The sequence below is a fragment of the Aspergillus multicolor genome (assembly GCF_047715735.1).
Source record: "Aspergillus multicolor strain CBS 133.54 unplaced genomic scaffold BDW74scaffold_24, whole genome shotgun sequence".
Classification (NCBI taxonomy): Eukaryota; Fungi; Ascomycota; class Eurotiomycetes; order Eurotiales; family Aspergillaceae; genus Aspergillus; species Aspergillus multicolor.
This window is the reverse complement of record NW_027395975.1, coordinates 97276-532107: the sequence shown is the minus strand read 5'-3', so window position 1 is coordinate 532107 and position 434832 is coordinate 97276. Positions and strand designations below refer to the sequence as shown.

General features: G+C 49.6%; 158 protein-coding genes and 3 non-coding genes across 161 annotated transcripts; 79 read left to right on the top strand and 82 right to left on the bottom strand.

Annotated features, from left to right (window-relative positions):
• Positions 1-14897: 14897 nt before the first annotated feature.
• BDW74DRAFT_158684 (serine--tRNA ligase SES1) lies at positions 14898-17047 on the bottom strand. The gene is made up of 7 exons (XM_073725349.1): positions 16833-17047; positions 16715-16785; positions 16489-16650; positions 16024-16445; positions 15881-15971; positions 15463-15831; positions 14898-15409 (listed from the first exon to the last, which is right to left on the bottom strand). The coding sequence occupies exons 1-7, from the start codon at positions 16963-16965 to the stop codon at positions 15233-15235; spliced, it is 1425 nt and encodes a 474-aa protein (XP_073581199.1). The 5' UTR covers positions 16966-17047; the 3' UTR covers positions 14898-15232.
• A 292-nt stretch (positions 17048-17339) lies between these two features.
• rhbA (Rheb family small GTPase rhbA) lies at positions 17340-18680 on the bottom strand. The gene is made up of 4 exons (XM_073725348.1): positions 18141-18680; positions 17945-18084; positions 17744-17872; positions 17340-17694 (listed from the first exon to the last, which is right to left on the bottom strand). Exons 1-4 carry the CDS (start codon positions 18193-18195, stop codon positions 17455-17457), a joined length of 564 nt encoding a protein of 187 aa, XP_073581198.1. The 5' UTR covers positions 18196-18680; the 3' UTR covers positions 17340-17454.
• Positions 18681-21489, bottom strand: BDW74DRAFT_158674 (WAPL family protein). Its single transcript, XM_073725347.1, has 3 exons — positions 21304-21489; positions 20791-21245; positions 18681-20738 (listed from the first exon to the last, which is right to left on the bottom strand). The coding sequence occupies exons 2-3, from the start codon at positions 20981-20983 to the stop codon at positions 18979-18981; spliced, it is 1953 nt and encodes a 650-aa protein (XP_073581197.1). The 5' UTR covers positions 20984-21245; positions 21304-21489; the 3' UTR covers positions 18681-18978.
• Positions 21475-23306, top strand: BDW74DRAFT_158670 (uracil phosphoribosyltransferase). Its single transcript, XM_073725346.1, has 4 exons — positions 21475-21868; positions 21925-22283; positions 22338-22509; positions 22566-23306. The coding sequence occupies exons 1-4, from the start codon at positions 21711-21713 to the stop codon at positions 22615-22617; spliced, it is 741 nt and encodes a 246-aa protein (XP_073581195.1). The 5' UTR covers positions 21475-21710; the 3' UTR covers positions 22618-23306.
• Positions 22748-23232, bottom strand: BDW74DRAFT_180962 (transcription elongation factor 1 family protein; the record flags this gene model as incomplete). Its single annotated transcript, XM_073729868.1, has 3 exons — positions 22748-22908; positions 22964-23110; positions 23223-23232. 3 exons carry the CDS (start codon positions 23230-23232, stop codon positions 22748-22750), a joined length of 318 nt encoding a protein of 105 aa, XP_073581196.1.
• An 808-nt stretch (positions 23307-24114) lies between the features above and the next one.
• On the top strand, positions 24115-25664 carry rps1 (40S ribosomal protein eS1). Its single transcript, XM_073725345.1, has 5 exons — positions 24115-24252; positions 24323-24407; positions 24459-24484; positions 24550-25051; positions 25109-25664. The coding sequence occupies exons 1-5, from the start codon at positions 24239-24241 to the stop codon at positions 25250-25252; spliced, it is 771 nt and encodes a 256-aa protein (XP_073581194.1). The 5' UTR covers positions 24115-24238; the 3' UTR covers positions 25253-25664.
• Positions 25665-26295: 631 nt separating this feature from the next.
• BDW74DRAFT_64497 (D-3-phosphoglycerate dehydrogenase) lies at positions 26296-28352 on the top strand. Its single transcript, XM_073733371.1, has 9 exons — positions 26296-26303; positions 26363-26436; positions 26494-26801; positions 26852-27159; positions 27214-27803; positions 27848-27890; positions 27939-27997; positions 28046-28127; positions 28188-28352. Exons 3-9 carry the CDS (start codon positions 26512-26514, stop codon positions 28214-28216), a joined length of 1401 nt encoding a protein of 466 aa, XP_073581193.1. The 5' UTR covers positions 26296-26303; positions 26363-26436; positions 26494-26511; the 3' UTR covers positions 28217-28352.
• On the bottom strand, positions 27977-30518 carry BDW74DRAFT_158651 (Serine/threonine-protein kinase bur1). The gene is made up of 8 exons (XM_073725344.1): positions 30278-30518; positions 30148-30229; positions 30004-30100; positions 29805-29959; positions 29729-29756; positions 29469-29682; positions 29228-29422; positions 27977-29175 (listed from the first exon to the last, which is right to left on the bottom strand). Exons 1-8 carry the CDS (start codon positions 30385-30387, stop codon positions 28488-28490), a joined length of 1569 nt encoding a protein of 522 aa, XP_073581192.1. The 5' UTR covers positions 30388-30518; the 3' UTR covers positions 27977-28487.
• Positions 30519-30654: 136 nt separating this feature from the next.
• Positions 30655-36050, bottom strand: BDW74DRAFT_158641 (putative P-type ATPase). The gene is made up of 19 exons (XM_073725343.1): positions 35638-36050; positions 35547-35586; positions 34992-35501; positions 34606-34947; positions 34427-34561; positions 34315-34381; positions 34135-34266; positions 33742-34091; positions 33554-33699; positions 33397-33504; positions 32946-33349; positions 32500-32900; positions 32330-32455; positions 32052-32284; positions 31885-32008; positions 31795-31840; positions 31602-31752; positions 31406-31554; positions 30655-31343 (listed from the first exon to the last, which is right to left on the bottom strand). Exons 1-19 carry the CDS (start codon positions 35727-35729, stop codon positions 31060-31062), a joined length of 3840 nt encoding a protein of 1279 aa, XP_073581191.1. The 5' UTR covers positions 35730-36050; the 3' UTR covers positions 30655-31059.
• Positions 36051-36409: 359 nt separating this feature from the next.
• nap1 (histone chaperone NAP1) lies at positions 36410-38513 on the top strand. The gene is made up of 4 exons (XM_073733370.1): positions 36410-36472; positions 36539-36712; positions 36780-37612; positions 37659-38513. Exons 2-4 carry the CDS (start codon positions 36666-36668, stop codon positions 38027-38029), a joined length of 1251 nt encoding a protein of 416 aa, XP_073581190.1. The 5' UTR covers positions 36410-36472; positions 36539-36665; the 3' UTR covers positions 38030-38513.
• Positions 38339-41143, bottom strand: BDW74DRAFT_64482 (fork head domain-containing protein). The gene has a single exon (XM_073733369.1). It carries the CDS (start codon positions 41056-41058, stop codon positions 38998-39000), a length of 2061 nt encoding a protein of 686 aa, XP_073581189.1. The 5' UTR covers positions 41059-41143; the 3' UTR covers positions 38339-38997.
• A 1201-nt stretch (positions 41144-42344) lies between these two features.
• Positions 42345-44233, bottom strand: BDW74DRAFT_64453 (aspartate kinase). The gene is made up of 4 exons (XM_073733368.1): positions 44031-44233; positions 43892-43972; positions 42592-43835; positions 42345-42539 (listed from the first exon to the last, which is right to left on the bottom strand). Exons 1-4 carry the CDS (start codon positions 44177-44179, stop codon positions 42442-42444), a joined length of 1572 nt encoding a protein of 523 aa, XP_073581188.1. The 5' UTR covers positions 44180-44233; the 3' UTR covers positions 42345-42441.
• Positions 44234-44672: 439 nt separating this feature from the next.
• On the top strand, positions 44673-46248 carry BDW74DRAFT_64439 (peptidase family C78-domain-containing protein). Its single transcript, XM_073733367.1, has 5 exons — positions 44673-45342; positions 45392-45850; positions 45901-45932; positions 45990-46133; positions 46179-46248. The coding sequence occupies exons 1-4, from the start codon at positions 44965-44967 to the stop codon at positions 46009-46011; spliced, it is 891 nt and encodes a 296-aa protein (XP_073581187.1). The 5' UTR covers positions 44673-44964; the 3' UTR covers positions 46012-46133; positions 46179-46248.
• Positions 45982-46936, top strand: BDW74DRAFT_64402 (peptidase family C78-domain-containing protein). The gene has a single exon (XM_073733366.1). It carries the CDS (start codon positions 46016-46018, stop codon positions 46685-46687), a length of 672 nt encoding a protein of 223 aa, XP_073581186.1. The 5' UTR covers positions 45982-46015; the 3' UTR covers positions 46688-46936.
• BDW74DRAFT_169625 (nucleoside triphosphates FAP7) lies at positions 46703-47370 on the top strand (the record flags this gene model as incomplete). Its single annotated transcript, XM_073727021.1, has 3 exons — positions 46703-46885; positions 46968-47116; positions 47172-47370. 3 exons carry the CDS (start codon positions 46703-46705, stop codon positions 47368-47370), a joined length of 531 nt encoding a protein of 176 aa, XP_073581185.1.
• Positions 47371-47386: 16 nt separating this feature from the next.
• BDW74DRAFT_64400 (non-canonical purine NTP pyrophosphatase) lies at positions 47387-48362 on the bottom strand. Its single transcript, XM_073733365.1, has 6 exons — positions 48081-48362; positions 47932-48005; positions 47732-47876; positions 47641-47677; positions 47527-47588; positions 47387-47471 (listed from the first exon to the last, which is right to left on the bottom strand). Exons 1-6 carry the CDS (start codon positions 48243-48245, stop codon positions 47403-47405), a joined length of 552 nt encoding a protein of 183 aa, XP_073581184.1. The 5' UTR covers positions 48246-48362; the 3' UTR covers positions 47387-47402.
• Positions 48363-48473: 111 nt separating this feature from the next.
• Positions 48474-53891, bottom strand: BDW74DRAFT_64365 (type V myosin). Its single transcript, XM_073733363.1, has 7 exons — positions 53625-53891; positions 53447-53579; positions 53206-53395; positions 49315-53158; positions 49193-49266; positions 48927-49141; positions 48474-48867 (listed from the first exon to the last, which is right to left on the bottom strand). Exons 1-7 carry the CDS (start codon positions 53757-53759, stop codon positions 48758-48760), a joined length of 4701 nt encoding a protein of 1566 aa, XP_073581183.1. The 5' UTR covers positions 53760-53891; the 3' UTR covers positions 48474-48757.
• A 510-nt stretch (positions 53892-54401) lies between these two features.
• Positions 54402-55398, bottom strand: BDW74DRAFT_64391 (BUD31 family protein). Its single transcript, XM_073733364.1, has 3 exons — positions 55106-55398; positions 54897-55027; positions 54402-54844 (listed from the first exon to the last, which is right to left on the bottom strand). The coding sequence occupies exons 1-3, from the start codon at positions 55275-55277 to the stop codon at positions 54701-54703; spliced, it is 447 nt and encodes a 148-aa protein (XP_073581182.1). The 5' UTR covers positions 55278-55398; the 3' UTR covers positions 54402-54700.
• Positions 55399-55458: 60 nt separating this feature from the next.
• Positions 55459-56134, top strand: BDW74DRAFT_158616 (Tim10/DDP family zinc finger protein). Its single transcript, XM_073725342.1, has 2 exons — positions 55459-55677; positions 55757-56134. The coding sequence occupies exons 1-2, from the start codon at positions 55578-55580 to the stop codon at positions 55921-55923; spliced, it is 267 nt and encodes an 88-aa protein (XP_073581181.1). The 5' UTR covers positions 55459-55577; the 3' UTR covers positions 55924-56134.
• Positions 56135-56163: 29 nt separating this feature from the next.
• On the bottom strand, positions 56164-57289 carry BDW74DRAFT_158614 (60S ribosomal protein uL23). The gene is made up of 4 exons (XM_073725341.1): positions 57169-57289; positions 56848-56909; positions 56490-56776; positions 56164-56420 (listed from the first exon to the last, which is right to left on the bottom strand). The coding sequence occupies exons 1-4, from the start codon at positions 57191-57193 to the stop codon at positions 56333-56335; spliced, it is 462 nt and encodes a 153-aa protein (XP_073581180.1). The 5' UTR covers positions 57194-57289; the 3' UTR covers positions 56164-56332.
• Positions 57290-57464: 175 nt separating this feature from the next.
• BDW74DRAFT_64328 (25S rRNA (adenine2142-N1)-methyltransferase) lies at positions 57465-58573 on the top strand. Its single transcript, XM_073733362.1, has one exon. It carries the CDS (start codon positions 57496-57498, stop codon positions 58366-58368), a length of 873 nt encoding a protein of 290 aa, XP_073581179.1. The 5' UTR covers positions 57465-57495; the 3' UTR covers positions 58369-58573.
• Positions 58387-60295, bottom strand: BDW74DRAFT_169619 (putative transporter; the record flags this gene model as incomplete). Its single annotated transcript, XM_073727020.1, has 5 exons — positions 58387-58765; positions 58832-58998; positions 59054-59151; positions 59201-59329; positions 59383-60295. 5 exons carry the CDS (start codon positions 60293-60295, stop codon positions 58387-58389), a joined length of 1686 nt encoding a protein of 561 aa, XP_073581178.1.
• Positions 60296-61815: 1520 nt separating this feature from the next.
• On the top strand, positions 61816-64028 carry BDW74DRAFT_64109 (translation termination factor eRF1). Its single transcript, XM_073733358.1, has 5 exons — positions 61816-62342; positions 62399-62448; positions 62496-63624; positions 63676-63849; positions 63908-64028. Exons 1-4 carry the CDS (start codon positions 62219-62221, stop codon positions 63678-63680), a joined length of 1308 nt encoding a protein of 435 aa, XP_073581177.1. The 5' UTR covers positions 61816-62218; the 3' UTR covers positions 63681-63849; positions 63908-64028.
• BDW74DRAFT_64186 (prephenate dehydratase PHA2) lies at positions 63855-65510 on the bottom strand. The gene is made up of 2 exons (XM_073733360.1): positions 65258-65510; positions 63855-65200 (listed from the first exon to the last, which is right to left on the bottom strand). Exons 1-2 carry the CDS (start codon positions 65309-65311, stop codon positions 64319-64321), a joined length of 936 nt encoding a protein of 311 aa, XP_073581176.1. The 5' UTR covers positions 65312-65510; the 3' UTR covers positions 63855-64318.
• Positions 65452-67291, top strand: BDW74DRAFT_158596 (uncharacterized protein). Its single transcript, XM_073725340.1, has 2 exons — positions 65452-66248; positions 66315-67291. Exons 1-2 carry the CDS (start codon positions 65543-65545, stop codon positions 66701-66703), a joined length of 1095 nt encoding a protein of 364 aa, XP_073581175.1. The 5' UTR covers positions 65452-65542; the 3' UTR covers positions 66704-67291.
• A 107-nt stretch (positions 67292-67398) lies between these two features.
• BDW74DRAFT_158592 (uncharacterized protein) lies at positions 67399-69165 on the top strand. Its single transcript, XM_073725339.1, has 5 exons — positions 67399-67617; positions 67667-67845; positions 67896-67993; positions 68408-68450; positions 68500-69165. The coding sequence occupies exons 1-5, from the start codon at positions 67583-67585 to the stop codon at positions 68910-68912; spliced, it is 768 nt and encodes a 255-aa protein (XP_073581174.1). The 5' UTR covers positions 67399-67582; the 3' UTR covers positions 68913-69165.
• On the top strand, positions 69107-71341 carry cbf5 (pseudouridine synthase CBF5). Its single transcript, XM_073733361.1, has 5 exons — positions 69107-69397; positions 69491-69647; positions 69711-70342; positions 70401-70627; positions 70684-71341. The coding sequence occupies exons 1-5, from the start codon at positions 69301-69303 to the stop codon at positions 71014-71016; spliced, it is 1446 nt and encodes a 481-aa protein (XP_073581173.1). The 5' UTR covers positions 69107-69300; the 3' UTR covers positions 71017-71341.
• A 184-nt stretch (positions 71342-71525) lies between these two features.
• Positions 71526-72914, top strand: BDW74DRAFT_169615 (FYV10 family protein; the record flags this gene model as incomplete). Its single annotated transcript, XM_073727019.1, has 4 exons — positions 71526-71579; positions 71649-72188; positions 72243-72437; positions 72483-72914. The coding sequence occupies 4 exons, from the start codon at positions 71526-71528 to the stop codon at positions 72912-72914; spliced, it is 1221 nt and encodes a 406-aa protein (XP_073581172.1).
• A 56-nt stretch (positions 72915-72970) lies between these two features.
• BDW74DRAFT_64176 (25S rRNA (uracil2634-N3)-methyltransferase) lies at positions 72971-74613 on the bottom strand. Its single transcript, XM_073733359.1, has 2 exons — positions 74210-74613; positions 72971-74025 (listed from the first exon to the last, which is right to left on the bottom strand). Exons 1-2 carry the CDS (start codon positions 74475-74477, stop codon positions 73028-73030), a joined length of 1266 nt encoding a protein of 421 aa, XP_073581171.1. The 5' UTR covers positions 74478-74613; the 3' UTR covers positions 72971-73027.
• A 29-nt stretch (positions 74614-74642) lies between these two features.
• Positions 74643-76729, bottom strand: gmtA (GDP-mannose transporter). Its single transcript, XM_073725338.1, has 4 exons — positions 76259-76729; positions 76110-76197; positions 75678-76049; positions 74643-75619 (listed from the first exon to the last, which is right to left on the bottom strand). The coding sequence occupies exons 1-4, from the start codon at positions 76496-76498 to the stop codon at positions 75180-75182; spliced, it is 1140 nt and encodes a 379-aa protein (XP_073581170.1). The 5' UTR covers positions 76499-76729; the 3' UTR covers positions 74643-75179.
• A 161-nt stretch (positions 76730-76890) lies between these two features.
• On the top strand, positions 76891-78240 carry BDW74DRAFT_158580 (thioredoxin domain-containing protein). Its single transcript, XM_073725337.1, has one exon. It carries the CDS (start codon positions 77207-77209, stop codon positions 77903-77905), a length of 699 nt encoding a protein of 232 aa, XP_073581169.1. The 5' UTR covers positions 76891-77206; the 3' UTR covers positions 77906-78240.
• A 200-nt stretch (positions 78241-78440) lies between these two features.
• Positions 78441-80637, bottom strand: BDW74DRAFT_64083 (SMI1/KNR4 family protein). Its single transcript, XM_073733357.1, has 2 exons — positions 80475-80637; positions 78441-80401 (listed from the first exon to the last, which is right to left on the bottom strand). The coding sequence occupies exons 1-2, from the start codon at positions 80483-80485 to the stop codon at positions 78865-78867; spliced, it is 1548 nt and encodes a 515-aa protein (XP_073581168.1). The 5' UTR covers positions 80486-80637; the 3' UTR covers positions 78441-78864.
• A 1315-nt stretch (positions 80638-81952) lies between these two features.
• BDW74DRAFT_64074 (proline-rich nuclear receptor coactivator motif-containing protein) lies at positions 81953-83973 on the bottom strand. The gene has a single exon (XM_073733356.1). It carries the CDS (start codon positions 83530-83532, stop codon positions 82132-82134), a length of 1401 nt encoding a protein of 466 aa, XP_073581167.1. The 5' UTR covers positions 83533-83973; the 3' UTR covers positions 81953-82131.
• Positions 83974-84201: 228 nt separating this feature from the next.
• BDW74DRAFT_158570 (SCF ubiquitin ligase complex subunit HRT1) lies at positions 84202-85651 on the top strand. The gene is made up of 5 exons (XM_073725336.1): positions 84202-84530; positions 84597-84675; positions 84735-84805; positions 84860-85337; positions 85404-85651. The coding sequence occupies exons 1-4, from the start codon at positions 84429-84431 to the stop codon at positions 84956-84958; spliced, it is 351 nt and encodes a 116-aa protein (XP_073581165.1). The 5' UTR covers positions 84202-84428; the 3' UTR covers positions 84959-85337; positions 85404-85651.
• On the bottom strand, positions 84984-85629 carry BDW74DRAFT_64057 (signal peptidase complex subunit 1). Its single transcript, XM_073733355.1, has one exon. It carries the CDS (start codon positions 85502-85504, stop codon positions 85148-85150), a length of 357 nt encoding a protein of 118 aa, XP_073581166.1. The 5' UTR covers positions 85505-85629; the 3' UTR covers positions 84984-85147.
• A 252-nt stretch (positions 85652-85903) lies between the features above and the next one.
• BDW74DRAFT_158569 (homoserine kinase) lies at positions 85904-87399 on the bottom strand. Its single transcript, XM_073725335.1, has 3 exons — positions 86756-87399; positions 86407-86705; positions 85904-86352 (listed from the first exon to the last, which is right to left on the bottom strand). Exons 1-3 carry the CDS (start codon positions 87180-87182, stop codon positions 86011-86013), a joined length of 1068 nt encoding a protein of 355 aa, XP_073581164.1. The 5' UTR covers positions 87183-87399; the 3' UTR covers positions 85904-86010.
• A 1198-nt stretch (positions 87400-88597) lies between these two features.
• Positions 88598-91003, top strand: BDW74DRAFT_64037 (magnesium transporter CorA family protein). The gene is made up of 2 exons (XM_073733354.1): positions 88598-90318; positions 90384-91003. The coding sequence occupies exons 1-2, from the start codon at positions 88931-88933 to the stop codon at positions 90961-90963; spliced, it is 1968 nt and encodes a 655-aa protein (XP_073581163.1). The 5' UTR covers positions 88598-88930; the 3' UTR covers positions 90964-91003.
• A 275-nt stretch (positions 91004-91278) lies between these two features.
• Positions 91279-93559, top strand: BDW74DRAFT_64005 (MID1 family protein). Its single transcript, XM_073733353.1, has 2 exons — positions 91279-92659; positions 92709-93559. Exons 1-2 carry the CDS (start codon positions 91471-91473, stop codon positions 93338-93340), a joined length of 1821 nt encoding a protein of 606 aa, XP_073581162.1. The 5' UTR covers positions 91279-91470; the 3' UTR covers positions 93341-93559.
• Positions 93560-93777: 218 nt separating this feature from the next.
• On the bottom strand, positions 93778-95196 carry BDW74DRAFT_180933 (splicing factor ESS-2 family protein; the record flags this gene model as incomplete). The annotated part of the gene is made up of 1 exon (XM_073729867.1): positions 93778-95196. One exon carries the CDS (start codon positions 95194-95196, stop codon positions 93778-93780), a length of 1419 nt encoding a protein of 472 aa, XP_073581161.1.
• Positions 95197-95596: 400 nt separating this feature from the next.
• Positions 95597-98706, bottom strand: BDW74DRAFT_186921 (uncharacterized protein). Its single transcript, XM_073731348.1, has 2 exons — positions 97949-98706; positions 95597-97849 (listed from the first exon to the last, which is right to left on the bottom strand). The coding sequence occupies exons 1-2, from the start codon at positions 98430-98432 to the stop codon at positions 95928-95930; spliced, it is 2406 nt and encodes an 801-aa protein (XP_073581160.1). The 5' UTR covers positions 98433-98706; the 3' UTR covers positions 95597-95927.
• A 3404-nt stretch (positions 98707-102110) lies between these two features.
• BDW74DRAFT_169608 (putative RNA polymerase II transcription elongation factor (Ctr9)) lies at positions 102111-107687 on the bottom strand (the record flags this gene model as incomplete). The annotated part of the gene is made up of 4 exons (XM_073727018.1): positions 102111-104837; positions 104904-105844; positions 106459-106778; positions 106840-107687. The coding sequence occupies 4 exons, from the start codon at positions 107685-107687 to the stop codon at positions 102111-102113; spliced, it is 4836 nt and encodes a 1611-aa protein (XP_073581159.1).
• A 534-nt stretch (positions 107688-108221) lies between these two features.
• On the top strand, positions 108222-110319 carry BDW74DRAFT_158557 (NADH kinase POS5). The gene is made up of 4 exons (XM_073725334.1): positions 108222-108623; positions 108679-108793; positions 108853-109973; positions 110059-110319. The coding sequence occupies exons 1-3, from the start codon at positions 108482-108484 to the stop codon at positions 109919-109921; spliced, it is 1326 nt and encodes a 441-aa protein (XP_073581158.1). The 5' UTR covers positions 108222-108481; the 3' UTR covers positions 109922-109973; positions 110059-110319.
• Positions 110320-111637: 1318 nt separating this feature from the next.
• BDW74DRAFT_169606 (serine/threonine protein kinase CLA4) lies at positions 111638-114258 on the top strand (the record flags this gene model as incomplete). Its single annotated transcript, XM_073727017.1, has 3 exons — positions 111638-113638; positions 113696-113795; positions 113849-114258. 3 exons carry the CDS (start codon positions 111638-111640, stop codon positions 114256-114258), a joined length of 2511 nt encoding a protein of 836 aa, XP_073581157.1.
• An 899-nt stretch (positions 114259-115157) lies between these two features.
• BDW74DRAFT_169605 (uncharacterized protein) lies at positions 115158-119485 on the bottom strand (the record flags this gene model as incomplete). The annotated part of the gene is made up of 7 exons (XM_073727016.1): positions 115158-115165; positions 115205-115400; positions 115431-115507; positions 115538-117020; positions 117082-117231; positions 117472-117846; positions 117902-119485. 7 exons carry the CDS (start codon positions 119483-119485, stop codon positions 115158-115160), a joined length of 3873 nt encoding a protein of 1290 aa, XP_073581156.1.
• A 448-nt stretch (positions 119486-119933) lies between these two features.
• BDW74DRAFT_158553 (rRNA-binding ribosome biosynthesis protein RPF1) lies at positions 119934-121434 on the top strand. Its single transcript, XM_073725333.1, has one exon. The coding sequence runs from the start codon at positions 119985-119987 to the stop codon at positions 121290-121292; it is 1308 nt and encodes a 435-aa protein (XP_073581155.1). The 5' UTR covers positions 119934-119984; the 3' UTR covers positions 121293-121434.
• Positions 121435-121551: 117 nt separating this feature from the next.
• On the bottom strand, positions 121552-123344 carry BDW74DRAFT_158552 (class I SAM-dependent methyltransferase). The gene is made up of 2 exons (XM_073725332.1): positions 122697-123344; positions 121552-122651 (listed from the first exon to the last, which is right to left on the bottom strand). The coding sequence occupies exons 1-2, from the start codon at positions 122831-122833 to the stop codon at positions 121664-121666; spliced, it is 1125 nt and encodes a 374-aa protein (XP_073581154.1). The 5' UTR covers positions 122834-123344; the 3' UTR covers positions 121552-121663.
• An 877-nt stretch (positions 123345-124221) lies between these two features.
• Positions 124222-125260, top strand: BDW74DRAFT_63858 (aminoacyl-tRNA hydrolase). The gene has a single exon (XM_073733351.1). It carries the CDS (start codon positions 124559-124561, stop codon positions 125162-125164), a length of 606 nt encoding a protein of 201 aa, XP_073581153.1. The 5' UTR covers positions 124222-124558; the 3' UTR covers positions 125165-125260.
• Positions 125261-126705, bottom strand: BDW74DRAFT_63857 (amphiphysin-like protein RVS161). The gene is made up of 6 exons (XM_073733350.1): positions 126510-126705; positions 126393-126443; positions 126210-126255; positions 126079-126152; positions 125869-126016; positions 125261-125811 (listed from the first exon to the last, which is right to left on the bottom strand). Exons 1-6 carry the CDS (start codon positions 126520-126522, stop codon positions 125358-125360), a joined length of 786 nt encoding a protein of 261 aa, XP_073581152.1. The 5' UTR covers positions 126523-126705; the 3' UTR covers positions 125261-125357.
• A 4003-nt stretch (positions 126706-130708) lies between these two features.
• BDW74DRAFT_158534 (serine/threonine protein kinase SAT4) lies at positions 130709-133518 on the bottom strand. The gene is made up of 2 exons (XM_073725331.1): positions 131593-133518; positions 130709-131538 (listed from the first exon to the last, which is right to left on the bottom strand). Exons 1-2 carry the CDS (start codon positions 133042-133044, stop codon positions 131407-131409), a joined length of 1584 nt encoding a protein of 527 aa, XP_073581151.1. The 5' UTR covers positions 133045-133518; the 3' UTR covers positions 130709-131406.
• Positions 133519-137814: 4296 nt separating this feature from the next.
• On the top strand, positions 137815-138306 carry BDW74DRAFT_180920 (uncharacterized protein; the record flags this gene model as incomplete). Its single annotated transcript, XM_073729866.1, has 2 exons — positions 137815-138022; positions 138134-138306. The coding sequence occupies 2 exons, from the start codon at positions 137815-137817 to the stop codon at positions 138304-138306; spliced, it is 381 nt and encodes a 126-aa protein (XP_073581150.1).
• Positions 138307-138537: 231 nt separating this feature from the next.
• BDW74DRAFT_63776 (TRAPP subunit BET5) lies at positions 138538-139584 on the bottom strand. The gene is made up of 5 exons (XM_073733349.1): positions 139450-139584; positions 139182-139395; positions 138976-139121; positions 138838-138926; positions 138538-138787 (listed from the first exon to the last, which is right to left on the bottom strand). The coding sequence occupies exons 1-5, from the start codon at positions 139484-139486 to the stop codon at positions 138770-138772; spliced, it is 504 nt and encodes a 167-aa protein (XP_073581149.1). The 5' UTR covers positions 139487-139584; the 3' UTR covers positions 138538-138769.
• A 554-nt stretch (positions 139585-140138) lies between these two features.
• On the top strand, positions 140139-142966 carry BDW74DRAFT_158528 (putative calcium/calmodulin dependent protein kinase). Its single transcript, XM_073725330.1, has 6 exons — positions 140139-140263; positions 140357-140426; positions 140487-140636; positions 140686-141480; positions 141527-141664; positions 141712-142966. The coding sequence occupies exons 1-6, from the start codon at positions 140166-140168 to the stop codon at positions 142819-142821; spliced, it is 2361 nt and encodes a 786-aa protein (XP_073581148.1). The 5' UTR covers positions 140139-140165; the 3' UTR covers positions 142822-142966.
• A 914-nt stretch (positions 142967-143880) lies between these two features.
• On the bottom strand, positions 143881-145344 carry BDW74DRAFT_63740 (putative AT DNA binding protein). Its single transcript, XM_073733348.1, has 3 exons — positions 145166-145344; positions 144951-145065; positions 143881-144889 (listed from the first exon to the last, which is right to left on the bottom strand). Exons 1-3 carry the CDS (start codon positions 145205-145207, stop codon positions 144027-144029), a joined length of 1020 nt encoding a protein of 339 aa, XP_073581147.1. The 5' UTR covers positions 145208-145344; the 3' UTR covers positions 143881-144026.
• BDW74DRAFT_158524 (uncharacterized protein) lies at positions 144964-146337 on the top strand. Its single transcript, XM_073725329.1, has 2 exons — positions 144964-145065; positions 145166-146337. The coding sequence occupies exon 2, from the start codon at positions 145483-145485 to the stop codon at positions 145978-145980; it is 498 nt and encodes a 165-aa protein (XP_073581146.1). The 5' UTR covers positions 144964-145065; positions 145166-145482; the 3' UTR covers positions 145981-146337.
• Positions 146338-147297: 960 nt separating this feature from the next.
• On the bottom strand, positions 147298-147764 carry BDW74DRAFT_158523 (uncharacterized protein). The gene has a single exon (XM_073725328.1). It carries the CDS (start codon positions 147628-147630, stop codon positions 147415-147417), a length of 216 nt encoding a protein of 71 aa, XP_073581145.1. The 5' UTR covers positions 147631-147764; the 3' UTR covers positions 147298-147414.
• Positions 147765-150053: 2289 nt separating this feature from the next.
• set2 (SET and WW domain protein) lies at positions 150054-153217 on the top strand (the record flags this gene model as incomplete). Its single annotated transcript, XM_073729865.1, has 4 exons — positions 150054-150573; positions 150752-152367; positions 152416-152496; positions 152558-153217. The coding sequence occupies 4 exons, from the start codon at positions 150054-150056 to the stop codon at positions 153215-153217; spliced, it is 2877 nt and encodes a 958-aa protein (XP_073581144.1).
• Positions 153218-154119: 902 nt separating this feature from the next.
• Positions 154120-155575, bottom strand: BDW74DRAFT_63699 (translation initiation factor 6). The gene is made up of 4 exons (XM_073733347.1): positions 155285-155575; positions 155163-155234; positions 155017-155103; positions 154120-154955 (listed from the first exon to the last, which is right to left on the bottom strand). The coding sequence occupies exons 1-4, from the start codon at positions 155317-155319 to the stop codon at positions 154340-154342; spliced, it is 810 nt and encodes a 269-aa protein (XP_073581143.1). The 5' UTR covers positions 155320-155575; the 3' UTR covers positions 154120-154339.
• Positions 155576-155832: 257 nt separating this feature from the next.
• On the bottom strand, positions 155833-158530 carry BDW74DRAFT_169595 (uncharacterized protein; the record flags this gene model as incomplete). The annotated part of the gene is made up of 4 exons (XM_073727015.1): positions 155833-156579; positions 156628-156732; positions 156781-158399; positions 158446-158530. The coding sequence occupies 4 exons, from the start codon at positions 158528-158530 to the stop codon at positions 155833-155835; spliced, it is 2556 nt and encodes an 851-aa protein (XP_073581142.1).
• Positions 158531-160494: 1964 nt separating this feature from the next.
• BDW74DRAFT_158510 (uncharacterized protein) lies at positions 160495-161459 on the top strand. Its single transcript, XM_073725327.1, has 2 exons — positions 160495-160825; positions 160877-161459. The coding sequence occupies exons 1-2, from the start codon at positions 160640-160642 to the stop codon at positions 161261-161263; spliced, it is 573 nt and encodes a 190-aa protein (XP_073581141.1). The 5' UTR covers positions 160495-160639; the 3' UTR covers positions 161264-161459.
• A 555-nt stretch (positions 161460-162014) lies between these two features.
• BDW74DRAFT_63653 (alpha/beta hydrolase) lies at positions 162015-162970 on the top strand. Its single transcript, XM_073733346.1, has one exon. The coding sequence runs from the start codon at positions 162115-162117 to the stop codon at positions 162919-162921; it is 807 nt and encodes a 268-aa protein (XP_073581140.1). The 5' UTR covers positions 162015-162114; the 3' UTR covers positions 162922-162970.
• BDW74DRAFT_158507 (uncharacterized protein) lies at positions 162511-165248 on the bottom strand. The gene is made up of 3 exons (XM_073725326.1): positions 164727-165248; positions 164530-164671; positions 162511-164470 (listed from the first exon to the last, which is right to left on the bottom strand). Exons 1-3 carry the CDS (start codon positions 165115-165117, stop codon positions 163021-163023), a joined length of 1983 nt encoding a protein of 660 aa, XP_073581139.1. The 5' UTR covers positions 165118-165248; the 3' UTR covers positions 162511-163020.
• A 503-nt stretch (positions 165249-165751) lies between these two features.
• BDW74DRAFT_169593 (serine/threonine-protein phosphatase 2B catalytic subunit) lies at positions 165752-167547 on the bottom strand (the record flags this gene model as incomplete). Its single annotated transcript, XM_073727014.1, has 4 exons — positions 165752-166669; positions 166721-166978; positions 167024-167355; positions 167430-167547. 4 exons carry the CDS (start codon positions 167545-167547, stop codon positions 165752-165754), a joined length of 1626 nt encoding a protein of 541 aa, XP_073581138.1.
• Positions 167548-168202: 655 nt separating this feature from the next.
• BDW74DRAFT_180911 (uncharacterized protein) lies at positions 168203-168792 on the top strand (the record flags this gene model as incomplete). Its single annotated transcript, XM_073729864.1, has 2 exons — positions 168203-168221; positions 168272-168792. The coding sequence occupies 2 exons, from the start codon at positions 168203-168205 to the stop codon at positions 168790-168792; spliced, it is 540 nt and encodes a 179-aa protein (XP_073581137.1).
• A 255-nt stretch (positions 168793-169047) lies between these two features.
• BDW74DRAFT_63628 (Voldacs domain-containing protein) lies at positions 169048-170328 on the top strand. The gene is made up of 2 exons (XM_073733345.1): positions 169048-169526; positions 169605-170328. The coding sequence occupies exons 1-2, from the start codon at positions 169249-169251 to the stop codon at positions 170215-170217; spliced, it is 891 nt and encodes a 296-aa protein (XP_073581136.1). The 5' UTR covers positions 169048-169248; the 3' UTR covers positions 170218-170328.
• Positions 170328-172961, bottom strand: BDW74DRAFT_186911 (uncharacterized protein; the record flags this gene model as incomplete). The annotated part of the gene is made up of 1 exon (XM_073731347.1): positions 170328-172961. The coding sequence occupies one exon, from the start codon at positions 172959-172961 to the stop codon at positions 170439-170441; it is 2523 nt and encodes an 840-aa protein (XP_073581135.1). The 3' UTR covers positions 170328-170438.
• A 1266-nt stretch (positions 172962-174227) lies between these two features.
• On the bottom strand, positions 174228-175356 carry BDW74DRAFT_158495 (uncharacterized protein). Its single transcript, XM_073725325.1, has 2 exons — positions 175135-175356; positions 174228-175083 (listed from the first exon to the last, which is right to left on the bottom strand). The coding sequence occupies exons 1-2, from the start codon at positions 175143-175145 to the stop codon at positions 174570-174572; spliced, it is 525 nt and encodes a 174-aa protein (XP_073581134.1). The 5' UTR covers positions 175146-175356; the 3' UTR covers positions 174228-174569.
• Positions 175357-175938: 582 nt separating this feature from the next.
• On the top strand, positions 175939-176458 carry BDW74DRAFT_158493 (uncharacterized protein). Its single transcript, XM_073725324.1, has one exon. It carries the CDS (start codon positions 176037-176039, stop codon positions 176409-176411), a length of 375 nt encoding a protein of 124 aa, XP_073581133.1. The 5' UTR covers positions 175939-176036; the 3' UTR covers positions 176412-176458.
• Positions 176459-176464: 6 nt separating this feature from the next.
• Positions 176465-178893, bottom strand: BDW74DRAFT_158492 (putative clock controled protein (Ccg-8)). The gene is made up of 2 exons (XM_073725323.1): positions 178141-178893; positions 176465-178082 (listed from the first exon to the last, which is right to left on the bottom strand). The coding sequence occupies exons 1-2, from the start codon at positions 178430-178432 to the stop codon at positions 176872-176874; spliced, it is 1503 nt and encodes a 500-aa protein (XP_073581132.1). The 5' UTR covers positions 178433-178893; the 3' UTR covers positions 176465-176871.
• Positions 178894-179378: 485 nt separating this feature from the next.
• BDW74DRAFT_180905 (RNA dependent RNA polymerase) lies at positions 179379-183445 on the bottom strand (the record flags this gene model as incomplete). Its single annotated transcript, XM_073729863.1, has 3 exons — positions 179379-182449; positions 182536-182914; positions 182990-183445. 3 exons carry the CDS (start codon positions 183443-183445, stop codon positions 179379-179381), a joined length of 3906 nt encoding a protein of 1301 aa, XP_073581131.1.
• Positions 183446-184408: 963 nt separating this feature from the next.
• Positions 184409-185395, bottom strand: BDW74DRAFT_180904 (putative amino acid permease; the record flags this gene model as incomplete). Its single annotated transcript, XM_073729862.1, has 1 exon — positions 184409-185395. One exon carries the CDS (start codon positions 185393-185395, stop codon positions 184409-184411), a length of 987 nt encoding a protein of 328 aa, XP_073581130.1.
• Positions 185396-186436: 1041 nt separating this feature from the next.
• On the bottom strand, positions 186437-188243 carry BDW74DRAFT_63542 (aromatic alcohol reductase). The gene is made up of 5 exons (XM_073733344.1): positions 188016-188243; positions 187691-187944; positions 187338-187622; positions 186962-187288; positions 186437-186904 (listed from the first exon to the last, which is right to left on the bottom strand). Exons 2-5 carry the CDS (start codon positions 187775-187777, stop codon positions 186524-186526), a joined length of 1080 nt encoding a protein of 359 aa, XP_073581129.1. The 5' UTR covers positions 187778-187944; positions 188016-188243; the 3' UTR covers positions 186437-186523.
• Positions 188244-188846: 603 nt separating this feature from the next.
• BDW74DRAFT_169588 (uncharacterized protein) lies at positions 188847-190005 on the bottom strand (the record flags this gene model as incomplete). Its single annotated transcript, XM_073727013.1, has 2 exons — positions 188847-189806; positions 189889-190005. 2 exons carry the CDS (start codon positions 190003-190005, stop codon positions 188847-188849), a joined length of 1077 nt encoding a protein of 358 aa, XP_073581128.1.
• Positions 190006-190931: 926 nt separating this feature from the next.
• BDW74DRAFT_186907 (putative MFS allantoate transporter) lies at positions 190932-193147 on the bottom strand (the record flags this gene model as incomplete). Its single annotated transcript, XM_073731346.1, has 9 exons — positions 190932-190950; positions 191059-191256; positions 191328-191421; positions 191498-191738; positions 191797-191885; positions 191936-192153; positions 192229-192501; positions 192630-192823; positions 192875-193147. The coding sequence occupies 9 exons, from the start codon at positions 193145-193147 to the stop codon at positions 190932-190934; spliced, it is 1599 nt and encodes a 532-aa protein (XP_073581127.1).
• Positions 193148-193976: 829 nt separating this feature from the next.
• Positions 193977-198545, bottom strand: BDW74DRAFT_180901 (putative ABC transporter; the record flags this gene model as incomplete). The annotated part of the gene is made up of 4 exons (XM_073729861.1): positions 193977-194006; positions 194062-195383; positions 195431-198133; positions 198182-198545. The coding sequence occupies 4 exons, from the start codon at positions 198543-198545 to the stop codon at positions 193977-193979; spliced, it is 4419 nt and encodes a 1472-aa protein (XP_073581126.1).
• Positions 198546-202188: 3643 nt separating this feature from the next.
• BDW74DRAFT_186904 (putative ABC transporter) lies at positions 202189-208959 on the bottom strand (the record flags this gene model as incomplete). Its single annotated transcript, XM_073731345.1, has 9 exons — positions 202189-202292; positions 202332-202456; positions 202490-202515; positions 202546-202593; positions 202627-206460; positions 206511-206886; positions 208158-208259; positions 208327-208708; positions 208770-208959. 9 exons carry the CDS (start codon positions 208957-208959, stop codon positions 202189-202191), a joined length of 5187 nt encoding a protein of 1728 aa, XP_073581125.1.
• A 108-nt stretch (positions 208960-209067) lies between these two features.
• Positions 209068-210413, top strand: BDW74DRAFT_158461 (uncharacterized protein). The gene is made up of 2 exons (XM_073725322.1): positions 209068-209309; positions 209378-210413. Exons 1-2 carry the CDS (start codon positions 209213-209215, stop codon positions 210340-210342), a joined length of 1062 nt encoding a protein of 353 aa, XP_073581124.1. The 5' UTR covers positions 209068-209212; the 3' UTR covers positions 210343-210413.
• Positions 210414-212535, bottom strand: BDW74DRAFT_158459 (uncharacterized protein). Its single transcript, XM_073725321.1, has 4 exons — positions 211892-212535; positions 211462-211835; positions 210735-211397; positions 210414-210669 (listed from the first exon to the last, which is right to left on the bottom strand). Exons 1-4 carry the CDS (start codon positions 212430-212432, stop codon positions 210574-210576), a joined length of 1674 nt encoding a protein of 557 aa, XP_073581123.1. The 5' UTR covers positions 212433-212535; the 3' UTR covers positions 210414-210573.
• Positions 212536-212692: 157 nt separating this feature from the next.
• Positions 212693-213900, top strand: BDW74DRAFT_158458 (nuclear pore complex component-domain-containing protein). The gene is made up of 3 exons (XM_073725320.1): positions 212693-212821; positions 212871-213111; positions 213166-213900. Exons 2-3 carry the CDS (start codon positions 212888-212890, stop codon positions 213740-213742), a joined length of 801 nt encoding a protein of 266 aa, XP_073581122.1. The 5' UTR covers positions 212693-212821; positions 212871-212887; the 3' UTR covers positions 213743-213900.
• A 118-nt stretch (positions 213901-214018) lies between these two features.
• Positions 214019-217326, top strand: BDW74DRAFT_63428 (Hid1 family protein). The gene is made up of 8 exons (XM_073733343.1): positions 214019-214301; positions 214365-214986; positions 215034-215131; positions 215185-215427; positions 215478-215831; positions 215883-216126; positions 216174-216679; positions 216730-217326. The coding sequence occupies exons 1-8, from the start codon at positions 214206-214208 to the stop codon at positions 217240-217242; spliced, it is 2676 nt and encodes an 891-aa protein (XP_073581121.1). The 5' UTR covers positions 214019-214205; the 3' UTR covers positions 217243-217326.
• Positions 217327-217442: 116 nt separating this feature from the next.
• Positions 217443-219037, top strand: BDW74DRAFT_63395 (uncharacterized protein). Its single transcript, XM_073733341.1, has 6 exons — positions 217443-217821; positions 217900-217919; positions 217971-218002; positions 218056-218117; positions 218164-218288; positions 218336-219037. The coding sequence occupies exons 1-6, from the start codon at positions 217660-217662 to the stop codon at positions 218880-218882; spliced, it is 948 nt and encodes a 315-aa protein (XP_073581120.1). The 5' UTR covers positions 217443-217659; the 3' UTR covers positions 218883-219037.
• A 154-nt stretch (positions 219038-219191) lies between these two features.
• BDW74DRAFT_169581 (uncharacterized protein) lies at positions 219192-223282 on the top strand (the record flags this gene model as incomplete). Its single annotated transcript, XM_073727012.1, has 5 exons — positions 219192-220191; positions 220270-220727; positions 221269-221441; positions 221496-222924; positions 223220-223282. The coding sequence occupies 5 exons, from the start codon at positions 219192-219194 to the stop codon at positions 223280-223282; spliced, it is 3123 nt and encodes a 1040-aa protein (XP_073581119.1).
• Positions 223283-223591: 309 nt separating this feature from the next.
• BDW74DRAFT_63392 (uncharacterized protein) lies at positions 223592-224016 on the bottom strand. The gene has a single exon (XM_073733340.1). It carries the CDS (start codon positions 223909-223911, stop codon positions 223675-223677), a length of 237 nt encoding a protein of 78 aa, XP_073581118.1. The 5' UTR covers positions 223912-224016; the 3' UTR covers positions 223592-223674.
• A 559-nt stretch (positions 224017-224575) lies between these two features.
• On the top strand, positions 224576-224679 carry BDW74DRAFT_t162. The gene has a single exon. It is a non-coding gene; the product is annotated as a tRNA-Ser (tRNA).
• A 267-nt stretch (positions 224680-224946) lies between these two features.
• On the top strand, positions 224947-226182 carry BDW74DRAFT_63384 (WW domain-containing protein). The gene has a single exon (XM_073733339.1). The coding sequence runs from the start codon at positions 224979-224981 to the stop codon at positions 225843-225845; it is 867 nt and encodes a 288-aa protein (XP_073581117.1). The 5' UTR covers positions 224947-224978; the 3' UTR covers positions 225846-226182.
• BDW74DRAFT_180890 (uncharacterized protein) lies at positions 226126-227246 on the bottom strand (the record flags this gene model as incomplete). The annotated part of the gene is made up of 2 exons (XM_073729860.1): positions 226126-226566; positions 227214-227246. The coding sequence occupies 2 exons, from the start codon at positions 227244-227246 to the stop codon at positions 226126-226128; spliced, it is 474 nt and encodes a 157-aa protein (XP_073581116.1).
• Positions 227247-228962: 1716 nt separating this feature from the next.
• BDW74DRAFT_169580 (hydrophobin family protein) lies at positions 228963-229544 on the top strand (the record flags this gene model as incomplete). The annotated part of the gene is made up of 3 exons (XM_073727011.1): positions 228963-229299; positions 229355-229431; positions 229488-229544. 3 exons carry the CDS (start codon positions 228963-228965, stop codon positions 229542-229544), a joined length of 471 nt encoding a protein of 156 aa, XP_073581115.1.
• Positions 229545-230819: 1275 nt separating this feature from the next.
• BDW74DRAFT_180888 (uncharacterized protein) lies at positions 230820-232148 on the bottom strand (the record flags this gene model as incomplete). Its single annotated transcript, XM_073729859.1, has 1 exon — positions 230820-232148. One exon carries the CDS (start codon positions 232146-232148, stop codon positions 230820-230822), a length of 1329 nt encoding a protein of 442 aa, XP_073581114.1.
• A 696-nt stretch (positions 232149-232844) lies between these two features.
• BDW74DRAFT_63351 (NAD(P)H-dependent flavin oxidoreductase) lies at positions 232845-234337 on the bottom strand. The gene is made up of 3 exons (XM_073733338.1): positions 234020-234337; positions 233887-233969; positions 232845-233827 (listed from the first exon to the last, which is right to left on the bottom strand). The coding sequence occupies exons 1-3, from the start codon at positions 234060-234062 to the stop codon at positions 232955-232957; spliced, it is 999 nt and encodes a 332-aa protein (XP_073581113.1). The 5' UTR covers positions 234063-234337; the 3' UTR covers positions 232845-232954.
• A 118-nt stretch (positions 234338-234455) lies between these two features.
• BDW74DRAFT_158441 (cysteine--tRNA ligase) lies at positions 234456-237212 on the bottom strand. Its single transcript, XM_073725319.1, has 2 exons — positions 236760-237212; positions 234456-236712 (listed from the first exon to the last, which is right to left on the bottom strand). The coding sequence occupies exons 1-2, from the start codon at positions 237150-237152 to the stop codon at positions 234604-234606; spliced, it is 2502 nt and encodes an 833-aa protein (XP_073581112.1). The 5' UTR covers positions 237153-237212; the 3' UTR covers positions 234456-234603.
• A 254-nt stretch (positions 237213-237466) lies between these two features.
• On the top strand, positions 237467-239084 carry trm61 (tRNA 1-methyladenosine methyltransferase subunit GCD14). The gene has a single exon (XM_073731344.1). The coding sequence runs from the start codon at positions 237487-237489 to the stop codon at positions 239017-239019; it is 1533 nt and encodes a 510-aa protein (XP_073581111.1). The 5' UTR covers positions 237467-237486; the 3' UTR covers positions 239020-239084.
• A 99-nt stretch (positions 239085-239183) lies between these two features.
• Positions 239184-242337, bottom strand: BDW74DRAFT_158438 (UBA/TS-N domain protein). The gene is made up of 3 exons (XM_073725318.1): positions 242241-242337; positions 239571-242190; positions 239184-239509 (listed from the first exon to the last, which is right to left on the bottom strand). The coding sequence occupies exons 2-3, from the start codon at positions 242166-242168 to the stop codon at positions 239408-239410; spliced, it is 2700 nt and encodes an 899-aa protein (XP_073581110.1). The 5' UTR covers positions 242169-242190; positions 242241-242337; the 3' UTR covers positions 239184-239407.
• Positions 242338-242400: 63 nt separating this feature from the next.
• Positions 242401-243448, bottom strand: BDW74DRAFT_158437 (uncharacterized protein). The gene has a single exon (XM_073725317.1). The coding sequence runs from the start codon at positions 243365-243367 to the stop codon at positions 243107-243109; it is 261 nt and encodes an 86-aa protein (XP_073581109.1). The 5' UTR covers positions 243368-243448; the 3' UTR covers positions 242401-243106.
• Positions 243449-244617: 1169 nt separating this feature from the next.
• On the top strand, positions 244618-246555 carry BDW74DRAFT_63324 (URC4/urg3 family protein). Its single transcript, XM_073733337.1, has 4 exons — positions 244618-245079; positions 245169-245658; positions 245710-246302; positions 246359-246555. Exons 1-4 carry the CDS (start codon positions 244738-244740, stop codon positions 246440-246442), a joined length of 1509 nt encoding a protein of 502 aa, XP_073581108.1. The 5' UTR covers positions 244618-244737; the 3' UTR covers positions 246443-246555.
• Positions 246556-246982: 427 nt separating this feature from the next.
• Positions 246983-248563, top strand: BDW74DRAFT_158433 (Rag GTPase GTR1). The gene is made up of 2 exons (XM_073725316.1): positions 246983-247345; positions 247417-248563. Exons 1-2 carry the CDS (start codon positions 247152-247154, stop codon positions 248219-248221), a joined length of 999 nt encoding a protein of 332 aa, XP_073581107.1. The 5' UTR covers positions 246983-247151; the 3' UTR covers positions 248222-248563.
• A 413-nt stretch (positions 248564-248976) lies between these two features.
• On the bottom strand, positions 248977-251331 carry BDW74DRAFT_158432 (AP-1 complex subunit mu). The gene is made up of 6 exons (XM_073725315.1): positions 250910-251331; positions 250685-250813; positions 250236-250465; positions 249695-250184; positions 249258-249629; positions 248977-249170 (listed from the first exon to the last, which is right to left on the bottom strand). Exons 1-6 carry the CDS (start codon positions 250946-250948, stop codon positions 249090-249092), a joined length of 1341 nt encoding a protein of 446 aa, XP_073581106.1. The 5' UTR covers positions 250949-251331; the 3' UTR covers positions 248977-249089.
• A 179-nt stretch (positions 251332-251510) lies between these two features.
• On the bottom strand, positions 251511-252913 carry BDW74DRAFT_158431 (mitochondrial 54S ribosomal protein mL57). The gene is made up of 3 exons (XM_073725314.1): positions 252487-252913; positions 252184-252416; positions 251511-252121 (listed from the first exon to the last, which is right to left on the bottom strand). The coding sequence occupies exons 1-3, from the start codon at positions 252875-252877 to the stop codon at positions 251966-251968; spliced, it is 780 nt and encodes a 259-aa protein (XP_073581105.1). The 5' UTR covers positions 252878-252913; the 3' UTR covers positions 251511-251965.
• Positions 252914-256100: 3187 nt separating this feature from the next.
• On the bottom strand, positions 256101-257207 carry BDW74DRAFT_63232 (succinate dehydrogenase cytochrome b560 subunit). The gene is made up of 3 exons (XM_073733336.1): positions 257069-257207; positions 256915-257014; positions 256101-256757 (listed from the first exon to the last, which is right to left on the bottom strand). The coding sequence occupies exons 1-3, from the start codon at positions 257106-257108 to the stop codon at positions 256322-256324; spliced, it is 576 nt and encodes a 191-aa protein (XP_073581104.1). The 5' UTR covers positions 257109-257207; the 3' UTR covers positions 256101-256321.
• A 705-nt stretch (positions 257208-257912) lies between these two features.
• On the top strand, positions 257913-259576 carry BDW74DRAFT_63210 (transaldolase family protein). The gene is made up of 7 exons (XM_073733335.1): positions 257913-258217; positions 258296-258339; positions 258388-258516; positions 258575-258683; positions 258735-258966; positions 259023-259350; positions 259398-259576. Exons 1-7 carry the CDS (start codon positions 258145-258147, stop codon positions 259479-259481), a joined length of 999 nt encoding a protein of 332 aa, XP_073581103.1. The 5' UTR covers positions 257913-258144; the 3' UTR covers positions 259482-259576.
• A 392-nt stretch (positions 259577-259968) lies between these two features.
• On the top strand, positions 259969-262225 carry BDW74DRAFT_158420 (cation diffusion facilitator family transporter). The gene is made up of 2 exons (XM_073725313.1): positions 259969-261153; positions 261211-262225. Exons 1-2 carry the CDS (start codon positions 260298-260300, stop codon positions 261846-261848), a joined length of 1494 nt encoding a protein of 497 aa, XP_073581102.1. The 5' UTR covers positions 259969-260297; the 3' UTR covers positions 261849-262225.
• A 226-nt stretch (positions 262226-262451) lies between these two features.
• Positions 262452-264808, top strand: BDW74DRAFT_63200 (xylulokinase). Its single transcript, XM_073733334.1, has 2 exons — positions 262452-263317; positions 263374-264808. The coding sequence occupies exons 1-2, from the start codon at positions 262799-262801 to the stop codon at positions 264598-264600; spliced, it is 1746 nt and encodes a 581-aa protein (XP_073581101.1). The 5' UTR covers positions 262452-262798; the 3' UTR covers positions 264601-264808.
• A 58-nt stretch (positions 264809-264866) lies between these two features.
• Positions 264867-266076, bottom strand: BDW74DRAFT_158416 (uncharacterized protein). The gene has a single exon (XM_073725312.1). The coding sequence runs from the start codon at positions 265434-265436 to the stop codon at positions 265023-265025; it is 414 nt and encodes a 137-aa protein (XP_073581100.1). The 5' UTR covers positions 265437-266076; the 3' UTR covers positions 264867-265022.
• On the top strand, positions 266067-267977 carry BDW74DRAFT_158414 (uncharacterized protein). Its single transcript, XM_073725311.1, has one exon. The coding sequence runs from the start codon at positions 266657-266659 to the stop codon at positions 267944-267946; it is 1290 nt and encodes a 429-aa protein (XP_073581099.1). The 5' UTR covers positions 266067-266656; the 3' UTR covers positions 267947-267977.
• Positions 267978-268209: 232 nt separating this feature from the next.
• Positions 268210-269747, top strand: BDW74DRAFT_169569 (major facilitator superfamily domain-containing protein; the record flags this gene model as incomplete). Its single annotated transcript, XM_073727010.1, has 6 exons — positions 268210-268313; positions 268345-268399; positions 268449-268622; positions 268682-269005; positions 269131-269606; positions 269714-269747. The coding sequence occupies 6 exons, from the start codon at positions 268210-268212 to the stop codon at positions 269745-269747; spliced, it is 1167 nt and encodes a 388-aa protein (XP_073581098.1).
• Positions 269748-269997: 250 nt separating this feature from the next.
• BDW74DRAFT_63137 (Ran GTPase-binding protein LOS1) lies at positions 269998-273677 on the top strand. Its single transcript, XM_073733332.1, has 4 exons — positions 269998-270235; positions 270441-273042; positions 273097-273551; positions 273605-273677. Exons 1-4 carry the CDS (start codon positions 270224-270226, stop codon positions 273629-273631), a joined length of 3096 nt encoding a protein of 1031 aa, XP_073581097.1. The 5' UTR covers positions 269998-270223; the 3' UTR covers positions 273632-273677.
• On the bottom strand, positions 273642-274117 carry BDW74DRAFT_63150 (uncharacterized protein). Its single transcript, XM_073733333.1, has one exon. It carries the CDS (start codon positions 274011-274013, stop codon positions 273723-273725), a length of 291 nt encoding a protein of 96 aa, XP_073581096.1. The 5' UTR covers positions 274014-274117; the 3' UTR covers positions 273642-273722.
• Positions 274118-274456: 339 nt separating this feature from the next.
• Positions 274457-276000, top strand: BDW74DRAFT_158408 (phosphatase PAP2 family protein). The gene is made up of 3 exons (XM_073725310.1): positions 274457-274807; positions 274873-275114; positions 275164-276000. Exons 1-3 carry the CDS (start codon positions 274774-274776, stop codon positions 275863-275865), a joined length of 978 nt encoding a protein of 325 aa, XP_073581095.1. The 5' UTR covers positions 274457-274773; the 3' UTR covers positions 275866-276000.
• Positions 276001-276876: 876 nt separating this feature from the next.
• BDW74DRAFT_63128 (citrin) lies at positions 276877-279764 on the top strand. Its single transcript, XM_073733331.1, has 3 exons — positions 276877-277327; positions 277387-278589; positions 278643-279764. The coding sequence occupies exons 1-3, from the start codon at positions 277139-277141 to the stop codon at positions 279363-279365; spliced, it is 2115 nt and encodes a 704-aa protein (XP_073581094.1). The 5' UTR covers positions 276877-277138; the 3' UTR covers positions 279366-279764.
• A 68-nt stretch (positions 279765-279832) lies between these two features.
• On the bottom strand, positions 279833-281122 carry BDW74DRAFT_158404 (DUF5321 domain-containing protein). Its single transcript, XM_073725309.1, has 2 exons — positions 280544-281122; positions 279833-280468 (listed from the first exon to the last, which is right to left on the bottom strand). Exons 1-2 carry the CDS (start codon positions 281058-281060, stop codon positions 280275-280277), a joined length of 711 nt encoding a protein of 236 aa, XP_073581093.1. The 5' UTR covers positions 281061-281122; the 3' UTR covers positions 279833-280274.
• A 255-nt stretch (positions 281123-281377) lies between these two features.
• BDW74DRAFT_180870 (C50 family peptidase) lies at positions 281378-287563 on the top strand (the record flags this gene model as incomplete). The annotated part of the gene is made up of 1 exon (XM_073729858.1): positions 281378-287563. The coding sequence occupies one exon, from the start codon at positions 281378-281380 to the stop codon at positions 287561-287563; it is 6186 nt and encodes a 2061-aa protein (XP_073581092.1).
• Positions 287564-287735: 172 nt separating this feature from the next.
• BDW74DRAFT_158398 (S-formylglutathione hydrolase) lies at positions 287736-288917 on the top strand. Its single transcript, XM_073725308.1, has 2 exons — positions 287736-288515; positions 288572-288917. Exons 1-2 carry the CDS (start codon positions 287835-287837, stop codon positions 288755-288757), a joined length of 867 nt encoding a protein of 288 aa, XP_073581091.1. The 5' UTR covers positions 287736-287834; the 3' UTR covers positions 288758-288917.
• A 639-nt stretch (positions 288918-289556) lies between these two features.
• On the top strand, positions 289557-292089 carry BDW74DRAFT_158397 (uncharacterized protein). The gene is made up of 2 exons (XM_073725307.1): positions 289557-290935; positions 290999-292089. Exons 1-2 carry the CDS (start codon positions 289686-289688, stop codon positions 291867-291869), a joined length of 2121 nt encoding a protein of 706 aa, XP_073581090.1. The 5' UTR covers positions 289557-289685; the 3' UTR covers positions 291870-292089.
• Positions 292090-292712: 623 nt separating this feature from the next.
• Positions 292713-293512, top strand: BDW74DRAFT_180867 (uncharacterized protein; the record flags this gene model as incomplete). Its single annotated transcript, XM_073729857.1, has 2 exons — positions 292713-293211; positions 293271-293512. The coding sequence occupies 2 exons, from the start codon at positions 292713-292715 to the stop codon at positions 293510-293512; spliced, it is 741 nt and encodes a 246-aa protein (XP_073581089.1).
• Positions 293354-295166, top strand: BDW74DRAFT_63097 (uncharacterized protein). Its single transcript, XM_073733330.1, has one exon. It carries the CDS (start codon positions 293622-293624, stop codon positions 294789-294791), a length of 1170 nt encoding a protein of 389 aa, XP_073581088.1. The 5' UTR covers positions 293354-293621; the 3' UTR covers positions 294792-295166.
• Positions 295167-297052: 1886 nt separating this feature from the next.
• On the top strand, positions 297053-297427 carry BDW74DRAFT_180865 (uncharacterized protein; the record flags this gene model as incomplete). The annotated part of the gene is made up of 1 exon (XM_073729856.1): positions 297053-297427. The coding sequence occupies one exon, from the start codon at positions 297053-297055 to the stop codon at positions 297425-297427; it is 375 nt and encodes a 124-aa protein (XP_073581087.1).
• A 230-nt stretch (positions 297428-297657) lies between these two features.
• Positions 297658-299545, bottom strand: BDW74DRAFT_186889 (N(6)-L-threonylcarbamoyladenine synthase family protein; the record flags this gene model as incomplete). Its single annotated transcript, XM_073731343.1, has 3 exons — positions 299340-299545; positions 297861-299280; positions 297658-297738 (listed from the first exon to the last, which is right to left on the bottom strand). The coding sequence occupies exons 1-3, from the start codon at positions 299465-299467 to the stop codon at positions 297658-297660; spliced, it is 1629 nt and encodes a 542-aa protein (XP_073581086.1). The 5' UTR covers positions 299468-299545.
• A 2791-nt stretch (positions 299546-302336) lies between these two features.
• BDW74DRAFT_180863 (uncharacterized protein) lies at positions 302337-306192 on the bottom strand (the record flags this gene model as incomplete). Its single annotated transcript, XM_073729855.1, has 3 exons — positions 302337-305330; positions 305396-306102; positions 306159-306192. 3 exons carry the CDS (start codon positions 306190-306192, stop codon positions 302337-302339), a joined length of 3735 nt encoding a protein of 1244 aa, XP_073581085.1.
• A 387-nt stretch (positions 306193-306579) lies between these two features.
• Positions 306580-308408, top strand: BDW74DRAFT_186888 (uncharacterized protein; the record flags this gene model as incomplete). Its single annotated transcript, XM_073731342.1, has 5 exons — positions 306580-306690; positions 306740-306823; positions 306890-307482; positions 307512-307797; positions 307881-308408. 5 exons carry the CDS (start codon positions 306580-306582, stop codon positions 308406-308408), a joined length of 1602 nt encoding a protein of 533 aa, XP_073581084.1.
• Positions 308409-308761: 353 nt separating this feature from the next.
• BDW74DRAFT_180861 (uncharacterized protein) lies at positions 308762-309655 on the top strand (the record flags this gene model as incomplete). Its single annotated transcript, XM_073729854.1, has 1 exon — positions 308762-309655. One exon carries the CDS (start codon positions 308762-308764, stop codon positions 309653-309655), a length of 894 nt encoding a protein of 297 aa, XP_073581083.1.
• A 439-nt stretch (positions 309656-310094) lies between these two features.
• On the top strand, positions 310095-311042 carry BDW74DRAFT_180860 (uncharacterized protein; the record flags this gene model as incomplete). Its single annotated transcript, XM_073729853.1, has 1 exon — positions 310095-311042. One exon carries the CDS (start codon positions 310095-310097, stop codon positions 311040-311042), a length of 948 nt encoding a protein of 315 aa, XP_073581082.1.
• A 274-nt stretch (positions 311043-311316) lies between these two features.
• BDW74DRAFT_180859 (uncharacterized protein) lies at positions 311317-311738 on the bottom strand (the record flags this gene model as incomplete). Its single annotated transcript, XM_073729852.1, has 2 exons — positions 311317-311669; positions 311729-311738. 2 exons carry the CDS (start codon positions 311736-311738, stop codon positions 311317-311319), a joined length of 363 nt encoding a protein of 120 aa, XP_073581081.1.
• A 597-nt stretch (positions 311739-312335) lies between these two features.
• Positions 312336-314202, top strand: BDW74DRAFT_186886 (cytochrome P450; the record flags this gene model as incomplete). Its single annotated transcript, XM_073731341.1, has 4 exons — positions 312336-312934; positions 313000-313343; positions 313427-313816; positions 313903-314202. Coding segments are annotated over 4 exons (1633 nt in total), but the record flags the coding sequence as incomplete, so codon positions are not given.
• Positions 314203-314889: 687 nt separating this feature from the next.
• Positions 314890-315884, top strand: BDW74DRAFT_180857 (phosphotransferase family protein; the record flags this gene model as incomplete). The annotated part of the gene is made up of 3 exons (XM_073729851.1): positions 314890-315067; positions 315129-315157; positions 315234-315884. The coding sequence occupies 3 exons, from the start codon at positions 314890-314892 to the stop codon at positions 315882-315884; spliced, it is 858 nt and encodes a 285-aa protein (XP_073581079.1).
• Positions 315885-316820: 936 nt separating this feature from the next.
• Positions 316821-316908, bottom strand: BDW74DRAFT_t161. Its single transcript has one exon. It is a non-coding gene; the product is annotated as a tRNA-Gln (tRNA).
• A 524-nt stretch (positions 316909-317432) lies between these two features.
• BDW74DRAFT_169560 (uncharacterized protein) lies at positions 317433-319369 on the bottom strand (the record flags this gene model as incomplete). The annotated part of the gene is made up of 6 exons (XM_073727009.1): positions 317433-317575; positions 317656-317751; positions 317835-318189; positions 318303-318550; positions 318614-319009; positions 319075-319369. 6 exons carry the CDS (start codon positions 319367-319369, stop codon positions 317433-317435), a joined length of 1533 nt encoding a protein of 510 aa, XP_073581078.1.
• An 812-nt stretch (positions 319370-320181) lies between these two features.
• On the bottom strand, positions 320182-322185 carry BDW74DRAFT_169559 (cytochrome P450; the record flags this gene model as incomplete). Its single annotated transcript, XM_073727008.1, has 6 exons — positions 320182-320375; positions 320455-320556; positions 320647-321097; positions 321171-321523; positions 321586-321768; positions 321819-322185. 6 exons carry the CDS (start codon positions 322183-322185, stop codon positions 320182-320184), a joined length of 1650 nt encoding a protein of 549 aa, XP_073581077.1.
• Positions 322186-322905: 720 nt separating this feature from the next.
• On the top strand, positions 322906-323856 carry BDW74DRAFT_186884 (UbiA family prenyltransferase; the record flags this gene model as incomplete). Its single annotated transcript, XM_073731340.1, has 1 exon — positions 322906-323856. The coding sequence occupies one exon, from the start codon at positions 322906-322908 to the stop codon at positions 323854-323856; it is 951 nt and encodes a 316-aa protein (XP_073581076.1).
• Positions 323857-324068: 212 nt separating this feature from the next.
• On the top strand, positions 324069-326754 carry BDW74DRAFT_180853 (uncharacterized protein; the record flags this gene model as incomplete). The annotated part of the gene is made up of 5 exons (XM_073729850.1): positions 324069-325057; positions 325099-325290; positions 325384-325682; positions 325777-326030; positions 326125-326754. 5 exons carry the CDS (start codon positions 324069-324071, stop codon positions 326752-326754), a joined length of 2364 nt encoding a protein of 787 aa, XP_073581075.1.
• Positions 326755-327688: 934 nt separating this feature from the next.
• BDW74DRAFT_180852 (uncharacterized protein) lies at positions 327689-328802 on the top strand (the record flags this gene model as incomplete). Its single annotated transcript, XM_073729849.1, has 2 exons — positions 327689-328290; positions 328355-328802. 2 exons carry the CDS (start codon positions 327689-327691, stop codon positions 328800-328802), a joined length of 1050 nt encoding a protein of 349 aa, XP_073581074.1.
• Positions 328803-328894: 92 nt separating this feature from the next.
• On the bottom strand, positions 328895-330892 carry BDW74DRAFT_63016 (uncharacterized protein). Its single transcript, XM_073733329.1, has 4 exons — positions 330600-330892; positions 330250-330548; positions 330023-330138; positions 328895-329955 (listed from the first exon to the last, which is right to left on the bottom strand). The coding sequence occupies exons 1-4, from the start codon at positions 330631-330633 to the stop codon at positions 328995-328997; spliced, it is 1410 nt and encodes a 469-aa protein (XP_073581073.1). The 5' UTR covers positions 330634-330892; the 3' UTR covers positions 328895-328994.
• Positions 330893-331781: 889 nt separating this feature from the next.
• On the bottom strand, positions 331782-336045 carry BDW74DRAFT_186883 (uncharacterized protein; the record flags this gene model as incomplete). The annotated part of the gene is made up of 7 exons (XM_073731339.1): positions 331782-333364; positions 333410-334366; positions 334413-334961; positions 335009-335435; positions 335526-335773; positions 335831-335941; positions 336000-336045. The coding sequence occupies 7 exons, from the start codon at positions 336043-336045 to the stop codon at positions 331782-331784; spliced, it is 3921 nt and encodes a 1306-aa protein (XP_073581072.1).
• Positions 336046-336515: 470 nt separating this feature from the next.
• Positions 336516-340520, top strand: BDW74DRAFT_186881 (uncharacterized protein; the record flags this gene model as incomplete). The annotated part of the gene is made up of 10 exons (XM_073731338.1): positions 336516-336692; positions 336745-336880; positions 337142-337824; positions 337873-338213; positions 338411-338451; positions 338497-338631; positions 338680-339197; positions 339250-339471; positions 339517-339597; positions 339692-340520. 10 exons carry the CDS (start codon positions 336516-336518, stop codon positions 340232-340234), a joined length of 2877 nt encoding a protein of 958 aa, XP_073581071.1. The 3' UTR covers positions 340235-340520.
• A 202-nt stretch (positions 340521-340722) lies between these two features.
• On the top strand, positions 340723-341270 carry BDW74DRAFT_180846 (uncharacterized protein; the record flags this gene model as incomplete). Its single annotated transcript, XM_073729848.1, has 2 exons — positions 340723-340934; positions 340985-341270. 2 exons carry the CDS (start codon positions 340723-340725, stop codon positions 341268-341270), a joined length of 498 nt encoding a protein of 165 aa, XP_073581070.1.
• Positions 341271-342306: 1036 nt separating this feature from the next.
• On the top strand, positions 342307-344075 carry BDW74DRAFT_169555 (amidase; the record flags this gene model as incomplete). Its single annotated transcript, XM_073727007.1, has 3 exons — positions 342307-342570; positions 342646-343207; positions 343255-344075. The coding sequence occupies 3 exons, from the start codon at positions 342307-342309 to the stop codon at positions 344073-344075; spliced, it is 1647 nt and encodes a 548-aa protein (XP_073581069.1).
• Positions 344076-344767: 692 nt separating this feature from the next.
• Positions 344768-346274, bottom strand: BDW74DRAFT_180844 (uncharacterized protein; the record flags this gene model as incomplete). Its single annotated transcript, XM_073729847.1, has 4 exons — positions 344768-345093; positions 345174-345568; positions 345641-345716; positions 345821-346274. The coding sequence occupies 4 exons, from the start codon at positions 346272-346274 to the stop codon at positions 344768-344770; spliced, it is 1251 nt and encodes a 416-aa protein (XP_073581068.1).
• A 3286-nt stretch (positions 346275-349560) lies between these two features.
• On the top strand, positions 349561-350880 carry BDW74DRAFT_180843 (male sterility protein-domain-containing protein; the record flags this gene model as incomplete). The annotated part of the gene is made up of 1 exon (XM_073729846.1): positions 349561-350880. One exon carries the CDS (start codon positions 349561-349563, stop codon positions 350878-350880), a length of 1320 nt encoding a protein of 439 aa, XP_073581067.1.
• A 178-nt stretch (positions 350881-351058) lies between these two features.
• Positions 351059-352467, bottom strand: BDW74DRAFT_180842 (MCT family MFS transporter; the record flags this gene model as incomplete). The annotated part of the gene is made up of 2 exons (XM_073729845.1): positions 351059-352062; positions 352125-352467. The coding sequence occupies 2 exons, from the start codon at positions 352465-352467 to the stop codon at positions 351059-351061; spliced, it is 1347 nt and encodes a 448-aa protein (XP_073581066.1).
• A 1124-nt stretch (positions 352468-353591) lies between these two features.
• BDW74DRAFT_180841 (F-box protein) lies at positions 353592-355055 on the bottom strand (the record flags this gene model as incomplete). Its single annotated transcript, XM_073729844.1, has 1 exon — positions 353592-355055. The coding sequence occupies one exon, from the start codon at positions 355053-355055 to the stop codon at positions 353592-353594; it is 1464 nt and encodes a 487-aa protein (XP_073581065.1).
• A 1542-nt stretch (positions 355056-356597) lies between these two features.
• BDW74DRAFT_169552 (cytochrome P450) lies at positions 356598-358177 on the bottom strand (the record flags this gene model as incomplete). Its single annotated transcript, XM_073727006.1, has 3 exons — positions 356598-356918; positions 356975-358072; positions 358121-358177. 3 exons carry the CDS (start codon positions 358175-358177, stop codon positions 356598-356600), a joined length of 1476 nt encoding a protein of 491 aa, XP_073581064.1.
• A 2452-nt stretch (positions 358178-360629) lies between these two features.
• On the bottom strand, positions 360630-361398 carry BDW74DRAFT_158376 (uncharacterized protein). The gene has a single exon (XM_073725306.1). It carries the CDS (start codon positions 361351-361353, stop codon positions 361171-361173), a length of 183 nt encoding a protein of 60 aa, XP_073581063.1. The 5' UTR covers positions 361354-361398; the 3' UTR covers positions 360630-361170.
• A 1319-nt stretch (positions 361399-362717) lies between these two features.
• Positions 362718-363329, bottom strand: BDW74DRAFT_180838 (uncharacterized protein; the record flags this gene model as incomplete). Its single annotated transcript, XM_073729843.1, has 2 exons — positions 362718-363128; positions 363189-363329. The coding sequence occupies 2 exons, from the start codon at positions 363327-363329 to the stop codon at positions 362718-362720; spliced, it is 552 nt and encodes a 183-aa protein (XP_073581062.1).
• Positions 363330-364176: 847 nt separating this feature from the next.
• On the bottom strand, positions 364177-365990 carry BDW74DRAFT_180836 (uncharacterized protein; the record flags this gene model as incomplete). The annotated part of the gene is made up of 2 exons (XM_073729842.1): positions 364177-365838; positions 365886-365990. 2 exons carry the CDS (start codon positions 365988-365990, stop codon positions 364177-364179), a joined length of 1767 nt encoding a protein of 588 aa, XP_073581061.1.
• A 701-nt stretch (positions 365991-366691) lies between these two features.
• BDW74DRAFT_186876 (uncharacterized protein) lies at positions 366692-367881 on the bottom strand (the record flags this gene model as incomplete). The annotated part of the gene is made up of 2 exons (XM_073731337.1): positions 366692-367737; positions 367806-367881. 2 exons carry the CDS (start codon positions 367879-367881, stop codon positions 366692-366694), a joined length of 1122 nt encoding a protein of 373 aa, XP_073581060.1.
• Positions 367882-368170: 289 nt separating this feature from the next.
• Positions 368171-368594, bottom strand: BDW74DRAFT_180834 (uncharacterized protein; the record flags this gene model as incomplete). The annotated part of the gene is made up of 2 exons (XM_073729841.1): positions 368171-368203; positions 368274-368594. 2 exons carry the CDS (start codon positions 368592-368594, stop codon positions 368171-368173), a joined length of 354 nt encoding a protein of 117 aa, XP_073581059.1.
• Positions 368595-368844: 250 nt separating this feature from the next.
• BDW74DRAFT_180833 (alpha/beta hydrolase family protein) lies at positions 368845-370178 on the top strand (the record flags this gene model as incomplete). Its single annotated transcript, XM_073729840.1, has 3 exons — positions 368845-369112; positions 369166-369354; positions 369415-370178. The coding sequence occupies 3 exons, from the start codon at positions 368845-368847 to the stop codon at positions 370176-370178; spliced, it is 1221 nt and encodes a 406-aa protein (XP_073581058.1).
• An 88-nt stretch (positions 370179-370266) lies between these two features.
• BDW74DRAFT_180832 (uncharacterized protein) lies at positions 370267-370584 on the top strand (the record flags this gene model as incomplete). Its single annotated transcript, XM_073729839.1, has 1 exon — positions 370267-370584. One exon carries the CDS (start codon positions 370267-370269, stop codon positions 370582-370584), a length of 318 nt encoding a protein of 105 aa, XP_073581057.1.
• Positions 370585-371315: 731 nt separating this feature from the next.
• Positions 371316-372697, bottom strand: BDW74DRAFT_186874 (carbon-nitrogen hydrolase family protein; the record flags this gene model as incomplete). Its single annotated transcript, XM_073731336.1, has 5 exons — positions 371316-371511; positions 371598-371642; positions 371728-371940; positions 372012-372502; positions 372550-372697. 5 exons carry the CDS (start codon positions 372695-372697, stop codon positions 371329-371331), a joined length of 1080 nt encoding a protein of 359 aa, XP_073581056.1. The 3' UTR covers positions 371316-371328.
• Positions 372698-374336: 1639 nt separating this feature from the next.
• On the bottom strand, positions 374337-375840 carry BDW74DRAFT_180830 (uncharacterized protein; the record flags this gene model as incomplete). The annotated part of the gene is made up of 5 exons (XM_073729838.1): positions 374337-374923; positions 375072-375184; positions 375450-375529; positions 375581-375616; positions 375688-375840. 5 exons carry the CDS (start codon positions 375838-375840, stop codon positions 374337-374339), a joined length of 969 nt encoding a protein of 322 aa, XP_073581055.1.
• A 2001-nt stretch (positions 375841-377841) lies between these two features.
• Positions 377842-378785, top strand: BDW74DRAFT_180829 (uncharacterized protein; the record flags this gene model as incomplete). The annotated part of the gene is made up of 3 exons (XM_073729836.1): positions 377842-378277; positions 378353-378634; positions 378685-378785. 3 exons carry the CDS (start codon positions 377842-377844, stop codon positions 378783-378785), a joined length of 819 nt encoding a protein of 272 aa, XP_073581054.1.
• Positions 378786-380850: 2065 nt separating this feature from the next.
• On the bottom strand, positions 380851-382455 carry BDW74DRAFT_158370 (bZIP transcription factor). The gene is made up of 5 exons (XM_073725305.1): positions 382381-382455; positions 382245-382308; positions 381757-382185; positions 381217-381675; positions 380851-381119 (listed from the first exon to the last, which is right to left on the bottom strand). Exons 1-5 carry the CDS (start codon positions 382421-382423, stop codon positions 381035-381037), a joined length of 1080 nt encoding a protein of 359 aa, XP_073581053.1. The 5' UTR covers positions 382424-382455; the 3' UTR covers positions 380851-381034.
• A 335-nt stretch (positions 382456-382790) lies between these two features.
• On the top strand, positions 382791-384225 carry BDW74DRAFT_180826 (uncharacterized protein; the record flags this gene model as incomplete). The annotated part of the gene is made up of 3 exons (XM_073729835.1): positions 382791-382879; positions 383314-383465; positions 383591-384225. 3 exons carry the CDS (start codon positions 382791-382793, stop codon positions 384223-384225), a joined length of 876 nt encoding a protein of 291 aa, XP_073581052.1.
• Positions 384226-385798: 1573 nt separating this feature from the next.
• Positions 385799-387592, bottom strand: BDW74DRAFT_62907 (retrograde cargo receptor ERV46). The gene is made up of 2 exons (XM_073733327.1): positions 387475-387592; positions 385799-387349 (listed from the first exon to the last, which is right to left on the bottom strand). The coding sequence occupies exon 2, from the start codon at positions 387267-387269 to the stop codon at positions 385956-385958; it is 1314 nt and encodes a 437-aa protein (XP_073581051.1). The 5' UTR covers positions 387270-387349; positions 387475-387592; the 3' UTR covers positions 385799-385955.
• A 504-nt stretch (positions 387593-388096) lies between these two features.
• BDW74DRAFT_180824 (mRNA export factor mexA) lies at positions 388097-390355 on the top strand (the record flags this gene model as incomplete). The annotated part of the gene is made up of 3 exons (XM_073729834.1): positions 388097-388537; positions 388739-390253; positions 390305-390355. 3 exons carry the CDS (start codon positions 388097-388099, stop codon positions 390353-390355), a joined length of 2007 nt encoding a protein of 668 aa, XP_073581050.1.
• A 471-nt stretch (positions 390356-390826) lies between these two features.
• Positions 390827-393531, top strand: BDW74DRAFT_180823 (putative GARP complex subunit Vps53; the record flags this gene model as incomplete). Its single annotated transcript, XM_073729833.1, has 3 exons — positions 390827-390905; positions 390972-392767; positions 392815-393531. 3 exons carry the CDS (start codon positions 390827-390829, stop codon positions 393529-393531), a joined length of 2592 nt encoding a protein of 863 aa, XP_073581049.1.
• Positions 393532-393617: 86 nt separating this feature from the next.
• trm82 (putative tRNA methyltransferase) lies at positions 393618-395566 on the bottom strand. The gene is made up of 3 exons (XM_073725304.1): positions 395035-395566; positions 394281-394979; positions 393618-394227 (listed from the first exon to the last, which is right to left on the bottom strand). The coding sequence occupies exons 1-3, from the start codon at positions 395451-395453 to the stop codon at positions 393837-393839; spliced, it is 1509 nt and encodes a 502-aa protein (XP_073581048.1). The 5' UTR covers positions 395454-395566; the 3' UTR covers positions 393618-393836.
• Positions 395567-395701: 135 nt separating this feature from the next.
• BDW74DRAFT_158360 (60S ribosomal protein uL10) lies at positions 395702-397394 on the top strand. The gene is made up of 3 exons (XM_073725303.1): positions 395702-395968; positions 396028-396097; positions 396149-397394. The coding sequence occupies exons 1-3, from the start codon at positions 395795-395797 to the stop codon at positions 396841-396843; spliced, it is 939 nt and encodes a 312-aa protein (XP_073581047.1). The 5' UTR covers positions 395702-395794; the 3' UTR covers positions 396844-397394.
• Positions 397395-397562: 168 nt separating this feature from the next.
• On the top strand, positions 397563-398925 carry BDW74DRAFT_62864 (uroporphyrinogen decarboxylase HEM12). Its single transcript, XM_073733326.1, has 4 exons — positions 397563-397618; positions 397672-397713; positions 397816-398739; positions 398785-398925. Exons 1-4 carry the CDS (start codon positions 397567-397569, stop codon positions 398856-398858), a joined length of 1092 nt encoding a protein of 363 aa, XP_073581046.1. The 5' UTR covers positions 397563-397566; the 3' UTR covers positions 398859-398925.
• Positions 398904-399474, bottom strand: BDW74DRAFT_180819 (cytosine deaminase; the record flags this gene model as incomplete). The annotated part of the gene is made up of 3 exons (XM_073729832.1): positions 398904-398925; positions 398996-399261; positions 399316-399474. The coding sequence occupies 3 exons, from the start codon at positions 399472-399474 to the stop codon at positions 398904-398906; spliced, it is 447 nt and encodes a 148-aa protein (XP_073581045.1).
• A 715-nt stretch (positions 399475-400189) lies between these two features.
• BDW74DRAFT_158353 (type I HSP40 co-chaperone YDJ1) lies at positions 400190-402517 on the top strand. Its single transcript, XM_073725302.1, has 4 exons — positions 400190-400731; positions 400798-400867; positions 400929-401750; positions 401805-402517. Exons 1-4 carry the CDS (start codon positions 400696-400698, stop codon positions 402116-402118), a joined length of 1242 nt encoding a protein of 413 aa, XP_073581044.1. The 5' UTR covers positions 400190-400695; the 3' UTR covers positions 402119-402517.
• Positions 402518-406683: 4166 nt separating this feature from the next.
• On the bottom strand, positions 406684-406756 carry BDW74DRAFT_t160. Its single transcript has one exon. It is a non-coding gene; the product is annotated as a tRNA-Lys (tRNA).
• Positions 406757-408584: 1828 nt separating this feature from the next.
• Positions 408585-409241, top strand: BDW74DRAFT_158347 (uncharacterized protein). The gene has a single exon (XM_073725301.1). The coding sequence runs from the start codon at positions 408625-408627 to the stop codon at positions 409072-409074; it is 450 nt and encodes a 149-aa protein (XP_073581043.1). The 5' UTR covers positions 408585-408624; the 3' UTR covers positions 409075-409241.
• Positions 409242-409352: 111 nt separating this feature from the next.
• Positions 409353-412523, top strand: BDW74DRAFT_158346 (SLC26/SulP family anion transporter). The gene is made up of 2 exons (XM_073725300.1): positions 409353-410171; positions 410219-412523. Exons 1-2 carry the CDS (start codon positions 409737-409739, stop codon positions 412253-412255), a joined length of 2472 nt encoding a protein of 823 aa, XP_073581042.1. The 5' UTR covers positions 409353-409736; the 3' UTR covers positions 412256-412523.
• Positions 412524-434832: the final 22309 nt, after the last annotated feature.

Sequence of the window (434832 nt, the reverse complement as noted above, 5' to 3'; positions counted from 1 at the left end):
AAAATATTTATATAATAAAGTTAAAAAAATTATCACTAACCCTAAATTAATAATAAAAATAGTAAAAATAAATAAGTAATTTTAATTTATTATTTTACTTCTTATATTTATAATTTCAATATAAAAATAACCGATTAGCTTATAACTATAATATAATACTTAAGTTAATTATATTACCTATTAAATATTAATAAGTATCTATAAGATATATCTTATAAGTTTTTACTTAGCTAGGTCTTAAATAATATTTATAAAAGTTTAATACTAGGGTCACGTGACTCCATAAGACTTTTTACCAAAAAACCACATAAACCGCAAGATACCTTACGGTTTCCCTGAAACCCATTAAGTAGCACAACTAGGGCCTTGTAAGCCTCAGGCATCACTTGTCTACCAGGCCTTACAATATTAATAAAGATTTAATTTGTAAAAAATCCAAATATCAAATTTTACACAAAATAAAAGTAGTATTTTTCTTAAAAACCTAAAGCTTTCAAAAAGGAAATTTACAACTAGCCCTTTTTTAGTAGAAATAAGGTATTACTTATAAAAATCAAATATTTTTAATTAATAGCTTGTATTATTATACTTTACTTGTCTTAAAGTGTTTCTTAGAGTATTAACTTCATTTTTTATAATAATATTTTATTACTTTTTTACTTAATATTACTAACTTTTATACTTAATATTTTATTACTTTTTTTCTTTATCTTATTACCCTTTGTTATTTAACTTTATTAGCTTTTTATACTTTATATTTTATAGCTTTTTTTAATTAAGTTTTATACTTATTAATACTTTTACTTTATTAGTTTTTATCACACCCACGGGTGCTCAGATATAATAAAAATAAGGAATTTAAATAAAATAAGATATCACGCACCTGTTACCCTATTATATACTGATAATATTACTACTAAATTCAAGGTGTATTTAAAGCTAATACCTATTAAGAATTAGTAAGGCAAGAGTTAGTTTTTATTTATATAAAGCCTTAAAAATATATACCTATATACCTTTATATTAATTTTATTTAAGCTAGTACTTTATTTTATACCTAATTATTTACCTTAAGGCTTTAATAATTCTAACTTTTTTACCCTTAATTACCTATAAAACATGTACTATATTACTTATACACTCACACTTTTTTTTCTAAAAAAAGACTATTTTAATAGTCCTAGAGAAGAACCCTTTAATATTTATTAATTATTAATTTATAAAATAATTAAAAATACCTTTAGAAAAATTATTAAAATACTTAAGAAATAATAATAATTCCCTACCGGAACACCCAAGAACTTTTTATAGCATAATAGCTTTAAAAAATAAAAAAATATATTAACTACCTTAAGAATTAATTATCAAAATAAGAAATACCCCTTAAATAATACTATCATAAAAATAAATTACTTAAAAGCTCTAGTAAAATCAAGAATAAAAGTGTACATAAATATAGTCTTAACTTTAAAGTTTAACTCTAATATATTAATTAATTAAAGGTATTACTATAAATTAAAGAAGCCCCTGGTAAATATAGAATAAATTAATTTTAAATTTTAAATACTTTAATTTATATAAATTAAAAAATATAAATAAAAATATTTAAAATTATCCTGGAAATACTTTAAAAACTGGACTGCTATTATTTTTAAAAGCTTAATAACTAGTTTACTGAATATAATAATTAAGCTAGAAAATACCTATTAAAAGAAAGATTAGGATCTTAAAAAATTTACTAATCATCTTATTACTTTAAAATAATATTTCCCCAAAAATAATAAAAAAATATGGATTTAATATCATTTTAGTAAGCTATACCTAGCCCTTTAAAATAAGATTTATAATTTTAATAATAAAAAACTTCTTGACACTAGGGAGCATTTAATTTACTTAATATTATAATATTAATTATAAGTACTATATATAGCCTTAGATTACTTTTTATTATAATAAACAGCCTAAATTATTAAAATAAAAAGGAAACACCTTTAAAATAAAGCTAATTAAATAAGAATTTATTTAAAAAAGAGGAGTTTAAGGAAGAGATTATTTAACAGGACAGACTTAAAAAAACCTATAGTAAAATATTAATAAAATAAGCTTTTAGCACCATAAAATTATTAAAAAGTTAGATTAAAATAGTACTAAAATAAGGCTAGTCCAAGCTGATCTTAGTAACCTATTATAAATATATATAACCTGGATATATAACACCTAATTATATAAAATTATCAAAAAATCTAAACTAAAATACTTAAGTTTATAAAGTAATGGCTAAAGAACCTAAAAATAAAGAATATCATCAAAAAATAGCAAGAAAATAAGTATATAAATTAAAATAAAAATAAAATATATAATAAAAAAAATAATAATAAACTAAAGTAAAGTCTTATGCCCTAGCTTAATACCTTAAAATTAAGACAGGTAAGTATTTATAAATTATAATAATTATAAAAGCACCTTAAAAAGATATTAAAATTAAAGCAAATCTTAACATAAAAGCAAATGTAAATATAATAAGTATAAATTTTATAAAGTATACTTAATTAAATTAAGCAAGACTATTATATCCTATTTTAAAAGAATATAATAATAAATAAAATAATTTTAAAAAGGTATAAAAAGTACTTATTAAAGTTATTAGCTCCAGGGGAATTATAAAAATATTAAAATAATTTTATATAAAAATAAAATAAAGTAAAATTAAATACCTAGAGATTTAATTTATAATAATTATTTAAGTTATGCATTTACATTACTATAAATTAGTGGTAGTTTAGTAACAAAGCACTAAAATATTGATTTTTAAGTTAATCTAAATTTTTAAAAAGCCTGTAAAAAGTAAGCCTATATTTTTATAGTTATACCTTTACCTAAGAAAGTTTATAATAATAGCAAGCTAAATTAAATAAATAACTTACTACCTAAACTAAATATATTTTATAACATATTCTTTTTGCACGGCGCTAACATAATATCTTTAAAATTAATGCCCATACACGAAATTATAATAATTAATAAATAATTATTTTTTTAATAAATTAATTTACCCTTTATCTCCTGCTAAACTAGTAATATTATATTAATATATTAATAAAAATAGTTAATATAGCTATAGTAAACCTTTTAAAAGTCCCGCGGAGCCCCTATCCTATTTATATTCCAAAAAAATAAAGGCTTATAATTATGTATTATTTACTAAGAACCTAATAAAATAATAGTCAGAAATTAGTATCCTTTACCTTTTATTTTAAGAATTTTAAACTATTTATTAGGAGCGACCCAGTATACTAAAATCAATTTTGAAAATATATATTATTATATTTAAGTTCATGAGGAAAATTAATAAAAGATAGCTTTTTAATATTATTATAATTATTTTAAGTATATTATTATCCCTTTTAATTTAATAAATGTCCCTGCTATATTTTAAGGTTATATATATTTTATAATTTATAATATTTTAGACTAAATCTGCGTTATTTACCTTAATAATATTTTTTATTTTTTTCATGAACCTAAAAGAACATGTTAAGCATGTAAAGCAGGTTCTTATTTAATTATGTAAAGCTAAATTATTTATTAACTTAAAAAAATATTTATTTTTTGTAAGAAAGGTGGAATTCCTAGGTTTTATAATTAATTAAGATAGTATTAAAATAAACCTAGAACAGGTGGCTATTATAACCTTTTAAAAAAAATCTTATTTTTATAAAGCCTTGTAATTTTTTTTAAATTTATTAACTTTTATTATTATTTTATTTATAATTTTGCGCGGATTAATTTACCCTTAACAAGTTTAATAAAAAGTATATAATATAAAAGGAAAACTAGACCTTTATAATTTTAAAAATATAAAAAGTTAATATTTTTTTAATACCTTTACTAAAGTGCCCCCTACTATGTTATTTTAATATAATCTAAAAAGGTTAGTTAAAAGGAAATGCTAGTAAATAGCTAGAATTTTCTTTAATTAAATAATAATAGGAAATAACACCTAGTTATATTTTAGTTATATAAATTTATAAAAGCTAAAATTAATTAGTTAGTCCTAAATAAGAAGCTATTTACTATTATCCAGTTATTTTGTTATTAAAGGCAGTACCTTGAAGGTTCTTCCTATTTAATAATAATATAGTTAGATCATGTAATTCTTTGTTTTTTTATATAATAATAAAAATATAATAAAAAGTAAGTAAGATAATATATAAACCTAGCTACTTATAATTTAAAATTTTATATTATTTAGGCAAGTATAACCCTGCAAATACCTTATTTAAAAAATATAAAAATAAGCCTAAAATAGTCTTAAAAGAAAAGCTTTTAGCACCTATTTAAAAAAAATAGTGCCAGATACTAAAGTCTAAGTAATTACTTATTAAAACTTAGTATAAAATACTTTTAAAAAGTAGTTTAATTTAAATAAAGAATATAAGGTTTAAGTCTAAAATATTACGTATAATCAATATCTTAATATCTATAAAATTCTCCTAATTTTAAAGATTATAATATTATATATTTATAGTCTAATCTTAAAAAAAATTAGGTCTTAGCCCAGTGTTAAGTCTAAAATACTATATTTATTAATAATACTTACTTTAATTATATATTAAATTATTAGACCTAAAAGTGAATTACTATTATAAAGGCATAAAATTAGGCTAAAGAGCTAAAAGCATAAAATTATAAAAATTAAATTATTATAGATAATGATTTACTATTATTTTAGAATTAAATTTATATTTTTACTAATTAAATATTTAAAACTAAATCTTTTTAAGCATATCATAATAATAATTCTTTAGCAGGATATTTTAGTTTATAAAAAATTAAATTTTTGATAAAATAAAAGTTTTTGTAGCTAAAAATAAAAGTTATAATTAAAACTTTTATTTATTCTTGCCTTACATGCTAATACACCTTAGCACCTTAATATAATTTATATAATAAATTTATACTATTATTAAGACCTAATTATTTATTTACTAAAATTACCATAAATTCTATTATTAGCCTGTAACTATATAATAAAAGTAATATATTAATATTATTTTTATAATTATTAATAAAATATTTAAGTAATACTAATTTATACCTATTTTAACCTTAATTTAAGTATATAAGCTTATAAAAGTCTTTTACTAGCATTAAACTTTAAATTATAGCTAATTAAAAAGTATTATATTAAACTAGGGCTTTTTTTACCAGTGAATATTAGGAAAAGCTATAATTTTATTATAAAACTAAACTTTACTTATTAACTACTTTTCATCCTTAAACTAATGGCTAAACTAAGCACATAAATTAAGTTTTAAAATAGTATATATATTATTTTATTATATAAAATTATTATGCCTGGCTTATATTATTAAATTCTATATAATTTACTTATAATAATATATAAAATAACACCCTTAATATATCCCTATTTTAAGTCCTGTATAGCTAAGATTTTAAATTTCTTACACGGCTTAAAAATAACCCTAAACAGATAAAAAGTACTTACTGTATTAATTTAAGTTAAAAAACTTAGTAAAATTTATATAAAATATATAAAAAAATAAGAAAAGAATATAAAATAATATTAAAAGTATTATAATTAAAAGTAAAAAGTATAAAGTTTATGGCTAAATAACTAGTTAAGCTTAGCACTAGAAATATAAATCTTAAGATTTTTATTAAACTTAAACCTAAGTTTATTAGCCCTTTTTATATATTAAATAATATTAATTTAGTAATATATTAATTACAACTTCCTAAGAAGTATAGCTAAATTTATAATATTTTATATATTTTCTTACTTAAGCCTTGGCATAGTAAAATCAATAATAAAATAATACTAGATTTAAAAAAAAAGTCTAGGGAATTAATAATATTATAAGCTATAACTTTATTAAGAATAAGAAATTATACTTGATAAAGTAAAAAAACTAGCCTTTAAAATATAATTAATAAGTACCTGTTAAAAATATAAAAAAAAGCTATAATTAAAAGCCAGCACCTTTTAAGATTATAAGTAAAAGTAAAATATAATATTAAGCTAATTTATAAATAGCATACTTAAATAAGGAAAACCATCTTAGCGTAAAGGGTAGGTCTTATTATTATAATCTTAGGAAGATATTATAAATATTATACTATAAGTTTATAAAGTTTATAAGAAGAAAAAGGTACTAAAATATAAAAAAATATAAGGTTTTTAAAAAGGGATAAATACTTCCTAGTAGTAAAAAATTACTATAATTACTGATAAAATAATAATAACAGAGGTTCTTACTAAAATAAAATAAAAAAATAAAATAAGACTTTAACCCTTAAAGGGTAAAATAACAGGGTAATAACATGAATAAAGCTAAGATATGTATAAAACCTAAAGCTAACCTAAAAGCTTAAAATAAAACCTAAATATTATAAATAATAACTAGGAACAAAGCTAAAACTTAATTAATATAAGCTTTATAATCCCTAGCTTTACTATATGAATTATAAAGCATAACTAAAATAGTATTAAAAAAGTAGTGCTTTGCTAAGGTTTATTTTATATAACCAGTGTTGCTAATAAATAAACAAAGATAAGTAGCTTTAATGTAATATAAAATTAACTTTACTAGTTTAGTTAAGAGCTGGTACTATAACATAAAAAAGAAAAGCATGTCTAGCTACTACTTTATTATAATACTTAACTAAGTTTTTACCTAGTTTTTTCTTTATTTTAATTATTAAACTAAACATAAAATAATAGGCTTTTTTAGCTGCTTTAAAGACTTTTATAGCAGCTTATATAATATGATATGAATATATAAATATATATTATTTGATTACTTTGTGATATTATTATTAAAAGCTGTATTATTATTGTTATTAGACTAGAAACCTTAATACCACGTAATAATATAAAATAAATTTAAGGTATTTCTTATTATTATTATGCAAGTTTAAGAAACATGACTTATTAGTAATAAAAATTAATTAAAATATAATATACTTATTATTTAATAAGTTGCATGATAATAAAAGCACTGGTGGTATAAAATAAAAAAGACTATATTTATAATATAATTAAATTAAAATAACTCCGCAGTATTATTAATATTTATTACTTTGATACTAGTTTAAAGATAGTAAATACATTAAAGAACCTTTAGTTTAACAAGGAAGTTTAAGACAGGGCATGTCTTTGTCAGAGAACGCGGCCAGCACGGACTGCTGTTAGCCAATAGATCTGCCTTACTAATATAATATGACGGGCTGTCATGTTAGGAACCGGAGCCATGGATTATTTATATTAATTATAATAATATAGCAGTATTAATATAATAACCTCTTGGCTATTATATTAAAGTAAAGTAATATAATAGGTTTAACTGGATATACTTATTAAAGTAAAATAATATAATTAATCTATTTAGTATTATATATTTAAAAAACTATTTTTATAGTATTAAATAGTTTTAGTTATTATTTAATATTTTTAGAAACTAAGCTACCCTACCTTTTAGTTTTTATTTAGTTTTTTATATAAGCTTTTTAACCTTAAGGCTTATTATTTTTTAATTTTACCCATAAAATATCCTTAAATCCCACTAGTTTAAAATAAATTAGCAGGCTTTATTTAATAATAATAAACCCTTAATATAAAAAATTTAAAAATATTTACTATTTACATGGGTACTTAAACTTTTTAGGCATAGTAGGTTACTATAACCTGCCTTATTCTTACTTAGGAGTTAAAGTATATAAAGGGAGTAATTATTATACTAGCTAATAAGCTTAATATTAAAAAGCTTTAAAAAAATCAAAGTTAATTTAGTAAAATATTTAAAGGTAAGAAATTATCCCTGCAGACTTATTTAATATTAATAAATATATATATTTATATTAACAACCTCAGCGGAGCTAATAAATATAATAAAGTTATATTTAAAAGCATATATCTTAAGGGCCTTGTATTTAATTAGTTTAAGCTATATATACATGACTTTTAAAAGCATGCTGTAAAAGATAGAAAATTAATAATTAAAAAGATTTTTAAAAATTATAAAAAGTTTAAAACCTAAATTTTTAAGGTATTTAGTAATCTAAACCTTAAATAAACTACCTAAGGTAAAATAAATATATTATACTAAGGTAAATAGCCTATTAATAAGTATATTATAAAGTTTACTAGATAGCTTTAAACTTAACCTGGAATAAGTTAGCCCTTATATTAAAATATTATAGGGGACTTAGGAGCAAGACCAAGGACTAGTTAGCTATGCTTAATAATTTACTAAATACTTTTAATAAACTTATTAAAGTGGTATCACAGATAAAGACATGACAGGATAAATATTAGTATCAAAGATAATAAAATAATATATATAAAAAAGGAAAAAATAAATAAAACCTAAAATAAGATAAAAATAAAAATATAAAAATAAATACTACTATTACCACTGGAGGATAAAAGGATAGCAAGGAAAAAAAGTAAACTTAAAAAAAATACTTTAAATATAAAAAAATTAGGCATATTAAGAAATATTGTTAAATAAAGTATTAAACTTATTAATTAGTTATTTATAATTTATAAATACACGTTGCCTATATAATAACCAAACCTAATTTCCCAGACATTACAGAGAAAAATTTGCTTAAGAATACTATAAAATAATAAAAAAAATTAGTATAATTTATAAATAAACTAATTAAATAAATTAGCCAAGTACGAATAAAGGTCTAGTAAAATATAAAAAATTTTAAGAAAATTAATAAAAAATACTTAAAAGTATTAATATTAATATATAAGAACTTAAAATTAAAAAAATAAAAAAGTTAATATTATTATTAATAATAAGCTAAAAGAATAAACAGGACGCTACACAGGTCTTAAAAAAAAGCTAAGTATAATATTAAGTAAATATAAATTATTTAAAAATAAGACTCTTAAAAAGTAAAAAAAAAAATCTACTTGTAAATAAGTAATAAGATCCCTTTAAATTAAAAAAATAAGTTTTATATACTTTTAATAATTAAAGTTAATAATAAAATAGTTATAAATTATTATAAGACTTAAAAAATATAGATATAAACCCTGTTTAATAATAATATTAAAAAAGATAACCCTTTTAATTATAAACCGGCATAAGTAGTATACTAGAAAGAGTTTAGTTATATATAATAGGATTATATATTAAAATATAATAAATATAAAAAATACATATTCTTAAAATACCTTGTTTATAAGCAGGTTAATATTAAATTTATAAAAAAAATATAAATAAGTATTAAATTAATAAAAAATAAGCCTATATAATAAAGTCATAGGTTATATAAAAAATTGCTCTTATAAATATTATCCTAAGTAAGAAAGCATACTAAAATATTAACTAAATAAAATATTATAATAATAAGTATTTATAATATTTAAAAATCAAAAAATTATACTATTAAAAACTGCAAGTATTAAAAATTATTATATAACTTAATTATAATTACCCTTTAAGCAATACTAATTATGATTATATAAAAATAAAAGCAGGACACTTAAATTATGTAAAACTTAATTATTATAATTATAATATTTTATATTATATATTTTACTAAAAAATAGGCTACTTTTAACTAACAAGATAAGTTAAAGTATAATAATAATATTATTACTAGTATTAAAAAAAGTAATACTTTTTATGATTAAAAATAATATATTAATTATTATTATAATATAATTAAATAAAAAGCATGCAAGAATTTTACTAGACTTAAAGTACTTTAAGTAGTTTATTAATAAAAAAATTATTAATATATACTAGTTAGCAACTAAGCTTACAGGAAAATACTAAAAAAATTTTTAATTTCAAAAAAAAAAAATTTACTAAGGACCCGGGCTTGTAACTAATAATATATTAATAAAAAGTTATAAATATATTAAAAATATTTTATTTAAAATTATACTAATTACACCAAGTTACTAAAAAAGTATTAGGGAAAGCTTTAAAAAAGTAAGAAAAAAATAAGTAATAAAAATAATATATAACTTAAGATTAATAAAAAATAAAATATAATAGAAGGCTGTATAACTAAAGCTAAAAAAGAAATATAAGAAAAAACTTGCTAAAGTACTTAAAAGATTTTTAAAAAATACTATAAATATATTAAATTATTTATAAAACCTAATTACTAATTATTATAATATAATAGCTATTACAAGGCTGTGATACCCCTAATACCTAAAGAAAAGTTATTACAGGTATAATAATATTAAAAATTACTGGTAAAGTTATAAGTAAAAATAAAGTTTATTTATAAGTTTAAAAAGACAGGATATATTTATAAGTTAAAGTTATATATATTTTTAAGGCCTATAATAGTGCCAAAAAAATAAAAAAGGTATATAAATAAAAAATAAATAATTAGTTATTAATTATTACCTTTTTAATAAAGTAATAGTTAATAATGCTAACCAAGTATTATATATAAAATAAAAAAGGGATTTTTTATAAAAAGCCATAATTTTAATATTTTTTTAATATTTGATAAGGTTATTATAACTTATAAATATATGCTAAAGATATTTATAAAATAGTATTTCGTATAAATATAAGATTATATAAATAGGTTATTATATTTATAAAACTAAAGTAATTACTAGCTAAATTTACTAGGTATATAATTTATATATTAAAAAAATTTATAAATAAGACCATTACTATTTATTTTAATAACATAGTGGTTTATTTATAGACTAAGAAAGAACATAACACCCATATAAAAAAATATATAAATATTAATAAAGGCAGGACTTATAATAAGTATTAAAAATATATATTTAATATAAATAAAATTAAATACCTGGGTATAAAGTATATGCTAAAAAAATAAAAAATTAAGTAAAAAATAATAAAAAAATCCTAAGTTACCTAATATTAATAAATAAAAAGGAGTTAAAAGCTTCCTAAAACTTTTAAAATATATATAAAAATACTTATTTATTTATTTATAACGCATGATTACTTACTAAATTATTACAAGATAATAAACCCTTTATATAGGGATAAAAGTAAGAAAGATTAGCATAAAATATAAAAAGAAAATTAAGAAAATATTAATATTATAGCCTTATAACCTTAAACTATAATATTATATAAAAATAAATATATTTAAAGGAGCCATAGGAATAGTCCTGGAATAAATAAATAAAAATAAAAAGTTATAACTAGTTATATTCTTTTTATAATAAATAATAAATACTAAATAAAGGTATAACACTTATAATCAAAAAGTATTAGTAATTATAAAAGAATTTAAAAAGTGAAGATATTACCTTTATAGAGTAAAGCACAAAGTTATTATTTAAATTAATTATAAAAACTTAATATATTTTATAATAATAAAAAAACTTAATAAATAATATATTAAATAGGCTTAATAGCTATTATAATATAACTTTTAAATTAAGTATATTAATAGGAGAAAAAATATTATTATAAATATATTAAGTTAAAACCCTAATTATATAGTTAAAGTTAAGAATTTTAAGATAAATATTTTTTATAAAAATAAAAATATTCTTAAATTTAACCGGGATGCCAAGCTAGCTGCCATGTATATACTTAATAATTATAAGTTTATGGTATAACTTAAAAAAGTAAGAAAATAATAAATAACTTTAAAAATAGGATTCGGGAGCCACTTTTAAAAAAAAGAGTAATAAAATACCTTTATAAAATAAAGTGATTATAATACCTTAAAGCATGGTTTAAAAAGTAATTAAATTATATCATAACTTATTATTAAAAGGATATTAAGAAATTAAAAAAAATAATAAAAAAGATTTAATAGGCATACTTCTTTTTAAGAATATATTAATTAGTTTAAAACTATATTATAAAAAATAATAAATATAATTAAAATGAGCTATTTTAACACTAGCTATATAGGAAAATATAAATATTAAATATCCCTATAAAATCTTAGGAAAGTATTACTATTAATTTTATTATAAGGTTATTATTATTTAAGGATCCTATTATAGGACTTACTTATACTAATATTATTATTATTAAATATAAACTTATAAAATATATAATTATTAAACTAGTTACAAAAAATCTTACTGTGGAAAAACTAGCGCTATTAATACTGCAAGAAGTATTTATTTAAACTAGACTATTAAAAAGGTTTATATTTAATAAAGACATGCTATTTATGTTTAAGCTTTAGAAAATAATCATAAAAGCATGCAAAACAAGTTAAGATATACTAACTATAAATTATTAATAAATAAATAAATAAATAAAAAAAATAATATAGCTAATTAAGTAATACCTATAATATTACCTTAACTAAAACCAGGATAATTAGGTTAAAATATTACTAATAGTATAATTTATTATTAATATTATAAAAAATACTATAATAAATATCTTGCCTTATTATATAAATTTAAGAAGAAACCTAAGGATAACATAAATATTATTATTAATTAAAAAATATTAAAATTAGTCTTAATATAAGTTAAGCACTTAAATATACTATATATATTACTTGTATAAAATATTAGGTGGGCTAAGAAAAGAATAAAATTTTATTATAATAAAAAGTATAAGGACATGCTATTTTTAAAAAAGGGAAAAAAGTTTATTTCTTATAATAAATAATAAGAAAGAAAAATTTTAATATTAAAAGTTAATAACTAAGTAATAAACTTAATATAGTAAAATATAGGCTATTTAAAATTAAAAAAAACTTATTATTAACAATTATTACTTATTATTACTAGCATAAATATAAGTATACCTAGTAATTTATATTTTATTACTAGAACCAACGCTAAATCTAAAAAAACAACTATAATAAAGTAACTAATGCTAATCAAAAATATAAAGTTAAATAAATTTTAAATTAATAAATATACAAGGGTTAGATTTAGTATTTTATTTACTAGAAAGGCTACTTACTAAAAAATAATTTATAAAAACTAGTTAGGTATTTTAATTACCCTAAAAAGATTTAGGAATTCTAGCAAGGAAATAGTTAAAAGAAATTATTAAATAAAGGTATAAAAAAGGCCTTAGCAGCCTAATTATTTAAAAAAGCCTATATAAAAAAGCCCTTGCTACTTATTATAATAGCTAAATAACTTTATTTTATTACCTTTTTAATTTCCTTTTATTTTTATTTATCCTTTTTATGCCTTTTAAGCTCTTTTATTTCTTTTATATTATAAATAATAAAGTTACCAGCATGCTTATATAATAGGTTATTTTACTTTTAAAGTTAATTTATTTAAATATTTAATTTTACTAGTTTTATTATTATTACTATAATTTTCAAATACTTTTCTTATTCTTAAAGTTTTATTTTATTTTATATTATAATTAAATAATACTAGTTTATATTTAAGAATATTAGCTCTGCTGTAATATATTTTTAATAAGTATTAATATACTCTTTATAATAACTTAAATTATTTATTTTTATATAAGATTTATTTAGCTTAATATATTACTTGCAAGGGGAGATTATTTTAAAACCTTTTTTTATAATATAATTATAAAGTTTTTATTTTTTATTTTTTAAATAAAAAAGGCATCGCGAGTTAGTACTAAAATATAAAAAAAGGATTTAAATATATAAAACTTATTTACAGGCACTGTGCTACTTAAAGGATTTTTAGGAATAAAAAAACCTAAAAAAGGGGGATTATTAAAAAATATGGCTAGCATGGATTATTATTAGCTAATAAATTTACCTTATTAATATAATATAACAGGCTGTTATATTAGGAACTAGAGCCATAAATTATCTATATTAATTATAATAATATAGCAGTATTAATATAATAATTTCTTAGTTATTATATTAATTAAAGTAAAGTAATATAATAGGTTTAACTAGATATACTTATTAAAATAAAATAATGTAATTAATTTATTTAGTATTATATATTTAAAGAACTATTTTTATAATATTAAATAGTTTTAATTATTATTTATTATTTTTAAAAACTTAGCTATCCTACCTTTTAATTTTTATTTAGTTTTCTATATAAGCTCTTTAACCTTAAGGCTTATATCTTCTACTCTTGCGCAAAGAGTATCCTTAAATGCCACTGGTTTAAGACAGATTGGCAGGCTTTATCTAACAGTCTTTTAAAGATAATAATAAGGCATGGTAAAAGAGCAAAGAAATAAAGAATTATATGGATTTAAAATGTAAAATTAAAAAATAAGAATATAAGAATTAGGGAGAATACAAAAAAGAAAAAAAAATAAAAAAATAAATTTTTATTTTTATTTTTTTATGTTTAGCTACCTATATAAAGCTAATTATAATATAATAACCTTGTTATAACTTTATAAATTATTACCTAAACAGTAGTTATTCTTAACATTTTTATAATTAATAAGCTTCTAAGGCAGAATATATTAAAAACCAGGTAAATAAGCTTTTTAAAATAACTAAGCAAGACCTTATCTTAATAAAATAATAATAAAATAATTAAGCTATAACCCTTATAGTACTTACTAATACTGTGCCTAAACTCTAACTTAGGGCCATAGAAATAACACTAAATTATTATAAAATAATTATATTTAAAAAGCATAAAGTTATTTGAAGATCAAATTAATCTTAATTAAAAAAAGGCCAAGTTATTATACTTATAGGTGCTAAGAAATAATAAAATAAAAAATTTAAATAATATAAAATATCGCGCACTTATTACCTTATTATATACTAATAATATTACTGCTAAATTAAAGGTATATTTAAAGCTAACACCCACCAAAAATAAATAAGGTAAGAGTTAGTCTTTATTTATATAAAACCTTAAGAATATACACCTATATGCCTTTATATTAATTCCATTTGAGCTAGTACTTTGTTTTATACCTTATTATCTACCCCAAGGCTTTGACAGTTTTCCCTTGATATGTTTAATATTATGATTTATATGCTTTTTATGATTTTTTTATAACTAATATTTTTTAATATTAAGTATTCTTTACCCCGCTTTACTTCGCGAGCTTTTAATATACTTTTTTATCGGCTCCCACGAACTTAGTTAACAATCCCAATAATCACACTTTCGACTTTCAAATAGCATATAGGTGTGTCATCTCTTTTTCCTGTTCATGATTCAAGCTTGATCGAATTGAAATCTAGTGTCTCCTTGATGGCGCAAAGAATGCTAAGAACTTGTTTCATAGGTGGACATCTATCTCAGCTGACATGTACACATCGGCCACACTCATAGTTGCATGTCCTGTAACTTTTTAGATGCTTCATCTGCACCACTCACGGGTTTGGCGGTAGGCTTAGATCGAGCTTTGGTCGAAGTGCTGTCTTTAGGAAGCTCTTTAGTGTATGGCAGAAACTCCGGCGCACCCGGAATATATTTCCTTAGGGGCTCAGGAACAACGAAACCCTATCTGCTGTCAGCGTACGTCATAACAAGCACGGGAAGTACGTCGCCCTTACATCGTCTTTCTGGTAATTCTCAAGGATGCAACACAGAGTCCTCTCCGTGGCACACAACGTAGCGTTCAGTGCATGAACATAGGACTTCTTAGAGTCAGTGGTCTTCTTCGGTCCATATCGAATCCCCAGAGCTCGGGATTGATAATCAGTGCAATTGGAACACGAAACTAGCTCCTTGTATTCCTGTTGGAAGGGAAACCACGCCTCGAGGTCATATTTCTTGGCCGCGGCATTGTTTAGAGCGCCAGAAACAATGGAAACGATCTGGTAGGGAAGTCCCAAGGACTTGTAAAACTCCTCCGAGGTTGCAATCATTTCGTCAAAAGCCTTCCAGGAATCCTCGGGTTTGGTGATGACGAATTGTTCAATCTGTTATTAGGTGAGCTTCAGCTACTATGCAGCCGCAAGTGAATCTGACCTTCTCAAACTGGTGGACACGAAAGATTCCCCAAGCATCCTTTCCATGAGCGCCGGCTTCCTTGCGGTAGCAGGTGCTGTATCCAGCATATCTGTGACCTTGATTAGTATCCAGAGTTTCGCCGCTGCTACCGGCTTTCTTACCTGATCGGAAGATCCTTGTCCTGGAGCCATTCACTATCATGTAATGCGGACAAGGGCTGCTCCGAAGTGGCAATCAAGTACTTGTCAGTAGTCTTGTCCTCGCTCTCCGTGACCTTGTAAAGTTCCTCGTCAAATTGTTCGAGTTGAGCAGTCTTTGCCATCATTTCTTTAAGCATGAAATGAGGTGGCTGGTTTGGGGTGTATCCACGTAACCATAAAAACTCCAACCCGTAATTCACAAGCGCAAGGTTCAAGAAAAGCCCGTAGCCAGTCAAGCAGTATCCACGATGGCCAACAACCTTGACACCACGTTCTGGGTCATAGCCATCGAGTCGGGTGAGAACCTCGTGATGCGAAAGGCAATTGGGCTTGGTCGCGACGAAGTCATCTGGAGACCATGTTCTGACAACAGCATTGTCATCCTATATCGTCAATATCATTCGCAGAAAGTTTGGGCATACTAACCTCGTTGTTGCTGACGGGAACTGACTCATGGACGTAGTTGCCGATTGTCCGAATCTTTTTATCCCTAAGATCCTCCTTCTGCACAGCTAGACCCTCGGCCTCTTTCCGCTGGCTCTCGAGTGCTGCTTTCTCCTCTAGGAGGCTGCTCGCATCTTCCTTGTTCTATACCATACTTCAGCAATCGCCCAAGGCGTCTCAGGAAAGGAGCTCAAAGGCACAGTCATACCTTCTTCTTTTTACCAATCTCCTTGAGGAGGGCATTGAGCTTGGAGTTGATTTGAGAAACCTCATACCGCGCTAAGTGAGTGAGCATTTAGTGTCGTACATTGCAGGAATATACTGACCCCTGCGAGCTTCCTCATACAAGGAAACGACCTCATCAACAGCGGCTTCAGGGGCGGATCTCTTCCTTTGGCTTTCCTTGATCTTATTCGGGTTTCCACCGCGGTCAGTGATAAAGTCGGCAAGGTCGAGCATTTTCTGATTATTCTTGTTCACTGAGAACCTGCGCAGAGGGTATCGGTCAAGTAGTCAAACCCGTCGAAGTGCCGTTGACGGTTGTTTGACCTAGCGGGGTGAGGGGCACAGAATTTGGTAACATTTCTCCGAATATCCGATACCGTATCTATACCTACGGCACTCGTACCCCACTGTATCTGCAACTGGGCAGCGTTAGTATGGCTAGAAATTCCTGCCTTACGCAACCACATACAATCCAGAGAACGAGCATTCGGTCGCGACTCGCAAGACGAATCATTTTCTACCAAACAAATTGGCAGGTCACATGCAACTTCACCCGTGAGGCTTCGTCTCCATCCACGGCCTAGGTATTTATTGGCAAGGAAAACTTCAAAAAAAAAAAAACAGCGTGTCATGATATTACTTCTTGAACCCGGGATAGATTAGTATAACAACACAGGAAACGCCGCGACTGATTCGCAAACAGGACATATTTGAACCTGACCATTACATCAGAGTGCACTTATTACCCCCAGTTGGTTGCGATGGGTTCTGGGATCTTTCAATTTCCCCTATCATCAACTCGAAAGCCTTTGCGACGTTATAATCAAGACGAGCGCTGGCTTCTGTAAACGCACAGCGGAACTCTTCCGCTAGTTGCCGACCTTCGTCTAGGGACACTTGGCGTTGCTCAGGTTTGAGGTCACTCTTATTTCCCACCACGACGAGAGGAACATAATCCGCCCCCTGTCGCACTTAGTTCTAATACAAGGTAAAATCAACGCGGCACACTTACCAAATGATTCAATATCTTGTCTCTAATAACCCTTACCATATCGAAAGACTGTCGGGATGCCACGGAGTAAGCGATTATGTATCCGTGGATTCCGATAAAGTGTTTGGAGTTCAATATGCTGTATTCATCCTATTTGAATTAGTAGGTTCTCACGAAGTAGAAAAAAGAGGGAGAAACAAAAGAAACAAGTTTGGCCCTCACTTGTCCAGCTGTATCAACTATCTCTGTTGCATAATCTTGGCCGTTGTATTTGATTATTCGACTAAAGGTGTTCTCAATGGTCGGGTAATAGCTCTCCACAAAATGATGTTCAACAAACCGAACCGTAAGTGAAGATTTACCTTTTGAGGTTGTCAGCTCGTAGTGCTCGCGAGGTCTTGGTCATGCAGACACCTACCCACGGAGCGACTGCCGACGATAGCTATTTTTCGTTGCTTTGGCGCACTGGGCATCTTTGCTGCCCTCGAGGAGTGATAATGATATCGGAAGAAACCAGGACGAGATACCTGGCGGATACTTGGTTCCTGGGAGAATGCTAATCGTTATGACTTAATCCAGTCTAGTGAAGTAACCAATTCAACCCTTGGAAGGTCAGCGCTGATGATGGATGACTCAGTAAAGTGGCAAACTCCCAAAGAGCTCAGAGCTGACAAGCAAGTTGCATCCGGGCGCAAACACATCAAACGAGCTGGCCGCGAAAGCAGGCCTCCACCACGGCGCAGGACCTGGTATGAGCCTATTTTCACAGAGCGTTTTGAGGCTGGTATCATCTAGGGGGACTGTAATGTGGTAAATTCATGCGCTTAGGTCCAAGTCGCTTCCACCGTCATCCCGCAAGTGTTTGACTGTCCAGAAGGACAGTAAGCCAGAGTCTAGAGAACTAAATCACTGGGGTTTAGTGATATACTTTGAAATAGGGTTAAAATTTTTTGATTTATTCCCGTTCGTGATACATCTCTTCTACTTGCTATTTCGCATCAACAAGTTCTTCCAGCTGACGTATTTGACTGATGAGATGTTCCATTCGATCCGTGAGTCTGACTTCCCCCTGTTCCCATATCTCCAAAACTCGAGTATCTTTCTCAACCTCTCTATGGTATTGCAGGAACTTCTCGGCAGTTGTTATAACCAATGCCAGTGTGCCTCCAGCTAGGTCGTCCTTGACCAGGACACGGGCTCGCTTATCAAGGCAAACCGTAAGCAACAGGATGGACAAATACCCTGCCACGACATTTCTATGCATTTCGGGTACGGAGTGTGCCTATCCCGGTCAATGCTGGTCGAAGGTTAAAGTGAAAACTTACCTGATCCATAGCGCTTACGCTACCAATGAACTGTCTGAGGAGTTGTTGCAAGAATGAAGACGTACGGCCGTCAGATTGTACAAGTATATCTTTTGACTGCTTGGTATCTTGTGACAAGTTGATAAGAGTGCCCAGCGCCAAGATGACCTTGTTCAAGTTGTTCACCCCTGCCTCATCACTAGGATTGTTGAATCCGATAACGACCTTCGCGAGCCCAGAAACGAGCCCATGGGATGCAAAGCTCTCGCAGACTGAGGGATCTTTGTTAGTGAGATTCAGTATTACCCGAATGTATGACAATGAAGTAGCATCACTATGGTCGCCATTATTCAGACATAGGAGATGATGAAGTTGAGAAAGGCGCTCAAAAGACCGGCAATGGTCGTGGTCAAAAGACCCAGATATTACCGAGTAGTTTTCGAGGATTGAAAATATCAGGTGCAGGAGGGGAGTTCGATTCATAGATGGCGGACTCGTTATCAAATCCACAAGCTTGTTCAATAGATATGTGGGAATCAGGCGAATGACGTGGCCGCTTTCTCGGAGAACTATCAGAGACGATTTAGTGCACTCGAGTATCAGTAATCGAGGTGACAGGCATGTTGGCGATGCACTAATGGTAGAGAGCAGATGAGACCGGATGCTTCTGATAGAAACTTGTGCAGTCTTAAAGAGGCCAACGGATGGTTCTCGCGCTAAAATGTGAAGGTCATCCTCCACGTCCAAAAGTCGGGGCGCCAGTTCGACAACCTGCTCCCACGAAGCTTCTAAAAAAGGGCGAGAAAAACGACCACCACTTATAATCAGCCTGTAGGCACTAAGCGCAAGCGAGGCGGACACTATGTCCGGGCTGTGTGGCATGCAATTGACCAGTCGCTCGTCAAAGGCGTGTTCAGAGAAACGATGGACGAACTCAGTATCCAGTAGTTTGCTGCACAATTCCGCAAGGCCGCAGCACTTTTCCGACGCCGTGTTATGCGGATCTTCAATGTCTTCAAAAAGCGAATCAACGGCTTCTCGAAAACGAGCGTTGTCGCCAGCTCGCCGAAGCTCGTGGATACTCCGAACAGGTTTGCTATCTGTCGTATCTTCTTCAGAATGTGCACCGCCCTTATCGACTAAAGGACCGGCAAGGTGGTCTTTGCCAGCCACGCCGACTGGATCATTCAAGAAAGAGCGCTGTCGCGAATATGTGACTGCTGGAGATCGCAACGTAGGGACGGGCTGAAAATCTCCTTCGCGAACCCCCAATCCCCGACGTGCTGGGGGCATGTGCGTTTTGGAAGCGGCAAGATTAGAAGCTATGCTACCCGCGTGACTTTCATCTGCGGCACATAAAGAGTCGATCAAGCGTCTCCGCGTGTAGGTCGTGTCATCCTTGCGTTGGAGCCCAAAATTCCTTGCCCTCGTCTGCTCTGCTTGCTGTAGATGATGAGTTGACGGCCTCGCAGCATCCGAGCTTGAACTGTTAATAGCGTCGCTGTTGTTTAAACGGTTGTCACACTGCGAGGTATCTGAACGGACATCGTCGGTGTCGTGCAAAGCGATATCTTGTAAATTACTATTCGCAGGCGCCTGCGAGTCTACCTGAATCGGTGAATAATCAAGAAGTGTTCCTTCATCTATTAGCTTTCTTCGTTTCCGTTGCATAACGCCGCTTTCGTTTCCCCGTTGACTTGAGGGAGCATTGGCTGGGTTTGATTCATGAGTAATTCATGACGCATAATGGGGTTACGCACTCACAACTCTTCGCCGGGATCTTCGACTCAGACTGTCCGATGGACGACTTGGGTGGGATAACAGATGCTGTATATGCATTATTGGGCGAGGTACGTGACGACAACCTTGTCATCCTCTCTGAACCTGGCACACAGGGATCGGGCCGGTTCCGATGCAGTTTACCATATGTAATCGGCCGCTTTCTATTTTCCGACATCCTGATAGCAACCTCGATGATGAGATCTGCATAGATGGCGCTGGGTTGTGTTACCCAATACCAGCGTTATTGATAGGACACTACCTAGGGATGTCAATCGTTCATCATCATTGGCTGACTAAGATCCTTTTCTGAAGACCAGAGACACCACAAACAGATGGGGGATATTCTTTAAGTAGGCTTCGAACCACGGCTCCGCTGTTGGTGTGGGCGTATCCTCTTATTCTGAGTATAATCTCTTGCTCGGTGACTCAGCAAGGCCCTGAATTTGTGATGGATGTTAGTTAGAGGAGAAGATGCCCCTGAAAAGACTAAATCACCCTTCTCTCTAGGTGCTCCGAACTGTCACAGTGATAGTAGCACTGATCATATGCTCCGTGGTGTGTATCTACTCCTCACACCGTAGAACAGTCAATTGGTAAATGATGAGGAAGATCACGGCGAGCTCTGTAGATATGAAGTAGAAGCCCTAGACCAGATAGGATGGCGCGAACACCTGACGTTTGATAGATCATAGAACTGTATTCCAAAATTTCCCTTGACCAGAGCTAGTCAATTTGATGCGAGGTTCATTATGTAAACTGGCCAATCGTACGGCACGGCAGCCATTCAACTCCACTCTTCTAGCAGCTCACGTCTGCACATTTGTCTGATAATCACAAATAACTACTCACCCTCAGCTTTCATGTTGTGAGTTTCCGACACCTAGACTTGACATTCTGCCAACATGAGTGAATCGGCGGAACCTATTCCCTCGCCAGCCCAAGGGGTTGGCCCGGTCTATCGATCAGACAAGGAAAAACCCACGGCAACGGTATCGAAAAGCATATCATATGAAAATGTCCATGTGCTCCCCCAAACTCCCCAACTGATAGCGCTTTTAACGTATGTTGAAATTCAGAAGAAGAAGAAAGTTTGAGCCGCTGCTGACAGGCTTCTAGCATGATTAGAGATCAAAACACTGGCCGCGCTGATTTTATCTTCTATTCGAATCGGATAATCCGCCTCTTGGTAGAAGAAGGTCTCAATCATCTTCCAGTAGTTGAACATTCTGTCACGACTCCTGTGGGCCGCCCATACCTCGGAGTCAAGTTTGAGGGTAAGATCTGCGGCGTTTCAATCATGCGAGCAGGGGAGGCTATGGAGCAAGGATTGAGAGATTGTTGTCGGTCCGTGCGAATAGGCAAGATTCTTATTCAACGAGATGAAGAAACATGCATGCCCAAACTTTTTTATGAAAAGCTGCCTGCCGATATATTCAATCGATGGGTCCTGCTCCTCGACCCGATGTTTGCCACAGGTAGGCGCAATAATAACTTGCTCAACGCAACATAGATAAACTAAAATGCCCTAGGAGGATCCGCGACACTCGCGGTTGAGATTCTCAAGGCCAAGGGCGTGCCTGAGGAACGCATACTTTTCCTGAACCTCATCGCAAGCCCATCGGGTGTCACTGATTTCGCTCAACGCTTTCCCAAACTTAGGGTTGTGACTGCTTTTATTGACCAGGGCCTAGATGAAAAGAAGTAAAAACTCCCTCGACCACTGCAGAAGATCTTCCCAATGCTGAGACGTTTCATAGGTACATAATTCCAGGCCTCGGAGACTTTGGTGACCGCTACTATACTTTATAGTACCATAGTAGCAAACATGCTTATCTTGATCGCGGTTGAAACATCGACCTTATCAAAGGCGCAATACGTGAGGCAGGAATTTACGAAGCTTTCGCATTGTAGATTGTTTGTCTCGTCCGCATTAACCTTCTTAATCGTCCACGAATTGACCGTCAACGCGGCCTGGGGAGTAGGTTCGTTGATTCAAGCGCGCGGCGAAAGCATCCTCTTCGTATTTATGGGCGGTATCTTTGGCAACCGCGTCGCACGCATCGACCCAGTCTGAGTAGACGTCGACGGCAGCGGAGAGATCTGCACAGGAAAACATTAGCATAAGCTAAAGCATAATAGAGAAATCTCCGCCTACAGTTGATGCCAGTTTGGAACCGTTGTCCGCACACCTTGCAGGACAAATTTCCCAATCCTAGCTTCTTGTCCAGCTTCACTACAATGGAATTCTCGTGGTTGCAGAAGAGGCATGCAAACGTGCTCGGAAGAGGCTCTTTCTGCTCCGCTAGATTAGTTTCAGTCCAACCAAGAAGTAGCATCGGAGGCGAGCTTATGTTACCTTTCTGGGCTGCTGGGGTTGACGGCTTGACTTCTTACGTTTACCCTGTGATTCTTACCATTAGACATAACGCCCCAATATCATTGATTGCAGTGACGTGGGGACGAAAGGGATATAATACCATTTTCAAGATACGATGGTAGGATCTGGTAGATTGAAAAGTTGATCAGCGTGCCTTGAAGAAGCTCGGACTCGATAGTCGAGAGGGCTTTCAATGGGGCGATGCAAATAACGCAAACTTTAGGCTGCCTAGCGACTCTAGGCTTTAGCAGTTCAGATATAGTAGTACGGAATCCCGACTCCGACGTATGAGGTGTGGACATATGAACTTCCAAATTTGCAAGGGCGGAGCCTCGGCCCCACTACTTTAACTACGTAGGCGCTCCAGGAGTACTAGTAGTCCAGGTTGCATGTACTCTACACTGGGACCGTACTATGAGTATAGAGTGCTCTTTACTTCGAGAGTTCAGCACTTAGTGTTGAGTCCATGCTTATGGTACACGAGAGGAATTTTTTATGTTACTATGTAGATAGGCCAATCAATCCCCTTTGCTGAGGATATTCAAGTAATCGCACTGTACGGGTACGGCTGCATAGATACGAGCAGGTTCATTGATTCTGCCGAAGTGCTAGAGACATGCGCCAGGCGGTAAAGAGGACTGACCGGGTAGGATCATCAATCTGACACAGTGAAAAGCTTCGGAGGCTATATACAACCGCTTCAGAAAAGATTGCATTATTGTAGAGAATTAGGCGGTAGCGGATCTAGTCCAGACTTTAGCACTACTACCAGAACTTCGAAGGGGCGACCGATTTGGTGGAGCCAGTGCCACGTGACTCTCTTTCTCATGGTCCAATCAGACAATCCCAGTATTGTGGGTAGCTTATTACATAAGAGAACTATAGGGCCAAGGTCTCGCTTAACGGAACTTTTCTGTGGGATTCGAATCACCACTTCTTGTCCGTCGAAACCGCGGCAAGCAGCACGAATCGACCCGACCACTTCCACCAAATTGCGCGGTGTGATTTACTCGTCTGTCTTCGACAACTGAAGGATAGGCCCGAGTCGCAATTATGGCTGTTGGAAAGTACGACATTTCGAAACCCGCATTGCGATACCGTGCGATTCATTTCAGACCGTTGCTAATGGGCGGTTAGGAACAAGCGCTTGTCGAAGGGCAAGAAGGGTATTAAGAAGAGGACTGTTGACCCCTTCACCAGGAAGGATGAGTACTCCGTGAAGGTAGGCGACATGCACCTAAGCGGCCCCGCCACCTTGCTGATCCATTGATAGGCGCCCTCCACCTTCGCGCACCGAGAGTGAGTTAGATACCGGCTTATTGCCAGAGGAGTGACGAAAGGTGGACTGACTGAAACTTGTGAAGCGTTGGCAAGACCCTCGTCAACCGCACCAGCGGTCTCAAGAACGCCAACGATTCGCTCAAGGGCCGTATTTTCGAAGTTTCTCTTGCGGATCTCCAGGGCGACGAGGACCATGCATTCCGCAAGGTCAAGCTCCGTGTCGACGAAATCCAAGGAAAGAACTGTCTCACCAACTTCCACGGTCTGGATTTCACCACCGACAAACTGCGATCTCTTGTGCGCAAGTGGCAGTCGCTGATCGAGGCCAACGTGACCGTCAAGACAACCGATGATTACCTCCTGCGCCTTTTTGCTATCGCTTTCACTAAGCGACGTCCCAACCAGATTAAGAAGACCACATACGCTCGTTCTTCTCAGATCCGCGCCATTCGCAAGAAGATGACCGAGATTATGCAGCGGGAGGCTTCCAGCTGCTCTCTTGCTCAGCTCACGTCGAAGCTTATCCCCGAAGTTATTGGCCGCGAAATCGAGAAGGCTACTCAGGGAATCTACCCCCTCCAGCATGTGGGTGCTTGCCTGAAAGCTCTGGATGATGCTTGCGTAAACTAATTAAATCTGTAGGTCCATATCCGCAAGGTCAAGCTCCTCAAGTCGCCTAAGTTCGATCTCGGTGCCCTGCTCAACCTGCACGGTGAGTCAACGACCGACGACAAGGGCCAGAAGGTGGAGAGAGAGTTCAAGGAGCAGGTTCTGGAGAGCGTTTAAGTTACGAAAAAAACACCATATGGACGCTTTGCTGTGGTTCTTAATCGGATACAGCCAAGGGCACCTGTCCAGTTTGTCGCGCGGTGGAAAGTCAAAATCGGAATAGTGCTGTAACCGCCAATGATACTCTTTCAAGTTCGCATCTTTACTGTTCCGACTTTCACAACGTTCTAGTAACGGTGTTGTTGCTCTATTCCAAGCATTGCTCTTTTAATACTCAGGAGCTCGATGAACATAATGGACTCAATACATATTATAAGCAAGATGTGGCTAGAGGATGTTCGGATAAAATACTGATATCGCCGCGCGGGCATCGACTCGCAGAAATACTGGATCCTAATTGACCCCAGTGTGTTGATCCATCATCCGTTATATCTACTCTCCATTAAAGCATAAGATGGGCCTATTATCCGCCCCCACAAAACCATTGATTTCCATGTCTTTGGACTCAGCATGGGGTCAATTGGATTCAAGTCCTTAGCCGTACTCTGTAGACAATAATCTAACGGCAAATCGTTCCCTACCCCCCTTCATTGGCATTTCTGGATGCTTTTCCCCTCGACGTGGTAGATAGAAAAGCGGAAGCATTCCCTCTACTTCCAACTAACCCGGTAGTATTTTTATTCTATATGGAATGCAATGCAACAAATACGTGGAGTATATGATTATTGCCTGGACGGAGTACTCTACACCTCATATCAGAGCTTATGGTCGTATACCTAGGTAACCTCCGGTATTTGGAGCTCTGACTCTTTGAGCATCTGACCGCCAACCGGTCGAAATTATGCAATCGTCGAAAATCGAGAATTGGAGAGTTGCCCCACCTCGCCCCTCCAAGAGTTTGGTAGTTTCGCTGCTCCTCCGAAGACTGACTCCGACCCCGGAGCTGGTGGGAATCATTACCTGTGGGATTGTCCCTGACGAAGTTGTTCTCTGGCTATGATCCAACACTCCATTGTTGATTTGCAAGGATTTTATAGTGTTGTTATATCCAGTCAAGCCTGCCTGTATCGACCAGTGGGATTTTAGGCATCGGAACCAAATTCATCCAGTATGAGTAAATTGCATCGGCATGTATGAATAGGTGCTAATAATTTTTTTAAATAACAGAAACTTGGAACAGTCCTTCACTGCTTTGATTTCAAACACCGTCTGCTCTTACTCCGTATCATCACAAGTTACTAGTAGGTGAGTCATCGGATAGCTGCTTCCTACAATTCTGATTGTACTATCCTTTCCAGAACTTTAGACACCTCAACATGGCTTCGGCAAGGGACATCAACTCTAGCAGTGCGATGAATCTTCCTTCCTCATCACCAAACGCCTCTTTTCAATCCGCTCCGTCCAGCCATAGCGGCTCGGCTTTTGCAACCCGGCTGGCTCCCATCCTCAATGCAAAGCATCTCAAACCGTTTGCCACAGAGGATATCAAGGTTTTGCTTCTCGAAAACGTCAACCAGACGGGCCGTGATATTCTCAGCAAACAAGGCTATCAAGTCGAGTTTTTAAAGTCATCACTTCCTGAAGATCAACTTATAGAGAAGATTCGGTCAGTGCTTCTAACACCTCTTGTTTTTTCTTATTCTAACTCTCTTTTAGGGATGTCCATGTTATCGGAATTCGTTCAAAAACAAAGTTGACGGAGCGCGTCCTCAAGGAAGCCCGTAATCTCATTGTTATTGGCTGTTTCTGCATCGGAACGAACCAGGTCGACCTTCAGTATGCAGCGGAGCATGGTATTGCTGTTTTCAACTCCCCTTTCAGCAATTCTCGAAGTGTGGCTGAGTTAGTCATCTGTGAGATTATTGCCCTTGCTCGGCAACTTGGTGATCGTTCCAACGAAATGCACGATGGCACCTGGAACAAGGTGAGCAACAAGTGCTGGGAAATTCGAGGAAAGACGCTAGGTACGTACTTTATCTCTTTCCGTATCTTTTAGTAAAGCGCCTGCTAATTTACAGGCATCATTGGGTATGGTCACATCGGCTCTCAGCTCTCGGTTCTAGCAGAGGCTATGGGCATGTCCGTGATTTTCTATGATGTGGTAAATCTCATGGAACTGGGTACAGCACGTCAAGTACCGACCCTGGATGCTCTCTTGTCCGAGGCTGATTTCATCACCTGCCACGTACCGGAGCTTCCTGAAACAAAAAATATGTTGGGGCAAAAGCAATTCGACCTCATGAAACATGGCAGTTACTTGATCAATGCCAGCCGAGGAACCGTTGTCGACATCCCTGCCCTTATACATGCGATGCGTTCCGGCAAGATCGCGGGTGCTGCCCTTGATGTTTACCCCAATGAGCCGGCTGGGAATGGTGACTACTTTAACAACGACCTTAATGCCTGGGGAACTGATCTCCGCGCCCTCAAGAACCTCATCCTGAGCCCCCATATTGGCGGTAGTACCGAAGAGGCACAGCGTGCCATTGGTGTCGAGGTGGCAGAGGCCTTGGTTAGATACGTCAACGAAGGTACTACTTTGGGAGCTGTCAACCTGCCGGAAGTTACCCTTCGTTCTTTGACAATGGATGAACCTGACCATGCTCGGGTGCGTAATCTTCCTCAGTGCTAGTTCGTTTACTGACAGTACAGGTTATTTATATTCATCACAATGTCCCGGGCGTTCTTCGGAAAGGTAGAGAGAAACAGTGGACCAGAGCTGAAGCTTTACTAACGTTTCCAGTTAATGAAATTCTTGGTGACCACAACGTCGATAAACAGATGACTGATAGTAGGGGCGATGTAAGTTCTCTCCCCAGTACAATAGTTTCCGTGCTAAGTGTATACTAGGTCGCCTATTTAATGGCTGATATCAGCAACGTTGATCATACAACGATCAAGGACTTGTACGAAAGACTGGAAAGCCTTTCCTGTATTGTTACCCCTCTCCTCGTTGAATATGCAGAACACTAATTGTTCCTCTACTTCCCAGCGCGAATCATGACGAGGATACTATACTAACCGACTTGACCCTGCATAATCATTCCACATAGATTAGAGCACTTGTATTCCCTAGCCGACTAACTAGGTCAGACACCCTGATCAAGAGCAGACCCTCAACGGTATCTGTTTGTCAAAAGTTGTTTTCATGAATTCACAAACGCTGGCAAAATTTGTCTCGGATAGGAGTTCATGCGACGTGAAACAGAAGATGATGTAGTCGAGTAGTTTAGACCAAGAAAGTGAATTCCCATAAACTCCGCCCATGCTGAGTAAAATTGCTTTTGTAGCATCACCGACGATAGGGACCATAGTCTACCTGCTCCCTATATAGAGGGCTTCGACTTCGTCTCCTGGGGAGGTTCTCTCTTGACTGCAAACTAGACTGGTAGGGTTTGTCATAATAAGATCCACGCCATTCGGGTATAGGAGGCCCGTGGTCTCTCTCGCGATGTCGATCGCTTTCGTTGTACTTTGGAATGTAAGTATCCGTTAATTTTGGGTCATTGTAACGAGGCCCATGCAAACGATCCCGTCCTCCTTGGTCCGAATGCCCTAGCGCCCAGGGCTGACTATTAGGCGCGGGAGGTTTAGGCGGTAGACCGCCATCTCTATGCCGAGGAGCGGCTTCATTACTTCTCTGCCTGGCCTGTGGTGGCTCATGGGGCTGCCACTGGGGTCGGGGGCGGGTGTTTCTGCTTTCAGTACCAGTTCTATTCCCTGAATTAGTTGACCATCCTCCATTTCGACTTATGCCTACGGAGCCCCCCGCGGGTGCTGGCGGCATAGCGGCTCGCTGTCCACGAAATCGCCGCCTGTCGAGTTCGTGGGAGTCCTCAAAACTTGGAAGGTCGCCAGGGCGTGCTGGAAGTGGCGGTGTTGAGAAATATGGATGTTTTAGAGCATCAATCGCATTAATCCTTTTCCGCCAGTCCAACTTGAAGAGTTCCGTAAGCAAAGAAACAGCGATTGGGCCTTGACTGCCGAGACGTTAATGACTGGTTGCATCAGAGTAAGAACAATGTGGATTACCTTTTGAATACTTCTGCAAGATTTCCCGGCTTGTTACCGAAGCTTTTCACACCTTCGCAACCGGGAAGAGAGCTCCATCCTGGCATGTTGTCTTCAGTAGGCGTACCTACAAGGCTGAATATAAGTTGTGCCTGATTGAGGTCGCTGTTGCCGGCGAGAATTGGCTTTCCCTTAAACATCTCTCCGAAAACACATCTTTGAACGTTAAAATAGTGTGACCAACGATCAGAGAATGACTCACCCCACACCCCACATATCAATAGCAGAAGTGTAACGCCGGAGCTGAAGAAGTAGCTCTGGAGGCCGATACCAGCGCGTTACAACTAACGTGGTGTAGTCTCTTTTGGCTTCTCCTCCTCCTTTGCCGGGTTGAGGGGGGGCTTCATCAAAAGGCCGTGCCAGCCCAAAGTCGGCGATTTGCAATATACCTCGGTTGCTTATGAGTAGATTGGCGGCTGTATTGGTCAGCTAGATTATTATCGGGTGTGGCGCGGGACTAGCCTTTCATGTCGCGGTGAAGAATACAATTCTGTAGATGTTAGAGACGGCGTCCAAAGTTCCATGTTCGATGTAATACCCCGTGTAAATATCTTAGTCCTTCAAGAAGCTGAACCATGTAGCACTTAATTTGAGCTTCTGAGAAATGGACGGCCGGATTCTCCAAAAGCCCCGAGAGGTCGTGTTCCATGTACGGGAAGACCATATACATGCTAGGCTTCTTGCGCCCTTCTCCTACCCGAGAGTCAGATCGTTCGCTTTCGAGTCAAGCGGCGCACCTTTACTTCGCTCAACAGCCATTTCTCTTAGCCGCATAATGTTTATGTGAGATAGCATCTTCAAAAGTTTGATTTCTCGAAGGGCCGTAATCGGAAACTTTAACAGTTAGACATGCCAAATTGTTGAGGCAAGAATAACCTCACTCCATCTCGCTCATTATGCATGAGTATTTTCTTCAAGGCGACAATGGAACCATCTTTTTTAGCCCGAGCTTTGTAGACCTCTCTAGAAAAGTTCCGTTAGTCAAGTTCAACCCCATTTCGAACCACTCACCCAAAAGTGCCCTCACCCAGCTTGCCCAGAAATTCAAAATCCCTGATACTGGTACATCCACTGAACCTTGAGCCGCCCTTATCATCTCGTTCGAGTGACGCTAGGCCCATTTCCGGTCGAGTAGGTCGTGGGTTTGGTAGGCGCCGCAGGAAAGATTGGTAGTTGTTCAAGTCGTTCGCTTTTTCAGCGGTCTCTGTAGAAGACGCTCTCAAGGTCAGTTCAACGGAAAATATATGAGAAGATATATGAAATACTCACTCATGTAGTCAAAAGTAAGCCCATCCAGACAATCGACCCGCGGAAATGCCGGGGTATCCCATCACGTGATCCAAACTTTGCGAATTGCCGGCCCCAACCGACATCCATGCTCCAACACCGAAACTACATCAACCTTCGCACTCTGAACAGGTGAGATAGACCTCATCCTATGTCGTATGGTCTCTAAACACTTCCTAGACATGGCGACAAACCATCCAATCCACATCCATCCTGCTCGACCTCTCTATCGCTTCACAGCGACTGCCCTTGGCGCGAGCATGTGGTTCTTCGTCAGTCTACGAGTAACTTCATTGTATTAACCGCGATGCTAATCATTACTCGACAGTTAATGTATCGAGCCAAAAAGGACGGGCCTGCTTTGCTGGGCTGGAAGCATCCGTGGGATCATTGAGCAAAGAGCGACGAAGAACGGCATTCACAAACACTGGAATTGTACTTCTACTCATGATTCGGCATGTTATAAGTAGTATATCAATAGCCGGGTTCCTATTACCATTGCTAGCTTATTTGCCCATTTCCTCAAGTAACATCTTATACTGACGGCGCTGCTTCGGGACACGGGTAACTGTGTACTTTAATCGTCCAATAATGCGAGCAATTTGGGGAAACACCTTTCGCTCAGCTAACCAAGCGAACGAGAAGCTTCCAAAAACAAGTCCAAGTAGCCACGTGGCAAAGGTGTCGGACAAGTAGGTCAATTGCATGACCTGCGTTATCCACAGCGATGGCCGAAAGAGCATGTAGCCTGAAAAGACCAAGTCCGCCATTACGACCGCGAGAAAGGGTACTGTATCATTAGTTAATATATAGACATACATATATCAAATTTCAATAATGGATGCGTCGTACCATTGGACCTCATTGGTTTTCGATAGGGCGGCCCCACGCTCAGGATGACACTGGCCAATATATACTGAAAGCTCGAGGTCAAGAACAGAACAGTGTTCTCGGAGTTCTCAATATTATCCTCCCCCAAATTAACGTTCGGAGCTTTGAACCTGTAACGGTGAGCAAAGGATGCGTGACAAGGGAGATAACAACTCACCATGGTTCTGACTGTACTGACTTGTAGGCTAGTAGTTGAACAATTACAGTTAGTATGATCTGTCCGATTAGCGGAGTCAAGACCTTTCGAGAGACAAGGTCCGCAGTTGGTCGCTTCCGAGAAAGTATATCATAGGGGTCGGTCCATCCCACTTAAATGGTCAGTACTGATAGCCAAAGGACAGAAGACTTACTGAAAATAGCAATTGGGAGAATAAGAGCGAGATCAATGAAAAGAAACTGCGCTAGTCAGCATCGAACGTGATGAAGCTGCGAGAACTCACCTGAAAGTCACCTAGGTTAGATGCGGTCGTATACAGGAAGCTGACCGTCGCAAATTGAATAGCCGAATACAAGCTCATATATTTGAAGCAGCAGAAGCTAGTAACCAAAGAGCCTCGCCCCTCTCTGTACAGATTAGCTCCTTCTTCCAACTCGTGGCTTAACAAACCTGATCAAAGTTGGAACACAAGAGACATCGAACTGACGACTGGTGAAGGGAGCAGCTACAGAAGCTTCAGCTTCTGATAAGGAGATGCCAACGTCTGCAGCCTTCAGCGCTCCACAATCATTGGCGCCGTCCCCGCAAAATCCACAGCAGTAATCAAGTGACTGAAGTTTCTCAACAAGTTCATGTTTTTCATCTGGTGACATTCTTGCAAACACATTTCCACGAACAAGCATCTGATGTGTCAGTCGATGATGACCAAAAGCCTGCAGTTCACTTACTCTTTTCACAAGGGTTTCATCCCCGTAATCCAGAATCCATCGGAATATGTCCCCGCTGACTGCAAGGGAGTACCTGTGAGCATCACAAGCATTCCCGGGAACAGACAAATCAACACCTGATAAAGGCTGAAGATATTAGCTTCTTCCGGCTGCTCTTGGGTTAAGCATACCATCAACGTCCGTGGGTCCAAGACGATATTAGGTTCATCAACACATTCCCAGCAGATAGAGGCCGCGAGAGTGTCCCACCGCGGTATGAAACAGGGTTCCGTTATACCTATAATACCACACTCCCGTGCCACACTTACTGCGGTAAGAATGTTATCACCTGTGCACATAATGGTTCGTATGTTTGCCTGATTCAGTTCAGCGATAGTTTCCGAAGACTTTGGTTTTAGTTTATTCTCGAAGACAATGAAACCAATAAACATTAGCTTCGACTCCGCGTCTGCGCGTGCCATTTTCTGAGTTTTCATCCAACTTAGCCTTTGCTCATATCTAGCAGCACAAGCAATGACACGATAACCGTTGTGTGTATAATGCGCTAGAATGTCCTCAAAGTCCGACGGTACTGTACAGTTAGACTTCGAAACTTAATTGCAGGAGAAATACTTACAGCTTTCGGGCAGACAGATATCTTTCACACTTTCCGGTGCGCCCTTTACAAAAATAGTAGCACCATTATCACCAAATTGTCTCACAATCACACTTGCGCGACGAAGTTGAGAGACGAATTCGAAGCTGCGAAGAATGCCGAGTTCCACAGCCTGGCCTTCCGAGGGAGACCGGGCAATGGACGGTACTATTGTTTCGTTGTCAGGATTTGGATGTCCATGCGCCTGGCCTCCACCTTCTTGGAAAGACCATCCCGTAAACTGGAACATCTTCACATCCAACGGGTCGCCCAGAAGCTCATCATCCACTACTCTCAGAGAGTGGCAGGTTGCCATGATGCGGATGATAGCGTTTGCGGCAGAACCTATGGGTAGGGCTCGTGCGTCCGACATGAGTTCAGACAGTCTTAATAATCAGAACATGACCTTTGAGACGTTACAATCCAAACGAACCTTTGATCTAGAGTCATTACTCGAATTCCAAGGACATCCAAGCCATCCTCGGTGAGAGTTCCAGTTTTATCGAAACAAACCACGTCAAGTTTACCGCCCACATTGACTCTGCCGTTATCAGCGCCTGATCCGAAAGTAGAGAAGAAAGGTTGCTGACCTTTGAGGGCTAATGCAAAAGATATTTTTGCGTTTTAGCCGAGACAGAGCAAAATTGGTGCCAATCGTCAGCGTAGCGGGAAGTGCCGGAGGCACAACAATGGTAATCAGATCCAGGGCTCTGACGATAATCAATCCCCATGAAAGCTGCTGAGTTAGTACAATACAGGGACTGGATGGGAGACTTACACCCAATCGCACAAAGTTAACAAAAGATGCAACGAATCCGAGGATAGCGATGATACCCATGACAGATATATACCGAAAGGAGTCTCGATAAAACTTGAAACCTGAGGGTTTGGGAAATAGCATTGAGCGAATTAGAGCTCCTTTGGTGGTCAAAAACCCCGTCCTCATAACGATTGCCAGCGCGATAGCCTCATCATCATCAACGCCGTGTGGTCGTCGTGCTCTAATGATCTTGGTTCCATTAAAGAGAAAGTGCTTTGCCACGTTTGGATGGACGGAAGGGGCACTGAGGTTGAGATCATCAAGAGCATCGTCTGTCAAAGGAGATTTTGAAACCGGAACGGATTCACCTGTGACATTAGTATGCGTCAAGAGCAGTGAGGATATGCCTACCTGTGAGCATGCTTTCATTCACAATACAATCCCCGGATAGTAAGATACAGTCACATGGAACCTGATTTAGAGACGGATCGGAAACCTCAAATACGTCACCGGGAACAAGTTCCTGGGACGTGACAGATCTCCCTGAAGGGATTAGCTAGCGTGTTGAGGTAATGCCAATGGTATACTCACAAAACCCATTTCTAAGAACCCGAATACCACACTCAAAATGGGACATTTCTTTTAACCGTCTTGTAGTCTGGAGGGTCAGCTTCGAGCAATAAAAGTGGCAGGGAAAACATACAGCAGTTGTCTCAACAACTGTGGTCCCTATACTAAAAACAGAAATCATGAATATGCAAGCAGCGTAGTAGTAGTACGTGTCGAGAGACCAGAGCACAAGGCTGGCAAGCTGAAAGACGTAGAATGGGTGAAAGGCCTGCCATTAGCTAGGAAGATTGAGTCGAAGAAAAGAAAACATACTTCATCTGTTAGGAGCTGAATTAATGACTTTTGTTGAATATCAATGGCGTTCCTGCCAAAAATCTGTTCACGGCCATCGTGGTCGTCGGCATTGAGACCGACTCTCATTGATTTTGCGTTCGTCCATGATGGATCTTTCCAGCCACTAATTAAAAGGAACTTGTCTTCTGAAGGATGATAGAAAAAACGTAGATACCTGTAGTCTAGATGTCGCAGCAGCTCAATTGTAGGATCGTTTTCCTCATCGTGTGTATAATTATAAGAGTCCGCGAATATTGTGGAAAGTGGCCGTCCATACGCTTGTTCGCAGACTTCGCATATGCTGAGTTGCTTCCATTGGTCCTGCTAACTTAGTATTCATCCATGCTTGAGATTTCTGCGCATACCTCAACTACCGCCCATTGACAAACACCCAAAGGGGAAGGACTTCCCAACAATCTAATCTTCCATTCTGGAAGCCACCTAAACAACAGGAATGCGAAGCCGAAGGTCACGGTGCATAGAAAGTAGTACAGAACAGCTCCAGTCAGGGCGGTTTTGAAACCTGTAATGACAATAATCGAGTCCTCCGAGGCAATGTGGATTTCCTGCGACACCCTTACTCCAGAAGCAGAGCTGACAGATGACGACCGCTGCGGTAGAAGTGGATCTTCAACAGAGCTTCGACGGTAAGGTGATTGCCTCGACTTGTACGAGTATTTCGTGGACTCGACATCATCCTCGACACCGTTCTCAAAGTCGTCTTCAAAGTCCAAAGATCTCCGACGCGGCCATTCAATAGCATCTCCTTGCTCTAGATCGTGTGGGACACTGATAGTAGAATCTCTTCTAACGCGCCGGCGAGAGAACGACGCAACACTGGAAGGGATGCTTTCTGATATTGGCCCGTCAAATATCTACGTAACTGTCAGAATTGTTTAAAGGTCAGGAGACTAGCGTACCTCGCTGCGAGCCATACCGACATCCGTGACAACACTATAGCTAGACGGAAATCAGGCGACTGAAGATGTATAGCTTCAAAGGGCTTCTGACCTGCTCCTGATTGAGTCGCGTCGCCGTGGCACTGAAATGGCAGCTGGTTCTCGCGACTGGGCGTCAGCTGCCGTATACACGGAGTACTCCATCTTGCGATATAGATACGATATCTGTCCTTGCTGTTCCAATCACCTATTTTCGAGGATATGCAGCTTGCAATATCACGACGCGCATCACTACAGCGAGTATCGTGGTTAGTATGTTCCTGGTAAATGCATAGACCGCATGCGCGCAGCTGTTGCAGTTTCCCAAGCACAACCCTGGGCATTGGATCTCCGAGTGCACGTGACGACCCTAGAGATATGCTTGGTCAATATATAGGAAATGGACAATTCAACATGCTTTATTATAATGGCTCTTTCTCTTTATTTTTAGCGAGGTCAACATCTAGCGCTACAAAAAGTATCAAAGAGTTTAAAAGATTGATGAGGACATTCTTACAAGTTACTTTGAATGACGTAATTTCTAGATGGTCCAAGATCCCTGAGGCCAAATAACGCTGCCAGAAAGTATAGGACGCGCTTACATACAATAGTCAGTAAGCTCTATACATCACCTCTCGCCCATGATTCATGCTAAATCTGACATAGTCTATGAAATCCAGGCAGAAGGTACAGCATTTGATTCCTGTAATGTTGAGAATAACTGGCACGGGCGAACTTCACTCCGTACAGGAGTAGTTGTTCATACTTCCTGACAGAAAGAAAAGGGCCTTCAACTCCCAAGCACACTTGATGCAAATTAGTAAAGTTCCTCCAAGACGTATGGCATTAGCATAATATGCACTTTAATTCTGAGATTCCTATCTGATTGTTGGTGACTATTTTGTACTGTGGGTGCTTCTCAACAGGCTGTCCCGCCAAGCCCCTCGGCCCAAAGGCGCTAAGATCCCACCAAGCCAGGATTCCAGACCAAAATCTCAGCGTATCAAAATCTTTCAACCCTTAACCTTCCTCTCCGCGACAACCCCTCAACGGATTCTGTCTCCTCAAGGCCTCCGTATACTTTGCGAGTGAATCCTCACGATGTCTGAACCTATTAGGAATAAAAAGGCGGACTTTCCTGTTGCCCCGTATGTGACTAAACCCACGAAATGAATACTTCCCAACACATTTATCTTTTCTAACAGTCGCCTGCAGGACACCGCAAAACACTCCAGCCAACAACGCACCTATTTCGTCGCATGCTCAGCAACCTGGAGTCTCCAGTATCAAAGAAGGTAAACTTTTTTTTTTCAAGCCTAGAGATTGTTCTAACGGAGTAGAATCCCTCGATCATGCCACCGCAGCTTCGCTCTTTGCGAGGAACCCTGGTCTTGTATCCATGATTCAAGGAAAACTCGGCTCGCTTGTTGGCCGGTCGTCCGGCTACATTGAGTCTTTACCTGTCTCCGTCCGTCGCCGCGTGGCCGGGCTGAAAGGCATTCAAAAGGAGCATGCCAAGCTCGAGGCTCAGTTCCAGGAGGAGGTTCTAGAGCTTGAGAAGAAATATTTCGCAAAGTTTACCCCCCTCTATGAGAGACGAGCTACGATTGTCAACGGTGCTAGCGAGCCAACTGACACGGAAATCGAAGCTGGTAAAGAAGAGGAGGAAGAAATTGACGCCAAGGACGAAGAATCGAAGAAGGACGACTCAGAAGTTGCCACCAGCGGAATTCCCGAATTCTGGCTTTCCGCTATGAAGAACCAGATTTCGCTTGCCGAGATGATTACTGACAAGGATGAAGAGGCTCTCAAGCATCTGGTCGACATTCGTATGGAGTACCTAGATCGCCCCGGATTCCGGCTCATTTTTGAGTTCTTCGAAAACGAATTCTTCACCAACAAGACAATTTCTAAAACATATTTCTACAAGGAAGAAAACGGTTATGGGGGCGATTTCATCTATGACCATGCCGAGGGCACCAAGATTGATTGGAAAGATGAAAAGGATCTTACCATTCGCGTGGAAAGCAAGAAGCAGAGGAACAAGAGTATGTATGCATCTACATGAGTGGCGAACGGCGCTGACCATATCAGACACGAAGCAGACCCGCGTTGTCAAGATTACCGTGCCAACGGAGTCCTTTTTCAACTTTTTCGCACCCCCCCAACCCCCGTCGGATGATGATGATACTGTTGCTACGGATATCGAGGAACGCCTCGAACTCGACTACCAGCTTGGTGAAGATATTAAGGAGAAACTCATACCCAGAGCAATCGATTGGTTCACTGGTGAGGCTCTTCAATTTGAAGAGCTCGGTGATGATATGGATCCAGATGAGTTCGATGAGTTCGACGACGAGGACGATGAGGATGATGACGACGAAGATGGAAGGGGTTCCGACCGAGACGTTGATGACTCTGACGAAGAGGTGCGCTTCACTCAATCTATACGGTTTCAGGACTAACTCTATGTAGGATGGTGCTTCCAAGCCAAAGAAAGAGGCCGCCGAGTGCAAGCAAAGTTAATACAGCGTACACCAATCTTTGACTCTACTTGTTTCCGGCTTGTTCTCCAGAATGTTTTTTCTCTCCAACATTATTTAGCAAGGCTACTCAATGACCCGCCGTCGAGAACCCAAGTGTGTGCACAACGTACACCTTCCTAGCTTGATGGTCCTTACTTTGACGAGTGTGTCACATTGATTGCTTGGCAGGCTGCGTTTTTTATTCTTTTATATCTTAATGCCGAGTCATTAGTGGCGCGTGGAGTAGGTACACTTTTATCTAATTGTTCTGGAACATGCGTGTTAGCACAAACCTTATGAAAATGGATGATAACAGCTTAAGCCCTAACTTCTGCTTAAATCCCTTATGCTTAAAACTATAGTCAACAAACCAACTGCAAAATATTGTGTCGAATAGATTAAAACATGCTGCTTAGGGAGAAACTGATGGCGGAGTTTTTCTCAAATCCAGCACAACTGTCATGAATTATGAACAAAAAACACCAATGGGAAATCATAAACATAGCGAGGAAGCAATAATACAAACAAGAAACATGCTAATATAAACGCTGCATAAAGGCTGCCATATAATCATCACAAGGTCATCGTAAGATCATCAGAAGGTCAGTCAAAACAAACACCCAACCTTGCATCCACTCAAAACTCCTGGGAAAACAATGTGAAAGCGGCGAATGTGAACGCAATAGAGAATGAACCCCTTGAACGCCAAATCCGCGATCTCGAGCCCAATGGGGCAACAGATATTAGGGCATAGGGCCGCCAAAACCAAGAAGGAACTCCGGCTGCGGAAAGCAATAAACTCGAAATATGACAGGCGTGAGCGAGGTGGATTTCATATACAGCGTAGATCCGTGTAGGCCAAAAAGAGAAACAAAACAAAAAGAAGGATAAAAAAAGAAGGCAAGTCCTCACTGCCGTAAGTTGCTCCCTCGCGAAAACGGTGGCAGCGACACTGGCCGACTTCCTATACGTGCTTCACCTCCCCCAATCTTCTGGAAACCTTGCAAAAGGTCGACACCATCCACTTCCTGTGGACTGTCATCAAGAAGATGCCATGAGAAGAAGTCGTCATGCGCAGCGTCAACGAGGCGCCCAGACTCCGGTACTTTGGACGGGGAATCCGGGAAAAGAAGTCTCTTCGATTTATTGGGAGATATTGGTTTTAGCCGGTTATTAGCACTCAAAGAAGTGATATCTGCCAGGACATTCCTCGATCCATTTGCGTTGGTACGAGACGAGCGCTTCTCGGGGGAGCCGTATGCTGGGTTTGACACGAGGTCAACGGTCTGATCGGCAAACACGTCGAAGGAAACGTGAAGGTTATCGTGAGGGGTGTAAGCTTCATCCTGTATGTTGAAGGCAGGGCTCCATGGAAGATCTTCATCCAACCCTAAATGCTTGATTGGAGAATTGACCATTTGCTGAATCTTCTTTCGGTGATTTCGAAGATTAGTATTTGGGGAAACTGACGGTGGAGGTTTCGCAGGTTTCTTGAACTTGATAACAGGCGTAAGAGGACCTGCTATCCTCCATGTCGGCGGTGGCGACAATGTCCCAGTTTCCTTTAGGTACCCAGACTGACTTGGGCTGATGTCGTGGGAAGAGCTTCTGATGCGCGCTATCTCTTCCTCGGCACGGCCACGCTTCATACGAGGAGGCTCAATATCTATGTCGGAGGTTGGGAGATGCCTGGCCTTGTTTGACCGCATCGCAGACGATTCTAGCGAAGAGAAATAGCCGCTGTCGTTCATTGTACTCGACTTTCGTTTACGATGACGCGGTCCATTGTTAGGAACAGCGGAATGAGAAGGAGTGGGAGGGGTCCCTGGACGCACGAACCGTGGTGGTGCAACGGGAGGAGAGGAGTGAATTGGTTGTGGGGGAGAAGAATGAGGAGGGATCTCGCCACAGATGGTAGTGGCCGAATCCTCCTGAAAGGCCGGATCAGATGCTGGAAGTGTAGCATCAGAGGACAGATCGACGTGTCTGGAGCTTCTGGCGACGGATTGTTGTTGAACAACCGGTGGTACAGGCGGTAGTGGTGGTACAGCCCAGCCAGCTGGTTCTCGCTGTGGTGCCGCAGAAAGTACAGTTGAGAGTTGTTTGCGCACTGGTTTGTCCTTGATAAACTGCACTTCCATGCCCGATTCAATAGCCCAGTAATTCCCTTTACCGGGATCATCCTTCGGCCTTTCTTGTTTTACGAACGCTTTGTTCAGACTGAGGTTATGCCGAATGCTGTTTTGCCATCCTGGATCACTGTTCTTGTAATACGAAAACGTATCTGATATCCACCTATAGATTTGCGCCAGTGTCAATCTTCTATTGGGAGCGCGCAGTATAGACATGCCAATCAGCGTCGCATAACTGTAAGGAGGTTTCGTGCCATCGTCCTCGATTGGTGGCAACTCGTGGGGCTCTGGCAGTTGAATCACGGTAATCTCCTCCCTCTTTTGTTTTTTGAACCGCTCTTTCAATGGCGCCGCATCCAGAAGAGATCTTTTGAGAGACGGCTTATTAGCGAGCTGAGATGGCTCGGGAAAGTCAGCGAACGTCTCTGCTAATGCACTTTCCGACGAACACTTGATGGTGCTGACGGTGCTGACACTGGAAAACGTGGTGAACAAGGCGGATTGAGGCAGTGAAGCAGATGACGAAGCGGTAGAGTGGATGTGAGAGTCAGAAGGTATTCTTTTGATGGGAGAGTCAGTTGTGAATGTCGGCGCCGCCGGAGCAATCATTGGAACATATCCCAGTCTTCCTTCAACAAAATCTAATTGCGACTTGCGACCGGATTTGGTCGGCGACACCTTGTTGGTCGAGATCGATGTTGGGTTAAGGACATAATCGTGGGTTGTAGTGGGATGCTCGATAGGTGGGAGAGGCAATGGTAATGGCTCTAATCGAGGCCGTCCGGCTGCAACATGTCGCTGTCCTTGAGACAGTTGGACGTTTTGTTTCGTACTCATAGTGATGCTGCCAGCGTGGATATGTCCCGGGTCGACTTCACTGCGCCCGTTGACGCGCGGCGACCGAGGGTGTTGATTATACGATGGCGGTCTTGGTCACTAGCTATCTTTGTCGAAACGCGTTTGTACAGCTCAGAAAAACCACACCAAGAGGGGTGTCAGCAGCTTCCCTAGACGAGGGATAGTGTGTCAAATGAGACGGGGATAGTAGGTGAGGTGATCGCAGCAATGGAGAACGGAAGGAGTAGGTTCGAAATCTGGAACACGGGCGGAGAGCGAAGAGCTTTTAATGACAATCGCCCTGCCTTGATTAAGTTGGTATGCGCAGCCCAAGTGGGGTGGTGCAAGATGCTTTCTGATTAATTAGGGAATTGATTTATTTCAATCGGGTTGGAAATTGGAAGAAGAGATGGGAGCCTGATTAAGGCGAGATGCCTGACTTGGCTTATTATTGTTAGACGCGTCGCGTCTTTTGATACACGGCTTGTATTACTGTTACGTTATTTCGCCGAGATTCACCGCTCGAAGCACCGCAAGCCGTTAGATGATCCAGTTTTGTTACAGCATGCTGTAACATAATGACACAGATGCGTCCGCGCTTGCCACCATACCCGAAACAGCAGTTGAAGATTGGGCTAACAGCATCGAGTGGCTCTCCCTGAACTATGATCCGCCGCGAAGGGTCATCGGGTAGTTGATCGCGGCAGATCAGATGGGCCCGTAGTCAATAATCATGCTAGGGCATAGTCAAAGGATGCAAGGTCCCTACCTTGCGAGGAAGGGTTTCATCCCTTATTCAATCTCCATAAGGAGCCACGCAAACCCCTGAGACACATTTACAATTGATCAAGGGACTTTCTTCTTCGGAAGAGATGGTACCGTACTCTAACGCAAACATGAGCAGTCATGGACCAAGCGCCAAGCCATTGAGGAACCTGTAGGTCAACCAGATGAAGTTGTATGTCAAATCCCAACCCCTTTTGAGGCGGCAAGTATGCATCAAGAAAATGCTTCGCGTGAATGAAGGCTGGCTGATTCGGTAAGTATGTCGCCAGACTCTTGCTCAACAATGGCAATGACGTACCGTAGTCCAAATACACAGAGCAATACCCCGTACAATCTATAGGCAATGTTACCACACACAAACAATGAAATCTATCTAAGATCGTCTTTAGGATTAAGAGAAGCATACCCGGAGAGCCGGAAAGAATCGCCAGGAAGAAAGAAAGTCAAGAACGCCGTCATGCAGAACGCGGAAAGCATGCTTGTCAACAATGTCGAAGCCGCAGGATTTTCAAGCCAAAAGATGTGGTGGATATCCTAGAATACGAAGAGTGTTCGCTGAACTGCACAAACCAATAAGCAAGATGGGGCAAACGTCCTCTAATCTAAAAAGGTGAATAAACTGGTATGTATGATGTTGAGCGCACGGTCTGCATCTCGTTCTTCAATAACACATGAAATGTTAATCTCGCTGGCGCCTAATCAGAGTTCATTAGTCCGGTAAACTTATCGCGATATAATCACACATACCTTGAGAGATCATCTCAATATTAACATTATTCTCCCCAAGAGTAGAGAACATACGCCCAGCCACACCAACCATGTTTTTCATTTGCTTCCCTACAAGGCTAAGAATGGCCATTCCAGGGATTATATCAACGGTACCATATCTCTGCAGGTCACTCAAAGCTCCCTTCAAATCCTCGTCGATGATTTGGTACTCGTCCCTCCCCACACCGTTCAGAAGCGGCCTCTCCGAATGAAGAGCCAAAGAAACATGAACCTCGCTGGTGGATATCAAATCAATGGACAGTTTCCAGCGATCAAGAACCGAAAATATCCCTGCAAAGAATCCGTGAGAGAGAGAGCGTTTGTTAGAATGGACATTGATGACGAGAATGTTATGCTTGATGGTGACAGCGGTTGGGCGCTTCGGTCTTTGAAGAAGGCTCGGGCTCCTTGTGCGAAATAGTCTCGGGTCATGGCCCGGTGTTGTCCTTTCCAACTCGTAAGTAGAATCGGGGAATATCACGGTTCCATTTCCTTTCGGGTTCATGACGTTTTTTATACGAATTGGGATTTTGGCACGAATGACTTGTTCCATCGTGAAAGGATGAATCACTTCCGAGCCGTAGAATGTCAACTCAGCGGCTTCGGCAGGAGTGATCGCTGGTAGTAGACGAGCGGTAGGCACCTTCCGGGGATCCGCAGTGAATATGCCGTCGACCTCCTTCCATACTTGAAGCTCCTTAGCATGTACCCCAACGGCAACCAAAGCCGCGCACAGATCAGTATAACCACGCCCAATTTGGTCAAGAAGACCCCCGGGTATTGTTCCAAAGTATCCCGTGATTACTGGTACCTTATCACCAGTAACTCTGCGGCCCAGAGCAGCTGCAAGATTGTCGTAGAATCCCTGATCAAGACCCTGACCCGAAATATGAAAATCAATAATCTCGGACAGATCGACGTATTGCGAATCAACCCCGCGGTCTTGAAGAAAGGCGGCCATCAGGCGGCAACTCAGTTTCTCCCCTGTGCTAATGACTTTATCCACACAGCGTGCACTTATTTCGCCGAGCGTCTGGGCAGCTTCCAGGACCTTTAAAACCCGATCGCATTCATCATTGATCTCCGAGGTGAGTTGTGCCCTGAGTTCATCCGACTTTATCTGTGTCTCAGCGACCTTGACATGCTCCAGCCGGACGGCTTCGACGAAAGAGAGGTATTGTTTAGATTGAGAGTTCTCTGCGTCGCGAGCAGCTCGCAGTAACCTGTTCAGATGAGCACATTTGTCTACACTTGCTGGAAGAATTGCACGGTGACTCACCGATTTGTAGTGCCCTCGGCTTTCGTAAAACTGCTCCTTGCAGAGCATACTACAGCGACCTTATGTTGTAGAAGACTCGGACTGGGTGAATTGAATGATTAGCCACATATTGACCATGAGCGCCGACCAGGGAACTTACAGGACGACCTGATCAATGATATTGTGAGCGAACTTGCCGACGCTTGTACCTCCAAACTTCTGTACGACCCAATTGCTGTTGGTTGAGCTTGCGGGTACATCCTTTAATGTAGATATTATATCCGGATTCAATGGCAGTTGGCCGTTCATGTTGAAATGCCTATATGACAGGAGTTCTGGCGCGAGTATGAATGTCCGGCAACGGAATCTTTTTATGTGGCCCGCGGGGTTGCGAAAGCGGAGGGCATGGTTTTTCTTCTTACTTTTTCCGCCTTTCATGTGGGGAACGATAGTCGTTGATTTTCATACGTAATTGGCGTATTACTAATAAGGAACGCAAGTAACTAATTCGCCTGGCTCTCGTGAGTCATGCCCCACGACGACGATGTCGGGGCTTTTCTACATTTTTTATTGGCCAAGAATAAAATATGTAGGTATGCATTCCAATTGCGAGGTTGAAGTGGCCGCTTGAGCATCCGGTAATCTACTCCCCGAGTCTAGGCACCCACATGAAACTTGAAGAGACCGGGTCAGTGTCCGGGGCTGCCCTAATCCCTTCACTGCCGGTATATAACTTGCGATACCTAAGATCAAACTTAGCATGGCAGGATGGTACGGCAAATCATGGCGAGAACCTTGACGAGTCCTGCAGATCAGCCCCGTGGATATAATTGGCCAATGGCCATGCTTATTTTTTCAGCCTGGCCCGTGGTGAGGCTCAAACTGCAATGGATGCAACGCAGCAGCCTGAAGCTGCAGATCGCATCTGATCGCGACTTCCTCAACTCCCCGCTCATCTCACTTAGCAAGAATAGGCAAGAAGCAGACCGCATAAGTGCTGTCTAGTCTTTCATCCTACCCTTGGCTTGTCTCCGATACCCTACACCCTAAACAAGTCGTAATTCAAGCCATCCGTGCTGTACGCTTTTTCAAGAATGGAAGCCCAAAGCACTGATGACTCGATATGCCCATTTTGTCCCTTTTTTGACCGCGACAGCAATTTTGTCACCCAGCACGTGCGATACTGTCACCCTGAAAATGAATCATCTGCAGAATCGCAGGAACCTTCCCAACCAACTTCCAGGACAAGTCTAGGGTTTCAGCTCTCTACTACTTCTAACTTAGGAATTGGGGATCAATGTGGATCTACACGCCAAGATTATGCGAAGCTGGGAGATCCTGCTGTCCCTAGACATGCACCCTTTTTACAAACCGTCGGAACCACTTCGTTGCGTGTTGCTTCGAGCAACGACCAAGATGAACAGCGTATACGCGCAAAGAAGCTGTCTAACATAGCTATAAAGAAACTCGGCGTAGGTTACATCTGTTCGATTGTTCATGTCAAGACTAACATTACTACAGCGTGCGGAGCTTGGACCCTTTGCCCACGAGAAGAAGATGCCTTCATGGCTCTTTCGATTGCTAGAAAAAGAACATTCAAACGTCAAATTCAACAAGATCACATTGGATGGCAAGCTTTCAAGACATGCATTCATCGAGAATGAAACACCTCATGTCGTGCCTGCCCTGGCTCAGCTATGCAGACAGGATAAGTCTGTTCAGCGTGCATTTCTCTGCAGCTCCCATGTTCATCACATATCCAAGATGCCAAGGGAGGGAGGGTTTTGTGGATACAGGAACATTCAAATGTTGGTGTCTTATATCAGAGGGTCAGGTGCTTGCAATCTTTTCCCGACCTTGCCCACGATTCTGCAACTCCAGGACATGATAGAACGTGCATGGGATATGGGATACAATGCCATGGGTAGGACCGAAACAGGTGGTGTTAAGGGAACCAGAAAGTATATTGGCACCTCTGAGGTAAGACTACTATAATGCTTTCGGACTGAAACTCTCTAATTCATCTACAGGCTCAGGCTTTTTTTTTAAGCCTTGGAATCCAGTAAGTTCAGCTCAGCACTACGTCCACGAGCGAATACTGATGCCAACAGATGCGAAGCCCAAAGTATTGGGAAGACTAAGGAAATGTCCGCTCATAGCTTTCTACTCTCCCACGTCGCCGCTTATTTCAGAATGGGCTTAAATGGGCAGACCGAGAAAGTGGTCTTGACAGACCTGCCGCCTATATACTTCCAACACCATGGTTTGGCTGCACTAGCAACTGGCGGGGTTAGGCTGACAATAATAGGGCATTCAATGACGATCGTTGGCTTTGAGATCCGGGAACAAGGAAGTGGAAATCTATTAGTCTTGGATCCGGGTTTGAAGACACCTTCCGTAATCAAGCATGCCATGACTACTAAAATCAAGACCATGGACCCGGGTCACATACTGAAAGGTTTCAGGAAGGGCCCGAACTACCTACAGAAGTATCAGACTTTTGAGCTCCTCAGGTATGCCATGAAGCCAACTGCATTATTGCCAGCTCGTCTAACCCTACAGGCTATTACCTCCCAGCCCCCAGCAGATGACTTGAACCATTCCCAACAAACACTATGTATGAAGCTTATAGACTGCAGTGATATTTACTGTCGAGTATGTCGTCACAATTTGAATGTACGCCCCGCTAGGCGCTCCGTAGTGCCTAAGGACTCCACCCCCACCAAATTTTTCTCTTGGCATCTAAAATATCGAGCTTCAGGAATCAATTCCCGAACGCTATCGTTCAGTGACTTCGGTCCTTCAATATCTTATTGATAATCACAGATCGAAATGCGGACCTCACCTAACATTATCATCACAGGAACCCCTGGTGTTGGAAAGACAGTGCATTGCGAGCAACTTGCCCAAGACACAGGCTTGCAGCATTTATCGATAAACCAGATTGCGAAAGACCGAGGTTGCTATGATACTTATGACGAGGAGCTGAAAACTTGGGTCGTAGATGAAGATAAGGTAGGTCTTTATTTTCCCTTACCCCTATATCGGCTTGTTATTCTATTTATCTTCCACCTGCTTACTAGGAAACTACGTACAGCTTTTAGATGCCATTGAGGATGAGATCCTCCAAGGTGGCTTCTTAATAGATTGGCATGCTTGTGACCTATTTCCCAAATCCTGGATTGACCTTGTTGTGGTATTGCGCTGTCCTTCTACATCTACTCTATATGACCGTCTCAATTCCAGGTACTGACATCCCTACCCATTGCTTCTTTCAGGGACGAACTAACTTATGCTACAGAGGTTACCATGAAACGAAGTTACAAGAAAATCTAGATGCGGAGATCTTTGGGGTCCTTATTGAAGAGGCTCGCGAGGGGTTTGATGAAGAGATCGTGGTTGAACTTAGTAGTGAAGAGGACGGCGATGTAGAGGCTAATTGCGCAAGGATAGCCTCCTGGGTAGAGAACTGGAAGACCGACCAGTCGGGACGCTCTTAATATATGATACCATTCCGCAATGCTGCCTTGCCTTACGGTTGCTCGTCGGCTAACCACTGCTGCAGCTTGACAAGAGCTTTGTATCTGTGGGAAATTTTATTCTGTTCGTATGTTAACCACTTGTGAATAGAGGGTAGGAGGGGGGATCACCCCTACCTTCTCTTCCTTGGTCATTTCTGCAAATGTCCTGCCTTCATGCTCGAATATAGGATCCCAACCTGTAGAACGACAAGGTCAGCCGTTGTCTCATATAGACCGGCAAGAACGTACCGAAATTGGTTGGCCCCCTGGGTCTCACAATAGCGCCCTTGACAGATTATTTAGCTCTCTTATCATCAAAGATGACATACTACTACCATACCTTCGTTCTTCCCTGAAAAAGGATGGGCTCTGACCCAGGACCGGAAGAAAATGCAAAAGTACACACAGCTTCTGCGCCTCTCGATTCGAATGAGTCAAGCATCTTATTTAGCCCCTCATGACCCAAAGCTTCGAGGAACGATTTGCTACGAGGGATCCTGTCAGCTTCTAGCCGGCCAGACGGTTACTTGGGCGCATTACATGTATGGGCCAGGCAGGCCTTGGAGCGCATGAAACTCCAGAGCCGTATCCTCAGTCAATACCGGCCCTCCCACCTGTAGTATAGTTAGCCAACCGGTAAAGATACATGCGCTAACGCTTTAAGCTTTAAGCTTGCTTTCATCACTTACTGCACTTGCAGCATGTCTGCACTTCGCCTTCGCTATCTCTTCAATTGTTCCTTGTATCTCGGGCACGTCGACTGCCTGACTCTGAACGTCGACCACGTTGCCTAGTATGGTTCTAACTTCCGCTAGTTTATTTTTGTTACCGGTGATAAAATTGAGGGACTTCATCTTCGACGGAGGAAATTGTTGGTAGGCAAATTGAAAATATCAGTCGCCAGCGGTAACAGGCTGTATCCTTGGTTGTACGTATGTGTGCGGCGTACTACCGATATGTGGGGAAGTCAGATGCCGCGGAATTTCTACTTTCCCCCTGAAAAATACATATAAGGCGATTAGTCTATACAAACCCTACAGCTTTAAAGTACCCCCTGCCAACAAGCTTATTGGTTGTAAGTTTTTTTTTCTGCTAGCTATCGGGTATTGACCAACTTATCATGACCTGTTACTGTATCACGTAGCATTGGCTTGGCAAGTACCTTAACCCGTAATGTTGCCTGATGACTTTCTTGTATGATGTTTGAGGCCAGCAATGACCATAGATAGGTTATGGGCCATAGGGAGACATCTAGTATGCTCCAAAATATACTAACATAATCTAACCCTTAACTCGGGCCGGAGGCTCTTTATCCATCATTCCCAAAAAAAAAAAGATCAGGCAGTAGCTACATGCAACTGTGGAACTACTCGACAGAGATCGTGCCAATATCCGGATTCTCCGGTTTCTCTTGTTGTGCCATTGCCTGCGCCGAAACTATTTCGGCAAGTCGTTTCAATCGTGGTGTTTGAAGCCCTTGATAGGAGGATAGTCAGTCAAAGGACGTATACATCACGAAATGGGCGGACACTCACAAGAAGGGGTGTATGTTTCTAAAGCAGTAATGACGCGAGGCTCGGCAATCTCATACGGCCCGCTATCCTCCATGTCAACTGGGGTAAGAAGGAGCACGTCACTCTTCTCGGTAACACGTGAGGCCACAGCTTTCATGATCTCGCCGTTGATGGGTTGTTCGTAGTCTGCCACGAGATACTGGTTCAACAGTTTTTGGATCTGGTTTGGAGAGAGCCTGAAAATGATTAGCATGGCCTGCTAGAATTAATAACGATGACTGTCTTACATCCAACAAATGTCTTGGATAATCTCGATATCATTCAACGTGGCCTTTTTCAGTTGCAGAAGCTTGGTCGCTTGCTATAATCCTTGTTAGCTTGACCAGGACCAAACGCTAGGTTGCCTTACCATTAGATGCTCCAACTGTAATGTCCCTTCGGGCATATCATGACTCTTACACCATTCCTCGATACGGGTTATGTTGTAATTAATCTGGAGGCCGCGTTTCCAAGAAAGAAAATTTCTTCTCATCAGGAGGTCATTAAAAGCCGTGACACCTACGAGACGCAGAAGCTCCGTGACGGTCTGTGTAATAATTGAATCTTCGAGATAGAAAGCTTTCATTGCCTTGTAGGCGTTGTTCAGAAGACTCAGAAGATTGTCCATGCTGAAGGCTGGATTGTTATTCGACGGCAAAAGCTTTCCGAGAAATCGATTCGTCTCATTCGTGACGAAGCCGGGAAGCGACTGCGATTCGATAATGGCTGGAACGATCATTTTGTAAAGCTTCTTCTTGAGCAACTTCATCCAGGTATGATAAATGTTGAATTCCAAGCTCTCCAAATCATGCTTCACAATCTCCAGAAGGCGGTCATATTCATAATTATCAGTCTTCTGTGCTTCATACCAATCCTCGGCCAAGAACACAAAGGAAAGCATCTCATGCACGTTGGAAAGCCAGAAGGCCCCTGGACTGATGGTGTCTTCGCCATCATGTTGCATGACCTCCTGTTGGATTGATTGCATGACGTTGGCCAGGAAGCGCTCGGACTCTTTAACGAACCCATTATTCCACATTTCAGATGTCACAAGGTTTATGAGGTAGGCGGGGAACAGAACCTCCTTCTCCGTGGGTGGAGGAGTGGAATTGGGCGCCGGAATCTTGAGGTTGCGGATCAAACCTATTGTGACTTCCTCGTTGAGATCGTCCTCTTCGGAAAGTAAAGTCTCAAGTTCTGCCTCTACCGAGTCAAGTCCGGAGGACAGCGCAGCAACCGAGTAATTCTGTCGGCCTAATGTACTTGGGATTGCCATTGACACGGGTCGAGGGTTATAGGCTCCGCTGAACCGGTCGGTATCAATTCTCTCCGCACCGGCACTGCGCCTCTTAGGTTTCGTCTTCTTAGAAGAGACCAGGTTGATAAGACCATTGGCGGGTGCCGGCTGGCCTATACCTGTTGTGGCTTCCGCTTGAAGGGGCAAAGTCCTCTTTGCGACCTCCAGTTGTTCTTCAAGGTCAATGACTTGTTGCCGAAGAGAGGACCTCTCGCTCTCGGCCTCTGCGTTGATTTGTTTGAGCTTCTCAAGTTCCTGGTTCGCTGAACGAATTGCTTCGCGAGAAACTCGCTCCTCTTCCTGAAGACGTTTGACAGTGGCCTGAGCATCGGCATGGTTCTGCTGCAATGTGCTCATTTCTTCCTCTAGGACAGTGAGCCGAGCTGCACTGATGCCCGCCTGATTGGCCTCTGCTTGGAGTTCCCGGGATCGATTTTCTAGTGCGTTATGACGAGTCCTCCAAGACTTCAACTGAGTCTCATAGTTCTCAAGTTGAGAGTTAAGCGATTTGTTCTCCCGTTTCAGAGATTCCAAGTACTGCGTCAACTCAACCACCTTATTTTCCAACTTGTAGGAAATCTGCTTTAGATCCCTCGCTTCTTCCCTGAGGGTCTTGTACTCTTTTCTCGCCTGTTTACCCCTCCAGAGGTTTTGGACGATAACGACTTGTCGGCGGTATTGCCGCCATGCACGCAGTTGGCGCCAAGAACGGAAAGCGCGTTGTATAGTCTTCGCAGCATTGCCGTGAATGGAGTTCAGAATGTTCCGCCGACAAAGGAAACCCTTTGACAGTGACTGTAGAAGGATGACATTATTGCGAATCTGGTTGTACTTCTTTCTCTCTTTCTGACCCCTCCACACCCTCTGGATGGTTGTGGCAGATTTGACCCGACGTATATCGGCGGCGCGCTGCCTCGCAAGAAACCCTCGAATTAAAGACTGGGTTGCGAGAACGGACGACCGCGCCTCGAGATACCTACGTCGGTAGTACTTGCATCGCAAGTTCTTCTGTATCATGATCGCGCATTCGTTTAACCTCGAAGTTCGCAGATTTTCCAAGAACGCGAGCATACCCGCGCGGAAGAAAATTTTGCTCAAACCCAGTTGATATTTGTCGTGCTTTTGCTGGTCACCCAGTGCTTTGCGCAGAATGGCATGGCACATATCCTTAATTTCCGAAGTCCACTGCGACGAATGGCAAAGCATGTAATAACGAATAGCGAACTCCTCATAAGTCCATCGGGTAGGATATCCGGCAGTACTGATGCGAACTGTTTCTAGCACGCCACAAGCCCTTAGCTGGTTCAACACCATTGGCCCCTCAAACACCCAAGCCTCTTTCGCTTCGTTCGGCTTGATACACCGAATGTAGTGTACATCGGTGGAATTAATCGTGCTCATCAACTCAATCAGAGACGATTTGAAGATTCCACCTAGTGTTGGCTTGCGATTGATCGCGACGCCAATTTTACGGCCTGGAGCCGTCACTGGCTTGGAAGAGACGGCGGCTGAATCCTTCTCGCGCACAGAGGCTGCGGTATCTAGTATCTCTTTCACAAAGCTGTTGGAAGAATTGCGCAGGATTTCCATATGCTCATCTGGAACAGTATCCCGGTTCTTCTCAATAAAGCCATCTGACTCGTAGGTGACATCGACAGCATAGTGGCAGATCGTGAAAGCAGACTTTCCAAATCTAGGTTTTTTGTAAAACTTTTGTTTATCGGCGGCGAAATTGTGATGGAGCTTGGTCACAAATTGCTCATCAGAGCCCATTGGCAACCGCGACTCTTCGTCCAGAAGAGATAAGATACCCAACTTTGCCTCAATAAGGTCGATGCAGGGTTGGTTATCCGAGAAGTCAATAAAAGTCCAATCAATCTGCTCTCGTACATATTCTTCTTGCTCAAGCTTGAAGACATGCTGGTTGAATTCTTGCTGCAATTTTTCGTTGGCATAATTGATACAAAATTGCTCAAAGGAGTTTTTGGCGAAATGCTCGAATCCGTAAATATCCAAGACACCAATGAATGACTTGAACTTGCTGAGAACTTCCTCTGTTGCTAGACCGCTATTGATTTTATCAACAAGCCAATCGAACAAGCTAGAATAGATGAATTTAGCAACGGAGTCCCGAACAACAATTGCTTGCTGCTGCGTCAGGTTGGAAGTAATCTTTTCTCCTCTCGTGATTAGTTGTTTCTTCACTATCCATTTTGCAAACTCGTTGGCGTCAATTCCAAGTATTTCGCAGGCCCGTGCAAGCGACGGCTCGGAGGGTGAAAGGGTCGAATCGGTTCTTGTGGCAGTGATCTTGACGTTACCAAGGTGCAGCAAGGCTGCAAGAATACGGAAAATCTCCGACTGCGTGAGCTCCGGTACGCCAATTGTTCCCAATGATTTTTTCGTCGCGATGAATTCAGCCTTGTCATCAACCCCATCGATAACCGGTGTCCCGCCCTGATTAAGGTAGTCGAAGTCTTCGACCGACCCAAGTCCAAGCTCTTGCTTTTCCGCATCAGTGGCTCCGGCAACAAGCTGGTAGAAAATGTGATAATTCCGTTCTTTTAGGGGCTGGAAGACAAGGCGTGACCGCTCTAGGAGGTAGGTTCGTATCTTGGCACCAACGATGTTGGTTTTGTCGTCAAACATAATCTCAATGTATTTCCCAAACCGCGAGGAATTGTCATTACGCGTGGTTTTCGCATTACCAAAGGCTTCCATAACCGGATTTGTGGCCAAAATCTGTTCTTCGGTTTCGCTGATCGCGTCGGCCCTACTTGTGGTGTACTTTCCAGGCTGATCGGAGGACTCGCGAGTCGCGAAGTACCGCATGATGTACTTTGCGCTGACTGTTTTTCCAGCACCAGATTCGCCTGAGACAACGATTGTTTGGTTCCTACCATCCCGTAACATGTCTCTGTTGTAAAATTAGTGATAGACCATGAAATTACTCCTAGGACTTACCCGAAAGCTTCTTCCGCGATGGCGAATAAATGCGGTGCCTGTGATGCGCGGTGCTTCCCGGCATAAACCTGAACCATTTGCGGCACATACAGGGAGTCAACACGCGCGAAAGGGTTCGTCGCGATAAGAACGATGCCGCTGTATGTATATATCTCTTTCTGCGCATAGCGGAGTTTGATGGCTTGTAAAACTGCATGGCATTAGCTCAGTGTCCTATGAGCTCGGAAAGAAACGGCGGTACCCGCTGGCTCGTTCAGATGAGATAGGTTCGTAAGATCCTCACTAGCTTCAAGCATAGCAGGGTTCATCAACGGCGGCAAGTTCGAATTGTTATCCACCTGTAGTTCGGTTTGCGTGGTTTCTACCTCTTTGCACTAGACAGGTCAGTGTCAATCATACTAACTCGAACTAACACTAACCTCGCCATTCTCTAGGACAAAAACAAGCCGAACTTTGTCACCATCAACGAGTTTCTCTTTGACCTCAGAGGCTACCCAGCCCTCAGTTGGGTCGGGTTGCCAGGCCCTCGTCCCGACGTCATAATTATGTGCCATCGTTCACGTTGACACTCGAGTCAAATAAATAGTTCACAGGACAAGGGAATGGTCGTCGCTCGCAAGTCGTCGCTCAATTCGTTGCTCAAAATAAGTCTAGGAAACGCATCTAAAAAAGAAGCATAAACAAAAAAGTGCGACTCGGTCTGGAAAGAAAAACTAAACAAAAGAAAGAAAGGGCTGCCTTCCAGGGCACAGGCTAACAAGCTGTTAGTTAAGAGAAAAGAGCTCCCATGCTTTACTGAAGCAGAAATTCCGAGAACGATGGATGACCGACTTGCTGCTCCAACGCAGCCCCTGAGGAGCCCGGGGGACCGCCACTTGCTGAGCCGTTCCCCACTCATCTACCCACGCCAAGAGGCAGAACGCTTTCTCTTTTTTGACTCCGTATCTACTGTATGTACAAACGAATTTCAATGCTTTAGCAGCTGTTTTAAACTTTGGTGTCTTGTTCTCTCGTAATCACGATAACACAGTGAGAATGTTTTGATCGAAGTAACGCTGCTCGGTCTCCCGCCTTTCCATACGTTTTAGATGACTCGAAGTGAACCCGTTCTCGGGATACGGTGTAGACTGTAGTCCAGAGGGTGGGCTTACATTCTAACCACACTTCCATGGCCCCAAATAGACACTTAATGGCTCCTCACATGGTCCAACTCCTGGGAAAGACATGCCCCCAGAAGAACCAAAAGGCCAACTGCTCATCAGCGGTATGTTGTGTCAACGAGTAGGAACGGACGACCCACGGACGATGGGTTAGTTCAAACCGCTGTCAAGTATCTCTCGTCGGTACGCAACTTCGAAGAGTCAGGACGGAAATCCAAGCCATTAATGATGTGTGCGTGTGGCTGGCCATGAAAGAGATATACACCCCAACTTCGGTATTAGTCTCCAGTGGATAGTTGTCGGATACAAGACACGGTGCGTTCATTGAGAAGCTCTTAATCGCTGCTTGCGCAGCCACGGCATCCACAGCTGACACACTGTATAATCTGATCCTCTTTTAGTTGGGCCTTCGGTACCCTGCAGATGCAAGTGGCATTGAAATTCGTTTCCCTAGTCTGGATGCAACGCAGGCAGCAAAGCTATGAAGAACGTCAGTCAGTTGTCAAGGTAAACATTGATTCTTGGGCTTACCTTTTCATAACCTTGCTTCTTCCATTTTGCAATCAGGTTCGCATCTGCGTACCCGTTCTTTAAGAGCCAGTCATATAGCTGTTTCGAGATAGCCTCTTTCTCGTAGTAAAGGTCATAGATGTACCTTGAGCCTGTGAGGTAGCAATGACCTTGGGTCAGCTGGACTGAAGCAGTTCTTTGTATCTGGATGATCTGCGGCGGTCACTCACGTTGATGACTGATCTGAAATATAGGCCATAGAACCTCATGCTTCTTCTTTCCCTCGTGTGGCGCACTCTCAGCATCTTTCATTTTATTGTTGAACTCTAGAAGAGTATCTTCAATATCGTCGAAGCCCGCTGGGGGCGGTTTGCGATTGCGGGATGTGCGGACTGGAGGCATTCTGTGGATTTGTTGCGAGTATGGAAATCAGTTAACGGAAGCTAGATATACGAATGGTGCCAAAAGTCAGATGCAGGTACCAGCTAGCAAAAATAGGCCACGAGAAGAAAAGAAAGCGAAGTTTGAAGCACAAGAAGATTGATAAGAAACGTTATCGGATACCATACATTAGCTAGACATCTCTCACCGCCCTCAGCTTCCGGGGCCGATGTCATTTTTTCATCTTCACAGCACGACAACTAACTCGGCCTTAATTTGTCCACCTAGACGAACCTTACCCTTACAACCCTGCCGATCAAAATGGAGCAAACTCTCGATCTCAGCAAGCTCAGTGAAGCCGATCAGAAAGAGCTGACTCAAACTCTCAATCATCAATCGCAGAAGGTCCTTATTCAACAAAGTATGCCGCCCTTGGTCTCTCTCAGATACCTCTTTACCATGCTTTTGCGGGTATTCCTGCTAACAATCGTACTATCTAGATGTCCATCATCTCGCCGACCTCTGTTGGAAGAAGTGTATTACCTCGAAAGCTACCTCCGGTCGTTTGGACAAGACCGAAGAGACCTGTGCAATGAACTGCGTTGAGAGGTGGCTTGATACCAACAACTCCGTACTCAAGCATTTGCAAACTATGCAGAAACAATAGATAACCATGCGCCCTCGGGTGGAACGATTTGCCGGGCTTCGATGTTAGGCGACCAGCTTGATTTCTCAAACCTAGCGATGCCCGTACCTGGAACGATTTGCAACTTTTTTGTGGCACGATATACCTTGGACTAGATTTCCTGTGGTTAAATAGGCGAACAGTCATTTATACTACAATGATTTAAATGTATTCTGGGCTGTTACGTTGAAAACGCCGTACTACTTTTCTTTCAAAGGGTTCGTAGATTCAACCTAACCGCAACCTACACAGGGTATACTCGTGCATCAAATTCTTTTGTTTTATTCATTCAGCCATTGGTTATCGGACAACAGCAGCTAACCGAAGGGCTGATATTTAAGCCACCGCGCAAAAGAAAACCATTTCCCAGACCCAAAAGAAAATCAATCACTTAGACAATAGCAAGCTTGGTAGCAGCAATGTCGAGAGCGTCAACATCAGGGGTAAGACGAGCGAAGGCCTTCTTCAATCCATCGGGCCTACAAAGTCAATTAGAGTCTGTTTCGTTCACTTGTTCGGTGATTTTGCATGCGGCAGCAACAGCGTACCTGACGAGAGTGTTGACCTTGACAGTCTCAACGTCATACAGCTTCTTGAGAGCAGCCTTGATCTGACGCTTGTTGGCCTTGACATCGACAATGAAGACAAGAGTGTTGTTCTCCTCAATCTTCTTCATGGCGCTCTCGGTGTTCAGAGGGTAAAGGATGATCTTGGCGGCATCGAGACGGGGAAGATGAGGGACGGACACGCGGGGGTACTTGGGGGACCGGGACAGCTGGAGGGTCTTAGGGCGATGGAAAGTGGTGGAGGTGCGGATCTTGCGAGTCTTGTGCGCCTGGTTGTATGGGAAAGTTCAGTCACGAATATCTCAAAGAGAGCTTTAAATCGAGGTCGGTATAAACGTACGCCTGCACCCTTCAAGACTGCCTTGGCAGCAGCACCAGCCTTGTCGCTGGGCTTCGACTTGCCTGTTGGATACGAAATGTGAGCGAAGTGCATGAAGAATTCGTAATTCAAAGCAAAACACCGTGTGATTGTTGAGCAAAACCATAAAATAGCAAGGAGATCACAGCACAATCGATATGTGGTGTTTCCAATTCCTTCACCCCGGGGTATTCAGCGGGACGAGTATTTCCCGCATCTCACCAAACCGTGTCTTCGCATATAACTCAAAATTGACAACAGGATATCGAGAAAAAAGGAGCTGAATCGCTGAAGGTTGCATACCTGTCTTCTTCTGAACGGGGGCCATGGCTGTCGTTTGGCGCTGTTGTCGTGATTGTCGCAGTGTCGAAAGTCGAATTGTTCGGAGTGTCTTCGCTTAGCAAAAACCCTCGCGCCGCTGTGTGGGTCACCTGACCAGCCCTTTTTAATCTTGGCATAGTCTCCACTAACTACTCGTCACTTCCCTGGGCGGTATGGAGTACGGAGTACGTAGGCAGTAAACAGAAAGCGGTCTGCTTGCTAGACCAAATACATCAATGTCCTGCTGTAAATTATCTTTTGTTCTATGTTTAATTTCATGGTGACTATGCAACTCTTGAAGCATCTATCATGACAGCAAAGAAGCAAAAGAACAAATGCCCTGCCTTACTCTCCCGCACTCGCCCACCAACCGTTCAGAAGAAGCATGCAACCTTATCCGCAAAAGCAACTCGTACTCTCATACGCTCTCACCATACACTCCTCAAGCAGCGAGCTCAAGCAATAAAACTAGGCGACCAACCTACAGTAGACAAGCTTGATGCGGAGATTAAAGCAAATGGCGGTTTGGAAAGTTATCAGATCGCCAGCAAGCTCGGTCAAGCGCTAGACCGCGGCGGAGACTCCAGCAAAGTCCTCGTCGACTGGATAGGTCCTCATTTCGGTGGTTTGAGGAACACGTCTTTCAGACTCCGTGTGCTCGAGATTGGTGCACTCAGCACTAAGAATGCCTGTTCTCGGAACAAACACCTTGATGTCACGAGAATTGATTTGAACTCTCAGGAACCTGGGATCTTGAAACAAGATTTTATGGAACGGCCGCTTCCTCTCGGCGACGACAATCGATTCCACCTTATCAGCCTTTCTTTAGTGTTGAATTACGTTGCAGATCCAGTAGGTCGAGGCGAAATGTTGAAACGCTGTGTGGCCTTTTTGACGAAAGAGCCACCGCCTGGTTCGCTCATACCTATCGTGCCGAGGTTGTTCCTTGTGCTCCCTGCTCCCTGCATCACGAACTCTCGCTACCTCACGGAACAGAGGCTCCAAGAAATCCTTACCAGTCTCGGGTTTTCCTTGGAAAAGCACAAGCAAACGTCGAAATTAATCTACCAGCTTTGGGCGTGCAACGAAACTTGCCAACCCAAGCAGTTTAAGAAGGAAATTCTGAATCCAGGCAGGTTGAGGAATAACTTTGCGATTGTCGTCAAAAATGGAAGCAAATGAAGTAATCCTGGCCAACGCTCACAGCGAAGCGATTATCTCTTGCGGCAAGAATGCCCAAATTGTCCCAGTGACTGCCAGTAATGAGGACACGATCAGAAGAAACCAATCCAGCATTCGCTCTTTTGGCTTGATTTCTTTGCCAAATATCTTCAGATAGAACGCGAGAGGCAAGATGATGCATATGGTGAAGCACAGCACGGAGCCCATCAACGCCATTATTCTATCAAAGGAGGGGAAAATAATCGCCATAACAACAATACTGGCCACAACCATAATGCGTATCAGCGCCCTCACTGTTTGAGCAGCGAGTATCTCTCGATCTCCATAATCCAGAGTCGATTCATTGCGCGTTTCCAGACCACACAGAACTTCGGCTGTGGCAACAAGTGGCCGGCAGCTGTGCCCCGCGTTAGCGATCTAAAAGCGAACATACAGGATCCTGGAGAGGGCGGACCAAACTTACTTGAGAGGCACTTTTGTTATGGGAATTATAGCAATAGAGATTATGATGCAAACGGACAAAAACGGCGGATAGTCGTCCATGGTCAGTACATTTGCTGTAACTTCGTCTCGAATCGTATCCCCGAACATCATCCAACCTAGCACGGCCATTGTACAGTCCAGGGAATACTAGCACAGAGTGTTCGTTAGCGCAAGTCGAGAAGCAACGACTAAGCTTCCGTACCGTGAAGATATAGGTTGCCCAAAGACTTCGTCCATATTTGTGCGGGTGTCTCATATCTCGGTAAATATTGGGAAACACACCATGCCCGCCCCAAGGTGCTGGAAACGATCAGTCATGAATGTCCAAGGCAGGCCACGAACGACTTACACATGATAAGCCCAAAGCTAAGAGGAAGCGTGCTCCAGTTTTTAGGGAAAAGATAGGTCTGGGCCGGTTCTCGAAGTGAACCAGGTGCATGTGCTTTCGTTAACCCATCAATGCATGTTATAGCCACAACTATGGCAGTCAGACTTAGCCGGTGTCCGCAGAAGTAAGGGGTGTTGACATACTGGAGGTACAGGAGAGTATGCCAAGAATACTCGTAACACTCAAAAGCCGAAGTGGCACAAAGCTGAGTGGCACCAACATTAGGCCACATATAAGCTGCCATTGTATGATGCTTAGTCCTGGGAAAAGGACATGTAGACTGTCAGCAAAGAGTACAACAAGGGCAACGCAAGCCCCTAGAAGCTCCAGACAGAACAGAAAGCTTATGATAATTCGGGCGCGATGCCCAAAGCTTATATATGCCAGGTCCGCATATGTCACTAAACTTCGGTCAACATCAAGACATTTGGCCAGGATTTTAGCGGTATAAGAGGTAATTATTGCCGCGAAAAGAAGAAAGGTGAGACCGAACAGCCATCCAGCGTGTTTCATTGCCAGTGGCAAACTTAGGAGGCCGACGCCGATTAGCACGTTCACCGAGTTGAAAACCGTCTGCGGCACGGTTGATTGACCGACGACAATGCTTTCGCGCGTACCGTCCTCGTGTTGTACTTGCTTCACTAGCAAGGGCTCGCCGTCATGTCCAACAGCAGGTTCGCTGTGCACTTGTTGCTGCTTGTGAAACTCGATGACGTGCTTTCTGGCTGACTCGCTAACGCGCGAAGATATCGAGCCATATGAGGTGCCGAGGGCTGGCTCTAAGTGGCTGGAATTCGAGATACCATCTCTTTGGTCATGGCCGACTCCATTGTCATTCAGAAGGGGCCGAGTGAGAGCAGGATCCAGATCAGCGTGTGCCATTAATGATCCTAGTGATCTGGTAAAGTTGCCGCTTGGCGATTGCCATTCTTCGTCCGAGTCGGCTGTTGCAAAGGAAGAACGTCGGGGAAACACCTCAGGGAAGCACGCAGCTCTTTGCCACGACCGAGCGAAGTTGTCAATGCTGTTGACACCACCCGCTTGCCTGAATCGCATCGAAAACGACGCTGATCTACAGAGAATATCAACATAGGGCGACAATGGTGTCTACACGAATGAAAGCTTACCTGGTCCGATGCACAAAGTGATTATCATCACTATGTTGACGGTCAGAGGACGCTCTGGAATCTAGTGGCGAGCTCGCAGATGGTGTTGTGTATGTCTCTGCCCGCCGGCTCTCGGGAAGCTCCGAATCGTCCTCAAACAACATTTTTCCTTCCGCTAGGTACTACCTAACAGTATTCGAGATGGTGGCCGAGAGATAGATGCAGTGGCGAAGGTGGAAAAGACTTCCAGATTCAGTAAGAGCTTACTCTGGAATCGTTCTTTTGTATAGTATTCTTAGAACGGGCCTTGGCCTTTCAGAAGCTTGAATACGCCCCAGCTTCGACAGAGACGAATGCAAGCTTGCAAGTTGCAACCCATAGAAAGTGTGATCCTTCTCTTATTTATTGGCAACCTTGAGCAACAATCTACCCTGGCAAACGACATTGGCACAAAACAATGACATAAACCCAGAGATAAGGAACTGAGCAGCGATATCAGACTGGTGAAAGTCCAGCCCCCTCCGAGTTTCGGGCAAGAAAATTGTGGGGATCCCGGATAAGAAAGAGTCAAGACTCAAGGTACTTATACTCCGTAGATAAGCAGGTAGCCTGTTACCGAAAACACTAGGGATGGTGGACTTCAGATCTATATAACCTATCGAGAAAAGTATCAACACATTCAGAATGATAAAGCTGACTCGGTTGACCACTGGTATGATTTTTTGTTTTGTTGTTATTTCGGACTCATGCCGAGCTTCTTTTTGGGTTTGGAAACTTGCAGTGTATTTACAGACTCCGTACTCCGTGTCTTTGATTAGCGAGGTAAGTGCTAACCAATCTGTAAATGGTCTAGTCTATGCCGAGGACAGAGCATGCTCATGTGAATAATAAAGCGCCCAGTATATAATATATTACACAAACATAACATACTTAATCAGTAGTAGCCAGGTTAATCTAACTGCAGTCTGCAATATGGTAACAAAATGCCCAACTAGATACCTAACCATATATGGGTACTTACCCATATCGATGAGGAAAACGTCAGCAGCCACCTGCAAACTAGACAGGGTCTTAGATGGCCTGCGGGTCGAGACCTGGCTGGGTAGTAATTCTCTATAGTATAATATCTGTCAACAAGTGTGGTTATCTAGTAGGGTTATTCCAAATGACATGACACCTCACAAATGATTCGGCTGACCGTGGTCGTCTCAACCGCAGACAGATCGAGGAAAATGATATCCTTGAGAAAGCAGATGATCTAGAATGGACCAAGCGTTATTTGGCTACTCCGTACCTATTGCTTGAATGCACATTGGGAGCGAGAGCACAGGCTTATGGTGGTGCAACCTGTCGAATCCAATTTGCATGTATACATAAACTTGAGGACTGAATTAGAGAGACGCCGACCATTCTGCAATTTGGATCGCACTGATGATTTGAAAAGGCTTCCAGGGCCAATTGTTAATGGTGGTGTTCTACTAGTACTCCGTACATACAGTAGATGACCAGGTAAGTCGTGTTTCTAGTCTAGCGAGGGCTTACGTCATCAGCCACAGCCACTCTCTCATAATGCGGCCACCCCACGGTGCCTGACGAATTTTAAACACCCCCGCTGGACTTGGACGGCAAATTGACCAGCCTCGAGGTATGTAGTATTTCACTTATCTATCCTCACTCTCACGCTGTTCCTATAATATAACAAACGTTTCTGCGCCCGACTCTATATATTTACATCTTTCTGGCCTATCTGTATCTCGAAAACGGGTTTCTTTTGTTCACCGTTACGATACTGACAACGCCGTTCAAGAACCAGGTGGCCAGTTCTCAACTTCTCGAAGAATAGGGCTATACTGCATTTTCGCCTTCGCCCAAAATGAGCGCGGTTCAGCAGGCGAACGAAGCGGAGAAGAACATTGAGATATGGAAGATCAAGAAGCTCATCAAGCGGCTTGAGGCTGCGCGAGGAAATGGAACATCCATGATCTCTCTCATCATTCGTATGTTCGCGAAAATTGGCGCTTGGTAGGCAAAATCACTAATACCGTTGTGTTAGCACCCAAGGATCAGGTCTCCCGAGCAGCGAAGATGTTAGCCGAAGAATTTGTAAGATTTATCCTCTATCCACAAGCTATGCTAACCGCCGTGCACAGGGAACCGCGTCCAACATCAAATCGCGCGTCAATCGTCTTTCTGTGCTTTCCGCTATCACATCCACCCAGCAACGTCTTAAGCTCTACAACAAGGTACCTCCGAATGGGTTGGTTGTATACTGTGGTGAAATTATTACGTCCGAAGGAAAGGAACGTAAGATCAACATCGACTTCGAGCCATTCAAGCCCATCAACACATCACTATACCTTTGTGATAACAAATTTCACACCGAAGCCTTGAGCGAACTGCTTGAGTCCGACCAAAAGTTCGGTTTCATCATCATGGACGGTAACGGGGCGCTCTTTGGTACATTGAGTGGCAATACAAGAGAAATTCTTCAGAAGCTCAGCGTCGATTTACCCAAGAAGCACGGCCGTGGTGGTCAGTCCGCCCTTCGTTTCGCACGTCTACGAGAGGAAAAGCGCCACAACTATGTGCGAAAGATTGCTGAGTTGGCCGTGCAGAACTATATCACCAATGACAAAGTTAATGTTGCCGGTATCATTCTTGCCGGTTCCGCCGATTTCAAGAACGACTTGAACCAGTCGGATATGTTCGATCAGCGACTTCAGGCAAAGGTTATTAAGGTCGTCGACGTTTCGTATGGTGGTGAGAACGGTTTCAACCAGGCCATTGAGCTTTCGGCAGAGACTTTAAGCAATGTGAAGTTCGTCCAGGAGAAAAAACTTATTGGGAAGTACTTTGAGGAGATTAGTCAAGACACAGGAAAGGTTTGCTACGGTGTTGAAGATACTTTAAAGGCGTTGGAACTCGGAGCGTGCGAGACGCTGATCGTGTATGAGAATCTGGATGTCACTAGGTGGGTTCTCAAAAACGCCGAGGGTGCCGAAGTTGTCGTCCACACAACTAAGGCTCAAGAGGAAAACAAGGAGTTTTTCTTGGACAAAGACACCGGCGCCGAAATGGAGGTCGTGGATCAAGGATCCTTCCTTGAATGGCTTGCTGAAGGCTATAAGGACTTTGGTGCCACCCTGGAGTTCGTTTCGGACAAGTCGAGCGAAGGAAACCAGTTTGTCAAGGGGTTCGGTGGTATCGGAGCAATCCTCCGCTACAAAGTCAATTTCGAACAACTTGCTGATTATTCTGACGAAGATGAATTCTACGACGGTAGGTCCTCACACTGTGCATTACTTTCCACCCGGGCTAATTCTTTACCAGATTGACGGTTCAGCGGCCTCGCAGGGAGCGAGGATGAAAAGCCAGAAGTTTCCAACTCGGATCTTTTGACGGCTCGCCCGATGCACCATCAAAGCGGCTCCGAAGGCGAAATCGTCGCTCTCACGGTGGATACCGTGATGCGACCTGGACAAAGCTTCGTGCAGATGCTCAGAGGTCTGATTTCCTGTCTCAAGCAGTTCAATATGGCTGGCTAACATGTTCTGCAACGCAGGGCCATCCCAGCTCCGTAACATAGTCGCCGAAGTTGCCTAGGAGGCTAGGACGACTTATAGGTGTGATTCGCATAAGGGTGGTGGATTCGTTACGCGCCAATGGACGTCTATCCACACAGCGGATTGTTATCTTTGTGTTTTGAACTGGCAGTTAAATTGTTCTGATCTGGCAATCTCTGAGACCAGAGTTGCTCTCATGTTTATTCTAAACTTCCGTCAATCTTACCATTATCCCTGGTAGAAATTTGGGTTCACCATAAGTTTATTCCACTTTTTGTGATGAAGGGCGGGTGATATGTCTCCGTTCTTCTAGAACCACGGATGCATCGTCTCTACATACATTATAGGACAACTTGCATATAGACATTGATTATATGCCGTGCATAGTCTACACAGAGTTTCGAGTCTTGTCAAGCCGGCACAAGTTGATTGCTCCAGGTTCCCAGATGTTTGCAATTTTCCGTGACTCCCTCCAATTCTTTCATAATGTCAGGCACGACTTCCTTATTTTGGTAAGTCTCGCTTTCAACTAAAAACACATACTTCCAGGCCTGTATTTGGCTCGGGCGCGTGCTTATACTAGTGAGATTCATCCCCCCTTCCTTGAATATCAATAGAGCATCTGCCAAGGTTCCGAGGGTATCCTGCCGGACCATGAAGGCGAATAGCGACTTCTTCGTTTTTGAACTACCCAGGGGGATTTCCAGGGTAGATAATCCGCGGCCAAACTCATGTTGGAGGTGGGCATGTTGATCTGAATCGACATTTCTTAGAACCAAGAAGCGTGTGGTATTATTGGCCCTGTCCTCGATGTTCTCCTCAAGAATGTCCAAGCCGTAATGCTCCCCCGCGAAGCGACTAGCTATGGCGGCGTTGGCCTCGGATGTTGTATTGAGGACAGTCTCGCCTGCTTTCGACGTCGATGAAACATCCTGTCGTTCCACACCTTTGAAATGTTTCGCGAGGAATTTCTCACATTGTCCCCACGCCTGCGGATGTGTGTATAACTTGGTAATGGCGCTGTATTCTTGTTGCCCAGATGGGATGAGCCCCTTTCGAGCTAGAAGGCAGTGGTGCACTGTCAGGTAATATTCGCTGCACACCTTCACATCATTATAGCTATCATTGCGATCCACCAGGAGGTCCAAAGTTTGCACAACTGAGCCATTTGTTGAATTCTCGAATGGAACAATGGCATAGTCTGCGCGTTTCTTTTGAACAGCAGTGATAGCGTCTGCAAAAGATAGACAGGGTATAAGCTCAGAAAAGGTCCCGAATGTCTCAACAGCGGCCTGAAATACTTGGTTAACCACACTGCAAGGCTCAATTGTGGGCTAATTGTCTCTGACCTGGTGCGAAAATGATGCCGTGGGGCCGAGAAATGTCACTTTAAGAGGTGCCATGATTTCGCATGAGGGCAGAGAGACCTATAGTTGGCTTAGTCCTAGACCTTAATGCGGCCTTGAAGCTCAATCCTGTCGCATCGGAGCTTCAATCCCAAGCTGCCCCGGAGATCATTTGTGGGTGCACCTGGGGTAATATTGGACAAACAAGCCAAACTCCCAGGTCAGCCGTCAAACGCTGCCGCGAGATTATGCTACGACTTCCGCCCTCCTCAACGCTCAACGCTATCGATGAAGAAGGCACCACACATCCACAGATTGAGCATCCACAGCTTCAGAAACTCGCCGGGCTATGCCAGTGCAGTGCGGGGTTACGCTTCGTTTCCGGAGCGCTTGCATCATGAACTGACGTCCCGTCAACTCCCGTTGTTTTTCGATTATCTGCAACCTCAGCAGTCACACCTTCTAAATCTAACTCTGACAGATCTTTTTCCCGAATTCAATCGAATCTCTCCGAAAACAATTCTCCCAACAATCACCCGGCCGTCATATCTACCGCCGGCCCACCATCTTGTCTACTTCCCCCCTCAAGTCACCCTCTCCCAGCTCCTAGGTGACGGAACTGACATCCTACATACACCCGGGGCGCCATTCAATAGGCGTCTGTGGGCGGGCGGTGGTCTCAGGTTTGCAGCTACGAATAGGCTACGACTCGACGGCGGCCGCGCCGTGTGCATTGAACGAATTCGCGATGTAATTGTCAAAGGGCAAGCTGGAGAAGAAAAGATCATAGTCAAGATCGAGAGACTGATAGGCACCGTGCAAGAAGAAGAAACAGAGCCTGAGATTAGAAAGCGGATATGGAGTGATAGCGAAGCCATGGACGCGCATACATCAATACTTGAGAACAGGGATCTAGTGTTCATGCGTGACAAAACTGCCGCCCAGCTGGTCCAGGACAAGGCGAGTTTCTCGCAAACCTGCAGGACGATCAAATGTGTGTAGAGCTTACTGATATCGCTGAGTGCAATAACCCCAGCTAACCTTAATTACGCCCATAAAGCCCCCGCGAACCCGGTGTTCCATTACGAGATGAAGCCCACAAGAGCCCTACTCTTTCGCTTCTCCGCGCTCACTTTCAATGCTCATTCCATTCATCTCGATAATGGATACACCAGCAATATCGAAGGCTACCGCAACCTCCTTGTGCATGGGCCCCTAACGTTGACACTGATTGTTACAGCCCTTCGGCATCATCTACATGGCAGAGGCCTCGATATTATCGACATCAATTACAAGAACCTTGCTCCACTGTTTGTTGAGGACCAGCTAGTCATCTGTGGTAGACCCAAACCTACCAAAAATTCAGTATGGGATGTGTGGATTGAGAGAAAAGATGGGGGCGTGGCTGTGCGGGGCACTATTCACCTTGAGAGCGCTTACAAAAACTGATATTGTGATCCTACTCCATACAAAGCCCCGTACTACAGTATCAGTATTTCCTGCTGCAAGGATGCTCCGAGTGCCCTTCCGTTGTCCACACTTGTGTGCGCCATGCATATAGAAAGGTCTATAAATGGCATGTAACTTCCTGGGAATTTTATGGCTCTATTATCATAATCACAGGATGATTTTATCTACATCGCAGCAGATATCTCATAACCACCATACTATGCTCCGTGCTGAGATGGTCGTTGTGGTATAGTGATTTAGCGGTAGACAAGGCTCATGTTTGCTTCGGGTATGCAGTATCTACATCCTCTGGCCTGCATATAAGGAAGGTCCATCGGTCTTGATAGCCACCGTGCGGCTATCAGGCCATGGTCTACAGTCTGTTTGGTACTGACTAGTATTAGTATTAAAGCACTATAACCTTACATGCTTATAAGCTTTAGACCATGTTCTATTCATAGTAAACACTTTATGTTGTGGACATGTTGGATAATATATTGCTTATGCTGTGGATACTCTGACAGGTGGATCTTCCTTGTACTATGCAGGCCAGAGGGTGTAGAGCTACTGAGCTAGTTCATAAATATACAAAGCATAACTAATGCAGGCTTATGTACCAGTGAGTCAACGAGGCTCTAACGGGACGGAAGAATGCTGTACCCTTGCCGAAAGGCCAGGCAGTCGCTTAAATATCTCATGTCCAACTTCAACTTATTATTTTTTTTTCTTTCTTCCATAGCATCAATTCAAATGCCACAAAATTTTCAATTGGCACTCAGAGAAATGATGAATTGTCGCCAACTTGAATGATTTCAACTTTCCCAACACTTACTTCCAGTTCTCAGGTTGTGATCTCTATTTCTAAAGTGTTCCACAACAATGGATGACTTTTGGTCTCTTCCTCCTGTTGCTAGGTATGTTTCTTCTCTGGCTGGCAGTTGGCCTAATCTAACCGTCTACCAGGACACTTACTGCACTCACGTTCATCCAGTCCGCCTTGGTTCACAGTCACACGCTCAATTACTATTTGGTCCCCTTTTTTCCTCAACTCATCTTCAAGCTTCGACCTGAGTTATGGAGATTGTTCACTCCCTACCTCTTGACGGACCCAAAGCTGAATGTCATTTTTGACCTCTATTTCAGTATGCAGACCATGGTGCAATCACCCATCACTTGTGCTAATATACCTCAGTGTACACGTATTCAAGCAGGCTGGAATTCGGTTCGCCTCGATTCAGCACCCCTGGAAGCTTTCTCATCTATGTGCTATTCGTTGCGCTGGTCATAATGGTAAGTCTTGTCCAATTTAATAGAATGTATCTACCACATAAAACTTTCATCGCTTGTCTTGTTGTGTTTTCCCGTTCTTCGCTTCATTTTTCATACCTTCCCAAACCTCGCATTATCTGCCCGCCCAGCCACGTTCTAGCTGAAGCGGTTCCTGGAAACGAGGGAGATCACCCCTGCATTGCACATGGCGCCTACTCTTGATCCTTAAAGGGCCATGTACGTGCGGGTATGGTGGGACTACCAGTGAGATAGCCTGCGTAATGAACGTTTACGCAGGTGGTTTTGGTGCCCTACATTATTTCTAGATCACGTTTTGCATAGCCTTGTACTTGGGTCCTCCGTAAATCATATGCTTTCGCTCTCACTTGCATACAACATCGCCAGCGTATCCTGGTCAATGCTAACAGCCTGAAGCTTACCGCAGGGTTTTATCTGGGAGCCGGGGTATTCACAAACGGTAAGTTGAGTATGGGATTCGAGTCTGGTCGCTTGCTAATCCCCAACAGCTTTGATCCTGGCATTCGCATATACATATTCTCAGGATAACAAGGGTACCAAGACCATGTTCTTCGTAGTCGAGATACCGACGCTTCTTTTGCCGTGGGCAAGGCTTGCCTTGACCTTTGTCATGAAGGGATGGCACCGCGCATCGGTCGAGCTAACGGGAATAGTGGCAGCTCATTTGTTTGACTTCCTGACGCGTATCTATCCAACTTTTGGTGGAGGGAAAAACTACATTGTCACGCCAACCTTTGTCCGGAGATGTTTTACTAAATCTTTGCGCAGCGGCCAAGAACGCGTATATGGACAAGCGTACCGACCCCCGGCCGAGAGCGAGAACTCATCAAGCGGTTGGACGTCGTCCATCCGGAGTACTTGGGACAGCAGAGGCTCGGGGCGTCGGCTTGGAGGAAATTAGAGGATGTTCTCTCATCACCAGGGTTTCATCGTATTTTCTGAGGTCTCTGTATAGCGCGATTAGGTTTGAGCAAGCCTTATGGGTGTACTTTTCATATCTTCAAAACAGATCAAAATCCATTTTCCTTTCGTCACAATCAATATTGTTGGGTGTTCCCATTGAAACTTTGGACTTTTCATGCTAGACACGTGACATGTGGAGACTTATTCGCGAATCCGATTGGTCGCTGTAGCTCTCGCCGCACTCGAAATTTTTCTGGATCTTCTTCGCTCACGGCAGAACAAAACTTTGAGGCCAGGGAGTGCATCCTCTCGTACTTTTCCTCGACACGCATACCCGGCCATTTTCCTTAACCGAGTGAGCCTGCCTGTTCTCAATAACAGTCGCAATGGCCAAGGAAGTGGACTATACGATCAAGCCGGAGGCTACGGCCTCCAACATCAACACAGAAGACTGGCCGCTTCTGCTCAAAAACTACGACAAGCGTATGTTAGCCATCTTCTCTATCATGGATTGTGTACGAGAGCGAATACTTGTGCTCTATCCATCTGAAGTAGCATTTGCTAATCATTCTATAGTGATGGTTAGGACTGGACATTTTACGCCCATTCCCGCCGGTTCCTCTCCGCTCAAGCGAGACCTTAAGTCGTACATTAACTCCGGTGTTATCAACCTCGACAAGCCATCCAACCCCTCTAGCCACGAAGTCGTTGCTTGGATGAAACGAATCCTCAGGTAAATAGCGTCTTGACAATCTCTGACGAGCACCGAATGCTGAATTCTCGTTTTGTACAACAGGGCGGAAAAGACCGGTCACAGTGGGACTCTTGATCCCAAGGTTACCGGTTGCCTGATTGTTTGCATTGATCGCGCTACCCGTTTAGTCAAGTCCCAACAGGGTGCTGGAAAGGAGTATGTCTGCGTCATCCGCCTCCACGACAAAATCCCTGGTGGAGAAGCCCAGTTCAAGCGGGCTCTTGAAACCCTCACCGGCGCTCTTTTTCAGCGTCCTCCGTTGATTTCCGCCGTCAAGCGCCAGCTTCGTATCCGAACGATTCACGAGAGCAAGCTGTATGAGTTTGACAATGAGAGGCATTTGGGTGTGTTCTGGGTTAGCTGTGAGGCTGGTACCTACATTCGTACGCTCTGCGTCCACCTCGGTCTTCTCCTCGGCGTCGGTGCGCACATGCAGGAACTGAGACGTGTGCGAAGTGGAGCTATGGATGAGAACAAGGGTATGGTTACCCTGCACGACGTCCTTGATGCGCAGTGGTTATACGACAATCAACGGGATGAGACCTACCTACGCAAGGTTATCAAGCCTTTAGAGTCTCTCCTCACTACGTACAAGCGAATCGTTGTCAAGGACAGCGCAGTTAATGCTGTCTGTTACGGTGCAAAGCTCATGATTCCAGGCCTTCTTCGCTTTGGTAAGTTGCTTGCTTTTAGGAACGTTATTTCGTCAACACCACTGACCTGGATATCTAGAGGCCGGTATTGAACTTGGTGAGGAGGTTGTGCTCATGACCACTAAAGGTGAGGCTATCGCAATCGGTATTGCCCAGATGTCCACGGTGGAACTTTCCACCTGCGACCATGGTGTTGTTGCCAAGGTCAAGCGTTGTATCATGGAGCGTGACCTGTACCCCCGCAGATGGGGATTGGGCCCTGTTGCTCTGGAAAAGAAGAAGCTCAAGTCATCCGGAAAACTTGACGTAAGCTCCCATATTCCCAATGCTATGCGAATCGGTCTCGTTAACACTTGCTTCAGAAATACGGACGCGCCAATGAGGCCACTCCCGCCAAGTGGAAGTCGGAGTACAAGGACTACAACGCGCCTGAAGAAGACTCTGCACAGCCAGCAGTTCAAACAGCTCCTAAGGAAGAAGCCGCCGCTAAAGAAGAACCCTCCCCGGATGCGAACGAATCCAAGATGGACATTGATGATGCCCAGGATGATGAGGACAAGAAGAAGCGCAAACGACATGATGGGGAGACCGCTGAAGAGCGTGCTGAGCGTAAGCGCAAGAAGAAGGAGAAGAAAGAAAAGAAGGAGCGAAGGAAGTCTAAGCAGGAGAAGGATGACAGCGACGACAGTGATTAAGCCAATCCAGGAAACCACTTGTCCGCCTGTCCCTCTCCATGGGCAACTCGCCATTGCACTTCCAGCAGAACGAAAGCCGGGCAAGTTTCCTGTAATATATTTGTTTCTTTTATTGGAGTCTTGGGTTGAAAAGGGAATGAGTTCAATTTGTCTGATGTTCACACAAATCATGGTTGATAGTCACGCAGCTAGTTCTGAGACATGTAATATGGTCTGTTCTAAAATATATACTAAAAATTAAGAAGGTAGAGCCCAGGATGGACTAAGTAAATAGATATACATATATCCTGTGGGGCGTGATAAAAAGATGGCTCAGGGAGCCAGGGTGGTGTGACCTTGTCATGGTCTCCGCACTGGGTATCACAAGCTGCAGCCAACACTACTCTCTTCCCATTAGCCTTGTGGGAAGTTTATACTCACGACAGTGATCTATCTCAACTTATATAATCCCATTCAAAAAAACTGTGTCCATATTTTTATTGTTCCTTACATGTCACCACAGCTTTACAATGGCCGCAGAACTCACTTCAACGAAGCTCAATGCGGAGAATCACCTCCTCTTAGTACAGTCCCATTCAACACTACCACCTTAAAACATCCCTTGGGATACTAATACGGCAATTTTCTGGCAGGATCAACCTCTCCTTCGGCTACCCCATGAGCTCGCTCGTAGAAATCTCAAATCATTCCAGCGGATTGTTGAGCGGGAGAAGGAGTATGTCCTCCCCGCACTCAAAGAGGCGGCCAAAGCCTCAATGTCCGACGGCCAGACTCCCGATCAAACTCTCGCCTCGCTAGACGCTATGATATCCCGCATGCAAGGGTTGAAGCGCAAAATGGAGAATCTGCAAGTTGAAGAAAAGAAGATTCACTACCAGTCGAGAAAGCGCATACAGCATCTTGATCATCTGTACCAGATCCCCAGCTTGACTGACGTCAAGTACGACCAGTGGTCAAGAATCAGATTAGACAGGCTCGTGATTGACCACATGCTGCGCTCGGGATACACGGAAAGTGCCCAGCAGCTTGCTCGCGAGAAGAACATCGAGGAGCTTGTGGATCTAAACGTCTTTGTACAATGTCAGCGGGTTGCCGACAGTCTCCGCCGTGGAGAAACCAAAGATGCTCTACAGTGGTGCAATGAGAACAAAGCTGCCTTGAAGAAAAGCCAAGTAAGTATAAAAACCCTCCTATCTCTTCTATTCATGGCTTAATATGGCCGCTAGTACAATTTGGAATTTGAGTTACGACTGCAACAGTACATCGAGATGATCAGGACGAGGAATAAATCCAAGTTCGTGGATGCAATGATGCATGCAAGAAAGTATCTCGCACCTTATGACGAAACACAGTCAGCAGAGATTCATCGAGCTGCTGGTCTGCTTGCTTTCCCTCCGGACACTAAAGCCGAGCCCTACAAGGTTGTTTGACCCAAGCTTATGAGGAATAGGTCTAACATGTAGTAGTCAATGTATGCGTCCGAGCGATGGATGTACCTTTCAGAATTGTTTATCCGCACGCATCACGAACTTCTCTCGTTGCCTTCTCGACCACTAATACATATTGCCCTATCAGCCGGTCTATCTGCGCTGAAAACCCCCGCCTGTCATTCGGCTTACACCTCTTCAAGCTCCAACTCACATTCGACCACAACATCTGTCTGTCCGATTTGTTCAACGGAGTTGAATGAACTTGCTCGAAATCTACCCTACGCTAATCACACGAAGAGCTCTGTCGAGAATGATCCAGTTGTTTTGCCAAACGGTAGGGTGTACGGCCTGCATCGGTTGCTGAACATGAGCAAAAAGCTCAGCTCACTGGAGGCGGGCAAAGTCAGGGATCCGACAACAGGTGAGATCTTCAATGAGAGTGAACTGAAGAAAGTGTACATCATGTAGCGGCCTGCATGGTGCTCAAACGTGGTCTTTGGTGTATTTCATGGTTTTATATGGATCATCTGGCGCAACACATTGCGGGTATCCTTTTGGCTGTTGTACATAATCCACAAGTTCTAATCACTCTCAGAATCATCCGTGTCCGCTGACCTCTTCTTCCTCTTTCCACTGGTCACAGATGGATTGCCATCCATCTTGGCCTCGAACACGTACATCCTTGCCTCTCTATCCTCACCACGCCATCCCCCTCTTCCACCATCTTTACCTTCGATCTCCCCCAGTGTTCGCGCATGCGAGTATCCACGGTAGCACGCCCAGGGAAATTCGAAGCTCGTCACAACCCTCAAGCCAGCATGACGTGCGAGGTCCCTGATATTCCAGAGCGTGTAAGGCTCCCCTTCAAACAGCGTAACCACAATCTGGCCTGGTTCCGTCCTCCGCTCGTGTCTCGCCGTGACGGTGCCATTTTCATCATCATTGCCGTCAGTATTATCAAACTCGTCCTCATTAGCTGTTTCGGACTCCCACTCCTCATCAGACTCATCCTCGTTCAACTCGTCGGGCCTTCCCGCCAAGAGTGGCATACAAGCCTTAAAGAACGCAACAAGAAGCTCCTGGTTTGCTCGAACCTGCCGATTCACATCCGTCGAAAGCCCACCCACATGTGGGAAATTGAAACAAATCATATCCCATGATCCATCCTTTATTTTGCACTTTTCTGTACCCTGATCTTTGTGGTTTGCCTTGTCTCCCCTGGCTCTCGCTGTCCGAGTATTTCTTTTATTCCCCTCATCTTTCTTCCAAGCAGGTCTCTTACGCTCCTCTTTGGGGAAACCAACACGTATATCCTTCCCACCCCCCGATGCAGAGCCCAGCTTCTTCGCGTCGACGGAGAAGAGCACCTTCGGGCTTGTTGGGCGCTGGGACTCGGCGGCAACATCGCTCAATTTCGAGTGCGCATTCGTCTTTGGGTTTGAGGACTTGATAATCTCACCGATGTTCTTCTCCGCTTGCGGGTACTTGGCGTAGAGTATTTCCTTGGAGTCGTAACATGTTGCGACTAGGTTTCTGCAGCGGTGATGCGTGACTAAGGAGCGCGCGAAGGAGAAATCGCCTAATTTAGTTTCGAGCGTTAGTCTCGTCATCCTAAGATGCGGTGGTGGCGTAGTGATATAATTTCTCAGAAAAAAAAAAAAAAAAGACCTGAAATAGTGGCGGTTGCACTTCGTGTATATCTTGCGCTATCCCATGTAGTTCTGTGCGCATGCATGCAAGCAGATCCTAGGAAACCAACTCACCCTCTCCAATCAACAATATACGATCCTTTCTCCGAAACGGCACAATCGGCCGCCTATGCCGCTTATGCTGGGGCTTTTCACTCTTGCGCGCCGGCGCATTGTTCTCTTTATTCTCCTTGTTCGCATTGCTGCTGTAATTCTTCTTCGTGGAGAGTTTCGCGAACGAGCTCATCTTGCGATGTTTCTTGGCTGTCCCATGGCTTGTGTTGGGGTTTGCGTGCGTAGTTTTATGTTGATGTAGCACTCGAGCTCTTTTTGGCCTGGTCATGGCTGCTAATCGATTTGTTGCTTTCTATGGAGGAAACCGATCTGGTGTCAGCTTATAGGGGTTCGCAAGCAGGTTGTTGATATAGTAAGCGGGTGAAGATAGATTACTATGTAAATGGTAAACGATCTCTAATTATTGCTGTTGATTTGAAATTTGGTTTTGGTCCGTCACTCAAGCGGGCCGATCCCGCAAAATATATTTTAGGACTTGGTAAGCTGCTTATCGAATCCCCCCCCAAAACTAAAACGCCCTCTATACATAATTAAATAATAAGAATAATATCCATATATACAACATTTATAAGTAGATAGCGGACGCCACTTTTGTTTTGCGACCAAGAGGTAAACGCCATGCCCGCCTGCACATCATAATGCACCAGCATAAGGATGAGAGTGCTCAAATATTACCAGCACGAATTCGGTACAAGATGCGCAGTGAGTGTTGCGGGGAGAAAAGCATTATCGGTAAAGATAGGCACGTCGTAAGCTAAAGGTGAAAATCAAAACGAGGCCCCGTCATGGCTCAATGCATGCGAGATACAGTATACATGTTCTCCAACGCCTGCAGACGCAGAAGCGGTCGGGAACCAGCTGAGTTTTCTGCAAAGCCGCCGTCGTAATCGCGAAAAATGATCACAAATCATATCAGCAAGTAGATCGTTGGCAACTCTCCATTTGAAGTTCAGAAGTACCAGGCCACGATTCACGAGCGCAGCGAGTCTCTCATACTCTGGCTGCTGGCGCTAACCGGATTAGATGTAGGAAGAATTCCAACTTTGGGCTTCGCGTTTTGCTTAATTTTTGCAACAGCATAGACGATACCACTTACAAAGCCGACCATGATGGCGGAAACGCTAGGGAACGTAACGGGAGCGTCGAAAAATATCAACCCAGACAGTGCAATAGGAAGCTTGTTGAGAGCGCCAACCATTGAATAGGTGGTTGACGATGTGACGCGAACGCACCAGGCAGAAGTGTATGAAATGAAGACCGTGGACGCCCCCGACAGGATCATCGCAAAGATGATACCATTGCGGTCAGCAGGCGGGAAGTTACGGATGACGTTAGCGGGAGACCAGTCCTCCAAGAAGCCGGAGCAGACTATGAGGACGGGGATAGATAGAAGGTTGTTGTAGAACATGGCTGCATTGGCAAGGTTAGAAAGAAGAGAGTCAGGTACTGAAAGACTATCGTTACTTACTGTCGAAATCCTTGAAGTTGGTCAGTTTAATTCGCTTGCGCATCCCCAAAACGTAAGATGACGTGCAGAGACAGTTGACCATCATCCAGATATAGCCGGAATTCAGTGTGGAAACCTTTGAGGTCGCATCGCCGCTGCTTTCCACTGCATGCTTGATATCGGCCCAGGCAGCAATGATGGAGCTGAAAACCATAAGCCCGAAAGAGAAGAGAGTCAGGTTGGTCACCGAGCCGCCAAACCACAAGACTTCACCGTAGGCAATGAGAATGATGGTCAAATTCTTGAAGATCGTGTAAACAGGAATAGAGAGAAATTGCAGTGCCTTTGATCCGGTGTAAATCATGCCGATAAGAAGAAGAGTGATAGGGAACCCTGCGCGAGGGAGCCGTCAGCTGTGTCATTTTTATGAATAGCTAACTGTAATATACGCACACTTCCGAGCCTCATCCAGGTTAAAGTCGCGGTACGTGATAAGGCCACATGCTTTGCACGCCTGGATGGCGATGATACAGACAAGAGACTATTTTCGTCGTATAGTCAGTAACTGAGAAATCAATCATCTTGTGTAAGATAGATCATACCTGCACACATAGGAGGAAGAAATTGAGGTTGAAATCCGAGGAGAGGACATATTTGTTCATCACAGTCATCAAAATGGACGAGCCGCAGTACGCTAAGACGGAGAGAGCGGCATTGTTGGAAACCGAGCTCGATGGGGAACTTCTAGGCTGGGGCGGAGACGGCGGCGCTTGGAAGGATTTGTTCTGATCCAACTTATCCATCTCGAGTGTATACTCGTCGGGCTTTCGGTTGTCTGCCATGGCGACAGTATCCGCGAAATGTATGGGACTGAGGCGGCGATGTAGAACGAATCCAGTCCGATAGCGATCGAAGACGCGCGGCAGGCGGAACAAGAAAAGAATGGAATTTCAAAAGAATCCAGCCGAAAGACAGGCAAAACGCAAGAAGAAGAAGAAGAGGAAGAAGAACAACAACAACAAGAGAAGCGGAAGGTGGAAGATCGAGAAACACAGAGTCGAGGGATAGAGCCGCGTTAAAGGGGAGCGAGCGGAGGAGGGCAAGGAAAAGTTCCTGGCGTAACGTGACAATACGCTTCTTTGGGCTTGGCATTTCTCCGGATGCGTCGCGAGGCCTGTGCCTATGTCCGCCTAGCCCTCCCGCCTGAATACAACAGTTGGAAAGCAACTAACATACCAGCATATGGTTCTATACGGAGGGACTGCAGTTAGCAATTATTCTGATATAACCACTTAATGAACTTGCCTCGGTGGTGCGGCCGGATCCCTGCACGAAGTATAGAATTGATCTGGCCCCCGGGGCCTCGATCGGCAAGGCCCCGTCTTCTCGAAGCTCGGTCACTATTCATTCCTGGATTCCCCACCATGATATTGTACGCCGTACCTTGAAACATTCTTCTCATAAACGTCAGCCCATTTGGTGGCATATTTCCAACATTATCGGCCATTCATACGTCCAAAGCAATATAAAAGTGAAGGGCGAACCCCACAATGCCTCAAGACACTACTCAATCCCTCCAACGGGACATAGACGAGCACCATTTGTCCGATGATGACGCCTTGTTCAGAGCCTTAGAAGAAGAGGATGACTCTGGCTACCGCGCCTACCGCATTGAACAACTGAACGCCGAATTTGCGACTGCGCAAAAATCCAATAACCAGAGAACAACACTCGTTGAAGACTCGCTCTACCCAACTCTAAAAAGCGACCAAGCCCTCCTAAATTACACGACCCAGACGCATCGATGCGTTATTCACTTCGCCCACCCAGAATTTGCCCGATGCACTACCATGGATGAACATATTCGAGCGCTCGCAGCACGGCACCAGGATGTGCGGTTCGCGAAGGTCGATGTCCGCGAAACCCCTTTTGTGGTGGAGAAGCTGAAGATTCGAGTCCTCCCTTGCGTGATTGGGTTCTTGGATGGCGTGGCTGTTGAGAGAGTCCTTGGATTCGAAGGCTTGGGACCTGGGGGCAGTGCCGGACTTGAAGGGTTCAATACAGCGAGCCTTGAGAAGAGGTTTCTAGCGCCGGGTATCCTGTCCCAGGCAAGGTTCAACGGTGACGATGGGGAGGGGTCTGATGAGGGTAATGATGAGGAGGATGGCGATGACAGAAAAGGGCGACAGAGTATTCGGACTGGGACCACGCGAGTCTTCAGGGAGGACGATGACGACGATTGGGATTGAGATAACAAGCTGCGGTGCCAGCGTTGTGGTCTACTTCGTACCTGGCCATGGCCATGTATACAGACGGTCAAGCTGCATGCCATGCTGAGCGTAAAGGAGGTTCGCCCTTGGCTGGTGAGCAGCCACCCAGAAGCCCAGTGCAACCTGGTTCTAGAACATCAAGGGGCCAGTTACTCAATTCGACCAACAAGCGTCTGATTGTTCACAAGAGATGTTTGTCTCAAGGAGAGACTGCCACTGGATTAACCAGCAACCTACCTAGATACCAATTGCCCATGGGTTGCTTGCCAATGGTCCGTCAAAACAGGAAATCACCGGCATCTTGCAAGTTCTCTAAATGACACTGCGCAAGTCTCCAAGAATCGTAGACATAATCGCCAAGACGTATATACTGCATGCGATTTCCACCATCGGAAACCGGCACCTCTAAGTCTTAAAAATGATTAACGTGTCTCTAAGACGGCATGAACTGGCTAGGGACCGCAGACCCTTAGTATTTCGTGCCGCAATTTGCATGGTAGGTTACTAGCAATGATGAGAACAAGTTAAGCTCCTAAACCGTTTGAGGGTGGAGTTAGGCCTGCGAAGCATTCTGGAAGAAAATCTTGACAGCAAGTCTTAAGGTAGCAGCTGTAAGACAACAATTAGGAACAAAGGACTAAACGACTACCTAGTACTGCATGATCGTAGAGATAAAGTTACACGTAACGTAGGAGAACAGCATTTCAAGCTGGAAACCACAACGGGCGCCGAGCAAGATCACTGTAAAACACAACAATGGTTAGGAATTTATACAAGGTTATCGAAAAAGAAAATCTTGGAGGACCCCATCGTTTCACCGGTTGCGCCGGATACACTCAGCTGATTGTAAAATGGAGAACCCGCGCAGTCACAGTGAAATGAAGCTGTTCATGATACGCAGACCCAAAATATAAAGAGAACACACACGCGACCACGGCTTAGATAGCGACATTCTTCATTTCGCCCAAGACCTCGTTATTCAGGCCAGGCGTGGAAACTCCCTGGTTCGATTCGCGTTTTTGCAGCTTTTCAGAGTCCGCTTTGTTTGCCGGCGGCTGCTCTTCGAGCCCCTCAATCTCCTTCCCGGACGCTTGAGGAACGACGTCTAGTAGATCTTCGGCGCCAGGCTCTTTTGTACCGGAACTGCTGTTGTCTGCCTCAGGTTCGCTTTCAGCACCTCCGTGGACTGGACTCGAGACCTCCTCCGTAACTTTGGCAAGTGGACTAGATATACCAAACTGCGTCTTGGGGCTTTGGGCAGAGCCGCGATTAGGGAACCGGTGTGGTGACCGTCCACGTTCTTCACTAGGCCCAGGGCTCCCGTAAGGCGACTCCTTTCCTGACCTGTTACCGGTGTTGAGACCCAACCCGGCCGGAACCTTGCGGCGAGGTGCCTTCCTGCCGTACTTTTGATCCGTCCTCCAGCGCATGATTTCTAGGTAGGGGGGCTCCACATTCTGAGCCTTGAACTCCAAGAGCTTCAGCTCGTTCGAATCCTCGTCTACCACAGCCTTCCCACTGCAGAGGTCGTCCGAAAAGACGGCGAGAAAAGCGGCCCAGGACCGCGCAATCACATACTTACAATCATAATCTCGACCGAAAATAATGACCTGGCCCCATTTCCCCGCAGGTCCTGGAGCAAGATCAATTGCGATGCAGTTACCACCCCAGTCACGAGCAAGCGGAATCCAAGCGGGATGAGCATAGGCCTTTTGAACTGCGCCAGGAGGTTGCGAGTCCTGCCGCTCTAGCAAGTCCTGTCTCCACATTGGGTTTGACGCCTGAGGGGGTGGTGGAGCGGAGGATGAGCTGGCCGTAGCTTTTGGAATGGGAGCATTGACCATGGCCGGGGAGGCAAGGAACTCCTCATTCACCGTCCTCCAATTCCTCCATTCTTGGACAACTTCCTCACAGTCGAGAAGCATGCAACCAAAGATAATACCAGTAGGCAGACCGGGCCGCTCCTGACCATCGTGATTCATCAGGGATTCCCGAACCTCCAATGGTAGGCTGCAGTCTAGTTCATGTTCTAGCTCGTTGATATCATTCTGAGTACACCCTTCGCAAAGATTGTCAAAGAGTTCCTCATAGTGGCTTTCTAGCCAGCGCTCTATCTTCCTCCATGAATGGGTCACGGGTGGAGGAGGTGGCGCCCCATCATGGAAGCTTTGCATTTGAATCTCTGGAATTCCCTCCGCTCCGTGATCTGCGGACCGTCGAGCTTGGGAAGACATTGATCGCATCCCAGGCGAATAAGGCCGACTCGGAGAACTGACTCCGTTCGTTTGCTCGTCCTCGTAGGGATTGGTAAGATCCGGTCGGGACTCAATGGCGCTTGTCGCGATGGATGTGAGAGGCTCATGCCGGCTCTGACTGAGCGGTACATGTCTGCCTGTTCGATAAGGAGAGTCGTGGGACGCGTGCCGGTCGTAGGAAGTCATCGTGTGCCAAAACGAACGCCATGCCGAACCAAAGCTGTTACCGGAGAGCAAGGCATTAGCACCGATAGATACCATAGAAAGAACCAGCCAAGTTGCGAGATACTCACGGGTTTGACATGGTGGTAGAAGGCGTGCGACAGTAAACACAAAGATTCACTTCTAAGTACTTATGCAAAGCGTCTGCGGATCATTGGATAATGGGTATGCAAGAAGGGGTAGAAGAGGACAGGCGGCTAGACGAACGAAGAAAGGGAGGGTCGAAGGGCTTGACGGGGGCCGGAAGATGGATACAAGGATTGGAAAAAAGAGTGTGTTGAAATTGGAGTTGACTGCTTTCTTTCGCGAAGAGAGTAGGGAGTGAGGAGGTGGTTCCAGGACGGAGAGGGAAGAGAGAAAGAGAAGTCAAAGAAGCGTTGGGCTGGAATGGGATGTGATAGAAATGATGTCGGCTTGCACTCAGGGAAGAGAGATGGAAAAGAACACAGTCAAGCAGCGATGATCAATGCTTCTTCCCCCTCTTATCAGGTCTCCTGGGCTTAATTCTACTGTGTGGTGTACGGAGCAATTATTACGGTCCTTCTGCTTGATGGTTTAATTTTATTCTCTTTCCCTTTGCTTTACCCCTGGAAGGAGCCCCGGCACTGGATCTCTCCACAGCTTTCGCCGCCGTTTCGCTCTACCTACTCCGTACTCCGTACTCCCGTTCTAAGTCTAGAATCCAGAGCAGAAACCGCATTCTTGAGATCCTCATCCCTGAGATGAATGCTATTATTATCACGCCTATTTAATTTGTTCACTTTAAGTAAGCAATCCCCAAAGCGACTACTTCGACGTCGTCCTGTGCCACTATATGAATGCATCGCTGCCTTCCAACAAATCACAACATACACCATTCCTGCCACAGAGAGCTCTCTGTGGCAGTCGACGCAGCATAATGACGAGGGTCATGCGGTTAGCATTGCTACCATCTTTACCGGTAATTCCACCGAGAAACTCTGCGCTGTTTGTTAAACAGTTGAACGAAGCTTGCAAAAAAGAATGGGATGTAATAAAAGAGCGTGAAAAATACAATAGGGGGTTGCAGTTGAAGTTTGAACTTGAACAGCCTGACAGTAGGCGATCGAAACATGCAGAAGCCACAAAATGAAATCAATCAATACCATAGGCCAACCACGTCTACTGCCACATGGGCTGCCAGAGCAGCGGCAAGTGGTTGGGCCGTAGGAAGCGAGGCATGTCAAAAGGGCAAGAAACATAAATCAACGAGAGAGGCGTTGGGCCAAGACACTGAGTGGAGGTAAGAAAAGAGGGAGCAGCGAGCCAAAAAGGAACACCACGGACGAGTGAGAAATGAAATCGATGATATCCACCCACAAGATATGTCCTTGAAACAACGCTCAAAAACATAACCGGACTCCAGGCTTGATGCAAGCAGGGGTATACATGCGTTCCTCATTGACAAACTAATCAACCTCGCCAATCAATAATCCGCCCGCTAGTAGAACAACCCGAACCAAAACACCGGAACCCTGTCGCAAGAGACACTGACGAACCTAGCTGCTGGAGGAGTAGTATCAAGCGTGAAAGCAATGGGATCCAGGATGACGGACCCAGAAGAGACGACATATGGTTGAAATGTAGGAACACCTAAAGCTATGCGTAAGAGAAAGGATGATTGCTCACTGCAATCGTGGCGATGCCACATAAGATTGGGAGAAGAGCAGCGCGGACGACATGACTAGTGTTGAAGCGTAATTAATGTTGTTATGCAAGTGAGCTCTGAATGCCACTTGAGGGGATGCCTGGATTGACATCAAGCTTCAGTATCCGCCGTAAATCATCCTCCATTTTCTTCGTGTCAACGTTGGGGGAATTTGCATTGCCTGAAATGTTTTGAAAACTAGGTTTAGAATCAAGCGTAGGATATCGTTTTGAATGTTGCTGATGAGCTGACAGTTTGGAGGAAGAGTAGGCCAGGGATGGTGAACCAGATGATTGTCTTGAGGTAATTGGTGCATTTCCCGGGTTGGATGCAAGTACCCTGTTTCCAAAGGTAGTAGGGTCCTGGAGAGGCTGACGCTGTGGAGAATCAGGTTGAACATGATGAGTGCCCGAGCGTGTACAGATCCCAGATGGATGCGGCCCTTGGCTCGGCAAATCGCCACAGGAGGTCATGACAGGCGGGCCTGAACTTGTTCTTAAGGGAGTAGCAAAATGGGGCACCATTGGACTTATAAAAGGCCGCTCATGCTTTTGGCTAAAGTGGTCGTGGTTCAACTGGGAGATAGAAGATGGCCGTTGCGGACGAGGGTTGAGTAGTAAATTCTTCAACGCTTCGGTTTTAGCCTTTCGTTGATTCTCATCGAGATCCTGCAACCTTGGTGATGGAGAGCTAGCCGATCGTAGAGCGTTCATACGATCCTTATAAGATGGCGCGAAAGAAGGCCCAATCTGAGCTTGATGGGAATCCGAGCCTCCCATTTCTAGTGTAAACATTCCACTAGTATCATTATCGAGTTTTCGGTGCTGCATTGCCTTGGAGTCGGTTTGTGGTGATCTAACACGAGGGCTCCGTTCAGGACTTTGCTGAGCTGGGGCCTTCCTAGCTTCGACAGCAGCTTTGAAAAGAAAGTCTAGTGGTGTAGACTCCCGTGGTTCTTGTGAAACATGCGGGCGCAATTTGGGCTTCGACGGAGTATTCGCGAAATCTGCATCAGCATCAAAATGGTCGCTATCTTGTTCCAGTGTTGGTGCAAGGTCAGATTCCGGAAGTGACTTGGAGAAGAAGCTAGGAATTGGTAGAGCTGAGGGCGCAGGCGATGCGTGGAAGGTTGGGCCGGCATAATGTGTTTCTTTTAGCTGAGGAGTGGCGATGGTGTTGTTTGTTTGCGACGACGTATGGCGATGGCCGGACCTGTTGACTGGGGACGTTTTGGATCCATCATGAGGCTTTTTAGCCGATCGAGTACCCTTCTTCTTCGAGAAGGCGATAGTGCCTGAAGAATCAGTTGCCGCTTCTCTGGGGCTTACGGCCCTAGGTGGAGATGATGGAGGTGTCGCGAGTGTCGAGACATGATGGGCCGAGGGAGCTGTGAATCTCTTCTGATTGCGGCGATTGTTCCGAGGGCCCTTAGGCGTCAATGGTGTAGGGGATTGAGTCGACATTGCGACGGGTCGGCTTAATAAATAAACAGCCTTATTTCGAAAATAGATGACGCAGCAAAAGGGAAGCTCCAAAACAGAAAACGATAATAAGAATAGTAGTGACGCAAAAAGCAGCAACAAACTAGAAGCAGATTTCCGGCAGCCCGTACCGAAGGAATACTTCAACGCTGAAATGCTACCAAAGAGATGCCGAACCCTCGCACAGTGTGATGATAGCGGCTAATGGAAGGGAAGCGGTTCGGTCTGATTAAACGATCGAGGAACGGCTGATAAATGGTTGGGAGGTCGTAAAGACGGTCGCATGTATGATATGTGGGATACAAGGAGAATGGGTAGAAGAGACGGCTGAGGCATTATTGTATAGCTATTGGCGACATGGTGAATAGTTAAGTTCAAGAGAGTCAGGAAGAATTGGAAGTCTAAGGCTGCGCGCAGTCAGTTGACTGGGTTGGGTTGGGTCGATGAGTCGGGCGGGGATCTGGCTAGTATGACTAAGTCACTGACCAGTAGTTAACTAGATAGTGCCCGCGCCACTTCAAACTTCAATCTTCGAGGCCAAGGCCAAGGCTAAAGCTGTCACGAGCCCCGATTGAGTAATGCAAACAAGACAAACCTAGGCCAGGTACCTTCTGCAAGAGGCTCGATCAGAAGCCTTCTGTCTCGCTTCCACAACATCACTATAGCTTCATAAGGTATCGAAATCTTGCATCCGCCGCTCGGTATATCATAATCAGGCCCACTGACTTAACGCGCATTGATAGTTCCCATCCGTCACTTGTGACCCCGCGGTCCCGATAACACGATCTGGACTACTACGTAATCCGTCCAACTCTTTCCGTCTCTCCTCAGATTCCTGTCTAAGGGTCGAATTTGGCAGGTTTCTCTTTCTTTACATAATGGCGGACGTCGAGATGAAAGAGGCTTCGTCCTCCAAGGCGAAAGCCGTGTCCAAGGTAGAGGGATCCAGCGACGGCAAGAAGAAATTCGAGGTCAAGAAGGTACAATTATGCTGCATCACTTACAATTCATTGGAGGCATGGTCTTGCTAAGTTATCTCTCTCTAGTGGAATGCCGTTGCCCTATGGGCGTGGGATATTGTTGTTGATAACTGTGCTATTTGCCGTAACCACATCATGGATCTTTGTATGCTGGAACCGCCCCTGCACGCTTGACCGTCTACGGAACTAATATCTTTGGCACAGGTATTGAATGTCAAGCAAATCAAGGCTCATCCACTACAGAGGAGTGCACAGTTGCCTGGGGAATCTGCAATGTTGGTGCCATCCAGGGAACATTGATTTTGACTGATGATTAACAAATAAACCAGCACGCATTCCATTTCCATTGTATCTCTCGCTGGCTGAAGACACGCCAGGTGTGCCCTCTTGATAACAAAGATTGGGAGTTCCAGAAATATGGTCGGTGAACACTTACTTTTCAGGATTGAGGAGGAGGCAGTCTGCTGTGCAGCTAAATGTTCTTGGGCGGCGTTTACGGTCATTGTTTTCTTTTTCTTCTTTCAGTAATCCGAATCCCTTTGAACACCCTTGATTGAAAGCGTTGGACATGTAGACATGGAAATATGATGCTGTGCCAAAGAAAGCCTCCATGCATCTCACGCGACTTTAACTCCATCTACCACAACCCCTGCACCGCCAGCGAAAGGTACCAGCCAATTTTCAGGATGTTTATTGTAGAAAGGCCATGGAGGAATAACGACGAGACCGGTTACGAGAGTACCGGCCAGACCGGCCCAGAGCGTTAGATGGATATCTTCATAGATGTAACCGACGAAGAAAGCAGTCACCTTGAGATCGACCACAGTCAGCAAGGCACATAACTCTGATGAACAAAGCAAATATAATAAACTTACGCCTGAGATTACCAAAAGCGCCGTAGATAGGAGCTCTGTAATTTGCTGTCCATGGAAGTCCTGCACAGGCAGAAATGGCCAGGTTAGCGTTGGCGCCATAATCCTAGAAGGGACAGTATCCGGCGTGAAAATGCCCACGACTCACGATTTGGCCCTCAAAAGCATCTTGAATAGGTACTAATATGTTATCCATGGCAGAGAGATTGGCCTCGAATGAAGGTGATATGGTTATAAGGTAGCTCTGATGATGAATTGTTGTGGTCCCCCGTGAGGATACCTTGTCCGATAACCATCCATTCTTATCGATAAGCGCAGATGTGCCTTGGCATCGCTACCCTGTACTCTCCAGAGAACCTTAATAGGGTAAGTTTACCCTGCCTTAAGAGGTGCAGAGAAAGTACTCTCGAATTGACCTATGTCGCCATGGACATGAACTTCCAGTCATATTGCGCTCCCGCTGTGGCTTTGCCATTTCTAGTATGTATATAAGACATGAGATGATTGCTACAATGTCGTTTCTCTATAATGTCAAACTCTGGCAGTAATTATGAAGATACACAAAGTAGTATTTAGGCTGAGGAGTAGAAAGGCACATATATGATGGATCAGTAGTGCACTATTGTCCCATCATGAGCAGGTTCAAGAAGCTTCCACTGGCAAGATATGTTCTGGGAAGTGAAACGAGCAACTATGAGTTCTGCAATCTCGGAGAATCTGTCGGTGGCCAACGCCAGAATAGTCGGTCCGGCTCCAGATAAACAGATTCCGAGAAGACCGGGCTGTGTGCTTGGCGTCATAGAACGAAGAATCTCTGTAAGACCAGGGATAAGCGTCTGACGGTAAGGCTGATGGACTTTGTCCTGCATAGCCAGATAGATCATGTCTGGATCAGGCGGGGATGAGCCCAAGGCTGCCGGAAGTAGAGCAGCTCGTTGCAGATTGAAGACCTGGAAGGATTGATGGTTAGACGTGCCTAGGCGGAAAGTAGGCGGGTAACATACCACGTCGGCGCGTGAATAGCTAGTAGGTAGGACATTTCGAGCATTGGCAGTGGGCACCACAAAGTCGGGAATGATGGCAATCGCTTTGATTTCCTTGGCCCAGTGGAACTTCCTGTAGTGACCGATCCCAAGAGGCGGCTCTGGTGGTTGCTTGCCCGTGTCGATACCACCAGCTGGGGCGGGAAGCACCTCACTGAGAGGGATCTCCTTGCGCGCTACGTCTTCCGGCTTTAGCTCATTCAGGTACGTTCCGACAAATCCTCCAAAGAGCGAAGCAGCGACGTTATCCGGATGACGCTCTGTTCATGGGTCAGCGTGCTGGAGTACATATGCATAACCAATGACTTACCAATCATCAAGCAGTAGTCGAGTAGTCGATCCTTGCTTAGCCCAAGCTGACCTACTTCGTTTCCCAGCATGACACCCGCAACCACTGCGGTTCCTGATGAACCAAGACCCCGACCCAGCGGGATAGGATTTACGATGTGAACCCGGGTCTCAACAGGGAATGCTCTCTGGTCATGGCATCTAAGTATGTACAAGGCTACACGCGTGATCAAATTAACCTCCGGGTCCAGGCTGATTTTCTCGGAGCTGTTGCTCTGGTCGTCATATGTGATAGCACAGTTGAGTGGCTGTTGCGATGATGTCTTGGAAGAGTCGATGGTCACCTGTAGCTCAAGATAGAGTGACAAGGCCAATCCGATGACATCGAAGCCAGGGCCAATGTTTGCGGACGAGCAGGGGGTCCGAATGACGAACGATTTCGAAGACATTGCGGGGAAATATGTTGCAGTTGGAGGGGCAGGAAAATGCGGGAATGAGGAAACAAGACACGAGAGAAGTCAATCGCCACCAATCGCTCACCAGGCTTGGAGATTGCTTCTGCGAGAAGATGCGTCGTCTCCTACGCTATCTCGAACGATCTGGTGCGATTTGATGGGGTTGATATGCAATCATGAGCTATGACTACTATGACTTGGCACACCGAAAAGTTGAAAAAAAATCGGACCCAGGCCGACTTCGGGGCGCGCCGAGGATGCAATTTGCAAAGTAGTGTACACCGTACTCCGTACTAGAGTAATGATGCCCTGGGATCTTCGGGCCTCAGAGAGCCAAGCACCCATTTCAGATTTCCTGCATCAAAGTCGATCCGTTTTTCAGTGAGCATATCGTTATTGCCTGTTTCTCCAATCAGATCCGGAGCGTTTGATATCATGGTCTAGCCTGACTCTTGAGCTTATGCACCCATCCATAATCAATTTGTTTATTGATGCCTTTAATACATTGGGAACATTATTCCGTACGGCCACAAAAAAACTCTACTCCGTATTCCGTACAAAGCTGCCCTGGAGCCTCAGACTGGTGCCCGAAGTGGTCCCATAAAGTGTGGTGGAAATGATCGATGTCAGCAGAGCTTCAATCCTGAAAATAATTAGAGATTTGGGGGTATTAAAATTCTAGATCACACCTGTTAAGGTTATTATTGCTGTCATAGGGATAAAAGACGGCCCCCCTTGTTGGGTGCCATTTTAACATCATTGGTAGCCAACCATTCGGCAGATTCGGAGGCTCTGACAATAACACTAATAATCCTAGCTCTTTATGCTTTAATCCCTCAATGCGGAAATCTCTGCTAGTGATACGCCCCTCTTTTTTGGTGGTGCTTTTCCTTGATTTCTTTGCCCTTTGACATATCTTCCTTTTCTTGCTTGCATATATACAGACTCTCTTCTGCTTGAGTCTGTGAATCCATTTCGCCCTTTTAGAACCTCTATGTTTGAGCTGCATTTCCAGAATCAACATTTTTTTTATTACACAGTGTGGGTTGTGGCAATAATACCTAGCTTTGCCCATCACTTTCCCTACTACGTACGGAGCAGCTGAATCCTGAATCTTACCATTAAGATTCTCAAAGTTTCCTCCCAGCTCGACAACCCACCCCCTATACTCGATATCGGAACGGATACTTAAGTCAGTCCTTGAATTTCGGACATCGACTAGTTGACCTCTGTTTTGATAATATCAAGCCACCATCGGTTACGTCAAACGGACGTTCTGCGGTGAACTGATCGCAGAACTCGCCTCGAGGAGTCTTTCTTGACGAAACCTCCCCGCTGCAACAACGGAGCGCCAGCGCTCCTTTCGGTTTCACTCAGTCAAGTTGGCGGGACTTCGCTACTCTCAGTCCTCTTTCTTGCACCCTCTCCTGGGCCCCAAGTTCAGGGTCTTCTGCGGGGGAGACACCAGACCCCCCTAACTGGGCTTTCTCGTTAACACCTTGAATCTGGCACACGGACGCGCATCGGTAATGCCAGGCCCTTGCGAGGGGTCTGGCTAATGGATGGAGGAGCAACTATTCCGGGACTAGTTAACTCATCCTCATTCTTGTGATTGGACACTGGAAACACTACATCAATACTGGTGACCGTCCTCGACATTAAATATTTGTGAACAGACTGCGCAGGCGCAGCGGCAATCCTTCTTACATACCCAACACCCTCGCACGGTAAATCACTCGAAAATGTCCGAGTCCGCGAAGTCAGAGAAGTACATGGACCTAACCAGGTTCAGCACCCCAGTGCCTGAACTAGACGACCATCGATATCACTTGGATAATCAGCCTCGCATTGAAGCGACACCAGATGTGGCACTGAGCCGTCAAAATACCATCCAGCAGGGAATAATGGAGGTGCCACAGCGCCCTGACCTACTGCAAATTCAAGATGTATATAGGGATTCTGGGCCATTCTCACGGGATTTTGAACAAGCAATATTGGATGATGATCGATCAGTGAATGATTTGAACGCCATGGGACGCCGCATCTCGGTTGATCTCGCTGGCAATGCACGCCATGGTCGGACATATAGTCGCACGCACCAAGATGTCGGAAACAGGTCGCGGGAAAGTTCGGTTTCCGCTAGATCATCATCGCCGCCCAATTCCGTCGACGCTTTTGCAGACCCCCGTCGCCGTGAGCGCGCAAATACCTTAGAAAGCCATGGCCCCCCAGATCTCGAGGCTATCCTCCAGCGCACTGTCTCCGGAGGTACAAGACGACCTACTTTTAGCAACGCTAGTGTCATTCGACCACAACCAGGTGATCTGGATTCTCCAGAGGACACATGCGTGCCGCAGTTCGAAGAACCTGGAAGGATTCCGGTCATTGACTACGAAGAATTGGAGGAGTTCGTAGCTTTGCATCAGAAAGCGAGACTGCCAATCAACCGGCGCAATCATAGCGTCAGTTCACAAGACAAATACTCGCGAATTTTTAACGACCTTCGTCCTAGCGCCGAAATCACTACCGAGATTGATGAGAAGCGCAACTCAAGGACTGGGTTTTCCTCTGAGGCTTCGACGCCGCCAGAATTCAACGAAAAGATCTTCAATCAAGCGAACGAGAAGAAGTTACTGGATAAACTGAAGAACGAGAATGAACCAACTCGGTTCGGCTTCTTCTCCTCTGAATCACAGAGCACCGTGCACGCAGCTGAATTAGGGGACCTTGTCCTACCCGGTGACACTTTTCGAGATCTCTTTCAGCTTGGACCTGATGGCGGTGTCTGGTGGCTGGACGTTCTGAATCCGACCGAGGCAGAAGTGGGCGCAATCTCAAGGGCGTTTTCGATTCACCCTTTAACAACAGAAGATATTCTGACTCAGGAATCGCGTGAGAAAGTTGAACTTTTCAAGCAGTATTATTTTGTCTGTTTCCGGACATTCTACCAACTTGACAAGACTAGTGAACAGTTTATGGACCCCGTAAACTTCTATATGGTTGTTTTCCGTGATGGTGTTCTTTCTTTCTCATTCACCGAGAATCCCCACGCCGCAAATGTCCGGAAAAGAATCGGAAAGCTCCGCGATTACGTGTCGCTCAGCAGTGATTGGATCTGTTATGCTATGATGTAAGTTAGCCCTTCCGTCTTGTGCTGGCTACAAGTACGGCAGTTGATGCTGATTGTATATAAAGTGACGACATTGTGGATAGTTTTGGTCCCGCGATTCGGGAAATTGAGGTCGAAACTGAGGCAATTGAAGACTTGGTGTTCATTGCGCGCATGGACGACTTTGAATCATTCTTGCCTCGCATTGGCAGTTTGCGGAAAAAGGTCATGAGCTTGATGCGCCTTTTGGGCGGTAAGGCCGATGTCATTCGCGGTTTTTCGAAGCGGTGCAACGAGCAATACTCTGTAACCCCTCGCGGTGACATTGGCCTTTACTTGGGTGATATTCAGGACCACGTTGTGACTATGATGTCTAACTTGGCGCATTTCGAGAAGATGCTCAGCCGGTCTCATACCAACTATCTTGCTCAGTTGAACGTGACAAACCTGGTATTAGGAAACCACGCCAACAAAGTCTTGAGTAAGGTGACGCTCATTGCTACAATACTGGTCCCGATGAACCTTATCTGCGGTTTGTTCGGAATGAATGTTCACGTGCCCGGGCAAGATGTGCCAGGATATGGTTGGTTCTTTGGCATTATTGGAGTCCTTGCTGCGGTTGTTGTTATTAGTGGCCTAGCGGCGAGGTTCTACAAGCTTGTGTAAAGTTGGCAGGCTGTTGATACTACACATTGGCTGAAGTTATTTGGTGTATATTTCCTGTTCTTTCTCTTGTATTCTGGTGATTAAGTATTACTGAGTTTGTATATCACACATCTTGGAATAGGTTGTATGCAAAAGGCCGTTTGCACTACGTATCCATCTTTTCTTAGTATACTCTCGTCCGTCGAATCCATTCTATTTTTGGTAGTGGAGACGTGGCGGTGCAGACTCACGGGTTGTCTGTGGCATTGCGGCTAGGCAGAAAAGATTCCATGCATCCCATTCAGATCATCGAACAGGAGGTACTCCGGAGTAAAGGTTGGATATACTGGCCACTCCGCTCGGTTAGAATAATAATGCCGCATATTTCAGCTCGATAGCTCAGTTGCGCTTGCCTAGCCCGTGTATGGCTCGGGTTCTCCCCAATCCACCTCCGCCTTCACGAATCGGTTGCTCCGCTCCGTCGTGAGACGGGAGCTGTCACTATCCCACACTATTGACAATCTCTACATGCTACTGATGGCCCAGGGCTGGGCTGGAGCATCTGAACGTCCTGTGCGACGGAGATCCGCGCACCGACAATACCGCCTTGGTGCGACAGTGAGCCTCACTATCCTCCTCGCAGTACTTGTTATCGCCATCGGTCCCGCGTTTGTTACTGGCACAGGTCTAGGATACCCCTCTCCAGAAAATGGATATGGCCGTTTACTGGCCAAGGACGAGACTCGTGCGGACTTTCCTTATTTGCTTGGTTCGTTCAACGGCCTGCTCATAGATCGCGATGTTGCAAACAGCGCAGGACATGCGCGGCGATTGGATATTGTGAGTCGGGCGTCTGATGACAGACGCTCACTTGAGAACAATAGATTTGTGACGAGGGAGATCCTGATGGGTGAGCTTCAGCAATGGTCGTTTTCGCCAGGTGCCGCGGCCAGCAACAGCTCCAGCACGCAAAGCAGTAACAGTTCGAAACGCGCGACTACCACTGTCTATATTTCTCTCACGATCTGCTCGGGGCCGATACTCAACGAGTCGATTCCCAACAGCTTCCAGAGTTTACCTCAGTTGACTGTTTATTTCTCGACTTCCGATTCCCTCCGGGACCCAGGGCCGCATCATGAGGACGATAGTGGCCAAGTTGTTCGTAACTCTACAGAGGGATATATGAGCGCGGCTATGCCAGCGGAAACCGATCTGTACATTGCTGTAGCCGCGCCAAATGGTGGAAATTATTCCGGGTCCTATTCTTACCAGATGGCGGCCTCCACGGATGCTTTCTTCCATACCGTTGACGATCAGACTGATCCGCTTTCTTTTATCGATTCGGGTTCGGAGACGGCCCTTCTCACCACAGACAAGCCTGCTGATCAGATGCTCAGCGAGATTCAACGGAAACAATGGAAAAACAACACTGTGGTCTACAAATTCTTTGTCAACAGCGCGAATAGCGCCGTTGGATCCGGATTATCGCGATCCCTCTGCGCCCTAGAGCAATATTCAGAAGCCGGCGAGGGACATAATGTACAAGCAAGCAGACGTGGAACCGACAATTTACTGGAGCAGTTCTACGTCACGAGCCTCAACCGTAGCTCGACGTATGTTGGCTCACTGGCTCTGGGCAACTCGACTAACACTGGGAATGGCATAATCGGTGGAGGAGGGAAGGTTTGGAAAGCGAAGGAGTTTTCTACAAAATCTGGTTTGTTCCTCTATCTGTTGATTTTTGATTACGTAGCTAACAGAATAAGATGGCAATTGCGACGTGATCTACGACCTCAGCTTTTGCTCCGATGTAGCCTACTCAGTCCCTTCCAACCCATCATTAAACATGTCCGACATCCGCACCAAGTACGACGACTACGCAGCTAACCTCTACAAGAACTTCGACTATTCCCTTCAGCAGATCCAATGCAACACTTCCAACGAAACCATCTTCTCCATGGCGGTGGGGTGCCATGACTGCGCAGCCGCCTACAAATCTTGGCTTTGCGCCGTCACCATTCCTCGATGTGATGACTACTCGAGCACGTCCAACAAGACCGCCGTCATGGTTCGCAACGCCGCCCAGCCCTTTCCAAATGGCACCGAAATCACGAACCAAACACTCCGCGATAGCCCCATCACCAAAGGCCCCAGAAACAGCGGGCTAATCGACAAAGAGATCAACCCCGGCCCATACAAGGAAGTTCTTCCCAACGTCAGAATTTGCCATGAACTGGTGCGGAGTTGTCCTATGTCCCTTGGCTTTTCGTGTCCAAGCGGGAAGTATCTCACATATGCATACGATACCAGCGTCGCGCCAGGCTTGCGGGTAACTTGTCCTTCGTGGACCGCTATGATGGCGTGTTACATACTGGCGACTGTATTATGGTCTTTCTAGAGTAAACACTCATCACGTTTTGTGCTAGGCCTTATCCATAGAGGCCTACCTGCGCTACATATACCCCTTCTTCGTACTGTTACACTCTTTACAGATATTTCCGATGTGGACCACGGTCCTGAGCGCGTTTTTAATTCAGGTTATGAATATGACGCTCAATGGTTATTATTCAGAGCGACATACTCCATAGGTATCTTGCGCTTCGAATCACGTGCCAGCGCTGGGCAGAATGGTATGCATATTGAACCGAAGAAATGCTTACTCACATTGTGCCAGGTAAAATGTATGATTGTGGTTTGGAATAGTAGTATCATATGCATAGCAATGGTATCATATCTAAATTTGGATAACGCCCATGAAGCCAATCTTTGACGCCTCAATAAGAATCCGCTAGAACGCAAGCACACAGAACAAGTTTGATAATAGAGCAAGCAGACTCACTTCTGCTTCCTTGGCGTTGGAGTCCACATATTCTTCAGCGCTGATGACGACGATGTCTCCCGCCTAGGTGTCCCCATGCGGAATAGGAGCTTCTGGGCCGCCGGCGTAAGCAATTTATGCGCACCTCCTGAGCCTGGCGTCGCAGAGCCAGGGGTGCGGAGCCCAAAGTCCAATCTCGGGCTGCTGGCGAATCGCGGAGTTGCCGTGAGGGAGGTCTTGGTGGTCTGGGCGGTCTTCTCGGCCCGCTTTGTGCGGGCCACGCGGTCAACCATGCGGTGGTGGAGAGCCTCGCGGCGGCGGTTCTGCTTAATTTCGAATGGGTAGGGCGTGGTGTCGCTGGCGCCTAGGATGCCGAGATCATTGAATTTAGATCCCGCCTCGGAGGCGGTTCGCGTGGTAGCGGGTTGGGCCTCCGGTTCGTCTTCGTCGACAAAGGCATAACCATTTACTCTTGGTGTTTCACCGCCGCTGTAGCCTGCTTCTGTGTCCGTTTGGCGTGGTCTGCCGGCGATAGCGTCTTGGATAGCTGATAATGATGGGGATGGCGGTACTGCGTTGCTGGTCTCTGAAGAAGGTTCCTCGGCGAGCCTAGTATTCTGGTATACCACCCGCCTTGGACCAGCACGCGAAGCAGCCTCGGCCCTCTGCTGGACAGTCTCGTACGAGTCCTCGATGGACGAAGGTAGGAACATCAGCGAGTTCTCCGCCTGGGGTTTCCACCCGTCCGGTTTAGCAGGCCGGGAATCTAGGTCCGTCTTGATGGCAACCTGCTTCTGCTGATCCGGTTTACCAACTTGAGATTCAAGGCGTTTAGTTTCCCGTTGACGGTGCGCAATTTGCCGCGCAGTCAGGATCTTATTCTCACTCCAGAGCCAAGCATGTTTCTCACGACGCTTGGTATTTTGCTGATCCAACAACTTATTGAATGACTCATTGTCCTCGCTGGTGTACTTCGCCTGAAAATCAAGCAAGCCCATTCTCGAGACGTCCGGTCCTTGTTCCCTTTGTGGATCCGTAGCTGCTGTTGTTGCCGAAACAACGGACATAGGTGTCTCCCCTCCCCAACCTGCTGGGGTATCTCCAGGTGCACCGGCACTTCTAAATTGTGGCGTCGTACTTCGGGAGTCGAGCTGTAGTCGGGAACGCCCGGGAGTCATCATCAAATCCGTCAGCTTCTTTCGTGAAGTCGTAATCCATTCTTCGTCTTTTGAGTCCAGTGCGTCGAGGTATTCCTGCTTTACCTGGGACTCCAATAAGCCAGGGAAGTAGTCTCGTGCAATAATATGCGACAGAGCATCGGTGTAAACATCTTCATCGAGAACGATGGCAGGGCGTTTGATGCGTTTCGGCGGCGGCGGCGGAGGCATTAGACTCATATCATTATCGCGTTTCGTGAGCGCCTGCGAGTGAGACATTTTGTAGTCAGGAATGCTATTGTGCCTTAGACCACTCCGTGAAGAAGAGCAAGTTAGAGGGAGACATGCTGACATCTCGATGCTACTGTATACCTATGTGCGGCAGAATGGTCCCACCGTCAGGGCGGTGTCTGATAAAATTGTCATACCGTATGACATCAGTGCCAGGCTAGATACCATTGACGCTCTACGCATCAGCGCATCAGCTAACAGAATCAACTCGGTACTCAGATTCCGTGAATCAGAGTTCCCATTCAACACCAAAAGATGAGATTTGGCTGACGAATTCGATGACTCTATGTATAAAGGAATAAATCCAGGTCCCTGATACTGACGGGCAGGGAACAAAAACAAGAATGAAACCCGAATGACAGATATGTAAGTCCTATGCAGCCTTTTCCGGTCCACCCATGCCCAAGAGAAAACAAACACTATGTAATACCCCTTCATGTTTGAACCCTTTTGGAAACAACCGCTGAGAAATGCCAGGAGTAATGCAACAAAAGATCTTCATAAACGACCATGAAACTGAGATATGAAAAAGAAATTCATCGCAAAAGACAGTGTAATGCAAACCTGTATGATGATTCATAAAGTCGTGGAGAAAGGTCTATGACCGGTTGTTGGAGGTTGAGGTCTTCTGATCAAGGAGTATTATAGAACGAAGAATAGTGAGGAAGCAAAAGCAGACGCATGGTTCTTGGGGCCAAGCGGGTCCAGAGGTATGCGACTTATGAGTTTGCAGGTGAGGGAAGAGCCGGCGAAGGGAAAAGCGAGTAGGATGGTGTGCGACCTTTCTTTCGAAGTGCGCTCTTCGAAGGAAGTTCAGGTCTCATGGCCTTGCTTACCAAGGGAGCGGCCTCCACTTCGGACGTGGATTTCGCGCGATCGTAAGGGTTTACGCCCATCAGCTTGGTGGAATCGGTGCTACTATTGCCATCCGGCCGAGACATGATTTGGGTCTCAAGTTCTCGTGCTAAGCTTTTGGTCTGCCGATGATTGGACGAGCGGGAGGAATCGTTACGCACTAACTCGGACTGTTCGCCAGGAAGCATAAGGTCTGAGGAGGAAAAGTCGCGGCTACTTGCCAGACTATGTACCAATTCAGGCACACTTGTTGTCGAAACAGACGATCGATGCTTCCGTACAATCGAGGCAGCACGGGACAAGATTAGGCTTTCTTGTGAATTGTATTTGCTGATGGGGGAAAAGCTGCTCCGAGGAGAGACGGGCTGGTCTATAGCCTGAAGCCCGCTCTGTGAGTAGAATGAGAAATGTCGATCTGATTCTCCATCAGTAGCGAGGTAATCCTCGTACAGAGCATCCGGGGTGATGCTTTTACTCAAACCCCCTGATAACATTGAGGAACTGACTGATGGGAAGAAGTCTCCATTCTCCTCTCCCTCATAAGCAGTACTCGAAGAGTTTGTGGCTAGGCGTGAGCTAGGCGGTGACTGCAAACAGCTGGGATCCAAGTCAGGAGTGGACAAGTCCGACGTGCCAAGGTACCTTGAGTTTGTCGAAGACACAGTGTGATGAGCTGACGAGGTAGTAGGATTGGAGGCGGTCACATTAACCGCGACCCTATTCGAGTCTTCGAACGAAGTCCGTGCCCAGTCGAAGTCCGAATTTGATTCAGCTGCGTGTTCGTAGCAGTAGTCAATATCGTCATCCCAAGACTCGTAGATAGTCTCGTGGATGGTTTTATGAACCGAAGATTGCCTGCGAAGGGACGACTGAGCGCGGTGTTCGTCTATGGGCATGACCGCTCGATCTGCAAGGTATTGAGGCAGAGTAGGCGACCCCAGTGCTTCGGTGAATTTTTTTGAGAGTTCCTTGGCTACGTCAATCGACAAGTGGGCTTTCGAGGCGACAATAGCTTTGGGAGACACTTGACTCCCAAAAGATGCCGGGTATTCTGATTGCTGAGATTGGGGGCTATCATGCCAGTGCGTTGCCTCGTCCTCCTCCGGAACATCTTCCAATTCGAATGTCGGGCTTGCGAGTGTCGGCGCAGTTCTCGTTTCTGAACTATCATTATCGACACTGGTGGTAATGGCATGACTCAGGGTTGACCGCATCATCCCCTCCACAGTGCGGCTCTTTGGTGAAACGCCGTGTGTCGAATCGTCACCCGCATAGTAGGCATGTTCCGCGTAATGTTGCCGGGAGTCCAAGTCCAGAATTTCATCGATCACTCGAGGCGAAGGCTCGGGTATCTCGGGTGAAGACGCCAATCTAGGCGAAGACGCACGGGGTGGTGACGATGCAGCATCGCCGCGAGGATACCTTGGTACAGGCCGCGAGAAATTCTCAAACACCCGTGACTCTCGCAAAGGCCGATATTCTAAAACTTGTGGACTGGTGGGTCTCGCCCCAGGCGAACATGGTGGACTAATAGGCAATGGGCCCTCGATACTGTCTTCAGGTACGCAATGACACAGATCTTCCGTGGAAAGGCTTCGCATTTGTATATCCTCTGCTCGAATGCCCTTCAGGTTTGTGACGGGCTTTTGGGAGGCTCGGATGGCGGAGAATTCGGTGACTAATTCATTCTCACGGGTCTTGCCTAGCGCCTCGAATTGAGCAGGGCTGGTATGAGTCAGGTGGTGGAAATCGAAGGGATCTGAGATCATGCGCTTCATATGCTCATCTATATCACGCCAATAAGAGATGGGTCAACTAAAGGCCACCAGGAGTAGATATATCCTTCTCCGTGAGGTTCCTGGGACTCTTTGGAAAAGAAACTTACGGTTATCGTTCGACCGAGACTTGCGACGGCTAAAATCGAAACGAGATTTATCGCGTTCTGCGTCCTCTTCTTCATCTAAGGGGCCGACCATAGTGACCTTGCTTCCTTGACGGCGCAAAATGCGGCTTCCACGTAGGAAGAGTGACTTTGTTGCACTTTCATGCCGGTCGTGGCGCACGCCGACTGCAGGGGTTATCCGGTCCTCATGCGCGAAGGGCAAAGGGACGTTCTCATTGGAGGCCATTGATGAGGCCTGTGAGCGGCGCGAAGAGGTGACAGAGGGAGTAGAAGTTGTGGTATTGCTTCGAGAACGGCCACTGAAGACGGACAATCTTTTAGGGCTCTGGGTATGAGCGGTCGACCTTGACCGCATATGAATGGAATGATCGGGGGTGTCACTGCTGGATGCACCGGTGGAAGGACGGTCGAGATCCTGCGCCATTGGGCGAGGGGCCGAAACCGAGAAATGAGGGCTCAATGGCATGGTGGAACAGCGTCGGTACCGCGCAGCACGCACACGAAGTGCAAATGGACCGGTACAAGTTGAGCGTATTCCTTAAGAGTCGGGACAGGCCTCGTGGAGCAGGGCCGGCTTTTAGTAAGGACGGTTACGCCTTGGATGGGATTGACCGGGCCCTGGCCTGGACCATGGTAAGAGAATGGAAATGAGACAATGGGATTGTCGTGAGGGAGCTAAGTATATGGTGGGATAGAATAACAAAAATAGGGACGAGAGGAAGATCAAAAGTGGCGTGTGAAGCTGAAGGAATGGAACGACGATTGTCACAGACGCAGCGAGCGCAGAAGTCTGGATCAGAAACAATTAGAATCTGGCGGAGGGAGCGCACTAGCGGCAGTGTGGGCTGGAAAGTATACTCCGTATCTTCAATGAGTGACCAAGATGAAAGCGGGATCGGGGACTGCAATGAGAAGAAGTGAAGAAAAGGAGAGCGTGGGAAAAGAGAGACAGGTAGGCAGGCAGGAAGGAAGAAATGTAGAATACCACGATGACTAGCACCGTGAGGGAATATCGCTGAAATAATAATAATCGCTGGAGAGGCAGGGAAAATAAAACTCCTATAGTCCAGCCTATAATATTAATAGAATACTGTAATTTCTTTAATTCTTAGTGCAAATGTATGATGTGCGTAAGAAATTATGGGGATTCTCCGAGGCTCCCATTATTCCAGCCTCTGACGCCGTCAACCACCTCCATTATTTGTATATACACGCCCTACTCCAGTACTAATCTACCAGAACCACATCACCTCCCTTGCCAGCGCCACAGGATCTCTTCCCGACGTGTGCTAGGGAGAGAAGCTAGGGACACGCGACGGCAAGCTCCTGCATGCGACGTACATGAGTATAGTAGTCTCAAGCGACAAGGGGGAGACACTGATGCCGTGCGTACGGCGCAGGGACCATGAGAAACAGGAGCAATACGGTCCGGCGTTGGAGGTCGACTCTTTGACGATTATTATCATCAAGTTCCACGGTAGCGACGGCGTGCCCCGTAGGTTCAGCGCTGGTCGATCGTATCCCACCTATCTATCTATCTAGCTAGCTACCCTGACAAGATAGATAGGTAGGCGCTCTACCTATACGGAGTACAGTATAAAAAGAAAAGGAGACGGCACTACGGCAGGGATGTGACGTGGGAATCCCGCCCCAGCCTCAAGTAGTTGCTCCTGGCGTGGACGGGCTGGAGGTGGCTAACCGTTGCATCACACTTGCTCCTTTGCTGTTGGAGACTAGGAGTCAGAGAAGATGATCCCGTTCCAGACTCGTTTTGCATCCACTGCCTGACAACCAAGTGCGGTAGGTATCGGCGGGTGGGTTCTGCCTCGTCTGGATCGCGTTCTCAGGGGAGTCGGAAAAGGAAAAAGCACGTTCTTTGGGTCGAAAATATGAAATGAGGTCGACCGAAGCGGGAAGCAGCGAACGAAACTAGAAAGGAGAGCGTTAGTCAGTTTTCTTAGTGAGGAGAGGATGCATCGAAAGCCCATGGAAGGCTTGCACTATCGGATTGTGTCACATCAGGCAGAGCGGGTCCCTGAGCATCAGAAGTCAGGAATCTTAGCTTGTTCCACCTCTCGAACTCCCCTGTCTGAGACTGATAGTCCCCAGGTTGCCAACAAACAGGTGAACAGTGAACAGTAGTAGTGAAGCACTGAAGAGTGAGTACTGGATGAAACTGGAGCCCAAGGCCCGCCAAAACTAAGGAACACGAGATGTCAACTGAAAGTCAATGCAGGCACCGTCAACGCTCTCCCCACATGGTTGAGCCCCGTGAGTGGCCGCCTACCGTGGCACCGATCCTGTGCCCTGGGCCGATTCTCGCGGCGCATCCTTCTTTCAGCTACCGTTGGTTACAAGCCTATGGATCTCTCAAGATGGGACAGTGATCGCCATGTCAATTGAGGTCAAGAGTTGAAATGTCATTGTCAGTTATGAAGATATGCACGCATTGCCTGATGGAGCTGAAAATGGACTCGGCAGTTCAGTGTTCACAGTTGATCCATCATGGGCCCGTGGGATGAAGGCGCCCAGTCTTGCTCTAGATTCAGAGATTCAGAAGAGAACGTGACTGGACCTCACAACAACATTAACAATAATAATAGTACACGAGGCTTCAAAGGCTCTAGAGTTCAGACCCGAGACTTCGAGCAAACCTCAAACATCCTGGAGACAAATGCATGCAGGATGACGCAGTGTCATGATTTATGCTGGATGATCACACTGCCAGTACCTGCATTCAGCACGAGTGGCTTCCGTGACCTGTCACCTACATCCAAAGCTATTGCTTTTTCTCTTTCTTCGTGCCAGCCAGCTGGGTTCTCAAAGAGACGGTTGACAGATACCGACAACCGAGTTGATTCACTCAAGATTCGATAGTCCGATGGTCCCAAGACTAGTAGTCTAGGTAGTGTGGAATAATAATAATGTCAGGCTGCGACTACTTGGGCCTCGGCCGGAACGTGATTGAAATTCCCTCGTTGATCCACTCTGTTTCAGCGTCTTGCTCTGTCACGACTCACGATGGGGCGAGGTCTAGAGTCTAGACATAGCAAACATGTCTGTTGGACTTGGTGCCCTTGCACCTCACTTCTTTGAAGTTTTGGTGCAGGCAACCAGCTGCATCAAAGATTATTGCGTTCAGGCTAGTCTATCTAGTCTAGCTACAACATGTAGACCTTGGAGCCGACACGACCGCGCTGTCTCACAAAAGCAGCACAACCTACAGCCAACCACCATCCCGACTTGACACCCAGGCTCATTATCTGTAGCACAAAATGGACATGGTCTTCTTCACAAGGAAGCCTCCCAGGGCCTGGGTATAACAACTCTGTCCCCAGGGGCTGTTACGTCCGGCGTCCAGCGATGGTATCGTCTCTGTCTGAGCAAAAGGGGTTCACCAATCATCACGGACCCCAGTCTGAAGTGACTTCTCTAAGGTTATGGGAAGGGGAGATCTTCCTCATTGGCTTCCTGAATCCTCTTCCAAGTTCCTTCCATCCTGATCCCTTAACGACCCATGGATCCCTTCAAGAATCATGATTGTTCAACTAGGACTGGCAATCATCAGACTAGTTCATCACCCTGTACGGAGTTGAACTACGGAGTAAACAGTAAGACCGCACCATTGTCTCAGATCTGAACCTTATTGACGCCTTTGCCCGTTCTTTCAGCAAAATCAGATCGGAATGGCTTAAATCCTGTAGGTTATGTCAGCAGCTTATTATCGTATCTAAGTCTAAGGCTCTAAGCATAAGATCGGTGGAGCATCTGCTTCGGTTATGCAATAGTTCAATCTCAAAGCCCCGGAACGAGGATGTAGTCTAGACGCCAATGCATTTTCGTACCAGATAGTCAGTCAGATCTGCGAGTATCTTCTTCTATAAGCTCGAGTTTCAACAGCACCTCAATATATGACGACGAGTCAGAGGCATTGACGTCTCGCGGTTATTGCCGGAATGACTCTGTAGATAGATCATAAATGAACCAAGTCAAGTCCGCATGTATTATATGCAGCAGAAAGCTCAAGTCTGAGTACATCCATCCCAACGCCAGATATACATCGTATGGGATCAGAGAGTAAAAAAAGCTCGAGGAGAAATGTAAACTACATCGTGGCAAATGAAAACAGAATAACGCAGCGAGACTACTCATCCTCGCCATCCTTCATCTCTGTGTCTTCTTCCTTTTCACTGAACAAGCCCCCATCGTCGTCGTCACCATCACCAGCCGCGGGAGCAGCCTCATCTTCCTCCTCGTCATCATCGTCAGCAACCTGCCTCGTGACTTTGGCTCTGCGCCGCTGTACAACGTCCTCCTCTTCATCTTCATCGTCTCCTCCAACGGGCGTAACAGCAGTGGGGTCTTCATCGTCATCTGAGTCAACCACCATTTCTGAGCTTTTGTACTTGCTCGAGGACTTTGCACTGCCGGAAGTGGCACCCCTCGACCTCCTCTCCAAGCGTCTGCGCTTCTTTGGTGCACCCTCCTCCTTGCCGCTCTCATCGGGTTCAGAACTACGGCCTGCCGCCGCGTCTCCATCATCATCATTGATGAAGTCATCCTCACGGCGCTGCTTCTTCCGCTTGGACGAGCCAGCCTTCTTCTTCCGCTTAACCCTTTCGCCGGTCTCGGACTCTGTAGTAAGCTCCGCCTCTTCACGGGCTCGTTCCTCCTCTGTGCGCTGAGCGGCCAGCCGTTGAGCCTCTTCGATGAGCTGCTGGCGTTCCTCCGCAATTCGCTGTTTCCGTTCACGCTCGGCCTCTTGTGCCTTGCGGACTTCTTCCTCGCGGCGACGAATCTCAGCCTCGCGGGCTTCGCGAGCCTGCTGCAGCTTAGCAGCATTTTTTTCCTCGTATTCCTTCTGGCTTTGTAGGGCACGCTCGAGTTGCTTGATGATCGTCTTGGACATGTTGGCGCGCTGCTCAAGAGACTCGGCAGGGTAGGGCGGATTTTTGACCTGAGCAATGCGCCCGAAGGTTTCGACTGCGGTGCGGAGGCCTTCGGCCGCATCCTGCACGTCTTGTACTGTCCGCTGTGTTTCCGGGAGACTGTAGGTTAGGGAGGCAATTTGATTTTGGACGAAGGCGACATTGAATTCGAGGTGCGATTGGGTGGGCGCGACAGAGTGTGCGCGCTGGGCGTAATCTAACGCTGTCTTCATGGCGGCGAGGCTCATCTCCTGCTTGCCCTTCAGAAGCCAGACGCGGCCGAGACAGGCGAGGATTTGGGCGTCACGGGCCCGGTCTTTGGATAATGCGGCCTCGTAGTGCTCGATAGAGCGCGTGTACTGACGTAGCTCTGCATAGACGTGTCCTAAGTTCAGGTAGACGCTGGCATCTTTCAGCGAGTCGCGGATCTTGGAGAATATTTGCACCGCGGTGCTCAAGTCTTTCTTATCGTCCACTAGGGCGATGGCAATTCCTTGCGCTGCGTAAGCGTTCCGCGGGTCCAGTTGAAGAGCCTTGTCAAAAAACTCAACGGCCCGCTCGTACATTTTACGCCGCTTCTCCTTCTCCTGGTCGGTTTCACGCCGCATATCTCTGGCAAACAGGAGGTGGACGTTACCCATGCCCGTTAGTGAGTATCTGTCATGCTTGTCAAAATATTGCAGGGTATGCTTGTGATGGCGCTGCTCATGGTCTTCTGCAATGTTTGCGGTCCGTTTTTTGGACTTGCTGAGATACCACCCGAACAGAGCCCGAACTTCAAGATTGGTCGAATCAGTCTCATAGAGCTTTGCCATCTTTTTGGGCCCTTCGTCCGTCGGGCTACGGCGAAGAGCGAGATATGTTAAGCGCGCGCTCGCCTCTGTGTAGTCGCCATGTCGTTCCAAGAGGCTCTCGTAGACCTTCTTTGCTTCGTCAGGCATATCAGACGCTTCATATGCCCGACCAAGGTTGTAGCTTATCGTTGTAACAAGCGCATCTGTGTCGAGTCCGCTCTCTTTCTCTTGTGAGCGGACGCAGGAGTCTAGCGCTGCTTGCAACATGGTGCGAGCCAAGTTGAGTTGCGAGCTCTGGTATAGGAAGCAACCCATGTTGTTAAGGAGCTGCGGAGGAAGATGTTGCCGGAGCGCAGCCTTGATTTCTTGCTCGTCTTCAAGACCCTCGGGGCGTTCTTCGTCGGGTATCTCAGACAGCTGTAGTTCTTCCAGCTGTGTCAAACACTGCATACTCTTATCCGGGGCGGTCTGCTCATACAGCCGAGAGAGGTATACTAAGACAGACTCGTCCGGTGTGATTTTTTTGTTTTCGTCCTTCCATAGCGCACGCACGCCTTCGAATAGAGTGATGGCCTTTTTGGCCTCGGCTGACTTGTCTTCTTTTGTACCACTGCGCTGCGCAGCAAAGACCTCCTCGGCATTAAGGGCGCCCAGGAGCATCATGCATTCCGGATTCTTCGTCTGCTGAATGATCTTCTCCAACTGAAACCTGGCTCCATCATAATCCTTGTTAGACACCTGCATTTGTACGGAGCCGAATTTGGCCGGAAGATAACCTTTGTCGCCTCCACCACGAGCCTGGTCCGAGCGGTTATAGAACTCCGCCGCTTTGGCAAAGTCACCTTCGTAATGGCATTTGCGACCGAGAAGGTACCATCCGTCGCTGGCTATTTGCATGACGTCGGTATTCTCAATGGATTTGCGAGCAAGGATATCAACAGTCGAATAGGCTTTCCGCAGAAGGAAATAACTACCGAACAGAGCGCAAGTCATGGGGTATTCCTTATCCAACTTGAATGATTTCTGAGTGTATTGTGTCATAGCCACCTTGTATAGTGAGCCAAATGCCGGGTCTGTTGTGGCATGTCGGGAGCTGTCGTAGAGGTAATATACCGCAAGGAGGATGCTGGCCACTTTTGAGTCAGGGTTCTGTATGGATAATAAGAACATTAGTCTCAAGTGCCTAAACAAGTCGCGTACTCTAAAATGACATACCAGTGCTAGGGCACGTTCCCAGGCAACCTTGGCCTGATCCTTGAAGCCTAATTGCCATAGACAGCATCCAATACCGATTCGCGGATCTGGATCAATCAATCCGGGCATCCTCATTAGAACTTTCTGGTACCCTTCCATCGCTTCTGCATATCGTCCAAGTAGATAATGCGCCCTCGCACGCCCGAGAATGGCCATGATATTCCTCCCACCAAATGCTTTTGACGACTCATCAAACTGCTTGAGAGCTTGTCGCAAGGATTCCACGCGTTCCGAGTTATCGACAGCACCGGGTCGAACCGGTCGCGGGGGATGTAGAGAGGCGCGCAACAAAGATAGAACACCACGAGCAAGGAATAGAGGTGGAAAGGACGGGTTTAAGCGCGAAGCCTCATTCAAAATTCCAGTAGCCTGTTGAATGTAGTAGTCCTTGGTTCTCGCTTCTGTTCCCAGACCCCCGTCTGACACCACCCGGGGCGCCTCTCGGCTCTTCAGCAAGTACAGCCAACATACCCATCCCAAAAGACCCAGCTTTTCCTTAGTAGCGCCTTGGGCAACTGATGCGAGACCCTTATTCAAGATGTCAATCGCATGATCGATCTGCTTGTGTTTGGCGTAGGCAAGCGCTATGATAACCCAAAAATTCTTCGCCGCTTTTTCATTCTCCAAGAGCGTGCATAGTTCGGTAGGGTCATCGGGAAGTCCTTCGAGACTGACTTCTACCTCGCTATCGAGTGTGGATGCAGGAATGTCAATGGCAGATGGGATGTCAGAAAAGCGAAGGTTGGCCAGAGAACTAGTCACAGAGAATGAATCCCCGTTGACACCGTTGGAATATTTGTTCTGTAGGGTGGTCATGGCGGGCGTATGCGAAGTTGTCCAATTGACAGCGCGAGCTTCAAGACGCGGAGATGAAAGCGCGGTCGGAAAAGGAGTAGCAGGACCTGTCGTAAAGCTCAGAGCTCAACTCATATTCAGTTCTATGCGAGAACCTGCAAGCAATATCAGAACAAACGGTGATCGTGCAACGAAAGAAACTGAGCGACCGCGTCTTCGGCTTGCCTGCAGCTCAGATTTCGGCCCAGTTGCTACGGTTGAGAGCCCGGGACAATGGTTTAGGTACAATTTGAGCCTGAGGCATGAACAGTGGCTAGGACACAGCCGATTTGTGGCGTCAAATCTCAACAACTACATACGACAATACAGTACGTTGATATACAGGATGTTTCAATTCTTGAAATGGGGCTGAGTTACATCCCGAGAAGTACAACGTAGGATGGATTTCATGCAGATTTCTACGTTAGTCAGGCCAACGACAAGAGAACGTCTATCAAGTAAGGAAAACAATCAATTATAACTCTCTAGAGCCTGTAAATAATAGGTCATCAGTCGTAAGGATAGGAATGGACATAATTCATAGTAAGCCCGCCCTAGAGATAGGCAGAGGAGATCCAGGACAGTTGCTTCGATGGCAAACGCATGGTTCATTGGCCCAGCCCTAACAGTTTAGGAACCCGACAAAGAAAAGCGAGTCCGAAAATAACCCTGAATATCCGACCGATCTCGGTCCAGTGCCTCAGTCTAACATGTGCCTCAGCGTACCCAGATTCGGCTGCATTTGATTGCGTTGCATCACCATCGCCTGCTTCGATGCTGCCGGCTAAGGAAGATGGAAATCGACCAGTTTCAAAGTATTGGTCAAGTAGTTCATCCTTCTCCGTCCAACGAGCCCTTAGCCAAGCATCAAATTCGTCCTGGTCGTCCAGGGGGATGTTGGTAACCGCGAAACGCCTCCAATACATGTTGACAGAAGTTGGCGGGCGTCCCTGGACATAGGTTGAGCGGAGAGTAAAATACTTATCGGCATAACTGCCTTTCCTATATACAGTGAACAGTCGTCAGCTATATTCGCAATAGTCAAAACAGCATCGCGACTTACGGTGGTCCCTCATATCCGACGGTGCAGTCGTATACCGACTCAACGGTTCCTCGTAATTGCCGCAAGCAAAAAAACAACCCTGTTGAACGAGGGAGAACCTGGTGCTTCAAAGGTGGAAACCCGTTCTTAACTCCGTACGCATCGCTTCGCCGCTTGGTGTTCATGGAAAGGTTCGTTCCTTCCGGGAAAATAAGTAACCACATCGGGTCGTACTTCGGAGAGCCCGAATCAGAGCCTATGTGCTGGGTCTTCAGCTTCTCCAAGCGGTGTTGGAGGCGAGGTTTGTCAGACAGCCATTTACGAGCCATAAAAATGAAGCCGTAGAACGTCATGCCCTGGCCGAGGATAGGTATGTACTTCAATGATTCCTTCAGGATAATGAAGATGTGGCCGTGCATCATGTTTGAGTAGGCAATCCACCAAAGATAGATCCAGTCGGTGTATACCTGGTGATTCGAAATCATCACGAGGCGCTCCGGGAAGGTTGTCTTTAGACGACCGTCGTCGGCAATGTGGATATGCCCGCGTACACTCTCATCGCCGCTGACCCGCACATATGTAGGGCAGCCCCATTCCGTAAGAGCTGTTATCACCAGTCCGAAAGATCGTTTTGTGGAAGCCATCCAAGCATAGTAATACTCTTTGTTAATTATGTACAGGGGACAACCGACCAGCTGTGTCACCAGGATGATGACACAACAGCAATTGAACCATGTTGCGAGAAGTAAAGAGCGCAGTACTTGCATGGGTATCCCATGTTTCAAACGTGGTTGAGCGTCTTGAGGGGCCAGAGGGTCGTCTTTCTTGTGAGCTGTCGGCTTCCGCTGTCGAAGCTCGGTTTCGCTCATGATGGCGGAGGGTTGTTGTGTTCAAACAGCGGACGGAGCACGACAATAATAGTACTCAAAACGAGCGAGATAAAAGCTCTGGGCTACAATTATTAGCCTATAGTCCCTGGAGGTCGTCACGCGACCAGCTTGCAGGGCCATGAGTCAAGCAGCTCTGTGTTTACTTACCGGATCAGATACTCTAAGAATAGCTCAAGCAAAAACGGGTCCAAAAGAAGAATGAGAGAGAGGATAGGCAGGTCAAGCCATTTCACCGGGGAGGAAGAGAAAGGTAGATTGCAACAAACATCCCAGAGATCACATGGAGATGTGAAAGAGACTGGGGAGGGAGTCCAAGTATGAATCACTACGGCTGATGCACCCGATCTTGTGGCCAGCCTAACTTCGGCTAGCAGGAAGAACAGGCAGGCACCATGACGTTCGAAGCTGCTAACCGGCCCAGTAGGTTAAGCCTTCAAGGCGGTCAGCGATCGCCGATCACTCTGGGGTTCCATCAAAGTGCCAACTGCTTTGTGCAACTGCTGGCTGCTGTATCCTAAATAATCTTAATCCACGCTGCTCGCTTTTTGGGTTCCAACTTTCTGGCCGGTATTTCGACGACAAGGATGTTCCAAATCTTGATTATAGCTCTCTACTACTATTAGACCAGACCCTGTATCAACCGCCTGCACCAGGAAATGTTACGGAATATATATGCCCGACGTTCTAGCTAGCACAGTCAATGATTAAACTAGTGCTATTTTTATGATAGCCCCAGCTGTCTGCTAGAATCTCCAATTATTTTTGTTTTCACAATGCCCTCGGTGATAAGCCGGACGCCGAGAATCAACTCAATACGGCAATCTCTCCTGAAACGGTCTTTCGCAGGTACTTCAACGCGCAAGGAAATCAGAGATATTGACTCGCTTCCGTCGCGCCTAATTCCAAGTTACCGAGGTGTGTATCATATCAAGAGATTATTATTCTGGCTGACCAGTGGAATACTATTAAGAGTCGAATGAAAATGATCTTCTTTCTCTCCAGTGGCCCGCGCCCCCGCGGAACGTGTTTGTCGTTAAGAAAGACTGCGCTCCAGAAGTGACAAAGTCGTTGATCGAGTTTATCAGGTTAGTTCTCGGCCATAAGTTAACTCGCAACAGCACTCGCTAACTCTCTCACATTTTAGCCATGCGGCGTCCACATATCCGTCCATTACTATCATTTTGGAACCAAAGGTTGCGGAGGAAGTACACTCATCCTTCTCGTTCCCTGTTTATACGGCATCTTTGAATAGACTGCCATGCGCATTGCATAAGAAAGTGGACCTCAGCGTTACACTTGGCGGTGATGGGACAATTCTGCATGCTTCCTCTTTGTTTGCCACGTGCGTCAATGTCCCACCCATGCTGTCGTTCAGCATGGGCACTCTGGGATTTCTTGGCGAATGGAAGTTTAGTGAATATAAGCGCGCATTTCGCGAAGTGTACATGTCCGGCGCAGGAGCGGGTGATCGTGCCCCGGTCCTTGGGGCTCCTCATTCCTCGAATGCCGCAGAACAATCAGAAGATACCACTGGATGGTCCTCGATTCGCGGCAAGTCCATGGGTCTGGATCGCGGAGCTCGTATCCTGATGCGAAACCGTCTCAAGGTCGCCCTGTTTACCTCGGATGGACACCCAGTCGAAGCAGATAAGTGCTCGGAGCCCAGCCAAGGCATGGGAAGCGATGGACTGTATGTCATGAATGAAATATTGCTCCACCGTGGGAAGGAGCCACATCTTGCCATCCTGGACGTATACGTGGGAGGAAGATTTCTAACTGAAGCCGTGGCAGACGGTATCATCATCTCCACGCCGACTGGAAGCACAGCATATAGCCTTAGCAGCGGAGGTAGTATCGTGCATCCTCTAGTGCCAGCAGTGCTTTTAACTCCGATCTGTGCCCGAAGTCTTAGCTTCCGACCTTTGGTTCTGCCAGCGAGCACGCCCATCACGCTTCGCCTGAGTGAGAAGAACCGTGGTAGAGAACTTGAAGTCAGTATAGACGGCGTCAACATGACACAAGGGATGACGGCTGGGATGGAGGCTCGCGTTTGGAACGAAGAGATGCGGCATAGTGAGAATGTCTGGCAGGGTGGAGTGCCCTGCATCATGCGAAGGATCCTGGGCGGCGATGCCCGAGATGGCGAGGCTCATGATGGATGGGTAGGAGGCTTAAACGGCTTGCTCAAGTTCAACTATCCGTTCGGAGAGTAGCGTATCCTTGATAATGGAAAAAGCTCTATATACTCGAGTTCATAGCCGCCATGTAAGTCACTCCCAATCGTAGATCCCTTAATGAACAACATGCGAACAGGGCAAGGATACTAATATTGCGTCGATTGCTTCTTTAGAATAATTCAGATTACTCCGCCACCGTGTTCTTGTGTTGGATTTGGTTATAGGGGCGGAATCGGAAACCCGTGGACCGTTTTCATGAACCGATCTTAGGTGGAGTAGTACCTATCAATAATAGCATCAAATCCCTTGGTCCAGAGTTTTGATATATTGTAGTACCCCAAACATGGCATAAGTTTGTTGGACCCTCCATAGGTGTAGTTGCCCATCTAAGGAGGATATCGAACCTGAGATCGTCGGGGGCAACTGGGATCGGTTCAAAGCAAAGAGTCTCTTCCATGCTCCGCAATCCGGGAAGTCCTTTGACGGTTTTTTATATGCGAAGCATCCGAGTCATGCATACTGGTAAGCATTCCATCATTTTGGATCTCGACCGGTTCGTTGTTTCAAACACTGCATCGAGATGAAACATGGCTAGCCTTGGTTCTTCACGTCATCCATATAGTCCAAGTTGATTTATGAGTCGCGAAGCAGGAGTGCATATAATGATCATAAGATAGAATAGAGCCCGATCAATATTGGGCATAAACTCCTTTGAAACCGGGACGTTTCCATGGACTCTCACCCTATCTAAATTAGTGACCTGCAAGTAGATTGCCGCATCCTCACAAGCTCGAGTCCAGACTAGTACATTGTATATGAAACTGTCAGCTAGCAAGATAATAACGTCCAAGACAAAGCAGTAATTGAATCTTGCCAAGTCAACAAGCCTGATAGGCTGGCAAGGAAGACAAGGAAGAGGAGTGGGAAGAGCCGCCGCTCCCTTCAGGGATTCTGGAGCCTCTCCCTAAGTCCAACCAGCGGTGGTGAAACTCCCACATCCACCATTATTTACTCCCCTCGCCCTCTGTTACCCCCGACTCAGGAGCATATCCTGAATTCGCCCTTAAGTCTGGTTTTTTTTTTTTTTTTTTGCCTTTTTTCTTCCACATCTTTGCACCTCCCGCTCTCTATCGCTTCCATTTTGTATTCGGCCGGTGTCCCCCACCCCCGCCCTTTGGACTCTGCTATCTCCCGAACCGGCCCTGCACGTCTCCTGCATCAGCGCGCTTGGATAAAAGGGGAATTCGAGACGTGCTTCTTCTGCTCGAAGCTTCCTTAAAAGCGCGGGGAGTCTTTTCTGGCATCTCCTGATTAAGCGTGGGTAAGGCCAAAGTTCAGGCTCAACCCCTATTGTTCCACCCCGTCTCCGACTGCTACCCCAGCCTTTCACTGGTTGACCCGGATCCCTGTGGCATTGGATCCAGGTGCGAAAGCGCCCAACCCTTGGATCGCGAGTTTGGCCCTGTCGCAAACCCTCCGTTTTCGAAGGTGTATAGTCACTGATAACCCAGGCAGTTTCCCGTGCAGTTGTCGAGCTTTTCACGACGCTTCTTCGTCAACTTTTCTCCTGTTTGAGAGGTGATCCCGCCTCTAGGGGCGTTCGACATCCCCATCATCGCCTGGGATGAGTACCTCCTATGGAAAGTAAGTAAGCGCCTTCCTCTGGCTGGTCCTGGTCCCTCTGTCCCTCTTCGCGTGCGACACTCCAATGCATTGATCAACTATGCCTAACTGACCTCGTTGTCTAGCGGCATGTATTCCGCAGACCAGTTCATGAATCCTGGGCCCGCCCCTCGCCCACCAACCGACCGCCCAAAGCTCAATCTCGCCGCAAGCTCCGGCGTAACAACGTCTTTCAACCAGATGAGCCTGGATTCTCCAAGCACGCCTAGTGCCAACCTATCGCTTTTCCCGAATACCAGCAGCCCCTCTCTCATGCGCACAAAGACAGATCAATCAGGGCACGCCGTGGTCAAGGAAGGATATGTACGTTGCAAAGAGGATAAATTCCTGGCTACGTGGAATCAGCGTTTCTTGATCCTGCGTGAATCTCGGTTAGACTTTTTGAAAAATGAGGCAGGCAAGATTGTGCTCTCCATCCCCCTTTCGGCAGTCACAGGTGTCTCTCGCTCGGAAGACACACGAATGGCTTTTGAAATCGTCCGTCTCGCAAACCCGAAAGATGCAACCTCTAAGGCGGCGCTAATTACTCGCGATGTCCCGACGAAGAGCTTGACCTGTGAGGTTAGGTCCGACGAAGAGATCTACGACTGGATTGATAAAATCTACGAACGCTGCCCTGGAATGGGCGGCGTGAGCAATCCAACAAACTTCAGTCACCGTGTTCATGTCGGTTTCGATCCGCGAACAGGGGCTTTTGTTGGTCTACCTCCGGAGTGGGAGAAACTACTGACTGCGTCCGCAATCACTAAGGAAGACTACAAGAAAAACCCGCAAGCAGTCATCGAGGTCTTGGAGTTCTACTCCGATATTAAGATGCGCGAACAAAACCCACAGTATTACGCGGGTTTGGGCTCGCCAGCTGGTCAGACAAAGCCCTATGGCAATAACACCGTCGGCGGCTCCATCGCCCCCCCAAGGCCACCCCCGCCAGCTCCTGCGCAACGCTTGGATAGTGGTCAATCTTACTCTAGCCGTTCTGCCTCATCTGGCCACTCGCCCAGCAAATCTGGCTCTGATAGGGCTCTTGACCAGCAGCAGCAGCTAGAAAAAATGAAGCAGATGGCTGACCAGGAACGTCAGCGTGTAGAGGAGGATCGCCGGCGACGCGAAGAAGAGCAGAACCGACTTGAGCAGGATGCTTACAACGCTTCTCTTCCTAAAACTCGTGTTCCTCTCGCTAAACAGGAACTGGGAGGATACTCGTCGCCCGACCCATCAATGAATGACCGTTATAAGCCCAGCCGCCCTGCCCCACAGGCGCCTGGCTCTGCCCGTCAGGCCCACGACCCGGCGCGCCAATTAACTGCTCAACGGCCGGCACCGTCCCCGCCGACTGCAGGACAGAGACCTGGAGACTATTCATCCAACGGTGCATCACGGACTCCAGGCTATGACCAATCTAGTTCGAAATATGCTCCCCAGGATCCTCGTGCTCAACCTTCGGCTGCTCGTGCCCAGAACAATGGAAAGACGCAAGGCCCTCCTCCTAGCAAGCTTCCTGCTCCTGTGCAACCTGTCAAACCTTTGAACATCGCGAATAAACAGGCGCCTAAGAAGGCCACCCCAGATGGAGTCCGTCAAGCAGAAGCTGCTTTGACCAAGAAGGCCGATCCTCATAAGAAGGAAGTCCGCATGTCGGCTATGAGTGAGAATGAGGTCATGGACAGGTTAAGGTCAGTTGTGTCCAAGGACAACCCCAACGAGAGCTACAGCAAACAGCGAAAAATTGGACAGGGTGCTTCTGGATCTGTATATGTTGCCCGGGTCAAGGAAAATGCCACCTCCGGTGTTGCTCGGGAGCTTTATCGGCAGTATGGTCCACGCTGCCAGGTTGCAATCAAGCAGATGGATTTGCGTAGTCAACCACGTAAGGAGCTGATTGTCAACGAGATTATTGTCATGAAGGACAGTCAACATGCAAATATTGTGAATTTCTTGGACTCCTTCCTTCAGGAGCAAAGCAATGAGCTGTGGGTGGTTATGGAGTTCATGGAGGGCGGTGCACTCACTGATGTTATCGACAACAACCGTGTTATCCAGGAAGACCAGATCGCCACGATCTGTGCAGAGGTTGGTAGTCCCATGACTGCGCAATGGGTCGATCTTTTTGACTGACGAATCCATCAGACCTGCAAAGGATTGGCGCACTTGCATAGTCAAAGCATTATCCATCGCGACATCAAGAGTGATAATGTTCTTCTTGATCGCGCTGGCCATGTCAAAATCAGTTAGTCGATTCCCGTTCTTACTTGTCACGGACTTTACTAACAACCACTTCAGCTGATTTCGGGTTCTGCGCTAAGCTCACTGAAACGAAAAGCAAACGTGCTACAATGGTCGGTACTCCGTACTGGATGGCCCCTGAGGTTGTCAAGCAGAAGGAATATGGCCCGAAAGTTGACTGCTGGTCATTGGGTATCATGGCTATTGAGATGATCGAGTCCGAGCCTCCATACCTGAACGAGGAACCCCTCAAGGCTTTGTACCTGATTGCTACCAATGGTACTCCCCGACTCAAGGCACCGGAAAAGCTCAGCAAGGAACTCAAATCCTTCCTGAGCGTCTGTCTATGTGTAGCCGTGGACAGCCGTGCGACAGCACAGGAACTGCTCGACCATGACTTCCTTAAAACGGGTTGCAGCCTAGCTAGCCTAGCAGAACTGCTCCGTTGGAAGAAGAACACTCAGTAATACTCTAGTTTGCGCTGTCGAGCCCGTCGCTTTCTATCTCCTTACGATTTACACGTCCTGCCTCCCCCCACAACACATGTGGACGACATCTACGCGTCGCTGAAACTTTACGACATGTGAATATTTTCTGTTTGGAGTGATATCCAACCTGCTAAAGTTCCCACTCCCCTCGCCGCTTGGCATTGATAAACCCGGCGTTTACTTTTGGCGTCTGATTCTCATTCCTCTTCTGTTCAGACTCTCGTCGATATCAAATAATCTTGGTTCCGCCTAATCCGTCAGTGGCACCTTTGACGCTCCCGGGCCTTGAGGGTTCGGGCAACGCGGTTGCATTAGTGGAGAAAATAAAGTTGATTTTGATATTGATGACTTTCGTTCTTTGGTCATGGCCTCGTGTCCCCCGGCGGCAGATTGCACGACCTTTTTCTTTTTGAAAACGCATACATTTGACTGGAAATAGGATATTCACCCTTTCACCCTGTCCCTTTCCAGAGATGAGTTCATGACGGAGATAATTTGTTTATAGCCAGTAAGTACCTAGGTTTCCAAGAGGGGAGCACAATACATAGACCCATCGATGTAATTATAGGCCAGAAGCCCTACAATGGAAACGGAGTGGTAACGACTGTTTCCTTTGTGGACTTCTTTTACCACCCACGTGAATTTTCCAAGGCAGTAGCTTACATTGGGCAAAGACTGACAAAACTAGGTGCAGTAAGAGCAAACGCCCTTGGAGGATTAGTTCAAATAGTGATAAACGTATAATCGTAAACATACATGTATCATAATACAGGAAGGAAGTTGTCTAGACAGCGACCATGAAGAGACGTAGCACTCTGCAAACCTAGCATGGAAACAAGACTCTGAGCCGAAAATGGCACCGGGTTATAGTCCAACTCTTACTCTTCTTTCTCATCAACATCAGCGCCGCTTTCCTCGTCGGGACTATCTTCAGATTGAGGGTGAGGGCACAACTCCCGGAAAAAGACACTGGAAAGAATCGATTCGTCTTCGTCCTGCTGCTGATCCCAAAGACCAGCGTTGATTAGGTGCGTTTTCCAGGACACGCGGTCCTCGACCGAGAGGTCAGTCCATTGCCGGGCGGGATGGGACGCTGAGTTCGGACCTAGGTCAGGATCTGACTCTGCTTCTGAGCCTGCTTCCGGTAGTACGGAATTAAGCTTTGGGGTGTGTGGTTCAATGACAAGGTCGTTGTTTGATGGGTTGCAAGAGATAAGAAGGATTGTATCTGAATTTGGGATGATGTCGCGGAGTAGACGAGGCTGTGATTTATCAGGAGTAACTGAAGCGCTTGGGAGTATTTCAGTTTGAACAATTCCCGAGGAGGGTGAAGGAGGAGGGAGAGCGTTATAGGGCATTGCAATCTTAGTGCGGAGATCAGGTGGTAAGTACTCCGTTATACCAAGGTATGGCGGCATGACACCTCTGATTTCGGTAAAGGCCTGGAGAAGGAAGACAACGAGTACGATGGAGAAGACGGAAGTCAAAGTGCCGGAAAGACCGGTCAGGAAATCGGACTCGCCCGGTCGCATAAGGGCGTAGCGAGGATTGCGACTTGACGGCGGCGTCGGAGACAGCGGGAATGTGTGCACGACGACAGTATTACCCATACTTATGGATGCCAGCTTGACATATTGTGGTGGTGTCTCCGGGGTGACTGGGTTGAGCGGCGGAATAAAATGTGAGAAGCAAATCTTTGTCATTGAAAAGGGATGGACGTCGTGAAGAGTTGCGTATACCCGGAGGGGACCGTACCCCCCTCCTTGTTGAGATTGTCGGCTGGCATCGAAGTCAACGGTTAGGATTTCAAGGGACTGATCACTGCCGGACACGGCGATGATTGATTGTTGCTGGTCCTGTGATTCAGATCTGAGATTGCATACGTCGAGACCCAAGCCGATCTTTATTGAATGACGAAGCTTGCGTTGTCGGATGATCGTTGCTTGCGAAGTGGGCGATGATATCGTCGGGCGTAGGTCCAAAAGGATAAGCTCGCAACCCTTGCGGTCCGGGGCATTCCGCAAGAGCAATAGCATCGTAGGCGAGAGGAACCGCAACGCACGAAACTTTGGCCGCGGCCCCTTTCCCTTTGTAATGCCTGGGCTATACACACATCGCACATCTGGAGCAGCGTTGGATCTAAGCTCCGGCGAGATGCGACACGTGAATACATCAATCCCGTTAGTGTAGGCCGCGATGAACGACCCCGAATCTTCATCTTGACCGACAATGTCAATATCCTCCGCTTCCTCGTCACCCTTCAGACGGATCCTCGCAATAACGTCGCCCTCTCCCGGAGTAGTCGTGTTGGCATTGAAAAAGACAATCTCGCCCGACGGAGCCAATCCCGTCGTAATCGCCGCGATGCGGGTCGCACCCTCGCCTTTCCAAGGCGACAACCGAGTAATACGCTGATACACGTCTGTCGAACCTTTCGGTCCGGCCACTGTTCGGAAAACCGATTCCTGGGACAGATTTACAGTTTGCCCTGGCCGTAAGGGTTTGGAATCCGAAGTAGCCGAATCTGCGCGTCGCGGAGGGTAATCGATTTGAAAGGACCGTAGATGCCGGTTTTGGTTTTGTTTTTGTAACGCGAGGGAGCTGTTGATGCCGACAAAGGTGACTATTGAAGTATCATTTGACTGCGCCGCAGCGAGCGAGGTTACGGAGTCCTCATCGCGTGAAAGTTCAACGTCGACGACCTCACTTAGTTCGTGGCGTTTGAACGCATTCAAGAGAACCTATGTCTATTGTTAGTATGGAACCCATGCCAAAAACAACGTTCATGTTTTGAGTACTGACAATCTTGTTCCCCACGCCGCTTCGGCCTTCGCCGCCGCCGCCGGCAACAAGAAGAAATGCATGATTGCGCGGGTCGAAATCGGCAGCGAACAAGGGGCAGGACAGGGTAGTTTTCGCGGAGGGAATGTTGGGCGCCATCTTCAGGACCACCTACAGGTCCAGGAGCGCGACAAAAGTGGCTTGACGATCGCAAGGTGGGATGAGGAGCGAAGGTGAAGATGAAGCCAAGTTTGGCAAATGATGTTTGGAATGACGTTGTGGCCTGGAGGTCTTGGCATCCACCGCCGCGGAATTGCTCCGGACAGACTACAACAAGAACTACGTGGCTGTATAGATCTAACATGAGAGAAATGTCCGTATATTTCGGCCAAAATTACTGATCTAATCCACCTCCTGTCCGGTGAACTCAGGCAGGCGCTTTCGGATATCCTCCCAGGTCTCCTCACCTTCCACCAGGGACTTGAGGGCCTGCAGGATCTCTTCCTGAGTTGCGCGAACCTGCTTCGTGGAGTCACGATCACGCAGCGTGATGGTGTTATCCTTGACAGACTGGAAGTCGACAGTAACACCAAATGGTGTTCCGAGCTCGTCGTTACGCGCGTATCGCTTACCGATACTTGCGGAAGAGTCATCAACACGGCTGGAGACGCCCAACCGCCGAAGCTTTGTCGTCAATTGTTGGATCATAGGGCGGAATGCATCGTTGCTGGATAAGGGAACAAGAAGAACTTTGGTTGGCGCGATAACCGGGGGGAAGGCCAGAACCTAGATACCAAGTAAGAATGAGAACAGATGTATGAGCAAAGGACAGTAGACTTACACCGCGCGCTTCATCACCTTCACGGTAGTAGTAGACGTGCTCCATCAGACTGTACAGAATACGGCCTATACCGAACGACGGCTCGATAACGTTGGGAGTGTACTCGCGGACATTCTCGACACGAGTGCGCTTCTCGATTGTGATGATGTCCTTCTCGAGCTCAACTTTGCCGGAGGCGACACCTTCGACATCAATCTCGATCTTGCCGCTCTTGTCCAGATCAAGAGACAGCTTCTCCCGGAGCTCCTGGGACAGAGCATCAATGGCAGCTTCAACGGTCTTGCCGTCCTTCTTGAAACGGGGCCCAAACTTCTTCTTGTCGAGATCGATTTGCCATTCCTCGACCTTTAATGGCTCTGCACGAGTCTCGCGAACAACTAGAGGAGCTCCAGTCTTGTTCTTGTGTACGTTCAAGTCATAAGCACTACGATCAGCGCAGCCGACACACTCGATCCAGCCATAGCTGGTGTGCAGCTCCGCATCCCAGCAGTCGCACGCATAGTGCGCCATCTCGTTGGCCATGTGCTGGCGGAATCGGAGCTTTGTGGGGTCAACACCGAGCTTGAGCAGGAATAGCTGGATACGGGCAAGGAAGTATCCAAGAGTCTCGTTGTCCACCAATCCAGTCTCGACGGCCTTACCGACAGTCATCTTTTCGGTCTTGGTGCTACCGGACAGCTGCACGTCCCGGTTGAGCAGCGTCAACTGAATGTCCTTGACCTCCTCAAAGCGCGCGTGCTTCTTGCCACCCTCGGGGTCGACGAAGTGCTCAATTTCGGCCATCAGGAACTCACGAACACGTAGAAGACCGGCACGGGGCGAAATCTCATTTCGGAAAGACTTGCCAATGGAGGCTGAAGCGAAAGGCATAGCCTGTTGATTGAACTCGAGCAGCTTCTGGAAGTTCAGGAACTGTCCCTGGGCAGTCTCGGGGCGGAGGTAGCCGGGCATGTTGCTGCTAGGTCCAATCGAGGTCTGAAACATCAGGTTAAAAGCAACTGGAGGGAGGACATTGCCACCAGTAACAGGGTTTCTGATATCGTACTTGGCGATGATTTGCTCCAGCTGAGGTCCGTCAAAGTTGTCAATTTGGGCCAGAGTCTCTTCGTATTCCTTGACAATTGCATCATCCAGCTTGACTGCCACGCTCTTGGCCTTCTTCTTCTTCTTGGCCTCCTTCTCCGCGTCAACCTCGACCTTTTGCCCACGAGCCTCCTTATCACCTTTGAGACGGGCCTCAAGAACCTCCTCCACTAAATGATCTGCGCGGAAAATCTCTCCGGTCTTGGGATCCTTGCACATCCAGTCAGCGAACTTGTCGACGTGTCCGCTAGTCTTCAGAACCTCTTCGGGGGTCAGCATAGTGCAGTCGACCTCCAGCATATCCTCCTCCAGAACAAAGTGTTTCCGCCATGTTTCGACAATATTGTTCAGGACGGCACAACCGGGCGGACCGTAATCGTAGAGACCGGAGACACCTCCGTAGATCTCGAAGGAAGGAGTATAGAACAGGCGGCGACGGAGCATAGAATCCAGGACGGACCGGTCAACGACCTGGCCAGTTTTTGTATTCAACGTAGCCATTTTGGACTTCTTGTTGCTGATCTCCTGGAATTTAGCGCGGAGGACAGGAGGGGTGGACGAAAATTGTCTTCTGTTGGCGGGGTTCCAGCAGGAAATGATTCGGCGGGGAAGAAAAGAAAAGCGAATCAGCGATTGAGTCATCCGCCGACACGTGAGCCGTTCCTTGATGAAACCAAGGAGACTCGATCCAGCCTGAATAAGAAGAATTGGGTGTCAGAACGGACCTAAAAGGACGGGCTCGGTACAGAAATCGGGCTGCCAACCAAAAAAAGGTGCTAAATGCACGCTCTGAACAATAATAGGTGTGATTGAGACACTCAGAAGTAGCGAGCCGACTCAGCCAGGCCATATAAAAAAAACACCGTAATAATCAGTTGTATGGGTCAACACAGTCCTACCGCCGGGAAAACGTTTCTCCACTCAAAAAATATCTCCGCAAAAAAGTCTAGACGGTTTGAAGCTTTGTACAGCTGCTATTCATATACGTCTACAGCCCAGAATGGTCTCCAAAAAGGCATCCGCTAGGCCGCCTTCGGGCATAATTGGCGACTTCAAAGTCCGCAACAAGCAGAAGCGCCAGCTCCTTCACATCAAGCGAAAGCGCGCCAAGGATGCTGCTCGCCGAGCACAACGATTCGGAATCAAGAAGGAAGAGGCTAAGAACCCGAAGTTAAAAGAGGAGCGACTCAAGCGCAACATCCCCTTGACATTGGAGCGAAAGCGTGTATGGGATGATGCAGGTAGCGATGTTGAGGAACCCTTAGGACTGAGCGTCGACGTCGAGCGGATAAAGCGACAGAAACAAGAGGAGGAAGATGAACTCAACCGTCCTTTGGACGAGGCGTCGGATGACTCTGAGGATGACGAGGATGACAGCGACGAGGAAGACGATGATGATGACCTTGACAGCATGCTGGCCAGCAGTGACGAAGAAGACGAAGACGACAAGGGCAAGGAAAGCAACAAGGACAGTCGCGGTCGGAAACCCTCCGCTATCCCCTCAGCCACCGAGCGTGCAACGAGCCCATCGCAATCAACAAAGAGCACAAACCTGAACCTAGCACCGGAAGCTTTGGCCGCTAAATTCCCCTCACTCTTCTCGCCCGAATCTCAACGACCCCCGAAAATCTTAATCACAACCTCTCTCAACTCGACCCTCCACCATGAAGCGCGCATCTTGACCCAACTATTCCCCAATAGCGTCTACATCCGGCGCACAGCCCACGCCCATGCCCACAAGTTCTCCATCCGCGAGATTTCCCAGTTTGCCCATAATCGTGAATACACCACCCTGGTAATCCTGCAGGAGGACTCCAAGAAGCCGGCTGGCCTGGACATCATCCACCTCCCCAAGGGCCCTATGTTCCACTTCAGCATCAGCAATTGGGTCGAGGGCAAGAAGATTCCCGGTCACGGAAACCCCACCGAGCACTGGCCGGAGCTGATCTTGAACAACTTCCGCACACCGCTCGGTCTGCTCACCGCGCATCTCTTCCGCACGCTATTCCCACCCCAACCGGACATTGAGGGTCGACAGGTCGTCACGCTTCACAACCAGCGCGACTACATCTTCGTGCGCCGGCACCGCTACGTGTTCCGCGAGAAGCGAGAGACCGAGAAGGCTGTTGTGGGTGCGGATGGTAAGGAGATCAAGGGAGCCGAGGGGATCCGAACGGGTCTCCAGGAGCTGGGCCCTCGGTTCACTCTGAAGCTGCGTCGTGTTGATAAGGGAATCCAGAGAGCGAGTGGGCAGGAGTGGGAATGGAAGGGGAAGATGGAGAAGAAGAGGACGTTGTTTCAGCTGTAATTGCCCAATGCGCTTTATGTCGTTTGCATCGCATGGAGTCTGGTTCACAAAAGAAGTTTCCTGGGTGGGTTTGGTTCTTGAAGTTCATGTAAATACCACTTTGAGCTGTTTATAGATAAATTTGACGAGATATATCATCACGGTACTGTCTTCATAGCACGGGTCAATGGTTAATTCCTTGCGGGAGACTACGGAGTCATGTTCCTTACTACAGTACTACAGTGCTAGGAATTGCCTTTCTAAATTAGGATGCACACAGCTCTCTTGCATCCTAGACATCGCAGCAGCAGAACACGCTTTTCAGCTACCATAACCCGACAAGAAAAACAAATGGGTATAAAAGTACATATAAAAAAATCAACCGCCACACATCACGTCGGGTCAAGATTCGAATCCAGGTTCATTTCATCCCCGATCTGCTTCAACCTCTGGAGCATTTGATTCTTGCGTAGATGCGCCCTCGAAAACGGCTTGCGCGCCGTCACCGTCTTCACATGGGCTGTCAACCTCCCCACAGCCAAGAGCTCTGCTTTCACTCTCTCACAAAGATCACGAACCCCTTCCTCCGTCCAGTCTCCTGTCGCAGTAAGCTGGCGCAGACTATAGGCCTCAAGGCCCTCGAGGAGCGCAATAAGCGCCATCTTTCCGATGGTCTTCTCGCGAGGATCGTCGGGCCATGTTCCGACTGGAATTGTGCGTTCCAGGACACGGACGTCGACGAACCCCGCTGCGTTGAGGACGCTGGGCAGGAGATGACAAAGATCACGCGGGTGGCCTGTGGCTTCGGCGGCAGAGCGCATAGCAGACGTGAAGATGCTCAGGTAAGAGTCCCCAGAGCCAAAGAATGAGACAGTATCGGCTGCTGGGTCTGCATCACTGATCTCGATGTATCCGCCAGGGGCGAGGTGGCGGAAGGCCTGCCTATAGACGGCTGACCAGTCTGAAAATGCGCCTGCGAGGCCACGGAGATGGATCAGGTCAAAAGGCTCGTGGTAGGTCCATTCCTGTCGAGCGTCATCGAGCTGGAAACTCACATTGGGAAGGTCGATGGTACTGCCGAGGCCGCTGTCGAAGACACCAATGTCAGTTGCGATGATGCTGGCATTGGGGTATGCGGCGTTCATTTCGATAGCCCAGTCACCTGGACCTGTCCCGATGTCTAGGATACGCGCCGTTTGTTTGGCAAGAGGCACATTGATGAGGTTTCCGTCGGACAAGATCATGGATATCTGGTGAGTAATATTTAGACGGATTTGTTCGGCCTCATCGTTGGGCATGAAGTATGTGCCGTTACAGTATCGTCGGCCATGCTCCCGAACATACTGTATATTTTGGGCTTCGAAGGACTTTGTAGATTTTCTGGCGCGATTAGCTTGTATAGCAACAAGGCGGTAGGGTGCTAACATTGAGACGCCGTCGGAATCCGTATCTGAGTCAGTGCCTGAGTCTTCATCATCCATCCAACGACGCTTCCCGGATGGCTTGGTACTGTCCGTCTCAACGGAGCCAGGCATACTTTTTGCAAGTGCTGCCTTCTCCATGACATGACGAAACTTGACAAGTGATCATGTAGTTGTGTGGCGGTTGACCATCAACAGTCACCCTCGAGCAAGAACAGACGAGGTAGGGGGTAGGTATATGCTAGGTGGGAGTCAGGCATGGACGGGGAATTGTGCACAAATAGTAGGCATCATGTTGCGCAGGAACAATGTGAGCTTGTGAGCCGAAGTATAAAAGAGGAGCGAAGGGGTATCCGGATAATAATAATCTGAAACAAGCTGGCCCGTCAACTGGGAACCGGACGTTTCGAGGTATGCAGTAACCCAGGGGAGATGCATGATTAATAAACGGACAATTGTTTAGTTCCGTCCAGCCGGGACTCAATAATGGGCCCTGGAGGTTGTCATCGTCAAATATCCATTTATATTATTTGGAAAAGTCCACTGGGTAAATCTGTTTAGTTTGATCAAGTACCAGGCGAGTGGAATTGAGTCCACCAGTGTCGAGTCCTTTACTTTGAGACTATTGTTTGTGGTGAAGTCCCATTTCGTTGTACAACGAGGCTCATGAACGCCTGCGGACAAACGAGTTTCAGCTTTCCCCACTTCCCAGACTCTTGGGATGGCACACGGACGCTGCCTGCACGAGGTATGTGCTTTTCCTTCAGCACCGCGTTGGCGCCGTGGCGCTGGGATGGGATCGGACATTATTCTATCGCCAAACACCACATCGGGGCTGTCTTTCGAGATCGAAGTCTAGACTTGACCCGCTGCATTCGTAGATATCGATCTGCATCCATCGTAAGATATGACAGGCTCACTGAGGGAAATGCTTCGTACTTCCGCTAAACCAAGGCTCATGAGCCATTCAGCCCCAGCGTTGGGCACCGGAGCATCACCTAAGGCATGACATCCCCCACTACAGTGCTCGCCTACCGGTCAATTCCATTCATGCCGCGTATTACTCCTAGAGCATACCATGCGTCAATGGGAACCGACACCTGTTAGAGGCGGCGGCCCTTTGCATGACTTCATCGGTGGGAATCGACATCGTCGAGTTATTTAACGATTAGCCGGTAGGAACAAGCAAAAATCAACTTGGGTTCCAGCCAAGCAGGCTAAAATAATATGACAATCCTTTCAAAGGAGCCGGGAGTGCCTAGTGTACGGAGTAGTCCCGCGACTGGGGAATGCTGGGACGATCTGCTGCAGACGGACGGCGACGCCGGTTCGTGCGATCAACGCGACAACGACCCGGCACGGCGGAAAGGGATAGGAAAAGCACAAGGCCTTTATTTCACTTTCCAATCATATCGAAGCTTAGCACAGTAATTGTTCGAGACCGGCCGGATTTGGAATCATCGCTGACACGGTCAGAATCGACCTTGTATTTCATACCTCTGCAGATTACCCGCCGGAGTCTCGAAGGCCCCCAATCGGTTCCTGAAGATCTGGATCTCAAGCGTGAGATCAGGAGATCGAGAGATCATCATAATTAAATTCTTATCAAAGCACAACGATTTGAAATTATTGTCTGAACTCTGAAGAAAAGCTCCGTGACGATGGCTGCTGAATAATCTGAATGACAGATTGCTGCTCGCAGGGTCCCACATGGACTCATTGAACCTGACGATCTCCCGCCGCAGTGGGCTGGGGAAACTCTCGTTGCTCAGAATTTGTCAGTCTCAGCAGCCTCACCTACAAAGCGCGAACCCAATCGACTCCTTCATGTCTTTATAGTTTTCGCAAATCACACAGCATTCCACAATGAGCCAACCACCCCTCCGCTCGCTCTTCATCGCCTCGATCGGAAACCCTGGCCGCTACCGCAACACGCGCCACAGCGCCGGTCATCTTCTCCTCGACGCCATAACGCCCCTCCTCAAGAATCGTCTTCCGCCGGGATACAGAACATGGCAGAGCCCTTCATTGATGAACGACTCTGGCAAGAAACTTGTCCGCGAACTTGAAGCCTACAAAAAATCAGTGTCGGTGACAAGCGTGGGCGCGGATTTAAATGCGCTGACTCTTGTCATTCTGCACGATGAGCTCGAGAAGCCGTTGGGCAAAATCAACGTCAAGCGTGGAGGACCAGAGAATCTGAGCCTGCGCGGTCATAATGGGCTGAAGGATATCTTCAAGTGGTTGGAGAAGAAGAAGATGTACCCGCACGACCCGACGCTGTCAATACTGCGGATTGGCGTGGGCATAGGGAGGCCAGGGAGTCGTAACTCGGGCGATGTCGCAAAGTATGTTCTTACGCCAATGGAACCAAAAGAGTTAGATGTCGTGAATCGGGCAGCTGGGTTTGCAGTGGATGTGTTGGCTAGAGAGGCTGACAGGGTTGAGACTACTCCTCAGCCCACCCAATGAAAAGCAGAACAATAGAGTTGCATCCATTTAGCGATTTTATAGATAGATAATACCCGAACAGTTGTATTCTTGGTTTCTCCAGTGGTGATAATTGTGAAATAGTGAAGGATAAGACGGAAGAGATGATATATCGCGAACAAACAAGCGGAACAACTCCCGTTCAGTAAACCGGGAAACCCTGTAAACAAAGACATTAAACAGTACCCGCTATGCTCAAATCCCGAATCTCCTGGAGCACCTCCTCTACCCTGTTATCCAGATCACCACGCGCGTATTGATCTCTCGTTTCAGCATCGAGATACTGCTGCACTTGAGCCATACGGGAGTATGCTTCCGCACAGAACCGCAATTGAATCTTGACCAAAGCTTCAAAACTCGGGTCGAGGTAGGGGACACGCAGGTCGATGAGCTGGGGAAGTTCGGTGAATAGTTGCTCGTTGAGCTGTTCGTATGCCTGCTTGGCCATCTCCAGTTCTCGCTCAGTACGAGGCAGCTTCGTAGCGTCCTTGTCCGGCTTCTCGACCAGGCGCTTCACCTTGGCGCGCATGGCGTCGTAGTCCAGCAACTTATGATTCCTCTTCTTGATGCACTCGTTGACATCAGGGAAGTACGCACAGAAACGGGAAATGGGATCGAGGACAGTCGTTCTATACCCATCAGTCAGCATTAGCGACACACTATGCCCACAATACCAGAAGTCGTACCTGTAGGGTCCGTCCAGTGCCTTGATCGTTTCGGCATCAAGATCTTCGACAGCCTGCTTATAACTCCTGCTAACGCCGTCCTTGGCTCCAGCATCACCGTAAAATGCGTCTATCGTCTCCGCGATCCGCATCTGCGAAGCCGTCATGGCTGTATCAAGCCGAACAATCAGCAAACCCATTGGACGTAATCTCGCCGAACAATTGCCGTACCTCGCAGTGAGTCTAGGTATCCTTTGGCCTCCTTCTGTAAGCGGTTCGCAGCGGCCTCCATGGTCCGGTATCGTCTGCGTGGGAGTTAATGAGCCACAGCTGGCACGAACGATGTACCCAGACTCCCGTACCGTTCTTCAATTTCATAATCGCGATCGTTCGTTCTCTCCACATGCCCTAGACATTGGAAGAGACAGTATCAGCATTGCCCCAGTCGAGCACTTGTGAATTCCATTCCAACTATATCGGGCCGTGTCTGGAGTCGTGTCCGGAATCATCGCGGCGGCTGCGGGGTAGGTTCGTCTTAGACATACCCGTCTTCATCATCACCTGCGTCGTAGCGCGGTTTACATTCTTCTTGAAGCCTGTTAAGGACATCCATGTCAGTATGTCTTTTCGTGGAGCCCCTGACTTGCGAGTATACTGCGCACCTGCCCAAGACATGTCGGACGTTGTTCGGTCGTATTACTGGGTTGTCGCGGATGAAGTAGGACGATCGTAAGCGTTATAGACCCAAAAGCGGTAGACTTTCAAACAGAGTATTTGTACAGAGCCACCAATGGTATACTGAACAAGAGTGACTTCAAGAACGAGAGGGGGAATCAAGATTGAAGCCTAATGCGGGACCAACGATGATGTCTTTCCGTTCCTCGGTGGCTGAGAATCAGGGATGTGGCTGTGTATTTTACGGCTAGTATGAGACCGCAAATATGGTACCCAAACTCAAAAGTATAGCCCTCTCAACCACGCTCAAGAGATAGCAATTGAGATAGTTCTTTGCCTGAAACTAACTGTATAGAGCTATCCACGAATGACTATACTCAATGTAACGAGATTGAGTTCAATTTCATGGCAGAAATTCTGGTTGATTAGCAGCTTCAGTAACTTTGTTTATTGTCCCATCAGAAAACAATACTTGAAAGGGGAGAAGCTCTTACTTGTCAGCGTTGCCTTGTTGTACTTCCTCTGGCTTTTGGACCAACAGCAATAGCGTACAGTTTTCGATTCAACTAGGGTAGGTCTGCTTCCAAACTAGAATCAGATACTGCCTTGCGCGGGCGAACATTATTGGCCAGCCACAAATGTAAGAGTGACAAGCAAGCATAGAGCAAGGTGAGAACCCGTATGCGGTCTCAGCAAGCATTGTAATATGGAAGCCTCTACCTCGACTGACGCCTCACCATGAGCACTTGATTACTTGATCTTCGAACATAAGCAATCAAGAGTTCGCAACCTCAGCAAATCAGAAATGGCCATTGCTGAAAAGGCGGCAATCGAGACCTTAAAGCGATTGTCTCTGTCAGTGACGAATATCATTAGGTTAGTGTCGTCAGCGAGTATCCGGGCCGGCTACAGTCCTCGCAGCAGGAGTAGCTGTGGCGTCTAGCACCCATCAGATCTACTCCAAGTGGTAGAATAACGGGCCAAGCTCTGAGGCACGCTAAATAGCGAAACATGGACTTCAATGTGTACTGATTGGCATGTTGAGGAGTAAAGAAACGCCCAGTTAAAACGCCGGAGTCGTAGAGAATCAACTTTGCAGCCACAGTGGTCGCAAACCCCAGCGGCGTCCTGCGCAACAAAACCGAGTTCCTCAGCCATCAGCGAGCACCTCTTTATCTGTTCGTCAGGGCGCAGTGCCCTTTGTTCTGCGGGTATTTCTACCGACAGACATCAACCGGCCAGTGGATCAAACAAGCTTGCTTCGAGATTGTGGTTTCGAATAACCCATCTGCCGCTAAAGGTACCTAAGCTGGATATTGTGAAACCGGCCTCGGGACCGCTGGCCACTGTTTGCGCATCAATCTGGCGGGAAAGTAAGCACTATGGAGGATGAAGCCATCAACAAAGGGATGATATTTAATCAGATGTAGCGCGGCCTTCTGTGATGTTCGCACCGAACTTTCTCCGTTGTTCATCGTTCGTGCAGCAAGACCAGGAGTAGCCAATGACCACGGGAACCTCAATAATGTTCGAGCAAGCCCGATACTCGGCAGGCAAAAGACATAGCCCAACTCCAAAAGGTGTATCGGTTGTCCTCGGGACTATCTTGACGTCAAGGGAGCACCTCCTCGTGCCTGCTGCGCCATCTTCGGAGAGCCGACAAGAAGTTAAGCCGACGATCAACAAAGCGAAGCCATGACGCCGCGTGTATTGTAAGTACAAAACATGACGGATCTCAAATACAGCCCTATGATCGATCCGACTAAACTCTTTTTCTCTTCTCGTGGCTTCAGCACTGCAGCAGGTCATCTGTCCAATGCCCAATTATGCATACTGCACAGGGAGAGCTGACTCCAATTCGAGGGAAACACACGTCCTATCACCGCGAGGATACGGTCGCTCAGCAGGAACAGGTGATCAACAACATATACCAGCATCGGCTAGCCACGGTTGTTGTTAAAGAACATGGCTGTGTTCCATTCCCCAAACTCGTGGTAAATGATCAACTATAGTTTTGAGGGTCTTCGAGGCTCTTTGAACCTTCTACGCTGTACCTGGGACCCGGTTTTTAACATACAATTTACCAATACTCCTGCTTCGGCAGTCTTTTGACACCATTTGATTACCTCCCTTCTACAGATTACGCGCCCTTGCTAGCTTCCAGCTTGCCCGTGGAAAAAACAATTAAGTCGGAAACAGCGGACAGGGCAGATTTGGACAATGCTCCGGTTGAAAATGCAAGGGCCAATCTACACCAACCTCAAGGGAGGCACTTGGCTGCACACCGTCCCACCGTCCCACGGCCCCATGCGTTGTACATACGGCCTGCCAGCTCGCAGCGCCTGCACCAGTGCCGTATTACTATTGACCAAAAATTCCGAATTCCAGAGAACTGTGTTGCCTAAGTGTCCCTACTTTTGCGATGCTCCACCGGTAGGGGCTGGCCGTTGAACTATTGAATCTTTCCCCGAATGGAATATGCGGCCTCCGCGCATGCCGGGAGCTCCCTTCAGCCACCAAGTTTCAGCAATGCCAACATTTCCCGGTGGATTTCTATGCTCGCTGAGTCGCTAGCCCCTGCACACAGTGCAGATACTTGGGACTAGGCAACCCTATTACATGGACTGAACAATGGCTTTTACCGACGACCCAATTTGTTCGAATCGAGTCGAAGTGGTACCAGTGACTTGGGCAATATCCGGCGTGGCCGGTGTGGTACCAACCAGGCTGGAGCAGGCTGTACAACTTTGACCGACAAATGCTGAGTCAATTTGAATGCGCTACAGTGTCCTTCGAAGCGCATCTGGGTCGTTAGGATCTTGAACCCTCTCTATACAAATTTCCTTGTCATCTAGGTACGGAGTATCTATACAAACGTGTAATCTCCTCACAGTCACCGCCAGGACACTCCGTCGGACAATGATTTGCCACTTGCATTGCTTGAGTGGCTCATAATATCTCATAATTCTCGTCCGGTGATGCCGAAGTTCTAGGGGTAGAAAGCAAGCCCGCTCGGCCTCGATCATCAGCGGCACAGCGACATCGCAGCAAGAAAAGCAATCTCGACCGCAGGAGGCCAAACATTGCATGCACATAGCCGACATATCACCCCTTATTTCTCCAAGCCCAACCGGGAAGACGTCCATAGCCGTTCGAGGCCTTTCTAGGCTTCGCTCATGCACTTGAGTATGCATTTCACTCAGGTTGCTTTTTCTGATGTACCTGGGTAGTATCTAGCCTCCAGGTGAGTTCTCAGACCCAACACACCCAATACGACCCTATCGCACCACAGATGCCGGCACAATGTACACCCGCAAAAAAAGTTCCTCAGAGCCAGAGTCTCGCCCTGCCAGCAGGGTTATGCTTTTTGTACCTGGAACTCCCGGTCAGTCCACCAGCCGTAACCTAACTCTATCTATATATAGAGCGTTTGAGGCGGAATATCCTTACCGGAGTCTAGACTCGATAGCCAGCTAGGAGAACTGCATCCCGATGAGAATGTCGTGATCGTTATCCGTCGGACGCGCAGGCTCATACTCCGTACTCGAAGTCTAAATAGACGCATTTATTCCCTCACCTTGAGGTCAATTGAGGTGCCGAATATGGAGCACAAACTCGCCCGTGGGCTGAGCGGCAAAAAACACGACCTCAGGGTCTTACTTGACGCAAGGGGAAAGCCACTGCTCTAGAGAGATACAATAGTACTCAGATACATCCATCTCGCAGTACCTTCTGCATAAACCACATGCACATGCATAATGCACGGATCTACATTGCGTACTCCCCAAGAGAAAGGAGGCACGGGGAGACTGTCCGCCATAAAGACTGACTTCCGACTAAAGTCGAACGCAGAAGTAGTGGTTTCATCCGGGTTATCTAGGATATAGCCTAGCGTAAGCAGTACACCCGTATACAACTGTAAGTATACGGGGCCTGAAGTGGAGCGGATCGATACCCCTGTGGCACAGTTTAGAAGGCATGAAGTCATCGGCAAGCTAGAGGGCGACCCAACGAAGCCAAAGATTACGGGGTATGTCACCGAGGCACACGCAAAGCTACGTAGCTCCAGCTCCAGCTCTAGGCCGGGAAATGATGTCGTCCGGATTAAGCTGCGCCCGAGTGCCATGATGTAATGGTGGGAAAGTCACATGATCTTGTATATGGGCCCGGTTGGTAGTAAGATTTCTTTTCATACGCAAAGAGCGAGATTAGTCATGGAATGAAAATGGAAACAAATGGTTACTAGTTACTAGATTAAAGGACTAATCATTGTCTGGAGTCATTCATAAAGTGGTGATGTTACAGTTTGTCCCTGTCGCCGCCAATGAACCGTACCGTATCCGCCCATGACCTGGAATAAAACGCCGGCTGTGATGTTAAACAATGCGATGATGAGGAATCAAGAGAAAGCTTGATAAAGGATGGATCCGGAAAATTTAGTAAACCCAGACTATGGTCTTGAGGTAGAGACGCGCAATGATAAGATGTTGATGAGAGGAACGTGAGAGCATGCTGAGAAAATAATGTATAGGCCGTTAATATAGAGCGTATATGTTGGACTGGTACCACGAATCTAGTCAAAGGTCATGATTTTCGTTGCATTAACATGAGAACGTGACGCCAGCCTAAACCCGCAAACTAGGAGGAAAGAAAAGACATGCACCGGCATAGGCGTAAAGATCAAAAGTCCTCCTTCTATGAAACGCATAAAGAAGGACGGCTTCTCACACCGTAAAGAAAACGGAGAAACACGTAACCACCCGTTTCTATTCTTAGACGGAGGAGGTGGACAAGGTGAACACGGACTCGGCCGGAAGAACATCAAAACCAGTCCAATGAACCATTCCGAGCCGTAGGACCTGGGGTTTGGAGAAGGCAAGTAATTTAAAAGCCTTCCTCACCTGCTTGACACAGTTTGATCTCACGGAGCCATTCGGACTTCAAAATCTGAGACGAGTTGATGCGACGAGAAGGATTAGGGTCAAGGATGGAATAGACCACATTGCGACAACGAGCCTATAACAAACCAGTCAGTTTGGAGTTTTCTCTCCGGAATTAGGTCAAGCTTACCCGATGCAGGGTTTCAATGGGCGCATAACCATCCTCGTGCTTGCGACCCTCTAGGTAGCGTTTGTAGAACTCATCCTCGTCTTTGCGAGCCAGTTTCCAGAGATGGCGTCCCGTTCTCATGGCCATATATATAACACCGCAAGCCCAAATGTCAACCGCTCTGGGATCAAACTCCTTTTCGATATACTCTTCCGGGGCAATGTAGGGGGCCGAACCACAGAGACCAGCAGTCATATGGGCTTCTTTTTCCCATGCCATACGGAAACATTCGCCGTTTCCGAAGTCGGTAATCTTAAGAGCGCCGTGGGTGGTCAACAGGAGGTTTTCTGGCTTCAAGTCGCGATGAGCAACACCCATTTCGTGCATATATTCGACGCCACGCATCAGCTGTTTGAAAAGACAATCGGCCTCAGCAACCTCTAGCTTTCCTGCAGCCAGCACAAGAGTGTAGAGGTCACCGCCTGCGCAGTACTCCATCACTTCGCAGTAGTCGCCCTTGGCATCCTGCAGGAGGTCGAGCGTGTGGATAATGTTCGGGTGGCGCAAGGACGAGGAAATACAAAACTCAGAAGTCAATCGTTTCTGATATTTCTTGCTTGTTTCTTGCGGACGACGGCGGAATTCTTTAACAGCGTAAAGCTGCTCACTTTTGGAGTCTTTCGGGTCTACCTTGTGAGAGATCCTGACAATGCCGAAAGCACCACGACCGACAATCTCCTGACATTTGCCGTATTTATCAACGAGAGACGCAGTGGCGTTGGGGCCGCCTTTCTTGTCCGCGGCTAGCTTGTCCCGCTCGCTTTTAAATTGGTCGATCCACGTTGACATGAGTGATAGTTGCTGGTCCTCCGCATGATCGTCCTTCTTACGACCACCAAGCATATCCCGAAGTAAATCGGTCAGCTTCTCTTGCCGACGAGTGCTCTTCAGATGATGGCAATGGGAGTTATCCGGAAGTATCTCAAAGCGTTTCTGTGCGATCGATCCCTCCTTTTGGTCCTTTCCAGCGGGTTTGGCCTTTTTGTCGCTCTTTTCGCTCTTTTCGCTCTTTTCACTTTTCTCGGCCTTGTGGACTTCTTTTGTGGATGTTTGTCGGGAGGGTGCTCTGGAAGGAGGTTTTGATGGAGGTCTTGAGGTCGGCCGGGACTTTGTCCCGTTGCCATTGGCATTGGGTTTCCCGCCATCAGAACTACTGTCTGATAGTTCGCGCGACGATTCTGGCTCTCTAGGGGTTGAACGGCCGGTGCCCGTGAACATTCGAGAAATGCGATTTGCCATGGTTTGCTTGGGGGGTTTCACTGGATGGGGAAGCGCCGCATCCCCATTCAGGGCAGACAAATTCATGCCCGCCAAAGCCTGTGTTACCTGTCGTTCTCCATGGTCGCTAGAAATCTGTGAAGTGGCGGCGGAGGAGATTTGCGAGGGTATAGGGGAAACAGATGGTGGAGTCATGTGCGGTGAGTTATAGTATAACACGGTAGAAAAGACGAAGTAAAATTCGCCCCCAGAGGATGGATGGGAGAGTGCAATCGAGGAGACTCGAGAAGCCTACAGCGCAAGGCTGAAAGGCCAGGTAGGACCGAAGATGAAAAGCTGAGAGATGAAAGAATATCAAGAGTTGGAAGGGGAAAGGGAAAGGGAAATTATAAAAAGTGGTGCGCGCGGTGACCGAGTGGTTGGCCTGAGCCCTGAGGCTGCAGCTGTGACGGAAGACAGCCAGAAAAAATACAAAAAAATGAAAAAGACTCAGCGAGGCACGGAAGCAGATGGGACAAGTGGAGCTGCACAGGAAAGTCTTGGCTTCTATAGTCTTTAAATGGTTTTGGATAAACTGATCAGTTCAAGTCCGGCAGAAAGCAGGAGAAGCAGAAGAGAGGATGGATGGGGAGCAGGACTACGTAGTAAGGAAGGAGACGAGCAGGCGCGGTACTTGTATCTATCTGTCTATTATTAAATATGTAACTGCGACTATGACACAGCCGGAAAACAGGAGCGAAAAAGGCAGTTGAATTCGCTCTCTTGTGGGAAGTGGGAACCTTTTCATCATCCATTACCCACGGATTACCGCCTGCAGCAGGATCCCTGAAGAGGGCGAACTGGCTGACTTTCGAGGGAATCGTGGCTCAGAGTTACGTCGAGGCTGTCACGTACTGAACGAGGCCTGTATCTTACGACCAGAAGGAACCTTACGGTACCGCACTGCAGCTGCTGCGTTTCCGGAGTTGTCCACCGTGCCACACATGAGAAGCAACCGAGTGATCGACTATCAAATGACAGTCAGCTTCGCATCAGCAAGGTGGTGCGATATGCTTTGGATGCAAAAGTATCATATTCATTCGGCGAAGCACAGTGACCGACAATACCGATTATCAGCCACGCTGTACGCAGTGGGAACGGCTATGCTCTGAGCGAAAGTGGCGCCTTTCAGCACATTATTAATCCCCTCCATGAATTCATACTCCATATTTCCACCACTTTCCAGGTACATATTTTAACGGACGATACTATCAGCCTAGGTGGCGCGCGACGGTTTTCTCATCCGGGAAGCTCCGCATTTCAACGTCTCCATGAGGGGAGCTTAGGCTTGTCCTGTCAGAGGACTGTGCCTTAGAAGTCGACTCTGGGTCTACCGAAGGAAGCAAGTCGACTGATGCGTTGTTTATGGGGTAATCTATGGAGTACTCCATTTCCCATCCCGCCCCCATCAACTTATCAACAGCGGGTTATGGTCCTTATGGAACAATGGATGGTCGAGTCCAAACGCCGGCAACTGGAAGAAGGCGGACCCGAAAAACAGTCGGATGATGGCCCTTACTATTTTGGCGTCTTTACTTTGTACTGCAAGGATTGGATGGGATAATCGATACGGCGAACCAAAGGAATGGTTCTTGGTCAAGCTCACGAATAATTAAAGGCAAATTGAGGCTGTGCTTTGACGTTGGCGCACCGAGTCCGACCCTGGTCCCCCGCACATCATTTACAAGGGCCGCTAAGATTGGCAACCAACTCTCGGTCAGCTATAGATTGTGGCGGCAGGCCGAGAGAGCTTTACGCTGATTGCCAAGATATCTCATTCAGACATCTGAGGGGTAACCTCAGCAGGAGGGGTAGATGGCAAGCCATCTGCTTCGCTTCCTATCAACATTCAACAGGTATAGGCCTGTTACACGACTGGCTTGGGCTCTTTGTCCTCCCCAGGTGCAGCGAAAGTCTGCGCAGAATCAGCGATGTTTGCTGCCTATACGGCGTATACTTTGTAGCTCTTCGCCAACCTTGCCAACGATGAGATCTGCCCGGACTCAGCTCTTTGAGCTATTTGGGACCGTTTCGTCAAGGCTTTCTTCAGTTGAGTCTGTGATCAAATCATGAGTCTTCAAACGGACAAAAGGCAATGGATCAGGAAACTCTGAGCCATGCACAGTTCCCTATTAGGTTGAGGTCTAAAAGGATGTGGGGTTATCATGTGTCAGGCTCCGGGTGATGTATGAAGCTGTTCTCGTTGGCCTTGTGTGGATGAAATCGGAGTGTCGCAATTTGAATCCAAATGGGTAGTTCTATGATGATTCCCGCTACGACTCACGCGTGTCGCAAGCCCGCTTCGCTGTACGGCGGAGGCAGACCATTGACAGCCGAGCAATACCATGATTGGAAGGTGGATTACCCATATGGAGTACGGAGTATGTTTTGCTTGATGCGCGGCGATGGCATGTTTGAAGCACCAGTCGTGGCCGTCTCAAATCTCTCCGCTCCAGTTTACGGGAGAGATCGACTGAGTCTCCAGAACGATTCCCCAGACCTCGGCCGTTGACTAAACTACTAATTATTCCAGTGCGTTCTGCAAGAGCTCGAGGAACGAGGACTCGAAGGCAAAGCCCACCGGAGCTATGATGATGCTGTGAAACAAAAACCTCGTTTTTGACCACTGATTCCTCTTCGTGCAGCAGTGCTGCCATCTGAACGGCCTGCAGGCTACTAACCCCATACCGTTGGCCCGTTGGGAAGAGGCGGTTGTTCCGCACTTGACCGTCCCGAAACCAAGGTCGATAAGGTCGGATCATGGAACAGTTCAGGACTGCAGATTTGCACGAGGGATTTTTTCAAGCCAATCAAATCCGGCACAGATGGAGAAAGCAAATTGTGGTCCCGACCAGTTGGGCTTTAGCTGAAGATTCTTACTTTACGGTCCACGATGCTGCGGCTGCACTCTGCAGCCGCTGCAGTTCAACAAACAAAGTATCAGGCCAAGCAGACAATAGTCATTCGAGTGTACTTTTCATGGTTGCTGAGCTGGATGCATACCCTGGCTCCCACTGCATATGCAGGCTCATTATAGCCAATTGTCAGCTTGGCATCTTCGATAGGCCGAGCGGTCGAAACCGTCGAAATCACCCAAGACCATCCTGAGGTACGCTGGGCTCCGGATCAGAATGACAATTCGCATTATCAATTGCTAGGGCCTCCGCTTTCTCCAGACGGGGCTCGTGACCATACCCATAGAACTCGAATTAGTAGTACGTCAATTTGAGTCGTCTAGTGACCCGACCTTTACCCCTTCACATCAGGGGTCAGCAGCATAAGCCAGATGCCATAATGACATGGGCAGTACAGTGAAGTTAGAGTTGGCTGCTCAGAAACCTCTCTTTTGGAGATCCCTACGGAGTACTCTCAGAGCAGGTATTGCTGGCCACTTGCTACACTGGGAAAGAGCACGTTTATCCCAAGTTTACCCGGGGGCCTGACCCGCCGCGGAAAGATCCTTGTCCGTTATAGTTTACAAATCGCGTGGTTCGACTGTCTTTCCCGACCTGGCAAACGGACACGAACATCACCGAACTGACTTGAATCCTGCCCATCGTCGCGGTCGCAGAGGCGAATTGAATCGGTCCAATCCAGGAGGACAATCAGCGCACACACCCTGTAGGATTCGAGGATCGTGATGGAGTTGCGGATGGCACAGGCATGAGTGAGAACAGACGGTGAGACTGCACAAGGGCCAGGGCTCAAAACTCGAGTCGGAGCAGAGTCCAAGCTCCAAACGAATCTATGGAGTAGAGCCCACAGTGGAGGACTCGCGCGGAGCAATGAATAACAACGGAATTCCCGCCAGAGATGCCGGTCAAGCTTCGGCTTTACTCTCGGGCCAAGAGTCCAAGACTGCTAGACTGGACAGTTCACAAGCTAAAGGTTAAGGGTGAAACTGAAGCTCCTTATCTAACAAACCACCACAACGCGACCATGGCCGGGGAGGTCTTCCAGCAGGATTTCTTGCTGGTTTTACTTTTACCCTGCATGGTTGTGCTGCTGCAGCTGGCGAGCTCGGCTGTCAACTTGCATGAAATCGCTGGTCGCATATGCATAATTCGACCTCCTATGTCGACTTCGCTCTTGGATCCTGCTCCTGTTGCTCACCGGTAGATACACCGTAGAGTCATAGACAGCTGTCGCACTGGCATCGTTGGCATCTCGCTCTAGTTCTAAGGTAATATAGTGCGACGACCGGTATGCTATTATTAACATCAACACCACTCTGTAGGATCAAATACCCCTTGGCTTTCCTTCGGATCCGCTAGAGTTAGTAGACTACGGCATATCAGACTATCTAGTGTAGTACGATAGGGCTTTGGATGCGATTTGCAGAAATGGATGGTGTAAAGCTTCAAAGACAATAGCTAAGAAGACATTGCTACAGTGTACGATGTGCAGGAGCCTAAGCAGGGACAGCATAGCTACCCTCGACTAGGCGTTAGATCTACTGCATATTCCACAAACATATATATCACAAACACCCAAGCTGTATCTCGATCTACGACTCAAAACCTTACATCTATACAGCCCTCTCAGATTGCGATCGCGATGAACGTCCATCAGCCAGTTATATCCTAGAGATCTCCGCGAATCAAGATCACATCGAGATCATATCCGCAAACAACCATCTCGCAATCGCGGATTCATGGTTCACCCGTCAACCCTATGTCATCTCGGCACTCATTGACACCACCCTGACGTCGGCCTGAGGTCAACTTCGCCTCCTCGTACAAAGACGCTGGACTTGATCACAATGATCATGACGACCAGGTTGAGGACGAAGAGGCATATAAAACCGCCATCTGACCCAGGGATCTGGGCAGAGAGCAAGCACGTTTGACTACCTACCAAACCGAACCACACCACACCACATAAAACCAAAGCACCTCCATCAAAATAACGCACCGAATAATCACCATGTCTAACCGCGCCGAAAGACTCGCTGAAGACGCCTACGAGCGTGAGAACGACTACTCTGCCCCCGTCTCAGGCACCTATAACGATAGCTCCTATGCCCACGAGACCGGCACACAGGGATTCTCCAAGGGCATCCCCGTGCAGAGCGACGACGCGGACTACGATGACCCCATGCAGCCGCCGTACTCGAACACCAACGAGCAGCTAGGTACGTCGTCTTCTACCCTTTCCCTATCCTGTACCACCTTCTATCCCTTTGGTCATGTGTCGAGGAAGGCTTGGTTTGTGACAACTGCTAATGGTAATCCGTCTGTAATAGCTCAAGACGAACGCGAGGCCATCGACAAGTCCAACATCATCAGCGGCAAAGGTCGATCGCTCCGTCATTCAAAGCCCCAGGCTGCCACTGGTTACAGTGAGGGGCCGGACGAGGATGATCTGCCTCAGGAGGCATTCGAGACTGGACAATCCGACACTAAGCGGATTGTGTAGAGTTGGGGTAATTGAAGTTTTCTGTTAATGAAGCGGAAGCTTGGTCTCATTATGAGAAAGTGTATGATATGATATGACTGCTGTTTGTCATGAATGATTTATATGACTTTGGGTATGAACATGTTTGGTATGTTATATTCCTGGGTTGGTCCTCTTACCATAGTAGGCCACGTGAGAAAAGTAGCATCATGTACTGCAGTTCCCTATTGCGCAGAGGATGCATCCTAAAACTAGTCTCACGACTAGTCGTGCTGTATCAGGTGCGCCGCTCATTGGGTCGCTCGCTTCCCGATTAGTAATGGGTGTGCTGTTGCACGTCGGCGCGACAAGTCATGGCGTTCGTCACCAATGATGAATCGGCTCTAATGCTGCGATTGTGATGCGCTGACTAGCGACCTGAGAGCCTCAGTGGGAGTCGGATATTAGCCCGACAATGATTTATTGTATACTGGCGCAGCGCCGATTAAGCGAGAACTCGTGTCTAAAACTATTAGGACATATTAAAGCTTCGCACTCACAAAGGGTACGAACCACAAATTGTTCGAGTGACTGCTCGAAAAGCTCATTATTCACACCGACACCACCAGGATGCTCCGTAGGCGATAGCGGGTTCTTGACAACTGTTGAAATCAGCACGCAATCCTCACTAAATGGCCCAGGCCAATGTACCATATTCCACATAGAGATTGATATAGATCTGCTGCAACGCAACGCGCATACTTGGACTCTTCACGTCCGTAAGCATCACAAATTTGATATTCGTCGGAGTCTCGTAGTAGTGCAGTTTGTACTGGCTGGTGCGATAGGTCACGAAGCTGAAATTAATAGACGTCAATGTCTGGGTATCTTCAGTCCACCAAACATAAGAATCTCACTTGTCGTCCTCTCCTCCCAGTTTCCGCACCATATTTCGAAGCGAGAACACGGTTCCGAAGATCAGTTTCGCATCGTCGTCCGTTGATCGTGTCGATGAACCGGGAATGGAGGCGAGGCCGTTGGCCACTGTAGGAGCGTCGGAGGTAGGTCGCGAGGATTTGCCAGCGAGTGAGGCAGGCCGAGGAGCCCAGCGTCGTTTATATATACACTCCGCTGATAAACATAGTGTTAGCGATCGCGACGGAATCCGGGAATGGTTCGTCTTACCATGGCGGTCGAAGATGTAGAACGAATACACAACCATTGTGTTCAGCTCTCCGCCAAGTTATCGAGTCGGAGTTTCAAGGGTTACCTTTGAAGAGAATAAAGTATGACGCTAAATGGGATTGCCTGGATTGACAGCTGATGATCGATGGGGATGATGTCGATAAGGAGAGGCCTCTAATGAACGGGCGGTGAACGACCACTGTTTACATCCAGAGAGGAGCTCTATGTAGCTATCATAGCCGAGGCTTGGAAGTAAAATAAGAGCAGATGGATGTAGATTTTAGCTGGGGATGAAGATGACATTCCAAGTATAGAAAATCGCTGTTGTTGAACAAAACTTTGAAGCTGTCTTCCGTAATTCCTTTGATCCTTCCTCTGGCCCAGTTCCCACATCTTCTCCGACTGCGATATATTGAGGGTGGAGCGCTGCCAGAGATATCCAGAGCCGCCTGTTTCTCCCCTGCCACAACCCTCTTTAGCCTATTAGGTAGCTACTTCGGAGTCTACACCCCTGGTTGAACCCGAGTCTCGCACGCTGTAGGTGTAGGTGGCGTCTTATCGTGATCGCTGTGCCCCTCCACCTCCCTCCCCCACATTTTCTGACAGGCAGCCGGATTTCAGCATCGCGGCTCGGTCTCTCATCAAATATTTCCACGACTGCCGTTTGTATTAATAATCTTGCCGTTGACTTTCTGTCTTATTGCGTGCAATAATCAATGGCCGACGAGGATGCTGGCTCTTTGCAACAGGATGCCAGTCCAGGGTCCACTGTCCGTCCAGAGACCCAACCTCGCCCGACGCCAGCTCGTTATGCGTAAGTCCCTTTGCTGCTGACTCTATCTCAAGCATGTGCACTCTCATGGGTAGCTAGAAATATAGTAGGCTTACTCAAAACCCTGCATTCCAGCTCCACACCCTCATTTGAAAGCCCTCAGAGGCATCACCGCCGCAACCCGATAGCCCGGCGTCCCGTAAAGGTGGGCGAACTTTCTATCTTCATTAGCTTTTGGGTGATTCTCTGCTAAATGTAGATGCAGGAAACGCTCAATGCTCGGTCACAGTACACTCTTAGCCAAGATGACGGCACTGCTGAGCATAGAATCAACCAGTACGTGATCAAGCAGGAGATTGGCCGCGGCTCGTTTGGCGCGGTGCATATTGCTGTTGACCAATATGGAAACGAATATGTGAGCGCTGTTGCGTACTTCAGTGCTTACGCAGGCTAACCAGCTATAGGCTGTCAAAGAGTTCTCCAAGACACGTCTAAGGAAACGCGCAAAGTCGCAACTCCTAAGACAATCCCGAGGCCCAAGACGTCCAGCAGATGGTTTGAACTCTCCTTTGCATCGACAGGGTTCGGGAGTCGGGGACGAAGAGATGAAAAATGCCCTCTATCTGATCAGGGAGGAGATTGCCATCATGAAGAAGTTGCATCACAACAACCTAGTATCATTAATAGAGGTGCTGGACGACCCGACACAAGACTCGCTGTACATGGTCATGGAGATGTGCAAGAAAGGCGTGGTCATGAGGGTCACCCTCGAAGAGGAGGCTGACCCGTACGATGACGAGCGGTGTCGTTGCTGGTTTCGTGATCTGATCCTGGGCATTGAGTATCTACATGCGCAGGGGATTGTCCATCGCGACATCAAACCCGATAACTGTCTGATCACGAACGACGATGTCCTTAAAGTCGTCGACTTTGGTGTGTCTGAAATGTTTGAAAAGAACTCGGACATGTTTACGGCCAAGCCTGCTGGATCTCCTGCCTTCTTGCCACCAGAACTATGCGTCATTAAGCATGGCGATGTCTCGGGAAAAGCGGCGGATATATGGTCCATGGGAGTGACCTTGTACTGTTTGCGGTACGGCAAGCTGCCTTTCCAAGAGCAGAGCATTATCGATCTCTACGAGGCCATAAAGAACGGCCCGATCGCTTTCGAAGGCGAAAATGATGATGCTTTCAGAGATCTCATGCTGCGGATCTTGGAGAAGGACCCCGCAAAGAGGATCCAGATGGATGAACTGAGAGTATGTGACACGGCCTCCATTATTTTCTTGTCCTAACGAGGAGTAGGAGCATCCTTGGGTGACAAGGAATGGCATGGACCCTTTACTGCCAAAGAGCGAAAACATTGCCGAAATAGTCCCACCCCCTACAGAAGAGGAGATGAACTCAGCCATTACAAAAAGCTTCGGTCATGTCCTAGCCGTGGTATGTAAGGACGGTTCTTTTCGAGGATGAAGCTAACAGGAGCTTAGATGAAAGCTGTGAAGAAGTTTAAACGCCTCCTCGGACTGTCTCGAGCCTCCACACCTATACAAAGCATTCTAGGCCAGGAATACGAGGCACACTTTGTCGAACCTCCTATGGAAATGGATCCGGAGGAAAGTGTGTCCTTGCCAACTGCGACACGTTTCAGCAAGGCTCAAAGTCTGAACACGTATAATAGAACAGCCTGGGAGCGCGAGGATGTCATTAAAGGATACCACCTACGGCGACAGGAACCCGCACCTTATACGTTGCAAGATAACACCGACTCGGCTGCTGCACATACCTCTATCTTGAACAGACCAACAAGGCAAGACTCCGGCTCAATACGGAGCGTCAAGATGGTGGAAGACCCCATCGACGACCGGCAGTCACAGTCTCCCAGATTCACACTCTCACGCACTAGCTCAACCGCTACCAAACGCAGCATAGAAGGCACAAGGGGACACGCACGAGATCCGTTAGAAGAAGACTGTCCCTACTTGTTCATCGGGCCTTCCACGTTCACCGGCTCAGACCCAATAGATATCACGAGCGCCGACGCAACGCCCAGCGTCCTGAACTCAGATGTTCAGCCAATTGAGGAGGACGTGAGTCCGACATCAGACGAGGGCTATCCAATGGTGAGCGAATCACCAGGAGCCGCCGATTTCGACATCTACGAAACGGCGTACCGGAAGGAAGTCGAGCGCATCCGAGCCGATACACTCCCGGGAGAGGGCAAGGGCACCGTACCCATGGTATACCTTACTCGCCGTGTAGAAGGAAAAGACGAAGTGATGAGGCTCGTGAGAGAGACGACCATGAGTGAGCCCGCCCTGGGTTTGGGAAGGAGAGTGGCTGTCCCTCAGGATCGGGGCTTCGGCTCCGCAGTTAGCATGATCAGAGCCCAGCTGGAGCAGGGCCGACAGGAGAAAGAGAAACGGGAACAACAAAATCAGGACCTCGATCCCTCCACCCCTTTAGAAGCGCCAGGCCCAGAGGCTTCAACCCTGGAATCATCCACCATCATTGCTGACACAAATTCGTCATCAGCAGAAGGCCAAAAAGGCAGGCTGCGCAATCTACTTAACCGGGCCAAGCGCAGTCGAAGCCCGTAAATAACCCTGGAGGGCGCAGGGAACAACTACTTTTGTGATATAGATAACTTGGTTAGAATTGAATTACCAGCATATGAAACTGGGACCACCGTTTTGATTGTGAAGCTGCCGCAAAAAAGGGAACGTGGTGTAGACGTAGATCGAGAGTTTGACGCAGTTGCCGCTTACTGGAATAGAAAATGGCTCCTGTATTTGCACAAGTCTCTACAGATTTGGATTCTGTGCTCAGTTTCAAAGAAAGCTGAGATTGTACTCTGTAGTTCACATATATATGCCCCTTGCTGCTCCACAGCAGCAATCATGTCGAGGCCTCACTCAATCGCTAGACTAATAAATACATGTACATGAGATAAGACATTAAACTCTAAATCCGTGAAGCGAAGACTTTGCAAGAAAAGAAGAAGAAGAAGAAGAAGCAAGAGATAGCAATGGAGATGAGATGAGGCTGACTCCGAAACAAACATATGAAGAATGATTCATAAGCTCCTCCAGAATGGCGGGTCAACGCGAGTGGGAGATTCATCTGAAACGTCATGTTCATCATGCTTTGCTTGCGCTGGACATCTGAGCTGAAGATGGATGCTGAGAACAAATCAAGCCGTTGATGCAGGAGATCGCTATGGAAAAAGGGTAGGCGAAAGATCGTGGTTCATTAACTTAAGGCGTCATCAATCGGGCACATCGGGAAGAACTGGGAAGTGATTGGGGCGAAAACGCGCACAAAAATGTTATATGTCCAAGAAGGAGATTTTTCCGCTGCTCGATTGTCGGCCGTGGTCCGTAGTAAATCAGGACAATCATGTGGAGGAAGGGTAGACCAGATCAGATATGTCTACCCGGAGTCACCCAACTCGGGCAGATGTACCCTAGTAGTGGTCGTGGCCACCGAGATAAGTAATCGTAATCGCAGTTAACCGCCCATGCTGAAGGAAAGGCATTATAAGAACGGTCGATATAAGGAAAGAGAACACAGGATACAATTGAAATAATCATTGAGTTGAATCAGCCGGTACTCGTTGAGTATGCATAAATCGTGGCTTTTCGTCCCTTGCGGGAGAACATTATTCGTTTTGGTCCCGGGATGGGGCGCGTAGTAAGGCAGATCAATGCTATCTATCGCTAGTAATTGATAGTAGAAGCTCATTCGTCGTATCGCATCGAGATAGGAAAAAAGGACGCCGTGGCTTTTGTGCAATGCGAGAACTTCATTGCGTTCGTTTTTCAGCCGCAGTAAGAGGGACCTGGAGGTCCAGCGTGCGGGGTTCGTTTGGTTGCTGGGGAGAGGGATGAACGAGGCTCCTTTGGCTGCTGTCCGTGAAAGGAAGTCTTTCGGGAGCTGGAGGCTGGAAAGGTCGATCTGTAGTTTGTATGCGGGGTATACTCTCTCTATGGCTGAACTGCAATGCAGGAAATGTTTGTCTAGTGTCTTGTGGGAGCGGCGGCAGCTCTCGTGACACTGAACCAATTTGATTGGGCATAATCCGCATCCGCTCATCGTCGCTGGCCCCGGACATTGGCATTGGAACTGATGGCGGTTGCCCATAGTGCATTCCAGCTGGGGGTATAAGCGAAGATCGACTGCTGGGTTGGATAGTATAAGCAGGTCCGCCAGCTTGAATTATTGAGGGGCTGGTCGGTGTAGCTGGGAGTTTCACTTTCTGGGACCCGCGTCTGGATGGAGGCTGAAATGGCGCACCGCGACGTTCAGCCTCTGCCTTGCGTCGCTCCGACTCTTGCTTGGTTGGTCGACCCCGTTTTCGCGGGGGTTCACCTGTGCTCGGGACTTCCCCTGTGCCCGGGGATAGTACTGTTGACGCACCACTCTCACTGGTGTAGGACGCAGGACCAGCAGAAGGTCGGGGCTGGATTGGGCGATGAGCGCGCATGGGGTTGTCCGTCGAATATAGAGGGCGCTTTCCCACACTGCTGGTTGGATGTGGAAGGGGCATTGGCTGTTGCGGAGCAGTGGGATGTTGTGGATGCAGCGGTCCAGCACCTGGGTTGATTGGAGGCGCCAACTCATGGCACATCTCATTGAACGCTGATTGGCAGGAATTGAGTGAACGGCCTATGTAGGGTTTGTTTAGCTGATTCTCGAAGAGTCTATACATAAAAAGGCGAATCTGTACCTGAAGGAAGCGGGATATCAGCCCAGCTAGGATGGATATTCAATGCCTTGATCATGTGGATAAGCTCACGAGACGGGACGCCTCCTTTCTTCAGGATCTCGGTAAGCAAGACATTCTGGGTACTCGGTTAGCTCGTATCAGCTAGCTAGGAACGCGCACAGTGATCATCATCATCGATGTGGCTTCCGAAACATGAATTGACTTCGGTTCCGTACCTTCTCCTCCTCAGTCCATGGCCTTTCCCGTGAATGCGACATATCCAGCAGACCATAGAAGCCAAAGAGACCAACTCTTCTTAGGAGACAGGCAGCCAAACGAGAGTGTGTCTCTATATCCAGCTTGCTAGCAGGTATACAGAGCGAAACACGCGTAGCCGAGACAAGCACGAATATACGGAACAGAACGAATGTTGACAAGGTGGACACGATGTACCACCACAGCAGGGCTGTAATAGAATCAACGGGTAAAAAGGACAATAGATACAACAAACGTATGAGAAAGAAACAAACCACAGAGCCTCCCAAACGGAATAATGGTCTACACCAGTGTATCGACACGTGGTAGCTCAAAAAGGAATCAAGAAGCTGGCTGGCAGCACAACAAACGAAGACAGGCCGGAGTGACAGAAGTCAGTACAAAGATGCACACTGAAGAGGGAAGGGGCCAATTATTATGCAAGCGACAGTATACATTGAAGGAGGACAACGAAAGACGGGCAACTCCTCTAGAGGGCCTCGAGGTGGTTGGCAGCAGACTTGCAGGCAGAACGCACAACTATGAATGTGAGATGCGCAAGACGAGCAAAACGAACTGGGTCAAGTTGCAGTTCCTCCTACGCTTTAGATCGAGGGTACAAAGAATGGACCAGAGACATCGACAGGGAAACAACGTGAGTGGATCGTGTATTCGTGACCCTGGCCTCGAGAGGGACCGGGGAGTGTCGTTGCTGGAGACCGAATCGACGGCAGGATTAAGCACTATCAACAATGCACATTGCCACCAAACAGACGTGAGTATGAAAAGGGAATGATAAAGAAAGAACGAGGATGAGGGGAAAGGAAAAGCGAAGGAGCTTGAAGGACGATAGTAGACGACAAGGAGTGCTGTATCTTTCCCCAGAGACGTTTTTCTTAGCCAAACGGCCTCTCAAATCGGAATCGCACAGGCCAGAACCGCGACAGAAACCGCAGGCATGTGTCCGGAGGGCAAGGGGAAAGCTGCAGGGACTGTCGGCTGTTTCTCGTCCGTTACTGCTGTTCTCCAAAATTGCGGGAGAAAGAGCCACCGGAACCAAGACAAGACTTAGGAAAGAATAAACAGGAAGAAATAGGAAAAGAAATATTGAAAATAAAGTCTGCGGAGCCAACCAGGCTAGAGTGGATCAGGTTGTGTTCAACCTAGAAGAGAATAGTGTTTCAAAAACGATGGTTTCAGATGATTCCAGGCGCCCACACGCGTTCTGCAACGAGGGTGCAAAGGATCCGGGAGAAAAGCAAACAGCGCCTCCCACCGAGAAAAGGGGCACAAGGAAACTATGGATTATCCGAACGAAGATCTGAAAAGACCAGGAAGGGCGCGGATATAGGGGAAAGCGAAAAAAAGACTAACAATGCACAAGCTGAAGGTGGATGGGGTAGAAGAGCAGGGGGGCAGAACAACAGGGTGCGGCTACTGTTGTACTCCCTGACCAGCGGCCACGGTCAGAACGGGTAAGGGAAAATAATAAAAAAAATACAAACAAAAAGAGATACAAAAGCTAAACGCAGGAAATTCTAAATGGATAAATCAAACCTGGGTATCGACGATTGAGGAGCAGAGAAGCATAATTGCACCATCTGCACCATGACAGAAGACTGGATATGAAGAGCAACATAGAAGCTTGCCGCCAGGCTGCAAATCGCCTTTCTAGAGGGGCCGCAGGATGTCAATGCCCTTCGCAGAAAACAGCGCGTCCTAAATGTATACCACGGACCCAAGGCGATTGGTGATAGGTGGGCATTGACGCCCCCAGGACATTGGGTCAACGGAGAGGACAATCGGCATGTTTTAGGGACAAAGTTGCTAACTTGCTAGGCGTTTAGAATTTGGAAAGTGAGCTTCGGAGCCAGCTCCCAGATGCAGGTAGCGTGGACGATCCAACCCGACGCCAAATCCTTTTCTGCACGGTTTTATTATTAGCGACGACTGCTGCGCTCGCTACAGGAATTGCAGCGTCATGCATTGGCCCTATTGAAGATAGCGGGAATGCAGAAACGATGACTGGCAGAAAATGGATGGCGGCGGAGGTAGTTGATAACCGCTGGGTGGGGTGGGGGGCTCCGCAATAGACGCAGGCGAGACCGAAATCCTGGAGGCTGGGACTCTGGGAGAGGTCAACAACAATTATCTAGAAACCGTGGAGTCTTAGTAGTACGGAGTACTTTGGCTCGTGTCCCGGCTCGACCATCCGCAAGTTATGATTGGCTCAGGCTGTGCTCCGTAGCTCAAGCATGTCGTTGACTCGTTGGAGCGGAGAGTTATGATTGTCAAGGCAAAAAGGCAAGGCTCTACTCCGCACGAGTAAGAGGCCGCCGCAATATCCAGGTTGAAAAGAAACCAAGGCAGCGTAACCTATCAGTAATCCTGTTTCTCGAGATCCATGTCTATCAGATCGCCGTGTATGTACCGAGATTGTGGTCATGATTATGGGTATCCGCACGATAATTTTAGCCTGCGAAACTGTGAGGAGCGCCCAGAAAACGGGCGATTCGGCGATTCCAGAAGCCGTGATGCTACATCGACGGGGGACGTTGTATCAAGGCAAGTAGACTCAAAACGTTGAACGAGCCAACATATGGCCAATGTGTGACGGCTGGATCCGTTGCTTTTCCTCTGGAAATATATTATCGGTGGATATCATGTGAGAACGGAAAAGGAGATTCAATCGATGATACCCAGTCAATAATGGCCCATGCATGGGCGATTGAGCATCGGCATGCAGGAAGAAGCAGCGCCCCGCCTTTGAATCAACCGTCCGGGAGTAGCCCGGCAGGATGCTGCTGACAGCGTCAAAACCTGTAATCCTTCGCATGCTCAAAGGAGGCAGATACGAAGCATACTAACGGATGCCAACGACGCGATTGTTTGAAGGTAGACAGCTCATGAAGACGAAAGCTGTTCGGCTGGTCTGGGGAAAATGGAGAAGACTCCAGGGCTGTGGTCTGTGGACGGGAGAACTTTGGCGGAAGCTCCACGCTCCGAGGTCGAAGCCTAAGACGAAGGCCCACTTGGTGGTTCTCAGGCTCCCTGGCTCAGGTACCCGTGTCTGTTAATTCACGCTTGTACTGGACTAGAAAAACAATATAAGATCCTGCGAAGTACTCCGTACGACAGTCATCACTACAGCGTCTCGAGTTTCAAGTACCACAATGAGACTTTTGGCCTTGGTCGCTTTCTGTGCTACATGGCGAGACTGCCATCCCAGTTGATTGATGCAAAGTGCCTGCATTTCTGGTGTACATGCCATGATTTATCGAGATTCTGCGGTCGGAAATCGGATTTCCTTGGTCTTGATCTCGATTTTGGGACCAAGAACCACTGTTATCTTACCACGTATCCCGGTATTTTCATCTATTTGAGTTTCTTCTTGATCAACCTCGATAATCGCCGTCTGGACTGCTCTGGCGTACCCGTTCATGCACGAGCCTCCTCCATCTGGACCGTCGGCTCGATTTTTATTAACCCGATGTATGCTTCTGAGCCGTCCGGATCCCAAGTACCTGTCGACCAAGGTAACCCCATCGTTTCTGACACGGCGACTCTATACTGAAAAGACCAACGGCTATTCCTAGACCCCGAACAGCTGCACCTTCACGTCCCTCACCCGCTCATACGACGCCCGAAATACTGATCGGATGTCCGTGGCCAATCACTAACCGCCCAAAACCGCGCCGGTGGTGGATAGTGGTAACTCTGCCGCTGTCTTCCCTACATCTGGGCCCGTGGTCTCCGGTGTAGATTCGCCTCCATGCACATCCTGGTTGCATGGCGAGCTGAGCTGTCTTTATGATTCGGTACACCATGGTCATAATCTCTTTCTTCATGGGAACCATCAAGTGGTTGGAGGATAGAATTTGTCTTCCCTCCAGTTGTCGGCACGAGACGCAAGTTTTGGCTTTATTACAGCATATCCTCTCTTGTTAACCCGCTAATAGACATTAAACTGACAGAAGTTCTCGCTCTTTCCGCTCTCTAAGAGCAGTCGGAGTATATACCCATCAACCACAATGACTGAGATACCGTCCATGGCAGAAACATTCCGAATCCGATGTGGTTTGAACGATACGAAATTTTGCGGAGAATCAACTGCCCAGACTCCATCTGGAAACCGTAGCTGGAGTGCTACGTTAAAGTGCTATCTTTTGAGCTCCGTTGACCGTGATACTTGAATACTTTTCTAGTCCGAATGTGAGAACTGAAATCAGGTCCAAACTCTGCACATCACTATTCTGCTATAGAGTTGACGGCCAGAGTCAGACTTCCATCGTTACCTATAGCTGAAGATGCGTTGAATGCTAAGCAGGCTGGTCAAAATGACAACATGATTTTTCTTTTCGACTAGCTGGAGGATAGCACTTTGACCATTTGGTGTCTCTAAGACACTAGGCAGTCGTTCGCGTGGTGGTGCATAGAAAGCAGAGTATCCCTCGGAACCGGGTCAAGAACAGGAGTGAAAGTGAATGGAGAATGGGCCTTGCGGAGACAGTGAACCAGATGGACTTGAGATGGAGATGTATCCACGAAGACATGATAGAATAGATATTCATTATTGTCACTCATCCGTTACCTATTGACATGTCTTGGCATACCTACGGTGGACGGAGGCTCGACAATGATTCCTCTCCGGGCTCCCCCCTCACCACAAAAAACTTCTTACACCTCCCGAGGCACATCCTTGCGCAATCTCTCCTCGTCGAGGCCCACTACTCTATAATCCTTAACTTTTACTTCCACTCAACCCTTCTTCGCCTGAGATTTGGTCTTCCGGTTTGCGTTTGGGCCTCGACTCGAGTGTGCCACGCCGTCTCTGGCTCTGTTAGTTTCGCGCGCTCCGTCCGTGTCGTCATGTCAACTCATGACAACGCGGACCCTCAGTCAGAATCGGTTACTGATGCAGTTACTACGATGAAACTGGAGCAGCCCGACAATTCTACCGATGCTCCAAGCCCCAACGGTGGAGGGGCCACAATGAAGCCCGAAGCTCAAACCTCTTCGCCAGAGCCCGCAATAAAGGACGAACGGGCGACCCCCTCCCTAGCGAAATCGCGATCATCTTCGCAAACGCCGGTTAAGAAAGAATCTTCAGATGAGGCGGATATAAAGGAAGGGGCAGGGGACGATGCTTCTGGTACAGAGATGGTCGGAGGAGGCATCTCAGTCAAATTGGAGCCAGGGCAGCCTCCCAAGTTGGCCCGTAGCTCCTCACAAAAAGTTGTTTCGCGACCGCCACAGCTTTTCTTGGACTTGCCAGATAGTACGAAGGAAGCACAGAACACATTTGAGGTGATCGAATCGTGTCAGTATGCTAATAAATACATGGGCTATACTGAGCATGCTATGGAGTGTGATTGTGCGGAAGAATGGGGTGAGTTCGTCTTTTTCCTGCTGTATCTGTCTTGAAGTTTTTATTTTCATTTTTGCACTACCCCCGCGCTTTTCACCCATCATCTTAGAAAGGATCGAAGAGACCTGGCCTGGCTCTTCCCAACGACTAATAATGCTACTTCACATTCTGCCATGTCTGATCTAACCATGTCGGCCAGATTCAGCCAATGCCGTCAATCGAGCGTGCGGAGAGGACTCAGATTGCATCAATCGTGCGACGAAGATTGAATGTATGGGTGACTGCGGGTGTGGGCCAGACTGCCAGAACCAACGATTCCAGCGGAAAGAATATGCTAACGTGGCTGTCATCAAGACTGAGAAGAAGGGTTATGGTCTCCGTGCGGAAGAGGACCTGCGACCGCATCAGTTTATCTTCGAATACGTTGGAGAAGTTATCGGCGAGGGTCCGTTCCACCGCCGCATGAGGCAGTATGACTCGGAAGGGATCAAACATTTCTATTTCATGTCCCTTAGCAAGGGCGAGTTTGTGGACGCGACCAAAAAGGGCAATCTCGGACGGTTCTGCAATCATTCGTGCAACCCCAACTGTTATGTTGATAAGTGGGTTGTCGGGGAGAAGCTTCGCATGGGTATTTTCGCTGAACGACACATTCAAGCGGGCGAGGAATTGGTTTTCAATTATAACGTGGATCGATATGGTGCAGACCCCCAACCGTGTTACTGCGGCGAACCAAATTGCACAGGCTTCATAGGCGGCAAGACCCAAACAGAGAGGGCGACAAAACTCTCCAACGCGACGATCGAAGCATTGGGCATTGAAGATGCCGATGGGTGGGATACTGCCGTGGCGAAGCGGCCGCGGAAGAAGAAGATGGGCGAGGACGACGAAGAATATGTGGACAGCGTACAACCCAAGTCATTGGACGAGAGCGGCGTCACGAAGGTCATGGCGGCTCTTATGCAATGCAAGGAAAAGTGGATTGCGGTCAAGCTTTTGGGCCGCATTCAGCGCTGTGACGATGAACGGGTGCGTAATAGGGTGGTGAAGATGCACGGTTATCAGATCCTCAACTCTCAGCTCGCCATGTGGAAGGATGATTTCAATGTTGCGCTACAGATCTTAGACATTTTGGACAAATTTCCTCGTCTAACGCGGAATAAGATCATTGATTCCAAGATCGAGTTGACAATCCAACCGCTAACCAGCTGCGGGGATGAAAGAGTTGAGCAGAAGGCCACGGTTCTCCTGCAACTCTGGTCGACCTTGGAGGTTGGCTATCGGATACCCCGTATGAAGCGGGATCCCAACGCCGCTACGCCGACGGTTAGCCAATTCCACCGACGGGAGAACATCTCAGATGAGCGGCAGCAGCGGCCTAGATCAAGGTCAAGATCAAGGTCGATCGAGGCTCCTCGAGGACCAGCGGCGCAAAAACGAGGCTCCCAGGGACCAAGAATTCCACACCACCAAGGCCCTCGCCCATTCCGACGGCGTTTTGACCCCCTGCCGCAAGGATGGTTTGCGGCTGAGTCCAATGGCCGGACATATTACTATTCAGCTCGGGGAGATACTACCTGGACGCGCCCGACGAAGCCGGCTCCACAGCCGCTGCCACCGCCAAAAGAGTCAAGGGACAAAGCGCTCCAGAGTATCATTGATGGTATCATGAACGCAAAGGAGCAAACGCCAAAGGAGAAGACCGGCACACCTGCCACGCCTCAGCCATCCAAGCCCACGCCAGAGGGCAAGGACGGGCAAGAAAAATGGAGGAATTACAGTGAAGAAAAACAGAAAAAGCTTTACGAAAATACGGTGGGTATTCTCTGTCAACTAACCCGTGGACAAAGCTGACAAGTGTAGCTGTATCCCCACATCAAATACGTCGTTGACAAGTTCAAGCATAAGCTTCCGAAGGACGACCTCAAACGATACGCAAAAGATGTAAGTCTTTCTTTTTGGTTTTTAAATTCTAAATCTCCTACGTTCACTAACGCGCCCCTAGGTCGCTAAAAAGCTAGTCAATTCGGATTTCAAAAATAATCGAGTGGCAGATCCTACCAAGATTGACGATAAACAGCAGAAGAAAGTGAAAAAGTTCTGCAAAGAATTCTTCGACAAGGCTGTTGTGAAGCACCAGGCGCACGAGAAGCGCAAAGCTGAGAAGCTCGCCAAAGAAGGCGGCGCAGATAAGCCTTCAACGCCAGCAGCTGGCCAAAGCGAGGGCGACGAAGGAACACCGGATGTGAAAATATCGGACGACGAAGGTAGCCCTGACAGAGGAGGATCCGGTGGTCTAAAACGTAAACGAGACGACCTGAACGTGGGCAATGCGGACACTCCAGATGATACGCCGACTTCGTCTACAAAACGCCAGCGGTCATCAACACCACTGCCCCCTCCACCTGCCATGAGCCCCAACATCAGCGCGAACGACGATGACGACATGAGCGTCAGAAGCGACGAGCCGGACGACGCTGACGTTGATGCCGACGAGGTCGTCCTGGTTGGTAACCCAACACCACCACCTCCGCCCCCTCCACCTCCCCAGGAGGACATCGATATCCCGGATGCAGATGCAGACACAAACGGGCACGATTTCGAGGGATACACCAACATGAACCAGACCCCCCAGGCTCAGATCGGCGTCGAGGGCAATGTATAGATTCTTTCTTCTTCGCCCGTTCCACCATACTTTCTTTAATCTATTTAATCACGGCCTAGGATTGATCCAACAGTTCGTTCAAAAACTGCTCCTTTTCTTTTTCTTTCCTTTTTTTTTTGGGAGGGTCGTTCAGGTAGGCCCGGTCGGGTCGGCAGCATTGCATGGGGTTGGGGAGTTTTTCTGACTTTACATATCCACTGAAGCCGGTGTTTCTTTTCTTTTGTCCGCCATGCTTGACCCTTTGATTTTTCTATCCTCGTCTTCCATTGCTATACTTCATACTCTATCCTACCCTTCCTCCTGCCATCAACCGCTATATTAATCACCGAGCTACTCATCCTTTCCTTTACCTTCCACCATATATCGTCTCGGACAAAACAAGGGTACATTGCATGAGACCTTGGTGTCCTCATAAAGAGTCACGCAAGGCGGCGTCCAGGTCGTTTTCTTTGGGGTTCTTGAATCTTTTTTTTTTTTTTTTTTCTTTTCTTTTTGCTTGTATAACTAGCTACGCTACCTAACCTACTTACTTAACTACCTACCGATACCAAAATCAATACCCGGAGAAGGACGGAAAAGTACGGCTACACATTTTCTTGCCTGCTTGCATATTTACTTGTGTCATTTAGGTCTGTACCACCTAATGCTCCGTATTTCCATTTTCATTGGCCCTCAGCTATAACCAGGCATAGTTGCCGTGCCAGTGTGCATAAACCCCAACTGAATCTGTACATAGGTCTGTCTAGAATATATACCTCATAACAACCAAATCATTTTAGGATATTTCGGGTGCCGCTTGAGATGATTGCGGAGCATATAGAAGAAACCCTACAGAGCACCTGCAGGGAGCCAACGTGCCAGTGATAGTGGACGAATAACGCAGTTCAATATGTGTGAACCTTGCTGCAGCCGAGACCCCGGACCCTGCATTGCAGCGGAATCGTCTAAACCCACTCAAAGATACATCACGGAACTGAACAGTAGTCCAAAGAAACATCCATCCGTCCATCAAATATGTACGTAACTAACATAGCGCGGCGTAGCGGGCGTCAAACAAAAAAAAGAACAGCATCAGAAGTCCCTAAGAATCTCTCACTGGCAAAAACAAAGAGAGAGAGAAATCTAGTAGAAACTCTCAACGATACTATCCTTATTCGCAGCCCCCTGCCCAATACCGCCAGGCCCGTTCTCGCCAAGCCTAAACACACTCTCGATAACGCTGAGCTCTGTCGCCGTCGTATCGAGACCCGTCACAGCAAGCCAGTCGTTGACGACGAGACCGGCGCCAACAACCGGGGAACCGCGGTTCACGGAACCAGCGACGAGCGGGACCTGGAGGAGGGAGGAGAGCTCGTCCTGGTCGCGGATGGAGGTCTTGGGGTGAACGATACCACCTTGGTTTGAGAGGGCCATGTACGAGCCTGTGAGGACGTTGTCGGCGATCGTTTGGCGGAAAACTTCGACGCCCAAGACGTCGGCGATGCTGGGTGCTATTGTTAGCCAGGTATTCTGTTTCTGTTTGGATGCTGGGGAGGGAGAGGGTGCATACATCTCCTCCGTCTCGCGCTCCAAGTCGGGGTGGATGAGTGCGACATGGTCGTTACAGCAGATGACGTTTCCGAGCGCGGACAGGCGCTCCTCTATGCGTTGGATCTTGACATCGTCTGGCAGCGTGTTTCGCAGGTGTTGCAGTTCTTGGTCTGTGGTTGTTGTGGGGACGAGGAAGCCCTTGCGGTTTCTGCGCAGCTGTCAGTGAACGTCCAAAGATGCATTGGGGTTGGCTGTTGGAGCAGACGCACCCTGCGGTTAAACGGCCGATAATGCGAGTTCCTGCGATCGTGGCATGACAGATGGGGATAACGTCTTGGAGTTCAGCTTCAAATACACTGTGGCATACGTGAGTAGGGGCGTTGATTGAGTTTTCTGTGCGGATTTGAAAGTGTACCTGTAGAAGTTTTCCGAAGCACCGATGGCCACAACGGCGTATGAGTTGGTTAGTCGAGAGAAAACGCCAACTCTGTTATTTTGTCAATTTTGAGCAGAATTTAATGAAGGACGGGTACGCACTCGTTGGAGTTCTCGAATTGAGCGCGGACAGCCATGATTGAGGATTTGTATGCGCGGAACTGAGGGGAAGAGATCTTCTAGTGACGGCGGGGTATGCGGGACAAATAATATGGCACTACCGCGCGTAGAGTGAGGAGGGAGGAGGGAGAGAAGAAAAAGGGGGGTTAGGGATATTCGCAAATCAAGATGAGGAATTCTCTGGACGACGGACAGAGAACAAAGCAGGTAGATATACCACAGGGCAGACGAGGCTCTGGATGGAGTAAAAATATGGACTTTGCACGAAAAGCTTGCGCCACACATCCGCACCGCCCGGTCTAGTCCCGATCCGGCGGAGCTCTCGAGTCACTCATGCAGTCATCCCGCTCCGCTTTGTCTGACTCATTATGAGCCATCCTGATATCTCACGTAGGGCAATAAACATGATGAAGATGCAATCAAAATGTCTCATTATGTAGTACAGAAAAGTAGCCTGACCAACTCCGTGTCCATGCTAATCCCAGAATACCGGCTTCCAACAAACTAGCACAAAATGCAACTGAATACGATCAATACGGCGGCCGAGGCGGCTTTGGCGGAGGCTGGTAGTATATACTTGGATGGTGATGCCCTGCCAGGTAGCCTGGCATGGGAGGCCGTTGAAAGTTGGAGCCCGGTGGAGGTGGGAGCTGCGGAGGCCCACCGCGCGACGAGAATGGGTCAGGAAGGCCAAGCGTCTCATTGATCGGCGGAATCTGTTGTCCCGCCGGGAGGAGTCGTCTCGGCTGGCCTCGGGGCGTCGGTGGCGGCAAGAAGGGTCGGGGTTCTGGGTGCGCATGGTGTATCGGTGGCGGCTGAGGGGGTTGAGGGGGTTGTGGAGGTTGAGGAAGAATGGCACGATGAGCTGTGAGCCGTGGCGTGTGCTGAAGCGTCGGTCGGGGCACCTCAGCTGCCGCGAGGTCCGCTAGGGCTGTCAGCGCCGATGATCGCACATCCGCATAAGGCGGAGGATGATGCTCCTTTACAGGAACGCCCTCTCGCACTTCGACAATCCCAGTGGCTTCCAACAAAATGCCGATAATCTCGCCTCCTGAGAGTCCAGCGAACGGACCGGCGTCTCTTATCTCCTTCATCTGGGGATTGATATCATCGCCGAGCTTGGCTCGTTGGACAAAGTCATCCCAGCCAAAGGCGGCACGTTCAAAGGAAGCCGCTCCGGCAGGGTCACGCACGAACGAGGAGTTGAAACCTCGGTATACTTCTCGTACAACAGGGGCTCGTCGCCCACGTTCGTTCTCTGTTTCAGAGCCGTCGGTCTGAAGAATGGATTAGCTTTGATTAAGTCACTTTTGCGAAGAATTTACCTCAGTATGCTCGTCATCTTCTGCCGCGCGACGGCCTTCAATGAATGTCATGTACTCCCCATGGCTCGCCAGAAGATGTTCCTCTTGAATGTAACGAGATGAAGCCTTAATACAACGTTAGCAACGCCAAAGAATGGGAGTGCATTGACTTACTCGACACCGTTCCTCGATAGCCTCGATGTTGGCTTGGTAGATTCTGTTCTCCTGTGCTACCTTGAGGTCGTATTCTCGTTTCAGAGTATCTTGCTTCTCACGCAAGTGCGCTTTCAACACGAAACTGAGTTCCTCAAACTCAGGAACGGCCTTGTGCGCGTTCTTGTCGCGTGCGATACGCTTTTCGGACTGCGTAGCTAGTACAGCCAGAGCTAATCGCTGTGCGGCGGCCACCCTTCTAAAAGCCTTGTCTAACTCACGCTGACGGTCTCTAAACTTTTGGGTGGCAGCGCTTGGAGATGGCGACCGTTCAAACTCTATATCACTAGATCGGTCATTCTGACGCCCAGCGCGCGTGGAGCGCGCAGCACGAGTGCCACCACGCCCTCGCTTGTTCACGCCAAACCGAGCTGATGTTCTGTTCCGCGCTCCTCGACCCCGGCCTCGATTACGGCCACCGCGAGTTGTTTTAGCAGTAGCTAACTCAACAGCATTGTCCGGCGTAGTAGAATCGTCAGCCTCTTCAGTTATTTGCCGAGACCCTTCGTCCACTTTAGAAGCCGTTGCATCATCCAGCTGGGAGAAAGAGTCCTCTAGCTTACGCCCGTCGCCATTCTGCAGCGTTGGCTCTGACGCACGGTCGAGCGCAGCCGCCTCTGCTTTCGGCTTCTTGGTCGGCGAGCTCAACGTAGATGGAATAGCCCCTTGCTCATCGGTATCGAGAGATTTGCGCTTCCGCGACAAGATTGGACTAGATCTGGTCGAGACAGCTTTGAATTCCTCGTCAATTTCAGCGGCTTGCCGTTCTTCTTTCTTGTGAACGGGAGGAGACACAGTGCCCTTCGGTGATTCTTCGAGGGGCGGCGTTGACTCTGCGGTATGTGACGTCTCGATATCGGCTAGATTAGAAACCTCAGCTGCTTCTGAGGCGACATCCTCAGGAGGCGGAGATTTGACAACTGACGTCGTTGGGCGATTGCGAGTCGATACATTGGTGCCGACGTCCCCAGCATGTCGATTGCGATTTCTAGTTCTAGTGTTTGTAGCAGCAGGGGCTGAGGGGCTTGCATCCAATGGTTTAAGTTCTGAAGCCCCGTTTTCTGCGGGATCATGAACGTTGCCTTTCAGTCTTGTTGATTGCCTTGTACTTCGCGGGGTCTCTTCGGCCACCGAACCTCGTTTGACGCGCTTAGTTCGAGGAGTCTCGGGCGCCGCAGTAACAGAAGGCGCAGGTTCAGAGCGGCTTGAACTGGGCTGAGCCGCAGGAACTGCAGGGGTGCCAGCCGCAGCCCGTGCTCGGCTATTCCGTGTTTCACGAGTGCTGGTGGGAGCACTGAGAGCAGATGCAGCAGCTGAAGCAGTTGCAGGCGTTTCACGGGTTGTTCCCTTGGATGAACTAGCCTTACCAGTGCCATATTTGAGCGTTATAATGCGCGACGGCCGATTGCTGCCATGCTTGGTGGTGGAGTTGTTAGTGGCGTTGCTATTTTGGTTGCTAGTGCCACTGGCAGCAGTAGTGTTGGTAGTCTTAGCATCATCATTCTGACCAGCACGCGCATCCCGGCTCGAACGTAAATTCCGAGTCACACGGGTGCTGGAAGAATCATTGCTAGCAGGTTCTACGAGAGATCAGCGCTGAAACAAGGGTAGAAGGTAAAGACTCACCTTTGCTGTTAAGGGCGGACGTGTTATTGGTAGAAGGAGCGACCGTGCCGTGGGCTGCATCAAGCCGTCGTTTAGCTCCGGCCATCGCTTTCCTCTGGCGTTGTGTTAGTTTGGGGGTGGCCAGGACCGGGGATGAGAGCGTGTCGAGGGCAAGGATTGAATGGGACAGACTGGGAGTCGAGTAAAACAACACGAGAAACTCGGGAGGAAAGCAAAAGGGAATAGAATAAACCAATAAAAGAAAAGGAAGGGGAAGAAAACAGAAATGGCGAATGGAACAAAGAGAGGGTGATAATGGACGAAGCGTAGACTCTCTAGTCGCAGGCCAGCAGGAGTACAGGGCGCTTGGCGGCTGTCCAGAGGCGACCAGACTGCAGGGAGTGAAAAGTATGAGAGAGACTGGACGCCATACAATTGGCAGGCGGGGGGGGGAGGCCAGAAACCCTCTCAGAGAAGAATAGTCGATGGATGCAAGGAGAAAGAGGAAATCCAAAGGCAATAAAAACAAAATCAAGGGAAGAGCACAAGAAAAAGGAAAGAAAAAGCACGGTTGCAGCAGTAGGTATGCGATGCAGGAGAGGTTACAGGGCGAGTACAGACGAAGAAACGGACAGGACTAGATATGGAACCTACCTAGGCGAGGAGAATAGGCGCGCGACAAGAAACTAGAGGAGAAAAGAGGTAGAAGAGGCGGAGATGGAAAGCGACGTTGCGGTTGATCGGCGCCGGGGAGAGCAGAAAGGCTGAAGCATGAAGTACAACAGAGTAAGAAAGTAGTAGAGCGGGTGAGACGGGCCAACTAGTGCCGATGTAGACGGAGACCCAGCGATAGTCCGGCAGTAGTCAGTACGGAGTAGTAGTGCCAGTCAAAGAGTCTAGAAGAACAAGCAGATTCCCCTGGCAGGCGAAACGGAAGAGGGCAATCTATTGCTGTCGCAGCGCGTAGCGGATTCCCATGGATTGACTATTGTTGATGACGGAAACGGGAGAGGACAGGACAGACGCAAGAAGAAAGCCGGGAATGAATAAGTGGAAATTATTGGGGTAGAGAAATGCGACAGCCAATCAGCCTTTCAAGAGAAGCTAATTAATCAAAGACGACGGAATGAATAATAGAAGAGGTGATGGCGAGGACTGAAGGATGGAGTAGAAGATGAAAATTGGGCCCGTCCGAGATAGATTCCTTTGCTCCCGGTGGCGTGGATTCCTCTCTATACTCCAGCCTCACAGCAACTGCCATTCAACGTCCGTTTCTACCAATTGAATAACAGATTGTCTAGAGTAAACATATTAAGGCAAACTGCCTGTCATCTGTGATATTTTTCAGGTCTCTGTTGATTTGACCTTACCCAGCATTCCTATCACAGCAGGCTTTCCCCCGACATGCTTTAACCACCACCATACAATTGTCTTTTTTTTTTTTTTTTTTTTTTTTTTTCATATAAAGGAAGCAGGAAAATGCAAAGAATCATATTCATGAAGCTAAGAGGTTCTGGCGGTCAAGCAAGATACCACTTGCCATGGTATGAACTCAGTTTGTTGGACCTCTGCCTATTTGCTCACTTCCCTCCTTGTACCTAGTATGCTCCCACACCCCCATCTGTAACACTTCCCATGCTTTCCTTCCCTCGTTCTTCCAATCAAACCAGCGACGTTCTCAGTCCAATTATCCGATTGCCAGGCACCTGTATCAAGGTCTATCAAATCTAATACGGTGCAGAGTGGCTTGCTTGGCTGAGCTTCCTGCTGAGCTTCTTACTCTCATAGCTAGCCAGCTTGACAAGAAATCGCTCAAGGAACTGCGCCTGACATGCCGGGGAACCTTGTGTGTAGCGACTGCAGAGCTCTCCAAAGAGCTTGGCCCAGCCACGCACTTTAAAGCACTCGAAAAGGTTCGAAATATCATACGTAATGATTCATTGCGCCAGTGTGTCTGGAAAGCCCATCTGGGTATGTCAAAGGCAGCACGGCCTAATCAGGTGAGTTCTTACCCAGCCTATTCTATCTCGCCCAAGTCCCATGTATCTAGGACGCCGAGAAGACTGGTATTCACGTGGACCAAGATGACTTGAACTTTCTCAAGCTCCTCAAAGAATTTCCCAATTTGCGAGAAATCTAGTTCGAGATCGATTCCTATAGCACCGGATGTGAGGGTGATAAAAAGAAAGAAGAGAGTATCTTCCGCAAAGACACGATGAGCTTGATATTCTCTCAACTGGCCTCATTCATGCAGCCATTACTCGACCTATCTCTCAACCTTGTCTTCATCAAGGATCCTGCTTTTCCCGAAGATTTGGCCAAGGTGTTTCGCAACGTCCGCAGACTCTTCCTTCCCATTGACCGCCCAAATCTTTTAGATGAGGTCTCAGGAAACATGCAGGTATCAACTCTCCCCCTTGAAGCATGCTCGCTCATGCTGATATCTCAGTAGCTGTTCTATGACCTATACTCCGAGCTTCCGCGAACTTGGCTGGTGCCGGCAATACCAAACCTCGAACGGCTAGACCTTCTGGGAGACTGGTACTTAGGTCTTTACCCAAAGCTAGACCTAGACAATATCCACTTTCCGCGCCTTCGAACCCGCCGTCTGATTGATTACAGCTTTGCGCATGATACCCAGCTTGACTGGATCTTTTCCCACGCAAGGACCTTGCGCCACCTTATGCTCCAAAGCTGTGCTATTGTCTCAAAGATACGGGTGGAAAGGGAGAAAAGACACCACTTTTGCGTTCTGTGGAAGGAACTTAGAGTGGAGCGTCGGGGAAGTACTGCATCTACACATATGCCAAGCACTGGAGCGACTATTTCGAGGCCATAAAACAGAAATTGCCATGCCTCAGGAGCTTCGATATGGGTTTGTGTGGCACAAAGCTAAGCAAATCCAAGTTTCAGCAGGACGCCCGGGCAGCGTGTAAGTACCTTACAGTCTGGCCCGGTGAACTCGATGTTGCATGGCGCTACATGCCTACCAGTCTAAAATATAAATTTAAATTGCTAAATTTTTGCTTACTGGCGTGCCGAGGCGGGGCAACAAAGATGTAGATGCCTTGCGCAACCTCCTGTGCCATCTGGGACAGGATTGATGGTTACATCGAGATGACAGTGATTATAGTGCCTCGCATGACAAAGCGTGGTTTGATGAACCACTCAGGAGAATTGAGGAATGCAACCTCAAAAATGCTTCTCATCTTCGACAAAGCTATTTGAGATTCAAAAAGCATAAGGAGATTTCATTTATTGGTGAGTACTCCGGATGGTAGGTAGATATGTAAAGAAGCTTTGTTGACATCTTGGTGCGCAGTTTACGATTTTTCGAAATGCACGACATAAGGTGACTACTCAAATGATTAATCAAAACCTATGGCTTGATATGTTGATGTATTGTCAATAATACACAGACTATGAACTGTGCCAGACACTTAGCGACGTTATATCAGGAAAGGGGAACCATTGTGCTCTATACTTCTGTAATCAATCTGTAATACAAATACGAACCAAGCTTCCCAACTTTATTTTCCTGCGAACTCCACCAGACTTGACCTCGAACTTTACTCCATCCACAACCCAAGCTCTCAGTCTCAAACCACCAAACCACCAATACTCCAACCTTGAATACTCCTCAATTGCACTACATCCACGTTCAAACCCTACAAAATATCTTTGAGCAAAATGCCAACCCGCCTTCCAACTCCCTCCGATTTCCCCCCCTCCCTAACACTAACCCTCACCCCACCCCCAAACCCCCCATCCGCAGCCGCAAGCACAACAACCAGACCACCCCCAAACATCCTCCTCCTCTTCCACGGCCTCGGCGACACCCACACGCCCTTTACAACCCTCGCCTCGAAACTCTCCCTCCCCGAAACAACCGTGCTGACCATCCGGGCACCGAACCCGCTCCCCTTCGACCTACCGGGCTTCCACTGGGGCGACGACATCAATTTCGACTCGCGCACCGGCGCGCTCGACATGGACGCGGGATTTGAAAAGGTGACGAAATTGCTGCTGAAGGACGTCATTGGCGGTGTCCTTGTGAAGAAATGCGGGTATAAGCTCGGCGAGATTCTGGTGTGGGGGTTTGGGCAGGGCGGGATGGCGGGTGTTGTGCTTGCGAATAGCTTGTATGAGCAGACTGGGTCTGGGCCTGCGTCTGAAGGAGGGGAGTTAGGTGGAGTGATTTCAATTGGGGCTCCGTATCCTCTCTCGCTTGCGGGAAAGGTCAACAAGACTGGGAGTGGGAAGGGGAAGAGCCGTACGCCTATCTTGCTGGTTTACGGACGGGACTCCAAGGTCATGACGGAGTCTGCGGTGAAACGGACGAAAGATGTGTTTGCTTTTGTGGAGACGCATGAGTATAAGAGGCGCGGGGATACGATGCCACGGAGCCGGGAGGAGATGACGCCCATTATGCGTTTTCTGGGACGGAGGTTGCGCAGTTGGCAGGGTGTTCCAGAGGGTGCTGTGGAGCTTTCTTAACTTACGAAACGGGGGAGCTGAAACTTGCGGCTAGGTATGGGAGGGTGGATGGCTACAGTAGGGTGGTGGAATATGGTACATGCATATTTCTGGTATCAGCTAGTGTACATTGTCAAGCGCATCGCGGGCCTGCTTGATGGCCTTCCGAGCCTCATGCGCTGTGACAGGAAGCTGGACCTTTCCGCCCTCGCGCACTGTCCTGCGCAGCTGCTGTTCGGTTTCGCGCAGGGCAGTCCGGCCGTTATCGCGCACTTCTTCTTCCCAAAACCTCCGCGCGGCGTGCCACTTCCGCTGTTGCCATCGCAGTGAGTAGATCAAACCAACGGCGGCGATAGTGCCAGTTTCGTATACAGAGGCTGTTGGCAGTGAAATCGAGGTCAGGACGGAGAGCGCAGTTGTTAGTGACGTTGTCGAGATGCTGAAAAGGACCAGACGTTGCGCCATGGCCTGCAGCGACGGCACTGTGGTTTCGATGAGTTGCGCGCGGCTTTGGGCGATTTGTGTTGGCCAAGGCAGTTTCTCCTCTTCCTTTTTTGGAGGTTCAACGACAGCAACGGCGAAGTTTTTGTTGTTGTTTTCAATCTCCGTGACCTCTTCGGCCGTCGCGATGGCATCCTCGACGGCTGGCTCAGTAGCGATGGTGACGGTATCCTCTTCTGCTGGTGGCTCTTGCAGGCCAGCCTGCTCGAGCTGACCAGCGGTCCAGATGACGTCCTTTTCAGCGCGGCGCAGATACTTCTTCTCCAAGATCTCCGAGGTAATCATGCCTACGTCGTCAACGCGCCAGAACAGCTTCCACCACGCTAGACCACGCCACTCCTTAGTCGCGAACCCTTCCTCGAGCTCGCTGTGAAGCTCTGTATGAGATTTCTCAGCCCACGCAGAGACCGTCTGATCCAAGTTTGATCGGACAATGTCCGAAACAGAAGCCTCTTCCTGTTCCCGCACTCTCCTGGTCTCCTCCGTCACCACGCCTTGCTCTGCAGCTTCGATCAAGGAGGCTACCAGTGACCTTAACGACGGATTCAGGATCCCTGGCTCGTTTCGAGCTGTTGATAGCCAGTCAACAACCGGCTGCACGCCACTGTTGCTCCATCCACGCTCGTACGCAAGCGCGTTTCGCACGGACTCGCGGAACATGCCCAGAGCCTCGCGGGCCTTGTTTGTATCCACAAAAGCTATCCGATTGTCTTTTATAACAGGCCCAGAGCCTCCTAGCTCAACAGCCGCGAAGATCGAACCCGCTTCCTTTCTTAGATCCGCCTGAGCAATCAATCCACTGTAGGCAAGTAACCCGTCCACTCCCTCTGCGCACACAATGCTCCTGTGTACAGGATAGCGCACCACATTATGTCGGCCCGTGTGCGAAGTCTGGATTGTCACCGTCGGCACCAGGAAGGTTTCAGATGTGAGCTGCGCACCAGACACGTCCGCCTGCGTGCCGAGACTCGTAACTAGGATTTCCAAATTGGCGTTCTTGAGAAGCTGCGACGGCACTGAGATCGTAGGCACGAGGTGATTTGAGATACTCTCCGAGACGTCACCGTATCTGCACCCGTTAGCTAGACGACCCCGTAAAAATAGAATGCCATCTATGACATAACATACCGAATCAACAATCCCCTCTCCAAATCCCCATTCTCGGAAACGGAATCTAGCATATTCTCCCAGTCCTCCTTCTCCTTCAATGGATCAGCCAGTAAAAGCCGCACTAGCTTCCTCGCCGCAGCAACATCATTCAATCCCAGAACTGCCCGTCAAAAGTTAGCAGATATCCAAGTTCCCGTAGATCAAAACAAACCCACCCGCAACTCTAATCAACGGCTCCTCAGTCTCCAACCCTCTCAGCGCCAACTGCAACCGACTCAGATTCACCTGCTCCGGCGCAACGCTCTGGATCTGCACGAGCGACTCGTAAAGCTCTTTTAACCGCGGGGGAACATGACGGGCTGTATGTGCAGTCGTCGGGGCCGTCGAGTATAACTTTGCGTTCTCGAGGGGTTGAAGATAGGGTATCGGTAGTGTCTGCGACGGTATTTGCGTCCGGAGTTGAGGGGAGTAGAGGTTCCGACGCGTGGAGAGGGTTCGGCGTCCTTGGGTGGTTGCGCAGGATGAGCACGCTGGAATTGATTTTGCGATTCGGTCTCTCCGGCGCGGTAGGCTCTTTGGGAGCGAGCTGCGGAGTTTGAGAGGCATTGAGGGGGTTGGTGGTGATTGAGATGTGGAAGGTTGATGGAGCTCACGGACAAGATCAAGAATCGGAGCGGGTCTTGGCGGGATCGCGGGATAGCCCGTGACTGCGTAGAAATCGTACAAAAGTGCAGCACTAGAAAGAGTTTCTAGTATTTTAAGTGTGTAGATTTGAAAAGTAAAGACTAAGTAAGTGTTCATAATATGATTCGTCAACTCATAGTGCCAGCGTCGCAGACGTTGGAGCTCCTGTGCAGGACATACATAGCCTCCCGAGCTTGCATCTCAGTAAAAATATCAAGTACAGGTTCGTGTATCTCATCCGACAAAAGGAAAGTGCGCAAGTGGAGCGTATTATGCAATAATAATTGTTCCACTGTATAGGCAGATACCCTAGTTCCCCGACCCTGTCCAGCGGACGGGGTTTCTATACAAGTCCGGAGTCAACAGACTACAACGATCAAGGGTTATTTCGTGTCAGATGACGTCTATAGATGGCATAGACCAAGTCGGGCTTGATATCCAATTTTCGTAGTCATGTTTCCTAATCCCGACTGCCGTCCCGTTGTCGGCGAGATTTGCCTGATCCGGCGGACCTAACATTCGTTAGCACTTACCATCAAGATGAAGACAGAAAGACTTACATGCTAATCCGTCTGGCAACTGTGGCGAGGCCAGCATCATTGTCGGCTTCGTGCTGAGCGCGGTCAAGCGCAATGCGTCTTTCCTCCTCGCTTCGTCGAACAACCTCGTCGTGAGACGGAGGAAGACGTTCGTTCTGCAAATCAACCTTGCGGGCGTCTTCAAAGTTGGTGATAGCCTGCTTGATTCCCTCCGCTCCCAGCATCAGAGTACCAGCCGGTAGTCGGCCTCCAGCCGCGGTCTTGAGCTCGGTAACACGTTCAGACTCCTCACGTAGCACCTGGAACACGCGAGACAGACGACCAATGGCAAGGATCTTGTTCTTAATGGCTCGTCGCTTGAACTCCGTACTTTCTGTATCTGCCGTATCCATCGGTACTGGCGGAGAAGGCTCGGCGGGTGAAATGGTTGAGGGCGTCTCATCTTCAAGCTCCTCCTTGGAGCAGGTATTGAGGATGGCAATGAGCATGTCGGTGATCTTCTCACCAACGAACGGTAGGGACCAGGTGAAGACATCCATAAAGTTCGGTAGCCAGTAAGGGTGAGGGGTGCAGTTGAATTGTCGGATGTTCATGACGTTGTTCTCGTACTTCAGAACGGCGGCTTTGTTGTTGTATACATCCAGGTAGTTCGGTGCGCTGAAGATGGTCATGACACTAGGGAACCCTGTAGTACGGGTCTTGCGGTACATGCGGTAGCCCGCATCCTGAGCTTCGTGAGCTCGGATGACCGAGAGCAGGTTGTTCTTCTCGAGGAAAGCACACGCGGCGGGGTATGAGAAAAAGTATGAGCATCCTCGGACGCTGTTGTGGATGAAGTAGTCACCGGTCTTTTCTTGGCCAAAGTCCTCCAAAGGATCGGCCCAGAGGATATCGCACATAAGCCCATGAGTCGGGGGTTCTCTGAATCGATCAATCTGCGCAGGTTAGCTTGGGCGATGCTGGGGCGTCTCCTGATTTCAACATACCGTTTTGATGTCTTCCAAGGTATGCAATTCGGGACTGAGACCTCCGTGAATGCAGAGGAACTGCTTGTTCATGACCGCCGCCAGCGGCAGCGCGCAAAACGACTCAATGCAGGCTTCATAGATGCGCTCGCTATACTTATGCTTACATTCCAGCTTGAAAGTGAAATAATCCGTCAAGTGTCGGCATTCATGGTTTCCGCGGAGCAGCCAAAGCGTGTTGGGATACCAGATCTTCAGTGCCCAAAGATAAAGAACACACTGGAGAGGTCAGACAAGTCAAATTGATGAAATCGGAGGACTCACCTCAATACTGAAGTAACCTCGATCAACGTAGTCACCCAAGAATAGATACCGCGTCTCAGAGGGGTCCCCTCCCACTTCAAAAAGCTTCATCAAATCGTAGTACTGCCCGTGAACATCACCGCACACAGTTATGGGAGCATCCATCTCCAGCAGGTTGGGCTCCGACTTCAATATTTGAGTACCCGCATGTATGATCCATAGCGCCTGGTCCTCAGTAAGGCGACCCTCCCGATAAAAGTGTTGCTTGAGAAACTGCAGGTTTGGCTTCTGTGGGTCTTCAGGGTCCCAGAACTGGTCGTCTGATGGAGTGTTCAGGGCTGGTGCTTGCACCTCTATGTAAAAGCATTGTTTAGTATGCGGTTGACCTGCGAGCGGGACGACCGAAAATTGGGTTTCTAGTACGCACCTTTGACAACACGTTCTAGGGTGGACACCTGGCTGCCATCTTCCATGACATGCAGGGTGAAGTCAATCTCCGGGACCGGCTGCTTATCGGCCACAGCGCGCGCCAGATTCCGATCCATCTTGGACAATGGTGAGGGATCTCAAGCAAGACAAATCGCTATAACCTAGACTCCTCGTGGGTAGACCGAGGCGAGGCGAACCGGGCGGGGAGGTGAAAGTCGAAAAAGGGGAGGGATGTTGGGTTGGCGGCGGTGGGGTTAAGCGCGGCGGATTTTCGAACACACGACAGAGGCAGAGACAGGCCGGGCGAGAGTCGGGTCAGGAACAGGTTTCTTTTGTTTATCACGCGATGGTCGCTAAGGAACCATGTTCCGTTCAATGACTGGGGTTATGATTAGGGAGATGCGAAATGTGGTGAAAAGGAAGGTGAGAAGAATTTGAGGGGATGGAGATTACTTAGAGACCGATCAACGCTGGAGCTGAGATGCTAGCATAGCAGGCTAGCAGACTTAATCAGCCATTATATGTCCGAAGTGGAATTTAGATCTAAGGCAGCACTTGTGCCATAGCAGGCAGACTAGTTTTATCTCAAAAAGTATAGGACCCTGAATCCTACCTTGTATACTACCCCATACATCTGCTCGCTAATACATATCGTCACATCTGTCGGCGTGGGGAACATCTACTTAAACAACCTCAACTTCCGTCCAAGGCTCCATCAACCCCCAGCTTCTGGTGGTTACCTATAATCTTCTTCTCTCCCTAGCCCTCAGCATGATGTACGAATCATACCGTACGTGCAACTCTCCCCGCACACCCCAACCCCCGACCTAACGCAAGCAGGCCCCCATCCACTCCTCGCCCAGGTCCCATTAACCGTCTCCCCATTCATCAACCTCCCCACAACAGTCACCCTCCCCTACACCTACAAGTCCGTTCCATCAAAGCTACCACCATCGGTCACCGTTGACCCAAGCAACCCAGACGCCAAAACCCGCTACGTCATCTCAGCCAGCGGCGAGCACGCTGCATCGCCAGAGGACATCCTCGCCTCGTGCAAGGCTCTCGAGCAGCACTTACGCAAGGAAAAGACAGACGCCGATCAGGCGATTAAGCAATGGCACGAGTCGATATCCGCGCGAGAGCTCGCAGAGAAACGCCGCGTAGCCCCTGGCTGGCTTGATCGCGACGAGAAGCTCCTGCAGCCAAGTAATGCGTCGCATCGACGCTCTTCAAGTCAGCCAAGCCAGAGCTTATTGGACAACGCGGAGTCGGACTCTGCAGCTGCAGAGTTGCCGTCTATAGCCCCGCGGAATGAAGGCGAAGAAATAGATAGAGCGTTTGGAGGGCTTGACTTGAAGTGATGGGTATAGGCAGGTAGATTACGATAATGTGTTTGTTTGATCCAGCAGAGTGCTTCCAAACTCGATCCTAATACTTTGTACAGCAAAAAACACGCCGGTAACAGCTACATTGGAGCTGCTCGATAGCTAATGTTAGCTACTCATGGATATGTTCTACAGAAAGTCCATGGACGGCGCAGATTACGCTTTATATGATGAGGCACCTCCTTCCATCGACACTCAGTCAATCATCGTAATTCGCTCATGAACAGACCAAAAGTCCATTCGCAACTATTTTAGAGTACGTAGCATAAGGTTACTAGGAGCCTAGATGGGCGGCTCCGCTCCCCGCCAAATCTCCGCCGGCCGGCCCAAGCTTCCTCCCACTGCTCATCAACTTTTCCGCTCCGCAAGCATCAACTCTTTACAACCCTCCCAACCTTCCGATTTCACAACTCCCACACCCAGAACGCCAGCATGGAGAACCTCTCAATACCCCCAGCCGAATCGTCCTTCATATCCATCGACGACTTCCAATCGCGCACGCCCGAATCCTTCCACGGCCCCACAATCCTCTACTACAAGGCCTCGCAATGCAAACTCGTCGCGACCGAGCACGACATCTCCTCAACGCGGGAGCTGAATGCGCTCCGGCTCGCAGATACCGGCGTTAACGGATCCTCAGCGGAGAATGCCGACGAAGAAAATGAGAAAGAGGTTGTGGTGGAGGGCCTGGACCTCTGGGTTACGTCGGAGTATATTTCGCAACACCCTACTCTTCTAACAAGCCCTCAATCAGTGGATGGTCAAGCTAATATAATCAATTCCCGCAGTAAATTCTTCCTCTATAGCACGGCCACCTCAACAGGCCTCTCAATCCCCTACCGCTCCATTTCGCTGCACGCAATCCAGCGCTTGAAACTCCCTGCTCAAACCGCCGAAGTCCAAGGCCTCTACATGCACATCACAAATGCCGCGACGGCATCCTCCTTCCCGCAAGAATCCGATGAGGAGGAGAGTCTTACAGTGACGATTGTCCCGCCCACAGCAACACCATCCGAAGGCGAAGAGAGCGAGATCCAGAAACTCTACGACGCTGTTTCGGCGTGCGCGAACCTCCACCCTGACCCCGTTGAAGAGGAGGAGCATGATGCCGGCGTGTTTGCTTCGGGGCTTGTCTTTCCGGGCTCTGGTGAGGATGGTGGTCTGCCGCCTCCGGTTGACGGGAGCTCCGGGTGGATTACGGCTGAAAATATGCATGAGTTCTTTGATGAGGAGGGGAATTGGATTGGGGAGGGAGATGGGCCGAGCTTCCCCGGGATGGGGAGTGGGCTGGGGCCCGGCGCGGGAACTGTGAGGGGCAGAAGTGAGGAGGCGGAAGAGCAGGGTGCTGATGGGAGGGCTGGAGCGGATGGAGATGAGACGAAGTGGAGGCGGATTGATTGATTTATCAATTAACCGTTGGCAGGGCAAAAAGCAATGGCCTACGATGCCGCAAAATATAGATGTTCTGATTGGGACCTTATGAATATCCAGGTTTGAGAGAGGTCTTATAAATTACTAGCTACCGTAGCTACAATGCTCCTTAGGGGTTCAAACTCAACCGGGGGAATAATGATAGAAACGCTGCCAAGCCGAAATCTAAGCATCCTCGAATCCAGGCTTGATTACTCTTTTAAAAACCCATCTCCGTCGTACAGACTTCCTGGAGTAGCTGCACCAATCCCCAGGCCCACAGTCTTTCGCGCTGGCGTCGTGCAGCCGTGCTTGAAGTTCCGATAGCTCGACATGCGCGCCATTTTCTCAGCCTGACTGCGTTGCGGAGATGAGCCGGTCTTGTCGGTTAGGTTAGGAGGGTCATAGACGAGGGAAACGGTTGGTCGTCGCGGCGTCTTTTGTGCATCGTTCTTGCTTAGGTCTTCCCAGGTCGGAACTATGGCGCTGACTTGGGCTCCCGCAACCTTAGGCTGAGCGGTATTAGATAAGGTGCTGGTAGTATAGTGGCTAGCTCGTTTTCCAGATTGAGTTTGGCCACGTGGTGGTGTTTGCTCTTTGGCTTCACTTTTGACTCGTCGCAGGGAGAAAGTATGCTTTTCGCTAGTATTCTTCACGGTGTTATTGCGAGTAGGACGTGTTGAAGAAGGCGAGGCCGTTTTGGTGGTATTATCCGAAGGAATCAGTGATTGATAGCTGTTGCGAGCGGGCTTGGGCTGAATGCGAGGCCCCATAACTGCTGACCGGCGAGGACTTCTAGGAGTTGGAGGATTCTCTAGCGCCGTGGGTGAGGCTTGGTATGGCACCTTCCAGATAGATGGGTTTCGCTCTGGCGACGGAGTCTGAGAGAGGCTACCTTTGTCTGTGCTTATTGGTAGACTTGTGAGAATCTCGGGAAGTACTTTCTCTGTTCCAGTAGTCGAATTTGGCTGTGTGAGCTTTTTCTTCTTTTTTACCGGACTGCCAGAAGACTCTATCCGCATGTCACTGGGCATCTCAATAATTCGTGAGATGGGCCGGTCTGTTTGGGCATCCTGGAAACTGTTTCTGTTTGCGGTAGACATGACGGAAACACTGGAGTTACGCGAGACGTTTGATATTGTCAGATCGGATAGCTCAGACCGGCGAATATCCAGCTCTTCAGCCTCCTCCGGTTCCTCAACCATGGGGGAAAACGCAGGACCGGTAAATGTAATAGGTGGATGGATGGAGATTCGTACGCAGTTTTGTCGCCTGTGTCCTTTCCGATGTCCACTGCTTTTCATAGCAGATGCCAATGGTGGCTTCGGGTGACTGTTCGTGGCCTGAGACGATGTTTCGTGTGGCTGAAAGCTGCTTGCTCGCCTCCCTGTACTGTGTGGGTTCCATGTAAGACTTTGCGAAGCGGCTGTCCCGTTATAGAAAGGGTCATTGTCTCTCCGTGTACTGCCATGCATTGAGTGTCGCTGCATCTGACTAAAATGCGGCACCAAGCCGCTGTTGCGGCCTCTTGTATTTAGTGGAGGAATATGATCCAAATCAAGGTAGGGACTGGAAGTATTGTTCAGGGACTGTCTGGCGGACAACGATTCACTTCGCCTGGGTGGGGGGCTAATCCGCTCTGATGAACGAGTAGGGCTGCATGCAGTCAGGCTGCGGCGAGGAGGAGAACGCTCGGAGTCCACTCTTTGCCCTTTGCGCGCGGGAGAGTTAGGGGGGAAGATAAAAGGAGCCGCGTTGGCCCCGAAGCTTCTGCGATTATATTTCTTGCCAACGTCATTCGCACTGAATGGGGCAAAGGTAGGGCAGGGCGGCAACGCAGGGGATATAAGGCTGCTATCGATGTTTGCGGATGTTCTTCGACTGTCATTTAGGATTGAGCTATCTGCTGTTTCAAGGCTGACGGATGAGTATCGAAAAGAGTCATTCTTCGACAAACGGAAACGGTTCGGCGGATATGCACAAGGAGGGGGTGGAACGGGCTGATCTGGCGCCATTCCAGGAGTTTGCGATGTGATGCTGCCACCTCGGATCCGAGACCCTTTAGGGTCAGCACCTTCAGGGTGATCCTCGAAAACAGGGAAAAGCGCATTGGAACGTTCTTTTTGCTGAAGCAATGGCCACCCACCCGAGACAGGACGGATGGTATTGCCCGTGTTTGGCTGAATATCCTCCCGTTCCGGTGTTTGCCTGGGTGTTGTCTCCGCTGGAAGTTCCAGGACCCCATCAACAGCTGAAACGATCAAGTTCTCTTTCGAAACTGACACTTGAGCATGGGGCCCTTCGGAAGCTTCTGCTAACGTCGTCAAGGAGCCAAGCGTCGCTGTGTTTTTGGATTGCCGCTTTGATTTCGAAGATAAAGAGTGTTTGGGGGAGAAGCTCCGCGTCTTTTTCAGCAGCTGGATCGGTGACTTGTCGCCTGAAGATTGATCGAGACTTTCCCTCGAGGCCAGTAGACCCCATTCGGTTGGTCTACCATATGGAAGCTGTCCATACTGCCTCAGCGCGGAACCTTCTTCGCGCGACAATTCGGTATATGTTTCGGCGGGAAAAGTTGAGAGTCTATGGGCGTAAGGTCTGTGTGGTGTCCGTATCAGCGCAAGCGACTTTCGTTCCTGGCGAATCTTGACCCAGATGATAGTAATCACTACTGCGGAAACCATGAAGATAACCGAGCATGTAACTGCTATCGCGACGGCCGTTGTCAGTGCTATCATGATGCCGGTACACCCCTGTGATAGTGGCAACTAGTCAACCTGATAGGGCTACCCCGGTTGCGAATTATCCTTTGGCCGAATCGTGCCGAACCCTGGGCGTTCGAGAGATGCCGATGCCGTACTATTGCAGCGTTCGGCCAAGCGTAAGCTTAGGAGTAAGAGACGGACACGAGCATGGTGGTGACAGCGGGTGAACCATCTCAAGGTGGGCGATGGCGTTTGTTGTGGAAGATGCAGAGGAATGTGCCCACATTGCGCCCCAAGGCGCGAGGAATGCGATATCATCCTCCCTTGAGAAAACCGGTAATTATCTAAACTGGTTTTGAATGGCATGTATCAAAATATGCTGACCTTGAATTTGGAGTGGGAAGCCGTATTGTAAGTGGACAGCTAGCTGACAGGGAAGCGCTCGGAGCATACTTGGTCAAGCATACATAAGTCTAATTGTTAGCACATAAGCATCATGATCTGTGATATCTTCAGTCCCATCGCCTCTTAGAATTTGTCTCTATTTGTTAGATAGAAGTTGAGTTTAAAATGACCAACCCAGGCGCTGATGAAGTGCCCTTGTGGCCATGTTCGCACCGTCGAGCAGGACTATCAAGTAGAATAGCCCGCTCAGTGGGAAACCTGTAGAGAAACGACCTACATATATTAGTTCATACGGGTCGATTTTGGCCTGTAAAGGGCAGGCTAGCTAGAGAGTTGTGGTTGATAGAAGGTGGCTCCGGGGGAAAGAGGTGGTTTCCTGATTGGGAAGTAGCACGCATTCGGAGAAACATCAATCCGAGCCGAGGTTTCTTAATGCCCCCAGCCCCAGCTGCCTGCTTGATACTATCAACTGCGTTGGCTGAATAATTGTATAGCTGATGTGACTTCAAAATACGGAATCTGTTTAATAACCCAGATAGGTGCTTCATAACAGCGGCTGGAAAGACTACAAGCCCCTATCTGCCGAAGCTGGGACTGCGTACGGGGGGCGTCATCCTCCACCGCAAGCCAGGCCAGAACTAATTTACCATCATTCCCATGATTGTTGTATCTTTCAAACGCTACCTACGTGCTGATTTGCTCCATAGAATCGCGCCTCTCGAGAATCCTCGAAATCAAGAGAACAAAGTGCGGGTCTCTGAACATGAAGAGTCCGATGCCTTGGCTCTGATGGGTACTTCAAAAGACATTGAATTGGCATTTCGATAGATAAGCTAGAATCAACAGAAATGAGCCGCGGACTATTCTCCGATACTTTTTTGCTATCCGGAATCCCCGAGGCACCCCCAATGTCAACATATCAAAACCTTAACTCTCCCCCTGGTCAAGCAGCAGTCTTGCATTACAAACCTCAGAAATCCACAGAATCATTGCCAAGCCGCAAGAGTCGAAATAGAAGAGACCAAAGACTGTTGACTTATCGCGGGTAGAGCGTTCACGCACAAAATCCCAACCACCAATTAGTAACCAAGCAAGAAAACAAGTCTGATACCATAAATTGCACTCCCCTGCTCGTCACGAAACCCATCACATAGCGTCAACCCAGATACGGCCAGCTTTTCAGGTGCTTCAAAGCAGCCCATCCCCAAGTGATCCAGGCTTAGGCGTTCCGAACTCTCAGTTAGTGTTGGCCTCGCCTCCGTTCTCAGCTCCATGAGTATCGTGCTGGTGCAACATCTCCAAACCTCTAGCCGCGAGCTCAAAAAGACTCCAGTTTTGCGCTGATCCCTGGCCCGATTTCGCATTTTCCTCTGGCTCGGCATCTGCCTTGCCATGTTCTTCTGCATGGCCTTCGTGGTCCCCGTCGATAGGCGAAGATGCGAGCAGAGGTCTATCAGTAAAGGCATCCTCTTCTCCATCCGAAGAATCAGTGTAGATGGCCTCTTCATTCTCAGGTCTTAGCATCGCAGAATAGTCCGGCCGAGACTTAGGCCTAAGGACATATCCCATGAGGCCGGTTGTGGGATTGACGCGTCTTGAGGGGGTAAGGGTGACGCCGTCTTCGCTTTGGTCGGTGCCGGTGCTGGTGTCTTTGTTACTGTTCTGGCCGTTCTTGCTGATGTGGGAGTACTTGTATTTGTCGGCATTGAGAGCTCTGCATGGGGATAGAAGAGGCTGCTGGCGGGTGGCTCTGAGGAATGGTTAGTGCTGAGTCTTGTTTAGTATGAGGTGAGATACGTACGAAGTGTTCATATACCCAGTTCCAGGCTCAGATCTTTCATCGTCTGCATCCGCACCAGCACCTCCATCTTCACGGACCCGTCTATAGAAGGGTATCTCCCAGTGCAAGACAACGCGACGAATGAGATGCTGGCATCCCTTGACAATAGGCTTAAGCCAGAAGGCCAGAACGAAGAGGAGCGAGAGAGCCAGACAGACCCAGAAGAAGTTCGCGAAGGGGAACTGCCGAAACTGAGACTGGGACTGATGCTGCATCTGAGCCTGAGCCTGGAGTTCCAGCTCTATCTCAGAGGGAAGCGCATGGTACTGGATTCCGGTCATGGTTACGACTGTGGTCTTGTTGCTTGTGGTGTAGTCAGTGTTTGTGTTTGTGTTGAATGCGTTGATCTAGCTCAGATCTTCTGCTGATGGTAATCTAGAGAGTAGTTAGATAGATGAAGTCTTGATGATGGATAGGCGAAGGATACCTGCGTGGCTCGTTTGTAGAATCAATGGATCTCACCGTTTGCAGAGGTCCATTGTCTATTGTGATTGTGGGTGTTCAACACAGAACAAGTGGGTGAATTGGCAAAAGGCATTGCTTGCTGAGACGCATACACGACTAAGCAATGGCATATACCTTGCGCATCTGCCTTACGCGCATAAACATAGATGCCATATACATAGCACAAAGAGAACAAAGCAGAGAGCCAACTCAATCCCGCTATAACTCTGCCAAAGGCGTTTGGACAATGAAAGATCGTCTCAAGGGAAACTTTTGTATTCCACAATCGCCTTTGTCCGTTCGTATCCTTCCCTTGCCTATATAGAGCCCTAAACTCTCCTGCCTTCCTCCTTCCAATCCATTTCAACTCTACATCCCAGACCCAAGAACCCAATCCAGACACCGGACTCATAGCAACCATGATGCTCACACTGATCATCACCCTGACCCTAATCGTCCTCATCATCGCCCTCACCCCGAGAGCCTATCTACAAAGACTCCTCCACATATTCTACGAATCGAACGACTACACGCCCACCTGCGCCAACGCCCAAAGCTACAAATCCCACCTGAGCAACATAACGCCCTCCATCTTCCACGGAACCAACGCATCCTCCTTCTACGACCCGGGATACAAGTCCATCTTGGGCAACACCCAACAACCGGAAACAGCGTTCAATGACTCCGTGCTGGCGCAGTATAAGAAGTCTTACCATGAGTGCCTGCATGCGTTAGCCGAAATGGGAGGGCTGGTGATTGAGTGGGTTTGGGAGGGGATCGAGGTTAGACAGTGAAGGTGGGTGTTGGAGCATGGAGGGAAGAAGGCTAATATTGAGGAGAGGAGAGGGGCGATACAAATTGACTAAATTCCTGTCGGATAGAGATTAAGATATGTTTAGAATGCATGCGGGAAAAATTTAAGAAAGTCCATTATACACTCCATACGAGCCAATGCAATTGACTAGAAGGGTACCAAGGTGTAGCGTAGGGGACCAACATGAATGATAATGACAGATCACAAATCACCAGGTCTTTGGCCACTTTATACTGTCCGAGCAAAGATCGTAACCAAAACAAGGGTAATTCTTTTCGTACCTGGAAGGAAAGGTGAACGATGGTAGAACATATGCTGTAAGATATTGTTGGTGATCAAAAGACGAACTAGACGAATGAATGTAAGAAAGATGCCAAACGGCGGGCGTCTGCCAGTGTTGTGATTTTGAGTGTTAAAAAAGTACATTCCGACTAGGAGGCCTACACCTGCTCCAGCCCAGTCATGGGGGTATCTTGATGGACGTCAGCGACAGGCTGTTTGATGTCAGCAGGATATTCCTGCGCTACTGGCTGAGTTTCAGGGTCCTTTGCGTCAGCATTTTTAGCATCAGCGTTCTTGCTGCCCCGACGCTTGCGGCCTAGCCGCTCGCACCAGTGCTCAGCACTGACAAGGGTTTCGTTGACGACACCGCTGACCTGCGACATCATATCCAAGCCTTCCTGGGCAAGCACCAGAATCCGGCGGGCGCTGCTGGAGGGCTCGGAAGACGGGCCAGCTCCGTCTGGCGCAGGGACCGCGGTCGACGCAATCCGGAATCGCTGCGGTAGCGACGTAAGATGGCGGCGGACCAGATTGCGCGCATTCTCCGGGAGCGCACCACCGGCGTACTTGGAGACGACATCTACTACCTGCTTCAGGGTAGCTAACACATCTTGCTTGAGTGCTTGGATGCGCTGAGACAGCAAAGTCTGGCTGGAAGCCTGGCCATTGGCCGCTTCTCCGTTCTTCTGCGGTAGAGACTCCCACTCTTTCAGAGACTCCTGCAAAGCCACGATGGACTTGCCTAACCTGCCATTGGCCCACCTCAGCCAAGTCAAGCAGTATTGCAAACTCTTGAGCGATTCCTCGCTCATGGCAACACCCAGCCCGGAAGTCGAGATCATCAATCGGCTTTGCCATGTGGACTGACGAGGAGAGCCTTCCCTACCAACCTCCTCATAGTTGGGAGACTTGTGGTCGTCGTACGGAGGTAGAGACTCGTTGAGGTAGAGGTCTGGGGTTTCCGGCGGATTATTCGCATCCATTGTGCTCAAGCCAATTTCTAGATCTCGGTCGGCAGGATTGCTGTTGCTGTTGCCGTTGACCTTGCGGCGCTTTGATCGCCCAGACTCTGACGAGTTGGAAGCGTGTCTCTGTAGCGCCCAGCGTAAGCTGTCTTCGACGCCTGTTTTGCGGCCAACAGTATGAACGGTGCTGGCTACCGGCGAGCCAATGTTCCGCTCGATAAATTCTGCACCGGTCTTGAAACGAGGGGAGTATGATTTAGATGACGTATATGCGGCTACCGAGCCGTTGATCGCAGAGGATATCAGAGGGTGGGTGGACGTTAACAATGAGAGGATCGGTTCTTGCGATTTGGGATCGGGCGATGCGGCGGTCTGCTGCGAAGCTCTGGGAGATGCGCCAAAGTCTATGGAATGAGAGTTAGCATGGAAGCCACTTTGACCAGTTTAAAGTATGAAAAGCACCTGTTCGGAGCCCTTCAAGTGCCTGAGCAGCCTCGAGGTCGTCCATAGATAGGACGCTGGTGGCGCGACGAGAGCGGTCCTCAGCCACGGTTATATTGTCCGGCTCCATTATGGCGGACACATGTTGCGGTTTTGAAGGATGGGAAAAGGGAGCGCGCGGCGTTGGAGACGGGTGGTCAGAATAACTATTAGTCGTCGTCACAGAGGTAGGAGGATTCGCGGTGGCGTCTCGAACTGTGACTGAAGAAAGGTGGGAGTTTAGGCTAGCGATGCCGTCTGAGCTACGGTCCATAGCGGCCCAGCAGCGAAGGTCGAATAAGGGAAAGACAGTAGTATGAGTTGGATTAGAATCAGGAGGGGGTGGTAGCGTCGGAGTAATCAATGGGGGTTTGCTGGACTTGCTCGTGAATGAAGGACTGACTGGGCCGTTGACTGGACGGTTGATGAGGCGAGATGGAATTGGCAGCTTTTCACGTGAAGATGGAGTTTTTACGGGACACGCCCAGCAGAAGAGCCGGAAAACGGCAAGTAAGTGATTCCAGTCATGAGAATGAAGATAAATGACCCTTTTGTTGGGAGGAAGTCAAGACCGAGCTGGCCTCCTGCTCTACTGTACTCCGGAGTAGAAAACAGACGATCGTGCAAAAGTACTAGTTAGGAGGTTATCATCGTGAGATTACCAACGCCCCCAGTTCTTTACTAGTACGCTACAAACCCCGACCCCCTCCGGAAAATGCCCAGAGCAAATCTAAGCGCCATGAGTTGACTGACCAGAATATCCTTGTCACATCTTTCTTAGACTCGAAGCAAACAATCTGAACTATTTCTGTTGGGTGTGGTTGGCAGCCACCAGCATCTGACATCACATGCTAAGCTCGGAGAACCACAACCGACCACTCACCACTGACCACTCACCACTCGCTGCTCGGCATTTGGGGGGCGAATCTGCAGCATAATGAGATTCTTCCTCCAAGAGCGCCATTCACGAGCTTCTCTGCTCCAAAGTTTCCAGTCAGCCCATTTGTTAGGAACTTGGATCTTGGGACCATTTTCCTTTGTCCTCAGCCCCAGCTCTGTGCCTTTTTCTCGATTGGGACTAGCTGGTGGAAACTCAATCGGGCGGGACTTGCATGTGATCAAGATTTGAGATTCAAAGGGGAAGGAGCTATTCGATCACGTGTAACACGACTCTTCTATTTACATTGCAATCATTGAGAGGCTAGGGGTATCCAAAACTATCACTCTACAGACGTCTGATCATCAGGATCGTAATATCCGCCAACACCTGTCGTTGATGTTCCGTACAGCATGGCCTCAATAGCTTCATGACCTTCATATTCGTCTCCGTCGTTCTCTTCTTCCTCAGCCCCGCCCTGAACCTGCAGGCGAGTAATGACCTTCTTATTAACCCGAAAACAGGCAAGGATCTCATGTGTCACAGTCCTCGACGACACCGTTCTGCCCTTGATCTGGCACAGATATTCACCGAATGCATGGAGGACAAAACTCGACGATGGTGCTTTCCTGTACGCGTACGAAGCTAGCAGCTCGAGCCACGCTGATTGACTATGCCTCCAAACGTGGATGATTGGGTGATTCCCTTTATCTGGAGGGCGCATTGCTCGAGCTTTCTCCGCTGCCTCATCGGCCTGAGGTGAGAACGAGCCGCCGCATCTGCTAATGGAATCGTTCCACCTGCGTTGCAAGTTGTCAATCTCATAAGCGATTGCCTTCATAGCTGCATACAATGACAATGATTCGTCATTGTTGCGCTGCTGATTCTTCACTTTTTCGATTTTGACATTCTCTACCTTCGCCTTCTCGCAAACATCGTTCCACGGCTGGACAAGATCCGGATCCCTAGTATGACAATTTTCTTCCTGAGGAAAAGCCTTCTGCAACTTGGTCAACACGTCGTTTCGTGCATCACGAGAAACCACAAATCGAATATAATCAATAATGTTGCTTCGACGAGGTTTGCGTTCAGGGTTTTTATACGCCGGCAATTCCCGTACCCGTGGACTGATTTTTTTGCGATATTTCTGCCAAGCATCCTCAGACAAATGCACACCGGCTTTACGCCCGTCGACGAGGTGGCTGAGGAGGATAGAAAGCTCTTTGGCATGCGCCGAGTCGATTGATTCATCATATGACAGTTTTTCGTGCTCCACTGTGCATCGCCCCAGGTTGGACAATGTCAGGTTGAAGGCAAACGAACTCTCGAGAAATTCGTCCATTGACTGGATACGCTCCATCGGGACAGAATGCTTGTGGAGACCGAAATACTCCGGTGGGTAGTTCTCGGTCCCGCTGGGTGGTTGCGAGTTGTGAAAGCTCCGAACGATGTGCTGATCCCAGCAGATCCATGGCCTGTCACCGTCATAGTCGCCGCCCGATAGCATATCTGCTAATGGATGACCCCCTGTCGTGGGAAATACTATGACATCCTTAAAGTGACGAAGCTGAGGCTTCCAAACCACCCGTCGGCGCTGAATATCTGAGGGAAGATGAGCTGGAAGACGCCCAACAAGGACATCTATACCATCTAACAAATTGTCTTCAAATTGGCCATGATCGTCTCGCCAGTTATTGGAAAGGCCAAAATGCACTTCATCTTCCTTCAGCACCCCATAGGGGTCAGCAATGCAAAAGGCATATGTGGATAGTGGCACTCCTATGCGCAGCTCCTCTACATATCGCGCCAGCAGATCCCTCAGGCTCCGTCCGAGACGTTTTCGAAGTGGGTAAAAGTCTCGGGGCGCAAAGCCGGCTTCGGAGAATCGGACAATGGTCTCAACGTCGTCCGTCACCCACTGCTCCAAGCGTCTCATACTCTGCTGCATCATGTTTCCCGCGACGGCATCCGAGGTGGGCCGTATCTTTTGTGCAAGACTGCGGCAGAGGACTGGGCTGTTAGATTTGAGGACCTCTTCAAAATCTCCCGCCACGGCCTGGATACCTTTCCGAGCAAGATCGGCAACATAATCCTTAACATGGCCTCCATGGTCCAAGATTGCTAGAAGTTGGATGTTCAGATCTACGGGATGTGGAGGTTTGGACCACTTGACAACCTCAAAAGTCAGCTTCTCATCATCTATTGGCCCCTTCCATTCGCGAGGATGGGGATGTATCTTCAACTGTGAATCGGAAATCTGAATCCAGATATCATCATCGGTTGCAATTTGCGACTGGTGGGCGTCGACCATCCATAGCCCTTTGGCGCCGGCAATTCTCCCCTGGAAAGCGCTTGGGGTATTACCGGCAATTCCAAGCACATCACAAATCAAATTGGCAAGCTTTCGAGACATTAAAGCACACCCGTCGTTCATGACAGCGTGATTCGGTTCATCTCGCAGATAAAAAACCTGTTTTGGTCTCAGAGCAATTGTGGCGTACGTCTTGGAGAGGCCAAGAGACATTCTTTGGAACAACTTGAGATTAGTCTGGTTCTTGTTTGCCTGTGGCGATAAATGCCATTCCAGGAGGGACGCCAAAGACATTGGAGTGTGGCTGCCTGCAGCCTCGCTTTTTGCGGAGGTTCGATGTGATGTATCATCGAATGATGGGTTAAAACGGCCTACAAAGTCAATGCCATCGACAGCGAAGAACTCGACTCTGAATTTTGGCTCGGCTCGAATTTTCCGCTTTTGCTTTACTTCCTCCACGTAAAAGAGCCTCCATGTTCTCCCTATGCATTGATGCGTGTTCTGAGCCAGCCATAAGGCGATGCTTTCACGCAGGAGCGCAGGGTTTTTGGGAAGCCGAAGGTGGGTTGGAGGTCTGCTTGGTGCAGGCAGGGTCAGACTGAGGAAACGGTCAGATCCGAAACGACGATGGAAGCGACATGACCTTTCTGCTTTTAAGGGCTTTAGGGTCAACTTGAGCACGCCCGGCTCGGATTTGTCGCACCAGTCAAGATCTCCTGTGAGGACAACTACTTCAGAATGCTTGTCTATTCTGAAAGTCCCTCCAGCAGCGGCTTCCCAGGCCTTACGAGTAGGCTTTTCAGGCATTGGCTTCCCGTCTCGCTGACCATGCCTCTCGATCCATTTCCAAAATTCATCATATCGCAAAGAGATGCTATCCCCGGCCAACATGCGGTTCAAAGGAACATTCCAAGTCCTGCCTATCCTTTCCAGTTCATAGCGATACAGAAGGGGAATCGTGCCGGGCAGGGTATGGTCAAGAGAGAATGGCCCGTCCCGGAGAAGCGCTGTCACAATCTCCCCTTCGGCCGAATAGCGAGGCACTTCGTATGAACCCCCGGTAGACGTAAAGGGAATTGTTGCCTGTTCGCTCAGCATATGCGCTACGACAGAGTCATCGTACGTCGAGCCCGAGTCAGTGAACTGCTCTGTAGCAAAGGTAACCGTCGTATCGAAGGATTTCTGAAACCCTCCAATCCGAGAATCCAGCAGATAAGATGCGGCGCATCCGCAGTAGCAGTGAACGTTGTAAAGCTGTAATTGGCACGATTCTGCGCAGCAGTCACAGCATCATACCGCGTGGACCTCCCGGATGCCTCAGTCAACCGGTCCACAAAGCTCGAGCTTGACGCGCCGTTCTTCAGGATTCCCGCAGTCTTCTTCTTAGCCACCTGCTGCGCATTCGATTCATAGACATAGTTATCATCATCAAACGAGTCTACCCCATCAGCATTGAAACCTTTAACCGGCGAATTCGGCGCCGTATGGAACTCATCCGATGAGTGGGATTCCTCACCACTAACACTGGCAGATAGCCTCCTTTTCAACGGCCTCTCCGGCGAGCGGTCCTAATTCTTTTTCGCAGTGCCATTGGCGTCCGAATTCCCGCCCAAGTACGAGCTCGAATTCGAGTTCCCTCTCACCTTCACCACAGTTGCAGGGGCAGGCGCAGAACCCTCCCGAACCGCGGGGTAAAACCTATTATCCAAAAGATAGAGCTCGTCCGCAACCAACTTCGCAAGATACGCCAAGCGCTCCTCCTTCTCTGTAATCGCAATGGTCGCCCTCAGCGGCGCAGACGCACCGCGCTGCGTCCTCGCCAAAATCGCAACGGTATCATTGGCATTCCGCGAACAAACCCATTCGTCGAAATTATTGAGCAGTTTATTTAGGTCGACTTGTTTGTGGTAATAGAGCCGTTTGAGCCCGTTGTAGATGCGCCATGGGACTGTCTGGAATAGCGTTTTATTTTGGCCTGGGGAGAAGACGCGCGGGTTGGGGATCTCAAGGGAGAATTGGTCGTTGAGGGTTTCGATGATGTGTGTGAAGGACTGGCCGGATTTGGGAGTGTGGGGTGTTGGTGTGGTGGTTGTGGGCATGTTGTGGAAGCATTTCTCGTCTTTCGTCTATTTTTTCTCTTCTCTCTGTGAATAAAAATCACACAGATAGGATATAAATGGATCATTCGATAGATTAGGATGTCTTGCGTAACGATGCTGGTCTAATTGGTGTTGTTTTCCAAGAAAGTGATGGATATGGTCGCCATGGAGTTGGTTTGTTTTGGTGGTAGCTTTGGCGGGGCTCCCGAGAGTGTAAACACAATGTCAACGTCGCAATTATGGGTTGCACGTCATGGCTGTCGCATTGGGACTGGATTGAGAGAGAGGAAAAAAAGGCGAAAGAGAGAGAATCGAGGAAAAGGACTTTGATCAGGAAAAAGCATCATGAAGATTGAAAGAGAAGAGGGGAAGCGAGCAGCAGTGCAGGTTGGCCCGCACTAAGAGGATCCCGTTGGTGCTTTTGACGCTGAGGCTGTCAACCAAGACCTTTTCTCATTCCACCTACTCATTCAATATATATAAATACATAATATTCAGTATGTGAGCCAATGACGATAATCATCAAGCGAGCATTGATTGTCGGCTCGTGTTGTTCAAGGTATAGTTGCCGTTATCTGCTACCATAAGGTCATCTGATGCGGCCTGCGAGTGGCCATGCTGTAACTGCAGTGCAGCTCTCAAACATCAGGCTGGCACCTGCAGCATCGACAGTCAATAGAATCCCGGACCACATCTCATAACAACCACACAGAGATGATCCGACCCCTCCATAGTGCCTTTTCTCTGGTCGTTGTTCGGCCCAGTCCTGCACCGTCTGTTTCAGTGTCGAGGCTTCGCACTCTTGTGGGCAATGCGCCTGCCTTCATGCGAGCACGGTGTCTCCTTCGTCTGTATACAACCTTGTACCCTAGGACTAGAGCAAAATATAGGGGTATGCCAAGGAATGATGTGACGAAAGCCCCAACATCCAACCCTTTGCTGTAGAAGTTGGTGTCCGACAACTCAATTGCCCGCATGAGGGGTATGGAGAGGCAGAGCACAAGAGCGACCCACGATCCTAGGATACCAAAACGGAGCTTTGAACGGGACGTCTTCAGGAGTGATTTGATGAGTTTTTCGAAAGTGCCCAAATGATATATGGACGATGAGAATCGAGATCCACGTCAAAATGCTGAACATAGTTACAAGATTCACGAGATAGGCCCAAAGACGCCCGGAGGTACTGAGGAGGTTCAGAAACCCCAGAAATGCTGGCGCGAAACTTACACCCAAGGCGTGCACTGGCACACCTCGCTTGTTGGCGCGGCGGAGAAAGCGAGGAGCATTCTTTTCAAACGAGAGCTCACGAATAATCCTGGTTGCCATGCAGAGCGCTCTACTCGCCGAGGAGACAACGAATACAAGAATACAGCCGTTTAGTATATCTGGCAGCACGGTCACATGAGCCATCTGGACAGCTACAACAAATGCCATAGCCTTGCGCTTGGAGGTGTATATGGACAGCTCCAGCACGTCCTCGTCGTAAGGAATTGCCATTCCTAGCAGCGTGACAATGACAAGGTTAAAGGTCAGGATGCGATAGAATGTTTGCTGGATTGCTCGGGCTGCAGCCTTTCGAGAGTCTCGCGTGTGCAGCACGGCCATTCCTATGAGTTCAGTTCCCAGATAAGATAGTGTCGTTGCAGGGAATGTTCTGAATATGGCGCGAAACACCCCCAAAGCGGTCCTGTCCTCCTCATTTGCAAACGCACCGGGTCTTCTCCAATAACGAAAGCCCTTTTTGTGGGTTGGACCGCCGCCGAAGGCGATGACGATCGACAAAACCATGAGTCCTAGCACTATGACGATTTTGAAAGACGAGATCAGGACTTCATAACGACCAAGGAATCGGCCACTCCAGTAGTTCATGCTGAATATGACGCAAAGAAAAACCGTAACGTAGGCGATCTCCTGCCAAGCTTCGAGTTTAGTCCAGAAGGACAGAACCATAATGCCTGCAGTAATCTGATTGATTATAACCATCATGTATTTCAGCCAATATCTGCCCCAGGCGTTTGCTCGTCAGTCCAAAATATATTGAGGAAGATAGAGCAAGCTTACATCCATCCTAGCGTGAAACCCAATGATGGACCGCAAAATTGTTTTGCTTGACTGTGTAAGGTGGTCGGTTCTCGTGAAAAAGAAGCCACCTCGCCGAGTGCAGAAAGGACGATGAAAACTATGAAGCCGACAAAGGTGTAGGAGATCAGGATTGAGGCTGGCTGGTGGAATTAGCGCGCGGAGTGTATCTCGACGAAGGATTTACCCCGGATCTGCAATGCTTGGTTAGGACTCAACTTTCTTTTTGTGAGAGGAGCACTAACCGTGACAGAGCATCCCCCAATCCTATCAACAAACCGGAATTGACTGCCCCTCCGACAGCTTTGATGATTAGTGTTCTAGATCTAGGGTTCCCAGCGGTGGGTAAGGCAAACTTATGAGCGTGATCTGATACGGCTTGAGGCCAGCATCTGGATTGAGCTGGTACGAATGCTGGCTTTGCGTCGACTCCGTTGCCTCTGGAGTGTTTTCTTGGTGCAAATCTGGCGAACCGCTGGATGCCTCCGCTTGTGACATATCTGGCTGAAATCTGTATAGGTGTAAAGTGATAGTGACATTCTAAGTTCGTAGAAATGATATAATCCTGGAAGTGTTGAGTGTTGAGTGTTGAGGCCGGAGGTTACGCCATAGCGAGTGCCTTCCTTTTTGGGAGACTCTTCGCCCGGTGACCTATTTACCTGAGGCTCGTGAACCTTCCTCGTGGGTTACCGAGATATTCAAACTGAAACTCGTGCAAGGTGAGCCAAAGTCAATGATGAGTGAAAGACGATATGTATAATCCCTATTGCATATATCTACTGACCAAAGAAAGGAAGAATACCACAGGTATATAAAGATCTCTTAGACCTCGTACATGTCCGGAACGCCGCATTCTAAGAGACGGGTGGCCAAATAAACAGCAAAGCATCAAGAAGCCTTCAGAAAGTAAATCGTTCTATATTTGAAAACAAGTGCTGAGACCCGTTGACAAGTCTCGTGATATTCGTGAAATGTTCCTGCATTTGCAACAAATGTGGTCTATCGGGACATGTAGAGAGAGTCGCTGGACTCGGTTCTGGGGAAGAATCGTCCCTGTAGCGAATCGGTGGACTCGCTCCGAGGGAACATGCGCTGCTGAGCCTTGGAAATGGTACGGTCCGTGTAGATTCCCTTCGCTGTTCCCTTGTAGACTTCGGTAAGGTAGTCCTTGAAATCGATGGGCTGGAAATCAGGGTATAGTTCCTTAGCCAACTGGTAGCCAAGGTACTTGGCATATTCCGGAGTGTTGTCACCACGAATGCCCCAAGAAAGCTGGTATTCAGCGAGGTATCGAGGAATGAATTTAACGGGATCGAAAGGATAGGTTTCGCTTGACTGACGGGCGGCAAGGACTCTGTTCTGGACTAACTCCTCCGAGATCTGATATCAAAGTTAGTGCGGGGCTCAGATTGGGGGGACCGGCGGGACTCCACTTACGTAGTTGCGAGTAATCTGCTCCTGACTGATCTCCTCTAGAAGATTGAAAATCTCATTCTGTGTCAGAACTGTGTTGTATGCGAAGACCATCTTGTTCAATGTGCGGTCGTCGGCGATGATTCTAGCGACGTAGCGTCCAATGTCCCTCAAATCCGTCAGAGCCATTGGTGTATTGCCGTCTCCGACGATTTCGTTGTTGGATGCTGTCATGGCATAGTCGACCTTTCCGGACTCGAGTCGGGGGTAGGAGAGTTGGTACCACCAGCCAATGTCAATGATGGTGTAGGGAAGGCGGAGCTGCTTGATGTGGTTGTAAACTGCTTCTTTCTATACGATTGTCATTAAATGCCGGGATTTGCGGTACTTGGCGAATTACCTCGTCCCTCAGCCACATAATCCCACCTGGCGGTGCAACCGTGATGAAACCGCAGGGAATGAATCGCTTGACACCGGCCTTCTTCGCCGCATTGGCGATAGGAATCTGGTCCTGCTGTTCAGCCGACCCGACACAGCTGATGACGACATCGATGTCGGAAAGCGCCTTTTCGAGCTCCTCTTCTGACGATTTCAGGTCGCATTTGCGGATGTGAACGCCCTTGTCCTGCAGGGCGAGAACAGCGGGTTTCTGAGCAGAACGGGGTCGGATGAGGGCGTGAATTTCCTGTATTGCGGCAAAAAGTCAGAAATCCGCGTTTCGCGGCCAACGTATGCCCAACGGTGACGACCTACATAAGTTGGGTGCTCGAGAAGTCCGGCTGCGATGGAACCTCCGGTCTCACCCGCAGCTCCGATGAGCAGAACGGTTGTCCGTGACATAATGATGATCTCCCAAAGCGGCAATGAGTCCGTCGATTAGATTAGAGAAACGAGTAGGCGTGGGCGAGAAGTTGTGAGGTGAGTGAGAGAGGTCCGGAAGAGAATGCAGGCGGCGGACGAAGGGTTAAAATCAGGCTCGCCAACGGGTTCCTTCACAATGATGTTTTCTGTGACAAAGGGCAGAATCAAGGATCAATCAGGGAAGAGTCGACGTTATAAAGGGCAGCGAGCGTCCCACCGAGGATGGCCACTGGGATACCCACTCTTTCTGCTATCACAAGTGGTCGCCAGTGGATCAACTGTGGATGCTAAGCTCCTGGGAGCGATGACGCCCTCCGCGAATGAGTGCGGCCACGAGACATGGCACGGTGCAGAGGCCTCCGTAGGCATACTAGGCAATCACCATGGGTATCAGATCAGGAGACAAAGAAGCTCGCAACAAAGTCATGCTATTCGACTATCTTACGACTGATTGTGCAGAGTTTTGCAGAGAGAGATCGCCGGCGGCCCGTGGTGGCTCGGCGCTGAAAGTACCTCTGGCCTTCCCTTAGCGGTGGCACTACGTCACTGACTAGCGAGCGCCTACTGACTGACCCTCCACCCTCCCTTTGCTCTCTCAGTGTTCCTCTTCATCTCCCTCACCGCGTGGAGCAAAAGGGCGGGGTTCCCAAAATTGAGCCTGAGCCCTCGTCAATCGACATCTTCTCATCGGAGACTACCGGTGACGCCATTGGTATGGGGAGCCCACTCTTCCCATGGTCGTCCACATTCCTTACCATGGTGCGCGCTCCTGCGCGGATGCCAGACTGCTGTCGTTCATGCCTGACCGTGTCCTGCTCGTACCCTCACAGGCTCATGCGCTCTATAATTGCCAACTTCCAAGCCTAAAAGGTCGGCTTTTCACCAGATCAGCAGTCCCCCGCAGATACGGAGATGCTAAAATTCGAGCCGATCTGGGGTTGAATTGCGGAGTGCCTACACGTTGCCTACGCCACTTCCTTGGGGTATGCAAAGAAAACAAGGTCAAACAGCGGAGTTGACACTACCTGGGAAATACGACATCTCTGGACTAAGAACATTCATCCTCTCCCTCGCTAGGACTGATCATGCCCTGCTCTGCGAACGCCAGATAATTCCAATAATCCGCCTGCGTACCCTCACCGTCAACGGTGGCGTTACCGAAGAACTTGGCTGTCCAGTAAGAACTGCCCCGAGTGTGAGCCGCAAACGCATACAGCCCGGTGTTCAATGCACGCTCCCGCCCGGCCAACGTGTTGTCAAACTCGGCCTGTACCGACCACTCGCCGATAAATACAGGAAACTTGCCATCGCCTGGCGATTCTTCCGCGTCGGAGCAGCTGTAGCTTGTGATGCTCTGACTAGTCGTACGCCTGCCGGCAAAATAATAATGGTGCACGTCAAACACAACATTTGCGTCGCTTGGGAGTCGCGGAGACCAATAAGCTTCCCCCCGGAAGCTACCTTGAAACATGACCGGGATACGGGGATTGACCGCCGCCACCCTAGCTATCACAGCAAGTATGTATCGCAGAATCCACGCAGCTCCATCATCAGACAACGCGAGCGGTGTGCCAAAGAACGACAAGTTTGGGTTGTCGACTGGCTCGTTGATTGGTGCGATGGTGTATGATTCGGGGTGCCCTGAACCCTGAACATAGCTGATTACCGCGTCCACAACATCGAGCGAGTATTCTAAAGCCGTCTGATTATTAAACCATCCGAAATGCCCCTCAGCTTCACCAAAAGGCATGCCATTTACCCTGCCAGGGAGCGAATGAACATCAATAATGACATGCATGCCGTACCTTGTGATGGCATACGTGGCAATGTTCCTCAAGAACGAGACTTGGTTTCCGGAATACAACTGCGAACCCGGCACCTCGATCCACGCAGCATAGGTCGTCGGGATGCGGAGTGTGTTTACCCCGGCTTCGTACAGCTGGTCGATGACGGCGGGAGTGATCCAAGTCGCATAGCGGCGTTCGAGGATGGGACCGCATAAGGAACCCTGGTTAGCGCAGACACCATTCATCAGGTGCGCCTTCGGAATACTGTGCCCACCAAGTCGTGTCGATGGCGGATTCTTGAACGAGCCACCCTCCGAGGTTGACGCCATTTGCTTCGTACGTGCTCCAGTCAAGATACTGACCGGCAGTGAAGTTGAAGAGAGTTAGCAGAAGGAGAGAGGGGAAGATCAGTCGTGCCATTGCTACTGTTGCAGTGCGAGATGTTGATGTGCTGTTCTTTCATGAGACGACCACGGGCTATTTAAGTCGTTGGATGCGTCCTTGGCTGATCATACTCAGGCGCATATTGACCGGTTCTCATAGATCACCGTTAATTACGACCGCGGTTCAAACCACATTCGACACGGAAACGTGAGTCCATCAGAGACAATTGCGAGCTAACAAGACATGAGGGGAATCAGGATCAAGACGGCGAATTCACCTCCTGATTAGCTATTCTCCGCAAATCGACTATACCATCTTGCACATGCACCCCAGACTTCGCTTACCTGGGTTGAAAACCCGAGGGATCAGGATCCCTGTTACTTTGAGGCTGTGAGGCTTCTGCAGCCCGCTGTGCAGACATCTCACCTCCACATCCCGACGTGGGCCACAGGACCGGTAGGTCTCGGACTCACTATAGTGCTAGATATAGGGATCCGGGCCAAGATATGCCGTCGGCTGGGGGTGGAGATGAGGGCAGGCTTGGTGTCTGAAACGAAGTCTTGGTCTCTCGTCTTTTCGCCGGCTTGGTACTACAGTTATTTCGTATGGGTATTGACTCTGAGTATGTCAAAACGGACTGTGCCCCGAATAACCAGAAACTTTAGGCGAGCGCGGGTGTTTTGCTGGGCGAAAGTTGGTCTTATTATCTTGGAGTTGTTCTCCCGATGTAGATGATTCTGTGTAGTCTTATAACGCCTAGCCATTTATCTAATCATTCATTTATTTCGTCGCATATTCATATTCTCATCATAGCTCCACACAGCCATGCACGTACTCAGCAGGCTGATTCGTGTAGTTGCGAAAAAAACATGGTGACCAGGACAAACCGCTTCCTCGCACCTCCCAGGCCACACCCCCTTAACCCCAACCCATCCATCCATCCAAGCAATGCAAACTAACCTCTAATAAATATACCGAAAACTGCAGTGGCCCACATTAGCAACTCTCCAACACACCCATCCCACACAAAGAAAAAGAAACAACAGCAAGGGAAGAAAAGAAAAGAAAGGGATAGGGGAAAGAACGTACTTCAAATTCTCCCGATCCGTCAAATCCAGAAACGCCGTCGCGCCCAGGTCCCGCCCCTCCAGACCACCCTCCATCTGGCTCTGGATCCGATCACGCTTCTTGTTTTCCCAGCGTAGTAGCAGGCCCAGTGCGCTGATTAGCACGGCTTCGATTAGGTGTGAGACGATCATTGACCAGATGCCGAGGGAGTAGGTAGGCCTATCCATTCAATGAGTATCTTTCGCTAACCTAATTGGGGCAGAAGGGAAGGGGGCAAAGGGTGAATGTACTTCTGGCTCTCTTTATAGAAGAATGGTCCGGCAATGTTTCCCGTGCAGTAGCCCAGGAAGAGGACGGCGTTCGTGACGACTTTCTTCGTGTGTCCTGTACCGGTGCATTACCGTATTAGCCCTGACCCAAGTCACACAACAAAATCAATCTCGATTAGGAGAGAGTATACCAGCCGTGTTCGCAATCTGCATACTAAGAATCAAGACAAAAGCAGCATTATACGGGCCCGTGAGATAGTAGCAGATCAGGCGTCCGACTTTCTGGTCGCCGGGAACAAAACGCAGTCCGAATGCCCCGGCCAAGTTGGGGACTAGGAAGAGTAGCACGAAGATGCAGCGGCGGTTCTCGAAACGGTCATTCAGGTATACACAGGTTAGAATTGAGATGGCAATTAGGACGCCGTAGGGGATCTGCATTGGAATTAGCGGTCTGGCTTGGTTGGTTTTGGGGATAGGAGTAAGAGCGTACCTGCATTAGGGTCGTAACGAGCGTAGAGAATCCGAAGCCCTGGATGATGATCGTTCCGAAGTTCGAAATCCCGCCGTTGGGGATGTTGCCTGCGGCACTAATCAGTCTTGTATCGCGCAATACGGTACAGAAGACGTACAAACACAACCCAACACAAAGAAGAAATACATCTTATAATCTGTAAACGCCTCGAGCACCTGCCTAGGCTTGAGATGCTTGTTCTCGATACCAGTCTGGTTTTCTCTCAACCGCTCAACGGCAAACCGGCGCTCTCGTGGCGTAAGACCCGGTGCGTTAACAGGCGAGTCGGGGAGAAAGATGAACATGACGATGCCCCAGGCTGAGCAAAGCGCTCCACTACTCACTTGTCAGCACAACCCAAGATACCCAAATTCCATCGGAACACCTATGGAAGGACTGGGGCAGGCCTACATGAGGATGAACTCGTATTTCCACGACGGAAGTGCGCCCTTGATATTCCCGATTCCGTAGCCCAGCAGACCGCCGAGAGCAATCCCCAGGCCGTTTGCTGTGTACCACAGACCCATGCGTACAGGTTGCTCGCGACGTGTGTACCACATACTCGTGATTAGCATGAAGGCTGGGTCTGCGCAGGCTTCAGCGGCACCTCCTAGGGCTCGGAGGACAGCGAGCGTCGCGAAGCTGTGGCACGCTGCCTGAATCATGAGAAAGACGCCCCTGGCTCTGGTCTTAGTGGTGAAGGTTAATTGTTTGCATGGAAGAGAGCGTACCACATGAAGATGTTAATGCCGAGATATTTCCCTGGGAATGGTCAATATCTGCGTAAACGTGGTGTAGTATGGCATACGTACCGATTGGAAAGCGTTGTAGCATGAGGTTGGTAGGCTATTGTGGTCAGCATTTTATACATCATCAATATCGTCGCGCATACCAGTGCCCAAGCGAGGAAACCAAAGTAGAAGATGCTACTCAACCAACTGTACTGCGTTCCATGAAGGTTCAGGTCCTCATTAATCCCGAAAATAGCCGCATAACTCAGCGTAGTCTTCATATCACCATATTAGCATCTCATTAGCAGCCAAAATGATAAGCACACCTTATCAATATAAAAGAACGCATAACAAACAGCCAAATACGGCAAAATCATCAAGTCAATCTTCCAAAGCACCCTCCGCGCCTCGGCAGGGTCAACCTCCTCATGGAGCTCTTCGGGGCTACTGAACAGCGCCTGCGCAACATCGCCCTCTCTCCCACTTGTAAAGGCCGGTTTGACTGGGGCATCTTCCTCGTGGTTTGTGGTAGGTGTGTTGTTGTTATCCTTGGTGATGTCGGAGCCGCCGCGCGACTGGAGACGCGATGCTATGCCCATCCTTTCTATCTTGCTCAAGTATATCAACTCGAGCCAGATTCGGGAAGTGATAGCGAGCTGGACAGCCGAGGAGTGGCAGCTTATATATCCTTTTGTTGGGACCGGGGAATAAGGTTGGGCTGGCCTCGGACATTATGGCGATCAGTTGATTGATACCCTATCACTACTCCAACAAACTCTCCCCGCATGTAGCCAGTAGGATGTAGCCAAGGTGAGGCATCCCTGGTCAAAGTATGAATGACTCGGGAGTACTCCGGCATACGTCAAAGATCTGGAAGCTCTGATACGAGATCCACAGCGAAGGGAGGGGGTTGCGGGGATCGTCAAAATACCCCATGTCTCGCTGGCGGCGTGGGGGTGCTGAGAAGCTTGGACTCGGCATATCTGCGAAGATACATCACTGTTGCACAGGTACTGCAGCTCCGACGGTATTCCGTAGGCAGAGACCGAGCCATGATTGAATGCGAGGATCAGGCGATGTTCGCAGGGTGACAGGGAATGTCGGACGATGACCGAGCAAACAGCTTGGAAGGTCTGATAGGTGGGAAAATCGATGGAAGGGCAGAGGAAGAGGAGGTACAGCGATGGACAAAGGAGGAAAAGGAAAGGAGCAGCAGTGGCGGGTGTGGAGACTGCGTGGGGGGCACACCCACTCCCATTTGCGGGGGAGAATCCGGGGTTACAGGATAAGTAGAGACTGCAGAGTGCATCACGAAGTGTTGTATTGAAGATTGACTTTTAGTTCTTTTTACTCCTCCTGTACTATTTTCTCCTCTACCGCTGTTTCGTTCATCAAGCTCATCTGTCAATGTCACAATCTGGTCTTGTCTTATCGTCGATTGAAGTTCAGGTAGCGAGCCTACCACAGTCAGTCAGTCATCCAAAAACAAGGACAACTTCAACACCAAACTTACAGCCAGAAACAAGATAACCAGATTCGACCCCACAAAAGCCGCATAGATTCCCAGATCCCTCCACCGGTTGTTGAAACTCATTTCAAACGCCTGGTAGTATTCATCCCCAACCCTATACGCACAGTACTCACAGCTCTGGGTCGCGTTGTCGGCAAGGTATCCAATCCCACCGCGGTCGAAGAATGCCTGCATGTACTCGCCGCAAGTCTGGCCCTCGGGGGCTTGGAACCGGTTATACTCACCTGGGGTACAGACAACAGCCCGCTCGTGCAGCTCCGTTGTAACCATCCCGCTGATGATGCGGGTGAACGGGTCGAGCTCGTAGAACCAGACTCGCCAAAACTTCGGCATTTGGGGCTTGGGGATCATGACGCCGCAGAACAAACTGAAGAGGATCATGAGTGGCGGATTGCACTGCGACGCGATCATGCTATTCGGGGTTAGGGCTTGAATCATCTGACCTAGCGTCACGGCGAACAATTGGGTGATCATGATCATGAAGAACTGGTAGCCTGCGCGATCAGAGGCGCCTTGGAAGCCGGGAATGTAGTAGAGGAAGACGAAGAAGACGATCCCGCACATGATGCAGTATGGAATTTCGGCCACAACCATAGACACCGCAAAGGCGAAGTTCTTGTACGTCTTTGATGCGGCTTCTCGGTAGAATATTAGTCGCGACATCTCGTATCGAGGCTCCACCATTTGGACGATGATGATTGGGATGACTGTGACGTTGAACAAGACGAAGATGCGGTATTGTAGCGAGGCCCGGGAATCGTCGAGTTGTAGGAACGCAAGTCCGGTAATCAGAGAAATGGTGAAGTGAGTGAACAGCCGAGTAAATCCATACTTGTGAGATCGCCAGAAGACGATATTTGTTCGCTTGCAAACAGTCTTGATCTGGTGCCAGAGCGGCGTCGCGTATTCCTTCTCAGGCGCCTTCGTCGCTTGGTCCTGTCTGATCGCTTCAGCACGTCGGCGTTTTATCTCAATAATATCTTGTTTGATCTGCTCCCGCTCCGGCGACGCTCTCCAGGATTCAACCCAGTCGCGGTTTCCAAGATGGCGCGTTGAGCCTGCCCCAATAGCATCAAGCATCCACTCTGCGGGATTGGCGTCAGGCGGACACTCTGCACCATTGCGCCGGAAGTAGGCGCGAAGTGTACTTGAGTCCTCCCCAATCTCGCCAAAGTACACGCACTCCCCTCCGCTCTTCAGCAGCAGCAGCCTGTCAAAGTTCTCAAATAGTGCTGAGTTGGGCTGGTGGATGGTACATAGGATAGCCTGTCCAGCCGCAGCAAGCTTGCGCAGAAATCGAACAACTGACCAAGTCAGAACAGGTTACAGACAGAGACGGAAGTAAACTTACTGTTGAACGCAGACTGGCTGTCCAGTCCAGATGTGGGCTCGTCCAAGAATAAGAGCATTTCTGGCTTCGCAGCCAGCTCGACACCTATAGTGACGCGCTTCCTCTCCTCGACTGACAGACCAGTTTCTGGCGTGCCAATGGCAGCATCTGCAAGGTTCTCTAGCTCCAACAGCGAAATGATCTCCTCCACATACGCATACTTCTCCGATTGTGGGACATCGTACGATTGACGAAGATCGGCTGAGAAGCGCAGTGCTTCACGAACTGTCTGCATCGGTTCATGCACATCCATTTGTTCTGCGTAGGAAGTGCCTCGCTGGAATGATGTGCCGGGCTTCGCACCGTCTACCAGGATGTCCCCGCTAATAACGCCAATGTTCTTTCTAGCTGCTAGAACATCTAACAAAGTTGTCTTGCCCGCTCCGGATGCACCCATCAAAGCTGTTAGCTTACCAGGTTGGACATATCCGTAGATATTGTGCAGTAGTCGACGAGTACCGGACGGCACGGGCACATCATAGCATATGTCCTCCCATGTCAGGACCGGCTTCGAAGTGAGGGGTGTGCCGGATCCAGGAGCGCCCAGGTCTTTCGATTGCCGGGTCGCCCTTTTTTGTTCCAGTACTTCATTCAGTTCTTTCCGTTCGGCATTTTCTTTCTGGTAGAAGGTGACCGTCTTGCCACCGGCATTGAAACGAACAACCTCGCCGAAATACAGGTTCATTCCTAAGAAAGCAACGATGAGGGCCACCATAATTCCAAAGTTCCGCCACAGATCCTCCCTATTGTAGTTGAACGTGGTGGATACATAGCTTTCACCGGGAATGACTGGAGAGCCTGCTTCGCCTCCGGCAAGCGTGCACACCTGATAGCTCATATCGGTGTACCCCTCGCCATTGGGAACCAGTGACTCACTGGTGCAAGTCAGGTTGAGGCTCTTGAATTCGTTGACCATCAAGCTGGCGAATCCCAATCCAAAGGGATTGATGTAGTAGAACCAACGAAGCCAGACCTGCGCGTTCGGCCATTGGACAAGATATCCAGACGTCAAGATGAACAAAGTGATCAAAACAGAGACAAAGTTCATTGCATGGTCAAATGCAGGGGACAGACAACCGATCGTTCTGAATATGACAGTCATGTTGATATATCCCGTAAATATCAGTAGCACGAAGGTGAAGAAAGCGCCTGCATCTCGGACAAGACCACACATAAAGTAGACGATCACACTGAAGACCAGAATTCTGGCAATAGCGAATGTCGCGTCGACAAATATCTGGGCAATGAACAGCGCACTTGGTCGGTAGAAAGTGAACTGTCGGTGCTTGTTCACAAGAGCTCGCCCCATCATGGTCGAAGCAAGCTCTGAGAATGCTTGGAAACCGTTGAAGAGGAAGCTGGTAAAAAGAAGACCACCTCTAGTAAAAGCGCCGGTACTGGTCTTTGGAAGGTTGAGCCAGACGGTTCCTAGGACAATCGCGACGCCGGTTGAAGTGATCCAAGAGACATTCAGAGCAAACTTGTCTTGCCATTTGATCAAAAACTGACGTCGCATCAATGCCCAGACTTGTAGATAGTATGGAATGAGATACACTGATGACTTGGACGTGAATTTGCGCTTTGCTTCTCGGTTTGCTACCTCAAAGTCGTCGTAGATCTGCTTCTCGTGCTGTATCTGCTGGCGGTAATCGTTCATCTCCGTGGCAAGTTTCTGGCTGTAGACCGACTCATCGAATGCTGCTGCAAGTGTCTCCGGTGTAGAGGGTACATTAGACTGGTCGCGGCCTTCCTTATACTCCCGCTCAAACGGATCTGTACATGATGTAAGATAGTCAGGTGTGGTCTGGCGAGGCTTTTCCTTGAACCCGAGACCCTCAAAGTATGCTCGTGCTTCGCTAGCAGGGCCAAAGAAGACTTGTCTACCACTGTCGATCACAAGAACTTTATCAAACTGCTTGTAGATGCTCTCCGAAGCCTGATACAGCGAAACGAAAGTCGTGGTCTTGTAGATGTTGGTCATGATCCGCAAGGATTTGGCGAAATCAAGGGCAGTAGAGGCGTCAAGGCCGCGCGTGGAATTATCCCACGCTAGAACAGTAGCAGAAGTAATCATCATCTCAGCGATACTAACGCGACGTTTTTCTCCACCAGAGACACCTCGGATGAACTGATTTCCTACGACGGTATTGGCAGTGTGTTCGATATTGAACATCTTGAGCAACATTCGGATCACTTTGTCTTTGAATTCTTCCTTGGAGACGCCCATTGGCCGCTTGCCAGGGGTCTTTGTATCTAACGCAAAACCAAGTGTTTGCTTGACGGTCAGGGTCGGTTGGTGAACATCATCCTCCTGGTTGTAGACAGCTTCCCCGCGAAATCTTTTCGAGAAGGTTTCGTGGTCAAACGGGCCGTACAAGACTTCACCATCCACCCCGGTGTACCCAAAACGTTGGTTCGTGATAGCCTTGAGAAACGTAGTACAGCCGGAGCTGGGTCGGCCAAGCACAAGCACCATCTCCCCGGCTCGGAGCACGCCGCGAAAGCTCTTGAGGATATCGAACTCTTTCCCTTTTTTGCTGTGGCCTGTCCAACCCATGATCAACCCAGGTACATTCAGAAAGTCCACAATAGCGTCGGGGAAGGTCTTGATGAAGCTTTTAGAGCCACCGACTCCGCGAACCGTGAGGTTGTCCCAGATGACGCCTGCAATGTCAGCGCTGTAGACTGAAGGAGCAACCGCTGTCAACTTACCAATATGCTTGCTCTTAATACCAGCTTCTAGTTCGGCCTCTTGGTTTCCTCGAAGAGCGGTCTCGAGGTCCCATGACTCTACAGAGTCTGTTGAGCTGGCAGATCGCTCAACATCTTTGCTCTGGATTTCACTCTTTGAAACCCTAGAGGCGTGCTTGGAGAGCCGATGAGCCTGGTAAGAGATGCCGGAGAACTCTCTGTTCAGCTCAGCAAATTCCTGTTCGGCCCTCTCAACGTTCACGCCAGAGTTGTGCGAGACAACACCCTGAGGATTGCTGTGTCGAATCCATTCCCGGTTCTGCTCATAGCTTGAATCAAGGGTGTCCGCATCTGAGCCGGTGGACGTTCCCTGCTTCTCGTCCATCGCGTTGGCAGCACACGAGTGCAATGCCAATGACAATGCCGTATACACAGGTCTGAATGGGAAGGTGTAGGGAGAAAGAACAAACGGAGAAATCTATCACGAGAAAGAAATTCTTGCCGGAGATACTGCTTTCCCCACCGGGGACAAGCAGAACCCTTAACGGCCGGAGCTATAATTTATAATAGTCAATCCTTAAACTAGTGGGCGATAATGGCCAGCCGGGGAGAAGCCTGACCTCGAGGGATGGGGTAATGCAAAGACACCCTGCTTCTAGCCCGAGGCCCCAGGGCAGGCACAATCACATATCTACCCCACATGGATTCGATTTTAATCGGGGGCGAGGCTAAAAGGGTAGCTTATTTGGCGGTTTCAAACTGGGCACGGATGCAGCATAGCGCCCCCGTCTGTATTCCGTGGGATATGTTGGATCGCTTAGGCATTGTTGGATGCTGCAAGGATTCGCGGCCTCGAGTGAGCTATCACGCACCACAGGATCGAAGATCTTGATTCAAGGCGTCGGGGGCCGCTTCAGGCAAGTGTACCATTAGAATTTTCCACGCTAGGCACAGAGAGTTGTATTCTCACAGGCAAACCGCAGGCAATTGACCTTAGAGAGTCGGTAGTTGCCGACAGCCGGCTGGGCTTTGGGCTTTGGAGGCCATGGCCCTGATGACTCGAAAGACGCCAAGCGGCTGAGCGTCTGTTCTTCCAGGCCCATTGGACCAATTGATGTTTGGTACTCAGAGAGTGATTAATAATGGTAGTCCAAGTTGGTAGCCATGAGTCAGAGAAAAACAGGTCGATTGATGTGGAGGATGGAGTTGAAGAAGAATAGAGAGGCGTCCGGAGAAGTTGGAGACGACCGGAAAAATGCACGATCCATTGGCCTCATTCCTGCCTGTTTGGGAAATATTCTACGTCCAACGACGACAATCTTTCTTTCTTTCTTTCTTTCCCAACCACTCGCAGCTCCATCCTGCAGTCTGGACCCGAATACCACAAAAACGTGGATCGGAGCATTACCCAGGTACTGCAGTAGCCGCATGTCTTTTCTCTCACCGCATGACCAGCGACGACAGCGGCCCTTGGACAAGAGATAAACTAATCCCTCTCAAGACTACTTACCCCGAATACATACCGCACTGCTTCCTGTTTGCCACTCGCCTAATACACCGGATGGCCCCCTCTGAAAATCAAACACGCGAATTGGCCCCTAGTCTTAGCGCTATTGCTCCTAAGATCCCTAAGGTCGTTTTCTAGAGGCCCCGAAGGCCATTTCTAAAGGCCCCGAAGGCCGTTTGCTGGAGGCCCCCAGGTTATTTTATTAAGGACCTTTAAGGATCAAGAAGCAAGCCGCTTTGAAAACTTTCACCTAGGGAACAACCTTGGGGACCTTAAGCAAAGGAAATATTAGTTATCAAGAGTCTTATTGGTTACAAAGCTTATAATTACTAGTTAAAGCACCATACCTTACTCTGCAAGGCGAGCTTTATCTCGGGGCCATTTCCTCCGTTCAATTATATAAGGGCTATCCAATGCATTACTTAGGCAGTTTGCCACTTACATATAGTGAGGCAGGCGTCGGTCAAGATGAGAATTTTCTCTCATTCTCTGTCGTCCATTGGTTCTTGAGCTGTCTACTGTTAATCGATGAGATCATCCGTATTCATCCGTGGTCTGGACTTGGGTCAGATTGTTATTATGTGACACTCAGAAATTTGAAGCTGGTCATAGGGCGCGGGACGCCTTTTCAATGATTTGACCTCCTGGAGGCATGCTCTCCTAGGCTTACAGGATACCGAGAAGGCTAGAAAGACGAGCCTGTTTGTTAGCCAATTACGCCCACTGCCCGAGATACCTATTCCACATCATTGAAGCCCATAGGTACTTGACGACGGTATGCCTCTTGGCGCCCCTCCGTCGCAACAGCTCAACCACTTCAGAATAGTGTTTTCTCAGGGCAGTCTGGAGTACTGAACTACACCCGTTGACTCCGGGGGAATTGATGTCTGCCCCTCTATCCAGCAGCATCTCAACTATACCCACGTGCCCCTCCATCACCGCAGCACAGAGCGCATTCCCGTAAAGACCGCCCTGAAGGTTGATGTCGGCCCCTTTGTGCAACAAGAACTCAATCATCTGCTCTCGCTCTCTCGGGGCTGCGACATGGATTGCGGTTCTACCAGCCTCATCTTGAGCGTTAACGTCAACACCCAGGTCCCATATCATTTGCGCCGCTTCCACACTGCCCCAAGATGCGGTCGCATGAAAGAGGTACGCGGGGTAGGGCTCTCTTTCGAAGTTCGCCCCATGATCAATTAGTATCCTCATAATGCCAATATTTCGGTAACAAACAGCGTTGAAAGGAGGACTCATTAGTTCCCCGGGAAGAAAATTGACTGTCGCGCCCACATCTAGCAGCAGATGAACGATGCTTTCATGGTTCTCTGCTATAGCAACTGTTAGTGCGCGGTGAGTTCTCCCCCTGCTCAAGGCATCGACATTCACTCCCTTCTTGCTGCATCCAAGCAACAATCGCACAATGTTTGGATAACCCTTCCGGCATGCAGCAAACAGTGCATCCTCATCCGCATTCGCGAAACCAGCATCCAGCCGGTCGTGACTCAGGAGCATCTCGACCAACCGCTCATGGCCCCTTTCAGCCGCGATTATCAAGGCCGTTTGCGTATTTTCATCGACCTGGTTGGTATCGACCCCAGCCGCGAGCAAAGTCTCTACAACGACTGTGTGTCCTTTGGTGGCAGCGAGCATCATCCGAGATAGTCGAAGTCCCCAACAGGAAAGGCCTTGTCTTTCCCAGGAAGGCGGGCACACCCAGCGGTTGTTTTGGGTGTTCTGGTCAACACCCAAAGCTAGAAATTTTCGTACGATGGCCAGCTTTCCCTTGAACGCTGCCCATTGGAGTCCGGAGCTATTGGAGTACTTGATGTTGGCAATGTATACCTGGTCGATCAGGATATCGTAGAAGCGGCGGTTGCAGAGACTGAAGTTGAGGAGGTCCTGTGACGCACCAAGACGTACCTCTTTGAGCTCTAATCTGTCATCCAGTCTACAGAGCCCATCGCTGGTTGCAAAAGCTTGAGAATTGTCATGCAGGGACCCGATAAAGCCGGCTATGACGAGTACGAGCTCAGTAGGGAGGTCAGCCAGCGACATAGCGACGGTTTGTGTTGAGTCCAGTGACTTTCGGGAGGAAGATCAGACAAGATGTAGGTAACCGAGACGGCTGTCGAGAGTACGGCGATATTACGTTGATAGTTTTAACTTGACGATGAACTAAACTCTGCGGAGTCCTTGAAGGTATCAATCCCAGGAGGTGAGTGTGGAGGGAAACAAGAGAAGGTTTGGTTGTGTTGGTAGGTGGTAAGGTAGAAGAAAGCCTTCAGTTGTGTGCTCCCAGTGGAAATCTTGCAGTAACAGAAACACACCCTTGTGAATTAATTAGTTAGCAACTCTTCTAGCCAAAAGACTTGTGTCAGCTTCATCAATGATTTCTGAGCCAATGTCCTGAATAGCAAAGATACCGCACAGAAAAGTTCATCAGATTGGCATATATTTACTAAAGGGGCCATATGTCCAGAATAAAGCTTCCCAGAGCAATACAAATCTTTCAAAAAGATAACTAGCTAGAATTCTCCTCCCGAATATGATGTCTCCCAACAATCGTCAAAAACACCTGATCGAGCGTCGTCTGGCTGACAGAGTAATTCTCCACCCCCAACACAGCTTTATTGTCCTCGAGTCGAGAGAACAACTTGCTGATACTACTCTTAGACCTGGCTCTGGGGCTCTCAGACCCCGTCCCCGGCGCCGACGCCATGAGACCTGAGACATCGGAGATGGGGTTTATCTCGTCAGTTGCATTTATCTCACGGGAAGATGATCTTGGTCTGTCGTTACTACCTGCTTCTTTTCCGTCCGACATGTTCGCAGGGACACTGAAGCGCAGCTGTCCATGGTACGTTTTCTGCTCGATTACAGCGCTGGGAAAGGTAGCCGTCACCCAGGTGCGGATGCGCTCCATGTCCTCGTCACTGGTATGTGGTGCTTGCGCATGAACAATATGCACATGGTACATATTCCCGTACTTGGAGCGGAGGGCATCCGTTGTCCCCAGGGCCAGCATCCGCCTAGCCATGATTCCTGCGCGGTGGGCGAGGGCGTCTGCTTCCTCCATGGAGTGTGTCGTGAGGACAATGGAGCGCCCAGGTGCTACGGCTGCGAGGGTCTTCCACATCACGCGCTTTGATGCAGCGTCCATGCCGGTGGAGGGTTCGTCGAGGAGCAGCACGGATGGGTTCCCCATCAGCGCAATGCCTAGGGACAACTTACGCTTGTTTCCGCCGGAGAGTTTTGCCGCCATGCGGTGTTTAAATGGTGACAGACCCACGGCGCCTATTACTTCGTTCACGTTGTGGGCGATATCTGGTATGCCGCGGATACGGGCGTAGAAGATGAGATGCTCGAGCACAGTCATTTGGTCCATGGCGTCGAATTGTGGGCATACACCGAGACGGGACCGGGCGGCAGCGCGCTGTCTCAGGACAGAGACATTGTCGACGGAGATTTCGCAGTCGTTGTGCGTTGGCTGGATATCGCCACGGATGAGAGAGATAGTGGTTGTCTTGCCCGCGCCATTGGGTCCAAGGAGGGCGAAGACTTCGCCTGTTCCGACGCCGAAAGTCACGTCTTCTACTGCCACGAATCTTTTGAATGCCTTGCTTACATGCAGCAGGCGGAGGTTGTCTTTGGAGTTGGACACGCGCGCGATCTCTTCCGCAATGTCATGGTCAATTGGCTCTTTCTCTTCCACGTCGTGCGGCTTGGACTTAGACCGTAGCCAGGAAGATATAGGTAAGCCACCTTCAACCCAAACCAACAGAGCAAAGAGAAACATTGACTGTACGGTGAGATAAAGGACAGGGCCCCCGTAGAGACCTAACTCACCTGGATAGGAGGCTATCTCGCGGCCACCGTCGCCCCGGCAGAGTATCGAGAATAAGTTCAGAGAAGTAAATAAAGCTCTGAGAAGGTTTCCTGATGGGGAAACAAGACCAATTGTGTAGTGCGTGATGTCAACGTAGGAGTCAACCTTGTCAGTGGGAGCGTAGGTCAAGACGCACATGTATGCGATGAGGTAGACGAGAAACATGACGCACTGGAAACCGGCCGCGAAAGCGAAAGCTGCGAGCTGCGATTTCGTGGAAAGTGATACTAGGTAAGCGCACAACGTACTGCATAGGCCGTAAAGGAAAAGAACCACAAAGAGGTATTCAATATGGTACCAGATGCCAGACACAGCCCTGAATACGATGATTGCCAGGATACTAGATGCAACCACAATGCAAAAGTCAAATGACATGTATGCTAGCCATAAGGATAGCGCCCTGACTCCATTGCTGAAATGTAGCGCGCGGACATTTCTAAGCCGCTCAACCGTTGGGTATAGTGCAAAGAAAGCCGGGTAGACGGACATGGCAAGGCCGAAGTACACAATGAGCTGCAGAATATCAAAGAAATCTGGCATCGAAGGGATGTCGAAGAACTCAAAATTGATGTTGATAGGCATGCCTGTTATAAGGCGATCAAGCACATTCTGTGTGAGTGCTGCAAGAGGAAGGTTTGCATTGTCTCCTTTCCAGGCAATCGTGGGCTGCCATAGAGAGTCTCCAAGGTAAACACCACCGGGCGTTACGTTGGCATAGTTGTGTACTATGTACTCGATAAATTCGGGATAATTGTCAACCAAATGAAAATGGGATGCATCGCCAGACTGCTGGCCTGCGCCATCCGATCTTCCTGGGTCAACATCGAGCTGCTCACTCCTTGAGGTTATGAAGCCCTCGAGAAGTTCTGGTCGTATTCTGTCTGACGGGCCAATTACTAGCAGCAAATCATCCCATTGATCTGCAATGGTAGATTCAGGCGTCCGGTAGGAATCCTCTACCGAACATCCTGGCTTCGGAACGCCCTGAAGAAACAAGGTCACCAGGCCAGCTGCAATGACGGGTATCAAGAAAGCCGCAAGATAAGGAAGGGGATTGCGGCGGAGGATAGTCATTCGTTTGCGAAAGAGATACCATGCCTGGAGAAACATGTCAATACGGCGAGCGGTCATAAGATGGAGCGAGCGGCGCTCAGAAACATCATCAGCATTTTCAGATGTATCTTTCGTTGCTGGGTCGCTGCTCTGAATATAATCGAAGCCCAGTTCACTGGCAACCCTGAGAAAAACATCTTCAACCGTTGGCCCGCTAACTCGATACTCCGCCAGGCCTTCTTGTTCCAGGTCCGAAACGAAGCGAGCAGCTTCTGCGGAGCTCTGAACTGTATACACAATCTCGTCAAAGTGGGTTTTCTTGGGAATGTTGCTAAATCGCGTTCTAATAGCCTGTTCGGCTCCGGGAACATTAAGGACGTGAATACGATACCCCGAACCTAGTTGGTTTTTCAGCTCAACGCTCGATCCACTGGCCTTCAAAACACCTCTAGACAGGATCGCGATATGATCTGCAAGTAGGTCCGCCTCGTCCAGAAAGTGCGTGGTCAGAATGGTTGTCCTGGAACCTCTCTCGGCCAGTAAAATATCCCATATCTTTCTTCGAGAAATCGGATCAAGACCAGACGAGACCTCGTCGACACAACAAACTGAAGAGCCACCAGTGAACATCATGGCTAGCTGGACCTTTCTCTTCTGACCCCCAGACAGTGTCTTCGAGCGTGCTTTGATCTTCGTATGCAGATCGCAATCCTTCAATAGCTGCATGATTTGTTCATCTGGATCGGCTTTTCCGGTGGACTTGAGTTTGTTGAAAATCTGGACATGTTCCTTAACAGTCAGATTGTCCCACAGCACGTTTTTCTGCGGGCATAAACCGAGCCTTGGTTCCTTCTTCTCGTAATTGATATTGATGTCACCAGACGACAGCTTGGTTAGCCCTGCAATGGCGTCCAGTGTAGTGGATTTTCCCGATCCATTCGCTCCAAGCAGGACCATAATCTGACCTTTGCTGATAGCCAGGGAAAGATTGTTCACCGCATGCACAGTCTGGCGATTGCTCCCAAACCATCTCCCGACAGTCCGATAGAACCAGCCTGGTCGATATATCTTGCTGAAATTGCGAATTCTGAGTGCAGTAGACGTGTCAGAATTGGAAGCCTGTCGATTCTTCGAAGCAGTACCGTATAGCACCCTCTCAACCACGGCAGCCAGAATAGGATAGGTAATAATTTGAATGATCAATAGCACCCACAGGACAATGCCAGAAAGGCTCCATGGGTTGTTTGGCGCGGATCCTGTTAGGGATGCGGCGAGATTCTCCCTTTCCCACCGAGCCACGAAGATTGAGAAGTACACGTAATTCATGGAAGGAAATAGGAGACCAAGAATTATGACTGGGCCGTTGCTAGTTGCTGGCACCATCTGGGCTACCACGCCTGAAAGAAGGCAGGCGAGAACGACGGAGATGCCGCTGAGCTGAGCCCTTTTGAAGAATGAGGCACCGAATATGGAGAACGATGATAAAGCTAGTCCGGTCAATATGTGAGATACCAACGTGATCCCAGTCGATGTCCTGCTGTATACACCGGCTTTCAAGATTGCCCCCATGATGATCCAGCCTGGGCCGTAAACAGTGTCCAGTGCGAGATGGGCAGCGCAAAATCGAGCGGCCTGAGACTTCCATGGTGACGAGTTTGGCATCATGCAATCTATAAGCTGGCTCATTCCTAGTTCTCTCTCCATGGCGATCAAGCCAGTAAGCTGGTACGTTACACCCACTATTCCGATAAATATGGCAACGGCAATGACATCGATAATCGCTCCCATGTATCGGGTCCGAATTTGATCTTCGCGCTCTTCCTCATTCAGAGATGTATACGGATACTCTAGTGTCTATATCCAGTTAGTGACAGGCTGCTGAATGGAGCACAAGACCGCAGTACCTCTTCCGGAAGAGTATCGGCATCAAGTGATGTGTTGGTTCGTGCGATCGCCCAGTCAATGGACCGTTGGAACGGAAGGAGGTATATTTGCTGATCGTTATCAGGGCTGTCGACATCAATACCTTCGCCCAGGATTGCGTCTGTCCTAATAGTGTAGTTCCATGCCTCTTCAGGGCCTTCTGTCGGAGACGAGAAGAATACGGCGGCCGCTATGCATCTGGACATGCCCCGAAGCGACGTTCGACATAACTCCCGCATCTCAGATTCGTCGGAAAGAATGTGGACTTCATCTTGACTTGTTCTCGCCGGCCGCGCGACCTCGTTGATCACTTGTTCAATTGGGCCGTCGACGAAACCGTTGTTCACAAATATCAACCTGTTTCTCCCCGCGCCAACGAAGTCCAGCGCGCTAGAAAGCGTTCGGACTTGGGTAGGCTCGCCAATCCCGTAAGTTGCCGGCTCAATGAATAGGTTGCGCGCATAAGATCTGCATCATGTCAGTCTGTGTTTTCATGTCGCAAGATTCATGCGGCTTGGGAGACCCAGACATAAAAGCCACAAAGCATACAGGCAAGATTAGTGCTCGGAACACAGTCGTAAACAGAGGCCGAATAAGGACCACCAGAAGATTTTTGACGGTCAAAGTCCACACCTGTCGGAAGAAGAGGGCCATCTTCTCCGCAGGCCCTATGGCCGGCCTTCTGGAGTTGGGGCTAGGAACGGGAGTTTCCCTGCGGCTATCAACAACGCCACGCGAGCGCAGGTAAGACGGGGTGAGTAGGTTTTAATAACATGGTCTTTAGGCTAACGTATTCATGCCGATCAAGATGACCCGTTGCCAATGCCTTGGCTGGTTGGGTTAAAGAACTCCTGTTATTCTTGTCTGAGGGCCAGGTCTCAACCATAGGGTTGAAGTAACGAAAGACATCCCGCTAGGATACGTCCCCAAGACGCCGGCATATTTGATGGAAATTCGATTTGAGATTGGTCCAATCGATCCATGAAAATCAGATGAATCTTCCTCGAATCCTGTAGCTAACCAAGGCATGGCGCGGTCATAGTGGATTGGCGCCGAGAGCATCGGTTAGCTGGGGACCCCGCTTTGTAATTATCGAGCAGTCATGATGTTGGAGAAATTATTCAAATCCACTTCAAAATCCACTGGCAAGCTGATGCAACCACAGTAATCTGTTAGAAAAGACATGCGGGTAGTGTCATGTTGACAGGAGCAGTCAATGCGGGGAAAGCTACTCCCCGGGCCTCGTTCCGAAGCGCAATGTATGTGCTCACATGCAGGAAAGAGCCAGAAACTCGGTAAAGTCAAAGAACCTAAAGCATTCTGGAACGTATAGAACCTACGAAAAAAAGGGTAAATCAATCACGTACCGCAATTCGCATGTCTTCTCTCAGGACGCTCCGACCTTGATGCTCGATACTTGTATCAAATGATGAACGTTGCACGGGCTTTATGAACTCCTGACAACTGTCCGGAACACCCGCAGCTAAAGACTTCCATTACCGGCCGTATAGTACAAGCACTCTCACAAGGGATACCGAAAAGATGTCATAATATTCGAAGGTTCAGTGTACATAGGCTGGTAGTAATACAAGAGCAATTCAATAATTCAAATAGTAGATGCGAATCACCGCTTCTTTCCGTAGGAGGATCTTTGTCCTGTGACGGCGGACTTCTGGCGAAGGTAGTTCGAAACAATGTTCTCGACGCTGCGCATATCGTGTTTGGGTTGTCTGGAAGGGAGAGTCAGTAAATATCCTCAGAAAACAGACCATGAAGGCTGAAACGATGAATACGCACCTCATGTAATACAACCTGGCTCTCCTCTTCCTCTTCGCTGCCCTCTGGACGATCTCGACACTCTCGACATTCGGACTAAACACCTTGACCGACATCTCAACGCCAACCCTTGTGAGCTCGTTCCGCAGCAGACATGAGGTGTCGACGCCCTGGAGTTTGATACTCAAACAAACACCGGAAAACGGATCGCCGTTCTTGAACGTCGCTCGTATGATATCGCCAACCTTCACACTTCGAGGGTTCCTTCGGTAATCGAAAAGCGCTTTGCGTTCTCCCGTCGGATCAAGAATTGCGAGCTGAGAGTCCCTCACTGCCGCAATAGGATCCTTGCACGCGTCGCGAGCCGATGGGGGAGGCGGGTGGACCTTGATCTTCTTGGGCGCTACACTCATTGTTAGCCAATCTAGATAACCAAGGCTGACAATGCAATAATATGTTCATACTGTGCGGGTGGTATCGAACGGGTATTTGGTTGAGGAATTGCTTCGGCAGGTTTTCAGGAAAAGGCACTGCCGCTGGCTTCGGAGTGTATGTCGTGGAGATTGTTCGGACTTGGGAAGCGACAACTTGCTGAGGCTTTGCCGATAGCCTTAAGCAGCCCAGCTGCCGGGTCAATTGTGAGAAGCTCGCCATGCTGCAGTCCGCGGATGATGTTGGAAGATCCCCGTAGTCGGCGAGAACAATTATCTCCCGGCGGAGCCAAACTTCTGCCAAGACTCCACTGCGGCCAGGAACTTTTCTGCCGCCGCCAATATCTCCGAGTCGGCCCTCCGACACTGTTATTGCATACTGAGATATAAGAAAACCCAAGTCTACAGCCCTATATCTGTCTCCGGGCTACTGTTCTGCTCTCACAGCTTGCTACGGCCATATTTGGCAAATCACAATGGCGCACAACGCCATGGGCAGGGCCCTGCGAAAGGCCTCGAGCACCCTCCAGCAGTCCATCAACCTGACACAAAAACGCAGCTGGTCAGCAAGATGTAAGAAAACCCTCGCTCAGAGAAGTCTATCAGGGTCATAGAAATATGGTGGCTGACTTTTGAACCAGCAATCCCCACGCTTGCCCCGACACAATCCCCGGAACTTGACCAACTCCTCAACCGTTTCCGCGACGAACTGTTCATCCCCTATTCTCTACATGTCCATACGCGAAATCTCATATACCGTCCTAGCAAGGCCAGCAAGCTAACCGGACACCCAATTATTGTGCCAATTGGCACGAAGGAAGAGCCGTACCAACTCCGCCCAATCGACCGATTCGCAACCCCAAACAAAAAGGACAGCCTCAGCGTAATCACACTCATGCATGAGACGAAGAACTGGTCCAACTTGGTCAACTTCCTTCGCGGACTCCAAAAAGTGCATATCAGATTCCAACCTAACCACTGGGAGTGGCTTGTACGGAAAGCCGGAAGCTCAAACGGTCTCGGCGCCCTCTTAATGGCCGCGCAGCAGTCAGAGGTTACTGGCTTCACCCTGAATGACATTTCTCTCGTTGAACGGGTGTTCTTTGAACTTCACCTGGCGGGCCAGCGGGTCGACTTTACGGGCAAGGATATCGCGAAAATCCAAGGTCTCGCAAACTCGTTTTCTCTTTTGATGGAGAACCCTCAACATGAAGTTTCTGATTTGGAAAAGGATCCCAAGAGGAGTACACTTGTTATTGGTACCCTGCTAGAGCTAAGTGCTGCTCGCGCTCTGAGTGACGATGGTTTCGATGGCCGGAAGGTTGAGTCTCAGGCACGGCGTCTTCTCGCCAGCCTGAAGAGAAAGAACCTCAAGAATGTAGGTAAGGATACGCTGTCTAACGACCGACTTCTGCAAGAGCTCGTGCCATGTTACAACGGAATGAAGCTTGCTCTGCAACTGGATAGCATCACACACAACAAACCATTCGCATCAGCGTTGAAGACGCGGACGAATGAGCTTGGAATGTTCATTGGAAACTTAAAGAAGGCGATAAATAAGCCTACGATCGGCCTGGCGCAAGCTCAACTGCTGCATGACAACTGATCTGAGGTTCTCACTACTGGTTATGAATGTACATTATGCATTATCTTCTAAGCAATATCTATTCAGCTGTACTTGTATTTGCGAAAAATCTTATTATTGACGCTTTAACATGGAGAGTACGCTAGATGCTGATTATCATCGCATATAAAACCAATGAAGTGATGTCAAGGAAATAATGCCGAAATAAGTAATGCAGACTTCCAAGTGAAATATTTTGTCGCTGATACATATTCACAAACACAGATCAAAAGTATTGTCATCCCGAATACGAGCTTGTACGGGCAGGGTTGTCTTGCCAGAGACTACGGATGGTCCAGAGACCGTAAGCTAGCAAAGCAGTCAGTGACAAACTCGATATCGGCGGCTGAGCAAAAAGTGGGAATTATACGTACGTGTCCTTGCTCGGTATCTCCAGATAGGCCGCTGAGAAGGATCTCAACAGTGCTCAGTGGAGCCCCGAAATGGCTGGGCCCGTCGAAACGGCGGTAGTCGAAGACATTGGTCTGTGAAATAGCACCAGCAACACCAGGTCCCGTAAGAGCATAAACCACGCGGGCCCCAGTGAGGACCCTCAGGTCAGTCAGTTGCTCGTGGTCGAGACGAGCGTCGGCGGCGTCATCAATACGGTGGGCGATGCAGAGAAGGCGGAGTCTATCAAGAGAAAGCTCTGCCGTGGGTCCAACGGTGGCCAGTCGGCTGAAGAATCCCTGCGATGGCATATTCCCAGCGTCCAATGACCGCACCTGAAACCAACGAGCAATGGATGAGAGAAGACCAGAGTGCGGTTTCATGAACTTGGCGTGGTACTCAGATATCGTGCGAGAGGATGCAATTATGACAGTGGGAGACACTCCAACAGTAGCAAGAGCAAAGTCGACATTCCCTCCAGCAACAGAGTTCAAGGCCACGGAAGCGTTGGTGAAAAGTGCAGCGAAAATCTGGCAGAGGGGATACAATCGCGAGAGTGAGTCAATGGAAAGAACCAGGTCGTCACTGTTGAACCGTTGCGTACGGGGCAAAGAATAAATCAACCCGGAAATGCCTGCAACGAGGTTCTGATCGGACGAAGAATATCAGTGCGGGTCCTAGCAAATACACAACCACAGGGGCTAAACTTACCTCTGGGCCATATTCAACATATTCACCCAACCACAAGGTGGACAAGGTGGGGGTTTTGGAGGTAGGGTCCCATTCTGGCACCTCCAGTCCAGCCAACTCTTTCTTCTCGTCCACAAGTTCATGCCAAACAGCGACATCTAGGTGGTCTTCGACTTCTTTGGGCACATCATTCCAATCCATATGTCGACTTCCTACTTTCGCAACCCAGATCACATGGGAAAGTTGCTGATTGTCCTTGGCTACCAGAGTGAGATCAAGGGCGCCAGCCTCGGCGACCAACGAGTCTGCCTGGGCCTTCTGCAAGAGCCTGGACAGTTCCTGCGCCGGAAGGTTGTGAGGGATGATGACGACTTTGAATCCATAGAAAGCTCCAGCTATTGAGTTGTCAGCGGCGGCCAACCGACAGAAGAAACATCCGGATAACACTAACCAAAGATCGAGACCAAGAGCTCTACAGAATCAGTAAGACAAACAGCGACGATTTTTGCGTTGCCCGACTGTAAGCGCTTCCCAATTACATTGATCTCGGCCGTGATTTGGTCCAAAGAGTGTTCCACAGCTTGTTTCCCGAGCACGGTATAGATCTTGCCCTGCTTTCCGGAGACGGCGCCATTATCGTCAATCTTCCCTTGAACTGCAGCCTTCCAGACATCACGCAGATCGCCATTTCGTCCACTTGTCCACTTAGGCGCATCACGGTCTTTCACGTTCAGACCAGATCTGAGCGGGAATCCGTGCGGGGTCTCCAGACTCCTATGCGCAGCAGACTCGCCGGGTTGTCGTACGGGAAAGGCGGTTGACTGACGGGCGAGCAAGAAAGGATGAATTTCCGGATCTTTAGATGTGACGAACAAGAAGACGGCGAAGGCGACAATAGCACCGGCAATGAAGCTGGTATAAAGATTCCAATCAGATAGCACGTCGTTGAGGAAGCCATCCAGCTTCTCAATTAACGATCCTTCTGTTGCCATCTTGAGCAGCTGAACCCCACACTTGGTTATTTCACCGCGAGAACATCAATGTTCACTTTGCTCATTCATCGACTATACTCCGTAGTTATAGCTGAGGTGTCGGTCCTCGGATGACGTGAGATGGTTGAGCATCCGCCAAGTGGGGGTCAGCGCGCTAAGACAGAGCATATGTCCTGATTAGGTAAGGTCGCGTGTAGGCCGGGGCTTGTCCTTGGTTGCCAGAGAAGTGGCACAGTAACAAACACAACCACCCAGCCAGAGTGAACAAAGACAAGCACCATGGTTGCAATCTAGTTCTTTTTTTGTAAATGGAACAATAACCCAAGTCATTCTTTGCAACTCAGTCAGGTAAGTTCAGTTGATGTCCTTGTTGCTTTTTTCTCGTCTAGGTAAGTCAACCACCCCCGACTTTCTTGTACAAACACTCACTTCCAGCAGCTTTCTTGTAAACTCCAATGGCGTCTCTTCTTCTTCCCCCTTCGACTCCCAAATCGGCCTCTGCTCCTGCCCCTGCCTCCGAAAAATCGCAGACTCCTGGGAAATGGCGCCATCCACAATTGGATGAGATTGTGCGGCGACAGCATGCGGGGACTTTCGGGGACCAGAATGTGAGGAGGCTTGTATGGAATGGCTCTGCTCTATTCATAACCTGGGCCTTTGGGAGTACCTTCAGATCCTAGTAGGTGATATTGGTCGAATGGCTTTGTCATTGAACTGACATGGTCTGCCACAGCTCTCAGTGGATCGAGAGTACAATTGAAATTCCCATGTACTCCGAACTGACCCTCCTCCTCATTCAATTGGTCTTCGTGTTCAACATACTGGTTGCGTTATTTCCCCTGTTTCGACCGAAAGATGAGATGCCCGATATTCCTCTTACCCCGACGCAGCGGGCCCTTCTTGGGCTCAATCCCTCGACGACCTCATCGCCTACCCCAGCAACGTCTTATGCGACCCCTCCAAAGTACAGAGTGTCTTCTGGATCGCGGACAGTTAGTCCGGCTAGCCTCTCCGGATCTCCGTTGTCCGCCAGTGCGAGCGCCTCGAGCCTTCGGTTTTCGTCTAGCGCACCATTTTCCCCGTCCCCCAGCCCATTATTTCACAAAAAGGTGTCAAATGGGGGCAGAGATACTGTACGCAGACCTAGTTTTGGGTCGTCTTCGCCTTTGCGGACCTCGCCTTTCAAGGAGTCGATCGCTTTGCCAGCCACTCCTTCGCCGGCTGCGGGAAAGCGGGGGAGCCTCGGGGTGAGCAACAAGTGGCTGTATGAGCGGAGTAGACGTTCGTCAATCAGCAGTGGTAGTTATTGAGGATCGGTTTTCTATGCGCACATGATGGCTGTTTTACTTCGAGTGGTGTTTCGTTTCGTTATGACTTTTACATGCGCGGCGCATGCAGCATTGCTGGTTTTTTTTTGCTAGTTCATTCTATACCTCATATAAATTATACATTAAATTTCCATGTTCAATGATGAACGAAGCCCATATGAGTTTTTTATGTTTATAATGACGTTACCGGCGGTCTCTTATTAGTGGGGAGCCGCCCCGGATACAAGGTACACATCTCCAGCTTCGCAGAGTTCCCGCAATCGTTCCAAGAAAGCCAACATCACAACTTAACTTATCTGGCGCGGCATCGGATTTAACAAGCCCATTTTCTGTGCCGTTTATCTTTTTTTTAGTTTTCACGCACCCGAACACACGAATACTCGGGCACAATAAATCATTTCCCGCATGAGGTCAAGGGCCTTCTGAGCGTCATCGGTGGATCAAGATGGGAGCCTCGGAGTCGAAGTTAGTCTTCAAACAGGGCATCTTTCGCTTATCGGAGGAGAAGGAAATCCCTGCAGACGATCCATACTGGGCAAGGGTAACTATCGCTCTTCTCGGATTCCGCGACTCAACGCCTGGATTGCTGACAATCGGGGTGTAGTTCTGGGAGCTCCCTGAATCCACGGAGGACGTCTTCAGCCTGTTTACACCAGCAGATATACGACGGACACGCGATCACGCATTAAGGAATTTCGAAACATTATTACTCTCCGTAACCTCCCGTCTCACGGCCCTGAAAAACCATCCTTCCTTCCCCGACCATGACCTCGCTCCTGACCGAGATGCGCTGAATTGTATTCGGATCCTCACCCGCCTTCTCCCGTACGTTTACGAGGCGGAACACTTGGAAGAATGGGAAGAGAAGTTTTTTTGGACAAGGCGGAAGAAAAAGACCAGGGAGGCCCAGTTGGCTGCAGATGTGCTGTTCGATGAAGCGCAGGCAGAGGAAGAGCGAGATCAGGCTTCCCCCCGTACCAGCGACTATGAAAACGTGAAACCCTTGGCTGAGGAGCTGATCGACACGCTCATGGATATGTTATTCTACACGGACTTTACCATTCCAAAGCTGCCCTCGGCAAAGTCCAAGGTTTCATACTCAATCTGGCAGAGCGGTGTCGGCTGCAATACATCGATGGGCTCGACCAGGGAATTAGAAGACAACCGTTGCGAAGTACTCCGATTGCTGCTCACTCTCACTGGAAAGGCGATGTACATGTCTTCTAGTAAGTTGATTTCTCTACTCTTTTCGGCTGAAGCTTACTTCTATCAGGCTTGTTACCTGTTCAAGGTGTCAGGGCCATCACATACATCACGACATGCCAAGAGAAACAAGCAGTACTAACATTGCTATGCTCTCTTTTGAATACAGTGAGTCCTGGTACAACACTAACATTTTTGTGGCGACTGACGTCGGTCAACAGGCGATCAAATACAACCCTGCCTCGTGGAGAGTTCCCTATGATCATGTCGTATGGAAGGACCCCAGGCAAATATTGGTAATCTACTGTCTCCAGTTTCTTCTTGTGCTGCTTCTCTATCCCGTCCCGGAGGATGGCCGTGGGAACCCGCCCAAGAACTATTATCGCCACTATTTTGGCCGTCTGCACCGGCCGCAGGATTTCCAGTTCCTGGTTGACGGCATGACCAGGATCCTGAACCAGCCGGTAAGTCTCTCGGCATATATGCCATGGACTGAACTTACGTATTCTGTCAGATGCAAGCCACGACAGCTTATCTCCCAGGCAGTCAAAAATCGGTCAAATGGGCACCAGAGATGCTGGTCCTTTTCTGGGAAGCCCTACAATGCAACAAGCGATTCAGGTCATTTATCATCGACTCGAACCGGTCTCATGACTTCATTATTCTCTGTATATTCTATAGCATTACGTACAAGTCCGATCCAGCAAAGCAAGGCGTCGTCCGGATGTGCATATTCATCTTGCAAACGATGAGCATCGAGCCTACTTTCGGGAAGAGTTTGAATAAAAGATTCGAAGCTCAAGAGACGCTGCCACAGACCATCCGGATTCCTGGCTTCAAAGGCTCTTATGCTGATTTCCTTCTCATAGTAAGTTCAGATCGTCGTTGCTCTTGCTGTCTCGTCAACTAACATTTATAGTCAATTCATACATTGATAACTACCAGCAAGGGCAATCTGACGGCAGTTTACCCCGCTCTTCTTGCTGTTATCAATAATATAGCACCTTATGTCGAAAACCTAACGGCGGAAACATGTTCCAAAGTCTTACAACTGTTCACATCCATGTCTGCGCCCAGTTTCCTGCTAGCCAATGAGTCGAATCATGCCCTACTTGCTTCGGTACTCGAATCCATCAACGCTATTCTTGAACACCAATTCAAGAGTATGTGATCATATGTCCTTCTGCGATCAGCCAGCTAACGGTAGTAGAAAATCCCTTCCTGGTATATGCGATTTTGAAGTACAGGCGGCGCTTTGAAGCGGTCCGAAAGTTTACTCTTGAAAGTGGTCAGCAGGAGATTGAACGACAAAACCAACGAAGGAAGTCTGAAAACCGGGACTCTATAGCCAGTCCGGTTCTTTCAGCTTCCGATGAGGATCCGCGCCTTTCCTCGGGCACCAGGTCGCCTCTAGGCCGCATCCCAGAGGAGAATAATCCTTTTTCAATTGGCGGAGATGACTCGGAAGATGAGGGCGACGGGCAGCACACGCCAGCGCAGGATTCCGCCTCTGTCCAAACCTCTCGTAGGCAGTCAATCTCATCTGTGGTGGATGAAAGTGTCCCATTACAGCTGCGAGGGATGTCAGAGAAGGCCCGAGGCAAGATGCCGGCAGGGCAACCATCTTTCTCTAGGCAAAACAGTATGACAAGTCAAATTAGCATGTCGGCTGTCTTCCCTTCTTCTTCGGGCGGATTTACGCCCACCACAGCTTGGGTAAGTACAGGTGTGGTTTATATGTGTCTCATATTTGCTGACAGTCTTAGCTTGAATCCTGGTTACCAGAACTTCCTCTACACACAATCCTCACGATCATCTCAGCCATTATGCCAAGCGTTCCGGAAACCGTGTTTCAATCTTCCAGCACTGAGTCTCGCACACTGATCGGAAACCTGCCGACTTTTGCAGAGGATCCGATGATCCAGAGCATCATTGCTGAGCCTGCCCCTCCGCGTGTCCATTCGTTCGAGTGGTCAGCCCTTTCGATGGGCTGGTACGAGTCACTGCTATGGGGATTCATTTTCTCCGCCGAGATGGTTGTCGGTTCCGCATCTGGTGCCACGCCCGGCACGGTTGGGGTCTGGAACGGAACCTCGATCAAGCTATTCAAGGTACAAGAGGCCGCCGCGCAGGGCCCTACCCTACTGGCGCCCTTAGGCGCGGTGGATGCGGTTGGAAGTAACCTAGTACAGCGGATTGGGAACCTTGGACTGCGACGGAGTAGCACGCAGACCGAAGCCCAAAGCAACTCAGGACCTCCGTCAGTCCGTGAGGTCTAATAGAGCCATGATTATGTTTATTCTCAATTATCCTTTTTAGATACCTCAGGTAGCTAGTGTCTTCAATGGAGTATATAGTGAGTGGTCGACGGCCTCGGTAGCCACTAAACTTCCGCGTATCGGACCGATAACAAGGGAGTTGGAGATGAATTCAGCCGGCATGCTCCATACCAAGCCTCGAGACGATATTAAAAGGTGCAGGTGGGCAAATGCTTGCTTCTTTCTGGCTGCTGACAACGACAATGGATGCCAAGTCCACGGGGAGATGGGCCATCTCTAGCCAATCGATTTCGCATGCTCTCAACCCCCCCCAGCAAACATAAAGCCGGCATAGCTCATTTGCTTCTCTCCTTTATCACGGAGCTCAAATTGATATTCAGCCTCGGAAGCCTTTGAGCGTGGCATCTGTATCAGAAAATGGTTCTATCCCGGTCATTGCTTGCCGCAGCCGCCGCTCTGTTCCTCGCGTTCCCGACCGAGGCCGTCGAGGGCGCCTCAGAGCTGCAGAGTGTTCTGAAAAACACCCACGGGAGCTCGGACTATAAATACCCCACGGATTTCACAAGGGGAATTCTACCTGTGAGTCCGCCTGATTGAAAAGCTTACATTTTGAACCACCGGGATGGTGCCGCTAACCCAATATCCCCTTTTCTATAGATCCCCGTTCACTCCCATAAGTGAGTCCATCCCTACCATCAGGGCGCCCGCTAGTACCTAACGGTTTGTAGTGATTACTGGAGGGATGTTCCTTTCTACACAGGTATGTACTCGCGTCCTAGTCTCCATGGAAAGATGCTGACGAGGGGCCACCAGCTCTCTCGCTTGGTTGCATCTCCGTTGAAGCTGATGTGTGGCTGTATAACGGCACTCTCCATGTAAGTTCCACCCTCGCACCGCATGGAGCATATATTGATTGAATAGGTTGGCCACGACGAGTCTTCATTGACTGACGAGCGCACTTTCGAGTCGCTCTACATCAACCCGATCCTCGACGTCCTTGAGCGTCAGAACCCCAAGAGTAAATTTCTAACGGGCCCAACGAACAAGTACGTGCTACGGACACTTTTGTCCAATGCTCTCTAACTCTCTGAAGCGGCGTGTTCGATGCCTCTACCGGTCAAACACTCTACCTCTGGGTTGACTCGAAGACATCCGGTCCCGAAACCTTTGAGGCCGTCATTGCCGCTCTAGAGCCCCTGCGCCAAAAGGGATACTTGACGACCGTCAAGAACAACGAGACCCTCATTGAGGGACCGGTTACTGTGATTGGGACCGGCAATACACCCTACGACATGGTTGGACCTGTTGCTGACCGCGACTACTTCTACGACGGGCCCCTTGCTTCTCTGAACGAGACTGGGCACGGCATCACGTCGCTCATCTCACCAATTGCATCGACGAACTTCGGCGCTGCAGTTGGCGATCTTACTCTGAGTGCCGACAGTGTCCTGAGCGACGAGCAGCTTGAGACTCTTCGATCGCAGATCTCTGTTGCAAAGGAGCTGGGCATCAAGGCTAGGTACTGGGGTGCTCCCTCGTGGCCGATCAGATCTCGCAACCTCCTCTGGGCAACGCTCATCAACGAGGGTATTGGCCTGCTGAATGCTGATGATCTGGCAGCTGCTGCTGAATACTTCTAGACATTCGCCATATATAATGTATTATTAGACCAATATATGTGTCTGCTTGCGATGCGGACATACATGTCCAAGCAGAGTCAAAGCCTAGAATCTTCCCTGGAATGTGAATCAACTCCTCTAGACATTGAACAAGGAAGAAATGCGCGCATTCACCAGAGGCTGAAGCACGTGATCTCCCCATGAAAAGGAACACTTTGATGGGGAAATTGAGGCAACTCTAGGAGAGAATGGAAGAAAAAACACTAAATCATTATAATCACACACGACCTTTGTCCCAATTTGATTGAGTCGTTCTGGGCTCAGGCGGCGATGTCCAAGGTCGATGTTGCTCTGGGAGACCTCTTAGCCAAGGTGCTCCCGACCGATGTAAAGGTTACCATCCGCCATATCTCATCCACGCCCTCGACGACAACCGCTCTATTTGCTCCCTCGCCAGGCGAAGAATCAGAGCCCACTTTCTGCGAGAACCATTTTCTCTCTGCCTCTGTCATTCCAGAAAATAAGGGTGATGGCGGAGAGATAATCGTGTTCGGCATCGAGGTGTTGGTCTACACTACGCCACACCTGACTACCATTTTTGTGTCCAAGGCGGATTCCACCGGGCACCTGCATCTACTTAAAGCCGGACCAAAGAGCTCAATTCTCAGAAGAGTCACCAATACATTTCTCTCGTTCCTCGTACAGACCCACCAACGGCCTGGCGTTCGACTTGTTGTGTCTCTCTTCGCCCGGTCTCAGAACCAGTACCTGTTCCCTGGGAGCATCGAGAACGCCGAAAAGCATGTTCTTGACGATCGCGGGCTGATCAAATGGTGGTGCCGCGCTCTTGATCCAATTCTGCGCGAGTATGAGCCTGAATCTGCCTCGCAGGAGCAAGACAAGAAACATGAAGAATCAGCTCGGAGCTCAGCGACAGCGTACCTCATCGTTCCTGGCTGCGACAAGTTCGAGGCCAGAGGGTTCTTCCCTAGCAGCGCCAGGTCAGATGATAAGGATAAACCTCGATGGCTGAATGCTTATCCTCTGCGCCAACTGTGCAGTAAACCAGATGCCCCGCCGCGCTCTTTGGTCCCTCGGTTCCCTGACGACCCGAAGACGCGCTTTTTGATCGATCTCGACGATGAACTTCCAGCGGCTGCGGATGGGGAGACCTCGAGCGGTCACTGGAGGAGTGTGAAGTCTCTGGACCAGTTTTGGGAAATGATGTCCTTCCGTCAAGAGTGTTCTGCGGGAAGATTGGTTGGGTTTTTGTGGCTTGTTATCAATCCTCCTGGGGTGGTGAATTCGAATCCGATGCTTAGTACAACCGGTCTCGTTGAGGTCAAGGACACTTCTGCTACAGTCAAAGATGCTGCGAAAGCAGAGACTGAGCTACCTACTTCTGAAGTCACGGCCGGAGCAGATCAAACGCAGGTTTCAGTGGTCTCAGAAAAAGGTGGCGAAGATACTTCAATTCCTCAACCAAGCGATAAGACGAAGCCTCAGCTGGCGAACGACGGGAGTGCATTCTACTGGCCACAGGCAGCGCGAGGACATGCAGTGTTGAACGAGGAAGACTACAAAAAAGCGATCAACTTTCTACTCGAGCAAGACTTCTACAACGAGGAAGTTTCATTTGCCAGCACGAAGGCGTTCAACGACAAGGTCGCCGCTCTTGCTGACGAGCTCTGGGTCGGCCAGCATGTCATGGGAAAGAACGCCTATGAGGAGCCTACAGTCTCATCGCAGCCGTCCGAAGTGCCTGCTACCACGCTCTTGGTCCGGAAACGTAAGAAGGATGAAGGCGCAGCGTCAGACCAGGCTCCGAGTGGATCTGCAGGGTCAGCTCCTGCTCAGGACGCTGGTGTGAATGTTCTCCAGGGCAGTCTGATTCGGAAGAAGAAGAAAACTTAACCATTCCCTCCGATAATGATGATGACGAATTCCATTGTACAATATCAGGCCAAATCTACAAACCAATACCACGCAATGCTCGAACTGGAATATGAGTCGTTTTCGTATTCGTATTCACGTAGAGACAAAGCTCCTGGTTTAATCATATCTTCCTTGCTCATGATTCTGTTCAAAATATAGTAATAATTGTCTATTCCTAGTAGGAGACACTCTAAGCCTTGCTGTATGACTTCCGAGCGGGTCCGCGACTCCAAAACAGCTCCTCATATTTGCGGCTGACGCAAATTCCAAACATGATCCGTTGTATCCGACTGGATCCTTGATCTGTGCTACCTGTGCTCCAGTTTGCTGGCATAATTCCATCAGCTGCATGTTGCACCCAAAACAGGGCGATAAATAATAAAACTGCGGAGCTCCGCGTCTTCTTTTCCTCCCTTCTTTTCTTTCTTGTTCACCTCCACTCCGCGTCCGCATCCGCGTCTTCCTACCATAGAATGTCCTACTTTCGTCGCGTACGCCTATGATAACGCTTCAGTCGATTTCGGACGCCCTCGGTTTGCGAGCAGCCCGTCATGGCGCATTCCAGTGGTCGGTCGCGCTGGGGTGGATAGGTCTGGTCTGGTACTCTACCGTGACGACTGTTTGTGCATTGGGATACTACAAATTGTACTTGGTCTCGACGGTGTTCCCCTGCAACTTGTGCTAATTGACTGGGCTCAGATGGAAGCACTACCTCCGACGCCCTCAGAAATCCTACTCCGCCACGGCTCCGGACGCCCCCCATGTCACCGTCATTCGACCGGTCAAAGGCCTCGAGCCGCACCTGTACGACTGCCTAGCCTCGGCCTTCCGGCAAGAATACCCCCGCGACAAACTTACTGTTTGTCTTTGTGTCTCCTCTCGAAGCGATCCTGCCTACGCGACCCTGGAAAAATTGGTCGCCGATTTTCCACATGTCGATGCGCATATTTACGTGGAGGAAGAGGATCCGCTCCTCCAGCCCGATCATGAACCCGCGTACGAACTCGGGCCAAACCCCAAGATTCGGAATATGAGTCGAGCGTATAGGGAGGCAAAGGGTGATATCGTTTGGATCGCGGACTGCAATGTCTGGGTTGGAAAGGGCGTTTGCGGGCGCATGGTGGACAAGCTGTGCGGTCTTGGTACGGATTCCAGCAAGGAGAATAAGTTCGTGCACCATCTGCCTGTTGCTGTAGACGTGGCGGGTACTGCTAGCTTGGAGGAGCAGCGGGCGCTTCAAACAAACGGGACTGTCAACAAGCAGAGTGGGAAGAGCCCCCGCACGCCTGGTGCTTTGGCCATGGGGGGTGGCCGGCTGGAAGAACTATTTCTCTCGTCCTCGCATGCCAAGATGTATACCGCCATCAACACCGTTCTCATCGCACCGTGCATTGTGGGCAAGTCGAATATGTTCCGGCGCTCTCACCTCAACTACCTAACCACCCCATCCCCGAATGCCAGTCGCAAGTTCAACCCAGGCATCGACTACTTCTCCGACAATATTTGCGAGGACCATCTAATCGGTGATTTGCTTTGGAAGAACAAGGTCCGCGAGGAAAAAGAGCACGGTAGGCGCCTGGGCAAGCATGCGCTGGTCTACGGAGACCTCGCATTCCAGCCTATCGCGAACATGAGCGTGCCGTCTTATATAGCGCGCCGGGTACGATGGCTGCGTGTCCGAAAATTCATCGTTATCCTCGCTACCCTTGTCGAACCTGGCACGGAGTCAATACTCTGTTCTGTATTTGGAGCTTTTGGTATCACCACCTCATTGGCGCAGCACCTCCACAACGAAGCGCTGAGCACGTGGTCGACCTTCTTCACTTTCATTGGTGCCAGTATCCTAACATGGAGTCTCATCGACTGGACTGTCTATATCATGCTCCATTCTGGCAGAACCGTCGAACGGGACGAAAATACTCCATCGTTTGCGCTTCCGCCCCGCCGTACAACCAGGCGTCTATTCCGATATTGGCTCGCGGCATGGCTGGGAAGGGAGACCCTCGCCTTTCCCATCTGGTTCTGGGCTATCTGGGGCGGTATGACTGTGACATGGCGGGATCGTCAATTCAGGATTGGACTCGATACTAAGGCGCATGAGATTGGGGGCAGTCCCCGGGTTAAGCGGGTACGGGCCGAGGGATCTGATTCAGGTGAGGGTGAGGGTGCGTCAACTGTATCGGCTGCCAATGGGAAACCGAGGCGCAATCCGCGGAGAAGTGCACGAACAAAGAGTAGAGGATAGAAGCTTAGGATTAAAGTTAACGAGGCATGAATTCATCGAAGTCTATAGATAGTATATACGAAGCGAAACTTTTCACATATCAAAAGAAGAATCAAAAGAACATAACTCATTCCATCTCACTCGTCTAACCAGCTTCCCATCACACCACATCAAGACTGCTGCTCACTGCTGCTCCCAGCCTCAGCCCCCTGAGGCTCCCCATGCTCCAACAGCCACTCAACAACCTGCCTCCCCTTCGTAAGCGGAACCTGCGGCGCATCCTCGCCTTCACCACCAACCTCAGCCTCCATCTCCTCATCCCCATCCTCATCCTTGCTCTCGTTGGGGTTAGGCGTCTGCGTCGCCTCCTGCGCCTTCCAGTCCGCCCGCTCCGCCAAAAAGACCGCGTCAAGACCAGCCTCGTTCTTAATGGACATGTCGGCTCCAGCGCCCACAAGGACCTTGACGCACTCGAGGTGCGTGTTTAGCGTTGCCCAGTGCAGAGGCGTGTTGCCGGAGTGGTTGCGGTGGTTCACGACGGCTTTGGTCTCGGTCTCTGTCAGTTTGTTCTCTTTCAGCCCTGTGTTGAGGAGGGTTGTGAGGTTTGAGAGGATTTCTAGCGCTTGTTAGTACGGAGGTCAAAACGTGAAGGGGTTAAGGGAGGGAAGTACCAAGGTTCCCGTTCGCTGCAGGGTAATGCAGGAGACAGCAGCCGCTGCCGCCCTCCTCTTCAGGCGCGGAGTCGATTGCGGATGCAACGATGACAGACTGGGGCGCAGAGTACTTCGTTGATAGCGTGTTGAGGTCCTCTTCCAGGGCGGCGGAGTCGCCGGCGCGCACGGAGTAGATGAGGTCGTCGACCTCGTCAGCGGTTAGACTGATCAGAGGCATTTTGAGTCTCTGGCTTGATGCTTAGAGCTTTGGTTGGTTGATGTTGCGCCTGTTGTGTTGGGCAGATCAGGTGGTGCACTTGATGATGATAGACCAAATCAGGTGTATTCTTGTGTCTGTGATTTGGATTTGAATATATCTGTATGATGATTAGCGAAATTCAATATTTTTTTTTTGGTATAGTGCAAGACAAGATTTAATGGGTACCCTCAGCAGCGCAGCTTCGTTTCCAACTCCACTGTAAGTAAGCCCAAGTTGAAAGTTTGGCTCAGGCTGCTGGGGACGTCTGGTAGAGACATGGTATATGAGGTGGCTCTGTTCTCAGTAAGGCCGGGGACCACTCCCACCAGACACAATTGCAGGCATGTAGGTCCGCTATATAAATGGAAGATGTGCCTCCCAGGACATGAACCACCACAACCACCATGGATTCGTGGGGTTCCAAAAACAAATGCGCCATAAGGAATAACGGAAATTTTTGCTCACCTCTTTCTTTTCCAATTACAATGTGGTTCTGCCTGGCGCTCGTGCTATATCAAAATTTGATTTCGAGAACTTTGTGGAAGTCATGTGAGTTGGAGGAAATTGACCAATGGCGGGGCATAGATGCTGCAGTAAGCCGTTTGCTATATAGATTTCAAAATAGAGATATTTGTCATAAGCTGTCAGTGTGGCCGAGTGGTTAAGGCGGTAGATTCGAACCGCCTCTTTTCGAGGGTCGATTATCTACTGGGTTCGCCCGCGCCAGTTCGAATCTGGTCGCTGACGTTAAATCTTTTTTTTTTTTTTTTTGACTCAACTACAAAGTACCTTTTACTGGCTCTTCTCCTTGTATTGGTCGGGTCTAATGTTGTTTGCGGCAGATATATTCTCGCCCTGCGAGACATCCTTTTTGCACCCTTGAAAACCAATATACAGCTGGTTATAATGTGTGCACAAATAGGGACTGTTAGTCATCAACCGTAATGCCAGACTGCGGAACAACATTCCTCCCATCAAGTCTTCGGAATGCATCATTGAACCCCGAGTTTCATACAAACGAACAACCATAACTCTGCGTAAGCACAATGACCGCTAGCCATGCGAAGGACGCCCCAGCGGGTGCATCCGAATCTACATCATCGCCACCAGAGAGTACTAGCCCAAACAGAGACAATGATCCGGCAGTGACGACAGAGGCTGAAAACCAGGCACCCGCGGAGGAGCAAACGCCAGAAACACAGGACAGCAGCAAAGACGACACACCACAACAAGAGGAGGAACAAGAGGAGGGCGAAACAAAAGAGTCAGATGCGCCGCCATTACCGGACGAAGTACCACCGCCGCTACCCAACGAAGCTCCGCCGGGCGACGGCAACGACGACGGTTGGGAGCCCGTCTGGGACCCCAATGCGCAAGCATTCTACTTCTATAACCGGTATTCGGGCCTCTCACAGTGGGAGAATCCTAGGGTTCCGCAAGCAGCCACCGCCACCGCCGCTGCCCTAGAGCCCCCTGCGCCAGGCACAGAGGAACCAGCTCCGATCGAGAAAGTCACGGCTCCGCTGGGCGGGTACAACCCTACCATTCATGGCGACTATGACCCGACTGCTCCGTATGCGCAACACTACGAGCGCCAGGAAGAGGAACTTCAGGGTGTACCGGGGATGGGTGCGGGGAATGCTGCTGGCTACGAGGTCGTTGGATCGTTCAATCGGTTCACGGGTCGATGGCAGGGGGAGTCGCAGAATCCGGAGTACCACAATGATGAGAATAAGTCACGGCGGCAGATGAATGCGTACTTTGACGTTGACGCTGCGGCGAACTCGCATGATGGACGGAGTTTACGAGCTGAGCGCAGCGCAAAGAAACTGAGCAAGAAGGAGCTCAAGGCATTCAAGGACAAACGGCGGGAGAAGAAAGAGGAGAAGAGGAGAGCGTGGCTGCGCGATTGACCTCCAAATAAACTTCTTTCTTACACCTTTCCGTTTTTGATTATCCGTTGTGATACCTACTGGGTTAGACCTCGAGAGGTTGGCGTTGTTTGACTGACTACACTGCATCATGGCTTGGCTTGGCATATCATATCCTCATTACTGCATTATAGAAGCGATGGCTCACGCCGTATGTATTTCACCACCACCACTGAATTAAAAGATCTCATCACTGTTCTTTCCCAACCTCTGCTTCCTTCAAAACACCCCTCTCCCTCAGCAGAGCCACCGCATCCGCCGCCTACTCCTGACACCGTCTAAGCTTCACCTTCGGAAACAACCTCTTCGCCCCTTGGAACTGCTTCTTGGGCACCTCGATCTCCTCGCAGATACTCAGGACCCGTTCAGCCTCGTAGTCCGCAACACTGACGCTCCCAATTCGCGTCTTGAACAGGAACACAGGCTCGTCCTCGGGCTTGATGCAGAACCGGTGGTTGAATGTCATGCCTTCTTGGATGTTGCCGATCACGTGGAGGCGGTGGCCTGTTAGGGGTCCTTCTTCGGCTGTTTCGATGAAGATGTAGTGGTGGTCTCGTGGGCCGAGGGAGGTTTCGGTGATGAGGTAGGCGGCGTACGTTGGATTGATTGTCGGGGGGCTGTTACGTTGGTGTTGGGATTTATGCTTGGGCTTGTTATTAAGTGTGTGTGGGTATTCCGTGGAAATCAAGAGTATTTTACTGACCTATCTCTTAGAGAGTTAACGTATTGTCTGTTTAGGATGCGATGTAATGATGAGAGTGAGTGGTGTTGGTGTTGGTCGCTTAAGCAGTCATTTGCGGCAGAGATATATAGTTCGACCCGAGTCAACAAAGAAGTGTTACATATCAATTGGCTCACCAAGATAAGATTGTATGAGAAGAGATTGTCTCATTGAAACCTATTCGACGAGAACAGCAGAAAGCCTAGCAATTGATTCAAATTTAGGCAGCACATCATATACCTATGCCGAGCTGATGCCTACCGCACCTGCCTAGGTACTGAACGACGACACTCGCCAAGACACTCCAGCGTCCACAACTCCTCATCAAAGCCTCACCAGCAATACTTGCTCTTTGACTCCTTTTCAGCTCAGACTACATTGCGGATTGCTTCTAGAGCCGGTGTACAGGAGAGAACTGTGCATACCATGAGCAAAGCGAAAGAAGCCGAAGGCGTCGCTTTTACTACGTAGGGAGGTATCCACGAACGCAGACCGACCCCTCCTCGATGAGGGCCAGGGATTGAGCACGAGAAGAGAGTTGTTTACCATCTACTTCCGAGGTCTATGGAAACTGATGCGTATTACATGAGACCGCCCACGCTACCGGCTTACCTACATCTCGAACTTACGCATGGCCGTCGGATGTGCTCAGGGACGCTCATAACGTAGTGAGAACAGTCGCGGAACAACTGGCTAGGCAACTGCTGAGTAAGTATGGGAGGTTGGGGGAGAGGAAGAAAAAGCTTGGAATGAAGGACAAGCAGTGAGGTCTGATACTGGATGCCTGTTATTAGATGGTTGCAACAGAGCGGGAAAAATGAACTTGGATAATCAGGTATACCAACCCTGCCTTGTTGCTACAGAACCAACCTGATCTACATCCAGAAATGGCATTCTTCACCCACCACAACTGAGAAATATGCGCTGGGGATTCCAAGGCCAAGCACCCACTCACCACCTAGCTACTTCAGGTTCAAGATTACTCGGGACTGGCGTCACTGAACTACGTAGGAACTTGCCCGGAAACGAAGCAGGCTCCTGGAGATGCGAAGAGCCGAATACTGGCTGCAATGTCATTACGAACCGGCGTTAGGACTTACTGTTACGGCAAACTATTCCGCGGCATTTGATCTGATGACGTTCAGCAGCCAAAGCAGGACGCGTTGTAGTGGGCCTGGATTGTGCTATGTATGACTCTACCACTAGCTTCGTTAAACATTGCTAGGGGGTTCGACGCTAGGAGGACGAGCTTGAAAACCGGATTATGAGCCGCAGAGAGCCGGTTAAAGAAGGGGGTTGAGGCTGCGAGTTGCAAGTCACCACTTAGGGGTTTTTGACCAAACAGGGAACCGAGCCTGATACAGAGGCCAGAAACAGCCACCGACGCAGGGAGACTTCTTGAAAGGGCTGAACCTGATATGTGGTTCCGCAGTGAATATTGCTACGGGTAGCTTCGGCGCCTTCCTCAAGAACTTGAGTATGAACAGAGCACTGTTCTCGAAAACCCTAGATGATCGGCTGTAAACAGGGTCGGAGTACCTCCGATAGTTATCTGCAGTGCAGTGTGCATGCTGAAGAATTGCTTCCCTGCCTGGGAAATTGCCTCGTGCATCCCTTGCGGCTTCAAGGCGCAGGAGGTGAAGAGTACTCCGTACCAGCCACTCACATGTGTCTGAGCTTGACTCTTGCTACAGAGGAAACCGCCCCTTATGGTCAGAGCATGCAATTGCAGAGTTATCCGCTGGAGTGGCTGTAGAGCTCCGAGGAATGTGAATCGACCACGCTCATAGCACGCGACGCTGCGGGTAATACTTCCTAGGGATGCTCACAACGCTGCAATTGTCACGTAATCCCGTCGTCAGTATGGCTTATTGCAGCAGCTATACTTCGGTTAACGGTTGATGGTTGACACTAGAGAATGGAAAAGAATTGCTAAGACGCAACGAAGTTGCTAATGGTGCCGTTTGCATGAGGATCTACAGACCATGAGCAGGGGAATGAGACATCGACTTGGTACGCAGTAGATATAGCATCCGACCTCTGGAAGGCAACAACCAGTGGCTCGAAGGCTCATGCCAGGTCGCTGGTTCCAGGCACCATATACTACTACGCAAGGGGCGAGACCAGAGCTCGAAACTATACCCTTGCGTGGCGCATTCCCTGGGACCCACGATGCAAGAATCTTCAAACCAAGGACATACTACTTTCGAAGTATATGCATTTGGTCAAGCTTCAGAGGCCAAACCGTGCCTTCGTCGTCTATAAAAGGGCCTCAATCCCAGCAGGAGTTCTTTTCCTCATCACGCTCTCTCCACAAGACTCTCGTTCCAAGCCTCTTCTCCAAAAACCAAAAATCCAACCACGTCAATCCATTCAAAATGAAGTTCTCCATCGCTACCGCTGTTGTTGCTTTCGCCGCCTCCGTTGCGGCCCTCCCTCCTGCCTCTGGCGCCCAGCTTGCTGGCAACGGCGTTGGCAACAAGGGTAACAGCAACGTCAAGTTCCCTGTCCCCAACGACGTGACGGTCAAGCAGGCCTCCGACAAGTGCGGTGACCAGGCCGAGCTCTCTTGCTGTAACAAGGCCACCTACGCTGGTGACTCCACAGCCGTCAACAGTGGTATCCTCTCCGGTGCTCTGAGCGGCCTCATCGGTGCTGGCTCTGGTGCCGAGGGTCTCGGTCTCTTCGACGAGTGCTCCAAGCTTGACATTTCTGGTAAGCTCTCTTCTATTGTATCATATGAACAGGTTGCTAATCTACGAACACATAGTCATTGGTATCCAGGACCTCGTCAACCAGCAGTGCAAGCAGAACATTGCTTGCTGCCAGAACTCCGGTTCCAGCGCCGTACGTCCAGCTCCCATTCCTTCCGTCTACAAAGAAGACAAGCTAACGACATACAGGACGGCGACCTCATCGGCGTCGCTCTTCCTTGCGTTGCCCTCGGTTCCATCCTCTAAGCAACTCGCTTTTTGGGGTTTTCGTTTCGGCTCTAAGCATCATACCTACAGATGGCAAGCTATGCCTAGGCCCCCTTTACCCCCTTTGGGGGTATGGGGGCACTCGTTTCGGCTTCGCCCATGTTACTGTAGCAGCCTCCTTGGATTTCTGTTACCATATTTGTATCTTTACTTGCTAGAAGGCCTTCTCCGGACTGCCGTCTTGTGGACTGGACTCCATGGCATCTTATCACTTAATTAGACTTATGTTCGATTCTTACTGTCTTCTACACTTCTTGTCTCTCGAATAGTGATCCTTGCACTAGTGTCTTAATCCCATTTTAAGTCCTTCCTCGAGAATGCTCCCGAGACCGTTGCCACTAGATTATTTGCCTTGTTCAATGACCTTCTGCCCTGCATTTGACCTCTTTCATTCGTCATCCACCTCCCCTTGATCCCTGGGTCTCCCCATTTCTATGGCTACGTAGTTCCTTCAGAATGCTTACGAGAGCGTTCTCACTGATTTGTTTGCCATGTTCAATGACCTACCGTCGCGCCTTTCATACCTTCAATCCATCTACACTTCGATTCAGGGTCTCAACATTGCTCAATAGGTACACCTGCTCGTTGGAAAGCCTCCTGCTATTATCTCTTTGGCCTCTATTCAGGTCCTGGTATCTCGAACGTTACACGTATGATCTAGTCCTAACACACCCGCGTATACCTAAGCTACCTGGCGCTCAGCAGTTCTCAAATCATTGTCGAGCTCATCAAATCTGATTGGAAAATGGGACCACGAGCCTGCTCTGCAGATTGCCCGAGGGCGTCAACATTCCATGACACAGATCCCCCTCTCTCTTGCCCAATGCCGCGGGTTGTACCCGAGCACCATTGCCAAAAGGTTGTTGGAGATTGTCAACAACAGAGTCATAGCCAACGATGTACGTGAGCGCTGGAAGCTAGAACAGTGCTTGAGAGGTAGATCAGCATTAGGATTATCATTATCATTACATGGCTAACTACTATACAGAATATCTTGTACACAACACCAATCACAGCATGAACCCTTCCAAACCCAGCACAACCGTATACATACACGCCCCGTCCGATACTATACAGACAGAGGAATCATGAGCACATCAACCAAAGCCTATCCAAGCCGAATATTAACCTCTCAACCCCGATAAAACGACCGAAACAAAAGCAAGCCCTACCCCCATGCCCCAAGACACTCTGCCGCCCCAAAACCACAACGAAGTCCAAGTCCAACGCCCGTTCAAACTCCATACGCCGTGCCTAGCAAAAAAGAGACTTACCGTTTGCCGTTGTCGAGCTCATGCTTTCCCGCTTGATATTCGTGTTGACATTGCTTCCGATAGAGCACCGAGAGAGAAATGCTAATGGCGGGAAGAGGATCGTGCCCATTCGGCGCTCCTTTTTTGTTGTTGGCGTAGTTGCTGCTGCTGGGACCTGGGCTTTGGTCTCAGGTTCAGCATCTCCTTCTCCGTCGAGGAACCGCCGAGACGAAATCTCGCTCCCCGCGTCGAAGGGGGAAGGTGAAGATGAAGCAGAGATGGACGTGATGACCGTCGCTGAAGACGCGGAGCAGGATAGCGACAGAGCAGACATGGACATTGGCCTCCGTCGCTCGACATGCTGGAGACGGATGTTCCCCCGGGATTTGGGTCCGCACTTATCTCCCCAACTTGGGACATTTTGCTTCTCATCTGCATCCTGTTTTGGGCACTGATTGCCACTGCTCCAAAGAGGCGGCATCGGAAACCGAAAGTGCAGATTCGAGAAGCAGAGACTCAGTCCCGGTCCGGACGTTGTTCCAGTAGATGAGGACGACGAGGAGAGGTCAAACAGCTCGATCATGGACTTCCGCCGGCTCGTCGTGCGCTTGTGTTGTTTTTCTCTCTCTTCTTGTTCTCGCTGTTGCTGCTGCTGGGCGAGATACTCGTCATCTTCCTCTTCGAAAATCGTTTCTTCAATACAAGAGAGACGGGATTTCGTTCTTATCTCGGGACTCTTCCTTGATGTTGTATTCTGTGTCTGAACGGGAAGAGGAGGGAGGGGTCTTGAGCTTGCGGCCAGGGAGATCTTATCGAGATCTTCGTCTTCGATATCCTCGTCGCAGTTATGCTCGTCCCCGCCGAACCCACAGCCGCATCCATAGTCTGACAACGAATTGACATCTGTATCGGCGGATGTGATGGAGTGGCTGTCATATTCTGAGGAGGAGTCGGAGTCGACGATGCGGATGGATGTTGTCGTTGTTGTGGTGGTTTGCGTTATGGAGATTGTATTCGCCGTGGTGGTTGGATTTGAGCCTGACTGGGATGATCTCTCAGAGTCTGCGTATGCTGGTGGTGCCGTGCAGGAGCATGTACATTCGGTAGCAGGATGGGTGCAATCTGCATCCTTGTTGTTGCTTGTAGGGGTAGAGGAGGTAGGGTTAGGGCTTCGTCGGCGGCGACCCCAGGTCTTTGTTTTGGTCTTGCGCGCTTGAATACATGACAGGAAGAGGGATGAGAAAGAAGGGAGAGGAAGGCAGGATAATAAATCGGACTCAGCTTGTGCTGGTGTGCCTGACAGAGATGGAGAAGGATTATGTGAAGCCATAGCTTCACTGTTTTGAAGAGCTAATGTACAAAAGATGGCCGGGAAATTAGGTCCAGCAGCGAGAGTGCATGTCTTATATAGACTTTGACGCTTGATTAACAAGCGCAGGACCTCATTTACTTTGCCTTGGTTGGGACTACGTGGTGCATTGCATTGCATGGACTTGCAGTAGAGGCGATCTTATTACCTACCATCACTTGGTTGAAGATGTTGACGTAAATGTAGACCTGGGGTTCATCGAATTCATCTGCACTTCATATACATGTCGCCTCTTCTTTTCTGCTCATACAAACTGTTTTCGTCAATGAAACCAGCCTCAGACTATTGTTTGTTATTGAAAACAGTCTCAGAAGGCGTTCGCTGTGTCTATGTGTCTGTCATTGAGATCCGCACGAGTCAATGCAAGGGCTGAGTTGGTTGAGGTAAAGGCTGCTCGTATCTGCAAGGAACTTACTTAGACTTGCCCTAACCACTATAATAGTCAAGTCAGTTAGTAGTGGTATAGAGAGCATGGATCTTATCATTATGCTTGGTATATTGTGAGTACCCATCTCTGAAGCTATAGAGACTCGGATTATATCAATCATATACCCGGCCTGGTCTCACATCTCTCTGCGTCTGAAAGATATCAGTCTCATGCAGGTACAGACCTTGGTATCCCTTGTTCCCAGAGACCCGAGTCCCTCGTCGCAAGGGACAATCTCCCAAACAAGGCAAACCTAATAGACACATAATATTGCATCAGTGTAGCAGCTCTAGCTCTAGCTCTACAATCCCAAACAAACAACCACAACCAGTCACCAGAATCACAGCTTACTCTGCGGCGCCGCCTTGTACAACGCCTGCGTCCTTCCCAGCGTCTCGGCCGCCTCCCTCTCAATGCGCGCCAGTAACTCCCCACACGTCGGCACATCATGAATAAGCCCAATAACCTGGCCCGCCGTCCAAACCCCAAAGTCGATATCCCCATTCAAAAACACCTCGCGGCCCCTCTTCCCACTCACAAACGGCGCGACCTCCGCAAACTCCCCCGTTGCACTCTCCTTCTCCACCTTGAGCGCCTGCCTCGTAACTTCGTTCGCAAACAGCCGCGTCGTGTTCTTCCACCGCCGCAGCACAAGCGCCGTGTCCGTCTCCTCCGCATCCACAATCGCCTGCTTGACCTTCTGGTGGATCGGCGCTTCAACCGTACACATGAACCGCGTGCCCATGTTGATCCCCTCAGCGCCCAGCGCCAGCGCCGCCGCAAGCCCGTACCCGTCTGCGAATCCGCCCGACGCAATGAAGGGCACGCCCAGATCCTGCCGCGCGCGGTTCAGGAGAATGAAGTTCGTGATATCGTGCTCGCCCACGTGCCCGGCGCACTCGAAGCCATCGATGGACAGAAAATCAACACCAAGTTTCACAGCGGACTTGGCGTGCCGGATCGTCGTGCATTTATGCAGGATCGTGATATTCGCCGCTTTCAGCTGCTTGATTACAGGGCCCGGATTGTTCCCCGCCGTCTCGACGATCTTGATCCCCTCGTCGATTATTACTTGTGCGTAGGCGCCGTAGTCTGGTGGGACTAGGGCGGGCAGGAGGGTCAGGTTCACGCCGAAGGGGTTCTTGGTCATGGAGCGGCATTTGCGGATTTCTTTGCGGAGGTCTTCCGGGGTTGGTTGGGTGAGGGCTGTGAGCTGGAGGATATCCATGTTAGCTTGTAGTCTTTTGTAGGATTGGGTGGTGGGAGACGTACGATTCCGAGACCGCCGGCGTTGCTGACGGCTGCTGCGAGCTCGGCGTAGCCGACCCATTGCATGCCGCCCTGGACGACGGGGACTGTGTAGTTGGTTAGTATGGATTTGGTGAGTGTGAGGAGGTGGGTTTACTTCGGATCCCCAGCGCTCTCGTCAACGCAGTGTTGAAGCCCATAGTGTAGGTTCGTTGAAGCGTGAATATCTGATGCTGAACAAGAATAGTATGGTATAGACTTCCAGAAGAGTAAAACGCAGTTGAAATATGGAGGAAAAGTCCAGGAGACGAAACGGCGAAACTGCCGCGGACCTCTGCAGACTGAGGGGACGCGGAGTTGCCGAGGTTCTTGTGGGGGTCGGCCCGACCACGTTGATTTGTCTTCAGGAGTCGCTCTGCGGGGGTTGCTGGTAGATAATAGTGTCAGCTTGTTCAGACCCTCCTGTAGGATCAGCCGAGATGGTATGATGGCCTTGATGACACGCTGGAGCTGAGTTAGTTGAGTGGTGGTTGTAGACTGGCCTGCATGTGATTGACGCTGAACGTGCGCCTGACTCCACCCCCGGGCTGTCAGAAACACCACGATGATGCAGGAAGAAAAAGCAACGACAAGAGTATGTAGCCATGTAGCTATATCAATGATCATATTCAATGCTGCCTGGATATTATAACGCCGTCTATGCTATACCCGATCACCGAACTTTTCTATCTATTCAACCCATCATTTACTGCCCTGCTGGCTCGCAAGCCACGCCTCGTGCAGCTTCTTCTGCTGCTCCCACGTCTTGCGGAGCTTCTTCGCACGGCTCTTCGCAAGCTCCTCTCCAGCGGCATCGCGAGTGGGAAGGCCCTCCTCGTCCCACGCGCTGTACTCGTTTGTTCGGAACATTTCTAGGTGGCTGAGCTTGCCCTTCTCCAGCCTCTTCAACGCCTCTTTCTCCTTTGCTTCCCGCTCACGCTGCTTCTGCAGTGCTTGCGCGGCCTTCTCCTCACGGGCTTGGATGAGATCGCGGCTGACGGGGCGGACGATGGCGGGGAGGTTCTCTCGGTCCTCAAGGTAGACACCAATGTCGAACAGATCCACATCGCGGACGCGGTCGCAGAGGGCAAGGACCTCCTTTCCGAGGCTCTCCGAGTCCTGTAGTGAGGAGATCTTGGTGCGGAAGTTGGTCGCCACAGTAGCGTAGGGCTGACTAGCCTCTGTCACCGTCTCAGAAACAGCTCCCTGGTCGACAATCTTGATGATCTCGCTAGCGTTGAGCGTCTTGGCCCGCGCAGACTGCCGCAGAGCATCGCGCATGGCTGAAAGTGGGAACAAGAATGGCTTGGCCTCTTCAGGAACGTCAATACCAGTCCATCCGATCTCTTGCGTGTCCGCAGGGGTCTGGCCATTGAGACCAAGCACATTGACCATATACGTCACCCATCGAGCAATAGCCTCGACATCCTTCTGGTTGAGCGTCGACTTGTCAGCACTGTTGTATTTGGTAATGAGCTCAGAAATCGAGCCCATCACGCCCGGAGTGTTGAATGAATCGCAAAGTTGCTCGTGAACAGCAGTCTTGGCCGCCTCCAAGGCCTCGGGAAGGGTGGAGTCCGTGCCCGACGTGGCTCCCTGGAAGGTGGCAGGGTCTCGAACCCTAATGAAGAAGTTGTTCAGCTTGTCCTCCCACGAGTTACCGGAGCTGACGAGCTCGTCCGTGATTTCAACGCCATCCTTCCAACCTCCAAGCAGAAAAACAATCCGCAGGCTACGCGGCGTCCATTCCTTCCTCTCAAGTGCCTCACGAATGGTGGTGAAATTCTTTAAAGACTTGGACATCTTAGACCCCTGAATGGACAAGTGGCCCATGTGCAGAAAGTAGTTGACCCATTGCTCATCATGAGAGTGCCAGTACGCTTCACTCTGCGCCAACTCGTTGTCGTGGTGAGGGAATGCAAGGTCGATACCTCCAGAGTGAATGTCCATCTGCTTGCCGAGACGCGCAGACGCCATCGCCGAACATTCAATATGCCATCCCGGCCGGCCTCGACCCCAAGAGCTAGTCCAGCTGGGCTCACCAGGCTTCGACGCCTTCCAAAGGACAAAGTCAGACTTGGACCGCTTCTCCGTAGTCTTGCTGGCTAATGAGCCTTCTCCTTCGGCGAGTAGCTTGTTGTCCGAACGGCTCCAGGGCTCGAGACGGGCATAAGGGAAACCAGCGGCTTCAAAAGCGTTGATATCGAAATAAACCGAACCATCTGCCGCAACATAGCCAAACTTGTTTTCCACAATCTTTTCCACAAAGTCGGCGACCTCCTGGCCGTACTCGGTCACCCGAGTTAACTCGTCCGGTCGAAGCACGTTCAAGTCATCCATGTCCTTCATGAACCGATCCTCGTACTTTCGCGTCAACTTGGTGAAGATGGCGTGATCATCCGCGTCAATCGTGGTACCCTCGAGGGCATCTAGGTACGGCAGCAAAAGATCTTGTGCATCGTTGTAGAATCGCTCCGGGAAGGTCCCTTGCGCGGATTTTTCAAGCTTCTCTGCCTCCGCAATCACGTTCGCTGCTGACAGCACCGTCTTAATATGCATCTTGACCTTAGCCTCGTCATCTCCCGCCTTCTCATTGCCCGGTAGAGGCCCTCCGCTCAGGATAGTCGCATAAGCTTTCTCCACCTCCTTCGAGTACTCTGACGGGGAAGTCTCGGGGCTCAATAGCGGCAGGTTCTTCTTCAAGTAGGCGGCATATGCATCCTTCGCAAAACCAAGAACTTCGTCGGTGATCGTAGGGTGATCCGTCACGAACTTTGTAAACAAATGCTGTTGTCGAGCTCGGAGGATAATCTAACGTCGTTAATCCAACATCCTTCCTAGTCAACCAGACAGTATACCTTATCATCGACGTCGGTAATGTTCATAACAAAATGCACTTTGAACTTGAAGTAATCCCGCATGATGCGGCGGATGATATCCGTGCTGACATAGTTCCTGGCATGACCCAAATGCGCATCGTCGTATACCGTCGGTCCGCACGCATACCATGTCACTTTCTTGCCCTGAGTGTCGATCGGGATGAACGGCGTCTTCGACTTGGTGAGCGAGTTGTAGACCTTCAGCGAAGGCAGCGATTGCGCTTCAGGATGAGCAGTCGGCTGGCGCCATGCTGGCTGCTCGCGCGCGGTAGCCATGAATCTGGAAAAAAGCGACAGTTGAGACGAGAGCACCGGCCGAAAAGATCGAAAGGATGAAAGAAGGCGAAGATGCCGGAGCGGGAGGAGGGGCATCAAGAAGAAACAAAAGAGTGGGGGAAGGGATCCAAGGGCCTGAGCAATAATATAGAGGGGTTGAGCTGCTTCCAGCGAGGAGTCATTGATTGGCGGCCTGAGAATTGAGGAACAAGCCGATCCAGAACGGGGGCGGTGGATATATCCTCCAATCAGAGCTAAAGGAAAGCATCCGACCCTGAGCCCTAATCTGCGGCCAAAGACGGCTTAGCGGGGAAGATTCCGTCTAGATCTTTATGATGTCCATCGCAAAGAGATCGCTGAGCTCCATTATAGCCTGAGAACGGCATCCGCGAAGTCCTCCGTGCCAGTTCAGCTATCGCAGCGGCCCAAGATGCCCTCCCCGTTCTTTACCCCGAGCTCCCACTCCGAGCTGGGCCAGCTCGCCCTCCTCCACCTCCGCCGCGACAATACCATCCCGGCCGTCCTCCGACTTCACGACGACGAAAACCTAGGTTACAAGGAAGGAAATGTCACGAATACCCGGTTCGGCTCGTTTCCGCACAGCACGCTTCACGACAAACCATGGGGCTCCCAAATCATAGCCTCCAAGGTTGACACGGGCTCCCGCGGTCGCGCGAACCTCAAGAAGCGCAAAGCAACCCAGCTCGACTCTCCCAGCGGCACCGGTGGCGATGAAGACGCAGACGCCGACAGCGGCAAACCGACTCGCGAAGCTCCCGTTGCCGCAGCAAGCGGTTTCCTACATATCCTCCGCCCGACCCCGGAACTCTGGACCGCCTCGCTCCCCCACCGCACCCAAGTCGTCTACACCCCAGACTACAGCTACATCCTGCACAGACTCGGCGTGCGCCCCGGCTCAACGCTCATCGAAGCCGGTGCTGGAAGCGGCTCCTTCACACACGCGGCCGTCCGCGCCGTCTTCAACGGGTATCCGGAGAGCACAGAAACAACGCAACCACCAACGAAGCGCCGCCGCCGCCTCGGCAAAGTATGCAGCTTCGAGTTCCACGCGCAGCGCGCTCAAAAGGTCCGCGAAGAGATTCACGAGCATGGCCTCGACGGCCTCGACTACATCACCCACCGCGACGTCTACCAGGACGGGTTCCTGCTCAACGACGCCGACGGCAAACCAGCTATATCCCCCAAGGCCAACGCCATCTTCCTCGACCTGCCCGCCCCCTGGCTCGCGCTCAAACATCTCGTCCGAAACCCGGAGTCCGGCGCAGAATCACCACTTGACCCTGCTGCGCCAGCGCACATCTGCACGTTCTCACCGTGCATGGAGCAGGTCCAGCGCACGATCAGCGCGCTACGCCAGCACGGCTGGCTTCATATATCGATGGTTGAGCTTCAGCACCGCCGGATAGAAGTCAAGCGCGAAAAGACAGGTCTAGAGTTCGAAGGCGTCCGCGGCGCAAACGTGTTTCCTCGCAACGTCGAAGACGCCGTGCAGAAGATGCGCGTCGTCGAGGAGCGATCCCTCCGGTTCCGCGACGTCGTACAACAGCAGGAACAAGAACGAAATCAGGAGCAGGGACAGGACGGAGACGAAAATACAACACAGCCGCAAACAACAACACAAACCCAAACACCCTCAACCCTACCAACCTTCACACCATCTTCGAATCATGAAAACATCCCTCCCTACGCGCAAGGCCGCCTCGTGCACCGCTCCGAGCCCGATCTCAAAACACACACGTCGTATCTGGTCTTCGCGGTCCTGCCGCGTGAGTGGACGGAAGAGGATGAGCGCAAGTGTGCGGAGAAGTGGCCGAGTCAGCTTGTGGAGGAGGAGGCGGCGCTGCCTGCGAAGGGGAAGAGCCGGCGGCAGATGAAGAGGGAGGCGAAGGCCGCCGGTGGCGGTAAGTGTGAGAATGAGAATGAGAATGGGACTCAGGGGTAGGAATAGGCCTAATTGGAATAAAAATAATGTTAATTTATAGCGACTAGACAGACATACAGATTACGGGTTCTTAATCATGTCGTGACGTGGATTTAACCCCTAACACGTATGGAGACGTATCGACCGGATTCGTTTAAGCTTACTTGGATTAAACAACCCGTAAATAGCTCTCGAGAGTCAGGGTATAGCACCCTTCGTGTTGATTCTTATTTGTCATGCGGGCAGAGCGCACTTCTATATACAGAATATGAAAGGGGATATCACATCATATCGGAAGATCAGCACAGCGTCACCAGTGCTTCGCAGCGAACGCCATGCCAAATATACAAGACTAGCAAACAGCGTGGTCGGAGTAGTAGAGTGAAGCAGAGATATGTAGACAGCCAGGCTAGAGGTTATTTTCAACCCTGAATTTGTCCCACGCCTCGTTTAGCACGCCAAACACCGCACCGGCGATCATGCGCTGCTCAGTGGTAGCATTAGTTGGGATCTAAAAGCAGATTTGTTAATTGCTGATCCTAACATGATGGAAGTGGTTGACATCGGCATACCTTATCGGGATGCACCTTGGCAATGCCCTTCATGTACTGAATCTTGACCTTGTTCGGCATGATCAACTCAGACATGTTGATCTTCTTCCAGTTGGCCTCGGGCCACAGAACGGTATCCAGACTGCCCAGGAGCGCGCGCAGATTGTCTTGTTTCCCGCCCTTCCACGCTGCCAGACGCGCATCAACAGCATCTGTCAGAGCAAACTTTTCCTCATCGCTACGTTCCGCGGCCTGGTTGGCTTCACGGAGACGATTGACGGCGTCGAATGATGATGCCCAGTCAAATGAAGGTGCGCCCTGCAATTCGTCTAGTGCAGATGTCTTCTTCTTGGGCGCTGGGGCCGCGGGCCTTCGTACAGGGGCTGACGGTTTTGGCGCGGGCTTACTGATACCAGCGGCTTTTTCGCAGCGGTTGCGGCCTTGGATACTCGTGCTTCCGCCATGACCGTTCTCCACGGCCAACTTCCACATTTGAGCGGCGTCCGCCCATTTTTCCAGCTGCTCTAGAGCTTCTGCCTTTCGCATCAGGGCCTTGCCGTAGAAATCCTTCATTGGTTTGTGAGATTCGCCATTGCAAAGGTCGATGGTTTCCGACTCGCCCTTTGCAGGGCCAATCAGCTCTAGGATAGAGTCTGCGTCGCTGATTGCTACCTTTGGCTCGCCAACTTTGAGAGCGGTCATCGCACGGTTACTGCGGATAACAATAATTATAGGGTGTTTGTCTGGTAGAGCTGTAAGTGCGGTTGAGAACGCCTCATGAGCAACGACGTAGTCGCCTCTCTTGTAGGCTTCAGCTGCCTTTTCACGCTGGGAGTGAGCAGATGAAAGGGCACTTTGTGAAACCTGTGGTATAGCTCGAGGAGGCGCTTTCGGCCGTGATGGCAAAGCTGTAGAAGGCGCCACCTTCGCAGGCTGCGGAGCCGACGACGGAGGAGTCGGCATGGCAGCAGGCTGTGGAGCTTCGGAATCGAACAAATCGATACCTTGACTCGGGGCTGGTTGAGGTGCCGGCTGGGCAACAGGACGTTTCCTCCGCGCGGGACTAACATACGCTTGTGCTGACTGTTCTTCCACCGCAACCTTCGATAACCTGGACTTTGCGTCCCTCGGTTCTGGCGCGGGCTGCTGTCGCATAAAGGCAGGTTGCTGCATACGCTTCTCGCCCAAATGACCTTCTTGCCGTCGAGGTTCGCTAACTGTACGAGAAGGGTCCTCATCAACTCGTGTAGGGTTACGGCGGGGCCGCGGCGGGCCGCCGGATTCTAGCAAAAGAGCCTCATCCGTGATATCATTGCGAGCTGGCTGCGGCTGTGAGCGTCCCCTGGGCACAGTTTCTGGGCCAGAAGCTTCTCTCATCCATTTCGGCTGGCTTGGGTCGTGATCCGCATTGAATTCGTTCACTACTTGCTGCATTTTCTTGCTGCCAGTTTTCCAGAGCGAATTTGCCGTCTTAAGGAAATTGGTACCGAAATTCGCAGCAATCTGGGACGGATCCATGTCTGCAGATGAAGGCGAGCTGGTCTCATTGCGACTTCTTGGTGCGCGAGAACGCTCTGCCTGCATCCATGAGGGCATGCCGCGATCTGGTCTCTGAGCCCGGTCTCGGATCTGCCCCGAATGATTGGGACGACTCTCAGTGAGAGCCGACCTGTTCTGAGATCTTTGCCGAGATTCTTCGTGTGCTCGAGTTAGAAGAAGACCAACGGCTGCCTGCACATCGGTGCCAGACGAGGTCATTTTCAGAGCTTGGCTAGCTTTGTCTGCAGGGAAGCCCATATCGACTAATTCTGCAATGGCACGATCCACCCCGCTCGTTGGCTTAGGAGAAGGTTGCTCTTGTCTCTCAACTCTGGGTGAATCCTTTTTCGGAGGTGCTGGCGGTGGTAGCTCGGAAACGGGCTTGCCTAGCAAGCCCAAGAAATCGTCGTCGTCGGCTTGAGAAGGCTGGGGCGCAGGTTGCGATTTAGGCTTCATCTCATTGAGGCCAAAGGGATCATCGTCATCATTAAAGGACATGTCATTGCTCGGCGGCAAAGGACTCGGTCCGTTGGCGCTTCGTGGCCCGCCAGTCGGCACCTGAAGGGAAGGGCTAGGGCTTGGGATAGGAAAATGGGTAGATGCATCCACGGGCGCCGAGGCGTTGAAGGCAGCCAGCAGATCATCTTCATCCGGAGACGACGTGTTATTCCGCGAAGGCGTCGTACTGGACGCGTAAGGATTGTTGTTCCTCCCCCCCTTCTCCAAGCTATCCCAGAATTGAGCATTCTGCCCTCCATATTGTGATTCGTATCGTGCGCGGTTCTCTGCTTCTTTCCTGGCCTTCTCCTCTTGTAACCTTTTCTGTTGCTCAATGAGAGGGAGATTTCTGGTTGCGTTCGAAGCCCCAAAGGATACTAGGTTTGCGAAACTGTCTCCGCTGGGAGTAGCAGGCTTGGATGGGGGGTTCGAAGGTCCGGAGGAGGTAGAAAGGGGAGTAGATCGGCCGGAGGTGTTGTTGGGTCTGGCGGCTGGGAAAAGGTAGCTAGAGCCCATTGGCGGAGGCCTGGGGACCTCATTGGGAGTGTTCGAGCTCCAACTGAGGCCGTTCAGGTCATCCATTGTAAATAAGTGCTTCCGCGGTCTGGACAATTAGGCACTTCCGACATTGGAACGGCGGGGTATTTGGCTCACCACGTGATGCGGGTCAGATCAGTGAGGATAAAATATACGCAGTCTATAAGGTAGAAGTCGATATTACAGAGTCATTTCAATAACGAGCGAATCATCAACCCTGTAAAGCTGTGGATGGTTCCCCTGGAGCGTCATGGGCGGCTATGTGGCTCGTGGGCGTGGCTGATTGCGTGACCGCTCGCCGATAGATAACATTCTGCCGTACCTTCACTACCGCCTCCCTATCGCTGTGTCACGCGTATGCTGCATATCAATTGGAACCGGGCAAGCTACTTGAACCAGAAACATTGAGCGATTGGAGAAACCATCAATGCGACAAGCCAGGATGCTGCAGTTAGCATTGAAGCTTAAGTCGGACATGTCCATCCCGACTGCATACGGACTGTCACTAGGCAACCGATCACCCATGTGCACAAGCGACGCAAGAGTTGGATGTAATGTTCTTCCTGGTAAAAATGACCCTCAGGGCCATGTTTCTCAACACCAAGCTACTCCGCAAGTTTAAGCCTAGGTCTGGGATTGAATCGGAAGGAGCCCTCCCTAGTATCACCGATTCACCAAGATCACAGACGATCGAGTCTTGCTAGCCGTCGAGTTCGGGGCTTCCAGATTGCAGCGTCGGCGCAGGTGGAGACATCAGGTTGAATCATGGTCAAGCATGGACTGATTTCAATCAATTTGATGAAGTGTTGAAGGGTGGACCGAGCATGGACCATTCTGGATCGTGGATGCCAACCCTTAATCATATCGGATTGGTAGCAGGCTGTATTTTCCAGCCACCCGTCGGACATGTCAGTTCCTCATTTCCGGGTCAATAACTGCGAAAGATTGTTACGGCGCATTATTATTTCCACCTCGATGAACGTTCAGGGATAAGACGGGCTGCGAGCAAGGGTAGCAAGATTGATTCGATACCGAAGAAACGCCGAAAGGGAATGGCAAGGCGATACAAGTTGAGTTTGTACAACGTTCGGGTCGAAAAATAGCGTCAACCTTGCTCGAAACCTTGAAGATGATGTTGGTCTAGTGCGCTGCGCGTAAGAGCCATGCTTCCACGAGCTCAGCCATGCCATGAGGGCGAAACGGCCGCGGCGCGGAGAGCAGGGGGCTCCACCCCAGCAGACCATTGCCGTTAGTGGCTCGCTCTGACTGGCTTGGGCGCCCAAACTTTAAAGATGAAACCACTCCGGCCGACCCAGCAGTGTGGCCAGGGGGGCACTGGCCATGTCGACCATATAGACGAGTCACGGAGGGTGAGTAGTAACAGGCAGCCGAAGGTGAGGGGTCGTCTGCTGTATGTAACACAGTGGCCTAGTATTTCGTGTCTATCATTCTCGTCAGCAGTACTTTTGAGCTTCCGCTGTCAAAAGTACAAGGTTCCAGAACTGGAGACCGGGGTGGGCCCATATTGAAGTCTTTTCACGAGGATTTGATTTTCGGTTCCTGTCCCTGACTGATACAAGTGAGAATGATACCCATCATTCCCAAGTCGAGGCTGACGGGATTATTAATATGAGCAGGACTGTTGCTGCCAGTGTCATATATGAGTACGTAACTAGACCGGCCCCGGTGGAGGCATAACAAAGGATGCTATGACCATGGAATAGAACCTTCATCTCCCGTGCCTTGCATCATGGTGGGGAGTCAATAATCCGCATCACTATAGGCATATACAGCCAAAAATAAAATAGATGCCATCGGGGCCTTTGCTCTGTCTGTTCAGGAACCCGACGATCGGCCTGCGAGGACCGGAAATACAGCAGTGTCGTCGCAGCATGGCACTGCTACCATAATCTACTGTGTAATGGTGTAAAATACATGTGACGATGCTCTATCAAACGCTAGCACTTGGCCGGCCTCCAAGCTCCCCACCTCCCGACTCCGAGCCTCGACGAACTGACGAGTTATAACCAGCTATCCCGGTCGTCTAACGGACCTGCCCTTTTGTGCTTGACAACTGTTGGAACTTGCGCGAACCTCCTTTTCGCCCCGATCATGTTCTCTTAATTCGCCTTCCCCTCCCAGCCTGGTCCGACCGCCCCGCCCCGGCCTCTGCCACGATTTCAGGTACCACCACCCTCTCCCCTCCAGGCTCTTGGACCCTTCATGGTTCCCATCCTCTTTCTCTCTCTCTCTGAAAAGCTCCGGGAAAGCACTCCATCGATTCAAGGCATGGGAAAGAGGTGAAAGGCCATCCAAGCGAAAAAAAAAGATATCTGAAGAAAACCCATCGCGGGCACCTCTGCAGATCATCATCTTTTCTGTACCTCCCCCTCCCCTCTCCTCCCTGAGTTTGACTCTGACAGCCTGGCTCTGTGGTGAGGCAGCTCAGCTGAGCCCATGAGTCCATGAGTCAATTCGGGCAAGTCCACTAACTCGGCTGCTCCCTTTTAGCTTGTGCTGCTCAGCCTCCTTCTTCAGGACAGACAATCCTATTGTCCTCCCGTCCTCATTTTCTCGCCCTCCCCTCCCGCACTGACCCCTTCACACCTCCGCCATGGGTATCTTCAAGCGCAAGGATTCTAAGAATTCCATCCAAGCGACGGAGAAGGATGATCGCGATTCGTTCGTGTCCGTGAACAGCGCTCGGACTTCAAATGCGTCTTTGCGATCTCCCGGCTACAAGGGCAGCGGATTGCCCTCTTCGATCCCTGAGCTGGCAATCGCTGGTCCACCTGATCCAGCCCTAGATCCGGCCGCCTACCTGCGTAGCATCCATGCTGTCCGACAGAGGTCGCACATTATTCTCCGAAAAGCGAAGAGGAATCAGCTTAATCATTTCGATGTCGACATGACCAAATTCGCCGAAACGGCGTCTTATGTTTGTTCCATCATAAAGGTGAGCCGGCAACATTATCCTGCGATCACCCCACCACGATATATTTTCTCTCCGTTCTGTATGCTCACTATCACCACCCCGCGATATAGAGAGACTACGCGCCTGATTATTCGTCAATTCCTCCCCATGGCCGTTGGCAACATTTCGACGTGGGCGGAAGACCCCGTGTCAACCAACTGCTTCAGTCGTGGCCTAGCACCATCGATGCCCAGGAGCGTACCCGACGATTGATCGATCTTTTTGTGGTGTCGGTGCTCCTGGACGCTGGTGCCGGGAACAAATGGTCCTACAAGTCCAAAGAATCCGGTAAGGTCTACTCGCGCAGCGAGGGTCTTGCGGTAGCCACGCTAGAGATGTTTAAGAGCGGGCTTTTCAGCAGCGATCCAACGGAGCCTTGTCAGGTCGACGGAGCAGGACTGAAGAAGATCAACGTTCAGGTGCTGGCCAAAGCATTCCAGCACTCAGAATCCAACCCGCTAGCCGGCATTGACGGCCGTGCTGGACTTCTGGTCAGACTTGCGGATGCATTAAACCACCAAGATTTCTTCGGTGTAGATGCGAGGCCAGGAAACATGCTCGGTACGGCTGCGCGAACCATGATTCAATGTTTTGTGGCTAATTTTGAGACAGACTACCTCCTTTCACACCCATCTACATTAGCTTCGTCCGTGCCTATCGTCCCGATCACCACGCTATGGACGGTTCTGATGGATGGCTTCGCTTCTATCTGGCCTCCTTCCCGGACACGAGTCGATGGCTTGTGCATTGGCGACGCCTGGCCATGCTCCGACCTCCCTCGATCCCCTCCAGCAAATCCTTGGGAATCCATCGTCCCATTCCACAAGCTCACCCAGTGGCTGTGTTATTCGATTATGGTCCCGATGTCGAAATTGATGAAGATCCACTTCGCTGGCAGTGAACTCCTTACTGGACTTCCCGAGTACCGAAATGGTGGTCTCCTGATCGACCTGGGTCTGTTGACCCTCAAGCCGGCCGACCTTGAGCGGGGACTTGCAGCGTACAGAGACAATGCGCAAATCAAGGGACAGCCTAGCATGGAAGTCGTGCCTCTTTTCTCTACTGATGATGATGTGGTGGTAGAATGGCGAGCACTTACTGTCGGCTTCCTGGATGACCTCCTAGAGGAGGTCAATGGACAGCTAGGTCTTCTTGGAGAGGACCAACTGACATTAGCCCAAATGCTTGAGGCCGGAACATGGAAGGTAAATTACTGATCAAACACACATATCAAGAAATGCTCATGCTGATTGACATCCAGGGTGGTCGCGAAATCGCCGAAGTCTCGAGGCCAAACACGAAAGAGCCGCCTATCATGATCCGATCTGATGGCACCGTATTCTAATTTGCACCTGATTCCTGCATTCTTGCCGAACTTCCGTTTAAGATACCAGACACCAGCGTGATGTTAGAATAGCTGGGGCTCATTTACGAGATTTAACGACCATGGTCCATGTGTACGCTTTCTATCCTTTCTTCAACCCTCTTCTTCAATTCGTCCATCTACTGCATTCTTCCATCTATTTCATATTCCCCACTTCATCTTTCAAGTTCTATTCGAGTCGATGCACTATTGGTGTAAATAATTCTTTCGGCGAGTTTCATTCTTGTATACTTCTTGAGCGACCGAGGCAAGAATGAGTGGCTTCGGTTCTTTCGGACGGACCTGGCGGTAGCGACACACTGGGACAAGGTTGTGACAACCAATCATTATAGCTCTTTCTACAAAAAAGCATTTGAGGTTCCAAGTTGTTTGACATTTCACAGAAGCATCACTCATTGTAAATACACACGTGATGCTCGGAACGTAGTCGGGCCGGCAATGTGACAATATGACGAGGCTGGTCCAGTGATCCCTCTCCAACACATGTAAGACCCATTGGCATTATATCCTCTTGACTGAACCATTACACTTGGACCTCGCCTATTGAAATACCAATGGAAGCTTGAACCTTCGAATGCTGAATCCGCGGCTCTACAAGAGCTACTTCCTGCTTGGACGGCAGCTGCGGGGTACTGGCTGAACCGAGGAGACCTCCAACTGTGAGACAACAATGGATGGCCGGAAGAAGAAGAGAAAGGTCCTCTTGATGGGCAAGAGTGGCTCGGGGAAGTCGTCTATGCGCTCAATCATATTCAGCAATTATGTTGCCAAAGACGTACGGCGGCTGGGAGCTACGATCGATGTTGAGCATAGCCATGTCAAGTTTATGGGGAACCTGACATTGAATCTCTGGGATTGCGGAGGGTGAGTATCCTGCACAGCTCATCAGTTGTATACTGTAACCTAAGGCCCCAGCTGATTCAATTACTCTGTAGCCAAGATGCTTTCATGGAGACTTATCTCGCCTCGCAACGAGGGAACATATTCTCCGACGTTGCAGTCCTTATCTACGTCTTCGACATCGAGTCGCGCGAAGTCGAACGCGATCTTGACACATACATGGCCATCATCGGCGCATTAAGAGAATACAGCCCGCACGCCTACGTCTTTTGCCTCGTTCACAAGCTCGACCTCATCCAAGCCGAGCACCGGCAACGCATTTACGAGGAGCGCTCCGCCCTTATCCGAAGCCGCACCGAACACTTCATAATCGACACCTTTGGGAGCAGTATCTGGGATCAATCTCTGTACAAGGCCTGGGCGGGAATAGTCCACAAACTCATTCCGAATCTTACCGTGATCGAACGATTCCTGCACGCCTTCGCCAAGCGCATCGACGCCGAGGAAGTCATCCTCTTCGAGCGCTCTACATTCCTCACAGTTACCTCTGTCTCATCGGAGATAGGCGACCTGAATCCGATCTACGACCGCCATGAACGACTATCCAATATCATGAAGGCGTTCAAGCACTGCGCCGCTCGCAACACACATACAACGCCCGCTTCCGCAGGGTTCGTCGTCATGCATACGAAAACACCACAGTTCAATGTATTCCTTGGCCGATTTACAGACAACACTTACATCTTCATCGTCGTACCGCCAGGCGAAGCAGCATACAACTGCGCCGTGTTAAATACCATGCTCGCAAGGGAGGGCTTCTCTAAAGCTGCCGGTGCTGTACACGGAGACGGCTTCCCGCTCCCTGCGGTCGACTCCCCAGATGAGTCGAATAGCAACTGAACAGCGGACGGCGATTGAACAGAAAGCCCCCGCTATTCCCGTTCTGCAAATTAACCACTGCCCCTCGTACCCCTTTTGGGAAACAAATCAAAACTTGCCAGCGAACCACCCGCTCCTGGCCTTGTCATTGAATAGCTAAGCTAGCGACTATCTTGAGATACCCAATCCAGTCTTCACCCAGTACGATGGGCACATGTATTGTTATGCAATATTACAAAAACAATCAAAGAACATACCCTTATACCAAAGTTCAGGAGTCTTTTGTAGTGTTTGACAACTTAGCTTACATGCAGGACGTTCTGTCCTTCATCCTCGTTCACCCACAAACTGAAACAGCAAGAACTCCTAACCTTATGTAAGTTTGGAAGAGCATGATCTTCTGTTGTTTGTCTTATTGGTGCTATAGTATTTTGAGCACTCAAATCATCCTACCCTTTGGTAAGGGTCGTGTGGTACAACAATATATATTCTGACTGGGCGGCGGCGATGCCAAAGGCCAGAGCCTGGAATCCTAATTCTTAATCCTAACACTTAATAGTCATCATTCCGTTGCCTTGAGTCATACTACCCGCTTTTATTTATACAATATCCTTTATGCCGAACATAGTTTGGGTTGCTGTTGCTATATACCTAGACGGGCGGAAGCCAGGAAACCAACCCAACCAGCACAAGGAAAAAAAAAAAAAAAAAAAAAAAAAAAAAAAAAAAAAAAAAAAAAAACAAAAAAAAAAAAAAAAAAAAAAAAAAAAAAAAAAGGAAAGTCCATCTATTTCAATTCCAGCTCAACTACAGTATGTATAACGCATGGATGGATGCAGGTAGAAGGTTAAAGAAAAGAGAAAAGCAAAAAAAAAGGAAAAGCTTTATATCATTGTACATCCGGCATCCGGACAGCAATATCTCCCGACTGCGTGATGTATCGGACCCAGGGGAGGGATGGGTATTGTAACTATATGACCAGGACAATCAGCAGCCGCTCAGTACACGTTGGACCAGCAGGAAAAAGCAAACAAAAGAAGAGAGATGGGGTACGCACCTTCGGCTCCGTAATCTTCAAGTACCGCACCTGGATACCGGAAGTCGTGAAATAAGGAATCTCAAATTTGACATTTATCGGCCTCTTTGCCTTTCCCTGGAGGGTGCCACCCATGCTACCACCAAAGCCACCGGTCATACCACCGCCAACCTCATCATCACCCTTGACGGAGGGCAGACCCAGCTCGGCGCGCATGAGGAACTCCTTGCCGCCTCCAAACTGCTTGATCTTCCAGACGATAGCGGACTTCTCGGGCGCGTAGTGGACTGTGCCGATGTTTGTGCGGAAACGGGGTGAGTCGGCGTCGTCTGGAACGGGGACGAGGATCTCGACGTTGTTGGCTGTGCTACGGCGCTTGAATTGGGCTTTGGCCTGATTTGCTGGGTTAATATCTCTTGCATGAACTGGGCGAAATGGTAAAGGGAGAGAAATCGAACCTTCAACATGTACTCAATTCGAGAACCAGAGTGCGACTCTACCAGGCACTCGACCCAGATGAGAGGCTTGACTTGTGTGTTCAGACGGTAGCTCATCAGCTCGAACTCTCCGTCCGGCGGGATGAAGCTAATGGTGCGGTCGTTCTCGAACCGAGATAGTCGGACACACTGGTGGAATTTGACGTCCTCCATCTCAACGGCCTTCCCTCGCGTTGCTCGCCCAGTTGTCTCGAACATAACCTTGTCGTTCAGGCCGAGACGAAGCTCGGGCATTCCACTCAGGTAGCACTTCATCTTGATGGCACCCAAAATCTCTGACCGTAGCACGTTTCCATTCGCAGAGACAAGAAGGTTGAGCGATTCGACGACGTCGAGGAAGACTTCGTTCTTGCGGTAGCGGATACCTTCGCTTCGCCAGGAGACGGCGTTTGTGACGGCGATGGGTGGTCGGGCTTGCACTTCCAGCTTGTGCGATTCTTGTGTGATGTACCTAGAAGCCACCATTAGTTGTGTCCCGTGGTCCGTCAGAGGCGACGCCTACTCTTGTAAGATCTTGCTCTCCGTTGTTTGTGGGTATCCGAAATCCATCATCTCATCGAGCAATTCGTAGATGATAACAAAGTTATCCCGGATACTCTCTTCCTCCAGCACCTTGAAATATTCTGTGAATACCTCCACAATCTTGTGGAGGAAAAGGAGGATCTCGGTGGCATTGGTATTTTTCTTGGTCAAGGCGAGGATATAGAGGTTGCTGTGACGGATATAGAGGTACTACCACGCCGTTAGTACCAAGGACAACGTCGAAAATACCCGGCTCCTCGGTATAAAGCTCTCATTGAAGCCCCTAAATAGCTAGAGTGCCCAGGAAGCGCGGGTGTAGCATGCAGAGAGCCCAAGTCCAGCGACAATGCGGGTTGCGGGGAGCAGCGGGGAGCGCGACGCGTAAGGGAAGCCGTCGCCAGTCGCAAGCACCAGGGCAGGCGAACGTACATTGATTCCTTCATGTGAGAAACACGGAGCTACAGCGGAGCTCTCTTCTTCGGCGTCACTGAGGAGGATGGGAAATTTCTCGACGGCGGACATGGGAATGTCTCCGCGATAGTTTCGGGCTAGAAGGGTCTACAGGAAAGATGTCGGTCAGCACGAGGGACTTCAGCAGGCCGCAGGCAGGAAATAATTGAGGCATTGCCAGCTGTTCAGACTGGAAGCACTCACCTTGCCCTTCAGGTCAAGAAAGAAAAGGGCCGACGCCATCGCGGAGGACGAGGGAGGAGTGGTCGGGGAGGTGAAGGCGGAGGTCAGGAGCTCTTGGGCGACTTGAGGCCAGCGAAACCGCTAGTCGATCGAAGCGGAGAGGAGATTGTGCGCTCGACGCGACGGCGCTGGCGAAAGGAGACGGAAGTTTTGTTTCTTTAAAGGTTTTGAGGTGAAGATCAAATCTATGATTGCGTAGCTTTAGTCTTGGGACTAACCCCGTAACTCGAGGGTCCTGGTAGTCCGTCGGGGCATCAACGGAGTATACATAGTGAGACGACTACATGTAGACATACGAACAGCGACGCTGTCTTTGAAGTACTCAATTTGGAATCTATATCAGATAGCTGGTCATACACAAATCATATACTTTTCTCTACAAATATCTACTATTCAAAACTCACAAGACCGTTGCTGAATGTCTCCTTCTAGAACCCTTATCACGTGTGCTAGACAGAGAGTACTAACCTAAACAAGACTAGCGGCATCATATATAATGCTCGATTTTCTTCCGCGATTTAGATCTTTTTTTCTTTTCTTCTTTGTACCATACGCTCCCAATAGACAGTTCAAGCTAGCATTAATCCTTTACTGTGATTCCCGCTGTCAATTCTGACATTCTGTTAGGTTGGCAGCGGGTTTGTTATTGCTTACTTGCGATACAGTGGTGCGAAGACGATGCATCGTAATAACGAGGGTTCCATAAGAGCTGGCCGGGTATTTTGCGCTGTTACCCGGGCGGTGTCAGAGGAACCGTACATCCCTACATAGTAATCAATTGATATTGTTATAACCAACGAAAATCATGCTGCTATACAAACATAACTGAGCGTCGCTAGATGCCTGAAGTTGGTAGAATGGTGGTATTTGCCGTCATTAACACAAGCTGATAGTAAAAGTACAGATAATATGGTGATATATCCCCGACCTTCCAACACATACAGAGAGAATATCCAAGCACTGAAAATAACGCCTTGAAAATGCTTCCTGCGGCTATTTTCACACAGACCCCCCAAGTTATACCGTCACCTTGAAACCCAGAGGTGCTAATATCCGCTCCCGCGCCACCTTGTTAGCAACAAGATTACCCTTCTCCAGAGAAATAGCACCAACGAGTGCGTAAAGTGTGTGTGCAAGAACGAGGTCGACGCCGGATCCATCGAGGTTCCTTGGCTGCCGAGATGCGTTAGCTGACGGACGAGGTGGAGGCAGACTGGCTATTGAAGCAGACTCACCTTCCGAGGACTCCATCGGAGAACTTTCTCTAGATCGTAATGCCGCGCAACCTCGGCAAGCTTCGACTTGTCCGTAAGGTACCGCTTCAAGTTGTCAGACAAGTTGTCTAGGCCCTCCAGCGCTGGGTGCTCGAAAGGCTTCCGCCCGTAGCGGTCAGGGGCCGGTTGGCCATGAGTGTTAGGGGGGCTCTGCGCGAGAGCGAGTGAAGCCTGTAGCTGGACGATACGTTTCCCTGATTGCAAATCATGATCAGCCCACGAACCTCCGCCGGCGCACCACCACCACAAGGAAGGACAACATACCCAGGAAAGCCAAGCGGTCGTTGAAGCCTCTTCGGCCCTGATCGAAACTCTTATGTGTCACCGCAAGCCATTTGACCTCATCGGTGAGAACTTTGTCGCCGCCATCTCCGAGGAAGCGGACGTAGAACTGGTCGAGAAGTTGAGGGTCGTTGTTGACGGGGAAGTCGGGTCTTTTGGAGTCAAAGTGGAGGGAGAAAGGAGCCTTCATGCGAGGAGGAGTGTACGACCATCGCGGCTTGTTTGTGTAGTCGACTGGTGGCTCTTCCGCGGGCGTGGAATAGTTACGGCGAGAGAGAGGGAGCGCGAATTGAGCCGGGCTAGGGGAGGAGAGAGAGCGGCATGCGGAGCAGGAAGCGGTCCTGACCGCTCGTACGGGGAGCAATGAGGCCATGGCGTAGCGAGGTGTAGAGAGACAAGGCGATTGATCTGTCCGGGTCTTTTCAGAATGGCCGGCCGTGAATTCGAGATGTCTGAAAGAATTCGGAGATAAGGCGCTAGTCCAAGATAGGTATAGCGGCTTCAGGTACCTTCTACATCGGCTGCCACCTCCATCTCCGGTCATTCCATATATTCTGTACTTGTGCTACTCAGGTGCAAAATCTTGGAGAAAACAAATATATCGCCTACTCTAGAGCTCGCAATCTGGACTGACTAGCGTTGACTGTCTTGGAGAGCTGATCCCAGCTACGGCCGTGTTAACGGGAAGGTCAACACATACCACTACTCCCAGGGTACTTTGTACTTCGAACTCTGAACTTCTCCGGTCAATTGGACGGAATCTGTGGGATCCTTCACCGCAATATGATGTTGGTCCGGGGCGAGAGGCTTAGGCGTGTTAACCCTGTCAGTGTCACTCTAGACGCCATGAAAGCTAACGCCCAATGAGACCGTGCAAACATGCAGCTGACACCTTCAGACATACGCATGGCAAAATGTCCTGAAAAAGTATTTTCCACTCCGTACGGAGTAAGCTGCAGAACAATATTCTTGCCCCTGCAATTCCTGGATTTGTCCGGATCTAGCTACTTGGATCCGTTGACGAACAGAAGACCGGCGGTAAGCATCTGGTCAGATTTTCGTACGTTTGTTGCCGGGTGACATCCGGGGTCTGCAGCGACCTGACGCACGCTTCTAGAAAATCGCCACGGTGGAAAATCAAGGTCACAGCCGACGGGGAATTATTGCCGTACCCTAGTTACTCATGAGACGTTCCCTATGGTCAATTGGATTATGAACGCGAAGCAAGCGAAGTGTCAAGCGGTCCTGTTCCATATTCTGGGAGATGCTACTGTCTACTCAGTTGACATTTGAACTGCAAGGCGGCGCTACCGTTTTAGACGCCGATGTATGGAGCCCTGCTGAAACCGAAGCAGGTTCCCAACCGCTTGCGCATTGATTGCAAGAGTGGTCAAAGACAGACCTGAAGTCGAAAGAATGTTCTTGGAGAGGGCGTCCTGTAGCTTCCATTGCTTGAGAGGCTTGCTGCATTGGGTATCTTTCTTTCGGCGGTTGACCGCAACTAGATTGCCGTCGATAGCCCAAGAACGACCGTCAGAAGCTGTTGGGATGGATTCGAAAATATGGCTCTGGCAGAACCAGCTGTCTTTCGGTCTCAATCATAAATAGGGAGGACGTCCTAAAATCCTTTGCCATAACCGTTGTGCGACTCTGGTAAGGGCCCCGGCATGAATCATGAAACTGTCCACGTGTTCGTGTTGCTTGCATTATACACCGACCATAGCTCAGAGCATTCGGGGTTGTGCAGAAGCTCATCTTAGCCTTCTTGAAGCTGCGAAATATCTGCTCCTTGTGTGGCAGACCACCCGAAGGGGCCAATGAGATCAATGGCCTCTTGCCGGATAGTGGCCGCGTTGAAGCCAAAACAGAACTTCACGCCAAAGACAGTCAAGAGCAAAAGCCCGAACGGAGACAAAGACACCCTAGACGAGTGTGGGTCGTATAGCATTCGCCCATCGATTGGTTTTGGAGACGGGACCTGGGCTTGCCTCAAATGCCCGTGTCCGTGCACCCAAATACAGGGCAAACCAGTTGTGGAGAAAGCTCTCGACGTCCCCGGACCTGCACCTTTGATGGTTTAAAGTTTACAACCAGAACGGTCCGAGGATTTCGGGGAGCTATGGGCGTTTTGTTAGGGCATAGACTTGTTTCAGAGACAAAACATAAAGTATGAAACAGGCAATAGGGTTCAAAAGCGACATAACGTTTCCATCGAACAACTCTCGTTGGCCACTTGCCGGCCTGATGAGTCCGGCATTGACCAACCATTTGCTTTCTCTCGCAAGCTCTTCTGCCATGAACCAAAATCTTAGGCGCGTGGTGACATTGAGCAGGCGCCTGCAAGCCTGAGCGACAAGAAAACGTACGATGGCGCATAATGCAGGCTGCTGCGCCTTCTAAGGCAATGACGGTTCTAGCCTTGGTACGGCTGCAATACTCCCCTGTTCGATCTTGGCGGAGCCAGCCGGTAGTCGTAGGTACGTACGCAGCAAGTACCTTGTCTAACTCGCCTTCCGTCGGGCCCTTGCAGCAACCGAGAAGACGGCTTCGAATTGACGCTATTTGGTTATGAAGATCGACTGAGGAATCGTCCCTTCCCGTGGATCGGACGGAAGCTGTCGTCGGTTCTGGCGGTGTGCAACTTGTCAAGGGGCAACGGGGTTTTGGGGATCGTGTCGCCCTCAGAATCTGGGGCTTAAATAGAGAGTTGGCCTGGTCGGGGAACTGCGATAATAACTTTGAAGACCATCGTGAAGTGACTTCCCCCCTCTTTCGCCTCGGTCCAGATCGCTATAGAGCTCGGTAAACGCAAGCTCCTCGCGGTATATACTTCGTCTCGCGTCAATATCTTTCTGAGAGAAATTCCCCGAGAAACACACCTACCTTTTAATCCAGATACGGCCCCATACACCATGGCGTCAGGATCGAGCTCAATAATGTCTATCACCATGCACTGCGTTATCAGTTCAGGAGACCTCGTCGCGTCAACCCTTGTCAATCACTCCGTGCAAGATCCCCCATCGCCTCGACCTTGCCCTCCCAATCCACCCAACAGCCCAGCCTAATTGATGCAGCGGGTGGGTTGGGTAGGGCTTGGGATTCACTGCCGGTAGATGAATACGATCATAGGTATGTCCCAGGACCGCATCACCTAGGAATGAAGAAAATGTGTGTGCTGACTGACTTTGCCGAGCAGAAATTGAGCGATAACGGCCGCCTATACAACGAACGACGATGAAACGGACTGACTGTACCTGTACATCTCAATTTGCATGGTTACTGTGATGGGAAGAGATAAGAATTGATCTGCGGGGATGACCGAAAGCACATGGATGCAAAATGATAGACTGTGGAGTGTCATTAGATTGATTGACATCGAGGAGGAGAGGAAACTTGGAAGGATAGGCGCGAGCTCTTGAGAGCACACAATATTAATCAAGTCCAATGGTTGTCTTCACCCTGTCTGTTTGCCAGCACTGCATGCAATAGCCACCATAGCCATTTCCATTCCATTCTGCCTGTTAGAAATAAGATAATTGGCGATGTAAATTTCGTTTTCAGGGATAAGCGGTCCGCAGCACCTTGGTTTCCCCTGGCTTCAATTTCCCCAGCAGAAGCGTGGGCTATTATCTGCTCCGTAGCTGCTCGAGATCCTACAGCCTCAATAAGCGTCAGATCGGAACCGTACTGTTCTCTGTACGTAAATGCAAAAAGTCCATTCAGAAGTACAAAAGACCCGTATAGAATATATAGCAAGAAAGAATTTTAGAACGACACAAACTCATAGGTATGACAGACGAAGAATCCACAAGTACAATCACAGCAACGCAAGCCACAGAGCGCTGGCAACGCTAAGCCCAACAACCGCCCAGCCAGTCTGGATAACCTGCTTGTTGGTGATACCGCGACCAGCATCCCACATCAAGTGTCGGAGGCCGTTGAACGAGTGGTAGGTGAAGGGGAGCGCGAAGAAAGTCTTGAAGCTGAGCTTGGCGAGGAGAGGGAGCGCGGCGAAGGCGGTGGCCAGGGACGCGGACTCGAGGTGCCAGCCAAATAGGGGGGCGGCGAGGTAGGCGGTTGCGAAGAGGTAGAGGGGCCCGGAGAGCATGAGGCCGGTGATTCGGTTCAGTCCACTCATCAGCCAGGTGATTTGGGGGCGGTAGATGGTGAGGTGGGGGGCAACGGGGCGGCGGAGGCGCTGCTCGGCGAGGATCTTGGTGGGATCGGTGGTCTTTGTGTTGGTGGCGGCGAATCTGGGGGTTGTTGTTAGTGTTGCTCATTTGTGTATGGTGTTCCTCCGGCTGTGGTTCGAGCTTGATGTATATGACGTTTCAATCGAGCTTCGTTGTACACGCGCATCGGCTGAGAGGCACCGGGGAACCCATTGTAAGGTGTAAGCGGTCCGCTCACCTAGTCTGAATCATCTGGACGTTCCTGCCCATGGCAACAGCGGCGGGGGAGGCGGCGTTCATGAAAGTCCAGCGCATGGCATAGGGCTGCTGGACGGCGACTGGGAGGAGTTAGAGACGTCCATTGCCGGAGTCGTGGAATTGGGAGCACGTACGCCGTCGCAGCGACTGATGAGCGACCTTCTGAGAAAGCATGATTGTGATTATATGACCAAAGCAACAACCAGGAAGCTGATATCGAAGCGCAAGGGTGAACGTCGTCGTCCAGAAGAAAGTGGCCTTGAATTCCCGATCTCTCGCAACGGCTCGGAATCACGGGACGGACAACCTCGGGTTTAGTCCCAGTCACGGGACTCCGCTTTGCAGCGCCCGTCCAATCAGGAATGCTGTATTACCAGCTGGAAGATCTTTCTTCCATGGCATCACGTGTTGTGCTATCAAGTCTGCCGTCTTTTCTTGCGCCGGCTTTTCTCTCTCTTCTTTTCTTCTCCAAGGGACTCAGCTCACGTTTCTACCACATCCGGGATGATGTTACGTGCCTAGCGGGGCCTCACTGGTTTCGGCATTCTGTCGCGACCGCAGAGGTCAATGAGTTACCTGAGAGGAAATTCATCCCGTCGTTAATCGCCCAGTTCTTTCTTTCCATGAAAGGAAAGGGTTTCATATCAGGGTCACATCGCCGTAGATTATCTCTTAGTATTTGTACATCCATGCCTCATCAGTATGCCTTCGGATTGCCCTCTAATGAGTGCAAAATTGGCTTCTAATACCGAGTCTGCCATGCCACCGATGTCACTGCAGGAGGGACGTATTATTGTCCCTCAAGGGCCTGGATTCGACTCCAAGGGTTGGTTGAACCATGAGTCTGCCGGACATGGTCAGAAGTCTTAAAGGCACCAAGGGATATATTTTGGTTTCTCGCCGTTGATTGATCTAAGCTTTGTGCTGCGCTCACTATAGCTCGCGGCACCTATCTTTGTGAGCTTGCCAAAGTACCCCGCAAGCTTGTGATATGGCCGGTCTTTGCAGCGCTATATGCTTCAGCAAAGTTATCTGAGATGCAAGACTACATAGCTTGCAGCACCATGCGGTGCGCACTGTAGATCAGCTGATCTGAACGGACAAAAGACAGTGGTATAAAATAGGTAGTATAGCTGCATTGCCTAGGTATCGGGCTTTCTTCCCCCTCTTTCAACCCCAATATTCTCTTCAACATCCAGCCTCATCTACAATGACAAGCCAGACCGGACTAGCTATCCTCCGCCAAAGGACATTCGTGGACTGCGATACATTGGATGAAGAAGGTATACTACTCCTTATCATCTCTGTACCTTGGCATCATACTCGGCTTTAGTATAAGAACAAGAGATGACATCTCTTAGTTGCTAGAACGCTAGGCCCGTTTCAAGACTGTACTTCCAACCAAGTATGTATGTGTCAATCCTAGAAGTTATCACTTTGACCAATGTCCTAGGCTATCGCATTTGCCGAGGTCTCGAAGCCAGAGCATGCGGGTTTGATCGATGACTCTCTCAAGGAAGCATTGAAGCTTTCCCCCCGCTTCCCAGGCATCGGTTCCATTGAACTAGCCATTGACATAGCGGTCTGTTGTGAACTCGCCCCTAAGAAGTAACAGGAAAAATGACTGACACGGCCCGTAGATGGTTAAGCTGGCTCTAAAGATCGTCCCTCATATTCATGGATATGTCCACATCCAGACAAAACCCAACTATTCATACTCGTCTGAGAAGACAATTGCAAATGCTTTCAGTAAGTAGTACGTCTGAAGACGTGATATACAGTTCTAACCTTGCAAACAAGGGATTGTCCAAATCTTCCAGTACTTGGATCCTAGTGTTGATAGCACCCGAATCTGCATCAAGATACCGAGTACGTGGGAAGGCCTGATGGCATGTCGAACTCTCGAGATGGCGGGAATCCGCACGCTTGCTACAACGCTCTTCACGTTTGAGCAAGCCGCCCTTGCTGCTGAGGTTGGCTGCACCTATATCGCGCCATACGTTAACCAGCTTAAGGTTCACTTCGAGCCAGGGTGAGTTATTAAGTTGGCACCCACGGCGTTAAGCTTAAATCATTGCTCTCCTGTAGATTCGTGGACCCGCAAAAACTGCTGCCCCTGTGCGTCTTGGTCCAGAGATACTACAAGGCCATAGATGCTAGAACAGAGGTTTTGCCAGCCAGCTTGACCTCTACCGACGAGATATTTGCCCTAGTCGGGGCACACCATATCACTGTATCTCCCGGTCTGCTGCGGCAGCTCTCGACGCCCGTTTCTGGCACAGTGGCCGCATCCCTATTCGATGCTGAGCGGCCGCTCTCAGTGCCTGAGCTAGTTTCTTATGCGAATGATGAAGGCGGGTATCAGGAAGCCTTCAGTCGTGCAGATAATGGGGCTGGAGTGGCAAAGCTCATACAGGTATGTTGATTACTGTAGATGGCGGGGATGATACTCACGACCGGCAGGCCATCACGATATTCCGTTCCATGCAGGAAAAGCTGGTTGAACTTTTCTCTGTACATCAAGAAGAAATGGCTAGAAATGATTGAGGGGGAAGGATTGACGGAGTATTTCCGTTAGAAAGCTTTGGTTTCCTGTGTTAGGGCTCATTCAGTGCGATAAATCGTATCCGCATTCTTCTCATATCTGTAAACCTAGAAACGAGTAGACTCTAACTCAAACGCGACCAAGTATACGAGTGGTTGTGGCTCAGAAACCAGTCCGAAGTCAATTCCGAGATGGATCAGCCGGGACGTCATCAGTCTCAGCTTGCGGTGCGTCGTCAGAGGCTGCGTAGCCATAGCAGTACCACAGCTTGGCAGTCCGAGTACTGTTCGAATTACTGTAGAGGAAGGAAAAGGACAAGGACTATTGCTAGGATAATAATAATGAAGAGCAACGTAGTGAAGAGATCAGATAAGACAAGAGCGTGGTAGCGGAGCCGATCGGATCAGGAGTTAAGACAAGCCACCCGAACCGACAAATGATGCAGTCAGCGCATACCGGCTCGTCTCTGCCGGATTAGTAGCTGGGGGAGTTCATATACTGACGACGTAGACGGCCAGTGAACATCTTCTGATTTCAATCCCCCCGGTCCCTGGTTCCCTCACTAACAGCCTTCCCCTCATCCTGCAGACCTGCAGCACTCATCAAGGTACCTGCACTCGACCACGACCGATGTGACTCTGCCGGGCCAGGGTCGGCTGAGAAACCACAGTGTCCTCTACTACTGACGAATCAATTCTAGTTTCACTATCTGCCTGCGCTTTCTTTTTACGATTTACAGGCTCTAGCAGCGACTAGTCACTGCGCTGTCGAGTCGTGGGTGGTGGTGGTTGTGCCTTCGAGTCCGTCTCGGGGGAGCAATGCCGCTGACGCAGCCCCTGTGGTGCAGGGTCCATCCAATTCCATCCCCAGCACCAGCTTCAGGTCTCCTCCGTCGTTCCATCTTGAGAGCTAGACCCCGGTTGACTCGTCCTCCACTTGCGCGTTCCTCTCCGACTCAATTCCGAGTTCTTCGCACAACGGCCACGTCGCCTGCCCGCGGTGCTTCAAAAAGCTCATCTTCTCCCCTCTCTCCCCTTTCGTCCAATGTCCGCGCCCGACCCCTTCCGCCGCTATCCTTATTGACCACCTCAACCACAATACCACTCAGAACTACACTCCCGGTTATGGCGACGCAGACGAGAGAACATGGTGGCCATGGTCATCACCACCATCACCACCATGGAAACACCTACCTGACCTCTACGAATACACATGATGCCGGTGTCCGGATTACACGGCTGGGACTGGTTGCGAATTTGGCGATGGCTATTGGGAAGTTTATCGGTGGCTATGTGTTCCATTCGCAAGCTTTGATCGCTGACGCATACCATGCGTTAACCGATCTGGTTTCGGATTTCTTGACTCTGGGTACTGTCGCGTGGTCGCTGAAGCCTCCGAGCGAGCGGTTTCCAAACGGGTACGGAAAGATCGAAAGTATCGGAGCGCTCGGAGTCAGCGGACTCTTGCTCGCTGGTGGTGTATTTATGGGTCTGAACTCCGGTCAGGTCTTGCTGGATCAGTTCTTCCCTGAGGCTGCGTCGGCGATCTCTCATTTGGATTTGGGACACGGCCACTCTCACTCGCACAGCCATGCCGACATTCTGGGACCTAGCATTCACGCCGCCTGGCTTGCGGCGGGCTCTATTGTTGTGAAGGAGTGGCTTTACCATGCTAGTGAGTTTCCGCCTCACCCTCTGCGAAGAGATCATGCTAACCGCTATTTCCCAACAGCAATGAAGGTCGCCGTAGAGCGCAAATCATCCGTCCTCGCTTCGAACGCTATCCACCACCGAGTCGACTCCCTCACAAGCATTGTCGCGCTGTTTACCATCGGCGGAACATACCTATTCCAAGACGCCTCCTGGCTGGATCCCGTGGGCGGACTGCTCATTTCGCTCATGGTTATTAAGGCTGGATGGGGCAACACTCGGACCTCGCTCCTCGAGTTGGCGGATACGGCTGTCGACGATGAAATCAAGACCGCTGTGCAGAAAGCTGCAGCCAAGGCTCTCGGCACCGTCACTGAGGGCGAGTTGGTTAAAATCCGGGATGTACAAGGCATGAAGTCAGGACAGAACTATCTTATGGACGTCGAAATTGCTGTCCCGGGAGCTTGGTCTATCCAGCGCTCCCGCGAAATTGAAGAGAAGGTCCGTTCGACAATTGGATCCAGCCTTCGCGGGGTCAAGCGAGTCAAGATTCGCTTTATCCCTCTTGAGCAGGAGAGCCTGGACTTTTCCGAGGAGTTCATTTCGCCCGATGTTAGCAGCCAGGCAAACCCAGAGCCCGAGGAAAGTGTCGAGGAGGAGGCGCACCACGAGCACGCCAATGGACATAAACATGACGACGGCGCCCGCAAGAGGCGTTGAAGGCCAACCGAGCTAGGCCAAGAGGCCACTTGGTGCTTTGGATATCGTTTCGGATGATTTTGGCTTGATACCCGGCGAGCGCAGGAAGCCACTGAAGGATAGAGTTAGGGTGTTCTTGGAAGAAAAGCCCTTAGATCAAGGGCAAACATGGAGGGCGTTATGCGGAGAAGAGTTTAGTTGTTTCTATATACATCAAGATCAAGATATGAGGGACTGCATATGTACCCGCAAGCTATCCACAAACTATCTATACAATTTGACACCAGATGCAATCTAGATTCTAGAAGACTCTGCATGGCGCTTGTAACCGATCATCTGGATCTGAGACTCTCGGTTGATTTCACGGCGGAGCTGCGGTGGATGAATCCAGACTGTCCGCGTGATGATCGATATTAACCGGCTAAAGGCAAATTGCCGGTTTCCAGATTTCTTTTTATTTAGTTTATTGATTTGTATGCAGCTTCACTAAACTTCCAATGTTACCAGATGTCTCCTGCCAATACAAATAACCATTCTCAACGTGGATGAAGAGTCCGTGCAGTCAGTCTACTCTGTATGGCAGGCCGTTACGTAGGACTTACCTAAGGGTCTGTGGCCGGGTGACATCAATTGCGGATCACCCCGCGAAGAGAAGGTCCTTACTATGGCGGGGAGACCTGATGGATCATCAAAAGAGGATAAATTCCAGAACCCCAATTCGGTGAGCTGGCGTTTATCTCCAGAAAAAAGTAATATAGTGGGAGCTATTATAAAGCTGTTATTCATCCCACCTTTCGTTGACCTTGCTCTTCCCCTCGCTTCCTCGACTACAAGAGCTTCAACCACATCATAGCCAGAGCTATTGACGCATCTTACACATCTATTTATTCTTCCAATTCAACAGCGGAGCTCAGAGCCCCTGGACATCTACACACCCCTCAAATCCTCCAATCCACACCGCAACCTCCAAAATGTCGTCCCGCTCCTCCTCACCCTCCAAGGGGCCCTTATACATCGGCTTCGACCTCTCAACCCAACAACTAAAAGGACTCGTCGTGAACTCCGAGCTGAAAGTCGTCTACGTCTCGATCTTCGACTTCGACGGCGACTCGCACGGCTTCCCGATAAAGAAGGGCGTGCTGACCAACGAGGCCGAGCACGAGGTCTTTGCGCCCGTTGCGCTGTGGCTACAGGCGCTCGATAGCGTTCTCGATGGATTGAAGAAGCAGGGCCTTGATTTTAGTCTTGTGCGTGGGATTAGTGGTGCGGGACAGCAGCATGGGAGTGTGTATTGGGGGCGGGATGCGGAGAAATTGTTAGGTGGATTGGATGCGGGGAAGACGCTCCAGGAGCAGCTGGAGGGGGCGTTCTCGCACCCGTATAGCCCGAACTGGCAGGATTCGAGTACCCAGAAGGAGTGCGATGAGTTTGATGAGTATCTTGGGGATGAGGCGAAGTTGGCGGAGGCGACAGGGAGTAAGGCGCATCATGTGAGTTAATCTTCTTTGCGCTGCAGGTGGGATGGTATAGGGCTGACGGTGTGTAGAGGTTCACCGGGCCTCAGATCCTGAGGTTCCAGAAGAAGTACCCGGACGTGTATGACAAGACGTCGAGGATCTCGCTCGTTTCGTCATTCCTTGCTTCCCTGTTCCTTGGCCATGTTGCGCCCTTTGATATCTCCGATGTCTGCGGTATGAACCTTTGGAATATCCACAAGGGAGCCTACGACGAGGAACTTTTGAAGCTCTGCGCGGGCTCCCACGGCGTTGAGGACCTCAAGCGCAAACTCGGTGATGTCCCTGAAGACGGTGGTATCGACCTAGGCAAAGTGCACCGCTACTACGTCAACCGGTATGGCTTCAGCCCAGAGTGCACCGTCATTCCAAGCACAGGCGACAACCCAGCCACGATTCTTGCCCTCCCCCTCCGCCCCTCCGACGCAATGGTCTCGCTCGGAACATCAACGACCTTCCTCATGTCGACTCCCAGCTACAAAGCCGACCCGGCAACGCACTTTTTCAACCACCCCACAACCCCAGGGCTCTACATGTTCATGCTCTGCTACAAGAACGGCGGACTGGCGCGCGAGCACGTTCGCGACGCAATTAACGACAGCAAAGGCGACAGAAACCCATCCAACCCCTGGGCACACTTCGACTCCGTGGCCCTGCAAACCCCACCCCTAGGCCAGAAGTCCCCCTCGGACCCCATGAAAATGGGCCTCTTCTTCCCGCGCCCTGAAATCGTACCCAACCTCCGGGCCGGAAAGTGGCTCTTCAACTACGACCCATCCACCGGAGCCCTAACCGAAACACCCAACGGCGAGGGCTGGGACAAACCCGCCGACGAAGCCCGCGCCATCATCGAATCCCAACTCCTCTCCCTTCGCCTGCGCTCCCGCGGCCTCACATCCAGTCCTGGCGGCAATATCCCTGCCCAGCCACGCCGCGTGTACCTCGTCGGCGGCGGGTCGAAGAACAAAACAATCGCCAAAATCGCCGGCGAGATCCTCGGTGGCTCTGAAGGTGTATACAAGCTCGAGATCGGCGACAATGCATGTGCGTTGGGAGCCGCGTATAAGGCTGTTTGGGCGCTTGAGCGGAAGAAGGACCAGACCTTCGAAGACCTGATTGGGGCGCGCTGGCATGAGGAGGAGTTCATTGAGAAGATTGCGGATGGGTATCAGGAGGAGGCGTTTGAGAGGTATGGGAAGGCTGTTGAGGGGTTTGAAAAGATGGAGCTCAAGGTTCTGGAGCAGGAGAGGAGGAAATGAGTGCGATAGGTAATGTTTAGGTATGGTATATAGACTTGCTACATGAGTGTAATGGGTAGTTTTGACTTGCACTTGACTTCGACCCCAAAATCCAGATCAAGATCCCGTTTCAAATTGCAGATTGAGGTATACCGACTGACAATCTACAGAGTAGAGCTTAAAACGATGTAGTATCATGAGTGAGCTTACCTGCCAATGTGTCTTACCTTACCCGAAAACAATGGAGTTACGAGTAAGCAGCCACACGAACATGCCCTGCCCTGCAGGTGGACGAGAGGGTCGTCATCACCTTCAATAAGATAATCCCATTTCCTCCTTGCCTTGTCTATATGCTACTTTGTTCAACTCTAAACTCCATGTCACTTCACTGTATCCACATACTCTCTTTCACCAGCTACAAATCCCTATTCTCCCTAGCCATCTTACTCCTCTCCCGAATCCTCCCCCCAAAGACCACCAACAGGCACGGCACAAGCGTCAATGCAGCCCCAATGCCACCCAGCAGACTCGCCGCAGGTCCAAAAGAAGAATTCTCTAACATCTGAGGCGCAACAAACACTAGCACGCCTCTCATCAGATTCCGCGCGAACCCCTGCGCCGCGAGCGCAAAGCTCGCGTACACGTGGTATGTGGCGGCCAGGTAATTGAAAACGGCGAAGTAGATGAAGAAAATGCCCATTGTGAGAGGGTGACGGCGATGGCGGGGAGGAACCAGGGCGTTTGGTATTCGGATGTCCAGCCGAACATGAACAGGCCGTGAGGAGGAGCGTGCTCTCGATGCAGCTGAAGTAGAGCTGGTGTTTGGGGATGGAGTTCCAGGTGACGGTGGTGCTCATGAATTGGGCTGTTTAAAGCTCGCGCTCAAGATTGACCCGGCCACGGCGCCCCCCGTGAGCTGCTATGCGTGTAACCTGGGGCTCACGAGCGACGTCGTCTCATCCTCACAGCTCTACCAGATGTCGGTCTATAGCAGTGCAATCTCAGGCTGTGCTTCTTCCGACGACTTCGGGTGTTGGTGTGTGCCTTGTCCAATGTGTCGGCGGATGCTCTGTCGACGCTTGCGTTGGGGAGTCTGGCGGTCGTGGAGCGGATGATGGAGACCTCTTGTCCGTGATAGCATTCCATCAACATTTCGTTTCAGCTGGTCTATGTGGCTGATACGGAGCGCTGCAATTGCTGGGCGAGGCCTTAGGGGTCCTAAAGAACATTGTCTCTGTGTATTTGGCGTCCACCGCCGAGGGAGTTAATAGAGGCGTATGGGTATGTTTACGGGGAGAAGCATTTTAGAGAAGTTGTGCTTTCGGATGGGGAGGTGCACCGGTAACTGCGATACTCATAGCAGAGTATCGCCTCAGATAATTCGGTCTAGCAGTGTTTCAACCAAACCAAGTGAGCCATCCTCAACGTCAGCTGAGCTGATCAGACCAGATCTTTTCGGGGTCAGACTGGGCTTATGTTTGCCCGGGCCGGGGTTCTTCGTATGTCTTCTGTCCTACCTGGGCTGATTACCGAGTATTGACCCTCCTTTTGTTGCCCCCAACTACCACACTCTGCCCTTGAGCCATGAGACACCCAGCAACAATGTGAGTCTGGATTCCTGCGGTGCATCATCTCATGAACTGTCTTGCATCAATCATTACCTACCTCGTGAATCTCGTGTATGCAGCAGACAAGCCTCGGGCGCTTAGGCTTTATGACCAAGCCACCAGCGTCTCCCAATAACCTTGTCTGCCCGCTCGAGGTAGCGTGGAGAAGAGCGCCACCGCCAGCACACCTCCTATTTGCGGCTACGAGGCTGTGGAGCAAAGATGCCATTTGCTGCTCATTATCTTGTCGTCTGCAATCATGCTGTGAAACGGTAATCCAGTGGTCTCAATATGGTCATGGACGCAAAGCAGACTGTGCTGCGCCTTCTTTCTGCTCCATTATGGTCAAGGCACTTGACGAGGCTGATTACACGGCCAGGAGGTGTTCCAGTAGGCACCTATTTATTGACCAGCCATCGTCTCACCTTCCTGCTTTTTCTCATCCTCGCTGAACATCAATCAACATCGAAATGCACGACCCCTGGCAAAAGCTATCCGAATGGGAGCCTTTTCGCGTGGATGCACTGGGGCTGATCACCCTGCTGGGTGCGGAAGATATCGACACCTGGGTTGGCCGCCTCGTTCCTAGCCGCTGGTTAGAGTACATGCCCTTGCTGGCCATGTACGTGATCGCAGCAGACCGATTCCGACGCAAAACGCCTTCATTCCTTCTATACAATATCTCGAAGGGCATCCATACAACTGATTGCGCTGCGTGGTTTACCCGATGGATCCAGTGTCAGAATTTCCAGACAACAAGGAGCATTGTATACTGGGAGACAGTCAAAAGACCTAGAAGCCAGGTTGCTGATCATCTCACAGCGGGAGCTATCTCTTTTGTCGTGACAGGCTTCTTGCTCATCATGACGGTCCTCTCGTACGATCTCTATGGAATTGCGAATGTTGTTGCGATCATCGCGACCATCCTCACAAGGGCATATATTCTTCACGCAAATCGTACGACAATCGATCATTCAATACCTGGATTTGGGTCCGGGGGAAACACCGAGAAAATGATCATCATTACGCCGGACGCCAAAGTGATCTCCATGTTCATTCCCAACTCCATCATCGTCCCTCTATTCATTCAAAACCCCGAGCCTAGACCCATGACGCTCTATAAAGCTGCTCGGTGGATACACTGGCTCGCGTTCGGAGTTCACGTCATTACCCTCGGTATGGCGACGCTCGCTACCCAGATTTATACCGTCAGTGTAATCATCCTGTCCTCAATTCTCATCTGCGCTGGTTTCGGCTGCGCGGACATGGCCCGCGCTAAGCTCGTGCAGATAGAATATGGCGACACAAGGGCTTATACCTGCTGGATTGGCTCGCACCTGAAAGCCACGGTCTTTGAATGGCCATCGCATTTTGAGTTCCGGAAGATAGGCCGTGGGACGTGGGACTTCCGAGACAACACTGACCCATGCACCCACGAACAATTATCGACAAAACGAATGGATCTTTATGCGTGGTTGAATCTGACACCGGAGGAAGAGGATAGTCTGGAGAAATGGGACCTGCTGCCGCATAAGCGAGGCAGTGATTCTTCGTGGAACGAGGACTTCAAAGCGAAACAGGAACTGGTGAGGGAGCGATGCCCGAATATGTGGAGGATCAAGCAGAGTATCAGCCAAGCGTACGAGGGTAGGGGGTCTGTGTTGGTAAAGCAGGATGACCGAGCTAGTGTCTCCGGTGCCGGTGGTGCTGTGCTGCCATTCTATCAACCTTCAAATTCTCCTTCGCACTCGGCGCCCTAAAGTAACATCAGATGATGATGATGATGATGATGATGATGATGGATGGTGAATATACAAGTTCGGTCATCCGGGGATTGTAGTGTACATTTCCTAAAACGGCTAGATCCGACTCCGCACTTCAGACTCTGGAGCAGCAACTGCCGAGTCTTAATCCTTTACCCGCGCTCACTATGGCAGACGTGACATCTTATCACATCTCTGGTCTCTCTTCTTCTTTCCAATTCGTCTGTCGGATAGAAGAACGATGACTAGGCTCTACAAATATGGGGTCTGACGTTGATTTGGCGAGTCGCAAAGCCAACGTCTCTCCCCAGATTCAGAATGCTTCCCCGCAAACTCATGAGACCGAGCGAGACCACCCTCCCTGGTGAGCACGGTTTCCCCCAATAACAAAACAGGTCAATTGATAAGCAGCCTAGGAAGTATGCTCTCGTTGTGTCCGCCGGCTTCTCGGTGATGTTCACAACCTGCGCCTTTATCTTTTCCTAATGGCGTCTACCAGTCTCTATACGAGGAGATGGCCGAATCTGAAGGCAATCCATTCACCGGAAGCTCCACTGCCCTGATCAACCCGGTCGGTATCCTAGCTATCGCGTTGATGTCCATGGGCGGGCCGTTCGCCATGCACTGGTCAAAAATCTACTCACCCCAAGCTGTGATTTTCGCCGGCGACTGGGTGTTTGGCATCGCATACATCCTGTCGAGCTTCATTCATGGCACTTTGCCCTGACGCAGGGGGTCCTCTTAGGAATAGGGACTTGCCTGGCTTATGTGCCCACGATGAGCGTCGCCCCGACATGGTTCGATAAGCGGCGAGGCCTGGCAATGGGCGTGATCATCTCGGGGTCTGCAGTCGGAAGCATGATTTGGCCTCCTGCTCTTCGGGCGTTGATCACACATCTGGGATATAGAAATGCACTCCGCATCTCAGGGTGCATATCCCTGATGCTCGTCTCTATTGCTGGGTGCGCACTTGCCTGGGAGCCAAAATTCCACGAGCAAGTTCGGCTCCAGACACAAGGCTTCCGACGAAGAAGCGGCTGGTCCAAAGCGCCTATGGTCAACTACCGCGTCGCACGCTCAAAACGATTTCTCGCGCAGGGGCTAGGTTGTTTCCTGCAGTCTGCGGGCTACTCAACGCCGCTATTCTTCTATGCCGCTTATGCGAGTACACTAGGGTACAGTGCCAACACAGCAGCGAACTTCATCACGCTCAACAATGCCTCAATTTCATCTCACGCATTGCGATCGGCTACGCCGCTGACCGCTACGGCCGCATTAATGCGCTGGTCGTCACGACGCTCCTAAGTGCAATCGCCGTATTCGCCTTTTGGATTCCGTCTATATTCCACACTCCTGACGCGGATGTTCCTAAGAGCAGTGCCGACGGCCTCTTCATCGTCTTCACCATCCTCTACGGCGCCTTCGCCAGCGCATACATCTCGCTCTTCCCAGCTTCTCTGATAGAGCTCTTCGGAGTGCGGCACTTTACGAGCGTAAATGGTGCTCTGTACCTCATTCGAGGCATGGGTGCATTGATTGGAACACCACTGACGGGGGTGTTGATTCCAAAGGATGCGCTTACTTCATCGTATATATATGAGCGGGCAGGTATAGTGGTAGGAGTGTTGCTGATGGCAGCGACATTAGCTTCTTTTGGGTACGTATTGAGGCGAGCTTGGGGTCCGCTGGGGGCTGGAAGTGGAGGGCGTAATCTTGTTGGCATCATGTGTCATGGTGATCGAATGCTGTGTCTTTGTCAGGCAGGCCTTTGTTTACCTATACCGCACTTGGTGCCTGAAAGCCAAGGCCACATTTTGCAGTTTCGGTCGGACCCAGCTGTCAACACACAAAGTCACAAAATATAAAAAAAAAATACTAAATGCAAGCTGTGCTGCGTAGCGACCATTAAAGAGGGTGTGTCTCAGATTTATCCGCTTATACTAGATAGCGAGCTCCGTCTACAAAGAGAATTCCCCGTTTCTCTGCTGGACACTGCCCTGTTGGTCAAAGCAAAAGTGCCGAAACCACCGCCCAACTTCAGAACGACGCTCACTTCACCAACCTTCAGTCCACTGTCCTGTATTGCTTTTTGAGGCAAACAATCAAGTCATGATCCGATAGACCATTTTATTTCTTTTAATGATATGACCATCTGCCGCCATCTTGAATATTTCCAAATCTACGCTTGACTACAGCTACCTTTTACCCCCCTCGTGATATTTTTCGCTTTCGGAGTCCCGCAAAGACTCTGAAGGCAGCCCGGCCGCTTCGACCATGGAAGAGCAGGTAAGGATACCTGCAGAGCTATTTCTTGCTTCAGAAGCGATTAAGCACTTTATTCCGGAGACATTGAAGCGAAGAAAAGCAAATCCTTCGAGATCCCAACCCCGCCGTCCCCCTCGTGTGCCCCTCTTCGGCCATGACGCATGTCATGTTTTGCAGCCTCAAAAATGAAACATCGGCAACTTCTAACTCATGTCTTATCTTCTAGGTAGCAAACGCCATAGAAATCGCCGGGAACCCAACCTCCGACACCACCCTCAAGTCCCAAGCCTTCGACTACCTCAACCAACTCCGCACCGATCCTTCAGGGTGGCAGGTCTGCCTCTCCCTGTTCACCAAGGACCCGCCCCAGTCCCATATCGTCCGCCATGTGTCGTTAGAGGTTGTCAACAGCGCCGCCCAGGCTGGCTTAATTGACCTGCAGTCGCTTGGGTTTGTCCGGGACGGCTTGCTTGGATACCTACGTCAGGTGTACGGCCGCGAGGGCACGAACCCCGACCCGCCCAACATCCAGAACAAGATCGCCCAGACCGTCACCTTCCTCTTCTCCGCGCTCTACGGAAATGGCTTGGAGTCGTTTTTCGACGACCTCCTGAGCCTTACGCACAAGTCGCCCTCCAGCACCACACGGGACAACCCGCTCGGTATCGTCTTCTACCTCCGTGTCATCAACTCCATCCATGATGAGATTGGTGACGTGCTGGTGTCTCGATCCCGCGCGGAGCAGGACCGGGCAAACGCGCTGAAGGATTTGATCCGTGTGAGGGATATGCAGAAGATCGCTAGTTCGTGGCAAGAAATTCTGTCGCAGTGGATGGACGGCAATGATCTTATTGTCGAGATGTGTCTGAAGGCCGTCGGAAGCTGGGTGAGCTGGATTGATATCGGGTTGGTGGTGAACCAGACGATGCTCGATTTGCTCTTCCAGCAGCTGAGCCGTGCGCAGAAGGCGGAGCTCCGCGAGGGAGAGGACAAAGTGCGGGATGCGGCTGTCGATGTCTTTACGGAGATCATTGGCAAGAAGATGAAGGCCGAAGACAAGATCGATATGATTGCCTTCTTGAACCTCGATAATGTTGTCGCTCAGATCTCCTCTAGTCCTCCGCTCTTCGCCAACCGATTCACGTCCAAATACGATACCGATCTTGCGGAAACGGTCGCGAAGCTGGTTAACACCACGGTAACTGATATCGTGCGTGCTCTGGAGCAGGATACGGTGTCCGCCCTGTGCAAGGAGAAAGCCAATGGTCTGTTGCAGGTGTTCCTTCCGCACATCCTACGCTACTTTTCCGACGAGTACGACGAAGTTTGCTCCACCGTCATTCCCTGCGTGAACGACTTGCTTTCGTACCTGCGAAAGGTCGCCAAGGCCAATCCTTCCGTCGCTTCTCAACACTCGTCCATCCTCCTTCCCATTCTCAAGGCGATCATCCAGAAAATGCGATACGACGAGACCGCCTCCTGGGGTGACGACGACGATCAAACCGACGAGGCGGAGTTCCAGGAGCTCCGCAAGCGACTCGGAACCCTGCAGCAGATTGTTGCTACTGTCGACGAGAGGCTTTACATGGAAGCTGTGTCGGAAGTTGTGGCGACCACATTCGAGAACGTGCGCCAATCCGGTGCTCAGCTGGACTGGAGGGACTTGGACCTTGCCCTGCACGAGATGTTCCTGTTTGGAGATGCTGCTACCAAGACTGGAAGCCTCTACAACAAGGGACAGCCTAGCAGCCCATCTGCGGAACGACTGATCGAGATGATGCTACGCATGGTCGAATCCGATATTCGATCTTTCACTCACCCAGCGACGCAATTGCAGTACATGGAGATCTGTGTTCGCTACACGACCTTCTTCCACGCTCATACGCACTTGATTCCCGGCGTCCTGGAGAGCTTCCTTCAGCTTGCCCATCACCCTATGAAGAAGGTCAAGACCCGAGCGTGGTACCTGTTCCAACGTCTGGTAAAGCAGCTGCGGGCCTACGTCGGCAATGTCGCCCAGACTGTCGTGGAGACACTTAGTGATTTATTGGTTATCCAAGCCGAACTGCCTTCTGAGAGTTCCGATGGAGACGAGATGTCATCGGAGGATCACGAGGGGTCTGCCGATGCTGTCTTCAATAGCCAACTCTATCTATTCGAAGCTGTTGGCATTATCTGCTCGGTTCCTACTATTACCGCGGACAAGCAGGTCCTCTATGCGCAGTCCGTGCTCTCTCCTGTTTTTGTTGACATGGAGAAGAATCTTGGCTCGGCCAAATCTGGAGATGCCCGAGCCGTGCTCCAAATACACCACGACATCATGGCGCTCGGTACACTTGCAAGAGGCTTCTCTGACTGGCAGCCAGGGACTTCCTCACCTGCCGCTCAGCTCCCCGCATCCGAGGTGTCAGAGGCATTCAGCCAGGTATCGGAGGCCACCCTTGTTGCTTTGGAGTCGCTCAAGGCATCCTTCGATATTCGAACCGCTTCTCGATTTGCGTTCTCACGACTAATCGGAGTCCTTGGATCTCGTATTCTTCCTCAGCTTCCTCGATGGATTGATGGTCTTCTAACCCAAACGTCGTCGCGGGACGAGATGGCGCTGTTCTTGCGCCTTCTTGATCAGGTTATTTTCGGGTTCAAGGGCGAAATATACAACATCCTTGATGCTCTATTGATGCCATTCCTGCAACGGGTGTTTAGCGGAATCGCGGAAGCGCCCTCGGGCACTGATGACGAGATCCACCTGGCGGAGTTGAAGCGGGAATATCTTAACTTCTTGCTGGCCGTGTTGAACAACGATCTTGGGGCTGTTATCATCAGCGAGCGTGAGTTCTCCCTGACCCAACCATGCTTAGTTGTTACTGACTGAAATTTATTAGGCAACCAACCCATGTTCGACACCGTCATTACGACCATCGAGCACTTCGCCAAGGACGCCGAGGACTTTACAACCGCCAAGATGGCTTTCAGTGTTCTTTCTCGGATGGGCAGCGCTTGGGGTGGTGCAGATATCGCTCCTGCAGCCCCGAACGGCGCTGGCGTCACGCAAGTCGCGCTTCCTGGCTTTGGACAGTTCATGATCACGCGCTTCTCTCCGCTATGCTGGGCCCTTCCGGCCACTCCGTCCTTCAACTCGAAGGATGCTCAGGCGAAGCAGGTCCTCGCTGAGGCGGGAGGTCTGCAGCGGATCATCTACAGCAAGACGGGCATGGAGTACCTCGAATACCTTCGAGACCGTGAACTGCCTGGTATGGGCATGGGGGCCGATCTCGTGGAAGAGTACGTGAGGACACTGAGCCGGCTGGACCTGAAGGGTTTCCGGCAGTTCTTCCCGGTATGTTGACTTCCGTTCCACATGTCGATAGGTTGTCGCTAACATTTAAACAGCAATTCATTCAACGACTGAGCGCCTGAACATTCTCGTCATCTATACATAACCGTTTTTCCTTGCCATCTTCTCGATCTGTTCCCATTTCCCTTGGTTTATTTCTCCACTTCCATTCTATTAGATATCCCCTCGGTTTGGTTTGATGACTGATGAATCCCTCTCCCACCCCTCTCTCTCTGTCGGCGGCCCACCTGTCTTACTCCTTCTCGTACCTCTAACGCACGGACCGCCATGATCCACGAATACACGGGACTCGGATAAAAGGTATATAGTTTGTGAGGCATTTGCATGTATTGGCGTTGATATGCAGAGTATTTTCTCTAGCGCGAGCACGAAAAACAGCAGAAAAACGGAAAAGCAAATAGGCTGTATGTAGTAAAGGAGTGATTTAGAATTGAGGAGTTCCATCCAGCCCTTCGCGTGCGGCGTGCTTGGCCAGTGCTTAAGAGTATATTAAGTAGTGGAGTCGGCCGCATGCTCTCTTACTGCAACTGGAGTAGCGGCCTTGCGATCCGATCTACGCCGGGGAAGAGATCAAGGAACCTTCACGTCAACCTTGGAACTTGAGACCCAGCTCCTTGCTCACTGCCTACAAACTTTTTCGCTTCCTCCTAACCTAAGTTGCCTGATCCGCTCTCGCAGATTTGCAGCCAATCGCTGGAGTTGGGTTTCGGGGAGGCTGAGTTCGTGTGCGACTGATGACGAGGGACCGGAGAGCTCGGATGTGGGAGCCTGACCGGCGATCTGCAGGGCTGAAGCCTGAGGTTGAACTGGCAACTGGTCGTATGACCTGGCAGTATGCAGCCGACAAGCTGAAGAATTTAGGCACGTAGGGTACGGAGTACAACCAGCAACATACAGTATTCTCTTTATCTGCAAAGAGAGTTCCACAGCAATACGAGACAAATAAAAAGCCCGGGGGCGCACAAGCACAAGCACAGAGCCACAGGCACAGGAGAAAGTCTAAGACACCCCCCATGCAACATGATGACGGCAGCTGCGCCCTCTGTTTCTGTTTTCCTCCGGCTCGTCTTATGTACTCCGTGACATCCGCCTCTGCCCCTTGACCTGCATCGTCCACGGCTCCTCTTCTTCTTTCCTATTCCAGCTGCGTGGACGGCCTTCCCATCTTTCCTTCTATTCTTCGCGACTATCTCTAGGCTACATCATGGGCGCTTTCAAAAACTTCCTTGAACCTGGAGGTTTGTTGGCCGTGCTATCCCGTTCCCCCTGCCTTACGGATGCTGACCGCGCGTACTGCTACCAGCCATCGCTGCTATCTTCACTGCTACCACCCTAATCAATCGTCTCCGTCGTCGAACCGCCCTGGATAGTCCTTCGGATACACCCAACGTTGAATCGCCCTTGCTTCCGGAACCCGTCGTTGCGAAGGATACCGATGAGGATGGCTACTTCCGGTCCGTGGACAAAGGCCGCACGATCCAGTCGCGGGTGCTCGCGCGGTTCCCGTTCTTGATAGAGATATGGTACTGGTTGCTTATATACTGGGTGCGCTGTGCTTGATGGCTGTCGGGAGAAGGTATACTTACGGGTTTAGATCTATCAAGGCCTACGCGCGATCTCGGCGCGAGCTATCAGCGGCCACGATGACATCTTCGCCAGGGCCGAGCGTCATGCCCTTCAAATCCTCAGGCTGGAACATGTGCTTCACATTGACGCCGAGCTCGCGATCCAGCAATGGGTCCTCAACAAGGCGCACTGGCTCATGCCCATCATAGCCCGCGTGTACTACTCGCACATTGTCATCGGCGTGATCTTCTTCGCGTATACGTACACCTGCCTGAAGCGCGAAACCTTTCGAGCGATTCGTCGGACGCTTGCCTTTGAGAACGTTATCGCCTTCACCATCATCACGCTATGGCGATGCACTCCTCCGCGTCTCCTCCCGGAAGAATACGGCTTCATCGACGTTCTGCACAGTAACCACGGTGGGTCTGCTTGGACGCAAAACAAGTTCCAGCTCACGATCGCTGCTATGCCGTCGCTGCATTTTGGTAACTCGATGTTCATTGCCCTGTGTCTGATCAGATTCAGTCCGCACTGGTATCTCCGGGCCATTGCGCCCGTATGGCCGATGCTGATGGCATTCACGATCGTCGCGACGGCGAACCATTTCATCCTCGATGCCGTTGTTGGAGCGTGCGTGGTCCTAACCGCGTACCGGTTCAACTCTGTCATGCTGAACCTTTTGCCGGTGGAAAGGGTGCTTTTTCGTCTGCTGCGGTTGGAGAAGCCCTAGGTTGTATATATATTCCTATCAATATACAGTCATCATTGACATTGCCGGCATCTGTCAATCATCTAGTAATAGCATCGAGCTTAGTCTAGATGATATAGGATTGCTGGTTCAATAATGGCCCATGACATAGCGAGAGGATGTCCCAATAGTAGTACTCCATAGTAGAGTTGGAGAAGCTCGGCCTACCAAGCTAGGCAAGAATTAGCACCCCAATCTCCAGGATCCGACCCGAGCACATCACCCCATGTCCAGCCCTACCTTAGCAGCAGCTAGACCACTTGGCCTTCGGCTCGGTGAGAGACTTGGGACAGGACGATTCCTTCTCCTCAGTCTCCCCTCACGAGGTTCCGGAGTTTGCCGAGCGGTGCGGAGAACTTACATATATGTATTACAAGTGTATTCGGCCGGTGACGCTGCGGAGTACCAGGTTTATATACGCGGGTGACGAGGCCTGCGGGCATGAGCACAGACCGATGAGCCGCTGTGCATTGACTATTGGAAGCTACGTAGTAATATTGTTTTCTCAATGAGCATGATAGTGCTGGCGATAGTGATCTCGGCGTCAAGTCCGAGCTATTTATGTATGCTGTGTAAATTATGTACTCTGTACTGTATGCTCGGGTAATATCGAGGGGCGGTGAGCTCGTGACCTTGGACCTTGGGGTCTTGGACTCGCATCGAAGCCGATGCCGGGGCCTGTTCCAGGGTGTTTGTGTGCAGGGAACTGTTACTCATGGCTGGCCGGGATCCCTGGGTCTGGCGCTATTATCCGATTGCCTGGGATTGGATTGGATTTGTTGTGACAAGGGGCAAATAACAAAAAAAATCTTATTCTTCGCAGATATTGATCGAAACTCAGAGGAAAGGGCAGGAAAAAAGCAAAGGGGGATCGGCCACGTTCGTAGAGATTCGATTATTATTAGATCATTTGTTATCACCTGATGGGGATGGAAAATCTAGAGGAGAGATTTCAGAATTTTATTTGATTTCGGAGATGAGAGTGAGATAGTTTGGTTGTCTTGCTGATCTGTGTCTCTGTCTGTCTCTCCCCCATATTCTCCTACTAAGCCGTATTACTATTATTTCTCCCTTCTCCACACCATTCTCGCTCTCTCTCCTCGACTTGACTCCTCCCAACCCCTTCCCTTTGTCGAGTGCCCCGTTTGTGTTCCCTTGCTGCGTCGGTCTTTACGTTTTATTTCTTATTTTCCTTTTTTGGCTTTCTAGACTGTGTCTCTGCTATAGAGGATAGACTTTTCTTTCTGTCTGCGTTATGGCCATGACGAGCGTCAAGGAAGCTGTCAAAGAGTCCTTGGTCGGCACCACCGTCGACGAGCCCACTCTGTCCCAGCAGGTCAAGACCAATTTCGTCAAGCACGCCCGCAAGGATGAGGCTACCGGTGAGCTGTACATGACCGAGGCGGACTTTGTCAACGCGATTGCCCCCAAGCACGAAGACTACGTGAGTGTCCCACCCGATGTGTCATACCTTGACCGACCCCAATTGACTCTGGACCTTAGCACAAAATTAAGCGAGAACACTACGGAATCCTCTTCAGAGTCGCAGACAGCCGTCGGTCCGGCCGAATCAACATCCACGAATGGGCTACCTTCGAGAACCTGCTTGCGAAGCCCGACGCCGAGTACGAGATCGCCTTCCGGCTCTTCGACACCGACGGAACCGGCACGGTCAAGTGGGAGACCTTCCAGAAGCTATACAACGAGAACAAGACCAAGGAGAGCATACCCTTTGACTGGAACAGCGAGTGGGCGGCCCTGTACACCGGCAAGAAGAAGACCCGCCATGACATGACCTACCCGCAGTTCGCGCAGATGCTGCGAGGCCTGCAGGGCGAGCGCATCCGCCAGGCCTTCCACGTGTTTGACAAGGACGGCGACGGGTATATCGAACCGGAGGATTTCCAGCGTATCATCCTCGAGACCTCGAAGCACAAGTTGTCGGACTATGTTCTCGAGCACCTCCCGAGCCTGTGCAACATTTCCGCCGGCACGAAGATCTCGTACGCTACCGTGCGTGCGTTCCAGAATGTCATGCGCGAGATGGACATGATTGATCTGATTATCCGTGAGGCGACGGTGAACAGCGACGATGGGAAGATTACGCGCGCGGATTTCCTGAATGCCGCGGCGAGGGTGACGCGCTTTTCGCTGTTTACGCCCATGGAGGCGGATATCCTCTTCCACTTTGCGGGTCTTGATGCGCCGTCTGGTCGCCTGTCGCAGAAGGATTTCTCGAAGGTCATTGATGCTTCGTGGCGCATTCCTGTTGCTGCTGCGGAGCATGCTGCCTCGACTGCGTCGGGTGCTGCGCACAAGGCTGCCGATGCAGGGAAGTCTGTTCTCCACGGTATTCTTGAGTCCGTCCACCATTTCGCTCTGGGGAGTTTGGCGGGTGCGTTTGGCGCGTTCATGGTTTACCCCATCGATCTCGTCAAGACGCGCATGCAGAACCAGCGGTCCAACCGTGTTGGTGAAAGGCTGTACAACAACTCGCTCGACTGCGCGCGCAAGGTTATCCGTAACGAGGGTTTCACCGGTCTCTACTCCGGTGTTATTCCCCAGCTGATCGGTGTTGCTCCGGAGAAGGCGATCAAGCTTACCGTCAACGATCTCGTCCGTGGATACTTCTCCGGCAAGCAGAACGGCAAGATCAAGACCTGGCAGGAGGTTCTTGCTGGTGGTACCGCCGGTGCTTGCCAAGTTGTACGTATCCGCTCCCTAGAAAGTTCATAAACGTGTACTAACTGCATTGATAGGTCTTTACCAACCCTCTCGAGATTGTTAAGATCCGCCTGCAAGTGCAGGGTGAAATCGCCAAGAACGTCGGCGTTGAAGCCGCTCCCCGTCGCTCTGCCCTCTGGATCGTCAAGAACCTCGGTCTCGTCGGTCTCTACAAGGGCGCCAGCGCCTGTCTCCTCCGTGACGTCCCCTTCTCCGCCATCTACTTTCCAACCTACTCGCACCTGAAAACCGACTTCTTCGGCGAAACCCGCACCCACAAGCTCGGCGTCCTGCAGCTCCTGACCGCCGGTGCTATCGCCGGTATGCCCGCCGCCTACCTGACAACCCCCTGCGACGTCATCAAGACCCGTCTTCAGGTCGAAGCCCGCAAGGGCGAGAAGGCATACACCGGTCTCCGCCACGCCGCCGTCACGATCTTCCGCGATGAGGGCTTCAAGGCGTTCTTCAAGGGTGGCCCCGCGCGTATTCTGCGTTCGTCGCCGCAGTTCGGTTTCACACTCGCTGCGTACGAGGTCCTGCAGAAGTGGCTGCCCATGCCGGGCTCTGATCACGAGGTCTCGCCAACGGGCCAGGTTGAGCCTGGTGTTGGCGTTCCCGTCGCCAAGGAGCCCCTGCCTTATCTGAGGTCTAGGAACGCGCTCAAGCTCATCCTGGATCTGGATGAGAACATTGGCCGCGGTTCTATTCCCGATGCCGAGCGGTGGCCGAAGTTCATGAAGCCATCTGCGAGCCAATAGATTCTTGCACTTGGTCGGCATTGGCATTGGCATTTGATTGATTCGATTGGATTGGATTGCATAGACAAGAATGATCTCTGTGATATTGATGTTGAGTGATGTTGATGTTGATTTACTAGCGCTGCTTTTCTTCTTTGTATTTTCGTCTCATTTTCGTCTCATTTTCTATCTTCTTTTTTCTGGGGATTTTTTCGTCTCTGTTGGTTGATTTGGAACGGTCTACATCGGACTTGTTCTTGCATCTTGTTCGTATACTCACATACACTACCCACTACACTATGTACCAAAAGCTATGTATCTATTCTAGATAGATTGGATTGGATTGGGGGGGTTGTTACGTATAGTTGACTGCCGTGCCCGGACCTTTCCGTAGTATCATATCATTTTGTCTGGACATTACTTGAACTCGAATGGTCTACTTGGATTTCCGTATACTGTAAGGATTATATATTTTGTCATGACAAGCGTTTTAGGGTTAGGATGCCGAATTTTGGACATATCCTTGTAGAATAATGACAAGTGTGCTATGTTGAAGTATATATCGTTTGAGGAGATATATGTAGATGTAATGTACAACTATGCTTGAGTGGTGTATGCAATATGCACAGGCGCTGACTGAGACCATGCTATGATGGCATTAGTGCATATACAAAGCAGTCCATTTCTCAAAGACAAATGTCTGTCTAGCAGACTGGATGTCGAGATATCTAATATCCCGTTCAAGATAAGGATGGGTCGAGGAAACTGATCTCGCTTGTTTTGCGAGAAACCCATCGACCAGGCCGAGAGCACAGTACATGCTGTGGCAGATACTGCCCGTCCCCATTTCACTTTCATCCTCGCGGGCAGCTGGAGTGCTTCTCTTCCGGACGGTTGTTGCGGTAGGTATGCAATGATGCCTCGGATGGACTAGAAGAAGCTGGCCTTCCGTTTCGTCTGGTTCTCCCTCGGCGTCGATAGATCCGCCCTGTCTACTGCAGGCGCAACGGGATCCGCATTCTGTTCCTGTGCCGCGGCTTCAGCTTCAGCCCTCGCCCGCTCCTCCGCAGCATGCTTCTGCTTCTGGTGCCACAGCGAGTCTTCGCGCTCGATTTCTCTCAGAACTAGACACAACAAACCACCAATTAGCACTCTAACCCCAAATACCCCTCAAGATCAAAAAGATAGGTAAAACAAACCCTGATCCCATTCCCTCTCAACCGCCTGATTCCCCGTCCCCAGCATCTTCTCAACATCCACATTCTCCCCCCTCTGCACCTTCCCAATGACCTCTTTGAGCAATCTGATCTTCGCATCCGTACTCCGCACATAGTGGCTATATTCGTTCTTCAGCGCGATCATCCGGATGGCCTGCGAGCCGATCAGGAGGAAGATTATTATGTAGAAGGAGGCTGGGTTCCATTCTTTTGATTTTGCCTTGGAGGATTTGTCGGCTGTTGTTTGGCTGGGTGAGGGGGATGCGGCGCGGTTTCGGAACGACTTTGGGATTAGCGATTGCCAGAGCGATGGTTGTGCGATTTTTGGGAGGTGTGCGGTGTTTAGGCGGGTGCTGTAGACGGATGTTTGCGTTCGTGTTCGCGGGAGGGGGAGTTGTGGTGATCGTGATCGTGAGAGGATTGTTGCTGTGGGATTTGAGGGGGCGCTTGGGCGTAGGCGGAGGAGTAGACGCGTAGAGTTCATGCCGAGCGAGGCCATGTTTATTATTAGGTGCTCGGTAGAGTGAGATTGATTCTGCGACGAGGTCAAGTCAAGTCAAGCCAAGTCAATCGAGTCGAGATTCCGATGCGCGGCCCCGGATAATTCTCTTACGCCTGAAAGCCCAGGCAACAAAGTCGGGGAACTGAACCAAAACCCGCTAGTCCGAATCCGGCCCCGTTGCCGCGACAACGCTAGTTGGGTCTCGCCGGGCGGACTCCCGACTCTGTCGCTGCCAGCCAGGTCAGGTCTTCAATTCAAGGCGACATCGCCATCATCACTAACCCGCAGGCTCAGAGCCCATGATATAGCCAACTATGGCGGTTACATCCTCCCCCCCCGATTCATCCTTTTCAATGGAATCGGTGAAGCAGACCGTGCGCTCGACGTCAACATGCACAGCGGCCACCGTGTTGTTGCTCCAAACACTCTTCCGGAGCGCGGGCGAGGTTGAGACATTGAAGAAGGCCGCACGCGGCATGAAAACCACACTGACGAGTACGACGACTTCGTCAAGGGCGAAGAGCAGCCGGACGAGAACGACTAGCACGAGCACAAGTACGGCGCGGTCGAAGACGCCATCCCAGGATGCGACTGGTCTTGTGGACGCGCGGTTATCCAATCAGGAGAAATTGGTTCTTGCTACGGAGGTGTTTAATACGACGCTGAAGACGCTTTCCGATGCAGTGAAGACGGTTACGTCGATTTCGAAGGAGAGGAGGGAGGGTGGTCCGGTGAAACGCACAGCTACGAAAGGACGGACGAAGACGGGACAGACAGACACGACAGATAGTGATAATGGGGTGTCGGCGGTAGCGGAGTGTGCACGGTTATCACTCTCGTGTCTGCGAATTTTGAAAGCAGACCCCAATGCGGAGGGAGGATTGCCGAATCTGCAGCTTGAGCAGGGCGCTTGCGTGCTGGCGGGCAGGTTGCTGGCTCTTGGGCTGCATGACGCCGCGTATAAAGAGTTGAGAGGGCTTAAGAGGAGGATCCAGACTTATCTCGATGTATTACCGAATGGGGGGAAGAGGACGGGGAAGAAGGATGTTGGTGATGGGGAGGAGGAAACGAAGGAGCGCATGTCGGACCTTCTGTCATTCTCAAATATTGCGAATGCTCAGGAGGTGCATGGCTTGTTGGTTTCGTTCCAGTCGAATGCATTGCGACTCATCGCTGCTGAGAAACGACCGGCTACCGTGCAGAAACTCGTGCCTTCGCTACAGTTGGCGGATGAGAGCAGTCCGGCAAATGTTATTATGTCGGCGCTCGAGTCGGGCGCGCTCACCAAGGATAAAGCGGCGGTTCAACTTCAGCTTCTGTCGAGTACGATTCTATCTCTAGCAGCCTGCGGTGCCAGCACGACGAAGGAGCGACTAAGGCCGGTTACGACACTTACTCTACAACTACTATCGCTCGAGATTCGATGCATATCCTGGAAGTTAACTGGACATGTTTGTGATGACAACAAGGAGATGTGGGACCCGCTGGCAAGGTACACCGCGGCTTTTGCACAAGCGACTAAGAGCATCGAGAAAGTTGAATTCGCATCCATTTATAAGAACATTGTCCGACTACAGTCCTCGTTCGCGAAGACCCAGAATCGCACACCAAAACCGACCGATAGCCTATCAGTAGCCCGAATCGCGACCATTCTGGGACAACTTGCCCAGGATGCCGGATGCTTCGACGAAGCCTTGCAACTCTTTACCCAATCTCTCAGCCCTCTTTCAAGTGGCCAGTGCCTTGGTCTGGCGACCGTCCGATGCAAGATTGCAGCACTCCAATTCCAGGCCACCAAATCATCCGCTATATTGGCGGGTGACATCTCAGAGGCTGTTACTGAGGCGACGACTGCTCTCAGCCTACCGCTAAAGGGGAGCACCCATGATTTGGACGAACTGCTTGTTCAAGCCGCTAAACTTAAGAAGCTCGCCATGGGTTGGTTTGGCGATCTGTTATCCAAAGAACAGGGTTCAGTGTGTGAGAACGCCGTATTTCCACGAATCTTCGAATATCTCAACGGTTTCATACGCTTCTTGCGCCGTTATATCGGACGCCGACCCGCGGACGACGAACTGAACGACCAAATAACTTTCCAGAAACGGATCGAGGCATCGCAGAACATTGCGCTTGCCGCTGTGGACTCGGCCGTCGCGATCGGAAAGCTTTCTGTCATGTCACAACGTCCGCCTTGGGATGAGATAGTCCCTACGTTACTTGATTCCCAGCGCCTTCTGACGACGATCGAGCCATTCGACGAGGCTGACACCACTGCCGCCGACTCCATTGGCCTGGCCTTGGTGAAGCTTTCGAATTTGTTTTGGTCGCGATACCTGAAAGAAAAGGAGGTTGGGAAGACTGCGCGTGAACTTTTGCCACTGTTGAAACAATCTGCCAACCTGCTTTCTGGATGCACGCCTTCTCAGAGAGCGACAGGTTTCGCACCGCTCAAATACGAACGACTCGCGCATACATATGTCGAAGCCGGTAGTGTTTCCGAGGCTGAAATTGCGTTTCTCCAAGCCATCGGCGACCATATCACTGTGGGCGCGCTGGATAACATTACCTCCTCCACGGACGGATTCTTCCCTCACCAGATGAACCAGGATCCGAAGAGAAGTGGATTCACACTCGGGCGCGTGCTTTCGGCGTACTTGAAGGTGAAATTGCGGAATAAGAGGTCTGTGCCGGATGAGATTTTCGATGACGAGACGCTTACATCGGTTGAACGAGGTCATATTCTGGAGTGGCAGCTGGGAATCCTTACTGAAGTACACGGCACTGCAAACAACGTTGAAGTGTTTCAGACCGTATTCTTAGAAGTCGCAGCTCGGCTTTTGGAGGTGTATCCAAGTGACCAGCATCCGCTTCGCCGACTGCGAGTTGTGCTCTGTGGACTACGGTTTGCGTTGGAACAGCCGGGATGCTTGGTTTCGTCATTGCTCCAACAGTTTGTTGATGAGGCAGGCGAAGGATTGGAAAACGACGATTATCATGAAGATGACGATATCAAGTCTGTGGCTGCCTATCTCAAGAACTCGGTTCGCCTCACGCTTGGCCTTCAACAAGGTAGCCTAGGAGCTGAAGAGCTGGAGTTGATCGTCTCGATGTGGTCGTCCATCGTTCGATTCTGTCGGGATCTCAATTCGCTGGTGTCGTGTGTCGGCAACGTCAAGTACTTTCTTCTTCAGATGAAAGCTGTTGTCGATTACACCGAAATCCACGGACTGTGGAAATTCCAGCTGTCTACCCTTGAACTGGTGCTACGTGTGACCGAGCTGCACGGAGCTGGGACGTTCTCGGAAGCTATTATCGTTCTATCCCGGCTCGTTCTCCAGTACTGCCGCCTTGGGTCGTGCACAAAAGCGCGATCTCTCCTGAACCGGGCTGATGGTTTCATCGCGAACCATGAAGTCTCCTGCCTGGCGCGACTGTCGTACGAGCTGGCCCGCGTGGGATTCCTTCTCGAGACGGGCGACAACCAGAAAGCGGCGAGTGTTCTATCGGCCGCTAGGATGCTATACGAGAAAAATCAGTCTACGGAGGATTTGAACGCTTGCGCAGTATTGACGAAGATTGCATGGGAGCGACTAGTCGCTGATGCCGCTTTCATGAACTCGCGTCTTTCTTTTGTTCAAGGCTCAATCAAGGACGCCCTCTACTTCGCCAAGTTGTCGGTCCGATTGAACTGCAGGATCTGGGCCAAGGTTGAGAAGCTCGCTCAGAAGAAGCAGGAGAAGGCCGTGACCGGTGACAGTTCTGAACTTGAGATTGTAGTTGAGGGGATGGCTAAGCTGGAGGTGTCGCGAACGTCGTCCACTTACTCCCAAGGAGCCCCATTCTGGCCGCATATCGGCTCGCATCACAGCTCGTTGCTCCATCTCGCCAATCTATCTGCCCACCATGGTTTATTCCAGGACGCCATCTACTACGGAGAGCAGGCATTGAAGATCAACAAGTCATTAAATGCCAACGTTCGGCTGATCGCCTCACAAGCGCATCTCGGCTCTCACTGGATTCTGGGTGGTCATATCCCAGAAGGTCAAAAGCTCCTCTTATCCGCCAAGGAACTATCCGAGCAACTGGAGGGCAGTATTGAGCTTGTCTTATTACGACTGAGCCTTGCTGCCCTTCATAGGGTCGAGGGAAACTACCGCGCCGAGTACCGCACTCTTCGTGAAGCCGAGAAGTTGCTGGGTGGTCTGTTCGAGGAGCCTGAGAAGGCCAGTGTGCCTGAACTAGAGGATAAAATGGACAAGCTGCGTATCCGACCGAAGAGCCGATCGACGAGACAGACCACGACAGCAGCAACGAGAAGAACCCGCAGCGCAACAACATCCACCTCCACATCCACATCAGCACGAAATACACCAAAGCCGCCACCGACCGCAGAAACGACAATTGGTTCGAACACGCTTCTTGACGTGAAGAGCGAGATCCTTAGACAGCAGGCTGCGTCGCTACGAGCACAGCGTGAGTTCGAGAAAGCTTCGAACTTGTTGAGCGATGCTCGAAAATTCGCTGTGACTAGGGACAGCAAGATCTCGGTGCATATAGGAGAGAGTGAGCACCTGCTTGCGGATGCAATTCGCAATTTTGCAAGCCACGCAGTCTACTGTGTCCTTCCCGAGTCGACTATTTCATTGCCCTCGTTACAACCTAAGACAGTGAATGAAGCTCTCAGCAAATCCACGACTCGCAAAACTAGAGCTCCTACTCGCGGACCACGATCGAAGGCCCAGCCCACAGCAGAAGACTTCTCCGTCATGCTATCTAAGGCCGGCGATTGCCTGAACGACATTTTCCACACAGCTACCCACCTTGGATCTACTATCGACAGCCACTCCGCTTCGCGTTTGATGAGTCGCATTTCCATGCTATCTCACGTTACTGCGTCGCAGAGCCAGGTTGCGTGGCCGCAGTCTCCGGCTAACATGAACGAGATTGGCCGCATTGGAGCGTTCGCACGCGAACGAGCTGCTATTCGTATCGACAAGGAGCTAGCCGACTACTGTGATCCGCTGCTCTGGCCACGTTCTGAACTGCAGTCGGACGATGTGGGCTCTGACTTCACCTCAGAGTATGTTGACATACTGCCCGACAACTGGAATGTCCTGTCTCTATCGCTGAGCGCCGATCAAACCGAGTTTGTCGTGTCGCGACTGCACCAAGGCCGTTCTCCGTTCTTGCTGCGACTTCCTCTCAGACGCGGAAACTCGGAAGACGAGGAGGAACAGTTTACGTTTGAGGATGGAAGGGACGAGATGAAGGAGCTTATTCGCTTGGCGAATGAGAGTGCCCACGCTGCGAAGTTGCAGGTTGACCGGCAGATGAAGAAGGAGTGGTGGAAGAACCGCGAGGCTCTCGATCGTAGATTGGAAAACTTGCTGCAGAACATCGAGAACGTCTGGTTTGGAGGTTTCAGGGGGATTTTTTCCCCCATCCCGCATGGTGCGAAATCTCTCGCGCGATTTGCGAACTCTTTTGAGAACATCCTTGACAAGCACCTTCCCTCGAGACAGAAGGGGCGCCGGACGGCGGAGCCAAGGCTGACGCTGCATCCGAATGTGTTGGAGTTATTTGTTGGAGTTAAGGATTTGAATGAGCAGGAAGACCCGGAGGATGCGTTGATGGATCTTCTCTACTTTGTTGTCGATATCCTGCAGTTCCAGGACGAGCGCAATGCTTACGATGAGGTTGATTTTGACATGATGGTCGTCGAGACGCTGGACGCTGTGCGGGCTTACCATGAAACAGCCAGAGAAGAGGCCAAGCAGCGACCGAACAACACCGTGCTGGTTTTGGACAAGTCACTCCACATGTTCCCATGGGAGTCTCTACCATGTCTGCAAGGACTGCCGGTTTGTCGCGTGCCATCCTTGGAGTGTCTCCGCGATCGAGTTCTGCAGTTCCATTCCCAGAAGAAGAGCAGTCTCGGCCTCGACCGACGCAAAGGCACCTACATTCTCAACCCCACTGGCGATCTGCAGACGACGCAAGGTACCTTTGAGAAGGACCTATCTAGCCTCAAAGGTTGGACTGGCCTGGTGAATCGCCAACCGACTGAAGACGAGTTCAAGAACAACCTCGAGACGAAGGATCTCTTCCTCTACTTCGGCCACGGAAGCGGCGCACAATACATTCGCGGCCGAACTGTCAAGCGACTTGACCAATGCGCCGTGGCCTTCCTCATGGGCTGCAGCAGCGGCAGTCTTACCGAAGCCGGCGAGTACGAGCCGTATGGCACGCCGATGAACTACCTGCAGGCGGGAGCTCCCGCGTTGGTGGCTACACTGTGGGACGTCACGGATAAAGACATTGACCGATTTGCCAAGTCGACTTTTGAGCATTGGGGGTTGATTGGAGAAGGAGGAGACGTTGGAGAGGTTCCTGTGGCTCTGGACGCCGCTGTTTCACAGTCGCGAGGAGCGTGTGTGTTGAAGTATTTGAATGGCGCTGCGCCGGTGGTATATGGAGTTCCTGGAGTTTTTCTAGAGTAGTTTTGGATTGCATCACGGCGTTAGGGGCATTGGGAGAGGGCTTTGTATTGTCTGTATATATTGTTAAGTCATGATACCTCTGTTGTGCATTTCAAGACCGGGAAAAGATTGCCTGATCTATATAACCGATGCGGGGAGTGGGGAGCGTCACTGTCATGCCAAGATTTGCTCTGCCCCTCATTCCCCTCATCGCCGCCAACTTACCCAACTTCTCTTCCGGAGCTCTTCTCTATCTTTCATCACCCCATCCTCCATCCAATCCAGCATCAAAATGTCCGTCACAACAAAAGCAACCATCGCCTCCTTCGGCGGCAAGCTCCTCAAGCTCAGCCATGCTGCCAAGTCCACCAACTGCGAAATGCACTTCAACCTGTACCTCCCACCACAGGCCTACAAGTCCCCCTCCCAGAAACTCCCCGTGCTCATCTACCTCTCCGGCCTAACTTGCACCGCCGACAACTGTTCCGAAAAGGGCTTCTTTCAGCACGGCGCCTCAAAGAAGGGCATTGCAGTGCTGTACCCCGATACCAGCCCCCGCGGCCTCGACATCCCCGGCGAAAACGACAGCTGGGACTTTGGCACCGGCGCGGGCTTCTACGTCAACGCCACCAAGGAGCCCTACACCAAGGGCTACAACATGTACACGTACGTCACGGAGGAGCTGCCGGCTACGGTCTTCGAGGCGTTCCCGCAGCTTGATTCGTCGCGTGTTAGTATCACGGGCCACAGTATGGGTGGGCATGGCGCGCTTACGCTGTTCCTGCGCAACCCCGGCAAGTACAAGAGTGTTTCTGCGTTCGCGCCGATCTCGAACCCTATCAACTGTGCTTGGGGGAAGAAGGCGTTTGGGGGTTACTTTGGCGAGGAGAATGTGGAGAAGTGGAAGGAGCATGATGCTACGGAGTTGGTGAAGGGGTGGGCGGGGAAGAAGTTGGATGTTTTGATTGACGTCGTAAGTATTATCCTGCCTTTCGTTTTGTAAGGAAGGGGTAGTACTGACGAGCGCAGGGTACCGGCGACAACTTCTACAAACAGGGCCAGCTCCTCCCTGAGAACCTGGAGAAGGCTGCCAAGGAGGCTGGCGTTTCTGGCATCAACGTCCGTTACCAGCCGGACTATGACCACAGCTACTACACCATGGCGACGTTTGCGGATGACCATGTGGAGCACGCGGCCAAGTATCTCTTTGCTTAGTGGGTGACTCTCTTCTTTCATTCTCTTGGTTCGTGCGAGAAGGATCATGGTAGTTTGGCATGTTCGGTTCTGATGTTGTCAGCGATCGGCAGGCGAATCTTTGATGCCGAGGAACGCTGAAGTGTATAGATAGAGTGGTATGGTTGTTGTCGTGTCGTTGAAGGATGATAAGAATAAAATATTTGTTCGTTTCAAGGCCCCGGCCTCAATAGTCAGACATATAGTATCGAGACTTATGTGCTCTACCTAGTCCAACACGACTCCGAACCAAGGCACCAATCAGGATAGGCATCTGGGGTAGGGTGTCCTCAATGCCCAGCCGGAGAAACTTAGGCGAGTCAGTAGCTACGACCTCAGCTGACAGAACGATCGCTATAAGCGACAGTCCAGCCTCGTCATCGCGAAAAAGCTGAACAGGGAATGTTGTTTTCTCTACCATAGCCGATGGCGTCCATCGCAGCTGCCTACCACAGATGGCCCTGACTCCATCCCCACATCTCGCATCTCGCATCTCGCATCTCCGGCCTCTCAGCCTCTCAGCTACCATCGGGCACAGTGGAGATTGCGCCAAGATGGTAGGCGTGCAGACCAAGGGTCTTGGGCCATTGTGAGCCAATTGTTATGGCGCATGTTCTTCAACTAGATTCTGATCTAAACCCCTCCGAGGCATATGGTGCGCGCAGGATCACGGGTGCACGCCCATGGGCGCCGAGGGTCTTTCCCCTGCCGAGACCTTATAGGAGCCTCATGCCCGCTGATCTGGTCTTGTTTTTATTTTCGACTACAGAGGCTCGCCATGTCGGATTCCATCCCTCTTGGCCCTGTGCTTAGACATGCTTCAACAGACACAGATAGAGACCATGATCGGCCGCCGAGTCTGCACGATGATTCTCCCCCAGACTATGAGCCGCCCAAAGAGCCGACCAAGATGGAGCTCCATCCCCGCTCCTTTTACGCCCTGTTTCTCGCGCTGTTCCACGCTGCTCTCGTCCTTGCGCCGTGGGTGATTATATGCCTTCTCACCGACCGTCCCATTACTGGGAAACGCTACGGCGCTCTCGCCGGGGATGGCTCCAATTACAACTCTTACGACCCTCGGGAGAACCAGGCGGCCTACGCAAAAAGCGAGCGCTGGTATCATGCTGCTCGGGTCATCCAAGCAATCGCGAGCGTGCTCACCTTACCCTTGACCTCCGCCATCTGCGCCAGTGCCGCGGTCATTTTCATGCAGCGCGAGAAGCGCCTCACAATCCCACAACTTATGAGCCTGGCCGATCGAGGCTGGCTGGACTGGGCAACATACGGGAGACTCGTCCACGCGTGGGAACGTTACAACAGTTCGTTCCTGCTCTTGGCAATCCTGGTTAACTTGTTGGGCATGATCATCTCGCCCATACAGTCGATCTTCCTGTCTTCGCAGGCCGTAACAACGCCGACTAAAGCCCAAGAAATATCGTCGCTGATCGATCTCCCGTCGCGGTTCTGGGTCCCGGACGAATCCTACGACCCCGATAGCAATATCATTACGGTCAAGACCCGTGCTGCGCTCGAGGCTACGACATTGACGGAGAAGCACGCGCAGCTCTGGCCGGGCGCCAACGTTACCTGTGACCCGTTTCACACGTACAAGTACTCGGAGAATGTCTGCCTGCGGCAAGGTGCGACCTTTGGCAATATTTCTCTCTTGCCTGATCCCTTCCTGGCCGAGCTGCCCAGCGGCTTCCACACGGGTCTGTTCCGTCAGTTTCTGCCTCGGATCAATTCCACGGCGGAGTATCAAGTCATTACTGAAGCCGAGTTTCCCGAGAACTGCGACCAGATTCAGAACGCCTTCTTTGCGGAGTACACCAACACGTCGCGGTATAGGCCCGATGACGACATGATGCAAACCTGGGGCTTGAGAGCCTGCATGCCTGCCGATGTCACGCAATCGCCGTGGCGGGCTACTCGCGACCGGCACACTTTCACCGAAGACCTGTATCTCGACGTCCATTTGGTAAATTATACTGTAGGGATTCGTAACCCACCTGAACATGGCTTCTTTCGGGTGACGCTCACCACGACGACGGGGTATTTCGAGCTGCCGAACTATATGAATGGTGGTGTTGCCGGGTCCTTACTGGACAAGGATCCGACCGAGCTCTGCAATGATCGCTGTCAGAGTCAAGGCACCATCCAGTAAGCAACTCTTCCTTCACTGGCGCATTCCCTTGGAAGGAAGCCCGTTGACGCTCTTCGCAGGAGTCCCACCAGTGACGCATACAAAGCCCGCCGCGATACTGAGATAACCCCCGCTGCCAATGCCCTCCAGGACGTCCGTAACAAAGGCCCCCTCTTCATCATCGCGATGGCCCTCTTTGGCCAAGGCTCCTTCATCGAAACTCATGCCCGCCAACCAGAAGCCTACGCCTCGACCGTTCTCCGAGACTACGACTACGATAACGGATACAGAACCCCCGCCATCTACGCCTGCCGCTATCTCATCCCCTTCGGCTACTTCTTCGGCAGATACAGCAGCCACAAGTGCATATACAACGGTGATGGCGGCGAGAATGGCTGGAACGTGCGCGATCTCATTGCGGACTGGCTGGGAGATTTCCATAGCGACCCTTATCTCCTAGCGAATGCCTTCACAGGTGCCGCATACCTCTCGCATAAGGTGTGGATGGAGCACAGTACTCAGAACCCTGACATCTCCCTTTACCTCGATGAGTTCAGCGTGAGCTTCGATATGGGCCAGGAGCGACAGAAACCTGTTATATCCCTTGCCGGTATCGTTGTTGTTTCGGCACTGCTAGGACTCCACGTCCTCTCCCTCCTTGCACTGGGCTGCTACGCGGCGTGGAGTCCGCGATGGACGCCAAGGCTCGACTCGTTTGCCCTTCTGCGCATTGGCGGCGCGATTGCGAGGCATGTCCCGCTGTGGATGGTGTACCGGACGTCATGGGTGAAGGAGTTGGATGCACTGCCGGGGTGGATTGGGGATCAGATGCCGGAGAGCGAGCCCGTTGGCATGTTGGGGCTTGGCGGGCCGAACAGGTTGAGCTCGGGGTCCAGGTCGAAGTCGAAGAAGATGTTTGTTTCGTATCATGCTCGGCCCGAGCTCAGGTAGTGTGGGGTGTATTGCTTTTGGGATAGAAGGCTATAGTATCACATATAATCATGATTACATTGCGGAAGTTAGCTGCTGAGAAGGCAGGCTATGCACCGGCCTCTTTGTCGACAGCATCGTACGAGGATAGAGCGAACCCTGATTGATACAGGAGAACTTGAACATATACCGTTAGGAATCTGCTGATTTATACAAAGCAGTGACTCAAAGGACTCTCTGGCATTGTTCAACTATACTCGACAGAGGACACCTCCTGGTGGCATATGAGGCAAGGTCCGAATAACTATCTCAGAAACTTTATACGTGCAAAAGCGCTAACGCGACAGGTTTAATCCTCTCCCATTCATGCCATAAATGCTCTTTCCTCCTTTCACCGGCTGCTCGCAGATTCAATGTTGCCAACTTGCCAACCGGCATCTCCCTCCTCTTTCTTCTCCTTTGTCGGCATCTGCATGAGCCCCGCTCCAATCGTGCTTGTGTTCCAGACAGCCTCGTCTCACTTGACGCCCCCGTTCAACATGCGATTGGTCTGCCAGGATGCCGCGTCTTCACAGCCACGATGCATAGCCGCCCTCCTCGCCTCCTGGAGCCTCATTATGCTGACGCTCCGGTCTTTTATCTCAGCGAGCTGGATCTCGCAGTTCGCATCGAAGCTCGTTGATATTCATCGTGCCCATACCGAAAACAATCCCTAGTGTCATAATCGGCGCAAAAATCGAGCTGTAAGAGCTGAAAATGGCTGTCATATAAATGCGGTTCGCTAACGAAGCTGCATAGATACAGACAGATTACCTCTGAAAGACACAACCTCCACGAAGTCCTCAACGAAAGAGCCAAAAAAAAATGCAGCACGCCGGTAGAAGTAATCGATTCAAGTCATTCGAAGAACCACTGTCTGAATATTCGAACGAATACACCGATGGCGTCGAATTTAGATTCGATTGGGAGGTCCCAGAAATCATCCGATCCAGCTACAAAGCGAATAAGGAAGTGTGGAGCCCCAAATCGCACGTTGTGCTTTTACAGGATTCAGTCGCACCTGCCGACATAATGGCGACGACATGCAGGGAGTACCTAGTCAAAAGTTGGGAGACCTTAACCCCACTCATGCTTAATATGCTGGATAGGCTAACGAAAGAGACGCTCAGACATCTAGAGATAGCCTCATCTTCTGTAACTCGACCATCTGGGTCCCAAGCTGCTCTCATTACAGGGCTAAGTGCTTTGCCATTACCGACACTTGGAATTCTTGGGCTTCCATTTGTCGTTGGTATGCCGGCCAATACGGGTACAGCAGCCTTGATCAAGAACAATGAAGAGGCTGCTACGGAACCTGAGCCAGGTAAATATGTCATCAATCTACAGGCTGGTACTGAGTTCCTAGAATTAATACGAGAATAGTGGTCAAGTTCGATGTCTCTGACATCGAGGGCACTTCTATCAAGCTCTTCGATTCAGTGGCCGTGCTGCACTTTCGTTCTCTTGATGATGCAAAGAAGGCGATGGGCCTCGTCGAGGCCTGGGACTGGCTTTGCAAATCTGTCCGCCTAGCGCGACAAGATGGTCTCAAACTCTCGACCTCCTCTCCTGAGTTTAGAGCAAGGGCCAGGGAAGGAAATTGCTCAGTATTTCCAGCCATTTAGGCATAAGCTCCACTGGATCGAAGTATAGCTGCTGGGAGAAGCTTTTAAGTCCTACACACTGGTCCCTGCCAACTTGGAAGCTCGTCCAAACTCTGAAAGGGGGCTCGAAATGCCGTTTGACCTCATGATGTCGCTAGCGGCTGCAGAGTTTCAGGTAGCCGTCGATGATAGTATCGTTTTTCTTGGATATCGAACCGTACTATATCCTACTGCTATTCACGAGAACTCAGTCCAGTTCCATCTTCTCACTGGAGATAAAGGCCAAATCAACCCGTACCTGCAGAACTACGGAACTAGTCTCCTAATAAAAAACGCAGCGCAGTTCACAAAGATGCGATATTTTCTGGGTTGGACCACCAATGCTCAAGTCAATCTTGGAACCAAGAGACTGCCGGCATCTATCAGGTGGTCTGGAGGGGCCAACGAGGGCAGATCACTAAGACTCGATGGATATACGGCCATGGTGCAAGCTGGAGCGTCTGCGCCTCTCCAGGCAAATCTAAGTCTACAGGCAGATTTCAAGTACCGCTCGCATTGGGTCTACTTCGACCCGACAACCGTCTATGAACAGCTACTTGCGGACACGGCGGAGGAAGTCGTTCTCATCTACGACTCGAACGAGCAGCGATGTCGGCTTGTTCCGAAGCTGAGCCTACTCTTGCATATGAGTCAGGCGTATGCTTCGCGCCGCGGTTGTCCCTCGAGTCAAATTCCCTTTGTCGAGCCATATTCAGATGCAACTGCACTCCGGGAACAACTCAAGTGGTTTGGCAATACGGCTATCCTTGGAGACGGGGGAAATGCGCTCCGATTCAAGCAGCTTCTCCTCGGATTGAATATCAATCTGCTTAAGACACGAGCTGTGATCAGAGCGAGCGAAGGCAAACACCTTTACGGGTTTGAGCTCGGCAATATCATCACGCAGCCTGGGCGAGGTAGCTGCATGAAGAAGCTTGAGATAAACAGACTTGCCAGTAAGTCTTGGATCAGCATCGCGAATGAAGTCGACGCCGTGCTTGTGTGCGCAGGGCTCGGCGACGTGATTACTGCTGTAGACGAGGCAAGACCGCGAAATGAGCTATGCAGCAAGGTGCCTCAAGGGCAGGATTATCTTGCCGCAACAATAAACTGCCTCAAGACTTTAGTTGAGCGTCGAAGCAGTGTTCTTGCTGGTGAGCTGGAGCCCCAACTACTCCAGATATCGGATGAGCGATCCTGGGATCTTTCATCCAGCCAGTTCTCAGTATGCGAGCACTCCGGGGAGTCGCTGACTTGCTAGAAAGTGAGGAGGTCTTTCAGCGCCTCACGACACCGAAAATCCGCAAGCTGCGGAAACTATGGGGGAAAACGAAGTCAACATCAACCGCTATACCGATCCCCGCTTCAGGAGCTGTTGTCTTCGGAGCGGTTTCGGAGTAATTAGAAGGGCAGGCGAAGTAATTAATGAAAACTGCCGCGCAAGATCTAGGAGACGGATGCTTGACCTGGATGGTGAAGAAGAGATACTACCCACGGGGAAGATGACTCATTCTGTCTCTGCCTGGACTGAGTTGAAACTACCTAGATTATGTATTGTGCATGGCCAGGAACGCCGGACCACAGCATCTTCAGCCTAATTGCGGCTCTTCTGCGAAAGATGTCTCATCTTGATGTGGGAATAACCTCGAAAGGTCTTGGATCTGGCGTTCTGCCTGTGAGTGTGCTGCTAAACTTGATTCTCTCTGCGACCCCACGGATAATAAACTCATCAACCAGGAAGGTGCGATGGGTTAACCTCAGGGGGAGTTCTCCTTCCCTTTACGGCGGGCAGCTGTCGCGCCTTCCTGATCGACTACCACCCTTGGAAGAAGATCGCGCTTTCCTCATTTGCCGTACGTACACTGGCTGAGGAAAGTGCGGTGGACGACCTTTGCAGGGTCGCTCCTTCCTCCCCATGGCAGGCACCAGTCGCTCCTTCCTAATCGGTTATCAATAGTCGCACCTTCCTTCTTCACAGAAGGCATACTGTTCACAAGGAAGGTGCAATGGATGGCCCTAGGTCGCTCCTTCCTCGTTGAATACCTAGAGGATCGCGCCTCTCTGCGACGAACACCAAATTCATCGACCACTCACCTTCGAACATCCGATCTAAGCCTTGTGCGTCACGGACAAGAGAACCAGCCCCAAACATTGAGCGTACAGGTAACATATGGGATAGAACTCAGGAGATGGTTGCACCTGTGGAATTCAGGATCTTCACCCCAGCCCGTCGACATCTGGACGTTCTGGAAACTGCCCCAGCCGGACATTCAATCGAAACCTTGTGGAACTTTAGGCAGTTCATCAACCCCGCTTCAACCTGGGATCTGCGGAGCAGAGAGCACAGACGACGCGGACGACTTTTCCTTGACTATTAAGGTTGAGAGAGCTTGTCGGTTGGGCCATACCTAGGGAAGAAACTTATTTCTGGACAGTGCCTACGGCGCAAATGCTGTGTGGATTGTGTAGACTGCCGCAACGATGTCCTACAAGACTCAATGTTTCGAATTCCTGATCCCAGTCACAGTCACTACTCAAAAATTGAAGTCCAGCTGTCTGCCCGATCATTACACGGGCAGTTGGAGGATGGAGTACAGAGTATAAGGTGGGATCTGCAGCTAGATACTGTCTGTCACCACAGCAACATCCATCACATCACATCACATTGCACACCATCATCACAGTTATGTGGGACATAAGAAATTAAGTCAGAGAAGCAACAGCGGGGATGGTCCCTGTCGGAGGTGAAGAATCCACGATCGACAGTGATCGATCACCTCGCCCACCCAACCAACTTCCACAAACTGACAGAGAGGAAAAGCGACGGGCCCAGATCAATCCATTCAGTAGCATATCACACCGTCACCGCATCGACACTCGAATCCCGATCCTGACGAAATCCCATCACAGTGACGGCTGCAAGTGCCGGCCCTCCCTCACAGCGCCCTGCGGCAACGGCATCTATAATTGGCGCTCGCCACGAGGGACTTCCCTAGCCTCCTCGATAAGAAAATCCCACTGCAGCTGGGGGAGCACAGACCAACAAAACCCCCAGCAGGAATGGCTGGGCAGGGAATCCATTGGCTGTCTGCACTGTGACGGTCACCCTAGCGTGCATGGACTGGGCGCTTAGATTGAGGCAAGGGCATGATTGGCTGCCCGCCTCCCAGCCCTAACTTCTCCTCCTCTCCCCCCTCTGCTGGGTGAAGGTATATAGCCGCCGACCCTGCACCCGTCTCTTTTCCTGAAACACCTTCGCTTCGCCTTCTATCCTTCTCTTCTATTTTTGTGCGCGGTTGCTTTGGCTGGTCCAGACAACGTCCTTCTTTAAACGCCGGTTACTTTCTACCAACTTACCTTAAACGCCAGCTTGGACTTCGTTGATCGAGTCTGCCTCGTCTTGTTGTCTATTATATCATATCTATCTCATCGTCGCCGCCGCTAATACATCCTCACTCACCGCACCTCACGCTCTATCTCTACCTCAACCATCAAGACCACAAAATCACTTCAAAAGCCAAAATGTACCGCCCCAAGCCCAAGCTCTCCGTCTCCATCGCCGCCACCCAGCGCCCCTCCCTCTCCCTCTCCATCAAGTCCCCCGGTCCGCTGCAACAAGTCCACTCCCCCGGTCCGCGAAGTCCATTGCCTCCAAGTCCCGCCCCCTCCAAGCGCTTCTCGACACTGCAAGTCCCAAACTACGTCAACTCGTGCTCCGCCAAGAGTATCCTCAAGAAATCATCGGGGACAACGGGTGTGGCTGCCGGGAAGAAGATCCAGTTCCAGGGGAGCCCGACGGTCCACTGTGTCACGCCAATTGAGAATAAGGAGGAGTATTATGGGAATTATCGGAAGTTGAGTCGGGAGGAGAGGAGGTGGGTTGTTAGAGGGGATTAGACTCGACAACCTTGGGATGGTTCGGTGTAATGATTCAAAGACAATAGAGGATAAGGAAGGTTCGATTTGATCTGGTTTTGGTTTGGCCCATCGGAAGGAAAGGATAGGTGCAATGTGTTTTGACTGAGCGGCGTATTTTGTTACCCTGACGACTTATGATATGACTGATGCCCTGAATCTGGTATGGCATGGTATGGTGTGCTACTGGTATGAATGATAATCCACTTTATTTATGACCGTGCCTTCGTCTTGTAGTGTGCCTGAGTAGACCGAAGTAGAGTCTCGACATTGGTCTTATATACATCTTCCATCTATAGTACAGTTGGTATAATACATTATTCATCGTACATCCCCTTCCCATCTCCACGGACAACTACCTGTGATCAACCCTCTCCCACCCACCCACCCCCAAAATCCCAGCTCCCTCCTCAACCCCCTCCCCGTTACTCGCACCATCCCCATCCCCCTCCTTCCCATTGCTATCCCTTTCCTCAAGCCCCCACCTCCTCACAGCCCTCGCAGTAAACTGACTCCTCCACCCCGCCTGAAACATCTCAATCCCCGCCCACCCCACCATCGCCGCATTATCCGTACACAGAGCCACCGGGGGCGCCACAACCCTCACACCCCCAAACCCCCGTCCATCAAGCCACCCTCTCAAAACACTCATAAGAAACCGATTCGCCGCAACCCCACCACTAACAACAAGCGTCTTCACCGGCACCGTTTCCCTCAATGGAACGCGTCTCTTATCCGACGGGTTACCCGGGAACAGAGGCGCGGTCTCGCACAGCGATTCCAGCGCGATGATCGTGCGGGATGCAACGTGCTCAAATGTAACGCGCATGACTTCGCGCGCGAGAAACCGTCTCTCCTCATCAGAGAGCTCCGTCGTCCGCGCCCCGGATTTGATATTCGCGTTCCCGCTTGCCCTTGTCAAAATGTGTTTCACCGCCGTCGCCAGGAACGCAAAGCTAAACGCCAGCTCGCGGGTCTGCGCGAACGGCGTCGTGAGACTCCACCCGTACCCCGAGCGGACCTTTGAGATTGCAATCTCCTCACCCCGTGATTTGGGCGCCGTGTAGTCGGCGTAGTCGGATGGCCCGTTTGGGAACGCGAATTCTTCGAGGAGTTTGCCGTACATGGTGTTTTTTGAGCTTGAGAGTAAAGACGAGGGGAGGATCTCGCGTGCGGCTTTGTCGAGAGCCTCGCCGAGGGCTATGTCTGTTGTGCTTGCGAGGATTTTGTGGTTTGTTAGGCTGGTTGAGGTTACGAGAAGGGTGTGCCCGCCTGAGGCGAGGAGGGAGAGGAAGGGGAAGGCGGGGGTTGCTTCTTTAGCTTTTCCTTTATTCTCGCTGCTTATGTTTGAGCTTGTGGGCGTGGTTGCGGAGTCGGAGGAGGTAGAAGTTGACGTGTCGCGATTCAGAGCAGAAGCAAGCCTCGGCGTCAACAAATGCGCCTGCATATGGTGCACGCCAACAAACGGAACCTGCCATGCAACAGCAAGTCCTTTCGCCGTATCCAGTCCCGCGAATAAATTCGCCCGCATTCCCGGCCCGCGGGTCACGGATATGAAGTCTGGCTTTATGCGCAGCTCGCCGTTCGATAGAGGTATTATCTTCGGTAGATCGGTTGTGTGTTTTTGTTCGGTCGAGGGTGATGGCGATGGCAGTGGGAGATGATGCAGAGCCTTATTTACCAGCTTCGCGACGTTCTGCTGGTGCGATTGCAATGCGAGAATCGGGTGGATGCCTTGGTACGCCGTGAGGTCAGGCGTGATGTTCTCGAGGAAGTGAATTTTTGCGGAGCCAGTGTCGTCGTCTTTGTGGACTATTGCGACGGAGGTGTCGTCGCTAGAGACAGGCAGATGTCAGTGTTAGTGGTGGAAGTGGTAGGTCCGGAGGCGACGTACCAGGATGTTTCGATCGCGAGAGTTAAGAGGGTCCGACGGTGGAGATGGAGATTTGAGGGTAAGATAGCATTTCGGCGAAATAACCTGCGGCCAGCCGCAGTTGCGGATGGTATCCGCAGATGTAGCATTGAGAGAAACGCGTTGAATGGCGATGGTAAGACAAAGGATGGGAAAGGAGTCCGGGACGGAAGGGAAGATTTGCGGAACGCACGGACCACATTGCCCTAAATTTGTGCCCTAAGCCCTATTGATAGGTCCAATCCAGGTATCAGGCTTCCGGGGCCCGAGGTCAGAGAAGTGTAATCAGCACCTGCAATCGAGTTGACATCGAAAAATAGACAGCCTGGGTAGCTTTAGAACCTAGTAGATCACGATGCGACTACCCCAGACACATGTGGAGGGATATCCGGCGACTTCACTACATTAGTCGCAGTAAGGCGGGCTTCAATGTACCGGACGTACCTGGGTAACGTTGACCGACAGGAAGCGAGAGTAACGTAGCCATCCAAAAGTTGGTAAGAAAGCTTGCGTTTTAAACAGGCAGATATGCGTATGTTTGCATCAAGAGTGCATCGAGATTGACGTTTTCACGAGGTGAAAGCAAGCTAGAGCTTATAAAGTTCAGGAAAGAGGACTTAGTCAGGATCATTACGGTCCGAATGCATCTCCGGGATGAGGGTCGTTTGAAGAGCAGAGGATGTGGGCGGTTTGGAAGCTGGAGATTGCCGCTGACCTGGTACAAGTAGACAAGCACCAGATGAACCGCAGGTTGGAAACAGAGTTCCCACCAATATTAGTACTGGGTAAACCTGCGAGGGTGCTATAGCTATATGTACCAGGTACATCTACCTACTCCTGAATATGGTAATCCCACCGATACACATGCAGTACGCAATGGATTCTCCCATCACCCTTACATCTTCGTCAGAGCAGCACCTATTTTCCTAGAAACCCAATGAACTTGTTCTACGAGGATGGTTCTTACTAGTCCACGCCACCGACATCGACACTCCAGCTAGACGCGCCGGCTTCGCCAGCTCGACCAAGATTTGCTTCACGGGGACATTGGGCCCGATAGAGATTACGGCCGTCTCCTCGTCTGCCTCTAGGAAGCCCTCTGGGTCTGGGATGACGGTTACACCGCGGCGGGCGAGGACGGCGGCGTCGGCGTCGCTGTATGCGGGGTCTTGAGCGTAGCATTTGAATTCTTCTTCTCCGTCAATTGATGGTTCGGCGTCTAGAAGGAGATCTCGAAGCTTGAAAAGAAGAGCATGCTGGAATGCCGCGCGATTGTCCAAGACTTCTCTCTCGGGAACTCCATGCATTGACCCGAGAGCAAACGCGACGATCTTCTTTACGAGAGGTACTTGGCACTTCGCAAGGGTTGACTTGAGCTGTTCCCACGAAGGCGAAATTCTACATGTCTCCAGCGCGCTTTCAAATGCTGCTTCGACTTCTTGCTCGCCGAGCCCGTTGCCCGTGCCAAAGGATTGCGCGATAGCGATATTCGTATAGACCGATTTGCCTCGAGATTTGCGCGGGTGGAGGGACATCTGCATGGTCATATAAAAGAGGTCTGTCGTGCTACCTTGTTTAGCCTGTCAGCGGAGGCTTAAATCATGAATAGTCAGGGTATGGTGGTCAACGTACACCGACTGTCATTATTCATAAAGGGTGGATGCACCCTGAACTTGTCAAGGTTTCCATCTAGCGCTCTCATAAGGACTTCCTGACCGGGCTGGCTGTTTGCCTGGAGATTCTGGTACGCTTCTCGAATGCGGCCTTTGGTGAGAATGGGGGCGCCCGAGTCATAAAGGCGTTGCACATGGGCGATTGCCTCCATGGAACCCTCGGTCAACCGGTCGACAGCCGTTTCGAACATTGCAGGGTGATGAAATGAAGTCAACTTCGTAGGGTGATTAAGAGGAGAGGGGTGGTATCAGAGTACGATGAACGGGAGAAGCCAATGATGAAGGTGGAAGAAGAGGAGATTAAGGGACATGGGAAGGGCCACCCGCCATTGACTGCGCCCAGGTCCCTACCCCAGTCGACCTATTTAGACCAGGAGCCTGGGCAGGCAACCACTAATCTAACCAAGTTAGTCCATCAGCATAAGGATTCGGTGGCTTGAAGAAGACCAATTAGAGAACATCGGAGGAAACATACTTTGCTAGGTCGTCAAAGGCAGGGTATCAGACTAGGAGGTGCCACTCTACCCAGCGCTAATACGGCGCAGTGAATCCTACACAGCGCCCGACTGGTCCCTCGGCAATCCATTTCAGCCGCTGCTATAGCCCAAACTCAGCACCAATGATCAAAGGGCATCATACTGTTGGATGTTCTCCATATAATCACTCCTCAGCTTCAGGCAATGCAGATATGGATGGATTGCATGTCCAGCGCGGGAAAACTAGACAGCAAGCTGAGACTTCCGATGCGACCGAATGCCGAGTGCGAGCGCAGCTCTTTTCCCACCGAGCTCCGAGAAAAGATTACGGCTGCTATCCCATGGATCCAGATTTCGAGCCTGATTAGCGTGTAAGTAGGACAGCATTTGGTAGTCTTTTCGCCCGGCGTAGAGATGGAGCAATATATAGTCCAACTCCGCAGCAGCGCATCGTTTATCGCGGCTTCCTACTAGGTCGCGATCAACGTGATCTCCGATATACAAGTACTCCCAAAGAGTCAACGTGGGATCTTCATCGTCGCGGGGTTGCTGTTCTTGTATGCGTTCAGCGCGTTCGAACAGGCGTCTGAGGCACCCGGGCCGGTTTATATCCTGGAGGCGAAAGATTTCTTGGACGTCTGCATTCAATACAAACCCTCATAGATAAGACTTGCTGCAAGCTCCCAGTGGCCTGAGTCTATACCATGCCTAAGAACCGTTCGGCTAGCCGTCTTATTGTCGAGCAGTCTTTTTGCAGCTAGGACATGCACAGGGCGAAGCCAGGTGAGACCATTGAATACAGCTTGCATGAGAGAATCTAGACGTGAGGCTTAGCTTTCTAGATTTGATGTGAAGTAATGTCGCAGCAGCAGTGTCATTAACGAGAAATCCTTGTTTCCGAGTGCGATGAGAAAAGGGGTTCGACCCTTGTTTGCTGCTAGGATGTTGCCACCTTTGTGAAGGAGATATTCACATGTTGCGTCTCTCTTTGCGGCATTGGAACCAGTCAGTCTTTCTCGGGCTGTGCTGCACACCAAGATTAATGGAGTGTTTCCTTCTGAGTCCAAGTTGTTGATATCAAAACCATGTGCCAGTAGGACTCGCACGAGATCCTCCCGGTATGCAGTAACTGCACGGTGCACAGCAGGAAGCCCTGTGATGCGGTCTCTTGCGTTATGTTCAACCAAGATGGGACGTAGAAACTCCAGATAAAGTGTCAGGGCTTCTGGTGTACCGAATTCGGCGGCAACAAGAAGCGTGTTGGTTAGAACATCACGCGGTAAAAAACAGGTGCCATAGTGCTCCAGAATTACCCGGAGCGTTGTTATACCCGGGAAAGTAAGTGCAATTACAAAGGGGGACGTGGTCGACGTATCGCGTACAAAAGGATTCGCCCCATATTCAAGCAAGGTATGTGCGAGGTCATGTTGGCCACTGTTAAGAGCGAAGTGAAGGGCCGTCTGCTTGTGCTGATTCTGCGCATCAACATGTATTCCAGCTTTGATGAGAATCTTGGCTGGCCCGTGGTATCTTGCTTCGGTCGCGTGGTGCAAGGCACTGTTTCTCTCATGGTCCGTGATACTAATGTTTGCACCGCATTGAATCAGAGCCTGTAGAACATCCGCAAGCCCTTGCCCCGCCGCAGTATATGTAGGAGTATGGCCAATTAAATCTTGATGGTTTAGTTCAGCGCCATAGTTGTGGAGCAGATGCACTATGGAAGCCGTACGGCAGACGTGCAATGGCGTCCTTCCCAATCCGTCCTTGCTACCCGGGGAAGCACCTCGCTCAAGAAGCAGCAGTGGTACGGCGACCGAAGTACCCATAGCGGCAATGTGAATTGGTTTGAATGATGAGGCATCAGGCCGATCTATCGCTTGTGGATCAATCTCAAGGATGCTTTGTATGATCTGAATGGACTCGGACTCTCTTGTCGAGCATATCTGGGTCGCAAAGTGTAGTGGGTAAGTATACAAGCTGCCGTTTCCAGGGGTCTTGATTTGCGTGTTTGCGAGCTCGGGGCAATGATTGAGCAGCGCTTCCAAGGTATCGATGTCTCCCAGGTCGATTGCCTGAGTTATTGCAGTCCGTCCATCTGGAGCCTGCTGTTGCAGGAGCGAGAAAGGCAACAACCTGACTGTTTGTTGTAGGCCTTCCAGGTAGTCACCACCATGTATCGCCAGTCGTTCGGCATTCGTAAGTAGCGACAATGCACACGCCAACAAAAACCTTCGGTGGTGGGAAGAAGCGTGAACGGTGTCGATTGACACTTTTCCGCCGGGAGGGAAAGCATATCTCCAGAGGAGACTGAAGATGTCGGGAAAGTTATATTTGACGGCCTCGTACAGTGGTGTCCAATCTGCAATGGCTTGCTCTTCACTTGAAAAGGCTGGAGCGAGCGGGTTAGCACCGTGCTCGAGGAGAGCTTGCACTACAGTGGTGTTTCCAGACGAGATGGCGGTTGCAAGGGGCGTCCCTTGCACCTGAAAGGGCCATTGGGGGTGCAGGACGCCTCCTGAAACGGTCATGCTTCGGTTGAGGGACTTCATTAACCGAGGGCTCTCACCCCAAGTCTTCTTCACAATTCGTACAAGTTCCTCAAGATCAGTACCGGAGAAGCAAAACAGCCACTGCAGAATTGGGGAAGGGTCTAGGGGGTTGAGTGTTTCCCAGCACTCCATCAACAGCCCCAAGGTGCCCAAGGCCCCAGAGCAGGCAGTACGACAGATCAAGAGCTCCTGATTGATCTTCGTACTGGTAACCTTCTCGGGGACTGTCGACAATATCGCCTTTGCCAATCGGGTATCGTTTTGACAGATTGCAAGCTCGAGAATACTATAGCGAGATGAAAGTCCAGCAGCGCGCACTATGATATCAGTGATGTCGCCATATCGGGCACTGGTGGACGCGAAGTCTAGATCGAGTGTATCTCTGAAAGTTATGTAGTCCGGAAATTCGAAGATGCTCGTTGTCGTGTGCACAGTAATACTCGAGGACTTATCCACCTGGTTAAGCCAACGGAACCCAAGGGCAAGACAGTCAGTGTAACTAGGGAGTGGTTTCGCCCTCCGTTGCAAGAGCCCATCCTCAATCCGTTCTCCAAAGACTCGAGCTAGTATGTGGCCTGCGCCAGTTGCTTGCCGAAGGAATTCTGTAGCCTTGCCGTAGTCCCTCGACGTCCCGAATGCGTTCGCATAGCACAGCATGACCTGAAAGGCAGCTGTTGTTGTGTTCTTAGACGAGCAACCACTTGTGGCTTCGATTTCCAGCTCCTTTTGGAGCAGTCTTCGGTGTTCCCACGGGATATGCATGTTGTTACCACTCGTAAACATTGAGTATTTGATCTCGTTAGTCATGGCGAGGACCGCCAGCTCTACTTGCAGAGAGTGTCCCCTGGCAGCTTTCTGCCAGACGGTCACGATTGGAAGTCGACTAAGATCAGAGAGCCTTTGGGCCGGGTCCACCTGCAGTGTATGCTCGAACAATGCCAGGAGAAACTTCGTCTCAAGCCCTACTTCAGGCATCTGCAAGGTGCCGAGGAAGATCTTAGCGACCTCCTTGAGATGGAAAAGGTCGAACTTCCCAAGCAAGGGCTCGCTGGTTGTATCAGATCGTGGCTCTCTCTCTACATCTGAGCGACATTCGACGCCCCCTAGTGGGCCCGGAAAGGATATCGAACGATGATAAGTAGGATCTCTTCGCCACGACCTTCGAAAGTAGACTTGTCCATCTGCTAGGATTTCCCACACGCCAAGTCCAAATGCCCAGATGTCGCACTTGTGGAGCTGCTCGGCAGGGATGGGTTGTTTCTTTTGGCGACGGACCTCGGGCGCTGTATATTTAAACAAAAGCGTCAGAATTTGCTGAATGTAAAAGAAGTTAGACGTACAATAGTTGCTTCTGAGGCTGAGGTCAGAATGATCGAGTGGTCAAAGTCGGCGACTCTGGCAACGACCATCGATGGACGGTCGAGGGAAGGAACGACCAGCACATTGTCGAGCTTAAGGTCCCCATGGACAATCCCACACTTATGAAGCGCCATCAATCCGGTCGCAATATCCCCAGCGAGGATCTCCTTTGCCCGAAACGGTCTCTTTGAGGATTGTAAGTAGTTCCGCAGAGATCCTGCTGGAGCAAACTCCATCGTGATGAAGAGCGAGAGCCGCTCTTCCTCAAGATCCCAACCATAACCTAGAAAATGCATAATGTTAGGATGATGTGCCAATGGAGCGTGGTTCATGATCAGAGTCTCCCTGAGCACTGCCTGGAGCCGTCGCTGGAACACTGCCCGGCCGACATTGCCGTTGCTCTCATGCAATCGGATCCGCTTGACGGCAATTGTCTCTCCTTGGAACTTGCTCTCGAATACAGAGAAGGCCTCTCCTTCTCCTACTACACGAATTGTTTGAATGAAGTTTGCGGGGAATCGGTTGAGGTTCATTCTTTGGATGACAGAGAGCAGGCTTCCTACGCTGTCGACAATGTCCGTATCAAAGTTCTCGCTGAAGCTCAGACCATCAACAGTCGATACCCGCGTGCTGGAAGTTGATGTCGCCCATGACAGAGTGTTTTGGCCATGTACCGAATCCTTCAAATCTGTGATACACGTTAGAAAATATCCCGAATCAAGGTTTTGGGCTGGGTTCACGCACTGATCCACCCATCATTCATATGTTTGTCCGCCATCTCCTGCTCCCCGGGTGTGAGCCTGCCTTTTTCCGCATGGAGGCGCGACGTGGTGACCGGGCCTCGCGGGCCGGGGGCTCATGGCATGCCGAGAACTGGTACTAAATCATTGACATAATGCCCCCTGGTCTTAATGGAACAGTTTCTAAGAGACTCAGGCGGTAGTCGTCGGCTTTGCAGCAATGCTGGAACAGATGACCGTGCGCCAGGTGTCGTCATGGCCGCCGGGGACTGTGTTACCTACCTCCCCTGCCTTTTCTTCTTCACATGACACGAGATTCAAGTCGAGCCTAGCTTGATCGACCGAATCTCTTCAGTCGGACGCAGCTGAGTTTCCCTGAGCTTGTATTTACCCCGCTGCTTTGGCAATTCTTCCACGTTCAAACTATGATTGAACCACTTTCTGTTGCTGGTTTGACAATAGCCGTTGTTGACGGCTTGATAAAATACGGCGAATGGACAGCAGAACTCATATCGGACACCAGAGGATTTGCCAACGTGAGGAGCGTTCGCAGATCAGTATAACGCGGCTGACATCACTGCCCAGGATTCGAACAAGCTGTACCAACTCGCAGTGGACGAGAACGTACAGAGCAGACTTCTAAGGAACTTGCTCTTCTCTGAATGCTGGGTAAGTTTGTCCAACTTTAGGCCGCCTCCATGCCTCGATGGTCACTAACTTTGCGTTCGACTACAGGTCTACGGCGGCAAGACCCTGTATGAGCAATTTAATCCCAATGTTCAGAGTCAGATCGAGCTCCTCTTCGCGGAGGTCGAGTCTATCCTCCGCGAAGGCGTCGACCTCCTAGAGCGCAGATACGGTGTCTCGAAAGCATCTGCCACACGGTCCACCGGCGGTTCGTCAGCGAGTTTGCTTACTTCCTTGCCTAATACCCCTAGCGGTCGCACAAGCCCTTCGATACCGGTTCTTCTCCGTTGGTCTCTCCGGGATAAGAAACAGGTGGAGACAATATTGCTGTCACTCAAGGACAGGAACTCCAGACTGAAACGCAAGGTCGAGCTTTGGTGTCTCACTTCCCAGCTTGGGATATCCCCGGACCACTTGAAGCACCTCCAGACCGACGAGTCGTCTAAGAAACTAGACTTTGATAGAGACGCCACTCTTCGGTTAGCTCAACAGGGCAAAGATGCAGGAAATGGAGAGGATGAATCTCTTGAACTGTCATTGTCGTGGGACCCTTACCTCAGAGAGATCACCCCAGTCAAACATCAAGGCGCCTTCACGGTTCTTTTCAAGGAATCCCAGGCTTATATCCAGGAAAATCATCGGTACAATTCTCCGCTGCGGCTTAAAACAGCAATTACGACCTCGACTCGCGTACAAGAAACCGAGTTGAGTCCCTTGCGAGACTGCTACATAAGCCAAAGGAACAGATCTTCCGCATCCTCCCCTGCATCGGATGGCGGAAACTTCCTAACCAGGATCTTATCGCATTTCTCTTTGAGCTCCAGAGTCCGCTAGGTGCACCAGTCAGTCTCCAGAGGATTCTCTTCGAATCCGAGCTCGTTCCAACTCTGGGAGACAAGTTTCGTCTAGCGCTCAGACTCGCCCAGTATATAGCGCAGATTCACATAGTACAATGGGTATGATTCCTCCGTCAACATTGTATACATTAGTACGGGACCCCAAATCATGTTCTGCACTAATCAACTGTTTTCTTTCCAAGGTCCATGGAAGCTTCCGCAGTGACAACATCCTGCTCCTGCCGCACCATGTCCCCGACGACCCAGAATTCCGCCTCGATACAAACTACTCCGAGCCCTGGGTATTAGGCTTCAAATTCAGCAGACCGGAACTGTTCTTTTCCAGCGGACATTCGGACTTCGAACCAACGCGTGACATTTACCGCCATCCCGATCGGCAAGGCCAGCCCATAGAAACATTCAAGAAGTTTCACGACATCCACTCGCTTGGCGTTGTGCTGCTGGAAATAGGCCTTTGGGAGCCTGCGAGAAAGCTCGAGAGGAAGTTGTTCGCATATGCTGCCGACCCAGCGGTTGTCAGGGCGCAATTGATCAAGCACGCCCAGCGGAGGCTGGAGTCCCGTATTGGGAAAAGGTATAAGCACGCCATACTGAGGTGTCTAACTGGAGATTTTAGGGTCGAGGATGACACAAGGGAGGACATAAAGCTGCAGCAGGCGTTTCGGCATCAAGTACTGGACGTCATTGAGGTCGCGGCGAATTCGGTTTAGGGCTTGGGGGTCCGCTACGGTAAAACCATGGTTGTTTGCCCTTGTTCACTTCGCCCAACAAAGCTCGCCTGGCCGGAAATATTGTAGGCTGCATGGCGACTATTTGGCGTGTGGTCTCCCCATGCACTTCAGATAATGTTTCATCTAGGATAAATGGGATGGACTAGATCAGGCATCCATTGGAGCCTGGTCGGCTGATCTTCCACAAAGTCTACCGGTACCTATCTACTCGTGATTGGTGAACCTTGAAACATGCGGGGTTAAAAACTAGCAATCACAGTCCGGTATTTTAAGAGGGTATTTAAGGACAGACTCCAGCCGCTTTTTGGCTGTATACACAACTAACCTTCACGATGACGACCCGCGGCAAGCCACCCAGCAGCTTCCGCCCAACTACACCCCCAGACCCAACACTCACGACTCGTCCAGTGCCTCGGACCCGTACCTTTACTGTGCAATCCTTTGGTCCGGGCTCCGCGTCCAGCATCAAATCCGTGATCCGCACTCCAGAACAAGTCCGCGCAGAATCCGACCCAGCAACGTACCTCAACCCCCTGGATGCCCAGTACTCGCATATCCTGCAAGATCCAATCTATCAGCTCATTCAAGAAGTCCATGCAGATTCTGAAGTTGTCCCAGGTGAACTCGAGCCGCACGAGCACGAGCCGGATCCGACCTGGGGATTCTACGCCTTTGTCGTCGACTACGACGCTGAAACACTGGCCAAGATCCCGTCCGCATTGGCTAATCTCGTCGAGGTGACGCGCTGGCGTATCAGAGCTAGCTCGACCGCGCAGTATACGGATGAAGCTCTGCGTCGGTTCAAAATCGATGTTGTGCAGCATGAGGAGGCGCTATCTTGTGCGTCGGACGACCGCGTGCGCGAGGAGTTCCGCGCCTTCCTGCGCGGATTGAACCTGCTCGATGATTGTGCGGTTGGCTCAATGACCGTCCTGGGAGCCAGTATGCGTAATTACGCGTGCCTGGTGCTGAATCGGCCTACTATTTGCCTATTAGCAGACCTGGCGTTTCCCCGAGAACTGAGGGGTGACTATAGGATATTCAGGAAAAACACCATCAAGCTTGTAGACGCATGGTGGCAGCGGCAGACAGCAAATGTCTCCGCTTACCGGGGCATCGACTTCATCCCAATCAATTCGCTCGCTAACTATTACGGAGAGCTCTTGAGCTCTGCGAATGGCGGTGCGATGGAGGATTTATGGCCGTTTGCAAAGCAGGGCCCGTAAGGTCTACTGGCTATATCTGGCTTGGATGCATCGTTCTGGCTCAGCTACATCCAGGTTATCGCGCACTTTCGTCGCCGGTAACGACTTTCGTGGTGCAGTCTGGGCCTGAAACGATGGTCAATTACCAATGTCGGGGCTGTGAAAAATATCATTGGACTCAGGATAGCTACTACATGCGGCCAACCAGCATTCAAATCCTTCTTAGCTTAATGCTATATCCCAAGACTTATATAGCGCAGGATCGCTGACAGTGACGACATGGGTACCTTGCTTGTCGGAATGTCTCCGGATCTAGACAGCAGAAATCTCCGACATCAGTTATAAATACGACCCGAGCGAGGCATCTTCATTCACCTTCAAGCATCCATTGCCTTACAGTGTTTAAATTCTTCCTTGTCAGAGAGATACCTGACAAAGGTAATTGTTCCCTACCACTACAATGTCCATCTCCACATCCGAGCCTTGGCTCCTCTACGCCTACCCCTGGCAGCCCTACCCCCGACGGCTGGTAATCTACCTCCGAGAACGAAGCATCCCCTCGTCTCTTGTGACCGTCGTCACCGTGTCGGACGTGCAGTTCGGCGCCAAAGTCCCCGACGGCTTTCCGCCCAAGCCACCAGGGAGCCTTCCGATCCTCGCGATTCCGAAGAAGAATCAAAATGGCTCGGACTCGTCCACATCGGGACCCAATGGGGCACGTGAATCCGAATTCATCTTCATCAAGCAGTCCCTCGCCATCATGGAGTTTCTCGAAGACGCTTGTAACAAGGGGCTATACGGTTTCCCAAAACTTGCCGCGCCGTTGGCTTTGCCCATCAACGAGCCATCGCTGACCTCGCATGTTGATGCCAACGACGTTGACGAAGCCTCACGTGCCCTCCTCACAGCCCGCCACAGCGAGCTCCTAAGCCTCGCAAACGGCCTAACAGAGAGCTGGAACCCAGTCCGCACATTTGGATCCGGCACGGGCACGATGCGGATTCCCGCTGCCGCAAAGGAAATGCTAGGCTGGACGCGCCGGGTTCTCCTTGCTGTGGAGAACTGGTTTGGGGAGAATAAGTACGTGCCCGATCTCAGGTGGAACCGTGACGATAACAGCAGTTATGGGAAGGGGCAGAGACAGGCTACCATCGCAGAAATCGTCCTTTTCCAGTTCCTTGAGTTCACGGATTACTGCTACGGTGTTGATATGACGGTTTCTTCGGGACGGAAGGTGTCTGATGTTTATGGGCGCGAGGTGCGTGAGGAGTATCCGCGGCTGAGGAGGTTCTATGAGGAGTTTGGTATTAGGCCTAGTGCTCGGAGATATCAGGAGCTTGGGGATGTGCCGCATGAGAGCTGGGTTGAGAAGATGAGGGATTGGTCGGAGGGGATTTTTGAGGAGTAGGAGGGGGAATAGGAGAAGTTGGGAAAGAGTTTATCAGTGTTAAGCCTGTAATGTCGGCTTTAAAATGCAATGAGTCTATTATGGATAAATGAGAGCTGAGGTTGACGGGTCAATGGAAGCGCCGATTTTGAAGAATATTGGTCTGTATCCATGAACACGTCCGATACAGAAAAATCTCAACTCAATCCCGCTCCCTACCATATACCCCGTAGTCAAACCGAGCCCCGCCCCAAAGACCTTCCCTCCTACCTAGAGAATAGGCCTCCTCCTCCCCTCAACTTCCTCCTCGCATCGCTATACTCCTCATCCTCCTCATCGAGCACAAACTCCTCGCCAAGCGATCCAGAATCTCCAGCACATAATCCTGAAAGTCCCACTCAACCGCCTCATTATCCACCGTCACGGACTCCAACGCATCCGTCACCCGCTGGACATCGTCGTCGCCGACGACGCCGACGAAGAGCTTGTTGAGGAAATCGGCGTCGCTCTCTGGCGCGTCGTTTATCTCATTCCGCGCGAAGGAGGGGTGCTCGCCGGTTACTTCGAAGATGAGGCTGGATTTGGAGTTGGATTTGGATTCGAGTTCGGAGACTTCGAGGTGGCTCTGGCTTGTGGGGATAGTCGTAGCTGTAGAGCCCAGTGTTGGTAGTTGCCGTAGCGGGGGCGGTAGAAGACGACGTAGAGACGCGGAGCCATTTTGGGTTTGGGGGCTGTGGCTATGGTATTGTAGCTATAACGGTAACGCTTTAGGGAGGTGGATAAGCCTAGGTGAAGCAGGGCAACAAGATCAACGTAGCGGTTCTGGATTGCGGGGTGTGTTGGTTCGATGAGGACTCGGCGGGCGAGAACAAGGTTAAGATGGTATGGTATGGTATGGTATGGTACGTTAAGAGTATGGTACCAGCAATATAAATATCTTATACATCAGTTATAAGGTATGGTAACACCCAATCCCGGTCCGACGCAGTTAGGGCTTCGTGGGGCTTGGCATCGGATCATGGTGGTAAGTGGTTAAGGATCCCCATCCTCGTCTGTCCTGAAGGCCTAGTGGTGCTCTAGGTCTAGAGTAGGGTTAGTGTGATAAGATGAGACGACGGACTTGGGAGGCGCCGGTCTTCTCCGCTGTTGGTGGAGGGGGACGGCACTAGAAGGACGAAGGATGCAGGGGTGCTAGACACCTAATATAAGAACGAGCATATTCGCGATCGAAACCCCGCGAGATCCTACCCTAGCTCTGCGGATTCCGCGCTCCAAATCTTCTCCTTCCCTCGACCAACATCTTCACACGCAGATAATGAGTGCAGCCCAGCAATCGCCCACGCCTGCAATCCTGGCAACAGCCAGCCTCACCGGCGTCGCTCTGCACCTTTTCTTCTTCAAACGTGTCGAAGTCGACAAGCGCCCTGCCTCAACCGCAGCGTCATTTATCGTAGCGTATTTCGCAATCGCGCACACTCTCCCCCTAATAAGCAGCGACTATAACAGCCCCCTCCATGCATACACCATTGCATCTTTAGCCGTGTCCTCCCTCCTCCTCTCCCTCTTCACAAGCATGCTAATCTACCGCGCCCTCTTTCACCCCCTACACAACTTCCCCGGCCCGTTCGGCGCCCGTCTAAGCAAGTTCTGGAGTTTATACAGGGTCCTCGAAACGGATATCAGATGGTACCGCGTTCTCGATGAACTGCAAGAACAATACGGCGACTATGTGCGCACTGGACCCCGCGAACTGGTTATCTTCGATGCGGCCGCCATCACGCCGGTTCTGGGCTTTGCGTCTGTGACGGGGAAAGGGCCGTTCTATGAGTCCATGGAGACGTCGGTGAATACGACAAGGGATCGCGCGTTCCATCGTGTCAGGAGGAGGGTGTGGGATGCTGCGTTTAAGATGTGTCAGTTACCATACTTCCCTCCAATGGCCAAAACAAGCAGACATACTAACATACTAAAATCACAGCCCTCGCAGACTTTGCACCCCGCGTCGAGGAATTCACGCGCCAGCTCCTAACCCGCATACACAAGAACAACGGAGCCCCAACCCTCGTCAACGAGATCTGCATCCACTACAGCTACGACGTGATGAGCGCACTGGCGTTCGGCGAGCCCATGGGCTTCGTCACGGGCGAGTCAAACAACACCGCAAAGTCCGTGCTCGACAATATCCAGCGCGGCGTTGACGCGATTGGGCTGCTCCTGCATGTCCCGTGGCTGATGGGCCTGCTGACGACGTTCTCGTGGGCGGTTGGGCCAATGAGGGAGTGGAATGAGTATTCGGGGAGATTGGTTGTAGAGCGGAAGAATGTGAGTCTACCCACCCGCCACTGCTGTGTCCCAGTATAGGCGGGTAGTAGACACTGGGAGCGTGTTCTTAGAAATGGCTCCAGATGAAAAACCCCAAGCCAGACCTCTTCGCCCACCTCCTCGCCAATACCGAGGACAACGCTACGGGCCGCGCCCTCCTAACCTCGGAGTGCCGTCTCATCGTCGGAGCCGGAAGCGACACCACCGCAACGGCGCTGATATTCCTCCTCGTCAACCTTGCCTTGCATCCCGAGTGGCTGGAGCGCCTGCGCGACGAGGTGGACCCGCTCTTCGCAAAGGGGGACTTCAACTGCACCCGATCCCTGCCCGTTCTCGACGCAGTGATCCAGGAAATCATGCGGCTCCATCCGTCGGTGTTCTTCGGGTCCCAGCGGGAGACGCCACGCGAAGGAATGATGATCAGAGACAGGTTTATTCCTGGTGGGACGATTATCTCTATCCCGGTGTATCAGGTTGGACGGGATACGTGCCCCTTCCCCGTATCGTATACTTATACTTCTTAGTGAATGTGCATGGTGACTGATACCTGTTAGACGAGCGGAACTTCATCCACGCCACAGAATTCCACCCGGAGCGCTGGATCTGGCGCCCGGAGCTGATCATCAACAGAAACGCCCACATGCCCTTCCTAGCGGGCCCGTTTAGCTGCGCCGGCCGGAATCTAGCGATGATGGAGCTCCGGTCTGTGATTGCGTGGGTGGCGCACGAGTTTGATATTGCGTTCCCGCCGGCTTTGGACTTTGATCCTGGGGTGTTCTTTGGCCGGGTTAAGGATCATTGTGTTGCGGGGGCGCCGGCGGTGAATCTTGTGTTTACGACTAGAAGGAACCAGGGCTAGAGCGTGGTTCTCTTGGGGGCTTGCGCGATGTTCCATGTGGTGTTGGCTGCGGTGCTTTTTGGAAGTTGAGTGTCTGGTCTGGTCTGGTCTGGTTGTGGAAGAGAAGATGGGATGGCATTATAAGCTCCGGACTGCTGGTCCTCTTAGTTCAGTTTCGATCTCTATCTTGTGGTGTATGCATTGATATATGGTAGTACTGAACTATGCTGTCCAGTTTAGTGGTTCCGATTGTTATACAGGCCAGGGCCGGGTGTAAAGTTAGGGCTTGGTCTGGCTTGGCCCAGAACAAGTAGGTATGGTATGGTATGTAATCCAAACTGCAGAAGGTCATGGCTCATGGGGAACAGGAGATGCTCCCTGCTTGCAGATGACAAAACCGTGCAATAGCTGTGTTCAGACTACCATACCTGCTACCATACCCACTTGTTGCACAATCAATCAGTGAGCAGAGTGGGTGAGAGATACCGTAAGCCGCTCACCTTCAGGTACATACCATACCATACATCACTATAGCTCACGGTACCATAGGGTACAGGTACGGTACTTTAAGAGGAATCACATGACATAGGCACTCACGACTGCCTAGAGTAGGCCCCCTTCCTTCGTAGACCTCGACTACCTCTCTCCTCAATCCAGTGACTTCTTTCTTTCTCAAGCAGTTGACCTGATTGCTATAATTACGCCGTAATGGATCCACCCGCAGAGCTCGCCCCAAAACCATCAAGAGCAGCACGCATGAACGCGACGATCTTAAAGAGGATGCAAGACGCCCTCGCAGCTGATCCGGAGATCGACCTAACCACAAGGCTGCCAACGGACTACTCCACCCGGCTAGAGAAGATGCGCACCACCACAGAAACCAAAGGTAATGAATGACACTGCACCTTTGAGCTCAAGAAGTCGCCTTTCTAACGCCAGACTTGCAGTCCGCCCTGTTCGCCCCCACGAGGAAGACGTAAGGGACTATCTTGACGCGGCTGCGCCAGTCGAGACGATCTACCCTCTTTCGAAAGCGGTCCTTGATTTGGTAGAGGATGTACCCCGGGTTCTGGACTGCCCCAGACAGCCTCAGCCTTTCGGAGCGACTGATAGCGTTATTCAAAGCAAGTCCGGTCCTCTGGAAAGGCGCCTCGCCCGGCCGCAAGATGGTTTTCAGGTGCAACGCTTCAACGGTCGCGAAGGCTGTTCGGAACATGACAGACTTTACCGGGTACACGACCCTCCTGTACCTCCGGCAGCATCGACCCGGCAATGACATACCGATCCCAGAACCACTGGGCATGCTCCGGCTCAATAGCGTGGTGCTTATCTTCATGACCTACCAGCCCGGCGAGGCTCTTACGAAGGTATGGCCGATCCTGGACAAGGCGCAGAAGAGGTCCGTTCAAGAGCAGCTGAACGCGACCCTAACGACTCTGAGATCCCTGCCCTTTACGCCTGGCACGCCGTTTGGGGGCACGGCGGGCGAAGGCTGCAAAGATGTCCGGAGACATGTCCGCCGGGGCGATCGGCCGATCACGGCAATCGACGAGTTTGAGCAGTTCCTTTGCACGGGCCACTGGCCGGGCGGCCATGTCTTTGTGGAGTTGCTCAGAGAATTAAGCCCGCCGGCCTCAGCTTGCACGATCGTCTTCACGCACGGCGACCTCCGCCCGGACAACATCACCGTGCAACCCACATAGAACAGACGCTGGATCGTGACCGGCCTGATTGACTGAGAGTATAGCGGCTGGTACCCGGAGTACTACGAAGCTGTCAGAAGTACGAACTGCCTGGCGCCGTATGAGGGAAACGATTGGTATCTGTTTCTGCCGGACTGCGTCTCACCGCAGAGATAGGCTCAGTGGTGGCTCCTCGACCGCGTCCGGGCAACAAGAGTGGTGTAGGATCTTCGGCTTGCTATGTACCTAGGTAGGTAGACGAGCTGCGCCCGGGCGCAATGGAGCACCTCCCCCTAATATAGAGAATACCCCCCGCTTCCTGGTCCTCCTCATCGTGTTCATCCAAACTAAAGTTGTGCAACTGGCCCAATATCTCCGCACATAATCCTGGCAGTCCCACCTCACTCTACAGTCTCATTGTCCACCATGGCGAGGCCGGTAGAGGTAGAAAACGACAGAGATTTTGAGCCATTTGGCGTCGCTGGGGGTGGTATAACATAATACTCCTCATCAATCAGATCGCCTTCTATAGTCATTCCAGGCAGCATGTCCAGGCCGGTGAGAATGGCAAGAACGAGAGAAGAGCAGGAGTCTCTCATCATCTTGCCTTTGCGCTGTCAAAGATGGGTGGGGGTGGAATGTGCGGTAGAGAAGGAGCAGGTTCACCACGAATCCTGGTTCATTGCTCGCCAGAGTCATGGTTGGTGGAATATTTTAACTGGCACAGGAGTCAATGAGTATAATTAGAACCGTAATCGAGGACTGCTACTTGCAGAGCAGTAAAGATCGTTTGGCACTGGCAGGAGGCGATACCAACCACGCTGCAAGTGCTGATGGCAATCAATGCAAACGGTGGTCTTATGTAGATTTAGATACCCATGACGGCCAGTCGCTGCTATTCTTGATTTACAGGGCATGCAGTGTCTGCTTATGAGATGGATAGAAAAAAAGAAGATAAGGTCCTGCCCGGGATCGAACCGGGATTACCAGATGTGACTCAGATGGGTATCAGAGTCTGATGTCATGACCATTAGACCACAAGACCAGTTGATGGAAAATTTTCCTTTTTTATTCTTATATAAGCCCAAATGAAGAGCTTCTATGCCCTCCGTTGCAGCAATTTCTGTCCTCCCAAGGTTCCAGGTTGCTGTTTCAGCCTCCCTGCTCGATAAAAGATCACTTTGATACATCTACCTTGTTAAATTTTCACTTTATTCCGATTGGAGGATTGTGATCAAGTTTGATGTGTCTCACGATGTGCTTCTAGATGCTGTGTCATTCATGGTGGCTAATTTTCCGGTGGAAACACTCATCCCGCACATATATATCTTCTCCCCCATCATTGCCAGATACACCCTACCCTAACAGGTCAGAAATATGAACGGATCAATAACACCACTCTTTTCCGCCTGGACCTTGCCTAATACTCGATGCCAACCGACAACTTACCAGCAAATATAACCACACAACATCATCGAAGAACTGCCCAAAGGATACCGCATGGTAGGGTACTACGGTACCGGTATCATGCAGAACTACCATTACACCACACTATACCAGACCAGCTTACTACTGGTCCAAACCAGCACCAATCCCCTGCAGTACCCCATCATCTAGATACGTCTCCACCTGGCGCCGCCTCGCCTCCCTGTCAGCCTTTGCGTGCGCAAGTATATTCGCGATATTCGGGTACGACGAGAAGTTATCCTGCACTGCCGTTAACCAAAGCCACACCGAAGTGCCATCAATGCATAGCGTACCGTCAGGATATCCCTTGCCCTCGCGTTCACACCCAAATCTGCGGCCCTCTTCATTATACCGGCCTTCTCGGCAGCGTACCCCGTCACGAGGAGCGAGCGGCTTGTTTCGACCATGATCATCATTGTCTCTGCAGAACCAGGCCAAGCCAGGCCAAGTCATTAGCATCCACTGAGAGCAAGTCTGTGTAAGGTCCTGGTAGACAAAACTCACCCTGCAATATCTTCCTCGGCCCCTCCTCCCCATCCACATCTCCCAGCATCTCATCCCTCACAGCCCCCGCCTCAAACCCATGCGGCGTATGCGCCCCAATAATCTTGCATGACCCCGCTTTATCCTTCATATGCATCGGGCCATAAATATACCCCACAAACTCACTCGCCGCATTGCGGTGGAAGTACGGCGGGCGGAACGTATTGCTCGTTGCGTCCCAGCGCGGCCCGAAGCGCAGGAAGTCGGCGAGTGGTGTGTGCGGATCGTGCGAGGGCGCTGTAAGCACGGTGTTTGTGGAGGGGTCCGCGTGGTCGACGGCTGCGGAGTGCGCGGGTGCGAATTTTGTGAGATCGTACTGTATCCCAAGTACCATAGTTAGCTTGTTAGTACCACGCTATGTTGTGTAGGGCTAGGGGGGCATTGATGGATGAATGGATGGAATGTATATGGTGGATGACTGTATGTTACCTTATAAGGAGCGACATTCCCGCGCCACGCAACAACATCAAACGGGCTGTGGTCCTGCTGTAGCGCTGTATACCTCCCGTCGGACTTATACACGACTGTCCAGGGCTCATGCAGGGCGTCAATATTATCGATGTGCGCGACCGGGTAGAGGAAATCGCTTGGCTCCGCGAGGGCGTGGCCGCCCAGGGGTCCCAGATCTGGGAGGCGCCAGGTCGAGCCCCAGATCTCGGTGACGAAGCCGCGGGCGCCTGCGCCTGCACCTGTTCCTGTACCTGTCCCTATGCCCGCTTCTCCAGACGTGCCGTTTCCACTGGTATCGGAGTCTGCCAAACGAACAGCAAAGCGGATCCCCCGCGGAATCACCACGAATTCACCCGGTTCAACAAAGAGCATCCCCAGCTCGGTCTGGATATCCAGGCTGCCCAGCTGAGGTGCGATTAGGGTCTGGCCGTCAGCGTTGCAGAGGGCGCGGTGGTCCATGCTGCGATTAATCGCGTACACGTGCTGCGCGAGGCCCTGGCGCAGGTTTGGGTCGCCGCTGCCGAGGAGGGTGTGCAGGCCGTCGATGAAGTCGACTGTCTCAGTTCCCTCTGGGAGTGGGAACGGAGTAAAGTCTGTTTCACCCGAGAAGGCGTGCACGGCTGGGTTGACACTGAGGAAGCAGTTTTCGATGTGGGATTTGTGCGTGAAGGGTTCGGTGTAGCCGTCTGGGTATGTTAGCTTACATACTCAGAGAGGGAATGCAAATTTGACAACTCATGGTCAGACACACCGTGGGCCATAGACGGCCTCGCACGATACATGAACGTGCTAAAGTTTGCATCGCGGGGCGCCACGAACGCTGAGTCCGTGATGCCTTCGGTGTACAGGCCGAAGCGGGTGCGGCGGGGGTTGTTGATGGCGGCCGGGAGCGTGCCGGGGATGACTTCTGAGGCGAAGGTGTTGCCGAAGCCGGACTGGTACTCGTAGGGGTCGGTGGCTCTGGTGGGCTTGCGGGTTCCCAGGTCGGTGAAGTGGAAGGCCTGGCGGAGGTCGACGGGTGGGGGTGGGATGGTGGTAGGGGGCATGGTGGCGTTGATTATCAATCAGAAGGTGGGAGCTTGATGTACTGGTAAGGGTGTTGCGTGTAGATGGTTGTGCTTGCTGCTGCTGAGGGTCTTATATGCCTGTAGGGCTATATCCGCGGATCTATGGCAGCGTCAGGCATGGGGCCTGCCTGGATCTGCCCCGTCTCCGCTTGCCTGCAGGTGTGACATGGGGTTGATAGAAACTCTGCGTGTATTTGTCAGGTAGATATGAGGGAAGGGTCCATAATTCAGACCAGGTAGGTGATCTCAGTGAGATCAGGTGGTTGGTGCACCGGGCGGGGCAGCTAAATCCGCGGATTTATCTCTGAGGCTTAGGGCTCGCCGGCAGCACGCCCTCCCCGGAACAGTGCTGCTAACCAGACACCGATTTGTTCACGCAGGACAGACTACCAGGGATCCATGCAGAGTCCGTGATGAAGTGGTATATGTAGTTAATCCTATACAGCGGCTGAGGGTTGCTATATATGGTAGTTACATTGTGCCTGGTGGTAGAAGTCCGCGGATATAACTCAACGGCGAAACAAGGGCGTCTCTCTTGGATAGATATCTATCCAGTGTTTGTATTTGTAATACATCGAGGCCCAGGCAGTGGATAGAATTACGGCCTAGGGATAATGCGATGATGATCATATGCTCCACAGCGCCTAAAACCAGAAACGAAAGCGAACGTACCATACCTGAGTACCATACCATAGAAAGCTTGCCTACCTTAGGCCTTGAATATCAATTGCTGCCGATATACCTCCAACCACACTTCTAAACCCAAACTAAACCATCCAAGTACCCTCCGATTATTCATACACACGCTCCTCAAACACAACCCTCAACCGCCCCAACGTCGACGTAAAATTATCAATCCAGTCCCTAACCACCTCGTCCCCGTCTTCCCCATCCGGAAACCGCATGTGGTAGTGGTAGACAATATGCGCTGTCACCAGCATCAGGTCGTTCATGGCCAGCGCTCGTCCGATGCAGCTTTTGGAGCCTGGAGAATGTGATTAGAATTGAGTTAGGTACGAGGTTTGCAGATAGGTATCTGTAGGAGTGGACTGGGAGTAACGCACCCGTGCCAAACGGCGTAAATGCCGCCCGATTCCGCACCATCTCTGGTCTGCTCGTCCACCGCTCCGGAATGAACTGCTCTGCGTGCTGGAAGCAGTCTTCGCCTAGACACGCACATGCACCGTTAGATTAGCCAGCTCCCATATCTCTCAAACATAACGAGGCCGAGAATGAAAATAAAATGGGCGCCATACGCCTCGCAATAACAAACCGCGGCGCCACAACCGTCGTCTCGGGCGGGATATACACCCCGCCCACAACAATCCCTTCCTCTCGCGGTGTCTTCCTATATCCGCCGGATGGGATGGACGGGTACAGACGCAGGGCTTCGAGGATGCATGCTTCGAGGTGCGGGCAGTACCGGGTCAGACTGGTGCTGTTGCGGATGGTGAGGCTGGGACTCGGGGACTGTTGGATTTCGGATCGGATTTTGTCCGCGTGTGTAGGGTTTCTGGTTAGTTCGTAGAGAAGGCCGATCAGCGCTGAGGCTGTGGGTTCGCTTCCGGCTACGATTGCGGAGATGCTGTCGCCTGTTAGGGCTGCGTTGGAGTTTCCAGTGCTGTCCGTGTTGGTGTTGGTGGAATCGTCGTGGTTGAGATAGTGGGCTAGAACTGCAGGTGCGTTGGATGTCTTTTCCCCTGGTGTCTTGACCATCCATCCATCGATTAGCTAACTTTAATCCCCGGGTGAAATGGATATGGTATGTAGGCAAACCAACCTCCATCCTAAGGTTCCCAACCTCCCCCTCACACCATCTCACCATAGTAAACCAATCCTTAAGCACACCAACCCTTGGCATCAACCGAAACGCAATCTGCACTATCCACGGCGTCGGACTTAGCGGCCCCAGAATCGACATCGCCTTCTGCAGGAGGACGATGATGGCATGCCACTCGCGGTCCCGCAGCATGTTGAAGCTCTTCCCGAGCACGAACTCGCCCATGCGGTCGAAGGTCAGCCAGAAGAGAAGGTCGGAGAGGTTGGAGACTTTCTTTTCGGTGATGTTGGTTTTGATGCAGGCGTCTAGGCGGGACAGGGAGGGGAGGATCTGGGTTTTGTATTGGGTGAGGGCTGCAATTCCACCTAGTGAGTTCACGACTTCTATAGATAGTGCACTGTGAATAGGTGCTCACCCTTCGGCGTAAACCCCCTATTCCAGCGCTGTCGACGGTCCCGATGCAGATGCTTCTCCCGCGTCGTTACCAGGCCCGTATTCGGGTGCAGGAGGTCGTACCACTCCGCCTTGATGCACTGGCTAGATGGCCCATCGATGGCCATGAAGACGTCTGGATGGAAGACTGTGATCTCGCTGGGTCCTGCATTGTGGCCCGTCAGCAAGAGTTCCATAACAACCAGCGGTACCTACCGGTCCGCACGAAATCCCCGTATTCCCGCTGTATGTCTCTCAGAAAAAAGTGATTTGTTGAATGGCGCGCCTGCCAAACGTGCCAGATTTTGCTTGTTGAGGCTAAGAACGGCCCGGGGAAGTGTCTGAGTCTGTGGAAGAAGATTCGGTAGGTGAGGATGCTGGTGAAGAGGGTTAGGAGGTAGGATAGGATGAGTTGCCAGCCGGTTTCTGATGTAATGACTAGGTAGGCGAAGATGGCGAGATGCGAGACTAGAATTGTTGGGGCTTGCGTGTGCCATTCGCCGTAGATGAAGAGGGCGTGGTGGGCTGCGAGGCCGATTAGGGCTCCGATGGCCGCGGGTGGTATGGAAGTTAACCAGGACATGGTTTTCGAATGAATTGAGGACCCGATATACAAAAATTGCGCAGCGATGGAAATAGCTATCTAGGGATGTCTAGGCTTTTATTCGGTTCCCATACCCCGTTAGAGCTCTGTCGAGGAGGCCGGTACGAGAGCACCAAAACTGATCGGCTAATAGTAGGTTAGATCTAATGTCGTATTCGCATGGATTCTGGAGTGCCTTGCTACGCCCTTAATACCATTTTAGCAAACGCGTACACTGTTTACGAGACTTGAATATGCATCCCGACCCGAATACGCCCGCTACGCCGGTGAGGATGCATATAAGACCCCCAACCCTTGAGAATGTACCATATGATAAAAGCAATTATCTGCAGACGCAGTTCGTCACGGCTGAGACCAAGTTTGATCTGCGACATGGATCGCCCAGTCCTTTGCCGAATGCTGACTTTGGGCTGCGGCTGAGGACGAGGCTGACGATCCGCAGCTGTATCGATACGCATACGCACACGCTCCCGTGGTATGCGAAGGTCACCACATCGTAGTATCTTTGCTTTTGCTGAGGATACGCGATACGCCTCTGGGACATAAAACAGCAGCCATGGCAAGATATCTTCTGTCGAATCCCAAGCTCGCTACCTGCCTACAAGTTAATACCTACTTGAATACCCTACCTAAGTTGATATCCTCACCACCAGCCCTACCAACTCTCCGCCAACCTCCACAGAATAAAACCAACCAACAATGCCCGCCCCCTTCACCAACCCCCTGACGTTCCTCTCCCTCCTCTGGTCCTTCAGCGAAAGCGACATCCCAACCTTCGTCCTCCCAAACACAGCCTTCGGCCTCCTCGCAACCCTCGCCGCCCCCTCCCTAACCACAGCCACCAACAATCTCTGCCCAAACCTCTCCACCCTCCTCACACGCATCCCCCCAATGCTCTTCTTCAACTGGACCAACGTCTTCATCTTCGAGCTCGCAAACCAGCGTCTCCCCGAGTCCATCAAGGAAGATAAAGCCAATAAGCCCTGGCGCCCGCTGCCGCAGGGGCGAATCACACAGAGCCAGACAAGATGCCTCCTGCTGGTTTCTATACCCGTTGTTCTAGCGCTGAGTGCGGCTTTGGGTGTGGGAATTGAAAGCGCGCTCATCCTCCTGCTGGCCTGGATGTATAATGACCTTGGGGGCGGGGATGAGGTATCCAGGGACTTGATTATTGCGGTTGCGTACGATGTGTTTCTTGTTGCGAGCTTAAGGATTGGGATGGGTTCTGCCAGTTTTTCTGCCTCTGTCTCTGCATCGACATCGTCAGCTGCTGCGGATCTCCAGGTCGGCATTTTAAGAACGGGCTACACCTGGCTCGCCCTCATCGGATGCACCATCGCAAGCACAATGCAAGTTCAAGACCTAAAAGACCAAGTGGGCGACCTCCTGCGCGGCCGCAAGACATGGCCGATTGTGCTTGGAGATAGCGTCTCGAGGAAGTGGATTGCGGCGTGTGTGCCGGTTTGGAGCGTGCTCTGTGTGCTGTTTTGGCACACGCCGCTTTGGGTTTCGGTTGTTCCGGTGCTCCTGGGCATGTGGGTTTCTGGCTGTGTTTTGCTCAAGAGGGGGGATGCGGGGGCTTGGAGGTGGTGGTGTGCTTGGCAGGTCGCGCTTTATGCGTTGCCGATTTGGCATGCGAATGCTTTGTAGGGTTGATCTCTTCCATGCTTCCTTTGCATCTGTCTATGTAGATAACAATAGAACTAGAACTATAGGCCCTGCTTACATACCTAGATCAGGCTAGGCGCGCCCGCTTATTAATGCAATATAAGCAATTCTCCACCATCAGCTGGGCTGATATCCCCTGTTCAACTGTGTCTCATCCATGACCATCTATGGCATTACACGATACACCATATACCATGCCAACATCAACCTCAAGTGCAAATCGCATCTCAAAGACCCCCAAAGCCTGCCAGCAATGCCGCACCCGCAAGTCGCGCTGCGACGGCCAGTCCCCCTGCATGCCGTGCCAGCAGCGAGGCCAGCACAGCGCCTGCCACTTCCGCGACTTTGTGCGGAGGCGGAGGGCAAAGACGGCCACAGCCAGTACGAGTACAGCGACTCTCTCGCCTGGCGAGCCCGGCATCGTGGAGGTGGGCAACAGCAACAATCCGCTCCAAGCAGATACCGTTATCCAGGGTCAGCCCGCGCACGATGCGTTGCCGGTTTACCAATATGAGCAGCCGGAGCATAACAGTGCTGGCATATCCAAAGCCAATGCCAGTACCACGGCCAGAAGTCGCGGCACAGGCATGGTTGAGATATACTACGGCCCGACGTCGGACTTCTCGCTAGCTCAGCATCTCCATCGTGATCTTTTTGGGACTGCAACGAGTAGCGCTTTCCATCCCGAGAGTTCGTTAAAACCAGCGGGTCATGGCCGGCATCTCTTCTCCGGACTCCCAGCAGCAGAGAGTGCGCTGCTGAGTGTCCAGCCAATAAGCTCCAATCTGTTTGAAGAAATACTCGCTCATATCCCGTACGATCTTGCCAAGGAGCTCCTGGAGCGGTATCTGCAGACGCATTATGCGTATGCGCCGTTTGCCCCGGCGGAGTTCTACCGGGGGCAGCTAGATGAGATCTATAGCGCCCACATGGACGTACAAATATCATCGAGCAATATGGCTCAACGTCAAAGCCAGAACCAGAAGCAAAGTCATACTCGCAGCAACAATAAACAGATCCTTCTCCTTATGGCCCTAGCGCTCGCCGCCCTAGCCACAGAGAACTGGGAATGGGGCGAGACGCTGTTCCGCAGGGTGCGGAGGGACCATATGGAGGACGTCCGTGGCGGCGCGGCGAGCCTGGAGTCAATCCAGGTGCAGATTCTGATAATATGTTCCTCCCAGTCAGTATGATATGCTAGATACATTCCACTGACTTCTGTAGGGTATACGCGCTCTTCGAAAGCGAAGCCGGCCGTCCTAACTACGCATACCTCGCCCTTGGCAACGCCGCGCGCGAAGCCTTTGTAGCCGGTTTGCATAAGGAAGCACTGAAGAGGAGCTGGAGGAGGGGCGTGAGTCCGGTGGACGTCAGCGCGCGACGAGTCACGTTTTGGGTCCTGTATTTCCATGAGAGGTATCAAACGCCTTCCTTTCCTCTACACTACCATACCATACCCTCAGATACCAAGATGACGGCGTCGATACTGACAGACCTATCATTCTATAGCTGGATCTCCTTCTCCACCGGCCGCCCAAGCAGTTTCCATGGCGTCGACATCGAAACACCCCTACCCGATAACCCCTTCCTCGCCCTCCTAACCGGCTACGCGCGCTTGATGGGCGCAATCACAGACCGGATCTACAAGCCCAAGCACAGCGTCATTGCCAATCTTTGGCGGGAGGCGTGTATTCTCTCCGAACAGCTCTCCGCACTGAAAGCAAAGGTACAGGATATGTTTAGCGTGGACTGGGAGGATGTAGAGCGGAATTCGGTGCATGGGGCGAGGGAGGTGCTGCTTGTTACGGGTATGTCTGCTACACTCACGTCATTCAATGTCACCAAATGCTCTTTGTTAGTCGGTGCCCTGACACACGGTATCTTGCCATATTGACAATGCAGTCTTCAACCACATGACCCTCCTCACCTACCGCCCCCTGATTATCTTCCGAGCCCGCTGGAAGCGCGACGAGGACCGGCTGAACCGCGCACAGCCACAAGCACAACACCAAGCTCGTTCCAGACCCGAGTGCACGACTTATCTCCGTGACGGGTGCAACCGTGCCCTCGGCGCAGCTATCTCCACGATCCGGTACCTGTCTGCGCTAGGCTCGCACTCGCAGAACCAGAACGAGAACCAGAGCTCCATGCTTATGGTCCGTTGACATCCTGCACCGTACCATTCTATATAATACTATGTCTCCCAGCTAGGGCGGGACCAAGCTAACCTTACTCTCTCATGGTAACCAGGACATCCGAACCCACACAATATACCTAACACACGCCATCCTCGTGCTCTTGTATGACTTCATCCACGACACGACACACCCGGCTTTGCATCTGCACTGGATCCATACAGCTCTCAGATTCCTCGCGCGCATGAGACGAGGAGAGGGAGAGCCCGTTGTCAGCGTGGTGGCTGCAACGCGGGGCATGCTGAGGCGTGTGGATCTGCGGTTTGATGTTGATACGTTCCTTGAAACCGAACGTCAGCGCCATAGGCAGGACCAGGACCAGAGTCCCTTTGATGGCTTCGGGGGTGCGAATGCGGATGATCTCGTTTGGCAACTGTCTACGCCTACGCCGGGTGCTCTGGATGGAGGTGGAGTTGGACTTGGGCTTGGTAGTGCACCTGCAAGCGTGAACCGCGCCTTTGATAGCAATGGAATCGGATCTGCATATCCGTTGGGAACGGGCGAGGGCGAAGGATGTCTTCTTGATGTGAGTGGGATGGACCAAGAAGGAGACTGTGACTGGGGCGCGGCATTAGATCTCAACCAGGATTTGGCGTCGTTGGATATGGATGCGTTTTTCACGTTTCCGTTTGATGATTTTCTGGTTCAAGGTGATGAGGGGTTTGAATTGGGTTTAGACTTGTGATATAGGTAGTAATGTCGCCTTAGAGGGTTGGGAATGGCACTATTCATGGATTATTACAGCAAAAACTTGGAATAAAACAGACTGCACTGTATATGACAGGGTCAGTTCTAATGGTAGCAGGTGGCTAGAAGGACATCTGGAGCAAGACGCATGGACTCCCGATCTTGAGGTCTGAGGTGCTTACCATATTAGGTATATTCTACGGCTTTCCAAGGTTACCTTGGTTGGTGTACGATCCCTACCTTAAGGTTGTGAATTTTCTTCGTACATTGGAAGGAAGCTTCCAATTGCTACCAGCTGTGCGTAAGCTAGATGCTCCGCCCGTACTCGCTGCTCGGATCCATTGCGCTTTGAGATCCCCCCACCTTCTAGGCGTATGTATTTCCAAAAAGTATCAGGGACCCGTCCCATGCATCCACCATCTGTCTGGTTTGCGATGGCAAGACCCGAAAGACTTGAGGATGATAACCCTACCTACCCTAGATATCACTCCTACCTAATGCGTGGGCGGGCCGCGATGGAGTTAGGGCTCGACCCACAGGGACTCCCAGCAGACCAAAGCCAATGGGATTCTTTGTTGAAAGTTGGTTCATTAAGTGGAGTGCCAAGGCCAGGGAAGACCAGGCTACCTAATAATCGGGAGTCGGTATAAACCGAACCTAGTGGGCCTGACCCTACCAGAGCAACCTTAGAAGTTAGTACCAATTGGCTGATCGGGGCTCCGGCATCGTTGGTCCATGTCATGTCCCGAGGTCAGAGAATGCGCCTGCCATTTCCAGCACGCTGCTAGCCAGTTGCCGGTCTTTAGTTCCTCTAAAGCGCGACCAGTCCGCCTAACACATATAAGACGTTGACCTCTTCTCCACGCTCCAGCTCCGCTCATCTTACCCTACCTACCCTAGGTAGCAATTCCCAATCCTAAAACACCAGCAAAATGAGCATTAGCACCACCACAATCCCCCTCTCCGGAACCCCCTACACATTCACAAACGCCGGCCCCCTAACAACAACATTCACCCCAGCACCCTCATGCACCTCCCCAGACCAAATGATCCTCGGCTACATCACAACCCGCGCAGCCGTGACGCTCTGCGCCGCCGACTGGCTCGTGCAATGCACAGCACCGCACCACTGGGGCAGCGCGTGCACGCCGTCCGGCACGCCGCTGCCCACCACGCCACCGCCAGAGGACCTTGACATTTCCACGGACCTGTCGTATGCGCAGTCCAGGGAGAGCTGGGACTCGGTGCTGCTGTATGGGGCCGCGAATACGTATTTCTCTCCCGGGGTGGTTTGTCCGATGGGTTGGGAGACTGTTGGGGTTGCGGCAAGGGATGGGAGGGGTGGGCGCAGCGAGGAGGGGTTTTTGGCGGCTACAACGACAATTTCAACTGCAACAACGACTAGCACAACCGCGACCACAAGCACGGGAACCGACGGGTACGACGGGCACGTCTGGTACGAGTACGTCAATCCGGTCATGGCGCTCAAGGAGGTTCTCCAGCCGCAGGAGACCCTAGCCGTCTGCTGTCCCAGGTACGTACCAACCCCGTTCATCCAATTCTCTCGCATCAAGCCCTGTAAATTAACAGACCATCAGCGGCATGTCCATCGACTCCACAGGCTACTGCTACTCATTCATCCCCTCGTACAAGCCCAGCTACGGATGCAACGTCGCCACCGACTACCTCACGGAGCTGCACGAGACGAGCATGTGGACGACCATCGACGGGACCGTGACGCAGACAGACATCGTGACTTGGTCGAAGACCACGACCCGTAGGGTGACGCTGAGTACGGATATTGGTAGTAGCGAGACGCTTTATAGCGGTCTAATGAGGGCGCGTGCTATTACGCTGCTGCATCGTGAGTCGGATGTTGAGGCTGCGAGTGCGAGTGCGAGTGGAAGCGCAAGTGATGAGCCTACGGATAATGCTGCGGGTAGGCCTCGGCTGGTGCGAGAGACTGCGTGGGAGGGTGTTGGTGCTGTCGTTGGCATTTGGACGGGCCGCATGGTGCTGGGTGCGTTGATGGTCTTGCCGTGGTAGAGTGGGAAGACAGCTTGAAATCTGGTAAAGGAACCTTGGATTATAGACGCTACCATGATACGATTTGTTATAGTTATCGTCCACCATTAGGTTTAGGCACGCCTCCAGCTGGAGTGATTGTACCTATCCAAGCCACCGGCGAAGAATGTATCAACCCCGTAGAAGAAGGGAGAAGAACATGTCAACAGTGACCTAAAGACCGAACCCACCACCACCACTAACGCCAACGCCAAAAACTTCATCCTCATCCTTCACGCTTCTCGCCGTAGCCGATGGCTCCAGCGCAGCCCTCGCCTGAATCAACACACACACCTCGCTCCAAACCTCCTCACCCCCAACCTCATCCTTCTGCTCCGTATAAAAGAAGCCCTCCAGGATGTCCCGCGCAGCCATCCACCCACCAGGACCTCCATCAAGACCCAGGTCGAGTGTGCAATCTGCAAGCTGCGCCAGGAACCAGCAGTGCCCGGCGTGGCCGTGCGAGGCCATGGCGCCTATGAAGAGGATCCAGAATGTAAGGGATGGAGCGAGGGTTTTGAGGTGGGCGAGGACGCTTTGAGGTTTGCTTCTCCCAACGGCAGCGGCTTCGGCATCGGCAGTCCCATTGCCAATAATAATGTCAAATGTAGCGGTGACGGCAAGCAAACTCCCCTGCAGCGTCCCCACAAGTCTCGCCATAATCGGGAACGACTGGAGGTGCCAGACGCGGGTGTTGAGGTAGATGAGTAGAGCAAAACGGAGCGGGTCGTTGATGCTTCTCCCGTTTCCATGCCGCCGTCCGTTGCCGTTCGTCTGCGTCTCCGTATACGGATCCGAGACTAGACGGTGCATCAGCACAACGAAGAGGTCATTGTCCGTGGGCTTTATAAGGGTCGGATATATCTGCGCCGCTTCGTAGTACTGTATCAGGCGCTGCGAGATCATGAGTGTGCTCTGCATGGTTTCAGGGAGCATGGTGTACCAGGGGCCGGCGAGGAACGAAGATCCGAGGCGTGAGAGTTGTTTGTGTACTTGGGGGTCCAGCATCGATAGGAATCCCCCTGAGGACGTGGATGTGCCGAAGAGCTTTAGTTCCTGCAGGATCTCGGCGCGCCATTTGGGCGTTAACGGGAGAGTGGGTGTGTTTGTTAGGGCTGCGCGGATAATGTCGCCGCTGTCGACTCATTTAGTATTGATCCTCAAGATTTTTGAGAGGCGGACATGTTATGGGACGGGCATACTGGTAGATTTTTGACACAGTGAGATGCTCCAGCGCATCTAAGCCTCCGTACAGGTTAATAAGGATCTCGAGACCCTTTGTGTGAGCCGTGACGCCATCAACGCTTGCACTGATGGCCTGCCATAGGTATCATATCATTAGCACTGGATGCCTGGGAATAACCTAACCCCGCCAAATTCCATGTCTATTGCCATCTCCCTGGTCTGGAATAAGAGTATAGATACGCACCTCGATCGCCCTCAAAGACGCCACAATCAAAATCGTTGACTCAGCAACAGCCCCAGGATCCCTCAATCTCCCATTCAACGTCTTGATCGTATCCCCCCGTAGCCGCAGGAACTCCCGCACCGAGCTCCTCATGTACTGTGGCGCCACGCCGTTCAGCGTATTCAGTGCTGTTTGATGGCTTGCTGCGGAGCACAGCAGGGCTTGCTGGATTGCAGGCTCGGAGAGGGCCTTTTGCCACCACCAGATCTTCATCCGGGGGGCGTCGAGGGGGTATGATTGAGCGATTGTGAAGGTACGGACTGTCGCGGATTAGAGAGAATCCCGCAAGATGGCATGGTAGGATGGCGTACGGTGGTGGAAATAGGAGTTCATGATATCCGTCATTGGAACGACGGATGAGGCGAACGGGTCCACGAAGCCCTGGCCTAGATGTGTCTTGGGAGATGAGAAGTCAATCCAGGACCAAGATGGTGATTTGGCAATCTGGCTCTGATTCTGGTTCTCCGTCGTAGGATCCGATTTCGTCGCTGCTACTGCATGTCCTGGCGGTCCATCCCTCGTCCCAGTACCAGTACCTGTACCGGTATAGCGAAACGGCAGCTGCTGCCGTAGCCGTTGAGTTGTTGATGTCTTCAGCCGCTCGACGGCCGCGAGTCTCTTCTTCCGCTGGTACGTGTTCTGCGCGAAGACCTGTCGCGCCTTTCTCGTCGACACGTTTTCACGGTGGAAGTCCACGAACATGAATTCCTGCTGGGGCGCGGTGGATGCCATGTTGATCTCTCTCAAACCGTTGTCTTCGCCGACGCGCTTAAGTCGGACGTTTATATCTACCGGGCGTCGAGCTTTCGTACCTCCACCCAGCGGCAGGGAATTTTCGTCTCCTGCTCATGCACTCCGGTGAATGCGCTTGTGATTGCGCTGCGACCGCGATCTGGCCCTGACTCTTACGTAAGAGGCCAGCGCAGCATCAACCAATTGATGTTTGCGAAGATGGTCGTGATCGTCGTTGCAGAGGCAAAACCGTCGAAGCTTCCCAGTTCAACACAGCCAAGGATCGCATCAAGCCGCGAAGAGAGCCTCACCCACAAAACAGGCCTGCAGATAGGACCGGGACCCCAAGCCCAGCCATGTTGGACAGTTGGCTGGACTCAGGGGCCAGAGCACGTGACGGGCCATTTGGAGAGCCTCGGCGCGGAGTAACTGGGTCCGGAGCAAGCCCTAACCCCGCGACTGGGCAGCCTCTCGCCCCCTTTGCTGCGGTAGGCTCGTGGTGTGACTGGCAAGCAATAATTGATTACCTTACTCTGGAGTATCGGGAACAGGAGCAGTATTTATAGTGGTTGAACAAGCGTTGTATGATGCTGTAAGCTACGACAAATATCACCAAGAGTTCTGGGCGTCAAGTTGACCAATCGCAGGATAGCGAGGTTATTCTGGAAGAGGCTTAGCTGCAGGGCCTAGACCTTGGTAGCCTTGCATTTGGGTCCAGCATAGACGAGTAGTTGTCAAGCGCGCTTCACATGGGTCGAGCACTAATTTGACGCCTCCTGAGCAGCAGCGTATGCACTCACGCTGCCGGAAGCCCTGGGATAATGTTGCTGGGCTCGAGGCCCATTGCTCGCGCCATTTACCCCACGCATAGTCCCATTGGCAGCCTCAGCCGCTCCCCAACCTCCACCGCCAGGCGTATGGATCACGCACCGATCTCCAGGCTGCATGCGCACCATGTTCTTGTTCCCCATATTGACCCATCGCCATCCATCGCCATCCTCTCCCCTGACCTTCCGTACCCAATAGTTCGCACCTCGTTCGCCCGGCTCACCCCCTTCCATGCCATACGGAGGGACACTGCGCCGCTCAGTGATGACGCTGAAGCTGAGCGGCGCTCGGCACTCAATGTCTCTCACCACACCGTTACCACCATTCCGGAAACCCTTGCCGCCTGTGTTAGGCCGAATTGCAAACTCCCGCAGAATGACGGGATACCGCTTCTCCAGGCTCTCGGGGTCTGTTATCCGGGTATTGGTCATATGGACATGCGTCGCGGAGGCGCCATTCTGAACACTCGTCGCGCCCGATCCACCGCAGATTGTCTCGCCAAAGGCGTACGCGAAGCCATCGCGATTCTCGCTCTCGCCGCCAAAGAAGCCCAGGCAGTTCATGCATCCGTTCGAGGCAGCTGCGGCGCGGAATGCTAGGAGGATGACATCGACGACGCGCTGGGAGGTTTGCGTGTTGCCTGCGCAGACGGCTGGGCCGGAGGAGGGGTTCAGAAAACTGCCTTTCGGGAGTATGGTCTTTATAGGGGCGAGACAGCCTTGGTTGAGCGGAATGTCCGTGCCGATCAGTAGACGTAGGGTGTAGATAATGGCCGAGTGAGTGATTGCGGGCGGAGCGTTGATGTTGCTGAGCATCTCAACGCCGGTGCCGCTAAAGTCAAAAGTTGCGGAGCCGTCTGGCGAGATGGAAACGGAGAGCTTGATGAGCGTGCCGTTGTCCATTTGATCGACTGCTGTAAGTTCCGATCCCATGCTGGCTCGTGTTTCTTGGAGGTAGTCGCGCACAGCCCGCTCGGCGTTGGATTGGATGGCGCTCATGTACATCTGCACAGTAGGAAGAGTGTATTCTTCAATGAGCGCTTGCACCAATGTCATCCCCTTATGATTGGCGGCCACTTGAGCTTTGAGGTCGGATATGTTATCCTGGATATGTCTGCTCCCAGTGCAGCCAAGATACTCACCAGGACTGAGGAGGATATTGGTGATGCCCCTCTCGTCAAAGTTCCCGCTGTGAATTAGCTTGAACGATCTGATAGCGGCGCCTTCTTGCCAGAGTTCAGTCGAGTTGGGAGGCATCGAGGTACCGCCGAGTCCGCCGATATCCGTATGGTGACCTCGAGAGGCGACGTAGAATGCGACCGTTGACTCGGTCTTGTCGAAAACGGGGGTTATCACGGTAATGTCTGGAAGATGTGTACCACCCGCTTCTGGGTGGTTGGCTACCAACACGTCACCGGGAACGAGTTTGCCTTTGTGGAGCTCATGCTGATGCTTCACGGCGTAGCTCATCGAGCCTAGGTGAACTGGGACATGCGGAGCATTGGCGACAAGGTCACCTGCCAAGTCAGCTGCTTGTCACTGTGAAGGATGGAGGAGCTTGCCTTCTGGGCCAAACAGGGCGCATGAAAAGTCAAGCCGCTCCTTGATGTTCAAGGAAACGGCCGTCTTTTGCAGGGCACGTCCCATCTGCTCGGCAATGCTCATGAACCGGTGCCCGAATACTGAAAGCTGGATATGATCCACGGCGGTCGCCTGCTCCGTTTTGTCCAGACCCGTCGATAGGACCTCAATGACGATATGCGATTGCAAGACTTTGGCTAGTGTGTTCGGCGCCACAATGAGAGTCTGCGTCTGATCGACGATAATGGCCGGCCCATTGATCGACACGCCAGCCGGCAAGTGCTGCAGCAGGTACACAGGGGCATCCTGATACCCCACCTTGGGGAAATAGACTCGGCTTGTCATACCCTTCGCAAGGTCTGTATTTGGTAGCGTAAAACTTGATTCGCGCAGTTGCTGTCCAAATTGTCCTCCCTCCCAGTCCTTCCTCTCGGTCGCACCTATACCGCGAACTCGAATGTCGTCAACATATATCGGCTTGTCATCGGGGAAACAGAATGAGAACTCGCGCAGATGTGTCTTGCGGAATTCGGCTGCAAAATCGCCGTCGTCTGGTCGAAGAACCATGATCGAGGTTTCCGTGCCTTGGTATCTCATGTTGAGGTACATTTCGTATGTGATGTCCTGTTCACCAATGCTCTGGCCTAACAGCTGTTGCTGAACTCTATTCCGGATCCTTCCGAGCCGTTCTTCGAGCGTTAGCTGGGAAGACTCATTGTAGGTCTCATTAACCGGCTCTTGCGCCTCTTCGACGATGTCTGCCAAGGCCATTCCTACCCCTGTTAGCTTGGCTGCAGGTACTTGTGATACTTTCTTACCATATGCAGACAAGATGCTGGAAAATCTATGAATGACGATAGTTGAGATCTTTAAAGTCCGCGCGATATCGCATGCATGTTGGCCGCCTGCGCCTCCAAAGACGGCAAGGTTGTGGCTCGCTGTAGGTGTCAGATAGAGTTTTAACGCCAGATACTCGCAACATACCAATATCGTATCCCTTTCCCTCTGTCAATGCACGAATAGGCCGACACATCGCCTCGTTTGCGACGTTCAGAAAACCGCACGCAACCTCTTCCGGGGTAAGCGTCTTGCCAGTGTCTTTGTTAATCTCCGCGGTCAAGGCGATAAACTTTTTCTTCACAATATCCACATCGAGTGGCTGGTCCTCGGTTTCGCCGAATATCTTCGGAAACAGGTCTGGAATTAGTCGCCCCAAGAACAGATTGGCATCGGTGACGGTTAAAGGACCACCCTTGCGATAACATGCTGGTCCGGGGTGTGATGAAGCGCTTTCCGGTCCGACAACAAAAAGTCCATTCCGCCAGAATAGGATAGAGCCGCCGCCCGCTGCGACGGTGTTAATGTCCAACTGAGGGCTTTGTATGGTGACTCCGGCCGTATTGCTCTCAAAGACGTGTTCAAATGTGCCACCGTACCGCGACACGTCGGTCGATGTTCCGCCCATATCGAATCCCACTACGGGAGTGCCGGAGGCTGCATCGTACGAAGTGCGGGCATAGCCTACAACTCCACCTGGAAGAAGTTAGCAATGAAACGACTAAAGGTAGGTAGGTTCTCACCTGCTGGCCCACTGAGGATGCCCCTTAGCCCACTAAACCGGTCATGGCTCACAAGCCCACCATCGGATTGCATAAAGTCGCAGCGCACACCGTCAAGGTTTCCACCTTCGAAGCCCTTGGCAAATCCATTGAGATATGTTTTGATCTCTGGTGTAAGATATGCGTCAGCCGACGACGAGCTTCCACGCGGCACCATTTTGATCATCTTCGCAGCGACGGCTGAGGACAGAGAGACGTGGGTAAAGCCCTCTTCAAGTGCAAGCTGTTGTACCCGGATCTCATGGTGTGGGAAGATATGCGAATGAGTAAAACAAACGGCGAGCGTGTCAAATCCCTGCGCGCGAAGGTCTTTCAGCGTTACGCGGACAGCGCTCTCATCCAGCACCTTCAGTATCCGTATCGTGTCCCCGCTCGATGCCCGGACAAGCTCACCCGGTACTTCCTCGGCCAAAGAGAAAAGCTCGTCGGTGCCCTCATCGAATCCCTCGATCGTAACTCGCTCGTCAACCTCCCTCACTTCCGAGTATAGCACATGCGGCTTGACGATGTTGAGGTCGAACAGTCGTGGTCGAGACTGATATCCAATCTCTAGCAGGTCGCGAAAGCCCTTTGTAACGAGGAAAGCATGCTTCGTTCCCTTGCGCTCGAGGAGTGCATTCGTTGCCACTGTTGTTCCCATGCGGATTGACTCGAGGTCGTGTTTCGGCAGGGGGACACCCCGGAGTATTTCATAACCGCGGTAGAGAGAGAGAACGCGTCGAATGCCTTTGGAAGAAAGTTTGTTAGCAGATTTTGGGCCGACAAACTGCCACAGTAGCATACCTTCTGTTGGAGCATCCGCATAGTTGGCTGGGTCGACCGAGAGGAGCTTCAAAACAACGTCTGATCTTCCAGGGAGGCTTGCCCAGACATCGGTAAATGTGCCGCCGCGATCTATGAGCAAATCGTCAGCAAGTTCTCGTTGGAGGAGGAGTTGACCTTGGCGGCGTACCGATCGCGATTCGGACACGACCCGGAGAAGACATTGGGACCGTCATTTTGCGGGACGAGGAATTGGACTGACTAATTCTGCATCCTGGGCTCCCTGAAAATGGCAATTTTATAAACGATTGAAGTTGCTTTACCCCTCAGTTGCCTTGGGGGAGGAAGGTCGAGACGGAGTTGGAGAACACAAGGCCGACTTCCCAAAGAGGAAAGCGCCGGAGCGCGATTTCTATCCCTCCGCAGTCTTTGGAAGACGGGGAAGGTCGATACGGACTTGGCTTTCACCTCTTGTCTTGCATCGCCAATCGGGGTCCAGGTGGGCTTCCTATCAGTGGGTCTTCCCCAGATCCTTTATCTGAGTTGGAGTAAGTCGCTCAGAGCGCTAGCCGAAGACATGGCTCCTATCTCCATTCCGCGCCAGGCGACAGAGATAGCCGAGTCTTGGAGGAGTTATAAACCGCTGTGGTGGGACACAAGTCAGGCGATGTCTTTCTATCATACACTATCTTTTCTTATTTACGCAATGGCTGACCAGAAATCAACCCTTGCAGTCGACGCCCTCGAGCCGGAGAAGCAAGATGTCACCAAAGCAATGGACGAAGCTGCTCAGTACCTCGCCCACAACACCGGCTTCGAGCCTCTGTCTGCCGAAGAAGAGAAGACGATGATGCGCAAGATGGATTGGATTCTTCTTCCTATGGTATTGCCCATCCCTGCCTGGTGCTACCGAGTCCGACGGCTGACGGTCCCAGCTATTCATGACTGCTACACTCGGCGCGGTGGACAAGGTCGCCATCAGCACTGCAGCAATCTATGGCCTGGAGGATGACCTACATCTTGTTGGTCAGCAGTACTCCTGGGCTGGCTCAATCTTGTCCATTGGAGTACGTCTCGCGGCCCTTTGAGGCTCTGCTGGCTAATGGCGGTATACTAGGCAATTATCGGCATGTGGCCATCCACTTACCTTGTACATAGACTTCCATCAGCAAAATATCTTTCGGCCTGTTTACTGGGCTGGTCTGTTCTGGCTCTTCTCATTCCCGTGTCTCGGAATTGGAGTGGGTTGATGGCATTGCGATTCTTCATGGGTGAGTCACTATATAACCACTTCGAGGACTAACGCTGACAGTTTCTTTTTTTCTTTTTTAGGTTGCCTCGAAGCTATTATAGTGCCGTCAATTTCCCTCATCATCGCCGGATTCTACACAAAGACTGAACAGCCACCGCGAAACGCTCTTGTCTTCGCAGCGGCGAGTTCAATCATAAATGGGTTTCTTTCCTGGGCCGTCGGACACATTCCCTCGAGCGCGCCCTTGGCGATTTGGCAATACCTGTTCTTGATTACCGGCTCCGTCTCTACGCTCTGGTCTATCGTGGCCTTTGTCTTTCTCCCAGACTCCCCACTGAATGCCTTCTTCTTGAGCGAGCGGGAAAAGTTTCACTCAGTGCAGCGCTTGGCAGAGAACAAGACCGGCATATCTAACCGACAGTGGAAATGGGATCAGGCGCTCGAGGCTATCATTGACCCCAAAACATGGATCCTGTTCTTCTTCAACATTGCCATTAACATCCCCAACGGAGGTTTGACTACATTCAGCGGTATTATCATCAACAACTTAGGCTTCTCTGCTGTCAACACATCGCTATTAAACATGCCCACTGGTGTCATGTCGACCTTGTCCGCGTTTGTGTTCTCTTGGATAGCCGCGAAGTGGTCTAACCGCCGGTGCCTCGTCACAATGCTTGCCTCTTGCGTCCCGGCCATTGGCGCAATCATCGTTTATACTTTGCCCCGGAGTAACATCGGTGGTCAGATGGTTGGCATTTATTTGGTACTTCTCCCACGTCGTCCGTTTGTTCTCATTAGCTAACTATTCCAGTTATATACCTATTTCGGACCTTACGTGGTGGGAATATCTATGGCGCAGGCGAACACGGCAGGCAGTACAAAGAAAACTGTGCAGTACTCCATTCTGTATATTGGATACGCTGTCGGAAACCTCATCGGACCGCAGACCTTCCGCGCCAACCAAGCGCCGGCGTACACCGGTGGGTTCGTGTCTATGCTCGTTTGCTACTGCGTCTGTGTGGTCATGATGGCCGGATACTGGGTTATCGCGGCGATCTTGAACCGAAGACGAGTGGATGGGGTTGAGCCGTCGGAGGCCGAGGGCGAGCTGCAGGAAGCGTTCTCTGATAAGACGGATTTTCAGCAAAGAGGGTTTAGATATACAACGTAGCTATTGATTAGCTGGAATCTGGATTCGCCACCATTTACGATAGCATCGACACTAGGCAACGTTAGGTTTAGTCTTGATATTTAGCGCCAGATAACACTGCTCTAGCCCGGTCACTTATAAGCGCTATCGCCCCCGCATTTCTCTTCCAACTATCTGATACCATGTCGCGGTTACGGAGGAAAGATACGCGGCGGCGGACGGGGTGTTTCCAGTGCAAAGGTACGTTTGCATGTCTTACATTCCTACATGACTGACACTGTCCAGAAAAGCACATTCAGTGTACAGAAGAACAGCCCCGCTGCCAACGCTGCGAGACGCTAGACCTTCGATGCGAGCGGGGTCTTCGACTTACATTTAAAGAAGATGCTGTCGAGCGCGGGATGAGCTTTGGCCGGGCAGGCACGTTCTACAATATACCATTACTGAGATTATTGCTGATCAGACTAGGAATATGGTCAAAGCACCTTCCTAAGCCACAGAGCCATAGCAAAGCGGTATTTCAAGCCATGCCCCTTGAATCCTACATCGGCCGCTGGATCTTCCTCAATGTCACTACTTATGATTTCGAATCAGAGGTCGCAACCGTTGGGGCGTCGCCCTGTCTCGACCTTGACCCTATACCTGCCTTCCTACCCTTCACTTATCATCCTCTTTACTCCTTCCCTGAATCAGAAGCCTACCTCCTCGACTACTTCATCCAAGGTATTAGTCCATCTTGCTCATTGAGCACCTCACATAACCCTTACGTTTCTCTCATTATTCCGCTGTGCTTCACCTCGGAGACGCTCCGAAATGCACTTTTGGCAGTGACCGCGAACCAGCTTTGTCTCCTCGGACGCGGCCATCTCAGGCACGAGGCCTGTCTTTACAAAGATAAAGCCTTGCAGGGTGTCAGAGGAAATCTATCTCTCGGCGTACAGAATGAAGAAACCATTGCTACAGTGCTCATGCTGTGTTTTCAGGATGTCTGAATTCCATCACCGCTTCCAAGCGTTCATTGAGCTGACTGATCCACAGATATCGGATGGTTGTTCTCCATCCTGGATGACACATCTGCGCGGGGGGTTGCGGCTCATGGATTCCGCGGTTTCCCACAAAACCCCGAGTTTGTGGAACTTCTTCCGGATGTACTTTGTGGCACACGATATCATGAGTCGTACAGCATTTGATAACGAGGGGTTAGACTCCCATCACGATGGACAAGTCTCGCCTTGGTTAGACGATGATGATCTGGATGAGGTACGCCGACGCATACTTGCACTGCATACCTGCTCACCTCCACAGATTGATGTCCTGATGGGCTGCTCGCGCGGCCTCATGACCTTGATCCATAAGGTTTCAGTCCTTGCATCTACAAGAAACCAGGTAAGCCGTGCATAAACCCTGAGCAATGAGCAAGGTCTCTAACGGGACGGTTCAGATTCTAAGCCGCCGCCCCCTCACCCCATGCGAGATAAAGAACCAAGCAACAGCCACTCTCGACCTTCACCGCGCCTTATCTTCTCTCACGCAAACGCTCCCCTCGCACTCCCCCGACCGAAAAGATCTCCAAGCCATAGCGGAGATCAAACGCCTTGCTGCCCTCCTTTACCTGACCGAGCGTCTAGGATCTCGACACGAAGTCGAGAAGATCTTACGCAGACACAACCACAGAAAGGAGCTACTTCACGATACCAACTCGCCATCGAGGTCCTACCTTGTCAATTCCATAATTACATCCGTATCTACACTACCGAACACCAAGGCCGCTACACTGCTTTGGCCACTGTTCGTACTGGGCAACGTTGCCCCGGCGAACGAAGAACAACGCCGGTTCGTCCTCGATAGGCTTTCCGGTATTCAGAAAGCGCGGAATCTTGGTAGTGTCCGTCGAACGATTGAGGCTGTCAAACACGCGTTTGGGACGAAAGAATTATTACAGTCACCCGGTGATAGGGGGTTCGAGACGCAGAGGTCGTCGCACTGGGGAGATAAGGAGTACCGGTTCCTTAGTCTCGCTTGAGGCAAGGGAACCGCTGCATACAGGCGCATTGCGCAATGGATAGCATAATCCTGACCGATAGGTGCTGCTGAACACTCCCAGCATATTCGCCAACCGCTCGGGCCCCTACCCCAAAAGCCACACGAGTCAGTTACTTGACAGAATCTCGCAGGAATCACGCACTATCGAGACGCCCAGCCAGCCACATCAGGTCATCGATTCCCAACTCGTCCAATGGTGTATTGGCAATTGTCCGACAGATCCACCGTTTGGCCTAATAATTGAGCCAAGAGAGCTTGCTTTTCAGCTCGCCCCGCTTTCCGCCACCAAAGACAGGACTGATCACGGCCATGGTCAACAATGCAGGAAGTGACTGGTCATATTTGATGAGGAATGCTACCCTATAAATCGAAGGGCTGCACTGTACTCAACCAGACAGCGCAAGCTTACCTTTTTCTCCTTCCAGCTGCTACAGAGCCCGATTCCCCAACTTTATACAATCTATCACCATGCGTCTGCGCATACCAAAGAGGCTCCTTTTCCCACTTGCTCTGTTCTCGGCCTTGTCAGCTGCCTCGGCCCTAGTTCCTGACACGGCCCTAACCTTCGGCCAAAACTACGCAGTTCTTAACCTTGACCTAATCAATGGCGTTGTCTCGCCCCTGGCCGAAATCACAGAGGGGCAAGCTTGGATTAATAACACATCTACCTGGATTGACGCGTACGTCCAATATCGCGAATTTGACCACCAAGCTGACGCTCGCCGATCAGTGTGCATGCCCAGTCCCCACCCCCTCTAACAATTTACACGAGAATCTACTACAGCTCGCCGCTGGCCCCTGAACTAAGCCCAGACATCCCGTTCTACAAAGCTGCCGCGGCCTTCAGCAACATCACCGAGCCAGACTTCATTACGCAGATCTATCCTGCTTTCGCGCCAGCCGAGACGGATGTCGTGCTGCGGAAGAGCAGGTACTACGCAGGCGATGGAAACTCGCTGGAGGAGATTCTGCGGGCGCAGAAAATTAATACGGTGGTCCTGGTTCGTACTTATTGATGCATTATACTGGTACATAAGGCCTTTACTGATTGGGCGTTCGCAGCTCAGGCGTTATCTTAAGCACAGCGTACAGGCTTTTTGATCTGGACTTCAACGTGTATGTATCGTTTCATCCGACACATGAATAAACTCCATCTCTGGGACTGGGCTATACTGAAACAGACACGCCAGCTACGTGATTTCAGATACAACGATCGAGCCCGAGGCATCAAACGTTCAGGGTGCTATTATGGAGGGGATCCTACCTGCGCTGCCGGTCACGGTTCTTACGCTTGAGCAGGCACTCCGAGCATTACGGAATTCGGGGGATGCGGCATGGGTAGGTGAAAAACGAGGCTGGAGAGGCAATACAAGGTGATGCCGACCTTGGGAATTGAGTCTCTCAATATAACTGGCAGATAGAATATTGTAATTGATCTCTTACGCTCTCCTGAAGTTGGAGACGAGCCGGTCGAGCCCTGTACCTCATTGAGCAATGACCTCGGAGAAATCTGACCTCACGATAATCGAGACGCAAAGCTAAGCTCTTCGCTTCAGAATGCCCTGCCATGATTTCCACATTTCCACCGGGATTCGCAGACATCAAAACGCCCTGATAGTACGGCAGCTGGTCCTAGACTGCATGGGCCATACATCTACAAGGCAGCCCTGGGTTCTTTATCCCCCTGGCAGACAATTACTGCTGATGAGTTTCTCGAATGAGCTCCTTCTCGATATCCGGAAAATACCACCCTCCTCCGAGCCCTGGGCTTGGGCCAGCTTATCAGTGCTTATCAGCGCTTCACGTAATAAAGTTCTTTTAGCTTACCACTGCCTCGGTTCGTCACGTTTCCCGGCCGATAAATTCGGCAGCTGCAACCAATCAGCAACCGTACTTACAGTCCCCATTCGTTATCAGCAGGATCCGGTCCCCCGGGGGTGGGTCACACAGAATGAGGGGTATGAGGGGTGAGGGGTCCTACATAACCCCTCCGTCAACCCAATTCGCACTTTCACTATCCGACAACCTCACCTCCACTCAAAACATCACACAATGCCTCAATCTTGGCAAGAACTAGCCGCTGACAAGCGTGCCCGCCTCGCAAAGACGATTCCGAGCGAGTGGAAGATCCATACCCTACCCACCGAAGACAATGTCATTGATTTCCCGAAGAAGTCGGGGATCCTCTCCGACAAGGAGCTCGAGATCACCGAGTCATCCGCTGCGGACCTTGTCTCGAAGCTTGCGAGCGGGCAATTGACGTCTGTTGAGGTGACAACGGCATTTTGCAAACGCGCGGCCATTGCGCAGCAGTTGGTGAGCTCCCCTGACCAACTAGCGGCGTAGATAACGCATCAAGACAAGCCGAGCTGACGATGTGCGTTCAAACAGACCAACTGCTTCCTTGAATTCTTCCCCGACGCGGCTATTGCCCAGGCGAAAGAACTCGACGAATACTATGCAAAGCACAAGAAGCCAATTGGTCCGCTCCATGGCCTCCCCATTTCCCTGAAAGATCAACTGCGTGTTAAGAGCTACGAAACCTCGATGGGCTACGTCTCCTGGCTGAACCAGCACGATACAGACGACAGTATCATGACCTCGCTCCTGCGCAAGGCCGGCGCCGTCTTCTACGTCAAGACCTCCGTCCCGCAGACACTCATGGTCTGCGAGACAGTGAACAACATCGTCGGGCGTACCGTGAATCCACGTAACAAGAACTGGAGCTGCGGTGGTAGCTCCGGTGGCGAAGGCGCAATTGTTGGGATCCGCGGCGGAATTATCGGTGTTGGAACGGATATCGGCGGGTCGATTCGCGTTCCCGCGGCATTTAACTTCCTCTATGGCCTAAGGCCGTCACATGGACGACTTCCGTATGCTAAGATGCGCAATAGCATGGAGGGCCAGGAGACGGTGCATAGTGTTGTTGGGCCGATTGCTCACAGTGTGGAGGGTTCGTATCCTTATTCGTCTTCTCTGCCACTGGCTAATGCGTTCCAGACCTCCGCCTCTTCACAACCTCTGTCCTCTCGCAGGAACCCTGGAAGTACGACAGCAAGGTGATCCCCATCCCCTGGCGCCAATCTGAATCCGACGCCATCACATCCAAGATCCAAAACGGCGGCCTGAACCTCGCCTACTACAACTTCGACGGCAACGTCCTCCCGCACCCACCCATCCTCCGCGGGATCGAAACCACCGTCTCAGCCCTCAAGAAAGCCGGCCACACCGTGTCCCCCTGGACACCATACAAGCACGACTTCGGCCACACCCTCATCTCAAACATCTACGCCGCAGACGGCAGCGCCGACGTCACCCGCGACATCAGCGCATCAGGGGAGCCCGCAATCCCCAACATCAAGGACCTGCTAAACCCCGACATCAAGGCAGTGACCATGAACGAGCTGTGGGACACGCACCTACAGAAATGGAACTACCAGATGGAGTACCTAGAGAAATGGCGGGAATTCGAGGAGCGCACGGGGAGCGAGCTCGACGCCATCATTGCGCCTATCACGCCGACCGCTGCGGTGCGCCACGACCAGTTCAGATACTACGGCTATGCGTCTGTAATTAATTTGCTGGATTTCACGAGCGTCGTTGTGCCGGCTACGTTTGCGGATCGTGGGCTTGATAGGGTTAATGATGGGTTTAGGGCTGTGAGTGAGCTGGATGAGCGCGTTCAGAAGGAGTATGATCCCGAGGCGTATCATGGGGCGCCGGTGGCTGTGCAGGTTATAGGGAGGCGGTTGAGTGAGGAGAGGACGCTGGCTATTGCGGAGGAGGTGGGGAGGGTGCTGGGGAATTCGATTACGTCTTGAGGGGGTGTATATAGCTAAGGCTTTTGACCCAAGGGGTTGCTGGGTGCTTTTTGTATACTAATGCTTGGTGGGTTCGTTGTCCCTTCGCTTTCCTTCTCAATCTTCATGTCAGTATAGCCACCCAAATTGATCGATTGCAGGAGTTTAGAACAACCACAAAATCCTTGATGTCTTTCCTAGGTAGAATGCATGTGAGCCTGACAGCCCAAATTCATGGACTTGCCTTACTGTTTGGACGGTTCTTCTATGTCAGACCAGGGTTCAACCATCGCTTCTTGGCTTTGGTTTATCTTGTACGTAAGATAGCACGCTTTCGTGATGAATAGACCCTCTTGCTTACAGCTTGAGTTGGTTTGGGAGATAGACTTCACGTACCTACCTAGATACTATATTTGCTGGCAGAACTGCAATTCTATGCAGTAAGTTAAGAGTACTCATACTACTGGATTTAATGAACTTGCACGAGCTACCATAGACAGGAGTCACGATTTTGCTCTGATTGGGTTACTGATTACGGTACATCAAGTCCTACCGGGCTCGTTGATGAGATGGCAGTGCCATCCATGACGCCTAGCCCTAAGTCCCTAAGTAAGGCAGTAGGTAATCCTAACCTTGCAACAAACACCCTACCTAGACCATATGCCTATATATCCCCAGCTCACCTCATCTAAGAACCATAGCTCATCCACCAACTAATCACACTCAAACCCCACCGGCTCAACAACATTACTGCACCGGATCCCCGTCGCCCCCACCAGCTCCTCTCCCCGGTTATCCCAAAAGGCCACATTCTCCATCAAGATGCCCTCGCACCCGCCCGCCGACCGGCTACACTGGAAATTCGCCATACGACTCGCCGCAATCGTCCCGCTCAGGTTCTCGAGATGCACATCCGAGATCTCAAACAGCGAGGTGCTGCAGTTCGCCTGCGCCACGTTCGTGTAGCATTGGTTTATGACTAGTGGGGTTTGCCGGCCGTTGGAGATGGTAATGTCGCGGTAGGTGATGTTGCGCGCGTCTGTCCACGTATATCATATCAGTCGAGCCCCATCAACCTAGTATCAGAAAAGACGGGAAGAATGGAAAGGGAGAACGCACACCCAACCCCCCCACCACCCCCATTCGGTGGCCACGCATTCTGCTCCCCCGTCCACGTCTTGATTCGAGCCACATAATTACTATCATACTGCGTGACATTCCTTACAAGCACATTCTCCACGATTTCAAACTCCCCATAATACTGCCCGATACTCCCAATTGCGACGCCCTGCCCGCTGCGGAAGATGCAGTCTTCAACCAGGATATTAGAGCTATTTGCCTTGGCAGCGATACTGTCGTCGCCGTTCTCGATCTCCCACCGTCGGAAGACGATGTTGGAGCTGAAGAGCGTGTTTGCCCCGTCGGTGTTCCGGGCGGGAGCGCGCGAGGTGCTTTTTGCGTGGACGTAGATGTCGTGGAGGAGGAGGTTGGTGGAGGAGACGATTGTTACGGTCCTGGATTGTTTTAGGCTTGGTACTGGTATGATGTGGGGAATGGGTAATGGGGAATGGGGTGGATGGCCGTACCACATCTGCGGCTGCACGAATCGCAGCCCGTGGAAGGTTGAGTCTTGCGCTGTGATGACGAGCATGTGTGGGCGTCCTGCATTTCAATTCCATCAGTTCCGTCAGTTCCTCCCTCTTCATAACCAATACAAGATACAAGACAAAAAGAGATGGATGGGGACGGTGATGGTGCCTACATACCCGGATAGTTCGACACCCCATTCACAAAATCATACCAAGCCTGCCCATTTCCATCAAACGTGCCATACCCATGCCCCTCAACAACAAGGTTCTTCCCCCCCAGAATCAGCGCCGTCGTTTGGTTCTGATATGCGGCGGGTGGGTAGGACTCTTGGTCTGTGCCAGGCCCGATGGGGAGCGAGTTGGCGAGCCAGTAGTCGATGTCTGTGCTCCACTGTAGCGTGCCTTTTATGTCGATGCGCACGTTTTCGAGGCCTGTAAGGTTTAGTGCGGTGCCGATGGTGTACGTTGTGTTTTGGAAGAGGATTATGGAGTCTTTTTTGCAGGTTTTGAAGGCGGACAGGATGGCGGGGCTGTCGTCGGTGTTGTTGGGGCTTGCGGGGATTGTGCAGGTTGCTGCGAGGGTTGGGGGGATCAGGAGAGGTAGGGGGAGCAGGAGCAGGAGCAAAGACATGGCGAGATGCATTGCGATAGTTCACTATCTGCTGATTTTTGGTGGACGCAGATGGTATCTCATTCATCGTCACCTACCTAGAGGCATTTATACTTGTCTTCTAAGGTCAACCCAGACTACTAGGTATGGTAATCTACCCGCTGCCCCAAGGCTACCACTGCATCTAGGGCTAAATCCTGCAGATGCAGCTGCTATTCCCACCAATCACTGCGATAGTTCAAAAGCCGACGAACACGCAAACATGCACCGCGCATTTTCCCAGGTTAGAACCGCATCATCAGCTTCTGAACGGCAAATGCCGCGTACTGCACGATTGCGGGGAAGGCCCCTGCATCGCGACGCATGACATGCAGGGCCAGGATCGGCTGACGGAAGCAGCCGCGTCTGGGCACTATGCGCCATGTCCGCTTTGGTAAGCGGGATACGGATCGAATCTATTGGTGGATATGGCGCTAGATGAGGAGGGAATAAGCCCGAGGTATGGCATGATACGATACGATTCCTTAGCGGGGGGATGAGTGTGTTGGTTGCGTGTGTGGTGTCTCACCTACCCAGCGACCTCTCGCCAGTTAACCTTACCCCAGATCCATTACTGTACAGTGGGTTGACGAACCTGTATCCCTGGGAGACCTTGTTTTACTGGGCGGTGGTCTGGCAGCCTTTAAGATAGAGATTGTGCCTGGGGCTTTAGCGGTAGAGAGGGCCTCATGGTTCTAAGTGCGTCAGCTCTAGCTTCTCTGTATATGTATAATGTACCTTGTTCGACCTTCTTCTTGTAATAATGCCGAGCAGAAGGTTTACAGTGTGGTTGCAGGTTCGAAGACGGACAAAACTAGACATGATCTACAGCCTTGCTCCTACTCCATGCGCGCGAGTGTTATAGATGGGACGCTGGCAGATTGTTTCGTTGTTAGGGCTACCGCCTAAGGAGTTAGGGTTACACGTGGCCAATCATCCAATCAGAGAGTCCGGCAAGGCTGAGCATGTGAGTGAGCACTGAGCAGCGGCCAATCAGGGAGTTTGTGTTTTATATAAGTCAATGAATGAAGCAAGCAACTCGGCAGCTGTTCAAACCCAAGTTACTCTACTAAAGCTATTCGAGTGTACAAAGTGCCCGGTTAACATGAATACAGGCCGTACGTAACTGGATAGTGGACCGACCCTGTCCGGCACGAGTCGTAGAACGCTACCGGATCACCAACGCAGCTTAATATGTTCTGTCGTATCATGCCACGTACAACGAGCTACCGGCAAATCAGTGCTGTGCAATGAGTTCATCCAGGTTGTCAACGCAATTATCTGATCTCGTGCCTGCCTATGGTCAACATTGGAAGTGTGGCGGGAATGCATGGGACAAGTGCAGGTGTCAGTGTCGCATTCATTTTGGGTTTGCCGTGTGGCCGGGGTATGCACGCCCTCTGGCTGGCCTGATGTGTCTTTCATTACGAGAAGATCAAGTCGAATACACAGCAATGATGCGGGTGACAAGGACAATATCGCGACATGGCCCGAGCGGTCCCCTAAAGAGTGCCAAAGCACCAGGCTCTGCAAGGCAAGGGGTATAGCTCAAGGGACCTCGGCAACCCCTTGCACTGATGGCCTTTGCGTAAGTCATGGAGCTGCAGCTGTGATCGAGCCTCGGGTAACGCAAGGGGCTGCTAGGACGCCGGACATTGGCGAGAGAATCAGGATTCTTTCCTCGCCTGCTTGTTCGCCTGGTCATTGGTCGGAACATGGCCGGTCACTTGTGGCAGCGTAAGAAAGCGTCCTGTGGCCCAATGAGCATCATGATCATGATGCGTGTTCATGGCAAGAAGAGCGAAGAGCCCATATTTGACTGATGATCACGCACAATGAACAAAGACTAAGCAACCACCAACATGTCAAGCCTACTAAGTTCTATACGACTTCTTCTCCAGCCGAGAAAGACTCTGCGCTGGTCGCAGTCAAGCGCAAAGACATTCCAGCGCAACACCGACGCCCTCGAAGCCTTCTACATCGCCAGCGGCCGCCAAAATGTCCCCAGGGGACGCAGGCGGCTAGATGTAACGGCCAGTGCTATCTTTCGAGCGCCGCATGGTGGTGAGATAACTGCTCGTTGCGCGCAAGAGGCTTGGATCGCACTCAGGCGCCAACATCCGGCCATGGCCTCTGTGATCTAGGGCTCTAAGCGCCTGTACCGCAAGCTAGATAATCATGAACATCAGACATGGCTACAAGAAACTTTTGTCACGGACCGCGGCGACAGGGGCCTCACGTCGGAGCTTTTAGCTCGCTATGCCGCCACCTCAAGACCGACGCTATATACCTCCAAGACGCCTGTACATTAGCTTTGCGGGCGCCGCATTATACGCTCGATGGCCTGGGAGCGGCTGCGCTGCTCGGCGAGTTCATGGCGCAGCTCGCGAGCTCCTCGAGGCATGAGAGGCCCAACAACGGCCACTCCATTTGATGAGAAGCCGACGCACCTGGCGTCGTGTCTAGAAGAAGCCACGCAGCCGAGCTGTCCCTCTCCCAAACAGCTCCTGCGACTCTAACACATCCGACGGAATTGGCTCCACAGCTATCCGTCCGTGGGCATTCAGCCAGATCGATCCGGTGGCCCTGGCGTCTCGTCCTGGCACGACCTGATCTTTTCGCCAACCCAGACAGAGTATATCCTTTCCCGATCCAGGCAGCATGGCCTCTCTTTAACTCACCTCGTGCATGCGGCGCTCATCGTTGCCGCCCAAAAGCACGGCAACTACTCCAACGGCGCCAATTACTCCAGCGTTATCGTCATGAACCTGCGCGGCCACGCGGTGGACCCATCCTCTCGAGTGAGGAACATCGCCGCCGCACAGCACGCAATATGGCCCTATACAGTTCCAGCAAGCAGCTGTCTCTTGACTCTTGCATAGCGCATGAAGCAGGTGTACAAGACTTGACTCATTTGTGCTACCATACCTTGCCCTGTCGCCGACATCCACGTCACGCAATATGTGGGAGTACTATAACAACAAAACGGTCTTTATAACCGGTGCCTCTGGGTTTTTGGGGACGGCCATCGTATATCGGTTGCTTTCCCAGGCTTTCCCAAGACAGGTCTACGTCCTTTGCCGGGGCGGAATCCAGTATGTCTGCCCTACCTACCTGTCCACCGTGGTACCTATAATATCCCCTTGAACTATTTCAACCAGTCCTCTCATGAAGTACCACACAAGAACATTATACTCACCATTAATGACCCGGCAGAAGTCTCCAAGCAAAATGGAGCACGTGGCTCCCGTCCTGCACCGTAGCCGCCATGTGCAATCCATCCCACCTCACCGTGCTGGATGGCGACATTCTCGCCGCCGACATAGGGGTCGCCCAAGAAGCGCTGGATACCCTGCGGAAACACTGCAACATCGCCCTCCACTCCGCCTTATCAATCAACCTCGTGAAGCCGCTCGAGGCCCTGGCCGACATCATCATCGGGGCCAGCGAGCGACTGGCCCTGTTCGCCCTCAGCTGCAAGCAGCTTGAGTGCTTCGTTTACATATCGACGTCGTACGCAAATGCGCATTTGCATTATCCCACCCGGTCAGACAGCCCGTTCGAGACGAGAGTGCGCGAGACGCTGTACGGGGTTGAGGGCTCAGAGCTCGAGGCCGAGATAGAGGTCGAGCACCAGAACGCTGCCAGTGCCAGTGCCAGTCATATCAAAATACCCCCTTGGACACGCCCTAAAACTGAAACTGAATCTGAGTCTGCACAAGACGAGTGGAAAGCAATCCAGCAGTCAGGCAGCGGCCCCCTATACGCCGCCCACGCCCACAAATTCCCCTTCGCATACGCCTACGCCAAGAACCTGACCGAGCGCCTGCTGGCGTCCTTCTTTGACGCCGTTGACGGTGGCGACACCTGCCGCCCCCGCAAGCTCCTAATCGCGCGGCCGTCCATCGTCGCACCAGCCCAGCACTTCCCCTACACGGGATTCAGCGTGCCGACCTCGACGCCGACGACCATCGTCGCGGCCGCCCTGGCGCTCCGGCCGCAGTACTCGTTTGCCATTGCGTCAAGGGCCGCGGACGCCGCGCTGCAGGCGAGTCTTGACGCCGTCCCCGTGGATGTGGTTGCTGATCGGGCGCTCGTGCATGCGGCGGGGGGGACGCGCGGGTGCGTGCATGCCGTTAGTGGCGTGCGGGCGCGCATGGCGCTGCCCGAGTGGTGGGCCGCTGCGATGGGGGTGCGCAGGGTTCCGTGGGGGTTGGGGGTGCGCTGGGTTTCCGTGCCGGTGCGCGCCTGCGTGGGTGGTGCGGATGCGGGTGCGGGTGCAATCGGATATGGCGGCTGGACGTGGGAGGATAGCAGGCAGGATGCGATAGCGAGGGTTTATGGGGTGCTGGGGGCGTCGTTTGCGTTTGAGGAGGGGAGGACGGTGCAGCTGGCGCGAGAACTCCTGCTGGGCGTGGGCGTGGGCGGGGGCCTGGACGGGAAGGATAGGTTGCAGCTTTTCACGGAGCCGGAGTTGGCGCGGAGGATTCTTGCGAATGAGCAGGGGACGAGGTATGTGATGGACAAGATGGCCAGACGGAGCTGGTGGGCTTGGCTTGTTTATAAGCTTTTTTATTCGGTAGGGTAGGGTTGGTCTTGTTCTCCTGGGAGCGCCTGTCAGGCATCATGGATGGGGTTAGGTTGCAGCACATGGATTTGTGTTTTGCTGCCTACCATACCTACCTAGGTAGGGCCCTCGCTTCATTTCAAATGTTATTGGTCTAGATAGCCTTCATGGCGTAGGACAAACTATGGTGCAATGCTAATCAGAACTTCATCGCCCCCCTCCACCCCCCACAAACCCCCCTCGCAATTCCCCAAAACACCGCAGACAGCGCATACGCCACTCCCGTGAATACAATAAGCCCCCAGTACGTCTCTCCCCCCTGACCCTTAAGAATCTGCCCCGCAACCGGCAACGCGACCAGCACCCCCAGCGCAACAAGCGTATACGCCGTGCCATAGCGCTTCCCAAAGTCCTCCGTCCTTGAAATCTGCGCCACACACACAGGCGACAGGCTAATCGCTGACCCGCTCCAGAAGCCAAAGAGCGCGGCGTACGCGATTATAGCAGCGTGGTTTGTGCCGCTCGTAAGCCACAGCGCTAGTGTGAGGATTGTCGAGATGGCGGTTGTGATTATCATCGTGTTGAAGCGGCCCCATCGGTCTGCGGCGTAGCCGGGCATCAACCGGCCGACTATGCTTGTTGCGTTGAGGATCGACATGAGCGTGTAGCTTTGGTCGACGCTCATGCCTTTGCTGCGCGCGTAGGAGGTTAAGTATGTAAGTGGGATTGTGGCGCTGATGTCTGCGAAGATGATTGCGACTGCCGTTAGTCCGAAGCCTTTCTCGCCGAGAACGCGGAGATCGACAGTCTTCCGACTAGACTCGTTCCGTCCAAGTCGCGAGCGCTGTAATATCGCGCCGAGACCGCAGAATAATAATGTAATGAATCCCAGTGTGCGAACAGCCCACCCGAACCCGGCCTTTGGCGCAAGCGCATTGAAGATCTGCGGGAAGATTATACCCCCTATCCCGCCGGATGTCACTGCAAGGCCTGTAGCAAAGGCGCGGCGCTTGTAGAACCAGTGGTTTAGGATCGAGATGGAGGGGTTTGCGAGGAGGGAGGCGGAGATCCCGCCAAGGACGCCGAAGCTCAGGATAAACTGGTAGTACTCCGTCGACACACTGAAGGCCATTACGGCGCCGGTGAGGCCGATTGTGCCCAGGGCGACGAGGTGGCGGGGGCCGTGGCGGTCGAAGATTGGGCCTGTTGATGATGGTTAACATGGTCCGCGACTTTATGTATCCATTGGTAGTTAGGCGACATACCAACCTGCACACCCCCGAACCACAGGAAAAACATATACAGACTGAAGATCCAGGAGACGTCCGAGCGGGAGTACCCCGATAGTTGGTTCGTGGCCAGCCAGTCTGTGAATACGCCGGTTGTGTTCATGAAGCCGAAGGTTGGGAGGAAGGCGCACCAGGATCCCAGCACGACGGACCAGGCTGCGAGGCCGCCGTCGGGGAAGGAGTCGGGGCTGCTGTCGATTGTGTCGGGGGCATTGCTTTCTGATAGGGGGTTGGGAGAGTTATTGTTGGCTTCGTTGTCGAGGTTGGTATGGTCGTGATACTCTTTCTGTCTCAGCGTATCCTCGCTCGATGTGCTCATTGTAGGGGTATAAATAGCTCCGCGCTGTCAGCACGTTCTTGTTGGCAGATGACGGTGCAAGTAGAGGAAGTCGCTGGGGCCGGAAACAAGCGGTCGTAAGGTCGTGAAGTGGTATGGATGCTGAATTCGACAGCAACCCGGCGGGGAACTACATCATATTCAATGACGAACCATCTGATCGTCAAGATCACCAAAAGTGACGTTAACCAGATCGACTCTTGACGATCTTCGCCGTAGACATGCTGTGGCTCCATGCAGAAACAGGTTCGCTGGAGGAATGTGGAGTATGATCGACGGAGTGGTGGGCCGAGCATCTTCCTTCGCGATCGAGATTCTGACGTTGGCTAATGTATATATGGAACAGATAGATGAGACTATATAGTGTTTCACACAAGAAGGACAAAATAATCGCGGTTGCTTTACTAGTCTAGGTGCATGTATTGAAGCATTCGTGGCTTGATATACCGATGTTCACTATGCCATCGCCACAAATATATATCCACAACATCAAGTGCACTCGGGTTCCAGTATAGAAGCATAACTGAGGCAGAATGGACGTGGAATCTCATGCCTTCACCTATATACTATTCAAGAGCCACCAGCTCCCTTGTACTATACTATAGGCGTCTTTGCAATTAGTTCTGCGATGGGTCCGCAAGCGGAGTTAGGGCTTGGCTTGGGGGCGCCTGTGCTTCATCGGGTATCGCGTCTCGAGCCACTTTATGCAGTGATGGGCACTCGTTATACCTGAGTTAGCTGAATACATTTAATCTAAGGCTTCTACGGGATTTCCATCGGGCCAGCGGGCCCTATTTTCAACGCAGGGCATACCTTAACATCAGACATCGACGCTGGTACGGAAAACGTTATCAATAACCTTAACCAACCCAGGAATCTTTGCTCTGGATTTCTACCTAGGGGACCTCCAAGTGACACCTCCCGTAGTACGGTAATAGGCCCCTATTCCAGCCAAGTATGGTATGTGCGCTAAAGTATGCATGTATTATGACGATTTAGTCTCAAGCAGAAAAGCAACGCTATCTATCTATAACCCATAAAACTTATACCCAAAACACCATGAAAAAGGCACCCAATCAAAACTAACATATTAGAGCAAACTAAGCCTACTGCGTGTGCATCCTCCATTGCAAGCCGCTGCCCTCCGTCTGAGCATCAATCACATAGCCCCGGCCTTTCTCCCCCTGGTATCGAGTTACCCGCAACGACTCAAACCCCTCATTCAGCGTATCCAGAACAAAAGGCCACGCCTCAAAACCAGAGTCAGAGCACCCCGCACTCTCACCCCAGCATACATACAACGCACCTTTCGCTTGTCCATGCGGCGGCTCAGCGATAACCAGTATCCTCCCATCATCAGAGGCAGCAAGGAGTGGAGAAAACGAGTGCGCGAGCGGGAGGTTCACGGCGTCGAAGCGATCCCATCGCAGCGCTGGATTAGACGATGCCTCTACCTCTAGTGCTACCTCCTCTGAGAACGACTTTGACCCGTGCGCACCATCGAGGTAATTTGGTCGCCGCGTGGGAATCTGCTGTGTAACTCGCACTGCCCCGTCGGTGGAAACACAGCCAACAGCGTAGGAGTTGTCGCATGTTGGTCTTCGGAAGAGAGCGAAGAAGGTCTTTTCGTTTTGGCATGAGCATGTCGCGTCTTCGATCTCTTGATGTAAATCTGATGCGTTGACGGCGCGTAAACCGCGTATGGAAGTCCCATCACCTAGCGCTTGCTCGATGACCCTCGAGTCCAGATATACATTCTGCAGTGCCTTCTCCCAGTACGCAAGCTTTCCCCTGGACCCAGACTCATCCAATCCCAATTGTTGAGACTGGCAAGCGCCAAACCCCAAATACCGCACAAACGCCCCCTCACCCCCCTCAACCTCAACCCTCAACAATCCATTACTTTCAAACTGCACACCCTGAATAGCCTCAAGCGCATTCTCCCCAATAACCCCCTCGACCATCTCCATTCTCATCTCCATGCTGCCCTTATCACACACAGAAAGAAAATAAACCTGCACCCTCGTCCCCAGCGCGACCGCAAGAATCCCCCCGTCATGCGAAAGACAAGCCTGCATGCGCGCAAACGGGCGCGAACAAAACGCGCCGCCGTGGTTATACCCCAGCAGTTGACGGACAGCGTCAGATTTGGGGAAGATCGAAGAGGAGAGTTGGATTTCGTGTGGGCCTGAGGCAGGGGTGGTGAATGTAAGTGTTAGCCCGCGCAGCTGTGCGAAACAACATCCGGATTTCGTGCGCAGTGGTATGGCTGAGCGGCGCCATGTGGTTTCGCGCGATGTCGTTGTGGCGGTGATGGTGTGCCGGAGGCCGATGAGGTGTTTTCGGCAGATTTGCTCGAACAATGATACAATTTCGCTTGGTGTAAACCTGTCGATATTTGCTTTGTGGAGTGCCGGGACTGTGCTGAGGTGCCGGCGGAGGAGATGAGCTGATAGTGCTGCGGCGCGCCATGATTTACATGTTAAGCACGCTGCGTGGAACGACTCGATATCCGCGAGGAGAAGAATCTCCTGTAAGAGTTCCGTTGGTAAGGTATCGTGTCCTGCCATCGTCTTGGTAGAACAACGCATGTTGTCTTCCGGAGTCGTATAGCACAAGTTCAAAGTTAAGAAAATTCCGTCACCTTCTGGAAAAAATCCAATCAGATATAACTAGCTCAACCATGGAATGCGTCGGGTGCGGCTGAAACGAACTAACTGCCAACGGCTGACGGACTATAAAAAACTCGAAATGAGGCGGCCCGGGTCCTCTTCGGGCTGTTCGGGCGGCTTGCCGATTGGTTGCGTCTCGGCTAAATCGGCATTTTCGGGGCCCGGCCAGCTGGCCCGCGTGCGTCATGCAATATGGCGGATGGGGTGATTGGTTTCTTGAGGGAGGTGAAGAGCATTGATTTCAATACTCGGGTTTGTGAGCATGGTATATATTATTATATGATGACACCCCCCAAGTGGTGGGTCTCGATAAGGTTGTTGAAAAAGAGTGGAGTCTTTAGGTTACGGTACCTTGCAGTCGGCAGTTGACATATCACTGCGTCTATCCTAGAAATTGTAACGCTAACCTCATCTTTCAAGCCAATTAGGCGCCGCAATATATGGTTGATGGACGGAGCCGTGAGGGGAATATTTAAAAGTGCTCGCTTGAATAGAGGAAAAATAATACTTAATCAGGTGGCAGGGAAAAGGCACTTATGGTACTTTGTAGGTACCTTCTTAAGGAGGGTAGGAAAGCAGCCTACTAAGCATTGGCTGCAAATGGCATTACTTTAGTAGTTGAGAATGAGAGTAAGAGCCTTCACCATGGCAAGCGGGCTCGAAGTTCCGGATATTTTGGAATTGACTACCTACCGTGGCTTGTACGGTAGATACCAGTACCATCGCTTATTATGGTATTACCCAGAATGAATCAAAGCGTTGAGGCTGTAAAGAGGGCTAAACCGTCCACTGCATCCGGATGTCCTATGTCCTACGAGCCTACCCGAAGGATTGGTGGAGGATATCCTGAGTACATTTCTCCCATGCACGGGCCTACTCATGAGCGCCTTCCTCCTACACAATCTGACCATTTTCTTGTGTTGGTATTGTAGGGAGTGGGTGAGAAAGCCGCAGCCTAAGGTTGCTGCCCTAGTGCAAGTGCGCGTCTTATCATCGCGGCGACTGGGAAAGCTATCATATGCGTCTATGGACGGTATCAGTACTTGAAATCCCTCAACTTAAAGAGGAAACGCACGGTCTTGGATTTGCAGGAGAATAGCTAGCCCAGCCGAACACAAGCTGGGCTCCAGAGACATGGAGATTATTGCTCTTGCAAGGCTGGCATGACAATTGGCGGTGTCGAGGCAGCCGGAGAATTTAGGTACATTGATCTTGATATCCTCCAAGAGCATGGTGGGCAATTGGAAAGGAGAATAAAGAATGAAAGACATTAGCGGTGCAGGCACTCCTACCCTACCTACCGCGACGTGCTTTTACCAGAACATCAGAAACGGAGTGTCACTGGGGTACATAGCCCAAGGTGCTGGAATAAGGCTTGAACCCATCCATATCCCATATCCCATAGCTTCTCCTCCCACGCATAACACCTATCGACGCTACCTATACGGTAACCTGCCTCAACCTCACCATCATCGGCGTCTTCAACCAAGTAAGATAACTCTTCTGCTCCTGCCAGCGAAAGAGCCTGACGGGCACAATATCGAAATCATGCAGGAGCCGCGCAAGGAGGAGCCGCATCTCCGCGTGCGCCATGTACCGTCCGGGACAGCTATGTCCGCCCATGCTGAAGGGCTGGTATGCCGCATTGCTGCTCTGGTCGGGTGGGTTCGCGCCGACCCAGCGCTCCGGCAGGAACTGGGCTGCGTTGACGAAGTGCGAGTCCGAGTTGTAGACGGCGTAGTGGAGGATGTTGACGTGGGTCTGCAGTAGTTAGTAAAGGGGGAGACAGGGTAGTATCAAGGGATGGATTGTCTTACGTTCCCCGGGACAAACCAGTCGCCTATCACGCATCCTGCAGGCGGGGTGAGGCGCGAGATGGACCAGGTGATTGGGTGGCAGAGACGGAGGCCCTCGGTGATGACCGCGTCGAGATATGGCATCTGCGAGACCGCGGCGAGGGTGAGTTCCTGGCTAGTGGGAATGGCACGGATCTCGGCGCAGAGCTTGCCCATGGCGCGGCTGTCGTTGACCAGGAGGTTGATGACCGCCGCCAAAGCCGTGGCTGCGGTCTCGCTGCCGGCCGCCAGAAGCACGAACATCGTGCCGGTGAGGTACTCCGGGTCCATGATCATCTTGCCGCCGTTCGCCTCGGGCATGCACGACCCAATGATATCGTCGAGGTGCTCGGCGTCCGGGCGTGACAGACGCCGGTGGATCTTCTCGTGGATCGGGTTCATGAACTGGCTCTGCAGGCGCTGGTAGGTTTTGGGCGCGAGGGTTGGAAGAACGCGGTTTAGCGGCCAGTAGTAGTTTACGCAGAATGAGACCAGCAGGCCCTTGATGTACGTGTTCAGCAGCACGATCCAGGTATCGGACGCGCCCTTGTCGAGCTGGTGGAAGGACTCGCTGAGCGCGAGGTCGCCGATGATGTCGAAGGCGAACCAGTTGATCCAGTCGTTGATGTTGACGAGGCGGTCGGCCTCGCTTTCTCGGTGTAGTTTGGTGATGAGCGTGTTGAGGTACCGCTGGATCATGGGCTCGTGCTTGGCTAAGCCATTGTCTGAGAGCGTTTGCATGAGTTTCCGGCGGAGACGGGTGTGGCTCTCGTTGTGTGTTGCGAAGATGTGCTTGGGGCCTACTGAGTCGGAGACTGCTTCGGCGCGGACAAGGCCCTTGTTTGAGGGGCCCTTGGTGTAGATGTCCTGCCATGCGCTGGGTGAGATGAAGGACAGCTCATTGGGGGCCACGCGCACGACGGGTCCGTAGCGGTCGTGTAGCTGTTTGATGCTGCGGTGGTTGGAGCCGCTGGTCATGGAGTACACCCATGCCAGGCGAGTCGCTGCACGGAGCTTAGGGCCAGGAAAGACGGACAGAGGGTGGAAGTAGATGTTGTAGATGGCGCGGCCGAAGAGGTACTAGACTGCGTGAGTATATGACCAGGCTAGAGTGTGACTGTCTCATACTAGAGAGCTCGTGGCCACCCAGATCCAAGGCGAGTAGAGAGTGGATACGGACAGCATGGTGGGTGGAAGCGATTTATCCTTGGACAGCGGGTGCTTGTGAAGATGACCGTGGGTTGAAAGGAAACCTGGACGGTGCCTGAGCTGAGCTTGAAGCGGAAGCTGCGACCCAGCGCTGCGGGCAGTCCGTCCTAATGACCAAAGACAATGCCCCGTGCCACTGCAATTGTGACTCCGAGTCACCAATCGACTGTTCTATCCTGCGAACCGTTTGGGCAAGGGTCCGCTGTGTTGGAAACTCGCCAGTTCCCGGAGTCGGTTACACTGCTGCGACTGGAACAGACCCTTTTTATGGTGGTGATGATAGTAGATCGCTACCCGGGCGCTGCGGTCCTTTGTCGAGGTGGTTACACCGCATCTTTGCTGAGCTGTCTTGTACGACGCAGACGACGCCAGTGTGCGGCCGATGGCTGTCTCGCTGAGTCGCTGGAAGTGAGACAGCCGATAAGACTCGAAGAATCTAGTCGATGTTGCGGTGATGGTCAAGTTAAGTGATGTGTCAGATTAGAGCGACAGGGGGGAAGAAGCTGAAGGAAGAGGGTGTAGGGCAGCCCCAGCTGTATGGTCCACGAGGGAGCTTGGACCCATGGTATTTGTATGGTAGCATTGGTGCTCCATCTGGGTCTGGGTCTGGGTCTGGGTCTGCCTGCAGATATGCATAATTCATAACCACCTTTTGTGCCTCTTGATCGCCGGGTCAGCGCCCCGCCATGCCACCATCGAGCAGGGACCTCGAGCTTCCTGGGGCGGCGCCGTTGCTGACTTACACAGAGATGAAACACACTTCGGAGTTCTCAGTACATTCCTGCCGTGTCCTGTGCGCAACAAAGAGAAAAGCAATACGAGCAGCGCCCGACGGGAAACTCCACATATTACCTACTCCTGCCCCTGCTCCTGCCTCGATTCCTCGATGGCCTTGTTCCTACCTACAATTCAATTGCCGCCGGGTCAGCCTATACCACAATCAATAGAGAGCAAAGTGTCCGTTGTCTTGCGAGCACCGAGTCTACGTCAAAATGTGACTTCCTCTGTGTCGAGAGCTCACTAAGTCAGCGTCAGACGGACCCCGTACAACAAAAAAAACTCTAAAAGGCTCGAGCGCCGATCAAGGCAGCCAATGAGGTAAGCAGTATCAACAGAATGAGGGTAGCTACACACAAAGTGTATCGAGAACCCGGGCTGGTGCTGATCCTGTTGACGAGTGATTAATTGAGTACTCATCAAGGAGTCAGCACTATCAGTTACCATGGGAGATCTTAACTCCAGCGCCAGGGCGGGAAGATACCTAGATAGGTACTGATACTCCGGCCGATGTTTGGTTAAATGTGATGTAAGACGGGCCATTATTGGCAGATCGCTGGCAGGGATCTCTCTGACTATCGAAGATAAAGTTCGACCCCGTTCCGCGATGACAGCTGTCAGCTACCACCTTCCTGGAACACTTGACAGCCAGGCTTATCTGCGCAGGATCTATGGCTTATTTCAGGCGATAATTAGTTTTCAAGGACTGAACCCGCCCGAGACCGGTCGATCTGACATACCGTCTTCGATCGGCAAATCCCATGCAGAGAGCCCAGCTAGCACTACAGCAGGGACAGCTTTGGAGATATCAGTGCCGCAACATCACTGACTGGGAGAGGATCCTGTGCGTATCCAGATTCCATGTTCCATGCATCTCCCCGATGGGAAGATTGAGGTCGCCATCAGCCCCTACCCAGACTAATCATATATTAGAGTCCTGGGGTGACCTCAACATGCAGTCCTCACAATCCTATCCCTCTGGAACTCGTTTCTATTGCCTGCTTGAAACGCTGACAACAGCGACCGTGAAGTCCATTCCTAACTAATAGCAAGTAGCCGCACTGCAGCGACAGTCCCCACCATCATCAATGCAACTGTGAGAGCATATATTGCAAATCAGGCCGGCTGCCCAGTGAAGGACGCACGCGGTGACAAACGAGCGGGGTACAGGTAGAAAAGAAAACATACAGAAAAAGAAAGCTGTGATGTGAGTCTGACAGGTAACAAGAGTGATGTCTGCGTCTGTGCGGGAAGAAGCGATTATACGTTTGTGCTGGGCACACCTGAGAAGCCTTTGCTGAGCCTGCAGAAGCGTACTTGGTACTCTTGGTGCAGATGTCACATCGGAGCTCCCGGGTTCGCAGATCATTGGTCCCTTTGCTGTATGGTTAGGTACTCCGGGGTATGCACCTCCATGGGCGAGAAATGACGGCGGAGTCTTGCCTGCTACCATATGCGATTCTGTTCGCGACGGGGGATATACAATGCAGCGAGAGGAAGCAGAGGGCGCACCGGCGGACATACAGCGAGCTAAATGGAACGGTCAAACATAGGTCGAGGCGATCTTGATGTCGAGTTGATTTACCCAATCAAGGTCCCTGTCCCGGCCTCCAGCTCCAGCTCCAGCTCACTCAGCTGGCCCTCGAGCTCCCTGTAATCCTGCGCGAGCAATTACCTTTGGGTTATTGTGGTCGAATAAACTGTCCATCGCTTTCGTTGTCCTAAACAAGAGGCCCACGGGCATAATCATCTTCATACTCATACGAGACCTGGAGATACCAGTATCAGTACCATACTTAGACCCCCCAGCACGCCGGCATCAAGCACATCCGTGACCCGGCCGATGGCGCCACAATCGTGCAATCCGATAGGCCGGCCCCGGACTCAAGGCAACTGAAGGCTCGGCTGTCGTTGTACTCGTTGAATTAGAGGTTGGATTAGCGGCACAATCGCATGCTGCGTACATACATCGGCGTACCTACGAACCGGCTCGGCTGGGAAGTTATCCAGGACGGGAGGCCCGAGGTATCAGAGCAGAGCACCTTTATCCCGGACAACTACCTATCGCCCCCTCTAAGCAGACCCCTGAGGATACATGAATGGTATACATGTATGTAATCACGCCAGCCAACTCGTCCCGTAGAGCCATGAGTCCCTACTGCAGCAGAACCCCTCAAAGACCTCAAACTCCATCAAACTCGTATCCGGCTCGGACTTGTTGACTTCACAGGACGAATCGTCCGGAACCGGGTCCGTTCCCTCCCCATCTTCTTTGGTGGTGGCATAAGCTCGGAAGGAGTACCGCCCGTTCTCGGAGTCGAAGACATACGAGCGCGCTGTGGTCCGAAAAAGTGCGAAGGAGGTTCTGCAGACATGGCTGGTGAAAGGATATGGGGGGACGAGGGGGCTTACGGTTCGGTCTGTATTGAAAGATTAGAGTCAGATCAATTAGACAACAGGTAACAGGTTTATATAGGTATGATTTGAACTAACGACATTGAGAATGAGATCCTCGTAGTTTGGCTGCCCGTAGAGCGCCAGTTCCAGTGCGAGCGCGGTGTTTCCAAGGGCCAGGAGACCACAAAGGCTGGTGCAGGTGGGGAGTTTCATCGTCCAGAATTAGAATCGAAGAGGCTGCATAAGGCTCCCTGGGAGTGTCGATACCAAGTTCAATGTAGTGAGAGAAGGTTGTTTGATAGGCAATGACCTGTACAGCAGTGAAAGTGAGATTGGTATGAGGCAACCGCCTTATATACTCAACAGGGACCAGAGGCTGCTGTACCAGCACACCCTCGGAGTACGGAGTTACTTCGGTGGCAATGCCCAGCTGCAACACTGACGTCTGGAAACCTGCAAGCAGACAGTGGCCATATGTAAATGATCACTGAGAAAAGTGTGACACGGTGCGAGATGACGTCGAGATGGCGCTTTTATGTTTTCTTTTTCTTTTTTTTCGTATTCGCCTTTTGACCTAGGGTCAGAAAGCAGCCTGTTGTTGTTTTCAAATCATCGAAAGCAAACCCATTAGCAACAGTGGGAGAGCATTCTAGTTTTCTTCTAAAAAGTGTTGACGGATCAGAACATCCAAGGCCTGCAACGCATTCGACCCGTGTGCATCAGCAATAGTATGAAAGGTAGTGCGCCCAAGGACTTCATGAACAGCCGGGCAGTAAATAAAATTCTCGTGAAGAAACAAGATTATCCTGTCGTCATTCATGGCGCAATTGAGGCGGATCTTTATGGTGCGCAGGTTCAGGAAGGGTGTGTCCAGGGCATTGTATGTTTTTTACCTCCTCAAGCAAACCCTAGCAACGAGTAAGACTCAAAGCTCGCGAGGAAGTAGGCAATGTGTACCATTTTGCTCCATAAGCTCTGTGTATGACGCGTTCTTATATCCGTTTCAACCTGATATTCCCGCTCAACTTCTAGCTTCATGTTCGCAACATCTTGATTTATGTCGTCAAAGATAAGTCTCGAACCAAATGGTAACTTGAGATATTCATGAAGGAACCCCGGGTTCTGGGCACAGTGATTCTGTCCTTCGTGGGCGGCCGTACGCGTAGGTATCACGGCGGGTGAGATTGCTGTTATGGATGTCGGGCCCGATGAGGGACAGACTCTGCAATGTTTCCCCATGGCTGTCAAGAATTGCGTCGATAGCGCGCTCACACTGTTGATTATTCTGGCTCCCCGTTGAGTAGTGAACCTTTTCCAGGCCGTGGAGCGAGCTAATAAACGCCTATGCTGCGCCTTCGCCGTGGATTTGTCGTTCCTCGTGCTCCGTGAAGTAGGGATCGAACACGAGAGAAGTCAAGTATGAGAACTGGCACTCTTCTGCTACCGCCATGCGCAGGACGGCTTCGGAGACTCTCCATAGCTGCAGGGTGCGGAGGTGCGAGAAATGAATGTGGGAGTGTAGGGTTCGGAGGAATGCGGTGTTGTTGGTGCAGTTGATGCCGAGGCTGTCGAGTTGGATTCTTGAAATGAGGTGTAAGGAGCCGGGGAGGTTGAGGTTGAGCTCCTCGTACTTTTTGCGCTTGACGGTTATCGTCCGTGAAGAAGCCGTGCCATCTAGGTCCGTTCTCGGTAATGCGTTCGAGTATGGGGATGTCGATGTCAAAGTGTTGGTCTCGTTGCTGATGTGTACATGCTTTACGTGTGGAGCAAAGCTTGACGATCTCTAGAAATGCTTCCTGGTTGAATTCGAAACATCCTTAGCCGTGGTTAGAGTGAGACTGACGACGATGGTGGTGAGTTCTGGTGATGTTGCTGGACTAAGCTTGTGAATATCAATATTGCGCTGCTCGTCGAGATACTTGTCGTAGTGAAGACACCGGGTTTCAAAGAGCATGTTGTGTAATTTGCAAATTTCCTTCGGCATGTTCAAGATAGGGATGGCGGGGAGTAAGGTCCAGCAAGCCCAGATGGAATCCTCGAGGGCAGTAAGTAATTCAAGCAGACTTGGCAAAGCGTCCCAGGCGTTGTGATGAGGAAAACGGTCAGGTCGACCATGGTCCATCCGCGGTCCTCGACGACGTGCCCGAGGAGGCAGAGTTCGACTGGGCCGATGTCGTCGGGTTCGATAGCGACGTCGTCGATTATGCAATTGCTTCGCTGGCCTATAACAACGCTGAGGACGACGTAGATCTTGAGAACCTCTTCGCCGGACTTTGGCAGCTCTTTCCTGGTTTCGGCAAATGGGCGCAGCGCGAGTTGTAGTTAGACCCATATCAGTATCAGTTGTATGAGTAATTGATCCTTTGGTGTATGAGATACCCATTGCTAACCTGTATATAATTTCATTCGTTGTTCTTCATCCCCCTGGAATGTTCGATGCCGAGCTAGTCTCGAATAGAGGAATCATTTGTCAGACGTCTATTACCAAGCTTGATAACAGTAGCATACATCCGACCATGGTCGGGAAAAAACCAGTCCCTGGATTAATGACTCTCGCTACCTACCTATATAGAGCCCAGCTCCAGCCATGAGTGTAGGATCAGAATATACAGTCTTGTCTTGTATCAAGGCATGGATAGTATCGTATAATAGGTAAACTGTACCTAGGGTCATTATCCATACACTTCATAACACCGTTACACTTGAACTTTCCCTGGGCCAGGTCAGGTCTAGGTACCTCTCTTCTAGGTACCCATCAACGCCCTTTATCTCTACAACACTTTTGATCCATCCCGCCATCGTCATCGATACCGCCCGATCTCCCTCTCAATCCGCAACATACTCCCGGGCCACCACTCTCCGTCACCCTCGCCCTCTGCATCCGCGATTCCATTCCTATTCCCAGACACCGATAACGAATCCGAAGTAAAAAACCGGCTCACAAACCCATCCCCAAACGCCACCACCATCCCCGAAAGCGTGATATGCGGCAGTTTCCCAATCCACCAGCTCTCTGCCCCGACGAGGATCATGAGCACAGACCAGTGCGCGTAGATGTCTAGGGCGAGGGTTTGTTCGACGTCTAACTCGAGCTCCCCTCCTGATGGTGACGGTGAGTGTTTGTTTTGGGGGTGTGACGGCCCCTCAAGACGCCGGTCTAACAGCGGGAGCACGAAATCGAGGTATGCGCTTGGTGCATGGACCAGAAAGCTTAGGAGTGGGCGCGTCATGTGCCCTGTTGAGGAGGGGGTTGAGGGGCGGGCTGTGAATTTTGCGAGCCATGTGGGCACTTGAGGGAGGGTTGGCATGAGGGTCATTGAGTCTGGTAAGGCGGGTGGAGACAGGGGATCGGTTGGAAAGACCCCGTTCCGGAGGTGGGTGAGGATCGTGAAGGCTTCGGCGCAGGCTGATAATGCACCTGCACTTGGACTGGTGGTTTGAGTATGGGGGTGAGGGTGGGTGTAGAGGGCGGAATCAACCCGGGATTGCAGTTTCGCGAAGGCGGGTGCGCTGGTCGTTTTAATGAGGTGGTACATTGGGTGTGTGTGCGATGGCGGGAGAGAGAGTGTTGGTGAAGTTGGGATGGAGGTGTAGTCGTCCATTGAGTCGAGGGCTTCTGGCGTTGTGATTTCAAATTGATGGTGTGAAGGAGTTGGAGTTGTAACTGGACTGGTGGCAGCAGCCAAAGCCCGAATCGTCGCGCTGATCCCCCTCGAAATAACAATTACATCTCGCGGGGTTGAATTCAGCCTCTTCTGCACTGGCCCTGGCCCTTGCGCTGGGTTCTGGAACGGCTGCTGCTGCAGCTGGCTCCCCGTCCGATTCGAAATCCAGTGATTGATCTGCTGCGCGGACGTAACAAACGGAACAAGGAGCGGCGGTGCACCGAGTAATGGTTCAGCCGTTGCAGCGCTCGGTCGCGAGACGAGTTGGCGCAGTCTCTCGCTGGCGAGATTATAGTGGCGGTACCCCGTCATTAGGATGGTGGTCACGGTGCCGACGTCCGGCGGGGGGTCCGCGTATATCATGTCGCAGGCCATGCAGGCGGCGGAGAGAGCGAGCAGCGAGTGGTAGACTGTTCTGCTTTTTAGGGCTAGAGTGGGGAGGCAGATTTGGAGGGCGCGGTGGTCGGTGACGTTGCAGGTTAAGTTGTGACTTGTGTGTTGGAGGTAGTGGTGGTAGAGGGCTGTGTCGGTGGTGTCGATGGGGATCGTTGGGGGAGGGCTGAGTTGGGGTGGAGGGGAGAGGGAGAGGTGCGAGACTGGGAGAGAGATTTCAAAGAGGAGGGGTGATGGGGAGAGGCCGCTGCGGGGGCTCGGGGTTGGCAGGGAGATTGATAGCTGGCTTTGGCTTCTGGTGTGTTCTGGGGCAGCTGGGAGGTGTGTTGGCGGGGAAGTCGAGGCGTAGATGCATTTCTGCATTGTGAGGATGCATCGCGAGCAGGATGGTTTGGTTTCGTCGCACTGCGGTCGTCAGTACAAGCCCTATCACTGTGGGAGTAGGTGCGCACCTTAATCCTCCTCCGCTTACACTCCGCACAGCCATTCCTCGACTTGCGATGGCGACGGCGCGGGCGGAACTTGGCTTGTGCTTCTGGGGTCATCATCACGTTCATTCTTTATATTGCTTGAAGAATCTGATACAAACGAAGCTATCGCCAGCGAGGAGAGGCAGAGGATTTAAAGATAAGTGGGCACCTCAGCCCTGTGCTCAGCCGCGCCCGACTCTGCAGCCAAGACCTGGAATGCCAAGACTTGATTTCAAATTGTGTCTCTGCTGGTCCAATCAGCGATCAGCACTGATGAGTTAGGGCTAGGCACAGCCCCCGCGCCGATCTATTCCAAATTGTGTTGTCCAGACATGGTTCACCGACTTTCTCCACATGAGGTCTGGACAGTAGACACCCCGGACAGGGCAGTACTCGTGATGTCAATGATTGATAAGGGTTGAAGGTTCGTGAGGCTGAGGATGCGGACCCTTGCTGCGAGCCGGGCCCGGACAGCCACGTTACTGGGTCCTTCAGTGCAACGTTGCTAACCAGAAGTCTAGATATGATTCATCGTGCTCGGGTCTCTGGGCTCCGCAGCCCGAGTTGCAGTAGCCAATGTTACAGCCTACTGAAATTGTCCTGCAGTCTTCCTAAGTAAGTTAATTCATACGACGGTGACTCTTCAGAATGGTTGACGGCGTAGATTCCCCGTCCTGCAACTGAATACAAGGGTGGGTGCAGATTATACTGATACCGAGGTAAGGTATTGAACCCTAGCTCTATCTCACTCAGATTCCAACCAGACTGTCACTAATATACATGAACAATCAAGGATACGTCAACCCCTCCTCACAAATCTGCTGAAACACCTCTTCTGTATGCTCAACAATCCTCTCAACCGCGGCCTCCCCCCTCTTCGCGCTGATCTTCGCATGTTCGGGAAACACTTCCCCATCCCAACTAACCCAGTAACACCCACTCCCCTGGCTGCCATCACTCCCAATCGCCACCTCTCCCTCTCCATTCTCATTCCCATCCCCATCCCCATCCCCGTTCTTATTTCGAGCGGAGAACCTCGCACTCGTCGCCGCAAACAAATGCCTCTCCCCACTCTCCTCAACCCCCAGCATAAACGGCTTCAACACAGCCCTAAGTACCGCCCTACTCACCCGTCCACCCGGAACATCCCTCAGAATCCCTGTATCAACTCCACTCGGATACGCGTGCAGAAACGACGTCCCGGGGTTGATTTGCGCCATGCCCTCCAGGAAGAAGTTATTCATCAGCGATGCGTGGTGCCCGCATTTCGTTAGGCTGAAGGACCGCTTGAGGCTTAGGTCATCGTAGTCGAGCATCGGCTTGCCGAGACCGAGAATTGAGCCCCGGATTGAGACGAGGGGGTCCAGGACGGAGATTACGCGGGAGAGCTTCGCACCTTGCCCTCTATTTGTAGAGCCAGAATCAGGGGCGGACGGGGAGGAGGAAGCAGCCGCAGCCGCAGCCGCAGCCGTAAGAAGCGGCAAGAGATTCTGAACAAACCTCATCCGCGCATAATAATGCAGCACGAACTTTCTATCTAGCCCTTCGAGTGTCTCATCGCGCCCCTTGAGCGTCATGTACCCGGGCGTCATGAAGAGGATGTTCAATTTTTCCTCTTGTTTCTTGATTTCTTCGCAGACATTGTCGACGTTTCGGAGGAGTGAGATATCGGATTGCAGGAATGTAGCGCGCGCTTCGGGGTTTAGCGTTTTTATTGTTTCTATTGCGGATGTTGCGGCGGGTTGGCTGCGCCCGATTAGGTAGATCCTGGGCGCGGTGGTGTGCCGCGCAAAGCTTAGGGCTGTGGAAAGGGATATGCCGGATGTTCCGCCTACTATCATGGTCATAAGCTATTAGCTGGGTACCTAGGTTAACTGTGGGTGGTAGGTGGTAGGGTAGTACCGAATACAGCGACAAGGCCCGGGCCTAGGGATTTGAGGGTGGCGTTGTGGGCGTGGACGGTTGAGAGGGAGACCATCTTGTTTTCTTTAGACTAAGGTATGATGGGAAGAAGGTACAGAGGATTATTGGGAATGGGGATGGAGTTATATAGCGGTTGGTGGCTGATGTCACGCAAGAATGTGGCTGACGAGAGCCACCAGAACGATCAAAACGATCATCACAACAATGACTAGGTATCGCAACATTGATGAAAACAAACACAAGGAAGCTCCTCTATCAACTAGAAATAAGCAAAAACGCCTTTCCATACTAATACACCCCGCAATCACCAAATCCAGCCCTAACATTGATATCCCTACAGTGCATCACTGGTAATCCACCTTCTCCAGCTCGCGATACTACGCCAACCACTCATCAGCCTCACTCATCAGACGCAAAAGCCACTAGCAAAGCTTAACATTTACATACTATCGGCAGCGTTCCCGTCCGCTCATAGGGCGGGGGTGCGTCCACCCTCAGGCTTAAGCTTAGCCTCTCCGCCTGTTGTTGAGCCTCTTCCCGAGACCGCCGCCGCTCGTGCCAGTATGAGCGACTCAGGATATTCTTCTTGGGCGATGGGTGGTTTTCGACGCTGGAGGTCTCGCTGTCGGTGTCTGTGGTGGTTTCGGTAGTTTCGGTGGGGAGAGAGCCGATATCGTGGAGTTGATGTTGGGTCTTCTTCTTCTTCTCGTGCTCGTCGACGCACTTGATGGCGATGAAGATCGCGCCGATGAGGAGGAGGGATGCCATTCTAGCTTAACTCGACAGGAGATTAAAAGGTTATTGGTTATTGGTAGATGAAGTAGAGAAGGATTCGTTGTTAGGATGATTGATTGATACTGCAGGGGTGTCCTTATCCTGCTACTGAGGAAACCATATATATACCCCGTCAATAGCGGCGCAGTTAAGGCGCAGTCGCAGACCCCAATTCCAAATTGCATCCATACTTTCTCGAGGCTATACATCGTATGCGCGTGTATTTGGTAGGGCTGAGATGACTATGGCACTGATTCTCGGCATGACTCCGTTCGTGATCGTATCCCGTATCCGTCAGTCTGCAAGCATCCCGTGCCAAGCCCCGTGGAAGAGCGTAACCGTGTGCGTAAGCGTAAGCGTAAGCGTATGCGTATTCGGCAGCAGCGCCCCGAACACGCTGTGGAGACTATTCAGCGATAGCGCGGGTCTAGCCGGCCGGCCTAGACTCTGGGCACGATCGCTCCTTCCGCGGAAGTATGCGCCCGCCAAGTCAACGCCAACCGTCACTACCCGTCAGTATTACTCAATCCACCCATCCCATTATGACCTAGACTACGGAGTACAGCACTATCGTCCGGCATGACCCTCGAAAACGACCTCGCCCTGCTCATAACCGGCGGCGCGGTCGGCGCCCTCGCATACCACATCGGCGGCGGGCACCTGCCTGTTTTTCTGCTGCTGGTCCTAGCGCGCCTGCACGATACCGCAGACGATCCACGTCTTCCACGAGATATACGGCGGGCGTTGGGGAAGAGTATGACATGTAACCGCACTTGTTAGCGGGAGGTATATGCGGGGCTGGGTTATGAGGGAGAGGGACAGGCGCATGAGCCGCTGGACGGGGATGCGTTCTACGGGATACCAGATACACTCAACTCAGATACTCGACCGGGGACGGTACTGAGGTTAGTTCCGCATAGCGATTTATCGGATTACACCATCCCAAGCGGCCTGAGCATGTCGAGGCTCATGTATGCGTCGCAGAGTCTAAACGGGACCGTTGTGCCGGTCTCGGCGTTCGTGCTGTGGCCGTATATGCCGTTCAACTGCACCAGTAGTGATTCAGATTACGCAGAGTCTAGTGGAGGACCGAAATTTCCAATCGTCGCATGGGCCCACGGCTCCACGGGCCTCTTTGCCCCCTGCGCGCCGAGCAACTATCGCGCCCTGCAGAATAACTTTATGACCGTCTACAGTCTCGCACTGGAGGAGTTTGCCGTCGTTGCAACAGACTACGCGGGTCTAGGCGTGAATACACTCCCGCACGGAGAACAAAGCCATGCGTGGCTCGCTGGTCCAGCTGGTGCAAACGATGTCGCGTATGCGATTAAAGCGGCGAGAACGGCCTTTCCGGATCATTTCGAGGCAGACGGACCCTTCGTCACGACGGGCCACTCACAGGGCGGACATGTTGCCTGGGCGTTTACGGAGCGGATGGTGACGCATATTATCGCTGGGTATCGAGGCTCGATTGCGATTTCGCCGCCGACGGATGTGGTTGAGTGGGTGCGGCGCGCGCAGAGGGCTGTAGATCTGGGCACGCACTCTTCTACAGACCAGTTACCACCCTGGGTCTAGGGCGGCCTGAATCTCCAGCACAGACTTATAGCAGGCATCACGGCTGTTTATCCAGAATATAACTACGCTGGTATGAGCGAGACCTCGTATGACCAGTGAGCCCAAAGTCAGAAAGAATTGGACGAAGAACCACCACGTCAAGAAGGGGGCGAAGGCTGTCGCGGTCAGCGGGAAGAGGATCGCAGGACCGCTGCTCGTCATCGTCGGCGAAGAGGATGTCATTCCGATCGGCATGCTGCGTGATGCTGTGGAGAGGACGTGTAACATTCGCAAGAACCGCGGGCAGAGTGTGCAGCTCGTTGTGTATCAAGGGGTCGGCCATTTCCCCGTGATCCAGGCAGTCGAGCGTTGTGGATGGAGTGGGTTAAAGAGCGGGTTAGCGGCGCTGCCGACGAAAGCGGCTTGACGAATAAGAGTGATATTCAAAAGGGAGGACAGAGTCGATAGGAGAAAGAGAGCGCCATGCACGTGCAAGCTGCAGTTCCGGCCTTACGGACACAGTGGCCAAACACCCCCAGCGTATCAGACGGGGTGATCAGGGCACTAATGTATGGTGGGAAAGAAGAAGTTAGACGGGTTCCGAACCAGTGCGGGATCGAGAGGGTTGTGCAGGGCCTCAACATTAATTCCACCGTGCATGGGACGCTGCCGAAGTGGCTGTTGGGTTCGGCGATGAGGGGGGAGGAGTGGAAATATTCGATGTAGTTGGGTCGCTATTATTTGTGAGAGTCAAGGGACATTAAATGGGGTAGAGGTGCGTTGCTCGAGAGCTCGCTATGGTAAATACGCTTGTCGGAGAGAGCGTTGTATGGTATGGCATCCTTTCTTCATGTAGAGAGCCCCAGGCTATAGAGATATGATATGGGGAGAATCCAAGCCAAATTCTTACATCCGGGAGACGGTATCCGAGTCCAGAGCCAGAGAGTAGGTATGGCACCTAGACCTAGACCTAACTCTCAGAAAAGTACCATAGCACCATAGCACCATAGCACTCCGAGCATGAAGCAAAACCCCGAAGAAAAAGAAGCAGAATAAACTGTAAAGAGCTGCGATTATCTAAACGAAACGAACTAACCAGTCCTAAATACACTATCTCTCCTATCCCCCTTCCAATCCCTTTTCAGTCAAAGGTTACTCCTACTCCGCCTGCTTACTCCTCCTGCTTCTGCTCTGCGGTCGGCGCCGGCGCATCAAGCGGCTTCGACAGACCCACGCGGTCCATGGTGCTGGTGTACTTGATCCCACCGTTGACGCGGTCCTCGGAGACGACGAGGTCCTTGCGGTTTGTGTCGACGAGAAGGCGGATTAGGTCGGGGCGCATGTAGTGGCCGCCCTGGTGCTTGTGTTAGTATAGCTTGCTTTTGAGGGAATGAGGAGGGGGGGAGAAGGGTGAGAGGGTTTGAGGGAGGGGGGACGTACAAAGTCAGCGAGGCTCTTGGTGAGATGGATTTCATCGAGGTCGATCTGTCCGTTCCAACTCGTTAGCTCATTCCACCAACCACCTCTATCCGTAAATAGAGTTGGAAAGCTGGAGGGAGTGTGTGCGTACATCAACATAAAGCAAACCCTGGAAATCCTTCGCGGGATGCGGAACGAGGTTCTGTCCGTCGGGCGCGAAGATGCGACCGTGGCCGTTGTAGATGTTTGGGTCCTCGAGGGGCTTGCCGGGGGGCGTGTTTAGCTTGATGCCCTCCTCGGTGATGGTTTGCCAGGGGGCGAGCGTGTATGTGCCTGTTTCAATGGCGTAGGCGGGGGTTACGAGCTACCGCGTTATCAACAACCATTTATGAATCAAGGTGAAGGAAAGAAAGGGGAGAGCTGGTAGGTGCTTACGTCGCAGTTCGCCTCGGCGACATTCGTGTACGGGTCCGGGTACTTGAGCGTCTCCTTGCCCGGGTACAGCGGCCACGCGGCAACGTGCACCTGTTCGCCCAGGGAGGCCGCATAGCTCTTCATGAACGGGTTCATGTTCTCCCAGCAGTTGAGGTGTCCCAGGCGGCCGATCTCCGTCTGCACGACGGACTGCGTGGTGTCGCCGGTGCCGTCGCCGAAGACGAGGCGCTCGACGTGCGTGGCGCGGATCTTGCGGCGGTGGTTGAGAATCTCGCCGGTCGGGGAGATCAGGATCTGCGTGGTGTATAGACTGGCCAGGTCGACTTCGGAGTAGCCGAGGGAGACGAAGATCTTGTTGGCGCGGGCGGCTTCGCGGATGCGCCGCATTTCGTCACTGTCGTTGGGGAGGGAGTTCTCGCGGTATTTTTTGAGCAACGGGAGGGATTCTTGGTAGTTCACTTTCCACATCCAGTAGGGGTAGCCGGGGATCCCTGAGCTGTTAGTAAGGTGCTGAGGGGATAGTGGGAAGGAAGCGTACAGAGCTCGGGGAAGGCGATGAACTTGCAGCCATTCTCGCCGGCCTCGTTGATCCAGTGGATGGTGCGGCGGACGGACTCCTCGAGGTTGAACCAGCCGGGCTCGGCGTTGACGGCGGCGGCCTTGTACTTCTTGAGGACGGGAGGCATTTTGGGTGGAAGTGGAAGAGGGTTGATATTCTGGGAAGAATAAAGAGATTCGAAGCTTAGAAGCGAAATGAGAATCGAACTGATGGTCGGAGTGATGATGGATGAAAAGCCGGAGACCATCGTGCATTTATATACTTCATCTCCCTACCTTACCTTCATCTTGTTCTTCATAGTAGGCCAGTCATCCAACCGGCTCGGCCTCTGTATTCGACTCGGCCTCTGAGTATGGCGTGGTGCTACCCCGGGATTTGGAATTGGAGACGCAGGGCTTTGATCTGATACGGAGTGGGTCAGCACCAGACCCCGATTCTGCAGTGACAGCCGCAGCTGCCAGCAGCCTTAGCAAGGCTTACCTGCGGGGCGTCACCGTAGACTTCCGGCCCGTTCCGCTGCACCAAGTGTGTAACCGTTGGATGGTGAGCACGTCAGCCGGGATCTGCTTTGCCGGAGTACAGGACGGCAGACGGCGGAAGGGGGTACACGGCATGAGTTTCAGAGTCATACGAATTGCAATAGGAGCCATATCGGCCGGAAAGCTGCTATCAGCGTCTGCAGTGGCGTTACACGGCTTCGGGAATGCCGTGCATGATCTGATCAGAGGCACCAAACCCCGGATTGATTTCTTATCTTCAAATCCCGGAGGACGGGAGTGTCTGTTGGGAAACAGTGACCGCAACGCTGGTAGACCAGGCCCGAGTCTCCACGGACTTGGTAGAAACTCTATCACCGTAAACTCCAATCGTACGTTTCGCCGCCTTATGCAGTGTCAACTTTTGGGATCCGACTTTTGGCCAAGGAGGGATGTATCGGGCGAGGCTCGGTGTATGAGATACATCTCAAATGCTAACACAAAGAACTTCTATAATGCCAATCAACTAGCCAACATGAGACGTCGATATCGCAAACAAAGACAAGGTCTTGAGAACTGGGCCAGTGAGACGAGCGACCATGGCTATCCGGATCGCGCCTTCCGCCGTGGAATAATACCTGTCAGGTAGGTACCCGGGTAGGTATACATTATCCATCCTCAATGCCTCAGAATGAGGCGTAATGATTCAACAATGCTATCGCTATGTTTTGTTGTTGATGTTGCCAAGTTTGTACCTTGGACTCCGATCCAATAGTTGCTCTAGCTTTTGTATTCCGCGCTCATCTGGAGTCTGGTTATCCAGAATATATAATATATAACTGTGGATTCGAGTTCATTGATAACGCACAGCTACGCAAAATTGAGAAAGGCAGGATATTCTCTCTTCCAATGCTCATCCAAAAACAAGCTTTCAAGTTGTCCACGTCGACTGCCTTTGTCCATCTTAGACTTCGACCCTGGTCTCAAGCCCACCTCAGGAAATCCGCCTGCTCACTCAATAGAGCCCGGTCCGGTGCGCAATCGGATAGTTATCTAATGTCTATGGCTAGAAGTATATAAATCGTGGAATTTATTGTATTCGTGGGCTGCCTGTTGACCATTTGGTACCCATACAAGCTGTTTTCCCCCCTCCCCAGTCGGTCGAGCCTGTATGGATCTCCATTATGTCTATCCCCCGTATTCTGTAACATCTTCGTCAAAGTGCTTTGCCTTGACAGCATTCAGCTTCTCCTACACATATCACCCCGTCGGAGGCCAATCTCAATCACCTCAAGGCACAAACGCACTATCCACACAAGGCGGCACAAAAATATCCAAGTCCTGCGGATACCTCCTCCCATCCGGAGCACTTACATCAACCCGATTCGCCGCGGGTCCCTGCCCATTACTATAGATGAACGTGAAGGGCAGAAATTCGCCGGCTGTCAGGGTGTACGTGACATAGTTATCCACGCCCTGAATAGCAATCGGCACCGCAGCACCATCGACGTTGCTATCGGCGTAGCTTGCGTATGCTTTAGAGCCACCCCACCAGTGGCCCGCGTTATCTTGCCAGTTCGCGGTCTCTGAGGCGATCGGTGAGTGCACAATATAAGACCCGGCAACTCTGGCAAAAATGAAGCCCTGGAATACGACGGTCCATTGGGAGCAATCGGTTGCGGAGGCTTGGCCGGGGAGTTGGCAGAGCGGGGCGCCGGTCGGCCAGTTGGGGGACTCGAAGTTTATGTTGCGCGTTAGGCCGGAGGTGTAGAAGGATAGGTTGCCGTTCCAGTCGGATGTGCTGTATCCCCCACCTCCCAGGCCGGTGGTGTCGGTGTTGTAGTTGTAGTCGTTTAGGTATTGGTAGTAGTTTAGGCCTGGTTTCGTTAGTATCTCGGTATAGGAAGGGAAGGTGTGGAGGGGAGGTGTTAGATGAGCATAGTTGGACAAGGAAAGGGGGGTGAAGAGAAAAAGACACTAAAGGAATCTTTAGGGTCTAGCAAAGGGCCGGCTTGTTAGACGTACCGTTGTAACTAGTCGGTGTGGGCTGCACCCATGTCTCGGTCACCGTTCGCGTTGAGATAGGAGTTGTTGTTACAGTCGAGATGCCGGTTGCCGTAGTTGTGACCGTGCGGGTCCTGGAACATAGGTCCGTTAGCAAGGCCATTAAGTAACGAGATACACGCCATGACATGCTTCAAGTCAGTAAGAGGACGGGTGCATACGTAAGAACAAAGTCCCCCCTCAACCCTCGTGCAAGGTCCATTCGACACCGTCGGCCGTATGATTGTCACTCTTGGACATAAGGTAGGCAGAAGAGTTGGAACAGTGATCTGGGGCTTTGCGTCCCGGGCAGCAAGCGTTCCAGCATTACTTCTGCCTCCAAGGCCCAGGGATGGATACGCTGTGAACGTTGTTGCGGTGCTGAGACAGGTTACGGCCGTCGGGGTGTAGACTGTAGTTCGGCTTTGGGTTATAGAGATCTATGAGGAGTCAGTAGGGCAAAGAGTAGGTACGGAATGAAGTGGGCTTACGCTTGTGGGAGCGGTTACGGTCGTCGTGCTTGAACCCTGAGACCAGCAAGATTAGTGGAAGAGCTCTTAAGAAACGAAAAGAGATAACAGAACGTTGACTTGCATACCGAAGTCACAGTGCTAGTCGAGGTGACGGTGTAAGTTCCTCCGAGTGAGAAGGTAGTGGTTGATGCGCAGAACAGCCAGGGGAAGGGTAGGGTTGGGAGGAGTTGAGCGGTGCATGAGGTAAGGAGCAGGAGAAAGACAATGAGTTGCTTCATAGTGAAGAGACAATGTTTTAAGCTTGTCCTGCAGTGATTGATCTTCGGTGCTGAGCAGAATTAATACTCGGATTGGGGGAGAGATGAAGGCCTATTTATGTCCCCGTCATTCATATTGACCATCGCAATGCTATCCATTTCTCTAGAGGGGAAACTCCATCGACTATCTCCGCGGAACCATCAGTGTGCCGTTACTGGGGTGTCTTGCATAGACGTAGATGTGCATTCAGCCAGCCATGCTCGCCTTCAACACTACCCAGTCCGGATTGAAATCATCGAGTCCGATGCTCGGCCAGCCTTAGCAATAGTGAGTTACCTGAATAAAGGACCATCGGCCAGGAGAATCTCTCTTTAAGATACTATAATATGTCAAAGCTTCCTTAAGACCACGGTCAGTCTGGTGTTAAGCAAATGGGAGGGAACTGCGTACCTTTGTGGCCTAGAGTAAATGGCCTACTTTGGGCTCTGGAAAAGAATGTATACTCCGGATCCAAGCCCACTACCAAACGACTGCAAGCAAACCCTACCTCAGCTTGGCCTCCTATCAGGCGCCGCATGCATCACGACGCCGGATGTGCCTTCACCTGCAGATATGCATGGGCGGGATATGCAGTCGCAGCAGTCAGCTAGCCACGAACGCCCCCATGGATGTTTGCTGCTTCCAGCTTCGAGATCCCAAGACGATTTTCTCAGGCAGCGGCTATCCCAGACCGCTGGGCGGGTCGCATCACAACTTCCATTACACACAATCCTTGGCCAATACCCCAAGAATAAAATCCCCAAATCGGTAAGAGTTCGAGGGATCACTAGAAGAACGCCATGAATGGAAAACTTGGAGGTGTATTTGCTAAAATCTCACCTGCAGCAACCCCTGCAGAATCACGAACACGAATGCGCGGAGCGGGTGGTCATCTGCGCAGTTGTACTACCCACCTTGCAGAGGTCTAGCAGAAGAGTTAGCAGTGGTTCTCTGCAATGCTGTCTAAGGGGTCGGAAGTGTATTCCGTGCAATATCGATTCCGACCGGGATGGTATGGCTGGACATAGTCTTGGGAATAGGGTGCTGTCAGCTCAATTTCAGTTGTATTGCTAGCGTATGGAGAATGGTTCTTTGCAAGATGGCGGTCGTTCGGAAGACGTGATGTAGCTTTTTCGATCCAGCTTGGTGGCATCTCTCATTCCTTGACAAGAGGTGATTCGAATGGCCGTTGGCAGCCCAATGCCAGCGGAAGTGGATAGCATCATGAGAGCAGACAATCTCAGGAGTCCAAAGTCCTTGGGCTCTTAGCATAAGCAGTGTTCCCGATCTCCGCCTTTGGTCTGTATCTGTATCAGCGCCAATGGTGGAGGGTGCAATCCGCGAAGAACCTGTCCGGGCAGAGCAAGCTTCCTGCTTGCCTCTTTCGACGGACAGCAGGCAAATTAATCTCATTTTGGGATACAGGGAGTTCTTGCCTTCATCATGTTGACAGCATTCAAGTGAGTGACAATGGACTCAGGTCTGCTGCCAGTAATTGGTGTAGGCAAAGCACGTGACTCACAGAGGGGCGCGCGTCTCTAGCGGGCTCCTTCTTTTTCATCTCAAACATAATCAACCTCTCAGTAATTGCAGAAACAATGCCCGGGCATCTCCTTGACATGCCAAATAAAATCCTCCTCCATGTCTTCCATCAAATGCCCACTATCGGCGACGCCTGCCGTCTCGCAGCCTCCTGTCATCGAATGCACCAACTCTTCGCTGGGCAGAAGCACAGCAGAATCAACATCCTGAGATCAGCAGCGAACGTGCCTTGGAAGCCTGATTGTCGTCTTGAAGATGCTTTTTCAGGTCAAACCTATACCGCTTTATTTTATTCTGGTTGCTAAGTGATGTGAGTTCTTGTCAGACAGCCACCATCTAGCTGGTGGCTTCGAAGCAGCAAATCATCCTACACGCTTATTGACCTTGACTACAGCCTCGTCGCATGAGAACGGCTCACCAGCAGTACGCTCGACCTTACAATGATTCAAGGTACCTTCCCAAGCCTTGCGTTTCCCGCGGTACTAGAGCAATTCCTTTTGCAGTTCGACGAGATGGATCATCGCTGGGTCAGATGCTGGGAGCGTCCCACCGCGATGCTCCTCGCCAGTGCGGCCAAGCTTCAAAGAGATATCCTGCAAGCTCTGGATCAATCCACTGTCACCGACTTGTCTGACCAGACTACTGTGGTTGCCCTGACCCTTCAATGCCTCATCCTCGCCAGTGAGTTCTTTGAGATTACCTGCAGTGTCCCTCTTCAACCAACGATCAAGTTGCCTATGGATGGCCCTCTTACAATAATCTATGAGGCTGCACTAGAGTACGACACTGTCATGCCTGCGTTGAGAGTACGAAAACAGGAAAAGCGGCCAGAGCCGTTCCCCATTTGCAGTCCTCGAATCAAGGAGAAGCTAGACTGTTCCAATCATGACAGTCTCCAGCACATGCTGGCCCACCTGGCTTGACTTTCCTTTAGAATACTGGACTCAAAAGATCCGCAGCACTGGCCGACTGTCTTGCGTGTTCTTCTAATCCTTCATTGCACCCGCGACTTCCTGGACTCCAACTACGAGCTGTTGTTGCCACTAGCGAAGGTAGCCGACTCGCTGAACCCACTGCTTAGTAATCTTGCCCGTTACTACTATGTCGGTACAGAAGGTGGTATCCTCATGAGTCATCGCTGGGATGAACAGACGTATGCGAAACAGATCGGTCATTGGCCGGTGGCTTTGGAAGCCGCCCGCAAGATCCGTGAGATGTGGGTTCAAGATAGCAGTAAGTTATACCATTGCGGAGGTTAATTTCGACTCTAATGTTGCGGCTAGATAACTTGGAGCTCAAAGAATGGGATTACTATCCAAATCATACAGGTTTAGATGGTTTTCTGGAAAAGGTCGAGTATTTCGCCAGGGGGTTTACTGACTAGAAAACTAGCTCGTTCCAGCTTCCTGCGGAAGGACTGTTCATCGAGTGGAAGCCTTGGAACTAGTCTTCTAAACGGAAACTGCTCAAGTCTCCGACTTGTCCTATGCATCAACTCAGTGGAGGAAGTGAGAGCGCTCCTGGACCGGAAATGTCACGTGCCCTGCCTGGGTTAAGAGGCGCCTGCAACACAACACAACCATCACCATCACCATCACCACCTTCACCCTCACCCACCCCGAGACCAGCAAGATGGCCACACACGAGCTATCTTTGCTGCTGCCGCAGAACTTCAGCTTGGAATCCTCGAGGCCTCGGACTTGGTCAAGCACCCCATTACCGACTTGTCTGATGACCGGACGCTCTTGGCCCTGGTTTTGCACTAGGTTACCGTGTTCAATGCCTTGTGTCTGTACTGCTCGCTGAGTTGCAGTTTAGGCGGAACCGCTATTCGTTATTATCCCAGCGAGAACAGACGCAATCGCTTGCCTGTGACAATCATGCAACCGGGTTCCGATCTTGGGTACAATGAGAATGAAGTTCGTCCTTTGATTACGGTGCAACAACATGAGTACCCAATGTTGAGAACCTCGAGTAGACCAACGAGATCATCGAGACGGGCAAATCCACGCACCCTCTCCCCAAGAAGCAGGTGCCACTCGGCTGCCACGATGATTCCGATTACGGCCTGTCTCTTCGCTACATCATCGACATATTCCTGCGCCTAGCAGACAACGGCGACCCAAAGCACTAGCCAACACTCTTATACGCGCTGGTGATCGTGCACTTCTTCCCCAACGAACACTTCGCCGAGGAGCGCGAGTGGCTCCGCCACATCCCGTTCCGCAAAACCGGCGAAATCTGGCAGAGTCTTTCGCAGTACTACGGTTCCAGCGTCTGCAGGGCCGGCGAGTCCCCGCTTTTCCAGCACTGGGATGAGCACGAGTATAGAGAGGATGTTTGGACAGGTCCGTTTGCTGACCTTGCTGTTGAGCATTCACGCTGCCAGCATGGTTTTTGGCGTCTGGTCGTGGTAGAGGTATGTTTCGTTGACGTCTTCTTGTTCTCATTTGGTGCGATTGCTGAGCTAACGCCGTTTGCGATAGACAATGACGAGGGAGAACTTGCGGCCATAGATAGGCAGGAGTTGGCGTCTTTCCAGAGGGTCTAGTCTTTGGCGTGGGATGAGCCGGCTGAGGTTGATGACGATGCGTACTATTCGGATTCGGATTCAGATTCGGAGTATTGAGGGGAGGGTTCGCTGTCTTGTCTTTTCTTTGCAATGTTTTTATTTTCTTGTGTTTTCTATCTCTTACCTCGATTACTTGCAGGTGCCTGGCTCTCATTGCCTATTGCGTTAGTTTTCATGTTATGCCTCTATCAGTGAGAGCAAGAGCACCCTTAACAGTACACCTTGCAATGCTTGTTTGTTTGATTGGTCCAGTTAGTTGTTAATCGTTTTTCATCCAACATGCCTATGTTATCTACCACTCCCGTCGTATTTCCACTATTCGTTATCCATGGTACCCTCTGCTTAGGTTGTGTTGCAAGTACGCTTCCCCGAGACCTATCCCCAACCCAAGAGTATGAAGGATGATAAGCGCATTCCCGTCTAGCTCAGGATCCAGGAGCGCGCATTTCCCCTTCCCAAATTCGAATCTGCTTTTAGAACTGCGATGGGTTGGCATGAGACAAGGCACTATAGCACCTAACGTAGGTAATATGCCATTAATTCACCATCCATTCGCACCGCTCCCTCAGATGCAGGGTTGGGTCCTGGTTCTATGATAGCCTACTCTACCTACCTAGGTAGGTTATCCGATAACTTCCGATGTCATCGCCCGCGCCGTGCTTTAAGGCTCCCTGCCTACGGCCATGGGCAACCTGAGGTGCTCAAGACTCGACTCGACTCGACTCCAACTCCGACGGGAACGAAGCTCGGAGAAGAAATGGAATTTATCCAGGGGGGTTGGTAACGTAGTTTTAGTTTTCACTTGGCAAAGTACTAGTAGCTTCAAGGGTATCTAAGTACCTGAACCATAGTGCTGATATTCCAGGGATAGGGAGAAATACAGGAATTTCGGCACCTGAGGCGCAGATACTTAGATAGGTATAAAGATAAGTAGCTTGATAAGCAAAACCCTGCCGTGGGTCTCAGAGGATACTGGGCTTCGCCCAAGAAGCACGCTTAAAGTGTCCGGATTCTTGTTTTAACACTATTGATTTTGACACATGTCTCCTTCAAGATAATCCTTATACCTTATACTCCCCACCCCTCGCAGAACTAAACTGCGAAACAGCCCTAACGACAACATCTCTCGGCACAACAGCCCCATATCTAGTTAACGCTCCATGTTAGCCATAGTCCAACCCCTATAGAACCCCAAGCCAAGTAAAAGCGATAACAAAAAGACAGAGACAAAGACAAAACATACCCATAGCACCTAACATTCTTAACCAACCCCTGCGCAAGGTCCATGATCGCGGCTTTGTCGGCTCCTACAAACGCCGGGCTCTGGCACAGATACGCCCATGCTTGAGTTGCAGTTAGCTCGTCGGCGGTTGTAAGGTGCGCGGATAGCTCGAGGAGCCTGTTGAGTGTCTTTTTGGAGACGTTGAGGAGGTCGTTTTCGTTTTCGTTGGTGTCGTTGTCATTGTTATTGTCATTGCCAATGCGAGGCGGCGATGATCGTGATGAGGAATCGCTATTCTCGTAGAGGCGGTAGACTGAGGCGGTTAGGGTTAGGGCGTGGCCGTGGCCGCCTTCGATTGCGTTTGTGCATGCGCTTGAGCTTGAGTTCGTGCTCGTGCTTGTGCTTTTGGTGTTGGCCGTGCTGGCGCCAGCGCCGGGGTATAGGGCGGAGCGGACGTGCTCTAGGCAGGGGGCTTCGAGGCTACAGTGGTGTTAGGGTACTGTTGATTCTCAGCGGTGCGGATAATAATCAGCCGGAATAAGTAAAAGAGAAGAGAAGAACCTGAGGATAAAGTTCATGCCCGTCACGACATCACACTGGCCATCCTGCCAACCGCGCTGAACCGACCCCGGACTCCCAATCAGACTGCCATTCCCGTTTCCGGTCAAGGCGTCATCGAGAACGAAGATTCGCTTATTGTTGTGTAGATCTTGATCAATGCCGACTGTCGCTGTCGGACCAAGCTCTGGCTCCCACTTTGGCGGCGAATGCACGTTCTCGTCCCGGCTACCGGTAGGAGAAGCTTGGGAAACGTCGAACACCGGCGTAGACGGGATGAGAATCCCATTCTGGTGCATGACCTGTCGCAGCCATTGGATCTCCGCAGTGAGCTTCTTTGTCTCCGTGGTTAGATTAGAGCGCGCGGTGCGCAGGTGCAGGACTTCATTCTCAAGCGACTTGATATAGCCTTCTTTTCGCTGGCGATAGGTTCTGCTTTTTATCAGCCACGAACTCTTCAAACTGGATGACCAAGGCAGGAAATAGCATACTGCTGCGCCCGCCGGATCTGCTCTCGGCGTCTTACGGTTGGGTCACTTGAGCTACTACCATCGTCTGCGACTGACCAGTTAGCCCCGGTTACCGGTGTGTAGAAGATAGACCGATGCAGGGCAACGGAACTCATACCCCTCGACGACCACTTGTGCGTGAAGGCCTTGAACCTGTCCATTATAAACTACTTTCTCAATATTCCGGAAGAGGTGTCACAAGAAAAGTTTTGTCGTCATAGCACCTCAGGTGAAGCGTGGGGAGGTAATACGAGCTGAGGTAAGCATTGGCCGGGGCTGGACGCATCAGCCTTACAGGCTCTAGCCTTGCATGGGCCTCGAGCCAATAGAACGAAAGACCGAGCTGTGCTACCCACCTGGACTTGTGAGAGGCTGCTGCGATTCGCGGTGGATACAAGATGACGGTAGGGCAGTCGATGCACCAGACCAAATGTTGTGGGAGTGACTTGGCAATGCACTTGGTATGAGACTCGGTTAGCAGTCACAGAGCATGCCGAGATAGAACGATATCATAAGGCTCTTGAAGTTATGTCCATCTCAGCCGCCGACTTGCTAAACCAAGGCCGGCATTGGGCTGCGCAGAAGGAAGCGGCTGATGATGAAGCAAATATCGCGAGGTAGAAGAACATTCGATGTTTCGAATTTTGAGATATCCCAGCCGGCCTTGGGGAGCCCGTCTGAAGGGGATAGATACAATCTCGAGCATGGGCGTTGGTTTGTCGGCCCTAGTCTTAATAACCCCAGGGACATCAGTTAGGGCTCGCTTTTCCGGGCTGGGCTGATTGACGCCGGCGATATGACTTACAGATGCTCACCACAATACTGACAGAAGATATGAATGTACGCCATGCCAGCTCTAAGATAGTCCAAGGCATCATAGTCCGCTAGCATCCAACGAACAACTCATTCAATTTCCAATCCGGGTCTGGGCTCGTCTCGATGCCTCCTCAAGGGTCACACCCACATCACGTGAGCAGCAGTGGGACAAAATTCAGCATCGATCACCTGGAACCGTCAATAATCTTTCCATAGCGAGTTAACCTGCGTTTAGTCGGCGCCAGCTTGCTGTGATAGGTCACTCACGAGGTACAGAAGACGCCGATGCCGAGGGCCATCGAGTCAAGCGCCCCCGGCTGCAAAACGACCTTGGAATTTCCGCTGCCGGTGCCGCTGAAATCTTCACAGATGAAGAAGAGGAGACTGGTACGTATATTGAAGCCGAACCTCGAGTCCCCTATGTAAATTTCATATCGGTTGCTCGTTAAGCGTATCCAAGTTGTTGCGTGCTCGGAATCCCAGGTGCTGACTGACAGCTTGGATGCTGGTAGAGCTCTCCAGCACTTCAGAGGAGACCGAATGCAGTGGCGACTCAGATTCGAATTCATCGGCTTCCTCGGATCTAGCTAGGACCAGCCAGTTAGTAAACGAAGATTTCTCGTACGAGAATCTGCCTGGACCACAAATTACTTCACCGGATCAATCTGCAAATCAGGGTTCGAATAGAACAAGGCCCAGCTCTAGAACCCTATCCGAGCAGGTATCAGGGGTTTCTGCCAAACTTGACAAAAGCCAGCTCAAAACGGTACCACAAGTCCTAGACCCTGCGCTCGACGTGTTAGCGGGCTGTTCGCCGCTCATGCGGCAACGGATCGCAGAACTCGAAGCTGAAATATCCAGCTTACGAGAATTGTCCACCAAAGCATCTTCCGTCGAGAATGATGAAGCCGAGGTCAAGAGACTTAGGACAGATAGACGGCAAGCTCGAGCCGAGGCAGCGCAGCTGAAGGAAGAGAACCGCTCGCTGAAGGAGCGAGTAACGGCTTTGCAGGATTGGAAGGACAAGTCTAGGGCACGGAGGAAGAACCTGCAAGCTGAGTCCAGAGATTTGCGGGGCCAATTGGAGGCGGCGAACAAGACGCCGGATGAGTGGAGGGAGAATATGTGGACGATGCTTGGTGGTTGAGTTGAGTGGCGGTTGTACCGTGTTGTATATTTTAATCGGACATTGAGATTCTGGTTTTAGGCACTGTGCCTACTTCTCAGTGGCGGAAAGAAATGTTCTTTAAGATTGCGGTGTTGTCCGGATGAGGGATGCAATCGAGAACCTTGGGTGGTGATCGTTTCGTGCAATTCTGACATCAAGATTCTCTTCCAGGGGTTCTCTGACGTAGTTTTTCAGCTAGGATGCGTACCCTTAAATCGCAATATAGCGTGATAGAAAATGGAAAGTCGACGGTAAGCTTCCGGACCTGAACTAGGTAATTCGCAAGACGCGTACTGTATGACATTTTTCAGTGCGTCGAAAGATCTTTGAGGTTTTCGGCATAGTCAATCAGAACTAAGCGAATGCTTTGATCGGATTTTCCAAGTGCCAGCACTGCAGGGTGATACATTGACCGTAGCGGGCGACGGCAGCTTAGTCAAGGTAAATCCTAAGAGTGAACCCCTTACTCTAAGCATTGGTTTTCACGCAATGAAGGTCCTCGGAAAGTGAGGCGGCATGAGCTATTCCAAAGGGCCATGTAGATTGTAGTTGAGAGAAGGGTTTTCGTTGCGCAAAGTCAGCAACTGGTCAAGTCAGTACGCGAATTGGACAGCCGTTGCGTTCAAAGAGTCGAAGCACGATCGTCAATGCTTCGTCTGCTTGTTTCCATCGAATCAGAGGTAGACTTCTACATATTCCACCGTGATGGTTCGAGGAGATACAACTCCTAGCGACTTCGACATCCAAATGAGACAACTGGTACGTTGACAAATGAATATAGGACGACTGGCTCGCTATAAGCAGAGGTGTTCGACAAAGACGCAAGAATGATTTTCAGAGTACCCCGTCCCATCCGGTCCTTAAGTTTTCCGATCACTCCGATGCTCAAGTCAATGAGTTAACTTCGCCCGGTTCAACAGGTTGCAGTTAAGAGGGTGCCGCGGGAAAGGCTGCGTGTCTAATCGACTAGGGGTGGGCAAAATGATGGACGGGAATCGGCATGCATAGGTAGACGGGAACCTGCAGGTGCATCGAGAAATTCGGCGTCTGTCGAACAAGACCTCTGAACTTTGCACGACGATTCCATCATCTCTGAATGCTGTATATCGGTCAGCAACCAAGCCATAAACAGCTTTGATGTCCATTAATCCTATTTTGCGCGGGCAACGCGAGGTTTGGAAGATTGATGAACTCTGCGTTTGTTGTTCGCAGGTCGCCTTGGCCATTTCCTGTACGGACATGAGGGGAGTAGAGTTCCATTTATGTCTTGTCTTCGATGGAGGTGAGCTTCGTGAGCGCAAATACCTAGGTAGAAAGATGCAAAAGTGTGTCCTTGCTGCCGGCGATTAACACAAATGGAGGACACGGTCCCCTGACCGCCGATGGCTGACAACATCACGGCTTGATGGGTCGACTTGACTCAGAGATTGTGTTCTGACGGACGCATATAATGTAAAAAATGGACTGGAGAGAACAACGGTAACAGAAATGCTAAATTGACCTAGACTGCAGATGTACAGGAAAAAATGGAAATAGGACGATGACCAAAACGCCTTTATTGCTGACCGACAGACCGACTCTCTAGCATCCCACCTTAAAACATCCAGCCCCGGGATATCGTCTTGATCACTGCTTATGGGTGCCGGCTAGGCTCAGTACAGGTGGATCACTGATTCGAGCCGTGCCGCCGCACCCATATCCGCAGCTGCTTAATTGGAATGCAACTTGCGTACCCGGTTAACGCCCTCATAGAGCGTGCGATCCACAGCCGCCGCAACCGTCAGCGTTCCACCGACAATCGCGCAAACGCCTGTCAAGAAGCCGGTAAACGTCTTTGGCCGTGCCTCGCGGTTGATGACCTTCATCGGCGAGATGTCGTAGTTGAAGAACACGCCGGGAATACCGCCGGCGGCGTGGATGCGCTCTTTGTGCGCTTCGTCGGAGGCGTCGCCGCCTCGTAGCGAGCGCTTGTGGGAGGTTACGCTGTATTGGTGCGTTTCGATGGAGCCTTGGGAGCCTGCGCTCAGGCCTTGAGCGCCCAGGGGTGTCGTTGTGTCTGCCGCGGCGTGGAGGGAGCTGGAGTACAATGGGTCCCAGCCGAGAGGAAGGTACGACGTGGAAACGACCTTGATGAAGTACATGAAGCTGTAGGCTGGCTCGGGGGCTTCCTGGGAAGTGCTGTCGAGCGGGTTGGTGTGGTGGTGGTCGGTCCATTGCCAGCGGTCGCTGAGCTCGTCAGGAAGCTGAGGACCGAAGCGCAAGCTGTGGATAATGTGGGACATGGTGTGCTGCTGGTCGGCGGGGAGACCGCGCTCCTCGTAGTTGGCGATGTCGTGGATGTGCATGTTGTTCGCGGAGAAGGATCGGCCGGGCGCAACGTGGAAGTTGCCGACAACCTTGTTGACGCGGATCACACCCTCCAGGCGGCATCCCTCGCGGCGCTGCGCGTCGATTCGCTCAGCGTAGTGCTCACGCTCGCATTGCTCGATGTTGGTGCCCTTGCCGAATCCCCATTGCTTCTGCGCGTAGGCTTCGCGGACCTCGTCGCAGGTGCTGCAGCATCCGGGCTTGACGGCGTTCGGGGGTGCAGGGGCGCCGCCACATTCACCGCAGTAGTCGGGGTCGAGGTGTTTGGCTTCTTCGGCGTGAAGTTGCAGAGCCTGGACATCAAGGACACGACCGCCTTCGGCAGCGGGCGCAAGGCGGACTTTGTTCACACCGTGTGCAACACCGACCTGCTGCTCGCCCGAAACATCCATAACATCCAGCGTCGTGAGTTCGCAGGGGAGGCGGGGGAATGTGATATTCAGGTGGATTTCCATCTTCTCTCCTCGGGACTTGTCGACGACCAGCTCCGGCATCACTGCCACCCGCCTGTAGTCCACCCATTCTCCCCACGTAAGCCATAATATGATAAGCAGCGAGGCGATTGTGATGATTCCTCCGGACGTCGTGCGGATGCGAGCTTCGTCGACTGTTTTGGCGAAGGCGTCGAGCCTCGTGAACCGTGATTTGGCCGGCATGGCTTATGGCTTCAATCGATCGACGATCATACGGGTACAGATGGAATAGTATCCTAGACCGGCTAGGCTGTAAGGAGCGTCTAGCAGTGGGATGGTATGTTAGCCTAGTTGCTTTCAAAAGTCCAGAAGCAGTGAAGTAGCGATTCGAAGATCTACAAAGGATCCTCGAGGGTAAGCCGAGGGTAAGCCGAGGGACTGCACCCACCTGATCTGAGCAGGCCGTAGACGCCAATGGGCCAATTGCGAGTATCCGGCAAATCTCCCTGGTCCTTGACTGCGTGAAGGTGTCCAGGATTTGTGCTGGATGATTTGGAGAGTTTGGCCAACGTCGTTCGCTGAGACTCGAGAGAAGACACGTAACGCGTAATCTATTTGTGTGCTTGGAGTTCCCGGCGCGTACTGGTAATACCCAGAGGACAGACTGCATTTCACCATTGGCTCTTGCACAGACCCACCTTCACTCTGCCCCGCCGTGCCTGAATTGCATCACGTGCATTGAGCCCCATCACGTGACGTACTTCTGCCTGCAGAAATGAATCAGGCGGACGTCACTTTTTTGCTTTGACTCCGCTGTCGTTCCTCGCGCCTCAGACAGGAGGTTGCTTTGTCTCGGTCGAAATATAGAACGTCAGCAAGTCTTTATTTATCACCTTCTTTCATCGACTTCGCTCCCTCACATGCCGAACGACTCTTCGAAACACTAAGGCGCTCGGCGCTTTGTTTGCTTTGCGCAGCCCGATCTTCTCCTCGACGAGCGACCACCTTCTATCCTCCGATACTATCCTCCCCCCTCCCTACGCATACCTGAACTCGCCAACACCTACAATATGATGAAAAGAGGCAGAGGTTCTCGCGGCCGCGCGAGCACCCGCAGTTCGACTAGTGATCGTGGGGGAATTCGCAAGCGGAGTACTGCCCCTCCAACAAAGATCGACCGGGATGGCGATTTGGCGATGGGTGCAGGCGCCGGCGCTATTCGCGGACAGAAAACTCGTGGAGGCCCTGGTCGACCTACCCCCTCCGGACGAGCACATGCTCTTGACAGGAGCATTAACCAGATCCAAAAGGCGCTCTCGACCTCGGGCGCCCAGGCGAACATCCGACAAGGCGGTCGCGGAGGACCGTCAGAGCAGGTCGCTGTCCGTGGGTGGAAGCAGAGCAAGGCCGCATCCAACCGCGACGGCGGCGTCGAAAGCCTCATCACCTTTCTCGAGAAGAAACTCACCTCACCCGATTCGAAATCTGGCCCCCGCGTAAAAATAAACAAGGTATGTGCAACACTACTGAACTGGCGGCCACCGACATGAACACAAATCACCAACGCCCACCTCTCCTCTCCGATATGTTCTCGTTTTCAAGGATGGTACCTCCAGAACGACGATCGGCGGATGCTCAGGCAGTATGGGCGTTATGTTTATTTGGATGGCTGCAGTTTTCAAGGTCCTTTACGCCTTGCTAACATTGATTAGTCGCGGGTTGAGGGCGACGCTCTGATAGTGTCCATCCGACCGGATTCACTAGAGAGGATGCTTCAGCTTAATGGTTTTTCTTTTGCAGGAGCGCCTCTTACCGTCGAGAAATTCGACCAGGCATCAGCTCCTTTGTTGAACTCCGTACCGACACAGAACGGTACCACGCCGTCCACCGCAGACACAAAAGCGAAGATGACAGCGATACTGGGAAAGCGATACTATCAAGATTCCAAACTGCTCGATCTGTCCAAGCTGGGTACCGATCCAGACTTGGTGGCTATGGGGATATTTGGCACGACTTCTACCGAATCGAAGTTCTTCCCTGCGCTCATGAAGGTCTGGGAGCTCAACTTTGATAATACTACCGCCCGACGTGAGGCGGTCGAAAGTGTCAGTCTCGCTGACAATCAACTCGCCAACATCACCGTCGTGACCACTCTTTCCCAAACCTTCCCCGACCTGAAAAATCTCGATCTCTCGAACAACAACTTCGCCGACGCTCAGGCGCTCATTGGATGGCGATGGAAATTCCGAAAGCTACAGTTCCTCGATCTCACGGGCAACCCTTTCAGTTCCGATCCCACCTTCAAGGATACTATGCTCAAGTGGTATCCAGAACTCAAGGTCCTGAACAACACTCAGGTTCGTACCGATGAAGAAATCGCTGCGCAAAAGAAAACGCCCATTCCTGTCCGAGCTCCTCATTTTCACGACGAAGGGCAAATCGCGGAGAACTTCATTCGCGCATTTTTTACCGGCTACGACGGCAATCGCGCGGATATCCTTAACGGCTTCTACGACACAAACTCCACTTTCTCACTCAATGTCAACACGTCCGCACCGAGGGCTTTACAAACTGAGCCCGCTCCTTGGGACCCATATCTCAAGAAGAGTCGGAACCTTCTCAAAATCAGCCATCTACCCGCGAGAATGTCTCGCACATATGCAGGCGTAGAAAAGATCCGGGAGTTATGGACGACGCTTCCGCCGACGAGACATCCCGACATTGTGGCGCAACCCGGCGAATGGCTTATTGAATGCTTCCCAATCCCTGGACTGCCTGATATGACGGGTCAAAGCTCGAGCGGCGTGGGTGGATTCCTTATTATGGTGCACGGGAAGTTTGAGGAGGACAATTCAGGGAAGGTTGAGACACGAAGTTTTGACCGCACATTTATTCTCGGACCGGGCAATGGCGTAGGCGGAATCAGAGTTATCAGCGACGTGCTATGTCTGCGAGCATATGGCGGTAATGAAGCATGGCAACTCGAACCCCAACCTGCTGCCGCTCCGCCAGCAATGGTCCCTACTTCAGCGACCGCGGCGAATCCAGCCGCGCCTGCAGGCTACGGTCTTCCAGCCCCCGGCAAACCCGATGCTCAGGTGCAACAAGAGCAGTTGGTGATGCAGCTGAGTGCCAAAACAATGATGACGCTACAATATTCGGAACTCGCACTTTCGGGCAACGGCTGGAATATGGAAGCTGCTCTGAAAAACTTTGAGGAACTCAAGGTAAGATCCCGCAATCGTGTTCTCGACACACAATGCTAACCATCTGGATAGACTCAAGGTCAGCTACCTCCCGAAGCTTTCCTTCCCGGAGCTACAGCATAGCTCTGTCCCGAACGACCAACACGCATTTTCTATAATCTGCTCAGTATTTGAGAGGAGGCGATCTAGGATGGTGCTGTTTTTCGCGATTTGATCTTATTCGGTGGATGCATGGCTTAGGCGAAATGGCTCAAGGATTATATTCGTTGCAATATCCCAATTTACTGTACTATAAAGACCACGAAGACACGTTATAGAGAAGAGCGAAAATCAACAGACCACATTGTTTCGCTCATTGACTGCAGTGTAGACCTCCTTATGTACTCCGTAGCGTTGGTACAACCTGACTTGGCGACGGGCGGGGAGATCACTTCCCAAAGCTGGAGTTCCCGCCAACTCTCCGCACCAGAAGTTCAGACCATCCGCATAGCTCCCTCTCCCGCGCAACTATTCTACGAAACGCGACAATACGGCGCATGTGTTCCGGCCGGGTCTGCAGCATGAGCCTTGCATCAATTCCCTAGAGCTAATGGAATGCCCGCTTCGACTGTCTCACCCAGCACCGGCCAGATGGCTTCCAACGGGGCCGCGCCCCTCGATCTCTTAGACGCAGGTAAGTCGGTGAAGTGAGACTGCGGTCATTACTAGCTATCTTGCTGATACACGATAATTTACCTAGCGGACTACGACCCGGTCAAGCACTTGAACGACATCTTCTCCCATCCCTCCACCCTCTCCTCCGTCTCCGATGTGTCCCAACGGCTACGTGATTACGAAACCGAGCTCGACACCGAGATCGGCGCGCTGGTAGAAGACCAGGTCATCTCCAATGCGGAAAGCGTCGAGCGCATCCAAGCCGCTAAGGCAGATCTGTCCGAGCTATTCAACAAGATCGACGATGTTCGCGACCGCGCGTCCAGGACGGAGCTCTCCATCACGGAAATGACGGCAGATATCAAGCAATTGGATAATGCGAAGAAGAACCTAACCCAGTCTATGACAGCACTCAAACGGCTTCAGATGTTGACGACAGCGTACGACCAACTACGTGTCCTCAGCCGGACGAGGCAGTACCGCGACTGCTCGCAGCTACTCCAGGCCGTGATCCAGCTCGTCGCGCACTTCAAATCATACCGGTCGATCGATCAGGTCGCTCTCCTGAGTCGAAATGTGGCGGATATACAACGGGATCTGCTGGAGCAAATATGCGAGGACTTTGAGCTGGCGTTTGCCAAGGGCGAGGTGGGCGCGAGGAAGACGGCGCTCGCGGAGGCATGCTCTGTCATGGATGCGCTTGGGGAGCATGCGAGGTCCAGGCTGATGAATTGGTACTGCAACTTCCAGCTACGCGAATACCGCCAGGTCTTCCGGAATAATGAAGAAGCGGGCTCTCTGGATAATATCTCGCGGAGGTATTCATGGTTTCGCCGAATCCTGCGGATCTACGATGAGGAGTACGCTCCCATTTTCCCTGCGTCGTGGAGAGTCGATGAGATACTGGCGAATGCGTTCTGCGAAGGGACAAGAGATGATTTCAAGGGGATTTTGTCTCGGTCCGTACGCAATGGCCAGACAATTGATGTGAACCTGTTGCTTTCGTGTCTACAGGAGACGCTGGACTTTGAGCATTCCCTTGAGCGACGCTTCACGCTTGATTCTCGGCCATCAACTGATACGTTTGCTTCGGCGGAAACACCAGTGTTCGGACAGGCTATTTCCGAGGCGTTTGAACCGTACCTCAGCGTATGGGTTAATGCCCAGGACAAGCAGCTAGCCGGCTTAATACCCAAATATCGCCAGCAGCCCGTCAAGCCGCCTGGAGAGGACTTTGACTCGAATATAGTCATCTCTTCTTCTATGGAACTCTTTACCTTCTACAGGCATGCTCTCCAGCAGTGCGCGAAGCTCTCCACGGGCGGAAGTCTCGCGGACCTGTCCAAAGTATTTGCGAAATACCTCGACCAGTACGCGCAGCAGGTATTACTGTACTACATCAGCGACCAGCCTACCGTTCACAGTCCGCTAGGAACGCCGACAACCGAGGACTATATTGCCGTGCTGAACACAGCGGATTACTGTTATACTACGTGTAATCAGTTGGAAGAGAAAATCAAGGGCCGCCTTGATAAGAACCTAAAGCAGAGTGTAGACCTACAAAGTCAAGCAGACTCGTTTATGGGTATAGCGTCTGCTGCCGTGCGAGGTCTTGTGCGCAAGGTCGAGACCGAGCTGGAGCCTTGCTGGCGAGAGATGCGCAACATGCCGTGGAACCGGCTGGAGGGGGTAAGCGATCAGAGCTCCTATGTCGGAGAGGTCTTGTCGAAAACCAACTCGAAGGCGTCAGAAATATTGCAATTGATCCATAAACAGCAGTACGCTAGGGCCTTCGCGGATCACATAGTGGAACTTGTATCGAATATCTTTCTGCAGAACATTTTCCAATGCAAGCCTGTTTCGGAGACAGGCGCAGAGCAGGTAAGCTCATTTTAGTCGCGTCGAGAGCCATTTCTAACACTCCGCAGATGCTCCTGGACACATATACCCTCAAAACAGGTCTATCCTCACTCTTACCCGCCCCTCCCCCGGCCGGCTTCGTCAAGCGCGTAAACAACAGCTTCGCAAAGATCGAAACCCTGCTCAAGACCCTCCAAGTCCAACCCTCTCCACCCGAAGCCCTCGTCCAAGCATACCTAATCCATATCGCGGACCGAAGCAACAACAACTTCCGCAAAATCCTCGACCTCAAAGGCATTCGCAGCCGCCAAGAGCAGAACCACCTCGTCGAACTCTTCCAGATACACCGCACCTCTGACCGATACGCGTCAAACATCCAGGAAACTAACCCTGTTCTGGCCGCGCTCCAGACAACCTCCGCTTCCTCCTCGGCCTCCGTCTCCCAAGGCCTCGGTCTTGGCACCCTGGGTACCACTGCCGCGGCATCGACTAGCCGCTTCGATGCGTCGCTACTAGGGTCCGCACTTATCTCCGCTGCGAAAGACGGTGTTGACAGGCTGGGTACGCCGATGGGTTCATCTACACCTGTGAACCCGAATGCCGGTGGGGCGGGTAGCTCATTGTCCGCTTCAACCACGCCCGTAACACCTGGACCAGCTGCGCCCAATCAGCAGGCCGGTGACATGGGTTCCAATTTGAACGAGAATCTCAAGAACCTCGGCAAGTTCTTTCGCAGGGATTTGGGGTTTGGGGGTAGGTTTGGTCGGGGTGGCGATGATGCTTGATGGATGTAGATCGACTTTTTCGTGTATAGTCTACGTTTCAGCGACGGCGGTCATGGATATATATGTTGTGATTATTGTGCCGCATACATATTTTGAGCATTTCTCTTCGTCAAGAATTATATGGCAGAACTATTCCTAAGGTTGTTGCCATCGATATTGACACTACATACATCATAATATATATAACGATCATCACATTAGTTCTATACATAATGTACTTTGAATCACCCCAGCAAGTCTATACCTTTATATATACAAGCACGCAACCAACAAAATTCAAACAATTCGCTCCACTCCCTTTCCATCTAAAACACAGTCGCCTCACCAGCCCACCCATGCTTCCTCAGATTCTCAAGCCCATAAAGAACCCCATTCAGCGCCTCCTTCTCCTTCTCCTCTGCACCTTCCGTCAAGCTTAATGATACCGTCCCCGTAGCGTTAATCGTGCCGATCATCTGATCCGCAACAGATTCCCACTCGGTCGTGCCCTGCTTCAGCTGGAATGTCTCGAGGAGGGTTGTCGACGTCGCAGAGCGCCATTCTTGCGTCGACCCTGGGGTCCGGATGCAGTCTACAGAGACGAGAACTGTGCTTGCGTGGACTTCGATGTCGAGGATGTTGCCTGATGTCTCGATTGGCGTGTGGGGCGTCATGGAGCCGTTGGGGTGTAGTGTGAAGGGGAGGAGGGTTGGGTTGCTGATTTAGTGAGCTTGCTGTGTTGAATTAAGTATAGAATGGAGAGTGCTTACCCTTCGAGAGCAACAAGGATGATACGCTGTGAGTCCGCGCCAAGCGTTGCCGCCCAGATGCCGCGCACGGCGATCTCTTTGGGCTTGCCTTCGGCTTCGGATCCTTGTTCTTGTTGCACAAGAGCCACGGTATGAAGGAGCTCGCCGGCCGCCCAGTTCCAGACGAAAAGGTGCGGGTCTCCGCCGCCTGAGATGAGGAGCTCCGGCGCCCACTCCGGGACACAGAGTCTCGAGACAAATGCTTTATGACCGAAACATTGGGCCTCGATGACATGTGCCTGGGGACGGCCGCGCGAGACACGGATGTGCTCGTCTTTATCTGCGCTGAGGATGTAGTTTCTCCTCTTGGTAGACGACGGGTCTGGGGACGGTAAGGAGGCGAATGCTACATCTGTGAGGAGGGAGACGTGGCCCAGGAGCAGGTCGTGGTCGAAGACGGGCTTCTCGGACTCTTTCTTCTGCTCCTGCTGCTTGCTCTTCATTTTGATTTGCATCTCGAGCGATTTGAGGTTTCGCTCGGTATGCACGGTGAGATTTGTTGCTGCGATTGCTGTGGATCGCTGCGCTGGTGTTTTTGGCGCTGCGCGAGGCTCAGTGCTTGTGAGTAGTGGCATGGAGTAGACGTCTCCGAACTTGTCGCCTGTTAGGATGTCGTTGTTCTCCATGAATGTGATGGCGCTGGGCCGCTTGGGCATTGGTCTGATGCTTGTTAGTCGCTGCCATCGGCATCGCGGACAAGTCTACTTGAACATACCTTTCGCTTAGTTGATGGAATGAGCCATCCTCTTCAATCTGGAAGACGCGGATGCATTTGTCCTCGCCCGTGAGCGCAAGGAGATATTCCCCATCCGGGGTAGATGTCAAGATGGGGATGCTGGTCCAAGCAGGGGTCTTCTTTGCAGACGCATCGCCATCTTTCTTTGCTTCAGCCGGATCAACCTTCCTCTTCTTCCCCGGTGGGCCTTCAGTTTCCGGGTTAGATCCAGCGCCGTTGACATCGGGAATGGCCATGTCCGCACCGTCTTGCGGCCAGGAAGACAGGCGCTGTCCGGACTCCGCGGCGTACGAGAAGAGCTTTGCGCCGGCGGATGCTACGAGCACATTTCTAGTTTCGCCGTTCTTTTTCTTGACGAAGTGTATGCATTGGAATGGGTGTTGAAAGTTTTGCGCCATGGTGTATAGTTGGCGCAGGGCAGTATATTGCCCTAGGATCGTTTGACAAAGACAGCTACCCGGCAGCAACGCAACTGAATATGGCCTCCGATCCAATCAAGCAGGATGCGACAATCGATAAATGCTGATATCAGTCAGCTCTCCATGGCCATGCGTATCCGCTCAAGTTCTACGGCGGAGCCTGGGCGGGGCGCACGTGACAGTCGGCTAGCGAGCGGAAAGCCACAACAAAATCGGCGACGCACAAATTTCTAAGCTCCAATCGTCCCGAACGACAACAAACCACATCCACAAATTTTCCCTTGCCCTTAAACATCCTATCTTCAGTGAAATAAGGAGAAATGGGGGGCAAGTCAGCTACCAAGGCCGCTTACTTCGAGAAGCTGAAGAACCTGCTCGATGAGTACAGCACTGTGTTCATCGTCGGTGTCGACAATGTCAGCTCTCAGCAGATGCACGAGATCCGTATCGCCCTCCGTGGCGAGGGTGTTGTTCTGATGGGAAAGAACACCATGGTAAGCTCGGAGCGCTCTGCGATGCTTTGCGACAGCAATTGACCCAATTTTCTCTATAGGTTCGTCGTGCCCTCAAGGGTTTCATCAACGACAACCCCGAGTACGAGCGTCTGCTTCCTCACGTTAAGGGTGCGTACAAGACCAATCGAGTGGGCGGACGAGATAGCTGATGATAAACAGGCAACGTTGGTTTCATCTTCACCAACGGCGACCTTAAGGAGACCAAGGAGAAGATCCTTGCCAACCGTGTCGCTGCCCCCGCCCGTGCTGGTGCCGTCGCTCCCGCCGATGTCTGGATTCCTGCTGGTAACACCGGTATGGAACCCGGTAAGACCTCTTTCTTCCAGGCTCTCGGTGTCCCCACCAAGATTGCTCGTGGTACCATTGAAATCACCACCGATCTCAAGCTCGTTGAGGAGGGTAACAAGGTCGGTCCTTCCGAGGCCACCCTGCTCAACATGCTTAACATCTCCCCCTTCACCTACGGTATGACCATCCAGCAGGTCTACCAGGACGGCCAGACCTTCAGCGTCGAGGTCCTCGACATCACCGAGGAGCAGCTCCTGAAGGCCTTCTCCAGCGCCATCAACACCATTACCACCATCTCTCTCGCTGCCAACTACCCCACCCTTCCTTCCGTCATCCACTCCGTCATCAACGGATACAAGAAGGTTCTGGCTGTTGCTGTTGAGACTGACTACAGCTGGCCCGAGATTGAGGAGCTCAAGGACCGTATCGCCAACCCTGATGCTTACGCCGCCGCTGCTCCCGCCGCTGCCGCTGCTACCTCTGACGCCCCTGCTGCTGCTGCGGCTGCTCCTGAAGAGGAGGAGGAGGCTTCTGACGAGGACATGGGCTTCGGTCTTTTCGACTAAGCGTCTCGCGTTTATGCACGAGATACGACTGCCATGTATTAGATACTGTTTATGACCGATCATGAGATTGGGTAAATGAAGAATGATACTGGTACACATTAACTCCTAGTAAGATATGAACGTAGCCACGTTTCATATCCTACGGAGTCATCCAGGTACGTTGCATCTCTCCTTACCCCTATGCACTCTTTACTACCTGTTCCTGGCGGAGGATGATACCATTTTTAACTCGTAACACCATCCGGTGTCATGAAGATTAAAAACGCAACAACAAACACTCTAATTTTTTGCTGACGCCTCAATCTTCTCAAATTTGCTTCTCACTCATGTCCTGTTTCTTCATTTGCTAACAGTTGACATAGGCTCTTTACGCTGTAAACATCAGCTTCGGACAAAGTTTCGACCTGTAGACAGTCGAGAGCTTCGGCTTGGCTTTATATTAGTTTAGACTTCTTCGAGCTAATCGTCTGTGACGTTCCGGGAACGGACGCGGCGCTGAGGACCGCGGAAGATAAAAATCCAATCAAATGATCATTTTGAATATTCTCTTATTCTTTCCCCCTCTTCTAGACCTTCTCTTGTAAGATGAATCATGCAAATGAACTATGAAATTAGACGCGGCGCGGATCGCGGGGCAGACGGCCCGAGGCACCCAGCAAGAATATCGTCGGAGACCTGCTACCAAGTTCCTCCCCCACTTACAACCACTTCTACCCCTCCAAAATGACCCAATTCGCCCCGTTGAAGAATGATTTACTGCTGAGGGCTGCCAGGGGTAATATTCTCGGTCCCTCGTCTCTCGACGTATCTCAGTCTAACAGTGTCCAGGCGAGAAGGTGCACCGCCCGCCAATATGGGTCATGCGACAGGGTATGGGTTCTTTTCACCTTCCAATCCGCCAGCTGTCGCTTTAATTTTCTCAATCGGCAATCTCCATATAGCACGATGAGCTAACTGTCACGTCTCCAATAGCCGGCCGCTACCTCCCTGAGTACCATGAAGCCAAGGGCAACCGCGACTTTTTCGAATGCTGCCGCAACCCCGAAATCGCCTCCGAGATCACCATCCAACCCGTCGACAGGTACGATGGCCTCATCGATGCCGCAATTATCTTCTCCGATATCCTCGTCATCCCACAAGCGATGGGTATGACCGTTGAGATGGTCGACAAGAAGGGACCCCATTTCCCCCAGCCCCTCCGCTCCCCCACCGACGGACAATATGAGAAGGTCATGGCGCGTGATGTGGACGTCAAGGCCGAGCTGGACTACGTGTACAAGGCGATCACGCTCACGCGAACAAAGCTGAACGGACGCGTTCCGCTGATTGGGTTCTGTGGCGCCCCGTGGACGCTGCTTTGCTACATGGTCGAGGGCGGTGGCAGCAAGATGTTCATCCAGAGCAAGACGTGGGTTTACAAGTACCCCAGGGAGTCGCAGGCGCTGCTGCAGAAGATCGCCGAGATCTGTGTTGAGTACCTGGCGCTCCAGGTTGCTGCCGGCGCCCAGCTTGTTCAGGTCTTCGACTCGTGGGCTGGGGAGCTGTCGCCCGCGTCGTTCAAGGGCTTCTCGCTGCCGTATCTGAGACACATCTCGGCGAATCTGCCGCGGAGGCTGAAGGAGATGGGACTCGAGCCCGTGCCGATGACGGTTTTCGCCAAAGGCGCGTGGTATGCTCTTGAGGATCTCTGCGAGTCGGGATACAATGTCGTTGGGTTGGACTGGTTGCATGACCCGGCTGAGGCTTTCAAGATCGCCAACGGGCGGGTTACGATTCAGGGCAATGCGGACCCTGGTGTTCTCTATGGAGGCCGTGAGGCTATTACGCAGGCTGTCGAGACCATGGTTGCTGGGTTTAAGAAGGGCAAACAAGGCTGGATTGCCAATTTGGGTCATGGTATGTACTCTCATTCCTCATGTTATGCAAATGCTAATTCTTCAGGCGTAACTCCATTTGTCAAACCGGATGATCTCAAGTTCTACTTCGAGGAGATTCACCGTCTGACAGCCGACTAAGCGGGCAGTGATGTATCGACCGCATTCACTTTAAGAATAGCTGATCTATTCGCCAATATCCTCGTTCCTGTGTTGTCATAGTCAGCAAAAGTTCGCCACATCGAGGGCCGTATAAGAACAAGAAAGAAATAACCTACCAGAGCTCAGGCTTCTCCTTGATAAACTTCTCCATCATCTGCTTGCACTCCTCATCATCCAAAACGACCAGCTCCTTTCCGCGGCTCTTCAGATATTCCTCTCCACCCATGAAGTTCTTGTTCTCCCCAATAACAACCCGCTTGATCTTGTACAGGATGCACGCGCCAGTGCACATATCGCAAGGTGACAGCGTCGTGTACATTGTAGCACCCTCGTACGCAGAAGCAGGCAGACGACCGGAATTCTCGAGCGCGGACATCTCAGCCTGTTTACATTAGCCACCCTTGTGATCTGGTAGGTAGAGATCTGAAAGACGAACATGAAGCGTTGCACTGCCGTTCTGCACCCGCATGTTATGTCCCCGTCCGAGAATGGTTCCGTCCTTGCCTACCAAGGCCGCACCAATAGGCACGCCACCCTCGGCAGCGCCCTTCTTGGCCTCCTCGACGGCGGCGATGAATCCGGGGTCTGTGTTCATTGTGAGTGCGGGGTTTGACCGAGCGAGATGTAGAGATGCGTAGAGATAAGAGCTTCTGTCTTGCAGAAAATATCGATATCAGCGCGGCGCGTGTGTGGTTGGTTGCCGCTCTGGCTCTAGTTTGACCCGCATTTTGAGCTCCACGTTGGAGATATCGAGATTGTACGGAGCAGATAGAGGCTATATTGGAAAGGCCAAGGCATTGGAGCTTCTCGGTCGAGATGTACAACCTGAGGGATGACTTTATGGTGGGTTACAGGTCAAAAGTAAAATATCCTGTGTCTTATGATGCAGACAGATTTGTGGCTATTCCGATGGCATCAGCCACCCCTCCTCGATTATCCTTATCGATAAGGCTGGGAATCCTTGCAAGTCCGAAGATTGTCGCCGCCTCAGCGCTGAGGCAAAAGCCAGTGCCACTGGTTGGATTAAAAATCTCTTGCTTAGAATCTGACAACGGAAACACAAAGATACCAAAAATACTTTCTTGGACGCAAGACATCAAGCGGACAAAGCCCCATCATGTACTTGTATTACGGAAGCTGATGGAAGAAGGCGCAGGAAGCCGATGGAAGAGCGTCGAAGAGCATCGAATCCGCTTGGCACGAAATTCAGTGGGCAGCCTGAGCGGTCGAAACAACGAGAACCTCAGTACAAAGATAGAAATCCTACCGTGGTCTGTAAGACGCTGGTTCAAGCTGGATCTAAAAATTCATTTCAATTTGCCTTAGAAAGACCCTTTGATCGAGAGATCCATACCCTCTGCGCCTGTCCAGATTAATCCCGTTGCTGGGTCGTATCTCCGGTATTCACGATACTTCACTCTTGATAAGATACACCGACAAAAGAGTCCGCTGGTGCCTGGTCCTGGTATCAAATACGGAAGCTTACGCAGCAATCTTACCAGCCTTTGCCATCCCCGTCTTTCTCTCACAGCGTTCGGTCCAATTCTTCAAGCCCGGCCGCCTTCCACACTCATCCTTTTAAACCCTCCCCTTCAGCCTCTCAAATCTCCCCTCCACATTCCAAGCTTCTCGCCGACGTCTCTCCTACGTCTTCCTTCCCCTCTTGCGTCCGGCGACTACATTTCTCCTCGACTCCCATCCTCCCGGGCCTGCTTTCCGTTCAAAAGTTCTCGTGTTTATTTGGAACCTCGTCCTACCCCTCGCGAGCTCCCTACACCTTTTTTCCGAGTCACCTTGGATTTAGACCACATTCACAATGGTTAAGGATACGAAGTTCTACGACATCCTCGGGGTAAGTAGCTCTGCTGCGTTCTCTGCCAGCTAGCAGCGACAGCGACACTAACGGCGACTGTTCCAGGTTGACCCGTCAGCCTCCGACGCCCAGCTGCGAAGCGCTTACAAGAAGGGTGCCCTCAAGTACCACCCTGGTAAGTCACCATGAGACGAAAGGGAAAGAAAGCGATCGGTGTTCTAATCCGACTTCTCTAGACAAGAACCCCAACAACCCCGAGGCCGCCGAAACGTTCAAGGAAATGTCTAAAGCCTACGAAGTCCTTTCCGATTCACAGAAGCGCAGCGTCTACGACCAGCTCGGTGAGGAGGGTCTCGAGGGCGGTGGTGGTGCCGGTGGCATGGGCGCGGAGGACCTCTTCGCCCAGTTCTTCGGCGGCGGCGGCGGCGGCTTCGGCGGCATGTTCGGCGGTGGCATGCGGGACCAGGGCCCCAAGAAGGCTCGCACCATCCACCACGTCCACAAGGTCAACCTGGAAGACATTTACCGCGGCAAGGTCTCCAAGCTCGCTCTCCAGAAGTCCGTCATCTGTTCCACTTGCGATGGCCGCGGTGGTAAGGAGGGCGCCGTCAAGTCGTGTACCGGCTGTAACGGTTCGGGTATGAAGACCATGATGCGCCAGATGGGCCCCATGATCCAGCGCTTCCAGACCGTCTGCCCTGACTGTAACGGTGAGGGAGAGAACATCCGTGAGAAGGACCGCTGCCGCAACTGTCACGGTAAGAAGACTGTTGTCGAGCGCAAGGTCCTTCACGTCCACGTCGACCGTGGCGTCAAGAACGGACACAAGATCGAGTTCCGCGGCGAGGGTGACCAGCTCCCTGGTGTCATGCCTGGAGATGTCGTTTTCGAGATTGAGCAGAAGCCTCACCCCAGGTTCCAGCGCAAGGACGACGACCTCTTCTACCACGCCGAGATCGACCTTCTTACTGCCCTTGCTGGTGGTACCATTAACATCGAGCACCTTGACGAGCGGTGGTTGTCTGTGACGATCGCCCCCGGCGAGGTTATTACTCCCGGTATGTTTGAGTTATCTGCGGAGAAAAGTGGACTGAAAGCTAACCCGCTCGCAGGTGTCATCAAGGTCATCAAGGGCCAGGGTATGCCCTCGTTCCGCCACCACGACCACGGCAACCTCTACATCCAGTTCGACGTCAAGTTCCCCGAGAAGGACGAGCTCAAAAACCTCGAGCTCTTGGAGCAGGTCCTGCCTCCCCGAGCGGAGACGAACAAGGCTCCTGCTGATGCCATGGTGGAAGATTTCGAGCTGGAGGAGGTCGACAGCAACGAGCGCTCGCAAGCGCGTGCTCACGGCGCGGCCGGTATGGACGAGGATGACGATGATGTTCCCCCTGGAGCTGAGCGGGTGCAGTGTGCTTCTCAGTAAACTAAGCGGGAGGTGTTATGATTGGGTGTGGCAGGGCCTCATGAACTTCGCTTATGATACCATGTTGAAGATTAGCCCTGGGCACTGCTCTGTTCTGCTTTGATTTTCGACGACTTGCTTTGCGATGGCGTTTGCACCGAAGATTCGGCTGATTGATGACTGAAGATTCTTTTTCTCTTTTTTCTTTCCTCACCTTTTCCTGCGGCATCCCATCTATCCGCATCATTTGATTCTATACATAATCTCCTTCCGTTTCTCCTTTTTCTTAGGCGGGATCTATTCGTGTTAGTGGGATTAAGGGATGCGATTCGCGCTCGCACTTTGCGCGGCTGCAGGTGAGGGTAGTTGTTCTTGGGGTGGGTACCAACATTATAGACTCGCATGAACTTGGTTATGATTTCTTCACGATACTTCATGTCTGTATGTGTAGTTTTGCGTTCGACTTGAGTTTCGTGTAGGGGTAGCGGGGAGATACGGAGTTATATATGGCTATCCTAATGAGGACCCTGGCGGCCAGGAGGCAACATGGTCCTTTGTTCCAGACTTCAAGGTATGCCTATATATACATCAAGGTACCCCGGCACTGGCCAGTGCTAAATGGCTCAATAGGTCCCTCGGTCTCCCACAGAAGTTGAGCCTCAACCTCCATTAAGGTATCCAGTCCGACTTGCTGCTTTTCGCTCTCGAAGCACAACAACTCCCATGTCCCAAGATCATCTCAGTTAGCTACACTGTCCAGTCACTGGCCGATCGCTCACAGCCTCTCTGACGAAACCAATTATATCCCGGACTACCCGAGCCGCCGGCCAACCCAGTTCTGATATCAGTCCTTGAACATCTTGGGTATTGGATCAATTGGGAAAGACGCTCGCTTGGGGTACGTAGTACGTACCTAATCTGAAATGCGTACAAGGCGAGATATCAATGTCGAATTCCTACCTCGTTTCATCAGCATCAGCATCTGCATTGACATTGCACTGGCTACTGGAACCATAGCACTATTATATCGACTCACCTCATCTAGCGCCATATCTAACTCAACCATGTCCAGCGAGCGCGCGCCTAGATTCTCCAGTAGCTAGGCGTTGTCTCGGACCTGTCAAGTCCGAATTAGCTGGGCAGGACGTGGGACGTAGAATGGATGCGATCCCTAGAGACATGCGTACCTCCCCGATTGGCACGTTGAGGACGCGCGAGATGGTGAGTTGCACGCGCGTGGGGACGGTTAGGATTGGTTTTTCCGTTGTGCTGGGCTTGGAACATGGACTGCGGTGGTAAGTGCGGTTGGGATGAGAAGCAGGTCAGTTCGGTTCTGGAGAACATAGGGAGATCTATGCTGGCGACTAAGTGGGTAGTAACGTCGCTGCGTAATGAGCTGATGACATGGGCGTTGGTGATGCGCGATGCATTTTCCTCGTGCTGAGCTGATGAAGAGATAGGGCTATCCCGGCTGATGAACCTGGAAGGAGGAAGAGGACCGAGCGAGGCCAGTGCGTGTCAACTGTCTAAGTACTGAGGACACATTCTCCTATGCAACGTTTGACATCTGTTACCGTGAGGCACGCACGGAGCAAAGCGGTCGAGAACGTATGACAGCGAGCATCGGATACCGGTGCCTTTCATGCACCTTACACTAAAGTTTTGCTTCGAAGGACTCTGCAACCGGGATACTGAATCGATTGGCTGCAATGCAAGCGTGAAATACCAAGGCATTTTCGGAAGGCGAGGATGGAACTCATCACGCTCCGAGAGCTTCAGCTTCTGTTCCAGGCTACCGAATCTCTGGTTGTATGTCCTGGAAGACTCTAGGGGATTTGATGAATCTCTTTAACGGGACTTACGGGAAGCACCAACTCGTCACTGTTAGGACCAGTCATCGCTAGAACGATATGGACCTGGGAGCAACACAACTAGATAGGAAGGGGTACATCGTTTCCAGCAAAGCGTTATGCCGAAAGGCCCTACATTTATATACCCAGAGGGAGTGAAGGCTACATTGCTCCGAGCGGGGACCAAACTCAGGCCTTGTCATGTACTTAGGTATTTGCCCTCCCTTTGAGAGGTGCTAGCTCGATGATACACACGGGAAGGGTGCGTTGAAATGGCGTCCGTTCTAGGCACAACGAGAGACTGGGCATCTTATACTTCTCGAGGATGGTTTCGTGATAAGATATTAGGGCTACGCGGGGCTCTGCGAGACACGGAAGCAGTCCGTACCGAATCATGAAGATCTAGTGCTGCAGCGAAATAAACTCCTACCTCAAGGATAGAATGGCCCACTCGGCATTCGGCAAAGATAGTTCCTGCGGTACACCTGCGCCCCGACGATGATAGCATGCTCCTCCGCGTTTCCAGCCCATTCCCCGGTTTGCCGTGCCCTCGGAGTGCTGCGCGACTGAGGATCGGACTTTCGGGATATCAGGAAGTGGCTCGATGGGCATATGCTTAACGCGGAACTCTGAGATACAAACATCTGGTGTACCTGTTTCGAGGTTTCGTCCTACTTCCATGATTGAATTCGGAATCGCCTTGGTCTCTCGGGGCCTTGATGAGATCATGGCTTTGCTGCTCAGGTTTCTTCGTCTCAGCAAAGCTAGGATAGCATAGGCAGGCGTCGACTCTTGCTGCGAGCCTTCATACGAGGCAGAAGCTGCAGCCTCGCGCTACTTTTGGTGCAAGAGGTAAGATCGTGGCGCTCGACAGCCTGGACTTTTGTGCGTCTTTTATACTGACTCCGGACAAGAAGGAAACGCGGCTCTCCTCCTTTCTGGATCTGGCACTCAGTGCTCTGGTACACGACACCTGATGCATAGAATCACGCGGGACAATTCGTCTCTTCATGGTCAGAATTCTGGTCACCATCATTCTCCTCCTTGAGTCTACTTCGCTTGATTTGCTACAAGAACCGTCCATACGCGTCCGACTCTTTGAGATCCAACAAGGGCATCAAGAGGCACGATGCTGAAAGTTCGATCGACTCGGGGATCGGATTTCGATGAGCCTCACGCGCTGAGGGTATTCGAGCTTGAATCAGAAACTTGAAGAAGGTTCCATTCGTGCCACGCGAATTGTGGACAATACGGATCAGATGGAAAGAGCCTTTCCTGCTTGAGAAGGTCGATCTGAAGGGGTTGCAATCAAAGTCTCTTCCCCCGATCTCTGCGAGCCAGGCGTGATTATTCGCAATTGAGTTTTAAGCCGCTGCATACGGCTATATAATCGCGCCTGGCTAGTGATAGATACTTGCCAAATTGTGCCCGTCGCTATTTTCCAGCACCTCCTGGTTTCGGGTGCATAAATTGACAGAGAAAGTCTCAAGTGGTTAGCGCAGTGGCATACTCTTGCCCTCAGGAACCTTTCACAAGCTTAGCCCTAAGCGCAGAGGCCCTACTCGCTCTGTGTGACTCTGAAAAGATGAACCTTTCGCATCTGCATTCATCCACGGAAGCAGCCGGCCTACTCCAGCCTAGCAGAGCCAGAGCACGAAGAGCCCTTGAACAAGTTGCATTTGCCATCAAATTTGGTGCCAGAAGAGACGATATACATCTGGCAAGGGTCTCTTAGACGGTAAGCGCTCGGGCTTACATGAAGCCAGTCGCGGACGAGGCGGAGGGTGGAACGGGATGCAGACAGTCCTTGGCCAGAGCGTTTTCGACGACGCTGCTGGTGGGGAGGGTCCTCCCGCGCCACTGGGGCGACCTCTAGCACCGCAAGCTGGGCGTTCACTCGCCTTTGCCGTCCGAGTCCAATGTGGCTCTATCGGAGTCGGTCGTGCATGTCCCTGCCCTATATCTAGAACCGCGAATGATGGTGAGGGTTGCTCGATTGAAGGCGAAGCGCATCGGTAGAAGTAGATCCTGGATCTAGGACCTTGTTTGAAGAAGTCTTGGGGCCAAGATCTGAAGAAACATGGCGCAGACCATGAGGGCCGGAAGCCCAGAGCAGTGCATGCGATATGGCATCTCCGACGAGCAAGAGTGTATTTGCTGAGACAAGCGAAGGGGGTTGGCGAAGTAGTGGTTACCGTAAATGTAGGGTAGATGGGTTGATGCCTATAGTTCCGCTATGGGAGCAATGTAACTCCTTGAAATATGGGAAGATACAAAATATACCTTGGTATGTATGCATGAGACACAGAGTTTTCTAATCGAAGGCGTCCATTAGTAGGTCAACCTAGTACACGGTTATATATTTTTCGCGGCGGGAAGCGACACAACGCCCCCTCCGCTGACACGACCGTGGCCCCATGGATACTCACGTACATAGCCTGTCGGTCATAGCCTGCTAAAAACCGCTCACTGCGATATCAAGAGAGCCGGTCTTTATTAACATACTAGGAGTACTTTTTATTTTGCATACTTAGGGCTCCGGTCGGTAACCCATGTTGCGCACCGCGCTACGGAGTACACCAGACACTGAGACCGCCGAATCCACCAGAGAACGTCGATCTGCGTAAACAGAACTCTAACAAAACCGATAAAAACCATGTATATGAATTACAAAAAGATGCCAACCGCTCTGGAAATGCGTCGGACACGTAGATGCCGCAAAAAAACAAAAAGAAAAGCCGAACGGGGGGGTCGAACCCCCAACCTTGAGATTAAGAGTCTCACGCTCTGCCGATTGAGCTAGCCCGGCTGTGATTGGATGAAGGACTGATTATTAGTTGGTCTTATGAGAGAGAGACCAATAAAGGGGAGCAGAGCTAGGTCGACCATGAGCCTTGAGGAAGTTGCCCGCCATGCTGGGTTGGCGACAGTGGGAGTACCTAGGACCTATAGATATGCGAGGGATGACTAGCACGGTCTAAGCAAAAAGATAATGCAGATTTGTACTCTCTCTAAGGAGTCGAGAGTCGAGAGTCACACTGAGTTGAAAACGAGGCCTGGGCCAGGACAAAATATGTATCGGCATGCCGCAAGGGGTTGTCCATGTAATGTCACCGTTACCGTGTCACAATGTCACAACAAAGGTAAGACTAGGAACTCGAGTCAAAACGTGTGCAAGATCAGTCCCCATGTGGAATCGGGATTCACTGTAGCACTGGGGGAGGGGTTGGACGCAAGGGGCAAGTCGCGCGGCTCTGAGTTGGAAATCAGTAGGGACTCGGTTGTAGATTCCCTCAATGATTCCCGCAGTAGGCGCTACAAAGCAGTATCGATGAAGGACGTCCTGTGCAAGCACTGCTACTGGTTAGTCGGCTACTCCGTTAGAGAGAAAATCAGCGCCTTCAGCTGAACAGTCGGCCGACTATTTGGAACAACCAGCGCATATTGGAGCGAGCCGCCACAACCAGATGGCGACATTGGTTGCAGCGCCGATTGAGGGAGATGCACCGAGCAGAACAAAAGCCACGGGCACGCGATCACTAATGGAAACTCTGCTGAGCAAGTGAAGCGAGGGGGGTATCCATCCAGATCGCAGAATAAGCGAGTCTAGAGTCTAGACGATCAGGGGCGGCGAAACGCACGCGCAACAAAGCAGCTGCAGCAGCTGCACCTCAAGAGGCAAGCCAATACGAAGGACAACGGAGCCCAAATACGAGGTTTGTCGGCAGTCATCAGAATAAGCGTCGGCTTGGGATGCCAATGTGCTCGTCCTGCTTGTTGGGATGTCAAGCTTGCTCCAAGGGATCCTGATGGTGCAGTGGCGGGCGGGCAGCGATGGCTCATCAGCGGCTAAAATGGCGACATTAAGGTTAATCGTGAGGGCGAATCCTTCCAGAAGCCCGGCGGCCAGTGAGTGCCAAAGAGGGTTGTCAGCCCCGGCGTTGTGTCGTGGGGTGGGCGGTGGTTAGATTGGATGCCGTGAGCACCGTGTGACTCCGCGGACATGGGTTGATGGTGTTTGTGTCTGGTGAGGCTCATGATAGGCTGCGATGGCGAGTGCAGGGACAAGGGGTTCATCGTACGCTGTGCTGGTGATAGCGGGTCCGTCCATGGACTTTGGTAGCTGTCATACCTGTCATACACGCGGTGCATCGCTGGAATTTTTCTGGAATGCGAATATCACGGCGATGATCCAGCTGTTCCTGACGTTCATTTCTGTGTCGGACTTCGTGGATAAGCGGTTTGGTGGGTTTGGATGCAGGTTAATGATGACGCGATTTTACTGTTGATGAGGTGACCGGATGGTGGGGAGCCAGGGTTCTTGATTCCTGCAGGCGCATCTTGGCTGCAATCTGGATATCAGGCTGGCGGCACCCACCTTGTTGCAGAGTCCAGAGTCCAGACATCTCCGATGCATTTCCGATACAAAGACGATAGGAGTGTTTCAAGGGGTTGAGTCGTCGTTGATGTCGTCGTAATTGATGCCGACAACGGTAAGGCGCTGCCAAGAGGCTAGATGAGTCAGCGGCACTATGCACGAACTACTCTGGAGTACCTCTACCACTCTGTCTCTACATACAGTCTGTTACTGCGGAGTATTTGATACTGTTTTCTTATATAAACCGTCAACATATCTATTGACAATCGCATTCCGTACACTGTCTGCCCAGCTATGTCATGCTTATCCCGAGGATTACCCACACGTGGAGACTGAGCTTTCACCATCTGGCCGAACGATGGCGTGTTCTCCCGCTCTTCCTATTGGCTGCTTTTTCTCCAGTCTTCTCTGATTGGCGGGTTTCTTGTCCCTGCACGGCGGTCGGCAACGGCAGTATCAGCCTCTATCAACTTTTCTTTCTCTGCCTTTTCACCAAAGCTTGTTGGTTTTCGATCGGAGTCATCGGGATTTATCAATTCTATCGCATGAGATCATCCACCGGCATCAGAAATCTGCCCCGGAGGACAGTTCCTGGCCAGATTCTGGTCCAGCGACAGCGCAACCATGGAAGTTCAGAGCTTCCAGACCAAGCGGCGAAAAGCCCACTCCACGAGCGGATGGGCCCTATTACGCCAGCGCCCTCGACAAGCTTAAACGCCCGCTGTCCACTGCCGATGCTCGCTTGCTGACCGCTGACGATCCTGCTGGCCTCTGCTTGTCTTCCCTCTTCGGGCTTGCTTTTTCTGCTGCGTGGCGCGGGCCCTGTGTGACGATTCAGCGGGCCTTTTGCTCTCGTGCAGCCCCCACCGTCAACCCGTCTCGTCTCGCGAGATCGCCTCAGAGCCTAAAATAATACATAAAACTTTCCCCCAGGCTTCACCTCGCCTGCTGTTTTTCTTTTTCCTCCATCGGTTGCTGTCGACTCATCTCCAGCTTCCCCTCGGCCCTGATTTCCTCGTCGGCCCTCTCTCGCCTCGCCTTGCCGTCTCTCAAACGTGCCCGGTGCATTCTTCCCACCCTATACGCTCCTCTAGAGTTCGCGCTATACCTTGTATACCCTTGGCTTTACGAGTTCCGTGGGGGACCCTTATTCGCATTTACATCTCTCAATCACGACATCCTTGGTCCGTCTTGGTTCATTTAAAAGCTTGCCTCCTCATCCTTCAGACATGGCTAGCAAGTTCGCTTAAATCTCTGATTTATCCGACCCTCATCGACTCTGTCTTATCTGCGATTCACCATCTGGTTGCATTTTGTCGTCAGACCCCGGTGGTCTACGAACTAGGGCTCGTGTCCGCCCCGACTTTATATACTTCCGCCCTCTCCCCCATCTTCTCTCACCACACACACCATGCCTAGCGAACTCGCCACGAAGCTCGGCCACGGCGCGGCCAAGGTCTTGCGACTGAAGCTGCCCGAGAAGCAACAACACGATGCCGTCACCCGCGGCGAGTCGACCTTCTCAGTCGGCACCTTTGACACTTACTCCTATGTCGAGCCTGAGCCCACTGCGGCTGAATGGTTCGCCGAAATTACACCTTCATGGAGAGACGTCGGCCTTTACTTCTACAGACTTTTTCCCTTCCTATCGTGGATTACTCGGTATAACCGAACGTGGCTTATCGGAGATCTCGTCGCCGGTATCACTGTTGGAGCTGTCGTCGTTCCTCAGGGAATGGCTTACGCCCAGCTTGCGCAGCTGGACGTAGAGTACGGTTTGTACTCGTCCTTTATGGGAGTGCTGATATACTGGTTTTTCGCAACGTCAAAAGACATTACCATTGGTGTACGTATCTTTAATCCTTTCTGATTGCAGTCTTAACAAAGTAACAGCCCGTTGCCGTCATGTCTACTCTGGTTGGAAACATCGTCACCGGCGCCCAGGAAACCCATCCTGAACTCGAAGGGCACGTTATCGCGTCATGCTTAGCGATCATTTGCGGTGGAATTGTCTGCTTTATGGGTCTTGCTCGTCTCGGATTCATTGTCGACTTCATCCCCCTCCCGGCCATCACAGCCTTCATGACAGGCTCCGCGATCAACATCTGTTCCGGACAGGTTTCCACCATGCTCGGCGAGTCCGGCGTCAATACTCGAGGCGCTACCTACAGGACCATCATCGATACTCTCAAGCAACTTCCAACGTCCACGCTTGATGCTGCCATGGGTGTTACCGCCTGCGCCATGCTGTACATCATCCGATTTGGCTGCAACTATGCTGCCAAAAAACAGCCGCAACGTGCCAAGATGTGGTTCTTCGTCTCTACCCTGCGCACTGTATTTGTGATCCTCTTCTACACCATGATCAGCGCCGCGACCAACCTCCACCGCAAAGACAACCCTGCCTTCAAGGTGCTTGGACACGTTCCTCGAGGTTTCCAGCACGCCGCCGTTCCTACCGTCAACGCGGAAATCATCAAAACGTTTGCCAGCGAACTGCCCGCCGCCGTTATCGTCCTTCTCATCGAGCACATTGCCATCTCCAAGTCCTTCGGACGTGTCAACAACTACACCATCGACCCGTCTCAGGAACTGGTCGCCATCGGTGTCAGCAACCTGCTCGGCCCGTTCCTCGGCGGCTATCCGGCCACCGGTTCCTTCTCTCGTACCGCGATCAAGTCCAAGGCAGGTGTTCGAACTCCGCTGGCCGGTGTCATCACTGCCGTTGTCGTCCTTCTTGCCATCTACGCTCTGCCCGCGCTCTTCTGGTATATTCCCAAGGCTTCCTTGGCGGGTGTCATCATCCACGCTGTCGGCGACTTGATCACCCCACCGGATGTTGTCTACCAGTTCTATCGCGTTTCGCCGTTTGACTGTGTGATCTTCTTCATTGGTGTTATTGTCACCGTCTTTACCACAATCGAAATCGGCGTCTACTGCACAGTCTGCATTTCCGTTGCAGTGCTCTTGTTCCGCGTGGCCAAAGCCCGCGGCGAGTTCCTCGGCCGCGTTACCATCCACTCCGTCGTCGGCGACCACGTCCTGGAGGAGGCCAAGCCAGCTCTTGGCGACGTCGACCGCACCCGCTCCATCTTCCTCCCTATCAACCACACCGACGGCTCCAACCCCGAAGTCGAGATCGAGCAGCCCTTCCCCGGCATCTTTATCTACCGCTTCTCCGAAGGGTTCAACTACCCGAATGCCAACCACTACACCGACTACCTTGTCGACACCATCTTCAAGCAAACCCGCCGAACCAACCCCTTCACCTACAGCAACCCTGGCGACCGCCCGTGGAACAACCCCGGCCCTCGCAAGGGCAAGCAGGAGGAAGACCGATCTCACCTGCCGACCCTCCGTGCAGTCATCCTCGACTTCTCCTCCGTCAACAACGTCGACGTCACCTCGGTGCAGAACCTGATCGACGTTCGCAACCAACTCGACATTTACGCCTCCCCGCGCACGGTACAATGGCACTTCGCCCACGTCAAGAACCGCTGGACCAAGCGCGCCCTCGCCGCCGCCGGCTTTGGCTACCCCACCCCTGCCTCCGACGACGGCTTCCACCGCTGGAAGCCCATCTTCAGCGTCACCGAAATCGAGGGACATGCCTCCGCCGCCGCACATGCCGAGATCGTCGCCAACGAGAACACCCGCCACGCCGGCGATCTCGAGAGCGGCCTTAAGCGCCCATCGCACGCTACCGAGCGCGAGACCCACGGCATCGAGGAGGAGTCCAACTCGAGCATCGGCGACGACGACAAGCTGCAGCGCGATCTGAAGGACAGCAAGGCGTACCGCAACCGGCGCAAGATGGCCATGGTGCAGGGCGTCAACCTGCCGTTCTTCCACATCGACATCACGAGTGCGCTGGAGAGCGCTCTGGCCAACTCGCCGGAAGAGGAGCCTGTCGAGGTGTCGAGTGCGTGATGCGATGCGTGACGATTTGCGATTTGCTCCCTGGATGGAGATGATTTTATATTCCCCTCATGTTCGTGTTGTCCTTGTGCTTTGAGCGAGTGACTGTTCGATGTTTGATATACCTATTTAACTTAATCTTCATTTCACCTTGATTGAACCTGATCCTGATTGATTTGTATCACCGTCGCTACGTATACCCATGAGCTGCTGAACCTTGTATGTCCTGTATATAGACCTCGGATAGACTGATGCAATGCAATCCAATGCATCCCTTCAACTCCTTCACCTTTCAACTCTCCCTTCAACTTGCTGAAACAAACCATGTGCGTCATGATATAAACATCGGATAGATCGATGCAATGCCATCCAATGCATCCCTTCACCTTCAGCTCGAACCTACTCAAAACAAACCATGCATAACTACCCACAGAACTATACATGTGCATCTACACATCCATGCATAAATACGGAGTACCTTACCTAATAACTCAATCCAACACGGCCTAGTCCGGCTAGTCCGACTAGTCCGGCTTGGCTACATAATGCCAAGCCACCTGGGCAGGCAACATTATGCAGCCAAGCCAGCCAAGCCAGAGTCAGCCCTGACTGGAGTGGCTGGGCCCCTACAACTACAACTACAACTACTACTAATACAAGTAACTACTACTGTCAAGAGTTAGATAATCATGTAAGCATTTCCATTATCGTAGACCCGACGCTTGTTGGTCCTTGGATACCGCTGATGGTGCGTCGGTCATCACCGCAATCGGGCATTTGTCGGGATTCATCGGGTATGAGTTGTCGTCTTTGCGTTGGAGTGTTATGTCGAAGTGTCGAATTGGTGTGTAAAGGGGAAAGAAGAGAAGATGGAGGTTGGTGACTAAAAACTGGATTATATAGGTTGGGGAATTAAGGTTCTGAGTCATTGACTTCTTCGGATTGATTCTGGGTATGACAAAGTGTGCTTAGATACCATTGTACCAGAGTGTTCTCTGCGAGATAGGTGAGATAGGTTTGTCATCGTGGCTGACCCTACACTGTTCTGTACCTGTCTTGATGGAAGTGGAAGGTAAAAGTTCCCATTCATAAAGACAGCCTCGGATTGTTTCTGGGAATGGCAAATCCTGCTTAGATACCATACCTAGGTAGTACCAGAGGGCTCCTCGTGAGAGAGCCTTAAGGAGAGATGATTAGTGGTTGTAAGCGTACCCTAGGTAGTTGGCTCTGCATATTTCTATACGCGCCTTGATGGAAGTGGAAGTAGAAGGACGTATACTCTCATCTTCGGGGTGTCTATGGTATGGCAAGCATACCTATCTAGGTATGGTACTAATAGCTACCAGAGGGTTCCCTGTGAAACTCGACTCTGTGAGACTCGAAAGGGGGAGAGGTTTGTAAACGTAGTTGATTCTACGCCTTTCTATATCTGTCTTGATGGGAGTAGAAGAACCTTGATTAGTGAAAAACCTGGAAAAGTCGGACATGAAGACCGAACTTGAATATCCGGGCAACAATGCACCTAGAGCCAGGAAGATGCATTGTATGAAAAGTAGAACTGGGGATGTAGCTCACGCAAAAACAGGAGCAGGAGTATCTTCGCCAATGATTTCTACAGCTCATATCTGTCATTATCACCGGGATTAGCCGTTGACTGGGTTACCTTCGTCGTCTTCATCTTCATCATCATCCTCGTCGCTATCTCGTCTTTTCGGTTTTCCTGCTGTCAGTGTTTTATTCGGCTGACATTCTTTCTCTAAGAACTGGATCGTCGTTCTCGTCGTCTTCAGCTTCCTCGTCGGTCTCAACTCTCCTCTACATCATCGAGGTTGTAATCATCGTAGTCTTCCTGACCGGCGTTTTCGTCTCTAGGCCCAGGGCGTCCATATGTGTCTTTAAACAGCCAGCTTGTTCAACAAATCAAATTCATATATAACTTGCTGTTAAAGCGTTTGCTCTCAGAGGACACGGCAGAAAGTATAAGGGAAAGATGAGAAACGAAAGAAAGGGAGGAGAAAGGAAGAGAAGGGAAGGAAACCGAACGCACCCGGCCTGGCCATCGATAGAAAGATGTTTAGAAATCACCTACCGAACTAGACGAACCAAGTCGAATCGAAACAACCCGAAGACACATTAATAAGTAAAGCCTTCTAAAAAGAACCCGGCAGACTTCAGTGCCGATGGATTATCGTACCTTGAAAGGCCGCAAGATATTCGAAAATCCTCTCTCCTGGTCGAGTTTTTTATCGGTTGAAGTCATACGCTACGCAGACACTGTTATATGGCGAGATTGATGATCAGGTTGGTGGCGTTCTTGTCTTTGAATTGGTGCGCGATATGACTGAGATGAAGTCTGTGCACGTATTGCTTTTGTCGGTTGGTTGATGGGATGAGAAAGGTGAGTTACTTGTAGGACTTCACAACCCCCCGGAAGCCACCAGGGCCGTGCATTAGTAATTACCATAGGTTAGGTACGTAGGTACTCGAAGGATCGGAGGGAAGCGGGACTCAGTGCCATCTCGCTGGATTGTCGTCGTCGGCTGTGAGTGTAAAACGCTTTACTACTGTAGTCTACGAATATCTCATGCTAAGGGGGCAGCAATATCTGTGTTTTGGTGGGCTGTCAGTGGAGGAGGGTTGCATCATGTCTTTTGTTTCAAAGAGTCAGGACTGAAACCCCCATGATTGCCGTTGATATGAATACAGTTGAGTAAGGCATAAGCACTAGGACGCCCATATAGTTGGAGCATTAGCTCTGGCCGCACTGCGACTGCTCCATCTCGTGACGTACATGTAAGATCCCTGAAGTTGCCTCGGTGCTTCGTGTACCTAAGCATCCTGACAAAGCAGCCTTAGGTAACGTAATTCCCGGTCAGTCCGGTCACCCACCAAAAAATCATCACGCATTCAACGCGTAATTATTTAAATAATAACCATGCCATGAAAAGCGCGCTAATGCTGTTAAAATTTAATAAAGTAAGAGGGCAAGATCTAGCTTATAATATAAGCTTTAAAAATCTAAAATTTAAAGTATTTATTAAGTAGTAAAGGCTTTTAAAGTGCCTTATTTATAAAAGTTTGTGCTAGGGTCACATGACTTTCATAAATCTTTTTACCAAAAGACCACATAAACCGCAAGATACCTTGCGGTTTCCCTAGAATCTATTAAGTAGAGCAACCGGGGCCTTGTAAGCCTCAGGCATCACATGCCTACCAGGCCTTATATTATTTAATATTTTAAGATTAATTATTAGGACACTTATTTTAAGCAGAATACTATAACTATATATATTAACTTTTTAAAAACCAGGAAAAAATATTAATTAAATAAATTAAAATAAAGAATAAGCATGGGGTTACCCCCAGGCCTTTATATGTATAATAAATAGCCAATATAATTTTTTAAGAAGATTTATAAATCCCTTTTAAGCCTATTAAAAAGAACTGGGTCATTAAGTTTATTAAGTGCCATAATAATATTAAATCTTGATTACTTAATAATATAATTATTTATATGCCCTATATAAAGATTTAAAGGTTATTTAGGCTTGGTTTAAGGACTTAAAAAGGTTTAAATAACACATAATATTTTAAATAAAGATATATATAATTTTAATAAAACTAGCTTTGTTATAGGTCTTATTATAATTATTAATATAGTTATATAATTAAATATGCCAGGAAGGCCTTATCTTATTTAACTAGGCCAGTATAAATAAGTTATTATAATTAAGTATATTAGCTTTATAAGATTTAGTATTTTAATATGCATTATTTTTAAAAAAAGGTTTATATACAAGAATAGTTAAAAAAACTTAATTTACTATATAACTAGAGGATTAAAGTAAGCATAAATAAATAATAAATAAATTAAATAAGCCTTTAGTGGCTAAAAAGTGCTTTATTTTTATAATAATTATATAAATTAAGAGGGGGAGTCTTAATTACTAGTTCTAAATAACTATAAAAGCTACCTTATGCCTAAGTTTAATAAAATATATAAAAATAATAATATTATATATATGTATATACCTTTTTATTTATCTTACCTCTTATAACTACTAGATATTAGTTATTTTAGTTTATTAAGTGTGCTTACGGGGGCCTTATTAAGGTAAAGATATAGTTAAAATATAATTATATTAATAAACTTAACTTCTTAAAGGCATATCCCGTGGCTTACTAACAGGTTTTTTATATAAAATATTTAAAGTAACTTTTATATAGCTAAAATATAGCCTTATAATCCTACCTAGGTAACAGGTTAAATTATATAATTTATATACCTACCATTTTAGGAGGTAAAGGGGGGGTTTAATAAGCTTTTTTATACTTATTATGCCTTATATAATTTACTAATTATATAAAAAAGCCTTTCTAATTAAAAAAATACTTACTTAAGATTATTAAAGCTTTTTTAGTTCTTTTAAGCAAGCGCTTAATAAGCTTATAAAGGGCTTCTTAGCCTTAAGCAGTAAAAAAGGCTTAATAATATAAAAAAAATAAAATATAGTAATATTATAATTAATTCCCTTATATATTTAAGGCTAACCTTTAGTATAGCTTAGTTAGCTAAGAATAAGTTTTTATAATATATGACCTAGAGATTAACCATTATTTCACCCCCTTTTTTAGTATTTTACTTTATACCTGGCTTTATATCCTAGGCTATTATAATTTTAACTTTTTACTTAAGCTACCTATAAAAAGACACTATGCCACCTAGTTATTTAACTATAAATTCAAAGGGTATTTATTATAAAAATAATCTTAATAAAAAATTATTATGCTCTTATAATTTACCTGTGTATAAGACTATAAAAGAAAATAAATTATTAAAATATAAATATTCTTAAGTTAGTTTTAATATAATATTAAATAGGGATTAAATTTAATAGTAAGAATAATAGCTTTAAAAAAATAAAATAGTATATTAACTAATTAAAATAATAATATTTAGCAAGAGAACCAGATAAATTTATAAATTAAAATATTAAAATAAATAAGGATTAAAAGGGAAAGAATAAAAAGCTAAAGTAAGATTTTAAACTTTAGTTTAATATTCCTAAATAAAAATAGGTAAGTATTTATAAACTAAAGTAATTATAAAATTTTTTTAAAAAATATTAAGATAATAATAAATATTAATACTTATATTTAAGTAAATATAGTTAGTTTAAACTTTATAAAATAAGTATATTTAAATTAAAAAAACTATTATGCCCTATTATGGCAGGATACAGTGGGAAAAAAACTAGACTAATAAAATATAAAAAGTACCTTTAAAAATTATTAATTTTAAGAAAATAATAAAAAACTTTATAAGGCTATATATAAGAGTTAAGTAAATTAAATATAAATACTTAATTATTTTATAAAATATTATAATTTAAATAATATATATTTATATATTTACAGGTTAATAGTAGTTTAAAAATAAAGAAGCAAAATATTTACTTTTAAGTTAATATAAGTTTATAAAAGTATATTAAAATTACGCTTATATATTTACTGTTATTTTACTTTAAAAAAATAAAAAAAGCTAAAAAAATAAATTAGACTAATAGTTTACCTATTAAACTTAACATGTTTTATAATATATTCTCTTTTTATAAAGCAAAAATAATATTATTAAAATTAATACTATTGTAACGGCCTAGGGTATAGAGCCAGGTACAAAGTAGAACACTAAGGAAAAGGGGGTAGAATAGTGGTTAATCTTTAGGTTATATATTATAAAGACTAACTTTTGGCTAACTAAACTATGCTAAGGGTTAGTCTTAAATATATAAAAAGAATTAGTTATAATATTATTATATTTTATTTTTTTTATATTATTGAGTTTTTTATTACTTAAGGCTAATAATTCTGCCTGCTCCTGAAAAGATTAACCTTAATCTATAAATAATATTAAGAATTTTATATTAGATTCTTTTATATTTTTTAATAACTTTATTTTACTTTTTTTAAGCACTTTATAGTTTTATGCTTAAGATTAAGGTATTTATAATAACTTTTATTTATAGGGGATTTACCCAGTGTTACCTTGTTAGTATTTAAGTCTTATATTAAGATTATTTAAATAATATTATATGTTATTATTTTAACTATAAGTAATATAAAGGGATAATTTAAATATAATCCAGCCAAGGATTATTATTATCTCAATTAGGTTATATTTAGGCTTAAGGATTATTATTATAATAATAATTTTTATATAAGTAGCTAAACATAAAATAATAATTTCTTTTTTTTAATCCCTTTTCTTTTTTTTTTATATTTTTTTAAAATAAATATATTCTATTTTTATTTACTTCGCAAGTGTTTTTATCTTAATTTTATTATTTATTTTTTTTTATTTTACTGTTATTATGGCCCCGAAGCGCAAGAAAAATATTATTAAGATTCTGGTTATTTTAAAAGTTTACTAGTGCCTTTATTATTTTTATACTGCTTTAGCAGTAATAAACACTGAAAATGCCTTTAAATTCTTCTTAATTAACTATATTATAAATATAGTCTTTTTTATTTTATACCACCAGTGCTATAAGAGAAATAATACCTGTAAGTTAATAAATACCCCTTTATTTTATATTATTTAGGTACTAATACGCAAGGTCTTTAACTAAATTAATAATAATAGGCAATGCTGCTAATTTAGCTAGCCTTTTAACCTGGTACCACGGGTTTTAGCCCCGACCTAATGGCAAAAAGGGTAAAAAGAATAAGATAACTTAGAATAATAAGTTACTGCTTAGTATTTATTAAGCAATGTTTTACCTCCTTAAAGCCTTTAAACTTACTAAGAAGGCATATAAAAAAAGTTTGGTTTAATAATAAAAATTAAAAAAAATTTTAATAAAAATATTATATAATATTATAAGAAAACTTTATTATATTATGCCCTTTTTTATTATATTCCAGCTCCTAATTACTTAGCCTTTAAAAAGAAAAATATTACTTATGTTATTAATACCTATTTTTATTTTATTAAGGGTAACAGCGGTTTTACCTAGTAAATTATAATAAAAGAGCGCTTTTTTACTAAGATTATTAAGATAATTTATAACTTTTATTTTAATAAAAAAATATTACAGTTTATATTAAAAAGGTAAAGATTTTATTTCTTATTTTTATTTAGGATATTTAGGCTTTGTTTCAGGCCTTTTAGTTATTTTTACTTTAGGTCTTATATATATTTAATATATAATAATAATAACCTTTATTCTTGCTTTTTAAAAGCTTAAGATTTATTTTACCTTTAGCTGCCTTTTAGCAAGCTTACTTTATTATTTTAAAAAGTTTTTTATATTATTATGCAGTTACCGCGGTGGCTTCCTGGCTATAAGAGTTTGTGCTAGGGTCACATGACTTTCATAAATCTTTTTACCAAAAGACCACATAAACCGCAAGTTACCTTGCGGTTTCCCTAGAACCCATTAAGTAGCGCAACCGGGGCCTTGTAAGCCTCAGGCATCACATGCCTACCAGGCCTTACACTGGCTCTGTTTAGGGTTTGTTCCCTTTAGTAAATGATTTTTTTTTACTTTCTTTCTAGTGCTTTTCCTTTTGTAGGGGCTTGTAGATGTGTAAGGCTTATTATAAATTATAAAAATTTATAATTTTATGGCTAAAATAGTGATTTTTTAGTGTTATTTTAGCAAGGTCTTCCGCGGCATGCGCGATTTTATTTTACTACCTTTTTAAAATAATTTTCTCTTTAACATTTCTTTTTATATTTTTATATTAAATCCAGGGCATTAATATCCTTAATTAGTACTTATTAGTTATACTTAAAAGGCTAATTTTTTTACTTTACTAAGTATAAATCTTTATTCTTAATAATATCTTATGCTATAATATTATTAATTTCCCATTCTTTGTCCTTTTTAAGTTTTGGTATTATATTAATATTATTTCGGCCTTGCCATGGCTCGAGCAGGGAAACATGGAAAATATTATAAATTTAGTTATATTTTTTAGGTAAACATAGGTAATAAGCATTTATTCTAATTTTATTAAAAATATAAAATAGTTTAATAAATTTTGGTTTAAGCTTAGCAGGAACTTTAAGCTTTAAATTTTTAGTATTAAGCTTAACTTATTATTTCAGTGCAAAATTTATATTTTTTTTAATACTAATTATAATATTCTTAATATTATTTTATATTCTTTTCCTATTCTTTATCACACTTGTAATAAATTTTATTTAATTTATTAATTCTTGTTAATACTGCTAGTACCTCTGTCCGCCAAGGCTCGTCCGCGAGCTATATAATAAGTTCAGGGTCTTAATTAATAACCACCTAATAAGGTAACATGCTAATAATGCTATTCCAGGCATTATTACATGTAAATTATGCTATACTTAATAAATTTAGCCAGATAAGTTAGTTTTTAATACAAAAATACTGTAAATATTATTTTAAAACCTAATCTATTTACTTAGTTTAGCTATTAGTCTAGGGGTGGAATGCTATTAATAAATAAATTTTAGTTTGGTAGTAGAACTATAGCTTTCCTTAGTATTTACTAGTAAATAAGAAATCTTAATTTAATATAATACCTTTAGGTTAACCCTATTTTAAAACCTATTATTAATAAAATACTTTAGCAAGTTCATGTGCTTAAATTAAGGTAAAAATAAGAATAAATTAGGACTATTTAAAGTAATAGTTTATAATTATAAAGATTATATTAACATGCACTTTTTAATATGTTATTAGGGGTAGTCTGGTAATAAAATCCATGCTAATTTATTTAAAACGGCGTGTTAGTCTTGGTAAGGGTTAAAGATTTTTATATAAACAGTGTTATGGCGCAATAGTATATTAGTAATTAGGGCAGGAACAGGTATAGGACTTAATTATTGATCTTATTTTACTTTAAAAAACTTTTATTTAATTAATATTTTAGTTTATTTAACTATAAAATATCCTATAATAAGGTTATTATAATAAGCTTAAATAATCTTAGTCCTTAGTATTTAGTTTAATAGTATATATATTTAATCCTTAAACAGGAGTAATTTATTTTTTTATATAAATTAATTCTTAAACCCAGGCATTTTAACCTTTAAGCTTGTAATTTAGTTCTTAGTCTAGTTTTTTATAAATTATAATACTTAAATTAACTTTATTAAATAATTTAATACTTATTTAGAGTAAATGTCCTTAGTAATATAGGTATTTTAAATAAGGTAATAATGTAGGACCTAATTTTGCTTAAATTGAATATTTATTATATTATAATTATTAAATTTTAGATCCACTTCTAATTTAGTCTTAAAATTAAAAGGATTATTATAAATATGGTGTCTTCTTTAACTTTTTATATTTTAAACCTTAATAATAGGTTCCTAAGAAGGATCTAGTTCCTTATCTTAAATTAAATTTTAAATAGTAATGGTTTATACCTTTACTTTACTAGTTAAATATTATTAAATTAGGGCTAAAAAGTCTTCTTTTAATATTTAGTATATATTTTTATACTTTTAAAAAGGAGTGTCTGCAAGTTTCTTTTTCCCTAAATAATAAAAAATAATAAAATTATAAAAAGTAAGATTTATATATTATTTTACTTATTTTTTATTATTCTTATACTACTGTATAAAAAACAGAGATTTTCATAATTTAATTATATTATAATAATATAAGGAGATTCTTTTAAATACTATTTTTAATAATAAAATAACTAAATAATAATAAAAAGCTTCTTATTTAAAATTAACTAATAAATTTTTTCTCCAGTAAATTTATATAACTAAAATATAACAGGGTACTATTTTTTAGTATTATTTAATTATAAATAAATTCTTGCTATTTTGCTTATACTAGCATTAACCTTTAATTAGCCTTTTTACTTAGGATTAAAATATTTTAATAAGGGTACTATTATGAAAGTATTAAGTAAAAAGTAAAATACTTATTTTTTTTTAGGATTCTTAAAATATAAAAGGCCTACCTTCTTTTATATTTTTTTATTAAATTTATTAATAAAAGGGCTTTTCTTGAAAAATTATAAATAAATTAATAATAAAAGTTTATAAAACCTAAAAATAACTATAAAGCTTTATAAGAACAAGGTTCTTCCCAGGATATTATAATAATAATCTAATTTAGGTTTATTTTAACACTATTTTAGTTAATTATAAACCCTAGAAATTCCACCTTTTTTTTAAAGAATAAATATTTTTTTAAATTTATAAATAACTTAGCTTTTTGCAGGTGTTCTAGGACCTGTTTTACATGTTTAACATGGGATTTTAATCAAAAAAAAGATTAAAATGTTATTAAGGTATATAATATAAAATATATATAGCTTTGAAATATAGCAGGGGTATTTATTAAACTAAAAGGTATAATAATATATTTAAAGTATTTATATTAATATTAAAAAGCTATTTTCCAGCAGCCTTTCTCCTTAACTTAAATATAACAATAGGTATTTCTTAAGTTAATTTTAGTAAATTAAGTTACTCTAGATAGGTAATTAAGAATTTTTAAAATCAAAGGTAAAGGGTATTAATTCTTAACTATTATTTTATTTAATTCCTGGTAATCCACGCATAATTATAATCCTTTATTTTTTAAGGTATAAAAAGGATAGGTGCTCCTGCTAGACTTTTAAAGGATTAGATTCTTGTAAGGCCTGGTAGGCATGTGATGCCTGAGGCTTACAAGGCCCCGGTTGCGCTACTTAATAGGTTCTAGGGAAACCGCAAGGTAACTTGCAGTTTATATAGTCTTTTAGTAAAAAGATTTATAAAAGTTATATAACCCTAGCACAACTTTTATAATTCTTTTATATTTAATATTTTTTATTAATATTTTGGCGTAACACTGTTAATTTAGCAGGAGAAAGAGGGTAAATTAGTTTATAAAATAAAATTATTTATTATTAACATAATTTTATATATTAGTTGTCAGCCTCAGGCGGCGAAGGAGGTTTAATAATATAAGAAGAATGGAACACGGTGATATCACGACTAATTCTTCTTATGTATCTAAGGCTAACCCTTAGCGTAGCTTAATTAGCCAAGAGTTAGTCTTTATAATATATAACCTAGAGATTAACCACTGTTTTACCCCCTTTTTCTTAGTGTTCTGCTTCATACCTGGCTCTATATCCTAGGCCGTTACAATTTAATACTTACTTATAATTTTCTGTAAACTTGATATTAACTTGCCTATAAACAGGGTTTTCTAAGAACATCTAGTTTTTATGTTTATTATATTTTAATATATAATCCTACCATGGTTGGCTAGATTCTTTCTAGCAAACTACTTATGCCAGTTTATAGTTATAAGGTTTATCTTTTTTAGTATTACTACTAAACAGGGTTTATATTTATATTTCTTAAGTCTTATAGTAATTTATAACTGTTTTATTACTAGTTTAAATTATTAAAGGTGTATAAAACTCTTTCTTTAAAAATAAAAAGATCTTATTACTTATTTACAAGCAGTCTTCTTTTTATTCCTTAAAAGGTTTATTCTTAAGTAATTTATATTTACTTAATATCATACTTAGCCTTTCTTTAAACCCGTGCAGCGTCCTGCTTGTTCTTCCAACTTATTATTAGCAATAATATTAACTTTTTTATTTTTTAATTTTAAGTTCCCGCGTGTTAATATTAATGCTGTTAAGTATTCTTTTATTAATTTTCTTAAGGTTCTTTATGCTTTACTGGACCTTTATCCGTACATAGCTAATTTATTTAATTAATTAATTTATAAATTATATTAATTTTTCTTGTTATTTCACAACATTCCTGAGAATTTCTTTTTTTATAATGTCCAGGAAATCAGGTTTCATTATTGCATAGGCAGTATATATTTATAAATTATAGGTGGCTGGTTTATAATTTTAGCGCTTTATTTAATAATGTTTTTTAATATGCCCGGGTTTTCTATATTTAAAGCATTTTTCTTGGAACTGCTTTCTTTTCTTGCTATTTTTTTATTCCCTAGTAGTAATAGCAGTATTTATTTTTATATTTCTATCTCTATTTTATTATAGGTTCTATTTTTTCCCCTATTATATATATATTATTTTATTATTTCTTGTACTAATATTTATCCTATTATGTTTTTATCTATAATACTGCTTTAATAAGTTTATTAAAAGTATTTAATAAATTATTAAGCATGGCTAATTAGTCCTTGGTCTTGCTTTTAAGTCCCCTATAATACTTTAATATAAGGGCTAACTTATTCCAGGTTAAGTTTAAGACTATTTATAAAACTTCGCGGTATATTTACTAATAAGCTATTTACCTTAGTATAATATATTTATTTTACCTTAAGCGGTTTATTTAAGGTTTAAATTATTAAATACCTTTAAAAATTTAGGCCTTAAACTTCTTATAGTCCCTAAAAATCTTCTTAATTATTAGCTTCTTATTTTTCGCAGCATGCTTTTAAAAGTCACGCATGTATAGCTTATTAGTTAATATAATAATTACTTCTTTTATTTACTCTAATTTCTAAGTAGGGGTAGGGAAGGTTATAATAACCTATTATACTTAAAAAGTTTAAGTATCCATGTTAATAATAAATATTTTTAAACTTTTTATATTAACGGTTTATTATTATTAAATAAAGCCTGCTAATCCGTCTTAAACTAGTGGAATTTAAGAATATTTTACATGCAAGAGTAAAAAATATAAGTCTTAAGGTTAAAAAGCTTATATAAAAAATTAAAATAAAATTAAAAATAGGTAGCTTAGTTTTTAAAAATAATAAATAATAATAAAAACTATTTAATATTTTAAAAATAGTTTTTTAAATATATAACTAGATTAAATCTTTATAAAGCACTTAATATAATTTTATTATATTTTATTAAAGCACCCGCTTTATAGCCTTATATTATTTAATATAACCATAGTCCCTTTTTAGCTTAGCATTATAGCATCCGCTATAATTAGGCGGAACAACTCCATAATCCGGGGATAGAATGGCGTTCCTTCGAACGGTATCATAACAAGGATTCATTGGCTGACAGAGCCCCGCGCTGGCCGTGTCCTCTGACACAGGGCAAGAACTGGCATTAATCCTCTACAACAGCATGTTAGCACTACAGGCAATTAGGAACCTATGTAATAAGTTAGGCTAATAAATTATCCACGCCATTTTACAGGCAGCCTTAGAATTAAGATCGCGAGGCATTCCCCTTCAACTTTAATAAATTCCCGGACACTGTAATAACCCTAAAAATAAGGCAATAAATAAGCTAGCTAAAATAGTAGTTAGTCCTAATAAAATACACCTATTTAACCACCTTGTTTTTTAAGAAAAGGTGGCCATCCGAAAGCAGATCCTTAAGGAGTGGGAACAGGAGTAAAGGACATTTAAAAAGGGTAGCTACCTTTAGCAGATTAACCTAAAGCTGCTAGCTATCCGCACCCAATAATTATATAAGCTGCTGCCACGGAACCGTGCCTACCTACTTACCTAGCTGCGGGCGGGCCACTATTAGCTAGCACCTTATGGCAAGCTTTATAGACACTAAGAAGATAATAAATGCGAATATAAAGTAATAAAAATTATTATTTATGTTATACTTAACTACCTGAAACTAAAAACACCGCGCCAAAAACTACGCAGAGAAATTGGGAAGTATTTAGTAATATACTAGTTATGCTAGGAGGGAAAGGTAAAACCAGCCATGTAAAGGCTATACTAGATTTTATAAAAGCATTTTAAAAGTTTTGTAGCCGTGGACTAAGGGGCCCGCAAAGATAAAACTAAAGGTAAATGGCCACCACAGGCCCCTAGGCAAGGCTTAAAGTTCGCCCGTAAGAAATAGGATTATGTATAATAAAAACAAACGGGAAGATATATATAGTTATAGGTAGCCTGCATATTGCTTTAGTAGCGAGGGGTCAGGGTAAATGAAACCATCCATCCATCGATCCATACAGTATCCAGTCACCGTTGACTCACTCTCGGAAGTCGGCACGTTTCGCTATGATCGCGTTTAATGGCTGAAGCCAGTTGACTATGTCGCAGTACGTGTGCCGTGTTATAATGTCGAGCGAAGGAAACATACCTTAACCCAGGTAGCCCTAACTCGATGTCTCGCCGTCCAATCAGGGACCGCTACACAGTACACTTACGGATCGAGCATGAACCAAGAAGCAAAGGCAAGAAACCCCATTTCTATGGAGCGCTATACTCACTGGAGGTGAATGCTCTGATTTTCTTTAGTAACGTCATTATGTCTGGTCGATTAAATTCTGCATGTTTCCCCAGCCCTCTTCCCCCATTTCGACCAGTCCACAACCACCGGAATAAACATCGCCGGTCAACTTAGGTTGAGTCAAAACTTTCTCGCTGATACAAGAGTAATAAAGCGCATTACACAGCGCGAAATAACATGATGGGATTGAATTCCAGGCGGGAAAATAAAAATGAAAAAGAAAAAAGTCTCCGTAACTTGGAAGACCCGTGCCTGTGCATCAACACACCTATGTCAATGCAAAAAGCGACACCTGCATCAGCTAGTCTTCACCTTCTTTGCCTCGTGCTTGTCGGCCTCGTCGTCATAATAGTCCTGTTCGTCAGTCAAGGCGCGGTTGATGATGCTGTTGATCTCTTCTTTCTTCTTTGCGGCACTTTCTTCAGGCTCAGGCTCAGCTTTGACATTAGCTTCAGCTTCAGCTTTGGCCTCGGGCTCGGCCTCAGACTCAGTCTTGACTCCTTCACCTCCATCCACGGCTTTGAATTGATTTTCTGTATTGCCAACAACATCCTAGCAAAGTCAGCGCGTTCCTATTCTGTACAAAGTATGAAGACAACATACAGAAGTCCCCATCTTCTCATCCTCCTCTACCTCCTCCTGCTTCATTTTCATCATCCTCATCATCTTCGCACCCCCACCCCAAACCCCCCCAGAGCCCTGATCTTCCCTCTTAGGCTGCACATGCCAAACAGGCTTCGTCGCCGGCTTGTCCTTCACCTTCTTCTTCTCCCCCGCAGCCGCAGCCGGATACGCCACGGCCCACGCCCACTTGAGCAGCTTCCACTCATGCAGGACGTCGTACGGGTCGATCTGGATACCGGCACCGGCACCGGCACGGGCACTGGCACGGGCACTGGAATTGGGATCGCCATCTCCATCTCCATCAGAACTCCCCTTCCATGTACCAGCAGCCAATGGCAATGGCACCCTCGAGCGCGGAAACAGCGCCGGACACGCCCTGACAAGCCGCCCGATATACCACAGCCCCGCAAGATATACCAAGTTTGTGCCGGTCACAGCGCCAGCGCCAGTCCCGTTGGCGTTGGCGTTGGCGTTCCCTTTCCCTTTTCCTTTGCCCCTCCCCTTCCCACCCTTCCCGCTATTCCCATTCCCACCATCCCCATCCTTATTCTTACCATTCCCCCTAAGTTTAAAGTTGGGGCTGGACTTATTCCTGACAACATTAAACGCCGGATGCATATCCGAGCTGATATAAACATGAAACGCGGGATCCGCGGCGAGGGCGAGGAGTGTCGTGTCGCGGACGCCGCGCAGCGTGATGACGTCTTTGTACTGGGTGCGCTCGGCGGTCCAGGAGGTCAGGATTGGTTTTGCGGCGCTCGTTGGGGAGCTGTAGAGGTCCCAGAGCGCAGAGGTGGATGGCAGGTTTAGGGCCCCGGCCAGTGCGGCGCTGTTGTAGTGGGGCGTTTTGGTGAAGGATTGCGTGTAGGAGATGCCAGGGATGGGGGTAGGGTCTGTGGGTGTTGGTGTTGGGGTGGTGGTGGAGGAGGGGGTGGATTTGGCGTTGGAGTTGGATTTTGGTTTAGGCGGCATTGTTGTGGCTGGCTTGGTTGGTTGGTTGGGTGAGTTGGGGTTTTTTTGGAGGGCTGCCGGGATGGGGACTTACTTGGGGTTGGGATTTTCTTTGCCATGGTATGGTGGAGATGGAGATTGTGTGAGAGGGTTGGTGGTGGAGTAGTGTGTGCTTGCTGGAAGTGGAGTCGGGCGAGGTGCTGAAGAATGTCCAAGTGAGATTGGCGTTGGGATGAATGTGGTGATAACGGAAAAACCAAAGTGAGAGTGAGGGGGTCTTTGGTGTTGACCTTGTATTCGGAGACGTTTGGACGATGTGAGGTGGGAGAGGAGAGTGAGGGAATCACCATATAACGAAGGTGTGGATAGGGGTATGTAGAAGATGAGACAAAATTTTTTTGAAAAGAGACAAAGGCAAAGGAAGGAGATGGTAAAAGTGATATGGTAGGTGTCAGAAGCTATGGTAATGACGAAGTGGCCTTATATAGTTTCTAGAACGTGGATAAGGAGATATGTAGAAGGAAACAAGAGTTAGTACAAGAAAGAGTATTTATAGGACTCGAGAAAGCACTATGAGATGTCACATAGTCAGAGTCAGTAAGAAGTGAGGTGAGATATAGGTGTATACAAGCGTGAGGTGAACACGCATACCTAGGTACGGTAGGTATGGGCAGTAAAGAAAGGTATCTCGGTCAATGGCAAGACTCATCTCAGCAGTGAAGCGGCGGATGCCAACCTCAAGAAAGACCGCTCACATCGACGTACCTAGGTATGATGCTTCCATCTCGCTGTGATGGTGACGGCGAATGAGACAGAACTATGCAGCTAAGAAACTATGCCAGTCGGCTAATCCTGTCATCTCATACGATCCATTGCAAAGCGACCCTGAGAGCGTCCATGTCATATGCCACCTGCATGAACAAGCTTTCGTCTTCTGGATTAACCATGACACAGCGAGTAGAAGTACAGGCTTTGCGCTATGCATATTTAGAACAAGCGAGGTATATACATTAGCTCCAGCTATGCGCCCTATCAGGACGGCAGTTGGATTAAGAAACCGGTACGAAGTAGAGCCATCCAGAATTTCATTGATTGTAAACCAGCTCAAAAACTCAGGTCTAAGGAAGAATGTATCGTAGATTAGGTACACATCTCATTCGGCATCTCACCAGAACCAAAAGGAGAACCATGTCCTGCTTCCAAAGTTCTAGATGGGAAGCCCAATGCAACCACCAGCTTACGGGCTTGAATCAGTAGGTCTGTGCAGTGCTGGTTCTAGCCTTTCTATCTATAAGCAACGCTTGCTAGGATGAGTTAAGCATGCAAGAATGGCCCTCGCTAATGATGAACAGTTGCTAATCCAATATCATTCATACTGCAGACATGGGGTGGTATTCCCAGCTGTATCTTGTTTCTCACCAGGGGCAAGGCAAGAATGTGGTACCAAGCCTAGGGGTTTCTTAGGGCTACTTCCGTGGGACCAATATATGTCGCATAGGTTGAGATCTACTCCCAGGGACAGAACCCTCTGAGATTGTGCCTGCGACTTGATATTGAAGTCCTGCTTTCTCTATCTGCTTGGTTGGACTATCCAAGCGTGAATGGACTGGGGCACTGGCATTGGACCCTAAAGTAACAGCAGGGTTATCAGCAATTGAACTACTCGACATAGTCCTACGTCTAGACTTGTATAATAACTTGCTATTTACATCTCTAGCTCTGGGTTATAATAACATAGTAGAAACAAGGGGCTCTATACAACAAATATATACAGCAGGATATAGTAACCACCACTGAAGAAAAGGACAAACATCCTGCCGTCCCCTCCAACCTAATGCATAGCCCAGACGAGCCAGTCCAGCAAAATCCAGCCATCCCCAAGCTTCAACCCTAATCCACCCCCCTTACCCTTGCTCCGGACTCGCCGACCTCCCCCTCTCACTCCGACTGCGCCCCTCTCTCCTCTCCCTCCGTCCATTGCGCTCCCTCCTCCCCCTCCTCCCCCTCGTCAGCGGATCCTCCCCAAACCTCTCCAGCAACCCGCGATCACACTCCAGATACCCATCAACCCTCCCCCTCCCCTCCACAAACTCTACCTCCTCATAATCCGCATTCAACACCATCGTCCGCAGCCTTGCATTCGCCACGCCCCGCACCAGCGCCCCATCAAACACCCCGACAAGCACCCTCGCCACAAAGAAGTTATTCGGCCCCAGCTGCAGAGCATGGAGGAACGCCTCCCACTCCGCCAGCAGCGTCTTCGCCAGCCGCCCGTACAGAGCCCTAATATAGTTTTTAGTAAACTAAAGGCGCCTGTCCTTATTATATTCCAGGTATAGCTCGCAGAGAGTAGCTAGCTCTGTCACTCTCAAAGGTCACCGTGCAAACGCAACAAATCTCAACATGTCAACCACGTAGAGCTGGAGCTAGAGCCAAGAATCCCGAAAACCACAGTAATTATTCAAGGAATGTTTGACCATGAGATGAGGAGCAGTGTGCGTCTGTCTGGACATGCAACGGACACCTTTTGACAAAGAAAAGAATATGACTGGAAAAAGATTGATTTGATGCATTGGGTTTGGATTCCAAATTGGAGGTCGAGGATGAGGATGTCGAGTCGTCAAAAACCAATGTTCAAGAATGGATGGATACATAACAATGTCTAGGGTGTTCATTGATCGCGTCGAGGGTCGGGTGGAAGGTAGCATCACCCAGGCACATTTTGGGGTATCCTTGTGCATTCAACGCACCGCTCTGCATCAGCACGTTCCATTCCGCGTGCGGCTCCAGTTTGCCGATGGAGTTAAGCGCAGCGAACCCTGTTAGGTACTCGACGACATTCTGGTTGTAAGGTTAATGGTTGCAATTGCCGATGGCGTCCACCTGGGCAGTCAGTATTATTCGTCCCGTTGGCGAACAAGCCGTCTGGATATCAAGGAAAGATAGTCAGCAACGCTGGGTGGGGAATCTCTCGCTTACTTACTTCCCTGTGATATACACCTTAGGTAATTCTATGCCATCTAGTAATACAAATGTAATGGCATAGGGTAACCCCAAGCTAAAGGACCAAAAAGTACCTCTAAACAAGAAAAGGTAACTATTATAAGTAGTATCAAGTAACCACTAGACAGCGGCCTTAAATAGATATGTATTATTAAAGATAATATTATTAATATTGGTCTGTAACTAGGATAGGCCAGTAACCAGATTAATAGCTAGCTACTAATATTTTGATAATAGGGTTTGAAGATAGGCAAGGATACTTTAAAACTAGATTATATTAATAATATAACTAACAAGGCGGCTTCTAACCACTAAATTAAAAGGGATAATAGTCAGGCAATCACAGGCTGTTTTTGCATCAGACACGGCGGTATCTAATACAATAGATACATTAAGCATCTGGCGGTAATAGCGGCGTACCTAATGACTGCACAATCGTACTGCAAGCGGTTAATATGGGACGGAGTATGACCTCAGAAATGGTGGAAGACGCAGAGGGCTGCAAGGTCGAGGCCAGGGCTGGGGAGAGGCTCAGCAGGACTACGATCACAGGACTGCGTCAGGGTGCCATGGCTACTTTCCCAGTTTCATCCACTAGTCGCAGAGGAATAGCCAATTATACCTATACATCGTTTAGACACGAGTGCTGTCGGCTGCCAAGCAAGCCAACCCTCTATAGCCTGTTTCTTATAGTTAGTATCGCTCGTATAACGTCCATATCTCAAAAGCCCTGACTATACATAGAATGTCTTACCCTGGTGACACACGGGCAAGCGGGCTAATTAGCCAACCCGCCGTCGCCTTTCGTGCGCCCTGATCTGCCGCATACCTAGAGGGAAGCCAAGCTATGTGTAGAAATAAAGTCATCGCTATCACCAAAGTAGCTGCTCAACTGCTGCCAGGATACGGTCTTTCCTGTCCTCATCAATTTGACAGATATCAAAAATATTTGATTATGATCACAAAGACCTTAGTAGGCCTGGCTAATACCCTATCTTCTCAACCCCACGAGCATTATCAGCAAGGAAGACCCGTCATTGCACGAAGGTCCTTAAGTCAATTGCTGTGCTTATTTAAATTCAATATCTGACGATGCAGACCAGTCTGTAGTCAAGCAGAGCAGATGGTGGCATTTTGAATAGGCGCTGTCCAGAAAAGAGTACCAGCAAAATTCAACCAAGCCAGCATGTTGTCGAACCGAGCAATTGCTGTTACTGGAGTAGCTGCTCCGCGCTGTGATATCACAAACCAGTAGCAGATACCCCCAGACCGAAGCCTTGTGCGATATGGAGAGGAAGCCTTGACCGCTCCTTTTGCTAAGCAAATGTGCATTCTGTACTCTGTGCTAAGCCGTGGGTATAGCTCACCTGAGCGTTTTTTTGGCTCAGGTGAGTATTACCCCCTGCACGTGATGCCAAGCCAGGAGCCACAAACGCTCATGTAAGCATTAAAATATTAGCTAACCTTGTACAAACACTGTAATTAAACTTACCTCTCTAAATAATCTTATTATTAAAAAAGCCTATATTACTTACTGCTTACTAACTGCTTGCCTAGCGCTATATTTACTTAATTAGCTATGAAAAGCCTTCCTTTTAATATTATAATAAATCACCCACTACCGCGTGGTCTTAAAAAAGCTAATAATGGTGATAATTATTAAGGTTAGTTAGCAAGCACTTAACAAGTGATTATTAAGCGCTTGCTAATTAGCGGGGTATTAGGACAACTATATATATCTTATAAATACTAGGGAAAAGGGTCGGGCGCTTAAGTTATTAAAAACTAAGTATAGTAATAACCTACCAGAATACCCATAATTATATATTTATAAATATGCCTATGTTGTGCCTGCCGGAGGCCGGTTAATAAGGGAGTTAGAAGCCTTAGTTAAAGGCGTACATGATTACCTACTGCTTTTTAAGCGCTTGTCTAGCAGTACCCGACTAATAGCTTTAGATTTAATATAAAAAGTATTAATAAGGGGGGAAAAGGCCTGGTATTATAGTTTTTTGTCCCTTTCTTAATACACGCTGCATAAAATAGGCTTATAATTACTTTGGGATTAATGCTTGCGAGTATTTAAGCCCTAGGCTATATTAATATTATTATACCTATATTATTAATATAATTTAAAAGGAACTTGCGCAGTATAGGAATTTTATTCCTAGTATAAAGAAGAATCTAAAGTGTTAAAATATAGCAAGGTAAGTAACTAGTTAGGAAGTGCTTGTTTAGTACTTATTTAATACTTGCTAACTTATACTAGCTACTTTTATTTTAAAGCTTAATACTTTTATTTAGATAATGCATGTCTTAATCCCCTTCCAAGCTGCAAGCCAGTTTTTTAATAAAGGCAGCGCATGGTAAGTGCTTATTTATTACTTGTTAAGCGCTTGCTAACTTAATAAAATATTAATAAAAGCTATTCCCCTTAATATACCTGTATAAATAACACAGGTGCCTTTTAAACAAGGTATTATAAACAGCCTATTAATATAAAAAACCTTGATTTTAAGCTTTTAGAGAAGTTATTTAATAGGGGAGGGGAGCCTATTAGGAAGGAGTGTGGTATTATTAAGCCTTTGTAATCTTAAAGGGAATGGTATGGTATATATTAGCTATTGCTTGGGTACTGCTTGTTAAGCGCTTGCTAACTACTAGCAGGCAAGGATTATCCACAGGGTCCTGGGAAAATATAGCATATACCATGTAACATGCAGTTTTTTACCCTTATCCCAGTTAATCTTAAGTAATATCTATTTATGGTGTTTAACTCCCATGGTGTATATTAATATCCACCCCCTGCGCCAGCTAAAACACCAGCGGAGATTATAAGGGATTTAAATAACCTAGCAGCAAGGATTAATAATCTAGTGTAAATAATTAATAAGTGCTTATTAAGGGCTTGTTAAGCGCCTACTAATTAATTAGGCTAATTCCTTTGTAACCCTTAACTTAAGGCTTATTACAGGGGCCATGGGATAACTACACTTTTAGAACTTTACCTAAGCCTAAGTAATAAGAATAAAATTACCGCGATTCTTTAAAAACACTGTTTAATATTATACCCATAGGGATAAAATATTAATGGCCTGATTTATTTATGTAAACAGGATAAAGAAGTTAATATAAGTACTTATTAACTACTAAATAAGCGCTTGTTAACTGCTTAAAATTATATTTAAGAATACTTTTATAATACTTAGGGTATCATGGTATTCTGTGGGTATTTAGATAGTATACGCATGCTTTTTAAGCTTTGTTTTTTTGAGGTTAACATGTCCTATAAGTGGATTCATGGCAAGGATATAAATAAGGTTTTATTTGCTATATTTCTTTAAGATTAGTACAAGAGTAAGTGCTTGGCCAGTGCTTACTAATTACTTACTTATTATTATCTTTACCTTAGTTATTACCTTATTACGTGTTTTTACTAGTCTAGAGACCATAGAAGGGTATTACCTGCTATTTAAGCAGGCCTTTAACCTAATTTAAAGAATATTAGGCAGGCTAGTCCTTTTTAACCACCTTCATGGCTCGGGTATTTATAGTCTTGTAATGGATATGGATAGCAAGTAATACACAGGTATAAATAGGATAGTGCTTGCCAAGCACTTACCAAGCGCCTGCTAATTACTTAGGCCTTGGCTAATATCTTTGTGAGATTAATCCTAAGCGGCATGATATTATATGGCAGCTAAAGTAAATTATTACTTTTTATTATGTTTACTTCCAGTGTAATATCCTTAAGGCTATTGGTACTTAAGCCCATGGGGGTGATATATAGAGTTAAATAATAAGTT

Bases quoted from the DNA above. Each gene is read 5' to 3' on its own strand.
- trm61 (XM_073731344.1), top strand. From the start codon at position 237,487: ATGCCCTCCCCGTTCTTTACCCCGAGCTCCCACTCCGAGCTGGGCCAG.
- BDW74DRAFT_63232 (XM_073733336.1), bottom strand. From the start codon at position 257,108: ATGCTTTCTCAGAAGGTCGCTCATCAGTCGCTGCGACGGC. The intron at 257,015-257,068 runs GTACGTGCTCCC...AACTCCTCCCAG, and splicing joins TCATCAGTCGCTGCGACGGC to TCGCCGTCCAGCAGCCCTAT. The intron at 256,758-256,914 runs GTGAGCGGACCG...AACAACCCCCAG, and splicing joins GTCCAGATGATTCAGACTAG to ATTCGCCGCCACCAACACAA.
- BDW74DRAFT_158557 (XM_073725334.1), top strand. From the start codon at position 108,482: ATGCCCTCGGTGATAAGCCGGACGCCGAGAATCAACTCAATACGGCAA. The intron at 108,624-108,678 runs GTGTGTATCATA...AATACTATTAAG, and splicing joins CCTAATTCCAAGTTACCGAG to AGTCGAATGAAAATGATCTT. The intron at 108,794-108,852 runs GTTAGTTCTCGG...CTCACATTTTAG, and splicing joins TCGTTGATCGAGTTTATCAG to CCATGCGGCGTCCACATATC.
- rhbA (XM_073725348.1), bottom strand. From the start codon at position 18,195: ATGCCCAGTGCGCCAAAGCAACGAAAAATAGCTATCGTCGGCAGTCGC. The intron at 17,873-17,944 runs GTGAGGGCCAAA...TAATTCAAATAG, and splicing joins TAGTTGATACAGCTGGACAA to GATGAATACAGCATATTGAA. The intron at 17,695-17,743 runs GTAAGTGTGCCG...TAAGTGCGACAG, and splicing joins ACAAGATATTGAATCATTTG to GGGGCGGATTATGTTCCTCT.
- BDW74DRAFT_158416 (XM_073725312.1), bottom strand. From the start codon at position 265,436: ATGAGCACCACCGTCACCTGGAACTCCATCCCCAAACACCAGCTCTAC.
- BDW74DRAFT_158459 (XM_073725321.1), bottom strand. From the start codon at position 212,432: ATGGCAACAGAAGGATCGTTAATTGAGAAGCTGGATGGCTTCCTCAAC. The intron at 211,836-211,891 runs GTTAGTGTTATC...ACAACTCAATAG, and splicing joins GCTCTTGGTCTCGATCTTTG to CTGGAGCTTTCTATGGATTC. The intron at 210,670-210,734 runs GTACGTATAATT...CTGCTTTGCTAG, and splicing joins GAGATACCGAGCAAGGACAC to CTTACGGTCTCTGGACCATC.
- BDW74DRAFT_64057 (XM_073733355.1), bottom strand. From the start codon at position 85,504: ATGGCGCCAACGCTAACCTGGCCATTTCTGCCTGTGCAGGACTTCCAT.
- BDW74DRAFT_158580 (XM_073725337.1), top strand. From the start codon at position 77,207: ATGCCTCAAGACACTACTCAATCCCTCCAACGGGACATAGACGAGCAC.
- BDW74DRAFT_63384 (XM_073733339.1), top strand. From the start codon at position 224,979: ATGACCGCTAGCCATGCGAAGGACGCCCCAGCGGGTGCATCCGAATCT.
- BDW74DRAFT_158553 (XM_073725333.1), top strand. From the start codon at position 119,985: ATGGTCTCCAAAAAGGCATCCGCTAGGCCGCCTTCGGGCATAATTGGC.
- BDW74DRAFT_186921 (XM_073731348.1), bottom strand. From the start codon at position 98,432: ATGCCATTGAGCCCTCATTTCTCGGTTTCGGCCCCTCGCCCAATGGCG. The intron at 97,850-97,948 runs GTAAGTTTCTTT...GGCGTGATATAG, and splicing joins GTCTCGGTCGAACGATAACC to ATGAGCATATGAAGCGCATG.
- BDW74DRAFT_63542 (XM_073733344.1), bottom strand. From the start codon at position 187,777: ATGTCACGGACAACCGTTCTGCTCATCGGAGCTGCGGGTGAGACCGGA. The intron at 187,623-187,690 runs GTAGGTCGTCAC...GCCGCAATACAG, and splicing joins TTCTCGAGCACCCAACTTAT to GAAATTCACGCCCTCATCCG. The intron at 187,289-187,337 runs GTAATTCGCCAA...ACAATCGTATAG, and splicing joins TTATGTGGCTGAGGGACGAG to AAAGAAGCAGTTTACAACCA.
- BDW74DRAFT_158592 (XM_073725339.1), top strand. From the start codon at position 67,583: ATGGATGACTTTTGGTCTCTTCCTCCTGTTGCTAG. The intron at 67,994-68,407 runs GTAAGTCTTGTC...AACAGCCTGAAG, and splicing joins TCGTTGCGCTGGTCATAATG to CTTACCGCAGGGTTTTATCT. The intron at 68,451-68,499 runs GTAAGTTGAGTA...AATCCCCAACAG, and splicing joins AGCCGGGGTATTCACAAACG to CTTTGATCCTGGCATTCGCA.
- BDW74DRAFT_158641 (XM_073725343.1), bottom strand. From the start codon at position 35,729: ATGGAGTACTCCGTGTATACGGCAGCTGACGCCCAGTCGCGAGAACCA. The intron at 33,700-33,741 runs GTAAGTCTCCCA...CTAACTCAGCAG, and splicing joins TTAACTTTGTGCGATTGGGT to CTTTCATGGGGATTGATTAT. The intron at 31,753-31,794 runs GTAAGTCTTCTG...TGACCATTTAAG, and splicing joins TCTCCCAATTGCTATTTTCA to TGGGATGGACCGACCCCTAT.
- BDW74DRAFT_63016 (XM_073733329.1), bottom strand. From the start codon at position 330,633: ATGACGGATATCATGAACTCCTATTTCCACCACC. The intron at 330,549-330,599 runs GTACGCCATCCT...AATCCGCGACAG, and splicing joins GAACTCCTATTTCCACCACC to TCCGTACCTTCACAATCGCT. The intron at 329,956-330,022 runs GTATGCCCGTCC...ATGAGTCGACAG, and splicing joins ACTGTGTCAAAAATCTACCA to CGGCGACATTATCCGCGCAG.
- BDW74DRAFT_158524 (XM_073725329.1), top strand. From the start codon at position 145,483: ATGGTCTACACCAGTGTATCGACACGTGGTAGCTCAAAAAGGAATCAA.
- BDW74DRAFT_63395 (XM_073733341.1), top strand. From the start codon at position 217,660: ATGGTTCTATCCCGGTCATTGCTTGCCGCAGCCGCCGCTCTGTTCCTC. The intron at 218,003-218,055 runs GTATGTACTCGC...AGGGGCCACCAG, and splicing joins GGATGTTCCTTTCTACACAG to CTCTCTCGCTTGGTTGCATC. The intron at 218,118-218,163 runs GTAAGTTCCACC...TTGATTGAATAG, and splicing joins TGTATAACGGCACTCTCCAT to GTTGGCCACGACGAGTCTTC.
- BDW74DRAFT_63200 (XM_073733334.1), top strand. From the start codon at position 262,799: ATGTCGTCCCGCTCCTCCTCACCCTCCAAGGGGCCCTTATACATCGGC. The intron at 263,318-263,373 runs GTGAGTTAATCT...GACGGTGTGTAG, and splicing joins CAGGGAGTAAGGCGCATCAT to AGGTTCACCGGGCCTCAGAT.
- BDW74DRAFT_158414 (XM_073725311.1), top strand. From the start codon at position 266,657: ATGCACGACCCCTGGCAAAAGCTATCCGAATGGGAGCCTTTTCGCGTG.
- BDW74DRAFT_64497 (XM_073733371.1), top strand. From the start codon at position 26,512: ATGGCTTCGGCAAGGGACATCAACTCTAGCAGTGCGATGAATCTTCCT. The intron at 27,160-27,213 runs GTACGTACTTTA...GCTAATTTACAG, and splicing joins AATTCGAGGAAAGACGCTAG to GCATCATTGGGTATGGTCAC. The intron at 28,128-28,187 runs GTATTGTTACCC...TCTACTTCCCAG, and splicing joins AAGACTGGAAAGCCTTTCCT to CGCGAATCATGACGAGGATA.
- gmtA (XM_073725338.1), bottom strand. From the start codon at position 76,498: ATGGCAGACAACCGAAAGCCCGACGAGTATACACTCGAGATGGATAAG. The intron at 76,050-76,109 runs GTGCGTATATTA...TCCCTCGCGCAG, and splicing joins CCTGGATGAGGCTCGGAAGT to GGTTCCCTATCACTCTTCTT. The intron at 75,620-75,677 runs GTAAGTAACGAT...TTGCCAATGCAG, and splicing joins CAACTTCAAGGATTTCGACA to CCATGTTCTACAACAACCTT.
- BDW74DRAFT_158346 (XM_073725300.1), top strand. From the start codon at position 409,737: ATGCCTAGCGAACTCGCCACGAAGCTCGGCCACGGCGCGGCCAAGGTC. The intron at 410,172-410,218 runs GTACGTATCTTT...ACAAAGTAACAG, and splicing joins CAAAAGACATTACCATTGGT to CCCGTTGCCGTCATGTCTAC.
- BDW74DRAFT_158461 (XM_073725322.1), top strand. From the start codon at position 209,213: ATGGCGCACAACGCCATGGGCAGGGCCCTGCGAAAGGCCTCGAGCACC. The intron at 209,310-209,377 runs GTAAGAAAACCC...CTTTTGAACCAG, and splicing joins ACGCAGCTGGTCAGCAAGAT to CAATCCCCACGCTTGCCCCG.
- BDW74DRAFT_158376 (XM_073725306.1), bottom strand. From the start codon at position 361,353: ATGTCTGCAGAACCTCCTTCGCACTTTTTCGGACCACAGCGCGCTCGT.
- BDW74DRAFT_64328 (XM_073733362.1), top strand. From the start codon at position 57,496: ATGACAGCAAAGAAGCAAAAGAACAAATGCCCTGCCTTACTCTCCCGC.
- BDW74DRAFT_158404 (XM_073725309.1), bottom strand. From the start codon at position 281,060: ATGGCCTCGCTCGGCATGAACTCTACGCGTCTACTCCTCCGCCTACGC. The intron at 280,469-280,543 runs GTTTGTTTTACC...TGTTGTGTCTAG, and splicing joins TGAGAGGGAATGGGATCAGG to TTCTGAGAGAAATCGAGCGC.
- BDW74DRAFT_62864 (XM_073733326.1), top strand. From the start codon at position 397,567: ATGACCCAATTCGCCCCGTTGAAGAATGATTTACTGCTGAGGGCTGCC. The intron at 397,714-397,815 runs GTATGGGTTCTT...CGTCTCCAATAG, and splicing joins AATATGGGTCATGCGACAGG to CCGGCCGCTACCTCCCTGAG. The intron at 398,740-398,784 runs GTATGTACTCTC...CTAATTCTTCAG, and splicing joins GATTGCCAATTTGGGTCATG to GCGTAACTCCATTTGTCAAA.
- BDW74DRAFT_63097 (XM_073733330.1), top strand. From the start codon at position 293,622: ATGCCGTTTGACCTCATGATGTCGCTAGCGGCTGCAGAGTTTCAGGTA.
- BDW74DRAFT_158493 (XM_073725324.1), top strand. From the start codon at position 176,037: ATGATGCTCACACTGATCATCACCCTGACCCTAATCGTCCTCATCATC.
- BDW74DRAFT_158441 (XM_073725319.1), bottom strand. From the start codon at position 237,152: ATGCCCCTCCTCCCGCTCCGGCATCTTCGCCTTCTTTCATCCTTTCGA. The intron at 236,713-236,759 runs GTATACTGTCTG...TAACGACGTTAG, and splicing joins TTACCGACGTCGATGATAAG to ATTATCCTCCGAGCTCGACA.
- BDW74DRAFT_158534 (XM_073725331.1), bottom strand. From the start codon at position 133,044: ATGACTCCACCATCTGTTTCCCCTATACCCTCGCAAATCTCCTCCGCC. The intron at 131,539-131,592 runs GTAAGCTTGACC...GGTTTGTTATAG, and splicing joins CCATTGAAACCCTGCATCGG to GCTCGTTGTCGCAATGTGGT.
- BDW74DRAFT_158353 (XM_073725302.1), top strand. From the start codon at position 400,696: ATGGTTAAGGATACGAAGTTCTACGACATCCTCGGG. The intron at 400,732-400,797 runs GTAAGTAGCTCT...CGACTGTTCCAG, and splicing joins AGTTCTACGACATCCTCGGG to GTTGACCCGTCAGCCTCCGA. The intron at 400,868-400,928 runs GTAAGTCACCAT...CGACTTCTCTAG, and splicing joins TGCCCTCAAGTACCACCCTG to ACAAGAACCCCAACAACCCC.
- BDW74DRAFT_158523 (XM_073725328.1), bottom strand. From the start codon at position 147,630: ATGACCACAATCTCGGTACATACACGGCGATCTGATAGACATGGATCT.
- BDW74DRAFT_63137 (XM_073733332.1), top strand. The intron at 273,043-273,096 runs GTGAGTTCTCCC...GAAATTTATTAG, and splicing joins GGCTGTTATCATCAGCGAGC to GCAACCAACCCATGTTCGAC. The intron at 273,552-273,604 runs GTATGTTGACTT...ACATTTAAACAG, and splicing joins GTTTCCGGCAGTTCTTCCCG to CAATTCATTCAACGACTGAG.
- rps1 (XM_073725345.1), top strand. The intron at 24,485-24,549 runs GTGAGTTAGATA...AAACTTGTGAAG, and splicing joins TCCACCTTCGCGCACCGAGA to CGTTGGCAAGACCCTCGTCA. The intron at 25,052-25,108 runs GTGGGTGCTTGC...TTAAATCTGTAG, and splicing joins GAATCTACCCCCTCCAGCAT to GTCCATATCCGCAAGGTCAA.
- BDW74DRAFT_64453 (XM_073733368.1), bottom strand. From the start codon at position 44,179: ATGAACGGCCAACTGCCATTGAATCCGGATATAATATCTACATTAAAG. The intron at 43,973-44,030 runs GTAAGTTCCCTG...CAATTCACCCAG, and splicing joins ATCATTGATCAGGTCGTCCT to TCCGAGTCTTCTACAACATA. The intron at 42,540-42,591 runs GTATGTGTGATT...AACTCTGATTAG, and splicing joins TATTGAGATGATCTCTCAAG to GCGCCAGCGAGATTAACATT.
- BDW74DRAFT_63210 (XM_073733335.1), top strand. From the start codon at position 258,145: ATGACAAGCCAGACCGGACTAGCTATCCTCCGCCAAAGGACATTCGTG. The intron at 258,967-259,022 runs GTGAGTTATTAA...GCTCTCCTGTAG, and splicing joins AAGGTTCACTTCGAGCCAGG to ATTCGTGGACCCGCAAAAAC. The intron at 259,351-259,397 runs GTATGTTGATTA...CACGACCGGCAG, and splicing joins GAGTGGCAAAGCTCATACAG to GCCATCACGATATTCCGTTC.
- BDW74DRAFT_63128 (XM_073733331.1), top strand. From the start codon at position 277,139: ATGGCCATGACGAGCGTCAAGGAAGCTGTCAAAGAGTCCTTGGTCGGC. The intron at 277,328-277,386 runs GTGAGTGTCCCA...TCTGGACCTTAG, and splicing joins CCCCCAAGCACGAAGACTAC to CACAAAATTAAGCGAGAACA. The intron at 278,590-278,642 runs GTACGTATCCGC...CTGCATTGATAG, and splicing joins CCGCCGGTGCTTGCCAAGTT to GTCTTTACCAACCCTCTCGA.
- BDW74DRAFT_63324 (XM_073733337.1), top strand. From the start codon at position 244,738: ATGGGTATCTTCAAGCGCAAGGATTCTAAGAATTCCATCCAAGCGACG. The intron at 245,080-245,168 runs GTGAGCCGGCAA...CCCGCGATATAG, and splicing joins ATGTTTGTTCCATCATAAAG to AGAGACTACGCGCCTGATTA. The intron at 245,659-245,709 runs GTACGGCTGCGC...ATTTTGAGACAG, and splicing joins GAGGCCAGGAAACATGCTCG to ACTACCTCCTTTCACACCCA.
- BDW74DRAFT_158510 (XM_073725327.1), top strand. From the start codon at position 160,640: ATGAGCTTGATATTCTCTCAACTGGCCTCATTCATGCAGCCATTACTC. The intron at 160,826-160,876 runs GTATCAACTCTC...ATATCTCAGTAG, and splicing joins AGGTCTCAGGAAACATGCAG to CTGTTCTATGACCTATACTC.
- BDW74DRAFT_63699 (XM_073733347.1), bottom strand. From the start codon at position 155,319: ATGGCTGTCCGCGCTCAATTCGAGAACTCCAACGA. The intron at 155,104-155,162 runs GTACACTTTCAA...CGTATGCCACAG, and splicing joins GCTTCGGAAAACTTCTACAG to TGTATTTGAAGCTGAACTCC. The intron at 154,956-155,016 runs GTGCGTCTGCTC...ACAGCTGCGCAG, and splicing joins ATCGGCCGTTTAACCGCAGG to AAACCGCAAGGGCTTCCTCG.
- BDW74DRAFT_64482 (XM_073733369.1), bottom strand. From the start codon at position 41,058: ATGAGTACGAAACAAAACGTCCAACTGTCTCAAGGACAGCGACATGTT.
- BDW74DRAFT_158370 (XM_073725305.1), bottom strand. From the start codon at position 382,423: ATGGACAGGTTCAAGGCCTTCACGCACAAGTGGTCGTCGAGGG. The intron at 382,309-382,380 runs GTATGAGTTCCG...GGTCAGTCGCAG, and splicing joins GCACAAGTGGTCGTCGAGGG to ACGATGGTAGTAGCTCAAGT. The intron at 381,120-381,216 runs GTATGTTTTGTC...AGCGTTAACTAG, and splicing joins AAGAATGTTAGGTGCTATGG to ATATGGGGCTGTTGTGCCGA.
- BDW74DRAFT_64074 (XM_073733356.1), bottom strand. From the start codon at position 83,532: ATGTCGACTCAATCCCCTACACCATTGACGCCTAAGGGCCCTCGGAAC.
- BDW74DRAFT_158616 (XM_073725342.1), top strand. From the start codon at position 55,578: ATGGAGCAAACTCTCGATCTCAGCAAGCTCAGTGAAGCCGATCAGAAA. The intron at 55,678-55,756 runs GTATGCCGCCCT...CGTACTATCTAG, and splicing joins GAAGGTCCTTATTCAACAAA to ATGTCCATCATCTCGCCGAC.
- BDW74DRAFT_63392 (XM_073733340.1), bottom strand. From the start codon at position 223,911: ATGCCTCTGATCAGTCTAACCGCTGACGAGGTCGACGACCTCATCTAC.
- BDW74DRAFT_158670 (XM_073725346.1), top strand. From the start codon at position 21,711: ATGAGTGAATCGGCGGAACCTATTCCCTCGCCAGCCCAAGGGGTTGGC. The intron at 22,284-22,337 runs GTAGGCGCAATA...AAAATGCCCTAG, and splicing joins CGACCCGATGTTTGCCACAG to GAGGATCCGCGACACTCGCG. The intron at 22,510-22,565 runs GTAAAAACTCCC...GACGTTTCATAG, and splicing joins CAGGGCCTAGATGAAAAGAA to GTACATAATTCCAGGCCTCG.
- BDW74DRAFT_64005 (XM_073733353.1), top strand. From the start codon at position 91,471: ATGCTACTGATGGCCCAGGGCTGGGCTGGAGCATCTGAACGTCCTGTG. The intron at 92,660-92,708 runs GTTTGTTCCTCT...TAACAGAATAAG, and splicing joins GGAGTTTTCTACAAAATCTG to ATGGCAATTGCGACGTGATC.
- BDW74DRAFT_63150 (XM_073733333.1), bottom strand. From the start codon at position 274,013: ATGGAACTCCTCAATTCTAAATCACTCCTTTACTACATACAGCCTATT.
- BDW74DRAFT_64439 (XM_073733367.1), top strand. From the start codon at position 44,965: ATGGAAGCCCAAAGCACTGATGACTCGATATGCCCATTTTGTCCCTTT. The intron at 45,343-45,391 runs GTAGGTTACATC...ACATTACTACAG, and splicing joins TAGCTATAAAGAAACTCGGC to CGTGCGGAGCTTGGACCCTT. The intron at 45,851-45,900 runs GTAAGACTACTA...ATTCATCTACAG, and splicing joins AGTATATTGGCACCTCTGAG to GCTCAGGCTTTTTTTTTAAG.
- BDW74DRAFT_158432 (XM_073725315.1), bottom strand. From the start codon at position 250,948: ATGGCGTCGGCCCTTTTCTTTCTTGACCTGAAGGGCAAG. The intron at 250,466-250,684 runs GTACGTTCGCCT...ACGGCGTGGTAG, and splicing joins TCTCACATGAAGGAATCAAT to TACCTCTATATCCGTCACAG. The intron at 249,630-249,694 runs GTTCGATTTCTC...CCAGCAAATCAG, and splicing joins GAATTGAGTACATGTTGAAG to GCCAAAGCCCAATTCAAGCG.
- BDW74DRAFT_63776 (XM_073733349.1), bottom strand. From the start codon at position 139,486: ATGGTTGTGTATTCGTTCTACATCTTCGACCGCCATG. The intron at 139,122-139,181 runs GTGAGATTCTTA...TATTAATTTCAG, and splicing joins CTGGGAGGAGAGGACGACAA to CTTCGTGACCTATCGCACCA. The intron at 138,927-138,975 runs GTACATTGGCCT...TGATTTCAACAG, and splicing joins CAATCTCTATGTGGAATATG to TTGTCAAGAACCCGCTATCG.
- BDW74DRAFT_63628 (XM_073733345.1), top strand. From the start codon at position 169,249: ATGGAGAACCTCTCAATACCCCCAGCCGAATCGTCCTTCATATCCATC. The intron at 169,527-169,604 runs GTATATTTCGCA...CAATTCCCGCAG, and splicing joins GACCTCTGGGTTACGTCGGA to TAAATTCTTCCTCTATAGCA.
- BDW74DRAFT_158528 (XM_073725330.1), top strand. From the start codon at position 140,166: ATGGCCGACGAGGATGCTGGCTCTTTGCAACAGGATGCCAGTCCAGGG. The intron at 140,427-140,486 runs GTGGGCGAACTT...ATGTAGATGCAG, and splicing joins TAGCCCGGCGTCCCGTAAAG to GAAACGCTCAATGCTCGGTC. The intron at 141,481-141,526 runs GTATGTGACACG...AACGAGGAGTAG, and splicing joins TCCAGATGGATGAACTGAGA to GAGCATCCTTGGGTGACAAG.
- BDW74DRAFT_158492 (XM_073725323.1), bottom strand. From the start codon at position 178,432: ATGGACCGTAGCTCAGACGGCATCGCTAGCCTAAACTCCCACCTTTCT. The intron at 178,083-178,140 runs GTGCTTTTCATA...CTCATTCCATAG, and splicing joins ACTTGAAGGGCTCCGAACAG to ACTTTGGCGCATCTCCCAGA.
- trm82 (XM_073725304.1), bottom strand. From the start codon at position 395,453: ATGGCGCAAAACTTTCAACACCCATTCCAATGCATACACTTCGTCAAG. The intron at 394,980-395,034 runs GTATGTTCAAGT...AACAAGCATCAG, and splicing joins TTCCATCAACTAAGCGAAAG to ACCAATGCCCAAGCGGCCCA. The intron at 394,228-394,280 runs GTAAGCACTCTC...TCACTAAATCAG, and splicing joins ATCCTTGTTGCTCTCGAAGG to CAACCCAACCCTCCTCCCCT.
- BDW74DRAFT_63351 (XM_073733338.1), bottom strand. From the start codon at position 234,062: ATGGGCTTCAACACTGCGTTGACGAGAGCGCTGGGGATCCGAA. The intron at 233,970-234,019 runs GTAAACCCACCT...CCAACTACACAG, and splicing joins GAGAGCGCTGGGGATCCGAA to TCCCCGTCGTCCAGGGCGGC. The intron at 233,828-233,886 runs GTACGTCTCCCA...GATATCCTCCAG, and splicing joins ACGCCGGCGGTCTCGGAATC to CTCACAGCCCTCACCCAACC.
- BDW74DRAFT_158433 (XM_073725316.1), top strand. From the start codon at position 247,152: ATGGATGGCCGGAAGAAGAAGAGAAAGGTCCTCTTGATGGGCAAGAGT. The intron at 247,346-247,416 runs GTGAGTATCCTG...ATTACTCTGTAG, and splicing joins AATCTCTGGGATTGCGGAGG to CCAAGATGCTTTCATGGAGA.
- BDW74DRAFT_64365 (XM_073733363.1), bottom strand. From the start codon at position 53,759: ATGGCACATAATTATGACGTCGGGACGAGGGCCTGGCAACCCGACCCA. The intron at 53,159-53,205 runs GTAAGTCCTAGG...ATTTTACAACAG, and splicing joins ATCGCGGAAGAAGCTTTCGG to AGACATGTTACGGGATGGTA. The intron at 48,868-48,926 runs GTGAGTGTCCGC...CCTCCTATCAAG, and splicing joins AGAAACATACACCCCTTCTT to GGCTTCAAACACCACGATTG.
- BDW74DRAFT_64400 (XM_073733365.1), bottom strand. From the start codon at position 48,245: ATGAAGTCCCTCAATTTTATCACCGGTAACAAAAATAAACTAGCGGAA. The intron at 48,006-48,080 runs GTAAGTGATGAA...ACTATACTACAG, and splicing joins GCAGACATGCTGCAAGTGCA to GTGGGAGGGCCGGTATTGAC. The intron at 47,472-47,526 runs GTAGGGGTGATC...ACATACGAACAG, and splicing joins AAATGACCAAGGAAGAGAAG to AATAAAATTTCCCACAGATA.
- BDW74DRAFT_158596 (XM_073725340.1), top strand. From the start codon at position 65,543: ATGAAGAAGGCACCACACATCCACAGATTGAGCATCCACAGCTTCAGA. The intron at 66,249-66,314 runs GTGTGTAGAGCT...ACGCCCATAAAG, and splicing joins AACCTGCAGGACGATCAAAT to CCCCCGCGAACCCGGTGTTC.
- BDW74DRAFT_63428 (XM_073733343.1), top strand. From the start codon at position 214,206: ATGGGAGCCTCGGAGTCGAAGTTAGTCTTCAAACAGGGCATCTTTCGC. The intron at 214,302-214,364 runs GTAACTATCGCT...ATCGGGGTGTAG, and splicing joins ACGATCCATACTGGGCAAGG to TTCTGGGAGCTCCCTGAATC. The intron at 216,127-216,173 runs GTATGTGATCAT...TAACGGTAGTAG, and splicing joins TCTTGAACACCAATTCAAGA to AAAATCCCTTCCTGGTATAT.
- BDW74DRAFT_158420 (XM_073725313.1), top strand. From the start codon at position 260,298: ATGCCGCTGACGCAGCCCCTGTGGTGCAGGGTCCATCCAATTCCATCC. The intron at 261,154-261,210 runs GTGAGTTTCCGC...ATTTCCCAACAG, and splicing joins GGAGTGGCTTTACCATGCTA to CAATGAAGGTCGCCGTAGAG.
- BDW74DRAFT_158408 (XM_073725310.1), top strand. From the start codon at position 274,774: ATGGGCGCTTTCAAAAACTTCCTTGAACCTGGAG. The intron at 274,808-274,872 runs GTTTGTTGGCCG...TACTGCTACCAG, and splicing joins AAACTTCCTTGAACCTGGAG to CCATCGCTGCTATCTTCACT. The intron at 275,115-275,163 runs GTGCGCTGTGCT...TTACGGGTTTAG, and splicing joins ACTGGTTGCTTATATACTGG to ATCTATCAAGGCCTACGCGC.
- BDW74DRAFT_64402 (XM_073733366.1), top strand. From the start codon at position 46,016: ATGTCCGCTCATAGCTTTCTACTCTCCCACGTCGCCGCTTATTTCAGA.
- BDW74DRAFT_62907 (XM_073733327.1), bottom strand. From the start codon at position 387,269: ATGCCGGCCAAATCACGGTTCACGAGGCTCGACGCCTTCGCCAAAACA.
- BDW74DRAFT_158360 (XM_073725303.1), top strand. From the start codon at position 395,795: ATGGGGGGCAAGTCAGCTACCAAGGCCGCTTACTTCGAGAAGCTGAAG. The intron at 395,969-396,027 runs GTAAGCTCGGAG...TTTTCTCTATAG, and splicing joins TGATGGGAAAGAACACCATG to GTTCGTCGTGCCCTCAAGGG. The intron at 396,098-396,148 runs GTGCGTACAAGA...GATGATAAACAG, and splicing joins TCTGCTTCCTCACGTTAAGG to GCAACGTTGGTTTCATCTTC.
- BDW74DRAFT_158684 (XM_073725349.1), bottom strand. From the start codon at position 16,965: ATGCTCGACCTTGCCGACTTTATCACTGACCGCGGTGGAAACCCGAAT. The intron at 16,651-16,714 runs GTATGACTGTGC...AGTATGGTATAG, and splicing joins AGATTGGTAAAAAGAAGAAG to AACAAGGAAGATGCGAGCAG. The intron at 15,410-15,462 runs GTAAGGGCGACG...GACAGCAGATAG, and splicing joins AGAATTACCAGAAAGACGAT to GGTTTCGTTGTTCCTGAGCC.
- BDW74DRAFT_158552 (XM_073725332.1), bottom strand. From the start codon at position 122,833: ATGGAGAAGGCAGCACTTGCAAAAAGTATGCCTGGCTCCGTTGAGACG. The intron at 122,652-122,696 runs GTTAGCACCCTA...TAATCGCGCCAG, and splicing joins GATTCCGACGGCGTCTCAAT to AAAATCTACAAAGTCCTTCG.
- BDW74DRAFT_158347 (XM_073725301.1), top strand. From the start codon at position 408,625: ATGCTTATCCCGAGGATTACCCACACGTGGAGACTGAGCTTTCACCAT.
- BDW74DRAFT_158507 (XM_073725326.1), bottom strand. From the start codon at position 165,117: ATGCCTCTCAAACTCCGCAGCTCGCTCCCAAAGAGCCTACCGCGCCGG. The intron at 164,672-164,726 runs GTGGGTTTGTTT...TTTGACGGGCAG, and splicing joins GCCGTTGATTAGAGTTGCGG to TTCTGGGATTGAATGATGTT. The intron at 164,471-164,529 runs GTATGTTATGTC...TAACGGGTGCAG, and splicing joins GAGAGGGGATTGTTGATTCG to ATACGGTGACGTCTCGGAGA.
- BDW74DRAFT_63740 (XM_073733348.1), bottom strand. From the start codon at position 145,207: ATGTCGCATTCACGGGAAAGGCCATGGACTGAGGAGGAGAAG. The intron at 145,066-145,165 runs GTACGGAACCGA...CCGAGTACCCAG, and splicing joins CATGGACTGAGGAGGAGAAG to AATGTCTTGCTTACCGAGAT. The intron at 144,890-144,950 runs GTACAGATTCGC...AACCCTACATAG, and splicing joins TGATATCCCGCTTCCTTCAG to GCCGTTCACTCAATTCCTGC.
- BDW74DRAFT_63857 (XM_073733350.1), bottom strand. The intron at 126,256-126,392 runs GTATGTCTAAGA...TCCAATGTCTAG, and splicing joins GCAGGTGATGATGAAGACGG to GGCATGTGGAGAGAACGAAC. The intron at 126,017-126,078 runs GTACGGCAATTG...GGCTTGATACAG, and splicing joins ATACCTAGACTCACTGCGAG to CCATGACGGCTTCGCAGATG.
- BDW74DRAFT_64391 (XM_073733364.1), bottom strand. From the start codon at position 55,277: ATGCCTCCAGTCCGCACATCCCGCAATCGCAAACCGCCCCCAGCGGGC. The intron at 55,028-55,105 runs GTGAGTGACCGC...GCTACCTCACAG, and splicing joins ATTTCAGATCAGTCATCAAC to GCTCAAGGTACATCTATGAC. The intron at 54,845-54,896 runs GTAAGCCCAAGA...CGTTCTTCATAG, and splicing joins AGAAGCAAGGTTATGAAAAG to CTTTGCTGCCTGCGTTGCAT.
- BDW74DRAFT_158570 (XM_073725336.1), top strand. From the start codon at position 84,429: ATGGCGGACGTCGAGATGAAAGAGGCTTCGTCCTCCAAGGCGAAAGCC. The intron at 84,676-84,734 runs GTATGCTGGAAC...TCTTTGGCACAG, and splicing joins TAACCACATCATGGATCTTT to GTATTGAATGTCAAGCAAAT. The intron at 84,806-84,859 runs GTTGGTGCCATC...CAAATAAACCAG, and splicing joins TTGCCTGGGGAATCTGCAAT to CACGCATTCCATTTCCATTG.
- BDW74DRAFT_64109 (XM_073733358.1), top strand. From the start codon at position 62,219: ATGAGCGCGGTTCAGCAGGCGAACGAAGCGGAGAAGAACATTGAGATA. The intron at 62,343-62,398 runs GTATGTTCGCGA...CCGTTGTGTTAG, and splicing joins CATGATCTCTCTCATCATTC to CACCCAAGGATCAGGTCTCC. The intron at 62,449-62,495 runs GTAAGATTTATC...CGCCGTGCACAG, and splicing joins AGATGTTAGCCGAAGAATTT to GGAACCGCGTCCAACATCAA.
- BDW74DRAFT_158398 (XM_073725308.1), top strand. From the start codon at position 287,835: ATGTCCGTCACAACAAAAGCAACCATCGCCTCCTTCGGCGGCAAGCTC. The intron at 288,516-288,571 runs GTAAGTATTATC...TGACGAGCGCAG, and splicing joins TGGATGTTTTGATTGACGTC to GGTACCGGCGACAACTTCTA.
- BDW74DRAFT_158651 (XM_073725344.1), bottom strand. From the start codon at position 30,387: ATGGGCCTAGCGTCACTCGAACGAGATGATAAGGGCGGCTCAAGGTTC. The intron at 29,757-29,804 runs GTATTACATCGA...TAACATCTACAG, and splicing joins GACTAAGATATTTACACGGG to AATTGTATTCTTCACCGCGA. The intron at 29,683-29,728 runs GCTAGTCCCGCG...TGACCAATACAG, and splicing joins TCTTCACCGCGACATGAAAG to CCGCCAATCTACTCATAAGC.
- BDW74DRAFT_158438 (XM_073725318.1), bottom strand. From the start codon at position 242,168: ATGGATGACCTGAACGGCCTCAGTTGGAGCTCGAACACTCCCAATGAG. The intron at 239,510-239,570 runs GTATGCCGATGT...ATCTGCTTTTAG, and splicing joins CCAAGGTGCATCCCGATAAG to ATCCCAACTAATGCTACCAC.
- BDW74DRAFT_158674 (XM_073725347.1), bottom strand. From the start codon at position 20,983: ATGTCGGAAAATAGAAAGCGGCCGATTACATATGGTAAACTGCATCGG. The intron at 20,739-20,790 runs GTGAGTGCGTAA...AATCAAACCCAG, and splicing joins GAAGATCCCGGCGAAGAGTT to CCAATGCTCCCTCAAGTCAA.
- BDW74DRAFT_158437 (XM_073725317.1), bottom strand. From the start codon at position 243,367: ATGGTCTGCTGGGGTGGAGCCCCCTGCTCTCCGCGCCGCGGCCGTTTC.
- BDW74DRAFT_64037 (XM_073733354.1), top strand. From the start codon at position 88,931: ATGTCCGAGTCCGCGAAGTCAGAGAAGTACATGGACCTAACCAGGTTC. The intron at 90,319-90,383 runs GTAAGTTAGCCC...TTGTATATAAAG, and splicing joins TGGATCTGTTATGCTATGAT to TGACGACATTGTGGATAGTT.
- BDW74DRAFT_158569 (XM_073725335.1), bottom strand. From the start codon at position 87,182: ATGTCTTCGAAATCGTTCGTCATTCGGACCCCCTGCTCGTCCGCAAAC. The intron at 86,706-86,755 runs GTAAGTCATTGG...ACCCATGAACAG, and splicing joins CGACTACTGCTTGATGATTG to AGCGTCATCCGGATAACGTC. The intron at 86,353-86,406 runs GTATGTTACCCG...CAATCCTTCCAG, and splicing joins GCTATTCACGCGCCGACGTG to GTCTTCAATCTGCAACGAGC.
- BDW74DRAFT_64186 (XM_073733360.1), bottom strand. From the start codon at position 65,311: ATGGCACCTCTTAAAGTGACATTTCTCGGCCCCACGGCATCATTTTCG. The intron at 65,201-65,257 runs GTCAGAGACAAT...CAAGTATTTCAG, and splicing joins CGGCATCATTTTCGCACCAG to GCCGCTGTTGAGACATTCGG.
- nap1 (XM_073733370.1), top strand. From the start codon at position 36,666: ATGTCTGAACCTATTAGGAATAAAAAGGCGGACTTTCCTGTTGCCCC. The intron at 36,713-36,779 runs GTATGTGACTAA...AGTCGCCTGCAG, and splicing joins GCGGACTTTCCTGTTGCCCC to GACACCGCAAAACACTCCAG. The intron at 37,613-37,658 runs GTATGTATGCAT...TGACCATATCAG, and splicing joins CAAGAAGCAGAGGAACAAGA to ACACGAAGCAGACCCGCGTT.
- BDW74DRAFT_158614 (XM_073725341.1), bottom strand. From the start codon at position 57,193: ATGGCCCCCGTTCAGAAGAAGACAG. The intron at 56,910-57,168 runs GTATGCAACCTT...CGTATCCAACAG, and splicing joins CCCCGTTCAGAAGAAGACAG to GCAAGTCGAAGCCCAGCGAC. The intron at 56,777-56,847 runs GTACGTTTATAC...CCATACAACCAG, and splicing joins CAGTCTTGAAGGGTGCAGGC to GCGCACAAGACTCGCAAGAT.
- BDW74DRAFT_158431 (XM_073725314.1), bottom strand. From the start codon at position 252,877: ATGGCCTCATTGCTCCCCGTACGAGCGGTCAGGACCGCTTCCTGCTCC. The intron at 252,417-252,486 runs GTATGTTGTCCT...ATTTGCAATCAG, and splicing joins CGACCGCTTGGCTTTCCTGG to GGAAACGTATCGTCCAGCTA. The intron at 252,122-252,183 runs GTGAGTCTGCTT...GCATCTCGGCAG, and splicing joins TCCGATGGAGTCCTCGGAAG to CCAAGGAACCTCGATGGATC.
- BDW74DRAFT_158397 (XM_073725307.1), top strand. From the start codon at position 289,686: ATGGAGCTCCATCCCCGCTCCTTTTACGCCCTGTTTCTCGCGCTGTTC. The intron at 290,936-290,998 runs GTAAGCAACTCT...CGCTCTTCGCAG, and splicing joins CAGAGTCAAGGCACCATCCA to GAGTCCCACCAGTGACGCAT.
- BDW74DRAFT_64176 (XM_073733359.1), bottom strand. From the start codon at position 74,477: ATGACCAGGCCAAAAAGAGCTCGAGTGCTACATCAACATAAAACTACG. The intron at 74,026-74,209 runs GTGAGTTGGTTT...AAACTAAATTAG, and splicing joins TATATTGTTGATTGGAGAGG to GCGATTTCTCCTTCGCGCGC.
- BDW74DRAFT_63653 (XM_073733346.1), top strand. From the start codon at position 162,115: ATGCCAACCCGCCTTCCAACTCCCTCCGATTTCCCCCCCTCCCTAACA.
- cbf5 (XM_073733361.1), top strand. From the start codon at position 69,301: ATGGCCAAGGAAGTGGACTATACGATCAAGCCGGAGGCTACGGCCTCC. The intron at 69,398-69,490 runs GTATGTTAGCCA...ATCATTCTATAG, and splicing joins GCTCAAAAACTACGACAAGC to TGATGGTTAGGACTGGACAT. The intron at 69,648-69,710 runs GTAAATAGCGTC...TTTGTACAACAG, and splicing joins TGGATGAAACGAATCCTCAG to GGCGGAAAAGACCGGTCACA.
- BDW74DRAFT_63858 (XM_073733351.1), top strand. From the start codon at position 124,559: ATGAGCCAACCACCCCTCCGCTCGCTCTTCATCGCCTCGATCGGAAAC.
- BDW74DRAFT_158458 (XM_073725320.1), top strand. From the start codon at position 212,888: ATGGCGTCTCTTCTTCTTCCCCCTTCGACTCCCAAATCGGCCTCTGCT. The intron at 213,112-213,165 runs GTAGGTGATATT...GGTCTGCCACAG, and splicing joins GGGAGTACCTTCAGATCCTA to CTCTCAGTGGATCGAGAGTA.